The sequence below is a fragment of the Chiloscyllium plagiosum genome, unplaced genomic scaffold, assembly GCF_037043375.1.
Source record: "Chiloscyllium plagiosum isolate Xiang-an unplaced genomic scaffold, Cpla_swu_hap1 HiC_scaffold_5, whole genome shotgun sequence".
Taxonomy (NCBI): Eukaryota; Metazoa; Chordata; class Chondrichthyes; order Orectolobiformes; family Hemiscylliidae; genus Chiloscyllium; species Chiloscyllium plagiosum.
The window spans coordinates 12,485,401-12,976,307 of NW_028270143.1; the positions used below are offsets into that span (position 1 = coordinate 12,485,401).

General features: G+C 41.3%; 2 protein-coding genes across 3 annotated transcripts; one reads left to right on the forward strand and one right to left on the reverse strand.

The window, feature by feature from the left end:
* Positions 1-18,664: 18,664 nt before the first annotated feature.
* LOC122549719 (vacuolar protein sorting-associated protein 4B-like) lies at positions 18,665-66,980 on the reverse strand. The gene is made up of 11 exons (XM_043689616.2): positions 66,821-66,980; positions 61,015-61,126; positions 56,684-56,831; positions 49,920-49,981; positions 47,740-47,859; positions 46,705-46,861; positions 45,746-45,894; positions 42,973-43,054; positions 37,189-37,408; positions 29,194-29,334; positions 18,665-19,416 (listed from the first exon to the last, which is right to left on the reverse strand). The coding sequence occupies exons 1-11, from the start codon at positions 66,845-66,847 to the stop codon at positions 19,315-19,317; spliced, it is 1,320 nt and encodes a 439-aa protein (XP_043545551.1). The 5' UTR covers positions 66,848-66,980; the 3' UTR covers positions 18,665-19,314.
* Positions 66,981-86,643: 19,663 nt separating this feature from the next.
* Positions 86,644-430,026, forward strand: dnah5 (dynein, axonemal, heavy chain 5). Of its 2 annotated transcripts, XM_043689617.2 has the most exons (79): positions 86,644-86,889; positions 145,647-145,781; positions 154,600-154,684; positions 161,740-161,903; positions 169,163-169,381; positions 173,902-174,039; positions 177,338-177,514; positions 179,473-179,586; positions 184,577-184,684; positions 184,899-185,021; positions 186,960-187,175; positions 187,968-188,075; positions 189,043-189,128; positions 191,035-191,356; positions 192,503-192,709; positions 194,163-194,334; positions 197,763-197,908; positions 200,858-201,026; positions 201,542-201,784; positions 202,715-202,905; positions 202,994-203,087; positions 204,603-204,745; positions 216,677-216,878; positions 219,141-219,376; positions 219,963-220,181; positions 220,446-220,508; positions 222,360-222,598; positions 224,235-224,475; positions 225,659-225,858; positions 227,331-227,484; positions 229,287-229,450; positions 232,394-232,550; positions 237,089-237,301; positions 237,812-238,036; positions 239,548-239,720; positions 248,514-248,692; positions 249,953-250,140; positions 252,197-252,391; positions 254,838-254,972; positions 255,809-255,916; positions 270,634-270,787; positions 272,737-272,883; positions 281,128-281,369; positions 283,080-283,256; positions 293,267-293,471; positions 294,575-294,717; positions 298,360-298,494; positions 300,295-300,417; positions 301,734-301,947; positions 302,081-302,304; positions 303,516-303,714; positions 311,803-311,975; positions 317,370-317,500; positions 318,050-318,203; positions 319,188-319,455; positions 322,750-322,981; positions 325,885-325,999; positions 331,778-331,954; positions 332,973-333,176; positions 337,850-338,029; positions 340,738-340,875; positions 354,143-354,278; positions 358,805-359,121; positions 367,657-367,812; positions 381,104-381,286; positions 382,785-383,028; positions 389,811-389,925; positions 392,035-392,225; positions 396,152-396,273; positions 396,367-396,516; positions 397,981-398,226; positions 403,999-404,218; positions 408,453-408,658; positions 409,646-409,849; positions 410,895-411,110; positions 418,877-419,089; positions 422,687-422,839; positions 428,009-428,243; positions 429,385-430,026. In XM_043689617.2, exons 1-79 carry the CDS (start codon positions 86,758-86,760, stop codon positions 429,534-429,536), a joined length of 13,977 nt encoding a protein of 4,658 aa, XP_043545552.2. In that variant the 5' UTR covers positions 86,644-86,757; the 3' UTR covers positions 429,537-430,026. The 2 variants fall into 2 exon arrangements, with proteins under 2 accessions (XP_043545552.2, XP_087843135.1); XM_087987009.1 differs by lacking the exons at positions 145,647-145,781; positions 154,600-154,684 and having other exon boundaries at positions 86,756-86,889.
* Positions 430,027-490,907: the final 60,881 nt, after the last annotated feature.

Here is a 490,907-nt window from a genome sequence, read left to right on the forward strand (position 1 = left end):
TGGGAAGAACCAAGGATCAGAGACCCCTTGGTGTACGTGTCCACCAGTCCCTGAAGATGGCGGGATAGGTCCGTAAAATGGTTAAGAAGGTATATGGGACAATTGACTTTATGAGCTGAGATTTTGGAGTTAGAAGAGGCAACTGTCTAAACTGTTGGTTAGGCCACAGCACAATCTTGAATTCACATTATATAGGAGGGATGTGATTCACTGGAGAGGGTGCAGAGGGGATTTGCCAGGATTTTGCCTCAGCTGGACGGGTTTTTTTTGTTTGAAGAGCAATTGAATATCCTGGGTTATTGTCCTGAAACAGAGGAGATTAAGGAGAGGACATGATTCAGATGGATAAAGTTGTAAGGGCCATACATAGAGTATACAGGAAGGAACATTTTCCCTTGGAAGCATAGATTTAAAGTACAGGACTAGAGGTTTAGAAGAGATGTAAAAGAGTGATAGGAATTTGGAACTCACTACCTAGTAGAATGGTAGAGGCAGAAACCCTGACATTTTAATAAGTACTTGGATATCTACTTGCGATGCCAAAGCATACAAAACTATAGATCAAATGCTGGAAAATGGGATTGAAATAGTTAGGTGCTTGTTATTGACTGTCTGATACAAACTTGAGGGCTGAAAGGTCTTTTCTGTGCTGAAGACCTCTGTTTCTAGCCTGGCCTGCTATCAAGGGCTAAAAGCAGGATTGATAGCTCTTTCATGGGATGACCAGTGAGTCCAATGGAGTACAGTAGCGCCTCGACATACGAACGACCCCGTTCACGAACAAATCGGTTTACGAACAGGATTGTACGTAAAATTTTGCTTCAACATACATACAAAATTCAAGGTACGACCGAAGGTGAACATTTTAAATGACAATGTGATGTCCCATTTTCGGAAAATTCTGCAACAAAGAAAAAAACAAGTTTCTCTGGATCGTTTTCTTGTGGCATCCCCAACCTCCAAGACTCCAGAAATATCCGAACAATGGGAAAATTGATTCAGTTCGCGAACCGGGTCCCGGAATGGATTAAGTTCGTAAGTCGAGGCACTACTGTAGTTAGAATGTAAAGGGGAAAAAAACATGATGTGGATTGAAGCATACAGGTAGCTGTTTGAAATCTCAAAAGCTCCTTCCAAAAACATGGCTGATGAATTGGATGTAACCAATCAGCACCCAGTCTCCTGAGGTATAAATTGTAATGATTGTTTGTTTGAAATTTGACATTCTTGCATTTCTCCTAGTGTGAACAAGACAAAAACCGTTGCCAACTTCTCTCTCTTTTGTAGCACGTTTGAAATATTAACACTGCCAGACTACATTTTCCTCATAAAAAAGAAAGTAAACAAAGCTCACTGTCCAATAAAAATTATTTCTGCACCAATAATTTGGAAACACACAAATGTTGAGACACCGATATCTCACCAGTTAAGAAAGAAATTATATGTAGGAATTTTCCAATGCAAGCTCAATTTATTTTTGAGATGGTAAACACTATTCCATCTCCTATAAAAACTTTTGAGATAAAAATTCTCCAGCTTAAATCTATAAATTTAAAGAAAACAAAATTCAAATGGAAAAGTAAGTGAAGTCATTAACAGTAGAAGCTTTGGAAAAGATGAAATAAAAGTATCAATGAGAGAGAACTGCAGTTACCGAACTTGACAAGAAATTATAATGGTCTCAATTACATGTTGCTGATGTCATCAAGGGTGAGATCCACTAAAACAAATTGGAAATGTATGATTGACTCTATTGAGATAGATTCACTAGAGCTGTACAGCATGGAAACAGACCCTTTGGTTCAATTTGTCCATGCTGACCAGATATCCTAAATTAATCTAGTCCCATTTGCTAGCATTTGGCCCACATCCTTCTTAACCCTTCATATAACCATTCAGATGCCTTTTAAATGTTGTAATTGTACCAGTCTCCTCCACTTCCTCAAGCAGCTCATTCCATACATGCACCATCTTCTATGTGTAAAAGTTACCTGCTGGGTCCCTTTTTAAATCTTTCCCCTCTCACCCTAAACATATGCCCTCTAGTTCTGGACTCCCCATACAGGGAAAAGACCTTGGCTATTCACCCTATCCATGTCCCTCATGATTTTATAAACCTCCTATAAGGTCACCTCTCAGCCTCCGATGCTCCAGGGAAAATAGTTCCAGCCTATTCAGCCTCTCCCTATAACTCAAACTGTCCAACCCTCCAATACTGCCAATATCCTTGTAAATCTTTTCTGAATCTGGATTAGTGGTGCTGGAAGAGCACAGCAATTCAGGCAGCATCCGAGGACAGGCAAAATCGACGTTTCGGGCAAAAGCCCTTCATCAGGAATAAAGGCAGAGAGCCTGAAGCATGGAGAGATAAGCTAGAGGAGGGTGGGGGTGGGGAGAGAGTAGCATAGAGTACAATAGGTAGGTGGGGAAGGAGATGAAGGTGATAGGTCGAGTTTGTTTCAGGACATGGTTGAAGAGCTTCAGGGCTGAGGAAATGACCTGGGAGTTGCAGTGAGAGAGAGACTCCCTGAGATTCTTGTAGAGAGAGGAGGAAAACTTCTTCAAGCAGGCATCCTTGCAAGAGGATTCGCAGTAGGGTTAAAATCAACGAGGTAAAAACAATGACTGCAGATGCTGGAAACCAGATTCTGGATTAGTGGTGCTGGAAGAGCACAGCAATTCAGGCAGCATCCGAGGACAGGCAAAATCGACGTTTCGGGCAAAAGCCCTTCATCAGGAATAAAGGCAGAGAGCCTGAAGCATGGAGAGATAAGCTAGAGGAGGGTGGGGGTGGGGAGAGAGTAGCATAGAGTACAATAGGTAGGTGGGGAAGGAGATGAAGGTGATAGGTGGAGTTTGTTTCAGGACATGGTTGAAGAGCTTCCCCACCTACCTATTGTACTCTATGCTACTCTCTCCCCACCCTCCTCTAGCTTATCTCTCCATGCTTCAGGCTCTCTGCCTTTATTCCTGATGAAGGGCTTTTGCCCGAAACGTCGATTTTGCCTGTCCTCGGATGCTGCCTGAATCCTGATGAAGAATCTGGTTTCCAGCATCTGCAGTCAAATCTTTTCTGAACCCTTTCAAGTTTCACAATATCTTTCCGATAGGAAAGGGACCAGAACTGCACGCAATATTGCCTAACCAGTGTCCTGTACAACCACAATATGACCTCCAACTCCTATAGTGGCTAATAAAGGCAAACATACCAAAGCACCTTCTTCACTATCCTGTTTACCTGGACCATTTTCAAGCAATCATGAATCTGCACATCCATAGTCTTTGTTCAACAACACTCCCGAGGATCTTACCATGAAGTGTATAAGTCTTGCTCTGAGTTGCCTTTCCAAAATGCAGCACCTCACAATTACCTATGCTTCAGCTCATTGGCCCACTTGATCAAGGTCCCATTGTACTCTGAGGTAATCTTCTTTGCTGTCCACTAGATCTCCAATTTTGGTATCATTTGCAAACTTACTAACCATACCTCCTTTGTTCACATCTAAATCATTTATATAAATGATGAAAAGCAGTGGACCCAACATCCCTCCTTGTGGCACACTGCTCTTGAAGAGTTCTTAACCTCTTCAAGACTGTACAGCAGAGAACTATCATGTGGCAACTATGATGATGATGTCATTTTACAAAGGTTATTTTAGTCCTTTTTTTTTGAAGAGGGCTTGTAAAGGCTGAGGTGTCAAACTGTCTACTAAAAACAGCTTAAATAAATAACTTTAAAACTGTTGGAACAATGGAAGGGGAGTGGCCAGCTCTCTGAGACCTAGTTAAAAATCACACAACACCAGGTTATAGTTCAACAGGTTTAATTGGAAGCACTAGCTTTCTGAGCACTGCTCCTTCATCCGCTGATTGTGGGGTACACAATTGTAAGACACAGAATTTATAGCAAAAGTTTACAGTGTGATGTAACTGAAATTACACATTGAAAAATATCTTGATTGTTTGTTAAGTCTCATCTGTTCGAATGACCATGATAGTTTCACTTCTTTCATATCTAAATCACAAAACTTTTTTAAAAAAAAAGTTACAGACAAAGTATATTCTGTTTTGCACATTTTAGCAAAATACTTTCAAAGGTATGAGGGGTGGCAAGTGAAATTTTGCATTGCTTGATCATTTTATGATCTGAGTGACTCAGACATGATATTTTTAATATACAAGGGAAAAACACAAAAGCAATAGAAGAAAAAGGGTTAATAATTTCAGGCCTAAAAGAAAGATTACCATTATTGAAGAAACATAGCTCTAGATTATAAAAATTTCTGAATTTAAACATTAGTATTGCCAAGGTTCCTACTATGATGATGCTGCTCCTTTAACAAGGTTGTGTTGTTCTTGGTATTTTTCAAAACTATTTTACCAGACACAGTTCTGAAATGTCGGCCTGATCTACTTGAAGAAGTTTTTAAGTTTTAAAAAAAACACTTAAACAATGAAAGAGGAGTGACCAGTTCTCCCAGCTCAGCATTTCTCAGGTTTGGTTTGGGTTTTAGCACTCTGGCTGTTCAGAGCAAGCGGTCAATCAGTTTTGAGGCTGCGGGTCCAAGGAACAGCTACATGGAAGAAGGTGTTCCATGCTGAATCTCTCTGCCATCTCTCTCTCTTTGACATCCCTCCTGTAAAATCCTGTGTTTGATTTTATCATATTTTGCCAAGGGGTGTTTATGGGGATTGATGCAAGAATTTGGAACAGCATCATTAAATTGGGATAATCTGGGTTTTGTGCAGTCCTTGCATGGGATTTTGTACACCATGTTGGTTTTGCTCATGCTGGGTATCGGGTCCTTTGTCCTGGTGAGTTGTTGTCTGAGAGTGGCTGTTGGTTTGTGTGCTGTTATAAGTCCTAGTGGCTGTCAGTTCAGAAATGTTCTTGCTGTATGGACATGTCCTATGTCCTATACATAGGACAAACAGGAAGACAGCTAACGATCCGTATCCATGAACACCAACTAGCCACGAAACGACATGACCAGCTATCCTTAGTAGCCACACACGCAGATGACAAGCAACATGAGTTCGACTGGGACAACACTACTATTAGAGGACAAGCCAAACAGAGAACAGCCAGGGAATTCCTAGAGTCATGGCACTCACCCACAGATTCTACATACAAACACATTGACCTGGACCCAATATACCGGCCACTGCAAGTCAGCTGGAACTGACAACCAGAAGTGGCAGAGACAAACCACTATAAATACCGGAGGAAACATCACAGAAGCGCTTCACAGGAGGCTCCCAAGCACTGAGGATGTCACCGAGACAGGGGACGAAACATGTGCAGCACAAATTCCCAGCTCGGCGAACAGAACCACAAAAACGAGCACCCGAGCTACAAATCTTCTCACAAACTTTGAACTAAGTGGTTGGGCCAGTTGCATCACTCCTGGAATATCTACTCCACACCTGCTTAAAACAATAAGCAAAGTTAGGATATGGGCTACTTCCTTGAAATATTTTGAGGTGATCTGGCCTGGTCCATAACACTACCTACACAAGTGCTGTTGCAGAAATATGTGGTAAAAAAGGAAATTAGCATTAGCTTTACCTTTTGTTAAGTATCTCAGTTTCAAATTTAATCTTATTAGAACAAATTTTATGTTTACTTGTGAATAAACTTACATTATTTAATACTTTGAGTTTTAAAAAATCATAAATGGCATTAATTTGGCTCAGAATTTATGACTTTATATGGCAGAATATTAACAAATAACATTGTTTGCCAGGAAAAATATTTCCCAGAATGCTTAGTCGATGTCAATGAATATTATCTGATCTAAACAAAATGTGTAATTTTGTTGCATCTAAAAAGTAATGCAACTACAGAAACACCCCAATTGCCTATCAAACTGTTTGGTTCATACTGAGAAATCGAAGGGCTCTTTTCCTCCTATATTGCCACAACATCTGATCCAGAGAGAAATTGTGCCATTACACTTGGTCTCACCAGCATTGGATGAGAAAAGGAGAATGACTGCGAGCAATGGCTGGTAAGTTGAATTCTCCAAATTCAAATTTGGCTTTTATTTTTGCAATTTTGAAATATATTTTAAAATTTTTAAAAGATCTTCTAAAATGCAAAAAAAATCACATCAAAAAATAATGTGCGTATCCACATATGTTTGAGCATGATGCCTCCTGGAAATAGTTACGAAACTATTCAATTTGCAAAATTCTGTGAGGATCAGAACTAAAAGCATTGGCAAGCATGAAACTAGGTAATCAAAACTATATCAGAATACATTTTATTGTCACGTTAACTCAAAGTAAAAGAATACACGAGTACAGTGTAAAGTGTACAAAGTTTCCATTCTCCAGTGCCATCTTGGTTATAAAACCAGAATTTCAATAAGTACCTTTTGGCTCTTGTTTGAAAAAAAAGTAAGAAAAACATGTTAAAGTCTTAAAGGTGTCTGGAACGCTCCGCCACCAATGCAGGCATCTAGGTCTAGCCACGGCTCGAGTTTCAATCAGCCTGCAAGTCTCTCATCGATTGTCAGGAGGAGCTGTAATTCTTGCTGCCATCTCCAATTAGCGGAAGGAGTCTTATTCGTTGGCTTACTTTATAATAAGTAAGCATTCTGCAGGTTCCACGTCACGCACAAGAACATATCAAATGTGCAAAGGACTGGTTCAGCTAAACAGTTGTTAAAGTATAGATTTGAGATGGCCCAGGGAATCCCTTATGGACTCAGACCTGTAAGCCTCTCTCTTAGTTCATCCTGGAGATCTTACTCTTTGGAAGTCTGGAATTAAAAAAAACCTCTTACAGACAGATTAGCTTAATTTTAGTCACCCCCCTTTATTTACCAATAGCATCACTGTTACAACATAACATGATATCTATAAGCTAAACTAACTAGGTCCTAATAACCTAGGAGAGTAGGGTCCCAGCTCTTCAAGTGCCCCCAGCAGGCTACTCTGATGCACTAATACAAAGTGGCTTCCTTTAAACAAAACTTGACAAAAACATTGCATGTTCTTAATTAGGCAGATTAAGAACAAAAGACAATAATTCATAAGGAAGAAAAGTTAATTGGCAGGTCTGTATATGCTTGACTAATCACTCCTACAAGCCCTAAGCTATTCATCAGGTAGAAGGACATACCTAGCTGAGTTAGGTACCTGCTAGCGATATAAACTCCTGTCATAAAAAGGTACTAGTCTGAGCTAATTGGAGAGTTCATAAGGTAGGAGAAAGTGAGGACTGCAGATGCTGGAGACCAGAGCTGAAAAGTGTGGTGCTGAAAAAGGGCAGCAGGCCAGGCAGCATCCGAGGAACAGGAGGTAACCTTGCACAGCTCACGTCAGATACAATTTTTTTTATTTCAAAAATATACTTTATTCATAAATATTTTGATCTATACAACTGGACATGCCATACATCTGTAAACATTCCATTTCTTTGCGTATCGAAACAACCTATTTACAGGTTGGTGCGATTAGATTGAGCGGAGGCGCCAGCAGAACCCAAATGACTGCATGGGCCCCCTGTTCTTCTTGGGCAGGCAGATGTTACACGGTGGTCTTACCCCACCGCGCCTTGGCAGCAGCTGCCCCAAGCTTCAGCTCGTCCCTCAACAAGTAGTCCTGGACCTTGGAATGTGCCAATCTCCAACACTCAGTCAGGGTGAACTCCTTCAGCTGGAAGATCAACAGGTTTCGGACCACCCAGAGAGCGTCCTTCACTGAGTTGATGATCCTCCAGGCACAGTGGATGTTTGTCTCTGTGTACGTCCCGGGGAACAGGCCGTAGAGCACGGAGTCCCGCATCACTGCGGTGCTCGGGATGAACCTCGACAAACACCACTGCATTGCTCTCCAGACTTCCTCCGCAAAGGCACATTCCAGAAGGAGGTGTGTGACAGTCTCGTCCCCCCCGCAGCCACTTCGATGGCAGCGTGTGGTGCGGCTGAGAGTCTGGGCGTACATAAAAGATCTCACAGGCAGAGCCCTTCTCACCACCAGCCAAGCCATGTCTTGGTGCTTGTTGGAAAGTTCTGGCGATGAGGCATTCTGCCAAATGGCTTTGACAGTCTGCTCACGGATCTGCCCTCTCCTTTTCCCGAAGGGTCTCACGGACACTATGTGGTCAAAGGTCTGGATCAGTGGTGCTGGAAGAGCACAGCAATTCAGGCAGCATCCAACGAGTTTTTTTTATTCCTGATGAAGGGCTTTTGCCTGAAACATCGATTTTGCTGCTCGTCGGATGCTGCTTGAATTGCTATGCTCTTCCAGCACCACTGATCCAGAATCTGGTTTCTAGCATCTGCAGTCATTGTTTTTACCTTGTGGTCAAAGGTGTTTTTCTTCAAAAATTTCTCCACGAAGGACAGGTGATACGGAACCGTCCAACTACTCGGAGCGTTCCGCGGCAGCGAGGCCAGGCCCATCCTTTGCAACACCGGGGACAGGTCGAACCTCAGTACGTAGTGACACTTGGTGTTTGTGTACCAGGGATCCACGCACAGCTTGATGCAGCCACACACAAAGGTGGCCATCAGGGCGAGGGTGGCATTGGGCGTGTTTTTCCCCCATTGCACCGGTCTTTGTACATTATGTCTCTTTGGACCCGGTCCATCTTTGATCTCCACACGAAGTTGAAGATGGCCCGGCTGACTGCGACAGCACAGGTTCTGGGGATAGGCCAGACCTGTGCCACGTATAACAATACTGAGAGTACCTCACACCTGATGACCAGGTTTTTACCCACGATGGAGAGCGACCGTTGCTCCCATCTGCCTAGTTTCTGTCTCACCTTCCTGATCCGCTCCTCCCAGGTCTTGGCGCAAGCCCCAGCCCCCCCGAACCAAATACCCAGCACCTTCAGGTGGTCAGTCCTGACGGTGAAGGGGATAGAGGATTGGTCGGCCCAGTTCCCGAAGAGCATGGCCTCGCTCTTGCCTCGGTTTACCTTGGCCCCCGAGGCCCGTTCGAACTGGTCACAGATGCACATGAGTCTATGCACGGACAGCAGATCAGAGCAGAAAACGGCAACATCATCCATGTACAGGGAGGCCTTAACCTGTGGGAGGCCTTAACCTGCAGGCCCCCGCTGCCAGGAACAGTCACCCCTCTCAGGCTCGCATCCTTCCTGATGGACTCAGCAAATGGCTCTATGCAGCACACAAACAAGGCAGGAGAGAGAGGGCAGCCCTGCCTGACTCCAGATCTGACTGGGAAGCTATCTGATTCCCACCCATTGATTGAGACTGCACTGACAATGTTGGGGTAGAGCAGTCTGATCCAATTAGTGATTTCCCTCCCCGAAGCCCATTTTGGAGAGGACATCCCTCATATATGTATGCGATATCCTGTCAAAGGCTTTCTCCTGGTCCAGGCTGATGAGGCAGGTGTCCACCCCCCCTGTCCTGCACGTAGGCGATCGTATCTCTGAGGAGTGCGAGACTCTCAGTGATCTTCCTGCCCGGTACAGCACAGGTTTGGTCAGGGTGAATCACCGATCCCAGAGCAGACCTGACCCGGTTGGCAATGACCTTTTGACAAGATTTTGTAGTCTGTGTTTAACAGTGAGATTGGTCTGCAATTTCTAATTTCCTCTCTCTCCCCCTTCTGCTTGTAGATGAGGGTGATGATGCTTTTCCTCATGGATTCACTCATGGTACCTGCCTGAAGCATACTGACATACACCTCCAGCAGGTCCTGGCCAATCAAGTCCCAAAGAGCACAATAGATCTCGACCGGTAAGCCGTCGCTTCCGGGAGTTTCATTCTTTTTGAAGGACTCGAGGGCCTTGGTCAGGTCATCCAGAGATAGCGGCTCCAGCCTCTCTCGTGTTCGTCGTCTAGGACCTCCGTGATAGAGGACAGGAACGACTGGGAGGCCGTCCTGTTGGTTGGCTTCGAGTCATACAGACTGGCATAGAAGGATTTGCTGATCCTCATGATGTCAGCCTGAGATGACGTTACCGAGCCTTCTTCTTCCTTCAGGCTGCTGAGCACGGAGCTCTCTTTGTGTACCTTCTGGAAGAAGAAACGTGAGCACGTCTCGTCCTGCTCCACGGAGCGGACTCTGGACCGGAAGATTATCTTGCTGGCCCTTCACCTCCTGGAGGTCCTCCGTGACATCGACCCCCAACGTCTGCAGCAAGAGCAGGTTCTGCATACTTTCCTGGAGCTGGGACAGTTTTCCCCGCCTCTCTCTCGCCTCCTGAACACCTTTGAGGATGAAGAACCTCTTGATGTTCCCTTTTACTGTTTCCCACCAGTCCGCTGGAGACTCAAAGAGGGGCTTCACGGTTCTCCAACCTGCGCAATCCCTCGAGCTCCTCGATGTTTCCTGGGGTCAACAGCATAGTGTTCAGTTTCCATGTTCCCTTACCAGCCCGCTGCTCGTCCTAAAGGTGACATTCGGCCAGCAGGAGGCAGTGGTCAGAGAAGAACACCGGGTTTATGTTGGTGGTTCTGACCGAGCGCGTTCGGGACACAAACAGGTAATCTATCCTTGAGCGGATAGACCCGTCTGCCCGTGACCAGGTGTATCTACGCTGCACTCAGTCTGCAGGGGTGCTGAAGACGTCGTGCAGCTTGGCATCTTTGAGCGTTTCCATCAGGGCTCTGGATGTGGCATCCAGTTTACTGTCCCCCACCGCCGGATTGTCCATCTGCATCAATGACAGTTGAAGTCTCCGGCCAGAATGACTGGCCTGGACGTAGCCAGCAACAGTGGAAGTTGCTGCAGGACGGCCAACCGTTCACTTGTACCCGCTGGGGTGCGGAATTGTATCACGTCAGATACAATTGTTTTACAAAATGGCTTCTTAGCAAGGAGGGCAAACTTTTGACCATAAAATGGTTTCCTGACACATTGTGCCAGAATCTCTTCAATGTTAGGCATACAATAATTTCTAAGCAAGGAGCAGACTCCTTTTTAAGCACTGAATCATTCTGTACCTGAGGCTGAGGTGTTACCATAATGTTGCATTTAAACTGATACATTAATCTTCAAAGTAAACATGCCTTCTTTTCAGTGTTGTGATTCAAATTCAAATGAGACCTAAGATCTGATTAGTTAGAATTGACAGTGAGGCAGTCTGTAAGGTCTGTAGAGTGGTCTGCAAGAACAGCAAGTTAAAGCTTCATCAATATTACCTTTTACAGAGTTTGTCTTTAATAACCAGTAATGGCTACGCAATATCATCATAAAGTCCCAAAATGCAACTAAAATCATGTTTTTTTTGTGTCTGCCCACTTGCAAGAGGTATCAAGAATCCATTGTAATTGACAAGATCTGACTGTCAATTACAAGGCTTTTGGTAGTAACGGGTTTCCTTACAGGGTCAGAATCAAACACTGCCCTTAATTTTACAAGGGACAGCTGTGAATGTTATCACTTGGTGTCCTGTTCACACAGATTCACCGATGCTAAGGCAAATGTTCTTAATTGCCTTAAAGCATCCTGTTACCACTGGGTGAGCACAGATGTCCCTATCTGATGCATTCCTTGAGTTCCCCCTTTTTCTGAGGCTTCCTGCCTGTCTATTTTCCAGTGTGCAGCAAATGTGTTCTACAATTCAGCATTACATTTTAATCTAAATGTTTAAAGACAAATTTTAAGGCTATAGACTTTCTCACAGTAACTGCTTTTTTTGTCCAAAAGCAAGAAGGTAATACACTGATTAATAGGCATGATTCCATCACTGAGAATGACCTCCTTCAAGAAGTAATTCCATCCAAATATAGAATCAACAATGATAATTGTCCTCAAGGTACATGTCGCATCTTCCCTAAAGCAGCCTTTTTCTCCCTTGTGACTCACTAGATGGTTGTTTCTCAAACCAATCTGTTTTCCAAGGTTATTTTTCCTCTTGTGAAACCACCAGATATGAAATTCATTGAATTTACTTACCAAGTGGGATTTGACTTCAAGATCATTTGTGTTGCTGCTCTCGTGCTGTTGCCACTAGGTTACTGTACGAATACCAGTAAATCATCCTCCATCTTACTTTTGGTCTGATACATCTTATGGGAAGCATATATTTCCCCTCTACCAAATCCTCCCCCCTCTAATTAGTTTAACGTCCTATCCACAGACCTAGATATTTGATTTGTCAGGGCACTGATCCCAGCACAGTTCAAGTGAAGTCCATCTCACCAGAACAGCTTCCTTCTAACCCACTACTGACGCACAACCTGAAACACATCACTCTTCAAGTTACTTTAAACTTTCTTAAACTTGCACTTATTTTTTAAAACCCTTTGCTAATCTGCCTGACTCAGGAAGTAATTGATGTTATTATTTGGAGGTTCTGCTTTTTAATTTAACTCCTAAACAATCAAAGTATTTCAAAACCTCCTTTTTCGTGATACCAATGTTGACTGGATCCGTTCTTCCTCAGTCCCAAGATGTTCTTGACTCTGGCATCAACAGGCAACGCAATCTTCACAGTTCTAGTTCTCAGCTGCAGAGAACAGCATCTATCTCCCAAATTATACCACCCTTACCACATCAAGATTCCTTACTTACTTCCCTCACTTGAATGGCTTCCTGTACCAAGGTGCTGTAGTGAGTTTGCTCATCCTCCTTGCAGTCTCTACTCACATCCACACAGCTCTCAAACATCTCATCGCCAGACAATTGTAGATGCTGAAGTTCCTCAGTTTAACCCACAATGTCCTCATACATGCCTCACCTGCAGTTATGCCCTCTTGCTCTTGAGCACTGATCAGTTTTGAATAACTTTGAAGTGTGACAGGGCTTTGGAGCAAAGGAACAAAAGAGCAAAATGGAGTAAATTTCCCCTTTCAGATCCAAAGTTCATCAAGCTGCAAACACTCAGTAGAGGCGTTTGCTCTGGATCACATTAGTATCCATATGTTGCAACAATATCATCACTTGTCCTGATATCACAATTTTATTTGATTTATAATTTGCAAGCCTTTTAAAAAAACAAATCTTTGTTATGACTAAAGTGAGTAACCTTACTCTTGAAATAAAATAGTGCTGGAGAAACTCAGGTTTTCAGAGACATCAGTAGGGGGAAAAAGTTAGTATTGAGCCAAATCTGGTATAATCTGTGAAGAGAAACCAGAATTAATGTTTTGGGTCCAGCAACCCTTCCTCAGTAGAGCTGAAGTGTAGATGTGAATGGTAGGTATTAATAGAAAATAGGTCTCGTCACTGAAAGTATTACATTTGACTGATTGGGGGTTTTGTGGAGAGGCAGGAGGAAGGCATTAAATAAATGACAAAGTACATTCAAAGTTTGTGAAAAGATTTGTAGCTCGGGTGCTCGTTGTTGTGGTTCTGTTTGCCGAACTGGGAATTTGTGTTGCAGACGTTTCGTCCCCTGTCTAGGTGACATCCTCAGTGCTTGGGAGCCTCCTGTGAGGCCTCCTGAGGATGTCACCTAGACAGGGGACGAAACGTCTGCAACACAAATTCCCAACTCGGCGAACAGAACCACAACAACGAGCACCCGAGCTACAAATCTTCTGACAAACCTTGAACACCTACGGGCGAGAGACGCTAAGACAAGCCAGGAAATGGGAATCCTGCGCTAACCGCCACATACGAACAACTCCGGTTCCTGCATGAATGCCGAAAGAATTGAATCCTTCCACCAAGTGTCAGACACAGACCACCAAGTGTCAGATACAGACCACCAGTCAACAACCCACAAGTCAGGGACACAGCCAGACAGAACAGATTCAGGATGATCCAGGTAATGATTACAGACGCTCACAACAGACTTCACAAATACAGACAAGAAATTGCGCGCCAAAAATCATTAATTTCAAAAACCACCAATCAGGAATGGACCCGAACCATAGAACAGGCCGTCACCTTAGGACAGAACAGGACCACACACCGCAAAAAAACGGCACTAAAAGAAAAAATGGCCAAACTAACACACAACAGAGAGGACACCACAACACATATCTGGGTTAGAAACCTCTCCCACAGACAGCTCACAGACACGGAAAGAACAATACTGGCCAAGGGACTCAACCACAACCACAGAGACACCAAGACCGCAGACTTCCTAGCAGCACTAGAATGCACACTCAGGAACAATGGACTGACAGAAGAGACACAACAAACAGTGAGACAAAGTATCATACCTCTGATAACAAGGAAAAGACAAACACATAACCTCAACAACAAGGAGAGGGAAGCACTAAAATCACTAAGAAACGATAAGAAGATAATCATACTACCAGCAGACAAAGGCAGAATGACGGTCATCCTGGACAAAGCAGACTACATCCAAAAAGCGCAACAACTACTTGCATTTACCAACACCTACCAAAAGAGGGAGTTTGACCCCACCCCACAGCTCACCAATAGGATAAACAACACACTGAGGAACCTACAAAGAATGAAACCTGAAAGCAACAACACCCCCAGATTCTACGGGCTACCTAAAGTGCACAAACCAGACATCCCACTCAGACCCATAGTCTCACTACCAGGGACACCATCACACAAACTGGCTAAAGAACTACAGCAGAAACTGAAACACCTGATCAGCAGATCCAGACACTGTGTACAGTCAACACAGGAATTCTTGGACATCATCAGAAATATACACATAGACAAGGAAGAAACCATGGTCTCATTCGATCTAACGGCACTGTTCACCTCTATTGACAAAACCCTAGCCAGAGAAACAATAGCCAACCTGCTGGACATACAGAACAGACAACAGGACGTTGAACCTATCAACAAAGACTGCATACTCAAACTACTGAACCTGTGCCTCACAACACACTTCACATTCAACAACCAAATATATGAACAAATCAATGGCACACCCATGGGCTCACCCATCTCTGGACTCATAGCAGAAGCGGTAATGCAAAGATTAGAACAAACAGTCTTACCGCAAATTCAACCCAAACTCTGGGTCAGATATGTGGAAGACACCTTTGTAATCATTAAAAACAGGCTTCACAGGAGGCTCCAAGCACTGAGGATGTCAGCTAGACAGGGGACGAAACGTCTGCAACACAAATTCCCAGCTCAGTGAACAGAACCACAATGACAAAGTACGTGTTCTGAAATTGAAGTAAATTAGTTTCACCTGGAAAGTGAGTTTGGGGTCTTGTACAGTGAAGAGGGAGGAACAAAAGTAACATCCTCTGCAATTCCGTGGAAAGATAATACAAGAGAATGGTAAGTGATGTCAGGACTGATGGAGTGGGCAGTGGTGTCATAGAAAATGTTTGCTGACATCCTGCTGCGGAGGGAGAGGGCGGGTTAGAGGATGAATCCTTTGAAGGGAGATGCCAGTGGGGTGTCAAGTGAGGATAAAGGCAACACTATTATTGGTCTGAAGGGAGAGAATGAATGAAAACAGAAGTATGGAAAATGTGTCCGACGTGGCTGAGGGCCCTGTTAACCAGTGAGGCATATCCTTAGCTGAGGGAAAAGAGAACATACCAGAATCACCCTGTGCAGCATGGCATCGTTGAAACAAATACCATGAATTTGGAGAAATGGGGAATGAAAACCTTACAGGAAGCAGGGTGAGAGAAATGCAGTCGTGATAACCTTGGGAGTCAATATGTTTGCTTTGGAGATTAATGGAAAGCCTCTCACCAGAAATTAAATAAGACAAGGAAGGGAAAAAAAGAGAGATGGTCCAGATGAGGGTGAAAGAAGAATGGAAATTGGAAGCAAAATTTTCTCCAATTCCAGATAAAGCAAGAAGTAGCACAGAGGTAGTCACTGATTTACTGGAGAAACTTGTGGGAGGTTTCCAAGTAGGACTGAAACGAGGGATGTTCCATATACTTGGCAAAGAGACAGGCATAACTGTAACCCACGAGTGTACCCATAACCACACCTTTCAATTTGTCTCACCTTCCTCAAGTAAAAGAGAAATTGTTTGAAAGGAAAACAAGCTCAGCTAGACAGAAGAGCATTAGAAGATGTGAATCATTTAAATGAAGTAGCCGACAGCCCAGAGGCCATTCTGATTGGGGGAAGGGGACAGAGGTGCAGTGTGGATAACATTTCCATAATGAGACAGCTAGGGCTAGGAAATTGGATATCATGGAACTGATGTCAAGCATCAGAAGAATCACAAGTATAGGTGGGAAGAGATTTAAATGAGAGAGAACAAAGTCAAAGTAGGAGGAAACAAGTTCAGGGCAGGAACTGGGTAAAATAATGGGTTTTGTGAATTTTGGAAAAGACTTAGTTCCCAGCCCCAGTACAGCCTGTTTCTCAGTTGAAAAACCAAGACATGACATCCATAACTGTCCTGGAAATAAAAGACTGTTGTTCAGTGGTGGGATCGTAGTCAAGGACAGATTGGAAGTAGTGTTTGAGAGTTGGCATTTAGCTTCTGAAAGATAAAGGTCAACACACCAGACAATAGCAGCATCTTGTCAGCAGGTTTCATAACAGAATTAGATCTAAGGACAACTTCTGTGGGAGACAGGTTAGGGTGGGTAAGGACAGCAGAGAAATTAAGGCAATTAATGTCACGTTGACAGTTCTCAATGAAGACACCGAAGACAGGTTAAGAGGCCACTGTTTGTGGAGCGGGGGGAATGGGAGAGGCATGGTGACGATGGTGTCCAGGTATTAGAGACAGGTAAAAGTCTATAGAATGAGAGGATTCCTACCTAAAGAACAAAGATGATGGAAGAAGAATTCAATCTACAAAGTGGGAATGGAAAGCAACAAAATCAGTCCTTTGTCAAGTATAGATCGTTCAACAGTGGAAGGTCAAAAGGTACAGCAAAACAAGATGGTATGAGAAGGGATGGGGTCAGACAAAGGGGGAAATGAGAAATGATCGACAAAGATTTCATTCCTTAATAACTTATAAGGAAGAGAAAAACTTCATAATGCTCCACATTGTAATTTATTTGCCATCTTGCTGTTCACTACTTAATCTTTTTATATCTCCATACAACTACCTTGTGTCCTCAGTTTATGTTCCTTCTTAGCTTTGTATCAGCAACAAATTAGGTATAATACTGTGTCACTTTAACAAAAGTGATTATTGACAAATAAGATTCCAACACTGATCCTCATGGCACTTCAACTAATCACAGCCTACCAATCTGAAAATGCTCATTTATTCCTATTCTCTCCTTGTTAATTAAACGATCGTCCATCCACGTCAATATCATACAAATCCTTGAGACTTATTTTGCATATTAACCTTTCAAAAATGCCAATACACCACAAACTACCCTACAGCCCCAAACATCTTTGATGTATTTTTCAATGGGTGTTCATTTACTGAAACCAAATTGGCTTTGTCTGAGTATACTATGATTGTCTTAGCACATTAAGACTTCCTTTCGAATAGGTGCTTTCACTTGCCTGACAACCAAGGTCAGGCTATGTGGGCTGTCATTCCCTGTGTTTTCTTTCTTGAATACTGCTGTTATATTTGCTAGCTTCTAATCTGTTGGAAACATTCCAGAATCTTGGACATTTTAGAAAATCGTAACCAGTGTATCCACCTTTACAGCACTCTCCTTTCAAATCAGAGGATGTAAGCCATAAAAGTCTTGAAGATGATGTTGATATTTAGCAGAAATTTCTCCACTACTTTTTCTCTCCTGATATTATTTACCTTTAATTTGCTGCATCTTCAGAGCCCCTGAGTACCATCTACTTCTGGTATTTCTCACCCCTTTACCAACCACATACTTCTGAAATCTTCCTCGTACTGCCTTAAAACAAACTTCTCCCATTGTATTTCCAAATAGGACATTCAACAGCCAACTGCTATAACTTTGGGAAATTACCGAGGCACACACCAAGAACCTCAGGATCACTTTTTTGGCAGAAGCCTGAGAATTACAAACACTGAAAGGCAGACTTTGAGAGAAAGCAGAATCAGGAGGATTCTCCAATTGTTGTATTTTCAGGCAATGAGTGAGCCCCATTATTAAGCACAGGTGAACATTGCAGAGCAGTGGAAAAACTAGCAGCATACATTCAGCAAAAGGGAATCTTGCAGCACAGCGGTAGTATCCTAACATTTGGGCCAGAAGTCCAGAGTTCAAACTCCCACCTACTCCAAAGGTGTGTCATAACATACCTGAACGGGGTTGATTAAAAATATCTTTATCCAGCAAAAGTAGAGAATCGAACAAAAATATTGACCACAGGAAAGCTAACCTCATATCCACTGAGATCAACAGGGAAATAGCAAATTTCTAAATCTTACAGGCCACAAAGCAGAAAATGAAACACCCAGCTGGCTTTTGAACCTCTCCTGCTACTCTCCCAATCTGAGCTGAATGGAGCCACTAGAAATTTGGGAAGGCTTAGATGGCAAATTTTCCAAACATTAATGTTCTGACATTCTGCACTAACTTATCCATATTAAACCCCTTCAATCACACTGAAGAAAAATTATCTTCAAGTATTCTACAAACTGTAAATCACTAATATGGAAGATGAACAAAAATTCCTACCACTCAGCTCATTTCATTAATCTAGAACTCTGCTTAACATTACATAAACCAGATGAAGTGACAAATCAGTATGACAATAAAGCTACCTCGTACCATCCACTCTGTAACCTAACTATTCATAGAAGCAGATTTAGATTTCTATCCTGTGTCTGCATCACTAAATTGGACAAACAAAAATATTTTGAAAAATCTGAAATAAAGTCTTCCAAAATGACAATTTAAATCAATCATTGGGTAGACACAAGTTTTATTTACAAATAAACAGAAATTAAACAGAAAATACAAGGTTGCCATTATAAAAAAAATCTACATATATAGAAGTTGTTCACTTCATTCATATTTATTTCAATACAAATAATTGAATAAGTAATCCCAATTTCTCCAATACAAAGCTTCAAGTTTATATTTTACAGTCAGAAATTAGTCTACCTGAAGTACGATGAAATGGTCCAATCATGTGGGCAGTCCATGTATTAGATCTTATGTGCAAATTTAAAACGCCCCATTCAAAGTATCTAGTATATTCCAATGATACCCAAGATTACTTTACATTCCTTAAAGACATCAGCACAACGTACTTAGTTCCTTTAAAAATTCTCAATTATTCCAGTAATGTTTAAATATCACGCTAAGCCCTTGAAGTCTGGAACCTCTTTAGATATTTATATGAGAAGTAGTTTTATGATAGGCAAATGCAGAAATTAAGATTATATAAAGTTGGATTTAATAAGTTCCATGACCGGAAATAACAGTGCTTGACTTTACAATAATAAAATGATAAAAATAAACTTACTATTGTATGCAACTGATTTGTGAATAGAAAAAGAGAGATGTACAAGGAAAGAAAAATATTTTGCTGTGCAAATTAAGATCTTATAGTTCAGCCTTCCTGACCAAAGTCTTCTGTGAACTTCTTCAGCTTTTCCAGATCCTCGTCATTAACTGTTGGTTTTATGCTTGCTAATGAATGCATCATATCAGGCTGAGAAAGAGATTGAAATGAAAAATATTAAAATACATTTGAGACTGGAATTAAAGCTCTGAACAGACTGTAAAACAAGAAGTATTTTAATAAATTATTGTATTGTTAAAGAGCAAGTTTTGGGAAACTTTAACGTTCCTTTTGTTTTCTAATTTGCTAAATCTTTGTAAAGCATTTATTTCCAGCACTCCCTTTCACAAATGCAATTTCAACTGAGTTTTTAAAGTACTCAATAGTATACCAAATATGCTTCCTTAAGACACAAATCAAAACTTTAAATTTTAGTCACACTAAAATAAAGTTGATGTTCATCTGAGGGGAGCACAATTATTCTACTGCCATATATAAGAAATTATTTTTAAAAGTATTTTACCTATTAAAGTTAACCCCATGTAAACTACAATATTCTGCTTTTTTTTTGAAAATAGAGTATTCGTGACAACTAGCTATCCTCTATTCTCCCAAATTGACACTGCTGTGATAAACACTAAAATGGAGATTCATGAGATTTCCATTCCTTTTGTATTCCTTGTGAGAGTATGACCAGCACAAAGGAATAAACAGGAATATTTTTACATAAGGACAGAAATTGCTGGAAAACTCAGGTCTGGTAACACCTTTGAAGAGAAATCAGTTATTATTTCAGGTTCAGCAACCCTTCCTCAGAACTCCAGAATATTCTTACTGTGTGTCAGCGGAAGCAAATAGCATTTAATCAGTTATATTAGTGGGCAAAACTGGCAGATGGAAATTCAGTGCGTGAAAATGAGAGAGAGAGACTATTTTGGACCTAATAAGAATACATTCTAAATACGATGAAGCAGAAATAATAAGGATCCAAATGCAGAGTCACAAAATCTTTCTGGACTTTTGAACAATGCCCAAGTTAGTGCAGACAGGGTCAATGAAAATCTTTTAAGGGAGAGGTAAACAGGTTCTTGTTGAGCAAGAAATCAAATGTTATCAGCGGATAGATGAGAACATGGAATTCAAACAAAGATTTTATTGAATGGCAGAGTGGACTTGAATTCATACAGATGGGTACAAAATAATATTAAGAAAGGCAAATGGAATGGTGGCCTTTATCATAAGAATTAAAAAATAATTTTTTGTTGTATAGCTATCTCACTAAACCGACTGCCAGCTTGAGTTGGAGATGACCTCAGGGAAGTTTACAAAATCACAAGAGATATTGATAGAGTGAATCGTAGGGGTCTTTTCCCTAATATGCAGGATTTCAAGACTAGGGGCACATTCTTAAGAAGAGAGAAGATAGATTTTAAAAAGACATGAGGGGCAAATTTTGTTGTTTTTTTTTTTTACACAGAGGGGGGTTTGCATGTGGAATTAACTTCCTGAGAAAGTGGTTGATGTGGGACAATTAGGAAAGGTTTGGAGAGATATGGGCCAGGAGCTGACAGATGAGACTAGTTTAGTTTGGGATTATGTTCAGCACGGAAGCGATGGACCGAAGGGTCCATTTCCATGCTGAGAGAATTTGTGCTCTCATAAATCCTTGGATGATGCACTCAGGAGTGTCTTGCTCGTGGTTGGGGGCGGAGTGGTTGGGGGCGGAGTGGTTGGGGGCGGAGTGGTACCAGACAAAGTGAGGTCCAAATGTCCTGAATGGCAGAACAGGCAAAGGATGACCACGTCTCTCATTGGCTGCAGAGATGAAAGAAGGCTACAGCAACAAATTGTTCCCAGTCATCATCACTCGACAAGTTACCAAAATCTGATGACCATCTTGTCAAGATCAAAGTCACATTAAACAAAGTCATGCTTATGGCTCCTTTTACCAGGACCCTCTTGACAAGTCCTGTGGTGCTGCAGAATTGGTGAAGGAGGCAGTGCTGGGAACCTGGGAGTCAAGAGTCGACACACATGCAATGATGCACCAAGGTTGAAATGAAAATAGAAATTACAAGAGAAACTCAGTGGGTGTGCCAACACCACTGAAGACAGAAACAGTTAACATAGAGTCCAATATGACTGTTCTTCAGAACTCAGATGCTTTAAGGTTGTTGGGCACCTGCATTTGAAGGTATGTGTCTGGGCAATAGTATTTGCAAATGAGCAGTCCTCTTAAGGATACCCACTGCTGACCCCAAATAGAAAGGGGGTTAGAAAAGATGCCCTAAAGATAGGCTGTTCCACTTCTGCTGGGGCACCATATCCTGCAGGATCATCATCTTTATGGTGCAAGAGAGAAAACTTTATATTTTGCAACTTGAAATTCTCATGGATAATTTCAAGAGGTACTATCCAGAAGGAACTGAAATTATATCATGTGAAATGTCAGAACTCGAGATTATAACTTGTGTACTGAGAAAGGTTTTCCTCAAGGTAGCAGCTGAAAGGACAAACAGGGATTATACCTTTTGCTGGAAACACAAGACTGACAGCAACCATGCAATAACCAGGTCAAGAGGGGTGAACCAGCTCCCATCTTATGGTAGTAGTAAAAAGCCAATCTCAAGGTTTTCTTGATATAAAGAGAAGAGCATGCTTACTACCTGTTAAGCCTGAGAAAAATAAAAAAGATGTGGCATCGAGCGTGCAGCCATTGGGCTGTCACTTGAGATCACAAACACAAGTACAAATGTAAAAGGAGATAATACCCAGCAAGGAAGGGAATCAAAGGATATACAGTTTGGAGTCCTTCTGGCATCCTTTGTGATCAGGTTTTAATCTGACCACATCAGAGACAGAACCTTCTCCAGTTAATGTTCAGTTCTGCAATCTAAAATCCATCTCCTCTCCTCTGCCAAAAAAGCTCGCTGAAATACCGGCTGCTTGTATACTGTGTGAAGTTACATTTTCAGGCTAAACTCCCTCCCCTTCCTAGACCTGGACCGTCTCAGACTCCTCCCTCCCCTTCCTAGACCTAGACCGTCTCAGACTCCTCCCTCCCCTTCCTAGACCTCTCCATTTCTATCTCGGGCGACTGACTCAACACGGACATTTACTATAAACCGACCGACTTCCACAGCTACCTAGATTACACCTCCTCCCACCCTGCCCCCTGTAAAAACGCCATCCCATATTCCCAATTCCTTTGCCTCCGCTGCATCTGCTCCCAGGAGGACCAATTCCAATACCGAACAACCCAGATGGCCTCCTTCTTCAAAGACCACAATTTCACCTCAGACGTGGTGGTTGATGCTCTCCACCGCATCTCCTCCACTTCCTGCACCTCCGTCCTTGAACCCCATCCCTCCAATTGCCACCAGGACAGAACCCCACTGGTCCTCACCTACCACCCCACCAACCTCCAGATACATCGTATCATCCTTCGTCATTTCCGCCACCTCCAAACAGACCCCACCGCAAAGGATATATTTCCCTCCCCTCCCCAATCAGCGTTCCGGAAAGACCACTCCCTCATCAGGTCCACACCTCCCACCAACCCAATCTCCACTCCCGGCACCTTCCCCTGCAACCGCAAAAAATGCAAAACTTGCGCCCACAACCACACCCCCCCCCCCATCTCCCTCCAAGGCCCCAAGGGATCCTTCCATATCCGTCACAAATTCACCTGCACCTCCACACACATGATTTACTGCATCCGCTGCACCCAATGTGGCCTCCTCTACATTGGGGAGATAGGCCGCCTACTTGCGGAACGTTTCAGAGAACACCTCCGGGACACCCACACCGAACAACCCAACCGCCCTGTGGCTGAACACTTTAACTCCCCATCCCACTCCGCCAAGGACATGCAGGTCCTTGGCCTCCGCCGTTGCCAGACCATGGCAACACGACGCCTGGAGGAAGAGCGCCTCATCTTCCGCCTAGGAACCCTCCAACCACAAGGGATGAATGCAGATTTCTTCCTCATTTCCCCTCCCCCCAACTTATCTCAGTCCCAACCCTCGGACTCAGCACCGCCTTCTTGACCTGCAATCTTCTTCCCGACCTCTCCGCCCCCTCTCCGGCCTATCACCCTCACCTTAACCTCCTTCCACCTATCGCATTTTCAACACCCGTCCCCCAAGTCCCGCCTCCCTACCTTTTATCTTAGCCCGCTTGGCACACCTTCCTCATTCCTGAAGAAGGGCTTATGCCCGAAACATCGATTCTCCTGCTCCTTGGATGCTGCCTGACCTGCTGCGCTTTTCCAGCAACACATTTTCAGGCTAAACTATCTGACAAGATTCCATTTCCAACAAGTGAAGAACCTCACTGTTGGAATATTTAAATAAGAGATGGTCTTTTCATACATCCAATGGGGTGGGTGACCACATTTGGTAAAATGATAATTTCAGCTCAGGTTGCCTTTTGTTTAAGTTTTTTTGGAACTTGACTAATGTGTAGGGTCTGGTGATGTCTGTGGATTTTATAAGGCAGTTGGTTTTGATCTGTTTTTAAGATTATTTCAGCCCATGAAAGTCTCAGGTATTACACTGACAGACTGAATTCAAAATCACATTCTATGTAATTTCAACAATCTTGGAGTTGGTTTTATCATTTGGAATACGATCTTGGATATACTGCCAGAACTTTATGAATGAAAGGCTCATGATACCACACCTCCGAGCTCAGCCTTAATCAATGTGCCCCCGCCATTTATTCAGAAAAAGTAGTGGAGGAAAAATTCACTTCTGACCTTGATAGAGTCCTCAGTGCCAAAGATCACCCTTCTGAGGGAACAGGGTTGGCCAACTTCAGAAGAACCACCATTGGGTAAAGTGGAGTGAAAAAAAGCGAAAGATGATGAAATGCCCCTACTAACAAGGCTTGCTTAGCGTGGCCTCATTATGACATTGCCAGAAGGACAAAAACACATGAGGGCATTCGAGATCAAGCACTGGAAATTCTTGATAATGTTATTCTTTGAGTCAATAATCTAAGTGATGAACATGTCACATGATTCATGTAAGGAAAATGCTGGACAGGATTTCTTTTTTTACTTGTTCAATTGGCAATGAACAGCCACCGAGCACACCTAGACATCATAAGAACCAAAAGTCCAAGAGGATATGATTCAGTGTCTCATCGCTAAAGCATCCCTACTAAAGAGAAGAATTCAAACAGCAGCTCACCAGCAAACAACCTAGAAAGGTTTCAGACACCCAACTCAGTTTCAGAACAGTGGGATCAAATAAGGTCAGGTATAAGAGGCAATCATGCCCAGATCATTGGGTTCAGGCATCGAACTGGTCTGACAAACATGCAAAATATACATAACCTCTTGGAACAGAAACAAACAGCCGTTATTCCCTGACCGAACAATGCAAGGTTTCAATTCAAGAATGCAACATTCCAACAGCTCAAGGCTAAAACCCAAAGACAAATCTAAAACATAAAAGACAAGTGGTGCAAACAGAAAATTGGAAGTCCAACAGCATGCCATGATTGGCTCCTTGTAGCTTCAGGTATATTGATAAACTAGTCTCAAGTGAACAACGCCACGAAGAACATTTCTGACAATACAACTGTGAATCCACAGTGGTAGCTGATATTCTCCAGCCGATCTTCCCAGAGACAGTGTAGAATCTATGGAGAAACTACCATTAATTTGACAGTTGCAACAAATAAACAAAAAACAATGCCGTTGGCCTGGATAGTACTCCCAGCTGAAATCTTCAAGGCTGATGGGCTTTCCCTCACATCAGGATTCCATACACCTATCCTGCAGACTGAAGAAAAGAACTCCAACTTTTTAATCTCCACTGCCTCCACGTTAAAACGAAATTGACCACTAAATTATTAACAGCATTTGGATGACTGCAGTATCACTGCCTACTCTGCATTGGATTTGCAAGCCACTATCCACTATCACATTAATTCTGCGTACAAGAAACTCTGTTCATTCTTGAACATTGTCAAAACAAACATATCAGTCACACGGTCAGCAAAATATTTAATCTCCCATTTGAGGGACTGTGCGGAACATGTTAAGCATGTTCTGCACCTTAATAGCTATCTCTCTCAAAAGGGAACTATTAATGGAGATCCAACACAGAATCACTGCACCATGTCAGCATTTTAGAAAAAAAATAGCAGGGAGTGTTTGACAACAAAGACCTTCACAACTCTCAAGTTCTGGTATACAGAACAGTTATTGGTCTGTGCCTCAGCAACACATCAGAGCTCTCGAGAACTTACACCAGCACTGCCTTTACCACATTCTGTACATTAAAAGAGGACACTTGAATAAATATCAGCTCTACCGACAATCAGAAAAACTTACTGCAAAATAAACTACAACAGACTGGGGGTGGGTGTCTCCCCCAGTCTTCTCAGCTCTCAAGTGGTCAGTGTTCCACGTAAGGAAAAAAAGAATGTTACAAAGATACTGTGATGTTCTTCTTGACATTAATGACTATAAACAGCACGCTACCAAGCATTCAAAATAGTGACTTGTCCATGAACATGCATCATGCTGTGTCCAAATGCCTTAATGACAGGCAGAAAAGGACAGAAAAATAAACACTGCACTCTGGATTCCACTAACTCATGGGTCATCCTGCCCCATGTGCTGAAAGATGTTCAGGTCAAGAAACAAACTATTCAGTCACATGAAGACCCACAGCTCAATTAAAACCAGAGTAGGAGGAGTAGGTCAGTGACATCTTGAATTGAGGCACAGCTGAAGATGACAAAGCTCTGCCTAGACCAAAACTGAGGCACTGCATTCGCAGTCCTAGACAGTGCACATTAGAAAGGATTTACTGGTCTTGAAGATTGCAATGCAACTTCACTGAAAATGATACTGAAACAGAAGAACAGTTACTTAATCTAAACTTGTGTTCCCTTGAATGCAGATGGCATTTAAAATGGTCATATAGAAGGTGGCATTTAAGAATATTTTAAAACCTCTATAAGGTATATAGATGAAAAACATTGTATCTTGGCTTGGAGTCTCAAAGGGAGATAACCTTACTGTTGGACATAAGTTGTTCAGAAATAATGTTAGAAAGCATTTCTTCACACAAAGGGTAGTCAAAACCATGTGGGGTTTCTTCCCCAAAAATGTTAGGTCAATTCAAAATGTTAAAACTGAGATCCATAAGAGTTTTATTCAGCAAGGATACCAAGGGTTATTGTACCAAGCCAAAATACAGGTTGTGAGAGGTAATTTCGGTTTAAACTTTAAGATGTGCCTGGACCACAGACTGATCTATAATAAAAGACAAAACTTTTGTTTCTTTTCTAACAACCATTTTATATACTCAAAAGTAGAATAGTTTAAATTGTGCAGAATGCTGACAATTTGTGAGCGATAGTAAAAACAAGCAGGCTCTTGATTGATGAAGCCATTCACACAGCAGGGAAGGATAAGTCCTTGACTGATAAGACTGCTAGCACAGACAGAGAAGAATAAGTCTTTGACTGATAAGACTACAGGGTGAGAAAAACAACAACTTTAGAGACTCTGAAGACATTTGTTGCAGACTTTGTGATAAAAATAATGATGTTTTTAAGAATGTGAACCTCATGGCTTGTTGGAGCCAAGGAGAGGAGGGACTTGTGCTGTATATAATGGGAGACTTTGTAAGCCTCAGCGCGCCTTTTCTTTAAGGGTGCCCGACTCTGCAGACTTGACTTGTTAATAAAACTTTGTTTTCCTGAATTTGTCTAGAGCGATTATTGAGAAGCGATTTTCGTTTCTAACGCAGGTCATCCACAATTTACTTGAACGGTGAAATCAGATCAAAAGACTGATTGGCTCCTCCTGCTCCTGTGGATATTAATTAATGGTTCAAATCAAACTTTGAATTTCCTCTTATTTGTCTTCCACTGTTTAATAAAACAGTTCAGTATTTTATTTACAGGTGATAACTGCAATTGATGATAGTAAAGTCTGTCACATACAGAGCAAAGACCACATGTGTATAGTGGCCCTAAGGAGTGATAAAAAAAAGACTAAGAAAAACTTAAAACAAAAGAGATTCAACAGCGGAATCAAATACAAGACATAAATACAAAGATAAAAAAAGCCAGATAAAATATGCAAGGGGAAATTAGAAAATATTTTTTAGCAAGTTTTGTGAAGATTTGTAGCTCAGGTTGGGGTTCTGGATGTAGGTTTCCTCGCTGAGCTGGAAGGTTCATTTTCAGATGTTTCGTTATCATACAAGGTAACGTTTTCAGTGAGCCTCCGGGCGAAGCACTTCTGATGATTCCTCTTTCTGTTTATGTTTGGGTTTCTATGGGTTGACGATGTCATTTCCTGTTCTTTTTCTCAGGGGGTGATAAATCAGGTCCAAGTCAATGTGGTTGTTGATAAGAGTTCCGGTTGGATGTTACCTAGCATGGTGATGAAATGTCTGAACATAAACCTTCCAGCTCAGCGAGCAAACCTACATCCAGAATATTGTTCAGATCTAAAGTTCCTAAAAATAGGAATGCATGGGACATGGCATGGGTGGCGGGCTGGTAGTGAATTTAAAGAACTAATATACTGGGAAATGGTAAACGTGCGGTACCTAGAGACTGGCTTTCTTTTGAAGAATGTGGTTCTTTCCATTTGAATTAGAAATGTTTCACATGAAGAGTAGAACCATATTTATGCAGCACCTTTTATCTCAAAACATCTCAAAGCATCTTTTATGTGAACTAACTTTAATACAATGACAAATGCATTCCTGTGTCATTTATCACATTTACTAAAGTAACCAATTAGCATACATGACATCTGATGCATATATAATATAATTGTAACTGAGGTCATATTATGCTTAACTTTAAGTGAAATGACTAAGGCAATAACAGTTTCCCATTAAGTAAAAACTGTGTCTATGCTCCACAGAACCTTTGTCAGCAGAGAGAAAAAGAATTTTACCGTGCAAGTTGAAATACTTTATTGCTAAATTCTTGTTGGTCAATGAAATATTTTTAGTGTGTATTTAAAAAAGTTAAAATTCTACTACAGGAACTTTTGGTTTACCTCCGGTCACTGCCAATTCTGCTTCCTGAATTGCCTGTGCAATATACATCACACTCCCTGGCGCTATCTCTCACCATCCCTCAGGCTTGCTGCCCCTGCTGCTCCTTGACAACTGTTTTGCTGCCAACCCTCCAAACTCTCAACTTGTCTCACACCCTACTCTGAACTATTACTGACAGCTGTACAGCTCATGGCCTCTCCCACTCCCTAAACCACCTTCTTGATATTGACAATTGGAGCCTGGGGCTTTTGCTGTTCACTGACCCCCCCTCCTTGTGAATTTTCTACATGCTGCTTCCTACTCCAGAACAGCCATTCATTGCTGATCTCCAGATTCTTTGGTCACAGTGAAGTTCAGGACGGGGAAGAGAGTCAGAAGCAGGTGGTTTGATGAAATGAAACAGCACCTATAGGGTCAGGGAGCTGTAGAGCAAAGAGTCAGCCGTCAGAGGCTGGAGTAGGGAGATGGATAGGCTGTAACCTGCAGGTCAACAGCAAGAGGGTGGCTGGAGGAACCAGAAAAGTTGTGAAACAGAGGGCCAACCACGTAAAAGGTCAGGAAGCAGCAGAAGCCACTCCATAAAGACACCAACTACACCAAATTTAGTTTACCTTTTAAATTTGTAAGTAGACTTCCAACAGACGAGCACCAAATAACATTAAAATGAAATCTGTGACCCAAAACGAGAGTAAAGGCCTTATTAAATGACCAACGTTAAAGAAAAACATAAATGTAGGACTGACTGTATGACTGTTTTGGATAGCCATGGAAGATGGCTGTAAACATTTCATCCTCATGATATGTTACAAGAGGGGAGAACTACAAGCAACTGATGATCTAAGACATAACATTAAAATCTGCAGAAATTGAGGTTACCTACCATACACACGACAGGCTCCAGAAGCTTATCCCCTGGAACATCAATCCACGTCATTTCCAAAGCATTGGGATCACCAGGTGAACATGGCGTTAGGAGGTCATCCACAATCACAGACGGATCAGCATTTGAAGGACCTTGGACCTACAAAGTGAAAGGCAAATTGCATTCAACTAACATGTTACAAGTTAACAATGTGAACAACAATAAAATGTAAATGTTTTTTTTTGCAATAGCTTGAGTAACAGCATAACATTCCCACTTAGCAATATATACAGTTAGGAAGGAGTTGCCCTGGGAGTCCTCAAAAATTGACTCTGGGATCCATGAAGTCTTATGGCGTGGGCAAGGAAACCTCGTGCTGATTACCACACACCACCCTCCCTCATGCGATGAACGGTACTCCTCCATGTTGAACACCACTTGGAAGAAAGTGTGAGGATGGCAAGGGCACAAAATGTACTCTGGGTTGGGGATTTCAATGCTCCCTTCCAAGAATGACTCAGCAGCAGTACGACTGATTGAACTGGTTGGGTCCGAAAAGGACATAGCTGCCAGACTGGGTGAGGGAAACCAGTGAAAGAGAAAAATGTACTTGACCTCATCCTCACCAATCAGCAGGCCGCAGATGCACCTGTATATGACAGTATTGGTAAGATTGACCACCGCAATGTCCTTGTGGAGACAAAGCTTTGCCTTCATACTGAGATTACACTCCATCTTATTTTCCATGAGGCCGTGAGAGCTAACAGCAGCAGAATGTACTCCAGCACGATGTGTAACATCATGGCATTCAACCATTACCATCAAGCCAGGGGATCAACCTTGGTTCAATGGAGAGTGCAGGAGGACATGCCAGGAACCGCACCAGGTATACCTAAACAAGAGCTGTCAGCCTGATGAAGCTGCCAAACAACATAAGCAGCAATTGATAAAGGGAACCAAGTGATCTCACAACCAACAGATCAGATCTAAATTCTGCAGCCCTGCCACATCGAGTTGTGAACGGTGGTGGACAATTAACGCTCTGGAGGAGGCGGCTTCACAAATAATCCCATCCTCAATGACTGAGCAGCCCAATCCATCAATACAAAAGATAAGGCTGAAGGATTTGCAACAATCTTCAGCCAGAGGTGCCAAGCAGATGACCCATTTCAGCCTCCTCTACTGGTCCCCAGCATTACAGACACCAGTTTTCAGCCAACTCTATTCACGCCACATGATATTAAGAAACAGCTGGAGATACCGGTTAATACAAAGATTATAGGCCTTGACATCATTCCAGCAATAGTGCTGAAGACTTGTGCTCCAGAACTTGGCCCTCCCCTAGCCAAGATCTTCCAGTACACTCACAACAGTGGCATCTATCTGACAATTTGGAAAATTGTACTCAAAAACCAGGACAAATCTAACCTAGCTTATCACTAGACTGTTAATCCAAAGACGTAGGTAATGTCCTGGCGACCTGGGCTCAAATCACCCCATGACAGGTGGTGGAATTTGAATTCAATAATAAATCTGGAATTAAGAGTCTAATGATGAGTATGAAACCATTGTCGATTGTCAGAAAAATCAATCTAGTTCATTAATGCTCTTTAGGGAAGGAAACTGCCATCCTTACCTAGTCTGGCCTACATGTGATTTGAGACCCACAGCAAACTGCCCTCTGTGCAATTAAGTATAGGCAGTAAACAATGGCCTAACTAGACACACCTCACCCTGTAAATGAATAAAACAGTCATTAGTAAAGTGATGGAAGACGTCATCAACGGTGCTATTAAGCAACACCTGCTCAGCAATAGTCCACTCACTGAATCCCAGTTTGGGTTCCACCAGGGCTACTCAGTTCCTGATCTCATTACAGCCTTGGTTCAAGCATAGACAAAAATCAGAATTCTAAGAGAAGAAGAAGAGTGGAAGCCGTTGACATCAAGACCGATTTCAACTGTGTGTGAAATCGAGGAGTCGTAGCAACATTGGAGTCGACGGGTATCAGGAGGCAAACTCTTCACTGCTTTGAAGTCATACCTGGCTCATAGGAAGTGGTTGTTTGAAGTCAGTCATTTCACTTCCAGAACATTTTTGCAGGAGTTGCTCAGAACAGCATCTGAGGCACAACCATCTTCAGCTGCTTCATCAATCATACGGTTAGAGATGGGTATGTTCACCGATGATTGCACAATGTTCAGCACCATTTGCAACTTCTCAGATAGGGAAACAGCCCAAGTTCAAATGAAACAAGATCTAGACAATATCCATGCTTGGGCTGACAGGAGGCAAATAATATTCGTGCCACGCAAATACCAGGGTGTGACCATCACCAAAAAGAGACAACCTAACCACCGCCCTTTGACACTCAATGGTGTTACCATCACTGAATCTTTCCACTATCAGTGGCATTACCATTGACCAGAAACTCAACTGGCCTTGCGACATATACACAGTGTCTACAAGTGCACGTCAGAGGCTAGGAATGCTGCGAGTAACTCAGTTCCTGACTCCTGAAAGCATGTCCATCTGCAAAGCACAAATCAGACGTGTGCTGGAATACTCCCCACTTACCTGGATGTGTGCAGCTCCAATAACACTCGAGAAGCTTCACACCATTCAGGACAAAGCAGCTCGCTTGATTGGCATCTTATCCTCAAATATCCCACACCATCTACCACCGATGCTCAGTAGCAGCAGTGTACACTATCTATCTATAAGATGTGCTGAAAAATTCACCAAAGATCAATAATAGCACCTTCTGAACCCACAACTACTTCCATCTCAAAGTACACGGGCAGCAGATTTATGGAAAAATGTCCACCTGCAATTTCTCTTCCAAGTCACTCAATCCTGACTTGGAAACACAGTGTTCCTTCATTGTCACTGGGTCAAAATTCTGGAATTCTTTCTTTAATGGCATTGTGAGTCAACCTACAGCAGTTCAAGGATGCAGCTCAAGAGCCAGCAAAGCCTATATCCCATGAATGAATAAAAATAAATCTGCTGGCCAACCACAAGTTAAACATTTGAAATCTGCAATAAACACAAAGTATTGGACATATTCAGATCCGGTAGCATCTGATCAGAGTTAACATTCAGATGATGACCCTTCGTTAGAATTAGCTGTTTGTCTATAAATAACCAATGACTAAAATGTTGTTTGTTACTGCAGCCACTATTCACAACAGACTAGTATTTACTGCTGAGCTAGTCATGTCACAAACAAGTAAATTTTTATTATGCAAAGTTTGAACCAAAGGACTTAGCTATCCAAATAATTCATCAAATAATGTACATAATTCGTGAAATGCTCTGACTTGCTACAGAAATATATTGAGCACTGACAGGAGCATTCAAACTTAGGCAGAAATATTTGCAAAACTTCGTTTGAATTTGCAACAATGCACCAAATTTAACACGGTCATTCTTTAAGAAAATTGCTCAACTCAAATGCTCTCTCAATAATTAGATTTCGTGGGGTTTCATGGAACTCCACTCCTCAATCTACATTTCTGAGCCATGACAAAAACCACAGGTTTACTAGGCTGGTAAACTTTTAAAACAACATGCTGCAATTTCCTAAAGTTTTGTCAAAACACTAAGGAAAGCTGTATCACAGTTTAATACTTGAATGCATTTGTAAAGTGCTCACGTTTCTTATACAATACAGAACACAGAAGTCACTATTCAGCAAGTGGAAACTTAATGGATTTTGGGGTTAGGAAAAATGCACAAATAGGATCATTTTTAGGAAAGCCAGGAAAATACAACAGGAAGTGGATCATATTTCAGTGGTGATTTTTGCATCTGATCAGTCATGATGTAACTTCTACTGTGTAAAATGTCTAAGCTTTAAACCTCCAGAGTTAGCCTAAGACGTGAAAGAGAGTTGGTTAGAATTCAGACCAGGATAGATCGATTTGGATATGAATTGAAAAGAATGAATTGATTTTTTTAAAACAGTAAGTTTTCTTTTAAGAACTTGATTCATCTAGGTCTCAATAACTGGCAGGTAATTTTGAACTTAGCAGCAGCCTTGAGCTCAATATTGAAGATAGAAATAACAACGAGTGTCAACAGTTTACCTGTTAACATTGAATCATGTCAATGATATGACCGATGGGAACCTCTCCCAAGAATAAGATGGAGGAAGAATAAATAGAATCTTTTGAAAATCAACATACAGTAATACTGGAAGGGAAACCTTTAAAATAGATATACTCCTCTTGTTGTACCAGGCATGAATGAACCCATCCAAAAGCTGCGGGAGAAATTGGAAAGCAGAGCAGATCATACAGTCTGAGTCCGACAACACAGATACAGGCTCTTTGGCCCAAACTGGACCATGCCGACCAAAACGTCCATCTACGCTAATCCCATTTTTCTAAAGTCTTTTACATGTTGTTAATGTACCTTCTTGAACCACTTCCGCTGGCAGTTCATTCCATACACTTATTACCCTCTGTGTAAAAAGGTTGCCTCTAAGGTTCCCTTTTATTCTTTCCCCTTAACCTTAAACTGATGCCCTCTATTCCTTGATTCGCCAATCCTGGGAAAAAGACTGAGTGCATTCACTCTATCCATGCCTCTCATGATCTTATACACTTCTATAAGATCCCCCTGCAACCTCCTTGCTCTAAAGAAAAAAGTTCCAGCCTGTCCAACCTCTCCGTGTAACTCAGACCATTGAGTCCTGGCAACATCCTTGTAAACATCTTCTGCAGTCTTTCCAGTTTAATAACCTCCTTCCTATCACAAAGTGACTAAAACTGAATACAATACTCCAAGTACAGCCTCACCAACGTCCTGTACAACTGCAACATAACTCCCTAATGTCTCTACTCAAGCCCTGACTGATGAAGGCAGTGTGCCTAAAGTTTTCTTCACTGCCCTGTCTATTTGTGACTCCACTTTCAGAAACCGTGCACCTGAACTCCAAGGTCCTTCTGTTCCACTACACTCCTTCAGGCCTTACCAGTCACTATGAAACGCTTACCTTGATTTGACTTTCCAAAATATAAGACCTCACACTTCCATATATTAAACTCCATTTGCCATTTCTGGGCCCATTTCCCCAGCTGATCAAGGTCCTGCTGCAATTTTTGATAACTTTCCTAACGGTCCATGACACCTCCTATTTTAGTATCATCTGCAACTTACTAATTATGCCTTGTACATTCACATCCAAATCATTGATTTAGATAACAAACAGCAATGGGCCCAGCACTAGCCCGAGGCACTCCAATAGTCACAGGCCTCAGGTCCGACAAGCATCCTTCCACTGTTACCCTCTGCTTCCTACCATAAAGCCAATTTGCCAGCTCCCCCTGGATTCCATGAAATCTAACCTTCCAGAGCAGCCTACCACTTCGACCTTATCGAAGGCCTTACCGAAATCCATATTAACTACGTCTACCGCCCTGCCCTCGTCAACCTTCCTGGTCACTTCATCAAAGAACTCGTAACAAATTTGTGAGGCATGATCTCCCACGCACAAAGCCATGCTGAATACTCCTAATCAAACCCTGTCTTTCCAAATGCATATATATCTTATTTCCCAGTCTTCTCCAGTAACTTATCTATCACAGACTTTAGACTTACTGGTCTATAGTTCTCAGGTTTTCGTTGCAGCCCTTCTTGAATAAGGGCACAACATTCACGACCCTCCAGTCTTCTAAAACCTCAACTGTGTGTAACTACGATGCAAAAGTGTCAGCCAGGGCCCCCCTTCTCTAGCGTCTTGCAGTGTTCTTGGATATATCTGGTCAGGACCAGGAGATTTATCCACCTTAATACTTCTAATACACCCAACATATCCTCTACTAACAGCTAACGATCCGTATCCATGAACACCAACTAGCCACGAAACGACACGACCATCTATCCTTAGTAGCCACACACGCAGATGACAAGCAACATGAATTCGACTGGGACAACACTACCATTATAGGGCAAGCCAAACAGAGAACAGCCAGGGAATTCCTCGAGGCATGGCACTCATCCACAGACTCTATCAACAAACACATTGACCTGGACCCAATATACCGGCCACTACAGCGGACAGCTGGAACTGACAACCGGAAGCGGCAGAGACAGGCCACTATAAATGCCGGAGGAAACATCACAGAAGTGCTTCACAGGAGGCTCCAAAGCACTGAGGATGTCACCTAGACAGGGGACGAAACATTTGCAAGACAAATTCCCAGCTCGGCGAACAGAACCACAACAACGAGCACCCAAGCTACAAATCTTCTCCCAAACTTTGAATTCTCTACTGTGATTTGGACCGTCCCGAAGATATGAACACTAACTTACCAAATTCCCAAGTCTTCATGTCTTTCTCTACAGTAAACACAGGAGAAATATTCATTGAGGACCTCATTCATCTCCTGTGGTTCTATACATACATGTCCACATTGGTCCTTGAGGGGTCCTATTCTCTCTCTAAGCGTATAAAGGAAAAAGACCTGAAGAACCTCTTTGGATTCACCCTAATTTTCTCAGCCAAGGCTATCTCGTGCCCCCTTTTTGCCCTCCTGATTTCCCTCTTCTATAAACTCCTGTATCCCCCTACAGCGAGATACCTCCAGGGATTCCTTGATCCTGGCTGCCTGTACCTAAGCTATAATTCCTTCTTTTTTCTCGCCAAAGTCTCAATATCTTGTCATCAAGGGTTCACTGTCAGGAACATATAGACCTTAAAGGCCTCCATCTCTCTGCAAACAAACTACTCCAATCAACCCCTGCAAAATCCTGTCTAATTCCATCAAATGTCACCACTACTTTGTTATTTCTTAGCTCCACACACAAAGCCTCACTGGATGATTCTTCAGTTATTTCATCTCTGACTACTGCTGTGATACTCGTCTTAATCAAAAATGCAACTCCCCCTCCCTTCTTTCCACCACCTCTGCCCCGCCTAAAGCACCTGTACCTTGGCACATTAAGCCGCCGATCTGCCACTCCCTTAGCCATGTTTCTGTAATGGGTAAAATATCCCAGTCCCAAATACATCGCCCTGAGTACATCGGCCTTACCTGTCAGCCCTCTTGCATTGAAATAGATGCATTTTAATCAAACAAGCATTCCTTGCTCCCTGTTGTATTCCAACCTGACCTGTCTCTTCACTTTACTATTTCTCATTACTGTATCTCCTTCGATCCTCATACTTGCCTCCTTGTTGTTGAGGATCCCATCCTCCCGTTTAAACCTTTCCTTGTAGCATCAGTAAACCTAGCCACCAAGATATTGCTCCCTCTCCAGTTCAGATGCTATCCATCCCTCTTGAACAGGTCACTTCTGCCCCAGAAAAGATCCCAATGATCTAAAAATCTGAATCTGTACCCCAAATCTTTAGCCACACATTCATCTGCCATATCCTCCTGCTCTTATCCTCACTAGCACGAGGCACTGGAAGTAATCCAGAAATTATCACCGACGAGGTCCTGATTTTGAACTTTTTTCCAAGCTCTCTATAATCACTCTGCAGGATCTCATCCCTATTTCTACCTATGTTACTTGTGCCAATGTGCTGATCACTCTTCCTGGACAGCCGCTCCGAGACATCCTGGACCGTGGCACCCGGGAGGCAACACACCGTCCTGGGTTCTCATTTGCAACCACAGAATCTCCTGCCCCTTAACTATCCTATCACTAAGGTCCTGTCTAACTTTACCCTTTCTTGTTGTGCCCAGAGCTAGTTGTAGTGCCAACGACCAGGCCACTGCTGCTTTCCCCTGAATGGTCATGCCCCCCGTAGCAGCATCCAACAGGTCCTTAAAGGAAAATAAATCATAACTCATTTTGGATACTGTTCTCCCAAGTTCAATCATTGACACACGAGCTGGTGAGTATCAGAGAAAACGAGCCATAACATGGAGACTTAAATTTAAAAAAAGAGAAAGGGCGAGATATGATTTCAACTTTGCTTAGTGCAATTTCTTTATTGATTGTGTAGATAAATGTAGAGTGGGCAAATCCTGGTTAAAATTTTTATTGGTATCTTACCTTCTTGAAATGAGTAGCAGACTGAACTTTTCTGACTGGCTGCATCAAAGCGTCTCGCACTATGATACTGATGTCAGCCCCAGAATATCCATCCGTTTTCTTTGCCAATATCCGGTAATCTTCATCAGACAGACTGTTTTGAGTTGTTCCAAGGTGCAGTCTAAACATTATAGCACGAGCACCCTGATCAGGCAATGGAATATAGATACGTTTCTCAAATCTGGAAAACAACAGTTTCAGTGTAAGAAATTTTGTAACACTGAAGACATCAGTGAGAGACAGGAGGATTAACTTAATTTGGTCAATGTTAATGGTAATCATTGGGCATAGAAAGCGTTTTGACTATCCGGATAAGCACATACATGGCATTACTGTATATTTTAGCAATGCTTCACTAAGTTAAGGGTTGAGTTAGGAGATGACTTAGCATTCTGAAAGGGGATAGAGAACCTGTTAATGCTCTGGGGCCAAGGATTCAAATCCCACCACAGCATGATGAAAAATGAATTCAACTGAAGTAACCTAATGGTGATCAAGAAACCATTATTCTTGTTAAAAACCCATTAGTTTCATTAATATAGTTTCAGAAAGTTAAAGAACATCTACCATCTTCACCTAGATTTGCCAACATGGAACTCCAGATACATTGCCCTCAGTTATATCTGTTCATTACATTTCTCTCATTGAACTTTGTATCAAAACAGACTACTTGGGAAAATCCAAAACACCTGGAAATGACAATAGCATACATGACTTTATTAACCCTGCAAATTCCTCCTTACCAACATCCAAGGGCCTGTCACAAAATTGGGAGAGCTGTGTCACAGAGGCTAGTCAAACAACAGCCTGACAGTCATTCTCAAGGCATCATACCGTAGTGCTGTCTCAGCCATTAAAACAAACCTCAAGCACAGCAGAATAATGGGGTACAGTTGGGAGTTGCTTGGAAATCCTTCACACTTACTCTGAACTCCATTAAGTCTCATGACATCAGGTCAAACATTGGCAAAGAAGACTCCTGCTGATTACCACCTAATGTTCTCACTCAGTTGATAAAATCAATTCTCCTCCATGCTGAAATTGGTGGAAGCACTAAGGGTGGTAAGTGCACAAAATGTTGTCCAATTGAGGAACCTCAATGCCAAAGACTGGCTCAGCTCCACCAGTATTTATCAAGCTGACAGTACTTAAGGACATAGCTGCTAAACCTTGTTCTCACCAATCTAAATGCAACAGACGCATCTGTCCAGAACAGTTTTGGGAGGAGTGACCACCAGAGTCCCGGCAAGGAGACCCATCTTCACACTGAAGACATTCTATTGTGCTGTGATAGTCCACAATGCTAAATGGAACAGACTTCAAACAGATATAGTAACTCCAGACTCAGGATCCATGTGGTACTGTGGACCATCAGCAGCAGAATTTTATTAAGACCATAAAATATAGAAACAGAATTAGGCCATTTGGACCGTCCAGTCTGCTCTGTCATTCAGTCATGGCTGAGAGGTTTCGCAACCCCACATTCTCCTGCTTTCTCCCCATAATCTTTGATTCCCTTACTTATCAAGAAGCTGTCTTAAATACACTCAATGACTTGGTCTGCACAGCATTGAGTTCCAAAGATTCACCACTATCTGACTTAAGAAATCACTCCACATTTAAGTCTAAAGGGTCATCATTCACACTGAGGATGTGCCCTTGGGTCCAGTCTCTCCTACAAGTGAAAACACCTTCACCACGTACAGCCTATCCACGTCTCTCAATATTCTGCAAGCTTCCATGAGATTCCACCTCGACCCCTTACCATCATCCTTCAATTCCATAACCGTTCCCATAAACCTCCTCTGGATCCCCTCCTAGACCATCTCATCCTTCCATCAGGCCCCAAAACCGCTCTCAATATTCCAAATGTAGTCTGACCAGAGTCTAATACAGCTTGTATTCCAGGTCTCTCTAAAGGAATGCTAACATTGCATTTGCCTTCCTAATTGCCAGCGGAACCTGCATGTTAATCTGAAGATAATTCTGAAGTAGGACTCCCAAGTTCCTTTGTGTTTCATATTTCTGAAGTCTTTCCCTGTTTAGAAAGTAGTCTATGCTCTATTCATCCTAAAATGCATAACCTCACTGTGTCACATTTTATTTTTCTACTTCTTTCCCACTCTCTTTGCCTTTTCAAGTCCTTCTGCAGCCTTCCCCCTTCCTTAACACTGCCTGTCTTGCCATCTATCTTTAGCATCTACAAATTTGGTACAACACCCTCAATTCCTTTATTCAGATTGTTAATGTATAACATGAATAGTTGTGGAACTCCACCAGTCACTGGCTGTCATCCTGAAAAGGACCTCTTTTATCCTGATTCTCTGCCTTCTGCCAGACAACCAATCCTCTATACATGTCAGTATCTTGCCCCTAATACCATGGGCCATAATCTTATTTAGCAACCTCCTATGCAACACTTTCTGGAAATCCAAGTAGTTCATATCCGTTGGCTCTCCTTTTTCTAACTTGTTTGTTACATCCTCAAAGAATTCTATAAAGTTCATAAAGCCCTGCTGATTCAGCCCTATTTTACTATGCACTTTCAAGTACTCTGCAATCTCATCCTTAATAATAGACTCTCAAATCTTAGCAACTGAGGTCAGGCTAACCAGCTTATAATTTCCCGTCTTCTGTCTTCCTCCCTTTTTAAACAGGGGTGTTACATGAGTCATTTCCCCATCCTCAGGGACCCTCCCCGATTCCAATGATTCCTGAAAGATTACCACCAATGCCTCTACAATCTCCTCAGCTAGCTCCTTCAGAACCCTGGGGGGGTTTCCATCCAATCCAGGCAATTTATCCCCCTTCAGACCATTCAACTTCCCAAGCACCTTCTTCTTTGTGATGGTCACCATACTCATCTCCTCTGCTGCCTGACTCTTAAGTTCAATATGCTGCTGGTGTCTTCCACAGTGAAGACTGATGCAAAATACCTATTCGGTTCCTGACATTTCTTTGTTTCCCATTACTACTTCTCCAGCATCATTTGCCAGCAGTCCAAAATCCACTTTTGCCTCTCTTTTATCTTCTATAAAACTCTTGCAATCTTTTCTGTTGCAAGCTAGCTTACTCTTCTATTTAGTCTTCTCCATTATTGCTTTTTTAGTTGTCCTATTCAACAACAAGCTGTAACCTCACAGATTGGTATATCCCTAGACATTATTACTAAGCCAAGGGATCAACATTGGTTGAATGAATTGTGCAGGAAGGAATGTCAGGATTATAACCAGTCAGACCAATAAATGAGCTGTCAACTTGGTGAAGGTGTAACACAGAATTACTGATGAAGAGTCATCTAGACTTGAAACATTAGCGTGCTCTCTCTCCATGGATGCTGTCTGACCTGCTGTGCTCTCCAGCATTTGTTGTTTTCAGCACAGATCCCAGCATCTGCAGTAATGTGCTCCTACAGGATTCCTTATCGGTCAAGTAGTGACAACAAGCAGATCAAATCAAAACTTTGCAATCCTGCCATATTCAGTTGTGAATGATGGAAGACAATTAAACAATTCACTGGAAGGTTCCAAAAGTAGCCCTGTCCTTTATTCTGCAGGTCCTCAGGATATTAGTGTAGAAGACAAAAGCTGAAGTATTTGCAAACATCTTCAAATAGGAGTAGAATTGATGATTCATCTTAGCCTTGTGCTGGGCATTCCAGCAGCATGGATAATAGTCTCAGCACTTTGATTCATTGCATGATATCAAAGAACACCTAAAGGAACTGGATCCTGCAATGACAATAGGCCCTGACAATATGCAAGCAACAGTACTAAAGATATGTGCACTATAATTATTTGCATCGCTAGCCAGGCTACTCCAGTACGGTTACAACACTGGCTTCTACCAATGTTGGAAACTGCCCACAAAAAAGGATCAAACTTTTCTGGCCAGCTACCATCCCACCAGTCTATTCTCAGTCTTCAACACAATGGAAGATATATTTGCAGTACTATCAAGGAGCACTTTAATCATTTGCTCACTGAAGCTCAGTTTGGGCTCTGCTAGGCCCACAACCCCTAACCTCATTATGGCCTCAGTCCAAACATGGTCAAAAGACTGTAATCAAACCAGGAAGTGAAGATGACAGTCCTTGACATCAAGGCAGTATTTGAATGAGTATGACATGAAGCAACCCTGGCAAACTGGAGGCAATGTTACTCAGGGTCACAGGTCTCTGCCATCTAAGTCATACCTAGTAGAAAGGAAAATTAATAACCTTCAACAGCCACCACCTCAACCACAAAACATCTCTGCAGGAGTTCTTCAGCATTATACCCTCGGTCCAACCATCTTCAGCTGCTTCAATGACCTTCCTTCCATTATAAGGTCAGAAATGGGGATGTTCACACAATGTTCAATGCCATTCACTAGTCCTCAGATAATGAAGCAATCCATGTCCAAATGCAGGAAGAACTGAATAATATTCAGGCTTGGGCTAACAAGAGGCAAGCAATATTTGAGCCATACATATGCCAGACAATGATCATCCCCAACAAAAGTGAATTTAACCAAAACCTCTTGACATTTGCTGAATACCCAGTTATCAACATTCTGGGCGTTACCACTGACCAGAAACTGAACTGGACCAGCTACAAGGGGTCAGTAAGTAAGTCACAGTCACCTCTGGTTTCCGTAATGTCTGTCTATCATCTACAAAGCACAAATCAGAAATGTGATAGAATCCACTTGCCTAGATGAACGCAGCTCATCACTGGATTGGTACCCCATCGAACACCATCAGCATTCACTCCCCTTAACACTGAAGCACAGTGGCAGCGGTGTGTAGAATCCAGAAGATGCACAACAACTCACCAAGGCTACCAAATCAGTATCTACCAAACCAGTCACATCTCCCACATACCAGGACCCTGGCAGTGACAACATATTACCCCCCAAGCCACATATTATCCTAACTGGGAACTATTTCACTATTTCACCATCATGCAACTCCCTCCCTAACAGTATTGTTGGTGTACCTACATCACATGGTTGCAGATATACAAGAAGGCAGCTCAGCACCACTTTCTCAAAAGAAATTAGGGATTGGCAATAAATTAATTAATAAACAATGCTAAACAATTTAGGATTCTCTGGTATTATCTAGTGCCAAATGAAGTGCCAAACAAATTAAGACACCACCAGTATCTCCAAGATAATTTAAGACCTTCACAGAAAGTACCTGTCGTGGTTAAATAGATCTTTATGGTACTTACTTTTTATCCCCTAATCTTGCAATTTATACTTGAAAATAAATTGCAATAACAATAGAAAACCATGATTAAACAAACGAGAACAATTTCCTATCATGGGCAGGGGCAGCATCGATCATTTGCAAATAAATACAAGTATTAAGCAAGATGTATGCATTTAGGATTTCACATTTAGATTAGTTCCTTCTCTCTGAAACAGTAGGAATATCTCAGGAGGTTGTACATAGCTTTTCATATCCAAGATTCACAGCTTTTTATACAATTACATTATTCAATAGAAGCATGAAATGTGTACATAAAATGCTTTATGGGAGATAATGACTCAGTGAAAAATTGGTCTGTAATTCTTAGGAGTGCAATGTTTCATAACAAATTGCTCTCAGTTGCCTTGACAGCAGGTTTGTCAACCATAAAGAAGCAGCATCATGCATGCATGATCTTAGGGAGTCATAATTTGTTTACCAGTGTGGGTAATCTTGTGACATGCTATTTAATTCACAGAGCATTAGCTTTAGAAAAAGTGGCATTTTACCTCCTCCTTATAGCAGAATCTAGAACCCATGGGATATTTGTTGCTCCAAGTACCAAGATTCCTTCATTATCCACTCCAACACCTGCCAAAAGTTGTCAGTAGTTTTATTGCATGTGTATTATATAAATAACAGGACATAATAGGAAGTTAATCAGAAATGTGTCAAGTTGAAAAATCCAAAACACGAAATTTAGATTAAATAAATTGAGGCTGTTATTCCCATAGTGTATAGTTAACATACCTCAGCTAATATTCAGGTTCACCACTCAGCAATGGAGTCAGATTATTCATTGAAAAAAGCTTGTGGTTCATAAGGCAGCAAATTTTCATCAATACATGAAGCAGCAAAATATTTTTCGACCAAAACACTTTCAGTTGTTACTGGTAGAAATCACAACAGACGTTCAATTCAGGCTCTCCGTTCATTTTGAAATAGTGGCATGTCAGGAAAACTGATGAATGGAGATATGATTCTGGGAAACTGAAATGCTGCAGTAGTCAAGTTTAATGAAGTATTTTCCTTACATCTGATACACAAGTTTCAAGGTTTTCTTGGGAGAGGAATGTTGGTTTAAAAGATCAATGTTTGGTGGTCTGGCAATTACAACGATCAAATAAATTTCATCCAATGATACTAATTTTGCTTGGTCTCTGAAGTATTTAATTTGATTGAATGTTCCTATTACATTCTTTTAGGATCCCAGCTGATGGTTTTACTGGACAAGCCAAATCCCAGACTGAAATCTGGCTTAATAGGTCATAGCTGAAAATGTGTTGCTGGAAAAGCGCAGTAGGTCAGGCAGCATCCAAGGAACAGGAGAATCGATGTTTCGGGCATAAGCCCTTCTTCATTCTTCATTTACTGAGGTGGTCTTTGACTGAATCACAAGCATATGGTCTGGTTTGATTTTAACAATGAAAATGAAGTTCATAATGCAAAAGATATGAAAACAATAGAATAAGCTCAACTACTTACTTATAACATACATTCAAAGATTTTGGGATACATGGCAAAATGAAATCCCATTAATTCCAACAACACTCCTTTATATAACACCAGAGAAAAAAATCCTCTTTCAATTAAACACAGGGTTTGACTTTGCTGGTCACAAGAATCTTCTCACTTCTTTCTTAAGCCTTCATACAACTGAACTTAGATTTTCTCAGCCTCAAACAACCCTGTCAAACAACTGTTATAGATCTTTAAAACCACACTCGTTAGTCTGGGGTAAGTAATTTCTTAACAGTTCTAAACTATTACCGTTTCTCAGAAGCATTTATTCTTGCACATCCAGGTTTAGCTAAAACATCTGAAAACTGCAACAACGTTTCACCCTGATCCCGGCCATTTACAGTTGGTTCTCCTACTCAAAAGGAAAACTATTTTCAGAAACTCAAACTGATCTCCTCATGCAAAACTGTTTACTTCTGTTTGCTGGCAAAAATTATCCCAGTGAAGATAAATTCCCATTAGCTTTCAAGCAATCTCTCTCAGACCTTTTAATTTTAAAGAAATCACAGTGGCTACAGAAATACCTATGAGGTAATAAATAAATCCCTCTGACACAGACCATGCCACTAGTCCAAATCCAAACTTTAAACTAAATGGTCATAAAAGTAGAAATCAGTTTATATCTGAATACGAACATATGAATTTGGAGTAAACTACTCAAGCCTGCTGCAGCCTTGAACAGGATTATGGTTGATCCAATTATTCCACATGTTCCTGATAATCTTTCACCCGCTTACACATCAAGAACCTTACTAGCTTTGCCATAAAAATATACGAGGACTCAATTAAGGTGATAGAAGCAGAGAGTTCTCAAGACCTTTTACGAGAAAAATAAACCCTCATCTCTTTTGAATGGTCAACCTCTTATTTTAAAACAATGATCCATTTCGAGACCTTTTCAAAAGGACGAACATCCTTTCCACACGCATTCTGTCCAGACCTCTCAGGATTACGTTTTAATCAACTCACCTTTTACTCTAAACCGTGAATACAATACTAACCTAGCTAGCCTTCTTTCAGAAGGCATCCATCTATTCTCGGTATCAGTCTAATAACACTTCTCTGAAGAGTTTCAATTAATTTACAAGTAGACACGGTACTTCAGATATCATCTCATCAATGGCATGTGTAATCCAAACACAATGTGCTTATTTTTGTTTTCAATTATTCTCCTGACAAATAATATTCCATTATCTTTCCTAATTACTGCAGGTCAGAGTTCATACAAATGAAAATTCTCAAGTTTTTGAATGATGCAGATGCAGGCTTCAATTCTACATTTGGAACTTCCCAAGACATAATTGAGTCTCAAATAAACTTAGAGGATTTTGTTATCTCCCCCTGCTACAGTAGCTGGGAGGAACAGACCCTCAGCATATGCTGTGTTGGTCAATAACTCTTCCAAATATTTAGGTAGTTCATATTGTAACAATTTTGAAGTATATTAACTAATAAAAAAGGATCACAGAAACATCATGTCATGGGACACAATCAAAGGACAAAGGATGCAATATTTCGCTGAAATTCTGGAAACTCAAGTTCATTTTCTTTTAAGCAAGGAATCAGAATTTCAGAAACTTCCTTGTGGAGGCTACTTGGTTGGATAATGCGCCCAATTAAAGAACTAACCAACTATAGTAAAGTAATGGGTCTGGAGGCCTGAATGAACTTGTATGATTCCATAATTTAGTTTTAATAAAACTTTACACACAGATCATAAATAAGACTACTTATTTGATTAGCCATCACAAGGAAGCTTACCCTGCATTTGGACCAAGAATTCAGTTTTAATACGCCTTGCAGCTTCACTTTCATTTTCACTCCGTGAGCCACAAAGAGAATCAACCTCATCAATGAAGATAATTGAAGGCTTGTGCTCTCGGGCAAGCTGAAATAAATTCTTTACCAACCTGAGTAAAGCAAAAGTAGAAATACAGAAGTGATTGAGTGCATGGATTTAAAGGAATAACATTCCCGTCATATAGCCACCAAACGTTTGAGATAGACTTTACATCTAAAAAGACTTGGAAATCAATTCACATTCACAAATCTTACTTCATTTTTTTCAAAGATCTATCATTGCACTTTTAGGTTACGATTTACCAGTTACCTTTCCTCATTCTTTTGTTCTCAAAGTCCCCAACGTAATTGCAGATTATGGCCAATGGTTACTTTTTAAGAGAGTTGCTAAAGACTTTGGTCCAATTGCATTCTAGATATTTACTAAGCAACCTGCTCAGGGTTGTTATTGCATAGATTTAGAGCAGTTGGGACTTGAACCCAGAAACCACTGTTCCACTGTTTGTCCATATATTCACATGCGTAGATTTGTTACTTGCACATTATTAAGACTTAACCCATGCAGAGCATAGCATTTTGGGAAACACTAGTGGACTCCATTTCATTTATGCCATTCACTGCCTTCATATTAGCTTCATTCAGACTGCTGTTTGAAATAGCATCAAGGCAGCTACTTTGTACAGATTCACATAAACCCAAGTGGCCTCAGAGAACAATCGCATTGACAATCTTGCTACATTAATTGTACTTTGTATTGGTTAACATTTGATCTGGATTGAAATTGCATAGAAACCATCAAGTGCAACATTTTTCAGAAATAACTCTGAAAAAGAATAAGCAGGAAACATTTGTTTCCTACAAATAAGCAATTGTGCAAGATAATATTAAAGTTCCATAAAATCAGCACAATACAAACTCACTTTTCACTTTCTCCAAGCCATTTTGAAACCAGGTCAGAGGAGGAGATTGAGAAAAATGTCGAGTTGTTTGCTTCTTTTGCTACAGCTTTTGCCAGGTAGGACTTGCCAGTTCCAGGAGGACCAAACAGAAGGATTCCTCTCCATGGAGTTCTTTTGCCTGGAGAGATAAATATCTTAACAGTTCAATTCCAAACCCTGCTTAAAAAAAAACCTAATAAAATTATATGAAAGCTACATCAGCTACAAGTCAAAGAACCGGAACTCTAAATTCATGTCATTTGACTGGGTGAAATTATAGTCAAATGAAAAAGAACAATATTCCAAATTGCCTTTTACGAAGAATGAAAGCATGGTCTTTATGTGACCCTGCTTTCCCCAACCCTTGATGACATCTCTTCCTTTTTTCCGCTGATCCTTCAAGCCTGTTCCACTATCTCCCTATTTTGCAACCCCCTTCTCTTCCCATACTTGCAGCCTTCTCCTGTCACCCGCTCTTTGCAGCCTATTTCATCTTCACTTCACAACCTCCTTCTTCCTTACCTTTTAAAATTTCTGTCTAGTCCCTCTTTGCAGCCTCTTTCTCGCTGATCCCCCCCGCAGCCTCCACGTTTGTAACCTCATTTCACCCTCCTCCCCACAACTAACAGCACCAGCCAGTCCAACTGATGGCAAACTTGCCCCCTCCCCCCGCCACTCGCACACACACAGGTGCTACTGCTCCTCTCTCACACTGCTCCGGATTATTTCTCACACTGCTTACGTGAATCTGAGATTGAGGGAGCATGAAAGATACACACTGTGATTGGAGGAGTACGTCCTTACAGAGTCTGTCAGTCTCGGTTTCCTGAAGAAGGGCTTATGCCCGAAACGTCGATTCTCCTGCTCCTTGGATGCTGCCTGACCTGCTGCGCTTTTCCAGCAACACATTTTTCAGCTCTGATCGCCAGCATCTGCAGTCCTCCTTTCTCCTTTAAGAGTTATATAGCAAATTTTGCAAGAATTTTAGTGTGAGACTTAAATAAATACTAAACAAACCTGTAAAGAGATGAGGAAACTTGATGGGCAAAATCACAGCCTCTTTAAGAGCTTCTTTGGCACCTTCGAGACCTGCAATGTCAGTCCAACCCACATTTGGCTTCTCCATAACAATGGCACCTAAACAATAAAAAGGTATTTATAAAGATACAAGAAGCATAATTTCAGCAGCTCCATTGTAGTAATCTTAAAGTTCAAATAATTACTTTATTCCTTCACCTGTTTCACTTTGGATGTTGACATTTAGATTTGATTTCAATACCATCAATAGCTCTGAATTTTGAGTATTTGGACCCTCACTCTATAAGGAAGCGTACATGGAATTGTTGTGCACATTGAATAAGTTAAATCATTCAAAAAGACTTATATAGTTTCTTGAATGTAGTCAGGCTTTGCAGAATTGTTCCACTGAATGAGAAATTAGAGGTTAAAAGTGGCTTGGCTTAGCAGTGGATTTTAAGAGATGTCAAAAAAAAAAGGGAAGAGAAGCTCAAGAAAGAAACCAATAATGAGATTTACGTGATGACCAATGGTAGGGCAAAGGATAGAGGGAATTTAAGAGGACAGAATGAATGGATGGAGGTGCAATGAAGAGGAAGTGATGTACAGTATAAGTTTACAGGAGGTCACAGAAATTGGGATGCAAAAGGCCTGAAGGGAATTAAAGGTTGAGACATAAATTTCAAATTTAACGCTTTGAGGTTCTGAGCAATTTAAGCCAAGGAAGGGATGATGGGAAATTGAGTCTTGATGAAGGATAGGGGTGACAAGTGTTTTGAATAGGTTGAGTTGGGACAGTGAATATTGCAGGTAATCTAGTGAGTAAAGTAAAAGACAAGTGGATAAGGCACAGGTGAAGATTTCAATGGAAGGAAGCCTAAATTTCAGTTAAGAGCTAAAACTGCTTGAGATTTATTCAGCATTGGTTAATTATTTTCAAGAGGAAGTACCTTTATCAAGAATTTGCAGGATGCTGTGATAAATATTGATAATCTTAAATGGATAAGGAATTGATAAAATCAGAACAGTTGACAAATAAAACTCAATTTTTCTTTCAATTTTCAACCCTTTTATAACAAAATAAGGAATAAAAACAAGCCCTGTTCATATGTCTGTTGAGAAAATAATTCCTGTTTCATCTAAAGCATTAGTTTTTTGAGTGGGGAAAAACATGTGTGAAGTTTAAGACAGGAGAAGCAAAGAATGAAATCAATTGTGATCTGTCCTTTTCTGAAGTTTAGAATTACCACCCAATATTTCAGGTGCCATGCAAATTCTAAACATCTATAGTATATGTCGGATTCAAAACAAAGATATATTTCATTGAAATTTCTTTGTTGCTGCATTATGTTATGCACAACACTATAATTTTCAAATGACTTATTTACTCTTTGATAGGGAGGGCACATTGCACTTTGGTATCACAAATCTCAAAATGCTTTCTGAAAATTCTTCTGATATGTCCCTTTTTAACCCCCAACTGAAATTTCTGTCAGTGTTGAAGGACAACTCTCAAAGTTATGTATCGTGATTAAACTTAACTAGAAAATTGTCTTTTTAAATAGTTTCTTCATTAATTTATTTTTACATTAAAGATTTCAGCCTCTCCCAAATGGGTTTGATATTGTTGTCTAATACTGTGACTTAAGTTTGTATTGTGCCAGTTAAACACATGCTGTGTGGCTCAAATCAAGCTGTGTAAGCCTTTAGGCACATGATACGATTTCAAATGAAGGCAAATCTGCCCCACCTTAATGACTCAGACCAAAATCAGAAAGTTTGCAAGTATCCCTAATGTGAACTGAATTATATGGCCCCAAATCAACAAAAGAGTACTGTATGCGCCCTCAAGGAGATTGGACTTGAAACAGTGTGAAGAGCAATAAGATTAAATAAAAGCAACATGGCTTTAATTGTTGGTGTGCAGATTGTCAAGACACCAGATATATGAAGGAATACATACATCAGGTTCCCAAAGGAAGCCCTGACATACATGCGTACATGGGAATTTAATAAAAGCTGAGTTCTTGGGATAGATCTAAGAAACTTACCTTGATTGTTACTAAGAAACTTTTGGATAATTGGAAGTCTTGTCGGACACCTGCTTATTTCTATTATACTGAAAATAGCAAGTTACAACCAAATAGGTTTTTAAATATAAAAATCATTTTGCCAGTTACCTTGGAGTTGACTCTGTAATTTCTTCTTCTCTGAGTTATCAGCCTCTCCATCACTATCATTCCTACAATAAAAAAACAAATAAAACCCCTGAAAGCAAAAACACCTATGGCTCACATTAAAGTATGCAATAAACAATTTAACAATGTATGTTAAAACAAACAAGGCATCAATTAATAGGAAGTGTTCACAAAAAATTCCCAGAAGCAAATTTGCCAGACAATGTGTTTCAGGCTCAAATGCCCATTTTGTTTAACAGGTATTATTAGTGTATTTGGTGGGGAAGCATCAGTAAGCAGTCAAGTAGCTTCCTTTGATGAGGGAGCAAGCAGCAAATGAAAGGTCAATTACTAATCCAAACATTTACTAATAGTTAACTTACAGACACAAATGGCGTGTTTCCTCACCACTGGTTAAGTCTTGCCTATAAAGCCTAGAAAGCCATTAAGTACTTGAAAATGGAAAGTCAACTATATTGTTATTATTTTGGTCCAAATATTCAAATCCTATGTCGAACGGAACCAAAACTAACCTTTTATTCTCATCCAGTTGATACCTAATTACCAATACGGAATTGTGTAACTGAATACTAGCTTCTTAGGATTCTCAAGATATCTCATATGGACATTTTATGGCTGAGTCAAGTGGAATTCACTCTCTCATCTCATCATTTCAAATGTGACAACTCCACTTATGTTGCCCAGATTCTGATACAAATGTCTGCTTCCTCTACATTAGACTCAAGCAAGATGATCCATCCAGGTTTCTTTAATAAGGGTGGAAAGGCAAGTTATGAAGAGGTCACAAACAGTATACAGAGAGATATTGATATGTTAAGTGGGCAAAATGTTGGCAAATGGTGTATATTGGGAAACAGTGAAGTTGTTTGTTTTGGAAAGGAGAACAAGAAAACAGATCATCATTTGAAGGAAGAAAAACTGCAAAGAGCTGAAACACAAAGGTACCAGAAAGTACTTATGCACAAAGCACACTAAGCTAGCATACAGGTGCAGAAGATAATCAGGAAGGCTAATAGACTTGTAGCCCTTATTTCAAGGCGGTAGGAGTATAAGAGTGCTGAGTCTTACTTCAACAGTACAAACTGCAGGTGAGACCACAACTGGAGTACTGTGAAATACTTTGTTGGAAACAATTCAAAGAAGGTTCATGAGAATGATCCCTCATACGGAGGGATTCTCTTTTGAGCAAAGGCTAAACAGGTTAACACTCTACTCACTGGAGTTTAGAAAAATGAGAGATTCTCTCATTGAAACATACAGAATTAAGTAAATAAAAAAAGCATTTGTTGCAAATCCAAAACCATAACAGATGATCTGGAAATACAGAAGGTTAAGCTGTATCTTGGAAAGCCATGTTCCTTAGCCAGTTCCTTAGTCTAGAAAACTGCCTTGAATGCATTCCAAGTATTCTTCCTCTACATTATTCTGGCAAAAATGGAAATCTACAAGATTAAAATTTCCCATGATTACCATATGGCTCTAAATGAATACATTGTGTCAGTGTTCACTAGAGGGGGACAATTTGGATTTAGAATTCGGGACAATTAAAGAAATTAGCACAGACAGAGGAGGCAGAGTTGTCTGGCAACCTTAAAAGTAGTTAAGACTCCAGGGCCAGATGAAATGTATCCCAGGTTGATGAGTGAGGCAAAGGGGGTGCTAGCAAAACTGTTCAATTCCTCTCTGCATAGGAGAGGTGTCGGAGAACTGGAGTAGAGGTAATGTGGTATAATTATTCAAGAAAGGAAGCAAGGTATAAACCACTAAACTATAGATCAGTCTAATCCCAGTGGTGGGGAAACAACTGGAATCAATTCCAAGGGACAGAATTAATCTGCACATGGAGAAACAGGGATTAATCAAAAACAGCCAACATGGCTTTGTTAAGGGGAGGTCACGTCTGACCAACTTGATTGAATTTTTCAAAGAGGTCACTTGACAAATTGGATGCATTATTGGTAGAGTCAGAAAGCAGAGGGTGATGGCTGAGGGGAAAAGGATGTTCTTCTGTCTGAACATCTGTATCCAATGAGGTCCCATAAGGGTCAGTGTTAGGACACAAGCAACTGGTGGTTTATAAAAATGATTTGGAATTTAATATTGGGAGGGTTGATCAGTAAGTTTCCAGATGATACAAAAATTGATTAGGTGGTAAGTAGTAAGGAAGATAGCCTTAGATTACCAGGGAAAAAAAACAGAGAAGCTGACCATATGGGCTATGGACTGACAAATGGAATTTAGCAGGACAACAAGGTGAGGGATACATGAACAAAGAATCTGGAGCCACCTAGAATTTGATGGGGTTGGTGTGCATGTATACCAGCCCCTTAAGGTATTAGGGTTGGTGAACAAAGTGGTTAAGGTGGCATATGTGCCTTTATTAGCCAAGGTGTAGAGTTTAAGAGCAGGGAGGTTATGCTGGCACTGTATAAAACACTGGTTAAGCCACAGCTGGAATATTGTTTGCTGTTCTGCAATCCTCATTATAGGAGAGATGTGATTGTACTGGAAAGGGTGCAAAAGAGATTTACCAGGATATTGTTGTATTGGAGAGTTTCCGCTTAGAAGAGAGGTTAGGCAGACGGATGTGTTGAACAGAGTAGACAGGAAGAAATGTTTCTCCTTAATGGAGGTATCAATGACCAGTGGCACAGATTTATGGAAAGGGACATTAGGTTTAGAGGGGATATGAAAGAAAAACCTTTTCACCCAGAACATGGCAGGAATCTGGAATTCACTACCTGTAAGGGTAGTAGATGCAGAAACCCTCAACTTGTAAGTAGTATTTAGATGTGCACTTGCAATGTCCAGGCATATAAGCCAAGGGTTAAATGTTAGAAAAGTGTGATTAGTATAGTTAAGTGGTTGTTTCTGACCAGCATGGACATAATGGGCTGAAGGACCTTTTCCTGTGCTATAGATATCTATCACCTGAATCATAGAACATAGAAGAATACAGCGCAGTACAGGCCCTTGGGCCCTCGATGTTGCGCCGATCCAAGCCCACCTAAACTACACTAACCCACTATCCTCCATATACCTATCCAATGCCCTCTTAAATGCCCATAAAGAGGGAGAGTCCACCACTGTTACTGGCAGGGCATTCCATGAACTAACGACTCGCTGAGTGAAGAACCTACCCCTAACATCAGTCCTATATCTACCCCCCCTTAATTTAAAGCTATGCCCCCTTGTAATACCCGACTCAATACGCGGGAAAAGGTTCATACTGTCGACCCTATCTAACCCCCTAATCATCTTGTACACCTCAATCAAGTCACCCGTAAACCTTCTTTTCTCTAGTGAAAACAGCCCCAAGTGCCTCAGTCTTTCCTCATACGATTTTCCTTCCATACCAGGCAACATCCTGGTAAACCTCCTCTGCACCCGTTCCAATGCCTCCACATCCTTCCTATAGTATGGCGACCAAAACTGCACACAATATTCCAGATGCGGCCGTACCAGAGTCTTATACAACTGCATCATGACCTCAGGACTCCGGAACTCAATTCCTCTACCAATAAAAGCCAGTACGCCATATGCCTTCCTCACCGCACTATTTACCTGGGTGGCAACTTTCAGAGATCTGTGTACATGGACACCAAGATCCCTCTGCTCATCCACACTACCAAGTATCCGACCATTAGCCCAGTACCCCATCTTTTTGTTATTCTTCCCAAAGTGAATCACCTCGCACTTAGCTACATTGAATTCCATCTGCCACCTTTCTGCCCAGCTCTGCAGCTTCTCTATATCCTGCTGTAACCTGCCACATGCTTCCTCACTGTCAACAACTCCTCCGACTTTCGTATCATCCGCAAACTTGCTCACCCAACCTTCTAACCCCTCTTCCAGGTCATTTATAAAAATGACAAACAGCAATGGTCCCAAAACAGATCCTTGCGGAACACCGCTAGTGACGGCACTCCATGAAGAAACTTTGCCATCAACTACTACCCTCTGTCTTCTTCCATCCAGCCAATTCCTAATCCAAACCTCCAACTTACCCTCAATGCCATATCTCCGTATTTTCTGCAGTAGCCTACCATGGGGAACCTTATCAAACGCCTTACTAAAATCCATATATACCACATCTACCGCTTTCCCCTCATCAACCTCCTTCGTCACCTTTTCAAAGAATTCAATAAGGTTTGTGAGGCACGACTTGCCCTTCACAAAACCATGCTGACTATCCCTGATCACATTATTCCTATCCAGATGTGCATAAATCCTATCCCTTACAATTCTCTCTAAGACTTTGCCCACAACAGAAGTGAGACTCACCGGCCTATAGTTACTAGGGCTATCCCTACTCCCCTTTTTGAACAAGGGAACCACATTTGCTATCCTCCAGTCTTCTGGGACTACTCCTGTAGACAAAGAGGACATAAAAATCAAGGCCAATGGCTCTGCAATCTCCTCCCTTGCTTCCCAGAGAATCCTAGGATAAATGCCATCAGGCCCAGGGGACTTATCTATTTTCACCTTTTCCAGGATTTCCAACACCTCTTCTCTACATACCTCAAAGCCATCCATTCTACTTATTTGTGACTCAGTATTCTCATCGACAACAATGCCCTGTTCCTGAGTAAATACTGAAGAAAAGTATTCATTCAGTGTCTCCCCAATCTCTTCCGCCTCCACACGCAACTTCCCCCTACTATCCTTGACTGGACCTATTCCTACCCTAGTCATTCTTTTATTCCTAACATACCTATAGAAAGCCTTAGGGTTTTCCCTAATCCTATCGACTAAGGACCTTTCATGCCCCCTCCTTGCTGCTTTTAGCTCTCTCTTCAGGTCCTTCCTGGCTACCCTATAACTCTCAATCGCCCCAATTGAACCTTCACGTCTCATCTTGAGATAGGCCGCCCTCTTCCATTTAACAAGGGATTCCAATTCCTTATTAAACCACGGCTCCCTCGCACGACCCTTTCCTTCCTGCCTGACAGGTACATAATTATCAAGGACACTCAATAGTTGCCCCTTGAACAAGTTCCACATATCATTTACACTCTTATGGAAGTAACAAACAACTTTTGAATGGAAATCTTGGGAGATTACAAGTGATAGAAGTCCATGGGGAACAGGATTGGAGAGTTGAAATATTTGGAGGATTGCTTGCTTGGGGCAGTTGGAGGGTGGGGGGGAATCAAGGGGTCTGGTATGGGGTTCAAGTACTAGGGGACATCAATAGGATGCAGGGCTTGGTTGTATCATTATTCAGGAGCTTTACTCTGTCGACTTTCTTGTGGGTAATGTTTTTGTTAACTGACATATCTATCAGGTCGTCAACTGTAACTTGGGGTCCCCAGGAGCTGGGTAATTTTCCACTAGAAGTTTAAACAATCTGGAGATTGGAAGTTCTGGAATTTCTGAATTATGATTTTTTTCTCAACTGTGTATCCCACCTTTTCTGATGAAGGCACCCCTTCCACGTCACCTTTAAAAGTCAAAGATCCTAGTAGGTTTCATGTCACTCATTCTGCAGTATGTCTCTACAACAGGCAGCGGCACGGTGGCTCAGTAGTTAGCACTGCTGCCTCACAGCGCCAGGGACCTGGGTTCAATTCCAGCCTTGGGTGACTGTCTGTGTGGGTTTGCTCCAGGTACTCTGGCTTTCTCCCACAATCCCAAGATGTGCAGGTCAGGTAAATTGGACATGCTGAATTGCCCATAGTGTTCAGGAGTGTGTAGGTTAGGTGCATTGGTCATGGATAGTGTAAAGTAATAGGGTAGGGGAATGGATAAGAGTGGGTTACTCTTCGAGGGTCAGTCTGGACTTGTTGGGCTGAAGGGCCTGTTTCCACACTGTAGGGATTCTATGATACCAATAGCTCTCAGAGGAGCTTCTTTTCTCTCAGTGCCATTAATTCATCTGTTTTAGTATATGTTTCATGCTTTAGAAAAGCCTTTTTTTAATATTTACTCCTGATGTCACCCAAGTCAATAATGCCAATTACAATTTATAAATTGCCTGTCTTTCCTCTGATTTATTCAAAGTACTCTGCGGTAAGCAACATTTCTCAGTGCTTTCAAATTTACCCTTTCCTGAAAACTCCCAATCCCACACTTCTGTAATTTAAAACCTTATTGACAACTCGAATCATTCAACTGATCAGTATACTAGGTCTTTTTAAGTGGAGTTCACACCAACACAACTTTCCCCAGTGGTGCTGCCAGTGCGTCCTGAAAAATATCTCCTTCAGGAGAACACCATTCCTTGTTTTATTTATGTCGTAGTTTTAACATGGATCACACTCAAAAGTCAAAGTAAAGCATAAAGTCCTTTCCAAACAATGTCCTTAATACTAGCAGCAGGCAGGCAGAGTTTAAAATTGAGAACTTCTGGCCATGGTTGCACAGAATGGTGTCTCTTCTTATCATAACAGTTAACGATTGGGGTGTCTGTATGTGTATGGTATTACCACTGCACTTTTAATCTAGATAATGTGATGACCATAAATCCATGGTCAACTGTCAGAAAAACCCATCTGTTTCACTAAAAGGAAGCTACCATCGTTGCCTGGTCTGGTCGACATGCGATTCCAGACACTCAACAATGTGGCTGACATTTAACTGCCCTCTGGGCAATTAGTGATGAGCAATAAATGCTGACCTCGCCAGAAACCGCCTATGAATGAACTTTTTTAAAATTTAAAACTTATTATTCTGCACGCTTTTATGGTTTTCTGGAGCATCTTGTGCAGTTACAAACATTTCAGAACAGTCACTCTTATACATACCCTTTGTCATCACTAGTGTTTGACTCTTCAATTGGCTTTTTGACATTTTGCTTTTTTTGCAGATACTCTTTCAGTTTTTCAGCTCGATCCAGGTACTCTGTACACTTCGCTCGAAGGCTCTCTTTTGCTTTAGCACCTTGAGCTTCATCTAACAAGCAAATGTAATGTTAATTTCCAACTAATGACAAACAAAGCAAAATTATGTGCTTTACTACCATCAATTAAGTCTCCTTCCTCCACTTCCATGACAGATTTATCTGAACAGGTTGATAGGATTGAATCAATACGTTGTTATGAATGGGAGAATGTTCACTAAGCAGAATAACATCACTCCTGATTAATCTTGAAGAAAATTTAAATAATTATCACTCTCCATTTACAAAAAAAATGCTTTGTGAGACTGGGATTAGGTAAGATGAAGAAGCACAAGTAAAAAGTGCCCCCAATCATTACAAAATCGAAGGTTCATAGTTACGCAGAAACTATAGCAAAAATAGTTCTTTCAACCCAAATGATCCTGCCAATGTTTATGGTTCTCAACAGCAAAGATCCCTCTGAATTCTGTTTGTTGTAACGCAACAGCTGGTTGCAGTGTGGCCTCTTTAAGATTGTCATATGACCACACCTTATAGGAAATAATGCTTTTATGACCTTTCATTTTGTCCAGAAAATTTCCAACTGCTGTGCAACCAAATAAATGCAGCTAAAGGAACACTGCACATGAGTCACTCAACTTCAACTAAATCTCTTCAACATGTAGCCCTACTTTTCCTCAAATAATTATTCAGGTTCTCCTCAAAAGCAACCAAGCTAATCACATTAATTATTCCATGTAGGAGCAAATGAAAAGTTCTAACCACACTTCAAGTAAAAGTTTTGCCTGAATTTTCTAAAGGAATTATTAGTAACTATCTTCACTTTATATTCACCTTTTCATTTCTCAAAAATGAATGCCAACCTTTTAAAAATCTGACAAACTCTTTCAAATTCTTAACGGCATCTTTCAAATCAAACCTCAGCCTGAGAGAACACCAACCTTATCAAACCTTTCTCAAAAGGTATAAAATGGAGAATCTGTTCCCACTCTCTCAATTCCAACATTATCCTTGTGTATCTGTCTTGCACCTACTCCGGTGCCTCTATCATTTTTATCATATTTCAGACAAGATTTGCATATTATGCAGCAAGTTTGATTTAACCAAGGTTCTACACAATTTTAATTTATCAAGCTTTTCAATTCAATGATTCTAGAAATCATCCCTCATTTTTATTTTATTGCAAGTTGCTAGTGATGTGTACTTGTACTCTGATATCCATTTGGTGTAGGACCTCTTAATTTTCTAACAGTATGCAGCCACCTTATTCCTTTCTACAAAACAAAGCAACTCATGTTTGTACATCACAATGATACATTACAATCCAGATTTTGCAGTAGAAATGGCAAAGAAACTGTCAGCTTTTGCTATCATCACTCCACTGAAACCAAGAAAACTGTCTAGAGGCCACACTTATACAGGTAAATGTGGAAATCCATAAATAAGCCTACACTTCCAGAGAAAGTATGCTGCTGAGTCACCCAGATTGCAATTAATTAGAAATACCTGAACCAATAAGAACTTGCCCTTTTAAGTTACTACCTTTGTGATAAAGTCCTAGAAAATTTGCACATTGCTGAGGTATTTCTGCATTTTTAATGTTATGAAGTTCAAATTTTCTGTTGAAAAATCAACTTTATATTTATGGAATGGCATAAGATCTCTAAAATTCAAAATACTTTATGACAAAACATATAAACAAATTTTGAAATTATTATATTTCAGCTTCTTGATTCCATGTGCATACTCAAATTGTTCAATTCACTGTGTAATCTAATACAAAGGAAGATCGGTGCATTTTACTTCCTGGTTTACTGTCCAGACCAGCTGTAATTGGCTGGTTAAATCACTGTTGCTGAATGCCTGGAGAGACTAGATTCAAACTATTGCTAGGAAATTGGAAACCCATACCAGAGATCTGGAGATTTTGAAGGTAACTTTCTTCTAGATTTGAGAGTTTCAATCTCATTGGCTTTAAAATCTGAATCACCGAAATGAATTTCCTATTACATACCCATTTTACAAGTTTTAGTCATGTCTTTATATTTTGTCAGATGTCCTCCATACTAACAATATGATGAATAACCCAATATCCCTACCCCTGGAAAGTTGATATAATCTGTAAGTTTTTACTTCCTTAGTTAAATTGATTTAAGTTACAAACAACTGTGGTCCTTGCATTGATCCCCAATGGGTAACTACCCTTAATAACAGCCTCTTATTTTGAGAAAGAGAATCTGCCGCCCATCCTGATACCCATTCCTCCATAATTTTTCCTAGTATATAAAACTAATTATCTAATAATTCTTTTGACTTGCTCCATGTCCTTTTTGAAAATATACGAATTGAATTCTCTGACACTCTTCCTTTTACTAAGGCTCAGTCTATATCTTAACTGATTTTAATACACAGACACAATATATCTATGGATTTTATCTTCTTCAAAGTTAATTGGTTTTTGAATTATCCCCCAGTTTTCTCATTTAAATGTTTGATATCTCTACTATCTCTTCTTGCAATGGCCCAGTTACTTTGCTTGGTAAATACATAGGCAAAGTAACTGTGCAGTATTTCTGCCATTTTGCTGCAAGTTCCTTTGGGTTTATCTTTCGCTATTCTGTCATTATATTGTCTGTACAGTACTTCAACATTTTTCTTTCTTGATCAATTAATTTTATAGCTCTTCTTTACTTTCCTAACTTCTACACTTCATCCTTTTTTTTGACTGAATACTCAATGTCAGCTTTTTTTAAAAAAAAAGTCTTTCATGGGATCAGTGTTCCTGACAAGATTGACATTTGTTGTTCATCTTGCCCTCCAGAAAATACTGATGAGCCTCCTTCTTGAACCACTGCAGTCTATGTGGTGTACATACACCCAGATGAATGTTAGGAAGGGAACACCACAGTTATACTCCAACAACAGTGAAGGAATGATGATAAATTCCCAGTTTTGAGATAGTGATGATCATGCTTTCAAAGATGTTTCTGAAGGAGACAATGGGTCTCTGCAATGCAGCTTACATATGGTACGTACTGCTGCCACTGGGCACCTATGGTAGAGGGAGTGAAAACTTCAGGTGATAGATGACATCCCAACAAAATGGTTGCTTTGTCCAAGATGATGTTCAATTTCTCAGTGTTGTTGGAGGTGCACTGATTTGGGAAAAAGTGAATATTCCATTACATTCTTGACCTGTGCCATGTACTTGTGGACAGAATTCAAAGTGTGACCTGCTCTTGTTGGCACTGTATTTACATGACTGGATCAGTTCAAAGTTTCTAGTCAACAGTAATCTCGCGGGTGTTAATTTTTCATTTGTTGCACCTGCTCTTTAGTTATGTACAGTATTTCACTGTTGGCTAGCAAGTTCTTATTTGTTAGCAGAATATGCTCCTCCTGAACTCAACTGACCATTCAGAAAATATTTCCCATGACTGTTGTTCTTGTTGTACTAACTAACTTTAGCTCTTTACTCATAAGTGCCTATTTGCAGTCAGGCACTTTAGACTTATGTATTTCTGAATCAAAATTAAATCTGACTTCATTGTCACTGCTATTTCTGAAATGATCCTCCATGCTTTTATCTCTTACTCTAACTCACTTCCCTTTCATAAATAATCCAGCCTCTTTCTAATAAAGCACCTTAGTCACATTATTTAAAATCACCCTCCAAATTAAGGCAGTTTAACATTAAAGAAAATGATTGCTCACATCACCAGCTTTCAAAGCAAAGCAAAGGTTATATGGTTGACTATGACCTGACGGTAAGGGTGTTGGATCTATTAGTTGGGTGCTTAGACAAAGTCAGGTGCCACTTTGACCTGTTCAAAAAGTGGGCCTTCCTCAACAATGGTTATAGCAAAACCAGGCAAACTCATTTTCAGATGGCAACAGTCGTGTATAGGTAAATGGAGAATTAATGATTAAAGAACAAAGTAACTGCTCCAAATTGCATCTTTGTTTCTTCAAAGTAAATTCTAAATACATTATTTTGAAATTCACATTGTCCATCCAATGAAAGATCTTTATACAAAGCAAATTGTGACTTAAAACAAGTAGTACCCATATACAATGTACATAATGGCCCAACAACTATTCTTGAAAATTAAGATAACTTTAAGCATTTTTTAAAAAATATTTTACTGTTTCGGAGCTTTGCAGACATGCTATTAGAAAAACAATTAAATAAAATTTGCTGCAAATGTAACAAACAGAACCTCTTAAATTGCTTACATTTAACAACATGTAAAAAGTACTGCACTGCACATTGGTACAACCGTAGGGCTTCTTCATAGTTTCCTGCTTTATCTTCTTGAGCTGCTTTGCTTGCAAGATCTATACCTTTCTATAAAGAGAACAATAAGTAATCATCACCATATTCAGACTTTATCTTGGCTGATTAGCCTTAGTCACAATTTCATGAAGTTAGTTATTTTAACTATCTTGGTTATTCCTTTCAGCATGACACCCAAACTCCTTTGGTGCAGCATTCGACTGTGTACTCAAGAAAGAACACAGGCAAATTATGAAGCACCAGCATTTGAGCAACCTTTCTGAACACGCTACATTTTTGGGTTTGTACAAAATATATTTTCCGCGGTGTCAGGAAAGGCCACTTCCAGAATTGAGCACTCGGTGCTTTGACCTTTGGGGGTGCCATATTATGTTAATCCAGAAAGTCTTGGGATTGCAAAGAGAACACTTCTGGCTGGACTTCAGTTTGAAGGATAGTGATTTATTACGTGGATCCTATCCTCAGTAGGAATCACTAAACAAGACTGGACATTTAGTTAAGAATTTTAAAGAAAAAAAAACACAAAAGAGATCACTTCTGATTACCATACAGGAGAAACCATTAATGTTATCCCTGAACATTGGTATTAAAGGATTATCTAAAGAGGGAATGAATAGAGCCAGAAATGAATCTAACCTATCCTCTTTCTTACCTAAATAAAAGAAAGGGCAACCTGAAGTGGCTCCTAAGGATTAAAACATGAAAACATGAATGAGATGGCCAAGTCCTAACAAAAATATAGATTTGCACTCAATTCATAACCTTTACTATCTACCTGGACTTCCAATGTTAAATGTATTGCTCACATATGAAGTTTGTGTTGACATGCCTAACTTTGAATACCAATTTTGCTTCACCATAAGTGGTTTCATTCAATGTAATATTTTTATTATATATATATTCTTGAAAGCCTCCACTGTCACCTTTCCTGATTAAAAGATTACTTTTTTCAATAGTCCAACATAACGTCATTCTCAGTTGCAGAATCTCCGGTAGTGGAATGTCTCTCTCTCTCTCTCTCTCGAGTATCAGTGACCAAAGCTATTCAAAATATCAGTTTTAGCTGGAAACTCAGATTCATACAGCAAAATGCTGATTGCCTTTGATTGTTGTTCCAATGTGATCGAACATGTTAAGCAGTCAATAACTAAATTACACAATGTAGAATCCCTACATTTGGTCCATCGAGTCTGCACCAACTCTCTGAAGATCATCCCACCAATTTAACCCCATAATCCCACATTTACCATGGCTAAACCACCAGGCCTACATATTCCTGAATACCATGGTCAACGTAGCACCGCCGGTGCACCTAACCCGCACATCTCTGGACTGTGGAAGGAAACCGGAACATCCTGCAGGAACACACACACACACACACACACACACACACACACACACACACACGGGCAGAACGTGCAGACTCCAGACAGTCATCAGAGGCTGGAATCAAACCCAGATCCCTGCTGCTGAGGCAGCAGTGCTAACACTGTGGCACCCATATGTCAATCATTTTTATTTGCGTAATATTTGATACATCTTTATTACACATTTCACCCTTCACATGAAATATTAATTGCCAAACAGGTGGCAAACCAAAGTTCTAAACAAGGAACTGGAATTTTCATCTTAATAATAATATTCAATGTGATGAGCATAGAAGATACATTTGTTCACTACGTTCAAATAAGGGGTCTGCTGAAAAAACAAGTTTGCGTCAGTTAATTGTAACAGTTGAACTGGATAAGTAGCTAAATAAGAATATACTTCCATTTATTATAGTGGAAACTTTCAGGTCATCCCAAAATATTTCACTACCAATGAGAAGTGTTTTGAAGTGTTTTTTTAAGCAGATATGGCCACGATTTTCCACATGGGATTTCCAATAGACAGCAACTGTAATGATTTAACTTAGAAGTGAATATCAACTAGAATCATTTACATTCATCTGAACAGGATCCAAATTGTACTGCCTGAAAAGCTGGTGTAAGATTATATGGCAATTTTCAAAAGAAACTTGGATAAATATTTATGGAAAATTTTCAGCAATACATGAGAAGAATGGGAGTGGCACGGTGGGCTCAGTGGATAGCACTGCTGCCTCACTACACAGGGACCTGGGTTCAATTCCAGCCTCAGGCGACTGTGTGGAGTTTGCACATTCTCCCAGTGTCTGCATTAGTTTCCTCCAGGTGCTCTAGTTTCCTCCCACAATCCAAAGATGTGCAGGTTAGGTGAATTCGCCATTCTAAATTACCCATAGTAATCAGGGATGTGTAGGTTAGGTGCATTAGTCAGGGGTAAAATGTAGAGTATTAGGGGAGGGGAATGGGTCTGGGTGAGTTACTCTTTGGAGGGTCAGCGGGCCTGTTTCTACACTGTAGGGATTCTATGATCATGCAAGAGGGAATAATAGGATAATTGACTTCCTTTCCTATGATAAACATTTCCAGATGGTGGAACCTGTGAAACTGGGAGGCTATACACCTTAAGGGAGAGAGGTATATTGGATTAGTAGCAATTTTTAAAAAGTAATCAGATAAAAGCAGACTATATCACAAGGAATAATGAGATCACATTTCATCAGCACAGACACGGGCCAACTGGCCTCTTCCGGTCATAAATTTGCAATGTTTTGGTGATGTGGTTTCAATAAACATTGCACAGGTTGAAGATTCTTTTCTCTAGACTGAAAAACAACTGACAGAGGCCATGAAAGGGATCGATAGGTTAGAAGAGGTTATGCCTCAACCTTTTGGCAACAGCAGTGCGATGGCACAAATACAAAATAGCCATGAACAAATCATAAGGAATTTAAGAAAAACATTATCCAGAAAGTGATAAGAACATCAATAGTGAGCAGTTAGAATGTGGAACAAGGACTAATTAAGGAAAACTACAAACCACAAAGTAAGAGGAAGTAGAATAAACAAAAGTGATAAAGGATTTGGATTTGGGGGGGTGGGAGAACTCACGTGAGCAAAGCATTGGGCTGAAAAAACGATTAGTCTGTTGTGAAGAGTTTGCAATCGTTGAAAGCATTCCATTGTATGACACCTAATTTGTTTTTACATTACTAAGCAATTTTTAAAAAGTCACATTTATGAATTAGCCCCATTCACACCTAAAATAGCTTTACTTCACACTAGGGATTATTCGCACTTGAACTAAACATTCATGATTCTAAGTTGCCACTGTTGGACTGGAGTGTACAAAGTTAAAAATCACACAACACCAAGTTATAGTCCAACAGGTTTAATTGAAGGGGCAGCGCTCCAAAAGCTAGAGCTTCCGATTAAACCTGTTGGACTATAATCTGATGTTGTGTGATTTTGAACTAAATACTGACTGTCTCAGTTCTGCAAATAAGTGGAGACTCTCTCCCAAGTCACATTTGTGTTTTTTTATTCCTCCCCCCCAAACGATGTCCTCTTTTAAAAGATGTTTTCTCTCCCAGTCCCAATGTGAAAGGCTAAGATGGAAAGTAGGCAGCAGCAGCGTAGTCCTTATCAGGGAGATGCTGCACACCCACCCAATCGACTGGAGAGTGAATGTATGATACAAGCTCTACCGGTGAGCGTTTAGTCAGAGATTTAAAGGAGGGGCTGGTGGTTTCTGCTGTGCACATTCCTGCTGCTGCTGCCCTTTAACAGTCACATCATGTGGGGGTAGGTGGGTAAGGTGTGGGGGGGGAGGTAAGGGGGGTTGGGGGGGGGGGGGGGAGGGAAGTAAGGGGGGGTGGTGTGGGAGGGGGGGGGGGAGGTAAGGGGGTGTGTGGGGGGGGGTGGTGTGGGGGGGGGGGGTAGGGGGGGGTGGTGTGGGGGGGGGGGGTAAGGGGGGGTGGTGTGGGGGGGGTAAGGGGGGGGTGTGGGGGGGGGTGGTGTGGGGGGGGTAAGGGGGGGTGGTGTGGGGGGGGGAGAGGGAGGTAAGGGGTGGTGGTGTGGGGGGGGGAGGGAGGTAAGGGGGGTGTGGGGGGGGAGGGAGGTAAGGGGGGGTGGTGTGGGGGGGGAGGGAGGTAAGGGGGGGTGGTGTGGGGGGGGGGAGGGAGGTAAGGGGGGGTGGTGTGGGGGGGGGGAGGGAGGTAAGGGGGGGTGGTGTGGGGGGGGGGAGGGAGGTAAGGGGGGGTGGTGTGGGGGGGGGAGGGAGGTAAGGGGGGGTGGTGTGGGGGGGGAGGGAGGTAAGGGGGGGTGGTGTGGGGGGGGGAGGGAGGTAAGGGGGGGTGGTGTGGGGGGGGGAGGGAGGTAAGGGGGGGTGGTGTGGGGGGGGGAGGGAGGTAAGGGGGGGTGGTGTGGGGGGGGGGGAGGGAGGTAAGGGGGGGTGGTGTGGGGGGGGGAGGGAGGTAAGGGGGGGTGGTGTGGGGGGGGGAGGGAGGTAAGGGGGGGTGGTGTGGGGGGGGAGGGAGGTAAGGGGGGGTGGTGTGGGGGGGGAGGGAGGTAAGGGGGGGTGGTGTGGGGGGGGAGGGAGGTAAGGGGGGGTGGTGTGGGGGGGGAGGGAGGTAAGGGGGGGTGGTGTGGGGGGGGAGGGAGGTAAGGGGGGGTGGTGTGGGGGGGGAGGGAGGTAAGGGGGGGTGGTGTGGGGGGGGAGGGAGGTAAGGGGGGGTGGTGTGGGGGGGGAGGGAGGTAAGGGGGGGTGGTGTGGGGGGGGTGGTGTGGGGGGGGGGAGGGAGGTAAGGGGGGGTGGTGTGGGGGGGGAGGGAGGTAAGGGGGGGTGGTGTGGGGGGGGAGGGAGGTAAGGGGGGTGGTGTGGGGGAGGGAGGTAAGGGGGGTGGTGTGGGGGGGGGGGAGGGTGGTGTGGGGGGGGGGGGGGAGGGTGGTGTGGGGGGGGGGGAGGGTGGTGTGGGGGGGGGGAGGGTGGTGTGGGGGGGGGAGGGTGGTGTGGGGGGGGGAGGGTGGTGTGGGGGGGTGGTGTGGTGGGGGGAGGGTGGTGTGGGGGGGTGGTGTGGTGGGGGGAGGGAGGTAAGGGGGGGTGGTGTGGTGGGGGGAGGGAGGTAAGGGGGGGTGGTGTGGTGGGGGGAGGGAGGTAAGGGGGGGTGGTGTGGTGGGGGGAGGGAGGTAAGGGGGGGTGGTGTGGTGGGGGGAGGGAGGTAAGGGGGGGTGGTGTGGTGGGGGGAGGGAGGTAAGGGGGGTGGTGTGGGGGGGGGGGGGGAGGGTGGTGTGGGGGGGAGGAGGGTGGTGTGGGGGGGAGGGAGGTAAGGGGGGGTGGTGTGGGGGGGAGGGAGGTAAGGGGGGGTGGTGTGGTGGGGGGAGGGAGGTAAGGGGGGGTGGTGTGGGGGGGAGGGAGGTAAGGGGGGGTGGTGTGGGGGGGAGGGAGGTAAGGGGGGGTGGTGTGGGGGGGGGGAGGGAGGTAAGGGGGGGAGGGAGGTAAGGGGGGGTGGTGTGGGGGGGGGAGGGAGGTAAGGGGGGTTGGTGTGGGGGGGGGAGGGAGGTAAGGGGGGTTGGTGTGGGGGGGGAGGGAGGTAAGGGGGGTTGGTGTGGGGGGGGGAGGGAGGTAAGGGGGGGTGGTGTGGGGGGGAGGCAAGGGGGGGTGGGAGGTAAAGGGGGGGGGTGGAGTGGAGGTGGGGTAAGGGGAGGGTGGGAGGTGGGGAAAGACTAGAGGCTCTAGCCGTATCCCCCTCCCATCCCCTGTTCTGACCGCCCACGGTCCTCTCCCTCTTGTCAGGTTCCTGGCCCCAGGACAAGGAGCGGCTGGTTCAGAGAGCCCCAGAGGGAGGGCACCGCTCCCTCCCTCCTCCTTGGCTGTGATTACCTGCAGGTTGTTACTGTTGGCCGCCATCTGCCCTCTCCCCGTCCTTGCGCTGGCTCACGCTGAGCGGGAGGTACCACAGGAAACGCCGAGGCCGCCCCCGGCTCCGAACTCACTGGGTTCTTTTTTTAAGCGACACACGACCCCACTTCCGCCTCCGAGCGGCTCGCCGAAACGCTCCTCCGTCACTTCCGACAGACCCGCCCCCGTAACGGCAACGCACTTCCGACGTGCGGGCTCGCGCTCTCCCCGTGCGCGTGACTCTCCCATTGTCTCCAGGACTGCAGCAGCAGCAGCGCCTCCTGTTGGCACAAGGTTGTTACTCTCAAGGAAACAAGAGCAGGGGACATTTTAGAAACTCCTGACATAAAACACAGGAGCAGGATTAGGCCATTCAGCCCATCCAGTCTGCTCTCCCATTCAATCATGACGGATATGCTTCTCAACCCCGCTCACCTGCCACCCTTACTAATTGAATTACCAGAAGAAGTGGCAGAGGCTGATAAAATTGCAACATTTAAAAGGCATCTGGTTGGGTTCATGAGTAGGAAGGGGTTGGAGCGATATGGGCCAAAATGCTGGCAAATGGAACTAGATTAGGTTAGGATATGTGGTCAGCATGGACGGGTTGGACCAAAGGGTCTGTCTCCATGCTGTACATCTCTATGATTCTATAATCAAGAACCTATCTAACTCGCTAAATACACATAATGACTTTGCCTCACCAGCCTGCTGCAGCAATGGGTTCCACAGATTCACCACCCTCTTGGGCTGCATTGTGGCTCAGTGATTAGCACTGCTGCCTCATAGCTCGAGGGACCTGGATTTGATTCCACTCTTTGTGCAAACTCCACCGTTGCCTATCTACCCATGTCAGTGTCGGTTTCCTCCTGGTGCTCTGGCTTCCTCCCACAGTCACAAATGTGCAGGTTGGGTGGATTGGGTATGCTAAATTGCCCATAGTGTCCAGGGATGCGCAGGCTAGGTGGATTAGCTATAGGAAAAGCAGAGTCACAGGGATAGGGCAGGGACGGGGTCTGGGTGGGATGCTGTTTGGAGGGTCAGAATGAACTCAATGGACTGAATGGCCTGTTTCCACACTGTAGGGATGCTATGATTCTGATTGAAGAACTTGTTTCTCAAGTCAGTTCAGAAGGGTCGTCCCTTCACTGAGGCCTTGGCATTGGATTCTTGTCTCTCCTACGAGTTGCCCAGGAATGTAACGACTCTTGAAATACCAAGGGTTTGCAAACAGACAATGGAAATGTGAGAATTCGAGACTCAGAAAGAATGAGCAGATTGGAAGAAGTATTTCAAGGGAACTCAGCATAACTGAGTTCTTTGCGGAACCCTTGATTGCTCAAAATTAACAAATCCACCATTTGCACTTTTGAACTGGAAGATTGCAACAGAATGAGACAGAGTCAGCATGGACTTAAAAAGAGGAATTTGTGCTTAACAAATCTATGGGAATTTTCTGACAATATAACGAGTAGCATGGATAAAGAGTAGTCAATAGGTGTGATTTACTTAGATTTTCAGAAAGCTTTTGATAAGATTTCACATAAGAGATGAGCATGCAAGATTAATGCACATGGAGATCATGTACAGAAATGAGTGGAGAACTGGTTGGCAGACAGGAAACAATTCACAATATTTATTCATGATTTAGGTGAGGGAACTAATTGTAATATCTCAAAGTTTGCAGATAACACAAAGCTTGGTCGGAGGATATACTGTGAGGAAGATGCTTTGGTATCATTTGGACAAGTGAGTAAATGCAAATCAGATGCAGAATAATGCGGAACGAGACCTCTGTGACCTTGTACACCTGTTGCTGAAAACAGCATGTGGGGATTGAAACGGTAAATGTAATTCCCTTCAGAAAAAGGGAATTTGAGTACAAAGCAAGGATGTCTTTTTGAGGTCAGACCATATCAGGAGTAGTGTGTCCACTTTAGATCTCATCTGAGGAAGGACGTTCTGGTCATTAAGTGTCTATAAAGAAGGTTTGCCATCCTGGGATTCCTGCGATGGTGGCACTAACATATGGTGAAACATTGGATCGGTTAGATCTTTATTCACTGGTATTTCGAAGAATCGAGGGAAAGGGGTGTAGAATCTCAGAAACCTATTAAAATGTAACAGGACTAGACATGTATGAAGAATGTTCCCAAAGACGGGAGAGCCCAGAACCAGGTGTCACAGTTCAAGGATACGGGGCACAGCATTCAGGACTGAGATGAAAAATTTCTTAACTCAGAGAGTGGTATGCCTGTGGAATTTTCTGCCACAGAAAGCAGCTGAGGCCAAAAAAAACTTGAAAACTGTAAGTTAAAAATTACAGTCCTTCTTATTTAAAAAAGAGAAAAACAAAGAAACGCAGGTAGCAGTTAAAGACCACAGTGCATAAACACCGAGCCATGCAGGACTCACACTCCTCGCAAGGGCTTGACCACCCTGCTTCAAGCTCGACTTTGCCTCTGCTGTTACCCCAGGACTGCTTGCTCCCTCTCTCACTGCCCCGGGACTATCTGCTCTCTCTCTCTCTCTCTCTCACACTGCCCCGGGACTGTCTGCTCTCTCTCTCTATCTCTCTCTCACTGCCCCGGGACTGTCTGCTCTCTCTCTCTCTCTCACTGCCTCGGGACTGTCTCCTCTCCATCTTACTCCTCCTGGGAATAATGCTCCCACTCTCACTGCCCCCGGGACTGCCAGCTCCCTCGCTCACTGCCCTGGGACTGCCTGCTCTCTCTCTCTCACTCCCCAGGGACTGCCTGCTCTCTCTCTCTCACTCCCCAGGGACTGCCAGCTCCCTCTCTCACTGCCCCGGGACTGCCTGCTCTCTCTCTCTCACTCCCCAGGGACTGCCAGCTCCCTCTCTCACTGCCCCGGGACTGCCTGCTCTCTCTCTCTCACTCCCCAGGGACTGCCTGCTCTCTCTCTCTCACTCCCCAGGGACTGCCAGCTCCCTCTCTCACTGCCCCGGGACTGCCTGCTCTCTCTCTCTCACTCCCCAGGGACTGCCTGCTCTCTCTCTCACTGCCCCCGGGACTGCCTGCTCTCTCTCTCTCACTGCCCCCGGGACTGCCTGCTCCCTCTCTCACTGCCCTGGGACTGCCTGCTCCCTCTCTCCCTGCCCGGGGCGGCCTGCTCCCTCTCTCACTCCCCCGGGACTGCCTGCTCTCTCTTTCATTCCCCAACGACTGCCTGCTCCCTCTCTCACTGCCCCAGGACTGCCTGCTCCCTCTCTCATTCCCCAGCGACTGTCTGCTCCCTCTCTCACTGCCCCGGGACTGCCTGCTCTCTCTCTTACTCCCCAGGGACTACCCGCTCCCTCTCTCACTGCCCCTGTGTCTGCCTGCTCCCTTTCTCACTCCCAGGGACTGCCTGCACCCTCTCTCACTGCCCTGGGATGGCCTGCTCCCTCTCTCACTCACCAGGGACTGCCTACTCCCTCTCTCACTGCCCCGGGACTACCTGCTCTCTCTCTCTCACTCCCCAGGGACTACCTGCTCCCTCTCTCACTGCCCCTGTGTCTGCCTGCTCTCTCTCTCACTGCCCCAGGGATTGCCTGCTCCCTCTCTCACTGCCCCAGGACTGCCTGTTCCCCCTCACTGCCCCGGTATTGCCTGCTCCTTCTCTCACTGCCCCGGGACTGCCTCCTCCCTCTCTCACTGTCCCGGGATGGCTGGTCTCCCTCTAGCTGCCCTGGGACTGCCTGATTCCACCAATGTTGCCCCGGGACTGCCTGATCCCACCAATGCTGCCCCGGGACTGCCTGATCCCACCAATGCTGCCCCGGGACTGCCTGATCCCACCAATGCTGCCCCGGGACTGCCTGATCCCACCAATGCTGCCCCGGGACTGCCTGATCCCACCAATGCTGCCCCGGGACTGCCTAATCCCACCAATGCTGCCCTGGGACTGCCTGATCCCACCAATGCTGTCCCGGGACTGCCTGATCCCACCAATGCTGCCCCGGGACTGCCTGATCCCACCAATGCTGCCTGCTTTCACCGTTGTGCTGAAAAGAAGTAAAAGATGAAGTTGAAATGAAAAAGAAAGAAAGGGAAAAAGAAGGATACAGCTGGCCTTGTGCCGGGCTGCAGATGTGCTCAGGTGCCAGAACCCTGCCTACCCGGTCACTAGCACCATCTTGGATAGGGTAGAGGGTAGAAACAGAGGACTTCAAGAGCCTTAAAAGCAATTTAGATGAGCACATGCAGACCGCAATCAGTAATTTTCTATAATAATCTTCAACACCAGTGCCCCGCAGGGCTGTGTGTTCAGCCCCTTAGTATACTCCTTATACATTCCCTACTGTGTGTCTAAATTCAGCACTAACTCCATTTACAAATGTGCTGATGATTGTAGTGGGTCGGGTCTCTAACAATGAGACAGAGTAGAGGAGAGAGATAAACAGCTTAGTGGCATGGTGTAAAGACAACAATTGCTCTCTCCATGCCAGCAAAACAAAGGAGTTGCTCATTGATTTCAGGAAGTGGAGTTGTGGAAACACACTTATCTGTATCATTGGTGGTTGACAGCTTCAAGTTCCTCGTAGTAAACATCACCATCACTCTATCCTGGTCTGTCCACAAGTGGCACTACACTCAGGAAAGCACATCCACACCTCTACTTCCTCAGAAGGCTAAGGAAATTCAGCATGTCCACAATGACTCTTAACAATTTTTACAGATGCACGAGAAAGCATCTGAATCGGATGCATCACAGATTGATTTGGCAATTGCCCTGACCAAGACCGAAAGAAATTACACAGAATTGTGAACACAGCCCAGTCCACCACACAAAGCAGCCTTCCTTCCATCGACTCCGTCTACATTTCCCTCAGCCTTGGGAAAGCAGCCAACATCATCAAGGACCTCTCCCATCCTAGGTGTACTCTCTCCAACCCTCGTCCATCGGACAGAAGATACAAAAGTTTGAAAATGTACCAACAGATGCAAGAACAGGTTTTTCCCCGCTGTTATCAGACTTTTGAACGGACCTCTCAATTTTTAATTCTGATCTCTCCCTTGCACCTTCTCTGTAGCTGTAACACTGTATTCTGCACGCTGTCCTACTACCCTGATGCACTTTGTATGGTACGATCTTCCTGCATAGCGTACAAAATGACACTTTTTACTGTATCTCAGCAAATGTGACAACAGTAAACCAATCAATCAATCAATGTTCACTTCCAATCATCGGCTATGGGAGCAAATGTCTGCTTTGCTGCAACTACAGAATGAAGGAGCAGAGCTTAGTGATCATTGGGCTACATGAGAAATTTATATTCCAAGGTGTGAAACGTGCAGCCTCCTGCACCATGTACAGGAGAACATGGAAAGTGATTGCATCAAGGGTAAATCTTTACAGTTTGCAATACTGTTTGGGTCTCAATGCAATACTGTTGGTCTTTGATTGGCCTCACATTGCTCAAACATGAAGTTCCCACCCTCAAAGAACAAAGTACTTACCTTGCTTGTTTCAGAGGTGTGGTGGCACCCATTTTCAATTCCATTGTGCATTTGTTATTTGCATCATGATGGGAAGAAATAATTGTTCTGTTTTATGCAGAGAATCTCAAATTCAACCTCTTACTCTTGTTCAGCCCTAAACGTACATCTTCCTTTCTTGGTAGCCCACCCCGTTAACTCCATCAGCTTTGAACTTCCTCATGTTCCCAAGGAACCCATCTATTTAACACTGCATCTCCATATTGAGTCAACATGCTAGAAATAGTAGTGCGAGAACAACCTAGCTCTCAATGCCGGCAAAACCAAGGAACTTATTATTGACTTTCGGTGAGATGTTACTCATGTCCCCCTATGCATAAACAGCACAGAGGTGGAACGAGTGGAGAGTGTCAAGCTCCTGGGAGTGGTCATCACAGCAAGCTTTCTTGTATTCTACCTGTGGACGCACTGGTTACAAAGGCCCAACAATGTCTCTTCTTCCTCAGGCAGTTGAGGAAATTTGCCATGACGGTGAATACCCTTGCCACCTTTTATAGGTGTGCCATTGAGAGCATTCTGTCTGGATGGATCACTACCTGGTATGGCAACGGTACCATTCAAGATCGGAGATGGTGACAGAGAGTGGTGAACTCGGCCTGGACAATCACAAAGGCCAACCTCCCAGCTATAGAATCCATCTACCAGGCCCGCTGTAAGGAAAGGCTGCCAGCATTCTCAAAGATCCATCCCACCCTGGCAATGTTTTTCTACAACCTCTACCATTGGGGAGAAGGAACAGAAGCCTGAACACACGCACCAGCCGGTTTCAAAACAGTTTCTACCCTACTGTTGTTAGAATACTGAATGGACTCACAAACTCTTAACATTCGCCTGTACCTGTGTTTTTGTTTTTGCCACTGTTTACCTATTATTTACTTATCAATGCTATTTAACTCTGTGATCTGCCTGTATTTCTTGCAAGATAAAGCTTTTCACTGTGCCTTGATACACGTGACAATAAATTCAATTCAGTTCACTGTCTCCCTGTGAAAGATGGTATGGCTACCTGTTAATGATCCCACCTCCACCATCCTTTTCCCTTCCATGTGCTATACTTTCTCCCCTCCTTATATATTGACCCCACTTCACAATTGTTATCTCCTTTGCATCCTCACATCCCACCTCTAATTAGCACAATTGCGTTTTGTGAGGCCCACCCCCCCCCAACAACAATGGTCATAGACATAGACTCCCTGCATTGTGGAAGGAGACCATAGCGAGGTTTGAGAAGATTTGTAGCTCAGGTTGAGGTTCTGGATGTAGGTTTGCTCTCTGAGCTGCAAGTTTCATTTCCAGACGTTTCGTCACCCTACTAGGTAACATCTTCAGTGGGCCTTAGGTGAAGCACTGTACATGATTCCTGCTTTCTATTTATATGTTTGGATTTCTTTGGATTGGTCTTGTCATTTCCTGTGGTAATTCATGAAAGGAGGCCATTCAGCCCATTGAGCCTGCACCAGCCCTCTGAACATTCCACCCATACTCAGCCCCCAAATGTATGTTCATGACCCCACATTTACAATGGCTAATCCAACTACACATCCCTGAACAATATGGACAATTTAGCATGGCTAATCTACCTAACCTAGGAGAACGTGTGGAGTGCAGATGCTAATTTACCTAACGTGTACATGTTTGGACTGTGGGAGGAAACCCACGTGGATACAGGGAGAACGTGCAAACTCCACAGTTACCCAAAGCTGAAATTGAACCTGGGTTCCTGGCGCCGTGAAGCAGCAGTGCTAACCACTGAACCTCTGTGCCACCCAATAATATTTTCAGGAAGTCCCATGGATTTTTCAAGAGAGTGAGGGGGCACAGCTAAGTATGGTGGCCATCACCAAGGAGAAGGTGCTAGAAAAACTGAATGGCCTGAAGTTGGATAAATCACCTGGACCAGATGGATTACATCCCAGAGTTTTAAGGGAGATACTTGAAGAGATAGTGGAGGCGTTCATGGTTATCTTTCAGGAATCGCTAGCATCAGGAAGGGTCCCAGAGGATTAGAAAATCACGAATGTGACATCACTGATTAAAAAAGGAATAAGGCAAAAGATGGAAAACTACAGACTGATCAGCCTACCCATGGTTGTGGGTGAGATCCTGGAAGCCATTGTGAAGGATGAGATTGCTGAGTACTTGGATGTGTATGGTAAAATAGGGCAAAGTCAGCATGGTTTCATCAAGGGGAGGTCATGCCTGACAAATCTACAGGAATTGTTTGAGGAAGTAACGAACAAGTTAGACCAAGGAGGCCTTTGACAAGGTGCTACACAGGAGGCTACTCAGTAAGAGAAGGGCCCATGGTGGTAGAGGCAAGGTGCTAGCGTGGATAGAGCACGGCTATCTGGCAGAAAGCAGAGAGTGGGGATCAAAGTGTTTTTCTCAGGGTGGTAGCTGGTGATGAGTGGTGTTCCGCATGGTTCAGTGTTGGGACCACAACTTTTCATTTTATGCATTAACAGTCCAGATGAAGGAACTGAGGGCATTCTGGCCACTTTTGCAGATGACACAAAGATAGGTAGAGGGACAGGTAGCATTGATGAGGCAGGGAGGCTGCAGAAGGATTTAGAGATGAAAATGTGTTGCTGGAACAGCGCAGCAGGTCAGACAGCGTCCAGGGAACAGGAGAATCGACGTTTCGGGCATAAGCCCTTCTTCAGGAATGAGGAAAGTGTCCTGAAGAAGGGCTTATGCCCGAAACGTCGATTCTCCTGTTCCCTGGATGCTGTCTGACCTGCTGCGCTGTTCCAGCAACACATTTTCAGCTCTGATCTCCAGCATCTGCAGACCTCACTTTCTCCCTGCAGAAGGATTTAGACAGGTTAGGAGAGTGGGCAAAGAAGTGGCAGGTGGAGCACAATGTGGGAAAGTGTGAGGTCACGCACTTTGGTAGGAAGAATAGAGCCATGGATTAATTTCTAAATGGGGAGAAAGTTCAGAAGTCTGAAGTATAGAGAGACTTGGGAGTTCTAGTCCAGGATTCTCTCAAGGGAAACTTGCAGGTTGAGTCAGTAGTTAGGAAAGCAAATGCAATAATGGCATTTATTTTGAGAGGATCTGAATATAAAAGTAGGGATGTACTTCTGAGACTTTAGAAGGCTCTGGTCAGGAGAAAGTGAGGACTGCAGATGATGGAGATCAGAGCTGAAAATGTGTTGCTGGAAAAGCGCAGCAGGTCAGACAGCATCCAAGGAGCAGGACAATCGACGTTTCGGGCATGAGCCCTTCTTCAGGAATCCCTTCTCTGGTCAGACCAGATTTAGAGTATTGTGCGTAATTTTGGTCTCAATATCTCCAAGGGATGGACTGGCTTTGGAACATGTTCAGAGGATATTCACAAGAATGGTTCCAGGAATGAAAAGCTTAACATATGAGGAATGTTTGAGGACTCTGGGTTTATACTCGATGGAATTTAGAAGGATGAGGGGGGATCTAATTGAAACTTACAGAATATTGAATGGCCTGGACAGAGTAGATGTTGGGAAGATGTTTCCATTGGTAGGAGAGACTAGGACCCAAGGGCACAGCCTTAGATTAAAGGAAAGACCTTTCAGAACGGAGGTAAGGAAAAACTTCTTCAGCCAGAGAGTGGTGAGTCTATGGAACTCACTTCCACAGAAGACTGCTGAGGCCAGGTCATTGCGCATACTTAAGATGGAGATAGATAGGTTCTTGATTGTCAAGGGGATGAAGGGTTACGGGAAGAAAGCAGGAGAATGGGGTTGAGAAACCTATCAGCCATGACTGAATGGTGGAGCAGACTTGCTGGACTGAAAGGCCTAATTTCTGCTCCTATGTCTTATGGGTTAATCAGCATGTCAAAACTGAAGGGTAGATTCATGTCACAAGTGGGACACTTCAGTCACTTACCAATCCTCCCCTCCCCCATTAAATTACCGGATGAAAAAAATCTGCATGGCAAATTGTTGGTTCCCTCCTGAGAGCTCTTTGGTTCTCTTGCCTACTTTAAGGTGCAATTTAATACTTCGCTCTTTGAACAAATGTCTGGTCAAAAGTGCCCCAAATCAGATTTATTTGATAAAGCTCCTGTGAAATGCCTTGGTATGTTTTACTATGTCAAAGGTACTATCCAAATGTAAGTAGTTGTTACATATGAATAAAATGTGACTGCACTGGAGCAGAACAGACACAAAAAACAGCAGGGGATTAAAAGTGAAATAGTAAAGACTTTATTGTGAGGGAGGACCAAGATCAGCCATAAACCATTGAAACATTTGCAGATGGAGTTTCTCTTTTCAGAGCTTCAGGGAGAATCAGACTATTGAATTAGTTACTAGTTACTATGTTAAGTTCAAAATGTGTTTTAAACACCAGGGGTATTTTTTGTTTTGTCTTTGTTACGCTCAGTGTGAAAAGACCTCTTTACAGGCTCTCTTTGGGTTTTGTAGTACTAATAAATAAATATAAAACCTTCTTTAAACTCTTGTGAGTTCTGCTGAAGCTCTTTGCCCTTCACTTTGATTCCCTTTGGGCTCACAAAGTGTTTCTCTTCAGACTTTGCCCTTCATTGTGGCATCAGATTGTAATGGATTCAAAAACCTGTGGCTGGAATAACTCTCAAATCTTTTTCCTCTCCTTCCATGTTAAAAATATGAGCAACCATCAGAGCCTGCAAAGCTCCAAATATAAGGTAAAGGTGATCTTCCCAGAAACAAAAAGCGAACACAGAAAGACGTGAAAGGCAAAGTTTATGACCTGTGTCCCGGTTTCCTCTCTCCCATCAGCAGGTGGCGCCTGCTATTTGAGTAAAGCTCTGAAATGTGGAGTCTGCTGCGTTTCACAAGGAAAATCTTTCGCCAGAACAATACTAGCCTCTGGAGTGCTGGAAACAGGTTTCCTTACTGCTAACCACACCTCCGCTCCACCACACCCCCCACCTTTACTTTGAGTAGACAGACCATGGCCTAACCCTTGCGTGACTTGGTAGGCTGACGACTGACCTTTCAATGATCTCTGTGCAGCTTCTCAGTTGACTTCCCATGGCTCCCTGGGCTGGTTGCACTGGAACCATAGGGCTGACCTTGAGTGCAGAGATACAGACCCCCCTGACACGGATGTCCCAAGTGGCCCACTGACTCTGCTCAAGCCCAATGCTTGACTGGAGCCACCTGTTAGCCACTCTGCCTTTCATTTCAGCTATTCTCACCATCTAATTTCCATCTGGCAAGTGAGAAAATGGAAAACTGCATATTAATGAATCAAGATTGGGTAATAATGAGATGTTAAAGCATGCCACCTACAAGTAAGAACCTGGTCTTGCTGTTAAAAACTTGGAGGGAAAATCGGATTGTTTGCTCTTGCTGTTGAGATACTCATCACTGGCGACCTCATACAATTTTACCAACTTTTTCGCCAATACCCACATCTGTGCCTGGGAAAATTCCACCCCATGACATTCCTCATTTGGAATTTGGCAACACAGGAGGCTGTACAGAGAGTATAGTAGGGGGCTGGGAACACACCCCTAGGGAGCTCGAGTATTGAGGGTTATTGTGGAGGAGATGCAATTCTCTATCTTCACTGATTGCAGGAAGCTGGAATCAGGAAGCTGAGGATCCAGTTGCAGAGGGTGGAACCGAGACCTAGAACTTGGCGTTTTGAGATCAGTCTGGAGGGGATAATGGTGTTTAAGGAGGACCTGTGGTCGGTCAGGAGGAGTCTGATGTATTTCCTTGTTGTTCAGATGCTCCAGGGATGAGTGCAGGGCTAGGGAAATGGCGTTCCCTGTGAACCTGTTACGCTGGTAGGCAAATTGCAGGGGATCGAGGCAGGCTGGGAGACTAGAAGTGATGTGGGCCATGACCAACCTCTCAAAGCACTTCATGATTACAGAGGTCAGGACCACTGGACAGTAGTGCTTAAGGCACACTGCATATGCTTTCTTAGGTACTGCGCTGATTGTAGACTTTTTTGAAACAGGTGGGTACTTCGGCTTGTAGGAGGCAAAGATTCAAGGTGTCAGTGAATACCTCCACCAGCTGATCCACACAGGATTTAAGTGCATCTGGGCCCATCACCTTCCTTGGGTTGAACCTCAGGAAGATTGATTTGATGTCAGCAGTAGTGATGGAGGAAACAGGTGTGTCTAGGGCTGTCAGGGCATGTAATACCATGCTGCTGGCATTCAGCTCAAACGGAGGGTAGAATGCATTGAGTGCATCAGGGAGGGTTGTGTCTTTGTTTACTATCTTGCTCTGTTTCATTTTGTATCACACTATGCTCTTTAGGCCTTGTCACAGGCAGTATATGTATATGTCTATATGTTTGGTTTGGGCCTCTAAGTTGGTCTAGTACTGCCTCTTGGCATCTCTGATGGCTTTCTGGAGGTCATTTCTGGATTTTCTGTATAGGCCTGGGTCATCTGACACTCTTCTCCTGCCTTGGACCAGCATTGTATTCCTTTCTGTGAAGGATCCTCCTGTTTCAGCTTCTGTTCAGTAACCTGATCAAGTACAGTCTGAGAGGAGCAATATTCTTATTGTCTCTGGTCAATAACTTGTAACACTTACTAATATTATAATGATACTTTCTTGGTCAGAGTATTGAGTACAGGAGTCGGGAGGTCATGTTGCGGCTGTCCAGGACATTGGTATGGACACTGTTGGAATATTGCATGCAATTCTGGTCTCCTTCCTATCGGAAGGTGGTTGTAAAACTTGAAAGGGTTCAGAAAGGGTTTGCAAGAATGTTGCCAGGGTTGGAGGATTTGAGCTATACGGAGAGGTTGAATAGGCTGGGGCTGCTTTCCCTGAAGCATCGGAGTCTGAGGGGTGACCTTACAGAGGTTTATAAAATCATGAGGGGCATGGATAGGACAAATAGACAAAGTCTTTTCCCTGGGATGGGGGGAGTCGAGAACTACAGGGCAGAGGTTTAGGTGAGAGGGGAAAGATATAAAAGAAACCTAAGGGGCAACTTTTTCAGGCTGAGGTTGGTGCGTGTATGGAATGAGCTGCCAGAGGAAATGGTGGAAGCTGGTACAATTACTGCACTTAAAAGGCACCTGGATGGGTATATGAATAGGAAGGGTTTGGAGGGATATGGGCCAAGTGCTGGCAAATGGGACTAGATTTACTCAGGATATCTGGTTGGCGTGGACAATTGGACTGACGGGTCTGTTTCTGTGCTGGAAACTCGCATGTAATTTGTTAACCAAGCAGGAAAATCAAACAGTGCATTAGATACCAAATTATTTTACTGTATCTAGATTTAGATCCTAGATCATTCTGATAAATGTTATTCTTCATATAAGAACTCACTTATATAATCTCTATAGGTTTTCATGCAATTTCTGCACATTTTGCAACAATATTTTCCGCAAAATTATTTTTGAAGATGGGGCATTGATTTTTTCCGATGTGGTCTCGAAAAGTAATGGTGTGAATTTGAAGTATTTCCAAAGAGAGGACAATGGAAATGTTTTCCCCCTACTCCCCAACTTAGTTTACTTTCTGATTTCTCCAGTTATTTGTAGATAGCTGACAGACTTTGGAGAGTCAGGAGGTGAGTTACTTGCTGCAGTATTCATAGTCTCTGACCAGCTCTTGTAACCATTCTATTCATATGTCAAGTCCAGTTGAGTTTCTAGTCATTGGTCCCCCCAGGATGGTCAATGGTGCACTCCCCACTATCCACCTCTCGACCCTCATGATAGTCAAAGCGTTGAAAAAAATGCAGGAGATAATTGTGGCCGATGAATACTAAATGAACTTTGTATTAGCAACCACAAAACAGGATAGGAGGTGAGAAATTAAAGCTGGTAGCAATGAAACCACTAACTGGTGGTTTAGGTTGCAGCAGGGTTGGTCCCGGCAATTCAGTAGATATGAGACTCATGATATTCAGGTGTCACCAGAGCTGCAGACCGCAGGGATTGTAACATAAGAACAATGTAGGCAGTGAGAGACTAAGTCCAATACTCACCTGTTCCTTCAACAATGCTTTGTTCACAACAATTCTGCTGCACTGAAACGTCATTGATCTTTATTAAGTGTTAAGAATGTTTACATTTCAAACGCTGTTTCTCCAAAACAATGTTGTAATTCTTCTTGAGTGTGGACAGGGGCAAGGATATGCACAATCATTGCCTTTTTAACAGCCACTTTAACACCCACATGCAAAAAAATGCCTTCTAATTAGCAGAGAAACAATTGGGAGCAGGTTAAGGAAATGTCTCTCACAGTTGGCAGTGCAATTTACATAGGGATAAGTATCTCCAGCTGAAAATGTGTTGCTGGAAAAGCGCAGCAGGTCAGGCAGCATCCAGGGAATAGGAGAATCGACGTTTCGGGCATAAGCCCTTCTTCAGGAATGAGGAAAGTTTGTCCAGCAGGCTAAGATAAAAGGTAGGGAGGAGGGACTTGGGGGAGGGGCGTCGGAAGTGTGATAGGTGGAAAGAGGTCAAGGTGAGGGTGATAGGTCAGACTGGGGTAGGGGCGGAGAGATCAGGAAGAAGATTGCAGGTTAGGAAGGCGGTGCTGAATTTGATGGATTTGACTGAGACAAGGTGGGGGGAGGGGGAATGAGGAAACTGGTGAAATCCGAGTTCATCCCTTGTGGTTGGAGGGTTCCTAGGTGGAAGATGAGGCGTTCTTCCTCCAGCCGTCGTTTTGTTGTGGTCTGGCGATGGAGGAGTCCAAAGACCTGCATATCCTTGGTGGAGTGGGAGGGGGAGTTAAAGTGTTGAGTCACAGGGTGGTTGGGTTGGTTGGTCCGGGTGTCCCAGAGGTGTTCTCTGAAACGCTCCGCAAGTAGCCGGCCTGTCTCCCCAATATAGAGGAGGCCACATCAGGTGCAGAGGATGCAATAGATGATGTGTGTGGAGGTGCAGGTGAATCTGTGGCGGATATGGAAGTTTCCTTTGGGGCCTTAGAGGGAGATGAGGGGGGAGGTGTGGGCGCAAGTCTTGCACCTCCTGCGGTTGCAGGGGAAGGTACCAGGAGTGGAGGTTGGGTTGGTGGGGGGTGTGGATCTGACGAGGGAGTCATGGAGAGAGTGGTCTTTACGGAAAGACTTGCCATGTGTTCACCATCCCTCCTGACCTTACGTTCTCTGAGTTTGGGCGGCATGGTGCGCAGTGGTTAGCACTGCTCCCTCAGAGCGCCAGGGACCCAGGTTCGATTCCAGTCTCGGGCGACTGTCTGTATGGAGTTTGCATATTCTCCCCGTGCCTGCGTGGGTTTCCTCTGGGTGTTCTGGTTTGCTCCCACAATCTAAAGATGTGCAGGTTAGGTGAATTGGCCATGCTAAATTACCCGTAGTGTTAGGTGCATTAGTCAGAGGGAAATGGGTCTGGGTGGTTTGCTCTTCAGAGGGTCGGTGTGGACGTGGTTAGGCCGAAAGGCCTGTTTCCACACTGTAGGGGAATCTAATCTGAACGTACTGACTTCGGCAAAGGATTCTGCTTCTTATCCTTAATGCCTCCACCTGAATGAATTTTGGACTCATCATGATGTTGAACTGTTTATTCTGCCACCTCTGTCTCTGCACTCACTTTCTCAGGCAGGATTCCCATCCTTGTTCCACTGTTCCCTTTATCTGCCTCCAGTATTCACCCTCCACTTGGTCCCCTTCCCCTTGCCTGCCCTTGATCGTTTCATTGAAAACTGCTGAGGTGACATCAGCTGTCTCCATTTCTCTGCCCCTCTCACCCATTGTAACCTTTCCCCTTCTGAAACTGCAGCACTTCGCTCTCTTCGGTCCAACCTTAACTTTGTTATCAAACTGGCTGACGAAGGTGGTGCTGTTGTAGTCTGGCATACTAATCTTTACTTTGATGAGGCTCAACGCCAACTCTCAGACACTTCTTCCTACCTCTCCCCGGACCATGACCCCACATCCGAACATCAATCCATTGTTGCCAAGGCTGTCACTGACCTCATTACCTCCGGAGATCTTCCCACCAATACCTCCAACCTAGTAGTTTCCCAACCCTGGACAGCCCAATTCTACCTCCTTCCCAAAATCCACAAACCAAACTGTCCCGGTAGACTAATCATATTAGCCTGTTCCTGCCCCATTGAGCTAATTTCCTCCTACCTTGACTCCATCCTCTCTCCACTTGTCCAGACCTTGCCCACCTATACCTGAGATTCCTCTGATGCCCTCCACCATAGAACATAGAACAGTACAGCACAGTACAGGCTCTTTGGCCCTTGATGTTGTGCCTAACCTTTATCTTACTCTAAGATCAAACTAACCTACATACCCTACATTTTACTTTCATCCATGTGCCTATCCAAGAGTCACTTAAAACCCCTAATGTATTTGACCTTACTATCACTGCTGGCAGTGCATTCCACACACCCACCATTCTCCGTGTAAAGAAGCTATCTCTGACATCTTCCCTCAACCTTCCTCAAATCACCTTAAAATTATGCCCCCTCATGGTAGCCATTTCCGCCCTGGGAAAAGTCCATGGCTATCTACTCTATCTATGCCTCTCACCATCTTGTACATCTCTATGAAGTCACCTGTCATCCTTCTTCACTCCAATGAGAAAAGCCCTAGCTCCCTCAACCTTTCTTCATAATACTTGCTCTCCAGTCCAGGCAGCATCCTGGTAAATCTCCGCAAGAAGTGCAAAACCTGTGCCCACACATCCTCCCTCACCTACGTCCTAGGCCCCAAAGGATTCTTCTACAACCGACAGAAATGTACCTGTACTCCCACACACATCATCTACTGTATCCGTTGCACCCGATGTGGTCTCCTCCACATCAGGGAGACAGGATGCCATCTTGCAGATTGTTTTAGAGAACAACTCAGGGACACCCGCACAAACCAATCCCACTGCCCCGTGGTTGAACTCTTTAACTAGCGCCCCCCCGCGCCCACTCCGCCAAGGACATGCAGGTCCTGGGCTTCCCCCATCACCAAACCTTCACCACCCGAACACCTCATCTTCCACCTTGGGACCCTGCAACCACACGAGATCAATGTGGACTCCCCACCTTATCCCAGACCCAACCTTCCAACTCGGCATCACCCTAATGACCTGTCCTATCTGTCCATCTTTCTTCCCACCTGTCCACTCATCCCTCCTCTCTGACCTATCACCATTACCCCTACCTTCATCAACCTATTGCACTCTCAGCTACCTTCCCCACAGCCCCACCCCCCCTCCCATTTATCTATTTACCCCCTTAGCTCATGAGCCTCATTCCTGATGAAGGGCTTTTGTCTGAAACGTCGATTCGCCTGCTCCTCAGATGCTGCCTGAGCTGCTGTGCTTTTCCAGCAACACACACTTGACTCTGATCTCCAGCATCTGCAATCCTCACTTTCTCCCTGTCCATCTTGGTTCCCACCTATCTGCTCCATCCTCCTCTCCAACCTATTACTTTCACCCCCACCTTCATCCATCAATCACATTCCCAGCTATCTTCCCTCCAGCCACACACCACTCCCATTTAACTCTCAGACCCCCCCTCGGCCCACAAGCCTAATTTCTGATGGAGGGCTTATGCCCAAAACGTTGATTTTCCTACTCCTTGGATGCTGCCTGACTTGCTGTGCTTTTCCAGCCTTACACTCTTGACTCAAATCTCCTCTGCACCCTCTCTAAAGCTTCCACATCCTTCCTATAATGAGGCAACAAAAATATTGACAATTTCGAGTTCCCTGGCCCTATCTGCCTCCTGTTCACCATGGATGCCCAATCCCTCTATTACTCCATTACCCACCAGGATGGTCTGAGAGTTTCAGCTTCTTCCTCGACCAAAGGCCTTAACAATACCCATCCCCCACCACTCTTCTCTGCCTTGATGAACTTGTTCTCTCACTGAACAATTTCTCCTTTAGTTAAACTCACCTCTGCCAAGTCAAAGGAGTGGCTATGGGTGCCAGCATGGGTCCCAGTTATGCCTGTTTCTCTATGAGGTATGTGGAACAATCCTTGTTCTTGACCTACACTGGCTCCCTCCCACAGCCTTTTACTCAGTACATTGATGACTGTTTCGGTGCCACTTCATGTTCCTGTCAGAACCTTGAAAACTACATTCATTTTGCCTCCAATTTCCACCCCTTTATAAATTTCACATCATCCATTTCCAACATCTCCCTTCCTTTCCCTGACCTCTCTGTCTCCTTTTTGGATAATAAACTGTCCACTGCCATCCACTGCAAAGCCAACCATAGCTACCTTCACTACAGCTCGTCACACCCCACACCCTGCAAGGATTTCATCCTATTCTCCCAGTTCCTTTGTCTATGTCACATCTGTTTGGATGTTGTCACCCTCCAAAACAGCACTGCTGACATGGCTTGCTTCTTCCATGATTGGTTTCCCACTGACTGTGGCTGACAAGGCCCTCAGTCGCATCCGACCCATCCTGGTGCAACTGCCCTTGCCCCCTTCCCATCACTCACAACAGTGTGATTGGGTTCCCCTTGTCCTCACTTTTCATCCCACCAGTCTTCGCATTCAAAGGATCATTCTCCGCCATTTCAGCTAACTGCAGTGGAACACCACCACCAAACACATCTTCACCTCACTCCTGCATTCCACAGGGATTGTTCCCTTTGAGACACCCCAGTCCATTCTACAACCACAAACACCCCCACCTTCTTATGCAACTGCAGAAGATGCAACATCTGTCCCTTTCACTCTGCAAGGGTGGAAGCACAGGTGATAGGTCGGATGTGGTTAAAGGGCCTTGTCAACCACAGTGGATGGGAAAGCACAGCTATGGAAGAAGCAAGCCATGTCAGCAGCAGTTTTGGAAGGTGACATCATCCAAACAGATTTGACATAGGCGAAGGAACTGGGAGAATGCAATGGAGTCCTTGCAGGACTTAGGGTGTAATGAGCTGTAACGAAGGTAGCTATGGCAGTCTATGGCTTTGTAATGGATGGCAGTGGACATTTTATTCCCTTCGCCTACTCCCTGTTCATCATTCAAGGCCGTAAACAATCTTTCCAAGTGAAGCAGCATTTCACCTGTACCTCCTCCAATCTTGTATATTATACTCGCTGCACCGAATGTGGCTTATTCTACATTGGATACACCAAACACAGATTGGGTGCCCATTTTGAGTGAACACTTATGGTCTGTGCACAAGCCGACCTTCCTGTAACTGATCATTTTAACACAGTCGGCCTACTCACATGCCCACGTGTCTGCCCTCGGCATGCTGCAGTGTTCCAATGAAACACAGCGCAAAACTGGAGGAACAACTTCTCATCTTCAGGCTAGGCACTTTACAGCTTCTGGATTTAACATTGAGTTCAAGATGTTTAAATTGTAAACCAGTTCTTCCCTTTCTTTTAGCTTTATCATGTCCTCCCCTCCCCCCAACTCCCCTTTCAAGTCTGGCTGGAGACACGTCATTGTCACATTCCGATCACTTAATCTGAACTGTCAACATCTTTTCTCCAACATTACTCAATACCCCACCCCCACGCCAAACTATAGCATAAATGTTGCCCCTCCACACTTCACTTCAGCTCTGGTGAACAGAGTCATCCAGACTGGAAATGTGAGCTTACTCTCTCTCCAAGCATGCTATCTGACAGCGCTGTGATCTCCAGCATTTCATAAAATCCCGACAGTGTGGAAACAGGCCCCTTCTGCACGACAGGTTCACACTGACCCTCTGAATAGTAGGTAAAAACAATGACTGCAGATGCTGGAAACCAGATTCTGGATCAGTGGTGCTGGAAGAGCACAGCAGTTCAGGCAGCATCCGAGGACAGGCAAAATCGACGTTTCGGGCAAAAGCCCTTAGTATCCCACCCAAACCCATTCCCCAATTCCCATACATTTAACCCCTGACTAATGCAACAAACCTATACATTCCTGAACACTATGGGAAAATTTAATATGGCCAGTTCACCTGACCTGCACATCTTTGGCTGGTGGGGGAGGGGAGGGGAAGGGAAACTCATGGGGAGAATGTGCAAACTCCACACAGAAAGTCAGCCGGGGCTGGAATCGAACCTGGCGCTGTGAGGCAAAGCAGTGCAGTTCCGATTGCAGCATCTGCAGTAATTTGTTCCGCCATGAGACAGTTCCACCTGTTTTATTTGGGAAATAAAAGTTTTAAGCGCAGCGCGGTGCTGGAAGTTGCATGTCAATTTTGTCGCTTTCCCGCGGCCGGGATTTCCCTCCCTCCGACCCCCCCCCCCCTGCAGAGCGGCTGTTGCCTGGAAACTAATCCTGTTGTCCGGCCAGGTTTTCCGAGGTGCGGTAAAGTGGAACGACACGAAGCAGGAGGAGGAGGAGGAGGAGGAGGGGGGTTGGGAGTTGAGGAACAACGAGCTTGCTCCAACGCCGTGCAAGAGGAAGCAAAAACCCGAGCTCAAACCAAAGGACCGAATTCAACTTGGTGCCAGGGAGATGAGCCGCCGCTGACCGTCCCGGCTTGCCTTCGGACAGTCAGTGGGAGCCAGCAATGCAAGAGCCGGCAGTGGAGGAGGGTCGCGGACACCGGAGGAGCATCCGTGCGGCCAACGCCGGAATCCCGTCGCTCAGGAGCAGAGTCTCTCAACCCCTGTCTCCTGCAGAGAATAGAAAAGAGGTCAAGGTTGGTCAGGAACCTCAAGTCTTTTGGTTCTAAAGGACTCAGCTATCACAGCACGGTGTCTTGAGTTTGTTTCTGCTTTTGGCAAGAGGGCCGGGCATCTAATATCCCGCTTCTTGAGAAATTTGGCCCCAAGTTGTTTGTTTCTCTCGTAATTACTTTTTTTTTGTGGGTGGGGGGAGAAAAACTAACAATTCAATCATTCGATAGATCTCGATTCAATTCTGAGCATAACAGATGGATGCCCAGCCTTTGGGATAAGATGCCGTGGAGATTTGTTCCAGAGGCGAGGGACTTCTTTGATTCGGAGAGACCGAAGACTTAGGGCTGTTCTTAGGGCAGAAAGGTTTAAGGGATGACTCAATAGCTAGGCGTTCAACGTAGAAAATAGAAATAATACGTTAGGAGGAACAGTTTCGAGTGGACTGGGGTCAACTATCGAGACACACGTTTAACGGAAGTGACAAAAGAATCAGAAGAGAGATTGAGCAAAATATATTTACAGAACCTTTTGTTCTGACGTGGGATGCACTGGCTGGAAGATTTGGTGCAACCCATTCCGTTCCCATTTTTATCAGGGATTTCCTGAAACAGCAACAGTTGCAGGTCTGTGTGCAAAGAGCCCTGGGAGTAATGTACTGTAATTGGTTCAAAAAAAGCCAGCACAGCTGTAATGGACCGAGTGGAGCCTCTTTGTTCCGATTGCTTGGTCATTTAGAGCTCAATCTCTTGAGTATCCATCGCCCATAGAAATTTGGGTACACTATTCAGATAGCACATTCATCTTTCTGACATTGATGCGTGCCTACCATTGTCATAGTTATCCAACTAATTTTCAAAGGAATTGGAGTACTACTGAACCAGAATTGCCCTCTGGAACTTGATGGCCATGAAAAGTGCATTCACAATGTGGCCAACAAGGGCAATTATCAAGTGAAAATAAAAAAAAACGTTGGAGGTCACAGCTGGTCAGGCAGCATCCTTGGTGAGAAAGCAAGCTAACGTTTCGAGTCCAAATAACTCTTCATGAGAGCTGATGTGAAGTGTGGAGGGGACAGCATTTATGCAATAGTGGAGGGATGGTTGGAGTGCTGGGATAGAAAGGATGTTAGTAGTTCAGATTAAGTGAGAGTGGCAGAACAATGGTGTGTCTAACTGCCGGAATGGAAAGAACAACAGGAGTGGTTTAAGGGGAGAGAGGACTTGGTGACAACCAAAGCTAAAAGGGAGAAGATGGGTTCACAACTTGAAGGTGTTAAACTCATTATTGAGCCCAGAAAATTGTAAAGTGGAAATCCTTGCAATATGAATATGGCAGGCAGTAAGAGCAGGAGATGAAGGGCTTTTGCCCGAAATGTTAATTTTCCTGCTCCTCGAATGCTGCTTGACCTGCTGTGCTTTTCCAGCACCACACTCTTGACTCTGACTCCCCAGCATCTGCAGTCCTCAATTTCGCCTGGGGTAAGAGCAGGAGCGTCTCCTGATCAGCTGGAAATGTGTAGTAGCTGCAGTTCTTGCTATGTTAAAAGAATCCATGTGCAGGTTCTTGCTATAGTCTGAATTCTGTGGCATGCATCCTCCTTACTTTTATGGATAACCAGATAAAGAACTAATTTCGTTGAACAGGGACAGTCTGACACGCACCCCGTCTCTCGCTCTCATACTCTCGCTCTCCCACGGTCTCTCTCACACACACACAAAAGTGTAATTCTTTCAGGGCTCCTTATCTCTCTTTTAAAAATCATTATTCTGTTTGTTTCACTGTCACGTGTTCTTATTGTCTTTATATATTTCTGTCTCTGTAAGTAGAGGGACACATGAATAGAAGGAAGTCATTTAGCCCAGTGAGCATGCACTGCCATTCTCGGTCATGATTGATCACCTTCTCATTGCCATTTTCCTACACAGTCTCCATAATGTCATTAGTCCTATCTGGATGCACCACAGCTTGGTATGACAACTTCTCTGCCCAAGACCACAAGAAAGTGTTGTGAATATAGCCCAGTCCATCACACAAACCAGCCTTCCATCTATCGACTCCATCTATACTTACTGGCTGCTTTCCTAAGGCAGCAGAATAATCAAATACCTCTCCCAACCTAGTTATACTCTCATCCACCCTCTTTCATTGAGCTGAAGTTACAAATGTTTGAAAATACATACCAACAGATTCAATAGCTGCCTCTTCCTCACTGTTGTCAGACTTTTGAATGGACCTCTCAAATATTAAAGTTGATCTCTTTCTGCGCCTTATCAGTAGCAGAACATTATATTCTGCATTCACTTCTATTATCCTGATGTACTTATGTTTGATATGATCTGTCTGAGTAGCACACAAAACATTACTTTTCACTGTATCTCAGTACATGAGACAATAATAAATCAAATCACTTGCTTAATGATTGCGCTTCCACAGCCACGGTACAGGATTTCAAACATTCATCACTCTCTTCGTGGAGAAATTTCTCCTCATCTCAGTCCTAAAAGACCTGGGCTTATCCTAAGATTATCTTCCTTGGTTCTAGAGTCCCCACCCTGTAAGAATGTTGTAAATGTCAATGGGGTCGCCTCTTATCCTTTGAAAATCTGGAACATACAGATCTAAATTCTCCAATAGCTTCTTGTAATACAAATCAGCCACGCCAAGGATTAATCTGGTGAACTCTGTTGCACTCACTCTTTGGCAAGTATATCCTTCCTTAGATCAGGAGACCACAACTGTACATAATAATCCAGATGATGTCTCATCGAGGCTATATGCAAATGCAGCAAGATATCTTTATCCCTGTGCCAAATTCCACCTTAAATGGACCCAAAATATAATTGCCTTTCTGATTGCTTGTTTAAAAATATTCTTTCTGTTTTTTTTTCTGCCAAAGTGTTAATATCACACTGATTTGCATCATGTACTATCTGCCATTTTCAAGCCACTCAGCCTGATCAAATTCTCTTTAAACCTCCTTGCACCCTCCTCATAACTTGTATTTCCACCGAGTTTGATGTCATTAGTAAATTTGGAAATATTGCATTGGTCCCCATGTCGATATCATTTATTTGAATTACGAACTGTTGTGAACTAACACTGATCATTGCGATACCCCATTAGTAACACCCTTCCATCCTGAGAGTGATCTACTTATACCTACATTGTATTTGATGTCTATTAACAAATTCTCAGTCCATATCAGTACCTAACCCATTATTCTATATAGCCTTCTGTTTTCTTAATCTCTTTCATAGGACCTCATCATAAGCCTTATGAAAACCCAAATACATCACTCCATTGGTTCTCCTTTACAATGCTCCATGTAACATCCTCAAAAACTGCAAAAGGTTTGTCAAACAAGATTTCCCTTTTTTCTAAAAGTTCATTTATCACACCCTTTACTCAGATTCTAACATTTTCTCATGGAGTGACAAACTAACAGGTGTATATTTTTCCACACTCTCTCCCTTCCACCCTTAAATAATAGAGTTACATTTGATGCCTTCATATTTGAAAGAACGTTTACAGAATCTATAGAATGATTGAAAATAACCACTAATGTATTCCATTATATTGCTCCATCCTTTAATGCTCTAGGATGAACTTCATTTGGTCCAGAAGACTAAGCAAATGTTAATCCTTTTTTTTTTAACATTGCCTTCTTTATTAATACTAATTCTTTTAGCTGTTCAGTTATACAGGTCTCCTGGTCTCCGAGTACTTCTGAGAGATTTTCTGTATCTTCTCCTGTGAAAACAGTTGCAAATTAACCACTTTGCTTCTTCACTATTTCCTTACTCTCCTCTGTAAAGTCACAGAAAATGCATCTCAAGAGAGAGGAGTACAGAGATTTAGAGGGAGTAAAGATATATTTGGGAATATTTTCCTAGCTTTGGACATAAACTCTATGGATTCCCTGACAGAGAAATATCCATTGGTTTCTTTTGGATTAGTGACCCTAATCATAGTTTTCAATACTATATAGTATTCAATGTATAGCAGTCCATGTAATCCAGTGTGTCTGGGCAGAGAATCAGGAACTTTCCAATTAGGTATAATCTATTGTTTAATTGTAACGTTATCTGGCGATGGCGAAGGTATTATTAAGAAAAAGAAATAAAAGACGCTGGAAACACTCACCTGTGGAGAGAATAAAAGTCAAAATTTCAAGCATAGACGTTTCCTCTGAAGTGATGATCAGATTACAGATGACAAGAATTTAAATAATAACAGAATAAGATGAAGGGGTAAAAAATACAGTAACCACACACAGGAAGTGAAATGTAATGTTATGTAAAACCTGTCAAACACAAGGGAATGAGCTAGCCCTAAAAGTAAATAAATCAAAAACAAATAGAAATCATATTGTTAGAAGGAACAGAAATTTCTCAAGTTGATTGGAATTCTTCTGAAGGAGTCAGTATATTGATTAGTCAATTATATATCATTGCATTGCTAACCTGAGCATACTGCTACAGGTTCGTAAAGGAAGAAGACCTTCCCTGGTGTTATAACTTGCAAAATGAGTTAATTTCACATCTGTAGTGGTTGGAGTGCGAATTGGGAAACTTGGACCATAGTCTCAGGCAGTCAGACTTGCCTGTCATCCCACTGTGGGAGCTCCCTTCTTTAATTCAAACAAGTTTCCTCAGAGGATTTTGGTGAGAAAACACATTCATGCCAGGTATTGGAGGCAGAAGAATATTAGGACTCATTAACAGGAAATTATCAGTCAATAAATAATGATAAATGTACTTAATTCTATCCTTTAACCACGTACAGTAAACATTTTGGAGTCAATTTTTCTACAAAGTAGAAATTGGGTGGATTGTAGGAAAGCAGGAAAGAATCAGAATGGGACCTGTGCAAATTTCAGTGTGGCTTAACCAAATTTAAATTGCTGTGCTGCTCATGCTAATTGTACTCCAGTTTAACAATTTACTGATTGGACTGTTGGGAAATCTTGATTCACAGGCACTTCTTGTTAACAGACTGAAATACTTCAAAGGGAATTGCAAATTTCAATAAAGAAGGCAATGATGTACTGAAGCAGCAGCTAGGATGACTTCATTTGGAGCCTCCAGACACTTAGTAAAGGTGAAGATAATCCCAGATTAAGTTAACAACAAGGAGGAAGTCTTCTTCCTTTTTGATTGGTATTGGGTGCACAGAGAAGCTTCATTATAGGAATAGCATGACAAGAGAAAGGAAGTAAATTCCACAATTACTAACCATATGATTTGACTGCAGTGCAGACAAAAAAATCTCATCAGGACTGCCGAGGTTAAAACCTCCTGAACATTGCTTTGATGCCAGAGATTTTCTTGGAGTTTCAGACCCTCCCTTGCTTGCTGTCAGGTCAGAAAGCAACACTTCACTGCACCTATTTCTGCTTTCACTCACATCCTTAAGTGTTATTGCCCTTACAACCATTTCCTCTTCTTTGTCGTATAGTTGCTGCTGCTTTCTGTCATCATGCACAAATGATCAAGTTCAATATAGATTGTGAGACCCCTCGAACTTCATTGAGTATAGGAGTTGAGATGTCATGCTGGGATACACAGGACATTGGTAAAGCCGGTTTTAAAATACTGTGCACAATTCTGGTCGACCTTCTACACGCAGGAGGTTGTTAAACCTGAGGAGGTGCAGAAAAAATTTCCGAGGATGTTGCTGGGACTGGAGGATTTGCGTTACAGGGAGAGGCTGAATAGGCTGGGGCTTTTTTCCCTGGAGTGTTGGAGGCTGACGGATGAGGTTTATAAAATCATCAGGGTCATGGAGAGGGTGAATATCCAAGGTCTTTTACCGAGAGTGGGTGAGTCCAGAAGTAGACGGCATAGAATGTAGAACATTACAGCGCAGTACAGGCCCTTCGGCTCTCGATGTTTCACCGGCCTGTGGAACCAATCTGAAGCCCATCTAACCTACACTTTCCATTTTCATCCATATGTTTATACAATGATCATTTAAATACCCTTAAAGTTGGCGAGTTTACTATTGTTGCAGGCAGGGCATTCCACTCTCCTACTACTCTCTGAGTAAGGAAACTACCTCTGACATCTGTCCTACATCTATCAGCCCTCAATTTAAAGATACAACCCCTCGTGCGAGCCATCACCATCCAAGGAAAAAGGCTCTTACTGCCCTATCCAACCCTCTGATTATCTTATATGTCTCTATTAAGTCACCCCTTAACCTCCTTCTCTCGAACGAAAACAGCCTCAAGTCCCTCAGCCTTTCCTCAAGACTTTCCCTCCATACCAGGCAACATCCTAGTAAATCTCTTCTGCACCTTTCCAAAGCTTCCACATCCTTCCTATAATGTGGTGTACAGAAATGTATGCAATACTCCAAGTGAAGCCGCACCAGAATTTTGTACAGCTGCAGCATGACCTCGTGGCTCTGAAACTTAATCCCTCTATCAATAAAAGCTAAAACACTCAGCCTTCTCAACAACCCTATCAACCTGGGTGGCAACTTTCAAGGATCTATGTACATGCATACCAAGATCTCTCTGCTCATCTACACTACCAAGAATCTTACCATTAGCCCAGTACTCTTTGTTCCTGTTGCTCCTTCCAAAGTGAACTACCTCACACTTTTCCACATTAAACTTTATTTGCCACCTCTGCAGCTTATCTGTGTCCCTCTGTAACCTGCAGCATCTTTCAGCACTATCCACAACTCCATCGACATTCGTGTCATCCACAAATTTACTAAACCATCCGTCTACGCCCTCATCCAGGTCAGTTAGGAAAATAACAAACAGCAGTGGCCCCAAAACGGATCCTTGTGATACACCACTAGTAACTGAGCTCCAGAATGAATATTTCCCATCAACCACCACCCTGTGTCTTCTTTCAGCCAGCCAATGTCTGATCCAAACCACTAAATTATCCTCAATCCCATGCCTCTCTATTTTGTGTAATACTCTACTATGGGGAACCTTATCAAATACTTTACTAAAATCCATTTACACCACATTAACTCCTTTACCCTTATCCACCTGTTTGAACACTTCCTCAAAGAACTCAATAAGGTTTGTGAGACATGACCTACCCTTCACAAAACCATGTTGACTATCCCTAATCAACTTATTCCTTTCTAGATGATTATAAATCCTGTCTCTTATAACCTTTTCCAATACTTTACCCACAACCGAAGTAAGGTTCACTGGTCTATAATTGTCAGGGTTGTCTCTACTCCCCTTCTTGAAGAAGGGGACAACATTTGCTATCCTCCAGTCTTCTGGCACTATTCCTGTCGACAATGATGACATTAATGTCAAAGCCAAAGTCTCTGCAATCTCTTATCTGGCTTCCTAGAGTATCCTAAGATAAATCCCATTCGGTCCAGGGGATTTATCTATTTTCACACTTCCCAGAATTGCTAACAGCTCCTTCTTGTGAACCTCAATCCCATCTAGTCTAATAACCAGTATCTCAGTATTCTCCTCAACAACATTGTCTTTTTCCTATGGGAATACTGATGAAAAATATTCATTTAGCACTTCTCCTACCTCCTTGGACTCCATGCACAACTTCCCACTACTGTCCTTGATTGGCCATAACCCTTATTCTAGTCATTTTTTTATTCCTGATATACCGAGAGAAAGCTTTAGGGTTTTCCTTGATCCCATCTGCCAATGACTTCTCATGTCCTCTCCTGGCTCTTCTTAGTTTTCTCTCCAGGTCTTTCCTGGCTCACCTGTAACTCTCAAGTGCACTAACTGAGCCTTCATGTCTCATCCTAACATAAGCCTTTATCTTCCTCTTGAAAGAGATTCAACTTCTTCAGTAAATCATGGCTCCTTCACTTGATCATTCCCTCCCTGCCTGACAGGTACATACTTATCAAGGACATGCAGTAGCTGTTCCTTGAATAAGCTCCACATTTCAACTGTGCCCATCCCCTGCAGTTTCTTTCCCCATCCTATGCATCCTAAATTTTGGCTAGTTGCATCATAATTGCCTTTCCCCCAGCTATAAATCTTGCTCTGCGGTATATATCTATCCTTTTCCATCGCTAAAATAAACATAACCAAACTGTGGTCACTATCACCAACGTGCTAACCTACCTCCAAATATAACACCTGGCCGGGTTCATTACCCAGTACCAAATCCAATGTGGCCGCACCCCTTGTTGGCTTGTCTACGTACTGTGTCAGGAAACCCACCTGCACACATTGGACAAGTAAAGTACTTGAACAATAGTATTTGCAGTCAATATTTGGAAAGTTGAAGTCTCCCATAACAACTCCGCTGTTACTCTCAAATTGTCTTTGCTACCCTTTCCGCTACATCTCTGGAACTATTCAGAGGCCTATAGAAAACTCCCAACAGGGTGACCTCTCTTTTCCTGTTTCTAACCTCAGCCTTTACCTCAGTAGATGAGTTCTCAAACGTCCTTTCTGCCATTGTAATACTGTCCTTGACTAACAATGCCACACCTCCCCCTCTTTTACCATCTTCTCGTTCTTACTGAAACATTTAAATCCCGGAACTTGCAACAACCATTCCTGTCCCTGCTTTATCCATGTCTCCAAAGTGGCCACAACATCGAAGTCCCAGGTACCAACTAATGCTGCAAGTTCACCCACCTTATTCCAGATGCTCCTGGTGTTGAAGTAGACACCCTTAAATCAACCTTCTTGCTTGCTGGTGCAGTCTTGTGACCTTGAAGCCTTATTTCTGACCTCATTGCTCTCAACTTCCTGGACACTAGAATTAGAATTTGGTTCCATCCCCCTGCTGAATCAGTTTACACCCTCCCGAAGAGCATAAGCAAATTAACTGCCCAGGATATTGCTACCCCTCTAGTTCAGGTGAAGTCCATCCTGTTTGTAGAGGTCCCACCTACTCCAGAAAGAGTCTAAAGTGTCCAGGAATCCAAAACCCTCCCTCCTGCACCATCCCTGTAATCACGTGTTCAACTCCTCTCTCTCCCTATTTCTTGCCTCTTAAGCACATGGTACAGGCAGCAAACCAGAGATAACAACTCTGTTTGTTCTACCTCTAGGCTTCCACCCTAGCTTCCTGAATTTCTGCCTTAAAACCCCATCCTTTTTCCTACCTATGTTGTTCGTGCCTATGTGGACCACAGCTTGGGGCTGCTCCCCCTCCCCTTGAAAGATCCTGAAAACACAATTGGAGACACCATGAACCCTGGCATTTGGGAGACAACACGCCAACCGTGAGTCTCTCTCGTTCCCAACAGAGCCTCCTATCTGTACCCCTAAGTATGGAGTCCCCAATAACTAATACTCTGCTCCTCTCCCCATTCCCTTCTGAGTAACAGGGACAGACTCTGTGCCAGAGACCTGTGCCCCATCATCCCCTGCAGCGGTATACCTGTTATTGAAGGGTACTGACATGAGGGATCCCTGCACTGCCTGCTGGTTCCCTTTCCACCCGCTGACTATAACCCATCTGCCTTTTTCTTGTACCTGAGGAGTGACGACCTCCCTGTGACTCCTCTCAATAACCCCCCTCCGCCTCCCAAATGATCCGAAGTTCATCCAGTTCTAGCCCCCAGTTCCCTAATGTGGTTTTCGAGGAGCTGAAGTTGGGTACACTTCCCGCAGATGAGGTCAGCAGGAACACTCGTGGTGACCCTTACCTCCCACATTCTGCAGGAGGAACATTCAACTGCCCTCACCTCCATTCCCACTGTTCTAAATCCCCAAAGAGACTATTGAAAAATAAAGATAAAAAAACCTAGTAGCTTCACCAATCTGGCACACAGAACCTTTTTTTTGGTGAGGGGGGGGAGGATGGATGGGAGCCACTACCTAATTAGAGTTTCAGGTAACACACCCAGAACCATTCCCCTACATTTACCCCTGACTAATGCACCTAACACTAGGGGCAATTTAGCATGGCCAGTTCACCTAACCTGCAGATCTTTGGACTGTGGGAGGAAACCCACGCAGACACGGGGAGAATGTGCGAACTCCAGACAGACAGTTGCCCGAGGCGGAATTGAACCCAGGGTCCCTGGTGCTGTGAGGCAACAGTGCTAACCACTGAGCTACCGTGCCGCCCTGAGTGTAATTAGAGTTGAGGAACTGCAAAGGAAAAACGTTATGTACAGGCGGCTGCGCAGTAATCAAGATGTAGGGCAGAAAATACATCAGGAGATAGAAAGGGCATGTAAGAAAAGCACGATAACAGTCATCATGGGACACTTCAACATGCAGGTGGTCTATGTCTGAGACAGGAAGGTTGTTTTTTGGAGCAGCTTGTGGTAAGAGCTCACAACAGAACTGGCATTTTTGGATTTGGTGATGTGTAATGAGGCAGACTTGATTAGGGAGCTTAATGTGAAGGAGCAGCCAGGGGGCAGAGACCACAATGTGATATAATTTACTTATTGTTTGAGAGGGAGTCAGATGTTAACAGTATTACAATTGAGTAAAGATAACTACTAAGACATGAGGGAAGAGCTGGCCAGTGTTGATTGGAAGGGAATCCTAGCAGGTTAGAAAGTAGAACAGCAATGGCAGGAGTTTCTGGGGTTAATTCAAGATAGTCAGCAGAAATCCAACCAAGAAAGAGGAAATATGGTAAGGTGAGGATGAAGAAACCATGGATGGCAAGGGAAGCATCAAAGCAAAAGAAAAAGCATGCAATGTAGTGACAATTAATGAGAAGCCAGAGACATAAGAGTCATTGAGATATACAGTATGGAAACAGACCCTTTGGTCCAAATTGTCCAGGCCAACCAGACATCCTCAATACATCTAGTCCCACTTGCCATCTCTTGGCCCACAACCCTCTTAAACCCTTCCTATTCATATACCCATCCAGATGCCTTTTAAATATCATAGGTGTACCAACTTCCAACACTTCCTCTGGCAGCTCATTTCAAACACACACCACCTTTGCATGAAAATGTTCTCCCTTCGGTCCCTTTTCCCCTCTCATCTTAAACCTATGCCCTCTAGTTTGGACACCTCCACCCCAGGGAAAAGATCTTGCCTATTTACTGTATCCATGCCCCTCATAACCTTTTTATGGTGTCCTCTCAGCCTCCGACGCTCCAGGGAAAATAGGCCTTTTAAAACTCTCTCTATCAGCTCAAACCCTCCAACTCTGGCAACATCCTTGTAAATCTTTCCAGTTTCACAACATTCTTGCTATAGCATGGAGAGCAGAATTGCATGCAGTATTCCAATTGTGGTCTAACCAATGTCCTGTCCAGCAGCAACATGACCTCCCAACTCATCTATTTCTGCACTGACCAATAAAGGAAAGCATACCAAATGCTTTCATGGCTATCTTATCTACCTGCGACTCCACTTTCAATGGACGATGAATCTGTACTTCAAGGTGTCTTGTTTTTTCAACAATACTCCAGGACCTTGCCATTAAGTGTACAAGTCCTGCTCTGATTTGCCTTTCCAAATGTAACTCATCACATTTATCTAAACTAAATTCCATCTGCCATTCCTCAGCCCATTGGCCCAACTGTTCAAGATTCAATTTGGATTTCCAGAAGGCCTTGACAAGGTGCTGCACATGAGGCTGCTAAATAAGATTAGAGTTTATGGTGTAAGGGACAAGGTGTTGGCATGGATAGAGAATTGGCTGACTGGCAGAAGGCCAAGAGTGGGGACAAAGTGGTCTGTTTCATGACGACAACTGGTGTCCCATGGAATTCTGCAGGGGCCTGTGTTCGAACCACAATTATTTGAGTTACACATTAACGATCTGGTCGAAGGAACTGAGGGAATTGTGACTACATTTTCAGATTACTCAAAGATATGTGGAAGGACAGCTGGTATTGAATTGGGGAGCCCGAAGAAGGACTGAGACAGCCACGACAGTGGGCAAAGAAGTATCAGATGGCATTAAATGAGGGAAAGTGTGAGGTGATGCACTTTGGTAGGAAGAATAGAGGCATATTTTCTAACCAGGGAAAAGCTTTGGAAATCTGATGTTAAAAGGGACTTGGGAGTCCTAGTTGACGATTCACTTAAGGTTAACATTCAGGTTCACTTCACCTTATCCATGCCCTTCATGATTTTATAAACCTCTGTATGGTCATCCCTCAGCTTCTGGTGCTCCAGGGAAAATATCCCCAGCCTTTTGAGCTTCTCCCTATAGCTCAAACTCTCCAACCCTGGCAACATTCTTGTAAATCTTCTCTGTTGTAAATCTTCCAGTTTCACAACATTCTTGCTATAGCAGGGTGACCAGAATTGCATGCGGTATTCCAATGGTGACCTAACCAATGTCCTGTACAGCCGCAACATGACCTCCCAACTCCTATATTCAATGCACTGACCCATAAAGGGAAGCATACCAAACGCTTTCTTTACTATCCTATCTACCTGTGACTCCACTTTCAAGGAGTTATGAAACTGCACTCCAAGGTCTCTTTGTTCAGCAACACGCCCCAGGATCATACCATTAAGTGTATACGTCCTGCCCAGATTTGCCTTTTCAAGATGCAGGTGGTGAATCTGTGGAACTCATTGCCACAGAAGAATCTGGAGGTCAAATCATTGAGTGTCTTTAAGATAGATAAATAGGTTCTAGAATAGTAAGAGAATGGGGTTGGAACATACCAGCCAAGACTGAATGGCAGAGCAGACACATGGGATTGAGTGGCCTAATTCTGCTCCTATATCTTCTGGTCTTATGTTACCAGTTGTTAACTTTAAAAGAAGTGTGATGAGCATCCACGCATCTTATTATAGCAACTTTCCAGCCTCTGAACACACTATTTGTGTTAAACAATTGTGGATTATAATCACTTGTCCAATTTTTTTCAGACAGCAGCTGTTCGTTATAATTCTGCTGTGCCATTTGCATCCTTTACAAACCTCTCTTTTGTCACTTTATCCTGTCCATTATCACCTCTTTTAATTTAGCATCATCATCCTTTTGTCATTTATTTCTGCTGCTTTCTATCCCTTCTTATTCTTTGTTCCTGTTTCCCTGCTTAAATCTGTTGTACTTATTTTTCCCCCTGCTTCTGTGGGAGAGTCATTTATCTGGAAGGCTAACTTTGTTTTACTCTCCATAGATGCTGCCTAATCTGCTGATTTAAAAATAATATAGATCTGGGTTATTCTATAAATGCAGCAACAAACATCAACAGACTCTGCATTGAATTCGTATCATTACATTAGAATCTTTGGTATTCAGAGTGCATTGAATAATGTGCATGATTTTCGCAATATTCATTTGGTTTGATGTGTGGAGGTCTGACAAAGTACGGCTAAAATATGAAGAATTGATTCTGTAACTGTTCCTTCAGTAGTCGTAGTACTTACTTCATGCCACTAGATGGCACTTGTGCACTTTGCGGGATCTTTCGAAATGCATCTTCAGAAGATGTTATTTACTAGAAAAAAAGACAAAAGTACGATGGATGGTAGAAACCTGAAACAAAAACAGAAATTGCTGGAGAAAGTTAGCAGGTCTTCCAGCATCTGTGGAGAGAAAGTGGAGTCAATGTTTCAGGTTCTGTGACCCTTTTCCAAATCCTGAAGTTATGAGGATTGATCTGTTATCTTCTTGGAGAGTATATTATTGAGAATATATATTATTGAATCTGGATCCCCAAAACATTACTTGGGTCTCTCAATTAATAGGAGAAAGTGAGGACTGCAAATGCTGGAGATCAGAGCTGAAAAATGTGTTGCTGGAAAAGCGCAGCAGGTCAGGCAGCGTCCAAGGAGCAGGAGAACCGACTTTTCGGGCATAAGCCCTTCTTCAGAGCTCATAGGATGAAAAAGTGATAGACAGTAAGATGCTGCACATGACACATGTCATCTCAAGGACATAAAAATTGAGCCTTCAATGAGTAAGGTCAGGAAATGTATCTGTACAAAGGTTGGTAGAAATTGGAATTCTTTTGAAAATGAAAAGTAATGCTGAGTCAACTTTTAATTTTAAATCTGAGATAGATTGATTTTCATTAAATAGATGTATTAAGAGAAGAAGAAATAACAAAGAGGATTGATGAGGACATGCGGTGGACGTGATCTGTACGACCTTCAGTAAGGCTTTCCACAAGGTTCCTCATGGGAGACTGGTTAGCAAGGTTAGATATCATGGAATACAGAACTGGTTTGAAGGTAGAAGACTGGTCGAAGGTGGTGGTGGAGGGTTGCTTTTCAGATTGGAGGCCTGTGACCAGCGGTGTGTTACAAAGGTCGTGCTGGGTCCACTGCTTATATAAATGATTTTAGATGTGAAATTAGGAAGTACAGTTAGTAAGTTTTCAGTTAACACCAAAATTAGAGGTGTAGTGGACAACGAGGAAGATTACCTCAGATTACAATGAGATCTTGATCGGATGGGCCAAAGGGCTTAGAAGTGGCAGATGGAGTTTAATTTAGATAAATGTGAAATGCTGCATTTTGGAAAGGCAAATCAGAGCAAGACTTATACACTTAATGGTAAGGTCCTGGGGAGTGTTGCTGAACGAAGAGACCTTGGAGTGCAGGGTCATAGCTCATTGAAAGTAGAGCCGTAAATAGATAGGATAATGAAGAAGGCGTTTGATATGTTTGCCTTTATTGGACAGAACATTGAGTAAAGAAGTTGGGAGGTCATGTTGCGGCTGTACAGGCCATTGGATAGATCACTTTTGGAATATTGTGTGCAATTTTGGTCTCCCTGCTATAGGAAAGATGTTATAAAACATGAAAGGGTTCAGCAAAGATTTACAAGGATGTTGCCAGGGTTGGAGGGTTTGAGCTACAGAGAGAGGCTGAACAGGTTGGGGCTGTTTTCCCTGGAGCGTTGGAGGCTGAGGGGTGACCTTATAGAGGTTTATAAAATTATGAGGGACATGGATAGGGTTAAATAGACAAAGTCTTTTCCCTGGGGTAGGGGGCTCCAGATCTAGAGGGCATAGGTTTAGGGTGAAACGGGAAAAATTTAAAACTGACCCAAGGGGCAATTCTTTCACGCAGAGGGTGGTGCGTGTTTGAGCTGTCGAAAGCTTTGGTTCGGTCACAGCTGGGGCACTGTGCGCAGTTCTGGGTTCCACTTTTTCAATGCTTTAGTGGGGGGGAGGGGTGCAGAGGAGATTCACCAAATGTTATCTGGAGATTTTTAACTATGAAGAGAGGCTGTATAGGAACTAAAGTAGGCCCAGGGTGGCCTGCACTGACATTCAAATAGATGGCCTAACTCCACAAGACTGACTTGGGTTCATATCTCTTAATAACCTTACTTAATAAAAAATTGTTTACTTCAGATTTAAATTTAACAATTGAATTAGTAAAACCACTGTTTACAGAAGCATTTTTCTAACATCTCTCATGAATGGCCTGCTACGAAATCATAGGCCATGCACCCTAGTTCTAGCGATTGGTCTATGCTCTTAATGAATCAGATATAATCATACCCAGGTAATTCAAGCAAGCTTTGAGAGGTTGTTTCCCTGAGATCATGTGGGCACAGTCTCTGGATAAGGGGCCAAATATCGTCCATGACTGAGATGGGGAGAAATTTCTTCATTCAAGGGGACCTCTAGTAAGAGGGTTGTGGCTGCTGCATCATTGAATATATTCAAGGCTGAGATGGATAGATGATTGATCTCTTGGGGAACCAAAGGACATGTGGAACTAGCAGAAAGGGGAATTTGAGTCAGAAGACCATCTATGATTTTGTTGAATGGCAGAGTATGTTCAAAGACTGTACTTTTTCAACTCCTCATGTTCCTATTCACTAATGTCTGCTGTTCAGAAAGTGATTGTATCTGAATATCAGATTGAGTCTTCCTGTGATTTATTCTCCTGTTTCCCTTGGCTTTGCCAGGTCTTGAGTATCTAAAAGCATACAAGCAGAAAGGAAGAGGGGTGATGGGAGGGTTAACACCAAGGGTCAGAAACTTTTTTGTGAGGGTCCCTTTTGAGATTTTCTTTGGCTGCTTTTTGATTTCTGTTTTTCTTTTCAAGGGCTATCTTTTAATTCTCACTAATGCCTGTGATAGCAGTCATGTCATCGCAATACTTTCTGTATTTGTCGATTCATGGGGCTTTTGAACTCATACAAGAGCAGAAGTAGAAGAATTGGTCCATATCGGCCTTTGCCCGAAATGTCGACTCTCCTGCTCCTCAGATACTGCCTGACCTGATGTGCTTTTCCAGCACCACACTCGTGACTCTAATCTCCAGCATCTGCAGTCCTCACTTTCGCCCAATATCCTCACTAACCATTGCTCCACCACAAAACGTAATGCCACAACCCGAAAGGAAAGCATTCATTTCCTGGATGCTGCAGTTTTTCAATTGATATAAAATAGCGCACATAAGTTAGCAACAAACTATTTCTCGTAAGTAACCGACACACACGATACACAAAAAGCCATCACCCTAAACAAGCTATCCAAACACTGGTGAGGTCAAAGCTAAACTGTTGCATGTTTGTATCTAATACACTCTCTGTACTTCAAGTAATTCAACATATGTGAGATTATTGGGAGGGAGAAAATATCCACTGTTCTTCACCAACACCATGGTTTTGGCACTTTCACACTGTCTCATGTCCTCTTGAAAAAAGCAGTATTCAGTTTCTGTATGTCTCACCTCTTTGATAGCCATTGATTAAAACTCCACTTGGGAAGGTGGTCTTCAGTGCTTTCCCCTTGGGGTGTTCTGTACTCTTCCTGGCTGTCCTTAGCCAAGTTCTTTTTTGATACTGTACAAAACTCAACTCAAAATCAAACCCTGTCAATCTTCGCGAATCAAGGGTTCCTCAAAGCAAATAAATCAATTCAGCTGAATTTGAAGTTTTGCCTCCTGTTTGCTGTCTTCTCTGAATCTTAAGTTTTCACACCTCCATTATCTGTTTGCAAACTCTCAGGTTTTCAAGAGCATTTGCATGTATAGGCATGAATTTAATTGAATTGAAATTAGGCATTTCTCTCTGCAGACCATTTGGAGCTCAGTAATTTGAAAATGGGCATTTTTTTGTGTATGCTTAGAGTCAGATTAATATTTTTAATGAAAATTTCTAATGTTGTAACTGTTTGCCACATATTGGATATTTTTCTCCAATTGGTTGTCCCATCATTGATATACCCTAAGCATTTTTGGGAGTTTAAAAGATAATTTACTTTTTGCTCCTATGTATTTGAACTCTAGTTGGGTTGTTGGAAAACTTGTTGATGAGAATAGCAGAAGTTATTAATATAAAAATACTATTTATTGTGGGTAATTAAAGGTTAAATACAGATAAACAATGAGATTAGATTACATACAGTGTGGAAACAGGCCCTTCGGCCCAACAAGTCCATACCGCCCCGCCGAAGCGCAACCCACCCATACCCCTACATTTACCCCTTACCTAACACTACGGGCAATTTAGCATGGCCAATTCACCTGACCTGCACATCTTTGGACTGTGGGAGGAAACCGGAGCACCTGGAGGAAACCCACGCAGACACGGGGAGAACGTGCAAACTCCACACAGTCAGTCGCCTGAGGCGGGAATTGAACCCGGGTCTCTGGCGCTGTGAGGCAGCAGTGCTAACCACTGTGCCATCGTGCCGCCCACCACATTGTGAACTGTGGGCACATAACTCCACTAATTAGAACTTTAATCCACTTATAAACTCGCCCACCATGCATGCACGCACACACATAAAATAAATATTACAGATAGAGGAAAAGATTGAGAAGGAATTTCAGTGGTTCCTGTTCACCAGATTGCTGAGATGACCCTTGTGCTGGTCAGAATGCTGTTTCTTGGTCATTGTTTTCCTGAGGCTTTCACTGGTTTGCAGGAGACACATGGAACAAAGGTCTCTGAATGATCAATTAGAACTCACACCTTCCAGCAACTGTTGAGGGAAAATAAACTGAATTTCTTCAGACTTAAGTGGCTTTTTTCACAGACAACACAGAGATCTTGAACAAGTGGAAGTCTAATAGCTTTTCCTTATCTTGATCACAACCCCAAACTGTTTCGCTACCTGATGACAAATCACATAGTTGTTGGCAGACAGAAGGCTTTTATCATCAATAACTGGTTAGTCCATGGATCAGTCAGCTTCATGTTGCCAATCAAAGCTCAATTTGTACAAAACCTTTCAGCTCCAGCTCAACCACAAACTACACGACAGTTATTATTTGAACAAACATCTTCCAATGAGTGTCAGATTATTTGCTTTCAAAACATGCAACAAAATGTAGCATTCCTTAATTATAAAATTGTACTTTTCAATTTTACAGAAAAATGCAAAGACATGACCTTTATAGTTGAGTCCTGAGAACTGAGGGGTGCTTACCAGGGAGTTCAGATGGCGAAGCAGGGGGAATGTTATGTATTCAGCATTATCAGAGCTTGATGATGCAGTTGGTATTCTATGTAATGAAAAGCTGCATTCACTAATCTGAGGAGCCTGTCTTAAACATAGAACTGTTGAAAATAAGAGCAGGAGGCCATTCAGCCCATTGAACCTATTCTGCAATTCACTATGTTCATGTCTGACTCTATAGAAATCTAATTATCTTTTTCTTAAATATATTCAGTGAGTTGGCCTCCACATCTGTGTGGTGGAGAATTCTACTGACCACCCACACAGTGACAAAACATCTCTTCATCTCCGTCCAAAATGGCCTGCCACATATTCTGCAACTGACTCCTTTATGTGGACAGCATTTTATACGTTTTATTGAAATCTCCTCTCATTCACCTGAACTCGAATGAGTACAGTTTGTGGAATCCCCTACAACGTGGAGGCAGGCCTTTCAGCCCTTCAAGTCCCACTGTCCCTCCGTAGAACATCACACCCAGACCCTCCACCTACCCTATCCCTATAACTCTGCATTTTCCAAGGCTAATCCTCCTAGCCTGCTCATTCCTGGACACCATGCGCAATTTAGCACAGCAGTCCACCCAACCAGCACATCTTTGGACCATGCAAGGAAACTGGATCTCCCAGAGGAAATCGTGCAGATATGGGGCGAATGTGCATACTCTACACAGACAGTTGCCTGAAACTGGAATCAAACTAGGGTCCCTGGCGCTTTGAGGCAACAGTGCTAACCACTGAGCCACTGTGCCGCCCAATTGATCCAACCGAGTGGGACCATTCGGCGCAGCCATTTTGGCGCGGCTTGTTTGGCGCAGCCCATTTAGGCACACAACTATTTAGGCACAGCTCATATTTATTCCTTTTCAGGCTTAGTTAAAAGCATTAATGAAAGTAATAAAAATAAAAATAATGTTTATTCTCTTTAGTAAAAATGTTAAAAAGAAAAATAATAAAAGAAATAAGTTAATTACGAAAAATGTAAAATATGACATTTATTCAAAATTATGGGCAATCCCTCTTAAATACGCAACATAATTTCTCTCACTAAATCTTCTTACAAGCGTTTGTATTCTAGCGTCTGCTTCCCTGAATTTCTTTAATTTCAGCGGAATATCGTGCCCTGCTACAAGATGCTCATAGTAAATGACCCTTCCTCTCTGAACTTTTCGTAAACTGTCAATAAATTTGCAAATAACTGGATGTTCCACTCCAAGTTTGCATTGTAATCTCCTGTGGACAGCTTCTGCCTGATTGTTTGTTCTGTCCTCATTGTTTAAAGTTCTTTCATATAAATTCCACATTCCAACTAGAAAAGGCGGTGGATGCCTACCATTAAAGAAATTCAGGGAAGCAGACACTAGAATACAAACACTCGGAAGAAGATTTAGTGAGAGAAATGATGTTGAGTATTGACGAGGGATTGCCCATAATTTTGAGTAAATGTCATATTTTACATTTTTTGTAATTAACTTATTTCTTTTATTATTTTTTCTTTTTAACATTTTTACTAAAGAGAATAAACATTATTTTTATTTTATTTTTATTGCTTTCATTAATGCTTTTACCTAAGCCTGAAAAGGAATAAATATGAGCTGCGCCTAAATGGGTCTGTGGCAAAATGGGCTATGAGGAGAACGTGAGGTCTGCAGATGCTGGAGATCAGAGCTGGAAATGTGTTGCTGGAAAAGCGCAGCAGGTCAGGCAGCATCCAGGGAACAGGAGAATCGACGTTTCGGGCCCAAGCCCTTCCTGAAGAAGGGCTTGTGCCCGAAACGTCGATTCTCCTGTTCCCTGGATGCTGCCTGACCTGCTGCGCTTTTCCAGCAACACATTTCCAGCAAAATGGGCTATGCCAAACAGGCCGCGCCAAATCACTCGCGCCAAAATGGCGGCGCCGAATGGTCCTAAACCCATAAACCTGCCATCCCAGGAATCAGTCAGTGAATCTTTGCCGCACTCCCTCCATGTCATCTTAAGTAAAGAGACCAAAACTGTATGCAAAGCTCCAGGTGAGGTGTCACCAAGGCACAGTACGGCTGCAGTAGGTCATCCTTGACCTTGTGCTCAAATCATCTTGCAATGAACGCCAACATACCTTTTGCCCTTCTAATTGCTTGTTCTCCCTGCCTGCTGCTTTCAGTGATTGGTGTACAATGATATGCAGGTTCCTTTGTACCTCACCATTTCCCAATCTGTCACAATTTGCACAATACTCTGTTGTTCTGTTTTTCTGATCAAGGTGGATAACTTCACATGTATCCATTCCAACATTTACATGGACCTCCAGGGTCTATGTGTGGCAGTGACTTCCAAAACTGAGGACAGTACTGGGAACAATGTCAGTGCATGGATGATCAATACAGCTGAGCAGCTAAAAGGTATGCTGATCCATACTAAACTGCATCTGCCATGCATTTTCCCAGTCACTCAACTTGTCTTAACGGCCTTGACATTTCTTTATTACCTCTCACCATTCACATTACCTCTAATTTTGTCATTAGCAAACTCTGGAAATATTACATTTGATTCATTCATATTCCATCATGTATTTGGTGAATAACATGAGCAAGGCACTGATCCTTGCTCACAACCTTCCATTCTGAAAAAAGAATCCCATTTATTCCTATTCTCTGTTTCTTCGAGTAAGTGAGGACTGCAGATGCTGGAGATCAGAGTCGAAGAGAGTGGTCCTGGAAAAGCACAGCCGGTCAGGCAGCATCCGAGGAGCAGGAGAATTGATGTTTTGAGCATAAGCCCTTCATCAGGGCTCATTCCTGATGAAGGACTTATGCTCAAAACTCTAGGATTCTAAAACTCCTGCTCCTCACAGACTGCCCGACCGGCTGTGCTTTTCCAGCCCCACACTCTTTGGCTTTACTCTCTGTTTCTTGTCTACTAACCAATTCAGTCCTGCCAGTGTATTCCATGTGATTTGATTTTGCACACTAACCTCTAATGTGCAATGTGATTAAAGATTTCTGAAAACCATATTTACTGGTTCTCCTTCATCTATTCCAAAGGTTTCAACCTTCAAAGTCCAGTAGGATTATCAAATATGACTTACCTTTTATTTTTCCATGTATTATTGCATCCTTTATACTAGACTGTGACATTTTACTTGTTGCTGATGTTAGGCTAACCTGTCCATAATTCACTGTTTTCTCCTCCCCCTCCCCCCCCCATCAATCCCTTTTTAAACAATTGCATTACATTTGGCACCTTCAGATCTGTGAGGATTGCTCCAGAATTTGTAGTTGGAAGTTAACAGCCAACATATCCAAGGTATCCACTTTCTTCACCATTCTATTTTAGTACCATGGGATGTAGATTATCAGGCTCTGGAGATTTATCAGTTTCTGTCCCATACATTTCTTGCATTTCTTTTTAACTAATATTAGTTTCCTCCACTTCCTGTTGCCCTTGTTTCCCTAACCGTTCTGAGAATTTGGCATCTTCTGCTAAGACACAATGAAAGTAGTTGTTCAGTTGCTCTGCCAGACTACTGTACTTTTTTTTTGTACTGTTTCCTTCTGAGCTAAACTCTGGGTGAAAACCTCTGGATGATATGTTCCCACTGTTTCCTCAGGCCACTGTGTAAGGGCTTCTTGCCTATCCATAGAAATATATTGTGTCCCCTGGAATTCACCTCACTCACCAGTGATTCAAGATAATAATGCTGAATTAGGGAATATGCTGTTTTGTGCACTGTGCCATTGTAGTTTTTAAATATTCCTACTTGACTTTCCAGTAGTCTTCTGTTCAGATGCTCACTTCCCTTTTAATGTGGAGAGAGTCTATAAACAAAAGAGGTTGGATGCTAACAACAGTGTTCAACTTCTTGCACAGCACAAGGCTTGAAGGAGCATGGATACACAGTCAGGCATTGCTCTTGCTAATGCTATAATCATTCCGATGAGTTTGAGTGCCAAGTTTGCGTTTGCCTACTTTGATCTAAATGCTTAAAGAGGCAGGCCACGAATTGTGAACTCCACGTCTGTAACCTGGGTTCATCTTTTTGGAGGAGAAAGTGAGGACTGCAGATGCTGGAGATCAGAGCTGAAAATGTGTTGCTAGAAAAGCGCAGCAGGTCAGGCAGCATCCAAGGAGCAGGAGAATCGACGTTTCGGGCATAAGCCCGAAGAAGCCTGAAGAAGGGCTTATGCCTGAAACGTCGATTCTCCTGTTCATCTTTTTGTAGCCAGGTCTTTGCAAAATTTGAAGTAATTAAAATCTGATAGAATGAAGCTCCACATTTAGAATAGTTACATTTTCAGGCAAGATTGATTGATCTGCAGCACTTTGCAAATTTGATACAAGAGTTACTTAGACTGAAAATGGCATTTTGCAAAATCTGGGCCGTGAACTTTAAGAAGCAGGATAGTGCAGTATCGTAGACATCCACTAGAAGGTGCCACCAGACTGCCCGAACCATGCTTATTCCATGTGATTTACTCAGTGCAAATCGTTGATTTTGAACAAAAGTAAAGCAGACCTATTGAAACAACTGCAAAGTTTAGTGGAATTAAATAATTTTCATTCCAGAAAAAAAAACAACTGTTAGTAGAAGAATGGTTATAAACAATACAATCTAAGTCATAGGACTTGAATTTTTGTTTCTTGGATCCCTACTGTACTGGTAATTGTTCCTTTCTCCATTTGATGAGGTTATTTGACATGCTCGCTTCTTGTGTGCACTATGCAGTTTCCAACCATTTTAAATAATGTGTTTTTGTTTATCGTGGTGAGCAAATTACCCTTTGAATCTCTTTCACTGGTAAGCAAGTAATCAACGACAACAATGCTTTATCTTGATCGCAATAAAAAAATTTCACAGAAAGATTGGTTATTTAGATTGAATGGCAATTAGATTGTAGTTTAAATGTGGACGATAGAGATTGCAGACAGGACTCATTTCTAGAAGGGATGAGTGACTATCAGGCAGTTTGAAACGTTATGCTGAAATATTAAACAGCTTACAATAAAAATGTTACCTAGCTGGGGTACTGGTGTGAAACAATGGAATTCATAACCAATGGTAAATAGTGATCTTGTAATATTTTGCGCATTGGGAAATGAAATTGATTTTGCAACTTTGAGTCATGAAATATTTATTCTCAACTGATGGAAAATTAAAGGGCAGGAAACCTTTGAGTTAAGAGGGTTAGGAAGGCAACAGAGTCACATAGGCATGATTCCCCAAAGCATTCCCATCATAGGGATGTTTCCCAGAGGCAGGTCTGGGTGCAGATTGGTTGCTTTCCAGAGATGAGTAAGCAGTTGAAATAATCACAACCTATAAGAGGCCTTGCTGGCTTTTACAAACTGTTTTCTGTTCAGATATGATATTAATCACCTCTGGAGTAGTTGGGACTTAAACCTAGATGAACTGGCTGAGGTTAGGAACACTAACATTACATTATAAGAGCCCGTTGCTGGTTTTTATATCCTTCAACAAACCGGGATATCAAAAGTTCACACTCCAGGTGTAGCAAAACTTCCCCATATTCTTGTCTACTGGTTGGCTTGCAATATCGACCGACCTGAATTTGCGTGTTTAAGTGCTTGGTGTAGCTGCATGTTATTGTGCTTTTCCCCTGTACGTTTGAATTTAATTTTTATCCAAATAATCATCCAATGTCCAGTTGAATGCCCCAGTTGAACTTGCCTCCACCGCATTTTCAGGCACTGTATTCCATACCCTAATGATTCACTGAATGCAAAGGTTTTCTCACTTCACCCTTCTTTATTTTGCAGATCATGTTAAATCCAAGCCCGATTGTTCTTGTTCCATTTAGGAATGGGACAGTTCTTCCCCATCTACTCTATTCAGCATATTCATGATTTTGAAAACCTCTATCAGATCTCATCTTATTGTTTTCTTTCCAAGGAGAATAGTGCCAACTTTTCCAATCTAACCACGTGATTGAAGTTTCTCACCCCAGGAGCCAATCATGTGAACAACTTCTGCACAGAGCATGCTCATCTTTCCTATTACGTGGTGGCCACAACTGTACACAATACTCCAGCATGGGTTTAACAAGTGTTTTACACAAGTTCAGCATCACCTCCTTGCTCTTATACTCTATGGCCCTCTGAAGAAATGTGAGGACGTTGAGGATAAAACATACTGCTCTCTCTAGCTGCCCTGTTGCTTCCAATGATCTGTGCGGACTTACACCCAGCACTCGGCCCCCCTCCAAAATTGTACTCACTATTTTAAATTGTCGTCCACTGTTCTTCTGACCAAAGTTCATGACCTCATACATCTCTGCTTTGAAACTCATCTTCCACCTCTTTGCCCACTCCGTCAACTTGTCTTTCTGGAGTTCTACACTCTCCTCCTCACAGTTTACGATTCTTTTAAGTTTGTGTCATCTGCAAACTTTGAAATTCCAATATCTGGGCTAGTGGGAGATGCAGGTGGCAGCCATGCTGGCACTTCCTCTCTGGGTTCCGTACTTCAATCCTCACAGTTCGAGTTTGGTGTAAATAGTGGAGCCTGGACTTTCTATACAGAAGTCGTGGGGAGGTTGTGGCGAATTTGCAAGAGAAAAGAGAGAGAAAGCGTTGTGCCCTGTGGTTAGAAATGGTATGCAATGATTGAGAAAGACAGCAGGATTCCTGTGAGTGTTGCAGTGGAATGAAGAATGGCACTTACTTATTTGGCCCGACATGGATATTTCTGCATCTCCGCAAAAGTGGTTCTGGTCTTCTCTTTGCAAGGGCCAGGATTCTCTCCTTGTAGAGTGAGAGAACCCGGATGTCAGGCACCTCCCACGTGTGTGATCTCTCTCTTGTCTGTTGGGGCTTGTCTTTTCCTGAAATGAGTAGCGGGGGCCACTGTGTGAAGTTATAGTGGGTGGAATAGCTGTTAGTGCAGGTGCATGTGTGGGAACGGTAGTGAGGTGCCCCAAAGGACTGAGCAGGCACCACAGACAGCATGTGAGGTTAGTGGTGTGGGATGTTGAGGAGTATCAATTGAATGAGGGCGGGTGAGGGAAGGTATTGCTTGCAATAATGAGAATGGAAGGGTATGAATCTTAATGGGAGGTATGTGTATGAGCTGAGATAGATTGATTTGGTTTGATTTATTATTGTCGCATATACTGAGATATAGTGGAAAGTATTGTTTTGTGTGCTAACCAGACAAACCATACTTTACATCAGTACATTAGGTGAATAGAACAGAATGCAGAACATATGTGGGTGGCACAGTGGTTAGCACTGCTGCCTCACAGTGCCAGAGACCTGGGTTCAATTCCCGCCTCAGGCGACTGACTCTGTGGAGTTTGCACATTCTCCCCGTGTCTGTGTGGGTTTGCTCTGGTTTCCTCCCACAGTCCAAAAATGTGCAGATTAGGTGAATTGACCTAAATTGCCCTTCGGCAGGTCGGTGTTGACTTGTTGGGCCGAAGGGCCTGTTACCACACTGTAAGTAATCTAATCTAAGAAAAATTGTTACAGCTATTAGCAGAGGAAGCTTACTTTAACAGATTGGAGCAGATCATTGGCCTTCTTTCTGCATTGCTAGTCTTTCTTCCATACTATGCAGACAGCACTGACCTAGTTGGTGATGTCAGACCAGGTTGGCAGGGTCTGGTGATGTGACCTGCATGAAGGCTGGTATCCAGTACCCAGGCCACCCTTTATTTACATGTGTATTGTAGAAGACATTGACCCACCTAGCACAGAGCTGTTTCCTCGAGTGAGCATAACCCTTGACATTCCTGTTTCTTTTTTTTTTCTTCTTTCAGCACTCATGGTGTGTGTGTATACGTGTGAAACACAGTGAAGGACACAAAGTGCACCAATCTTTATTCAAATTCCACCACCAGGAAGATAGGAAAACACCTGGGTGGCCAGTGACAAACACTGCCCTTCACATCAAAGGGCAATGCTGTGTGATCAATCCCCTGTTAATTTTTTTTTCTTTTTTCTTTTTTTTTAACCCCCACACTACCACCTAAGTGCGGTACTGCTTATTTTATCCCCAGCACCCATGGTGTGTGTGTGCAGGTGGTGAGACACAGTGAAAGACACAAAGTGCTCGAATCTTTATTCAGACATTCCCGTTTCTTTTTTTTTTTACTGCCCTTAATCTCCTGTTTTTTTTCTTTGATTTTTTTTTCTACCCCCACACTACCACCTAAGTGCGGTAGTGCTTATTTTATCCCCAGCACCCATGGTGTGTGTGTGCAGGTGTGAGACACAGTGAAAGACACAAAGTGCACGAATCTTTATTCAGACATTCCCGTTTCTTTTTTTTTAGTTTAATTTTTATTTTTAAATTTAACCCCCACACTACCACCTAAGTGCGGTAGTGCTTATTTTATCCCCAGCACCCATGGTGTGTGTGTGCAGGTGTGAGACACAGTGAAAGACACAAAGTGCACGAATCTTTATTCAGACATTCCCGTTTCTTTTTTTTTTTACTGCCCTTAATCTCCTGTTTTTTTTCTTTGATTTTTTTTTCTACCCCCACACTACCACCTAAGTGCGGTAGTGCTTATTTTATCCCCAGCACCCATGGTGTGTGTGTGCAGGTGTGAGACACAGTGAAAGACACAAAGTGCACGAATCTTTATTCAGACATTCCCGTTTCTTTTTTTTTAGTTTAATTTTTATTTTTAAATTTAACCCCCACACTACCACCTAAGTGCGGTAGTGCTTATTTTATCCCCAGCACCCATGGTGTGTGTGTGCAGGTGTGAGACACAGTGAAAGACACAAAGTGCACGAATCTTTATTCAGACATTCCTGTTTCTATCAGTTAGCCAGGACACCCTGATTGGACCAGGTTAATAGCCCCAATCAGGGAAGTCATATTCCATGAGATCCACCTGGCTGACATCATTCCTTCACTACATCCCTCTCACATTACGTTCTGTAACGTAGGCCTGTTCTTTTTCCTGTACCTTCTCCTGGGGCATTGTTGCACCAGTTCGGTTCCTTAGGCTCTGGCTCGGATACTGGTGACATGTACTGGACTGTAGCCAACCTCTTGCACCAAGAGAGTCTCAGTTGAATCTCATCTTCTTCAGGCAATTACAGTGTCAAGGTTGTAACATTTGCCATGTCCACTCATTCTCAGAGGTTTCTTTGGTACTAGGTGGAGGGGGAGAAACCATGGGTTCTGATAACATTGCTGGATATTCTGAGGGGCCAGGTATTTTTGTTCCTGCCCCATTTGTAGCTTTTATGTGGTCGGTGTGCTTGTTCGGGTCCGTCTCACCTACCTGAACTTTGTATGTCACAGGACCTGACCTTGTGTCGACAATGCCTCTTACCCATGCAGGATCATTCCCAAGGTTTCGACATCAAACCTCATCCCCTGAAGTAAACTGCCTGTCTCACTTCGATGAATTTGGTGTCTGACATTGGCATTCCTGATGCCATTTCACCCCCCCAACCAGATCTGGTGGGATTTAAGGTCAGATTTAACCCAGTGTGGAGTGTTCTCCCACAACTCTGCTGGAGCTGTCCCTGTAGTTGTGTGAGGGGCAGTCTTATAATCGGGACAGGACAGTTTGGTATTGAGTGAAGCTGCTGGCTGTTTCTTTAAGCCACCTTCAAAGTTTGGACTGTTCTTTCTGACTGACCATTGGATGATGGATGGTATGGAGCTGTCCTTACACACTGAATGCCATTCGACTTAGGGAAATACTTGAATTCTTTGCTGGTAAATGATCACCCACTGTCTATGACCACCATTTCTGGGAGTCTGTGTATTGCAAAAGATGCTCACAACTTATCAGTCATTGTCCCCATGTTTAATGATTGAACTCTGTGCACATCCCACCACTTCGAATGGGTGTCCACAATGACTAAAATAAATGGAGCCCTTGAAAGGACTACCATACTTGCAATGTAATTGAGTCCAAGGCTTATTATGAGCCCATTGTGGGGGAGCTTATGGCAGTAATTTTTATCCGTGTTAGCATTCTGGACATTGCCCCACCAATGCGGCTATGTTAGCATCCAATCCTGGCCACCAAACATACCTTCATTTTGGAAACTCCTGGATGACCCTGGTAGGGTTCAGCCAGCATCTGATGGCAACCTTTGCTTGGGGCAATATGAAAACAGACAATGGCCTGAACTTTTACACAGTTGGAAGGGTTCCTGAATTGGCCAAAATGGGGTTTGAAGCTTAAATCCTGATCACTGCCCTTGGGATTTTATGGTAGAGAGGGAGTTGGGGTAGATTGTAATTTCTGCATCTGATGTTTCTGGAGGCAACGGCTCTTGTTAAAATATGCTTAGTCATCCAGAAGAAGACTGCGCTTCTCACTAAGCCCTATAAGCCCGATACAGAGAGGTTGATGCTACACTCCACAAACACCCTTTCGGTTAGTGCCCCCTATCGCCTGCTGGGTGGCAGGGCCTGGCAAGATATTAACCGGTTGTGAGAGGTCCAGGAGCAAGAGCTGGGAGTGGAGACCTCTTCTGAAACATGGGAGAACATATGGGACACTACTCGAAAGATCTCAGTCTGTAACAGGACATGCGCTACGCAGTTAAAAGTTCTGCACAGGGCTCACCTGGCACCAGACCGTCTGGCGAAGTTTAAAAAAGGGGCATCTTCAGTGTGCCCCAAATGTAAAATAAGTGTAGGTACTCTGACCCATTGCTTCTGGACATGCCACAGGCTCCGTGTTTATTGGAGCGCTGTGGCGAGAGAGATAGGAGGGTATTGAGGACTGAAGTCAAAGTAGATCCGATATCTCTCCTCTTAGGTCTACCAAATTTATCATCTTTAGACGGACATGGAAAGAAATTATTTAATATTCTTGCATACTGTGCACGGAAGAATATTCTGATGAACTGGGTGTCTGAGAACCCGCCGGGCTTGCTGGGATGGCAGAAATTAATTATGGAGCACATTCCCTTGGACTTTTTCATAAACATGGTGCACCACACAACAGACAATTTTTATAAGGCATCGCAGCTCTACTTGAGTTATTTGGATATAGATTTATCAGTTATCTTAACTAGGGTGTTTGTTTAACCAGGATGATTAGATTTGTCAAGCCCTGGGCCCTGGAGGGGGTCTCCCGAGTTAATACGGGTATATATATATATACACTGCTCCCTTCCTTTGTTTGGGAGCCTTGTGCTGAGCATAGCTGTTCTGTATTTTTTTTTCGTTTATTTTGCTTTTCTTTTTTTGGTGTTGCTTTGCACAGTGTTAGGGTTTGCTTTGTAGGTTAATAGTTAGTAGATAGTAGTTGTATTGTAATTTGTGTTTTTTTTTCTTTTTATTATACTGATATTTCTGATTTTTTTTCAATAATTTTATATGTTTGTAAAGTTAAAAAAAATTGCTAATAAATATTTTTAAAAAAGATTAGATTCCCTACAGTGTGGAAACAGGCCCTTCGGCCCAACTAGTCCACACCCGACCCTCCGAAGAGTATCCCACCCAGACCCATTTCCCTCCAACTAATGCACCTAAAAATAGGGGCAATTTAGCATGGCCAATTCACCTGGCTCACACATCTTTGGACTGTGGGAGGAAGCTGGAGCACCTGGAGGAAACCAACACAGACACTGAGAGAATGTGCAAACTCCACGCAGTCACCCAAGGGTGGAATTGAACCTGGGACCTTGGTGCTGTGAGGCAGCAGTGCTAACCACTGAACCGCCTTGCTAGCTTCACTATGATCCAATTTTAATAGTGGGGTACCCAATCACATCTTCTGCATTTTATATCTAGCACGAGAAGATGTACGCTTCATGGAGTTCTTTGGAGAGGTTGGGTACCCTTTTGAATATGCCCAGAGGTCTTGTGGGTGAGGCCAAGATTCCATTCTACCCCACGTCTCTGTGGAAGTCCTGGGGGCAGAGTTTGGGGTAGGACTTCTACAGTCACATCTCTAGCACCATTTTGGTTAATTCCGGGCCACAGTTTGTTGGTTGGGGATGGACGCAATGGGCTGAAGTACGCTTTTCTGTGCTGTAGCTATCTATAAGTTTTTGACCTCATCCTCGGTTTTGTTCTTTCATTCATAGTTTCACTAGACGCCAACCCTCATTCTACTAATAGAGTCATAAGATCATAAAGCATGGAAATGGACCCTTTGGTCCAACCCGTTTGCACCGATCAGGCATCCCAATCTGACCTTGTCCATTTGTCAGCATTTAGCCCATATCCCTCGAAATCCTTCCTACTCATACATCCATCCAGATGTCTTTTAAATGTTGTAATTGCACTCACCTCTACTGTGACCCTACACTTATTAAACACAGTATGAATGTAATTAATTTAACTCTGTGGCATTTCCACAAATTATGTTATAGTTGAGTATGTTTGTTCACACAGGATTGGGTAAAACTGAATAAAATGTTCCTGAACTTATTTTTACCGTACTGCTAATTTCTCTGTGTTAATGAAAGCTTTGTAAAACATGCGGCAGATAGCATTCAAACTTTAGAGTTGCTCCCCAGGTAAGGCAGGCAGCTTGTCACAGTTTCTATGGCATCATGCTTTTCAGTTAACTGGACCAGTGAGGGATATATTCCAAACCAACAGAATCGAGGCATACCAGTAATGGGAACTCTTTGGAATATAGTCAGATTGAAGTAGCCTAGGAATCCTAAGCATTGCTTCTGACCCTGTATTGTAAAGCTGTAAGTAGCCTAATTCTTTAAGGTCTGATCAAAATGAATACAAAGGAGGCGTGCAGTACATTACAAAGCAAATTTATTAGCTTAATCTACTTAATATGTATATAAGCTAATGAGCTAATTTATTAATTTAAACCACTCTCTATATATAAACCAATGTAAACTATGAGTCTCACTGCCTTTTGGCTACTGGGGACTTGGCGACTGTGGTACTTGGAGTTGGATCTCTGATTGCATGGCACGGTTCAAATCCCAGTCCAATGGTGAAAGTCCTTGGCCTGAGTCTCACAAAGCTGATCAATGGTGAAAGTCCAGTGAAAGCCCCCAGTGCGTGTCCCTGTCAGAGCCCATGTACTTGTTATTCTGGTTATGTGCTGTATCACTATTCTGTGGTGCTTTCAGTACTTTTCCTGACATTCCATTGTACAGAAAACAAGTTGAAAATATCTCCAGATGACTTTGTGTTGACTGCTTATTGAATTATTCCCAAGATAATCCAAATTACCCAAACAAACATAACAGGCTGTTTTTCCACGAGGCCAGTAATCTTTTGCTTCTCTCCATTTCTCATTGTCATGTCTGATTTACCCTGAAGGAGCTGGTTTGGAGATATTTTTAAGCCCAATGCTAAAGGCTCTCACAGAATTCCATGTTTTCAGATCAAATTTGGCTCAGGAAAATCAAATGATTACCGTCGGCTGGAACTATTGACTTTTTTGTTCTCCATCCAGGCAAATATCTACAAGTAGAAGTGTTATGGTGCATTTTGCAAAAATGGTTGCCACATCCTCATGGGAGTGGCAGAGCAGTAGATGATCTGTTCATACAAAACCGCAGTAGATGTGGGACAGCAGTGAGAGTGTTTGCAGCACAGCAAGGAGATTGAGCAGAGGCTGTGGATCGGACCAACTGTGCCCTCTGCCAAGTTAGCATCTGAGTTCTCAATGCTCCTTGACATTGAGAGGTAGCTGGCAATTTGTTGGGCCAACTAATCTGCTCAACACTCAATTAATGCTGTCCCATCAAGGTCATGTCTGAATCCTCTGCAGCAGCTCTCTCATTAACAAGTGAATGAAACTTCTTTCTTCCTGGCCTGGTTGCAACTTGCTCATGTTCAACAGCTAATCAAGTACTGAGGCTAACTCTATGCTGAGGTTCAAGTTGTGTGCAGCATAGTAATAGTAACTTAACTTGGTGGCAGAATATGTTAAATCAAGTGATGGGAGCTTGTTCTGCGCTGTTGCTCTATCCCTTCTTCCTCTGGAATCTCCTCCAAAGATTGGAAGATTATGGCAAGCCCTTCTCCTATCTAAATTCCTACGTCTGTAGCAACCTGGATGCAAGCCATCCTGACCAGATGATTTAGAGTCATAGAGTCATAGAGATGTACAGCATGGAAACAAACCCTTTGGTCCAACCTGTTCATGCTGGCCAGATATCCCAACCCAATCTAGTCCCACCTGCCAGCACCTGGCACATATCCCTTCAAACCCTCCTATTCATATACTCATCAGATGCCTTTTAAATTTTGCAAATTGTACCAGCCTCCACCACATCCTCTGGCAGCTCATTCCATACCTGTACCACCCTCTGCGTGAAAAAGTTGCCCCTTAAGTCTCTTTTATATCTTTCCCCTCCCACCCTAAACCTCTGCCCTCTAGTTCTGGACTCCCTGAGCCCAGGGAAAAGACTTTGCCTATTTATCCTATCCATGCCCCTCATAATTTTGTAAACCTCTATAAGGTCACCCCTCAGCCTCCGACGGTCCACGGAAAACAGTCCCAGCCTGTCCAGCCTCTCCCTAGCGCTCAAGTCCTCCAACCCTGGCAACATCCTTGTAAATCTTTTCTGAACTCTTTCAAGTTTCACAACATCTTTCCGATAGGAAAGATACCAGAATTGCACGCAATATTCCAACAGTGGCCTAACCAATGTCCTGTACAGCCGCAACATGACCTCCCAACTCCTGTACTCAATACTCTGACCAATAAAGGAAAGCATACCAAACGCCTTCTTCACTATCCTATCTACCTGCGTCTCCACTTTCAAGGAGCTATGAACCTGCACTCCAAGATCTCTTTGTTCAGCAACACTCCTTAGGACCTTACCATTAAGTGTATAAGTCCTGCTAAGATTTGCTTTCCCAAAATGCAGCACCTTGCATTAGTATGAAGTAAACTCCATCTGCCACTCCTCAGCCCATTGGCCCATTAATCCATTCTAAGTACGGGTAGCCTTGCTAATGATTCCTTGCTCTCAATTTTCACCCTATTAATTGCTACAACTCTCCCGACAACCAATGTTTTATCAGCACATTCTTCCTTAGTAAGCAATGATACAAAATATTTATTAATTATTTTACACTTAGCTCGAAAGCATATATTATCCATTTTTTTAACAGGACCCACTTATTAATCCCTGTCTCCAGGAAGTAGGATGAAAAGTGTGGGGCACAGTATCCCCATTCTGACACACAGTACATGTGGGCCTTCACTGGATTTTACTGTGACAGATGCTTAAGTCAAACGACCTTCTGAAATCAGGTATAAAAAGTTCGAGACTTGGGTGACAGTGTTTGGCTGAGTAGTGGAATAGATGACCATGACACTGAACCCAAGAAGCATCATCAGGGAAGGAGATTTGTGTCACTGAAGATGGAAGACAACTTTCTTCCACTCCAGTGTTGTAGAATCAGAGGAGGTGGTGACAGCAGGAAGAGATCAAAGGTGGTGGCAGCAGCAAGCACTCAACTCTTCCTGCGATTCCAGACCGTGGCTTGACCCAGATGCCTACATGGAGATAAGACGTAAATAAGACTGTAATATCTAGATGCGAAGATTGTGGTGGCGGAGTAGGCAGTGTGTGGGCTCCTGTGTTCAGGCTTGTCATCTTCATTTGCATTTGTTTTTCTTTTTGCTACTTACCCTTTTTTTTTCAAACTTATCTGAGAGAGAGAGAGAGCTCTTCGGCAGGAGGCAGCTTCGACTGGCTCTGGACCAGCGGCAGCGGTGTCTTCAGAGGCAGCAAGGCTACAGAGTCGGTCAGTCAGCCTGTGAAGCCCAGAGCCTGGGCATAGTGTGGACTGGGAAGCACAGAGCAGGACACTCTTGGAGCATGGAGTGAGTTGGGAAGTCTGGAGCGGGACATTCTCGATGGCATGATGTGGACTGGGAAACCCAGAGCAGGACACTCTCAGCATGCATGTGTTGGGAAGCCTGCAGTGGGACACTCTCATTGGCCTGGTGTGGGTTGCCTGGAGCGGGACACTCTCAGTGGCCTGGTGTGGGTTGCCTGGAGCGGGACACTCTCAGTGGCCTGGTGTGGGTTGCCTGGAGCGGGACACTCTCAGTGGCCTGGTGTGGGTTGCCTGGAGCGGGACTCTGGTGGCAGCATGCTGTAGCAACAGAAAAGGAAAGTTTGGACTGTCTTTAAGTTATATTTTCTTTATTTTATTCTAAGTTAATGTGAATGGCACTTATGCACAGTGACGGTACACACTTTTCACTGTATTTTATACTGAATACACGTGGCCAAGATATTCATTCATGTTTTTCATTCCCTTTGGCTTTGTTTCTTTTATTTTTGCTTCTTTTCAATTCTGTTTTTTTAATCAAGTGTGTAACCAGGATGGTGCAGGAGAATGGCGACTTTATAACTTTTCCTATACTTGAGTACGTGTGACAGTAAAATCTAATTCCGATACCTCTTTACAACTTACATGCCAGTAGAAAATTTGTGCGTCCTTCTTGTGTTTGACCAATTCCGCTCTCCTATTTAATGATAGCATCGCTGATTTGATAATCCTCAACTCGACTTTTATGCTTAGAAACACAAACAGAAGTTGCTGGAAAAGCTCAGCCGGTCTGGCAGCTTCTGTGAAGTGTAATCGAGTGTTGACATTTTGGGTCCGGTGAGCCTCCCTCAGTACCATTGATTCCCCTACTGATTAAAAGATTCAAAAAATAAAAATATGCCCATCTCTGGTTTAAATATTCTTCACAACCTCCAGACTCAACAGCCCTTTGTGGTAAAGAATTCCACAGATTCAGTTCCCTCTCAGTGAAGATGTTCGTCTTTTTATTTTGAATGGGCAACCACTCATTATACCAACTAGTCCTCAACTCCCCCTCAAGGATAAACTATCTGTCAGGATCTACAGTGTTAAGCCCACTAAGAGTCCTATATGTTTCAACAAGGCTGCCTCTCATTCTTCTGAACTCCAGTGAACGCAGAGCCAACCTAATCAGTCTCCTCATAAGAAAATGCCTCCATACCTGGGATCAAACTGGTGAACTTTCGCTGAACTGCCTCCAATGCCAATACAAGTTTCCTTAGATAAGGGAACCAAAACAATTCACAATATTCCAGATGTTGTCTAATTTGTACTGTACCTTGTATATTATGAACATCTTTTCCTTATTTTTATATTCCAGTCATAGAGATGTACAGCATGGAAACAGACCCTTCGGTCCTACCCGTCCATGCTGACCAGATATCCCAACCCAATCTAGTCCCACCTGCCAGCACCCAGCCCATATCCCTCCAAACCCATCCTATTCATATACCCATCCAAATGCCTCTTAAATGTTGCAATTGTACCAGCCTCCACCACATCCTTTGGCAGCTCATTCCATACATGTACTACCCTCTGCGTGAAAAAGTTGCCCCTTAAGTCTCTTTTATATCTTTCCCCTCTCACCCTAAACCTTTGCCGTCTAGTTCTGGACTCCCCGAGCCCAGGGAAAAGATTTTGCCTACTTATCCTATCCATGCCCCTCATAATTTTGTAAACCTCTATAAGGTCACCCCTCAGCCTCCGACGCTCCAGGGAAAACAGCCCCAGCCTGTTCAGCCTCTTCCTGTAGCTCAGATCCTCCAACCCTGGCAACATCCTTGGAAATCTTTTCTGAAACCTTTCACATTTCACAATCATCTTTCCGATAGGAAGGAGACCAGAATTGCATGCAATATTCCAACAATGGCCTAACCAATGTCCTGTACAGCCGCAACATGACTTCCCAACTCCTGTACTCAATACTCTGACCAATAAAGGAAAGCATACCAAACGCCTTCTTCACTATCTTATCTACCTGTGACTCCACTTTCAAGGAACCTGCACTGCAAGGTCTCTTTATTCAGCAACATTCCCTCGGACCTTACCATTAAGTGTATAAGTCTTGCTAAGGTTTGCTTTCCCAAAATGCAGCACCTCTCATTTATCTGAATTAAATTCCATCTGCCACTCCTCAGCCCATTGGCCCATCTGGTCAAGATCCTGTTGTAATCTGAGGTAACCCTCTTCGCTGTCCACTACACCTCCAATTTTGGTGTCATCTGCAAACTTACTAATTGTACCTCTTATGCTCGCATCCAAATCATTTATGTAAATGACAAAAAGTAGAGAGCCCAGCACCGATCCTTGTGGCACTCCACTGGTCACAGGCCTCCAGTCTGAAAAACAACCCTCCACCACACCCTCTGTCTTTTACCTTTGAGCCAGTTCTGTTTCCAAATGGCTAGTTCTCCCTGTATTCCATGAGATCTAACCTTGCTATCCAGTCTCCCATGGGGAACCTTGTCGAATGCCTTACTGAAGTCCAGATAGATCACATCTACTGCTGTGCACTCATTAATCCTCTTTGTTACTTCATCAAAAAACTCAATCAAGTTTGTGAGACATGATTTCCCATGCACAAAGCCATGTTGACTATCCCGAATCAGTCCTTGCCTTTCCAAATACATGTACATCCTGTCCCTCAGGATTCCCTGCAACAGCTTGCCCACCACCGAGGTCAGGCTCACTGGTCTAAAGTTCCCTGGCTTGTCCTTACCATCCTTCTTAAACAGTGGCACCACGTTTGCCAACCTCCAGTCTTCCGGCACCTCACCAAAGACTCCCTCGTTACCCTTTTGTCCTTAATATATTTGTAAAACCCTTTTGGATTCTCCTTAATTCTATAATTCTCCCTTTGAAATAAATGCCAATAACTTCCATTTTTCCACTTCACTGAGGAAGCATGCTGTAAATATAACCCCATTGTGCTTGTCACAAAAGTTAAAGATGTGAAAGTTCCTCAGTTTAATTGTTCACATCTTGGTTAACAGATAGCATGGACCAGGTTTCTGAACTTTGCACAACTTATTATTTATGACAAATAAATAGAATTTATCCGAAGGTAAGCAACTATGAACGGCTGAGGTTTAACACTACCAGTTAAAACACTAACCCCCTTGTAAAACTTGCTGGACAGACAAAAGGGAAAATTGGTGTTATGGGTACAGGGTTAAACAGGAAAATCAGTTCAATAGTTCCTGTCTACATGGTTTTCTGAGACGATCATTTTCCTTGCTAAGATTGCTGTCTCTCTTCTCCAGGTTCTTTTCATTTCTTTGCAGAAGGCACAGAGTAACTGGCTCAAAATTGAAGTCTCTGACTTCAACAACAGCTTACAGCAGCTGGTGAGGGGAAACATATTGTAATTTTTCAGATGTCTGCCATTTTCTACTGTACAGAGACATGACCTGCCTTCTGGAGGTCCAGTGTTTTCTGGCAATATCTGAATGAGATGTTGTGGCGGTGTGACAAGCTGTGGATGACAAATACCATCTCACAAACAACAACTAACAAACCAACATAATTGTTGGTTATGCAATGGACTTTGTCATCAACAGCTAGTCCCAACTCCACAAACCAATCTGTTACTTGTTGCTGGTCAAGTATCACTTTACACACATGCATTGATCCTAGCCTGTCTGCATCCAACCTCCCCCATTGTTTGAACAAAGCAGTGTAAACACCACTGACATTTAGTTTCGGTAACTTACTTTTAAAAAGTGCAGCAATCCCTTTAACAATCCTTTGTTTTAAAAATAGTTCTTTTCTCATTTTAGTCTCCAGTCAAAAATACAGGAAAATTAAAAAGGGATAGTCTTTCGACATTCTATTATAATGTCTTTTTAAGGTACTCTTTAAACTTATTGTATATAGCCTGTTCCTTGCTTGAAAAATTCATCTGATATGTAGCTTCCAATCTCTTTATTTTCTTTGATCATGTTCTCAAATTCCCTTGGTGGGAGCTCTAAATGTTCTTTGACTCATACTGGAATGCATTCAGCCTGTACCTACAACATCTCCTCCTTAAAGATCGCCCAGTATCCTACTACTTTCTTTTTGCTGTAAATCTTTCGGAGCCGACCTAATTGGAGGTCCAAAGGAGTCAGGATGAAGCGACGTGAAACTGTTATGCATACCTTCAGAAATATCTTTTAGTGGTTGCACATCAATTATGTTTTGATGGCGTGGTAGATAAATTTTCCCGGTTGATCTGGGATGCCCAGAATGCCAATAATGCCCTGCACTGGCTGAAAACCAGCCGGAAAATCAAAACTGAGTGCCTGCTCATTCTGATTGGTATCATCATAGGGGAATTTGGTATAATTGACAACTCTGTCAAGCAAAGAATCAGTTAATAATCTTATGTATTTATGGATAATAAATAGGACTACCCTGAACATCTCTCTGGCAGCAGCCTGGAAATATGTAGGGCCATAAAATTGATTACAATGGTGACTTTGACAGTCACCAGTAAAACAGGATCTCCAACTCTCCCCAGTCACAGGTTTTCCCCCCAGGAGATAGCAGATTCCTGGTAACATCTGACACAATAGCCTGTGTCCATTGAGACACTGCTGTTTTGGTATGTCAATGCAACTCAACTTCAGTGTATACAGCCTACATTCTGTGACTTGCACCTGATGGCAATCCCTTGTCTGCCTTTTCCCTCACTGCTACTCCCCTCAATAATGTCTAGCTGAAGATTTTCCCAAACAAGGACCATCAAGCCCTGGAATCAGACTCAATCCTGTAAATTCCTTTTCAGAGGTAGAAATGCTATCCATTGCACCAAAATGGTTCCACTTAGTCATGACTATGTAATAGTCTTAACTCAATATGCAATGTCTGTTGACTTTTACTATGAGATTTTGGAAATGGGAGTCGGCTGAAACACTTTGTTGGCTTCACAAACAATAAGTAAACAGCTTGCATAGAATTCTTTGTCAGTTAGGAATTTTAGTCATTGTGCACTGCAATGTCTGGGTATAAAGGCAGTGGAAACAATGTCTTTGAATATCATTGTTTTTGTTCAGTTTTATACATTGATTAAATAGCAGCGCTATTAATCTCTGAGATTCATAAAACATGATTCAGATTCTGAAAAAGCCTGTTTCATTGTTCAGACTTTGCCAGGTCTGACTTCACCCCTGGGGGAGTTTGAAGTTGCATTGTTTCTAGTTGATTGAAAGTTACAATGTATTACATGGAGCACAGAGTTTACTTGCAGTATGATGTCGAGAGCTGGTAGAAAACACCTCTGGAGGCAAAGTATTACACGAGTACTGAAGGTAAAAACATGTATTTCTTCCTGTGTCAGAACATATGTGACTAATTTCATTGAGTTCAAACCAAAGGCTTCATATTTAAATTACAAGTAGAAGTTTGAAAGGAAAGAAGTCATTACCCAGTCTCTGAATTCTTTTCTCTCCAACCATTTCCATTATGCACTTTGTTAAACAAGTGTTTAACATCATTAATAATCTCTTAGCAGACATTAAGACTTTTCTTCCTGAGTAGTGAAATACCTTTAATGGTCTCTGGACAAATTAAAAGTTGCAGAATGCATTATTTAAATAATGGTTGGTATTTTCCAAATGACTCTGTTATTAAAATAAGTGTGGGGCATGAATGCACTAAAACTCAGTGCTTTATCAGTTCAAGCAGGGACATTTGGAACATGTTGAGAAAATGTAACCATGTATGTGTCAAAATCAGGAAAATATAAATTGCATCATCAGTTGGTGAACATTTTACTATTTTGTTTTATAATTTGAAAACAAGCAATTTATTAAAATGCAAAAAAAGTGGTATGTTTACGCCTACATTTTCAATTTTATTTGCTACTGAATTTAATATTTTGTGGCTGCCACAGCTCCTCGCTACCCAACTGAGAAACTCTTATTCTAAAGGTGTATTTTACTGATTTGGGAGAATGGTATCCACTGTCCAAGAGATTAATTCAGAGAATTAAATTTACTTCAGCACTGATTTAAACCTTATCTATTTGGAAAACCTATACATTGCTTTCAAAGAATGAAGTCTCTAAACAGCAAAACTAAAGGATTATTTGCAGGAATGATAAGACACGTTGGACCATCCAACATTCAATTGCAAGGAACACCAGATAGGTCAATGCACTTTACAGCCAATGAAATACTTTTGAAGTGTAGTACAGTCACTATTTTACAATAGGGGAACACATTTGGCAATGTGATAATGATCAAATAATCATTTTGTGTGATGTTTATTGAAGGATAAATATTGGTTAGGACTTTGGGATAACTCTCTTGCTTTTCTGAATAATGCTATGGATTATTTTATGATCATCTGAGGAGGCAGATGCATCTTGTATTTGAAAAATACCTTCAACAGTGCAAAATTCCCTTAGTACTACACTGAAGATAATCTGTGTTTCAAAACCTTGACAAAACTAATTTTAGATCCATGCTCCATTATTTTGCAATACTCCATAGAAAAGGAGTATTTGAGAGAGAAATGAGCCCTCATTCATTCCCTGAGCTCAATTCAAAATTAAAATCTACATAGCACTGCAAAGTATTATTGCTGTCACTTCAGAAAATAATTGCTGCTACTACCCATTAGGGAGAACAGCATGCCTTACAGCTTTAGTTATGGAAAATGCAAACAAAAAAAGGGTGAAAATGAACTTATTGCAGGGAATGTTATCTAAGGACTGAAAATGCTTCTTCAAGTTTCAATCCAATCATAAGTATCTTGCCTCCTGTTTTCGTAACTTGGCTCTTGCTAGATGTTCTTGAATTGCTCGTGTTACATTAAATGTTTTAGAGAAGATTAAGTTGCAGGATTTTTTTCTAAAGGTTGGAACCATATGGCGTTTATATTGAAATCTCTCGTCCATTTATCCTTGTTCAGATGGTTCAAAAGCTGAGGTAAACTCATTGTGTGTGAGATTCTGCGGAGGAAAAAGACTAATTAAGTAAAAGCAATAAAGCAAGGCAAATCCTGGGAGCTGGCCTCTTTGTCCTTCTCCATGTTTGATGTGAAGTAACCACTTAGGCAGTAAAACTAAAAATAGAAAGGTAAAGAGTTACAAGAACTTAAGTAAATATGCAGTTGCACCTTTCTGTTTGATTAAATTTACCAGTTTCCAGTCCGCTGTTACTTACCCCAGTGTCCACTGACTCTCAAATTAATTGCCAATATATTAGTTTCTTGTAATATTGTCAGAAATGCTATCTTAACCCTGTGGGTACATTCGATTCAAATCCTTGTAGCCAATTGAAGACTTCCACGACTATTATTTAGGAAGTCCTTTGTTTGTCTTGATATTCCCCCTATTTGAGGACCTATTGTTCTTCCCGCTGAGTACTTTAAAGAAATTATTATTCTGAATATGGCCCATTCCACTAGGTTGCAGTTTCCTTATTGAATAACATGATTTATTTTTTAGTTAGCCGAAGTACATAAGGAACCATAGGCATCTTTTTCTGTTAAAGAGAGACAAGTGATTACATAGCATCACATCACATCAAACATGGGGAAAGGCATGGAGGTAGGCTTCCATGAACTGCCACAAAATTAGCTAAGGATGGATGTAAGTTTACTTGATGAGCTGGAAGGTTCGTTTTCAGATGTTTCATCACCATACTAGGCAACATCATCGGTGAGCCTCCGGATGAAGCACTGGTGGCATGGCCCACTTTCTAATTTAGTGTTTAGGAATCCTTGGATTGGTGATGTCATTTCCTGTGGTGACGTCATTTCTGGTTATTTTTCTCAGCGGGTGGTAAGTGGGATCCAAGTCCATGTATTTGTTGATAGAGTCCCGGTTAGAATGCCATGCTTCTAGGAATTCTCATGCGTGTCTCTGTTTGGCTTGTCCTAGGATGGATGTGTTGTCCCAGTTGAAGTGGTGTCCTTCCTCATCTGTGTGTAAGGATACTACTGAGAGTGGGTCATGTCTTTTTGTGGCTAGTTGATGTTCATGTATCCTGGTGACTAGTTTTCTGCCAGATTGTCCAATGTAGTGTTGGTTACAGTTCTTGCATGGTATTTTGTAAAATACATTAGTTTTGTTTTTGCACAACAAGCAAAACTAATGTCATTTACAAAATATCTTGGCAAAGCAGCCCACCTGATTAGTACCACATCCTCCACCTTTAACATTCATTCCCTTCACACCAATGCAAAATGGCAGTACTATACCTTTTAAAGATGCACTGCAGCAACTAACCAAATTTCATTCAACACCACCTTCTAAATCCACAACTTCTAATCCCTAGAAGGGCAACATTTATGCAAGCATAACCACCTGTAAGTTTGCCTCCAATTCATGTATCAGCCTCAAATTTGAAATATGGCACCATTCCTTCACTGTTGCTGGCTCAAGATCTTAGAACTCCCTATTTTACAGCATAGTGGGTGTCCTTACACTACATTGACTGGAGCAGATTAAGAAGGCAGCTTTCTAGGACAATCAGGAATGGGAAATAAATGCCCATCTAGCCAGTTATGCCTATATACCTAGAATCAGTTTTAAAGAAGATCTGTGGAGAGATAAACTGTTTCAGCTGAGTATTTCCATAATTTTTGTTTTTATTGCAAAACAAGTGTTCTGAAACAATATTCTTTAAGTTCAGCACCTCTGTACAAGTGAAAGCTCTCCAAAATTTTGTAATCTGCAATTGTTTTTCTGTGTAGTGTAATCATTTTTGTTCACCAAGATCATTGTTGGAGAAAATTGGACATCCAGGCTAGCATTGATTTTCTGTTTCTCTGCTTGGCTTTACATGAATGCGGCAGTGGCTGGAATGGCACGTGATTGTAAAACAAAGTTAATCTGAAACCACAATGTGGAAACACAAAATATGTGAAATCATTTCTTTGTAAATCTTAGCAAGTAAACACTTAACTCCAGGCATGTTGTCAGTTCAGAAATCTAATCCTGAGTTTAGTAGTATGTGGTAATTATTTATTTCCTTTTAAGACAGTTTCTTTGCTCAGCAAGTTTAGACTTGTTTGTTATTTTGTACACATCATTGTTGTTGACAACCCTGACTTTAGAAATGTGTCGAAGTTGATAAGTAACAATTCGCACCTCCCCCTATAAATAAAGTTGTAGAGCATGTTGTTCTCCATGACAGATTCAGCAGAATTCACAAACTGTGTAGCTTAAATCTCCGCTGCAACCTTTTCATGTTGCACTGCTTTACGGAGTCAGTCTAATGTCAGTATTGGGAAATATTTGAAGGCAATAAACCAAAACAAAATTAAATGACGTGGAAAACGATGGGTTAATGAATGACAGCCAACAAGGAAAAGACTATTTAATTTTTCAAATATATAATTTGAAAAACTTGGTTGAAGCAATGGAAAGAGTCATAGAGATGTATAGCATGGAAAGAAATCCTTCGGTCCAACCCATCTGTGCTGACCAGACCTAAATTAATCTAGTCCCATTTACCAGCATTTGACCCATCCCTCTAAACCCTTCCAATTCAGAGAGTCATAGAGATGTACAGCATAGAAACAGACCCTTTGGCCCAACTTGTCCATGCCAGCCAGACACCCTAACCTAATCTAGTCACATTTGCCAGCATATCCCTCTAAACCCTTCCTATTCATATACTCATCCAGATGCCTTTTAAATGTTGTAATTGTACCAGTCTCCACGACTTCCTCTGGCAGCTTGTTCTATACAAGCACCACCCTCTGCGTGAAAACGTTGCCCCTTAGATCCCTTTTACATCTTGCCCCTCTCACCTTAAACCTATGCCCTCCGATTTTGGACTCCCCTACCCTGGGGAAAGGACCTTAGCTATTCACCCTATCCGTGCCCATTATGCTTTTATGAATTTCTGTAAGGTCACCCCTCAGCCTCCGATACTCCAAGGAAAATAGCGCCAATCTGTTCAGCCTCTCCCCATAGCTCAAACCCTCCAACGTTGGCAACATTCTTGTAAATCTTTTCTGAACCCTTTCAAATTTCACACCATCTTTCCTATGGAAGAGGGACCCAGAATTGCACACAATATTCCAAAAGTGGCCAAACCAATGTCCTGCACAGTCACAACATGACTTTCCAACTCCCGACACGATGCACTGACCAATAAAGGCAAGCATACCAAGCACCTTCTTCACTATCCTATCTACCTACAACTCCACATGCAAAGAACTATGAGCTTGCACTCCAACGGCTCTTTGTTCACCAACATTCCCCAGGACCTTACTATTAAGTGCATAAGTTCTGCATTATTTGCCCTACCAAAATGCAATCCATCACATTTATCTAAATTAAACTCAATCTGGATGTAAGTTTGCTTGCAGAGCTGGAAGTTTTGTCACCATGCTAGGTAACATCATCAGTGAGTCTCTGGTGAAGCGCTGGTGGTATGTCCTGCTTTCTATTTATGTGTTTAGGTTTCTTTGGGTTGGTGGTGTCATTTCCAGTTCTTTTTTTGCAGAGGGTGGCATGTGGGGTCAAGATCGATGTGCATGTCGATGGATTTTCAATTGGAATGCCATGTATCTAGGAAATCTTGTGCGTGTCTCTGTTTGGCTTGTTATAGAATGGATGTGTTGTCCCAGTCAAAAAATGGTATTCTTCCTCATGTGTATGTAAGGATACTAGTGATAGTGGGCCATGTCTATTTGTGGCTAGTTGACATTCATCTATCCTGGTGGCTATTTTTCTGCCTGTTTGTCCAATGTAGTGTTTGTTCCAGTTCTTGCAAAGTATTTTGTAAATGACATTGGTTTTGCTTGTGATCTTTTTAGATTCTTTTAAGTTCATTAGCTGTTGTTTTAGTGTGTTGGTGGGATTGTGGGCTATCATGATGCCAAGAGGTCTGAGTAGTTTGGCAGTCATTTCTGATATGTCTTTGATGTAGGGGAGAGTGGTGAGGGATTTTAGGTGCATTTTGTCTCCTTGTTTGGGTGTGTTGCTGAGAAATCAAAGGACTGTGTTCAATGGGTGCCCGTTCTTTTTGAATATAATGCATAGATGGTTTTCCTCTGCTCTACATAGTTCCTCTGTGCTGCAGTGTGTGGTGGCTTGTTGAAATAAAGTTCAAATGCAGTTTTGTTTGTGGGTGTTGGGATGATTGCTTTTGTAGTTAAGTATTTGGTCTGTGTGTGTTGTTTTTTTGTAGACACTGGTTTGAGGTTCCCCATTGACTGTTTGTTCGACTGTGACATCTAGGAATGGCAGTTTGTTGTTTTCCTCCTCTTGTGAATTTGATGTCAGTAAGGATATTGTTGGTAGTCTTGAAGGTTTCCTCTAATTTGTTTTGTTTAATGATCCACTTAGCGGACCCAAAGTTTGGGTTGGATGGTTGGCAGAGCTGTTTGTTCAAGTCTCTGCATTACTGCCTCTGCTAAGAACCCTGATATTGGAGATCCCATGGGTGTGCTGTTGGTTTGTCTGTAAGTTTTGTTGTTGAAAGTGAAGTTGGTGGTAATGCATAAGTCCACTAGCTGATAATGTTGTCCTTGCTGCTGAGAATGGTGATGTCTGGTGTCTATGTCTTTGGTTCTTCTGATTTAGAGATGCCGGTGTTGGACTGGGGTGTACAAAGTTAAAAATCACACAACACCAGGTTATAGTCCAACAGGTTTAATTGGAAGCACACTAGCTTTCGGAGCGTCGCTCCTTCATCAGGTAGTAGTGGAGGGCTCAATCCTAATACACAGAATTTATGGCAAAAATTTACAGTGTGTTGTAACTGCAATTATACATTGAAAAATTGATTGTCTGTTAAGCCTTTAAGCTTAACAGCTAACCTGAGAATGCAACTTTTTAAAAAAAGGTTTTGTGATTTACACATGAAAGAAGTGAAACTACCATGGTATTCTAACAGATGAAAGGCTTAACAGACAATCAGTTTTTCAATTTATAATTTCAGTTACAACACACTGTAAATTTTTGCCATAAATTCTGTGTATTAGGATTGAGCCCTCCACTACCACCTAATGAAGGAGCGACGCTCCGAAAGCTAGTATGCTTCCAATTAAACCTGTTGGACTATAACCTGGTGTTGTGTGATTTTTAACTTTGGTTCTTCTATTAGTGTAGTCAACTGTTTCTTTGGTCAGGTTGATGTTAATGGATGTGTACAAGCTTATTATGCCAAAGAAGATTATTATTTTGTCCTCTTCTATCTTTGGAAAAAGAACAGGAAATGACATCATAAACCCAAGAAAACCAAAACACATAAATAGAAAGTGGGACATAACATCACCGCATCACTAGAGGCTCACTGATGATGCTACCTAGCATGGTGATGAAATGCCTGAAAACGAACCTTCCAGCTCAGCGAGCAATCTTACATCCAGAATCTCAACCTGAGCTACAAATCTTCTCAAAACCTGTTAACGTCCATCTGCCAATCCTTGGCTCATCAGTCCAGCTGATCAAGATCCCATTGTATTCTGAAGTAGCCTTCCTCGCTGTCTACTATACCACCAATTTTGGGGTCAACTGCAAACTTAGAATACCTGCCAAGTTCATATCAAATCATTTATATAAATGACAAAAAGCAGTGAATCCAGCACCAATTATTGTAGCACACTGCTGGTCACAGGTCTCCAGTCTGTAAAGCAACCTGACACCACCACTCTTTGTTTCCTACTTTTGAGCCAATTAAGAATCCAAATGCTGGTTCTCCCTTTATTCCATGTGATCTAACGTCATTAACCAGACTACCATGAGGAATCTTGTTGAACACCTAATTAAAGTCCATTTAGATCATGTTCACCACTCTACCATCATCAATCCTCTTCGTCACTTCTTCAAAAAACTCAATCAAGTTAGTGAGACATGATTTTCCACACACAAAGCCATGTTGACGATCTCTAATCAGTTCTTGCCTTTCCAAATACATATAAATCATGTCCTTCAGAATCCCCTCCAAAAACCTAACCATCACTGATGTCAGGCTCACTGGTCAGTAGCTCCCTGGCTTTTCCTTACCACCTTTCTTAAACATTAGCCAACGTCCAGTCTTCCGGTACCTCGCCTGTGACTATCGATGATACAAATATCTCAGTAAGGGCCCAACAATCACTTCCTTAGTGTCCCACAGATTTCTTGGGTGCACCTGATCAGAATTTATCCACTTTTATGCATTTTAAAACGTCCAGCACCACCACCTCCACTTTTCAAGATATCGCTATTTCTTTCCCCAAGTTCTCCAGCTTCCATTAACTGCCTCCTCAGTAAACATTGATGCAAAATACCCGTTTAGTATCTCCCCCATCTCCTGCGGTTCCACACATAGGTGGCCTTGCTGATCTTCAAGGGGCTCTATTCTCTTCCTTGATGCTCTTTTGTCTTTCATGCATTTGTAGAATCCCTTTGGATTCTCCTTAACCCCACTTGCCAAAGCTATCTCATGCCTCTTTTTTGCCCTTCTGATTTCCCTCTAAAGTATACTTTTAGATTAGATTAGATTACGTTACAGTGTGGAAACAAGCCCTTCGGCCCAACAAGTCCACACCGACCCGCCAAAGCGTAATCCACCCATACTCCTACATTTACCCCTTACCCAACACTACGGGGGCAATTTAGCATGGCCAATTCACCTGACCTGCACATCTTTGGACTGTGGGAGGAAACCGGAGCACCCGGAGGAAACCCACGCAGACACGGGGAGAACATGCAAACTCCACGCACAGTCAGTCGCCTGAGGCGGGAAATGAACCTGGGTCTCTGGCGCTGTGAGGCAGCAGTGCTAACCACTGTGCCACCGTGCTGCCCACCTATACTTGTACAGTCTTTTTAGTCTTCTGGAAATTCACTTGATCCCTGCTGTCTATACCTGACATATGCTTCCTTTTTCTTGACCGGAACCTCAATTTCTCTTGTCATTCAACATTCCCTACACTTACCAGCCTTACCTTTCAGCTGAACTGAAACATACTGGGAGTTGACAAATGGAATACAGTTGATGGTGCCTTATATTATGTAATAGTGTAGATATATTCTGACCCTCAGAATTCTTACTAATAACGTCTCCATCACTGAGGTTGGACAGACCGTCCTGTCATTTCCTGGTCTATCTGCGCCTCCCTTTTTTAATAATAGGTCAATGCTATCAGCCCCCACTTGTTAGGTATTTTGAGGCCCTGGGATTAAAGCAAAAGTGACCACATGGATACAAAATGACTATGTTAGAGAAAACAAGAAATAGTTTTTTTCAATGCATATGAAATCTGCAGTGATGTACCTCAGTGGTTGATATGAATTAACTTTGCTTTTTATTAAGCGTTTTAATTACCCGGATGCGGGCATAGGTGGTATAATTTCAAAGATTGCTGCTGAAACTTGGAAATATTGTAAACATTTTGAAAATGACAGAAATATACTTTAGCAGGGATTAGCCAAATATAGAAATATAGTCATTGGTATGGACCATTTGCTCCTGCAACCTGCATTGCCATTCCGTGTAACCATGGCCGATCCCTTACCTCAATCCCATATTCTTCCTTTCTCCCATACCCTTTAATACTTTTAAAATCTAACAAAAGGCTGTTTCTTGAATCTATCCAGTAAATTTGCCTTCACAGCTTTCTATGGTAGAGAATTTCACAGTTTCACTGAATCTGAGTGAAGAAATATTTCCTCATCTGAATCTGAAATGGTCCACCCCATATTCTAAGCCCTGTGGTTGTGGGTTCCCCAATCAGGGGAATATGCTGCCTGTATCCTGTCTGTCCAGCCCTGAAAGGCTTTTATATGTTTAATAGATTACCTCTCACCGTCTAAACTCTAATGAATCCAGGGCCTGTTGATATCAAATTTTTCTCTGCATTCCCTCTAAGGCAGGAATATCCTTTCTTAGGTAGGGAGACTGAAACTGCATACAATACTCCAGGTGTGGTCTCACCATAGTCCTGTATAACTGCAGTAAGATGTTCCTATGTATGAACTCACATCCTGTTGCATTAAAGGTCAATATACCACTTAGTCATGGAGTCATAGACATATATAGCATGGAAACAGACCCTTCAGTCCAACCCGTCCATGCTGACCAGATATCCTAACCTATGCCAGCAGTGGGCCCATATCCCTGTAAACCCTTCCGAATCATCCATCCAGATGTCATTTAAATGTTGTAATTATACCAGCCTCCACCACTTCCTCTGGCAGCTCACCACCTTCTGCGTGAGAAAGTTGCCCCTTAAATCCCTTCTAAATCTTGCCCCTCTCACCATAAACCTATGCCCTCTAGTTCTGGACTCCCCCACCCCAGGGAAAAGACCTTGTCTATTTACTTTATCCATGCGCCTCATGATTTTATAAACCTCTATAAGGTCACCCCTCAACCTATTCAACCTCCAACCCTGGCAACATCATTGCAAATCTTTTCTGAACACTTTCAAGTTTAACAACATCCTTTTGACAGGAGGGAGACCAGAAGTGCACACAATATTCAAAAAGTGGCCTAACCAATGTCCTGTACAGCCGCCGCAACATGACCTCCCAACTCTGATACTCAATGCTCTGTCCAAAGGAAAGCATACCAAACATCTTCACTATCCTCTCTACCTGTGACTCCACTTTCAAGAAGCAATGACCCTGCACTCCAAGGTCTCTTTGTTCAGCAACACCCCCCAGGACCTTACCATTAAGTATTTGCATTCTAAAGGCTCGCTACATCTACTTATCTGCTTTCACAGACTGGTGTACAGGGACACCCAGATCACTTTGTACATCCACACTTCCCATTATATCGCCATTTAAATAATACACTCCTTTTCTGTTTTCCACATCAAAGTATATAACTTCTCATTTAGCCATGTGTGTTTGTCCACTCAGTCAATTTATAGAGTCATAGAGATTTACAGCATGGAAACAGACCCTTCGATCCAACCCGTCCATGCCGACCAGATATCCCAACCCAATCTAATCCCACCTGCCAGCACCCGCCCATATCCCTCCAAACCCTTCCTATTCATATACCCATCCAGATGCCTTTTAAATGTTGCAATTGTACAAGCCTCCACCACTTCCTCTGGCAGCTCATTTCATACATGTACCACCCTCTGCATGAAAAAGTTGTCCCGTAGGTCTCTTTTATATCTTTCCCCTCTCACCCTAAACCTATACCCTCTAGTTCTGGATTCCCCGACACCAGGGAAAAGACTTTGCCTATTTATCCTATCTGTGCCCCTAATAATTTTGTAAACCTCTATAAGGTCACCCCTCAGCCTCCGACGGTCCAGGGAAAACAGCCCCAGCCTCTTCAGCCTCTCCCTATTGCTCAAATCTTCCAACCCTGGCAACATCCTTGGAAATCTTTTCTGAACCCTTTCAAGTTTCACAACATCTTTCCAATAGGAAGGAGACCAGAATTGCACGCAGTATTCCCACAGTGGCCTAACCAATGTCGTGTACAGCTACAACATGCCCTCCCAACTCTTGTACTCAACATTCTGACCAATAAAGGAAAGCAAATCAAATGCCTTCTTCACTATCCTATCTACCTGCGACTCCACTATCAAGGAGCTATGAATCTGCACACCAAGGTCTCCTTGTTCAGCAACACTCTAGGACCTTACCATTAAGTGTATAAATCCTGCTAAGACTGCTTTCCCAAAATGCAGCACCTCACATTTATCTAAGTTAAACTCTATCTGCCACCTCTCAGTCCAATGGCCCATCTGATCAAGATCCTGTTACAAACTGAGGTAACCTTCTTCGCTGTCCACTACACCTCCAATTTTGGTGTCATCTGCAAACTCACTAACTATATCTCCCATCCAAATCATTTATATAAGTGATGAAATGTAGAGGACCCAGCACAGATCCTTGTGGCATTCCACTGGTCACAGGCCTCCAGTCTGAAAATCAACCCTCCACCATCATCCTCTGTCTTCTAACTTTGAGCCAGTTCTGTATCCAAATGGCTAGTTCTCCCTGAATTCCATGAGATCTAACCTTGTTAATCAGTCTCCCATGGGGAATCTTGTTGAACACCTTACTGAAGTCCATATAGATCACATCTACCCCTCTGCCCTCATCAACCCTCTTTGTTACTCTAGGTGTACGTTTGCTTGCTGAGCTGGAATCTTCTTCCAGAGGCTCACTGAAGATGTTACCTAGTAGGGTGACAAAACATCTGAAAATGAACCTTCCAGCTCAGTGAGCAAACCTACAACCAGAACTTCAACCTGAGCTACAAATCTCAAAACCCGTTCTTTGTTACTTTCTCAAAAGCCATTTTGACTATCCCGAATCAGTCCTTGCCTTTCCAAATACATGTACATCCTGTCCCTCAGGATTCCCTCCAACAACTTGCCCACCACAGACATCAGGCTCACAGATCTATAGTTCCCTGGCTTTTCCTTACCACCCTTCTTAAACAGTGGCACTACATTGGCCAACTTCCGGTCTTCTGGCACCTCACCTGTGACTATCGATGATACAAATATCTCAACAAGAGGGCCAGCAATCACTTCCCTAGCTTCCCACAGAGTTCTAGGGTACACCTGATCAGGTCCTGGGGATTTAACCGCTTCTCTGTATTTCAAGACATCCAGCACTTTCTCCTCTATAATATGGACATTTTTCAAGATGTCACCATCTATTTCCCTACATTCTATATCTTCCATGTCCTTTTCCACAGTAAATGCTGATGCAAAATACTCGTTTAGTATCTCCCCCACCTCCTGCGGTTCCACACAAAGGCCGCCTTGCTGATATTTGAGGGGCCCTATTCTCTCCTAGATACCCTTTTGTCCTTAATGTATTTGTAAAAACCCTTTGGATTCTCCTTAATTCTATTTGCCACAGCTATCTCATGTCCCCTTTTTGCCCTCCTGATTTCTCTCAAGTATACTCCTACTGCCTTCTAAGGATTCACTTGATCTCTCTCGTCTATACCTGACATATGCTTCCTTCTTTTTTTTTAACCAAACCCTCAATTTCTTTAGTCTCCAGCATTAGCTGTACGTAACAGCCTTTCCTTTCACCCTAACAGGAATATACTTTCTCCAGACTCTCATTACCTCATTTCTGAAGGCTTCCCATTTTCTAGCCGTGCCTTTACCTGTGAACATCTATGCCCAATCAGCTTTTGAAAGTCTTTGCCTAATACTGTCAAAATTGGCCTTCCTCCAATTTAGAACTTCACCTCTTAGATCTGGTCTGTCTTTTTCCATCACTATTTTAAAACTAATAGAATTATCGTTGTTGGCCCCATAGTGCTCCCCCACTGACATCTCAGTCACCTGTGCTGACTTATTTCCCAAGAGTAGGTCAAGTTTTGCACCTTCTCTAGTAGCTACATCCACATACTGAATCAGAAAATTTTCTTGTACACACTTAGCAAATTCCTCTCCATCTAAACCCTTAACACTATGGCAGCCCCAGTCTCTGTTTGGAAAGTTAAAATCCCCCACCAGAACCACTCTATTATTCTTACAGATATCTGAGATCTCCTTCTAAATTTGTTTCTCAATTTCCCTCTGACTATTAGGGGGTTTATAATACAATCCCAATAAGGTGATCATCCCTTTCTTATTTCTCAATTCCACCCAGCGTTGTTTCCAGCGTGGCGGGCCTGAGGATGCCAACTCTTCCAGAGTGGTTAGACATTTCTGGAATTGGCACCAGTCACCCTGGTGGCCAAAGGAAGCATTCCAGCAGTATCTCAGTTCGGCCAGGAGTAGTCATCTGGGTCCAATGTTCACAGCCTGTGATGGCCGTGAATGGTCATCATGGTACCACATGACATTATGTCAGCCAATTACAGTCTACACCAAGAACCTATCCTCCTTCACCCTACCTATGGAAAGGCCTGACCCAGATGGCAGATGTCACTTGTGAATGGCCTATAGATCATGTAGTCAACACTCAAGTCAGTTGTGGTGATGCTTATTTGGTCTCCAGCTTGAAGAAAAGGTGCTGATTCTCAGTCGCGGTTAGGCTTGCCTGAGATTGGCCAGGAACTGGTAGTTAATTAGAGTTACTAATTAGCTGCTGATCTGGGCAGGCGGTGGTGAGCTGTGGATTCCCCTATGAACCCCATTTTTGAGATTCTGGAGCAGATTTTGATGGAGGAAAGTTCATCATTCCCTCTCACTCGATGTCCCACTGAATCATTCAGTTTAACTAATTTGTGCTAATTATATTCCCTCTCCACCTTATCTCAGTTTTAACATCTCCACATATTCTTCTGTCCCCTTCACTTTAGTTTCAGCTGCAACCACAACTTATACACAGCAAGATTCCACCAACAGGTATAAAATAACTAACCAGATAATTTGTTTTTGATCTGGTTGGTTACAGCATCAGTGTTAATCACGTAATCAGCATGAGATGCCTATGAAACACTAATGTCATTATGACCTTCTGGTATTTCTAAATTCAGTTTGATGGTAATCACTGGTGTGTTCGTTATAGCGTTGGCCCTGCCAATATCTGTTCTATTTCAATGTTCTTAGAATTTTTTTCCAATGTAATTTTTCACAGCCCAGTGCAAAGATTATTTTGACAAACGCCGCTTCAGGGATAAAGATTCAATATTTCTTGTGAGGCTTTGTTTTTGATTTCTTTCATCAACCAGTTTGGACTTGTTATGACACATCTCCAGGGCCATCACGTTCCGGGGTATGACTTGAAACTGGACTTTCTGGTCTATCAGATAATTTATTGGCTTCTTTATGTTTCTAAGCAACAATTTATTGCAACAAAATACCCAGTTCTTGCCTAAGTGTTTAAACAATGTGTTGTTAATTTGGGAATCTTTAAACTGCTTGCAAAGTAATTTTTGGCCTACCCAAATCCATTTACTAAGTTTTAATTACATTATTAGTGATTTTAATTGGATCAGTAACTCGTTGTTTGGTTCTGGATGGAACACAATTCATTGCGTGTAAGACAATGCATAAATCAATCTGGGAGTGGTTGCATTAGCTCCAACTGATTTTTTTAAGCACTACTGACTAAGGCGAAAGAAACTGAATTTAGATAAGAGTTAACACGAAACAACAACCAATTGAGGATCAGTATTTATTTGCTCTGCCACCATTAGGCAGAAATTGTTTGATTATTGAAAATGAATATGTAGCCTTGCAGGAGGAAAAGATTACTGAGGTACCTGTGAATTTAGAGCTTATCAGGTATTTTGGATGGAATGTGCAATATGACCAAGCTTTTCTGCTGGTTGCATTGTTTTTACAACATGGAAAGTAATGAGGAATGATCAATCATGACCTTCTGGTATTTCTAAATTCAGTTTGATGGTAATCATTTCTTCAGTACCAGCTACCTTTTGAGCCAACCGTGGTGGTCAAAGGCTCTTAAAAGTGATAGTTGTGCCATTGATGATGTAAAAAAAAGCTGAGGCAAGGAAGCAAAAAAAAGAGTCTGGGGTGTTGCAGCCTAAAATTGTGTCAAACAACCACACAACTTCTTTGAGAGTATACAGTTAACACCAAGAAAATCAGAATGTGATTAACCTTATTTCCTCTTGTCTCCAATTGTATTGAAGAAGGCAGAATTGTAACGTTCAGAGCTGGGTGGCAACATTCAGTTCTGTCCAGCAGTAAGGGCAGGGGCTTATTGCAAAGAATTTGAAGAGTCACTCAGGACAGTTTGAGGGTCACTAAACAGCAAGTCCAGTATTAAAGGCAGTAAGTAGAAGAAGCAGACAGCTGGGACTTTGTGTTTGGAATTGTTAGTGCTGATGAGGAAGTTCTGGGAGTTAGGAGTTAATGTGCTGCTAAATGTTGGCATAATGACTTAGAAAATGTCTTGGAAGTTATGAGGGCTCGGGCGAAGTTGTGTGCCACTAATAGTTCAGCGCAGCTGAGAGTGGAGATTGAAAGAGTTACAAGCAATATTTGCTTGATGCAACTGAGCAATATTAGAGCTGAGAGAAAACTTTCTGGGTTGGATAGAGCTTGGCAAAAGTAACTTTTGATGAAAGGCAGGATTTGTATCTGCAAATAAATATTGCTGTGAACTTTTTGGAGTTCAGATGTACAGAAACCAAGGGAAGAGATGTGATCAACTAGTGAATGAATAGGAAAATAGTTCCAAGTTAGGATGTTGAAGGAGAACTTGCAGGTAGTGGTGTTCCCATGTATCTGCTGCTTCTGTCTTTTTAGATGACAGAGGTTTTGGGTTTGGAAGGTGCTGTCGAAAGAGATTTGGTGAGTTACTGCAATGCATTTTGTAGTAGGTACATATTGCGTTACGCTGCATTGGTGATGAAGGAAGTGAATGCTGAAGGTAGTGGATAAGAAGCAGACTGCTTTGTCTTGAATGGTAATAAGCTTCTTGAGAGTTGTTCAAACAGCACGTATCCAGGTAATGTGAATTGCAAATTGTATGACTGGAAGATTTGAGTTATAAGGAGAGGCTGGATAGGCTGGGACTTTTTTCCCTGGACCGTAGGTTACTGAGGGGTGACCTTAGAGTTTATAAAGGGTCGTAGAAAAGTTGAATTTTGCAGGTGTTTTTCCTCGGGGAGTCGGATCTGAGGGGCAACTTTTTCACAGAGGGTAGTGCACATATGGAATCAACTGCCAGAGGAAGTGGTAGAGGTGGGTACAATTACAACATTTAAAAGACATTTTGACAGCAACATGGATGGGAAAGATTTGGAGGGATTTATGCCAAATGCAGGCAAATGGGACTAGTTTGGTTTAGGACTAATATGGCCTGTTTCCATGCTGTATGACCTTATTACTTATGTCTCTATTACTCTATTTTCTTAGTGAGTCCTTTGGATCTCACACAATGTCTATTTTAAAAAAAATAAATTACTGGTCCCTGGGCAGAATGTCACATAGTTGTTGGACTGGTTAGCAAGTTAACTGGAAGTAAACGTGAGAAGTTTATCTGAAGAACAAACATTGTTGCATGATATTTAAAACAGTATTTTAATTTGTTTTTATTTTCTGAGGAGCTTTCATAAGTTTAACAAATCATTCTGTAGATTACTATGTTCAGGAAGTTAATCCTTCAGCAAGACTTTATTTCTGTCTCAGCGACATGGTGTGTAAGTAGAGGAGTAAAAATGAACAATTAAAACATTGCATTTGCCTTTCATCTTGAACAATACCTATATCCAATATGCAGGTTTTTAAAATGTTGAAGACTAGTCCTAAATATTCATGTGTACTCTAAGGATTGAAAATCAACACCACAATTAATGTGAAAAAATCAGTTCAGCAGCCGTATAGCATAGAAAACTACAAAAAAGTTATTTTAGTACATGCAAAGTATCTAGAGAAGTATAAAGGCAGGCAAAGGGCATTTTGAATATAAATTTGATAAATGAAGAAAAGAGTAATCACCTTGAAAATGATAACAAAATTATAATGTGATAGAATTTTTGTAAAATGTTCTATCTTTATTGCCACGACAATGGATCATAACTCCTGGATCATCTATAGACAGGTTGAAGTAGGGTTGTTATGGTCATGGTTATTATTAGACTTATAACTCCAGACATTTATTGTGCTATGGCAGATTTCGAACTAGAATACCCAGAATGTTACCTGCGACTGGGTTTATTAGTCCAGCAACAATATCATCATGTCATGTTCCCCCACCACTAGTGTGATGGACTGCTTGCCTGTGACCATCAAGTCTTCCCCAGGGCCTCCAGTGGTTTTCTTTGATAGAAAACCTATCAATATAGGTCTGAACTTCCCTGCAATCTCAAAGGGTTTTGATATTGCCTTGTTGTAGCTAAACCTACCCATCATGTTGACATGGCAAGTGGAGTCACATTGAAAATTTCGATGATCAGTCAATTTTCTCCAGCAGCTTTAATAGACTGCATTTGCTAACATAATTAAATTGATGAAGTCAATATATACCAGCCTCCCTTGCACATAACATTTGTCTTATAGTGACTGAGAAGAACATGCCAGTCTTAAATCTTCCAGCTCTGAAGTTACACTGTGATTTTGGTGGATGCATTCAGTTAGGATCTGCAGCCTGATAAGAGTAACATGGATAAATAATATTTTCATGATGTTCAGCAAAGAGATACCTCAAGAGGTGTTACAATCAATGTGGTCACCCTTGTTCTTGTATAGGTCAGAATCTTTGCATCAGTATAACCTGGGGCAGTGTGTAACACACCTCTTCCTGCAAGAGGCAGAGATTTCCTCTCTTTGATGCAATGAAATGACATAGCATCAGTCAGTTTTAGTTACAGCACCTTTAGTTTTGCTCATTATTGACAAGCTGCAAGTTCTCTGTTGCACGTGATTCTGATAATTCAGCTTGCCATTTGATCTTTGTTTTAATTTTCTTTTTTCCTGGTGTGAGGCATCCTGTCCACATGTTCAATGGTGAGTCCAAAATCCAGCATCCTCTGGAGCAGATGGACTATGGTGGGTTAGCACTGATGACTCAGCGGCTGTAAAACGGGAGCTGGCTGACCATGGGTATGCTGGTCCCTTCAACAATGGGAGACGGCTTGTATCATCCATTCTTTTCACCAATAAAGTTGGGACACAATACTTGTAACTACTGTCCTCTTTGTTAATGCCCTGCACTGAAATCAGAGCATTCTCCAAGATAGAAGTCTGGACATAATTTACAGGGACCCAGAGCTTTCCAAATGCAGTCCTGCTCTCAATCTCTCCAGCTGTGTCCAAAGGAATGTACCACACTATATTTGGTATTGGCTTAGTTGCAGGAGGTGTTGGGAAGTTTACATATTTAGACATCAGTCTGCCTTTGGCCTCCACTCCAGAACCTTTTGTCAGTTTTAGTCTCCTAGCCTTCAACTCTCCTGAGGTGTCTCCAAGACAGTGGAGCCAATCACCTTTGCTAGGAGTTTGGTTCATGAGTGCCAGAGCTTGTCTAAATGCTTATGAGCCTGCTCTTGTGGCTGGGATTTTATCAGTAGTGTGCTGTTCCTGATTTCATAATGGGAGCTGTGAAACAATTCTTCTTTCTCTCTTTCTGCTGTTTCCAGTGCGTTTATAACAAAAAGTTTAAGTGTCAACAGTGTGTCAAAGTGCCTGCCTTGAATCTTGCTAGTGCCTTACTTATAAGGCTCTGGTAATGCAAGGGGTAGTGTCCCTACGCAAAGAGAATCCCATCCAAACCCGGACCCCACCCTATTCCCATATCTACCCAAAGCCTGCACATCATTAGATACTGCAGACAATTTAGCATGGCCACATAACTCGCACATCTTTGGGCTGTGGGAGGAAGCCAAGCAACTGGCAGAAACCCATGCAGACATGGGGAGAATGTGTAAATTCCACACAGTCGCCAAAGGTGAGCATCAAACCTGGGTCTGTGGGACTGTGAGGCGGCAGTGTTAACCACTGAGCCACCATGCCACTCTCTCCCTTCTGAAGTTTCAGGAATATGCTGAGTAGTGGCACTTTATCATTGTATATAAATGCACCCTGAATTCTAATGTAAGAATTCTAATGTAATGTAAGAATTTACAAATCTGCATATTTTAGAAGTTAGCAGTTCTGTTTCTGTTTCCTTACCAGTAACTGGTAATGAGGGTATCCATTTGCAGAACAATGAACTATCACTTTTTTGCAACGATACTGTTTGAAATTGAGGGAGGTGTTTGTAGTTTAGTTATATCGAGAGACTTGCAATTTTATTATTCTTTTGTACTGTCATTGGCGGTTTATGTAGGAGTTGTATTAGAATGAGAACAGGTGTCAAAACAGTGAGAAAGGTATAATTATGCACTTTGCGAAGAAGGAGTAATGTAAAAAAGACTTGCTGGCTTTGTAACTGGAAAACTGCTTCTCTTGCAGCAAAAGCTAAAAGAGGAAAAAGAAGCTAAACGGGCTCAGTTGGATGGTAAACATGATTATATTATGGAAGTTGTGGCCGCATGCCTTGGCCTGGAGAAAACTGAGGTGGAAGATGCCATTCTGGAAGGTTCCCAGGTAAACCTTTTTTTGACTTCTAAAAACAAAATCTAACAAGAGGAATAATGATCATGACCGCCGTCTCACAGGGTCAGTATGGTTTCAGAAGTTTGACACTGTCTTGCTGCAGCCAGTGTTTCAAAGTGTTTTATTCAACACCAATGCAACAAACAAACCCAATTAGTATATCACACATCTCGGATAAGATAATACCATACACTTTGTTCAGAACGAGAGAGAAAAGATCCAACAGTTAGATGTCTGACCAATATTGACCACATTCCTATTTGCTAGCAACTCTCTAGAAAAGAGGAATTCAATTTTTTAGGCTATTTTTAGTGTCACTCACTAAAGGGAGAAAATGAGAAGCAATCAGGAGAGGTCAGGTGCAAATGGGAGCTGACAGTGGTCTTCAGTGCAACACTTGCATTGGCAGGTAAGACATGAGGAGCAGTTGGTTAGGATGTAAGCTAGTCAGGCTATACTCCATTGAACTAAGCTTGTAAAGTAGGTATAGAGTCATCAAAGTTCTGACCCATAATAACACTTATAGAAATTATGCCTCAGCCAAAATACCTCCACTGAAGTATATTTTGGTTATATAGAGAGTTGCAGTAACCCAAAAATAGCTGTCTAAAAAACTGATATTGTTGAAAAACCAAATATATTTTTCTGTGTGGGCGCTGCTCAACAGTTACAATGTTTAGATAATTTACTCTGTCTGGTTCTATTTTGCCACATACATCTCAGTTACCAACTTTCAGGAACTGAGTATGGGGATTAATGATGTGGCTTGATGTTATAACACTATAATTTGGTCTTTTCTATTTCATGACTTGAATTTTCTGTTCTGGAATTAAAGCACAGCTGTGGTCATCTTAGATGTGTCACTTCCATCAGATGAGTTTATGGGAGTAATCCAGAGTTCAGAATACATAGGGGTGGCAGGTGAAATCACCTGTGCAAATGGCAAGTTACTCATGAAAAGTGGTCACTGCCATGATTCAATCAAAATAATGGAATAGAATGGAGAAACTTTGAAAGGAGCTGCCACTCTCGTAACAGGCTTCTTCTCCCAAGCATTTTGCTGCTGATAGGCTCACTCACTGGTGCAGGAGGGAAGCTGCCTGTGATTGTGGAAACATCGAAATGATGAACAGAACTGGGAAGGTGAAATGGGTCAAAAGTTAGCAGTCATTATTAAGCCGACAGGCTGAGGCTGAAAGTGAGTTAGCCTAAAGGACATGGACATAAAGGGGCAGGCAAGAGTCTCTCAGGCAGGACAAAAAGTAGGTGACTAGATAAGAGGGAGTGGTGAAGAAAAACAACTGACTACGAAAGGAGATGGAGGGAAACTGCTGTGGGGAGGCTATCAACAAAGAAATACATAACTGATTGGGATCTGGGAAAACTTGAATTCATAGATAATGAATTCTATGTAATTCAATGTACAGTTCTGCTCTCCCCATTATTGGAAGGATATATTAAGCTGGAGAGGATTCAGAAGAAATTTACCAGGATGTTGCCGGCAATTGAGAGTTTCAGGTTTTAAGGAGAGGCTGGATAGGGATTTTATTCACTGGATTGTAGGAAGTTGAAGGGTGACCTTATTGAGGTTTATAAAATTATGAGGGGTATAGATAAGGTGAAGATAGATAAGGAGGTGTCTTTTCACCAGGGTGGGTGATTTCAATACAGGCTTATCTTTAAGGGGAGTGGAGAACGATTTAAAAAAGCCATGGGAGCAGTGTTTTTACACAGATTGTCTTTCATGAGGAAGTGGTGGATGTAGGTGCAGTTACAATGTTTAAAAGACTTTTAGATAAGTACATGAATAAGAAATGTTTGGAGGGATATGGACCAAGCACAGGCAGATGGACTAATTTAGTTGGGGATTATGGTCAGCATGGACTAGTTGAACCGAAAGGTCTGCTTCTGTGCTAGATGACTCAATGACTCTATGTACTTTTATGAAATTTGTGTCAGTTATTGAAAACAAAACGTTTGTTGCTAATTTATAGTTTGTGTGTTGTGCTTAATTTAAATGCAATGCTGTCTGGGAAATTTAAGATTATCTTATATTTTGTGGCTTTAAGTTCATGGCAGTTTGATAATTATTAAGGATATTGATGATTTCTGCTTCTGAAAATCAAAATCACCTATTTGTGTCAATGGAAATAAAGAAATTAATATTGGTACCTGACCACATCTCGCTTAATGAAGTAGTTAATGAGAGTGGAAAAGTAGTCCCTGAAACTTAGAAAGCAGCCCTCAAGGAATGTTAAGATGAGGTTTTGGTGGGGAAGAAAATATATATATTTTGACCCTGGAGTGATCAACAGCTTGTCAACTTATTTTGATTGCAAGCTTATTGAAAGGCAAGTTAAACACTGGATAACATGTGGGTGACAGTATCGTTCTTGCTGACACCTTCTGGTTTTGAATGTTCTCGGATCATAATTTTCTATAATTTATTCATGGGATGTGGTGTTTCTAGCTAGACCAGCATTTGTTGTCCAACGCTGATTACCAGCAGTCAGTTAAGAGTTAACCATGTCTGGAGTCATATGTAGCTCAGACCAGGTAAGGATGACAGATTTCCTTCTCCAAAGGACAGTGATGAACTGTGTGGGTTTGCTTTGCAACAATAAACTATTTCAAGTTTTTTCTTGATTGAATTCGAATTTCAGCATCTGCCAGAGTGGCCCCAGAACATTATCCATTAGAAATAAAATGTACTGTGTAGTGCAAAATGAAAGTTTTCTAAGTCAGTGTGGTATGTTAGATAGAGGTTGCACTGGCTGGACAATAACAAAGGGAGCATTAAAAGAAACCCATCCATGTGGCTGCAGATGTCTTGATGGCTGTGAGAGGCATCAAGTTCAGTTCCTCCTCAGAGGAGATCTCCTGCTTTTCCACCTCATTCTAGCACAAGACACCCCCAATCACCTCCGCGCTGCTTTTGTCAAGTCGTGGAATTACTTCCCGAACAGCACCTGCAGTGGTTCAAACCGCAGTGGTTCAAAAGGCACCTCACCAGCACCTTTTCAAGGACAATAGGATTGGGCAATAAATGCTGGTCTAGTCAGTGGCATTTACATTCTGTGAATAAATATAAAACAAAAAAAAAACCTCTGTCTGGAGTATGCTATATTACACTAGCTGACTGAACCTAGGAATCTGGATCCCATATAAAGGAGCTCTATGGTGTGCTCTACAGTGGCCCCATGTGGAGGTATATGCAGCATCTGCCTCTCCCCTTTGTTCATGTGTGGTTTCCTGATGGGTCGCATGAGCCAGACTTTGAGGAAATAGCCCTCATCACTGACTGACCATCCCTTTATACATGGAGTGAGGGACCCATTGAAAAATTGGGCACCTTTGAGTTTTCTTGAACATAGGTGCCAGCTGTTTGGTTAATATGTCATTATGCTTGCCAAATTTATGTTATGACAAACAACAATAACCTTGATCACAGAGTGGATACCTTTCACAGCATTCAACCTGACTACTGAAAGCACCAGTTTAGCAATATACCATTGTTCATAAACTGCAGTCACAGTCTTCCAAACACATAGTGAGAAAGCAAATGCTTGCAAATGGGCTGTCACTACCTGCTGACGATATAGCCTAACCATCTCAGGGACTGGAATATCCCATCTTTTGTACCTGTTGTTCAGCTTTACTTGTAAAAACTTATTTTTGTCAATCTTGTATCAACAGTAAGATGAAAGAATACCATAATACTTATAGTTGGGACTAGGGGAAAGTGCTGAAAGAGTTCAGTGATGAACGAATCAAAGTTGTTATGACCTCGACCACTTTTATTTCTTGCTATAGCCTCACCGTGATGAAAATGTATGATTTAAGAGGTTATCCAAAATCCAGGAAAATTCAACCTCCAGCATGGTCTTTGCCCTGATTTTGAATGCCAGACATATATTCTATCATTTTTGCTCTAAATTCCATTGTAGATTTCATGCCTGGATTTTCATGCACTCCATGCAGGAGTCAGGACCTGATTCTGTGGTTCCCACATCATTCCTAGTGTTCCTCATTTGCACCAGTGTGGGCTGATTTACTAGATTACATTACAGTGTGGAAACAGGCCCTTCGGCCCAACAAGTCCACACCGACCCACCGAAGCGCAACCCACCCAGACCCCTACATCTACCCCTTACCTAACACTATGGGCAATTTAGCATGTCCAATTCACCTGACCTGCACATCTTTGGACTGTGGGAGGAAACCGGAGCACCCGGAGGAAACCCACGCAGACACGGGGAAAACGTGCAAACTCCACACAGTCAGTCGTCTGAGGCGAGAATTGAACCCAGGTCTCTGGCGCTGTGAGGCAGCAGTGCTAACCACTGTGCTACCGATTTGGGTTGTGAGTATGCACCATTCACTTCTGATCCGACTGACTCTATTGCATGGATAGGCACATCCTAGTCCTCTGCAATTTTCATTGTTGTGTACAGGCCCCTTAACAGTAATGAAATTCTGGAGCAGGGTATCAAGGAAGAAATAATAGGAGCTTGCTAAAAGAGTACAGCGATTATCGTAGATTTTGATCTACACCTACATATAGATGGAAAAACAGCTGGGAAAAGATAGTTTCAATGAGGAATTCATTGAATGTTTTGGGATAGTTTCTTAGACCAGCATCCTGTGGCACCAACCAGAGATCAAGCTATATTAGACTTGACTTTGTTCAACAAGATAGGATTAATGACTGACCTCATAATGAAAGCACTCCTGGATAGCAGTGATCTTAATATGATTGAATTTTACATATAGTTTAAAGAAGAAAATTGTGTGTCCAAGACCACTACTTTTGAGTTTAAAAAGTGCAGTTATGAGCGCATGAAAGCAGAGCTATGAAAAGTGAATTAATTGACAATGGAGATTAGGGATAGATCAGTAGAATTGCAGAGGCAAACATTTGAAGAGATATTCCTGAAAGTGAAAAATAGATACATTCCATAAAATGGGTCAGGCCCACTAGCTGTGGTTAACTAAAAAGTCAAAGACAGGTAGAAGGTCAGAAAATTAGGTAGAATATAAGAAAAGTTGGAAAGAATTCCAAAAGATTAAGAAGCAGAGAAAATTAGAGTATGAGAGAATATTACCTAAAATATAAGACCAAATGGGAAAATTGTTTTCAGATATTTAAAGGAAAGAGTTAACCAAGTAACTGTTGGTCCTATCGAAATGACCCTGGCACACCAGGAATAGAGGAAAGCAGTTGGCAGGTGAATTGAATACAAATTTTGTATTGATCTTCATTAAACAGTTTGTAGGTAACACACCAGAAATAGCTATAAATCAGGAATTGAAAGAAGTGGAGATCGCAAGACAATGACGATCACGGAGAGCTAGTTCTGAGTAAATTTCCTCAATGGCTGAGGTTACCCTGATGGACTCTTCTTTTCGACCTTTACCCCCTACCTAAGAAATGGAGACCCTCAAGTTAAACCACCACCAGTCGTTTCTGTCTAATGTGAGAACAGCTCTATGATGTGGTAAGACTTTGGCAAATTTATCTTTACCTTTACTGAGTAAAATATTGAAACTGCAAAATGACAAGTGCCCGAGTCCTGATAGATTTCATCTGAGGGTCTTATAGGAAGTAGCCAGTGTGATTGTTGGTATGTTGGTTTTAATATTCTTAAACATTAGAGTCAGGGAAAGTTACTTTAAGTTGGAAAATAGCTAATGAAACTTTTATTCAAGAAGGGAGGGAGGCAGAGAATAGGAAACTACAGACCAATTAGCTTAACAACTGACATAAGAAAAATGTTAGAAGCTATTATTAAAGATGTCATAAAGCAGCATTTGGATAAGTTCAAGGTAATCGGGCAGACCCAACTTGGTTTTGTCCACGGGAAGTAAGTTTTGTATGATTTAAACAGGTAATCCAAACTCTGAGAAAATTGAAATTCCAGCATAGTCCAAGGCTATTAGATTTTGGATATCGGATGTGAATTCTATCATTTTCACTTCAGCTTCCATTGTAGATTTGCATGTCTGGATTTTCATGCACCCCATGCAAGAGTGAAAGTGGCCATCAGGACAACTTGGTGTCCTACCTTTTGAAGGAGTGATCTGTGCACTGGATAAAGGGGAACCAGTTGATGTATGGTACTTAGGTTTCCAATGGGATTTGATAAAGTGCTATATCAAAGTTATTGTTGAAAATAAAGGCTTGTGATGATGATCGGCGCAAGCTTGGAGGGGCCGAAGGGCCTGTTCCTGTGCTGTAATTTTCTTTGTTCTTTGAGGGTAACACATTGGCATTGTAGAAGGTTGGTTGAAGATCAGGAAGCAGAAACTGGGAATAAATAGGTCTTTTTCAAGCAGGCAGGTCTCACAAGTAGTGTGCCACATGAGTCAGTGCTGGGGCTGGAACTCCTTACAATTTATGTAAATGATATGAAGGAAGGAACCAAAGGTATGGTAGCTGAATTTCCTGATGGCACGAAGGTGGTTAGGAAAATGAATTGTGAAGAAGACATAATAAGTCTTGAAAATGATATAGATAGATTAAGTGAGTGGGCAAAGATCTGACAAAGAGTATAATGTGGGAAAGTATGGAAATGTCCACTTTAGCAGTAAGACTTTAAAAGAAACATGCATTTAATGCTGAGTGTTTGCTGAGTTCTGAGATGCAGAGCAATTTGTGTCCTAGTGCAGTAATTGTGAAAGATAGCATGCAGGTACAGAAATTAATCAGAAAACAAATAGTTTTATTGAGAGTGAAATTGAATGCAAGAATGGAGAGGTTATTCTTCAGTTTTATAGGGCACAGGTGAGGCTACATCTGGATTACTATGTACAATACTCGTCACTGTACTTGCAGAAAGATGATAACACCTTAGAAATAGTTCAGAGAACGTTTACAAGACCAAACTTGGTTTACCTTCTGCAGAAAGGCAGGCCTGTATCTTATGGAGTTTAGAAGGGTCAGCGGTGCTTTAATTGCAACTTTACAAGGTCCTGATTGGACCTGACTGGGTGGATGAGGAAAGGATGTTTCTGCTATGTCAATCAGAACTGGAGGACATGGTGCATTTAAGACACAGTTGAGGAAGCATTTTTCTCTGAGAGGGTTGTGAGTTTTTGGAATACCCTTGAAAGGCAATGATGCAGAATCTTAAAATGTTTTTAAGGCAGAAGCAGGTAGATTCCTGAATGCCAAGGGGATAAAAGATTATCGGGGGTATGCAGAAATGTACAGTTGAGGTTAAAATCGATCAGCTATGATCTTATTGAGTGGCAGAGCAGGCTTGAACTAGAGAAGTGGCCTACTCTAGTTCCTCACTTGTAAGTTTATGGTGTCAGGCTAGCTTTTCAAAGAGACAAGGTTCACGACATCTTCTCAGTTTTATGAACCATGGTCTGCATGAGGAAACCTCCTGACATGTAAGTGCAAGATGTCTTACGAATCCCCCCATGCCTAGCAATGCTCTCACATGATCCCATGGAACCTCATGCTCATGGCATCTCAGTTCTTCACTCATCATTATCACCCCTAATACCCTTCGGGTTAAGCTATGCTGCACTCCAAGTAACCCACTTCCTCCTAAGCTCTTTCACCCCTCATGCCAAGTTATGACCCTTCACCCACCCTTTAGCCCTTCATGCCCCCATGTCATTACTATAGTACTTCTATGTTCATTCATAGAATATACACTATATAGAACCACCAACCCCTATAGTGAAAATAGAATGTGTGAAAGAAAGCTTTTTGAGATTAGCTCTCATTCATTGAGATGTTTTCAATTTCCTAAGAAACCCCCTTTTACTATAACCCATTGAAAGTTACAATCATCCAAACCATTTAAACTATCAACAGCTAAAACTGCAAACATGTTCAACTTGTGTAAATAAACATTGTGAAATCAATGCATAAATTATAGACCTGTCAATCAACATTGTTTTTCTGTGGGCTCAGCTCTGTTAACAGTCTAATGGATATCTGAGCTGTTTGCCAAGAATGCATTATGAGCTTGTGACTCAAAAGTTAAATTAATTTCGTTTTTTGTGTCAGTCAAATGTGCTTGACTGAATTACAGCGCTGATGCTGCCTACTGCTGAGGACAGTAGATAAACAAACATGGGGTGCTTTCTTCAAAATATGGATGATCTGTTCTGCCAAGGTATTATCTACAGTGCACATTACAAATGTGTCAGCTTTGGCTCAGTAGGTGTCACTTTTACCTTTACATCAGGCAGAGAGGGATCAAAGTCACATTGCAAAAATTTGAGAGTATAATTTTGGTTCGAATTCAGTGCTATTTTGAAAGTGTAATGCATTGTTGGAGGTGATGTCTTTTGGATGAGCTGTCATCAGTGGCCCCACCTCAAGTAAAAGAAAAATCTCATATAAAAGCTGTGAGTTTTCCCCAGTCTCTTGGCAAATATTTAACCTTCACTCAATATCACTAAAAGATTATCTAGTGATTTGTTTCATTGCTGTTTATAGAATGATCCTCTGTTTGGATTGATTGCCACATTTTCCACAATGCTTTTCAAAATATTTCATTTGGTTGCAAGCACTTCAGAACTTTTGAGGCTGTGAAAAGCTATGCATATTGCAGTTCTTTCTTTGTTACTTGACAAATGTGAAGAGGAATTGCACAATTTGCTGTGGTCAAAATCACTAATAGAATAAATGCTGTTTTCAATTTCCTTAAAGTGCTTTTGGTTTTTGAAATTAATGTGATTTCCATTTACTAAATTACATTTGAGAATATCTAGTTTAGAAAATGTTCTTCCACGTTAATTTACAAGTTACAATTTTTTGCCTCTTTGGCTTCTTTTAATGTTACAGATTGAACGAGTAGATTCATTTTTTGCTGCAGGAGGACTTCCTCATCTCTTGTTTTATTATCAAGAAATAGAGCCAGCTGAAACAGGTAACAAAAACAAGTAAAAGATTAAGTGAATTAATCCTATCCCTGATTATTTTAGCCGAGTGACTTAGAGTTAGAAAGCATTTCTCCATACTCTTTCTTTTGTATCACTGATAACAAGATGCATTATCAGAAAAAGCTGTCTAAGTGACAATGTTGTTCAGCTGTTGCCTAGCATTGGGTTTTTGGAATGTATTGTTGTGTTCAATAAGACATTTTTGACATTGTACAGCTTTCAGATAGTTGAATACAGTTAGAGTACTTATTCAATTCACTGAAAGTGTCTAACATAATGGTTCATATGAATTCTGCATTGTTATCATCTCAATGTGTGATCTCTTTGCTGAGATACAGTTCCAACTGCATTGGTTGACCCTTGACATTGCGTCTTTAGTGGTTGTTATTTATGACAGTGACATCAGCAGGATATTTGATCATTGGAGGCATCTGTATATTTGAATCCAATTCTGTACTTTCTCATAATTCATCTCTGTGTGAACACTGTTTTACTAGTGGGTGGAAACAGCAATATAGGTCTTCAGGACCAGGCCAGACCCCCTCAAAATGTTTCAAGAAGGTAGCCCAGACTTTATCTTTTCTAGTTATTTTGAGCAGGTGTAAAGTAGATATTCCAGGATGCAGCTGGTGAAAACCCTTCGGTTTTAAACAAAACAGAATTTATTTGCAGAGTACCGCATGAAACACAAAAGAGAACAGAATACAGAATAACTTAACCTATCCAAAAACCCAACAGACTATCCCAACTTAATGATACTGTTCCAGATTCCTGCAACAATTCCCAAAAAGACCCCTTGGTTAAAAAAAGGGTAAAATCAAACACATGGTCTTACTGGAGAGAGAAAGATGGCAGAGAGATTCAGCATGGGACGTATTTTTTCCATGTAGCTGCTGCTTTGACCAGCAGCTTCCAACAGCCAGACTGCTTGCTAAAAACAAACTAAACCACACCAGAGAAAAGCTGAGCTGAGAGAACTGGCCACTCCCCTTTCATTGTACAAGTGTTGTTTAAAAACTTAAAAGTTTCTTCAAGTAGGTAAACCCAGACATTTTGGAATCTATGTGTTAACAATCCCTCTGAAAAAAATCCAAGGACAACCTAACTTTATTAAAGGAGCAGCATCATCACAGAGGTCAGTTTTCCTCTTCCAAAGCCAGAAATGATGAGGCCACCCACCATTTCCCTGTTGAAAAGAGCTAACTGGAAGTAAACAAGGGATCTTTAATCTGTATGATTCAGTTGCTGCTGAGATAAACTTGTTAAGGTACCGTGAGCTTTTTCTTGTTCAGAAAACATGATTGTAGTTGAGTTTTTAGTACAACTGAGAAGTATTGTTTTCACACAGGCATCAAACTTTACAATTCCCTGTTGTCCTGCTTAGTATTATATCCCTCTCTCTGAAGATCCTGTGGATCAGCTATATGCATCATTTATGTAGTGCTGTGCTTATTGCATTGGGTAGCAACCAGTATGTTAGCAGTTCACATTTCACTTTGGTAAATTGTCAAATTAAATTAGCACCAGAAAACTTAACCTTGATGGTTGCTGGATTATCGTTGTCAAAATGACACTGACAGCTGTGCTGGTGCGCGATCTGGGTTTTGAATAAATAGTTAGATTTTTAAGTTGTTAAAACTATCCTTCTGTTAGAGATAATGGAAGGAAATCTGCTGTTACATTGGATAAAATTGTATTCAAATCATTTTCATCCTAACATCTGGTCCTTACCACCGATAATTACCTGGCAAGTTACCATGAAATCCTGCTCATGATATTTAATCCAAAAACTTATCACATTTTAAAACTTACTTCATAGAAAATCCTGCTCATGCAGGATAATATAATTGATATTCAGTGCAATGTGAATGATATTTACCTTTGTTGATACCACAAAATTGTTGATTATAAATTGATCGCCTGTTCCATTTATATGCTGCTCAATTTTCATTAAGTTCAATCTCAAAATGGTTTCACTATTTTCCTGCAAATAAATTATTTGAATCAAATAGCTTTTATACATTCTGACTGTTGTGAACTTGAAATTTAACATGTAGTATATTAAATGTAGTATGAACACAACTGGCAGAGCAGGTTATTAACAGCATGAAAATGTTTTTGAAGGGATCAATTTACAATTTCAGTTTTAACTGGTATTCCGGCTTCTGTCATCTGGTGACTAAATTTTAAATAAGTTTATGGTATTGGAGTGCTTTCTCATTGGGAGAAATCACAAAAGAGCCACACAATTGAAACGTATGGTGCTACCTTCATTTCTTCTTCTGAATGAAATTCAACATGGAGGAGCACTGATTCATCAGCCGAGAGAGGGTGATTGGTGGTAATGAGCAGGAAATATCCTTGCTGAGAGGGGCAAATTACTGCAGATGCTGGAATCTGAGCTGAAAACAAAAAAAAGTCTTCATCACAGCGGGTCAGGCAGCATCCATGGCGAGAAAGCAAGCGACATTTTCAAGTCAACATGACTCTTTGTCATAGCACCACTGCTGACTTAACTAGCTAAGTCCTGAAGGACATTTATTCTCAAATGGATCCATGGTGATGAAAGAAAAATTGCCATTGACCTCACCTTTACCAGCTAACCCATCACTGATGTATCTGGCCATGACTGTTTTGGTAAAAGATTGGTCTTCACACAGAGGACAGGCTCCATTATGTTGTGAGCCAATACCATCGTGCTAAATGGGATAGATCTGGAATAGATCTAACAACACAAAACTGACATTTATAAGGTGTGGACCATCAGTTGTAGCAGGATTGTGTTTAGCCACAACTAATAACCTAACGGCTTAATTTCTCTTGTTCTGGCATAGCATTAAGATCAGAGATCAACCTTAGTTTTGTAAAGAATGCTGGAGATCATTCTGTGAGGAACCTAAGGCTAGCTTAAAAATGAGGTGCCAACCCGGTGAAACTACACCAAAGGACTACCTACACGTGAAACAGTGAAAGCTGCATGTAATCGAGCAAAGTAATCACACATTAAACTGATCAAATCAAAGGTCTGCATTCTTGCCAGTTATGTTTGTAAATGGTAATGGACAATTAAACAACTAACAAGCGAAAGATGTTCCACAATATCCTGATCCCCAATGATTGGGGAGCGCAGCAAGTCTTAGTATAAGTTGAGAGTGTGGTGCTGGAAAAGCACAGCATGTCAGGCAGCATGCGAGGAGCAGAAGAAACAATGTTTCGGGCGTAAGCCCTTCATCAGAAGGAGCTGATTCCTGATGAAGGGCTTATGCCCGAAATTTTGATTCCTGCCCCTCGGATGCTGCCTGACTTTGCTGTGCTTTTCCAGTGCCACGCTCTCGACTCTGACCTCCAGCATCTACACACCTCACTTTTTCTATGTCATAGTGTAAGTCAAAGCTGTGATATTTCTAACTATTTTCAGCCAGAAATGCTGAGTAAGTGATCCATAGCAGCTACCTCATAAGAATCCTTGCATCAGAGATAACAGTCTTCAGGCAATTTGAATAGAATGATAGACTTCCAACTACTTCTCCAGCAATGTAAATTATACAGCTAATTTGATACACTTTTCCTGGCATGAAGAAAAGGCTGAATCATGAGATGTAAAAGCTATGGGCCATGACAATATCCTGATTGTAGTGTTGAATACTGGTACTTCAGAACTAGCTATCCTTATCATGAAAAGCTGTTCCATTGCAACTAAAACAGTAGGGCCCACCCAACAATGTCAAAAGTTGCCCAGATATGCCCTGCCCACAAAAAAAAAGACAAATCCCACCTGGCCAGTGATTGTTTTGTTTGTTTATTCTCAAGACCTGAGCAACATTTAAGCTTGGGGTGACAAGTAACATCATTCCTCCTAAGTGCCATGTGAAGACTCATCTCCAACACAGAGAATCTGACCAACTTTCTTTGACCACTGCAGATTCCAAACAACACCCCCCCCCCCCCCCCCCACCCCACCATAATCATCATTGAGGAGGTTATCATTGACTGGACCAGTCATTTAGGTACTGTGGTTACAAAAGGATGGAATATTGCAGTGAGTGACTCACCTCCTGACTTACCGCAAAACCTGCCTACAACTGACAAGGCAAAGTCAGGTTTGATGGAATACTCTCCATTTGCCTGGATGAATGCAACTCCAACAACACCAAAGAAGACATTTTTAGAACAAAGCAGCTATTTGATTTTCGCCTTATTGACCATGTTAAACATTCATTCTCTCCACTATGAGCACATTGTTGCTGCAGTATATACCATTTTCAAGATACCTGCAACAACTTGCTCAGACTCTCCTTACCTCTAACCTCTACCATGTGGAAAGACAAGGGCAGCCGATTCATAAATACACTACGACCTGCAAGGTCCTCTCCAAGCCGCACACCATCGTGACTTGGAATTATATATCCACACCTTCACTGTGCTGGTGTAGTGATAATATCACTGGGCTAGTAATTTAGAACCCAAGCTAATGTTCCAGGGACATGAGTTCAAATCCCTCCTTAATACTGATGTTTAAACACAATGAAAAAGTCTGGAATACAAATGTAGCCTAATGGCAATATGTAACCACTGTTCATTATTATAGGGGGAAAATGTAATTCATTAATTTCCTTTAGGGAAGGAAATCTGCCTCAGTATATGACTCCAGACCAAAAGCAATGTAGTTGACTCTTAACTGCCCTCTGTGTAGTAGGGATGGGCTGGTAAAAAGGATTTTAATCCCTGAAGCAAACCTGCTCTGTGGGTTTACCATTGTCGACAGAGATCCTGATGGGAAGCCAAGCTAAAAGAAACCTGCCAAGCTATCACCTGTTCAAGTTCTCAGAGGTACAGAATAAACTTCTCAAAAACCAGACTATGGTGTATAACTGACATGCAGTTGTGGAACTACTTGATGTGCCTAAAGTTCCCAATCCTCTAGTTTACCACTAATTTTCGCCACTTTGTATGAATTAGCTTTTGTTTAGATACTCCTTGACTGCCTTTGTTAATTCTAGTGGTTCATCTTTCTCATCAAGTTGCTGTTCCTAAACCTGAATTTGAAATTCTGCTATGATACAATATCACCCTCCTCGGGGGACACTTAACCGCAAGAATATTGTTAAAGCTACCGTAGCGCACATTGCTAGATTTAAAATAGTTTGTTCCTGGGCAAGTTCAGTAACATACTGCTCTTAGAAGTATTTCCTGACACACTCTAGATCTTTCATAGTATCATAGAATCCCTACTGTGTGGAAACGGGCCATTTGGCCCAACAGGTCCACACCGACCCTCTGAAGAGTAACCCACCCAGACCCATTCCCCTACCCTATTACTCTACATTTAACACTGACTAATGCACCTAACCAACACAGCCCGGAGCATTATGAGAAATTTAGCAGGGCCAATTCACTTGACTTACACATCTTTGGATTCTGGGAGGAAACCGGAGCACCTGGAGGAAACCCATGAAGACAGGGGGAGAATGTGCAAACTCCACACAAATAGTCACCTGAGGCTGGAATCGAATCTGGGTCCCTGGCGCTGTGAGGCAGCAGTGCTAACTACTGAGCCACCATGCCGCCACCCATTTACCTGTCTTGTCACCTGTGTACATCTGGTAGGTCCAGTCAATAAACAGATTACAAGAAAATGTGTTTTGTAGCAATAATGTGTGCATTTTCATACCAGATGGATTGTAGCGGTTCAAGCAGGCAGCACATCCCCACCTTTTCACAAGTAATTACAGATGGGCAATAATGCTGGCCTTCCCAGTGATGCCACATCCCATGAATGAATTAAACAAAATGAGAGATTGCAGGTACTTTGCTGTCAGGTGTGAGGTTAGTGTGAGAAATTTTACAATAAACGGTTTAGAAATAATAAGAAGAAAATAGTAAGTTTCTGGGTGGATGGAATTTCATGCTTTTCCTCACCCTAAACAAATTCTTATGATATTCATTTCTATTTTGATGAGTGGCTTGCTATAATTCTTTTGGATTGGTTAGCCTACTCTCTGCTCATTATAAATTTAAGGAATGTATGCTCTACCTAATGCATTGGTACTTCAACAGGTTTTTGGGAAGAAGAATATTATGGTGTAATAAGACCCTGATTTGTGCATTACAAGCAGACTCACAACTGAAACAGGAAAGTTTGTAGCAATTACCAAATGGTTTGTTGACCGGGATGAGAACGTCAGCCTGTTACTGCTTCGTCATGAAAATAGGCTCTTGGTATCATTGTTGTTGATGGAGGAATGTCATGTGCTTAAAGACACTGGTCTGTGAATTTCTAAGGAATTGTAGTAAATTTTATGTTTGGTGTCTTGATCTCATTTCATCTGTGTCTCAGACTCTGCATCTCACAGATGGCAGGAATGAGAATGTTTATGTTTTCTAATGGTCAAAAAATATAATTGTGAATTAGGTGATCACCAGAAACCTTTTCATTTACTTTGAAAGTTCAGCACCTTGCCCTGCCAAAATATGTGAAGTCATGGGAAATCACTGCATCTATGAGGTACTGGTTGGTATCCTTGTTAGCCTAAAGAGAAAAGCCAATAAACAAAAAAAACTTGAAAATGAATGTACTTGAGGTCAATTTTGAAGTGTTCAAAGCAAGTTGGATCAGTATGTGCCATTTGCACGTTTACTGCTGTGTCCTTTTGGGATGAAGGGTACTTTTCAGGCATTTGCCAGCTGATGGAGGTTGTGATTGCTGGGATAGGTTTCCCACTGCAAAATGTTGTGATCAAAGCCTGAGAAGACATTCTGTAATATTCCCAACTGCCTTCTTTGTAAGATGAGTAGAAGTTAATTCAGGCATTTTGCGATCTATGTGAGTGAGCCTAAAACTGAGGTCCATATCCCAAATGGACTTTATTTGCACTGGTCAGGAAATTCTCAGATTGGAGATGAGGGCGTTTTTAGTCTGGGACACTCTCTCTTTAGTAAGGGGTCCATATTTGAGGCTACTGTCCAGAAATATCACAAACGGCAAGAAGTGATCGATGTCAGTGAATACTTTTGATAAATTTATTGTCAACTTCTTTTCCAGGGCCCATAGGCCTTCTTGGAGCAGGAACAAATCCGAATACTGGGCGAGGCAAGAAACCAAAAATATTTGTGACTGAGGGGAAAGATGTGGCACTCACTGGTGTTTGTATAATTTTTCTGCGATCTAATACCTCCAAAGCAATCACTATTGATAATGTACACAAGGTAAGAAATTGAACAGATTTCAGAAACTACAAATTAGAATACTTGGGTAATATATTAATCCTTTGGTGACAATTCTGTCCCATTCCACTGCTGCTTCCTGCCTTACTAACCGTTGTTAAGGAAGACACATTGATCATAAACTTGGTCAGAGATGTTTTTAAATCTGCTACTTGGAAGCACTAAAGAAGAGCCCATGGAAGATGGTTCATGTGATTTTTATTGCTTCTAGTGTGGCAAGATTCCTGACATGTGCAGTGTCTCCTTGTTATCAGTGAACAATGATTTGTATATCAGCTTAGCAAATTGTGGGTATCAACTTATGCCCTTCAAAGTTGGAATTAGAGCATTGTGAAAGGGCAAGTGTATTACTCCACTGGAAACGGGTACGCTGTGTGATAGTAGTCTGGCTAAAGCAAGCCTTCTGATGCACATGCTAGGCATTCTGGCAATACTTTTGCTGCTTGAAAGCCTCATTTGGTACATATTCATTTCATAACATTATACTACATGATAGTAATGTATCCTTGAGGAAGTCATAAGAATTAATTTTAAATTAATTGCATTGAGAATGCACAGAAGTGCATACAATATGGTCCAAAGTAAGCTGAATAATTTCATTAGGACCCCATGGGATCTTGGTCTTGACTTGAAAAAAATGGTTTACATCAAAACTTTCTGTCTGGATGTCAACAGGTCAGCCCCCTCTTTCCTGACTTTCCCAATTCCTGTTACCTTTCTCTTTTCTTCTCTTAAAAGATGGCGAATTATGCTTTGATATGGTTCTAGGTTTTAGATCAGTTTTTCAACTGCACAGCCATGACTGTATTTTTCATGTGTGAAAGTAAAATCGTAAATCTTGGTTCAATGGGAGCACGCTCATCTCTAATTCAGAAGATTGTGGGTTCAAACTCTGCTGCAGGGATTTGAGCACCTATTGTATTGAAATTCCATCTGTTCTCTCCGATTGGATGAGGAAAATCCTGTGACATTATTTGAAAATAATGAGGGTGTTACACTGGAATCTTAGCTAATATTTATCCCTCAAACCATACCACTCAAGCTGATTTTCTGGTTAGCACCACATTACATGATGTATTTATCTACTGAATAATTAAAGAGTGTATTTAAAAACCATAACTTCTACACCATTAATGGACATTTCAGATATCATGTACAATTTGAGAATGATTTTTAATTCTACAGGCACATACAATAATGTGATTCCAGAAATTTTGCAAGTAAAGATTATCCCGTTGATATGTTTGTTTATTACTAAACAATTTGTGCATAATACAAATGATCCTGAGCACACCACTTGTAAATACAAGATTCAAGTATCATTAGTACTTGTGGCTGGTTGTTATATGTTTGTCAGGAGGAGAGAAGGGTATAAATATAGCTTGAAGATTGACCGTTCTCCAGGGAGGAAGAGAAAGAGAGATAAGCAATGTTGTGTATTTCACAAGTTTTGGTGGGTTATCCTTTTAAGGGTCTGGTTACCTGATGTCCAACATCGGCCACAGGTCAGTTTAATCTTGCTGTCTGCAGAGTGGACACCTTATATAATAAAGCTTTGGTAATTGGCCATGAGTATAAAATTTGTTGAAAAGAAGCAAAATCATGGATCTCACTACTGATCTCAGAGGCATGTAGTTGAAAAGAAGAAATGAAATCAAAAGCGTCATCACTGCATCGAATCAGGTACAGTTCGTGAGGGGAAAAAAAATTCACCCAGGGATGATGCCCCACATGAACCTGAGCACATCACTCTTTCTTCTTCCATCTGTCCACCTTCTTCGCAGTTCCTCTCCCACACAACAGCACAACTCACATCAGTGAGCCTTTTACCTATGTCCAAATAAACCCTGATGACACAGCAGTAGATCATTCAGCCCATTGTATTGGCCACATTGTCCCTTCCTCAAAAAAAAAAGCTCAGATCGTCAGAACAAAAGAGATGAGCCTGGTAGAAGAAGCTTGCCACATGTACCATGGTGAGGGACCATTGAATAACGACGATCCGACATGGAGGGAAATATGTGTTAGGGTTATAGGTTTGGAAAGGATCAGGCAACCTCAGGAATAGTTTGTTTTATATGGAAAGAAACAAGGTGCCAAATCTTTCATGGTTGGTCCTTCCCATTGTAAAAATAAAGGTGGGAAAAGTTGGTACAAAGGACTGTATGATGACAATATAGCGAGCTGCAACTCCTACACAGCATTTCTGTGGTCTTTTTCAATCTATTAAAATTGCAGCAGACAGTGTCATCCCTGGGTCCTTGAGTATTATGAGGAATCTGGTACAGCAAGAGAAGCTGGATTCCAAAAGTTGTGCAGAAATAACAGGAATCCTACTGAACCATTTTTCACCAAAACCGTGGTGATTGCTGAAAGGTTCAGATTCTATAATGCAACCAGAATAATGGTGAGCAAAATCAGAAATAGCTGGAAAAACTCAGTAGGTCTGGCAGTGTTTGTGGAGAGAAAGCAGAGTTAATGTTTTGGGACCAGTGATCCTTCTTCAGAACCCTTCGAAAATGGTGGCTGAGAGAGTTCACAAAATGGTGGCTGAGAGACAAGCAGCGATGCAGACTCAAAAGTGCCATTGGTGTGAAAAAGCAGGGTCACACAACAGCAAATTGCAGTATGAAGAAGCTGTATGCAGAAACTGCAGCAAAATAGGTTAAATAACTCCACAAAGGCCAGACTCCTGTCACCAATCACCTTCTATTTAAATGTGGATGACACTGGTCCAGCTAGCACAGAGCTGGCTCCTGGAGTGAACAGAGCCCCTGACACACATGTTCATTTTTTTTTTGGAGAAATAATGCAACACTCCTGTTTATGTTTTGTGCAGGTGACCCCCTGTTTATTTTTTTCTTTCCTTTTTTATTATTAATTACTTCTGTTTTTTTTTTCTCTACCCCCCACACTACCACCTAAGTGCGGTAGTGCTTATTTTTTCCCCAGCACCCATGGTGTGTGTGTGCAGGTGTGAGACACAGTGAAAGACACAAAGTGCACGAATCTTTATTCAAATTCCACCACCAGGAAGATAGGAAAACACCCAGGTGGCCAGTGACAAACACTGCCCTTCACATCAAAGGACAGTGCTGTGTGATCAAAACAGTGAGGGGGAGGGTAGGGACTAAATCAAAATAGAGTTGGAGGGAGAAATAATGCACTCCACACACACATGTTCATAACTGTCAGCCAGGACGTCCTGATTGGGATGTTAACCTGGTCCAATCAGTGAACTCATATTCTATGAGATCCAACTGGCTGACCTTGTTTCATTTACTACAAAGGGCACAGTCAATGGCTGTGTTTGAGGAAGAAACATTAACAATGTACAGCCAAAACATAGAAACCATACAGTGAGAAGAAAAGCGACCCAGTGCAAAAAGGGTGAAGAGGAGCTGTTATCAAATACACTGTCTGTTACTGGCAACACCAAGTGGTATGGTGTCACTCCCTTACTGAAAGGCAAACTGGGAAGAATGGAGGTATTTCATTGATGCCTGAAAGTGTGTATCAGAAGCAGTTCAGCCACATGATGCTGCAACCCTTAAAATTTGTCCTCGGGCTCATGTGGCACAGTGGTAGTGTCCATACCACTGGACCAGGGGAGGGGGCTGCGTTCCAGTCCCACTTGCTCCAGAGGTGTAGAGTAACATCTCTGAACAGGTTGACGAGAAAAACATTTTTTTTTTAACAAAAAGTAGAAATTGTCCAAAGAACATAGGTAAAATGGTACTTTTTCAACGTTGTAATAATGTCAATATTCAGTTATAAGATCAGTCTGAGGATTTGTCCCTTGTGTTGTCAAAGGAAACTTTCCAGTTTTATTGGAAAGAATGTGAATGGAGAAAATCAAATTCAACTGGGCTGAACTAAATTGTTCATCAGATTCTGAGACTGATCTGTCACAAATTCTAAAGAAGCATGTCATTACTTTTAATTGTGATTTGGAAAGTATGGAAAAGATCTCTGACAAATTGAAAATCAAGAATGAAAATCAAGCAAAATGTTGCAAGGCTAGATCAGTCTTATACAATGTGACCAAAGGTTGGGGCAGATATCAAACCATATGCAAATATGAACTGTACTAGGATGGCACTTTACCCAACCTGGCAATTAATCTACTCAAGAAAATGTGACAGTGACTACTACACTTCTGATGCTGGTAATGCACAGTCAAGAGCTCACTTGATAGTTGTAACCTTTACCTATGACCTTCAACCAAAAGCTTAAGGATGAAGAAAGTCAAGAGGATGATCCTTCTATCCTGCATTGTAAAATTAGCAGATCAGGTACAAAGTGCAATGGACAAAAGGGCTGACTGTACTTCGGCCTAGTGCCATATATGAAATAAAGCAAAAAGGATCCGTTGTTGAACTAGTTACTCACAAACTTAAATCAGATGATAATAGGAGCATTGCTTGCATCCTACAAACCAATACTTTCTTGACAGTTAATGCCTTTCCAGTACTTTTCAAACAAGTGCTTAAGAATAAAGATGTTGATGAATGAAGCACTACCACTTTACATTGTGATCTTACAAAGCTCAATGCTTCCATAGTGTGGAGAAAGGGGAATATGGTGCTTCATCCCAGTAACAGGTGAGAAGAAGCCAAGTGGGTTCTACTGCTGAACTGCAAATCTGCAATCTGAAACAACAACATGTGGGAAAATATACCCCTGATTCAGGAGATCGAAAACCACAGCTTCTCTGTAAAAAGTAAACAAAAACCAGTAGTCTTTGTGAAATCCTTGGATGACATTGTGGGGAGAGAGGGGCATGGTCACCCTGGATTTGAAGTATCAAAGCTGAAGTCATTGCTATCTAAGAAAATAATGATGTGGTTCTTGGTTCATGTGACAAATATAACTCGTGCATGCTGACAAAGTACTTTGTCTTATAGTACCTGCCTGAAGTTCAGTGATGATGTGTACTTGTGACACAGGCACAAACAGAGCAAGTGCTTAGATCACCATTCAAGATCTGAACATTGGAATCATAAATGGTGATAGAGCACAGAGATTAAAGAAGGCAAAAATAAATCTTCTGAATGCATACCTTTTCATGAAATCATTGATGAATGTTACTGGACTGTAAATTCATTGTTAGTGGAAGGCAGTGAATAATTTAAGTCCTTTAATATTGGCCAGAAAAGCATCCCTAATATTAAGGAGACATATCTATTAGATGCAGAATGTGCAAAATTTCAGCTTGGCCTGGCTAAAAAGCCTCATTGATTTATGCACTGAAGCAGTTTTTGGATTAACTAGACATTACAGGAATTTTTAGTAGGATCGTAATTGAAGCAAATTCAATCAAAACATTTTCTCCAAAAGTAGATGACAAATCATTAGAATAAAGTTATAACATAAAAGTCAATTTGTAAAAAATATGTGCCTTCAATTTTGTAAGTCTTGAAGCAACTAATGCCAGTATTGTCAAAATAGTCCATGCCTGCATAGGTCCATGCAGATTTCCTCTGTACTGGGGGAATAGGATGAATTTGGATTTGTTGTCTATCTGCACTCTTCTTGAGGTGTCTGAGGACTTGCCTACTGGTTGGAGAATTGGCATGAGACCCAGACTCCTTATTCCAACAAAGGCTATCTGAGCCATAAACCAAACAAAAAGCAATGAAACCACCATTGGGCCTCAGGCTCAGAAAAGATCAGGACAAAGTCAAGCGATTGGGAGGGTGGGGTTTGGTTTCTCGGGTTGGGGGTCATAGAGAGGGGTCTTGATGGCTGGAAGCAAGGGTAGGGACATTGACTTCCTGATGTTCATTTCTTTAGCCAGAGATTCAAAGAGTCATAGATTCTGCAGCATAGAAAAATGCCCTTTGGCTTATCGAGTCTGCACGATCAAAATTCGACCTGTTTTAATCCCACTTTCCAGCACTTGGCCCATGGCATTGTTTGCTTGATATTGCAAGTGTACATCTAAATTCTTAAATGGTATGAGAATTTCTCCCTTTACTACCTATACAGGCAGTGACTACCAAATTCCCACCACCCTCTGGGTGAAAACATTCCCTCTAGACTTTTACTTTAAATCTGTGACCCCTGGTCATTGGTCCCTCCACCAAGGGGAAAAGTTTCTTCATGTCTACCCTATATATGCCCCTCACAGTTTTATACATCTCAATCATGTCCCTCTTCCAGTCTCTTTTGCTTCAAGGAAAACAAGCCAGTTTAATACTCTGTGCGTAACTAAAACTTCCCAGCTCAGGCAACATCCTGGTAAACCTCCTCTGCACCCAGTCTAGTGTATTCACATCCATTCAACAATGTGGATTCCAGAACTACACACAATACCCTTGCTGTGGCCTATCCAACGTTTTATACAGTTCCAGTGTAACCTCCCTGGTCTTAAACTCGAAACGTTGGCTAATAAAAGCAAGTATCACAATGCCTCTGAAACTACTGTATCTATCTGTTCCACTACCTTAAGGGACCGGTGGACATTCACACCAATTCCCTCTGATCCTTTGTGCTTCTCAGGGTCCTACTGTTCATCATGTATTCCCTGGCCTTGTTTGTTCTGATTGAGTGCATCACCTCACATCATCCAGATTGAATTCGCCACTGATCAGCCCATCTGACCATTCCATCGATATGCTCCTGTAATCTAAGGCTATCCTCCTCACAGTTTTCCAATGTACCAATTTTCATTTTATCCGCAAATTCACTGATCAGGCCTCCTACATTCAAGTCTAAATTATTTACATGTACCACAAGCAAGGGCTCCAACACTGATCCCAGCAGAACCTCACTGGATGGCAGGCTTCCAGTCATATAAACTAGTCGACTTTGCTTGAGGCCCCCCATGACCTGACATGTTGAACATTGGGGAGCAGCTTTCATGAGCACTGCATGGTGATAGGCCTGTTTGCAGCTGGGTTAATGGCAGTGATGATGACTTGTGGCCTTTAATTGGTCCTTCATTTGTCATTTAAGGGCTTCAATTGGCAGCTGTGTGGGAAGGTCCACCGTGAGCCTTCCTGTTCAGAACTATCCCACAATAATGGGAAGGCAGCAGGGTTTAGGTACATTACAACCAAGATTAAATATCATTCCAGCCTTCATTGGGAGTAGAAGATTCTATCCATTGTGATAGTAGTAATATGTAACAAAACAATTATATGTTATGTTTATTATGTTAATGGACTGAACTAAATATATAACCCATTAAAATATTGTTGATGAAGGCAATTCCGTTTTGTCTATAATTTGTTTAGGATGTAACCTTCAATGTTCTTGATACATCTGATGTTGGATTGCTGAAAGCTGCTGAACAACTCCTGTCAGAAGTGTTTGTTCCTGCCTTGAAGAAGATGAATGATGGTTGGGGAGAGCTGAGCAGTCCTCAGGCCAGTAGTGTACGCCAAGACTTCCTGAACTCATTGGATGGGTTTGTGAGCATTCTGTCTGGTGCTCAGGAAAGCCTGATGGAGAAAGTAAGCAATTGCTATAACATACATTTCATTTGCACATTAAAATATTTAATAAGTCCTCTTCTGCCTACAAGTCTTAACAATTAAATGCTGCATCCAAGAAGGTTGATAAATGTAAGAGGGACTGTGGTTCTATCTACTTCATCCTTCCTTGAGCACACATTACAATATATTTGGCAATTTTTCAGTCATTCCTGGAATAATTTTGCAGCTTTGAGAGAAGCAGCAGTTTCCCAAAGCATTCCTGTTATTCGGGGAGTTTTGAGGGGTGGGCAGGGAGACAGTTTGCCTGTCACTAATGAGAGATGGGTATAGATATTTTGAATTAACCTGTTAATACATGTTATGAAATGTCTCTGAAACAGGTAACACTTGAATCAGGCCCTCCAATGGAGGTTGGTTTACAATTGGTGAATTCAAGACCCCAATCAGAGATGAATTCGAATGGTCCTCCGCTGTATTGCTGGTGATGAAGCAGATCCTATTGCATATAGTGGCCGTTAGCTCCTGGGAACATTTGGTGTCAGAGACTCCCATTCCCCAAAAATGGGGCTACAAGTGAGAAGCACAGCCTTGACATTCCCAGCAATTCATCCAAGAACTTTTCCCTGTGATCCAGGACTTTGCCTGCTTGTCCATTTTGAATTTAACCACTCCATGGGCACCTGTCACTTATGTTGAAGCTCCTTGTTGATCCCCAAACTGTCGTATCAATTCTAACATACAGGCTGCCAGGTCTTCAGAGCAACCGCCCCTCAGAATTGGCTGTTTCTGGGACTGACCTACCGTCCTGAATCAACCTTGAAGGCATCCAATTTCGAGATCTCTGGAAATTCCCTTGTGTCATTTTCAGTGCCAACAAATTCATGCTGGGGCTTCCATTTGACTTTGACATGGGGCTCCTGAAATGCAAAGGAAACTTCAGTCCTGTATGTCTGTTGAATTGGATTAGGTAAAGTTAGCATTTAACTAACATTAGGGTCATGATGAGTTAGTTTCTGTTTTACAACAGAGTGCATACACCATTCATATGAGGCTTGGTCAGCCTGAAGGCTCAATTCAGTAAGTATCCTTGTGGATATACCCCTCTGTGTCCAAGAGAGAGGGAGAAATTGAGCTGTGTATCACTGCTTTCTTGCTATGACACCTAACCTCCTGGAGCTCAAAGAAGTAGTGAAGTTCTTTATACTATAAAGGGGCCTGTGCACACACACCTAAACAGCCACCAGTGATGTGCAGAGTAGGCAGATTATGATTCAGTCAGTTTTTCCAATGCTGATTTAATATTAACGCTGTCATTTTTGAATACCGCACCCCAGCTTATGCCCTGTCTTAACCCCATACAGTTGAACAAGCATTAAACAGCATTAAACTAATGCCCCCCATCCCTGTTCATAGCAGGAGACTAGCTCTTCAAAGGGTATTTTGGGAGCAGTTTAATGACAGTGAGGACTATTGCTTGAGACTTCTTCACTAAAGCAGCACTGATTGAAGTCTGTCAACTTATGCAGTGACACCTGAAACCTCAAAGTAGAGCAAGGATCATATTGCCTTTGGCTGTCAAGGTGACAGTTGCTCCTACTTTTCATACATGTAGTGGGGGCCTACTGCTGAAGAGGGTCACTGAGGCACTGCATAACACATAAAAAAGACTCCATATCCTTTCCTCTCCAGAAACAAATGTGAAAGTGAACACAGGGGTTTGCACAGGTCACCAGAGGAAGTGGTGGAAGCTAGTACGATTGCAACAATTAAAAGGCATTTGGATGGGTATATGAATAGGAAAGGTCTGGAGGGATATGGGCCGGGTGCTGGCAGGTGGGACTAGATTGGCTTGGGATATCTGGTTGGCATGGACGGGTTGGACTGAAGGGTCTGTTTCTGTGCTGTACATCTCTATGACTCTGACTATGACAACATCCCTTTTTCTCTTTTCACATTACACATCTAATGGGAACTCCAATGTTTTGCTGAGCCAAAAGTGATTCTACTCCTTTAATATACGCCTCTCATGCAAATATAATGAGGATATCACATAGTCAAATGCCTGTTCTCCTGGCAGTAGTCATGATCAGATCATTCTGCACAGTCCTCTGTGACACCTATGTTTGAAATAACACAGCAAGTTACAGGTTAGCTACAGAATGACAAGAGCCAATATTAACATTGGCTGATAAATTTGGTTTGAAATATGTGAAAGTTTAGATAATAGGCATAAAATGAGAGCCGTACTGTCACAAAAAACGTTATTGAACACTGCATTTGCATCCTCAAGTAATGCTGCCATAGCTTGAAAAACTCTGGAGAAGCTCTGCATTGCTCAGATATGTGTTTATTAGCATTTGTGACAATGCACTTCATGCTCGGCAACCTGGCTGTTATGAAGGAATAGGTCTTACTGACAATCTAAATTTATAAATTCATTCATGACATAATGCGTATAATGTTAAACTAATCTCCCTTTGGTCACTCTGAATGCTGTCTTCTTGTCATTCTTTGACTCTTAGAGCTCTGAAGTCGTGTTTCACCAGTGGCTGCAATATAGGTGATGGAAGGCTGTTGATTTCTAATTCAGAAGAGTGTAGATGATGTTGGAAGGTAATCTCAAGTAGCTCTACACCTATAAGGTTTATCTTCAGATGACGCATGTAGGCCTGGGCTGCAGCAGTCTAAGTTGCATCCAGAGTGGCAGGATTGAGAGTACAAATAATGTTTTCCTGAAAGTGAACAGCAGATTTGTGCTTCACAGAGCCACTGCCACTATCTTGGGGCAGTGCCTCAGCAAATCTACTGTATTTTTGCCAACAGACTCATGGGTTACTTTGATACTGTGGAAACCCCTTTGGATTGTTAGAGATATTGTGACGATACAATGACTTTAAGGGACGTATTTTGTCCTTTTTTTTGAGGAGAGGTTTGGAGTTAGAGGTGCTGAGTTGTCTCTTCCAAACCAATAAGGCAATCAGCTTGTGAGGCTCCTTTTTTTTTCAAAAGTTAAAACAATAGATGCAGTATGAATGGGTGGAGTCAGGCTCCCAAAGGACCAGGGTTTTAGTTTAGCTTTCATTCTTTGGGGTTTTGATGTTGGTAGTGGAAGCTGTTAGACATCTTCAGCCACAGAAAAAAGCTGGAGTTCTTTCTCTTTGCCAGAATTTTCTCTTGATATTCTTTTCTCCTGGACTGGAGAAACATTGCATGTGAGACAATCTAATTTACTGACTTTGCTTTTGCCAAGGGTGTGGTGATGGGATGTTACTATATTGGCACATATGCTGTTTGGTAGTTAAATAATCTATTAATATACTACACTTTCCAATAGAATTAAATGTTATACCAATTCGTCTTTCTTTTTGTATCTTTTTAACTGGGTGTAAGAATAAAGTGTGTTTTGCTTAAAGCTGAGTAGTGTGATTAATTGAATTATATCTGGAACACAGCACCTTACATTTGCCTTTAAATAGGATAAAAGTTAGGGTCCAGACTATCACCTTGATATATTTAAAGGGGGTTTGGTCTGCTCCATGACAATATCCAGAACCATGAGTGCAACAGTCTACATTTCCATAGTGGCACTGAATCTTTGATACAGAATGGAAGATGTTTGTGCTGTAATGGAAATTGATATTGGCCAACAGATGCTGTGGCCTGGTGGGTTCCACATGGTTGCTGATGGAGTGGAATGCCCTGTTTTGTTAAGATGAGGAATGACAGTACAGACAATGTTAGTGTGCTTACCATTCAATGCTCATCTTCTTGTGAGTTCTCTGACCTCATCTGTGAATGCACCCTTGAGTGAAGAGAAAGTTTGGTGTGAGGAATGGTGTATGGGGTTGGAAGCCAGAGGCCCCAGATCTCCTCATCAGCAGCTTGCTTATCTTGCTACATAACAGACTGAGGGTGAACTGAGGTTTAAGTGATGGATGAAACAGTAAAATACTGCATTGCTTTGTGTTCTCAGCATTATTGTCTTCTTGACCAATGAACCATCTCCTCTGCATGATTTTAGTAGATGTGGACATTCTTGTCTGATTCTGTTCTGTCCTCCAATCTACCTTCTGCTTTAAGGAAGAGGTCAGAATGTTAATGGATGTATAATACTCTGTTTGGGTGATGTGCCTGTCATAGCTGAATAGTGAAGTGTATGTGGAGATATTGAGAGATGGGAATAAGGCTGGCAGCATTGATGGGTGTGTGAGGTGATGTGAAGCATTTGGATGTTAGGTTGAATCCTGAGTTTCAAGGATTATAGGGTACGGTGAAATGATCAGCATGAGAGGCTGGCATTCTTCATAGAGAATCTCCTGACCTTCGGTTTCAAAGTTAAATAGCACATGTAATCCATTCAAACTTTCTGAAATCTTTATTAAAGTTACTTTTGTAACTGAATGTTGCTCTTTCAGCCTGAGTTATGACAATAATGGATTGAATTTACACTCTTTCAGATTAGCACTGATTAAATTCACAGCCATACAATAACTTGTTTTTCTGTCTTTCTAAAATGTTATTTATTTTTTGGACTGTAGGTGAATTTGAAAGAATGTGAGACCTTTGATTTGAGGCTCATTAAAGGCCCATCAGATTATTTGGCTGTAGCCAATAGCACTGAAGCTTTGGAAAAGATTGAAGCATGTATGAAAGTGTGGATCAATCAAATTGAGCAGGTAATGTTAAAATGTGTTCTATCTATTCTGGAGACCTTTCTTGCATAACCTCATGTTTACAGATGATAGGATGTGGCCAATTAAGGATTTTATCCAAAACTGGCCTCTGTGCTCTATGATGGGGTGATTCAAAGTACCAAGCTAAATGGATGGATAACTGGATAAGTCCAGCATGGAGAAGAATTGTTGTGGATTTTAAACATTTTTTAAAAATGTTAGTCTTATACTTTACAAACATTCAATTTAACTCAAATTAAGTGTTTTATGTGCTCAGACATTATTGGATTAGATTATTTGTGGTTGATTTTCTTCTATAGCTTGTTTTTGCATAAGGAACTAATTGCTTATATGTAAGAATACAGGTCGTGTGATCTGACTATGAAAAAGACCAAAAACCACACTGTTCATAAAAACAGCATTTCATGCCATTTTTGAGCTTTTTCTCCGGATTTGATGCCTCAGGGTGGCTTATTTTGTATGAGAGGAAATAATTTGTCCTCAGGTTTCACAAATGATGGCCTGCAACTTTATGATTGCAAATGTGTTTATGTTATGGTATTTAAATGTGAATTCCAGTTTTTCTTCTAAAATAATTCACCGTCTTTATCTGAGATCAAGTGCTCAACGTGGGAACTTCAGGATCACGGTACGTGATCGAACAACCTGCCAATGTATGCTGTGCGAACGGGACCACCTATTAAATTATTTAAACAGATACACTGACTGGCACTGTCAATAAAACACTTTCAAAACATTTCGCATTTTCAACAAAAATTTTAAAACAACTTCTAAATCAGAATTCTGAATGCTAGAACGAAAATGCATTTCTTCAAAATAAACTTTAATCTTGTCCAACTATTTCTCCTGAAGCCATTCACTCGTTGCTGTGATACAGCTGTGTCATGCTGATTACTACAAATATACCCCACCCCACCCCGAGTAGCTCCATTATATTTTCATGAATGATTAAAATGCTGCTGAAGTTCAACACAGCAAAAGCAAGCAAATAATTTCACATCCACTGCTGGAATGGATTCAGAAGTTATTTTAAGTTTGTTAAGTACAGTATTTGTATTGTGCCCAGTAGAAACTTGGGCAGGACTACCTTGAAACATTATTGGGACTGAATGATGGAAGGCTTCAATAATGGGAGCAAAGTGAGTTGTGTATCCAACTGTAGCAATTTAAATCCATGTAGTGATTATGACGTTGTTACTCTCAAAGGTGCTTCTAAGGTACATTATAAAACAAAGTTTGACACCATTCCACATCAGGTGATCTTTGGACAAGTGGGCAAAAGTTTGGTCAAAGAGGGAATTTTTAAAGTCCATCATAAAGGAGGAAGGAGATGTGAAGAGTTGCAGGAAGCGAATTCTGAAGGGAAGGAACTTTGAAGGCACAGCCACCAATAATGAGACCAGGAATACTCACGAGGCTAGAATTTAATGAGTGCTGATATTTTGGAGAGCTGTGAATACTGGAGAAGATTGCAGAGATCAGGAGGAGCCTGACCATTAAGTACTTGAAAATATATTTATGTTTTAAAATTGCCATTACTTAACTGATCCCAATGCAAATCAGCAACACAGGAGTAAAGGGTGAACAAGTATTGGCATGGGTAAGGAAAGGGAAAGGAAATATTTGATGACCCCATGTTTACAGACAGTAGGATGTGGAGAGCTAGCAGGAGCTGTTGGAGTATTTTGGAATTGTCGAGTCTGGAGGTAATAAAGGCTGATGAAGTTTTCAGTAACGTGTGAGCTGAGACAGTGATGAAGGCAGGTAATGGTGCAGAGGTGCAAATAGAGTTCTTACTAACAAAATAGCTAGTTGGAGAAATAAATTGGGAAAAGATATGACACTGAGATTGTGAACAGTCTGTTTTAGCCTTCAACAGTTGCCTTAGAAAGTGATGCAATCAAATAGCGAAGGAATGGAGAATGGAGCTTTGACATTCCTAATGTTTATGCATAGGGTATTTCAGCTCATTCAGTACTAGATACCTGGCATGAAGCCTGATTATGCAACAACTGTGGAGAGGTTGGAAGCAGTGGTATTGAGGTAAAACAGTGAACCTGGAAACTTAACCCTGCATTGGTGACAACATTCAAAAATGGAGAGTATGTAGATGAGAAGTTGGAGTAGGCTAAGAATAGATTATTGTGGTACACTAGAAGTAACAAGATGGAAATAGTAAAAGAAGCCAATGTAAGTGATACTTTGGGTAGAGATAGATAGAAAACAATGGAACCCTCCAGATGAGCGGCATTAAGACTACAAGACCATTAGAGTGGCATTAAGACCACAGATTCACTGCCCTCCAGGAGAAGGAATTCATCCCCATCTGTGCCTTAAATGTGTGATCCCTTATTCTGAGGTTATACCCTCAGGTACTAGACTCTCCCACAAGGGGAAACAGCTTCTCTTCTTCTAGCCTATCAAGTTCGCTAAGAATAACGTACTTTTCAATAAGGTCATGGCTCATTCTTCTAAATTCCAATGATTACAAACCCAATCACATAACCTCTCCTCATAAAGACAGTCCCTCTATACCTGATATCAGCCCAGTGAACCTTATCTGAACTACCTCCTCTGCCTGTACATCTTTTCTTAGATAATGGGCCCAAAACTGCTCATGATGTTTCAGCTGTGGTCTGACTATTGCCTTGTATACCTTTAGCAAAACTTCCCTACTTTTAATACTCCATTCCATTTGCATTCAAGAGCAATGTTCCATTTGTTTTTCCCCATTCCCTGCTGAACTTAGATGGATGAGGATTCCCAAATTCTTCAGTTCCGTAGAGGTCTGCAGTCTTGCTCCATTTAAGCGATATTCAATTCCTCTGTTCTTCCTGCCAAAATGCAAAGCTTCAATTTTCCCACATTATATTCCATCTGCCAAGTATTATCCTTACTCACATAACCTGTCCATAACGCTCTACAGATTTTTCATATGATCCTCATTACTTACATTCCCACCTATTTTTGTGTCATCCACAAATTGTCTATTGAACATTCACTTTCCTCATCAAAATCCTTAAAATATATTATTCCACCCAGCCAGATGCCTGTAGCAAAGTACTGAAGGAAGAAGGTCTGGTCAACTGTGTCAAAGGCTGTCACTAGTCCAAGCAGGATGTGGAGGGATCGTTTATATTTTCACAGTTTTGTCGGGTGCCATTTGTAATTTAGATTAAAAGTTTCTTCAGCCTCTTTGTGAAATGTGGTATTGTGTAAAAATTGTCAATATAACACTGAAATTGGAACTATTTCATTTTTGTTTACTCTGCAATTCCAGGTTCTTGCTGAAAGTGAACAGTTGCGTAAGGAAGCTGATGATCTAGGTCCACGTGCAGAACTGGATCACTGGAAGAAAAGAATGTCAAGGTTCAATTATCTGCTTGATCAATTAAAGAGTCAGGATGTGAAAGCAGTACTTGGAGTTCTCACTACGGCAAAATCTAAACTTCTGAAGGTGCTTCCTCTGATCTTTTCCATTGCTTGAACTTCTCAAAAGATTAGAAAGTGGGTGACAAAATGGGTTTGAATTATATCTCTTCACACCTTCAGTACCAATATCTTTTAAATACAGTCTAGTATAATACAGATGTTAAAGCTGAGTGCAAGGTTTTGAGTACATCAGGTCAGGGTATTTTAGTATCAGTATTCTTACCAATTTTCCTGATGTGTGCAAGGTAAAAATGTTGAATAAAATGTGTATTCTTTTCAGCAGTACGCATAGTCTGTGCCATCAAATGACTGTAAATTTTGTATCACTAACATTGATGCTTCTTGTATGGTATTATTCAGCAATGTGGGGATAGTGCTGTTTTAAAGCAATAATGCCACAAATAACAAATGCTGGGAGACACTTATATAGAGTGACTGAATACATTAAATAGTCTGTATGGTATTTGGAGATTATTATTTTAAAGAAAAACAAAAAAAATACTTTTTTTTGATTGGCCTCAAGTAGTTACTTTAAGGAACTCTGGTTGGGCTGTTCAACACATGTACAAAAGCATGTTCCATCAATGTGCTCCCAGAAATTGTAATTAGGGTCCTATATCTGGGGTAGAATTCCACTTGCATAAATACACAATGTCCAACCGGAAACATTTGGACCCACTTTGAGCTCAGCTTTAATATGGATCAAGAGGGCCTTGGGCATCAGTGGGTAGGCGTGCTTGTGATGCACCTCAAGTTTAAAATCTCCGCTTTTTGTTTCTTTATGCATTGTTAGTCTGACATATGTTAATTCGTGGAAGCTTTTGGTACTTTCACAGGTTTCCATACTTCTCATTATAATCGTTGCCAACTTTGAACAATCATTTCCAGTAGTGCTTGTTTCTGTTTTATGGCTATTCTCTCCCTGACCATGATGTTCTCAGTTCTGATCTCTAGTAGTTTATCCTCATACCTAGTCGAGCCTGACCATTTTCATTTACTGAATTTGATATCAGCCATTCCTGTCAAAATCATCTAATTTGTGTGTCTTGAAAGTTCCAGTGCCTTCTTGTGCAAAGCCTTACATTTTTATTTTAATTTAGTTAGCAGTAAACTATAGAAACATTTCATCATTCGTTTGTTAGATGTAACATTCCATTTGTAAACATCATGCACTGAACATGTGCCTCCATATTTCTTAAACTTTCTCTTCTGATCTTTTTTACATTATGTTCTATACCTTCACCTTTGCTTGACTAATGATGGTTTAAGTTAACTGAGTGCTCATTTTACAACAGCCCTGCATTCTCTCATTCTCTTGAACATGGATAGTTCCTTTAACTTCTAATTTTCACGGATGCGTTCTTTTCATTTTGTCTTTCCTACCCTATTTCCTGGACCCCAGTCTTGTTTAAGTTTCTGTTTGCCCATGTTCTCTTTCTTAAACCTTTTGAAGTTCACAGCTCCTGCCTGTTTTCTGATGCATTTCAAAGTGCAGTGTCATCCTGACATACAATTAAGAATCCCTTTGTCTGCCTAACTTTTTTCCTTACATTGTCTCTTTTGGATTGAGTCTCCACCTATCTGCTCACTTCTCCCCATCACCATCAACCCCCTGGTCCCCCCCATCAACATAAATACTACCTTTTCCTGGATGCTATAATTTCTAAAGAAGGGCCACTGAACTTAAAGTGTTAACTCTGTTTTCTATCCATCGATGCTGCCTGACCTAATCAGTATCTCTTATAATTTCTGTTTTCATTTCAGATTTCCAGCATCTGCTGTTCTTTGTCTTATATTACATCTGTTTTCTTGTTATATGGTGTACAAGCTTAGAAAGTGATAGGCAGACATAACCTAAGTGAATTTTACTTATGAGGGATTACTTTTTTGCATATAATGGGGAAAAATTTGACTTTGTACAAATTACTGTTAACTGCCTTCTTACTTAGTCAAAAACTTCTGCATTGTCTATTGTACTCCTAGACCTGGCGAGAGCTGGACATTAGAATCACTGATGCAGGTAACGAGGCTAAAGATAACGTAAAGTACCTGTACACGCTAGAAAAATTTTGTGATCCGTTATACAACAATGATCCGGTAAGTGTTTACGATTTCCTCCTGCGTAACAAATGAGTAGAATTCAAGAATTGTCACAGTGAAGAACAAGTCAACTTGGATCACCATGTCTGTGCTGACTCTCTGCAGGAGCAGCTCAGCTGGATTGCAAACCCGCCCTTTCCCACAGTTCTGCAATTTGTTTCTCTTCAGGAGCTTATCAAATTCATTTTTAAAAACCCGGATTGAACCTGCCTCCACTATGCAGTTCAGGCATGTATTCAGATCTCAACCATTTGCTGTGTGAATGTTTTTTTCTTTATGCTCCATTGGTTCATGTCATTAATTTTAAATTGATACCTTCTGATTCTTAACATTTTCATCAATAGAAACAATATTCAAGTATCTGCTCTGTTTAGGTCCCTCATTATTAAAGACATTTTATCAAATTTTCTCTTCACTTTGTCTCCTGTAAAGAAGACAAATTCCAATTCCTCCAACTTCCCCTTTTGACTGAAATCCCTCATCAACAATGCCATTTGTGTAAACCTTTCTTGCACCCTCACTGAAGTCTTTCTTAAGCATGACACCACACTCCAGTTGAAAGCAAGTTTTATTTTGCTTCTTCATAATTTTCTTGCTTTTATTTTGTGTGAGCTGGATGTTCACCCTTGGACACTATGATCGCACATCCGTTCTTGTAGTGCTGATGGTGGGATTTTCACAAGGAGAGGCAATAATTAGCTTGATTGGGTTCAGCCTGCCATTACCAGCACAAAAAGGGGTGGTGCAAGCTCCGATCAGGACCAATAAAGTGGCCACCTCTTCTTTTGCCTTGTTGTTGCAAGAAATTGACGGTCATCAGTGAAATTTGCCATCATCCCCTGGAAGTGCTGGCTGAACTTTGAGCACTTGAGTAATTGTTGTCGTTGCTGATCTCAGTACAAGCTAATAGGTTGATGTTGCAGTGAAAGATTTTTCAGCATATACTCTGATTCTTTGCTGTACAGCCTGAGAAATCTAGGTCAGATGGTTCAAACTGTCTCACTGCTGTCTCGCTGCACATAGAGTCATAGAGATGTACAGCATGGAAAGAGACCATTTCGTCCAACCTGTCCATGCTGACCAGATATCCCAACCCAATCTCGTCCCACCTGCCAGCACCTGGCCCATATCCCTCCAAAGCCATCCTATTCATATACCCATCCAAATGCCTTTTAAATGTCGCAATTATACCAGCCTCCATCACTTCCTCTGGCAGCTCATTCCATACACGTACCACCCTTTTCGTGAAAAAGTTGCCCCTTAGGTCTCTTTTATATCTTTCCCCTCTCACCCTAAACCTATGCCCTCGAATTCTGGACTCCCCCATCGCAGGGAAAAGGCTTTGTCTATTTATCCTATCCATGCCCCTCATGATTTTATAAACCTCTATAAGGTTACCTCTCAGCTTCCGAGGCTCCAGGGAAAACAGCCCCAGCCTGTTCAACCTCTCCCTATAGCTCAAATCCTCCAACCATGGCAACATCCTTGTAAATCTTTTCTGAACCCTTTCAAGTTACATAACATCCTTCCAATAGGAATGAGACCAGAATTGCATGCAATATCCCAACAGTGGCCTAATCAATGTCCTGTACAACCGCAACATGACCTCCCAACCCCTGTACTCAGTACTCTGACCGATAAAGGAACTATATATTATTGTACGTTCATGCAGCAGTTCTCAATACATTGCAATAAAGTGCACAGCAGCTCAGTTCAGGAGTTGTTCCTCAATCTCATCCATCAACTTCACTGCCCCTGAAATGCATTGTATACCTACAACCTCAAAAAAAGAGTGCAACCATTGAGCTATTTGCTAGCTCCCTGTATATCCTCACCTCCTTACAAGGTATGTTTCCCTCTTGAGGACTTCAGACCCCCTGCAATATTGCTATAATAATAATGCAGCCACAATGGCATTGAAATGGCAATGGTGAAGTCACCAAACCTGAAAATGGGAAATTCATCACTGGGTTTTCAGAATGCAAATCACCAGATCTTCTCTGTTGTGCAAAGGTACAAAGTTATTGAGGCATCACACACGAGGAAGAGTGTACATGTACTATTGACTCATTTACTTCACCTATTTGAATGCCAAAATGTCACAATAATTCGCCAGCCAACAGAGCCGTGACTCCTCAGTTCCACTGTTCGCCACCTAAGACCTGAATCAGTTGGTGCAAGTGTACTCAGCAGATGGTAATCTGTCCCCTGACCCTCGCCAAGAAGGCCTGGGTCAATATAGGAGATGGTTAGTACCTTGGATAAACGTTGCTGAACACTCACTACAGTGCAGCAGGCAATTTCATAAGACCATAAGACATATGAATGAAAGTAAGGCCATTCGGCCCATTGAGTCCACTCCTTCATTCAATCATGGCCAATGGACATTTCAACACCACTTACCCGCAATCTGTCTGTAGCCCTTAAGAACAAGCTGGAAACGTGAGTGTCACTTTGTAACTCCAGCTACTTTGTGTCCTTCAAAGAGTCATAGAGATGTACAGCATGGAAACAGACCCTTCGGTCCAACCCGTCCATGCCGACCAGATATCCCAACCCAATCTAGTCCCACCTGCCAGCACCTGGCCCATTTCCCTCCAAACCCTTCCTATTCATATACCCATCCAAATGCCTCTTAAATGTTGCAATTGTACCAGCCTCCACCACATCCTCTGGCAGCACATTCCATACACGTACTACGCTCTGTGTGAAAAGGTTGCCCCTTCGGTCTCTTTTATATCTTTCCCCTCTCACCCTAAACCTATGCCCTCTAGTTCTGGACTCCCCGACCCCAGGGAAAAGACGTTGTCTATTTATCCTATCCATGCCCCTCATAATTTTGTAAACCTCTATAAGATCACCCCTCAGCCTCTGACGCTCCAGGGAAAACAGCCCCAGCCTGTTCAGCCTCTCCCTGTAGCTCAGATCCTCCAACCCTGGCAACATCCTTGTAAATCCTTTCTGAACCTTTTCAAGTTTCACGACATCTTTCCGATAGGAAGGAGACCAGAATTGCACGCACTGTTCCAACATTGGCCTAACCAATGTCCTGTACAGCCGCAACATGACCTCCCAACTCCTGTACTCAATACTCTGACCAATAAAGGAAAGCATACCAAATGCCTTCTTCACTATCCGATCTACCTGCGACTCCACTTTCAAGGAGCTATGAACCTGCACTCCAAGTTCTTTTTGTTCAGCAACACTCCCTCGGACCTTACCATGAAGTGTATAAGTCCTGCTAAGATTTGCTTTCCCAAAATGCAGCACCTCGCATTTATCTGAATTAAACTCCATCTGCCACTTCTCAGCCCATTGGCCCATCTGGTCAAGATCCTGTTGTAATCTGAGGTAACCCTCGTCGCTGTCCACTGCACCTCCAATTTTGGTGTCATCTGCAAACTGACGAACTGTACCTCTTATGCACGCATCCAAATCATTTGTACTGTCCTTCCTTGCATACTACAAACTTTCTTGACAGTATGTTTATCCTGCCTCAATTGATGTGCCTTCACAGTGGGATTGCTTCTGCTAAGACTATCCTATGTCTGATTATCTTTCAGTTGTCAAAACACTCAGGATTCAGCTAATTACGTCAGTGCCATCACATACTATTTATAGACTCCATCTCTTCTTAGGTTCTGAGGTTGAAAATACACTGGTCATCACTAACATTTGTAAAGGTTCCAAAGGATGTTTGTGAAGTGTTCATCATTTCTCCTCTCTGGGTGTCTGCTCACCAGCGAGGCTCGGGATGAAGTACAGCTTGTAGCATTCTGTTCCGCATTGTTAACAAGGCTGCAACTCTTAATGGCTTTGTCTTTTTGTTAAATTCTGCAGGTACTTCATAGTTTTGCTTCTAACATGGAAAGAAATTCAAATCCTGTATTATATCTTCGTAGCAAGGAGCAATTTTTCAAGCTCTGCAAAATTCAGAGCTATTCTGATTCAACCAATGCTTCAAAGTTTCAGACTTGGTTTTAGATATACTGCTTTTATACAATAAGTTGCTGCCTTCTAGCTCAGAAAGTTCACACAATCTCAGCCCATCACTTTTGCATCGCGTTTCAAGTAATGCATTTAATGACTAACCAAAGTGAAAGCAATTTAAACCTCACATGACTGGGTGTAATACTGGCTTGATGATGTAACGTTGCCCTTTTTCAAACAGGCCAGTAACTGTGGAGTGAGAAACAAAGTTAATATTTCAGGTCTGTGATCTTGAATTTGCTTGAAATCTCTTTGGGAAGAAGTTTCTCTGAGCATGTACGGTTCTGGTGTTTAGTGCATTCTTCAGCATGAAATTTCTTTGCACTTGCTGGAACTGTAAATTTTTAATGGTGTGACAATGGTATGAATGGTCATTAATGTGAACAATGGGTATCCCCTTAGCCATTAAAGTTTAAGGATTGAGAAAGGAATGACATTGTAACTGAGAAGTTGAGTGAATTATAGTCAACTCAAAATACAGCAAGAGATTTAAATTAAGAGAGAGATTGGATTAGGAGGCGGAGAACAGAGATAGAAAGCAAAACGTTAAAATCTCGACCAACAATTTATTGTATGTAAGAATAAGCCTAATCTGTTGAAATTGGTCTCTTTCTGGCCACGGTTTAATTAATAAACTATGAATGATTTATACAATTAAAAATATGTTAAATTCCAACCGTTTGATTCTGTGGCATGTTTAATAGGCAATCTATGTGCAAATCCAGCAAGATCTTTTTAATACTGTTTAACCTAAGGGTGAGGTTTCATTTAAGCAAGGGAAATTGCAGTCTGGCTTAAATTGACCATAATGTTCAGGAGCCCACAACATCCTGGCTTTCGCACTGATTTATGCAGTAATTATACATTTAAAAAGAATATTTGCTTGTATTGTTGAGACTTTTTGAGCAAGATCCAGCTGATTGTAAAGAAAATGTGACAGAATTCAGATAACCATATAAAGATTCTTAAGTAACTTGTATATTTAACTTTAATGTAGGTTTCCATGGTGGAAGCGATCCCAGGGCTAATCAATGCAATTCGAATGGTTCATAGCATCTCCCGTTACTATAATACTTCAGAGAAGATTACTTCTTTGTTTGTAAAGGTATGATGCCAAAATTATAACACTTTTGTACGATAATTGCTGAAGATTCCTTAATGCAAAAGGAAAATAAATAAAATTCCATACATTCGAATAGTCATTATTTATAGTATAGTTTTTTCCAGAATGCATGATTTGTACCCTAATGAAGATGAGCAAATGAGAGCAATGTTTTTCTACTGAATTGATAGTGGTACATTGATTTGTTGATTTCCAGGTGACCAATCAAATGATAACAGCATGTAAAGCACACATAACAAATAATGGGACAGCTACAATTTGGGATCAACCACAAGAAGTGGTGGTTAAAAAACTGAAGTCTGCCATTCAGTTAAACCAGGTAAAAATGCTACTTAAAATAATTAACCATTTTGTGAGTTTGAATGAGATTACCTTTCATTCTTCGAAACTCTACCGCGAACAGGTCTGGTTTGCCCAGTGTCTCTTCATAGAACAGCCCCGCCAACTTGGGAACAAGTCTGGTGAGCTTTGTTACACCTTCCTCTATGGCAATAACATCTTTCTTGAGATAAGGAGACTCAAACTGCACGAGTATCCAGGTGATGTCTAACCAAGTTAAGATCCAGGTGAAGTAAGTAAGGTTAGATCACATGGTCTATGGGGAGCTGGCCAATTGAATACAAAATTGGCTTGAAGATAGTAGACAGAGAGTGGTGCTTTTCAGACTGGAGACCTATGACTACTGGTATGCCAGAAGGATCAGTGCTGGGTCCACTGCTTTTCGTCACTTATATAAATGAAATGGATGTGGATATATATGGTTAGTAAATTTGCAGATGGCATCAAAATATACGGTGTAGTGCACACTGAAGAAGATTATCTCAGATTACAACGGGACCTTGATCAGATGGGGCAATGGGCCGAGGAGTGGCAGGTGGCATTTAGTTTAGAAAAATGTGAGGTGTTGCATTTTGGAAAAGCAAACCAGGGCAGGACTTATACACTTAATGATAGGGTCCTAGGGAGTGTTTCCAAACAAAGAAATCTGGGAGTGCAGATTTATAGTTATTTGAAAGTGGAGTCACAGGTAGACAAGATGGTGAAGAAGCATTTGACATGCATGCCTTCATTGGTTAGAACATTGAGTACAGGAGTTGGGATGTCATGTTGTGGCTGTACAGAACATTGGTGAGGCAACTTTTGAAAAACTGTGTTTAATTCACCCTTCTATTGGAAGGATGCTGTTAAACTTGAGAGGGTTCAGAAAAGATTTACAGGGATGTTGACAGGACTGGAGGGTTTGAGTTACAGGGAGATGCGGAATAGGCTGGGTTTTTTTTCCCTGAGTGACAGAGACTGAGTGGTGACCTTATAGAGATTCTAAAATAATGAGGGGCAAGGAAAAGGTGAATAGGCAAGGTCTTTTTCCTTGGCAAAAGTGGGTACTGCAGATGCTGGAAATCAGAGTCTCGATTAGAGTGGTGCTGGAAAAACACAGCAGATCAGGCAGCATCTGAGGAGCAGGAAAATCGACGTTTCGGGCAAAAGCCCTTCATCAGGAATGAAGGCAGAGAGCTCTCTGGGATTGAGAGATTTATCCTGCTCCTCGGATGCTGCCTGACCTGCTGTGCTTTTCTAGCACCACTCTAATCAAGGTCTTTTTCTCTGAATAGGGTCATCCAAAACTAGAGGACATAGGTTTAAGGTGAGAGGGGAAAGATTTAAAAAGGACCTAAGGGGTTACATTTTCACGCAGAGGGGTGGTGTGTGTATGGAACAAGCTGCCAGAGGAAGTGATAGAGGTAGGTACAATGACAACTTTTAAAAGGATGGATATATGAATAGGAAGGGTTTAGAGGGATATGGGAAAAATACTGACAAACGGGACTAGAGCAGACTGGGGTGTCTGGTCAGCGTGGACAAATTGAGCTGAAGGGTCTGTTTCTGTACTGTATGACTCTAAGTCTTCACTACTGCTGTACTATGAGGTTGACAGGTTTATTTGCTGTGTACGTCAATGATCAGAAGACACACTTTAAAAGGCATTGCTTCAGTTCATGATAAGAAAAACTGGTTTGGTTTCTCTGCAATTGCTTGGCCTCCTACCTTTCCTCATTGCGGGATTCAAACTGAAACAAAGACTGGAAAGTGCAAAGACTTCAGCATAAGATTGTAAATGGGCAGTTTACATTCGAGACATTAATGTAAACGACAAATAAAGTCATTAACCTATTTCTATTTGGCATGCTTCAAGTATTAAAGGAAATCTATATTCTGAAATTCAGACTATTGAAAGGATTGCATTTTGTCTTTTTAGGAATATCAACGCTGTTTCCATAAAACAAAGCAGAAACTTGAACAGAACCCTGCAGAAAGGCAGTTTGATTTCAGTGAGATGTATATCTTTGGCAAATTTGATACGTTTCAAAGACGCCTGAACAAACTTATCACTATGTTTAACACAATAACTGAATTCTCTGCTCTTAAGGACTCCAAAATTGAGGGATTGGAGGAGTTGGCTGCTAAATTTCAGGTAGTCTTGAAGCTTGTTGTAAATAAAGATCTTTAAGAAATTCTCATGATAATTAAATTGTTTCCATTCTCAATGCGTAGTGACTTAGTGAACAGTGTCTTGGATTCCTTCCAGTGAGTTACCAGATTCACTTGTAAAGAGCGAGAAGGGCTAGGGTAATGGGTGCTGAGAGCTGTGCCTGTAATTTAGGTGTAAGTAGTCCAATGCTGTAAATAATTGGAGGATTGTAACTGTTTGTTTTTGTGTTGCAAATACAAGATGATATCATTCAAGCTCACTGAAGTGGTCAGTTCTTGAATTTCTAAGCAAATTAATTAGCCAAATGTTGCTCAATTGTTATGGGAAAGAGAAAAACGTACAAAGACCTACTAAAAGAAAAGTGTGACAACTATCTTGTCACTTTCGGATTTCTTTTTTATGTCACTTTTAATCTTAATTTATTCACAGCATGTATGTTCTAGTGGAGTCAGTGTGGTTATAATATGTCTTCACCAGCTGGTGTGCATTGACATCTCAACAAGGGGGGTTTTCTAATGGAAGTCACCTAGGAATTAAAAGTTTTCTTGCAAGAAACCAGCTACACTGGATAGATTTACAGATGTACAAGCAACAGTCAAGCTAATTATGAGTTAGCTTTGCCTTCCCAAAAGACACAGGAACTTTGTGAAAATATAATCAATTGAGGTTCATCTTAAGTTCACAATAAGGTTCAGAAATGTTTTCATTGGAGGCTTGAACGAGTCTGCTACCTCAAATGCCTTTAACAATGTTCAGTGCTTTATTCTGTTTCAGAGCATTGTGATAAGTTTGAAGAAAAAGCAGTACAACTTCTTAGATCAGAGGAAAACTGATTTTGACCAAGATTATGATGAGTTTTGTAAGCAAACTAATGATGTACATGTAAGTTTCCATAATTTACTTTGTTAATGCGCAGCATATTATTTAGGAATCAATAAACAGTTTTTCTATATATATGGTTTCCAAAATTATAGCCAAGTGTATAGTAATTAAGAAAGAAAGCAAGCTGCCTATTCATCTCAGAGCTGGCCATAAATTCCTCTAAAGTTTGTGACTACAGTTTTCTATTTTACTTGCTCTTCTTTAAACTTAGTCTAGATTATTTGCTTTTTACCTCATAATTCAGTTCATTTAATTTCATCACCATAGAGTTAAAGTTTAAACCAGTCCAGTTGTTTCTTGACGACTATGCCTTCTAACTTTGTCCTTAATAAATTGCTCTCAAACAAAACTACTCATGTATCAGTTGATTATTAGGGCAACAGATGATCTGAACAATTTAGTATATGTTGGAACTCAATACATTTGTTTTCTTACTTTTCAGCATAGTCCAATTATTATTTGCGTAAGAAAATGCAAGTGTTCAGACTAGTCCTATTGCCGTTCATGAAAGTTTAACTTTATTTCTAGTTCTTAGTAAGATTTCATCTTGCTTATTGGGTCAATGAGAATCTTTGTTTTTGTTGAAATGAAAAATTAAGAACACATTTGAATGAAGAACTGATTATCCATGAATTTTGTTCATGAATTACCGTGGTTGTTAAAATACTAAATTGTAAAATGCAAATATTTTTCACATCAGAGCTTTGTCTGGAGCATTTATGGATTTGTTCAAGTTGTAGTTGACAGGAAAGGTGAAAAAAACAAAACACACTCAATTAAATTTATTGAAGTGACATTGTAAATGGAGACTTTTTATTATATAGATGTATAAAAGCAGGCACTTACATTTATTGGTTCTACAAATTCTATATATTCATATTACTTCTCATTAATAAGTTACAATGAGGTTTTGAATGTTTTCCATTTTTCACACTCAATATTAAAAACTGAAATTATTATTACACAGTCTCTGCTAAGGACATTTACAGAAAACAGCATTGAAAAAATACAGAATACAGACCGAGCCCTGTCACTACTGAAGAAGTTTGAAAGGTAAAGTGATGTACTACAGTGCATTCATGCAGATAATAATCATTAATGTCATTTCAAAGGTAAGAAGTTACAACATTTGCTTCGCTGTTACCCCTAATATCATGTTATGCGTGGCCCATATCTTGGCTTCGAGTCGCATTAAAATTGTTTGGACAAGCTGTTAATTTCTGTTATGTGTCCACAACCAGCTTGACTATTTATAAGGATCAGCATTGTGCTTCTGCAGCTTGAATGTGAGGCCAAAGAGTGGTGGGAAGTTATAGAAATGGTCATTGGGCCAATTTATTCAGGTTGAGGATTTTAGATGTAGGTTTGCTCGCTGAGCTTGAAGGTTCATGTCCGGACGTTTTGTCACCCTACTAGGTAACATCTTCAGTGGGCCTCAGGTGAAGCACTGCTGATAATTCCTGCTTTCTGTTTATTTGTTTGGGTTTCTTTGGGTTGGTGATGTCATTTCCTGTAGTGATGTTATTTCCTGCGGTGAAGTCACTTCCTGTTCCATTTCTCAGGGATTGGTAGATGGGGTCTAACTCAATGTGTTTGTTGATAGAGTTCCAGGTGGAATGCCATGCTTCTAGGAAGTCTCGTGCGTGTCTTTGTTTGACTTGTCCTAGGATGGATGTGTTGTCCCAGTTGAAGTGGTGTCCTTTCTCATCCATATGTAAGGATACTAGTGAGAGAGGGTCATGTCTTTTTCTGGCTAGTTATGTTCATGTATCCTGATGGCTAGTTTTCTGCCTGTTTGTCCAATGTAGTGTTTGTTACAGTCCTTGCATGGTAATTTGTAAATGATATTCGTTTTGCTTGTTGTCTGTATAGGGTCTTTCAAGTTCATTAGCTGCTATTTTAGTGTATTGGTCAGTTTGTGGGCTACCATGATGCCAAGGGGTCTGAGTAGTCTGGCAGTCATTTCTGAGATGTCTTTGATGGTGGGGAGAGTGGTTAGGGTTTCTGTATATGTTTTGTCTGCTTGTTTGGGTTTGTTGCTGAGAAATGCAGGCTCAATGAACACAGTCTGCTGATTTCTCAGCAACTATTTATTTGCTCTTCTGGAGTATTTCAGCATTCCTAAGAAATCCCTGCAGTCAACAAATTGCTTCAATCTCTCATCATTTGTGAGAACTTTCTGTTAATTGTTTGGCATAACAGTAAGTTATTTCCTTTGTGTGATTAAATCTGTGGCTCATGAATACTCTGAGAAGTGGTGAACAAGGTGTCCTCTAGAAGTTGGCCTAATTCCACAAAAATTGTGGCGTTCAGGTGAGGTATATGATAATTATCCCTCCAAAGGAACCTTCCAGGTCGGGAGTACAGGGTTCCAGTTTGCTACCCACACTTAGTGCCAGTGAAAATGTTTGGGCTGAGGATGGAATTAGATCTTTCCATTTTTTAAGGCTTTTGGTGTTAGCCCAACCCCATTAAATTCTGACCTATAGTATTTCTATGCCTTCAGTAATTCAGGCGTCTCAATCTCTAGCGTTATCTTGCCCTTTTCAATCAGGTGAGTTTCAGTTCGCCTGGTAAAAACATATGTTTTGGATAAAAAGAGATTCCAGGTTTAAAATTCCACTTAGTAGCTCTTAACTTCTAAAGTGTCCATCAGGGTTAGCCCAGAAGGGTTTCCCATGTGCTATCAATAATGTGCAAGTTCAAAGTTAATCAGCTCCTGCCAGCTTTCCAACATATTTCCAGTTTTTGAAGTTTATCCTACAGCCCACATAGAAATGCACCCATCCTGGCAGGTTAATGTTCAGTACATTTGTTCTATTATGTGAATGACATAGTTATTTAAGTTTGTTTCGGTCACAACGTTTTAAAATTCCTTACTTAGCAATAAGAGCATTATATTTAATTTAGAAAGAAACTGTTTGACAGTTAATGATTTTTAAAAATATTACTTACTCAGACTTGGAATATCAGATCTTGCCATTGATGAAAAATACCAGAAGATTCTTCAGAACTACGGGCGAGACATTGAGATGATATCCAAGCTTTACAGTAGACAGAAAAATGATTCGCCTATTGCTCGAGACATGCCGCCAATAGCAGGGAAGATTTTGTGGGCACGTCAGCTCTTTAATAAGATTCAGGAACCAATGGAACTATTCCAGAAACAACCAAATATTCTGCAGACAGCAGATGCCAAGCGCATTGTTCGCAACTACAACAAAGTGGCAAAGGTTTTATTAGAGTTTGAGGTTCTGTATCACCGAGGCTGGCTCAGACAGGTAATGAAAGTTAAATGACATAAAACAAACACTGTCAGATCTATGTAATTTTTAAAAAATTGCTAAATAATGAGATCATGACAAATATGCAGAATGTAGGTGGCCTAAAAATTGGTCACTGGCTTATGAACTGCAGATCGATTTGGTTGAGTAATGACAGCTGCCACATTAGTGCTTTACTTAAATGAAGCACTGGACCCATGTTATGATCCATACTGTTTCGTTAATTTTAACAGTACTTCGATTGTAAATGTCATTGGTCTGGTGGTATGTCATCATGTTGTGCCCTCTGGGTAATCAGTTTATGTTCAAAGATTAAAGTGAAGCTGGATTGAAAATGTTGTAAATTCTACTGGTGATCTGACTGCAGTGGAAGGCTACACAGTAATCATAGGGAACAAAGTGGGATTCGTCTTGGCTGCAGGATTGGTTTGTATAGTCTGTTTCTTTCCTTGCTTTTTTTTCCTTTTGTCTCCCTCCTTCAGTTTCTCTTTTCTGCCCCCATTTTAATCCTCTCTTGAGAGAATTGATTAGTTTCTTAGGTCAGGAACACTTTCAGGTACCAGATCCAAAGAACCATTACTCAAGAATAAGTTTTGATATGATGGAAGAATGGCATTTTTATTTGGAATAAAATCATGTCCTGTTAATAGTTCATGCACGCACACAATACCAGCAGGGGTTCTTATAGAAAGAGATCAACTACCAGAACCTAGAAATGCTGGAAACAATTCTAGTGTCTCCACTCTGTTTAGATTCACATAGGTCACTGTGTTTCATTCTTTAAATCTTGGACCTTGCCACATTTTCTTGGCTGTTCCCTCTGAACCATTAGGGAACTTTACAAAAAAGGTCCAGCAAAAGTTCCAGAGAGAAATACACTGTTGCCATGAACTCAACATTCTGGATAAATTAAAGTTATTCTTCCAGTGATAATTGTAGCGGGCTAATTAAATTGAATCTTTAATTGGGGGGGGAAAAAGGTTCAGTTGGAAATAAATTAATTTGATCCCAAATAGAAAATGCTGATCATTTTTAAAAAAAGAGGCTCTGCAGAAATGATGTAAAGAGTTTCGTGTTGAAATTTTTTGCCAGTTGTAAGATTTTTTTTTGTTTGATCAAATTTACTGTAATGCTTTCCTTTAGATTGAAATAGCAAAAGCAGGATTGCAGGCATCATTGTTAGTGAAAGCCCCAGACACAGGAGAACTGTTTGTGAACTTTGATCCTCAAATTTTAACATTAATACGTGAAACGGAATGCATGGCTAAGATGGGACTTGAAATTCCACCATTTGCCCAAGACCTTCAGCAGAAGCAAGATATCTTTAAAAAGAATTACAACAGACTCCAGGTAATTTTTTATACTGTAGTAGAAAATATGAAATAAACAGTTTACTCCAATGACTCTATTAGGCAAGATAGTCCTCTGTGGGTGCCTAGTATGCACAAGAAGTGTAGCTTCCTCCTTTTGGCTATTCTCTCCAATGTTTATTGAAAGGGGAACTTCCAGCACTACTTCGGGTTGGGCATGTGATTCACAAGAAAATGGAAGGAAATGCTAGCACAGGAGAAGCCATGTAGCTTTTCTCTGTGTTGCTGAGATCAGAGCAATCTGATTCTGATGATAGCAATGGGATAGGGTGTTGGCAAGTTGGGGAACACTCTGAAGTCACATTTTGAAACTTGTATTCGTGTACTTACCCTGCTTTTGGGATGCCATAGAGTCTCGAGGCTTTCCTCCCCCATTCCCCACAATCTCACCTCCTTTCCATGGCTAAACATTCAGGGAGACAGCCAGCCCATGGTTTTAATACATTTTTACTTTAAGCCAAAACTACTGCCCGTTCTCAGAATCAGACATCTCAGCAAAGTTGATGATGGGGAACCATGTGTAAAGATTCAGAGGGAATGGCTAAGAGGGGAAATAACATGAAAGTGTGTCTAAAATGGAGTTGGGGTCCATTGCCATTTGACTAACATCTTCCAGTAGTGCAACACTGCCTTTCCACTGACTTCCACCATGGGGAATCAATGGTTTAGTGGAATTCTCATTAGATTATTAATCCCTAGACCCAGACAATGGTCTAGGTCTCTACGGAATACACATGGGTACAACCATTACCTGCAAGTTCCCTTCCAAGCCACTCAATATACAGATATCGAAATACATTGTCATTACTTCAGTGTTGGTGGGTCAAAATCCTGAAACTCCCTCCTTCATGACATTGTGGGTGTAGCTGTAGCACACGGACTGCAGTGGTTCAAGAAGGTAACTCACCACCGCCTTCTCAACTAAGTAACTAGAGGTGGGCAATGAATGCTGGCCCAGTCAGTGACTCCCACACCCCATAAATGAATTGAAAAAAAACCCGAAAGAGGCATAACTAATGGCCGCTGATGGGTCTCAAAAGACCCGTGGACGGATGAGCTAACTGATCCTTGCCTCTCCTGGAAAAAAATCAGATTCATTGGAGGAGGTGGTGAGGACTGTGGGGAAGCTGGACTTTTCAAACTCCCCTCCAAAGCTATTGGTATTAGAGCATAGCATCCAGTCCCATGAGAACTTGAAACCCCTTGTTCCTAAGTTTTGTAACCAAACTCAGAATGTGAATTTAGCATGAACATATATCACAGTGCTGATAACTTATCACTCCTGCCATACAAATTGCATTCCAGTTTAGTATTATTGACCCTCAAAAAGCATCTTGATTTTGTAATATTTTTCAACCTTGACTTAATTGTAAGAGTGAAAGCTGTCTGTACTTTGAAAATGAAACGATTCTTTCCTTTCTACATATGTTTAGATGACATTATCAGAAAACAAAAGAGTGAGGTCAAAAATTCAAAGTACTTTTGTGCAACTGATGGGTCCCCATTTAGTCAAAGTTGATAATGCAATACAGCCAGGCTTGATGTCTCTCAATTGGACCTCACTGAACATTGACAAATACCTGAACAGGATTTCTGAAGCTTTAGGTGGGTTTAATTTTTGATTTGACCATGCAAAGACTAATAAAAGTGTGGGCAATTTTTTTTTATGTGTGCTCTGTCTGACGACTTTGTAAGTTCCTTTATTAAAAAGCAAGTCCATGATTTTGTTACTGTGCACTCGAAGAAATCCTACACAAGCCAGTTCAGTGTTGATGGAAATATTTTCACAAACTCCACCACAGAACAATAGTATCCACCAAGTCATATCATTACTTCACCATAATTAAATAATTACTTCACCCATTAAATAAATCAGACCTTGATTGTATCTTAGAATTGAGGGTCAAAAACCTACATTACAATAGTAAGAACATTCATGATAGATCTTTCTACTTTGTTTGCAACTTATACAGGTGGCATTTGTTCCACACATGATACTAATGTTCGACAGTTCTTAACAAGAGATTACAGAACTAAAAAACAGTACTTGGAATGGGAGGGGAGAGATCCAGTCATCATCTATGTTCGTGTCAATGACATTGGTAAAAATAGAAAGGTGGATCTACTGAAAGATTTTGAGCAGTTAGCTAGTTTGACAAGGAGAACCTCCAAGATAATAATATCTGGATTATTTCCTGCCAAGGGAAAATTGGCATAAGGTGAATACAGTCAAGAATTTAAATGCTTGGCTGAATAGTTGGTGCGGATTGGACCAGTGTCCTGATGAATCAAATAATTTGGACTAAAGGCAGAGCTTTAAATTAATTAAACACGGTGGAGAGTTGGGAGAGGGGAAGTGTCGGTGTACAAAAGAAGAGGATGTGGCAGCATTACAGGGCAGCGATTTGGGTAACAATACCCAGAATAGGACAGGAAGGACAGAGGATTCAAGCATAGAAAAACAGTAGCAAATAGGATCAAAGGAGAAAGATGGTAAAAAGGCAAAATTAATTACACTTTACCTGAATGTGTGTAGTATTCAGGATAAAAGAAATGAATTAATGAGACAAATAGAGGTTAATAGATATGATCTTATAGCAATTATGGGGACATAAAAGAGATCAAAGCTGGGAACTTATTCAGGGGTATATGACTTTTCACAAAGATTCAACCCTGATGAAGGGCTTATGCCGAAATGTCAACTGTCCTGCTCCTCGGATGCTGCATGACTGGCTGTGCTTTTCCAGCATCACACTGTTCAACTCTGATCTCCAGCATCTGCAGTCCTCACTTTCACCTTTTTTTGCAAAGTTAGGCAGGAAAGGAAGAGTGTTGGAATAGCACGGTAATACGGAAGAAATATGTAAGATTGCAAGAAATTATTGTGGATTGGAACATGTAGAATTCATATGGGTGGATGTAAGAAATAAAAAGGGGAAGAAGACAATAGAAGGAGGAGTCTACAGCCCCCTAACAGTAGCCGAATGGTAGGACAGAGAATAATTGAGAAGCCAATGTCATGGTGAGATAATGCCCTTGACTATTAATACAGAGACCCAGGCAATGTTCTGAGGACCCGGGTCTAAATATTTCCAGAAAATATTTGGTATTACAAGTCTAATGAGATTCATGAAATAATTGTTGGATAAAAACCTATCTGGTTCTCTCACGTCCTTTAGGAAAGGAAACTGCTGTCCTTGCCTGGTCTGGCCTACATGTAACTCCACACCCACAATAGTTGGTTGACTCTTAATTGTCCTCGAGGAATGAGCAATAAAAGCTGGCAATCTCCCACACAAAAATACACCACATTAAGGTGCTTTATAAGACAAGAAGTAATTGATTTGGAGATGGTGTATTAGCATGGATAGAGAATTGGCGGACAAATACAAGACAGGGACTTGAAAGAATGGAGGTATTTCCAGGGTTAGAACCTGTAACTGCTGGAGTGCCACAGGGATCACTGCTGATGCCACTATTATTAACAATATATTAATAATTTGGATGAGGAAGATGAAGTACTGCAGTCAGGTTTGCCAGATGAAACAAATATAGATGGTAATGCAAATGCTGAGGATATCACAAAGAGTCTGCGAAGTGATACAGACATGTTAAGTGAGTGGGTCAGAAGATGTAAGCTCAGAGTAAGGGGTCATACATTTAAGACACTTGTGAGGAGGTATTTCTTCTCTTGGAAGGTAGTGAATCTGTAGAATGTTTTACCACGGAGGGCTGTAATGTCCATTGTTAGTGTGTTCAGGACCGAGACAGATTTTTAATCTGTAAGGGAATCAAGGGTCTTGCAGAAAAGTGAAGTTGAGGATTATCAGATCAGCCATGATCTAATTGAATGGCAGAGCAGACTTGATGGGCTGAATGGCCTACTTCTGCCTCTCTATCCTACAGCCTCACAGTAAAGTATGTCTTCACCCATGTTAAACTCTTCCATAAAACTACAAAGTCCATGTCTTAGCACAACGACAAGGAGTCAAGTGAGTGTTCAAAATGTTCCTGGCATGGGGCAACCTCCACTATGGCCTAAGCCACCATGGAACTCTGGAGGAGAACATATCATGCAGGTTATTCAATTAGTTTCTTATCATTTACAAAACTTCTAACCATCTTATCCAGTGTGCATTTCTTTTGATGGTATTACTATGAGCATTTCTCTATTGATCCCTAAGTCCAGTAATGTTGGTAACAGGTAATCTGTTTAGCTACTGTTGGTGATTCATCTTATTCAAAGTAGTAATCATGTACTCATAAATATGTTTAGATACATATTGCATTCACTGTTCTGCATTTGTGTCCAGTCACTATATATGGATGGACATGGGGCATCATGCAAATCATGAAATCCCTGATTGCTATGATACTTTCTACTAGTTATTCCATCCATTATTGATTAACTTATCTTCAGAACTGTGTATCTTAAACTAATAAACCAAATCTTCTGCATGAAGGGGTGTGTGTTTTAACATTTGTAGGTCCACCAACTTATTATCAAATAATTACTTCCTTTGCATTCCTGGAGTCAATGGAGGAGAGAATGACTTTTGATGGGTATCTTACAACAGTAACTATTGTCAAGTGTTTATAAAGTTTTTATGCCTCTCTTGAACTCAAATTCAGGACACAAGTTAATCCGAAAGAGTTGGTTTGTGTTCATGAGACTTGTTGACCAGTTTTCTTCAGAAATATCTTTAACAGGCCTTCACGGTCGTAGACAAGCCAAATGTTAGGACTGTAGCATCAGCTGACTCATTTCAAGATCACATGTCCCCTACTGATCGCTGAAGCTAAATACCCAACGCATAAAGGGTATTTTTCTAGATAAATCTGGGTATAACGATTGAGTGCAGATCCAAGAAAATGTCCTGAAGAGATCAGTAGCTTTTTGCATGGTCTATAGCTGTGTCTTGTACCACATCAGCAATGCTGCATCTAGTTTGAATAATTGCATTTTGAAAATTATAAATGGTCATTTGATAAGAATTGCTTGTTGTTTTACCTATTTGTATGACAATTTGCAGACGAACTTGAACTTCTGTTGAATCGTGTGAATGATTTGATAGAATTTCGTATTGATGCAATACTTCAAGATATGAGCACAATACAATTATGCAAACTACCAGAGGAAGAACCCATTGCATGTGAAGAATTTGTACAGGAGACTAAGGTCTGTATAATTTGCCTGTAAGTTATCCATGTTCAAGCTAAAGAGGAAAGTGGAGTTGAAGCTGATGAGATAAGTCTTGATCATTTCAAATGACAGAGCAGGCTTCGGGGGGGGGGGGGGGGATGAATTGACAACTTTTCCTCCTAATTCTTATGTTCTTATATTGGAGAACTATATAATAGTTTGATAAATTTATCTTTAGCCAAGAATTTCTTAGAAGGTATTGCTTTTATTTAACTGAAAATGAATGAGATATCCAGGCTCACATTTTACCAGCCATTGTAATTGGGCTTTGAGGTGGGAGGGCTCATAAAATGCTAGTGAAAAGAATCAAGATGGAAACACAAAGTTTTCTCATTGCCAGAGCATTTCTTTAGAAGTAGGAATAGCAGTAGCTGGAGGCAGGTAGGAATTTAACCCAAGCTGCCTAATTAATGACCATTTCATAGTCTGCCTTCATCTTAATGCCATCAGGAGAGACAACTGCTGAATTGGGATACTACCAAATATATTGAGCCTCGCAGGCTCCTTCTGGAGTGTCCTGTGGGCAGCATTGGTCATCTGCCCTGAAGGATTCACCCTTTCGATTGCCAAATCCTTTCTCTGTGACTGGTCTCAGCACAATGTGGCTTTCAAGGGTGGCAACCACTTCTTTTCTCCACAGCTGCAGTCATGGCTGTATCTATCAGTGGCATTGGCAAGCCACCGGTTCTCTGCTTGGACTAGTAGCTTGGAGAAGGAGACCACCATTAATAATGGGACACCCATTCGCAATGTGGGATCTTAATTGGCTGCCATCAGTAACACAACACATGATTGGGTCACATGTTTCATGCTGATGGTGGCACCTAATGCTTCCTGGTAAAATTTGGAGTCTTGCAACAACAGTTGATATTCATATCGAGATTTAAACTTGTGAAACATTCAAAAGCATTTCACAGAAGCTTTATAAAACAAAATAGAAATCTTAACCACATAACTTTTGGTCATCTGGCCTAGTGTTCTGTTTTGTTAAAGAGGTAGGTTTGAAGGAGAACCTCTGAGAGAAAAGAAAAGAGTGTAGAGGTTTAGAGAAGGAAGTCCAAATGTGAAATTAATGTGTGGTAGTGCGATCACTTCTGTGAATATTCATGGTTTTCATGTCTGGTCATGATTTAAAGGCTGATATAAGTACATTGACACAAGCCTTTATTTTATAACACATTGTCCTGTTGGTCCTATTAGGCCTAAAGAAAATGATGGTCAACACTCTCAAAAATCTTCGAAAGAATAAATTCCTTCTGCTTTTTGCTAAAGACAATGTCATTACTTAATCAAGTAAAAATGTAAAATATATTGAATAGTGTTTCTAGTGACAGTAAGGTTTTGGAGTTAAAAGGACACAAAATACAGATGGAAAAAGTAACAGTCTTTGGCAGCTTGTTGCTTTTAGTAGCTATACAACACTGTTTTTATTTTGTATTTGTGTAGAAGAATTACTTTCAGTATTTACTTAAGTATTTATATTTATTTATATAATCTATTTATAAAGGAACTTTTCACCTAGGAATGTTTGGTAACCATTACATTGGCTGACCAGGATGGAAGAAGGAGAAGATTATCATGTATTAATAGTACATGATTTATTTTAGATTTATTTTATTTAGATATCCTGTGTTTGAGATGATCACAATTAGTAAAACACCAATTACCACAAAAAACTACTTTGTTGTTATTGACTACCTTAATTTCATTCATTGATCTCTTCAGAAAATATATTCAGTAAATTAAATTTACCAGGGAAATGATAATCAGGGAAACACATGAAGTGTTAAACCTTAACATTTCCTGATACTGATCTTTATTATAGCAGAAAAAAGGATGATGAAAATATTACTTAGGAATGATAGTCAGAAGCTGTAATTTGAGACAAAGGAATTGTGGTTGGGAGGGCGGTGAAGGTGCTGTATGGAGGGTTGGTGCAGACTTGAGGGCCAAATCGTGTCTCTCCTCACTGCAGGGATTCTGTGATTCTTTGAAATGTGAGGTGATTCAGTTTCGACGGTCTAGTGCAGAGAGAAGTACATAGTAACAGCAGAACGTGTAAAATCATTAACATACACAGAAATACACAGTGTAACCACTGCCACCACCGAATCGTGACAGTGGTTACACAAGTAGGTAAGCTGTCAAGAAAGCATATGACGTGCTTGTTTTCCTCAGTTAGGGCATAGAATATAAAATTTGCAAGTCATGCTGCAGTTGTGTAGAACTTTAGTGAGGCCTCATTTGAATATTTTGTACAGTTCTGGTAGTCACGCTGCCAGATGGATGTGGAGGCTTTGGGTACAGAAAAAGTTTACCAAGATGTTGTCTGGTTTGGAGGCTGGGGGTGACCAATAGAAATTTTAAAAATTGAGTGGCATGGGTATTATGGACAATCTGAGTCCTTTTCTCAAGATACAGATGTCAATTACTAGGAGATATAGCTTTTAGGTAAAAGGGGAAGTGTTTAAATGAGTTAGGTGTGTGAGGCAATCTTTTTACACCGAGGGTGGTAAGTGCCTGGAATGTACTGCATGAGGAGGTGGTAGACACAGATATAACAGTAACGTTTAAGAGGCATCGTGACAGCTACATGAATAGCAAGGGAACAAAGGGAAACAGACTGCGTGGAAAGCATCATGTGTTGGTGCATGCTTGGTGGACAAAAGGGCATGTTTCTGCACTGTAATGTTCTTTGTTGTGTTGTTATGCAAATACAAACTCGAGTATTAAACGATGCAAATATATTGTTAGTGTACATCTATTACTGTTAAGCCAATGCCAGGTGATTAAAGATGCACACAAACAGAGCGAATGTGCTTGTATTGTTTTTAGGTATAATAGGTGTGCAATTACAGTAATAAATGTCCACGAGCAACAGTACCTTTTACACTTCAGTGATTTTAAAATGTCATTTTGTAACAGGAATTGTGTGTAAAGGCTGCCCAAATACTACATTGTAAAAGTTCTTTGGTAGAGGAAGCTGCAAATGAACTTATAAATATGTTACTGGATTTGGAGTCTCCAGGTAAAGAAGGGGAGGAGGAAACATCCAAAGATAGCAGTGGAAATGTGCATCAAAAAGAATTTGATGGTAAGAATTAAAAATGTATAGAGATCAAAGGTTGGAAGCTAATGCTGTGTAGTGTCTGGCGACAGGATTATTTCAGTTTTACAGAGTAATAGAGTCATAAAGAATGGAAACAGACCCTTTGCTCCAACTACTCCAAAGTGAACATGATCCCAGACTTAAACTAGTCCCACCTGCCTGTCCTTGGCCCATATCCCTCCAAACTTTTCCTGTTCATGTACTTGCACAAATGTCTTTTAAATGTAACTGTACCTACATCTGCCACATTGGCTGCCAGTTCCTTCTACACCCGAACCACTCTCTATAAAAAGGTTGCCCCTCAAGTCCTTTTTAAATCTTAGTACAGTAACAATAAGAAGTTGCATAGTTAGAATTTTGTTAACACAGTTTATTGCAAACTATTTCCTAATTTTTTTTAAGGAAGAACAAAATGGATTATTTTATCCTGATAATTACGTAAGTACGTGGTCTGTGCAATAAAAAAAAAGAAACTATAATTGATTAAATGTCTTTTACAGCAGGAGAACGAAAAACTGAGAAACGTTCTTTCACCTATAAAGCAAGCCAGATAAGCAATGGGCCCCCATCTCCAGTCGCAAAAAGGAAGAAGAAAGATTTAATGCAAATACTAGAAGAAGAAGCACAGGAATTATTGTCCCATTTCAGCCACCGTAATGTGGATGCATTATTGAAGGTCACCCGCAACACTCTGGAGGCTATTCGCAAACGCATTCATTCATCATCACTGCTTTATTTTATAGGTATGGAGTCTGTTGATCATCTTCGGCATAAGGAATCTTAATTCTGTTACAGATTGCAAAGCAATCTCTGACACCGTCTGGGCCAAATATTGTGGTTTACCTGAACTAGTAAAGTAAATACAGACTGAGTAAGTGAAGTGGAAACAACATCAGTGAGCAGTTCAAGTGTGACACTACAGATTTAGCAGCTAATGAAAAGACAAGAAGTAATGTGAGACCATTTTCTGTCACCCTTGGACTATATAACCATAAGAATTAGGTCATTTGGACCATTGAGTCTGTATTGCCATTAGATCATGGCTGATATATTTCTCCTGCCTTCATCCTCTTACTAATTAAGAACCTATCTATCCCTGGATCCTCTTACTAGTGAAGAACCTATATCTTAAAAACACTCAATGACTTGGCATCCACAGCCCCCTGTGGCAATGAGTCCCACAGATTAACCACCTTCTGACAGAAGAACTTCTCCTCATCTCAGTTCTATTCAGGCCTCTCAGTATTCTATAGGTTTCAATCAGATTCTGCACCCCCACATCCTTCTAAACTCCAAATACATAAAAAGAGTCCTCAATTGCTCCTCAAATGACAGGCCCTTATTCCTGGGATCACTCTCATAAATCTCTGGGCCCCTTCCAATACCAGCATTTCCTTCCTTAGATACAGAGCCCAAAGCTACTTACAATATTCCAAATGTGGTCTGACCAGAGCCTTCTACAGTCTCAGCAGTACATCTCTGCTCTTGTATTCTAGCCCTTGTATTCTAACTCTTGCTTCCATCAAAACCAGAATTATCAGCAGTTTTACAGTTCAGTTTTGTGATGGAAATAATAGTTTTTTTCTGAAGCAGTTTTAAAAAAATACATAGAGAACTGTCTGATCTCTCTATGCAATTAATTTGTTCAGTATATATTTTGATTTTTCAAATAGAGAATGATCTATCCAGTAAACAGAAGCAATCAAGCCATCCCATCTTCAGAACTAACATTACACTATCTATTCCCAATATAACCATGATACCTGCATTGGATGAAGTACAACAGGCTTTAAATAAGACAGTGGAATATATTGTCAGCGTCCCAAAAGGAGTTGGCCAGTGGAGTAAAGAAAGAATTTCAAAGGTTTGTTCCGATTTTTAATGATTTTTGTCTTTTACTGGTTTAGCTATTATAATTGATTGTCAATTTTTGAATTGGTAATTGCTTCCAGAAAAAGATGAATGAAAGAAAGATTGCAGCAATGAGGCGTGGAAGCAGAGACAGTGATTCTGAAGATGGAGAAACTGCGATCAGAAGTGTTCTTGGTAATGCAGATATTCTATTGCTTCAAATAATTACAAAATTGACATAATTATTGAACTTATCAACACAACAAGAGTTATGAAAGAGTTGTTCACTGAGTCAAACTTCCATGACCTTTCCCCATAATTTAGTATTTTTCAAATTATCATAGCTTTAGATGCATGCATTGATAATATTGATAACTCCAGTCCCTTGCAGACCCAATAATCTGAGAGTTAAAATCAAAACAAACAACTTTGTCAGACAGATTGGACAGTTGCAAAGAAATAGGAGGTATAGTTAGTAAGTTTGCAGATGACACCAAAATTGGAGGTGTAATGGACAGCGAAGAAGGTTACCTCAGGTTACAATGAGATCTTAATCAGATGGGCCAGTGGGCTAAGAAGTGGCAGATGGAGTTTAGATAAATGTGAGGTGTTGCATTTTGGGAAAGCAAATCTTAGCAGGATTTACACACTTAATGGTAAGATCCTCGGGAGTGTTGCTGAACAAAGTGACCTTGGAGTGCAGGTTCATAGCTCTTTGAAAGTAGAGTTGCAGGTAGATAGGGTAGTGAAGAAGGAGTTGGATATGCTTTCCTTTATTGGTCAGAGCATTGAGTATAGGAGTTGGGAGATCATGTTGCGGCTGTACATGACATTGGTTAGGTCACTTTTGGAATATTGCATGCAATTCAGGTCTCTTTCCTATCGGAAGGATGTTGTGAAACCTGAAATGGTTCAGAAAAGATTTACAAGGATGTTGCTAATGTTGGAGGATTTGAGTATAGGGAGTGGTTGAATAGTCTGGGGCTGTTTTCCCTGGAGCATTGGAGGCTGAGGGGTGACCTTATAGAGGTTTATAAAATCATGAGGGGAATGGATAGGATAAAGAGAGAAAATCTTTTCCCTGCGATGGGGGAGTCCAGAACTAGAGGGCATAGTTTCAGGGTGAGAGGGGAAAGATATAAAAGGGACCTAAGAGACAACTATTTCATGCAGAGGGTGGTGCGTGTATGGAATGACCTGCCAGAGGATGTGGTGGAGGCTGGTACAATTGAAACATTTAAGAGGCATTTGGATGGGTATATGAATAGGAAGGGTTTGGAGGGATATAGGGCGGGTGCTGGCAAGTGGGACTAGATTAGGTTAGGACATCTGGTCGGCATGGATGGGTTGGACCGAAAGTTCTGTTTCTGTGCTGTACATCTCTATGACTTTATGACTTTATAAATAGGAAGTATTGACATCTTTTCAGTTATGCACTTAGATATTCTTGTCATTTTCACATACCTCGTCATGCAATCAAAAGTAAAACTCCTTTCACCATGTCATGCCAAAGTTAAGCTGGGACCATGAATATTTCACTTGCAGTAATGTGCCTCTTTATTCAATGTTATTTAATTTGTGATACCTAAATCCTCTCACTTAGTCATTACCAATGCAACTTATCTTAGTGTAAGTACCAAAATGATGTATATTGATTAAGTATCAACTAGTGGGTTTTAATCTCCTTTTATTTGATATCCTCTCTTTTAGATGGCAGCATGTCAGATACCTCTACATCTGTAAACTCGCTTATCCCCATCCAGATGAAGAACTACTACAAATGTGTTTCAGAGAATAAGGAGATCATTAAACTAGTATCAGTGTTAAGTACAGCTATTAATTCTACCAAAAAGGTGACTTTGCTTGGTTGTTTCAGTGGAAGAGTTTAATTTATACCGAATTTGATACATAGTTATACACAGAAAATGGTATAGTTTGCAATTTAGGAATTTATTGGCTTTATTCTACTAGAGCTAAACAGGAACATTAACCTTAAAAAATTAAATCCATGTTTTTAGATTACTTACAGTGTGGAAACAGGCCCTTCGGCCCAACAAGTCCACACCGACCCTCCGAAGAGCAACCCACCCAGACCCATTCCCCTTCACCTAACACTATGGGCAATTTAGCAAAGCCAATTCACCTAACCTGCACTTTTCTTTTGGGCTGTGGGAGGAAACCAGAGCACCTGGAGGAAACCCAAGCAGACACAGGGAGAATGTGCAAATTCCATACGGACAGTTGCCTGAGGCGGGAATTAAACCCAGGTCTCTGGCTCTGTGAGGCAGCAGTGCTAACCACTGTGCCACCGTGCCACCCCATGTTTACTATGGGATAACCTCAGTGATAATTATATAATATCCTTTAGGTTTCTACAGCAAATTGGACAATTTCTAGTTAATTATAATGTCAAATTTTTAAAAAGATCAGAAGATAGTAGAAGGGGATTTCACTAACAAGTGAACTGTAACATAGCCATTTCGAGATGTAAAGATTATGTTAAATTACCATTTGATCTGATGATCAAGAATTGATCCGTTCACTTGCAAGAAGATTCATGGTGAAACTCATGACATTGTGTAGACAACAATCTAAAATAGAGGGACAGCCATAGATGATGAAAAAAAATGAGAGTATTGGTTGAATGTGTTGAATTAGTTATTTTAAAAAACATTATCAAGTGATATTTGTGTTTGAATAAGGAGAATTAAAAAGCAGTAACTTGAAAGAGTTTGATTTAAATCAGAATGTAATACTGGAGCATGGTAGATTTAAAATTGTGTTCGTTAGTTTTAGAATTGATTTAGTGCAAGAGAACAGTGGAAATTACTGTAAGCTGCATTCTATGGTGTTGGAGTCTCTGGAAGCAAAAAAATGACCAAGACAAACAAAGGTATCACAAACAAAAGAAAGGTACTGTGGATGCTGGAGACCTGAAACATAAGAGCAAGTGTTGGAGAAACCCAGAATGTCTGGCCAAGTGCCTTCAGATAGACTTTGTTAAACACACTCAGCTAAAGCAACTGTTGGAGTCAATTTATATAATAATAGGAGGGTAAGGTTTCTGGAGCTACTGCTGCAAAAGAAGATTAACCCATGACCAGAACCAGTCAAAAATTTCAAGGAGTTAGTTAAGTATATCTAATGATGTGGCATGGATAACGATGTTCTTCTGGAATTTCTTTGACCGTCCTAGAGAGACTAAAAGGAATTTGCCAGCGATTTTCTGAAAAAAAAACACAATTTGCATTACTTCCCCTCCTTGGAAGAAGTTGCACAGCCTCACAGATGAATGAGCAGTGAAGGACCTAGCAGTTTTTCCTCAAGTTTCTTTTCTCAAATTCCAACCTGTTTAGTGCAATTATTATCACCCGTTTAATTGTTTAATTGACATTATTACAGATAATTTGATTTTTTAAAAGGTTTTCAGTGTAATTCTATTTATATAGAAATGAATTATATTACTAAAAGGTGTTTAGACGTTTTTTTCTAAAGCAAATTTTTCTTGACTAACCGTTTTCACTGACAACATCCTGGATGTTCACATTGACCAGAAACTGAAGTAGATGAGCCATCTACTCTGGCTACAAGAGAATGTCAGACCTTGTGAATTCTGAGGTGAATAACTCATTCCGTGACTCACAAATGTGTATCTGCCATCTACAAGGTGCAAATTTGTCGTGTGAGGAATACTCCCCACTTGCCTGGATGAGTGCAGCTCAAACAACACTCAGGAAGCTTGACACCATCCAAAATAATGCAACCTGCTTGATTGGCACCATACTCATCACCTTCAACATGCATTTAGTGTTGTGCAATGAGGCAGACCTGATAAGGGAGCTTAAGGTGAAGGACCCTTTAGGAAGCAGTGATCATAATATGGTTGAATTTACTCTGCAGTTTGAGAGAGAGAAGATAGAATCAGAGGTAATGGTATTACAGCTGAACACAGAGGCGTGAGGGAGGAGCTCGGTAGTATTGATTGGGCGAGGAGCCTAGCAGCAAAGACAGGGGAACAGCAATGGCAGGATTTTCTGGGAGTAATTCAGGAGACACAGCAGAAAATTCATCCCCAAGGATAAAGAAGCATGATACAGGGAGGATGAAACAACCCTGGCTGACATGGGACGTCAGGGATAGCATAAAAACAAAACAGAAAGCATATAATGTGGTGAAGGGCAGTGGGAAACCAGAGGATTAGGAAGCTTACACAGACCAACAGAGAGCAACAAAAAAAGGGAATGAGGAGGGAGAAGATTAAATATGAGGGTAAGCTAGCCAGTAATATAAAGGAAGATTGTAAGAGTTTCTTTAGATATATAAAGGGCAAAGAGAGGCAAAAGTGAACATTGGACCTCTGGAAAATGACGCTGGAGAGATAGGAGTGGAGAACAAGGAAATGGCTAAGGAACTGAGTAATTATTTTGTGTCACTCTTCATGGTGGAAAACAGGAGTAATATTCAAACAATTCACGAGAGTGAGGGGGCAGTGCTGAATATGGTGGCTACAACCAAGAAGAAGGTGCTAGAAAAACTGAATGGCTTGAAGGTGGATAAATTACCTGGACCAGATGGACTACACCCCAGAGTTCTAAGGGAGATAGCTGAAGAGATAGCAGATGTGTTAGTGGTGATCTTTCAGGAATTGCTAAAATCAGGGAAAGTCCCAGAGGACTCGAAAATCACTAATGTGACACCCCTGTGTAAAAAGGGAGTAAGGCAAAAGACGAAAAATTACAGACCAATTAGCCTAATTTCGGTTATGGGTAAGATTTTGGAGTCAATTGTGAAGGATGAGATTTCTGAGTACTTGATTAGATTAGATTAGATTACAGTGTGGAAACAGGCCCTTCGACCCAACAAGTCCACACTGACCCGCCGAAGCGAAACCCACCCATACCCCTACATTTACCCCTTATCTAACACTACGGGCAATTTAGTATGGCCAATTCACCTGACCCTGCACATCTTTGGACTGTGGGAGGAAACCGGAGCACCCGGAGCAAACCCACGCAGACACGGGGAGAACGTGCAAACTCCACACAGTCAGTCGCCTGAGGCGGGAATTGAACCCGGGTCTCTGGCGCTGTGAGGCAGCAGTGCTAACCACTGTGCCACCGTGCCGCCCACGGTGTATGGTAAAATTTGGCAAAGTCAGTATGGTTTTATTAAGGAGAGGTCATGTCTGACAAATCTGTTACAATTCTTTGAGGAAGTAATGAGCATGTCAGAACAAGGAGAGCCAATGGATGTTATCTACCTGGATTTCAAGACTGTCTGGCAGAAAGCAGAGAGTGGGGATAAAAGAGTCTTTCTCAGGATGACAGCCAGCGACACGTGGTGTTCTGCAAGGCTCAGTGTCGGGACTATAACTTTTCACTTTATGCATTAACAGTCTAGATGAAGGAACTGAGGGCATTCTGGCTAAGTTTGCACATGATACAAAGATAGGTAGAGGGACAGGTTACATTGAGGAGGCGGAGAGGCTGCAAAAGGATTTAGACAGGTTCTGAGAGTGCGCAAAGAAGTGGCAGATGGCGTAAAACATGGAAGAGTGTGAGGTCATTCACTTTGGTAGGAAGAATAGAGGTACGGACTGTTTTCTAAATGGGGAGAAAATTCAGAAGTCTGAAGTGCAAAGAGACTTGGGAGATCTATTCCAGGCTTCTCTGAAGATAACCTTGCAAGTTGAGTCAGTAGTTAGGAAGTCAAATGCAATAATGGCATTTATTTTGAGAGGACTTGAATATAAAAGCAGGAATGTACTTTTGAGGCTTTATAAGGCTCTGGTCAGACCACATTTGGAGTATTGTGTGCAGTTTTGGGCCCCATATCTCAGGAAGGATGTACTGGCCCTGGAGCATGTTCAGAGGAGGTTCACGAGAATAGTCCCTGGAATGAAAAGCTTAACATATGAGGAAATTTTGAGGACTCTGGGTCTATACTCGATGGAGTTTAGAAGGATGAGGTGGGATCTAATTGAAACATACGGAATATTCAATGGCCTGGACAGAGTAGATGTTGGGAAGCTGTTTCCATTGATAGAAGAGACTAAGGCTCAAGGGTACAATCTTAGAGTAAAGGGAAGACCTTTTAGAACAGAGATAAGGAGACACTTCTTCAGCCAGAGGGTGGTGAATCTATGGAATTTATTGCCACGCAAGTTTGTGGAGGCCAGGCCATTGAGTATATTTAAGACTGAGATAGGTTCTTGAAGGGGATCAAGGAATACAGAGAGAAAGCGGGAGACTGGGTTTGAGAAACTTATCAGCTATATTAAATGGCAGAGCAGACTCGATGGGCTGAATGGCCGAATTTCTGCTCCTATGTCTTATGGTCATTCCCTTTACCACCAATGGCTGTAGTTTGTACCATTTAGAAGATACACTGAAATAATTCACCACGACTCCTCTGGCATCACCTTGCAAATTCATGACCTTTCCATCTAGAAAAACAAGGGCAGCAGAGACATCGTAGCACTAACAACTCCAAGTGCCCTTAAAAACCTACCCAGCCATGACTTGGAATGCTCTCACTATTCCTTCTGCGATACTTGGTCAGCTCCTGGAATTGCCTTCCTGACAACATTCTGGGTATTTCAGAAGGCAGCTCATCACCACCGTGGCCAGGGTAATAGGATACGCAATAAATGCAGACCTAACCAATGATGGCCAAAGCCCATGAATTTAAACAAAAGCTGATATTGAGGTTTCCCTTTACTCCACAGAATAAAATGTATAGACATGAATTTTGGAATAAAAATAATAGTGAAATTGGATGCTGTTGTTGTCACTACACTCTGAAACTTACAGCAGCTTCGGATGTTTGTTAATATTGTTCAGTTTGGAACTCGGATGTTGCAGTCAGTGATTTTATGTTTTTCCAGATGTGTTCCTCCCAGAATGCAATCAATTGGAAAGCATTGATTTGATGGGAGCTTTGGCTCTGCAGGGAAATTTTACGGAGCCTGCAAGTGCAGGAAGTGTGGCATTCTGAGTGCCCAAAGTATTAGAGCTGTGAAATTTCAATTTCTAAGTGAATGTTGAGATGCAGAGGTCATGCAGGTGACCTATTTGCTGTGTGTCAAGCATTATGATGGCCTGTGATGGGAACATACTTGTAAAATGTTTGCAAGTCATGAAATCTCATGAGTGTGAAACAGTTTTTAATGAAATCCTACTCTGAGGAAAATGTCAGTGTTGTGGCGAATCTCCTGATTATCTCAAGGTAGGTGCACTAGTTGGCTTTGTGCAGCAATATACTTACCACATCAAATACCATCTGCTACACCTGTGGCCGGATATACAGATCCAGCATTGGATTCAGCTCAGTCCCCACAATGCCAGAGTCATCCTCGTCCTGAGGGGCTACAGTGGCTCAGTGGTTAGCACTGCAGTCTCATAGCACCAAGGACTCTGGTTTGATTCCAGCCTCCGGTGACAATCTGTGTGGAGTTTGTACATTCTCCCCGTGTCTGCATGGGTTTCCTCTGGGTGCTCCAGTTTCCTCCCACAGTCCAAAGCTGTGCAGGTCAGGTGAATTGGCTATGATAGATTCTCTGTAGTGTTCAGGTTTGTGTAAGTTAGATGCATTAGTCAGGGATAAATGTGGTGTAATAGGGTAGGGGGAATGGGTCTGGGTGGGTTACTCTTCAGAGGTTCAGTGTGGACTTGTTGGGCCAAATGGCTTGTTTCCACACTGTTGGGAATCTAATCTAAAAAAAACCGAGGGACATGAGGATGAAGTTATTGGTTCTTGTTGAACGCACCTCAACTCAGGAGCAGCAAGGTGAGACAGAATTAAGAGGGTGGGGAATGGTGGAAGGGGGTGGGAATGGTGGAAGGGGGTGGGTATGGCAGAATGGAAGACAGATTTGGGAAAGACAGAAGTAGGGTTGCGAGCATGGAGGAGTGAAGTGAGAAGGACCTAGTATCCTGGGTATGGTGGAATTTATGGTGGGGGCAGGCAAGAAAATGAGGAGCTTTAAGAGCACTGTCCAAGCTTTGTGGATATCTGACAGGGTCGTAGCAGGACATTGAGTTTATGTACAATATTTGAATTATCCCCGCTGAGAATGATCTTGACTAATGACCTTGCATACAAAAAGTGGATCAACTGGGTCTGCAGTGTAACTGTATCCTACAAAGTGCAAGTACAAACTGGAAATTTGCATGAATATTCAATACAGAATGAACAAAACTAAATACCACTATGTACAGAATCATGTTTTTGACTTAGCATCAGTTTTGTTTAGTTTCATGGAGGGTTTCTCTCCATGAGACCAAACAAGGTTTCTCACTGCATCTAATCAAACTGACCTCATTAAATACCTACCCCACCTGGGTAACACCCATCTGGTCTGATTTTACCCCCATTTTGCCACTTTAACTGGAACATCTTGCCACTGTCAGGATGTCGCTGAATGGACTGGCACTCTTGGCACCAGTGCCATCTTTAAGAGGTCATTGTACGCTGAGGTGAGGACTGTTAGTCCAGAGCTGCTACTTACATTTCCTGATATTTGCCCAGATATGTCAGAGAATAGAAATTCGTGTTCCACTTAGCAGGAAGGGATCTTCAGGTTCTAGCAGGTAGGGTGGTACGGAGGTGGGATGTCCTGTATCCCCATGGCCAGCAGAGGAGGCCATGACACCAGACCATGCCAACCTTGTTCGAAGTCAGTGAAGTCAGTGAGGTCTCAGCTGTTTGGAGGAATGCACAGCATGTAGGAAAAAGGCCAGTGTCCTTCTACAGTGTTTACTCTGATACTGCAAATTCATTATATCTCTGTTACTGTACCCACTTCCCCCTACCACTCATGCTTATACCACTCTCACTATTGTCTGCAACGTCTTCCCTCACTTGCTGTCATCTGCTCTTGAATGCACTGATCATTCTGCATTGCGTACTGACTCGCTTGGGTCATCTCCCCACCAGCAGCAACAGTAACAGATGTGGCACCAACTTTCATCTTACTTAATACCAGCTCCTATTTCACTCCAGGAAGACAGCAGCCCACAATTGAGCAGATAGGGTCAGGATGAGCAGTGAGCTGCCTGAACTTTGGCTGCTCACTTTTGATGATGAGAGGACAATGACTTTGACTGCACCAAGTGTGTGACTGATTATGTCCTAGCTTGTTGACTGGTGTTGGAGGATGCCTTTGACGAACTGTCCCAGGAACCTCTGACTGAAGACTATGCTCCTTGATTTGACTGAGGACTGCTGTAAACCATGGCGAGTGTCCTCGTTTTATGTCTGTGCCAAATATTAAGGCAATAAGCAGTACTGACAAGGCAGAGATGTTATGAGCATCCAGGTAGGCTCAAAGTGAGTGAATATTCCAACACCAAGTGAATAACCCAGAAAGAATTTATTATTCATTAGTTTATTTTATCTATGATAACCACTTCCAGTTCCTCAGACCTGTTCCCAGGAAACTGCTGACCAGCCTTGCTGGTTCCCACGTTAACTGATGTTATTAATTTTTTTTCATTTCAGGTGAGGACCCTTAGATCTGTCTGAATATCTGTTATCATTATACCATCTCCCAAGAAACCAATGTTTGACCTCACCATCCTTCCAAACCACCCATTCAGCTCCAATCTCTTATTCTTTCTAAAGCTTTCCTAAATCTTTGCCCATCTTTCCAGGACATCTCCATTTCTCAATCCCCTTAATTATATTTTGTTCCTATCATGTTATCAAAAAGGTTTTTATTGAAGCCATAGATGACATTCTGTGTGACTGGGCCATGAGTTCATCCTCATTCTTCACATCCCATTTTTAGCATTTGGCATAGTTGACCATACCATCCTCCTTCTTCAATGTATTACATTGTCAAAGTCTGTGTACCTATGTTCTTGTAATTATGAATTGGAGCAGTATTCACTTGGTTCTACTGTCTCCTGTCTAATCATTGCCATTGAATCACCTGAAATGGTTTCTTTTCCTATTCCTGTCAGTTATGACTGGGGTCTTCCAAAAATCTCTTATTTGTCCCTCTTCTATTTCTCATCTACATACTGATTCTTGACAACATCATCGAAAACACATTCATTTTCAAACGTACACTAATGACACTGAATGTTGCCTCACTATCATCTCTCCCAACTTCTCCTCTGTCTTTTAATTAAAATACTGCGTGTCTGAGATCCCGTACTGGACAAGAAGTGTTCTTCAATTATATATTCAGAAGACCAAAGCCATTGTCTTCGTCTCTGCTGCAAATTCCATTCAGTAGCTACTGACTCCATCTTTCTCCTTGTCAATGATCTGAGGTTGACAAACGCTGTTCACAACCTGTACATTACATTTGATCCTACAATGAATTTATGGAGTATCACACTGAAATCGCATTTTTCCATATTTATAATATAGCTTGATTCCATCCTCTCTCTCCAGTTTGCCGGCTGCTGAAACCTTCATTGATGCCAATGCCAGTGCTGGACTTCCCGTTCCTACAAGCTGGAGCAACTCTTAAAAACTGAACTGTCAATGTCCTAACATGTATTTAGTCCCTTTCACTCATCACCTTTGTGCTCACTGCCCTACAATGACTCCTCATTGTTACACCTCAATTTTAAAATTCAAATTGCATCATTGCCTTGCCACTCTATATCTCTATGATGTCCTCCAATTCCACAACCCTCTGTATCGCTAACCTCCTCCAGTCCTCCTCATCAGCATCTGGGACTAGTATTAAAGAATATAGGAATTAAGATCATCACCATCACTAAAGAAATAGTATTGGATAAACTAATGGGGCTAAAGGCAAATAAGTCCCTTCGCCTTGCTGCCTTGTCTCCTAGGATACTAAAAGAAGGATCTACAGTGTTAGTGGAAGCATTGGTTATAATCTTCCAAAAATCTGGAGAAGTACCAGAGAATTCAAAAACGACCAATGTGACATCCCTACTCAAAAAGGGAGAGAGGCAAAAAGTGGGTAACTATCGGCCGAATAGCCTAATGTCTATTTTTGGAGAAATGTTAGAATCAATCATTAAGGAAAATACAGTAGAATATTTGGAAAATCATAATCTATTCAAGCAGAGGCAGCATGGCTTAATGAAAGGGAAATTGTGTCTGAATAATTTATTACAGGTTTTAGAGGAAGTCTCAACCAGAGTGGATAAAGAGGAACCAGTAAATGTGTTGTATTTGGATTCCAGAAGGCTTTCGACAATATACCTCCTAAAACATTGTCATGATGAGACCCAACATCGGAGATAGTGTATTGGCATGGATAGAGAATTGACTAAAGGTCAGGAGTCAGCATGAGGGAGGGATGCACCAAGGAGCTTTTTCAGCTTGGTGACTCATGGCCATTGGGATTCCACAGAAATCAGTGATGGGACTTGGAGGAAGCAAGTGAATGTACTGTAGCTAAATTTGCAGACAGTGCAAAAATAGATGGAAAGGCAGGTTGCGAGAGGGGAACAGACAGTTTGTGGAGAGATATTGATGGGTTAAGTAAATTAGGCAATAGGTTGGCAAATGGAGTATAATGTGGGAAAATGCGAAGTTGTTCATTTTGGAAGAAAGAACAAATGAATAGAATATTATTTTACTCGATAAAAACTGCTGAAAGCTACCCCCAAACTTGTGCACAAAACACAGAAATCTAGCACACAGGTGCAGCGTGTAATCAAGAAGGCTAGTGGAATTGTGGCCCTTATTCCAAGGGAGTTGGAATATGAGAGTAGGGAAGCTTACTGCAACTGTATAAAGTGCTGGTGAGACCACATCTGAAGTCCTGTAAGCAGTTTTGCTTCCCTTATTGAAGGAAAGATATAAATTCTTTGGAGGCAGTTCAGAGAAGGTTGACTCAAATGAGGGATTGTCTTATGAGCGAAGGCTAAACAGCTTGGGACTACTCATTGGAGTTTATAAAATTGAGAGGTAATTTCATTAAAGCAAATACGATTCTTACGGGGCTTAACAGGATAAATGCTGAGACGACGTTTCCCCTCTTGAGAGAGTCTAAGACCAGAGGTCATAGTCTCAGAGTAAAAGAGTAAGACAGAAATGAAAAGGAATTTCTGCTTTGAGGTTGTCACTCTTTGGATTTCCTTTCCACGGAGAGGCTGCAGGGCCAGATTCCTTGTGTATACTTAAGGCTGAGATAGATACATTCTTGGTCAGGAAACGAATTAAAGGTTATGGAGAAAATGCAGGGAAATGGACGTAAGGACCGTCGGATCAGCTTTGATCCCACTGAATGGTGGAGAAGGCTTGAGGGGCCAAATGACCCACGCTTGTTCATGCTTATCATCATTATTATATATTAAAATCCTTGATTTTAATTTTATGATAGTGCCTCCAGCTGGCTAAAAAGCCTTGTAATCTGAAATTCTCTCCCCAAATCTCTCCCCTGCTTCCCTACCCTCATTTCAGATGCTTCTTGGAAAGAAAGACTTGTCAATATGTTACTTTTTTTTCCCTGAGCACCAGACATCTCAAAGTGTTTTTTTTTGGTCTATAAAATATTCTTTGAAGAGTAACCACTGTTATATAGGAAGTGCCTCAGTCAAGTTGCACAGAGCTAACTCCCAGAAATAGCATTGTGATAATGACCATGATGATTTGTTTTTGTATAATGCAGAATAAATATTAGTTAGGATGCTGGAAATAATAAAACTGCAGTTCTTTGAAATAGGGTCATAGGATCTTTTGCATTGACCAAACATTGACATTATGCCTTGATTTAACACCTCGCTGAAAAGATGGTATTGAAACCAGAACCTTGTAAATCAGAGGCAGGTTTACTCCCAACTCTGATATACTGCCTTTTTGCCAAACCTTTTAGTTATCCTCTCTAACAACACCGTATGTGTCCATGTGTCAGATGTTTGCTTTATGGCACTTCCTTGAAGCATTTTGGGGCATTTTATCCACATCAAAGGCACAATATAGATACTTTTTTTCCCATCTTTTGTTTATAACATGTTTCAAAACATTTGTTGTCAAACCTAGATTTGGCAGCAACTATGGTAATGAATTGATCTAATGTGATTTAATAATTTATATCACTGCAGTAGCCCGAAATGTTTGAAGACTAATGGGCAGCATGGTGGTACAGTGTTTAGCACTGCTGCCTCACAGCGCCAGAGACCTGGGTTCAATTCCCGACTTAGGCAACTGACTGTGTGGAGTTTGCACATCCTCCCCGTGTCTGCGTGGGTTTTCTCCGGGTGCTCCGGTTTCCTCCCACAGTCCAAAAATGTGCAGGTTAGGTGAATTGGCCATGCTAAATTGCCAGTAGTGTTAGGTGAAGGGGTACATGTAGGGGAATGGGTCTGGGTGCGTTGCTCTTTGGAGGGTCGGTGTGGACTAGTTGGGCCTAAGGGCCTGTTTCCACACTATAAGTAAATAATCTAATAGGTACATAAGATTATGGTGTTCTTAATATGTTTTTGTAAAGTGAGTAGTTAAGCATGCCCATCAAAAGAGAGGATTAAGTTGTTCCAAAAAACTTCACAAATAGTAATTATTTTGAAGCATAGCCTCAGTTGTTATGCAAGGATCCAGTTTTTATCCAGCAACATCTAACAAATAGCAGAGTCAAAGAACCATTTAAAATGTTGTTGTTTGAGGAATAAATGTTGACCAGGACATCAGAAGGATATAGCAGCTCAACTTTGAACAGTGCCAATATTCACCTGAACAAGTCCAATGGTCTCAAACCATTTTAAAGTGAACTTCATGATGCATCAGTTGACTTGCAAGCATAACAGTATTTCCTCTGCCCCATATGCTAATCGTATTTCTCACCTTACTTTAAGGAGGTTCTGACTGCTCTGGATCAATTCAAATGTTATCACCATATCTGGCAGCGAGAGAGGGAAGAGGCCATTCAAGACTTTATGAAACAGAACCCTCTGCTATCTGAGTTTGAATTACAGGTTCTCTACTACCGGGACTTGGAATCAAAGATAAATTCTGAGCAGGAATATATTTGCGTTGGAGCATTAGCCCTTTACACTGGTAAAGCAATCAAAAGTACTTGAGTTCAATAACAGTCTGCTTTATTGAAACAAATTTTATACTTTTTCTAAAAGGAAAAGGCCTGTCAATGTGCATTTTCTTTAATTTTGTTCTGATTATAAACCTGAGATGTCTCACTTAATATGTGAGTCGCTACTGGGAACAGACATTTGTAAGTGTCCCATTTTTGAGGCACTGTTCCTGGCAATTTTTTTTTAATCCCTGTTGCTTTTTTTGGATTGTCTGAAATTTCATCAATATTGTTCAGTAACAAAGAGACTCCAGTTAGTAGAGCACATTTTGGGTAAGAAATGTGAGGTTTTTAATTCAATATGCATGTAATTACCATCATTTGAATTCCCCAACCATTCGCATCCTGAGGGTTATCATTAAGCAGGACAAAGGGCAAAGCAACCCACTTGATTAGCCCGTCTCCACAGACATGCATTCCATCGCTGATACTCACTAGGAGTAGGTAACTTATGCCATCGGCAAGATGCTCTACAGAAATCCTCCAAGGTTCCTTAGGTAGCATTTCCAAAACCATGATCACTAACATCAAGAAGGGTAAGAGCAGTTATCTTCCTAACTACACATTATCCTGAATTGGAATTATATTGCCATTCCTTCAGTGTTGTTGGATAAAAATCCCAGAAGACCCTCTCTAATAGTTTTGTAGATACTATTACAGCAAATGGTTTGCAGTGGGTGAAGAAAGCAGCTCACCACTACCTCCACTGTGGCAAACAGGGATGGGCATTCAATACTGGCCTTGGCCAGCCATGTTATGTCCCATGAATGAAAACAAAAAAGAACCAAAACAAATATTTTAGCTATGAGAGCAATTCAGAGGTTGGTAATTCCATGATGAGTAAGTCATTTCCTGATTGCCTGCAGATGCAAATTAGAAATGAAATGGATATCCTTTAACTGCTTGGATGAATGAAGTTCCAACAATAGTTGGTTTCTTCGACTGTCAGCAGTAGCGAAAAATAAATATTCTTGGTTTCCTGATGTTTTTGTCTTGTCAATGTTGGTACAGGGAGAGAGGGAGGATGAAAGAGGGAGGGAGACTGTTTACCTGCCTGCCTTCAGTGTGCAGTCTCCCCTGTTCGCCCCCAGAAAACTGCTTGAAATATAAGCTGGTTGTACATTCCATGCCTGTGGAAGTTATATTTTCAGGCTTGATAATTATAGATGAACTTCCACCTTCAAAATGCGAGTGTTCTTTTAATGGCGCCAATCAAATGGGAGGTGGAAGAAGGGCTGACTGGTTTTGTTGCCTTTGGATAAAATGCTAATTTCAGCTCACTCTTCTCTTTGATCCATGTTGGTTTTGTGAGCCATAGCCAATCTGTGTGTGGTTCCGATTATGGTTTTTTGCAATTGATGGGATCAGGTTTACAAATATAACTTCTGTCGGTGATTTAAAAAGCATTCATTCACAATTTTTTTCAAATAAATTTCTAGCATTAAGTTTAGAGCACCAATAACCCAATTTTGCAATGAGGAGTGAGAGAATTGTGCTCTGTATTGACCCCACAAAGTGTTTCCAATGAAAATATTAGCATCTGAGGCTGAGACTTCTCCATTTTCAACTTTACTTTTGTGCCTTCCATAGGGGATCTATAGCATCCAGCAACACGGTAAGCAGTACGTATGTTGATCAGCCATACAGATGGTGGAATTTTCACAGACTGCAAAAAAAAACTAAAATATAAACCTTATCTAAATTATCATGTAGGAAGTAAAATAATGATTGTGAACCCTCTGAGATGGAGTTAGGGGATAAATAAACAAATCATAATGAAGGTGTTTTTAAATAAAAAGACATTGTTAGAAACTTTCAATCTTTATATGTTCTTCTAAGAAAATAACACAGCATAATTGTTTTCTAAGAGGCAGAAATCTTGTTCAGTAACCTGTTGCCTGTGTATAAAACTGGCATTTGCATTGTCCAAACTTTTGAAAAACAATCCAGTTTCGATTTTTAATTGATTTCTCAGCACTTTGGTCATGACATCATAAAATAAAATAATCTAACCCAAGTAGTATAGCCAATAAACTTAAGTCTGACTTGTGTTTTTACATGAGTCAGATTCAGACAAAGTGCAAATTTCAGTTGATGTGAAATAAAATCTAAATCCAGGTCTGAATATAGAAGGTGCATTTAATTGGTTCGCATGTTTTCCAAATCATCTGAAGCCTGTAATGTAATTTAATCCATCTAAGCAGAATATTAAAAGTTGTTGCATTTTTCAGCTGATCTCAAGATGGCACTAACTTCAGAAACCAAAGTTTGGATGATTGATTTGGGTCGACACTGCAATAAAAAGTATAGGACTGAGATGGAGAATGTTTTTACATTTATAGAGGAAGTCAGCAAAAAATTGAATCGGCCTATCAAGGATTTGGATGATATTAGAATAGCCATGGCTGCACTTAAAGAAATAAGAGAACAACAAATTTCCATTGACTTTCAAGTAGGACCCATCGAGGTAAACCTTTGTTTCGGTTTAGAAATTCTGTGTTCCCTTAACATAATGCTTGTACAAGAAAAACAGTCTAAATAATGTTGTTGAATGCTGATAGTTCTTAAGAACTATTCAGCATAGATTTATTTACTCATATTACCTGAAAATGTGCAGCATCTGTATTTATTTTTCTTCATTAGGAAGTTTTATAATTGTGTAATTTAAAGTGCCATCAGTAATTTTGGTGCAACAAAATTAAAAGAGGAGGCTTTTAGTTTGTTTCAGTGGCTGGTACAAATTATGTTGTCATCCTCCCCTTTTTACGTGATTTAGAAAGAGCAAATTGTTATTATAATGCTTTTTCACTGAGAACAAAATGATTTAATACATGTGAGTCACAAGTTGCTATTTGTGGTTCTCTGCTCACACTATTGCTGGACATTTTTATTGTGGTATCATTTTATGTGGACTATAAAGATTATAAAAATAATTCCATCATTCAATTTTTCCCTGTGTATTACTATTTGCAATTTTTTGTGCCCTGTGGCTATCCCTGCCCATTATATAAGATTGAATTATCCCATGAAAACTATTTCTGCTATTTTAATAGGAGTCCTATGCAATGTTAAACAAATATGAATTGCTTGTGGCTAAGGAAGAGATAGAGAAAGTAGACACGCTTCGCTACACTTGGGAAAAACTGCTGGTGCGTGCAAGTGAGATTCAGAATGAAATAGTTGCCCTACAGCCAAATTTCAGAGGAGAATTGATCAACAATGTGCAGACGTTCATTGATGACTGTAATGAGTTTTATGCAGATTATGAAAAGGTACGCTAAAACATCAATTAGAATAAGTGAATCAATGTTTGTTTTGCTGACTTAAATATATGTAAATATATTCAAAAGATTTGCTAATTTTCCATATTTTAGAAAGATGGAATAATTTATTTCAAACCATTTTTTTCTGAAAATAGCACTAAATGTTACATAGTAGTCACTTGTTGATCAATATTTTGAGACCTTGCCTATTAGAAAATTTTGTAATTTCGTGTTCACAACATCATTAGTAAGCCTTATTTCTGTTTACTATAGGAAGGACCAATGGTTATAGGCCTGGCACCACAGGATGCCAGTGACCGACTCATAATCTTTCAGGTATGTTCTCGTTGTTATGGTCATAGATATTATGAATGTTTTGCGAGATATTGCCCACAGCTTTCAAGATTGTATTGAACTTAATTTCATAAATCACTATGGTGTATTTTAAACTTTCAGACCATTGATTGATAGACCAGTCATGTACTTATTACATTGACTGTTGAGTCAGTATACAAATAAATGGACAGAGGATGTTAGGGAACAATACATTTTTACAAATTCCATTTCATTGTTCTGCAGAAGTGCAAGGTGAAAATATTGGATCCATCCCCAAATACAGTTTTGGGGCATTATAATATAAGACCAAACTGTGTTGGATCCTTCCAATGCAGACAGTAAGCAAATTTAATGTTGCCTGTTTATTGCTATTGTTCTATATGCAGTCAGTGCTAAATGTACTGTTGAATGCCTTCATGACTTAACAGGTTTTTGCAAGGCTAGCTCTAGTTATTGCTCAACTACATGGTGAGATACATGCAGTTAAAGGCACCCTTCACCATGGATTTCTGTTTGTGATCCTGCCTGAGATGTATACTTGCTCCATTCTGCTACCTCTTTGTATCCAGCTGTTTGTTGAGTTTCCTCAGGCAATGGTGGAAGACAAACTGGAGATCAAAATATCACCCTCTTGAGCCAGGAGGTGACATGATGTAAATAATCTCATGGTCTCAGTCATCCTCACAACTGATGAGTTGTCACCATCCTGTCCCGAGGCAGTAGATCTACCATAGGAAATGGAAGATTTCAGCTAGCACCCACAGTAAAACAGAAACATGTCACATTATTATTCAGTAAGTTTAAAGAAAATGAAGTGCTTTCAGAGGGGATTAGGGGAATGCTGCCTCTTACAGAGAGCCATTCTGCTTTTCCATTTCCTTCCTCTGTTAACAGCTTATGGTTCTTTGTGTTGCCTCTGATCAGTTTCCTGGTCATGCAGCAGGCCAGGATGGGGATGCATATTTCACTGGGATTAAGTTGTCTGTGCAGAACCCTTGAAGTCAGAGCCTAGGGCTTCATCATGTTCCACCCCACGTTCTGCCATCTTCAGCAACTCGAAATAAGAATGCCAACCACCACTTGCTGCTTAGCAACAGTCAGTGGAAATCATTCAGCATCTAACCTGATTAGGTGAGATTCCATACAATGTGGGAACAAACCCTTCGGCCCACACTGATCCTGCAAGGGTAACCCACTCAGACCCGTGTCCCTCTGATTAATGCATCTAACACTATGGGCAATTTAGCATGGCCAATTCACCTGACCTGCACATCTTTGGACTGTGGGAGGAAACCGGAGCACCCAGAGGAAAACCACGCAGACAACGGGAGAATGTGCAAACTCCACACAGATAGTTGCCTGAGGCTGGAATCGAACCTGGGATCCTGGTGCCGTGAGGCAACAATGCTAACCACTGGGTCACCATGTCGCCCCTAGTAGTTTGGTAGATGGTAGTTTGTAATGCATTTAAGTAACACTAATCCATCCTGTGAGTGAATGCATGACTGTAAGGTTAAGAAAAACTATTAGCTGGAGCATTCAACTTAAAATGGCACTGCTGAAGTTAAATTAGTTGAATTATGTCATAATTCTCTTCTTTGCATACTCCCTACATCAGAACTCGTGACTACCAAAAACGATTTCGGGCATAGTCTGCATTGGAATGGCCCATGCGCATGTTCAGTGCTAGTTTGGTACCAAGTTTGCTCATGGACATTACCGAAAGTTGTCATAATGGCCTTTGTCTGTAGCATTTGTATTGCTGACTCAGAGGGGAATTGTTTTTTTACCACATGTATTGATCGTCAAATCATTAATATTTAGGACTTGTGTATTTTGTTTTGCTACCAGAATAAATTTGACAACCTGTTTCGTAAGTACATCACATATACAGGTGGTGAGGAGCTGTTTGGCTTGTCTGTCACTGAGTATCCCCAGCTGCTGGAAATAAGGAAACAGTTGGCTTTACTCCAAAAGCTATATGGATTGTATAACAATGTGATCAATACAGTCAATAGTTACTATGACATCCTGTGGTCAGAGGTCAACATTGAAAAAATCAACAACGAGCTTATGGAATTTCAGACCAGGTAAATATTAGTTTTTGGAGTAACTGATGTTTTTGTCCCCTGAAAATGTTCATTGTGCTGTCATTTTAAATTTGCAGGCTTCTGTTCATGCATATAAGAGTTTCTAACATATTGTTAAACAAGTTATTCATTTAGCTGCAGATATTCTGCTTTTTTCGTTGTTCAGAGTCTTCAGGAACTAAATTATCTGTTTTTTGCTTCTGACCTCATATGCTTTAAATCACATGGACTGCTTAATTCTGTCTGCATAATATTCTTTACATCTGCCTTTACATCAGGTGATTTGCTGCTCTAATCCTCAACAGGCTTTCATCACTTTAACAATTAATACTCCAGTGCTACCCCAATACTTGTAATCTTCCACCATTCATAAGTTCTAGTCTCCATTTCTGTCCTAATCAATCCTATTGTACATCCACATTAAACTTTGTCCTGCAATTGCTTGCAGTTTTCAGCAGTGTGCATGACACTCACTAGAATTCCCTATAAAATCTTTTTTTGCTGTCAAGTCTTCGTTCTTAAATAAGTCTTTGATTGCTCCTAGTTAAATTTTATTGGCTTGGAGTCCATTTTCCCCTGTGTCTCTGTGAAGCACACAGGCACACGTCTTACATTAAAAGGACTATAAAAATCAAAGTTGTCATTCTTGAAAGATCATGAAGATGGTTGGTGTTGCAATTAAATGTCACATTACGAGATGAGTATGTCTCCTGCAAATGTCCATGGTGTAATTTGTATTGAAAATGAAACTGTATTTATAATGTGAAGCAGTATACTTTAATGACATGTATATCTTGTCCTCTAATTGCTAACCATAATAGTGATTGTTTGATCTTCTTTTAAATTTGTAGCATAGTAAAGAATAAGGCTCCTATAAATCTAATAGTAGAGCTAAACAATGGCACCGGCTGGCTCTGTTTGTGTTTCACCTTTGATCAATGAGGACTACAGGAGATGAGTTACTGGTTAGATGCAGAACAATTCAAAGAAATTATTTTAATGGAGAATCTCAGAAATTCAATATTTTAAAAATCTTGCTGCTTACTCCCTGCGCTGTTAGAATATTTTTCTTCCTTATGACATGATTCTTAGGCTGTTGCTGTTGCTGCAAGAAATACAAACACACCATTGACTAAAAGTCAAATTACTTCCATAGCCATTCTGATCAATCAGGCCAGAATTGCAATGTTTTACATTATGGCTCGGTTTCATTAACTTGCAATATATTTTAAAATAAAATAATTTCTTTCGCTTAGAAGACGCTAGGGTTATCATTTCAGTCAGAAGATCTTTTAGCTTGTTTTACAATAAACTCCTAAAAGACACATTGATGATATAGTTGAGAACAAGCTCTATTTGGCATCCTGGCATGATGCTTCACCTCTCCATATTTGGATTGAATGCCCTGTTGGATAATCAAATGGCCAGAAATCCAAATTCTGGATAGATGGGAATCTGCAAGCATTCTCCTTTTTTACTTTGAAACAAAATGTGACAACAAAAATATTTGAACTATAATCTCAAGAACTTTTTTATGGCTGTGATATTATAAGTAGCAATCTAAAATTATAAACATATTTTTAAGTGTTTCTGACTGTGTACAAATTATGGCTCAGTTTTCTTTTCGGTGTTTCAGATGCCGTAGGCTTCCTCGGGCTTTGAAAGAATGGAAAGCGTTCCTCGATCTGAAGCAAACTGTTGATGATTTCAGTGAGTGCTGTCCACTCCTGGAGCATATGTCAAACAAGGCGATGATGTTACGGCATTGGAAAAGAATTTCAGAAACCACAGGACACCATTTTGATGTCGAAAGTGAAACTTTCAAGCTCAGAAACATAATGGAAGCCTCAATACTGAAATATAAAGAGGAAATTGAGGTATTAGTTGTATGCTTAAAAAGTGGAATACTTTTGTAATATGCATATTCTAAGAGAACAATATGAATATTATAAATTCAGTGTTGGATACCACTTATACGGTCTGATTAAAAAATATAGAGCATGGGCAGTTCTTAAGATCAGCTGTCGGAGATATCTTTTCATGCTTTGAATACACAGTTTTCTGGCATTATACTTTTATAGTATTTGACAAATGCCGTGTACTATATCCATTAATTTTCCCAATTATCTTTATTGTATCTCCTTTCAGTTAAGTTTTCCAGGTTTTTACGAAAGATAGAATGAGATTGGAAGAAGCTCCATTGTCAACATAATGCTAGTTACAACATGAAAAATATAAATAATTCGATCCTTACATATTTATGAAAAAGATGAAGTATCTGACAACGTTTAGTCAAGGAACTAAAACATATTCTGAATTTTGGATTTTACTATGATTATAGTGCTTAAACATAAAATTTTTCATAATGCTCTCTTGTGGTCATTGGTGACTTAGATTGACCAAGTTTACTCAAAGGTTTCATTGACATAAAAACACCAGAGCCTAAACTATGAAAGATTGTAATGATTCATGTGCAAGTGGGATAGTGATATTGGCATTGGATTTTCACTGCTTTATATTATTACTGGTGAACAGGGATAGGCTTGTTTTCTCCATCTATGGAATCACTAACTTTCATTGTGTTTAGCTGGGCTTATGGAATCCAGGAAGGACTCTTTAGTGAAATATTTGGAAGGGCACTGCTGCAGTGCTGTTGTATGTGTACTAATCCTGGTTTACAGTAGCATCAGTGAAGCCCTGGAATATGTAAACTATTTCTCAATTAACCACAATTTAGTTTGTGGGCTATAAAGACCAGGGTGCTAACTTGAAAATATATTTGACAAATAGATAACACTTCAGTTTCTTGAAGGAAGTCTATATTATTAACTGTTTGCAGATGTCATGCCCAGTGTCCACATAATTGCCATTCTTTTTAAACGTAAGCTCTTTAAAATTGAAGCGAAAATTAGAAAGTGTAATTATGCATATTTGAATAATATTAATTGCATAACAGTTGTTTCTTATTTATATATTTTTTGCACTTAAAATTTCTCACAAACTGGCAAGATCTTCCAGTTGAAGCATCATGATGGCAGCTGTCGGTTTTGTTCCTTGTAGGACATTTGCATTAGTGCAGTGAAGGAAAAAGACATTGAGCAGAAACTGAAGCAGGTTATAGCAGAATGGGATAGCAAAACGTTCACTTTTGCAAGCTTCAAAACACGTGGCGAGCTTTTACTGAGGGGAGACAGTACAGCAGAAATCATTGCCAACATGGATGACAGTCTGATGATCTTGGGTTCACTGTTGAGCAACAGGTAAGCAGTGCGTAGATGCCTTACACATAACTTTGTCTCTGACAATCATAAAAACAGATTTGCATGGCTTGATTTATATATTTTTATCAAATAATTACGTAACAGTCCGATTCACCCAAAGAGCAGAAATGGTTGTTGGATTGCTGCTGCATCTTTAGATGTCCCTAAGCTGATTAGATTACTTACAGCGTGGAAACAGGCCCTTTGGCCCAACAAGTCCACACCGACCCGCCACCCACCCAGACCCATTCTCCTACATTTACCCCCTTCACCTAACACTACGGGCAATTTAGCACGGGCAATTCACCTAACCTGCACATTTTTGGACTGTGGGAGGAAACCAGAGCACCCGGAGAAACCTACGCAGACACTGGGAGAACGTGCAAACTCCACACAGTCAGTCACCTGAGGCAAGAATTGAAACAAGATCTCTGGCGCTGTGAAGAAGCAGTGCTAACCACTATGCCACCGTGCCACCCACATGTTGCTCTGTGTTGCTACTGGGATTTTTCAATCCTGACTGTCCCAGAAATGTGGAGTCAGCATTCTCAGGGAACTTGGTCGGATTGTAACGGAGTTGGGGAAGACAAGACATGCCCCCTTTTATTGGCACAAGCTGCTGCATTATGTTAAATATCTAGCCTGTGTGTAAATGAATTCATGTCTCTGAATGAATGGATGTGTATGAATGAATGAGAAGGTGTAGAAGTAGTTGAGTGAAGTGGGTGGTTGAGTGAGGTGGTTAAAAAGATGAAGTTGATGGGTAAATTGGGTAGATGGTAGGTGCATGAAGTGTACAGTATTCAGTGCAGGCAGGGTTACTGGTTCGGTAAGGGGGATTGGTGGTTGTGGAGTTGGCTTGATAATAGCGTGGTTGGGAAATGTTAACCTGGAGCTCAGGGTGATAGTTGAGTGGACAACAGGGACGGTCAAGAGGTAGCTAGTGATGTTGGAGACATAATCTAGAGGTCATGAGCGTGGTCAAGTGATCAGGGAAAGAGCGTAGTCGGGGATCTGGGTGGGCGATTTTGTGCGTGTGGTGGATGCCATTAGCTATTTAGGAATTAGACTTAGTTTTACTGTCTAACGATCTCTGGACATATATTCAGGTAAGTGCATCAGCTATGTTCCAACTCTCCCTGACTCTAGCTTGGTGTTCAAGACATTCATGGGGAGCCCAGGGATGCAGATTATTTGCTCACTGGATATTGAAACTGCCTGGCCAATTCTCACTGAGGTTTTTACATCTAAACTTCCAAAGGGTCCTGAAGTGTATCTCAGTGGTACAGAATGTTTGATCTCTTCTGATATTCGCGAATTGGAAGATTTGGCCGAATGTAAATAAATCCTTTCAACAAATATGCATATATTTTAAAATTATCGATAACATGGATGGGGAAGCCAAGTAATTCTGCAATTGTTCCTTTTGATGTATTTCATTTGCTAGTGTTGTGCTTTTTATTTTATGTCAGGTACAATACTCCTTTCAAGGCACAGATTCAGAAATGGGTCCACAATCTATCTAACACAACAGATATTATTGAGAACTGGATGACTGTGCAGAACTTGTGGATTTATTTGGAAGCTGTATTTGTAGGTGGAGACATTGCTAAACAACTCCCAAAGGTATGAAAGTGACTAGTTGGAGTTTTATTTAAATGAAATCCATTGCATCCCCTAAATTGAGATGAAATTCAATTTTCTTTGGAAGCTATCAAAGTCAGTGACACGCAAGTTCACCAAAAGAAATGAAATGCAGTGGACAAAACTAATAATTAATTATTCATTAATTAATCATTATTAATCTAATCCCTTATGAATTGTAATAACTCAGGAAGCCCTACTAGAAAAGAACATTGTTTGTTGTTGATCACCAAAATAGAGCCACTACTCTTGCCATACATAGGCTAGCTCCAGCTCTGCAAACCCATTCCTGTTAGTGATTCCCCATTAACCTTGTCAGGGTTATCATAGGAATGTACTATTGACAGAGAAGCTACTCTATTTTAGGTGCTAATTTCTATAACATTGCACTCCACCAAGTGTTCTGAAGTACATACCACTGTTTTATGGAGTATTGACATGGTAATAGTATTTTTTTTTCATATGGATGAGTGTGCCTTCTTTGTCCCATTGTGCTTGGTGAGTAATTAATCTGGGTAGGAACCAATCTTAAATGAGTCCTTTTGCACCATGCAGCATATTAGTGCTGTTTGCTACTGTCTTGTGGCCAAGATATGCACTTATAAATTACATTGCTAAATGCAAGAATATTTTTGTAAGAATTCTAGATGGGATTCTTTAACTTCCCTCACCACCTATCACAGATAAAAAAATAATAGGTAAAGATTGTTCTGAAAATCACATGACAACAAGATTAGAAAAAGATTAACTCAAGCAGAGGGAGAGCAAATATCTCAATGAATAGATTCCCTACAGTGTGGAAACAGGCCCTTCGGCCCAACAACTCCACACCGACCCTTCGAAGAGTAACCCACCCAGACCCATTTCCCTCTAACTAATGCACCTAACACTATGGACAATTTAGCATGGCCAATTCACCTGAACTTCACATCTTTGGACTGTGGAAGGAAACTGGAGCACCCGGAGGAAACCCATGCAGACACGGGGAGAATGTGCAAACTCCACACAGGCAGACACCTGACGTCTGGATTCAAACCTGGGACCCTGGTGCTGTGAGGCAGCAGTGCTAACCACTGAGCCACTGTGCCGCCCAGAGTTACAAAGCAGAAAAGAAAGGAAATATAGGAAAGGAAATATAAGGAAGTTTGTGCTTCCAAATAAACTATTGGACTGTAACCTGGTGTTGTGTGATTTTTAACTTTGTGCACCCCAGTTCAATACCGGCACCTCCACATCAGGATTGATAGAGGTCAACAGCACAGAAAAAGGCCCTTCAGCCCAGTGTGTCACGCTGATCAAAAACAACTGCCTAATTATTCTAATTCCATTAGCCTGTGCCTGGCCCATAGTCTTGTATGCCTTGGCATTGCATGTGTTCATCTAAGTACTTCCAAAATGTTATGAGTATTCCAAAATACTTCCTGCCTCTACCGTATTTTCAGGCAGAGAGTTCCAGATGCCCATCACCCACTGGGTGAAAATAATTTCCCTCACATCTTCTGTAAACCTTTGGCCCTTACCTTAAATCTCTGCCCCCTGGTCATTGATCCCTCCATCAAGGGGAAATGCTTCTTCCGGTCTACCCAGTCTATGCCCTTTATAATTTTATATATCTCAATCATGTCCTCTCTCAGTATCTTCGCCAACCCAACTGAAAACAAGAGAAGGATGTCAAGAAACATTGGTTGGTTAATCTCTGATATTGTGAATATTACATAGGGATGTGCAAATGGCACAATTACTAAAACTATTTTGTTTTCAATCTCATTGCACCCTGATTAAAGGAAGCCAAACGTTTTTCCAACATTGACAAATCTTGGGTGAAGATCATGACTCGGGCACGTGAGACTCCAAGTGTAGTGCAGTGCTGTGTAGGTGATGAAACCATGGGACAACTTTTACCACATTTGCTGGAGCAGTTGGAAATCTGTCAGAAGTCTTTGACTGGGTAAGGTTCAACCCATGACCTGCTGTTGCCAACACAGATATAGGCAAGTCTGTTCCAGTCAAATGATTTAGGCCAGATTTTGAAGTTTGATATCTGACTCAATTCTTTGAAACAAACTCAAGATTATATGTAGTTCATTTATTGTCCATAATCATGTGAATGTGATTTAATTTTTTTCTAGTTCATAGTTTAGCTTCTAAAAATATTATATGTAAAATTAGTTCATTTAAATTTGAAATGTTAAATAATAGAACTTTTTCTATACAACATATTTTTGACAAGTTATCTCTAGTTGAATGAAAATCTCTTTATCAAACTTTAATCTTCACTTTGTTAGAAATAGACTTTAAATGCTATGGTTAATTTTGTTTTCCTTCCCTAGTCTGCCCTTATTCCTATTGCCACTTTTATGTCTCCATAACTTAAAATTCTTCTTTTGTGCTTTTGAATTCTTGAAGTGTTCTACTATTAGGCCTGGATTTCATCTGAAAAGAGATGTGCTGTGTCTAGTCATGAGCATCTGGCTTGTGAGTACTAACATGTTAGGATGGACATTTTCCCAAGCGATGGTACAAACCAGAAATTGCAACCTTAGATACGTGTTGCATGGCCTGTGTGATCGTCGGTCCAATTGTATTGACTATTTTGAGCATCAAGCTGTATGTGTAATACACACTTGATGAGCTACCATCCATTTTGAGCTGCTGGCAAAGACTAGATTAGAGTAGATTCCCTACAGTGTGGAAACAGGGCCTTCACCCCAACAAGTCCACACCAGAGCCATTCCCCCCCTGACTAATGCACCTAACACTACGGGCAATTTAGCATGGTCACTTCATCTTTGTGACTGTGGGAGGAAACCAGAGCACCCGGAGAAAACCCACGCAAACACTGGGAGAATGTGCAAACTCCACAGACAGTTGCCCGAGGCGGGAATTGAACGCGGGTCCCTGGTGCTGTTAGGCAGCAGTGCTAACCACTGAGCCACCGTGCCAGTAGTTTCCACTCTCACGTTCCCATGTCATTTGATTTTGATAAAACTGTCATTTTTTAATGAGATTGGAAATTTGTAAATGGTCTAGAGTTTCACACTGTTTACATTTATTGTACCTTTGCTATAGTCTTGTAACAAATCGCAACTTGCCAACTGTGATAGATGGGATTCCTGCAGATTTCCAAATACTGCAAAGCTTTCAACAGCCTACAATCTTCCTGCGGAGGATCAATCTTGGGTGGTTACACGTTACTTGACTTTATAATAATTATGATATGGGAGATTCAAGATGGTGGCAGTCTGAACAGTCTGCTATGTTGGGCTCTGTACCATATCCCAGGCAAGGTGGGCTCCTACTCCCACCCACCCCCACACTGTTAGTCACCCCTGAGGAAAGTTTGTAGTATAAAGTAGGTAGAGCACCTGAAGCCCCTTTAAATTAGGATTTGGAAGATCTGGAGCTGAAATGAAAACATCTAAGGAAAGGGAGCAAGGGGACTGCAGCAGGCAGGGCACACCTTTACTATTTCGGGCACACCTGCAACCGTTGCCTCGGCTCCCGCGGCAGTGCCTTTAAATTCAGTGGAACAGCAGCATCTACTCATGGAGTTTGCAAAAGTCTGTGAAAGAATCAAGGGAGTGCTGGAGCCGATTACTGACAAAGCATGAGCAGGAGATCCAGGCTCTGGATCAGCGCGTTAGAATCAGTGGAACAAAGGACCGCGGCCTTGGAGGCCGCGATGAAGAGCTCCGAGGGGTGAGTCTGAACCTTGGAAGGCCAGGTTCGGGTCCTGCTGGAAAGTAGACGACCTTGAAAACTGAGGTTGGAGAAAAGATTTACGGATCATGGGTCTTCTGGATCGTGAGGAGGGTGAAAACCTTGCTGAATTTCTCAGAAGGTGGCTACTGGAATTGCTGGGTCTGGAAATCGAGTTGGACCGGGTGAGTGTGGAGCTGGCCCACCGGATCGCGATGCGCAGGTACAGGCTGGTCCTGCGTCCTCGCCCAGTCCTAGTACAACTCCAGTATTACAAGGAAAAGCAATTAATAGTAGAAACAGCCAGAAGACTAGGAGGACATCCACAGGCTTTGGTTTATAAAGGTTTGAGGATAATTTGTTTTATGACTTTTCTAGGGCCATAATTATGAAAAGGTAGATCTTTGATGTTGTTCGGAAAAAAAATTAAGAGATTTAATCATTCAATATTCTGTGAGGTACTTGGCGGGGTTATGTTTCAATTATGGGGGAGCTGTCTACAACTTTGACCCAGTGGAAAAAGTAAAAGAAGTTTTGAACTCGCTGAAATAATAGACTTTGACCAAGGGGAAAAGAGGAAAAGATGTGTACAGACAATGGCATAATATATATTTTTTTATCTTCTCTTTCTTTGTCCTTTTCCCTTTTGGGTTCTTGGGCCTTATAGGCTTGGTATTGCCTTGGTGTATAAGACGTGCTGGTCCTTTCTAAATTACATAAACATGTATCTGTCAGCAGTACTGATTAAGGCCTTTATATAGCTATGAGGGCCATATATGGTGGTCCAGGCATTCGGGGGGTGGGAGGCGGAGAAGACGCCTAGTAAGTACGGGTATAATACCTGTTGCTGCCATGGAGGTGTGGCAAGTGGAATAATGTAACGTAGTGCAATGTAACGTATTTAATCTGAGTGGATTGTAATTTTATTTAATGCTATTTTGTTTAATTTGAGTTTATTTGAATTTGGGTTAAGTAAATATGAGACATCTGAATCTTGAAGAGTAGTAGGCAGTTTATTGTTAACATTACTGTAATACAATAGTACGATATTATTTCTACTTTTCTGTACTTTTATAACTTTTCGGGTTTTTTTTCGTGAAAGAGTGAAACATTTTTCAATAAATATATACATTAAAAAAATTATGATATGGATGCTTGATATTTTCGCTTTGGTTATCTTGTTGTGTTACAGGTACCTTGAAAAGAAACGACTGCTTTTTCCACGGTTCTTTTTTGTATCTGATCCAGCACTTCTCGAAATTCTCGGTCAGGCTTCGGATTCTCATACTATTCAAGCACACCTATTAAATGTTTTTGATAACATCAAAACCGCTCACTTCCATGATAGGGTAAGGCACAGAACAAATAAGTTGACTGAATTAGATTCTTGCTTTCTATTGTTTCGTGTTAAGAGAAAATTGAGATTAGTTCTGCAATTTTTTAAAAATTAGGGCATTAGAGGGTAGGTAGTCCACTATTGTGCTCAGACACTGTAATCACCTGGTGTAGTGCAAAAAGGAAAATCAAGCCAAGAGGATAACTGGTATTTAATAAAACCTAACAGATTTATGTCCATTTATTTAAAAGAACTTAAAATTGAAGAGAATACATTAAGCATTTGCTGCTGGTGCCTCAGAAAACCAAACAATATATGGCATACAGAGACATGGGAAATCTGTGCTAGGACACAATCTAAACTCCAGGATCAATTTGAAATTCACAATCGCTAAATTAATTATGAGCTCATTGAGAAATAATTTAATGTTACAATCCCCCTGGAAACCAAACACCTTTTAAAAAAAGGTATTTTAATTTGAGTGATTGTCCTAAAAAGACCATATACAGGAAAGTCCCTGTTATCTGTAGTTCTCAGACAATCAATAGACAATAGGTGCCCTTCGAGCCTGCACCACCATTCAATATGATCATGGTTGATCATCCTAAATCAGTATCCTGTTCCTGCCTTTTCTCCATAACCCTTGATTCCACTATCCTTGAGAGATCTATCCAACTCTTTCTTAAATGAATCCAGAGACTGGGCCTCCACTGCCCTCTGGGGCAGAGCATTCCACACAGCCACCACTCTCTGGGTGAGGAAGTTTCTCCTCATCTCTATTCAAAATGGTCTACCCCGTATTTTTAAGCTGTGTCCTCTGGTTCGGCACTCACCCATCAGCGGAAACATGTTTCCTGCCTCCAGAGTGTCCAATCCTTTAATAATCTTATATGTCTCAATCAGATCCCCTCTCAGTCTTCTAAACTCAAGGGCATACAAGCCAAGTTGCTCCAGTCTTTCAGAGTAAGGTAGTCCCGCCATTCCAGGAATTGACCTCGTGAACCTACGCTGCACTCCCTCAATAGCCTGAATGTCTTTCCTCAAATTTGGACCAGAACTGCACACAATACTCCAGGTGTGGTCTCACCAGGGCCCTGTACAGCTGCAGAAGAACCTCTTTGCTTCTATACTCAATCCCTCTTGTTATGAAGGCCAGCATGCTATTAGCCTTCTTCACTACCTACTGTACCTGCATGCTTACCTTCATTGACTGGTGTACAAGAACACCCAGATTCTTTTGTACTGCCTCTTTACCTAAATTGATTCCATTTAGGTAGTAATCTGCCTTCCTGTTGTTGCCACCAAAGTGGATAACAATACATTTATCCACATTAAACTGCATCTGCCATGTATCTGACCACTCACCTAACCTGTCCAGGTCACCCTGTAATCTCCTAACATCCTCCTCACATTTCACCCTGCCACCCAGCTTAGTATCATCAGCAAATTTGCTAATGTTATTACTAATACCATCTTCTATATCATTAACATACATTGTAAAAAGCTGCAGTCCCAGCACTGATCCCTGTGGTACCCCACTGGTCACTGCCTGCCATTCCAAAATGGAGCTGTTTATCACTACTCTTTGTTTCCTGTCAGCCAACCAACTTTCAATCCAAGTTAGTACTTTGCCCCCAATACCATGCGCCCTAATTTTGCTCACTAACCTCCTATGTGGGACTTTATCAAAAGCTTTCTGAAAGTCCAGGTACACTACATCTACTGGATCTCCCTCGTCCATCTTCAGAGTTACATCCTCAAAAAATTCCAGAAGATTAGTCAAGCATGATTTCCCCTTCATAAATCCATGCTGTCTCTGACCTATCCTGTTACTACTATCCAGATGTGTCGTAATTTCATCCTTTATAATAGAGTCCAGCATCTTTCCCACCACTGAGGTCAGACGAACTGGTCTATAATTTCCTGCTTTTTGTCTCCCAACTTTCTTAAAAAGTGGTACAATATTAGCCACCCTCCAATCCGCAGGAACTGATCCTGAATCTATTGAACTCTGGAAAATAATCACCAACGCATCCACGATTTCTCGAGTCACCTCCTTCAGTACCCTGGGATGTAGACCATCAGGCCCCGGGGACTTATCAGCCTTCAGACCTAACAGTCTCTCCAACACCAATTCCTGGCAAATATAAATTCCCTTAAGTTCAGGTCCTTCAGCCACTGTTACCTCAGGGAGATTGCTTGTGTCTTCCCCAGTGAACACAGATCTGAAGTACCAATTCAATTCTTCTGCCATTTCTTTGTTCCCCATAGTATATTCCCCTGTTTCTGTCTTCAAGGGCCCAATTTTAGTCTTAACCATTTTTTTTTTGCCTTTCACATACCTAAAAAAGCTTTTACTATCCTCCTTTATATTTTTGGCCAGTTTACCTTCATACCTCATGTTTTCTCTGCGTATTTCCTTCTTGGTAATCCTCTGTTATTCTTTAAAAGCTTCTCAGTCCTCCGTTTTCCCACTTATTTTTGCTGTGTTATACTTTTTCTTTTTTAACTTTATGTGTTTCTTAACTTCCCTCGTCAGCCACGGCCACTCATGCCTCCTCCTAGGATCTTTCTTCCTTTTTGGAATGAACTGATCCTGCATCTTCTGCATTATACACAGAAATATCCGTCATTGTTCCTCCACTGTCATCCCTGCTGAGGTATTGCACCATTGAACTTTGGCCAACTCCTCCCTCATAGCTCCATAGTTCCCTTTATTCAACAGAAATATTGTCACTTCCGATTGTACCCTCTCCCTCTCAAATTGCAGATTGAAGTTTATTGCATTATGGTCACTACTTCCCAATGGCTCCTTCACTTCGAGGTCCCTGACCAATTCTGGTTCGTTGCACAATACCAGATCCAGAATTGCCTTCTTCCTGGTAGGCTCCAGCACCAGCTGTTCTAAGAATCCATCTCCGAGACACTTCACAAAGTCTCTTTCTTGAGGTCCAATACCATCCTGATTCTCCCAGTCTACCTGCATGTTGAAAATTGATTGTACTAACAACAATCAATCACTCGCTCACTCACTTTCTTTCTGTCTTGAACTCTCCCACTCTCTCTCTCTCTCTCTTAGTGATCTGGCAAGCAACTCCTGCTTAGTGCGAGGTTACGTTTGAAGCAGCAACTAACATTGCATGGTGCTGTGTTTAGGTATGCAGTTAAGAATTCTATGATGATATCCTATCTGAGTGTCATGGCCCTCTGTGGTGGTTCATTTCCTCTCCGCTAACCCATCCACGCTTACCTCCAAGTTTGTTCTGTCAAAGCATGGAAGGAGATTTCCTTTCCTCTGGATGATGTCTTCTGTGGTTGTGGTTGAGTGCCACAGCGTGACAGGCCATTTTGAGCTTGAAGCATCTGAAATGATGTCAGTAGGTTTTAAATATGATACCTGTGACATGAATGGCATTTCTGACAGTTACAAATACTTCCATCCCTCGGAACACATGATTCCTGAAAGCCTGGCTGTATATTTAGTGGAAGTGAAGAATGGAAGATTGTAAGAGAACGTTGCCCTCAGCCATTTGACACTTCTAGTTTTATCTTCCCAGAATCAGTCAAAGGCAATTCTTGTTCCCAATGGCTTTCTTTTTGCCCTCCAAGCTGGATAACTTCTGATCTGAATTTCACTGTGATGGTTACCCTGGGCATTGTTTCCTCTAGCCAAAGCTCGCTGAATCAATTCCTCTCATACTTGATCTTTTCAATCTAAGTGTGAGTTCCCTCCGGCCTTTAACGTGATATATAATAAAAACAGCATTTTCTCTCTTTTACGGTGTAGGACTGGCCTACGCTGTCTTTCTTTCTCTCAGAATTTTCCAGAATTTCATTACTGTGTGAATTTCATGGATAACTTAGAGCACCTTATGAGCCAGCACTACATTGGCTGGCTGTGGACTCTTTGCCTCTGAAAGAGCATCTCCGTGATAGTTTAAATCATAGTGAACTTGCGTCCAATAAAAATGTTAATTGGCTGTCCTCTATGACTCTCAACTTCATCTATCTTTGCTCCTTCATCAGGTGGTTCATCCACAACCACCTGATGAAGGAGCAGTGCTCCAAAAGCTAGTGCTTCCAAATAAACCTGTTCAACTATAAACTGGTGTTGTGTGATTTTTAACTTTGTACATTCCAGTCCAACACCGGCATCTCCAAATCATCATCAACTCTGAATTCAATAGATTGTTTAAAGGGAAACTGTGGTTATAGAAGCTGACATCCCTAACACCTCATCGAGAGTAATAGTTTACCTATAGTCATTGCAAATATTCTTGCCTTTATCTACAGGTATGAACATCTTGTACCTTACTTCTACTTACAAACCCATGTCTTCCTTTAGCCTTTGATAACCAAGTTGGGCAGAATTCAGAACAACTCATATACTCCCCTTCATTTCTGCATTTTATCCCAAGTTAAAGTTACAGTCCTGAAATATAACACTTTGATAAACATCCTAATTCTAACAGTTGAGAATAACACATGATCATCTAGGAACCAGTTGTCGTTAAATTATTAATTAAACTTTATGTGACTCTGTATTACCAGTTGTACGACCGTATTTTGGCTGTTTCTTCACGAGAGGGTGAAACCATTGAATTAGATAAGCCTGTCATGGCAGAAGGAAATGTAGAAGTCTGGCTAAATGCTTTGCTCGTGGAATCTCAGAAATCGCTCCATTTGGTCATTCGTGCTGCATCTATGAGTATTCAGGACACTTCCTTCCAACTGGTTGAGTTTCTTAACTATTATCCAGCACAGGTATTTTTCTAATTGAAAGTCTGCAATCTATTCTCAATTTATTTATTCATTCCAAGCTCATTGAACCTTTGAAAAGATGATTTTGTTAGAATTTCCCCTTATTTTAGTCTCTTTAAAATTATCCTGAAAAACACAATTAGGGACGTTTATATATTGTGAGGATCCAGTGAATTTCGGTTATTATCGGTTTCTCTTTCGCAATCATTTCATTAACATACAGTCTGAAATATTGTAAGATAAACTCTTAATATATAGTTGCTTTACAAACTTGTTTAATTTCATACGCTAGCTATGCTGGATTTCCATCTGTTATGAACTAAAGGTTTTTTCTCAAACTAAAAATTACAGTCTAATGGGTCAGACTTAATGAAATTTGAAGTAAACTTACAAAAACATGGCAATTGTTTAGCTAGATTATAGAACTTTATACACATCTGTTCAACATTAAATAGTTTTCTGTAAAATGTACTCTATTTCAGATTATATCAAACTCCAATTTTCCTTTCACAGGTTGGATTGCTTGGAATTCAAATGATCTGGACAAGAGATTCAGAGGAAGCATTAACCAATGCCAAATATGACCGAAAAGTCATGCAAAAGACAAATCAATCTTTTTTAGACTTGCTGAACACTCTCATTGACATGACAACAAAAGACCTGAGTGCTATGGACCGTGTGAAATATGAGACTGTTATAACTATCCATGTGCACCAGCGAGACATCTTTGACGACCTGGTAAGAATTAAAGATGAGTAGCATCCTTTTTTATTAAAACAGAATAATAAAATTGTTTTCGTGATGAAAGGTTCTGAAAAGAAAGTTTGAAACCTAATATATCCTTTGGTGAAATGCTGCCAATGATGAAGCAATAAAGTAACAATGATACCCACAATATTCTTATTTATATTGTTTTGTTTTAGGTAAAACAAAATATAATATTGAAAGATGTCTTCATTTGGTTAACAAAAAAAAAAGTGGACACAGCTGTAATGAAATTGATAGTAGAAAATTTGGAGATAAACTAATAGTTAGAACTCCTTGGCACAATTCTTAACATATAAAGTCAAAATTTGATGGAATGCAAGACATTCTTACCGCTGTATGTTTTTTACCACTGCTATGTCGGTTTAGTCCATCCTTAGGATTATTCAATAATTCCAATGTCCAATTTTTCACTATTGTGATAGATGTGGTTAAATATTGGAAGATGTTTTTTGAAAGATTGTTGTTTTCATTGTAGTACTTCCAAATTGCATACAGTTTTATCCTGTTACATCTGTGGGAATATTATACAAGTGGGAACAGATAAATCAGTCTCTCAAACCTGTTCTATTGTTCTGTCAGAATATAGATGATCTTTACCCTAATTTAATTTACCTGCCCTTCGCCTACTCCCCAGGTGGTTTTACTTCGTAATAACCTAGTAGTCTCAGTCTTAAAAATATAAATTGAGCTAACATATACAGTCTTTCCGGCAAGCGAGTTTTAGATTTTGACAGTTATGAAAATATATTGTCAGACCAACACCATTACCTTCCATCCTCGAAGCAAATTCTATTCTCAAATCACTGATTCCATCTCTATCTGATGTGAAAATGCTGTTCACAAAATGTGCTGTGATAAATTGCCAAGGTTTATGCAACACCATTTGCCAAAAATATGATCACTACTGCAAAAGGGGCAAAGACAATTTGTGTCACTCTCTACTCTCCTGTTGCTGCAACTTCCATCCATGCCTTTACTCCCTCTAAATATGACATTTGAGCACATTCTGGCCAGCTTCCCATTTCCAAGCCACATTAAGTTGATGCCATCCAAAACTCCTAAGTCACACCAGTTCATTACTCACTGTTAGTTTTTTTTTTGCTGAATTACATTGGCTTCAAGTTAAGCTGTAAAGACTCTTTAAAAGTCTTATTTCTGTGTTTTTATAAACTGGGTATGGAAATAAGAAAGAACAGTTAAAAAAAATGTTTGAAACAGTGGCTGCAGGTTTGAAAGGAAATAACCCAAGGCAGGCACTGTAAATAACTGTTTGAACAAGCAGTAATTAACGTTCAATTTGCAAGCAGTAATTAGCATCCAGATTATAGATGATCTGGAGCAGTGTATGTACTAATGCACCTCCTGTGCACAACAAGAAATTAATTGTTAGTTAGTTCCTCTTTTCAATGTATTGCAGATATTTTGGAAGCTGGGTTGATATATTTGTGGCCTGGAAACTATGTGAAAACTTTGTCTTGCAGTGTCGCTTGCACATCAAAACTCATACAGATTTTGAATGGCTCAAGCAATGCAGATTTTACTTCAGTGAGGATTCAGATAAGATGTTAATCAAAATTACAGATGTTGGATTCACATATCAGAATGAATTCCTCGGTTGTACGGATAGATTGGTCATAACACCCCTGACTGACAGGTGAGGAAATTGAACAGCCTGATGCTGAAATATTTCTCATTTCGTTTTTTAAAAAATTAATTCATTCAGGAGATGTGTGTTGCTGGCAAGACCCTTGAGAAGGTGTTGATGAGATGTCTTCTTGAATTGCTGCCTTCCCAGAGTCATGTTGGGTAGACATTTTCACCTGTTGATAATGAAGAATGGTGACATATTTTCAAGTCAATTGACATGTGACTATCAGGTACACTTAAAGGTAGTTGTGTTCCTATGCTTCAATTGTCTTTGTCCTTCATATTTTTGGCAAATGGTGTTTCATTAACCTTGGCAATTTATCACAGCACATTTTGTCAATGGCACACCTTGCAGGTATGGGTTTAGTGTGAATATTTGAAACAATGGGTGGAGTCCTGGTCAAGTGGTCTGCTTTCTCCTGAATGGTGTGGAACTTGTTGAGCAGTGTTGGAGCTACACTCGTCCAACTGAGTAGAGAACATTACACTGCATTCCAATTGTGCCTTGTCAAAAGTAGGAAAGACTTTAATGATTCAAGGAGAGTGACTCATGCATAAATCCCAATCTCCAATTACTATTGGATCCTCAGTAGTTTTGTGACTAATCCAGTAACTTTAGTGGTGATCTGGTCGGCATGGATAGGTTGGACCGAAGGGTCCGTTTCCATGCTGTACATCTCTATGACTTTATGACTCTATGGGGAATTCATTTTTTTTTTTGCAGGGAGGTTCTCAGGCTCTCTCTTGAGATGACTGGTGCATGGCTCTAATCTCGACTCTGGTACAAGGCATTACTTTGAGAGTTTGTTTTTCATTCATGGGATAGGCCCAATTATTACCCATCTCTAAATGCCCTTGGGAAGGTGGTGCTGAACAAAAACAGTGCTGTTAGGAAGGGAATTTTCAGCATTCTGATCCAGTGCAAGTGAATGCAGCCCCAAGTCAGATTAATGTGTGGTTTGGAGAACTTGCATACAGTGTTGTTCCCACACATCATCTACCTTTGTCCTTCTAGATGGTAGAGGTCACAGTCTTAGAATGTGTTATTGAAGATGCCTTGGTGAGTTACCATATTTCATTACATAGATGATACATGCTGTTGCTACTGTGTATCAGTGGTCGCAGAAGTGAATGTTCAAGGTAGTAGATGGGGTGCCAATCAAGTGAACTGTTTTGTCCTGGTAAGGTTGGAACTTCTTGAGTGATGTTGAAGCCAGCCAAGTGGACAGTATTCTATCAAACTCTTGACTCGTACCTGTGGGCAGATGTTGAAGAGAAAGTACTTTCCACAGAAAAGTGAGCCTCTAACCTGATCTTGAGCCATCGTATATATATGCTGATATGATTCAGTTTCTGGTTTTGATAATGGAGGATTTTGTGGGCAGTAATGCCGTTGAAGTTAAGCTGCATATAGATAAAGGCATTTTCACTATCTGAAGCATCACAAATGATGCTGAACACTCCAATCATCAGTGAACATCCCCAGTTCTGTCTTTATGATGGCCACAAGATCTTTGATGAAACAATTGAAGAGAGTTGAGTCTAGGGCATTTTCATGAAGAACTCTGGCAGTGATTTCCGAGGACTGAGATCCAAGATGATTGATGACCAAAAACTGCAACCATTTTCTTTGTGAAAAGTATACCTCTAAACAGTGGGAAGTTGTCCCTCTTGATTTCCATTGACTTCAATTTAACTGGTCCGTTGGTCATGTCATTTTAGTATCAAGGGCTGCCACTCTCATCTCACCTTTCAAATTCATTTGTTTTGTCCATGTCTGGATTGTGGCTATAATGAGGTTAAGAACCGAGTACATCCTAACTGAGGTCAATGTGCAGGTTTTCGGTGAATCAACACCACTTACTAACACTATCAATAACATAGTCTTTCACTTTCCTGGTGTTTGAGCTGATTGAGCAGATATTGACTGGATTTGATACATGCTGTAGTTTACATCCAGCTCTCGCTGCTGGAGTTGTTGCTGCTGCTTCTCTAGTTCCTCATGAGCAGGCAAGCATAAGATTGAGAGCTGGGGATTAGATATCAAAGGTAAAAAACCTAAATCATAGCAATTGACCTCCAAACTACTGGAAATCATCTATAAAGGGGAAAAGGATTCTCTCAGAAAAGGTCCCTGTGAGGCAAACTCCTTTCATAGACAGCTGCCTCTTTGTCTGATCTCAGTATTGAAAGAACTTTTCTTCGATGATGTGCTTTATCCTATCAATTGCCACTTTCATGTCACTTTATATTTCCAAGACACTGTCACAGGCACACACTTTAGTGCCAGGAAACAGCAATTGTCAGGAGCCAAAATATGAAAATTGTGACAGTGGGTTCAAATTCAACGTGATTATGTTGGGTCAGGCTGTGGCTGCATTCATTATTGTATTTGATGTACATTTCATGAGTACTCATCATGTTAGCATAGCTTTGAAATTATGTTTCACCCTCAAGATAAATACAGTGATGGGGAGGAATCTTATGGAACCCATTTCGCATTCATTTAAAGAAGGTGTCATCAATTGGTTTTGTTTCGGTGAGTCTGAGGTCTTTGTTGAACTCTGTGGCGTAAAGGAAGGGATCTGAAGAAATAACAGCTCACATTGAGGCTTGGACTGACAAGCACAAATGAGATGGCATGGGGCTGGTGGGTGAGAGGTCAGTGTGGGGATAGGGATGGAAGGTAGCAAAGCCAAACAATAGTTGTGTGGAGTCTGTGCGTGGAAATCTGCATTGGGAAAGGCCGAACATTTAGAGTGTGGTGAGGTGGCGGGTGGAGTCAGTGTAGATAAACAAAAGCCAAAAAGCCAGGAGTAGTACTGTTCACATGAATGTCGAGTGAGTCAAACTGTGGTTGCAGTTTGCGTCACTAACAGACCTACGTCACTGAAACAGACCTACGTCACCGTAACAGACCTACGTCACCGTAACAGACCTATGTCACCGTAACAGACTTACGTCACTGTAACAGACCAACGTCACTGTAACAGACCTACGTCACCGTAACAGACCTACGTCACCGTAACAGACCTACGTCACTGTAACAGACCTACGTCACTGAAACAGACCTACGTCACTGTAACAAATCTACGTCACTGTAACAGATCTACGTCATTGAAACAGACCTACGTCATTGAAACAGACCTACGTCACTGTAACAGATCTACGTCACTGTAACAGACCTACGTCACTGTAACATACCTACGTCACTGTAACAGACCTACGTCACTGTAACAGACCTACGTCACTGAAACAGACCTAAGTCACTGTAACAGACCTACGTCACTGAAACAGACCTACGTCACTGTAACAGACCTACGTCACTGAAACAGACCTACGTCACTGTAACAGACCTACGTCACTGAAACAGATCTACGTCACTGTAACAGACCTACGTCACTGTAACAGACCTACGTCACTGAAACAGACCTACGTCACTGTAACAGATCTACGTCACTGAAACAGATCTACGTCACTGAAACAGACCTACGTCACTGTAACAGACCTACGTCACTGTAACAGACCTACGTCACTGAAACAGACCTACGTCACTGTAACAAATCTACGTCACTGTAACAGACCTACGTCACTGTAACAGACCTACGTCACTGTAACAGACCTACGTCACTGAAACAGACCTACGTCACTGAAACAGACCTACGTCACTGTAACAGACCTACGTCACTGAAACAGACCTACGTCACTGAAACAGATCTACGTCACTGAAACAGACCTACGTCACTGTAACAGATCTACGTCACTGTAACAGATCTACGTCACTGAAACAGACCTACGTCACTGAAACAGACCTACGTCACTGAAACAGACCTACGTCACTGTAACAGACCTACGTCACTGTAACAGACCTACGTCACTGAAACAGACCTACGTCACTGTAACAGACCTACGTCACTGTAACAGATCTACGTCACTGTAACAGACCTACGTCACTGTAACCGGCCTATGTCCCTGAAACAGACCTACGTCACTGAAACAGACCTACGTCACAGTAACAGACCTACGTCACAGTAACAGACCTACGTCACAGTAACAGACCTACGTCACTGTAACAGACCTACGTCACTGAAACAGACCCTACGTCACTGAAACAGACCTACTTCACTGAAACAGACCTACGTCACTGTAACAGATCTACGTCACTGTAACAGACCTACGTCACTGAAACAGACCTACGTCACTGAAACAGACCTACGTCACTAACAGATCTACGTCACTGTAACAGACCTAAGTCACTGAAACAGACCTACGTCACTGTAACAGACCTACGTCACTAACAGATCTACGTCACTGTAACAGACCTAAGTCACTGAAACAGACCTACGTCACTGTAACAGATCTACGTCACTGTAACAGATCTATGTCACTGTAACAGACCTAAGTCACTGAAACAGACCTACGTCACTGTAACAGACCTACGTCACTAACAGATCTACGTCACTGTAACAGACCTAAGTCACTGAAACAGACCTACGTCACTGTAACAGATCTACGTCACTGTAACAGATCTACGTCACTGTAACAGACCTACGTCACTGTAACAGACCTACGTCACTGTAACAGATCTACGTCACTGTAACAGACCTACGTCACCGTAACAGACCTACGTCACCGTAACAGACCTACGTCACTGAGACAGACCTCCTTCACCGTAACAGACCTATGTCACCGTAACAGACCTACGTCACTGAAACAGACCTACGTCACTGAAACAGACCTACGTCACTAACAGATCTACGTCACTGTAACAGACCTAAGTCACTGAAACAGACCTACGTCACTGTAACAGACCTACGTCACTAACAGATCTACGTCACTGTAACAGACCTAAGTCACTGAAACAGACCTACGTCACTGTAACAGATCTACGTCACTGTAACAGATCTATGTCACTGTAACAGACCTAAGTCACTGAAACAGACCTACGTCACTGTAACAGACCTACGTCACTAACAGATCTACGTCACTGTAACAGACCTAAGTCACTGAAACAGACCTACGTCACTGTAACAGATCTACGTCACTGTAACAGATCTACGTCACTGTAACAGACCTACGTCACTGTAACAGATCTACGTCACTGTAACAGATCTACGTCACTGTAACAGATCTACGTCACTGTAACAGACCTACGTCACTGAAACAGATCTCCTTCACTGTAACAGACCTACGTCACCGTAACAGACCTACGTCACCGTAACAGACCTACGTCACCGTAACAGACCTACGTCACTGAGACAGACCTCCTTCACCGTAACAGACCTATGTCACCGTAACAGACCTATGTCACCGTAACAGACCTACGTCACCGAGACAGACCTACGTCACCGTAACAGACCTACGTCACTGAAACATACCTATGCCACTTAAACAGATTTACGCCCATGAAATGCTGTATAAAGGATGCTCCGAGAGAACGTGAAATTTTCCATATTCAGAGTGAAACAGCTGTTCTTCATACTTTGGAGGTCATCAACCCAACATAGACATTGGTCTCCTTCTGTTGTCACTGCTGAGGAAGAGTACCTCTCACTATTTACTGAAAACCTGGAAGAGAATGTGCAGGCAGCTTCACTGGACCATGATATGATATGTTTGTCTTGACATCTTGAATTATGTTTGTAAATGGCTTGGTCATGTTAGATATATCCCAGAGCAATATATATCAAAGAGCTCGGGAGGAAGGGGGAGATAGATTTGGTGTTGGCTGAAGGTTATAAAGGATTTGAAACACAATTCAGTCAGAACTAACGGGGCATGATGTAATTTCAGGCTATGAGAGAGAGCTGCTTTGCTTGTTTATGGCTTTTTATAGCCCATCTAAAACTTCTAAACTGTCAGGTGAGGTTCTGATCCTCCTATGAAAACATATGCCTGTCATTGGCTGTGTTAGTTATCATAGAATATAAAACAGTACAGGCCCTTCTGCCCCCCCAATCCATGCTGACCATGAAACTATTTGAAGCTATTTAAAATTAATCCCATCCTCCTGCGCATTGTCCATATGCCTCTATTCCCTGCCTGTTCATGTGTCTGTCTAAATGCCTTTTAAACTTTGTTAATGTATCTCCTTCTACCACCTTCCCTGGTAGTAAGTTCAAGACAACGACCTCCCTCTGTTTAAAAACATGCCTTGCATATCTCCCTTAAATTTTCCCATCTTACCTTAAATCTATGCCCATAGTATTTGACATTTCCACCTGGGAAATAGAGTCCGACTAACCACCCTATCCATGCATCTCTCCGTTTTATATACTTCTATCAGGTCCCCCCCCTCAGCCTCTGACACTCTAGTGAAAAAGGTGCTATTGTATCTAATCTCTTCTTTCTGCTAATATCCTCCAGTCAAGGCAACATCCAGATAAACCTCTTTTGTATCCTCTCGAAGGCCTCCATGTCTTTCCTATACTGTGAGGACCAGAACTACAAACAATACTCAAAATGTGGCCTAATGTCTAAAACACCTGCAACATGACTTGCCAATGTTTATACTCAGTGCTGATTAATGAAAGCAAACACATCCTTTGCCTTCCTTACAACTTTATTCACTTGTGTTGCCACTTTCAGGGAGCTATGGACTTGTACTCCAAGATTCCTCTGTAAATCAATGCTCCTAAGGGAGCTCCCATTAACTATATACTTTATTCTTGCGTTTAACCTCTCAAAATACATCACCTCTAATCTACTATTGCCGTACACTAATCTACTATTGCCGTATACTAATCTACTATTGCCGTACATAGAATACCACAAATATTCATTACCATTGACTCCATAGATGGGTGTTTGTCCTCTGAGTTGAAATTGGCCAAATCCGGCATTATGCATTAAGAAAAAGTGGGCGGCACGGTGGCACAGTGGTTAGCACTGCTGCCTCACAGCGCCAGAGACCCGGGTTCAATTCCCGCCTCAGGCGACTGACTGTGTGGAGTTTGCACATTCTCCCCGTGTCTGCGTGGGTTTCCTCCGGGTGCTCCGGTGTCCTCCCACAATCACAAAGATGTGCAGGTCAGGTGAATTGGCCATGCTAAATTGCCCGTAGTGTTAGGTAAGGGGTAAGTGTAGGGGTATGGGTGGGTTGCGCTTCGGCGGGGCGGTGTGGACTTGTTGGGCCGAAGGGTCTGTTTCCACACTGTAAGTAATCTAATCTAATCTTGTCCAGATTAAATTCCATCTGCCATTTCTTTACCCAACTTTTCAATTGAACTACATCCTGCTGCATCCTTTGACAACCTTCTCCACTATCGACAATTTTACCAATTTTCATGTCATCTGCAAACTTACTAATCAGATCACCAATATTTTCATCTAAATTATTTATATATCATTTAGAAAAATTACAAAGAACAGAGATCCCAGTTCTGATCCTGTTTACAGACCTCCAGTCAGAAAAACACCCTCCACCACTACCCTCTGTATTCTATGACCAAGCCAATTTTGTATCCAATTTACCATGAATCCCATGTGATCTAAGTGTTTGAACCAGCCTACCATTTGGGACTGTGTCAAATGCTTATGGAAGTCCATGTAGATAATGTCCACTTCCCTACCGTCATCAGTAGACAAGCAGGAGGCTAGAAGAACACAGCAAGCTAGGCAGCATAAAGAGATGGAGAAGTGAACATTTCGGGTATAACCATCATCAGTGGCATGAATCAAGTGACACAATAGTGAAATGATTGCCAATCTCTGGTTCCATTGTCAGGAATTGTGCACCACTTTTAAAAACTGTAACTTTTAATTTTTCTGTACTTTTGATTGTGAACTGAAACGGAAAACTGTTTGTGTTTTATAAACCAAGAATTGCGGAAAGATTACTTCATTTTTAAAACAATCAATCTACCTGACATTTATTGTAAGTGTATTTACGGTGCTGTTTATTCAAGCACTGAGGGGAGTCTAGTTGTAGATGAGCTGGAGCCAAGGAGTGTGTATGAATGGAGATCTGCCAGGCAACAAGTAGCTGTTAGTTCTGTGGAATGGGGACCCATTGTCAATGACAAAGGCCTTCTGCCTGTCAGTGACGAAGTGATTGGCTTCCAGGTAGCTGAACAGCTCGAGGGTATGAATGTTGAGGCAGAATCAATGGACCTTTAAAAAGGGATGAATTGAATTTTCCACTTCAGTAATAAAACACCTTGAACCTGAAGAAAGTCATGCCTATTTCCCAGATTACTTGTTGTAACCTATTGCTTTTAACCAATAAGAGGCGGTATAGGTGTAAACCAGTCACCCTGTACCTCCTGCATGCAAGTGGAAGTATTTAGAGAAGGAAAATTGAGGAGCAGCAAGTCCTGACCAGCATAAAGGATCAACTCTCCAAACCCTGACCATTGAAATGCCTTTCCAGTCTTTCCTTCTACCCATCACACACCTTCCTTTTGTATGTATAATCTATCTATATGTGTGTATAGGGGGAATTTTATAAGGGAGTCAGAGATTTAACTGATAGATTTACATGTCAATAGTTCATTATTGTTCACCTGTAGCTATTTATCCAGAATAAATATAATTCTTGAACAGCAAGTAAATGGGCTCATGATGTTTTGTGAACCACATGCAATCACTTGTTGAGGGAATACAATCACTTTGAGTATGCCTTGTATAATTTCATGAGCTGTGGGCTGGATCCCACAACTTTCTGACTCAGAAGAATTTGGCAAGTCACTCACTTGATAGTATTCTTGTCTCTGATTCATAGATTGAACACTTAGCATTCAGCAAGATGTGTATTTGTCGAAACAGTTTATGACCACATGTATTATTCTGGTTATTTCAGATGTTACATTACTCTAGCTCAGGCACTTGGAATGAATATGGGAGGAGCTCCTGCTGGGCCCGCAGGGACAGGCAAGACGGAAACTACCAAAGATATGGGCAGGTGCCTTGGGAAGTATGTGGTGGTCTTCAACTGCTCAGATCAAATGGACTTCAGGGGACTTGGGAGAATTTTTAAAGGTGACTGTTCAACTCAGAGAATTGTTTCCATGCTCTGCTAAACTGATTTTGCTTAGATTTGTCTACTAGAATTTAAGGCAGCAATAGAAAATGCCACTATTTGGAATGCAACTATTTTTCTGTTAGCTTTTTCAAAAATTATTACGCATTTTTCTCCTTATTGAGTTCTTTGCCTCCCTGCGTCATGCACTATGCAAGGTGAAGAATGCTGGTGAATAACTTATCAGCCTTGGCTCATTCTTTACTCATATTGCCCACTAGATGGCCACTAACAAGCAACTAACTTATTTTGTGATCAACAAAAGCTTGTGATCCTTCTGTGATCAATGAAACCTTGTTTTGTTTGTATTGATCAAAGTATTGATCTTTTAATAGAAGTTAAATGATTAACATTGTACACCAAAAACGGGCATGCACTTTTTTTATGCCCATGTGACAGTCACTAAGTATATCACTTTTGAGTCTTGTATTTTTAGAACTAAATTGCACAATATTTATTTTGTAAATGTGGCAAAGTTGAATGTTTTTGAGCATTGCCTGCACAAAACTCAATCTGTCATATATACATTTTTTTCGCAACTCAACCTAGCTACTTTTTTTTTTATGCGTAAGCCCATATTTTTCTTTACACTTAGGGATTAATTTGGTTTTGTTTTGTGAAGGTTTCAATAATAAAGATAATGAATGCAGATGCAGTAAGGAGTGAAAAACATTAGGATAGCAGGAAAGTGGAGTTGAGGACAAAAATGATCAAATAGCAGAATAGTGGCCTGCGACTGCTCCGAATTCATATTTTAACTGACATTTTATTCAGGTTCATTTTCTGATATGTTAAAATGTGCGATCTGCTTGCATTTTAGCACAAAGTTTTGTAGCTAATTGCAAATGGTCAAATACACATTCTAACAATCTTTGCAAAATAAGTTGAAAACATTCAGTTTTTGATACGTTAATTCTGTGTAGAAGAAGATACAAAACAATTAGTGCTAATACACGTGTAGTTCATATATTTTCATGGAGCCTGCAGCTTGCCTTTAGGAAACTGCAGCAATTTTGTTATGTCTATTATAATTAATTTGTAAATTTATCTTCATGAATTAAGAGATTAGCAGAATGTTTGCTGCATGTCCACTTTGATAATTAGTCATAGGTAGCTTTTAATATGAAAGGAAGTGGATATCCTCAGTGTTTTTACACTGTCTGTCAGCTTTGTTCAACAACTGTTATAAGATGTAATCATTTATTATTTACCTTTAATAGGCCTAGCACAATCTGGATCCTGGGGTTGCTTTGATGAATTCAATCGTATTGATCTACCAGTTCTCTCAGTTGCTGCTCAGCAGATTGCTGTAGTACTGACATGCAAAAAGGAACGTAAAAAGAATTTTATCTTCACAGATGGAGATTCTGTAGAAATGAATGCTGAATTTGGAATTTTCCTCACTATGGTAAATCCAGTTAATTAAAAATGTAAAAGGAAGAAAACTGTGCTAATGCAATTTATGAAAAGATAACTTGCTCATTTTAATATCTGACGCAATTAGCTAGAGTATCACTTCACATATGATGTTCATGATATTGTATGGGGCTAACTTGGCCTTGTACAGACTTCCAAGAACACTTGCAGTATTTAAGAATAAGCATTGACTAAGTCATTTTTCAATATGGTTGCATAAGAATATAAGATATAGGAGCAGAGTTAGGTCATTCATCCGTTGAATATGCGCCACCATTCGATCATGGTGCCTTGTCCCTAATCTTTGATGTCTTTCCTATTCATGAATATAAAGACACTTCGTGACTTGGTCTTTACAGCTGTCTGTGGCAGTGAGTTTAACAAATTCACCACCCTCTGACTGAAGAAATTCTCTTCATCTCAGGGTTCCAAAGGCAATTCACTTCTCTCTGAGGCAGTACCTTCTGGTCCTAGTCTCTCTGACTAGTGGAAACATCTTCTCCACTCTATCTAGACCTCTCAGTATTCTGTAAATTTCATTCAGATCTATCCTCATCCTTCTAATCTCTATTGAGTACAGATCCAGAGTCCTCAGTTGCTCTTCATAAGATAAGCTTTTCATTTCTGGGTTCATTCCTGTAAACTTCCTCTGGACCTCCTGCAACCTTCCTTAGGTACAGAGCCTAAAACTACTCAACATAGTTCAAATGTAGTCTGACCAGAGCCTTACGCAGCCTCAGCAGTACATCCTTGCTCTTGTATTTTAGTCCTCTTGAAATGAATGCTAACCTTGCATTTGCCTTCCTGACTGTCAAATGAACCTGCATATTAGCCGAATGATAGCTGCAAAAGTCAATTTTGTCTCCAATTTTTAACCAGTGATGGCAAAATGGAATTTGATGGATTCACGGGTACAGGAACCAGTATGTAAAGAGTGTATTGCTTTAGTATATGTGAAGATGGAGACTGTAAGAGCCAACAGGGCATTGCTGTTCTCAACTGATGGTAGAATGAAGTTTACCACTGAAACAAAAACGGTATGGCTGAAGGTGGCAGAGGAGGTCAGCATTGCACACCTGGATTCCTTACCATGATTGATGTAATTACATAAATAGGGTTGGCGATGTAAATAAAATGACTTGGATAAGGACACTGTGTGTAAGCTTTCTCGGTTTGCTGATGAGATACGGATGGGAGGAGGCTGAAAAATGGCTGTGAAAGGGTATTGATAGATTAAGTGAGTGGAAAAAATATGGCAGATATAAATAATGCGGAGGGGTTGATGTTATCCACTTTGGAAAATAAAATAGGAAACATTTTTAAATGTTATGCAAGTGGGACGCATTGACATTCAAAGGGATCCAGGTGTCCTTGTAAGTGAATGACAATGAAAACATGCATACACAGCAAGCAGTTGAGAAAACCTATTATGTTAGCCTTTAGTACAAATAACTTGAATTAGAAAAATCAAGAAGTCTTAGTGCAATTGTATTGATCCTAAGTGAGACCACGCTGGAGTACTTTTCAGACTCTTTACCTAAAAAATCCCACCAACTTGTTTTTAAGAAACACCTTTCATGTCCCAAGGGCTCTGCAAGAACACTATAAAACAAGATTTGAAAGTGAACAGCATACGAATGCATTAGTGTGGAAAAGCTGGGTTGTAAGAAACTTCAAAAAGAAGGAAAGAGAGGCAGAAAGGTAAAGAGATTGAGTGAAATAATTACAAAATTTAGAGAATAGACAGCTGATGACATAGCTACAAATGGCAGAACAGTTATACCTGACAATCTCCAACAGGGGGTTGCAAATACCTTGGAGGTTTATCTGTAGGCAACAGATATCCATGGATTGAAGGGAGCAGTTTGAGCTGGATTCTCCCCTTTAAATATTCAATGGGCTTCATATTTTTCTGCTGTCAATCATCAAATTGATATGTTGCCTGGTTTTTGCAGTTTAGTCATAATGATACTCAGTAGAAAGTCTCTCCTAGGTGAATTATCAGATTTTTAATAAATACTCTTAAGCCTGTGTCTCTAAATTGATAGAACCCTGGGTATGCTGGACGTCAAGAGCTACCTGAGAATCTGAAAATCAACTTCCGGTCTGTTGCTATGATGGTACCGGATCGTCAGATCATCATTCGTGTTAAGCTTGCCAGTTGTGGATTTATTGACAACATAACACTGGCCAGGAAGTTTTTCACCCTGTACAAATTGTGTGAGGAACAGCTCTCTAAACAGGTTTGTGCATTGCAATTCTAACATGCTCAATGTTGATGTGTGGGTCAGGTGAATTGGACATGCTAAATCGCCCATAGCGTTAGGTGCATTTGTCGGAGGGAAATGGGTCTGGATGAGTTACTCTTCGGAGGGTCGGTGTGGACTGGTTGGGCCTAAGGGCCTGTTTCCACACTGTAGGGAATCTAATCTAATCTAATTGTTCATTACCGCTTTAATCAAATAAAAGGGTTATATTACAGTTTATTGCATTGTACTATGAGTATGCATATATTGTATTCTAATTCATTGGTCATTTTTTTCTCTCTATGTTGGAGGAGTATCTTCTATTGTACATTTGTGACCTGCTTTTAGCATTCCAACTGTGCTTTTGAAAATGTAATTGTTTAACGGATGATGGCATCTCTGGCTGGGCAAGCATTCATTGTCTGTCCTGATTGCTCAGAGGGCAATTAAGAGTTTACCACATTTCTGTGGGCCTGGAGTCATATGAAGGACAGACCAGGAGGAAGTGAGGACTGCAGATGCTGGAGATCAGAATCGAGAGTTTGGTGCTGGAAAAGCACAGCAGGTCAGGCAGCATCCGAGAAGCAGGAAAATTGATGTTTCGGCCATAAGCTTTTCATCAGGAATAATCAGGAATTCCTGATGAAGGGTTTATGCCCAAAATGTCGATTCTCCTGCTCCTCAAATGCTGCCAGATCTGCTGTGCTTTTCCAGCACCACACTCTCAATGCAGGACAGACCAGGTAAGGATAGCACATTTCCTCTATTAAAGGACATTTGTGAAATGGATAGCTTTTTGCAACAATCGACAATGATGACATAGTTACCATTATCAAACCATTTATTCCAATCATTGCAGAATATAAATTGCACCATCTTTTCACCATGGTGGGATTCAAATCCATGTCCTCAGAGCATTAGCACGGGCACTGGATTACTAGACTAGTGGCATTTCCACTGCATGCAGCAATTTCCAATGTGTGGGCATACAAGCAGGGGCTATACCTCCTTTACCATCTACTTGGTGGTTCACTGCTAACCTCTGGCCTGTCCATCCAGGTCCCTTTCCTCCACTGTCAGGGGTCTGTCAGCCTTAACCCAAAGATGTCACCACTACTCCCCAACACCTACTTGGATGCAGCTACAATGATGGCCAGTGCACTTGGTGCACTGATCGGACCAAAGAGCTGCCAGCTATTTGATTGATTAGCTCTGCCTGCTGGTAGGACTTCCTCCCCTGATGAGGGCACAGATGGCCCAGCTGGGGCTCACTAACAGTCCAGAGACTGTTAAATTGCTGCTGGGCAAACTGGAGAAGATGGGGAGGGGGAAGCCTGGCTTCCCCCAGCATTTCTGCCACAAGGGTTTGAATCCTGGGGGCAACATAAAATTCCACCCATACTTTCTACTCAATAAAATCCTTTTGTTGTTTGACATACTTCTTTTGATTCACTCTTGCATTTTGTGTTTTGTGGAAAAAAGAGCACCAATCAGTTAAATCCTGTCTACCTTTTAAAAATGCGCCAAATATTCCTGATTCTTATAGAAGAAAAGAAAACTGGTACTTTGAAAACTTTATTTGGGAGGATGGCGGGCAGAACCACCTCCACCCCCCCAAACCCTACCAACAAAATATAGTAAGGCGACAGTCGAGACCCTAACTTTTATATTTATTTCAAGGCAAGTTTAAGGTGTTGTGTTCCAGATGCCATTCAATTGGTCCACCACTAGACTTGAAGCAAACTGCACTTTAGTTTTACAGCACATTGAAAATACAAACCAAAGGATGAATTGACATAATGTTAACTCTATTGAAATACTTAACAAGATAATAATATGGTTTAACCACTAATCATCAACTGTTCCAATGAAGGGAGCATTCCATAAACACACCCTTGGCAAGGCAATTTCACAAAACAGTTTTATTTTCACGTGCTGATTTCTCACTCTAACAGCGGAGAGACAGAGCCAGCCAGGAGAAAACTTCTCACTAACTGAAAGCAAAACTAAAAATCCTCCTGGGTCCATATGAGCACTGACTCTGCCCACTCATGTTTCTTTTGTCTAATTTTTAAACAAATTTAAAACTATTTACTATTTACCATGGAGCAGACATCTCGAAAACAGGGTGGCAACATCTCTCTGCAAGAGGAACAGGACAGAACACATCTCTTAAAGAGCATGGTCTCATCACAGAATGGAGGAGGAGGAGGTTACGAGGGCTAAATGTTCCTCGGTCCTGTGCCTATTTATTTAATCACCTTCACCCAGCAGGGAACGGCATCTGAATGAACTGCAGATTAAGGAATTATTAATACAGCATTATAGTTCTGATTCAGACTTATCTTCCATATGTGTGCAGCTCCCCTTTGAGTTCAATGCAGGTGAATTTACCCATAAATACAAACACTAAGTAAAAGATTTCACCATGTATCCTGACTAGGTGCATTATGATTTTGGCCTACGAAATATCCTGTCAGTCCTGCGGACACTCGGAGCTGCAAAACGAGCCAATCCCAATGATTCTGAATCGACCATTGTTATGCGTGTACTTCGTGATATGAACCTCTCCAAGCTGGTAAGTCATATTGTCCGTCTGTTTGGCACATCACAAAAAACCAACACAATCCAGAACTGACCTTCACTGTGTTTGTGTTTTTCAGAATTTAATTGATTTCTGAAAATGTCAGACAAAAGCATTGTAAAATGTGGAAAAATATTGACATTTTCTTACATTTAAATATGTGAACCTAAATATCTTCAAATTTGTTCATCCATAAAAATAAAAGGTATCATTGTGGTGCAAAAATGATGCTTTGTGATCAGTGTTTTGTGATCAGTGTTTTGTGATCAGTGTTTTGTGATCAGTGTTTTGTGATCAGTGTTTTGTGATCAGTGTTTTGTGATCAGTGTTTTGTGATCAGTGTTTTGTGATCAGTGTTTTGTGATCAGTGTTTTGTGATCAGTGTTTTGTGATCAGTGTTTTGTGATCAGTGTTTTGTGATCAGTGTTTTGTGATCAGTGTTTTGTGATCAGTGTTTTGTGATCAGTATTTTTACAGTTCATCAGGAACAAGAAGCAAAGCTGACAGTAACTAAATAGATTGAGTTTTGAAGAAGGATCATTGGCTTAAAACATTAACTTTGTTTCTCTCCCCAAAGATGTTGTGTGACCTGCTGAGTTTTTCCAGAATCTTTTGTTCTCTTCCCAGATTTCCAGCATTTGCAATATTTTGCTTTTGAAATAATGAATTTACTCTTTCTTCTTCCCAGAAGTATTTTTGAAAGTATTTCTATGTTGAGTAGTGAGTTGAAAACATTACGATATAAAATTCAAACTAAAATTTGAACCGTTAAAGACTTCATAATGTTGTTCAAATGTGATTACGATGTCAAAATATTCAATTTTTCCTAGATTGATGAAGATGAACCACTTTTCCTGAGTCTAATTGAAGATCTTTTCCCTGGAATTCACCTGGACAAAGCAGGGTATCCACAGCTGGAAACTGCCATAGACAAACAAGTAAATGAGATATAAACCTCACTATTTGGTCAATGTCACATATGAAATATAATTTTAACAGTTTTGATCAAACCATGGTAACTATAAATTGGCAAAACGGTGATCTAATTCCACCATTCTTACAAATGCAAAATTGCATAAGCTAACTAGAGAATGAGAATGAACAGAATCTGTTATTATTATGTTATTTATCATTATTATATTTGGTATAATTGTTGACTTAATAGATCCTGAAACTTGCTCAGCCAGTCTAGATCATGGCTGCTTATCTATCTCAATGCTGTATTCCCACGTTAACCTCATATCCTTTGCTATCATTATGAACTAATCTAATATCGAAGATTCCTCAGCCTTCTGGGAGATTCACCATCTTCTAAGTGAAGGTCTTCCTCCTCATTTAAATCCTAAATGGCTTGTCTTTTATTGTGAAACTGTGTCCCCTGATTCTAGACCACAATCAGGAAAAATGTCCTTTTTGCAAATACTCTGTCGATCCATTTAAGATTTCTGAATGTTTCTGTGAGGTCACCTCTCATTTATCTAAATTCCAAACATTACAGGACCAGTCCGCATAACGGTTTCTTCATTACACAGACGCTTCATTACTGGATTCAGTCAGGTGAACTTCCATTGCACTCTCTCAATTGTCGTAAAACCATAAGATGTAGGAGCTGAAGAAGGCTCTTCAAGGCTGCTCTGCCATTCCATGAGATCATGACTGATCGAATAATCCTGAACTCCACTTTTCTGCCTTTTTTTTCAACAATGCTCAATTCTCTTACTGATGAAAAATCTACCTCAGTCTTGAATATAAAAAAAATGGCCCAATCTCTACAGCCCTCTGTGACAAAAAACTTCCACAGATTCGCAAGTCTCTGGGAAAAGAAATTCAGCCTCATTTTTGATTTAAGTAGAAGAACCCTTCCCCTGAGACTGTGCACTCTGGGGAAATTCAGCAAAGGGTTACTCGACCCAAAAAGTTAACTCTGCTTTCTCTCCGCTGATGCTGCCAGACCTGCTGAGTTTTTCCAGCAACTTTTGTTTTTGTTGTTGCCGATGTCAGGGGAAACAACCACTCTGCATTTATCCTGTCAAGCCACGGAGAAATCTTATATGTTTCGATGAGGGTATCTCTCATTCCTCTAAACTGAAGAATGACCACAGGCCCAACTGATTCAACTTCTCCTCATAAGAAATCCCTCCATGTCAATGATCAGCTGAGTGAATGTTCTCTGAACTACCTACAATGCTAGTAAAGTTTTCCTTAGATAAAGGATCCAAAAAGGTTTAGAGTAGTCCAGATGTGGTCTGACTAGAGCCTTGTACAGTTTTAGCAAGAGTTCCCTTTGTTTTACTCCATTCCTTTTTAAATAAAAGCCAACATTCTATTTGCCTTTCCATTACCTGCTATCCTGCTTGTTACCTCCTCAAGAATCCTAATACATTTGTCAGGCAAGATTTCCCCTCAATGAAGCTATGCTGACTCTTAATCTATTTATCGTTATAAATGTGTGTATATTAAAATGCTCTGCTAGTACATCCACTTTCCCAATGACAGATGTTAACTGGTCTCCAGTTACCTCTTTTCCTTCCCGTTTTGAGTAGAAGTGTTGCATTGGCAGTGTTTCAATCATCATGCACTTTTCCAGAATCTAAGAATTATTAGAATGCATCCACTATCTCTGCAACTGCTTCCTTTAAAATCCTGGGATGCATCCCATCAGGTCTCCACATGTATTAACCTTAAGCCCCATTAGTTTCCCAGTACCTTTTCTTATTTACTTCCTCCCCCTACCTCACAACCCCCTCTTTTGACTCTTGGTTACATAGGACATTCAGCTGTTCAACACAAGAACAGGCACTTCGGCTCAAACATAATGCCTTGTGCCAAACATAATGCCAAATAAAACGAATCCCTTCTGCCTGCCCTTGGTCTATATCCCTCCCGTCCTTGCATATTCATATGCTTATCTAAAAGTCCCTTAAATGCCCTTATGGTATCTGCCTCAACCACAACCCCTGGGAGGGTATTCCAGACCCATGCCACTCTCTCTGTAAAAAAACTTGCCCCTCATATCTCCTTTCAACTTTCCCTCTCTCACCTTAAATGCATGCGCCCTAGTAATAGATATTTCAACTTTGAGAAAAAGATTCTGACCACCAACCCTATTTATGCATCCCATAATTTTATATACTTCTATCAAGTCTCCCCTCAGCCTCCGCTGCTCCGAGGAAAACAACCCGAGTTTTTCTAGCCTCTCCTTATAGCTCGTACCCTCTGATCCAGCCAACGTCCTGGTAAACCTCTTCTGCACCTTCTCCAAATCCTCCACAACCTTCCTGTAATGTGGTGACCAGAATTGACCACAATACTAAAAATCACACAACACCAGGTTATAGTCCAACAGGTTTAATTGGAAGCACACTAGCTTTCAGAGCGACGCTCCTTCATCAGGTGATTGTGGAGGGCTCGATCGTAACACAGAATTTATAGCAAAAATTTACAGTGTGATGTAACTGAAATTATACATTGAAAAATTGATTGTCTGTTAAGCCTTTCATCTGTTAGAATACAGTGATAGTTTCACTTCTTTCATGTGTAAATCACAAAACCTTCTTTTAAAGTTGCATTCTCGGGTTAGCTGTTAACAATGGTGATAGCTAGACAATATATTGAAGGTGTTTGCCCCCTGTGTTCTCTGTCTATGCCATGATGATTAGATTGATTCGAATCTAAGAAGTGAGATATCAGAGTTCTACATGAATGCATGCAGTTTTTGTGCAAAGTACAATGTAACTCTGCAAGTATAAATTCACCCCACAAAATATATGTGTGCATCTGGGTCTTTGTCTGTCTGTGTGTGTGTCTGGATGGGGGTTGTGAGTGAGAATGTGTGTGTGTGTGTAGTGAGTGCAGAGTGTCTTAAGTCTGTGAGGGGGTTCATGTGTGTGTGTGTCTATAAGGGTGTGCGTGGGTGTCTGTGTGCGCGTCTGTGTGTACCTGTGTCTTTGTGTATGTGAGAGTGTGTGCGCGTAGGAATATCTGTGTGTGTGTGTGTAGTGCAATGGTGATCACCTGTAATGTGACATGAACCCAAGGTCCCGGTTGAGGCCCTCCCTATGGGTACCGAACTTAGCTATCAGCCTCTGCTCGGCCACTTTCCTCTGCTGCCTGTCCCGAAGTCCACCTTGGAGGATGGTCACCCGAAGGTCCGAGGCTGAATGTCCAGTTGGGGAACACTTCAGTGGTCCAGGACACTTATCGGATTAAACTCCATCTGCCATTTCTTCACCCATATCCGCAACTGATCTATATCTTGCTGTATCCTTGCACAACCTTCTGCAATATCCACAACTCCACCGGTCTTAGTATCATCTGCAAACTTATTAACTTATCTACATTTTCATCTTAGTCATTTATATATATCCACACAAACAGCAGAGGTCCTGTACGGATGCCTGAAGAACACCACTAGTCACAGATCCCCGACCAGAAAAACACCTTTCCACTACTACCCTCTGTCTTTCATGGGGAAGCAAATTCTGACTCCACACAGCCAAGTCACCATGGATCCCATGCATCGTAATCTTCTGGATGGCTCTACCATGAGGACCTTGTCGAAAGCCTTACCCAAGTCCATGTAAACAACATCCACTGCTCGACCCTCATCGGAAACCTGGTTGTTTAATAGTTTTAGAATGTATGAATGCTATGAAGCCTAATGTAAAGCATGTATTCAACTCCTCTGGCACCTCCTTGTTCCCCATTATTAATTGCCCAGCCTCCATAATGGCTATAAGAAAGTGCCCATTAACCTCTATTTGCATTGTTAATTCATTTATTTTGTTCCAAGTACTTTGTACATTTAAATAAAAAGCCATAAATATTGCCATTTTGCCATTTTTCCCTCTTTGACAATATTTGCTGACTTTTTTTGTTATTTCTGCACACTTTCCCTTCCTGCCCTGGTCTGGGTATCATTATCTTCTTAGTTGATCTGTAATGCTGCCATATATATCCTTGTGCATTTTAAGCAGTTTTTTACCTATTCCCTTTCCAGTGACCTCACAACCTACTGCTCCCTATTTAGTCCAAAGCTCCCTAGCCATTTGGAATAGCCGGGACACTGGTCCCAGCACAGTTCAAGTGATAGCCATCCGAATGGAACAGCTCCCTTCCATGCCAGTGCTGGTGCCAGTGCCCATGAACTAAAAAACATTTCACTCACGCCAATCTTTGAACCATACATTTAACTATCTCACTTTAATTAGCTGATTCCAGTTTGCCCATGACTCGGATTGTAATCACTATGTTATTACCTTGGATATTATATTTTTTTATTTAGCTCCTGATTGTTCATACTCTTTCTGCAGATCCCCCTTTCTGGTCCTACCAAATGCCATAAGTATCTGTCCTCCCACATCCAAGTTCCTCTCCAGCCTGGAGGAGATGTCTTTAACTCTAGCACTGGACAGGCCTCAGGACTAATGTTCAGAGCTGCAGAGAACATTACTTATCCCCCTAAATATTCTTTCCACTCTCACTATTTTCTCCTCTCACCTCAATGGCTCTCTGAACCAAGATGCTGTGATTAGTTTGCTCATCCTCCCTGCAGTCCCCACTTCCATCCACACTGCTTGCAAACTTGTAACTATTAGACAACTGCAGGGGTTGAGGCTCCTTGAACACTACCCCTTGGGTTCTTGCACCTGCTTCACACACAATAACACCTTCCAATTCCTGATCACAGAGCAAACTTAAATTACCTTGACTGAGGGATGTGACTGTCCTCTGGAGCAAAGTGTCCAAGTAACTTCCCCTTCCCTGTTGCACAATGGCAGCAGCTTGGACTACAGTTTCTCAACTCAGATCTGAAGTTCCTTGAGCTGTAAGCACAGATATATGTGTCCTGCATCAACTTGGTGTCCAGTAGCTTCCACATGCTGCTGCAGGAACACATCACCTGTCCGTCACGGTATTGAATGTAATTTATTTATGAATTTAGTGATCTAGTATCTCTGCATTTTTTAACATTCTATTGTAAATTTTTTTAATACAATGTCAATCTTGTACTTAACAACCTCTTTTTAAGAAAAAGAGGAATAATAAAGACTAGAGACATTAATGCAAATTAAAGACCTTACTCTTGCTATAAATATGAGAAATGCACACTAACCCTATTCACCAGTCAACTGTCTTCCCTGCATTTGCTTCATGCTGTGATTTGTGGTGTCATTCCGTTCTTGATTGCACTTCAGGCAGGTCTCTCAATATGCCCTTTATCCTTTGCTGCTCCTTTTTTGCTCTTGGCACTTTACTTTTTGCGTTAAATCTGACTTAAAGCACCTCTATCCCCCTCTGCGCCAAATTCTCATTTTGAACCAAATTCCTAGATGTTCTCGCTCAGCCTCTGATTCACTCAAGCAAAGTCTCCCTCACATTGACTGCACCACATGCTGACAAGTGGCTTGCCTTTTGGCAAGTATATCCTTCTTTAGGCAAGAGGACCAGAATTGCATGCAACACTCCACACTCCAGCGTTCGAAACAAGACTCATTTATTCTTGTCAGCAAATCATTTTGCAAAGAAGGCCAAAATACAATTTGCCTTCAGAATTGCTTGCTCATCTGCATGCTAGCTTTCTGTGATTTGCAAACAAGGATACCTAGATCCCTTTGGACGTCAACACTTTTCAATCTCTCACCAAATCCAAATACAGCACATACATTGCTCCCCCTTATTGTTCCTTCTAGTATCATTCTGAAAAAAGTTTCAAATTGTCAGACACGACTTCCCTTTCATAAATCCATGTTGACTCTGTCAAATCAGACAATTCCTTTCTGAATATTCAGTAAATATCCATAATTAATTCCTTTTACTCACCTACTTTGTGACCAGACCATGAGGTCGTGACAGTAATTTGCTTTGTAATCATTGTGTTAAGGGTCAGGTGAAGGGTGATGGAGATAAGGAAGGCAAAATGCCAGAAGAGGGAACGATGTTTACTATGGACAGGATTAGCTGCATATAATTTCCACATTAGCATCACTTTTAAAAGTTCTATGGTTTAAAAAATATAGTTATTTTAACTATTAGTACGATAACATTTGTACAGTTTACATGTAAAAGTAAAAATAGATCACATGGTCTTGGGATAAAATGGGAACGGTAGTTGAACTGTCTCCTAATTTCTCCTTACTCCTCGTTATCCATTTTCCAAATAGCTATCTTTTATGTGTATTTAGACATTCATTCTGTTAATGGTATTTGTCAAGAACTCAGGTCTTACTGCCAAATTTATATTATGATAGGGATCAGTAACACTTTTTAAAAAAAAATGTAGAAGTGGGAGGTCCCAGTTGCCTACGAAGAAAATAAAGCCACAAGATCCCATAGTTTTGAACAGTAAAGTCTGTTGTTAAATATTAAAACAGTAATACAATCTGCTATATTTATAGGTTGTATGTATATAAACGTTATTTTCTAGCTATGAGACGTAATCTGAGATAAACATATTAACAGGTAAAATGTGGATGAATGTTCTATAGAGCATGTTGAATAGCTGAGCCTGTCAAGGCATACCCCACAGATTTCTCAGCAACTTTAGTTAGTGACACGATGGGTCAGCAAATCTCTATAAAAGTTGGTAAAAGATTGTAGTTATTCATTTTTGAAATTTTATCAGATGGTACAAATGTTATCATATGAATAGTTACAATAATTATATATTTTAAATCATAGCCTTTCCATCACAAACTCACTGAGCAACTGCAAACTTTCTGTTTGTTCACTCTCTCACTGTGGACTGCATTCTCCTAGATTCTGGAAACTGCACTCCAGCAGTTTCAACTTTTCTGCAGTCAGTAAGCTTCACCAGCTTTGCATTTTGTTAGCTTGAACCATGCTCAGCTGCACAGTGCAAATACTGCCATAGGCTCCCTTCACCCTCCAGCTCAGCTGGACTGTACTATTAATGGCTCACCTTGGTCTGAGTCCTGATAGCTTCCAATACTTTTATGAAGCCTTATTCACCAACACACAGCTGCACATACTGCCCCTCCAGACTTCTACTGAGTCCTTGGTGCTTAGAGCCTGCTACATCAGCACGTTTTTGAGTTGGTGCCTTTTCTTCTATGAACCTAAATGTCTAGCAGTGGAAAGGTAGCAGAGTCGAGAGTGTGCTGCTGGGAAAACAGCAGGTCAGGCAGCATCCGAGGAGCAAGAGAATCGACGTTTCGGGCATAAGCCCTTCATCAGGAATGAAGCTTGTGAGCCAAGGGGGCTGAGAGATAAATAGGAGGGGGGTGGGCTGGGGGGCAAGGTAGTTGATAGTGCGATAGGTAAATGAAGGTGGGGGTAATGGTGATAGGTTGGAGAAGGCTTACGCCCAAAACGTTGATTCTCCTGCTCCTCGGGTGCTGCCTGACCTGCTGTTTTCCCAGCAGTACATTCTCGACTCTGATATACCAGCATCTGCAGTCCTCACTTTCTCCGAGTGGAAAGGTAGCAACCTTCTCTTCTGTCTGCCTCTGTACAATTCCGTAAATTGACTTATCAGTAATCTTTGAACTATTCTAAATGACCTATGAAAAGCTCGCAACAAGCTCACCCTTATATCTAGCAATGATCGAATTTAGCAACTCAATGGTGAAATGTAGCAACTCCTTGGAATTGTGTGTCCCCAGTATGTTACTGTCGGAGCGATTTCCCCTGACAGGGAAAGAAAACTCAGGAGACAAGCAGAACTCGGGCAAGTGGAAGTTTATTCACGCAGAAACCAGTTAAAGCAGGAAAAAGGCCAAAGGATCTTCCCTGAATCCGGCCTCGACATAAAAACAGTTATATGCTTCACCTTTCGCTCAGCTCAGAAGATAGATCATGACACACGCTAAATGGCAGTATTTTTATACATTTCTGTTTTACAATGAACATATACATCGTGGTTAAAGCCCTTCCCTTCTCGTCCATTCACCCAATCTGGTAAAACACCTAATCAATTATGAGCCTCCCTATGGCCAGCCTCAGGGTCCCATGACGTCATGGTGTTTACCAGGCACTTTAATCTGTAGTCCTTGGGATCCTTCTATGCATCCTATTCATTCGCATTCCAAAGTCATTGGCTGTACTCCCTCAGACCTTTCAGGCTGGCTTATCTCTTAAGGACAGCTTGAATTCTATTATTCACTGTATTGCATTCAATTACTCCCCTTACATTTCCCATTGTCTTAATTATGTATATAAAAATACACAAGACAGTTAATTGTAACGAATTGCTCTAAGATTTGTAATATTGATTTCTGTTCTTAAGTTAAGGCTAGGTTTAGCTATTTCTATTCTTAGAACTTTGTGATTAATTATTGTGAACAACCTATTTTGTCCATGACAAATGAGGGTACTTCCTAAAGCTAATTAACTTTCACATGTAGGCATAAATGTTTTAGTTATATATATCTATATTTATGTTAGAGAACCTCGAACTAAAAACTATTGCTTAATATTGCAGAGTAATTAAGAAACAACTGTTTACTACAAAATAGCGAGCTGTTATTCTGGTAGCTAATTAGGGAGTTAGTATGCTATATCTTGCATCTGTTGTTTACCCATTTAGTGGCATAATCATTCATTCATTCATGAGCAGAGAATATGTGCTTGTTTGTCTTGTATGCATGTTCTTATCATAACTGTTTAGGATGGTTGCTGCTCAAGACCCCCTTTACTGGCTTTGGAATAGTTTTAATCAAAGGTATCATTGTTTTCTTTACTTAAAGGCTGGGACAGACTGTTAGTCTCATTTATCTCCTTTCAGCCATCTTGTGCTTTAATGTTATGCTGGGTTATCTTTTTTGTCGGCCATTTTGTGTGAGCAGACATGGGCCATTTTGTTATAAGCAGGTACAGCTCACCCCTACAACTACAATTCACAGATTGCTAGATACTACATCGATCAAAGGAATGCAAAATAAAAGGAATGAATTATGCATTTTAGAAAAGCAAGTTGTTTATCCATCAATATGAAAAATAAACATTATTTGGTCATTATTATACTGTTGATTCGGGAAGCTTTCTGTGTACAAATTGGCTACTATGTTCCTTCATGATACTGGCTGATGGTACTATTGAACAAGTCCGATCCACTGGCTTGTTAGATCATATGTTTATTTTTATATAGTTAATTAAAGCGGTGGCCTGGCACTAAAATATATTCACAAAAGGCTGCAGATTTTTTTTTAACAACGGGTTTGTTAAATAAAACAATAAATAGACAAAGTTAGAAGTTCTTAGCGCAAACCTAAAAACTAAGTTTCAAATTGTTCCCCAACATCATTTGATGCAGAGTATCAATGTGGAAGAAATATCATTCCTCTCACATCTTTTTAAGTCTCTTTACTTAACTGACACTATGCAGTGTATTTTTCTTGAAATTACAGATCCAATTTTATGGTTTCTTTCCAACTCTGTTGGTATGAATCTTTGACAATTCTGATGATCTGAACTTTCCTGGCTCTAATTCCTTGAAGACAGTAAACCACATCTGATGTAGTGACTGGTTTCCTTAAATTAAACTGGAAGGAAACATTATTTCCCACTCAAAGATCAATATTCTTTCTTCTGGACTGAAATCAAAGCAAAACAAATTGCCTTAATGTGTTAACAATGCCTGTAATGAGTCCAACCATTAGTCATAGGAGCAGAAGTAGCCCAGTCAGCCAATCAAATCTGCTCAACCATTCCACAAGATCATGGCTGATCTGATAGTCTTCAAATTCATCTTTCTTTTCTCTATGATACTTGGCTGTCTTACTGATTAAATATCTGTCTGTCTCAGCCTTGGAAATAATTATTGACCCTGTCCTCTGGGATAAAGCGTTCCACAGAAAATGTTCCTCCTCATCTCTGTCTTAAATGGGCAACTCCTTACTCTTAAGATTCTGCCTTCTGATCCTGGAATCTCACACAAGGGGAAATAACTTTTCTGCATCTACCCTGTCAAGTCCCTAAGAATCTTGTATGTTTTTATATGGTTCCAAATCGTTCTTCTAAATGCAGTGCAGGACTAATCTACTCAAACTTTCCTCATAAGACAGTCTTTCTACATGCATGATCAACTTCTTTGGACTGCCTGCAGTTCTAGGATATCTTCCCTTACATAATGGGTCCAAACTGTTCACAATATTAAAGCCGTGGTCTAACTAGTACCTTGTGAAGTTTTAACGAAATCTCCTTACTCTGTTACTCCATTCCCTTTGAAATAAAAGCCAACATTCTAATTCCCTTTGCTATCACCTCCTGAACTAAGATTCTCCCTTTTTTGTGGTTCATGGACAAAGACTGCTAGTTCCCTATGTTCTTAGCTTTCTGCAGTTCTTCTCTAATTTAATAATAGTCACCTCCTCTATTCTTCCTGCCAAAGTACACAACATTACGTTTTCCCACATCATATTGCATTTGCCAAATTTTTGTCTACTCACTAACCTGTCTGTGTCCCTGTGTAGAATTTTTGAATCATCCTTATTATTTGTTTTCCCACCAATTTTTGTGTTAACTGCAAACTTGGCTATAGTAAGTGCACTTTCTTTATCTAAGTTATTTATATATTACAAACAAGTGTGGCCCCAACATTTACCCCTGTTGAATTCCACAAGAATACAGGTTGCCATTCTGAAAATAGCCCCCTTTTTCCAACCCTCTGTCTTCTATTAGTTATGATGTGGAAGTGCCGGTGTTGGACTGTAGTGGACAAAGTTAAAAATCTCACAACACCACGTTCTCGTCCAACAGGTTTATGTGGAAGTACATGCTTTTAGAACATTCCTCCTTCATCATGTAGCTCGTGGAGTAGGATCATATGATACAGAATTTATAGCAAAATATCATAGTGTCATACAACTGATCCGATATATTGAACAAGCCTAGATTGCTGTTAAGTCTTTCATCTTTTAGAATGGGTTGCAGATTTCAATTCATTAATATGTTAACCTGGTGTTGTGTGATTTCTAGTTAGACAGCATGTCTCAGTTAGACAGTCCTCTACCCATGCTAACAGACCACATCCAATAATATGGACTTTTGCTAAGTAATCTAATGTATGGTGCCTTCTGAAACTGCAACTGCATCCGATCCACTGCTTCCCCTTATCTATCCTGCTTGTTAGCTTCACAAAGTTTTGCAGTAAATTTGTCAGGAATGATTGCCCCTTCATGAAATCATACTGACTCTGTTTGATCACATTATCTATTTCTAGAATGTTCTACTATTCCATCTCTTACAGGCTCTGACATATTCCCAGTAACAAGCATTAAGCTAAGAGACATATAGTTAACTTTTTTATGTTCCCTTTCCATTTTAAGAAAAGGTGTTATGTTGACAATTCTCTAATCCTCTGGTAATTTTAAGTCATACAGTCACAGAGATGTACAGCACGGTAAAAGACCCTTTGGTCCAACTCATCCATGCCCACTAGATATCCTAAATTAATCTAGCTCCATTTGCCAGCATTTGGCACGTATCTCTCATATTCATATACTCCTCAAGATACCTTTTGAATATTATAATTGTACCAGCCTCCACCACTTCCTCTGGCAGCTCATTCCATACAAACACCACCCACTGCGTGGAAATGTTGCCCCTTAGGTCCCTTTTAAATCTTTCCCCTCTCACCTTAAACCTACGCCTTCTAGTTTTGGACTCCCCTGTTCCCAGAAAAAGATCTTGGTTATTTACCCAATTCATACTCTTCATGATTTTATAAACACGTATAAGGTCACCCCTCAGCCTTCGATGCTCCAGGGAATATAGCCTCAGCCTACCCAACCTCTCACTTGGGCTCAAACCTTCCAACCATGGCAACATCCTTGTAAATCTTTTCTAATCTCTTTCAAGTTTCACAGCATTCTTCCTATAGCAAGGAGACCAGAATTGAATGCATATTCCAAAGGTTGCCTTACCAATATCTTGTACAGCCACAATATGAACACCCAACTCCAATATTCAATGCACTGGCCAATAAAGGCAAGCGTACCAAACACCACCTTCACTTTACTACCCACCTGCAACTCTACTTTCAATGAACTGTGAAGCTGCACTCCAAGGTTCAGCAACACTCCACAGTACCTTACTATTAAGACGCCCTGATTTGTCTTTCCAAAATGCAGCATCTCACATTTATCTAAATTAAACTTCACTGCTCATTGGCCCATCTGATCAAATGTACTCTGAGGTAACCATTTTTTGCTGTCCACTACACTTTCAATTTTGATGTCATCTATAAACTTACTAACCGTACCTCCTATGTTCACATCCATATCATTTATAGAAATGATGAAAAGCAATGGACTCAACACCAATCCTTGTGGCACAGCACTGGTCACAGAGGTCCAGTTTGGAAAGCAACCCTCCACCATGACCATCTGTCTTCTGCCTTTAAGCCAGTTAAAATAGTTAGTTCTCCCTGTATTCCATGTGATTTAAAGTTGCTAACCAGTCTACCATGAGGAACCTTGTTCAATGCCTTACTGAAGCCCATATAAATCATGTCCACCGCTATGCCCTCCTCAATCCTCTTCGTTACTTCTTCTATATGGACATTTTTCAACCTGTTACTATTTATTTCCCCATGTTGTCTATCTTCCATGTCTTTCTCCACAGTAAACACTGATGCAAAATACTCGTTTAGTATATCCTCCATCTCCTGCGGTTCCACACATAGACAGCCTTGCTGATCTTTAAGGGCCCTAATCTCTCACTAGTTACTCTTTTGTCCTTGATGTATTTATAAAATCCCTTTGGATTCTCCTTAAGTCTATTTGCCAAAGCTATCTCCTATTGCCTTTTTGCCCTCCTGAATTTCCTCTTAAGTGTACTCCTACAGCCTTTGTACTCTTCTAAGGATTTACTTGCTCTCTGCTGTCTATACCTGACATACGCTTACATCTTTTTATTGACCAAAACCTCAACTTCCCTTGTCATCCAGCATTCCTACACCAATCAGCCTTGCCTTTCACCCTAACAGGAACATACTATCTCTAGACTCCTGTTATCTCATTTTTGAAGGCCATTTTCCAGCTGCTCCTTTAACTGCGAACTTCTAGCCCAATCAACTTTTGAAAGTTCTTGCTTAATACCCTCAAAATTGGCATTTGCCCAATTTTGAGCTTTAACTTTTAGATCCGGTCTATTCTTTTCCATTACTATTTTAAAACTAATAGAATTATGGTCACTAGCCCCAAAGTGCTCCCCCACTGACACCCCAGTCACCAGTCCTGCCTTATTTCCCCAAAATAGGTCAAGTTTTGCACCTTCTCCAGTAGGTAGTTACACATACTGAATCAGAAAATTTTCCTTGTACGCACTTAATACATTCCTCTCCATCCAAGCCCTTAACACTATGGCAGTCCCAGTCTATGTTTGGAAAGTTAAAATCCCCAACATAACCATCCTATTATACTTACAGATAACTGAAATGCCCTTACAAATTTGTTTCTCAGTTTTCCATGGATTACTGGGGAGGCCTATAGGACAATCACAAGAAAGTGAACATCCCTTTCTTATTTCTCAGTTCCACCCAAATAACTTCACTGGACGTTACCTAAGGATTCCTGGATGATTATTACCAGTGAATCCACTACCTCCTTAACTACTTCACAGAATAATAGAATCAATCACTTTGTTTAATATCTTAGGTGTATCCCATCAGGTCCAGGGGGTTTATTGGTCTTTTAGCCCATTACTTTCCCTAGTACATCTTCTCTCATGATGGTTACAGTATTTATTTCCTTTTGCCACTTGATTATGTAGTAACTTTGGGATGCTATTAACGTCTGCCGCTGTGAAGACTGATGCAAAGTATTTACTCAACTCCTCTGTCCTTTCCTAGTTCCCCATTAATATTTCCCCAGCCTCGTTCTCTCAGATGCCTATGTTCACTTTGTCTTTGCTCTTCCTTTTTATATATTTAAAGAAGCTCTTGCTGTCTATCTTTACATTATTTGTAAATTTACCATCAAAGTTTACTTTTTCTTTTATTTTTATTGGTCACCTTTTGTTGGTTTCTACACTTTTCCACACCTCTGTCTTACGAACATCATCTCCATTATTACCACAGTTGTCTGCTAGGCACATGACTGAAGCCATATCTTCCTGGAGCTGATATTTCAGTCACTGTTCAAACTGACTTCCTGACCTTTTAAGCAGAAAACTTTCACAGAACTAACCCAAATCTATCCACTTTTATTTAAAAATTCAAACACCCTCTTCCGCTCCCCCCCCCAAAAAAAAATCCCCCTTTTGTCTCAGAATGCTATATTCCAACAGCACAACTTCATTAGTGCTTCATTGGCTGTAAAGTACTTTAAGACATTTGGTGTAAAGCACTATATAAATGCCGATTCTCTTTATGAAGAAGACACAAAGGATTGATTCATGACTCCGTTCAGAGCTTCGACTGTGATCTTGTATTTGGTCTCTGTCCTGCAGTAATGGCTATGACTGAAGTTGAGAGAGATTGTTAATATTTATGTATCACATTGGAGTTTGAATTGATAGAAGTGCAGTAATTAGAACAAATAATCTTTATGTTATGGACTTTAGCAGCAGTGTAAATTTAAAATGACTCTGATTCCTTAACTAGTACATTGCTGATTAGTAAAATAAAAGTATATAGAGTTCTTTATTGTCTTTGTAAGTCTAAAATATTCAGAATATGTTTTATTTTGTTTAGGTTGAAGAAGCTGGACTTGTTAGTCATCCTCCTTGGAAACTTAAAGTTATTCAGCTGTTTGAGACACAGAGGGTTAGGCATGGTATGATGACTCTTGGACCCAGTGGAGCTGGTAAAACCACCTGTATTCATACATTGATGAAAGCCATGACAGGTGAGGTGGAAAGGAATCAAGAGCTCATTATGTCTTTCAGTCACTCTTATCTCTGTATAGAATTTGTTTAAATTGGAGCATTGAATGTACCGGAAATACGGGGCTTAAAATTTTGACTGGAAGATAAGACTTTAATCCTCAAGTGTCCTCGGACAAAATTTAAGACAGAATTTGAGGCTGATTGATGGATTGAGAAAAGAATTTAGGGGTAGGGGTTGTTGAATGATATGGAAACACAGTGTAAAGACATCAGATTTGATATCAAAGTGTCCAGTTATCCTTGAGTCAGTGTGATGGCAGTGCTGCTAGCAAGTGGCTGGAAGGTCATTTTAATATTTTTGCATGTAATTGAAAATGCAGGAGGTGGAAAGATAACAGGCTGGAGCATATGTTGTGACTTGGTGATTTTGGAAGAGGGGATATGAGCCTGGGTAGTCAAGGGTGAGGTTGAGATTAGGATTAACTGTGAAGGTGAAGTACAGCTGAAAGCAAATCAAGAATCACTGAAAGGAAGATGAAATTAGATTAGATTCCCTACAGTGTGGAAACAGGCCCAAAATGTCCACACCGACCCTCCGAAGAGTAACCCATCCAGACCTAGTTCCCTCTGACTAATGCATCTAACACTATGGGCAATTTTAGCATGGCCATTTCACCTAACCTGCACATCTGTGGACTGTGGGAGGAAACCAGAGCACCCGGAGGAAATCCACATAGTGCAAACTCCACACAGACAGTCACCCAAGGTGGGAATTGAACCTGGGACCCTGGTGCTATGAGGTAGCAGTGCTAACCACTGAGCCACAGTGCCACCCCCAGTGACATGAAGAATCTACATAGAACCAGGATGAACTCATTCAAGAGAGGGCTGAGCACCATTCATTCACAAGTGCAATTTTTTTTTGAAGACGAGGTCACTTTTGGAGGATGGGCCCCTGTTAAGATTGCGAAAGTGTGGAACAGATTACAGATAAACTTGCTTGCACCTCCAGCAAAAAAAAGTCTGATTTCAACAAGGAGAACATGTGGAAACAGATAATTATAGCCACGTGGAATAATTTGAGAGGTTGGGCTGGTCATCTTTGGAAAGGAAGAACCTGAGAAGAGATTTGGTTGATGTGTAGGAGAGGCTGAGATACAGTGTACGTGACAAACAATTTTTTAGAAGAGAAGGTAGTAAGTAGAATGCTTGGATTTGAGGCAGAAGTTGAGAAAAATTTTATCCAGAAGAGTGGTATATTCAGTGTGGAAAGTGTGAGGGAGGCAGAAATTCCTATAATGTTTAAAAAGTGTATTTGTAACTCTGTAATGTACAGGATTACAGACCAGGAGCTGGTAAGTGTGATCAGGATGGATATCTATTTCTCATCCAGCACAGACACCCTGGCCCATTTTCTACTTTTGTCTGTGTTTTTCTTTAAGAAATTGGGAGTATGAGATAGGGGCCAGAGATGGACAATAGTTTCAGGCATGAATAATGCATTCAGAGTGGATGGGAAACAGGAGGAGAAGGAAACAGAAGGCTCTCATTGTATCCTTCTCAAACTTTGTCATAAATTATTCTTTGACAAGCCATTTATAGAATCAGAAGGAGGAATTAAATGTTAAGATTAAATTGTAATCCATTAAAATTTTAATTGCATTAAATTTAGGATTCTGATAATAGTGTATGAGATTTCATTTGTAATGAATGCAAGTTTTGTGACTGATGTGTGCTTGTAGAATTCAAGTACAGAGAGTGCTGAATATGACTTTCCATCCATTAAAATCAATGATTGGGAAATTGACCAAACAACAGGACTACAATATCTGTATTCTGGATATATACTTCTGTTGCCTGAAGTTCTGCTTTTAAGTTCTCCCCTGAATGAAAATATGCCAATAAGTGACAAAATGCAAAGCAGTTTTGGGATTTGTAATATTATCTACATTATGTTTTATTTCCGCAGACTGCGGTGAACCACACCGTGAGATGAGAATGAATCCGAAAGCAATTACTGCCCCTCAGATGTTTGGCCGACTTGATGTAGCCACAAATGACTGGACAGATGGCATTTTTTCAACTCTGTGGAGAAAAACTCTCAGAGCAAAAAAGGGTAAGTAAGCAATCATCTAACAACAATATGATGCAGAATGACCACTGCAGTACCAAACTGTACCACAATCATTCAACCATTTTGCAAAACAGTGAAACTACTTGGCTATCGTCTGAACATAACAGAACAGTACAGCACAATACAGACCCTTTGGCCCTCAATGTTGTGCCAGCCTTTTATCCTATTCTAAAATCAGACTGACCTACATACTCTTCGTTGTACTATTTTCCATGTGCCTATCCAAGAGTCGCTTAAATGCGGGTCAAAAGTGTGGTGCTGATAAAGCACAGCCAGTCAGGCAGCATCTGAGGAGCAGGAGAGTTGACATTTCGAGCAGGAGCTCTTCGTCAGGCTGTGCTTTTCTAGCATCACACGTTTTGACTCTGATCTCCAGCAGCTGCAGTCCTCGCTTTCTCCTAGTCACTCAAAAGTCCCTAATGTATCTGACTCTGCTACCACTGCTGGCAGTGCATTCCACACACACACCACTCTCTGTGTAGAGAAACTACCTCTGACATCTCCTCTAAACCTTCCTCAAATTACCTAGAAATTATGACATTTCTGCTATGGGAAAAACTCTCTGGCTACCCACTCTATCTATGCCTCACAACATTTTGTAAACCTCTATCAAGTCACCTCTCATTCCTCTTCGTTCCATTGTGAAAAGCCCTAGCTCCCTCAATCTTCATTAGACGTACCGTCCAGTCCAAGCAGCACCCTGGTAAATCTCCTCTGCACCCTAGCTAAGACTTCCACATCTTTCCTATAATGAGGCGACCAAAACTGAACACAATATTCCAAGTGTGGTCTAACCAGGGTTCTATAGAGCTGCAGCATAACCTCGCAGCTCTTAAACTCAATCCCCCTGCTAATGAAAGTTAACACACCATATGCCTTCTTAACAACCCGAACAATTTGGGTGGCAGCTTTGAGGGATCTATAGACATGGACCCCAAGATCCTTCTGCTCCTCTACGGTATCAAGGAATCCTGCCTTTAGCCTTGTAATCTACATTCAATTTCGACCTTCCAAAGTGAATGACTTCACACTTTCCAGGTTGAACTCCATCTGTCACTTATCAGTCCACTTCTGCATTCCGTCAATGTCCCGTTGCAGCCTACAACAGTCCTCCACACTACCTACAACTCCACCAACCTTCATGTCTTTAGCAAGCTTACTAATCCACCCTTCCACTTCCTCATTCAAGTCATTTATAAAAATCACAAAGAGTAGAGGTCCCAGAACAGATTCCTGTGGAACATCATTGGTCACTGAGTTCCAGGCTGAATATTTTCCAATACTATCATCCTCTGTCTTCTATGGGCCAGCCAACTCTGTATCCAGACAGCCAGATTTCCCTGTATCCTGTGCCTCCTTACTTTCTGAATGAGCCTGCCATGGGGAACCTGATTAAACACCTTGCTAAAATCCATGTACACCATGTGCACTGCTCTACCTTCAACGTGTTTTGTCACATTCTCAAAGAATTCAGTAAGGTTTTTGAGGCATGACCTGCCGCTCACAAAGCCATGCTGGCTATCTCTAATCAACCTATGGTTCTCCAAGTAATCATAAATCCTGTCACTCAGAATCCTCTCCAGTACTTTGCCCAAAACTGATGTAAGACTGACTGGTCTGTAATTCTCAGGGTTATCCCTATTCCCTTTTTTCAACAAGGGAATAACATTTGCCCACCCTCCAATCATCTGGCACCAATCCAGTGAACAGTGAGGATGCAAAGATCATCGCTAAAGGCGTAACAATCTCTTCCTTGCTTCCTGTAGTAATGTAGGGTATATCCCGTCTGGCCCAGGGGATTTATCTATCCTTATATTTTTCGAAATTTTCAGCACATTCTCCTTCCTAACATCAACCTGTTCAAGCATGTCAGTCTGTTTCATGCTGTCCTCAGAAATGTCAAGGTTCCTCTCAGTAGTGAATACAGAAGCAAAGTATGCATAAAGGAATCCCCCTACTTCCTCCCACTCTTGGCACAAGTTCCCTCCACTATTGCTGATCAGCCCTAACCTCACTCTGCACAGGTGAAAGGTTTTTGCTTATAACACTTGCTCCGAGAGTGGGATTTCATAAATAGTTTCAACAGTCTGTCGCCCGTTTGACCTACTTTGGGGTTCATTCATTTTGACCTGGACTTCCTGGCTACAGGTTCATGGAACAACCTCTGCAGCTATATCATGGATCTCTGAAGACCAACAGAAGCAGCTACAACAATACCAGCAGCATCCAGCACTAAGTAAATAGCACTAGCAGCACCAGGAACCACACTAACAATACTGACAGAAGCTCTTTATGACAGAGAGAATGGACACAGAGCCCTAGTTCAAAATGAGACAGGGCATCCTGCATAGGCTTCCTTGACATGACAGAGCAACAGAGCCTCAGGGGACTGAGACCTCCATAACAGATATTTGCTGACATCTGCAGCTATGTGGAAGAAGACCCCTTTCCAAGGATTCGGAGATGCCGGTGTTCGACTGGGGTGTACAAAATTAAAAATCACACAACACCAGGATATAGTCCTACAGGTTTAATTGGAAGCACACTAGCTTTCGGAGCGACGCTCCTTCATCAGGTGATTGTGGAGGGCTCGATCATAACACAGAATTTATAGCAAAGATTTGCAGTGTGGTGTAACTGAAATTATATATTGAAGAATTGATCGTCTGTTAAACCTTTCATCTGTTAGAATACAGTGATAGTTTCACTTCTTTCATGTGTAAATCACAAAACCTTTTTTTAAAAGTTGCATTCTCGGGTTAGCTGTTAACAATGGTGATAGCTAGACAATATGTTGAAGGTGTTAGCCCCCTGTGTTCTCTGTCTATGACCTGATGTTTAGATTGATTCTAATCTAAAAAGTGAGATAACAGAGTTCTACATGAATGTATGCAGTTTTTGAGCAAAGTGCAATGTAACTCTGCAAGTACAAAAAAATTCACCACACAAAATATTAGTGTGCATGTGGGTCTTTGTCTGTGTGTGTGTGTCTGTCTGGGGTGGGGGTTGTGAGAAAGTGTGTGTCGTGAGTGCAGAGTGTCTTATGTCTGTGAAGGGGTGCATGTGTGGAGTGTGTGTGTCTATAAGGGTGTGTGTGGGTGTCTGTGTGCGCGTCTGTGTGTACCTGTGTCCGTGTGTATGTGAGAGTGTGTGTGTGTTTAGGAATATTTGTGTGTGTGTGTGTGTGTGTGTGTGTGTGTGTAGTGCAATGGTGATCACCACCTGTAATGTGACATGAACCCAAGGTCCCGGTTGAGGCCCTCCCTATGGGTACCGAACTTAGCTATCAGCCTCTGCTCGGCCACTTTCCTCTGCTGCCTGTCCCGAAGTCCACCTTGGAGGATGGTCACCCGAAGGTCCGAGGCTGAATGTCCTGGACCACTGAAGTGTTACCCAACTGGGAGGGAACCCTCCTGCCTGTTGATTGTTGTGCGGTGCCCATTCATCCGTTGTCGTAGCGTTTGCTCGGTTTCCTCAATGTACCATGCCTCCAGGCATCCTTGCATGCAACGTATAAGATAGACAACGTTGGCTGAGTCACATGAGTACCTGCCATATACAAGGTGGGAGGTGTTCCCACGCGTAATAGTGATATCTATGTCCACAATCTGACACGTCTTGCAGCGTCCACCGTGACAGGGTTGTATGGAGTTGTCCTGAGAGCCGGGCAGTTTGCTACGAAGAATGGTCTGTTTGAGGTTTGGCGGTTGTTTAAAGGCAAGTAGTGAAGGTGTGGGGAAGGTCTTGGTGAGGTGCTCATCCTCATTGATAATGTGTTGCAGGTCACTAAGAACATGGCGTAATTTTTCAGCCCCTGGGAAGTACTGAACAACGAAGGGTACCCTGTCAGTTGCAGCCTGTGTCTGTCTCCTGAGAAGGTCATTATGGTTCCTTGCTGTGGCACGTCGGAACTGACGGTCGATGAGTTGAGCATCGTACCCCGTTCTTGTGAGGGCATCCCTGAGTACTTCCAGGTGTCCGTCACGTTCCTTCTCATTCGAGCAGATTCGGTGTATGCTTAGGGCTTGTCCATAGGGAATGGCTGTTTTAATATGTTTTGGGTGGAAGCTGGAGAAGTGTAGCATTGTGAGGTTGTCTGTGGGTTTGCGGTAGAGTGTGGTGCTGAGCTGTCCGTCCTTGATGGATACACACATGTCCAAGAATGAGACAGACAGTCGAGAGTAGTCCATGGTGAGTTTGATGGTGGGATGTTGATGTCACTGTGTAGTCTTATCAGTGACTCTTCGCCATGGGTCCAGAGGAAGAAAATGTCATCAATGTACCTGGTGTATAATGTCGGTTGGAGATCCTGCATAGAGAAGAAATCTTGTTTGAACCTGTGCATAAAAATGTTGGCATAATGGGGTGCAAATTTGGTCCCCATGGCTGTTCCATGTGTCTGGATGAAGAATTGGTTGTCAAAGGTGAAGACGTTATGATCGAGGATAAAGTGGATGAGTTGTAGGATGGTATTTGGAGACTGGCAGTTGTTGGTGTTGAGTACTGAGGCTGTTGCTGCGATGCCATCCTTGTGGCGGGTGCTGGTGTAGAGTGCGGAAACGTCCATTGTGATGAGGAATGTTCCCGGTTCGACTGGTCCATGGGTGCTGAGTTTCTGTAAGAAATCCGTAGTGTCACGACAGAAGCTGGAGATCCCCTGTACAATAGGTACAATAAGATGCCTTCCACATAGCCAGAGAGATTCTCACATAGGGTCCCATTTCCCGACAGGATGGGACGTCCTGGTGTGTTGGCTTTGTGTACCTTTTGGAAGGCAGTAGAAGTAGCCTACACGAGAAGTATGTGGGATGAGGGCATGTAGGGAGCTCTGAAGGACTGGATCCAAAGTTCTGATCAGTGTGTTTAATTCTCGGATATGTTCTTTGGTCGGATCAGCTGGTGGTTACCTGCAGTGTTCCTGGTTGTTCAGTTGTCGGTACACTTCCTTGCAGTAATCTGTTCTATTCTGAATGACAATGGCTCCTCCTTTATCTGCTGGTTTGATGACAATGTTGTGATTGGTTTTGAGAGCCTGGATGGCATTGCATTGTGAACAGGTGATGTTTTGCTCTACCTTATGGGTACGGCTGATGAATCTGGCATTTATATATTTCCTGACAGTTTGAGCATACATGTCAAGCCCAGGGCAGCGGCCCTCTGGTGGGGTCCATGTTGACACCTTCTTTGGTTGCTCCTCTACAGATCCCTGTGATGAGTGTTCTAGTTCATCAGTGGGCTCCTAAACACACACACACACACACTCACAACCCCCACCGCAGACAGACACACACACAGACAGACAAAGACCCACATGCACACATATATTTTGTGTGGTGAATTTTTTTGTACTTGCAGAGTTACATTGCACTTTGCTCAAAAACTGCATACATTCATGAAGAACTCTGAGCTCAAAAACTGCATGAATTCATGTAGAACTCTGTTATCTCACTTTTTAGATTAGAATCAATCTAAACATCAGGTCATAGACAGAGAACACAGGGGGCTAACACCTTCAACATATTGTCTAGCTATCACCATTGTTAACAGCTAACCCGAGAATGCAACTTTTAAAAAAAGGGTTTTGTGATTTACACATGAAAGAAGTGAAACTATCACTTGTATTCTAACAGATGAAAGGTTTAACAGACAATCAATTCTTCAATGTATAATTTCAGTTACATCACACTGCAAATTTTTGCTATAAATTCTGTGTTACGATCGAGCCCTCCACAATCACCTGATGAAGGAGCGTCGCTCCGAAAGCTAGTGTGCTTCCAATTAAACCTGCCAAAGGAGCCTAGGTAGGCAGCTCTTGCCTGTGATCATCAATGTCATCACAATCTGAAATGTCTTCATCTCTAACTCCTTCCAGGGATCTGTTACATATTTCTGCAAGACTTCACAATCTGCCCCCTACAAATGTATTCCTCAGGTGTCCAATACATGTTTATCAGGGCTGTCACATAACTACTTTGACCATAACGAAAACAGTCACTTGCAGTAGTAGCTGGCTGCTCCATGGTACAGGGAGTTATTGACAGCAAACATATGGTAGTTGAAGGCTGCAGGTCATCCTGACGTAATTATTGATTGGAATGGATTCTAATTCCTGGATTTTCAGTTCTTACTTGGACAACTGAAGGTTGACCTGCATGCTGCATGCCTGTGCAAGATAGCCTTCAAGCTGCCATGATTCTTCCAGTCTGTGACAGTGTGATCTCCCAAAGGTTTTCTCACCTTCACGCAGAATGAGTGGTGATTTTATAAAGATGAGGTGTTAAATATCTGAGGAACCATAAGGAATTGACTACTGATGCAGAGGGAAGACACAAGAAGTGACAAGACCAAACAATTAACAAGTTTTTTGGATATTAGAAATGCAGTTTATAAACCTGAATAGATCTGGGCTTCATCAGCAAAGATCTTCAGCGTAGTCTTACTCCCCTGTGTTTTACATAACGTGGCATTTTAGAGAGTGCTGGGGAGAGATTTTGAACAGGAGTCGTGAGTATTAAGTAGAACATATCGACCTTTATTCAGAGCTCCTAACCACGAAGTGTGGGAGAGCAGCCTCCAAAGCACTCTGCTAGCTGTAGTTCAAAATAATATATTTATACATTTCATGTTACATTCATTAAATGCAACATTGGTTAAGATTAAGTTAGCTATTTTAAGCAAGAGCAAGCTGTGTTTTTTTCAAATCCTGTCTCGTCTGCATGTCTCAATCCTTGTGATTTATGCTGCGCTTCTTTCAATTTTATCAGAACTTCTGTTTTTTGTTGTATTTGATGGTTTTGTCTCCATGTACCAACTTTATCTATACCCTGGACCTCCTCATGCAAATGATATTACGTTGTTATTTAGACTTGGCGTTATAGCTTCTGAACATTATGAAGTGCTGATTATCTTTTTCAAGGTCATTAGGTTAAACTGTCTGCACTGCACTAACCATGTCCTTACCTCAGTAAATTGTTCACCTAAACTAATTATTACCTCCATACACCATACCTCATTATATCCTACATCTGACATTACTCCCACCTTGTACGTCTCTGCCCACCTTGAGAAAGGAATGATGATGCAGGAGCAGAATTGTGCAGCCCCACTAGCATGATTTTCATGCTGCCTGTTTCAACGACAGTGAACAGCAGCCGATTACAAATCACAACTTTTCTCTAGAAAATGGGTAAATAAAATGTTAGTTTATTGTGTTTAAAAGTCATTGATTTTACTTCCCGCTGTGGGAAGAATGAAGTGAAAACAAAGGTGTGAGTATATTGGACACAGAACATTGTGAAATAGTTAGAGTAAAGATTGTGCGAATGACTGAGTGGATAAAATCATCTGTTTATTATCAAGCTTGCAAAGTGCAAAATGTCTTTCTGTAGCAATTTAACACCAAGATAATTGGTGCTTTTTGTGTTGAGTGAGTCTGATTTTAATTGTATTTCATATTAAATATTTATGTTATTATGAAATGAAGATGTTATTCATTTGTATTGGGTCCTGCCTAACTTTAAATAATACTTTAAACTTTTTCTAGGAGACTTAATAAGTAAAACATAATAATGATATAAATATTTTTTGAAAGTACAAGTGTTCACTCCTGTGATCACATCATTGAGTAAAGTAGATAAAGAACAGTGTGAATTAACTTCCATTGGAGTGACTCTGTTTGTGGGAACAAATAGCCAAATGAATCTAAGGAAGTATCTCTGGTATACCTTAATTTGCAACACAAACTCTAAAATTTACGAATATAAAAGAAAATACTGTGGATTCAGGAAATCTAAAATGATGAAATAGAATTAAACGCTGAAAATACTCTGTGGTTCCAGGACCGTTTGTGGAGAGGGAAATGGAGTTGACATATCAGGTTAATGACCTTTCATCAGAATGATTTTGATGTTGACAGATCTGCTGAGTATGTTTCTGTTTCTATCAGCAACAAATAGCTCAAATATCCAATTTACAGATTACAGTGCCTGCAGTGTATTATCTACAGGAAGCACAACAGCAGTTGGCCAAGTTTTATTTGGCAGGACTTCCAAATACGACTGCTTGCATCAGTTTGATGGAGAAGGGCAACAGTGGGAAGACCATCTGTTCTAATTCACCCCCTTGAAGTAACATATTCTGGATTGGACACGCGTTACTGTTTCTTCCATGTTGTTGAATGAATTAACATTAGACAGTACTGCTTTATTATTGTTGTCTGTGCTGCAGGAGAACACATCTGGATTGTACTGGATGGTCCTGTTGATGCCATTTGGATTGAAAATTTAAACTCCGTGCTTGATGATAACAAAACCCTTACTTTGGCAAATGGTGATCGTATTCCCATGGCTCCGAACTGTAAAATTGTGTTTGAACCACACAACATAGACAATGCCTCTCCTGCAACTGTTTCTCGAAATGGCATGGTCTTCATGAGTTCTTCAGTCTTGAATTTCAGCCCCATCCTTGAGGTATTTAAATCTTATCTTCTTTTATTTTTGTGGCCAAAGAATTATCTGTTAAAGGACTAAAATGTCCTCAACATTTTATTTAACTTAAGCTATTTTTATTATAATGTGATGTTCATTTTCCTCAATCAATACATTGTTGGAAGATTTGGAGTAACGGTGTAAGTGCAAAAATCACTCACTGGAATTTCAAACTGTGGCGGGGTTGTAAAACTGGAGGTAATGGAAGGATTTTCATTACAAATCAGGTTGCAGGAGTTGGAAAATCTCACAGTTCACCAGACCCATCATAGGAGAAACTCACCCAAATAGCAGGATCCTAGTTCCAGGTGTGGGTGGGTATGGGATGGGGTCAAGCCAAGGTGGGCTGTTTAAAAGATTTACTTTAGTTTTCTGGAACTTTGTCCCATTTGTTTCATTAAATATGAGGCCTCTAGCTCCCAATTCCCATGCTCCATTCCTGTCAACTCATGCCATCCATTCCGACCACATACCTGAATGATCCATCATTCCTGTATGCCAACTCATGACCCCCACTCAACCTATGATCTCTTCTATTCAATATATAAACCTCATGCTAACAACCACATGCCCATTTAGTCTTAATGCCAACTTATTTTAACCAATCCATTACCCTTTGCCCTTATAGCCTTCATGCCAAATCACCAATATTGACCATGGATAATTCTCAGAAGCCATGTTGAGATGAAATAAAACAAGTGTAGATATCTATTACAAGCTTTGCGATAGTAAAATAAAACTGAAACTTTATTGCTGGAACAGCACAGCAGGTCAGGCAGCATCCAGGGAACAGGAGATTCGACGTTTCGGGCACAGGCCCTTCTTCAGGAATGGCTAAAATAAAACTCCCTTTCATGAAAACCTATTCAAAATATTTCACTCCCCGTACAGCTAAATCTGTTATCAATCATACAGACACATAAAGCTACACCATAGTGATTTTTTAAATAAATTCTTTGAGTTGTCAATAATCTAACTTTTATTTTAGAACTGATAAAATGATAGGTTGTGGAAATCAGCCAAGCATTACAATATTTTAATAATAATCCTTGAAGCAAAGTCAACAAAATTGTAATTGCTAAAACACATTTTTTTTCGACTTTCACAGACACAGACTGAGATTCTAAATAACTTCATAGCTTGACGGTTCTAAAGACAGCATTTACAAGTAGAAATTCAGAACACACTCTGTTCTGGCTAGAGCACAAATGGGCTTAATTTTTCTGAGTTCAGAAAGCCAGATTAGTTTAGCTTTCCCTTCTGTAATCATCTACTTTCCCTACTAGTAAGATATTATCTGTCAGAGACTGTCAGGGTATCTGGGTTTGGGTCTTGCCCACCACTTTTAAAGGTCAGTGAAATCTCAATCACATGAAAATCTGGGCCAATGGATCTGATAACGACCATACCCAGTTGGAGTCAATGTAAAGAAAACTGGGTGACTGATTAGCTGACAATCATTTTATGTCTCTGCTGGAGGTAGAAGTTCCACCGTAATGTATCCCATTACAAAATTTGTCCTGGCATTTATAAAATATCAACTGTACTGAATTGTGACCCTTTGCATCTTTAGTAGTTAATGAAGTTTACATATAGTATATGATGTATCAAATTTTAAATAACGTAGTAAATTATATCAAAAGTTTAAATAACCGAGTAATTGAGCTTTATTCTTTGACTTGTTTGTCTTAGGGCTGGTTGAAGAAAAGATCCCAACAGGCAGCTGAGATTCTGCGGAAGCTTTTTGCAGAATCCTTTGCTGAACTGTACAGGTTTAGTGTCCAGTCACTGGAATACAAGATGGAAATGTTGGAGGCTTTTATTATCATGCAAAGTATTAACATGCTTGATAGCCTCATTCCACCAAAGGTGAGTGAATTAAGCAAGGCTACATTGTAATGATACACTTGCTCAGTAAGATTACATACAATTTCTTCTGAACAATACAGTTATTTCTGCTGTTAATGAGGCAATTGTATAATGCATCGAGATGCAAAATTAGTTGCATATCTGGATTTTTGTTTTAAGTCCACATGAATGCAGGTTCCAGATGTAGCTGACACTTTTAGAGGACTGAGGATGAACGCAGACTGTTTCAAAATAATTACACTTACAAAATTCAGGCCACTATAAGCCATCTAGCGTATTTCAATGATTGGTGTAAACATTTCCACAACTTCCATGTTAGAAATCCTCCAATAATTCCTCCAATCAATTTTCTGTCCTTAACAGTATGCTGAAATGACTCTTACATAAATAACGAATGACATCCTTTGTGACTGTGGTAAACTATCCTTATTTTTCTCTATCCTATCAACAAGACTTTCCTCTTCACAAGACCTTTCAAATATTATGTGTGTGTGTGTGTGTTTGTTTGTATATGTATAGGAGGGAGGGAGGGAGGAGCCCTTTCTAGCTTGTCCTCACAGACTCTCCTCTCTCCCCCATCACCATTGCTCTTGCACATAATCATGCAACTGAGCCTGACTCACTCACATTGGTTAGCCATTGTGCCTATTTGATTGCTGAGAAACCTGTTTAACTGTACATGTGCCACTTTCTGTAAACAAGTATGTGCTAATTTTGTAGTAGTACATGGTGGCTATGTGTATTGAATGAACAGTGCGACATCCTGTATTGGCTGAAGGTACTGCCTTCTCATTCTGTCCCCTCACCTGAGGTGTAGTGGCCCTCAGGTTAACCCACTGCCAGTTGTCTCACTCCGTGATGAGAGAGTAGTTCTATGGACCTCTGTTGTGACTTTACCAATACTTTTTTGTGTGAATAGTCACAGCCTATCAACTTAGTGAATCCTGTCAGATGTTGTTTGCACGTGCCCTTCTGAAGCCCCTTGGGATGTTTTACTTCATTAAAGGTGCTACGTAAATGCAAATTGTTAAACAATCACTATCTATCCCATTAATTGCATTCATTTCTTCAAATATGAACAAACAGACTGGAAGCATCTAACACTATCAGTGGAATTAGCAGTTCCACCAGATGCGCAATTGTTGATGTCCTTGTCCTCTCTCCGATTGTGACTGAAATATTTAATCCATGATTTTGTGATCTGGTGGTTTGATCTTCCTACATAAACTCATTCAAAGCTATCTGTTCACTTTAACCAACAGTCCTATTACCTATGTCTTGGATGACTGTCTAATTATGCATCAGTCTGTAGAGTGAAAGAGGAGTTGTTCAGTTTTGGTTCAGACATAGGATCATAGAATCCCTAAAGTGTGGAAACAGGCCCTTCAGCCCAACAAGTCCACACTGACCCTCCAAAGAATAACCCACCCAGACCTGTTCTCCTACCCTATTACTCTACATTTGCCCCTGACTAATGCCTAATCACTTGCACATCTCTGAACACTATGGGCAATTTAGCTCAGCCAATTCACCTAACCTGCACATCTTCAGACTGTGGGAGGAAACTGGAGCACCCGGAGGAAGCACACACAGACATGGGGAGAATGTGCTAACTCCACATTGACAGTTGCCTGAGGCTGGAATTGAACCCGGGTCCCTGACACTGTGAGGCAGCAGTGCTAACCACTGAGTCACTGTGCTGCCCCAGTCAGGTAGAGGCAGGGAGATATTGGTAGATGAAAGTCATTTCAGGGAAGAATTGGAGAGTCCTCAGATATTCTTGATGGAGAGAGGATCTCTATCCTCATTGAGTCACATCTCCCTCACATTGCACAATAATTTCTTTACATCTCATCACTTGCTCCAAATAAAAAAAAAGTTACTTGAAACCCATATGGGTTCTAGCCATGCTTTCCTTTATCTTTGATAAGAGGAGCATTCTTTGTTCCTGTCCATCTTTGGACCACTTTCTCACAATTTCTCTCCACATGTTTCTTTTTTAATTCATTCACAGGATCAGGGCATTGCTCCTCGGCCAGCATTAATTGCCCATTGTTGTGGTTCTGTGATTGCCCATTGTTGTGATTAATTGCCTATCCCTAATTTCCCAGAGAGCAGTTAAGAGCCAACCATATTGCTGTGAATCTGGTGTGACATGTCGGCCAAACCAAGTAAGGATAGCAGATTTTCTTCTCTAAAGGACATGAGCCAGATGGGTTTTTCTGACAATTGACAATGGATTCATGGTAATCATTAGACTCTAAATTCCAGATTTTTTTGTTATTGATGTTTTTATTATTAACAACTTCATTGATGTGGACAACTTAACAACTCTGTTTTCAACGTTCACCCTTCTCTTGCCTTGACATGGTCTAATGGTGATTCTTCCCTAACTTGATTTCTTTGTCTCCATTTCTTGGCGTAGTTTATAAAGCAATGGCCCGAAATTTTTGAATGTTGGGGAGCTCATTCCTGCTGATCACAGCATTTCCACAGTGATTTAACACTCCAAAAGTCTTAATTGGGTGGAGATGGGACTTCTGCTGGTCACATGGGTGAAGGCCCTGATTCAGAGAGCTGCTAGGAGAAAGTGAGGACTGCAGATGCTGGAGAACAGAGCTGAAAATGTGTTGCTGGAAAAACGCAGCAGGTCAGGCAGCATCCAAGGAGCAGGAGAATCGACATTTCAGGTTGGGCATGAGCCTGAAGAAGGGCTCGTGCCCAAAACGTCGATTCTCCTGCTCCTTGGATGCTGCCTGACCTGCTGTGCTTTTCCAGCAACACATTTCCAGCTCAGAGAGCTGCTAATCAATCCAGTTAGCTCGAGACAAAAAAATTGTAGATGCTGGAATCCAGAGTAGCCAAGCAGGAGTCTGGAAGAACGCAGTGGGCCAGGTAGCATCAGGAGGTGGAGAATTCGACATTCAGGTATAAAGCAGCACTGCCATCCCAGTATTCTCAAGTAAAGCAGTGATCAAGGCTGGTGCTACCAGATTCTAAGCCCTGGAGTTCAAAACCAGTGTCACGACAGAAGTGGAAAGTGGGAGAAGATTTAAGGGTCCTGATGAAGAGGCCAGTGGGAATAATGCATCTGCTGCAGGACAGATCTGAAAGTAGTAAATGGGAAGGCGATGGCCAAGTGACATTAGCACTGGACTATTAATTTAGAGACCAAGAACCAGTGGTGGACTGAGAAAGCTAAGGAAATGCAACTCCTTGTTGACACCCACCACACCCAGGGTTTCTTCAGTGGCTGCAAGGAAAGAGATGAACTGAACACATTGGCCTCAAACTGGCGCAGGATCAAGACGAAATTCTTTTCAGCGACAGAGATAACGTCAGCCTCTGATGGAGAGAACACTTCAAAGAACTCCAAAACTTTCATGCAGTCATTGACGAAGACATGTTTAAGGAAATCCACCAACTCCCGATCAAAGATAACCTTGGACTTGCATCTAGTGTGGGAGAAGTTGAAGCCACCATTCAACGCATGAAGAAAGGAGAAGCCGCAGGGGTAGATGGGATCCCAAAAGGAATTTTCAGACTTGGAGGAGCAGAACTTACCTGTCATCTCCATCAACTCTTCCTGAAAATCTGGCTCAAAGAAGAAATGTCTAATGATTTGATGGATCCTACCATCGCCAATTTCTTTAAGAAAGGAGACAAAGTGACTTTTGAGAATTTCTGAGGAAAGTCTCTACTCTAGGACACTGGGAAGGTCAACTCCCAAGGCCTCACAAGGTGCCTTCTCCCAATATCTGAGGAGATGATTCCTGAAAGACAGTGTGGTTTCCAACCAAACCATGGAGCTATGGTTTTCATTGCTCAGCCTTCATTAAATGAAACCAGGTGTACAGACTAGCAAAGAAACTTCAACGCAAACTGAAATACCTAGTAGAAGACTCACACCACTCCACCCAGGAATTCTTGAACAACATCAAAGACCCCAAGGTAGAGGATGACGAGGTCATGGTTTCCTTCGATGTTACGGCCCTATTCACATCAATAAACATCACCCTAGCCACAGAAACACTGGACTCACTGCTAGATGAGCCAAGGACACAAACACTAGACAGCACTTACTCCATCAGCAAGGACAGCATCCTCACACGAGTAGACCTGTGCCTCACAACCCACTTCACCTTCAATGACAAGACCCACAAACAAATCAATGGTACGCACATGGGATCACCAATATCAGGATTCTTGGCAGAAGCGATGATGCAATGAACAGCCCTCCCCATGATCAAGCCCAAGCTTTGGGTTCATTATGTGGATCGCGCCTTTGTCATCACGAAATGGAACAAATTAGAAGAAACCCATAAACACATAAAGAACATCATTACTGATGTAAAGTTCATCAAAGAGGAAGAGAACAACAACAGATTCCCCTTCCTTGATGTCACAGTAGAACGAAAGCCAATGGAGAACAGCAGACCAGCATCTATGAGAAAGTGACTCACACAGACCAGATACTCAACTACAGGAGCAATCATCCCAACACCCACAAACGGAGCTGCATCAGGATATTATTTAAACGAGCCACAACACACTGCAGCACTCAGGAACTACAAGAAGCCAAAGGAAAGCACCAATACAACATAATCAAGAACAACGGGTACCCAATGAGCACAATCTGCCGATTCTTACACAACAAACCTTAACAAGATGACACAACACACCCAGAGAGTCTAGCCACACTACCATACATTAAAGACATCTCGGAGATGACGATCAGACTACTCTGGCCCCTTGGCATCATGATATCCCACAAACCACCCACCACACTGAAACAGCTCCTGATGAATTTGAAGGACCCTGTACCAACAACCAGCAAATGAATGTCATATACAAAATACCCTGCCTAATGAAGGGCTTTTGCCTGAAACGTCGATTTTCCTGCTTCTCGGATGCTGCCATTACATTGGACAGACAGGCAGGAAGCTAGCCACCAGGATAACCAAGCATCAACTAGCCACCAAAAGACATGACCAACTATCACTAGTATCCTTACATACAGACGATGAGGGACACCACTTCGACTGGCACAATATAACCATCCTGGGACAGGTCAAACAAAGACATAGATGGGAATTCTGAGAGGCCTGGCATTCAAACTGTAACATCATCAACAAACACATCAATTTGGACCCCATTCACCAACCTCTCAGAAAAAGAACTGGACGTGATATCACCCACCACAACAGACTAAGACAGATAAATAGAAAGTGGGACAAAATACCAGCACTTCAACGGAGACTCACTGATGATGTTACCTAGCATGGTGACGAAACGTCTGGGAACAAATCTTCCAGCTCAGTGAGCAAACTTACAATCTAAGCTAGGCTTTTAATTCAGTCAGTTGGGAAGTACCATGGAAGAGCTGTTCAGTGAAATTCATCAATGTGCTCTGTCTCCTTTGTGACAAGGTGTTGGTAACAGTCCTCACTATTGGTAATATGAGAGAATCATTTGAAGTCAAGACAGAGGTCAAACATGGATGTGCCATTGCCCCCACCCTTATCTCAATTTTCATCACCACTGTTTTTCATCCTGGAAAGGACAAGCATCCTGTTGGTGTGACATGATCTCAAGGATGGATGGAAAAGCTTTCGACCTTAACAGGTTGAAATCAAAGAAGGAAATGCCACTGGCCTTGCTTGTGGGACTTCAGCATGTGAATGGCAATTCCAGCTTTGCTTTCTCAGAAGGGAATCTTCAAGCCTCACCTAATACCTTCACAAAGTACACCAAAGAATTGATCTCGGCCTCATCCTCAAGAAGACTCAAGTTCCTGTCTCTCCTTCCATTAAGATCAATGAAGAAACCCTTCTAAACTTGGGACTATTTCTATTACCTGGGAAGCTACCTCTCATCTAAGGCTGACATCAATGGATACAATGCTGGGTCTCTGCAACCTGCAGATGCTGAAAGATGACAGCCTTTGAGCCCGTGATCTCTGTCCTCATACCAAGCTCCTTGTGTACACAGCAGTCATCCTTCTACTCTTCTCTCTGGCTCAGATACTTGGATGATGTATGGATGCCACCTCAAGGAATATTTGAGATGTTCTTGGCATCAGCTGGGAGGACAGGTGTACCAACATCAGTGTCCTTGAAGCAGCCTGTACCAGCCACATTGAGGCCAAGATCATCCAAAAGGAACTCTGTTGGGCTGGCCATGTGCTTAGGATGTCTGATTTCCAACTGCAAAAGCAAATCGTTTTCAACCATCTGGAGGAAGGCAATCGAACAAGAGCACAAAGTTAGCATTTCAAAGACTCCCTGAAGGCTTCTGTCAAGAAATGTTACATAGATGTCAGTGCATGGGAAATCTTCATTAGAAGAAACTGACTTGGAGGAAGCTCCTTTGTGAAGGGACACAATTCTTTGAAAACACCCACTGGCAACAGAGAGCGCAGAAAAGGAACTGGAGAAAGGAATGTCCATGATTTCAAGGCCAAGGACCAGTTTAATCTCCTGGAAACACCTGCCAAATGTTTGATCAGGAATGTGGCTCTAGGCTCAGGTTCATCAGCCACGTGAGAACCCACAGACCCAAGGCCAGTGACACAGAGTTCCCCACATGAACGATCATATTCACTAGCAATTGCCGCTGACAATTAATCCAGCACCCTGTTCTGGGGACCTGGGTTTGGGTCCTGCTGGGCTGATTGTGGAATTTGAATATAATTTATTGAAAAATCTGGAATTAAGAGTCTAATGAGGATCATGTGACCAAAGTTGATTGTCAGAACAACCCATCTGGATCACTAATGTCCTGTAGGGAAGGAAACTGTCATCCCTACCTGGTCTGACCAATATGTGTCCAGGAAAATCCAAACCAGCAGCAATATGGTTCACTCTCTGGGCAATTAATGTTGGTCCAGCCAACCAATAATGTGAATTATTCTTTTTTCAAAACTCCCCATTCTGTCAATTTCTCTGCTTCTATTATATCTGTTCTGGTGACTTCTTTCTACCATGAATGATGGTGTATTTGACTATATGATTTGCCAAGCTTGGCCCCATGCCCTGAATTCTCACAATTATTGTCCAGTAAAAAGCCTCAAATGCCAAGTGGATTTCCCTTCTTGAAGTCTAATCCTTGTGTACTTGTTTTATTACCATATTCTTTTGCCTTGTATCCATCTCCTTTACCCTTTTAATCTTTCGTGTCTTCATTATCACATGTCATTTCTTTCATTCTTTTTATTCTCTCTCCAGGTCTTGAGACTTGCTTTAAACATAACATTTTCCAGTTCTGTTAAATCTGTTTCTTTCACCACAAATGTACCTGTCCTACCGTGTATTTTCAGCCCTTTTAGTTTGTGTTTATGATTTCCGTAATCCACAGCATTTAACTTCCTTTAAGGTGTTTTAAGTATTTGACACAGATCAATGAATCAAGCCAGCCAGTTATATTTTTAGCATCTGAGATCATTGACATCCTAAACTAATAGTTTTTGTTCCTGGCTGTGACCAGGGTGAAGAAATGGGTCAGATCCGTGAGGAGAACAGGATGAATTATTCCTTATCATCTTTGATGGACAGCTGTGTGGCCCGCAGCTTATATTTAATGGTTTTTGCTCAGCAACCTAATCAGTCAATCAGGAGGGACAATGAGCTGTTTCAGCAGCTTTATGATAGTATTTTAGTTTGTGAAAAGTCAGCACAGCAATCAGTTGTATAATAAGCCATGGCACAGGAAACGCATCTTTGTAATTTTAATATTTCAAGATGAATAGTAGAGACAGTAAGTCTTAAGTACATTGTTAAGACTCAGTAAAATTACCATTTGGTTTATAGTCTCATACATGATCTGAATTTATATATTCAACATGCCACCAAAAGTCAGGAAGGTACTTATATGAGGAGTTTCAACTCCCCCAACATTAATTGCGATAGACTAGTATAAAGGGTTTAGAGTGAGCAGATTTCTTGAAATGTATTCATAAGAGCTTTTATATCAAGATGTAGAAGGTCATGTAAGTGACAATGCAGTGCTGGACCTAATCCAGGACTGATGTTTGAAGTCACAGTAATGGAACATTTTAGTGATGGTTACCACAACAGTGTACTTTTTAAGTTTGTTATGGAAAAGGAAAAAGATGATCTGCAAAAATGGATTTTGAATAGGGGTAAGGCAGATTTTATTGAAGTAAGGCTAGATCTTGCCAAAGTAGACTCAGATCAGCTACTTCAGGGTAAGACTACAGCAGAACAGTGGGAGACTTTCAAAAAGGAATTGTGGGGAGTACAGGCCAAACGTGTGCTGCCTTCTTGAATTGCTGCAGTCCATGTGTTGTCGGTAGATCTACAATGCCCTACTGGAGGGAATTCTAGGATTTTGCCCTTGCTAAGTGTGAGTTGACTTTGGATGAAATGAAAGTAAGATATATAGAAGGGTCCCAGGAATGGAGGGATCTTGGGGTATTCGCTCAGGAAGCCCTGAAAGTGGCAGGTCAAGTTAATAAGGTGGTTAAGAAAGCATAGGAGACATTTGCTTTGTTCATTCTGTTGTGGCACAGGTTTTAAGAGCTTGGGGGAGTAATGTTGCATTTGTACAAAATTTTAGATCGGTCACAGCTGGAGTATTGTGTGCCATTCTGGTCTCTGCTCTATAGAAAGGGTGTGATTATACTGGAAGAGTTGCAAATGAGATTCACCAGGATATTACCTGGGATGGAGCATTTGAGCTATAAAGAGAGGCAGGATAGGCTTGGGCTAGTTTCTTTAAAGCAGAGAAGGCTGAGGGGTGACCTGAGGTTTGAGGTTATAAGATTGAGGGGCATAGACAAGGTGAATAGAAAGCACTGTACCTCTTAATTGAAGGATCACTAAGCGTGGGGGTGGCAATAGTTTTAAGATGAAGGACAGAAGGATTGGAAGGGATATAAGGAGGGCAAGAGAGGTGGAAAACCTCACAAGCTTTAAAAAGTACATGTGCACTTGAAATATAACATTTAAGGGTTTGGGCTCAGTGCTGTGAAGTGGGTTTGGTGTAGATAGGTCAGTGAAGACTGAAGGGCCAAAGTGCCTGTTTTGATTCGAACAAGTTTAATTTGTAAAATGTTGGTTGAATAGCCAACATTTTCCAACAATACCATCCTTGGGAGATCATTGAGAATGTTGATGAAGTATGTATGTTGTAAGGCGTAACATGCATCAGCCATACTGTGTCACATTGAATGTAATTTACTGGTCACGACAATGGGTCAGCTTATTGCCTGAAGAGCCAGGCTGTGCCTCATCTCGGCTATTTCCAGAGGTATGGCAGGATTAAATCCTAATTAGGCCTATTGGTGGCTGGGTTTGTGGCTCCTGGAGAGCAGCTGTCCTGTCACCTGAAACAGCTGGCCAGCAGAGGCTACAACTCCTCAGCACTGATGGTGCCATCAGGAGTGTTACAGCAGTCAGGCCAAAGAGCAAGGTTCTTGATGAAGCCTTTTTTTTGAAATGTAGTTAAGTGGAGCAAGGTTGCAGTCCAGTGAAGGTGTTTTTGGCAACAGTGGCAGGGAAACTAGTATAAAGGGTAGCGGTAGTCTTTCTGCAGGACCTTACTCCTGGCAGGTCTCTTTGTTGAGTACAGGGTGCCTAACAAGGAGGGAATCTCCTCACCCCCAGACTACAGGATGCTCACCAGGGTTCAGATAGCAGTTTGCCTCCAGTCTCTGTCCAGTGTAGATCATGGCTCAATTGTTGTCTCGGTGCCAAACTTATTTGTAAGTTAAAGGCTGTCAGGAAAGCAACAGGCAGTCTTCTGCAGCCTTCCTACTGCATAATGTGGCCCATCTCCAACTCATCTACCCAGCACTCCCAGGAGGAGCCTTACATTGTGTCAATTATGTGTTTCAGGAGTCTCAGGTAATCAAAATTGCAAATGTGTGCTTTGTTATTGACTAACCGATCACATGTAAATGTCACAGATTTATGTGTTGTGTAGAAACTATGTGACAGTAAAATGTTTTGTACTCAATATGGTAACTTGTTGATTATCCTCTTTTTCAGGAGCAAGGTGGAGAAGTGACTCGGGAACATTTGGAAAGGTTGTATGTATTCTCACTGATGTGGAGTATAGGGGCCTTATTGGAATTAGAGGACAGACGGAAAATGGAGCGCTGGCTACGGACACATGAGACTATTATGCTAGATCTGCCATGCATCCCTGAGGAGAGTGAAGACACAATGTTTGACTATTTTGTCCATTTTGATGGTCAGTACCAAGCTAATGTGGTCAATGAACAACTCTAGTTAGAGTACTGGCTAGGGCATTTTCAAATACTGACTCTCTGACGTGAAAATGAGTAGAAGAGTTGACATAGCGGATGTTTGTTTACATTCTGAAGAAAATGTAAGTATTCTAGGTTAGGCAAATGCAACTAATTAACTGTAATCTGCAGCAAACACTGACTGGTTTTGATTTGAAATTTATTTGCATATACTTTGCAACCATGAAACCTCTTTTTGAGTAACCTGCAGCTGAAGGAGATTTCGCATTTGACACTCTTCTGGATTGCCATCAACAGCATTCCCTTATCTGATAACAAACAGTGGACCAAATCTAGTTGAAATTTACCACGGAAAATGCAGAGATCAAATGAGGTTTAAACCCTGAGTTTAACCTGGTGGCAGGGTTGCAAATGGGAAAAGCAAATAAAATAAATTTTAAACCTTGGACCCCATTGTCATGTTCCAACACTGGTGTCCAAACCTGCGGTGAGAACTGAGAGGGCAGGCAAGTGAATTAATCATTGTAGTGAGAAACGACTGCTAGAGACTGGAGTGAATGATTCCCATCATGCGTTAGGTCATGAGAGTGGTGGGGTTTTCCGTAGGCAATTGTTAGTAAATACAGCAGTGTGCACGTACACTTCAGAGAGAGAGAAAATGCTCACCACACACTGTCTTTTTCAAATCATTAAAATTGTTCAATAGTTCATTTCTTAGGGCAGTGTGCTGACCAATCAGAGTCAACTTGTCAGGTTTAAAATTTAAACTAAGCTTGGCAATTAATTATCATTAATGACAAGTTCTCCATCAGTCCATGACAAGTTCTCTATCAGTCACAGTCCACTCAGCAAGCTCCTCTCATGCAACACAAATATTGGTTTTCCCCTTGAATGGGTATTCCTCTGAATTGTCCTGATGAGTGCAAGATGAAAAGCTTTGTCAAAATGTGTCTTTTCTCATCGATGTTCAAGTTCAGAACTACCGAATGATAGTGATTAAAATGAACAAAGCTGTTCAATTCCAAAGAAAGCTGTGAAATACTTGTTTTCAGCGAATAGTAATTAACACTCTCTATGTTTTAACCAGGAACGTGGTTGCATTGGAGCACAAATGTCGATGAATACATCTATCCCACTGACTGCAATCCAGAATATGGCTCGATTCTTGTGCCTAATGTAGATAATGTGAGGACAAATTTCCTCATCCATACAATAGCCAAGCACGGAAAGGTAGGGTAACTTCACAAAATACTAATTTATTCTTTACTGTTCTGGGCGGTAATTAATCAATTACGGTGGATAACCAATTGAAACATTTGCGCTCCTTGTGTGCTTTGCAATTTTTGTCAAATTGTTTGTTAACACTTTTAAAGAATATAGCAAGAATAGCATTTATTGCTCATCTCTAGCTGAGCTCAAGTAGAGGATGGTGAGCTTTTTTTCTTGAGCCACGATTTTTGTGGTGAAAGTATTTTTTTTATAATATATTTTTATTAAGAAAAAATAGATTTTTAAATATTACAACAAATACAAAACAATGCAATTCAAAACAGTACAAAAATAGCACAAAACTAAACCCAAAAAATTAAAAAAATTCCCCAACCCACCCTCCTGTATGAATGTATAAACATATATAGAGAAACGTAAAATTAAAAAAAACCTAAACTAGCTATTTAACTAAATAAATAAATACCTAACAACAAACAAATAAATAGTAATAACACAGCCCAGCCAAACAAAATACTCATACATTCACAGTTCCTCCTCCCTGGATATTGGACTTATGAAACACAATCGTTACGGCTATATAAAAGCCCTTGTTAGTGTGGCAGATAAATCTGTGTCCAGGTATTTCAAAAAAGGTTGCCATGTCATGTAAAAATTCTCAGTTTTGTGGTGTACCATACTTGTGAGAAAGTCCAGGGGAATATGCTCCATTACAATCTTCCGCCAACTCGACAGGCCTGGGGGGGGTTTTCTGATATCCAACCTAGCAAGATATTCTTCCTTGCACAGAATGTAAGAGTATTGATAAGCTTTTTCTTATGCGCGTCTGCAGGAAATACAATGGGTAGGCCCAAAAGGAGTGAAATAGGGTCCTTCTCCACCCCTACACCTAAAATCCTCTCCATTGCACCCACCACAGCGCTCCAATATGTTTGAAGCCTGTCACAAGACCAAAGACAATGGGTAAGAATACCTGTACAGACCTTGCACTTGGGACCTGCTGAAGATACCCCTGGTTTAAATTTTGACAAACGGTCTGGGGCTAAGTGGACCCTGTGGAGAATCTTCAACTGTAAAGCATGGGTCTATTGCAAATTGATATCTTCCTGTGGTGAAAGTATTTTAATACTCTTTTGAGCAGGAAGTGTCAGAATTTGGGATGGTGTGTAATTTGGAAGGTAAGTTGAAAGTGATGGTGCTCCCATACACCTGCTGCTCTTGTCCTTCTAGATGTAGCTGGTGTCATTCTAGAAGATCATGTCAAAGAGGCCTCAGTGAGCTGTGACCTGTTTTGCATCCTGTAGTTCATACACACAAATTCATCGATGGTGGAAGGAGTGCATTTTTAAGCAGATAGATAGATTCCAATTAAGTCCTGGATTATGTTAAATTTACTGACTGTTGCAGCTGCACCCATCAGGGCAAGTGGAGGTTATTCCATTATACTCCACCTTGGCCTTGTTGATGATGAAGAAGCTTTGAGGAATCGTGAGGTGATTCACTTGCTACAGCGTACCCAGTCTGTAGACACACCAAGCTGAATCTGAAAGGAGTGTGAGTGATGTGTGCTATGGCAAGATGTGGGACCGAATCAGTAGCGAGATGACATTTGACTGGGAATAATGCTCATTAAATGTCCTGTTAACACCATAACTTAATATTCAGCCTCAAATCTTAGCAAACTCACCAAAAAAGCTTGATGATGGAGGGAAAATGTGACAATGAAGCCAGAGTGAAGTGCCTGGTGGATTCAGTTTGCCATTTGCTCTGAAAAAACTCAATGTTCAAAACCGAGCACCAACATCTCGGGGCATGCTTCATCTCACTAGCCACATGCACCCATGGACATTGACACCCAACACTTCTGCACTTCCGTGCTGCACCTTGGACTGCACCAGCCGCTGTAGTGTATTGCTGTACTTGAGGATATGCACCCAGCTCCTGGGATGGACCTGCCTGAATCTCTGGGCTGTTCACGTACTCTCATTGTGCTCACTCACTCTGAGTCATAGGATCCCTACAATGTGGAAGCAGGCCATTCGAAATATCGAGTCCTCACCAATCCTCCAAAGCGCATCCCACCCTATCCCTCTAACCCTGCATTTCCCGTGGCTAGCCCACCTAGCTTGCACATCCCAGGACACTATGGGTAATTTAGCATGGGCAGTCCACCTAGCCTGCACATTGTTGGGCTGTGGGAGGAAACCAGAGCATCAGAGGAAACCCACGCAGATGCGGGGAGAATGTGCAATCTCCACACACACAGTTGCCGAGGCTGGAATCAAACCTAGTGTACAATTGGATATATCACTGCTGTCTTGCCATGCCATTTTACACAAACCCAGGACCTTTGTCATAATTATCAGCTGGCCTCAAACATAGAATCATAGAGGTCTACAGCATGGAAGCAGGCTTTTCAGCCCAGCTTGTCCATGCTAGCCAGCTTTCGCAATTTAAACTAGTCCCATTTGGTTCATATCCCTCTGCAACTATCCCATCCATGTGCCTGTATAAATATTTCTTAAATGGGGAAATTGCTGAGGGGTTCGTAGCACAGTAAGTCAAGGACTGTCTCCAATAATAGTTCATGCCTTGCTTCTGGCAGTCAGAGTAAGGATCCTCTGCTGATAAAGGGTGAGGAGCTGAATGATGGGCAACATGCCATCTGTCTTCATTCTTTCTGTCCTATTGTCGGCAGTTTTCCCTGTGAAATGCGAGAGAGGCTGGTACTACAGGTAGGCGTTTAGCATGTTTGCCTTCATTGCTCAGATCTTTGAGTATAGGAGTTGGGACATCATGCTGAGGTTGTACAGGACATTAATGAGGCGTCTTCTAGAGTACTTTGTGCAGTTCTGGTCACCCTTCTATTAAATTGGAGAGAGTTCAGGAAAGATTTGCTCGGATGTTGCCAGCAATGGAGGGTTTGAGGTATAAAGATAGGCTGGGACTTTTCTCACTGGAGTGTAGGAGATTGCGGGATGATCTTAACGAGATTTATAAAATCATGAGGGGCATAGATCAGGTGAATAGTGAGGATCTTTTCCCTAGGGTGGGATAGTTCAAAATGAGGGAGCATATTTTTAATGTGAGAGGAGAAAGATTTAAAAAGGACATGAGGGTTAACTTTTTTCCACTTGGAGTGTATAAAATGAACTACCAGAAGTGGGGCATGCAGGTACGGTTTGGGAATTTGGTTGGCGTATGAATTGAATCGAAGGGTCTTTTTCCATGCTGTATAACTCTATGATTCTTTGAATCTATAACTCAAACTTAACCAATAAAATGTAAGATTCAGCTCGCCATCTATATAACTAGTCCATTTGAATTTCCAGTCAGTGGCAAATCCAGAATTTGAATGAGATGTTCAGTGATGCTAATGTGATCAAGGGGGGGGACACTTGAACATCATCACCATCCAACAATTCTGTGGTGGCAATTCTGTTTGCCATCATCGACATAAGCCTGAATGGAGTTGAGCACAATGAGAGCACGTGAGCAGCCCAGAGATTCAGTTTGAGGAATTGCAAATGGGTACTGAGCATTGCGATTCAAACAGTCAAAATATCGACCACAGGTATGTTTCACTGTTACACTAAAACCTGTGTTTAAGATTGTGCTGATTATATCTCTGTACTTTTCTCATAGGCTGTATTGCTGATTGGTGAACAAGGCACTGCCAAAACAGTGATCATCAAAGGATTCCTGTCAAAATATGACCCGGAGTCTCATATGACCAAAAATCTCAATTTTTCATCAGCAACAACTCCACTAATGTTTCAGGTCAGAAACAATTTCATATTTGGTCGCCTTGTGCTACAAGTAATCATAATTCACTGTCTTAATATTAAAGAATTAACAAACCAAATGGTTGGGAATACATTTGTATTTGTTGTAGTTGTATGCAGAAGTGGAATAGTTTTTTATATTACTTTTCAATACATTATTTCATACTACTGCTTTCTTTATCAAGTCCCTTTCCCCATAATATACACATTACCTAGAGGAGTGAGATGATTGCAGATCTCTGAAAAATGTAAAAATGGTGCATTTAACTTTACTGGCAGAGTTTTACAAGTAGTGGTGTTTCCTGCCCAGGGAAGCCACTCAGCAAGGCATTCCTGCAGATGCTGACTGTCCTACAAACATTAGGTAAAAACAATGACTGCAGATGCTGGAAACCAGATTCCGGAATAGAGTGGTGCTGGAAAAGCACAGTAGTTCAGGCAACATCCGAGGAGCAGGAAAATCGACCTTTCGGGCAAAAGCACTTCATCAGGAATACAGCTGTATTCCTGATGAAGGGCTTTGCCCGAAATGTCGATTTTCCTGCTCCTCAGATGCTGCCTGAACTACTGTGCTTGTCCTACAAACATTTAATGCCCTGTGGAATTCCATCCTTCGCTCTGGAGGCTATAGCACCTCAGATAGCTCAATAGTTCCAGCAGCACCACCAAGAGCAGTGACCAATGCTGGGACTATAAATATTGCACCAGTCTAGGCCAAATGGGGAGACATACCAGAGTTGAGGTGAGGTGCTAGAGGGGCACCTGAAGTGAATGAGGGCCAGTGATGGAGATGCAGCCCTCCTTCATTTCACTCAAGTTGATCTACCAGGTTTGCCCAGTGTTACTCCCCCTTCATCAAACTCTTCCCACTGGCCAGAAAATTCCCTCTGGTCAATATTGGGTCAACTGGGGGTGACGATGGATGTACCACCTGAGGGCCCCTGCTTCTCGCTCTTCTCTCCCCTTTCCCCCCCCCAAGGAAATGAAAGACCCCCTCAAGGAATTGTATGTGCTTCTCCCACCTGTAAACCTCCTGCAGGAGACTATAAAAGTCTGTCCAAGGCATATTTTTCAAAGGAAGTGGGAGTGCAGTACTGCTGTCAGGCAGTGCAGCTTGTAGTACTTTGTTAACTTCAAACCCAAATATACAGTTTGCTGGATTTTTCAGACAGCTCTGTTTTGATGGGTGGAGATGTGCTGAATAAGGAGTCTGCTCTTCATCGCTTGTGACAGTATTCATGGCAGTTACCTTTTGAGGCTCAGGCTCATTCTAGGGTGTCTCATGGGATAACAGCAAAATTGGCCAATCTGCACTTCAAACCACAAACATTTTCTGCTGCTTGAGAGAGTGCTGCCTATTTTCCAACTGGTAGAATTCCTCATAATCCAGGGCAATATTAACATTCAGTTGGAACTTACATTATGTGTGTGTTTTTTGTCCCATGCTCAAATGGTTGCAGAGTTCTGTCTGACAAAATACTGGATCAAGCAGGTGTTAACTACGGATTAATTATGTAAAATGATAAGCATGCCTGTCTTTTGGTTAAAATCATAGAAATGTAGTTCCAGATTTTCTGGTAATGAGGTACATTTGAACTAAATTATAATGCAGCTTAGAAACCTAGCAGGATGGGTGAAGTTTGTCCTTAATTTTCAGCTGATTTAATATTGATAAAAACAATTGAAAATATACAATGTCTTGCTTAAAAATAAAATTCATGGCAAAGTATCAATTATAATTGCATAAAATATAATGGAAGAGCATGAATAATTTCATATTGACTTTGTGTTGCAGCGCACAATTGAGAGTTATGTTGATAAACGTATCGGTACGACATATGGTCCACCTGCTGGGAGAAAGATGACTGTTTTCATTGATGACATTAATATGCCTGTTATTAATGAATGGGGAGATCAGGTAAATAAATAAAATTTCTTGTTGCTCATTTTAAACCTTAAAACAGTGTATAGCAGTTTGTCAACCTACGGAAACTATGACCCTAATGGTTTGTGGAAGTACAGAACTTTGTTTGTGGCTGCGAAGCATGGATGTCATGACACTCAGATGTCCTACTGAATTTAATTGCTACACTGATCCCCAAAATTTGGAAGCTTTGAGGCACTAGAGCTAGGAAGAGAAAGGGGACATTTGCTGCAAAGTGGGAGGATGGTCATTAAGTAATGTGTTTGATTGGAAACAGAATTGGCAGCTGGAGAACCTGGGAGGGATTATGGAGATGGATGTCAATTCTGCAGCATCTTTGTGGTTGCAGAGTGGCCAAATAAATCCTGTCCTTCTCCCCCACTAGCAGTACTCTGAAAAACATTCAGCAGTTTTTGTCACCTTTAGCTGTCAGGATTCCAGACCCCTTGAAAATCAAGTTCACAACTATTACATTTAAATGGCCTCCAAACTCTGCGGAATGATGACTCAGGGCTAAGGATTTTAAACCATAATTTTGGAGTTTCTGACGTTTGTTTCCTCACCTCTGAACTCCAATGTGGGACTGGGCTCCTGTAGATCAGCACCTTGCATTACAGTCTGTACTTGCTCTGCAGTTACTAATTCTCATTCCTCAGGGAGTTGCTAATTGTCCTGTTGCAAGATTTGTCTTACCAGGTCTCAAATGCTTTTCACGAGAATAGCCTTCCTTCCTGAGAATGCCCACGGAGACTATTTTTCCTGGATGGTTATAGAATTATTATCGAACCCCTAAATTAAGTCTACACCAACCCCTCTGAAGAGCATCCCACCCAGACACACTTCCTGCTCTACCCATATAACCCCACTTTTTCCATGGCTAATCTAACTAGCCTACACATCCCTGGACACTATGGGCAATCTAGCATGGCCAGTCCACCTCATCTGTACATCTTTGGACTGTGGGAGGAAACCAGAGGAAACCCACACAGACGTGGGGGGAATGTGTAAACTCCACACAGACAGTTGCTTGAGGTTGGAATCGAACCCAGGCCACTCGAGCTGCGAGGCAGCAGTGCAAGCCACTGTGCCACCCTTGGTTCTTAAGTCTTTGCTGTCCCCTACTGTTGACTGTGCTGTCTGAACAAAGTCACTATCCGTGATAGTGGTTACTTGAAAATATCCCATTCTCCTATTTTGATGTGTTTAAAAGTTCACAAAATAAAATGTTTTTTTCTCGGTTGCAGTTTAAACTCTGCATTCCTCAAATTTGCAATAAATTCCCAAGACATTTAACATTGCTCTCACTTTAGATCACCAATGAAATTGTGAGACAGCTGATGGAACAGAATGGTTTTTATAATCTTGAAAAACCAGGTGAATTCACGAACATTGCAGATGTCCAGTTCCTTGCTGCAATGATCCATGCAGGAGGAGGCAGAAATGACATACCACAGCGCTTGAAGAGGCATTTCTCAATTTTTAACTGCACATTGCCTTCAAATTCCTCAATTGATAAGATATTTGGTAAGAGCACGACTTCATATTAATTATCCCACCTTCTAACTTGTTTCAAATTGAGGAGAAATGTTCTTTGAATTCCGGAATATTATCGAAATTAATAAGCAAAACGTTTTGAGTTTGACATTTCTCTTTTTAGGTGTTATTGGCCTTGGCCACTATTGCAGGGAGCGGGGCTTCTCCACAACAGTGAGATCGCTGGTAACCAAATTGGTACCAATGACCCGCAAACTTTGGCAGATGACCAAAGTGAAAATGTTGCCTACTCCGGCAAAGTTTCATTACATCTTTAACCTGAGAGACCTCTCACGGATATGGCAGGGGATGTTGAATAGCACCTCAGAGGTTGTCAACGATGGAAGTGTGAGTATCATTTCAAAAGTGATCTCCTGTAAACTTACTTTCATTTTGGGCGAGGAGTACATCTCAGGACGCTGTGAATGTCCGAGCTATGCTTTTTTGACACTTGAATCTAACATAAAAACACAGATATGAAGTACAAGTTGTGAAGCTGAAATGTTCCACACGGGAACAATTTTTTAAAAAACGAATCTGCTATTGCTAAAAAGTATGTGCTGATTATAAACAATGACAGTCATTGCAAATTATTCAAGAAATTATATGTAGTGGGATTTTGTTCCAGCAATGAGATCTGAAAAACTAATCACTAGATCACTATATTTGAAATTCATGGATTTTAAAACAATCCACTTAAACTATGAAGTACAGGTTTGAAAAATGAATGTACCATTAGTTAGTCTTCTGGAATTTATTTGTGATTAGATTAGATTCCCTACAGTGGAAACAGGCCCTTCAGCCCAACCAGTCCACACCAACCCTCTGAAGACCATTTCCCTCTGACTAATGCACCTAATACTATGGACAATTTCTCATGGCTAATTCACCTGACGTGTACATCTTTGGATTGTGGGAGGAAACCAGAGCACCCAGAGGGGACCCACACAGACACGGGGAGAATGTGCAAACTCCACGCAGACAGTCGCCTGAGGCTGGAATTGAACCTGGGATCCTGGTGCTGTGAGACAGCAGTGCTAACCACTGAGCCACTGTGCCGCCCCAAATTTACCATGATTTTTTGAATTTAATTACAGTACTCTGATTCAAATCATTGCTGCTCAGATGTGATTTATTTGATATCGTGGTACGGAGATAATGCAGCAGCAGTAGTCTAGTATTGCAAGTGTAAACTTTGCACCGCAAACCTCACCTACTCCTTATGTTGATTTTGAACAGACACCTCTTCTCTGTTGGATGTGTACCAATGGATCATTTCATGCCACTGTATACTGAAATGAAGAAAGTGGAGTAGCTTGAACCACAACACTAACAGATAGCACTTTGAATGCAGATTACACTTTAAGCAATTTAATCTGAAGTATACTAATCTGAGCAACAGAAGCAAACCTCAATGATTATGCTCTTAGTATTATGATTTTCGCAAAGGTGAATTTAAGCAAATGATCATTATAAGTGGAAATCATTAAAAATAAATTTCACTTTATTAATTTGCATTTACTTGCTCATAAATTATTTGCTTTCTGTTGTATATTTAGGTGACTCTAAAACTGTGGAAGCATGAGTGCAGATGCGTTATATCTGATCGTTTTACCACCCAAGAGGATGTGGCTTGGTTTGACAAAACTTTAGCCAAAGTAGTTGAGAAAGAACTTCAGGAGAAAGCTCTGGCTGCAGTTGATGTCGGAGTTAATGCTTATTTTGTTGACTTCTTACGAGATGCACCTGAGTGCACAGGTAATGAAGATGTGAAACATGTAAAAGCTGGTTCATCAAGCCTATGCCATACTCACCATGAATCCCACTAAACCCCAACCTCAAATCGCTGCACTAGCATGCAAGCAACCAGCCAGCCACACAATCTCCTGAGTGAGGCAAAGATACAGAGGAAGCAAAGCCAAGACCAATTAAGAAAAAAGGTCTCTCAAAGTCATCTTGCAATCAACCTAGAAGAGTGTGGTGACTAGGAGAAACACACCTCCTAATGCTCAGCTCACTAAACATACTTGTGTCGACTAGGCTCAAATGCACCCAGTTCCTTTTTGAATGTTTGCAGTGGATTTGCACGTATTACATGCATTAAACGAATTGTTCCTTGATTGAACAATTTCCTTTGAGAAAACATCCAATCTGTGCCTACAGAACTTATGTTTATGTCCTGGGTGGGTCCTCTTGAATCTATCTGAAATAACACAGTCACTTAGACCAAATTTAATCTTTAAATAATTTAAGGAACATAATTAAATTTCCTTATCCAAGTCAATTAGGATAACTAACTCTAATGCTTATAAGCTAAGTATTGACCTAGTCCTCTGAGCCTTTCAGAAAAGGTTATGCAGACTTGAAACCCACAGCCTTAGCCTTTGACCATCCCAGCCAATATCACCCAGAAGAAGAAGAATCCAAACATGAGACATAATTAAAATCTTTTGCAAGAAAAAAAAAACTTTTTGTTTCACCCTGATGGTGTATATTTGCTTTCACAAATATGAACAGCAGAATTGAAATGTACAGTGCAGTAACTGAAAAATGCATTTCACATGGAAAGAAAGGGTTGCATCTGTTACATTGTATTTCTGCCTTATCTCCAACCAAGACTTTGAGTGTCAGAGATCTGGGTATTGGAACAGATCATTTCATCATTTATGCCTCTGGACCTCAAATAGACTCAGCATTTGGTTGGTGGAGGTATTTGTAGAGATTTAGAACATAGAACATATAACAATACAGCACAGAACAGGCCCTTCGGCCCACGATGTTGTGCCGAACATTTGTCCTAGCTTAAGCACCCATCCATGTACCTATCCAATTGCCGCTTAAAGGTCGCCAATGATTCTGACTCTGCCACTCCTACAGGCAGCGCATTCCATGCCCCCACCACTCTCTGGGTAAAGAACCTACCCCTGACATCCCCCTATTCCTTCCACCCTTCACCCTAAATTTATGTCGCCTTGTAACACTCTGTTGTACCCGGGGAAAAAGTTTCTGACTGTCTACTCTATCTATTCCTCTGATCATCTTATAAATCTCTATCAAGTCACCCCTCATCCTTCGCCGTTCCAATGAGAAAAGGCCTAGCACTCTCAACCTATCCTCGTACAACCTATTCTCCATTCCAGGCAACATCCTGGTAAATCTCCTCTGCACCCTCTCCAAAGCTTCCACATCTTTCCTAAAGTGAGGCAACAAGAAGTGCACACAGTACTCCAAATGTGGCCTAACCAAAGTCCTGTACAGCTGTAACATCACTTCACGACTCTTGAATTCAATCCCTCTGCTAATGAACGCTAATACGCCATAGGCCTTCTTACAAGCTCTACCCACCTGAGTGGCAACTTTCAAAGATCTATGAACATAGATCCCAACATCCCTCTGCTCCTCCACCTTACTAAGAACCCTACCGTTAACCCTGTATTCCGCATTCTTATTTGTCCTTCCAAAATGGACAACCTCACACTTGACAGGGTTGAACTCCATCTGCCACTCCTCAGCCCAGCTCTGCATCATATCCAAGTCCCTTTGCAGCCGACAAGAGCCCTCCTCACTATCCACAACTCCACCAATCTTCGTATCATCTGCAAATTTACTGACCCACCCTTCGACTCCCTCATCCAAGTCATTAATAAAAATTACAAACAGCAGAGGACCCAGAACTGATCCCTGTGGAACTCCACTTGTAACTGGGCTCCAGGCTGAATATTTACCATCTACCACCACTCTGAGTTCGACTGGTTAGCCAGTTTTCTATCCAACAGGCCAAATTTCCCTCTATCCCATGCCTCCTGACTTTCCGCATAAGCCTACCATAGGGAACCTTATCAAATGCCTTACTAAAATCCATGTACACTACATCCACTGCTCTACCCTCATCCACATGCTTGGTCACCTCCTCAAAGAATTCAATAAGACTTGTAAGGCAAGACCTACCCTTCACAAATCCGTGCTGGCTGTCCCTAATCAAGCAGTGTCTTTCCAGATACTCATAAATCCTATCCCTCAGTACCCTTTCCATTACTTTGCCTACCACCGAAGTAAGACTAACTGGCCTGTAATTCCCGGGGTTATCCCTATTCCCTTTTTTGAACAGGGGCACAACATTCGCCACTCTCCAGTCCCCTGGTACCACTCCCGTTGACAGTGAAGACGAAAAGATCGTTGCCAACGGTTCTGCAATTTCCTCTCTTGCTTCCCACATAATCCTAGGATATATCCCGTCAGGCCCGGTGGACTTGTCTATCCTCAAGTTGTTCAAAATGTCCAACACGTCTTCCTTCCTAACAAGTATCTCTTCTAGCTTACCAGTCTGTTTCATACTCTCCTCTTCAACAATACTGTCCCTCTCGTTTGTAAATACTGAAGAAAAGTACTCATTCAAGACCTCTCCTATCTCTTCCGACTCAATACACAGTCTCGCACTACTGTCCTTGATCGGACCTACCCTCGCTCTCGTCATTCTCATGTTTCTCACATATGCATAAAATGCCTTGGGGTTATCCTTGATCCTATCCGCCAAAGATTTTTCATGCCCTCTCTTAGCTCTCCTAATGCCTTTCTTCAGCTCCCTTCTGGCTATCCTGTATCCCTCCAATGCTCTGTCTGAACCTTGTTTCCTCAACCTTATGTAAGTTTCCTTCTTCCTCTTTACAAGACATTCAACCTCCCTCATCAACCAAGGTTCCCTCACACGACCATCTCTTTCTTTCTTTTAAAAACGCTAGCTCTCCAAAAAGGGAACCTGCAGGAGCAAGGAGATGAGGGAAAAATAAAACTGACTTTTTGGGAGGCCTCAGACAACCGTTACTCATTAGGTTACCTCTGCTCTACTTTCTTCCAGGCCGGGATAAGTCCAACCGGAGGAGTCAGTTCTGGCATAATTTGTGGAAAACAAGCTGGGCAGTAATAGGGGATATCAATGGGAGAACATTTTGGTCATAATTCTGTAAGATAGGTATGTGTAAGGACAAATACTGTGCAAGACTAGATGTTTTAGATTTGAAAAAATACCGATTTTAATAAACAGTTGTGATTTGGCAAACTTAGACGAGAAAAAGGTACTTAAAGGTAAGTTAATGTCAGAACAATAAGAGACATTCAAAAGGAGTAAGAGAATATTTCTACAAGGAATTGTAGGATTACTATATACAGACTTATTGCATATCAACACAAATATTGACTAATACTGGCAAGAAGGAAAGCTAAACTGAAAGCTCAATGCTGTAGAAAACCTAGAAGAGTATATGATTTGGAGATGCTGGTGTTGGACTGGGGTGTACAAAGTTAAAAATCACACCATACCAGGTTATAGTCCAACAGGTTTAATTTGAAACACTAACTTTCGGAGCGCCGCTCTTTCATCAGGTGATGAAGGAGCGGCACTCCGAAAGCTAGTGCTTCCAATTAACCTGGTGTTGTGTGATTTTTAACTTAAAAGAGTGTAGACAGTGCATAGGTCAAACTAAAAAAAGAAATAGCACAAATAAGGAGAAGGCTTTAAATAATAAGGCAGGTAAAAAGCAATAGGATAGTAAAGGAAAGATACAGGCCAAGTCGACACCAAAAGGCATTGTTCTTTATGAATAATTTATGTCTGCACAAGAGAAAATGAAACGTAGGCCTTGTATAGCAGATTTATGAACGTCTGGCTTATGAATGCTCATACTTACGAACATGATCCTGTACAGGATGTAATTTTAAAGTCCCAACATACAAATGTCTCTTGTACTTATGAACGGCTACTTTATATTATCTTGCATTGTTTCCCGATTTGCGTACAAATCAACTTGCGAAAAGATGCAAGAACAACACCCGTTTGCCACCCAGGGACTGCCTGTGGTTAAATAAGAGGAATGAGAAATATTGGAAGTTACAAATGTGATGAGTGGGAAATATTAAGGAGGATTTAGCCTCTTTCCATGGGGATACATTGCCAGACCCAATTGATTAACCATCATTATCCCATTCAGTCTGGCTAGAGACTTGCTCCAGGAGGACTATTAATGTTTTCAATATTTTTAATCAACCAGTTCAGAGATGTTATAACAGATCTCTGGAGTAGGTGGGACTTGAACCCGGATGTCCTAGCCCAGAGTTAGCGACATTACCACTGCACCACAAGAATCCGAAAAAAAAATATTTTAAATAACTCATTCGGACATGTTAACACTCATAGGATAGGTAGGACATGAACCTGGACTTCTTACTCTGAGGAAGGGAGACCACCATTGCACCACAAGAACCCTTTCTTAATGTATCATTGTTTAAAAAGGGAGGAAACATTAGACTCAGTAATTACAGGCCAGCCTTTCCAACCTTGGTCATATGCAAAATCTCAAGAAACGTTTAGACAGGAAGTATAAATCATTATTTAGAAAGCCATAAATTAATATAAAATTCATCATGGATTGTTATGTGAAGCTCAAGTCTAACTATATTAAGTTTATTGAGACAATTGCAAAGAAGTATAATAGACAATAGACAATAAGTACAGGAGTAAGCCATTTGGTCCTATGCGCCAGCACCACCATTCATTATAATCATGGCTGATCATCCACAATCAGTATCCTGTTCCTGCCTTATCCCCATAACCCTTGATTCCACTGTCGTTAAGAGCCCCATTCATCTCTTTCTAGAAAGTATCCAGAGACTTGGCGTCCATTGCCTTCTGGGACAGAGCATTCCATATACCCACCACTCTCTGGGTGAAGAGGTTTCTCCTCATCTCTGTTCTAAATGGCCTATCCCTTATTTTTAAACTGTGTCCTCTGGTTCGGGACTCACCCATCAGCGGGAATATGCTTCCTGCCTCCAGAGTGTCCAATCCTTTAATAATCTTGTATATCTCAATCAGATCCCTTCTCATCCTTCTAAACTCAAGTGTATACAAGCCTAGTTTCTCCAATCTTTCAATATATGATAGTCCCGCCATTCCGGGAATTGACCTCGTGAACCTACGCTGCACTCCCTCAATAGCCAGAATGTTCTTCCTCAAATTGGGAGACCAAAACTGTTCACAGTATTCCAGGTGCAGACTCACCAGGGCCCTGTACAGCTTTGCTTCTATACTCAATTCCTCTTGTTATGAAGGCCAGCATGCCATTAGCTTTCTTCACTGCCTGTTGTACCTGCATGCATGCTTTCAGAGACTAATGCACAAGAACATCTAGATCTCGTTGTACTTTCCCTTTACCTAACCTGACTCCACCTAGATAGTAATCTGGCTTCCTGTTTTTGCCACCAAAGTGGATAACCACACATTTATCCACATTAAACTGCATGCATCCATCCACTCACCTAGCCTGTCCAAGTCACCCTGTATTCTCCTAACATCTTCCTCATATTTCACCATGCCATCCAGCTCTGTGTCATCAGTAAATTTGTTAATATTACCGGCCACTACAGCGGACAGCTGAAACTGACAACCGAAGCGGCAGGGACAGGCCACTATAAATGCCGGAGGAAACACCACAGAAACGCTTCACAGGAGGCTCCCAAGCACTGAGGATGTCACCTAGACAGGGGACGAAACCTTTGCAACAAAAATTTCCAGCTCGGCGAACAGAACCACAACAGGAATATCAATTGACTAGGCAGATGGAAAGAAATGTGAATGAAATTCGATGTGGAGTCATAGAGATGTACAGCATGGAAACAGACCCTTCGGTCCAACCCGTCCATGCCGACCAAATATCCCAACCCAATCTAGTCCCACCTGCCAGCACCCGTCCCATATCCCTGCAAACCCTTCCTATTCATATACCCATCCAAATGCCTCTTAAATGTTGCAATTGTACCAGCCTCCACCACATCCTCTGACAGCTCATTCCATATGCGTACCACCCTCTGTGTGGAAAAAGTTACCCCTTAGGTCTCTTTTATATCTTTCCCCTCTCACCTTAAACCTATGCCCTCTAGTTCTGGACTCCCCGACCCCAGGGAAAAGACTTTGTCAATTTATCCTATCCATGCCCCTCCTAATTTTGTAAACCTGTATATGATCATCCCCTCAGCCTCCGACGCTCCAGGGAAAACAGAGGAATGTGAGGAGAAATTTTAAGGGGAGGAATAAGACATGGAAAGATACACATTAAATGGCAGAATACTAAGAAGTGTAGAGAAAAAGAGGGACTGTCCAACGATTATAGAAGGATGCTGGACAGGTACGTAAGGTGATGTATTAATCAGCATGATGGAGTCTTGCCCGCCAATTGGAGAACTAGTCTGGAATTCCTGTCAGTGCTATGGGAAAGGCTCTTTAGAGATATAAGTTGCCCCATTGGGCCTTCATTGACATTAAAGGCCCCAGCTGTGGAAATCTTGCCTGGCGAAAGGTTCCAGCCAATCAGAGGCAGCTGGTAGGTGTCAATTGGCTCATTAGTAGGTCTAATGGGGATCCAACTTTTGATGGCCAGGAATCCCATACCATCCCCTTCCATCCACTGACTTATTTGGAAAAGAGTTTACAGCCATTGAGACACTGGCATAGCGCCCATCCCACAACTCAGTGCACTCAGCTGCCATGTTTCCTGCAGTGAAAGCTTTATTAAAACCAGACTGAGAAAGCACAATAAATATGTTCCTTTATTAGCTTGGGCACAGACTATTACAACAGGGAGATTGAAATAAAAATGTACAATGCACTAGCTCATCCACAGTTGGAGTACACCGTGGGTGGCACGGTGGCACAGTGGTTAGCACTGCTGCCTCACAGTGTCGGAGACCTGTGTTCAATTCCCACCTCAGGCAACTGTCTGTGTGGAGTTTGCATATTCTCCCTGTGTCTGCGTGGATTTCCTCCGGGTGCTCCGGCCTCCTCCCACAGTCCAAAGATGTGCAGGTTAGGTGAATTGGCCACACTAAATTGCCCGTAGTGTTGGGTGAAGGGGTATAATGTAAGGAAATAGGTCTGGGTGGGTTGCTCTTCGGAGGGTCAGTGTGGACTTGTTGGGCCAAAGGGCCTGCGTCCACACTGTAAGTAATCTAATCTAGTCTGGTTCTGATCACCCTATTACAGGAAAGGTGTGGTAGCACTAGAGGTAATTTAGGTGGATGTTGCCAGGCATCAAAAATTTTAGCTGCTGTGAATTTTTGTGCAGGTTATGTTTGTTTTTTTATTTGGATTATAGAGGAGACACAGGGTGATTTAATGGAGATGCATAAATTTATGAGGGCCCGAGGTAGATCGGATAGGAAGGATCCATTTCCTCTAGCATAAAGAGGTCAGTAAACAGGGGCCATAGTTTTAAAATAACTGGCAGAAGGAATTTAGGGGAATTGATCTGAAATTTATTCACCCAACAGGGCAATGGTTGTCTGGAACACACTGCCTGAAATGATGATAGAGGCAGAAACTCTCATTGTATTTAAAAAAAAAATGTAGTTTGATATAAACTTGAATGACGTAATTTACATGGCTGTAGAAAGTAGGTTTTGGCTGAATAGCTCTTTTTTGGGTTGGCACAGACATGATGGATTGAATGGCATTCTGTGATCTGAATTTTATGTGTTCATATGTACTGGGCTTTCCAACTACTGTCAATGCTGTAATGCACCCTAGATGATAAAAGTATGCACTAATTAATTTGATTTATGTGACCTCAGGCCACAGCAGAAGCTTTGTGGTCAGCATATGTCCTGAGCAAAAGCAGCTCTACACTGAGGTACAATTCTTCCTTCAATTTTAGGAAGCCAAGGTACATCTTGAGCGTGGAACCATTAGGATTCCTGGGTTTTAGTCGCTTAATGTTGCTTTCAGGACCTAATATGGAAAATGAAACTACCAAATGTGTTTAAGTTTATACATTCATAAGATGAAATCTTTTGCTTCAGGAGATGAACCAGAGGATATTGATGTGGAAATGCCAAAGATTTATGAGCCCATTGGAAGTTTTGATCACCTGAAGAATCGACTAAATATGTTTTTGCAGCAGTACAATGATAGCATCCGAGGGGCAGGATTGGACATGGTCTTTTTTAAGGATGCCATGACTCACTTAGTGAAGGTAAAATTATTAACAGAAAGTAATTGAGATTTTTTGAAGTGGCAGTAGATAGCTACAGAAAGATTAATTATTGTATTTGAAGCAGGTGATATGCATTAAATTGAAATAAATTAATAAATGATGAGAAATGATATGGAATAGTTGAAATATAGACACAGACAAATAAACATCGCTGGAACATAGGAGTATAGGAATCAGTTGAGGCCATTAAGTCTGTTGAGCGTGCTCCACCATTTAATATAATCATGCCTGGTCAAATACTTCAATATCTTTTTAGCAACATTATCCCCAGAACCCTTTATGCCATTGGTAATTTATCAACCTCTTGTGGAGTCATATAGTCATACAGCACAGAAGCAGTTCCAAATTATCCATGTTGACTAGGTTTCCCAAATTAAACTATTCCCTTTTGACAGCACTAGACCCATATCCCTCTAAACTTTTCCTATTCATGTATCTGTACAAATTCCTTGTAAATTTTGTAATTGTATCTGCATCTACCACTTCCTCTGGCAGTTCATTCCATCATCGTGGTTTTGGGTATGTTCTCGGAGCTGGGAAGTTGGTTTGCAGATGTTTTGTCCCCTGTCTAGGTGACACCTTCAGTGCTTTGGAGCCACCTGTGAAGCGCTGCTGTACTGTGTCTCTTCCAGGGTTGATTTGGTTCCATTTCTGCTGCTTCCAGTTGCTGGTTCCAGTTGTTTGTTATAGTGGTCGGTATATTTGGTCTAGGTCAATGTGCTTGTTGATTTGAGTCCGTGGATGAGTGCCATGCTGCTAGAAATTCTCTGGCTGTCCTCTTTCTGGCTTGTCCTGTGATTGTTGTGTTGTCCCAGTCAAATTTGTGGTCCTTGTCATCTGTATGTATGGCTAGTAGGGACAGCTGGTCGTGGCATTTAGTGGCTAGTTGGTGTTGGTGGATGCAGATTGCAAGTTGACTGCCTGTTTGTCTTAGATACTGTTTCATGCAGTCTTTGCATGGAATCTTATAAATTACATTTGTCTTGCACATGATGGATATAGGGTCTTTTGTCCTGGTGAGTTGTTGTCTGAGCATGGCTGTCAGTTTATGGGCTGTCATGGATCCCAGTGGTTGGAGAAGTCTAGCTGTCAGTTCCAAGATGCTTTTTTATGTAAGGTAGCATGGTTAGTGAGTTAGGTTGTGACATGTCCTGGTCACGTTGTTTGTCTGTTAGGCAGCTGTTGATGAACTTACAGGGGTATCCATTCTTGGTTAATACTCTGTAGCGGTGCTCTTCTTCTTCCCTTCATAGGTCAGGAGTGCTGCAGTGTGTTCTAGCCCTTTTGAACAGGGACCGATTGCAGCTTCTCTTGTGTGTGTTTGGATGATTGCTGTTGGAATTCAGGACCTGGTAGGTGAGTGTGGCTTTCCTGTACGCTTTTGTGGTGCGTTCACCATTCTGTGTTCTTTGTACCATCAAATCCAGGAATGGAAGTTGGTAGTTGGTTTCCTTCTCTCTCGTAAATATGATCCATGTGGGTAAGGTGTTGATGGTCCGGTGTGTGTTCTCGATTTATGTTCTCTTTATGATAACAAAAGTGTCATCTACGTATCTGATCGAGAGTTTGTGTTGGATTTGTGGGAGGGCTGTTTGTTCCTATCTTTGCATCACTGCTTTTGCTATGAGCCCAGGGATGGGTGGGTCCATAGGTGTTCCATTGATCTGTTCATCTATTTGAATGTTGAATATGAAGTGTGTCGTCCAGCACAGGTCTAGTAGCTTGAGTATGCAGTCCTTGTTGATAGGTTCCCCATCGTGTTGTCTGTTTTGTTTGTCCAGGAAGTTGGTTATTATCTCTCTGGCTAGGGTTTTCTCAATTGAAGTGATCAGTTGCATTACATCAAATGAGACCATTGCTTTGTCCTCATCTATGCTTATGTTCTTGTCTAGGAATTCCTGTGCTGATTGTTGGAGTGTTTGGATCCACTGATTAGATGTTTTTGTTGGAGTTCATTCCATATATGAATCACCCTCTGTGTGATAAAGTTGCCCATCAGGTTCCTTTTAAATCTTTCTCCTCTCACCATAAAATGATGCTTTCTAATTTTGAACTCTCCAACCCTAGAGAGAAGACCTTTCCAATTCATGTTTCCTATTTTCCTCGTGATTTTGTAAACCTCTGTACAGTCATCCAACAACCTCCTAAGCTCCAGGGAGAAAGAAAACTCAGCCTATATAGCCTCTCTTTATGACTGAAACCCTCTAGAGTTGGAGATATTCTTGTAAATCTTTGCTGCACCCTTTCCAATTTAATAATATCCTTCCAATAGCAGAGCAACCACAACTGTACACAGTGGCCAAAAGTGGCCTCACCAAGGTCCTGTATAGCTCAACATGATGCCCCACCTCCTATACTCAATACTCTGACCAGTAAAGCCAAGCATGTCAAATGTCATCTTCATCATCCTGTCTATCTGTGACGCCACTTTCAAGGAACTATATATGTGAACCCCTGGGTCTCTCAGTTCAACAACGCTCCCCAGGGCCCTACCATTAACTGTGTAAGTCCTGCCCTTGTTTGTCCTACCAAAAAGTAATACCTCACATTTATCTAAATTAAACTGCATCTGGCACTCCTCAGCTCACTAGCCCAGCTCATCTTAGATAGCCTTCTTCTTTGTCCACTCTACATGCAGAACCTTGTTGAAGCCCTTGCTAAAGTCCATATAGACAACATCAACTGCTCTGTCCTCATCTGTATTCTTGGTAAGGTCCTCAGAAAAACATTAGTTAAATTTGTGAGACATAAATTCTCACACACAAAGCCATGCTCACTATCTCTAATCAGTCCTTGTCTCTCCAAATGCATGTAAATCCTGTCTCTCAGAATCTCCTCAAACAACTTATCCACCATGTCTAACTCACTGGTCTCCTGTTCCCTGGAGTTCCTTGCAGCTTTTAAAAATTATCCTCCATTCCACCAGTACCTCACCCGTGGCTGTAGATGATACACATATCCCTGCCAAGAGCCCTGCAATTTCTTCCCTAGCTTCCCACGACGTCCTCGGATGCACTTGATCACCTCAAGACTTATCTACCTTTATGCTTTATAAAAATTCCAGCACATCATCTTCTGTAATGTGGACTGTTTAAATATACTTCTTTAAGTATACTCAAAGTATCAGCTTCCACAGTCTCTGAGTGGAGAATTCTGAAGATTCACAAGCCTCTGAGTGAAAAAAATCTCTTTTCATCTCAGACCTAAATGGCCTTCCTCTTCTTTTTAAGCCATGATGTGGAGGTGCTGGTGTTGGACTTGGGTGGACAAGTTCAGAAGTCACATGACGCCAGGTTATAATCCAACAGATTTATTTGAAATCACCAACTTGCTCCTTCGCCTGCCACTCTGAAATCTTATGATTTCAAATAAACCTGTTGGAGTATTACCTGGTGTCATGTGACTTCGGATTTTATTTTTAAAACTGCCCTGCCTCATTCTCCTTAGTCAGGGGAAACATCTTACGTGCATCTGCCTTGTCCAACCCTTTATCTGTTATGTAGGTTTCAATGAGATTACCTTTCGTTCTTTGAAACTGCAGAGAATGTAGGCCCATTTTGGCCAACCTCTCTGCATAGAACAGTCCCACCATCTGGGAACAGTCTAGTGAATCTTCATTGTATTCCCTCCACAGCAATTGTATCTTTCCAGATGTAAGGAAACTGGGAGTTTCCCATTTGAAGTTAATGAATGGTCGTGAGTAAGTTTCATAGTGCTATTCCTGCCACGGCAGAGGGCAAGTTACATTACTCAATCATACACTTTTTACTGTTTTTTTGTGTAGATGAGATTTTAGGCATGTTACTGAGGTAATCATAGTCATCCTTTAGTGCCCCAGTGCCACAAGCTGCCTCCCTCTCCTTCCGCTCTATGAAGCAAATTAAATCGCACACATTGGGATGCCTATAATTCAGTTCTAATGAACTTGTGCAATAAGAAAATGGAAATGACATCGAAGGTACTTGACTCCGTATCAGTACTAAAAACGTTGTATCGATTCATCTAATTCCTAACTGTTCCTCACCTCCAAAACACATGTTTTAAACTCTCAAATCAAGGCAGAATTTGGCCAAGGCAAGTCTGATGATGGTGTAAGGTTGGTGATTTTCTGATGCAAGGTCTGGCAAGAATGTGTACACAATACATTCATTGGTTTATATCAAAAAGTGAAATAGTTCAACATATGAGTTAGTTTGTCCTAATGAAAATACATTGCAATCATGTTTGCAGTTTCCCATTTTGATTTAGCGGTAGCACCTTTTTTTTGACTCAGTAGGTTGTCGAGTCAAACCCCACTCCAGAGACCAAAGTGCATAGTCCTGGCTGACACTCGAGCAGAGTACTATAGTAGAGAGAGTCGTAATGTTTCAAGGTACCATCTTTCAAATAAGATGTTAATCCAAAGCTCTGTCTCAGTTGTAGAGCAAAAGAACTCAGAGTACTATTAAACTAAAGGTAGACAGTGCTTCCAATGTTCTGTCCAGCATTTTTCACTCAGCATATCTAGGTCAGACTATCATTAATGATTGCCTCAGTAATATTTTGCAGATCTTCTTATGCACTAATTACATGCTTTTTTTTCCTTATCTTTGAGACACTGTGGAAAATCATGATGCTGTCAGAACTATATGCAGTACAAATGCAAGTGATCCCAATCTTGGGAACACCAGGAATCATCCATGCTGACCTCTGCAATTAGTTCACTTATCTTTGCTCTTGTGTGTAGGATCAAAGAATTTTACTACACAGAAGGGTGCCTTTCAGCCTTCTGAAATGACAATTCTACATCCTCTGCACAGATGCTGCCAGACCTGAGTTTTTCCAGCAATTTCTATTTTTGTTTCTGATTTCCAGCATCCATAGTACTTTTTGTTGTTCAGCCTAATGCACTTGTGTAATTTATCCAATTTAGACCTGTACCCGTGCTTTGTATTTATAACCCTGAAAATTGGACCTCTTTAAGTACATAGTCGAAGAGTGTGGTGCTGGAAAAGCACAGCCGGTCAGGCAGCATCTCAGGAGCATAAAAGTTGACATTTCAAGCATAAGCCTGATGAAGGGCTTAAGTCTGAAATGTCGATTCTCTTGCTCATCGGATGCTGCCTGACCTGCTGTGCTTTTCCAGCACCACACTCTTCGATTCTGATCTTCAGCATCTGCAGTCCTCACTTCCTCCTCTTTAAGTATATGCCTTTGAAAGTTCCTTTGGGTTATGCTTCCACCACACTTTCAAATAGTGTGTTCCTTATCTTAGCAACCTTCTTAGGCAGCAAGTAGAGCACACAACATTTGTATTTTTCTGTCCAGAAGAAGGGCATTCTTGCTGAACTTGTACATAAAACAACTTATTTAAATTGTTTACTTTGTCACTAGATTTCACGCATTATTCGTACACCTCGTGGGAATGCATTGCTTGTTGGAGTAGGTGGGTCAGGCAAGCAAAGTTTGACTAAATTGGCATCCTTTATTGCGGGATATAAGACATTCCAAATCACACTAACAAGGTAAGGTACAAGCATTTCTAATTGCCCTTTCATCATTTATTTGAATATTTACTCCTTCAAGAGGTACAATATGCTGATAAGACAATAATAATCAGTAAGGATGAAATATTTGAGAATCATTAGAAAGTAATATTCAGCAGCTTTATGATTTCTGATTTTGTTAGCTTAAAACTTCAAAATGTGCGTGGTGTAGATTTGAAAAGAGCAATATCTTTTCTGATTTGCTTGTATATAAATAATGGTGAATTTTAGCTCTGTTTATCTCATGGTTTTATAACTAAATAGAACTTAAAGTTAAGTGACAATTTTGTCAAATTTGTGTTCAAAATTCAAATGTTTCTGTGTACATAATTTTAGGACATCACTCTGTGCTGGCATATAACGAAATTAATATTTTAACCCTTAAAAAGAGGAGGATGCAATGCTATTAATAAGCCTGTTGAGCGTTATTGTGTTGATTGAGTGATTTGCTTTAGCTTAATACCTAGATGTTTCATAATTTAGTATTTCTTTAAAAGAAGCTGATTGTTTTCCTTAACCTTCTTTCAGATCATACAATAGTTCGAACCTGATGGAAGATTTGAAGGTTTTATACAAAACTGCAGGTCACCAAGGCAAGGGAGTGACTTTTATATTTACAGATAATGAGATCAAAGACGAATCTTTTCTTGAATACATGAACAATGTTTTATCATCTGGAGAGGTAAATTAATTATCATTTGGACATTAAGGAATAAATATGATGTGTATGGTGCTTGAATATAATATGATATGACGTAGCTTACAAAATATTACTGTTTAGTATCTACTCTGCAAATAATTCATTCATGTTTCAATTTTCAAGACTGATGCACAACTTAAAATAATATATTTAATTCTGTACAAAGTGTATCTTTGTGACCAAAGGTACATTTGTAACAAAAATAAATGGGAAATCTGCTGATGTTTCGTACAGATAACATGCTTCTAGCTTTATTACACTGAGGCTGCTAATCTTGAGAAGTTGGCTTTCCTTTCCTGTAAACTTGCTAACCATTACCTCTTCGTACAAAGTCAACTGAAGTCTGCATTTTAGTCGCATTCTATCCCGTAGGTTTTGATGTATAAGATAAACATAGACCTATCATCTAACGAGTAAAGTTCATGCACAACTAAAATTCTAATATTTGAGTCACACCTCTGAAGCATCTAATCCAAATGGTTCCTTAACAAAAAAATTACTACTTAAGTTCGCTAATGGAGAAGTTTCTGGATTAAATAATTTCACCTGCCATAGGATGGTTAGGATTAGGGTTTATTTAATCGAAATCCTATCATGTGAACCTCTCATGTAATGTGACATACTAGGTGTATTGCTCACAGAGTAGATCTTAGATTTTGATTCCAGTTACAGAATGAAATGGATATCATGCATTGTACCATTACAATTTCTTCAATACCAATACGAGTGGTGAGTATTTTAGAGGGCAACATGGTGGTCCAGTGGTTAGCACTGCTGCCTCACAGCACCAGGGACCTGGGTTTGATTCCACCCTTAGGCAACTGTCTGTGTGGAGTTTGCACATTCTCCCCATGTATAACAGAATAATTGTAAAGTGACATTTGATGAACTCCTGGTTCTATTTCTTATTTTCTAATTCAATATTTGCTGATATTGTCAGCTTTATATTTATTACTTTCATCCTAGGTCTCTAACCTATTTGCTCGAGATGAGTTGGATGAGGTGACAAGTGACCTTGTATCTGTAATGAAGAAGGAATACCCTCGCAGGCCACCAACTGGTGAAAACCTCTATGACTTTTTTATGAGTCGAGTTCGTCAAAATCTTCACGTAGTACTCTGCTTTTCACCAGTGGGAGAGAAGTTCCGAAATCGAGCGCTGAAGTTTCCAGCCCTTATTTCAGGCTGCACCATGGACTGGTTCAGTCGCTGGCCAAAAGATGCTCTTATTGCAGGTGACTCTGGCTTTAATAGAGAAAGTCAAAAAAGTTATTCTTCATCCAAAATTCCATTTGGTTAAAGTTTACAAAGATTATTTTAAGTAACTATTTAGTCAGTATTGTAGAGCAGGAAAGGAAATTTTCTGATGGTGGACGTTTGGTCTGAGCACTGAAGGTGATTCATTTTTTTTTAAACCAGACTTCAAATGTGCTAATGTGTGACATAAACTAATGGAGGCATGAATTTGACTTTCACCGGCTGCATCTCCCCCAAGTTTATCTCTCAATATGGTCTGCATTATTCCAGTAGTTTACTTTCATTTATTAACACACTGTTTGTAATCATTGACATCATTATTATCATTATCGTAATTACCACTATGATGTCCATCTTGTCACCCACCCTCCCCACAACCCAAATGCACACGCACACCTAAATCTCATGAAAGAGACTTTCTGGAACTCTGACAGAGCCTTGTCTCATTCACTTGAGTTCATCACCAGGGTCATAGTGATGTAACATGCCTAGAGTAGTTCTACACTTCTGCACACCATCTGATACATGATAGGTATGGCTGTCCCAAAACCATGTCACAATCAAATTTGGTCTCACTTCTTAGCTCAAGTTAAATCACACCTTCCTGATCCTCCTGAATGTCTCTTCAGGTGTTCTGTTTATATCAGATCTTAGTTTATCTGTTTCACTGATGCCATGCCTTCTGACTTCCCTGTTCATTTTTGCTGTGACTGTAAAGTTGACAGGATTTTTGCCCTGTATCAAAGGTTGCGCCCCATCTTCTACTCTTTGCTTTGGCTTTTCTCGAGCTGTTTTACTTTCTCGTGTCCTTGAGGGGTAATGTTTGATTTGAGGTTATGTTATGAAACTGAAACATCCATTTTCAAGTTCGTCCCCACTAACAGTTCTGTGGTGTTACTCTGTAATTGAGTAAAGGTAATTCTCACTTTGGATACTTACATGTCAGTGACTTCACAGTCTTGACTGGCCTGTGCATCTCTCCATTCGACTGAGGATGGAATGGAGAACCTATCACTGGGTTGATGTCTGTCTCCAAAGTGAACTTCCTGAAATTCTCATCAACTAACTGTGTTCCATTGTTTGATATTAATTTTGCCGGGAAACCAGGTCTCACAAAGATCCTTTTCATTGCTCTGATCACTGGGTTGGCTGTAATTGTTTGAAGTGTTGCTGCTTCAGTACATTTTGCATAATAGTTGATGAGGACTAAATACATCTTCCCTCTAAAAGTGAACAATGTGTTGTTAGCCTTTCCCATGACATTTCTGGAAATTGTTTTGAAATAATTGGCTCAGGAGGTACTTGGTTCTAAATGGTGGTGGCTGGCATGACAAAATGTAATCCTGCATGTTATTTGAAGCACTTGCACAGGTTGATGCACTTTGTGATGCATAGATGTGCCTCATGGAATTTCTGTAGGACTTCCAGTGGTGGCACAGTGACTCAAGGGTTAGCACTGCTGCCTCACAGTGCTCGGGACCCGGGTTTGATTCCACCCTCGGGTGATTATCTGTGTGGAATTTGCATATTCTCCCCATGTCTGCATGATCTCCTCTAGGTGCACCAGTTTCCTCCCACAGTCCATAGCTGTGCAGGTTAGGTGGATTGGTCATGCAAAATTGCTCATAGTGTCTGGGATGTGTAGGTTAGGTGGATTAGCTATGGGAAAGCAGGTTTATGGGGATGGGGCGGGCCTTGGGTGGTATGCTGTTAGAAGGGCTGAATGGCCTGCTTCAAAACTGTAGGGATTATGTGATTCTATGATTCTCTTCAAATCAATGTGTGGTCCTGTACCAATAAATCTTCTGCTGTTGTCAAGTGTTCTTTCTGCTCATCACATTCAGCACAAAGTCTGCTGAACTATATTTTAACCACTGTTGCAGACAGAGTTGCTTGACCTTTCTGCACACATTTTTGAGCAGCAAAACTTTTTCTGAGTTTGAATTGAGTTTTTGTTAAAAGTATTGATCATATCATCAAATAAGACTGTACATTTTCTACAAGAATAAGATCTTTATTTTCTGCTTCATTCCCTGCTGCTCCTCAGACTGTATTCACCATTACTTGCACAGTGTCTGGAATGTAAACTAGACCATTGTTGTATCTCGTCAGCCTAAGTCTGAATCTTTCAATGCGTTGAGGCATTTTAAAAATTTCTTTTGATCCCTATAATCTTACCAAAGACACATGGTTCATCTCAAGCTGGGATTTCATTTCCATGGGGTGGTCAGTGACCCTTTCTCATTCTGCATTGTATCGCTGTTATTGAAGTCTCCGCGGTCCTGTCCTGGCTTCAGAATCCTCCCTTTCCAGCTGGGTCATTTGAGTTCTGTTTTAACTTTAGATCCTAGCTCTGGTGAGTTTTTTTCTCAGTAGCTGCCATTATGCCTTCTCTTATGCTTTAAGTCAGTAACTGCTACCTATGCAATGAAATGCTGATCTGAAGAATCTGGGAGTGTGTGTGTGTGTGTGTCTGCTCATACATTGTCTGTGAGGCTGCTTTCTGCATATCTTTGACTTAGGCTCTTTCACTCGTTTTGTACTCTAACACCCCTTTACTTTCAGCTGTACATAGCAAGCTGTCAAGTACAGCTTTCTAGTCTAGAGTCTAAGATCTTTCTTGTCACACGCTCATTGTGGACTGGTGACATCCCTCTCACTGATATTGTAGTCACATAATCAGTTAAATAATCATAGTTTACATGAATCTCATTATATCACATCATGCATGCATACTTAAGTAGAAATGTGACTTTCTCAACAACTGGAGAGAGCAGAAATATGGCTGTTTAATTGCACTGAAAACAGAACATGCTGGAAAAATACTCAGTGGTTTAGGCAGCATCCGAACAGGAAGAGTGGAGATTTCATGGCTGTTCAGAATTGGAAAAAGTTAGGGATGTAGTAGATGTTGAGCAAAGAATTAGATGAAAACAAAAGGTTTGTGATAACATGAATGTCAGGGTAGGTGAATGACAGAAGCCGAAGTCCTTCAGGGCCAAGGGACTAGAATTTTGTCAGGGAAGGATACAAAGAAACAAAGATGTTTTGCACCTCGAGCAAAATTGACATCAATTAGAACCAGAGGAAAACACTGCACTGATTAGTGTCATATGCAGCACAAGAGAAGATGGTCGTGGCTTTTGAAGGTCAACAATCTCTTTCCAGTATAAAGTTGATAAAGTGCATTGCTTTATTTCTATTTTCTGACTTACCCAAAGAAAAGTAAATGTGTGTTCTAATAAATTGGAACTCTTTATTGCTTTTTACAGTGTCTGACCATTTCTTATCTTCATTTGGAATTGACTGCACCACTGAGATCAAAAGAGAAGTGGTTGAGTGCATGGGATCCTTCCAAGATGGTGTGGCTGAGAAATGTGTGGACTATTTCCAAAGATATCGCCGATCTACCCACGTGACGCCAAAATCTTATCTCTCATTTATTCAAGGATATAAAACAATCTACAGAGAGAAACATTCTGAGGTCCAAACCTTAGCTAATAGGTATGAAATTAACATTAAACTTTTTTAAAAATCAAAATAAATTAGCTCATACCATAAAATGTTGCTGTTTGAACTGATATTCACACCTGAGCTTCCCTTCAGTGTATTGTTTATAAATAGTTTGCCAGAAAGTAGATGGAAAAAGGAGCCAGGCAGGAGGGGAGCAACGTCTATGAAGATGCTGTATGGGCTGGGTTTTTTTCTTCCCTTGCTCTGTAGAATAGTATGAATATTGTGTCTAGCATTTGGATGATGGGTAAAGGTATCATAGAATGGGTACAGCACTGAAGCAACCCATTTGACAACATTGTTTTTGGCTTTCTGTGAGACCAATTAAATGTGTTCTGCAACCTCAATCTTATCTCCTAACCTTGCAAATTCTTACTCTTCATATGTTTATTTAACTCCCAGTTGTATCTATCTGCTCTCAGTGAGGGCATTCCTGACCCTAACAGTTCCCTGTTGTACAAATGTTTTTCACCATTGGTTCTTTGGTTAATCATTTGAAATCAGCGCCGTCTAGTTCTTGACGGTTCCACCAATAAGAACAGTTGAGCTGGATTTTTGTCAAGCACATGGATACTGGGAGTTAGGAATTTTCCTGACACCGCAATCCAGTGGAGGAGCCAGCTTGCTGTATGGATGGCTGGGAGGCAGGCATGGATTGGAGGCAGGAATGAGGCTGCAACTGTTTCTGCTGTTCCATTCCTCTTTTAAATTTGTGGACTTTATTTATATTCCATCTCCTCTCCCCTTTCTTCCTAACAAAATGTTAGCTTCACACTTCTCTGCATTAAATTTCATCTGGCACCTGCCTACCCATTGTACCATCCTGTTTGTAGCCTCTTGAACTATATAATTACCCTCCTCACATTTCATAAAATTCCATGTTTTGTATTGTTCGCAAATATTGGAATTGTGATCTGCGCACTGAAATCAAGGAAAACAGTAGCTTTAATAGTATTAGCGCTAGCCCCCTTGGGAATACCAATGTATCCCTTCCTCCAGTTGCAAAAACACACCCTATTCTCTGATTCCTATTATTCAGCCAGCTTCATTTTCATGCTCCTACACTCCCTTTTATCACCTGGACTTACAACTTTGCTGACAAGTCCATTATATAATGCTTTTTCAAATACATTTTGGTATTCCATACATAACACGCTCGTTGGATTTGGTTATTCAGGATCTGGGGGTGGTGAGATAAGAGAAGCATTTACCATTTTAGCATCATTCAATGTAGCTTCAAGTCAAGCAACCTCCTGTACCTTAGTCATTGGAAAAATATGCATTAGCGGATGTAGGTTTAGCCCAGAGTTTAGCTGACATGAAATATGGACCTCCTTGAAGTTGTAAAGATTGAGAAATCACTGACCAACTCAAGAAAATCTTCCTAAAACTGTAACAATGAATACACCTCGAGCTCAATACAGCACTGACAAGCAGTGCATTAAAATACCCTGGCCCTCTCAGAAGCCAGTTGTGGAAAGGGAGATTCATATGTACTTGGGAAAAGAAACTTGAATCTTCATAGCACTGAAGATTTTGAAGATACAGGTAGTAAGCCTATGAGACGTGCAGAGAATGCAGATAGAATGTTCAGAAAAATAATAGCAGCAAAACAAATCATCATCAAAGGGTACCACAAACAGGTTTAGGATGGAGACCCACCATCCTCCATCATACCTGACATTTAATTGTTATGCAACAGATCGATCTTCATGCACTTTTTCCTAAAATGCCAGCAAGTTACCCAAGATCAGGTGCTCCAGTCTTAATGCAGTCTCCACATCAGATATCAGCTGAGAAGATGTCTTTCCTTGTTCAGTGCTTGATACCTATTTTTCAACACCAGTGATTTAACTACATTTTGCACAGAGCATGACTGTTAATGGATTGAAGGAAACCATTCAGGTTGCTAAATTATTTGGTAAAATTGTTTCATGTCACCACGAATGTCCAAAATTGTATTTGAATGCTCCAACAAACTCAGAGGAATACTGTACATTGTTCAAATAAAATCAAACCTACAGAATGATCCAAGGCAGGGGTTAGGTATTACAGGCAGTAAGGGTATAAGGAATAAGGAAAAGACAGATTCCTTGACATACATACAGGATTTTCACAGCTTGTCAAGAAAGCTTAAGCACAATATTCAGTGGCATTTTGCTTTCAAGCACACAGCCAGATGACCGATACACTGACCTGTGTATGGTTCCTGACTGAGCACATGACCTTCCTGATGTGTTCATAGTTTTTTTATTAATCCAGCAATGGGGATGACTGCAGAAAAGGCTTTGAAGCTCCCATTCTTTGAAGGCACTTAACTTTATAGCAATAGTAAATCATGTGTGCTTGAAGTGTGGGGTAAACACAACAGTAGCAAGAGCTCATTTTAGCAGATTTTGTTGACATTTATTTTTACACCAAAGCAAGTTAAATCAGCCAATATCTTCATTTGATCCAGCCATGAAATTTATTTTCTTCTCTGCACATTCTTGACCGTTGGGTCATTCTGTACCCCCATTCTGTGCTCTTTTTTGAGTGATTAATTACCAAACTGCCTTTTAAATAAATGTGTTTCAGTGCAATTTGTAGTGTTAGACCTTTTTTTTTGCTTTCTATTTATGCCATTTCATACTGTTGTCTTCTGACAAGTGTGGCAGTCTTACCTCGACTCAATTGTCAAGATATCTGTCAAACACATTTCTGAGGAGCTTAGTTATTGTTTGAAGTAACATAGTCTGACACACAGTAAAATGCAGAGTGAATTGAACAATTTCTTGGTGTGAGAGTCTGGAAATATGAACATGGTTTAAGACCATAAGGTCAGTCAATCAGGATTGAGATGAGGGAAGCATTTCTTCTTTCATCTGTAAAATAGAGATTTAATTTTTCTACAGAATGAACACTGGCCTCAAAAAACTGAAGGAGGCCTCAGAATCAGTGGCTGCACTAAGTAAAGAACTTGAGGTGAAGGAGAGAGAACTACAAGTAGCCAATGCAAAGGCTGACATGGTATGTACTTGTGGCAGACAATATTCCTAGAATTAGTTTGAATTTTGTGCCTATGTTTCATTGTCTACATATGTCTCCAGGGCAAAATAATAATGATTGCTGTAGATTGTGGTGTAACATTCAACCTGGCATATATGATGGCAGATAACATACCACCTTTTCTGGCCTTCAAGCATGAAAAATGTGGTGCTGGAAAAACACAGCAGGCCAGGCAGCATCTGAGGAACAGGAAACGTCGATTCTCCTGCTCCTCGGATGCTGCCTGGCCTGCTGTGTTTTTCCAGCACCACATTTTTCAACTCTGGTCTCCAGCATCTGCAGTCCTCACTTTCTCCTGGCCTTCAAGCATGTTTAAACCTATACTTGGCATATAAGTTGACCACATCCTTTTTCTGTTGTTAAAATGTCTTAGCCTAGCTGGATTATTATCCAGCTTCAAAAACATAATTAAGAAAAAAAAATTTTTGAGTTCTATCATGCCATGAGGAAACATCTCTGAACATTGTATTTACATGAAAATAGATGTTTTACAACGTAAATGAAATCAGTAATTGAAACCACATTGACAATTTTCAGTAAAATATGTTAATTTATCACCCTTGGTTTATGTGAATGATAAGACTATCCAGTGAACAAAGCAACATGGCTGGCAAGTACACAATTACCACATTAGCTCTGGAATTTGACAAAATCGGAATTAGTTTTGTGGAGATCTTGAGATCCAATGTAACTTGAGTAGTTTTTGTTACTGGTGGACAGTAAAAGCTTCATAAAGGTGATTGGAGTTGAGACTCAGTTATCTCTAAAAAGAATCTTGGAGTCATTTTAATAAATTAACAGTTCTTGATTTTACTAAACTTGTGCAATTTCAATTAATTTCAGAACAGCAGTGTGAGTTGTAATGAAGTTACATTTGTATCAATTAATCAAATGCAGATTGACATCAGTTGTTAGGTTACTAGTGAGGGAGCAAAGACATTGAACTTTTATAATAGATTGTTTGTGCATCTCTCATTTCCTTTGCTGGGCTTAGTTAGATAGGCAGAAAGTCACTATTTGGCTTTTTCTTCTTCCCACATGCGCAGTGTGAAGTGTTTCAACTTCTAATAATTTGTGCATCATTGCTTGAGTGAGTTTTAGAAATAAAACTAAGGCTCCAGTTTTTGTCCCTGGGTCAGGAGCACAGAGATGAGATATTTCCTGGCTTTGTCAACTCACTTTGGAAAGTATGCCCTTGACTGTTGGATTTTCATTTTGAAATGGTGGGTTCCTTGGGAGAGATACTGAAACGAAAGTGAAAGCTTCAGTCTATGGATGCAGGCTGTGCACAACGCTTGCCTTCTTGTACTGGCACTATACTGCAACTAATAAAAAATAAAGAAGAATGAAACCAGAAATTTGACTTCAGCCCTATCCACAGACACCCCCTCCACTTATGCTCGTTCCTAATGTTTCATCCAAACCAATTCTCTGCTACCCATGGCCTCTCATAACTCTTATACCATTCTGTGCCTCTGTCCTCACCCCCATGTCTGCTCATGGACCCTATGGCAACAAACAGATTTACATCATCCCATTGCTGTTTATGCACCCCATGGTCCAGCACCCATAACTTTTGGAGCATGTTAACCTCCAACCCATAATACATTGCCATCATCTCCTTCATTCCCATCTCTTAGTATCTACTACAGGCAAAACTCAGGAACTACATTAACATAAAATAAAGCTGGATATTAACTGATGACTTCACTATTTAAAAATAAATCTTTACTTAATTGAAAACAACTCATTGCTCCAACTAATCCCTCATGAAAATAAAAATTTGTATTTTAAGTTGTTTGACTCCTTTGACAGTTCTTTGACAGTTCTTTGACAGTTTTGACACTTCGAGTGAGTTTAAGCACATTTCAGGCACATCCTTATCTACTTTTCACAATCCTAAAGGGTGCCTGGCCCAACCCTTTCACTCAAGGATAACTGACTGACACCCAAAGGTGCCTGACCTCTCCCCTACGGGACACCTGAATCCTCCATTTTCTGAAGATCACCTTGCACCTTCAGGGTTTCTGCCATTTTAACCACAACAAAGAGGCTGTCCCCTTCAGTGAAAAACTAGGTCTATTTCTTGTTAATCTAAGGAATCCTTACACCAGGTTGTAAACTGCGAAATATGTATTTTTGAATGAGTAATATCACCACAAAAACAGTCCAAATGGTCTCATCACCATTTATTTGGATCTTTTGAAAGATGAACTTGAATATATGCCTAAAATAAAACAAAGATTTGAGGATACTGAAGATCTGAAGCAAAAACAGAAATTGCTGGAAAAGCTCAGCGGGTGTGGTGGCATCTCTGGAGGGAAAGTTTCCTGATGAAGGGGGCCCAAAACACGATTTTCCTGCTCCTTGGATGCTGCCTGACCTGCTGTGCTTTTCCAGCAACACACACTCATCTCTGGAAAGAAAGCAGAGTTAGCGTTTAGTCCAGTGACCATTCTTCAGAACACGATTATAGAGTTTCTCCAGCAATTTCTGATTTTGCTTTAGATCTTCAGCATCCTCAAATCTTCATTTAATTTTAGGTGTATATTTAAGTTCATCATTAAAAAGATCAAAATAAATGGTCAAGAAACTATTTGGACTGTTTTTTTTGTGATGATGTTGCTCATTCAAAAAATGAGCAACAAATTAATCTGTTCCCAGCAGTATGCTGGGAACAGATTAATTTAGTTTGTCTGGTTGGCGTGGACGAATTGGACCAAAGGGTCTGTTTCCGTGCTGTACAATTGTATGACTCTATATATTTAATAGAAATTGCTGGAGAAGCTCAGCAGATCTCGCAGCATCTGTGGAGAGAAAGCAGAGTTAGCATTTAGTCCAGTGACCATTCTTCAGAACATGATTGCAGTTTCTCCAGCAATTACTGTTAAATATGTATAGTCATAGAGTTGTACCGCATGGAAACAGACCCTTTGGTCCAACTCATCCATGCCGACCAGACAAACTGAATTAATCTATTCCTATTTGCCAGTATTTGACCCATATACCTCTAAACCGTTCCAATTCATGTACCCATCAGATGCCTTTTAAATGTTGTAATTGTACCAGCCTTCACCACTTCCTCTGGCAACTCATTCTGTACAAGCACCACCCTCTGCATGAAAAAGTTGCCCCTTAGGTCATTTTTAAATATTTCCCCTCTCACCTTAAACTATGTCCTCTAATTTTGGACTCCCCTACTCTGGGCAAAAGACCTTGACTATTCAACTTATCCGTGCCTCTCAGGATTTTATGAACTTCTATAACGTCACCTCTCAGCCTTCGTTGCTCCAGGGAAAATAGCCCGAGCCTATTTAGCCTCTCCCTGTAGCTCAAATCCTCCAACCCTGGCAACACCCTTATAAATCTTTTCTGAACTTTTTCCAATTTAACAATGTCTTTCCTATAGCAGGGAGATCAGAAATGAATGCAGTATTCCAAAAGTGGCCTAACCAATGTCCTGCAACATGAACCCCCAACTTCTATACTTAATGCTCTGACCAATGAAGGCAAGCATACCAATTGCCTTTTTCACTATTCTGACCACCTGTGACTCCACTTTCAAGGAATTATGCATTTGCACCCCAAGGTCTCTTTGTTCAGCAACATTTCCCAGGATCTTAACATTAAGTGTATAGGTTCTGTCCTGATTTGCCTTTCTAAAATGTAGCACCTCATATGTATCTAAATTAAACTCCATCTACCACTCCTCAGCCCAGCAGCCTATCTGATCAAGGTCCCATTGTAGTCTTAGTCCAGTACGCCACCAATTTCGGTGTCATCTGCAAACTTACTAACCATACCCCCTGTATTTGCATTCAAATAACTTCCATAAATGACAAAACACAGTGGACGCAGAACCAATCTTTATGGCACACCGCTGGTCACAGGCCTCCAATCCGAAAAACAACCCTGCACCACCACCCTCTGTCTTCCACCTTCAAACCAATTTTGTATCCAAGTGGCTAGCTCTCCTTGGATTTCATGTGATCTAACCTTGCTCACCAATCTACCATGTGATCTAACCTTGCTCACCAGTCTACCATGTGGAACTTTGTTGAATGCCTTTCCGTAGTCCACTGCTCTACCTTACGTCACCTTATTCATGATGTTTTTACCAGAGGGCCATTTGTAGGAAGAGATTTTAAAGAGGAGTCTTTGTCCAGTGTTCAGCAGCACAAATTGATCTTTAATCAGAGCTCCTTACCTAACACCCTGAGAGAGGTCTCTGGAGATAGACTCCAAGGCACTCCACATCTCTCTATTAAGTACACGATATCTACATTAAAATAATTGCATGCAATGTTGACATCAGTGCTTGCCTCCTCCCTTCTGACTGTTATGCCTCTCCCCAGACATTTGCCAGCTGCATCATACTGAGTGTGTGCTATTTGGTACCTTGTGAAGCTGAGATTGTTTACTTTCCCAAGGTCACTTTAACAAAATAATGTTCTGCAAATGCCCTTTTGCAATGCTATCTGTTTTCTCCTTTAATGAGGTTATCTGTCTGTGCCCTTTGTTGTACATCATCCATTTCTTGGTGTTTGTTCTTCAGTCCCCCTGCAGATGGCTTTTTCTCTACTCTTTACAATGATTTGTCTAAGTTCCTTAATGTTACTTTGTTAGTTATATTTATAGCTTCGGTACACCTACATATGTGGTATGTAATGGCAATTACGTAAAAAGCCTTTGACTATGGTAGGATCAGGCGTTTTCTACACTTTACTAAATAACAAGTTTTCTCTTTCCCACTAATATTTTTATGAGGCACTTCATTATGTTATCTGGTTGCCATGAGTACGAAGGCTCCAATTCTGACTGCGTCACATAACAATTCTCTTCAGCAATGGGCAACGTCAACAGGACCTTTTTCTTTTCTCTGCTTACCTTTCATAATTCTGAAGAGCTCTGCCACATTTTCTTCTAACCACCCGTGTAGAAATTTAACAGATCTGTTTTCAAATCTCTCCATTGACCTTTTCTTTAAGTAGGAAGGCAAACACAACTTTGCAAAAAAATGGAAAGGAGAGGAAATCTATTCATTGGGTATATTGTACAATATCTGTACATGAACCATTGGAAACTGCCCCCGGTTGCATTCATGTAGTTTGCACTTAACTCTGAGTGAAGTCCTGCTATTTATTCATGGGGTCTTGATCTTTGAAAACCTCTTACAGTAATTTGCCCAAATGGCTAACAGCTCAGCCTTCTCATGTGCAGTTTGAGACCCATGCATGGTACTCCTTTTCTACTCAGGAAATGGGTTTACTTTGAGTTTTGCTTGTATTAAAACCATGGGTAAATGAAAATTAGACTCAATGTTCAAACTGATATGTGGCAAATTTTGCATAGATAAGTGCATTTGTGATAGGTGGACACACAAATAGCAGGGCTTGGCTGTTCTATATTTTATTTAAATTAAGTAGACTGACTCAAATCTGGCTGAAACAAATTTGGTAAAATTTGAGGTCTCACCAAACAGATTGAAACCAAATCACTTTGTGTCATTTTCTGTTTGCCAACTGCTTTTGTTTAAAAACTAATCTTTGTAAATTAAATTCATGTGTGTTGTATTCAAAGATAAACTTTGAATTGATTTTACTCTGCTTTTACGATTATGTATGATTTCTGACATTGATGTAGGTGCCGTGGTCAGGCGACTTATAAAACTTTGATTGTATTTTACATGCAAAAGTACACGTGACAATAAATTTCTATTCTATTCTATTCTTTTTTCAGGTTTTAAAAGAAGTGACTGTAAAAGCTCAAGCTTCTGAGAAAGTAAAGGTGGATGTTCAAAAGGTGAAGGACAAAGCTCAGGCCATCGTAGACAGTATATCTGCAGACAAGGCCATTGCAGAAGAGAAACTGGAAGCTGCAAAACCTGCCCTAGAGGAAGCTGAAGCAGCTCTGCAGGTAAGTAAAGATCACCTGCTGCTGTTGTGTTTGACATTCAGAATATTCTTTTAAGTCAGACATTTGTTCAAATGTTGAGTTGTTCTTTGTTATCAGAAACAGTCGTGTTCAAAGAGCATTTCATCTGTAAGTGCCACAATAAGTGTGAGGCCCTGCGAGCTGGATCCTGAAGCAGCAAGTAGCTCATGGGAAGATTTTAATTTATCCCACTGAATGTGTGAAAATAGTGATCACCCATCACTGGCCTTCCATGATTTTCCACTAATTTCCAGAGAGCCTCAGAACATTCTCAGCAGCAGGATGGGGTTTGTAGTTTTACTGGTGATCTTGAATGTTGGGACTAGGTGATACATTGAGTTAGCAGACATATGAATTCAATAAAATCAACACCTATGTTGTAATAGTGGTTGAAAGATTTACTTTGGTAAATATCAATAATTGCATAATGTCAGTTGTACTGAAAATACTGCAGAGATTTTTCATCTTTTTTGTTTTCAACATTTTTTTGCAGACAAAGCTCTTTTACTAAGGCCACTATAGTCAGAGATTGGAAATCTAGGAGTATGAGAATATTTTGGAAACATAGGTTATATAAGAATAGCCTGCTTTCGTACAAAGACACAAATGCAATGAATTTAAATTCCTCATAAAGTTGAAACATTAGCAAGATAATCTGCATAGCATTAGCCAATCTGAAAAATTGACTTTGGAAGATTAGAATATAATTGATGACACCAACAAAAATGTGCATCATAGTCAGATAACTGATATATTCTGCATAATCTAGATTTACTGTCTGCAGACAATCATTATGCAAATTCTCTGGGCAATATTTATATATGATTAGTTTGGTTTTCTATAAAATGGATTTTGTGACAGACTTGGAATCGAGCAAAAGTTCAGTTAGAACTTGTATTCGTTATCGAGCTAAAGCAAGTGTTAGGTAAAATTGATGTCTCTCCATTTCTTAAAATTGTGTTTTGTTGTATTTACTTCTTTCTTGTAATTGTTCCCTCAGACCATTAAACCAGCTGATATTGCCACTGTCCGTACACTGGGTAGACCACCTCACCTGATCATGCGAATCATGGACTGTGTGCTGTTGCTATTCCAACGGAAAGTAAACTCTGTGAAAATAGATGCTGAGAGAAGCTGCATCATACCTTCTTGGCAAGAGTCCCTAAAGCTCATGACAGCAGGAAACTTCCTACAGAACCTCCAGGTAGCCAAACTATTTAGAGGCATAAACAGTTGAATCTTTTTACCTTGGATTTTTCTTTCTTTTCAGCAGTCAGTATTATTTTCACATTACGAACCTGATTGTTGGATTGCTCATTTGGATGATAGCTCTTTACAAGACAAAATCAATTAAGACTCTGCTTTGGCTCCTCATTTAATGGGGCAGAAGCGGGGAGAGGTAGGAGGAATCTTGGAACCATTTTATCAGAGGAAGGATTCATAACAAAATGAGGAGTCCAAAGGCAGGTTCTTAATTGATTTGCTCTGATTAAAACTCTGGCTGGAGTTTTAGCCCTTTTCCAGAGAGGATCTGGTTCTCGTCCTATACTGGTATATTACTTATCCATGGAAAGAATTGGCTGAAGAAGTCAATAGGAGCAATGTGGACCCTCTAACCCAGAGGCAGCTCGCAAGAGAACTTCGGTCCACTGAAGAGTACGGCAGGTGAATGGAGTGAAACTTTAGTGTCAAACCCCATGCACTGACTATTCTCCTGCACTGCATTGCTCAGGTTAGTGCAGCATGCAGCACCACTATCATTTCAGGCACCTCATCCGAGTGCAGTACACTCTCTATGTCTCTCTCTCTCTCTCCGTCTTTCTCTCTGTCTCTCTCTCTCTCTGTCTCTCTCTCTCTCTGTCTCTCTCTCTCTCTCTCTGTCTCTCTCTCTCTCTGTCTCTCTCTCTCTCTCTTTGTCTCTCTCACACACACCCTGAGCCAATTGGTGTCTTCCACAACATTTCAGTCACCATGAACAAATGTCCTATACCAATCTGGACAGAAACCAAACTGAACACTCCTAATGACATGTGTAATAAATCAGAAAGCTTGACTGGAAAGAAACATTGTTTATTTCTGAACACCAAAATAGAGCTCCAACCCCAGCCCGCTCTGCAGACCCATCCCTGGGTCTACTTTATAGATATTTTCCTAATCAAAATGGAGTTGGAGGTGGGAAATAAAGCACGGTGCCCAGCTCTCTCTAAAGTCATCGAGAGCACTGATAGACACCAGGTGCTCCATGTCCAAGGGCACCCAGGCACGAACATAACCACCAAGCAGTTTAGCTTTATCATTTTTTTTTCCTATGGCATGTCTCCTCTACAAAGCATTTTTTAAAACTTTATTTCCCTAAACATCCTGTTTAGAATTGCTATTACACATTTCTGATGCAGGTAAGACTTGAACCCAGGCTTTCTTGTGCAGGGGTAATGACACAACCACTGTGTCACGAGAGGACCTGGGTCTGTGCTATAAAAAGGACTAAGGTGGTGAGTTCCAGCTGGGCAGGCCATTGGCTGTAACCAAGGGAAGAACCCATACTCTGAGCTCTGTGAGGAGATTAATTCATGATTCCCTAGTTTAGGGGTAATCAAAGCATGATTGCACAACTTGGTGTGAATCACTGACGGGAGATTGTGGAGGCAGAGACAGGTGACTTGGTCTCCCATTGTCAGGCACTCTGTCGAACACTGGCAACACATACTTGCCTGGTTCACTGGCAATGCAGTTTCACACAGAGGAGGAAAACATCAGCAGTGACCCGAGAGCCTGTGCCTCCTGATGCACTGGTTTTTGGGGATTGCTTATCTTTCCACCTGTACCTCAGTACCCCTCCCCTCTGCTTTGTCAAGGGGTATGTGGCTGGGGAAAGGTATGCTGATTCTGCCGTTGGTGCCATTTGAAGTGTAGTTGGTGTGTGTTGTAGTAGAAAGCCCCTTAACCTGGAGAGATAGGTGATTGGAGGAGTAGCTGTATAAGCCGTTCCTGTGCCTCAGTGGTAGAAGAGTACTTTCTTAGGCAGTGTCACATTTGACCCTTCTGCTGGTCTCAGTACAACTGATCAGAGACTTCACAGCATGTCAGTTCTACCGAGGTACCTCTCACCCAGTGTACTCTGACCGCGTCCTGACTACCAGGTTAGAGACATAATATGAGACTGCTGTACTATCAGAAAAGAGGGATTCCCTTAGGGAAATCTATTGAAGTGCCTCCCTCATGATTTCAGTTACTTTCTCCCGTCAGCCATGGTTGGAGAATGAGGGTGAAGGGGATGGGAAACATCCACCAAACATCCCCTGGAGAAACAGTCAGAGGTGGAAAGACACCAGCAAAGCAGCATGACTCATTCTTCCTCATTTTCACTTCAGCCAAAGGCTTCTTCAAAATTTGTCACCCAACCAACAAGTCTGTCTTTCTTGTATGGATAAAACACTATTTGGTTTATTTCTTGTGTTTTGTCTGTAAAAGTACTAATTATGTCTAATGGCTGTGATTATCTGAACGTTCACTGTTATCAGAAAATTACTCAAAATGCCAATTATGAATTCAAAGTTAAATATGTTTTCGTCCTGGCAATAACTAAAGTCTTTTACTTTGCCTGCTTGGCTTATTGGAGTGCGTAGGAGTTTGCAAACATTCTCCTCCTGTTTTCAGAACCACTCAGTTGTTCCAATAGCATTTGACAAAGGCCATTTGGTCCATTTCATTGGTACCAACTCTGGGCATGTGGGCACGATGCCATTCACCGGCATTTTCTCCATAAGCACACATTTACTTCTATTTATATAATCATCCGATACCCTATTCAATGCCTCAATGTAAGCTGCCTCCAACAGACATCAAGGCAGTACATTCCAGACACCAAATACTTGCTGTGTGAAAGATTTTTATAAACTTAAGTTTGTTTCTTTTGCAAAACACTTTAAAATTGTAACCTCTGGTCTTGATCTGTTTAGGAGCAGGAACAGTTTCTTCCTATTTGCTATCTTCATAGCTGAAGTTTACCACCCCAGAATTATTTTTGTGAACCACTCTCCTATGCATTCACACCCTTCCTAAAGCGTGCCTCCCAGTACAATACACCGTACTCTAGCTGAAGACTAATGGGTGGTCTGTATAAGTTCAGCATAACCTCCCTGTGCTTGTTCTATGTTGCTGTGGTTCTGTTCGCCGAGCTGGAAGTTTTTGTTGCAAACGTTTCGTCCCCTGTCTAGGTGACATCCTCAGTGCTTGGGAGCCTCCTGTGAAGCGCTTCTGTGGTGTTTCCTCCGGCATTTATAGTGGCCTGTCCCTGCCACTTCCGGTTGTCAGTTTCAGCTGTCCGCTGTAGTGGCCGGTATATTGGGTCCAGGTCTCTGTGTTTGTTGATGGAGTTTGTGGATGAGTGCCAAGCTTCTAGGAATTCCCTGGCTGTTCTTTGTTTCGCTTGCCCTATAATGGTAGTGTTGTCCCAGTCAAATTCATGTTGCTTGTCGTCTGCGTGTGTAACTACTAGGGATAGCTGGTCGTGTCGTTTCGTGGCTAGTTGATGTTCGTGGATGCGGATCGTTAGCTGTCTTCCTGTTTGTCCTATATAGTGTTTTGTGCAGTCCTTGCATGGGATTTTGTACACTACATTAGTTTTGCTCATGCTGGGTATCGGGTCCTTCGTTTTGGTGAGTTGTTGACTGAGAGTGGCTGTTGGTTTGTGTGCTGTTATAAGTCCTAGTGGTCGCAGTAGTCTGGCTGTCATTTCAGAGATGTTCTTGATGTATGGTAGTGTGGCTAGTCCTTTGGGTTGCGGCATGTCCTCGTTCTGTTGTCTCTCCCTTAGGCATCTGTTGATGAAATTGCGAGGATATCCGTTTTTTGCGAATACCTTGTATAGGTGTTCCTCTTCCTCTTTTTGCAGTTCTGGTGTGCTGCAGTGTGTTGTGGCCCTTTTGAATAGTGTCTTGATGCAACTTGGGGCCACAACACACCGCAGCACACCAGAACTGCAAAAAGAGGAAGAGGAACACCTATACAAGGTATTCACAAAAAACAGATATCCTAAAGAGTCCCTTATCACATTTCTCTCACTCCTCTTTCTTTCCTCCTGTACTGCTGGATTACCCGTGATACCACAGGCATTGCCCTTGCTGTCCTCTGAGGAACCATCAGCCGTGCCAGAATAGAAAACTGGTTAGGAAGCAGAACCTTTGGGGACCACTTCACTGTCTGTCCATTTCTCTTGTACTGCCTGCTGATACCTTATTCCCCATCTGCCCGCTTGCCCCTAACTTGTTGTGTAATCACCTCATCATCCATTCTTCTTTTAAGCAATTTCCTATTGGCTACGTTTTTCTTTGTGTGAGTGGACAGGGGAAACTGAACTATAGTTATTACCAAAGCCACTCCTGATATTCTGATCTTTGGTTCAGTAAGAAATGTATTCTTATTCTCTTCCACTTCCCCTGTGCTCCAATCTCTTATCATCTTCTGCACAAAGTACACCCCATGCTACACTGCATCTGATACATTAGAGTTAAAGCAATTGGCTCCAAGCATCAGTGGAAGGACTAAGATTTCATTACTGTCCCTGCAGAAAATGTAGTTATAATCCAATAAAATAATTGGATTATATTTGTGTCTTTGTGTACATTTAAGCTTGTCATTTAGTTTATTGTAGTAGCAGCTATTAACTATATATTTTTTAAAAATATACTAGGACTAAAATTGCACTGAACATTCTAATAGAATAGCAAGACAAATGGATCATATTTCCAAGCAGGAAGAAGTCATACATTTAATTTGCATTTAGATTATAGTTGTATAAAAGGTCACAAATATATTTGAGACTACATTTGAATTTTTTTGACATAAATGTTTAATCATGTTCTTTTATCATCCTAGCAATTTCCCAAAGACACAATTAATGAAGAAGTTGTTGATTTGCTTCAGCCCTACTTTGAAATGACTGACTACAATATTGAAACAGCCAAGAGAGTCTGTGGCAATGTAGCAGGAATCTGCTCCTGGACTAAGGCTATGGCTTCCTTTTTCTCCATTAACAAAGAAGTTTTACCACTAAAGGTATTTCAAGTTGAAAGTGTTGATTTAATCGTTCCCACCAAAAACTACATTTCATAGTGGGAGAATTGGTGAGAGGACAACATTTTGATCGATATGTACTTTGTAGCATAAATAAGAGAATAAGTAGAAAAAGCTTATGACTTTCATTTATCTTTCTAGCCATTAAATCATTTCCAATTGCAGTGTCCATTGTATATATGCCAGTGCACCAGAATAATTTAGAGTAGGCAACCTCAATAATTTGAATTTGAGTTCAATGACAAAAGAAGTCCCAAGGCACTTCCGAGACGGATGTGGGAATGAACGCTGAGGTCAGTGATGACAGACCTGTCTGGAGATAATTTTTGATGAGCTTTTCATAAATTGAGAGAGAGGAGAAAAGATAGATAAATGTATGGAAAAGGTTGTAGAGATCAGGCTCAAGACTTCTAAAAGCTTTATAATTCATTTTGGAGTATTGGATGGGATGGGAGTGGGGGAGATTGGGGAATGATTAAAGGGCTAATATCAGAAGTGTGGGATTATTACAGGTGATTACAGTGCCAGAAGAGCTTGTGGAAGAAAGATTGCACAGCATGAGAAGAATTTTAAGTATTTTGGAGGACAGGATACTAATGACATGCAGAGAGTGTAAATCTGATAGTCAAATTAGGCATATTATAAGAAATAGAACAAATTGAAGTTTATGTAAAGCAGAGGGTGCAAGAGTAGGAAAGAAAGAGCTGAATTAGTTGATTATAGCATAGACTCCCTACAATATAGAAGCAGACCATTCAGCCCATCGAGTCCATGCTGACCCTCCAAACATAATTCCACCCAGCGTTGATAAAGCATGGCACTGGAAAAGACACAGCAGGTCAGGCAACATCTGAGGAGCAACAGAGTCGATGTTTCAGGCATAACCCTTCTTCAGGACTGGAAATAAATGGGGGGATGGAGCTAGGAGAAAGGTGGTAATAGGTGGGTGAAGGTAAGAGGTGATGGTGATAGGTCGGTGGGAAGTGTGCAGTGGATAATTAGGAAGGAAGTTGGACAGGTAGATCAGGTGAGGAAGGCAGAGCTGAGTCAGAGGGTTGGATTTGGGATGGGGTGGGGGGGGGGGGGGGGGAGGGGAAATTTGGAAACTGGTGAATTCAATGTTCGTGCGGTGTGGTTGTAGGCTCCTGAAGCAGACGATGAGGTGTTCCTCCTCGGGTTTACAGGTGACCTTGTATAAGTGGTGGAGGAGGCCCAGAATGGACATGTCCTTCAGGGAGTAGGAGGGGGAGTTGAAGTGGATGTCCACAGGAAGGTGGAACTGGTTGGTGCGTACTGACCAGAGATGTTCCCTGAGTCATTCTGCAAGTTTGCGCTCAGAACTACAAATTTGGCAGAGATGTACTTGTATATTCTCCAACCTCATTTATTGCATCCAGTGCTCCTGATGTGGTCTCCTCTACATCGGAGAGATCAAGCGCAAACTCTTGGAAATATTCAGGGAACATCTCTGGTCAGTACGCACCAATTAACCCCACCTCTTACAGCCATCCACTTCAACTCCCGCTCCTACTCCCCGGAGGACATATCCATTCTGGAGCTCCTCCACTGCCTACACAAGGCCACCCGCAAATTAGAGGAGGAACACCTCATTTTCTGCCTCAGAAGCCTACAACCACACGGCATGAATGTTGAAATCATCAGTTTCCAAATCTCCCCTCCCCCCACCCATCCCAGATCCAACCCTCTGACTCAGCTCTGCCTTCCTCACCTGATCTACCTGTCCATCTTCCTTCCTAATTATCCACTCCACACTTCCCACCGACCTATTACCATCACCTCTTACCTTCACCCACTTATCACCATCCCACCTACCTTTCCCCTAGCCCCAATGCCCCCATTGATTTCTCAGCCCTCTTTCCCTGTCCAGTTCTGAAGAAGGGGTATGCTCGAAACGTTGACTCTCTTGCTCCTCAGATGCTGCCTGACCTGCTGTGACTTTTCCAGCGCCACACTTTATCGACTCTGACTCTCCAGCATTTGCAGTCCTCACTTTTTCCTAGCATCCCACCCAAAGCCACTCCCCCCTCCCCCTATCCCTGTAACCCTGTTAGAGGGGGCATTTAGCATGGCCAATTCACCTAACTTACATCTCTTTGGACTGTGGGAGAATACCAGAGCACCCAGTGGAAACCCAAGCAAACATGGAGAGAATGTGCAAACTCCACACAGTCACTCGAGAGTGGAATTGAACCTGGATCCCTGGTGCTGTGAGCCACTGTGCCGCTCCTAAGCAGGATCAAAAACATGTAGGAATGGAGATGGATGATATTGCAAAGGTATTGTGAGTAATGTGAGTGATCTAATCGAAGGATAAGGTATGTATTTTAAAACTCAGCTTTGAACTGTACAATGTGACAAGGTTATGAACAGTCTGGCCAGCTTGAGAATATGGCCTGACAGGGAATGGAATCAATTACAAGAGAACGGAGGTTTTGGCAGAGGCCAACATTAATGTGTGCTCTTAAATTGTAGGATTTGATATCAGGCAAGAAGGAAAGAAGTCGTGCATCATAGTGAAGTGGAAATATTTGATGGTGTCATAAAACAATGAAAGTTATTGCCTTAACTGTCGGCAATAGATATAGAATCATTTACTTTATAGGAAAGAGAAGTCAACAGCTTATAATGATTTGAAATCATAACTAAGAATGCATACATATTTATTTTAGGCTAATTTGGCAATCCAAGAAAATCGTCTGGCTATAGCCATGTTAGATCTTCAGAAGGCACAAGCAGAATTAGATGCTAAACAAACCGAACTGGATATTGTACAGGCAGCCTATGACAAGGCCATGGCTGAGAAACAAGTGAGTATTAAATAATTAGAGTCATTGCTTATTGTTTGCAAAATGTATGTAATAGTTTGGGTGAGAGAAACAATATCTTACCCTTGCTTTTGTGTAGAAAATTTCTAACAAAAATGCCACTATGTGGAAATTATTTTTGGGGGGACACTGACTACTGGCTTGGAATGCAGAGTGATACCGGCAGCGTGGGTTCAATTCATGTTCTGGCTGAGATTACCATAAAAGACTCTTTTTTTTTCTCTCAGCTTCTCCCCTCTCTGAGCTGTGATGATCCTCAGGGTAAACCACCACGGGTCTTCTCTCACTAATGAGAGAACAGCCCTTTGATCTGTTTGGTCTATTGCGAGTTCATGAGTCACATGGGTATCAGCTGTTACAGGCATCAATTCCATATTATTTAACAATTCTTTCAGATATTTTAAACATCCTAATGTGGTTTTATAGATAAATTTTGCAACTTTCTCTGAGGTGGTAATTCATCAAAAACTAACACCTTCAAGAAAAGGAGTCTGCTATAACCTGACAAGCAAATAAATCCAGCCCCTTCATTATGTGGTTTGACTCTTAATATCATCTGATATGTTCCAGCACTCATTCTCGTAAACAGCTTCTCTAAAGATCAGTATTAATAAATAAGAGTGAATTGATTCATTGGAAGCAACCCAACTATTGTACAAAGTATTCCAGTCCATATGATGATTTCCAATTTGTGAAGCTGTTCCACAATATAGCAAAGATCTTCTATAGTGCCATGGCCAGTGGGCATGAGTAGAAATTCCTCCAAGAAAATGTTATCTTTTCTATATCATTGTGTTTAAATTCTATTTCTGTTTAAAAATGGATAACCTTTTGGACTATTGATGTGGCTGAGGCTGACCACATGATCCATTCCCAAAGGCTTTTGAACACCCTGCATATTATAAACATTTCAGCAAAGCAAAAGTCTTATAGACCGGCCATTTGCTTCCAGTTAGATCTGGAGATAAAGGAAAACATAAAGACTCATTATTGCTAAACTGGGTGCTGGTGCTTTCACAGTTATCTCATCAACTTACAAGGAATCTCTGATACAAGAGGTAAGGCTACACTTTAAACTTAATGACCTTGCAATGAGCCTATTGAGGTGTGCCGTCAGCACATGAAGTGTCTGCCTTTATCACTAAAATCAGAGCTTGTTGGATTGTTTAAGCTCTGAGATTCAAAGTCAGTTTTTGTCTTAACCTCATGAGAGGAACAGCTCGAAGGCCTGCTTTTCATTTCTGACTCTGTCAAAGTTCTCCAGAAAGAATCTGTCTTCACCTATGAAACTGGATGAATTCTCTGAATACAGAGATAATTGCTGTACTTTTGACTAATATCTGTCTGCATCCCATCTCCCAGGAATGCTACAAGATCAGCGACTGACAGATTCCCAGTTGAACCTTGACTTCACAGAATCCTTGCTGTGCAGAAGCAGGCCATTTGACCCACCAAGCCTGAACCGACTCTCCAAAGAGCTTCCCACCCAGACCCACCCCATACCCGTAACCCTGCATTCCCATTGGCTAATCCACCTAATTTACACATCCCTGGACACTATGGGCAGTTTAGCCTGGCCAATCCAGCTAACCTGCGCATCATTGGACTATGGGAGGAAGCCCACACAGACATAGGAAGAATGTGCAAACTCCACACAGACAGACGTCCAAGTGCGGAATTGAAGCCGGGTCCCTAGCACTGTGTGGTAGCAGTGCTAACCACTGAGCCACCCATATCAATGACTTACTGGATTCAAAATCACTTAAATTATTACTAACCACTTTGCGTTTTTTCTAGAAGTTCATAAGTTGTGACATCTATCCTCCCCTTTTTATTTCTTTCTCCATTGTATGGTTATATGTAAATGAAGTAGAGTCATAAACACATACAGCATGAAAACGGACCCTTCGGTACAACTCGTCCATGCTGGCCAAGTTCCTAAACTAACTAGTCCCACTTGTCTGCATTTGGTCCATATTCTTTTCTTATTCATGTACTTATCTCAATGTCTTTTAAACATTGTAATTGTATCTGTATCCACCACTTCCTCTGGGAGTTCATTCCACACACTAACCACACTCTGTATAAAAAAACGTTGCCCTCATGTTCTTTTTAAAACTTTCGATTCTCACTTTAGGAATATGCACCTGAGTTTTGAACTTCCCCACCCTAGGGAAAAGAGCCTTGCTATTTACCTTATCTATGCCCTCATGATTTTGTAAACCTCTATAAAGTCAACGCTCAACCTCCCACGCTCCAGTGAAAAAAAATCCCAGCCTATTTTTATAACTCAAACCATCTATTCCCGGCAACATCCTGGTAAGTCATTTCTCTCCGATCTTGTAATATTCTGCCTATTGCAAGATGACCAGAACTGCACCAGTACTCCAAAAGAGGCCTCACCAATATCCTGTATAACCTCAACGTGATGCCCAACTCCTATACTCAATGCTCTGAGCAATGAAGGCATTGCTAACTACCTTTGTACCCACCCTGTCTATCTGTGACACAATTTCAAAGAATTATGTACCTGAACCCCTAGGTCTCTGGTCAACAACAATTCCCCACACTTTGAATGTTTTGTGAAATAGAGCCCACATTTGCTTTCATCTTAAAGGATTTTGCTGCAGATTTATTTCTAAGATTTGAAACTAAAAAATAAACAGGATTTGTAGAGTATGCAGTGGCCAATTCATTAAGTGATTGGATTAAAAATTAAAGCTTTAGATCAAATAATACATCAATGCGTTGGGCTTAAGAGGGGGGGGAAACCAATCATAATTTAATTTTGATTCCATTCCACTTTCATCTATGAAATTGTGCTGACATTGCTTCTAAGTCCATGTAATCTTATGGCTAAAGGCAACCATCAAGGGTCTCATCTGCTGATAAGCACACACTCAACAAAAAATATCTGTACTGATCACAGTTGAACATTACTTGTCTAACAGTTAGGAAGGTTATAATGTTTTGGGATAGCGATTTTTCAGAAGCAGGGAAGGAGGAAGAGTTCCTCAAGAATTTATATTAGGATCCCTGCTCTTCATTATAACCTAAACATTGGTATACAGGGTAAAATTAGAAAAATTGTAGATATCATTAAACTTAGAAATAATTTGGATTCAGAAGATGATTATGTTGAACATCTAACAGGATGTTGGTGAAATGAATTGACAAGTCTTCAATTTAATGTAAAATGAAGATGTTGATATGATCTATGATTTGATTGTTTTAGCTTAAAAGTGTCAAAGATCGTTTTACTGGAATGAAGGTGCAAGGTGGACATATTTGGAGACATTGGCTGCAGAATATTTGCCAACAATGGATATTCTGAGTCTCCAAAGTCACATCAGTCTATTAGCAGTTTTGCTTTAAACTACCTTTTTTTTCCAATATAGAAGAAAATTAGTAGAGAGAGAGAGATAGAGAAAGAGAGAGAGAGAGAGAGAGATCAGCAATAAGCAACAAGAACTAGCCATTTGGATTTAGAACTGGCTCAAAGGTAGAAGACAGAGGGTGGTGGTGGAGGGTTGTTTTCAGACTGGACGCCTGTGACCAGTGGACTGCCACAAGGATCGGTGCTGGGTCCTCTACTTTTCATCATTTATGTAAATGATTTGGATAGGAGCATAAGAGGTATTGTTAGTAAGTTTGCAGATGACACCAAAATTGGAGTGTAGTGGACAGTGAAGAAGGTTACCTCAGATTACAATGTGAATTTGATCAGATGGGCCAATAGGCTGAGAAGTGACAGATGGAGTTTAATTTAGACAAATGCAAAGTGCTGCATTTTGGGAAAGCAAACCTTAGCAGGACTTATACACTTGAAAGTAGAGTCACAGGTAGATAGGGTAGAGAAGAAGGCATTTGGTATGCTTTCCTTTATTGGTCAGAGCATTGAGTATCGGAGTTGGGAGGTCATGTTGGGGCTATGCAGGATGTTGGTTAGACCAATTTTGGAATACTGCATGCATTTCTGGATTTGAGCTGCAGGGAAAGGTTGAATAGGCTGGGGCTGTTTTCCCTGGCATGTTGGAGGCTGAGGGGTGACCTTATAGAAGTTTATAACGTCGTGAAGGGCATGAATAGGATAAATTTAAAAAGTTTTTTCCCTGGGGTTGAGGACTCCAGAACAAGAGGACATTGGTTCAGGGTGAGAGGGGAAAGATATAAAAGGGACCTAAGGGGCAACTTTTCCACGCAGAGGGTGGTACGTGTATGGAATGAGCTGCCAGAGGAAGTGGTGGAGGCTAGTACAACTGCAATATTTAAAAGGCATCTGGATGGGTATATGAATATGAAGGGTTTGGAGAGATTTGGGCAGGGTAGGTGGGATTAGGTTAAGTTGGGATATCTGGCTAGCATGGATGAGAATGTAGGGAAATAGATGGTGATATCTTGAAAAATGTCCAAATTACAGAGCAGCAAGTGCTGAATGTCTTGAAACGCATAAAAGTGGATAAATCCCCAGGACCTAATTGAGCATACCCTAGAACTCTGTGGGGAGCAAGGGGAGTGATTGCTGGGTTGCTTGCTAAGATAGTTGTATCCTTGATAGTCACAGGTGACGTGCCGAAAGACTGGAGGTTGGCTAACATGGTGCCACTATTTAAGAAGGGTGGTAAGGACAAGCCAGGGAACCATAGACCAGTGAGCCTGATGTTCGTGGTGGGCAAGTTCTTGGAAGGAATGCTTAGGGACAGGATATACAAGTAACTGGAAAGGCAAGGACTGATTAGGGATAGTCAACATGGCTTTGTGCACGGGAAATCACGAACTTAATTGAGTATTTTGAAGAACTAACAAAGAGGATTGATGAGGGCAAAACGTGATCTACCTGGACTCCTTCAATAAGGCATTAAACAAGGCTCCCCATGGGAGACTGTTTAGCAAGGTTAGATCTCATGGAATACAGGGAGAACAAGCCATTTGAATACAGAACTGGCTCAAAGGTAGAAGACAGAGGGTGGTGGTGGAGGGTTGTTTTTCAGACTGGAGGCCAGTGACCAGTGGAGTGCAACAAGGGTCAGTGCTATGTCCACTACTTTTCGTCATTTATATAAATGATTTGGATGTGAGCATAAGAGGCATAGTTAGTAAGTTTGCTGATGACACCAAAATTGGAGGTGTAGTGGATAGAGAAGAAGGTTACCTCAGATTACAACAGAATCTTGATCAGATGAGCCAATGTGCTGGGGAGTGGCCGATGGACTTTAATTTAGATAAAAGCGAGGTGCTGCATTTTGGGAAAGCAAATCTTAGCAGGACTTATACACTTAATGGTAAGGTCCTAGAGAGTGTTGCTGAACAAGGAGACCTTGGATTGCAGGTTCATAGCTCCTTGAAAGTGGAGTCGCAAGTAGATAGGACAGAAGAAGGCATTTCTATGCTTTCCTTTTTTTGATCAGAGTATTGAGTACAGGAGTTGGGAGGCCATGTTGCGGCTGTACAGAACATTGGTTAGGCCACTGTTGGAATATTGCATGCAATTCTGGTCTCCTTCCTATTGGAAAGATGTTGTGAAACTTGAAAGGCTTCAGAAACGATTTCCAAGGATGTTGTCAGGGTTGGCGGATTTGAGCTATAGAGAGAGGCTGAACAGGTTGGGGCTGTTTTCCCTAGAGTGTCGGAGGCTGAGGGGTGACCTTATAGATGTTTATAATATGAGGGACAGGAAGAAGATAAATAGACAAAGTCTCTTCCCTTAGGTGGGGGAGTGGAGAACTAGAGAGTATAGGTTTAAGGTGAGAGGGGAAAGATATAAATGAGACCTGAGAGGCAACTTTTTCACGCAGAGGGTGGTACATGTATGGAATGAGTTGCCAGAGGAAGTGGTGGAGGCTGGTACAATTGCAACATTTAAAAGGCATCTGGATGGGTATATATGAATAGGAAGGGTTTGGAGGGATATGGGCCGTGTGTTGGCGGGTGGGATTAGATTGTGTTGGGATATTCGATTGCCATGGGCGGGTTAGACCGAAGGGTCTGTTTCCATGCTGTACATCTCTATGACTCTAAGACACTGTGGTTCACCGTACAGAAATCCAGGCGGGAGCTCAAGCTCAGATTGAAAAGGCTAAAGTCACGAGGAGTTAAAATGAGATTGGACGATTCATTTAACTTTTGCTAGAAAAAGAATCTTTGGGGAGAAAACCTTACTGTGAGAGACTGTGTTCTAAGATTAAAAGTCCCTGAAAAAGGAAAAGAGATGTAAATCCTCAGAAGCTATTCTTGGAATAGTTCAGAGAGAATTGAATGTCTGTGTAAAATGTCAAGTAAATTCGTGCCAAAAGAAAATGACTACTGATTATTTTTGGGGATATACAGTATCAGTTGCCACCAAAAATAATGTTTGGTCAATAGTGCTTCAAGTCTTTTGTTCCACTAAAGTGTTGAAAACAAAATCGTGTTGTGACATCCTTTCTCAGCGATGAATTGGAAGCTCAGATTTTTCTTCAGGTTCCATGGTGACCATACCAAATTGAGTGGTCTTGAAGATTTCAAATCTACAGGCTGAGACAGGTACATTGGGTTTGGTCAGAACTTAAACGGACAAGATTTCACTTTGACTTTTGTTGTACTTATTGAAAAGTTGAAATGGCTTTTCTATTGCTAGAACATTTCTTGAAAGAAAGATCTTGCCTTTAACTGCCTTGCAACAATTAAAAATGTGTTAATTTGAAGACTAGCATAGAAATTTGAAATGTATTTCCAAATAGATGGTCATACATTGAGAAATATTGGAGGTATTGGCTCAATAGAGTTATAAAGACATACAGCATGGAAACTGACCCTTTGGTCCAAACAGTCCATGCCGAACATAATCCCAAACTAAATTAGTCCCACCTGCCTGCCTCTGGCCTCTGTCCCTCCAAATATTTCCTATTCATGGATCTATCCAAATGTCTTTTAAATGTTGTAATTGTACCCGCATGCACCACTTTCTCAGGAACTTCGTTCCACACGCAAACCACCTTCGGTGTAAAACATTTGCGCTTTATGTCTTTTTAAAATCTCTCTCCTCTCACCTTAAAGATGTGCCTTCTAGTCTTGAAATCCCCTATCTTAGAGAAAAGACAATGACCATCAACTCTATCGATAACACTCATTATTTTATAAACTATCAGATCGGCCTTTCAACCTCCTATGCACCAGTGAAAAACGTCCCAGCCTATCCAGCCTTTCTTTATAACTCAATCCTTCCATATCCGGCAACATCCTGATAAATCTCTTCTGAAATGTCTCCAACTTAATTATATCCTTCCCAAAACTGGGCGACCAGAACTGCACACAATATTCCAGAAGAGGCCTCATCAATGTCCTGTACAACCTCAACATGACTTCCCACTCCTATACTCAAAGGACTGAGCAATGAAGGCAAGCATGCCAAATGTCTTTTTAACCACCTTGCTCATATGTGAAGCCAAGTTCAAAGAATTATGTACCTGCACCCCTAGGTCCCTCTGTTCAAAACACTGCCCAAGGCCCAACCATTAGTTGTATAAGCCCCATCCTTGTTTTTTGTACCAAAGTGCAATACCTCACATTTATCCAGATTGAACTCCATCTGCCATTTTTCAGCCCATTGACCCATTTGATTAGGATCTGCATGTAATCTTAGAAAACCTTCACGGTTTACAATGCCACCAATTTTGGTGTCATCCACAAACTTCCTAAACATGCCTTCTATATTCTCATCAAAGTCATTTGTATAAATGACAACCTTGAAATAAGTAATCCAGGTAAAATCTGGATTGAGCTGTCTCGGATTAAATTACAAATGAAACAACATGATTTGGAAAAAGAGAACAAAGCAATGGTGAGTTCAAGGAAAAAGAGAACTGGAAAGAAAACTTGAACTCAAAAGAGAGGTAAGTGGAAAAACAGTGGGAAATGAAAGTGTGGAGACTTGAATTTTTAAAAGGGAAACATTCTGAAAAGAGGGTAAAAAAGAGTTTTGAAGAAGAAATGAAAAAGAATGAATTGCAAATTCAGAAGATTTTGATGACATGAATAAAAAGTAGTAAGCAGGCTTGACAATGGGCCAGATTGAAATCCTAGTTTTGAATTGGCAAGAAATGTTTGCCTAATGCCTGAATTCAGTGAGGAAGGAGTAGCAATGAATTTGTGTTGTTTGAGAAAATTGCCATAAAGTTGCTATAGCTGAAATTAATTTTGATGGTATTACTAGACTGTTTTGATGGGAAAAGTATTGGACATTTGTTTGATCTTTTCTCATGGAAGTCTACAAACTATGATACAGCTAAGGCTGTTGTATTTACTGTGTTTGAGTTAGTCCCAGAAGCTTACAGACAAAGGTTTAGCAATCCGAGGAAACAGACTTTTATGAAATTTGCTCAGGAAAATGGTGTTTTATTTGGTGGTACTGAGCTATGAAACTGCATTGGTATTTTGAAAATCTTAGAAAGGTGTTGTTAAAAAGGGAATTTAAAAATAATATTTCTTTGGGGATCATGCCCCACCGAGAAAGCTTTTAAATAAGGACAACACTTTTTTGGCTGATATTTATAAATAGTTCCACAAAATCAAGTTTGATAGCAAACTTTTGTTTGCAAGCACCCAGAGATATAGGTGTGTTAAGCAGATCAGTAATGAACAGGACACTAATTATGCTGAGGGAGAAACAGAAATGAAAAGACAAATGTTCTCAGAATGTTGAGAGAGACAGTGTCAGAGATAAATATAATTCGAGGAGACTAATGTTCCTTTTGACATTAGACTCAGCATGTAAAAGCACAAAATTGGCTGTTGAAAACTAAGTATGTAGCGTTGATGTGAGCCTCCAGTGATTCTCCAAAAGATGCCATCCTAGTGCGTAAAGCTTGTGACAAACTAATACCATCTAATGCATTCATTTACTATGGATGCAGAGTGGAAAGTGAGTGTACTATTTGAGAGTAAAGAAACTCAATTTTTGTCTGAAAGAGGGACTAACAGTGGCTAGACTGGCAGTCTCCAAAGTCTCAGAAAAATGTTGACAATACTGGGTTGTAAACAGTTGTACCTTAAACTCATCATTTATTCGCCAACTTAAAATTATGCTTCAAAGATAGTGAATTAGCATTTTTGTTTGGATACAAGGCTCATGTTATTCACATTGCAATGAAGATTGGGTTTAAAATGAGAAGTGTTTCTAAGATAGCACTAAAACTCTGAGACAAGTTACTCTATCAGGAGCCAGAGAAAAGAGAGCAGCAAGACACTATGGTGAACTACTCAGGAATACAGATGGAAGCTCACAATTGATTTGAAAATACCACAAGAGTTAAAATGAGTCTAAAAGAAAAAATTTTGGCAGAAAAACAACTGTAAGAGATAGTTCTGAGATGTAAAGTTCTTTGGCTGACATGGAAAATAACATCAGTAAACTCCTGGGATCTATGAATCACTTTAGACAGATTCTGGAAATATTGAATTTCTGCTTCTAGGTCAGTATAAAATAAGTCTATGCAAATAGTGGAAAGGCAATGTTCTGTGTTGTGGTTTAAAGTATCAGCCATGTTTATGATCTTGGTAAGGAATTGTAAGTTTTTTTGAAAATCTGAAAACCCAGGTATTTACCCAAGTAATGAAGCCATAAGGTTCACTGTTTAAAAAAAATACTCTGCAAAAATTAAAGAACATGAATACTAGTAATTACATGAGATCTTAAATAGTTCCATTAAAAATATTAAAAGTACAATGAACACAGTTACTTGTCAGAGCTGAAAATGTGTTGCTGGAGAAGCGCAGCAGGTCAGGCAGCATCCAGGGAACAGGAGAATCGACGTTTCGGGCATAAGCCCTTCTTCAGGAACTTGTCATCCAAGCTAAATTTCTCAACTCAAGTTTCCTTGTGCACCTGTTCGACTTAAGCTCACAAGACTTTAAGTCACATATTTATCAAAAGGTGGCACATTAACCAATTGGTCAGGGTTCTGTTCCAAAGATATTTATAAGGGTTGAGATTCTTCCATTTACTTTTGACAAGATTACCCCTTCAAATTTCCTTGAAGAGGCTCCCATTCAGCCTAGGTACCATTCGCACCCTTGAGTCTGGATTCTTCTAGGTCTAATGTGCTTTAACTCTGGAGCCTTGCATCAAAGCCGTGCACCTCTCTCTGTCTGCTCAACAAACACTTTAAGATATGCCGACAAAACACATTAGACCTCCTGGGGGATATTCTTCAAACAAAACACGACGTGACTCCGACTTAGCTGAAAACCAAATTAAGGTTCAGTTCTAGGTTTCTCTGGACCCTGGCTGAACATTTCTTTCATGCAGAATTCAATGGAATTTTCTGTGCTCCTAAAATGTTTAAAAGCTTGGATAACTGAGGGACTCTACTAACAGTGAGCTGACTTAAGGGATAGCCAAGCTGAAAAGAGAGAGCTCTTTCTGATCAACAATTCTGAGCTTAAAGGTTATCTGACTGAAAATGGAAACTAATGTAAGTAAGCTTCTGGGATCCATGAATCACCTTGGACAGGTTCTGGAAATTTTGAATGTCTGCTTCTCGGTCAGTATAAAATATATTTGTGAAGTGTGTCTGAAGACTCCAGAGTTAAAGAACTTTCGAACCATGAGAATTCTTCATGAGGTGACTATGCTTTGGAGCGCAAGTGATGTCTATGCAACCTCAAATTTACATAAAATGGGCCTTGGACAACACAAAGACATTAAACATGTGGAACTAACAAATGCTTGGCAAGCCTGATAACAAATCTAAGCCCAGGAGGAAACTGCACACATGGACCAAAAAGGAAATCAAGAAGAAATGGGCTGCATTAACTACCTAGCCCATGCCTATGCGATCCATTATATCCGAGTCTAACCCCATCTTACCATGCACTGCTCCCAGAATAACTTGCCATTGCCAGATATCCTGGCATTAACTGGCATCCCTTGCATCTGTGCCATTTTTAAAAGGTGATTTGGCACCCTGATAAGCACAATCAGTTTAAAGCTAATTTCCTGACATTTATCCCGAACATGGCAGAGAAGGGGAAATCACCTGCCTTTGTAGGAAGATTCCTGGATGTCCTGCTGAACGGGGTGGCACACAGGCTGGAAGTACCATCAGTGCAGATTACAACACCAGATCATGCCAGCCTTGTCCATGCCACCTAGGTTAAAGCTCTCTTAGCTGTCTGTAGATTTGCCCAAAGTAGGAAAAAGGTCAATCTTCTCCACTCTGCCAGTGTAAGTGCCACCATTTTCTCCTTGATAGCTCTTGCTCAATTCATCCTGCTACTGTACTCACCTCCCACCATGCCTCTGAGTCTACCACTGTATCCACCTCCCACCAAACCTCATGGTCTATCACTGTACCCACCTCCCACCAAGCCTCATAGTCTATCACTGTACCCACCTTCCATCAAGTCTTCACCTTCTGTCACTCTCTCTCACCCACCACTACCCTGATAACACTAACCCTGCATGCTCTCTATGCTGCCCATTCACTCATTCAGGCAATCACTCACCTACACTAAAAGTTTCAGTTGTGTTACCCACTTTCATCTCCCTTAATTCCTACCTGTCTTTCATTCAAGGAGGAAAACTGCCCTTGATAGAGGAGGAAATGTTAAGACAGGTGGTGGGTTTCCTGATTTCAACTTCTCGTCACAACTGCCCCATGTGGCTGAATTACCTTTTTCAACCCTTTGAACTGGTATTGGAGGCTGCCGTTGACTTATTGTACTGGGATGCCATGACAGAAGTCTATCCCCCAGAGCTGACAGATCTACTGACAATCACGACAAGCTTCCTGTCTTATGCCTGTACCAAAAGGCAAGGCAATACAGCAGTGCTATAAGCCTGGCATTTCTGGCTGAGAAGGCAAACCTCACAAAAGCAAGGCAACTATTGCAGCCATGTTATGAACATCTAAATAAGCATAGAGTGTGTGGGCTCTAAGAGAAATGCAGCACATTCCAGACCGTGAATGCATATTGTCCTTGGGTAGCATTGCAATAACAGTTGTCAGTGCAACACTGAAGTGCAGAAACGTCCTGTATGTGGATGGTAGATGTGGAGTGAGAGTTCCTAGAGGCTGGCCTGTATTAGATGTCAGTATCTGTGGGTGTGGGATACATGTGACCACCGTTCATGGAAAGTGCCCTAAATCATTGGTGTCCAGCATGGAGGGACTTTGGAGCGAACTGCGAGCTGAATTTGTCAGATACTTGCTTTGGTTTCCTTGTGAGAATTTTTGATGTCCAGCTTATTTGTCACATTTGGTATGATGGGAAGCTAAATATTAATGAGGTACATTTGTCCTTTTACCAGACATGTAAAAAGTAATAGTCCCTCTTAGTTGGCAACTTGTTGCTGCTTAGTGAGAAACTTGCCATGCTGTTTGTGAAATGCATAAAGGATGAAGTAAGATGCTCTCTATGTTGAGGTTGGCCTCAATGGATTCCTTGTCTAATTCTGCCACAAGGAGAAAGTGAGGGCTGCAGATGCTGGAGATCAGAGCTGAAAATGTGTTGCTGGAAAAGCGCAGCAGGTCAGGCAGCATCCAAGGAACAGGAGAATCGACGTTTCGGGCATTAGCCCTTCTTGAGGAATGAGGAAAGTGTGTCCAGCAGGCTTTTATCTTAGCCTGCTGGACACACTTTCCTAATTCTGCCACAAATCTCACCATGGTCCACATTGCTCAGATCCCTATGAGGTTCAACCCCTAGTACCTAAAGAGACCATATCACAACATAGTGTTTTTATTTCTCTTTTATTAGCCGTACACAAATTTAGTTCTGGTCTTGTGTTAAAGTCGTCTGTCTTCCTTTCAGCAGTTGACTGGAAACTTAAATTTCATTTTAAACATTATTGACCTCTGTGGAGACAGTGATACTTGGATGAAGCTCTGAAGAATGCCAGAGTGCAGAATATACTCTGCTTTAGGGACTTCTTTGTCTACTAGTCAGAATGTCTCAGATTTCATTTGACTTTAACTTTACAACCATCGCTTTCACATATTTTATCTGTACGATGATGTCATTAGTAGGAGAGACCACAGAAATATATCTCAAACTTGTAATGGCAAAGTTCCCAGTTTGTCAGAATTATTTAGGTGAACTCTGAACATTGTGCTTCTGATATGGTGCCTACTTCATGCAACCCAAAACAGCAACGATTGCTCATGGCATAATGTTTTTAGGAGATTATTTGGTGTTTGGTAGTATTATGAAGCTGAGGTTATTCATGCTTGTTAGTGTGAAGTACGATTGAAACATTTCTTCTTGTCAGGCATTGTTGGAGGATGCCGGACGTTGCCGACACAAGATGCAGACTGCTTCCACTCTGATCAGTGGGCTGGCAGGTGAAAAAGAACGGTGGACTAAACAAAGTAAAGAGTTCTCAGCACAGACCAAACGCCTTGTCGGTAAGAACACCCTTCACTGACCACTAAATTATGTTTTGTACTCATACAGTTTATTCTTGCTACCTTCTGGAAAATAGATATGTCACATGTAAAAGCACAGTGCTTCACTCTCTCTACTGCATTTCTTGACAGAATCTTAAAAAGAAATTACTTGCGTATTGCTGAGAAAATATACATTTGGTTAAAGTTTTTGTCTTACACTCAGGACAATTTGCAAGAAGACCAATTTAGGGAAAAATCAAGATTTATATGTTATTAAAAGGGATTGCTGTTTAGTTGGCATGTGGACTCTGGTACAGGTGTTGCCATGGATAATACATGGTTATTGATGAATGATAGGTAATACTCAGGCCTTGTTTAAATTTTAAACTCAGCAGGTTTAAAATTTACACAAAAACAGACAGTTAACTTTTCATCATCATTGGATGGTGCATTATCCTTAGTAAAACCTGTACCAATTAGACTTCAGTTGCCAACCAATTAGTACTCACCTCCTTTATAATATAAAGTATTTTGCCTTTTACTTTGGTATTTTTATGACTTGTCCAGATGAGTGCAAAATGGAAAGCTTGGAAACATGTATTATTTTCAACAATTCTCAAGATCAGCATTACCAAACAACTCAGGAAAACATTGCTTGAATAATATAATTCATAATATTGTAAAATCAATAACATGAATATTAATACTTTGCTGGAGAAATATAAATTTGATTGGAATCATTAAAATTGGGCACACTAGATAATGGACACTCTGCAAAATTAATCAATATGGTGTACTAAACTGGCACTGCAACTGACAAAATTAAACAACAAAGCAGCATTCTTTAATCAATGAACAATGGATTTTATTTCAACAGCAGCTTTATCATAAGTTTTGAATATAATTTAAGGTCAGCACACTGTAATAAGCTTAATGGTTCATTCTCACTGCAGGTTTAGTGCTCATTCAGCTTTGCATTGGAGCTAAGATCTATAAATATAAATCAAGCATGATGGACTGAATTGTCTTGAGAACAAAGTGAAGTGAGACTTTCGTTTTCTCGAGAGTCTCTAGCTTCAACCCAGTATCAACTCAGGCTGTTATTTCAGAATAAGGCTGCATTTACACAGTGTATGCTGTGCAGATATGAATCAAGAAGCAGTTTGCAAAAATGATTTGTATAGTAATTGGGTGGGTCTGGAGTGTGGGCGAGTGATGGCTGTAGGGGAGGATAATGATGGGAATGCCTTTGATTTATCTGGCCTGAGTTATCTTTATGGTCTGGAGGCTGCTCAGCAAGAGTTGACTCTTGAACTGGGAGAAAGGAGGGTAAGGAAGGAAAGAGGAGTTGTTCCATTGTTGATGGCCTGCAACTGCTTCAGATCTTAAATATCATGCTGAGTACCCTGGCTGGGATTGATTGTTGGTGAGGGCAGAGTCATATTGAAGAAACTTGACACTTTTGTCTTCTCTACTCTGTGGTAGCCCATGAGCCCTGACAAACCTGTCTGGCATGTAAAGACCTCTGACATAAGCTCTAGCACCAGCCTCTTCAGTGTTACCTCTGATTGGGCACTCTGTCTACTGATTATAGACACAGAAAACTAAGATGCGAGGCTTAAGAATTACCCCTTTCTTCGCTCCACCAGCCCTAACTTGAACCCCTTCAGTGGTGCATCATATACATTACTTTGGGGCAACTCAAGATATTCCAGAGCTGGGGTATTAAGTAATTGCTTTTATTTCCTCTTCACTGCACTGGAAATCCCATTCACAAAGTGCATTTGTAGGGGTGTCCTGTACATACTTACAACAAAATGGCCCATGTCTGCTCACACAAAATGGCTGCCAAACAAAAAGAGGCAGCCTGCCTGAGGATTAACACACATGATAGCTGATAGGTGATAAATAAGACTAATAGTCTGTTCCAGCCTTTAATTAAAGAAAATGGCAACATATTTGAATAAAGTTACATCAAGGCCATGAGTACCCCATTCCAGACAGTGCTGGTAAGGGCATGTCTCTAAAATAGGAGAAAGTGAGGACTGCAGATGCTGGAGACATGAGTTGAAAAATGTGGTGCTGGAAAAACACAGCAGGCTAGGCAGCATCCGAGGAGCAGGAGAATCGACGTTTCGGGTATACCCGAAACGTCGATTCTCCTGCTCCTCGGATGCTGCCTAGCCTGCTGTGTTTTTCCAGCACCACATTTTTCAACTCATGTCTCTAAAATAGTCAAGCAACTAATCATAGCCCTCACAATGGAAGAGTAATTGTCCAGTGAATGAATGAACTCCAAGCATGAAATAACTCCAGTCACCTCCTTAAGTCATTACCAGAACAGCAGCTGAAGTTATTTTCTTGTTGTTTCTTTGAAATGAATTACTCTGCAATAGGCTATTTATAAATTCCCTTGGGAATTATAAGGATAGTTTTAACATATAAAAAACATATAACCAATGCTTAATAAAGTATTAAAGAAAAGATATTTAGACCTAGATGTGAAATTTAATTAGCTTCAGGAAATACCATCCTGCGCCCTGAACAAAATAGATTGTCTACAGCTCAAAGTACTAAGAGTAGGAAAAACTGTAGTTAACCTTCCACTTTATAACTAACTTTGTAACAAAGATCAATATTATAAATCTTACAGGAACTAGTTGGAACTAACTGTCTTTTGTATTTTTGTGCGCAAAATTAGGATAGTGGGCAATGTATGAGTAATAACTGAATTTCATGAAGACAGCGCATGAGATGCCCTTTCTACAAATAAAGCGTGGGCGGCACGGTGGCACAGTGGTTAGCACTGCTGCCTCACAGCGCCAGAAACCCGGGTTCAATTCCCGCCTCAGGCGACTGACTGTGTGGAGTTTGCACGTTCTCCCCGTGTCTGCGTGGGTTTCCTCCGGGTGCTCCGGTTTCCTCCCACAGTCCAAAGATGTGCAGGTCAGGTGAATTGGCCATGCTAAATTGCCCGTAGTGTTAGGTAAGGGGTAAATGTAGGGGTATGGGTGGGTTGCGCTTCGGCGGGTCAGTGTGGGCTTGTTGGGCCGAAGGGCCTGTTTCCACACTGTAAGTAATCTAATCTAATCTAATCTAAAGCCAGCCTGATAGGCCTGAAGGAGTACAGCAGTAAACTTTGGAATATGAATGAACAGGACACATCAAAAGATCCCAAAGCCTAGAGCTTATACAGTCTGTTAAACAATATGAAATCACGGGAAGCTGAGGCTAATCAAACAGGTGTCTGTCATTGATTAGGTGTTTTACTGGATTGGATGGATGGATTAGGAGGGAAGCACTATAGTTGCATTATATATAATCATTGTTATACAGAAATGTATAAAAATACTGCTTTTTACTGTACGTGTTAAAGTGTGTGATTGACCTATCTTCTGATCTGAGCCAAAGATTAAGCGAATAATTGAGTTTGCATGTTGAGACCAATTCAGGGAAGATCCTTTGGCCCTCTCCCTGCTTTAACCAGTTTCTGCATGAATAAACATCCACCTGCCTGCATCCTGTCTGCCTCCCAAGTCTTCATTCCCTAACAGGGAAAAATGCTCCTACAGTATCCTGTAGGAACTATCTTTTACAAAGTCTTTGGATTAATTCCTTCACTTTAAGAATGTGTCTTGCAGATTCTTGTGTTTGGATCAATGCAGTTGCTCTCCAACTGCACCTACAGGTCTATTGTCAGAGAAAACATTAAACCAAAGCCTTCCCAACTTCTCAAGTGAACGTAAAAGAGCCCATACCACTATTTTGATGACGAGCACAGGAGTTATCGCTGGATTATCATCGCGTCATAGAATTTTGGAAAACAGAAGGAGCCCCTTTGACCCATCATGTCTGTACCGGCTCCTGAAAGAACTCCCAGCTTGTCCCACTCTCTATCCCTATCTCCATAGACCTCTAACTTAATCACTTTTAAATATATATCCAGCTCTCTTTTCAAACCTCCTATGGAATCCACCTCCACCACTCTCCCAGGCAGCACATTCCAAATTCTAACAACATTCTGAGTAAAGAAGTTTCTCCTCATCCTACTCCTAGCTCTCCTGCTGACAGTCTTGAAATTGTGACCCGTAGTTACTGACATATCAACTTATGGAAACAGAATATCCTTCTTTACTCTGTCAAAATTGCTCATAATTTTGGACACCTCAGTAAGGTCACCACTTAATCTTCTCTGCTCCAAGGAGTATGAGCCCAGTCTCTTGAATCTTTCCTTGTATCCAAAATCCTTCATACCTGGTATCATTCTAGTAAATCTTCTTTGAACTCATATCCTTTCACTGGCATTGTTATGGAAAGAACTCATCATTATCAGATATTTTTGGGATGTACTGAAGTAATGAAAGATGTTTTTTTGTATCATTTTGGTGCTGATGTTCGCTTCACATCTATAACCCTTCTTCCCTCTACTAAAGTATTTTACACACTGTTGCTTTCCCCCCTTGGAAGTGCAAAAGAACTCTGAAGTTATTAACCTGCTTTGAGATATTAAGCAAACTGCTAATGTTTTTGATTTGTTGTTTCAGGTGATGTACTGTTGGCAACTGCCTTTTTGTCATATTCAGGGCCATTTAATCAAGAGTTCCGTAATTTGCTTTTGAGGGATTGGGAGAAAGAAATGAATACTCGTAAGATTCCCTTTGCCAGCAACTTGAACCTTACAGAAATGCTAATTGACATTCCTACAATTGGTGAATGGAACCTACAAGGTTTACCTAATGATGAGTTGTCGATCCAGAATGGAATCATTGTTACGAAAGCAGCTCGTTACCCATTGCTGGTTGATCCACAAAACCAGAGCAAGACATGGATAAAGAACAAAGAGGTTAAGAATGAACTTCAGGTATTATAATGTTCTTTTTTTCTTGTATATGACCAATTCATTTACCACATATGGTTTATCTATGTATATCATTAAACGTTTTATAACTGGTGCATGTCTAGCATGGTGTAATGTATGTGGCGCATGTTATTTTTACTGAATTGGCAAATTCACAAAAGCAATTGATTGAAAATCGCCCATAATTCACCATGTTGCAAAAAAAATCCAATTCTTCATAAAGTAAACCAGCTATATTCCTTATCAAGAGCTTTCAAGCTCACATTGATTATGCACCTTTCAGTATATTTACTATTAAAATTAATTCAAAGCCTAGTGGAATGTTAGCTTTTAACTCAAAGGGCTGAATCAGTAAAGAAACATCTGTAATTAAAAGGCCATAAGAAATAGGAGCAGAATTAGGCCAGATGACCCATCGTGTCTGGTCTGCCATTAGATGGCTGATATGTTTCTCAACACCAATCTCCTGCCTTCCCCCCATAACCTTCAATCTCCTTACTAACTGAAAGTTTATCCATCTCTGTCTTAAATACATTCAATGACTTGGCCTCCATAGCCCTCTGTGGCAATGAGTTCCACAGATTCATCATTCTCTGAAGAAATTTCTCCTCATCTCTGTTCTAAATGCTCGTCCCTTCACCCTGAAGCTGTGCCCTAGGGACCTAGTCTCTCTGACTAGTACATTTTGTCCAGGCCTCTTAGTATTCTGTAAATTTCAAACAGATTCATTCTTCTAAACTCCAACAGGTACAGACCCAGAGTCCTCAACCATCCCTCATATGACAAGCCCTTCATCCCCAAGATTATCCTTGTGAACCTCCAAGGCAAGCACATTCTTCCTTATGTATGGGGTCCAAAACTGCTCACATCCAAGTGCAGTCTGACCAGAGGTTTTAGCCTCAGCAGTACTTTCCTACTCTTGTATTTTACCCCTCTCAAAATAAATTACGAACATTGCATTTGCCTTCCAAACTGGTAACTGAAGCTGCATGCTAATCTTAAGAGAATCCTGAATAAGGATTCCTAAGACCCTTTTTACTTCATATTTCCAAAGTCTTTCACCAATTATAAAAGATTCTATGCCTTTTCTTTCTAGCAGGGTACACAACCTCACACTTGCCCGCATTGTATTCCATCTGCTACATCTTTACCCATTCTTTAGCCTATCTAAGTCCTTCTGCAGCCTCCCTGATTCCTCAGGACTACCTGTCTCTCTACCTATCAATGTGACATCAGCAAACTTAACAACAATGCCCTCAGTTCCTTTGTCCAGATTGTTAATGTATAACATGAATAGTTGTTGTCCCAACACTCACCCCGAGGGACGTGTAGTAGCCACTGGTTGCCATCCTGTAAAAGAGTCCTTTATTCCCACGCTCTGCCTTCTGTCAATCAGCCAATCTTCTGTCTATGCCAATACCTCGCTGTTAATACCATGGATTGTTATTTTATTTCACAGCCTGATGTGCAAGGCCTTCTAGAAATTGAAATATTTTATGTCCACTGGCTCTCCCTTGTTTAACTTACTTGCTATCTCCTCAAAAAATTCAAATAGATTTGGCAGTTGGCAGTTATGACCTCCCCTTGACAGAAGCTGGGTTGGCAGTCCTATTTTATCATACACTCTCAAGTACTCCATATTCTCATCCCTAATAATGGACTGTTAAATCTTACTAACGAATAAAGTTAGGTTAACCAGCCTATAATTTCCCATCTTCTGCTTCACTTTTTAAACGTATTATGGGGTCTTGTAATCTGCATATAAATTGAACAAATCAAATTAATAACAATACTGTTGAGGAGGAATTCTTGGAGTATCTTTGGGATGATTTTTTTGGATCAATATGTTGAGGAACCAACTAGAGAACAGCCCGTCCTAGACTGGGTATTTTGTAATGAAAAAGGAATAATTGATAATCTAGTTATGTGAGGCCCCTTTGTGTTGAGTAACCATAATAATTCTGAGCCTAGGTTCCTGAATCTAAGTAGAGGAAACTACAATGGTATGAAGTGCAAGTTGGCTACGATAGATTGGGAAATGTAACTTAAAGGGATTAAGATGGAAAGATAGTGGTAAACATTAAAGGAATGCTTGGATGAACTCAACAACTGTTCATTCCTGTTTGGCACGAAAGTAAACCAAGAAATGTGGTCAAATCATGGCTTACAAGAGAAATCAGTATCAGATTCAATGAAAAGGCATACAAATTGGCCAGAAGAAACAACAGACCTGAGGAGTGGGAGTAATTTAGAATTCAACAAGGGAAGACAAAGGGATTGATTAAAGAAAGGAGAGGAAGCTTATGGGTAACATAAAAACTAACTGGAAAAGTTCCTATTGATATGTGAAGAGAAAAAGACTGGTGAAGAGAAACATAGAAACATGGAATTTATAATGATGAGCAAAGAAGTGACTACTTCACTAAATATACAATTTGGTGTGGTGTTCACAAAGAAGGACCCAAAACATACCAAAAATGTTGGGTAACTCCAGAGCGAGGAACTGAAGGAAATCAGTATCAGTAGGGAAATAATATTGCAGAAATTGACGGTATTGAAGGTCAATAAATTCCCAGGCATTGATAATCTATATCCCTGAGTACTTAAGCAAGTGACTCTAAAAATAGTGACTACATCTTCCAAGATTCTGTCGACAAAGGAACAGTTCCTACAGATTATAAGGTAGTTTAAGAGGGGAGGCAGGTAGAAGACCTAGAATTATAGGCCAGTGAGTCTGACATCAGTAGTAGGGAAAATTTGGAAAACAGTGACAGGATTGGACAGAGTCAGGAAGGGAAATCATGCTTGACAAATCTAGTGGAATTCTTCGAGAATGAAGTGAGTAGAGTTGATGAGGGAGAGCCAGGTGATCTGCTTTGTTTAGATTTTTAGAAGGCTTTTGACAAGTCCCATATGAGAGAATAATGTGTAATTTTAAGATGCATGGAATTGGGGGTGATGTATTGAAATGGATAGAAAATTGATTGACAGACACAAAACAAACAGTAGGAGTAAACCTGTCTTTTTCCGAATGGTAGCCAGTAACTAGTGGTGTATTGCAGAGTTCAATGCTAGGTCCCCAGTTATTCACAATATATATTAATGATTTAGATAATGGAGATAAATGTAATTTGCAGATAACACAAAGGTAGGTAGGAGGGTGATCTGTGTGGAGGATGCAGACATGCTTCAGTGTGATTTGAATATGCTGAGAGTGGGCAAATGCATGGCAGATGCAGTTTAATGTGTATAAATGTGACAGTATTCACTTTGGTAACATAAACAAGAAAGAATATTATTATCTTAATGGCTATAAATTGAGAGGGGAATGCATAACAAGGCCTGGATGTCCTTGTACACAAGTCACTGAAGATAAACGTACAGGTACAGCAGGTGGTAAGAAAAGCAATGGTATGTTGGCCTCCATAGTGAGAGGGTTTGAGTATAGGAACAGAGATATTTTGCTGCAATTATAGGAACCAGGCCAGGTGTTTGATTTAGTGGTAGGTGAGCACTTTAGAGAGAGTGACCATAATTCAGTTACGTTTAGTTTAACAATAGAACGGGATAGGTACATGCCACAGGGCAAGAGTTATAGATGGGGAAGGGCAATTATAATGCGATTAAGCAAGACTTAGGAGGCACAGAATGGGGCAGCAAAATGCAGGGGATGGGGACAATCGAAATGTGGAGCTGGTTTAAGGAACAGTTAATTTGTGTCTTTGATAGGTATATTCCTGTCAGGCAAGGAGGAAGTGATAAGGTAACGGAACCGTGGTTTACTAAAGAAATTGTATCTCTTGTCAGTTGGAAGAAGGAGGCTTATATGATGTTGAGGCGAGATGGTTCAGATGAGGCGATGGAGAGCTACAGAGTAGCTAGGAAGGATTTAAAGAGAGTGTTAAGAAGAGTAAGGAGGGGACACGAGAAAGTCTTTAGCAGGTAGAATAAAGGAGAACCCAAAAGCTTTCTATAGATATGTGAGGAATAAAAGGATGAAGAAGGTAGGAATAGGGCCTTTCAAAGACAGAAGTGGGAAGTTGTGTGTGGACCCTGTGGAGATCGGAAAGGTGCTAAACAAATATTTCTCATCTGTTTTCACTCAGGCAAAGGAGAATATTGCAGAGAGAAGACTGAGATACGGGCTATTAGACTTGAAAGGTTTGAGGTTAGTAAGGAGGAGGTGTTACCAATTATAGAAGGTGTGAAAGTAGATTAATCCCCTGGGCCGGATGGGATTTCTCCAAGAATTCTCTGGGAAGCTAGGAAGCAGATAGCTGAGCCTTTGGCCTTGATCTATGAGTCATCATTGTCTACAGATTTAGTACCAGAGGACTGGAGGATTGCAAATGTTGTGCCCTTGATCAAGGCGGGTGGGGGGGTGGTGTGGTAGAGATGACGCAGGTAATTATAGATCAGTGAGCCTTACATCTGTTGTAGGAAAAGTTTTAGAAAGGATTATAAGAGATAGGATTTATAAGCATCTAGCAAGCAACAATTTAATTGGAAATATCAACGTGGATTTGTCAAGGGCAGGTCATGTCTCACAAACCACATTGAGTTTTTTGAGAAGGTGACCAAGCATGCGGATGAGGGTAGGGCAGTTGATGTGGTGTACATGGACTTTGATAAGGTTCCAAATGGTAGGCTAATGGAGAAAATGCAGAGGCATGGGATTGAAGGTGATTTAGCAGTTTGGATTAGAAACTGGCTTTCTGTAAAAAGGCAATGAGTGGTAGTTGATGGAAAATATTCAGGCTGGAGTCCGGTTACTAGTGGTATGCCACAAGGATCTGTTTTGGGACCACTGCTGTTTGTCATTTTTATAAATGACTTGGATGCAGGCATAAGTGGATAGGGTTAGTAAGTTTGCAAATGATACTAAAGTTGGTGAAATGGTGGACAGTGTGGAAGAATGTTGCAGGAAGACTTGGATAAACTGCAGAATTGGGCTGAAAGGTAGAAAATGGAGTTCAATGCAGATAAATGTGAGGTGATTCACTTTGGGAAGAATAACAGAAGGCAGAATACTGGGTCAATGGAAAGATTATTGGTAGTGTGGATGTGTAGAGGGATCTTGGTGTCCATGTACATTGATCCCTGAAAGTTGCCACCAGGTTGATGGTGCCTTTAAAAAGGCATACAGTGTGTTAGGTTTTATTGGTAGAGGGATTGAGTTCCGGAGCCGTGATGTCATGCTGCAACTGTACAAAATGCTAATGCGGCCTCACTTGGACTATTCTGGTTATCCCATTACAGGAAGGATGTGGAAGCAGTGGAAAAGGTGCAGAGAAGATTTACCAGGATGTTGCCTGGTCTGAAGAGAAGGTCTTATGAGGAAATGCTGAGGGATTTGGGTCTGTTCTCATTGAAGAGAAGAAGGTTAAGAGGCGATTTAATAGAGATATACAAGATGATCAGAGGATTAGATAGGGTGGACAGTGAGATTCTTTTTTATTGGTTGATGACATCTGTTTGTACACGGGGGCATAGCTGCAAATTGAAGGATGATAGATTTAAGATAGATGTTAGAGACAGGCTCTTCACTCAGAGAGTGGTAAGGGTGTGGAATGCCCTGCCTGCCAATGTAGTTAACTCAGCCACATCAGGGGCATTTAAACAGTCCTTGGATAAGCATGTGGATGATGATGGGGTAGTGTAGGGTGATGGGCTTAGATTAGTTCACATCGAGGGCCAAAAGACCTGTTCTGCGCTGTATTGTTCTATGTTCTATAAATAGAGCCTTGGCGAGTCTATACCGAGAATGTTGTGTGTGGTTTTGGTCTCCTTATGTGAGGAAGGATGTTCTTGCTATAGAGGGAGTGCAGGGTTTACCAAACTGCTTCCTCGTGGTGGGATTGCATTATGGGCGAGGTTATCTATTAGGATTATATTTGCTGTCATTCAGAAGAATGATTGGGATCTCATAGAAGCTATAAAATTCTAACAGGGCTGGACAGGATAAATCAGGAAGGATGTTCTTGATGGCAGGGGAGTCCAAAATCAGGGGTCACAGTCTCAGGATATGGAGTAAACCATTTAGGACTGAGATGAGGAGAAATGTTTTCACCCAGAGAGTGGTGAGCCTGGAGGATGATTTGAATGAATGAATGATTTGATTTATTATTGTCACATGTACTGAGATACAGGCTCTTTAATTATGTTGGCTGCTTAATCGAGGCAGTGAGAATTGTAGACAGAGTCAGTGGAAGAAAGGCCAGTTTCCATGATGGACTGGGCTTCGTTCACAACTCTATAGTTTCTTGCCATCTTGGGCAGAGCAGTTGCCATACCCAGCTGTGACTCATTCAGATAGAATGCTTTCTAAAAAAATTGGTAAGAGTCATTGTGCACATGCCAAATTCCCTTAGACTTCTGAGGAGGTAGAGGTGTTGGCATGCTTTCTTGGATTGTAGCTTCAACATGGATGCATCAGGATAGATTGTTGTTGATATTTCCTCTTAGGAACCTGAAGCTCATGACCACCTCTACTTTAGCACCATTGATACAGAAAAGGTCCATGTCCTCCATTATCATCCACTCCCACTGAAAGCAGTTGAGCCAAAATATTCTATGATTTCAAGAAAAAAATTGAATATAGCACATAGGGCCAAAGAGATCAAAGGATATGGGGGGGAATGCGGGCATGGCGTATTGAGTTGGATGATAAGCCAAGATCATAATGAAGGTGGAGCAGGCTCAAAGGGTTGAATAGCCTACTCCAGCTCCTATTTTCTATGTTATCTTTCAGCTGTCTCTGTCCTGAGCCCTGGAAAACCATGTTACATATAGTTCTGGCAGCAGAAAGGATGTATTATTTTGGAGAAGGTGTAACTCAGATTCACCAAAATGATACCAGCATTAAACAGGTTAAACTATGAGGTGGATTGCATAGACTAGGCTGTATTCCCTTGAATATTGGAGATTAAGGATTAATGTAACTGTGATTTTTAAAACAACTAAAAGTTAGGCATTGTAGATAGAAGCAATTTATTCTGATCGGAAATTCCAGAACAAGCAGGTATTACCTTAAAATGAAAACCATCAAGTTCACAGATTTAATATCAAAATGTACAGTGAAGAAGTCTGATTCCCCTGATCGCTGTCAAAGTTCACAATACATTTAATGAAAGAAAACTAGCCTTTGAGTTAATTTGAAATTCATGTGTGTGACAATTGTGAAGCAAGTATTTCAATTTCTGAATTTGTTAGACTTGTAAGGAAATTAAACATTTTTGTTTTCTCTTTAAATTTTGTTGTTCCAGAGCTTTTGTGTACTGCATTGCCTGGGCAGAGTCTCTCCATCAAAACTGTACAGGCACCATTGCAGGGAGTTCTGACTTTCTGCCTCATCATTTATATGACAGAAAATTAGACAAGCTCTCTTATCACTATGTGATTCACCCTGCGAAATTCCTTTACTTCACTCAATTGCTCCAGTACTACCAGATGTATTCCAACAGTATGTTTATAGCAATAGCAAAAAAGGAGGAAATACTCAGCCAATTCAATGACATCTGGAAGTAATTGATCTTTTGATTCAGCCATTTCATCAGTTCTGATGCAAGGTCCCCAGTTAAACTTTTAATGTGTCAGCCTTGTCTTTCCATCATTTGCAGTGTTATTTCAGATTTCCATCAACTGTAACTTTCCTTTAAGTTCTTCAAACATATAGCGTATCACTCATATACTGCAGTTTTTGAATCACTTCTTGTACATCAGGTTGATTCGGTGATGCATTAGAGCAGAACTTTCTGGAACTGCAATTATGGTACCTTTTGTTGAGGTTTTCCCAAACGTTGGAATATTTGGTTCAGACGTTAAACAATCTACACCATTGGCAACCCTTCTCTTTCTAAGGACATAAATTCACCAATACCTTTCCATCATAAAAAGGTTCTAAAACACTTTACTGTAAGAATTTTCTATTACAAATGCACCCACTAAGTCTATAAACTAAATGATATCATTATCCCTGGATTTTTCCTTGTTTTGTGCCTCAGAGTAGGAATTTCAGTATACCTTTACATGTTCATAATATCATCACAATCATAAACTGTGACCCAAGGGCATAAATGATATCATATTCCATATTAACTGGGGTAACCTGAAGCATGACACACTATTGCGAACATGCTGCTGTATTTAACTTAATAGGATAATGTTAGTCCAGACATGGATATGCCTGAAGAATATATTGTCTGAATAGGATAATAAAAATCTGTTGGAAAATTCAATACTATAATATCCACACCTGGTTTATGTTAAGGGGGACTAACAAGCATGGCCGATTCAGGTGAAATACTATGCAGGAGGCAAAATCATATCATGCATGATTGTAGCAAGTCCCTGTGAATGCACCTAGTGAGTTAGTACTTTGACTCCAAGTACTTACGTATTCACAACCGTAGTACAGGTGAACACGGAATGCACAGAAATTTGTTGGAGTGTATGAAAAGTTATTGATGTAAAATACTTGAAAACTAAATTCAAAATACACACAGTGTGGTTAATACACTTCTGATGTTATATTTTTAGATTACTTCCTTAAACCACAAATACTTCAGAAACCACCTAGAGGATAGTCTATCTCTTGGCAGACCACTGCTTATTGAAGATGTGGGAGAGGAGTTGGATCCGGCACTGGATAATGTTTTGGAGAAAAATTTCATCAAAACAGGTTCCATCTACAAGGTAAGCTGATATAACTCTTAGATTTCAATACCTACTACAGAAGGTGCAAAACTTGACCTACTTTTGGGAAATAAGGCCAGGCAGGTGACTGAGGTGTCAGTGGGGGAGTGGTTTGGGGCAAGTGACCATAATTTTATTAGATTTAAAATAGTGATGGAAAAGGATAGATCAGATCTAAAAGTTGAAGTTCTAAATTGGAGAAAGGTCAATTTTGACGGTATTAGGCAAGAACTTTCGAAAGCTGATTGGATGCAGATGTTTGCAGGTGATGGGACGGCTGGAAAATGGGAAGCCTTCAGAAATGAGATAACGAGAGTCCAGAGAAAGTATATTCCTGTTAGGGTGAAAAGAAATGCTGATATGTGTAGGGAATGCTGGATGACAAGAGAAATTGAGGATTTGGTGAAGAAAAAGAATGAAACATATGTAAGGTATAGACAGGATAGATCGAATGAATCCTTAGAAGAGTATAAAGGCAGTAGGAGTATACTTAAGAGGGAAATCAGGGGGCAAAAAGAGGACATTAGACAGCTTTGGCAAATAGAGTTAAGGAGAATACAAAGAGTTTTGACAAAAATGTCAAGGACAAAAGGGTAACTAGGGAGAGAACAGGGACCCTCAAAGATCAGCAAGGCGGCCTTTGTGTGGAGCCGCATGACATAGGGGAGATACTAAACGAGTATTTTGCATCAGTGTTTACTGTGAAAAAGGATATAGAAGATATAGAAAATAGATGTGGAAATAGATAGGAAATAGATGGTGACATCTTGAAAAATGTCCATATATCAGAGGAGAAAGTGCTGGATGTCTTGAAACGTGAAATGTCTTGGATAAATCCCCAGGACCTGATCAAGTATACCCTAGAACTCTGTGGGAAGCGAGGGAAGTGATTGCTGAGCCTCTTGCTGAGATATTTGCATCATCGATAGTCCTAGGTGAGGTGCTGGAAGACTGGAGATTGGCTAATGTGGTGTCACTATTTAAGAAAGGTGGTAAAGACAAGCCAGGGAACTATAGATCAGTAAGCCTGACATCGCTGGTGGACAAGTTGATGGAGGGAATCCTGAGGAACAGACAGGGAAAGACAAGGACTGATCAGGGATAGTCAACATGGCCTTGTGCGTGGGAAGTCTTGTCTCACAAACTTGATTGAGTTTTTTAAAGACATAAAAAGGGGGATTGATGAGGGCAGACCGGTAGACGTTATCTATATGGATTTCAATGAGGTGTTCAACAAGGTTCCCCATGGTAGACTGGTTAGCAAGGTTAGATCTCATGGAATTCAGGGAGAACTAGCCATTTGGATACAGAACTGGCTCAAAGGTAGAAGACAGAGGATGGTGGTGGAGGGTTGTTTTTCAGACTGGAGGCCTGTGACCAGTGGAGTGTCACAAGGATTGGTGCTGGGTCCACTACTTTTCGTCATTTATATAAATGACTTGGATGTGAGCTTAAGACGTATAGTTAGTAAGTTTGCAGATGACACCAAAATTGGAGGTATAGTGGACAGTGAAGAAGGTTACCTCAGATTTCAACATATGGGCCAATGGGCTGAGAAGTGGCAGATGGATTTTAATTCCGATAAATGCGAGGTGCTGCATTTTGGGAAAGCAAATCTTAGCAGGACTTATACACTTAATGGTAAGGTCCGAGGGAGTGTTGCTGAGCAAAGAGACTTTGGAGGACAGGTTCATAGCTCCTTGAAAGCAGAGTCGCAGGTAGATAGGATAGTGAAGAAGGTGTTTGGTATGCTTTCCTTTATTGGTCAGAGTATTGAGTACAGGAGTTGGGAGGACATGTTGCGGCTGTACAGGACATTGGTTAGGCCACTGTTGGAATATTGTGTGCAATTCTGGTCTTCTTCCTATCGGAAGGCTGTTGTGAAACTTGAAAGGGTTCAGGAAAGATTTACAAGGATGTTGCCAGGGTTGGAGGATTTGAGCTATAGGGAGAGGTTGAATAGGCTGGGGCTGATTTCCCTGGAGCGTCAGAGGCTGAGGGGTGACCTTATAGAGGTTTATAAAATCATGAGGGGCATGGATAGGGTAAATAGGCAAAGTCTTTTCCCTTGGGTGGGTAAGTCCAGAACTAGAGGGCATAGGTTTAGGGTGATGGAGGAAAGATATAAAAGAAACCAAGGGGCAACTTTTTCACACAAGAGGGTGGTGCGTGTGTGGAATGAGCTGCCACAGGAAGTGGTGGAGGCTAGCACGATTGCAACATTTAAAAGACATCTGGATGGGTATATGAATAGGAAGGGTTTGGAGAGATATGGGGCGGGTGCTAGTAGGTGGGATATCTGGTCGGCATGGACGATTTGGACCGAAGCGTCTGTTTCCATGCTGTACATTTTTATGACTCAATGACTGTTTGAGGAATTTCCAAGAGCAAGGAAGATTGATGGTTGGCAGTTGTAGGAAGGGAGAAAAGCCGCAGGTACAGTCCTATCCACGGTCAAATCCAGGAAAGGTAAGAGAGGTAGGCAGGTAGTGCAGGATTCTGTTGTGGCTATCCCTGTTTCAAACAAGAATGCTGGTTTGGAAAATGTAGGGGGTGTTGGATTCTCAGGGAATGGAGGATGAACAGCCTTGTTTCTGATATCAAGACCGGCTGTAATGTAATTAGGGGTAGGTCAGGTTCCAAATGATCAATTGTGTTAGGGGACTTTCTAGTCAGGGGCACAGACAGAGGTTTCTGTGGCCAGCAGCGAAAAAGCAGAATGGTATGTTGCCTCCCTCATGCCGGGATCAAGGATGTCTCAGAGAGGGTGCAGAATGCTTTCATGGGGGAGAGGGGCCAGCAAGAGGTCATTGTCCACATTGGAACCAACGACATAGGAAGGGAAAAAAATGAGATTCTGAAGGGAGAATATACAAAGTTAGGCAGGAATTTAAAAATGAGTCCTCGACGGGAGTAATATCTGGATTACCCCTGGTGCTGCAAGCTCGTGAGGACAGGAATAGGAGGATAGAGCAGATGAATGCATGGCTGTGGAGTTGGTGTATGGGAGAAGAATTCACATTTTTGGATCATTGGAATCTCTTCTGGGGTAGAAGTGACCTCTACAAGAAGGATAGATTGCACCTGAATTGGAAGGGGACTAATATACTGGCAGGGAGATTTGCTAGAGTTGCTCGGGAGGATTTAAACTAGTAAGGTAGGGGGTGGGGGGGGGGGGGGGGGGGGGAGAGTGGGGGGGACCCAGGGAGATAGTGAGGAAAGAGATCAATCTGAGACAGGATACAGTTGAGAACAAAAGTGAGTCCAACAGTGAGGGCAGGCAGAGACAAAGGAGAGAACAAGGTAGAATTGATAACTTAAATTGCATTTATTTCAATGCAAGTGGCCTAACAGGGAAGGCAGATGAACTCAGGGCATGGTTAGGAACATGGGACTGGGATATCATGCCAATTACAGAAAAGTGGTTTAGGGATGGATAGGACTGACAGCTTAATGTTCCAGGATATAAATGGTATAGGAAGGATAGAAAGGGGACAAAAGAGGAGGGGGAGTGGCGTTTTTGATAAGGGGCAGAGTTACAGCTCTATTTAGGGAAGATATTCCTAGGAATATATCCAGGGAGGTTATTTGGGTGGAAATGAAAAATAAGAAAGGGATGATCACCTTATTGGGATTGTATTATAGACCCCCTAATAGTCAGCGGGAAATTGAAAAACAAACTTGTAAGGAGATCTCAGCTATCTGTAAGAATAATAGGGTGGTTATGGTAGGAGATTTTAACTTTCCAAACATCGACTGGGATTGCCATAGTGTTAAAGATTTAGATGGAGAGGAATTTCTTAAGTGTGTACCAGACAAGTTTCTGATTCAGTATGTGGATGTACCTACGAGAGAAGGTGCAAAACTTGACCTACTCTTGGGAAATAAGACAGGGCAGGTTACTGAGGTGTCAGTGGGGGAGTACTTTGGCACCAGCGACCATAATTCTATTAGATTTAAAAGAGTGATGGAAAAGGATAGACCAGATCCAAAAGTTGAAGTTCTAAATTGGAGAAAGGCCAATTTTGACGGTATTAGGCAAGAACTATCGAAAGCTGATTGGAGGCAGATGTTCGCAGGTAAAGGGATGGCTGGAAAATGGGAAGCCTTCAGAAATGGGATAAGAGGAGTCTAGAGAAAGTATATTCCTGTTAGGGTGAAAGGGAAGGCTGGTAGGTGTAGGGAATGCTGGATGACTAAAGACATTGAGGGTTTAGTTAAGGAAAAGAAGGAAGCAGATGTCAGGTATAGACAGGATGGATCAAGTGAATCCTTAGAAGAGTATAAAGGCAGTAGGAGTATACTTAAGAGGGAAATCAGGAGGGCAAAAAGAGGACATGCAATAGCTTTGGCAAATAGGGTTAAGGAGAATCCAAAGAGTTTTTACAAATACATTAAGGCCAAAAGGGTAACTAGGGAGAGAATACGGCCCTTGAAAGATCAGCAAAGTGGCCTTTGTATGGAGCCGCAGTAGATGGGGGAGATACTAAACAAGTATTTTGCATCAGTATTTACTGTGGCGAAGCACATGGAAGATATAGAATGTAGGGAAATAAATGGTGACATCGTGAAAAGTGTTCATATTACAGAGGAGGAATTGCTGGATGTCTTGAAACGCATAAAGTTGAATAACTCCCCAGGACCTGATCAGGTGTAGAACTCTGTGGGAAGCTAGAGAAGTGATTGCTGGGCCCCTTGCTGAGATAATTGTATCATCAATAGTCACAGGTGAGGTGCTGTAAGACTCGAGGTTGGCTAATGTGGTGCCACTGTTTAAGAAAAGTGGTAAGGACAAGCCAGGGAACTATAGACCGGTGAGCCTGATGTTGGTGGTGGGCATGTTGTTGGAGGGAAACCTGAGGGACAGGATGTACATGTATTTGGAAAGGCAAGGACTGATTCGGGATAGTCAACAAGGCTTTGTGTATGGGAAATCATGTCTCACAAACTTGATTGAGTTTTTTGAAGAAGTAACAAAGGGGATTAATGAGGCCAGACCAGTAGATGTGATCTATGTGGACTTCAGTAAGGCTTTCGACAAGATTCCCCATGGGAGACTGGTTAGCAAGGTTAAAGCTCATGGAATACAGGGAGAACTAGCCATTTGGATACAGAACTGGCTCAAAGCTAGAAGGCAGAGGGTGATGGCAGAGGGTTGTTTTTCTGACTGAAGGCCTGCGACCAGTGGACTGCCACAAGGACCTGTGCTGAGTCCACTACGTTTTGTCATTTATGTAAATAATTTGGATGTGAACGTAGGAGGTATAGTTAGTAAGTTTACAGCTGACACCAAAGTGCACAGTGAAGAAGATTACCTCAGATTACAATGAGATCTTGATCAGATGGGTCAATGGGCTGAGGAGTGGCAGATGGAGTTTAATTTAGATAAATGCGAGGTGCTGCATTTTTAGAAAGCAAATCTTAGCAGGACCTATACACTTAATGGTAACGTCCTGGGGAGGTGTTGCTGAACAAAGAGACCTTGAAGTGCAGTTTCATAGCTCCTTGAAAGTAGAGTCGCAGGTAGATAGGATAGTGAAGAAGGTGTTTGGTATGATTTCCTTTATTGGTCAGAGCGCTGAGTATAGGCGTTGTGAGGTCTTGTTGTGGCTGTGCAGGATGTTGGTTAGGCCACTGTTGGAATATTGCATGCAATTCTGGTCTCCTTCCTATTGGAAAGATGTTGTGAAACTTGAAAGGGTTCAGAAAAGATTTACAAGGATGTTGCCAAAGTTGGAGGATATGAGCTATAGGGAGAGGTTGAATAGGCTGGGGCTGTTTTCCCTGGAGCGCGGAGGCTGATGGGTGACCTTATAGAGGTTTACAAAATCATGAGGGACATGGATAGGATGAATAGACAAAGTATTTTTCCTGGGGTGGGGGAGTCCAGAACTAGAGGGCATAGGTTTAGGGTGAGAGGGGAAAGATATAAAAGGGACCTGAGGAGCAATGTTTTTATGCAGAGGGTGATACGTGTATGGAATGAGCTGCCAGAGGAAGTGGTGGAGGCTGGTACAATTGCAACATTTAAAAGGCATTTGGATGGGTATATGAATAGGAAGGGTTAGGAGGGTATGGACAGGGTAAGTAGGACTGTGTTAAGTTGAGGTATCTGGTCGGCATGGACGAGTGGGCCCGAAGGGTCTGTTTCCGTGCTGTACATCTCTATGACTCTATACATAGCAAAAATGAGCAGTCAGATGGAGTTTCTCATTCAAGTCAACATTGTTATCTGGACTAAAATTTGGATTTTTGTGACATGTATCTATGAATATTTATGTTCTTGTGTATTATTTTACAATCTCTACTTGTACTTTTTCCATGCACTTTCACATGTAATTATAGAAGGTGCAAAATACTGCTCCCATGGAAGCTGTGGCAAAATCCAAAATCATTCAGAGCTTAGCAGGAATAATTTTAAAAGCAGGTTATATTGCCACGTTATTCTTTTGGCCCATGTTCAATATCTCGTCAAATGAATAGCCTGGGTCGCAATGTTCTTACTAATTTGCACCAGTGTATGGTCCACAAAACAAGATGTCCACAATCTGAGGAAAGGAACACCATCTTTAGGCCCTGATCCTGAGGACTAGGAGAAAGATATCGATTTTTCAATGCCTTCTGCTTAAGTCTATCCTTTGGAATATAGACTAAATTGGTATCCAATATTTTTGTAATGCGGCTAAATGATTTGATTTCTTTGTGCATATCTTAGGTTTCCAAATTGAAAATTGAAAGCGTAAAATGCAAGTAAGTGACTAACAGCAGTGTTAAGAGGTTTTCAAATTTCAGATTGTCTGTGGTTGGATTTTGCACTCTTTCTGTTCCTGTATATTCATAAAAAATATTTTTCACAAAAAAAAATTGGGCTAAATTTTCTCCGGAATTGGCGAGGGGTCAAATTGCGAGGAGCCCTAAACTCCCAATACTTATTTCACTACCCAGCTCATTATATTCTCCAACTCGTCATAGGTGGAAGTACTCACCAGTACTGGGATATCCTGGGATTCCTCGTGCCAACGTCATTTTTGAAGCTAGCCATGTACCTGGTCACAAGCTGGTAGTCTGGAGTTGCCCTTCATCGTGGATATAGTTACACAGCAACCACATGCCAACACCTCTCAGGCATGTAGGTGGCATAGCTGACAATTCATTTCCCATACATTCTTATAACTAGTGCATTTAAGAACCAAGGCATAAGCTTACCTGTCCTTAGCCTCATCCCACCTGACTAAGGGAGTGCTACTTTTCCATCCATGGGAGGAAGTGAGGACTGCAGATGCTGGAGACCAGAGTTGAGAATGCGGTGCTAGAAAAGTACAGCCAGTCAGGCAGCATCCCAGGAGCAGGAGAATTGATGTTTCAAGCATAAGCTCTTCATCAGGAATGCCCATTGTAGGCAAAAATCTGTTTGTTCAATATGGCACCATCACATACTGGAAAGCCTTCAAACATTTCAGGACATCCACCTTTATTCAGAACAGCACTATCAAATAAAAAAACAAATAGAAGCTGCATTTGTCTCTGGGGACAGACAGGTTTTGGCTTGTTGTATTTGACACTGCTGCTCTCTATCATGGAGAAGTTGGTGTTCCTCCTACTTAATCTACTCATCTTTCTCCTTAGAAGACTGCTGTTGCTTTCCAGCTCTTCAAAGTCCATCACATCCCCTTTCTTTGCCCACTCCAGTTGTGCAGAGCACAGCATGCTAAGGTTATACTGCTGATTGTGTCTGGGTGTGATGCAAGGCACACACACCCTGCGGCCCCTCCAAATCCTCCAACTCCAGACTGAACCAAGCATTGTAACTTCATCTTCAGCAGTCCTGTCATTTGCTCCTCCATGGCCCAGGTGGACCAATAGGCTGCGCTGTATATACGCTTGGCCTCAGATGGTAGATTGTATAATGGAGTCATCAGCTGTGGTTGCAGAGTGTAGCTTTTGTCTCTCAGTTACCATCCTCGGAAGGATCTGACCCTTGATATGAAGCAGGAGCATGAGTCATCTCAGGAATATAGGCATCATGACAACTCCCAGGATACCTGGTACAGGATTCCAAAATTTAATAACTTGTGATCACAGATGACTCGCACGTTGATGGACTTGGAGCCTTATCCATTGATAATGATGACTGCACTATAATATGTCCTTTTCAATGCGATGTGTATAACTGTGTCAGATGTCCTGCTCCTTGGGGAAACCAGCTTTCTTGTCAAAGCCTACTGCTTAGGCTGCAGCACTGACTTCATCATGGGCTCAGGCAATGAGATGAAACAGAGTGATCTGGCACAAATTGCATTGGGCACAGCCTTCATCCATTTGTTTGAGAATTTTGAGATCTCATGTTGGTTCCCACCAGGATAGGATGGCCATCCACCCATTCAAGACCCAAGTCCCACTTTGGTAGTTGGCATACTTCTGTAATGAAGTTGTGGGACATCAGCAGTCTGCGGCGTCAATGTTCCTGGAGGAAATGACATTGATGATGAAGACTTCCCAAAGCTCTTGCGTATCCTGAGTGGCTCTTGAGCTGTGCCTCTTCACAAGGAGACTATTCAATAGAGGTTGCTGCGGACATTGGACTTGCTGGTGCATCTGCTCCTCCTCCATTACTGTGCACCATGGTTGCAGCACAACAGGAACACAAAACTCATACACAGATGCATTGGTCATGCTCCCACTGAACCTATGTAGAGAATGTAAGGAACAGAACATGTCCTTTGTATGATGAGCCATCAGCTTTTACATGATCAAGATTACAAGTGACTATCATTTGCACCCCACACAGTTGTACACTGCTTGCATTTCTCATGCAGGATGCTATGATTAATGATGACTTCAACTGTGAAGAGTGCCCCCTGAAGGGCCTCACATCACTCACCAGTAGATCCCATGTGCTCAGCAGAAAAAAACTGACTGCACCCACTCTGGTTGGTTGTATGTTGCATTTCACATTTCTGGGTCTTAAGATTATAGAAAGGAATGCAGGTTGCATTTGACACTGAGAGTCTCAGTTTCAGCGTTGTAATCACTGATCCCTCCAAAGTTCCCACGGTCCCATTATCTGTTCATTTAGCTCTAAGATTGTGTGCACTTAATACATTGCGTTTGCTTATTAAGTATTGCATTTACACTCAATAGCAATTAATTGACTGAAAAGCACATTGGAATATCCTGAGGGTGTGAGAGGTTCTATCTTTTTCTGTGTCTTAACAGGAACAATGCTTTTATTCCTAAAAAGTATATTTTATTAATACACAGAAATAGAAAAGAGAAAAAATATAACTACCCCTGTAAAGGCAGTTGGAAATATGAAGATTTCTCATGGTCCAGTGATTCACTCCCATTTCTTTTAGGCTTTGGGAACTCCAGTTTGGAAAATGCCAGTGGGTGTACAGAAATCAAGTAATTTAGTCACAATGTTCTTATATCAGGTACTTCTTTAGTATTCACTCAGAAAGATAGGCTTCGGCTGATTCAATAATAGAAGTTATTAAAAAGTAAATAAAAGCTGTTCTTTCTCTAAAGTTAAATGAGGTATAAAGCCCAAAGGTACAGCCACTCAGTAAGTGATTTTTAATAACATTTGTGTCAGTATTCCCTCCTAGGAGAGTATTTAATGATAACAATTAGATGAAGTTAGGGAAATATAATGTGACATATCTGAAACCATGAATTTCAGTTGCCTGCATTTCCATATATCTAAAATTAGAAAATTCTGAAAGAGCAGTGATCTAAGTTAGAATCACAAGATTTAAAAATATAGCATTAGCGAGGTTATTTTGCTGTTACAGGCATAAATGGCGAGCTTAAAAATCTAATGCTGAACAGCAAATATAAAAACGTCTTGTATTAAATTGTCACATTTGGCGTGAACTAATTTTGTAAGTGACTTGGGTACTTGCTTACTAAACTCTATACTTTTTCATTAGCACTTTGAATTAAAATGTTAGAAAATGTGATTTTGTTAACATTAGCATGTAATTTGTATTATTTTAATCTTTAAAGATTTTACTGCAGAGCTATGAAGCAAAGTATTTTCACTGCAAGATATACAGCACATCAGTTCTCTCGAATAGAACGTTATTTGCTACAGGTCTATTTGTTTCCTTTTTTAAGTTTTCAAAATTGTGAGGTTTTGAGCAAAATCAATAGACATAACATGTGTCTGCAAGGCTGCCCTAATTATTTATCCCATATAAATAAAGATCTCATGACAACCGTTATGTTTGCTCATTGAGCTAACCTTATTTACTTAGGACCATGTCTAATTGTTTTAAATATGATAGCAAGGATTTTTATTTGCAGTTGCAAATAGTGGGAAAAAAAGTAGGCAGCCCTTTTTAAAGTTTGTTTTTTACCCATTATTCCTTCTTAGACCAGGCAAGACTCAAGTTTCTTTGTTAAAATGTTTATTCATGCATGCATGGGAGGCATACATTTCAAAAGGTGGCCTACATTTCAAATTTTATTATAAAAGCTAAGGTTTTATCCTATTTCCACCGACAAAAGGTTCCAATCAGCTACTTCTTCAAATAACTTCCAGTCAAAGGCTTACATATTTACTCACCCATATCCCTATCCAACAGTGTTCACATAGTTTACATTCCAGGTTAGTACACATAATTATATTATCCATTTGTAATCAAACTAGCAGATATGATATTATCCAATCATATAATAACATGCTCATATCTTCTAGTTGTAAGTACATCTTCTAAGTGTGGTATGTACTTGTGATTACCAGAAAACCTATACTGTCCATTTTTCTTCTTTCATCTTCCTGGATGGCACTGCCCCAATGGCAAACATTCTGGTGCCATTCTTTGCAGAACCTCAACAGACAATTCCTTCCTCATTCGTAACGAGCATCATAATCGGAGGAGTTATGTTAGGGTCACAATGTGAATTTATACTCCTGTATTTTGCTTACCACTGCTTCCAGGAGCCGGTCTAGGAAAAGTGACAATGAAATCCCAATCACCAGTGAAGGGAACGTATCTTCCAGCTACCACTTCTTTTTCAATTCTAGACTTGGTTGCCTTGTTGGGCATGATTTCTGCCCACTCACTTTTTGAGCATTTCTGTGCCTGTAATTGACGCATCAGAGTTTATGTTGCAATCCAGCTGTGATTAAAGTCAGATATCCATTTTTAACCAGGCTTACCTAGCAATATCTCCGCTGTGCTGTAATCATCTCAACCAATGGCTATAATGCAGAAACATCAAGGATACCTCATTTCATCATATCACCTTATATTTGGAGAATCTAACAGACATGAATGGCGACTGGATTCCCCACTGATTCTGTGGTTTTTCCAACCAAAATTAATTCTAGCAGGTTTTTCTGTTTGTGAGCTCAGATTTGAAAGCCATGAAGCACACGTACCTACAAAACACATGTATGTACTTTTTCTTGACTTTTTAATTCATCTCACATCATTTATTAACTTCAAAAAAAAAGACAAATATCAACACATCCTTTGGTATTTTTGTGTTAATGTTAGTGGTTATTCATGACATTCCTTTCATTTTTTGTAGTGCTCACTCTCTAACCAATCAGGCTACACAAGATTACAATGTGTTTTGGAATGTCCAGTGGTTAAAGAAGGCACTATATAAAAATGGAAATTAAAATAAACATTTGTAAAAATAAACATTTGTAAAAATGTCCATTGAAATTATATTCAGTATGACTTATTCTTATTAAACTATATAGTTTTTAGCATAAAACAAGGAAATTTTAATATCTCATGCTAATTTTCCCTCATTCATGCAAAGGGAATTTCTGCCCATCACCTAAACTCTGGCATGACCCTACTTCTAGTCCTTGGTGGATGGCCATTTTGTTTTACCTGTGGCTACCTGCTTGCAGGATTTCCATCAGTAATTGTGATCTTGCAATGTCCCTGGGAGGGTTGAAGTGCTGCTATACTGCACCCATTTCTATGGACTTCAGAAAAACATTTACAGAGTTACATTGTCCTGAAATTTATGTTGAATCATCTACTGGAGATCTTGGTTATGTCAGAAGCCTTCATTATACAAACTATTGTGGTGAAATGGGGAGAGAGAAGACTTGTACCAGTGTCCTTTCATCCGCTTACAGCCACTCCTGCAACTACCAGGTCATATACTACCTGATTGTCTCAGAACGGCAGGAATTTGGCAGAAAAAAGAAAATGGACTGGTCTCTTGCATGAGTTTAGTGAGGAAGGAGCATATTCGGCATGGACAGTGAGAGGGAAATTCATAGTCCCATACCTCATTCTCACTGCAGTTCACACATTGGGCATTCCATTTGAGGCATTCCTGTTGAATGCTGCTGTAAAGGACTGTCCCCAGACTTCTGTGAATCAGAAAGTCTTTGGGAGTCTTGGGAGCAGATTTGAAAACTTGCACCAGTGTAGATTTTGGGGGTTCATAACTATCTCATATAGGCAGTCAGTCTTTTGGAAGGAATTTTCAGATAGTTTATTAAGCAGCAGCAATTTAAATATATGCATGGGCTATTTAGACAAAAAAGTATACAACCAACTTGGGATAGTTTACTGATTTCAGAGGACATGTAGGCAGTTGGCAAGAGCATGTCAATCTTATTAAAGTTGTGAAGGAAGTTAGGCTCACGAGCCAAAATGTTAGGGAATCTTCCCTAGGTCACTTGTGGTCCATCTTCCATCTGAAGAGGACAGGTCCTTGACAACAACTACCCTCTATAAGGTCTGTCAGACAAGGATTGCCCTCTGATCCTGAGCACCTGCTGATATGCCTTATTTCTCGGGATTTGTGCTGTATCAATCACTCATTAGACTCTTTCTAGCCAATGGAAACTGGACAGTTATTCATGACATTGGAAAAACCATTCCCCATTTGCCCAGCTTCACCTGAAAGTCACTTCTTGTTTGTTTTAGGAAGACAGAATTTTTATTTTCCTAAACGTACCATTGATAATATGGTATGTTTGGTGCCTTACAGTTCTTTGACGTCAGCTTATGGAATAATGGGGGCAGTGGAATTTATTGTCTTTTTTTTATATATTAGAAACTTTTTATGCTCAGAGGAAGCAATTGACTGCAGTTAAACAAGATCTCATGCTCCACAAGATATACAGAAAAATTCAATTTTCAAGAGATTCCAACTTCCTATACGGAAGAATGCATGTTCCATTTCTCTGGTTCAAGGAAAGAAAATATGTGCTGTTGACCACTAGATTGAAGGCCCAAAAGTTTGCTCATTATGTACTTAAGATCTATATATAAAATGTATTTATTTACAAAGGCTATTTCAACAGGTGAAAGTGGGTGATAAAGAGATTGATATCATGAATGGATTCAGACTATACATCACTACTAAGCTTCCCAACCCAGCGTACACACCTGAAATCAGTGCTCGAACGTCCATCATTGATTTTACTGTTACTATGAAAGGTCTGGAGGACCAGTTACTTGGTAGAGTCATTCTCACTGAAAAACAGGTATGTTTGTTCCTTTCAAGTTATAATCCTGTTTTGGTGGCATTTCACTACTTACTTCATTGTTAGAAGGTGTATAAACTAAAAATGTTGCATGTGTTTATTATTAAAGGCATACTATATCCTTGGAGGTTCTCAAGGTATGAAGAACTTCATGACCCCTGACAATTGTAAAAGGCTCATGTGCTTTGCTTTCAAATTTCCCTTTGAAAAAGCAAGTAAAGTATTAAGGATTATGGAGGGATAATTGGCTAAGATTAAAAAAAAACAACTTTGTCCTTGCCTAAGGTCAACAGGTCCTGGAACCATCACTCATGACGATTCCAATATATACCTGGTTAGAATAATAAATTCCACCTACACTAAACCAGTCTCTTCAATTAAAGTTGAATTTGGTGATCATCAACACCTAGGTTGGTAAGTAACTTCTCAGAGATGGGCTGAGACATGTCTGCCTGTGTATCAGTAGAAAACTCACTAGATGCCTAACTCCTACCTGAATTACATCTTGCTTGGTCTAGGAAAATTATTTTTATTTGATGCTGCTATTTTGAAAGTAAAGTGTACATTTTCCTTATATGTTATTAGCGTAAGTTGTGAGCGTAACACCACTTGCAAGAGAAAAAACTAATCATTTCTCCATGACATTAAATGGCATCACACTCGCTGAATGTGCCAAAATCAGCATCTTGGCATTCCCTTTGACCAGAAATGTAACCAGCCCTTGCCATGTAAATGTATGTCTATAAAAGCAGAGCAGATGCTGGAAATTTTATGGGAAGCAATGTAACCCCTGACTCCTTAAGGCCTGCTGAGATTTAGAATATACAAGTCAGGAATGGGATTTAGAATATAAAAGTCAGAAAACTCCCCACTTGTCTAAATAAGTGCAGCTCCAACAACTCTCAAGAATCTCCACACCATTCAGAACAAAGCAGCTGCTTGATCAGTACACCATGCAATATCATCTCCAACCCTCCACCACCAGTGCACAGCAACAGCAGTTTGTGTTGGCTCTTGAAAGCACTACATGTAGCTCATCAAAGCTCCTTTGACAGCTTCCAAACTTCAACCTGATTTTTATTCATTTTTGGGATATGAATGACACTGGCTAATTGCCCTTGAGAAGGTGGCAGTAACCTGCCTTCTTGAATTGCTACAGTTCATGTGGTGCGCATGGTATTATGAGGAAGGGACTTCCAAAGTCTTGACCCAGTGACATTGAAGGAATGACAGAATGATATTTGACCTCGGGGTAATTTGCAGGTGATAGTGTCTCCATGCATTTGCTGCACTTGTTCTCCCAGGTGGTAGAGGCCGCAGGTTTGGAACATGCTGTCAAAGGAATCCTGATGAACTGTTGCAGTGCGCCGTATGGATAGTAACTAACCCCCATTGCATTCTGTTAGACAATACATTGAGTCTCCGTTTATTAATATATTGTGCTTAGTCAATGCTTCTGGAAAGTAATCAGATAAAGATGGATGCTTTTTGGAAATAGGAACTTGAAAAAGAGAGAACCGATCTAATGGAAGACGTAACATCAAATAAAAGGAAAATGAAGGAGTTGGAAGACAATCTACTGTATCGTCTGACAAGCACAAAAGGTTCCCTTGTAGAGGATGAAAGCCTTATCACTGTTCTAAGCAATACAAAAAAGACAGCTGAGGAAGTTACACAGAAACTGCATATAGCTGCTGAAACAGAAATACAGATCAATGCTGCTCGTGAGGAGTACAGACCAGGTGAGGATACATTTGTTACAAATGGCATGAAATGTTGGGCCAGATATCGGTCTGTTGATTTGGCAAATGAACAGTGGCAAACCATTTGTCACACTTCCCCTTGCCTGTAGACTTGTGGTGTGGAGGTTATAAAAAGCACAACATCCTCTATGACACACCTGGAACCTGTGTGAATGACAACAGTACATGTTTTAAGCAGTTGATTTGAAGGACCATTCACTAACTCTGCAGGAACCCTAAGCAGGCAGCATCAGTTAAAATGTTAAATCAGGTACAAAAGACATATCTGTGGAGGAGACCTCTGCCAAAGAGGGACTGCTGCTGTGGTGCCAGAGAAAGACTGCACCATACAAGAATGTAAATGTGCAGAACTTTCACATCCGGTATTGGTTGCAGCATGTGAATATCTCATTTTCCGTGGTGATAGCAGGAAATTGATTTGAGCTTGAATTAGTGATGCATTTTCCCTTTAATGGTCCTGTAGTAGCCATTTATTTCCAAAGCCAGTCTTGCTGGTTTGTAATCTTCTATACATGATAGTGACATTGCTATACACCCTGAAGCAAATTAGTTGAGATAGTAGTTGCTGTTTTGAGCATTTGCCATGACAGTCACTGCTGTGAAGAAGTTATGCTATGTGTGATATACCTTTCCTCAAAGTTTGTGGTACAGGAAGGCTACAATTCAACCTTGGTGATATTTGGAACATGCTCCAGCTGTCCATTTGGTTATTTTAATTTGAATTCCTGTATTAATTCACTTTTGACCTTGGTGTTAATTAGCTTTTCTTTTAAAGCTGAAACTTGAGCAACATTTGAAATGTTGGTATGCCAGCCAGTTGCCTATTTGTCCATACCACCACCTTCTCTAATACAGTTCACTGTGGATGTAAGTTTGCTCACTGAGCTGGAAGGTTTGTTTTCAGATGAAACTTGAAAGGGCTCAGAAAAGATTTACAAGGATGTTGCCAGGGCTGGAGGATTTGAGGTATAGGGAGAGGCTGAACAGGCTGGGGCTGTTTTCCCTGGAGTGTCAGAGGCTGAGGGGTGACCTTATAGAGGTTTACAAAATTGAGGGGCATGGATGGGGTACATAGGCAAAGTCTTTTCCCTGGGTTGGGGGAGACCAGAACTAGAGGGCATAGGTTTAGGGTGAGACGGGAAAGATATAAAAGGGACCGAAGGGGCAACTTTTTCACACAGAGGGTGGTGCGTGTATGGAATGAGCTGCCAGAGGAGGTGGTGGAGACTGGTATAATTGCAACATTTAAGAGGCATTTGGATGGGTATATGAATAGGAAGGGTTTGGAGGGATATGGGCTGGGTGCTGGCAGGTGGGACTAGATTGGGTTGGGATATCTGGTCGGCATGGACGGGTTGGACTGAAGGGTCTGTTTCCATGCTGTACATCTCTATGACTCTATATTGGTGGAGATGTATCGAAACCTTGTAAATCCTTTCTGAACCCTTTCAAGTTTCACAACATCTTTCCGATAGGAAGGAGACCAGAATTGCACGCACTATTCCAACATTGGCCTAACCAATGTCCTGTACAGCCGCAACATGACCTCCCAACTCCTGTACTCAATACTCTGACCAATAAAGGAAAGCATACCAAATACCTTCTTCGCTATCTTATCTACCTGCAACTCCACTTTCAAGGAGCTATGGACCTGCACTCCAAGGTCTCTTTGTTCAGCACCACTCCCTAGGACCTTACCATTTAGTGTATAAGTCCTGCTGAGATTTGCTTTCCCAAAATGCAGCACCTCGCATTTACCTGAATTAAACTCCATCTGCCACTCCTCAGCCTATTGGCCCATTTGATCAAATCCTGTTGTAATCTGAGGTAACCTTCTTCATTGTCCACTACACCTCCAATTTTGGTGCCGTCTGCAAGCTTACTAACTGTACCTCTTATGCTCACATCCAAATCATTTTTATAAATGACGAAAAGTAGTGGACCCAGCACCAATCCTTGTGGCACTCCACTGGTCACAGGCCTCCAGTCTGAAAAACAACCCTCCACCACCACCCTCCATATGTGAAGGAATGAGATTCAAAAGTTAAGTTGCAGAAACGGAGAAGTCATTTGACAGTAATTAAGACTTATAAAACCTTTAAATAGGTAATTACATTGTAATGGCAAACTTTAATCATTCAGTGTTTGGTTGTCAAGCTGCTATTTTCAGTCAACTTACGCTGCATTTTAGATGCTTCTGAAATACTGTATTTCATTGCTTGTGAATGGTTGCTAAAGGTAACATTCCATTCATTTCCATATAAATAATGGTGAGCATTTCAGCATCATAATTACCTCTGTAGCAAAATACGACCCTGTCATTTGAAAGCAAAGTTAATTTCTTTATGTGTACGTTCTTAGAATCCTAATCAAAGCTTTTCAGATTATTTGCATTCAGAACTAAGTTCCTACTGGAGTTTTCATTTTGCGCTAAAAATATGAATTTTATGACATTGTTTGAAAAAGCCAATGTATGAAGGTGTTTTGGTTCTCTGAAGTATCCTCAGTTTTCAGATGCAAACCAGTGACATTCTGGACTGCTTCTCACCTCTTCCATTGACTCCCAAGTCTTTTATTACTTCCCTTTTCTGCAAGTTCCTTAAGTGTTTTTGCACAAGTTTCAAATCCATCAACCTCTCTGGCTGCCACTTCAGGCTTAATCTGAAAGTGCGGAAGTTTGTATTATTGGACTGTGTCGTTCCAATACTTCATTTGTCACAAAAAAGATTTTTCTTCATCTTTGTTAATTTGGTCTCAGCCTTTTCCTATTCTGTTGCATATATATTTGTCTATGACAGTAACCCACATTTACCATTTATATTTGCATAAACGTTTGGTTTTCCAGATCAGATTTTTAGCCAAGAATTAGAGGGTCAGCTTTTCCTCAATTAGTTGCTGTCCAAGGGACTGATCTCAGCAGGGACTGGCTGCCCCAGGTTATATACCAATATTTTTGATGTTTAAGTGAGAAAACAGCAACTGTGGAAAAGATTCACTGATCCAAAATTAAGGATTTTCCAGCCAAAAACTTGAAGTTGTTTCTTAATATGAGATCAACAATTACTCGAGTATAGACAATCTGTGGTGTCCTAATCATGGTAAAACGTCCCAAAGTGTTTAATAACGGTGACATTAATAAAAGAACATTTCTCACATAAGCCACAGATGAAAATACCAGGATACATGGCTGAAATTGTGAATTAAGACATTACATTTAAGGATCATCTTAAAAGTGAAGAAAAACGTGGACCAAAAAGGTGTTTAGGGCAGGAACTAAGGAGGGTGCTAAGAGTCTAGGCAGAATAGCCTTCAATGATGGACCAGTTAAGGTCAGGCAAGCTCAGGAGGCTGACATGGAAAGGACCACAGAACTTGAAGGCTTGTAAAGTTGTTGGAAGCTAAGGAGACAGGGAGGGATGAAGTATTTGAAAACAAAGATGAATATTTTAACATCAAGATGTTGTTGGTTGCAGAGCCAGCAAGGCCCAGCGCAGGAAGGTGTATCAGGGCCCAAAGACCAGGGAGTGATGCACTAGGGGTCCACTGTACCCAGGTAGGGGTCGAGATAAAGTCTCAGTGTTGGGTCACTGCACCCGGATCAGTGCTGGGTCACTGTACCCGGGTCAGTGCTGGGTCACTGTGCCTGCTATGCTTAGGTCAGGGACCCAAGGACTCAGATCAGGAGCAGCATTGGTGCTTGCGATTTCTATTCCTGGCGTTGGGAGCTGGTGTAGATTAGAGAACACATACATGATAGGAGGATAAGATTTGGAGCAAGTTCAGATCTCAGGAGCAGAGATTTGAATGAACACAAATTTAGATGGGGATGGGGATAGATATGGGATGCCAGACAGGAATGCATTGGGGTAGTCCAACCTAGAGGTAGTCGCACCTTCCAAACCCACAACCTTAACCCATTTGGAAAGACAAGGGACATAGGTGCATGGAAACATCACCATCTGCAGGTTCCTGTCCAGGCCACACACTGTCCAGACTTGTAACTCTGCAGCCATTCCTTCCTTGAACTGAGTCAAAAATCTAGCTTTCCCTTTCTAACTATACTGTGATTTACCTCCACCAAATGAACTGCAACTGTTTGAAAAGACAGCATATACAGTTTTCTAAAGGGTGATTAACTTGGGCTGAAAAGTGAAAAGTAACATTTGTGACTTTCAAATGCCAGGCAACGACCATCTACAACAAGAGACAATCTAACTGTCACCTCTTGACATTCACTGAGTACCACCATCAACATCCTGGGGCTTAACATTTATCAGTAACTGAATGTACTTGTCATATAAATATAATGGTTGCAAGAGCAGTTCAGAGGTGAGGAATCCTGTAGCATGTAGTTCACGCCCTGACTCCCCAAAACCTGAGCCCCATCCCCCTCTCGTTTATCTCTGCACCTCGAGGCTCCCACCCTCATTCCTAATGAAGAGCTTTGGCCTGGAACATCGATTCTCCTAGAAAAGCACCTGCTACACTAATCTCAATGTCTGCTCCCAACACCTGCCCCGTGCACTTTGTGTCAATGATGAGTCTTCTGGCATAGGTTGTATTTGAGTCCTGGTTTCTGGAAGATGAATGAGGAGAGGGGATTATAGATGGATCAGCATTGTCCACAAGGACGAGAATGGAGTATTAACCACAGGGGACGAGAAAGTGTAATCATTGTCAAAGGGGATGTAGGGGAGTCAGCGTTACTATGAGATTGGAAATGAATATTGCCAGGACAGAGAGTGACAATTGTGAATGAACATTGCCTGGATGGAGGATGACCACTGCTAGGGGAGTTGGTGTGTTTTAATTCTGCAGCTAATTTACCTAGAGTCACTCTGGCTTTATACCTGATATGAAAATCTCTATAAATAAACTCATGTTCAAAACTGGTAAATATAGGACAAACAGCCTGAGCCACAATAGATATGGACCTTTATATCTCATCCCGCTTTCAGTAGAATCACAGAGTCATTTGGGCACAGTTAAGCCAGCAATCAGAAGTTTAACTTTCCCATGAAAGCATCATAGATATGTGCACATTGGGATCCTGACACACATCAGAGACATACGTTCCATTGGAGACATCTCTTGCTATCGGACCATTGGACCAATGACTCAGTCGTCCTGGCATTTAGTTGGAAGAAAATTTTGATTGATTTGTTGGTGTCACTTGTACCAAGATACAGTGAAAAGTATTATTTTACATGCTATACAAGTAGATCATACCATACAAAGTGTATCAGGAGAGCAGAACAGCGGGCAGAATACAATGTTACAGCCACAGAGAAGGTATAGAGAGATCAGTTTTAACATTTGAGAGGTCCATTCAAAAGTTCAAACAGCAGGGAAGAAGCTGTTCTCAAATCTGTCCAACCTTTATTTCTTCTGTCTGATGGAAGCGGTTGGAAGAGAGTATAACCGGGGTGGGAGGAGTTGTTCATGTTGGATTGGATATTGGACAAGCAGTCTTGCGTATCATAAACTGAACAATAATTCATGGAGAGATGGCAAGATAGTGCTGAGAGTCACCAGCATGGTTGTTGTGTTAGATGAGATTGCAATTTCTGAGGGCTTACAAAAGCAAAATCTAGAATGGGAACCAAGAATGGATGCTTGGAGAACACCAGAGGTATTACAGTGGGAAGAAAAGCATGTGATTCTTTTGGCTCTATTTTGATGGATAAGGGAATCTAACCAGATGATGCAGAGGTATTGAAGGGAGATGATATGGCTTACTGTGTTGAGGAGTGTAGTTAGGTTGAGAAGGAATAATTACCTTTGTCTCAGTTACAAGTATTTTGAAGGCAGAGCAGCAGACATTTCTACATGGATTTTAGCAAGGCCTTTGACAAGGTTCCACATGGTAGACTGGTTAGTAAAATTAGATCATATGGGATCCAGGGAGAATCAGCCAATTGGATAAAAACGACTTCACAGTAGGAGACAGTAGGTGATGATAGAGGGTTGTTGTCCAGACTGGAGGCCAGTGATCAGTGGTATGCTACAAGAATTGAAGCTGCATCCACTGTTATTTGTCATTTGTATAAACAAGTTGGATATGAATATAGGAGGTATGGTTAGTAAGTTTGCGGAATATCCCACAATCCAAAGATGTTGTGGTCCGGTGAATTGGCCATTCTAAATTGCCCATGGTGTTATGTGCATTAGTCAGGGGTAAATATAGGGTAGGGGCATGGGTCTGGCTGGGTTACTCTTTGGTGTGGGCTTGTTGGGCCAAATGGCCTGTTTCCATACTTTAGGGAATCTAATCTAAGAATCATTTTCCTGATGAGAGAAGTGATGATGAAAGCAAATTTGAAGATGGAGAGGACACAACCCATAGGATCTCTTCTCCCTTCCAGTGGTTACTGCAGCCTCTCTTGTACCTCCTATGGTCCCTTTTAATTAGAGAACTTTTGAGAGATCTAGCATGTTGTTCTGTCCACCTGCTCTGATTGTTCGAGGTACCCAGAGACAGGATTCTACTCCTCGAGCAAAGCCAGACTCTACACCATTTGGGCTCTCAACCAACAATTCGTTCTGTTTGGCAGGGATTAACAGGAAAAATCTTCCTATTGCTTCCAATTTTGAACATTGTACTTTAGGAAGCATTTGGAGTGATTGCTTGTATGAAGTAATTTACTTATATAATGCTAGTCTAGAGCTAACTTGTTCAGTTACCAAAGAGTGTACTGGAAAGACCATGGATATTTGCCTCCCATGTATAAATTGTCTTTATTCTGTTATTCTCTTCATAGTTGCAACCAGAGGAAGCATCCTCTACTTTTTGATTACTGAGATGAGCATGGTGAATGTTATGTACCAAACCTCTCTACGGCAGTTCCTGGGGCTTTTTGACTTGTCGTTAGCCAGGTAGTGAAAGAATTCATGAAGATATTTCTTTTAGTAGTAGTGTATTGAATTTTAAGTTATATCAACGTATATTTTCAGAAGAAATAATTAATGCTAATCTTGAAAGTGCACACAAGTCAAAGTTTAATCAGTTGTAAAACTGTCTGAAACAATCCTGATCTAATCTCAGTAATCATTTGTAAATAACAGAATAAGAATATAATTTTTTGTAACACACATGGAAATTACTCTGGCCACTGTCATCACACAAACAAGATAGTATTTATGTTAACTTCCTCTCTGTCCTGTTTTAGTAAAGACATTTACCAGCGTTCCCTCTGGACAGCAATTCAGAACATAACATAAAGGGAGATATCATTTCAGCATTTACCCTGCCGCGCACGCCCAGTATAATGTGTTTGAAAATGATCACATCTCAATCTTCTTGTCTCCAAAGAGTATTGGCCAAACCTGCTCACTCCTTCCTCATAAGACAAACTCTCACCTGAGAAATCAAGTTAGTTAATCTTTTCTGATAGCCTTCAATGCAAGTATATACTACTTTAGATAAGGAGACCAATACTTATGTGATCTCACCAAAAACACAAAGTAGGGTTGTGCATTTATGTAAGGCCTTTCGTGTCCACCAGACGTTTCAAAAACTTTTCAACAAATCAAGTACTTTTGAAGTATAGTCACTATTCTAATGTAGGAGAAAGTGAGGACTGCAGATGCTGGAGATCAGAGCTGAAAAATGTGTTGCTGGAAAAGTGCAGCAGGTCAGGCAGCCTCCAAGGAGCAGGAGAATCAACGTTTCAGGCATAAACCCTTCTCCTGCTCCTTTGAGGCTGCCTGACCTGCTGCACTTTTCCAGCAACACATTTTTCAGCACTATTCTAATGTAGGAAACATGAAAATAAATATGTACACAGAAAATTCTCACAAAGATCAGTGTGATGATAAACAGGTGATTTTTTTTTTTACAGCCTTGATTGAGGGACAAAAATTGGGCAGGGCACCAATGATACCTGCCTGGCTGTTCATCACAATAGTGCCAAAGGATCTTTTACCATCCAGCCATGCAGACAGATGGGAGCTTGGATTTAAAGTCTTGGTGAAACCCCCGCTGACTGAATTGCTGTCAGCCTTGATGGGATTAAGTTGCTATTTGGCAGGATGCATCGGTGTCCCAACACCACGCACCCAACCTGCAACATTCCCTCTAATTTTCTTACCGGCTGCATGAGCTGCCAAGGCCTGTGTGCAGCAGGGGGTTCTGGAACTGAAATTCAATGCCGCAATCCCCCAGCATGCCAATTTTGATCACCATATATGGAACATCAGACTCACCTTCCCACCTTTTCATGTGGTCACTCCACAAACTCCGGTGGGAGGATCGGTAATCATAACAATCTGCCCATTGTGTCCTCCCTACAACTTGTTTTTCCACCTAGCCTTGCATAGGGTTAGCAAATGTGGCTACAGTATTTAAGGTCCTTTCAATAAAGCCATTACTCCAGATTGTTAGAAGTTTAAACCATAGTACTGGTTCCTGCAATACCCCACTAGTTACAGTTTGCTTACCTTAAGATGACAGTTTTATCCCAACTCTAATATTCCCTGAAACATCATAAACTCTTATTTTTATAATCCTTAAATCTGACACCTTATTGAATAGTTCTGCTTTATCCATCCAGAATATAACATGCTAAACTCTAATAAATTTGCCAAATATAATTTCCCTTACATAAAATTGTGTTGATTCTGCTTAATTGTATTATAATTTTCTCCCTTAATAATGGATGCCAGCCTTTTTCTTATGACACATGAGGCTCACTGCCCTATAGTTTCCAGCTTTTTATCTTTCTCCTTTCTTGAATAACAGAGTTTCATTTGTAGTTTTCCAAACTGCTTCAGTGTTTTTTTTTTCTTCCTCTCTCGTAATGAAAAATATATCACAACTCCATCCAATTATCTGTTTGAAATCTGGAAATTGTATAGACATTTTGACAAAGACGTTTGAACTTTTCTCTTTATCGGTTTTATATACAGAATTTCTAACTTGTTGCTGAGTTGATAACAAAATAGGTTGTTGGTTTTTTAAATCTGAATGCACATCTCATCTTGCAGATCCATCAAGAGTCCCATTACCAGTAAGAGAATAGCAACTATTATAGAGCATATGACATATGAAGTATATAAGTATGCAGCCCTTGGCTTGTATGTGGAACATAAGTTTCTATTCACATTACTCCTTACATTGAAGATTGACATGCAGCGCCACAGACTGAAACATGAAGAGTTCCTCACTCTTATTAAAGGTGAGAATATTAAACTTGTATTGCTTCACAATAGAAATATTTATTTATTTAATATTTACTCGGTAAACCACCTACAAGGTAAATATTTAAACTCATTTGTATCATGTAATTGAAGATTGTTTCAAATGATTTTGCTGTGGTATTCATTTGTCTTTAAGTATTACAAGATAATGTAACAATCATACATGATCACATATATTTATATACTGTAAAATTATATCTTTCAGAAATAAGTAAAAATACTGACTTGAATGTCAGCTATACTCAGTAATAACACTTCAGGGTCTGAATCTGGAAGTTTTGGGTTTATGTTCCACTCCAGTAAAAGAGCACATAATATAGCCAGCACTTCAGTGTAGCACCAAGTGAAAGCCAAATTACTGATGAATCTTAAATAACATCAAATTGAGGCCCATTGCCTGCTCAGGTGGTGTAAATGATAATGGCATGATTCTGAAAAGAGCAGAAAATTCTCATCTGTACGCTGCTTTTAGTGACAGCATCTGAAAACACAATGGCCCAGATATTTGTGTTTGCTGTCATCACTGTGCTGAAACTGATTGTAATCTCAGGATTTACTTCAAGCACATGTTAATGCAGAAACCCTGAAGTTGCAATCAGCCATTTATTGCTGTATTACAGGGTGAAGTGTGAAACCATCTCCCCTCCACATGCTCACCACGTGAAATCTGGTGACTCTGTCTCTTTTTCACCCCCCAGTTCTTTACTAGAAATGATCAAGCTTCAATCTGGGAGTAGTAACTTTGCTGGACAACAGAATTGACCTTAGAAAAATAATGTTATAATTGTGGAGTGTTGTTGCTGTATTTTCTGTTTTTGTAAAAGAATTTCACATTTTTTGGCTTCTACCTTTACTGCATGTGTATCGCCAAAAATGCAGTTTATTGTCAGTAAAATGTTTAAGAAGAAATTCCATCTTCTGGTTATTTATACATAATTTTTTAATGTCATTGGCTGCATGGTCAGCTTGATGGTATCACTGCAGCTGTATAACAGGAATCAACATTAAAGAATGCTAGAATCCACTGCATGGTGAAAGCAATGTCCTTCTCAAAGGGTTGCTGGATAAATCAGTGAAGCTTTCTTTTAAATTAATGGTGAGTGATTAAGAGTCAGCAACACTTCCCTTGAACTAGAGACATATGTTGGCAGGGTGAGGACAGCATGTTTTCTTCCATTAAAAAGCAAGTAGTGATCTAGATGACAATGATCTGGTGGTTTCATACTGTCTTTACTGATGCAGGCTTTTAATTCCAAATTTACTTAAGTAACCAGATTTAAATTCACAAGTTTAATTGTCTCACAATTAATACTATTTCAAAAATAACCGTTAAATTACTAGTTCAACAATGTGGCCACTATATTTAGAAACAAAAGCAACAGAAGGTTTACCACAGAAACAATCATATCTAAACGTCAAAACATCTGAAATAGAAACAGGAATATGCTAGTCAGCCATTTAGTCTACTGTACCATTCAACTCAATCATAGCTCAGAGTATACCTCCATGCCATTTTCACATACTATCGTTCCTGACCCTTGATATCTGTACTATCCAGAAATGTATTGATCTCCGTCTTGAACATACCCAACGACTTCGCCTCCACAGCCCTGAAGAGTAGAGAGTTTCAAAGTTTCACAACCCTCTAATGAAGAAATTCCTCCTCAACTCAGTCCTAAATGGCTTCCTTCTTATTCGGACACTATGATCCCTGGGTTCTGGGCACTGAAATCAGAGAATCTATTCTTCCAGCCTCTACTGTCAAGCTCAGTACGAATTTTGTATGCTTCAATGAGATCACATTTTGTTCTTTGCCGTAATCGTCTGAAAATATCCCATCTCACCTGATCTCGGAAGCTATGCAGGCCTGGCTAGTACTTGATGGGAGACCACCTGGGAATATCAGGCGCAGTAGGCTTTTCATCGTGGGCCAAATGATCTGTTCCTGTGCTGTACACCTAGTCTCCTCAGTTTCTCCGCTTAGAATGATCCTCCTAACTGGCAAACCTTCTCTAAAGGCAAATATGTCCTTAAATAAAGTCACTGGAAGAGTACACATTATTTCAGGCATAGTTTCACCAAGGCTCTATACAATTGCAACTGCAAAATAAAGCTATTCAGCCTCATTAAAGTTCTTAATCTGTAGCTCTGCAAGTTATACCAATTCAAGTGCATATCCTTTTTAAATATAATGAGAATGGTTCCAGAGCCCCTCCCACCACCACCACAATTTTTGTAAAAATATTTCTTCTCAACTCCCTCTAATTCTTCTGCCAGTTTCTGTAAATGTTTGCCTTTGGTTATTGATCTCTAGGGTAAGGAAATTAGGTCTTCCCTAACTATTTTGTTTAGGCTCCATATAATTTTATATGACTCAATTAAATCACTCCTCAGCATCTGGTATTCAACAGAGAATAACCTCAACAGATCTAATTATTACTCATTGCTAAAACTCTCCATTCTTGAACACATCCTGCAATCGCAGATGTTTTGTGCAGCTCAGTGATGTGCTTAGTTCTGAGAAATGGAAGGCAACATACCATCCTAAAACCAAGGGCAATGATGTTGGCCTTGGCAACAATGCCCACACCCAAAGAATGAAATTTTTCAAAGTTTACCTGTTCCTCAACTTGTAGAATTCCCTATCTACTATTGCTTTCCTGTACTTCCTTCATCTATCCTCAGAAACTGAGCCACCTATGTTGCTTTGAACTTTCCATACCTCTGTTCCCTGGAGGAACCATCATCTGCACTAATATTCAGAACTGAATACTGATTAGAGAGTGAGATGCACTCAGGTGACTCCTGCTCTATCTGCCTTGTCCTCCTTGTCTGTCTAGCAATACTCACTTACTCTCTTAGGCTGTGAGGTGATGACCTTCAGAACCCATGTCATTAATAAGCTGTTCAAGCCCCATAACCTGGAATGCTAACCCTCCAGCTGATGACTGTTCCTGCAAATGATTGTCCAGGACATGAGAAGTGTGCTGGATTACCTGCATGGCATGGCATGTGAATTGGATGGGCTAAAAATATGTTACCATGCCTCTGTTTGAGGATTACTGTTTAACCTTGTCAGAATTAATTGCACATCTTTGTGTTGACATCATTTTGGCCTCTTTGCAATTTTGTCCCTTACATTCTATATTTATTGGCAGATGAATTTTAGTTTTTTTAAGGATTTCATAGTAAAGGATCATTTAGGCAAGAATAATCATTATATAAAACATTACTACCAGCATTCCTTTAAATTATCTTGCCAACTGCGCAGGCCCCTGAAGTCTGTGTGTGACAGCAACTTTCAGAACTGCAGCTGCCCAGATTAAAGTGAGTGTTGGTCATGCCACAACATAAGAGGATGTGGTGTTGGGAGTAATGTATTAAATTGGATCGAGTACTAGCTAACTAACAGAAAACATTCAGCTGAGCTAAGTGGATCAATTTCAGGCGGGGAATTTCTTCTCTCTGAGCATTGTTCTTATTTAGAATTCTCTCGCTCAGTAAAAAGTGGAGGCTGGATCTTTGTCCCTATTTGAATTTATTCATGGCTCAGTTAGACAGATTTTTGATTGACAAGAAAGACAAAGGTTATGGGAGGTGCAATTAAGACGTAGGAGTTCAGGCCCCTTATGATTAGCCATGATTTTGTCTATGGATTTCCAGGCTTGAGTAGCCAAGTAGTCTCCTGCTACTCTATTATTTTTTAAAATCATGTTATGGTTCTTACTAGTTATCTGTAACTCAAACTGTTTAAATCTATTGTCCAATGTCCCATAGGTTGTGGTGTTGACAAGTCTCCACACTTTCCTATCTGTTCTCATTAAATAGAAAAACTATTTTCATATGTGAAGGGTATAAATGAACTTAAGTAAGATGAAACTTTGCATCCTTTTACACACTACAGGTGGTGCTTCGTTGGACCTGAAGGCTTGTCCTCCAAAACCTGCAAAGTGGATCTTAGATATGACCTGGCTAAACCTGGTGGAACTAAGTAAACTTGGGCAGTTCGCAGATATCTTGGATCAAGTAGGTTTAGAACAGATAAAATTATACATCGCTCAATGTTTGTGAGTTTTTTTTGTTTGTTTACCTAAGCATGCAATAATGTTATTTAAATAGATTGGGAGAAATGAGAAACTCTGGAAAAACTGGTTTGATAAAGAAGCTCCCGAAGAAGAGATTCTGCCAAATGCTTATGATCAATCCTTGGACTGTTTCCGACGTCTTCTCCTGATCAGATCTTGGTCTCCTGATAGAACCATAGCACAGGTACATTGGAATGCAGAGGACTGCAGGCTTTAATAAATTATACATCTTTGAGGTTTAGAGAGTGAACCATTCTGCAGTTTTTAAAAAAGATTACTGCCTTGATTATCATTTATCAATGATATAAACTTTCATTAGACTGTATGTTAGATTCCACACTGCTTAAACAAATAAGTTAATTTATGCATTGATGTTGAAAGTGAATTTCAATGAGCAGTATATTTCATAATTAGTGATATTATTGGAAAGCTATCATGTGGTTACATGTGTAAGAAGGTGATGGTAGCTGTGTGTGTTGGAATCAGCTATGCCACCACCAGAAGGAACATGACTTTCCTCACTGCTTTCCCAAACTGCTGTCAAGGATCTACAACAAGATGACAAATAAAAAATTGCCACACATCTGATGGAAAGTAAAAATGCTAATAATGTAGAGTACATTTCTGTAAGAAAGAGAAGAAAATCCACTGGTGTTTTAGGTCAATTCAATAACAAATTAAATTGAGATTTTGATGAAATACATCAGTGGTGCCATAGTTCTTCCATGACATTCAATAGATTTTTCCTGTGTGAAGCACTGCTTCATGGCCAAGCAATGTACACAAAACATCACAGAATTAATTCAATGTGGTTATTTCCTTCGATGGGGTTTGGGCAGAGCAAGCCCCCCCTGCCTGCATGATTGAAGTGGTTGGAGGCCCAGAACAATATTCATTGGTGAGCTACCTATGCTTTTGAAGCTGTTCACTGTTCAGGGAAAGTGGTAAGTCAATGGTTCCCTGTGGCCCATATAAACCTTTCTGAGCAAGGTCCTGACTGAGGCAGAAGCCTCACATTCATAAGGTTAAAGTCACTGTTGACAGCACTAGAGCGGGACAAAGAAAAATTGCTTTTAAATCCCATGTTATTTGCTGCCAGGAGCAGGAGTTTAAAAACCCAGTCAAGTAATTACCTGGTTGGAAAATGAGTGTTTTGAAATTTCCCAAAAGCAGAATCCACGATTCTTTATTATTTTATTTTCTGCACTTTATCCATCAGTAGACAGTCCAAGGGGGAAACAGGCCTTGAATGAGCCATCCAGTGACATGCAGACAGGAAAGGCTCAGAGGGTGTGCAAAACGCAATTGCATAAATGCATCCCTATCTGTCCATTGTTATTTTTATTGAGGCAGGTTTCGTGTGGGTCATTCCTTTAACACGTTTAAATCAATCAATTGAGTAATTATTGTTATTCATTTCAGACGATTATGAGAACTGACAATACGCAAGGGAAACCAGTAATTTGTCAGTCATGAAAGTGAAAGGAGTTATTATTAAAAATGGGAGTGATTGAATAGCTAAATATTTTATGGAGTTTCATGTATATAACAAACATAACATTGTAATCTTATGCACTGTTGGATGAAAGTTAATGAGGTAGGACCCAGCAACAAACAAATCTTTAATTTTTTTCCTTTTGTTATTTAGGCCCGTAAATATATTATGGACGCAATGGGAGAAAAATATGCAGAAGGACTTGTCCTGGATTTGGAAATGACTTGGAAGGAATCAGATAGACATACTCCTCTTATCTGTTTTCTGTCAATGGGTTCTGATCCCACAGATTCCATTATAGCTTTGGGGAGAAGAGTCAAGATAGAAACTCGCTGTGTCTCTATGGGTCAAGGACAAGAGATCCATGCCCGTAAGCTTCTCCAGCAGACTATGACAAATGTAAGAGGAAACATCTACAAAATAATATGTCTGAGTTTGAGAGCTATTGTGTATGATTAAATATTCTATTCAAGAACACATTGATTTATGTCTAAAGCCATTTTATTTCAATGATTTCATATTGGAGTACATTGTGAACCAGAGTCAGTATGGTTAATTTAAGCACCCTGCACTGGCAGAAAGCTGAAAGGTTTGCATCAGCTGCAAGTTTTACTCTCAAACTGATTTTCTTGTCCTCCATTGGTTTTATGGGAATGATATAAGGAGGGGTGCAAAACCTGTATTGTACCCAATGCTGTCAGTTTTCTGACTGAAAAACAGGTTAAAATTTCTGCTAATGTTCTACTGCTCACTTCTTTAAAGTAGATGGTGATCTGGGACTCACATCAACCCAGCATCCAGCAACATGTCAGTTTGGTAGTGACAATTATGGCAAACCTTCACTTATTTTGATGGCGACAATAGAGTATTTAGAGTACCGAAAAATGTCTGGAAGACATGATTGAAGTCCAAAGAGCAAGTGGGTTTTTTAAATTGTGATTATTATATTCCATCTCTCCCAAATTGGTAGTCCTACTTACAGTATTAAGCAAAACTTTTTTCATCAGTGTTATGAACATTTTTGTATGTGTGTTTATGCATGGTATACAGTATAAAATTGATGATGCAGTTTGTAAGTACTAACATAAATATGGCTGATAAATCCCAATGAAGTTTTCTTGCAGACATTACAGTTCATAAACAAGCTCTCATAATGTCTTCTCTTAATTTGTTTCAATATTGAAGTTAGGCAGCCTTCAAATCAATTGTTTCATGCAGTGGAAACAACTGATCATTTGAAAGACGTGTGAACCCTTGAGAAACAATATAACCCATCTTTGCAACTACTTCCGCATTTTCTTAGGAAATTGCAGTTATAGTGGGACATGGGGACAATTGGGCTGCAGGGCACCACCACTCCCTTGGAATTCCTTGTCCCCATGGAATTTCAGCCTCTTACATATTTCATAAATCATTGGATATTGATTATCAGTTTCTTATAAGCTGTTTATCAGCTTCTGCTAATTTTATCATTGGCATTTATGGAATGGAAATCGAATGGAACGACATTTTATCACACAAAAATACACTGCTATTAATATGGTCACATAAAAATAATCTGTCTTGCTTAAGATGCCTGTTGCATCACAATAAGTAAACCCCACTTACCTAAAGCCATGTTAACCATATGGGAAAGTCCATAAAACAGATAAATATATTAGCCCAATAGGAGAAAAATAACCTAGAAAATTTCTCCCTGACTCACATGGGCCATCCAAGAGATGACACTGGTCGTGATATATATTACAGGGTCAGTACCTTTTATACAAAGTGACCTTTGTTGCAACTGGGAACAGCTCCTGCTCTTGTTGGAATACAGCAAATTAGAAATCTTCAGATGATCTGGCAACCTGTTCCAAACTGTATTCTGAGAAAAGATTTCTCCTAACACTTAACTCTATCCTTATATCAATTGTACGTTGTTTTTTTTTCCCTGAATTATCCGGTTGAAATTAATTAGGCTACAAAAAAAACCTAATCCTTTATGTTCTAAACTTCAGTCAAATCACTCTCATCTAACTACATTTATAGAGTCATAAAGTCTCACAGTTCGGTCCGACTCGTCTATGTCGACAAAGTTTCCTAAACTAAATTATTCTTACTTGTCTGCATTTGGCCCAGATCCCTGTATAAACCTTTCATATTCATGTACTAGTCTAGATGGTTTGTAAATGTTGTAACTGTACCTGCATCTACCACTTCTGCTGGGTGTTAATTTCTAACCACTCTGTGTGAAAACATTGCCCCTCAGGTCCCTTTTAAATCTTTCTCCTCTCACCTTAAAAATATGCCCCCGAGTTCTGAATTCCCCTACCTTAGGGAAAAGATCTTTGCTCTTCATTTTACCTATGCCCCTCATGATTTTGTAAAAGTCCAAGTTCACTCCTAAATCTCCAGTGAAAAAATGTCCCAGCCTATCAAGTGTCTCCTTATAACTCAAACCCTCAAGTCCTAGCAACATACTGGTGTATCCTTTCGGAATCCTCTCCAATTTAATAATGTCCTCTCTATAGCAGGGCAACCAGAACTGTATACAGCACTCCAAAAGTGCCCTCATCAACATCCTGTACAACTTCAACATGATGCCCCAACTCCTATACTCAGTAGTCTGAGTAATAAAGGCAAGCATGCTAAATGCTTTCTTAACCACTCTGTCTACCTGCAAAGCAACTTTCAAAGAACAATGTACCTGAACCCCTAGCTAGGTCTGTCTATTCGACAACACTAATCAAGACCCTACCTTGCTTTTGTTCATTTTACACAAATGCAATACCTTGCAATTTTCCAAATTAAACTCTATCTGCCACTCCTCAGCCTATTATCCCAATCTTAGAATACAAATGGGACTAGATTAGTTTAGGATATCTGGTTGGCATGGACGAGTTGGTCCGAAGGGTCTGTTTTCCATGCTGTACACCTCTATGACTGTATGACTTTCTACACTGTTGACTGTACCACCAATTTTGGTGTCATCCGTAAACTTACTAACCATACCTCCTATATCCAAATTGTTTATATTAAAACAAGAGTGTACCCAGCATCAATCCCTGTGGAACAAGGCTTGGTCGCAGGCCTCCAGTCTGAAAAACAGCTCTCCACCTTCACCCTCTGTCACCTACCATCAAGCCAATTTTGTATCCAATTGACAAGCTCTCCCTGAATCCCTGATCTAACCTTACTAATCAGTCTACCATGCAGAATCTTGTCAAAGGCTTTACTAAAATCTATGTAAACAATGTTTACCACTCTACCCTCAGCTATGTTTTTGGTTACATCCTCAAAATTTTAATCAAGTTTGTAAGACACAATTTCCCACTCAGAAAGCCATGCTGACTGTCCCTAATCAGTTCTTGCCTCTCCAATGCATGTAAATCCTTTCACCCAGAATCCCCTTCAACAACTTACCCACCACTGACGTAAGGCTTGCTGGTTTATAATTCCCAGGTTTTTCCTTCCTGCATTTTTAAAAATAAAAGCACAACATTAGCCACCTTCCAGTGCTGCAGCACCTCATCTGTGGCTGTAGATAATGCAAATATTTCTGCTGGGGCCCACAATTTCTTCCCTAATTTCCAACAAATTCCTGGGGTACACTTGATCAGGTCACAGCACTACCTCTTCAGTAATTTCAAGAATTACAAAGACTCAGCTCATTGAGCCAGTCTGGATAACAAAATTTTTAAACTGGAAATCAATCTTGTGGTCCTCCTCTGCATCTTTTCGAGAACCTTAATATTCAGCGCCATGAAAGGAAACCAGAGATGGTTTTCCATAGAAGTCAATATAAGATCTCATATGTGGACAAAATAGTATGTAAGGTTCTATAACACATTTTTCTCTAAAACCATCCAAGAATCTTAGTTATTTTAATTAATTTCCTACTATTGGTTAAAAACATTTCGCAGTCAATGCTACCTTTGTCTTTCAGCACTGGCTTTATTTATATTTCTCTTTAGTTTGTAAATGCAAAAAAATAGGAACAGGGGTAGACTATTCAGCCCTTCAAGCATGCTGTTACATTCATTATCATCATGGCTGATCATCCAGCTTCAATAGCTTAGGACCTTTGATTCCTTTAGCCACCAGTGCCATATCTAACTGCTTCTTGAAATCCTATAATGTTTTGTCTTTGACAGTTGTCTGTTGTAGTGAATTCCACTGGCTCGCCACTCTTTGGGTCAAGATGTTTCTCCATATCTCAGTCCTAGATGGATTACCTGATTATCTTTAGATAGTGACCCCAGTTTTGTTTAATATTTGACTGTCTCCATGTCTAACATGGCATTTTTTCAAGTTAAGCATGATTTGCCATCAACTCTTACAAATTAATCTGTGTGTAGTAGTTCAGCATCAAGTTCTAACTTGCGTACATGACTTGATAATGTGTGTAAGCCTAGGAATTCCCTCCCAAAGGATCCACCTTCATCATATTGACTGCAGCAGTTTAAGAAGGCAGCTCACCACCACCTTCTCCAAGGCAACCATAGAGGGACAACAAATGCTGGCCAGCTAGCGGCACCCACTTCCCATGAGTGAATTTTGAAAAATTTCCTCAACAACTTCATTATGGATCATCAATGAAAAAAGCAATTAGCAAAGGTCCCTGTGGAACACTGCTGATAATTAGCTTTTGAGCAGATTCATTGACAGTTTAAGTCCACAGCTTTCACCAGTTTTCAATCCACCAATGATTTTGCTTTCAATTCCACAAACTTCTGACTTATGGATAAATAAATAAATAAATAATCATGTGTGATATTTATTAAAAGCTTTCCGACCGAGTACAGGATATCAATTGAACCAACTTGCTCCGGTGGCTGCAATTCAATCCAATCAAATTGATGCAATACAGCTTTCTTTTAGGGAAGTTACATTAGGTTATCCCTGACATGGACTTCTCTATCTAAATGGTTCTAAAGTGCAGTTGAATGATTCTGAAAGTGAGGCAGCATCCAAGGAGTAGGAGAGTTGACGTTTCGGACATAATTCCTATTGTGACTTATGCCCAAAATGTCAACTCTCTTGCTCTTCTGGTACTGCCTGACCTGCTGTGCTTTTCTAGCGCTGCACTTTTTGACTCTGACTCTCCAGCATTTGCAGTCCTCATTTTCTCCTAGTTTCATGATTCTGTCTTATTTCTCACTTAGTACTGACAACAAGCCAGTGAACCTGTGGATTGGTTCTCTTATTCCCAGGTTTTAATTTTGGAACTTTTATTACCTCTTTCCAGTCCAAAGGAGCACTAGCACAATTTCATCAGCGGAATTAGTAGCAGACTTATTCTCTGGGAATCCAGTGACTTGGACTAATCATCTGGAGACATGAGTTCAAATGCTATCATTTAAATTCATTTAATTTAATAAATATCCATTATTTTTTATTTTTTAAATATTGCATTCAGCAGTGGTTATGTGACTATCAAATCATTGTAAAAATCAACTTTGTTCCTTCATAATCTTCAGGAAAAAAAGCTTTCATCTTTACTTGGTTTGGCTTATGAATGATTCCAGACACTCAGCAATTTAGCTGACTCTTAATTGGCCCAGCAAGTTTCTCAGTTAATGGCAATTAGATATGGGTAATAAGACCAGACTTGCCAATGACATCAATGACCTGTGAATGATTGTTTTGAAGAAAATCCTTCGATTGCATTGAGCTGTTAAAGTACTCACATAGTCCCAATTTCTAGAGGGACTATGATTGATTCTAGAGTGGCTACCATTTTTGTTGGCTATTCAGTCTATTTTAAGGTTCCTTGTTCTTTCCTTCTTAAAATATATCCTCTTCTAATTTAATGTTAAAAAATATTTTTGTTAATAGGGCCATAATGTTGTCAGTTGACCATCATCATTCAGAATAAATCAATGCAAAGTATTCATTAAGTGTCTTGCTGTGCCTTGAAAGTCTTTCCTAATCTCCCTTTGGACATTTTCCAATGATCCAACACAAGGTTTATGTGTCCTCTCACATAATGTAGTCAGAACATCTTTTCCTATTGTGGCTATAAATGTCTTCAATCTTGTTTTATATCAAGTCTTCAGCTGATCAATTAAAAGACTGGGTTGATTTTAACTATTCATGGTACTTAATGTTTGCTTCGGAATACGTTATGCATTTAAAGTTTTTTTTTACTGAGAACATATACTCAAGCATTTATTCTTTCTTTCTTAGGGTGGTTGGGCTTTGCTTCAGAATTGTCACTTAGGTCTTGATTTCTTGGATGAATTAATGGACATCATTACAGAAACAGAAAATATTCATGAAACGTTTCGCCTCTGGATGACAACTGAGGTCCATAAGCTTTTCCCTATTGCACTTCTCCAGATGTCAATCAAATTCACCAATGAACCTCCACAAGGCCTGCGGGCAGGTTTAAGAAGGACCTACTGTGGTAAGCCAAGCATATTGGTAGATGTGCATAGATGCTTTCAACATCTTATGAATAAAAACCTGAACATACTGAGGCTAAATTTGGCCCTGTAGCACCTTCCATATTTAAAGTAAAGGTACTAGCATGTTGATTTGCAAATTATGGGGAAGTATCAGGTAAATAAGATTTAATGGTTAGCTCATGCCAAAAATTAGAACAAGTGTAAATGATCAAATTGGCCTCACGTTGTGATTTAAAATTCCAAAGTTCCAAAATTCCCACTGAAGTTAAAGCAAGATCCCAGCAGATCTCAAGAAGAAAGCTGGTTTAACCCCCCCCCTCCACACACCTTCCCCGCTCCCCCCACCCCTCCCCAACCCTGTGCTTCTGCCAGGCTTCAATTTCAGATTTCACAGAGGCATTTTCAAGGAAAGGAGGCCATGAACAGGTTTTCTACCTCTCCACAAGAGTGTAATTTTGGGGCAAGATATGTGTCACTTAGATTTCGCGAGAATCGTGCCCTTGCATGCCTGGTAATCTGACATGGATCAGATTAAACCAATAAAAAGCTCAAAAAGTGTGGTAATTACTAGTAAACCATTTAGCTTTAAAAAGGTTTAACCCCTATCAATTTTGCACTGTCAATCAATCGCAAATCAACAACACTTTATTGCTTGTCAGCACTACCAAAAGCAATGGCAGCCTTTCCACGAGCAACGGGTCAGTGAGGTTGGAATGGTGATTGCAAGTTGCGAGTTACAGGAAAGCGGGTGTGTTGCAGATGTTCCAGGGCTGGCTTTCAGAGGACCATTCCACTTCTGATGCCAGGACTAACTGATAATATGACACTCACTGGGAGGCTACCACCAAAGCCAACAGGATTTGCATTGCTGCCTCCGGGAATTGGTTAATGGACAGAGAACAAAGAGAAAGCATAGACAGGTAGTCTGTGATTACCTCAAAAATTGGTGCTGTGCCCTAACTACTCACAATTGTAATATTTCCAGATTTGATGATTCAAAATGTTCATGGTTATGTGAGGTCTATGCAGAGAGGTTTGGTGAGGATTTGGACAGGCTAATTTCGTCTGCTTAAACATGACAGGCAGAAAACAAATGTGGCAAACAAATGATGTCTGCTTTATTCGGAAACTATAAATAAAGAAGATTTACTATGTAGTGAGAGATTGAAAAGTGTTAATGTCTGTGTACCATATATAGGAAAGTAATATGCAGCTTCAGCAAGCTGTTAGGAAGGCAAATGGTATTTTGGCTTCCATTGCAAGAGGATGTGAATGCAAGAGTAAATAAGTTTCGCTTTAATTATGTAGAATCTTGATGAGACCATATCTTGAGCATTTTGTATTGTTCTAGTTTATTTACCGAAGGAAGGATATACGTTCCACAGAGTGGAATGGCAGGATTGTCCTGACAAGAGATTGAGGGCCTGAGCCTATAACCTTGAGAGTTCAGAAAAATGAGAAGCGATCTCATAGAAACATGCAAAGGTCTAACAGGGCTTGGGAGGGTAGATGCAGAAGGAATTGAAATGGGAAAGAATTTCTTCACTTAGTGGGTGGAGGATCTTTGAAATTCCCCAATGTAACATCTTGTATTTGGAAATATGAACTGGAAGACAGAAGTTTGTATTTCTTTTACAATCGAAAGGAAAAGTGGAGCCGTGTGGTTGAATCTGGATTTGAAACTTTTGTAAGTCATGCTGGATTTCTTCAGAAAGGAAAGGTAACTGCCCAACTTATGGCTAAGTTGTAAATTTGTGACAGAACTGAGAGGGAAGAGAGAGAGCAGTTGGGATTCAAACCTTCAAAATGACCTGCCAGCAAGCAGGATGGTGCTCTCACTCTCCTTCTTTTACTCCCCCTTTCTATTTCCTACCCACCTTGCTGTCTCTCCCTTTCTCCTGTGCTCTCTCTCCTATCTCCGTCTCTCACTCTCCATCTCTGACCCAGTCCCTCCCTCTTCTTTCTCCCTGTCTCCTTCCCTCTCTCCCTGTTTCTTTCTCTCTGTTCCTGTCCCTCCCTCTTTCCACTTCTCTCTCTCTCTTTCTCTATGTGAATGGAACAGAAATGAAATTCACAGATTCTGCCAAAAAATGTGAACTCAAGCCAAAACTTAGAAGAAGTAAAAGAAATAATTTAAAACATGATCATCTTATAACACTTGCTTATCAAATAATTGTTCATAAGTGCCTTATTAGAAGCACTAATGAACAAAATAGCAAACTTTAATGAGTGTTGTGCCTAATTTAAAAAGGATAATCCAAGGCTTAATGATCCTCAGATTGACCATTCCTGGATCCTACTTAAACTGCTTTTACCCGAATGATATATTGAGCTAATGGTGGGATAACTGGACATTGCATCTCAGCCACCATACAGTGGCTTTATTGCTCCAGATTCCACTGCTACAGTGGGAAAATAACCCTGAGTTTCTTGTGAATGAGATGTCAATCAAAATGCTCTGTTCTAGTACAAAATAGAGAAAAGAAGTTCTGGCCAGGGTCCTTTTTTTCATGCAGCACCATTAAATGCATCAAATTAATTGATTGTTCATATTGTAGTTAGTGAGGAATTTTTTTATGAATTCCTTATCTGTTGAGCAATGGCATGTTTGTTCCAGTACAGTACAAAATAATAAATGTACTGAAAAGCTTATGAACATATAAACAAGGAACAAGAGGAGCCCACTTGGTCCTTCGAGCCTGCCCTGCTATTCAATAAGATCATGTCTGATTTGAATTTAACCCCAAATCTACCTATCTGTGTCTTAAAAATATTTAAAGTTTCTACATACACTGTCTTTTGAGGAAGGGAGTTCCAAACACTCTCAGCCCTCTGAGAGAAAGAAAATCTGTTTTAAATGGGCTCACCTTTATGGCCCCTTTTTCTAGATTCTCTCACAATCTGCTTTCAATATCCATCCAGTCATGTCTCCTCACGATTTTATGTTTCAATTAAGTCAATTAAGCTCCCCTGAACTCCAGGGGATACAGGCCTAGCCTGTGTAGACTTTCCAACTAACGCAATCCACTTTTCCAGGTATTAATCTAGTAAATCTTCTCTGAGTTGCGCCCGACAGCATATGTACACTGTAAACCTTCTATAAATAATAGAGAATGTAAATTTAGGGTTTCACCCGTAGTAATTTTACCGTTGTGTAGTAACCATGCAGGTAAATGGTTGAATCACCTTCCACCCTACCAACCTTCGCATAAACCAAATCATCCGCCGACATTTCCGCCACCTCCAAAAAGACCCCACCACCAGGGATATATTTCCCTCCCCACCCCTTTCCGCCTTCCGCAAAGACCGTTCCCTCCGTGACCACCTGGTCAGGTCCACGCCCCCCTACAACCTACCCTCCCATCCTGGCACCTTCTCTTGCCACCGCAGGAACTGTAAAGCCTGCGCCCACACATCCTCCCTCACCTCTATCCAAGGCCCTAAAGGAGCCTTCCACATCCATCAAAGTTTTACCTGCACATCCACTAATATCATTTATTGTATCCGTTGCTCCCGATGCGGTCTCCTCTACATTGGGGAGACTGGGCGCCTCCTAGCAGAGCGCTTTAGGGACCAATCAACCACACCGCCCCGTGGCCCAACATTTCAACTCCCCCTCCCACTCTGCCGAGGACATGGAGGTCCTGGGCCTCCTTCACCGCCGCTCCCTCGCCACCAGACGCCTGGAGGAAGAACGCCTCATCTTCCACCTCGGAACACTGCAACCCCAGGGCATCAATGTGGACTTCAACAGTTTCCTCATTTCCCCTTCCCCCACCTCACCCTTGTTCCAAACTTCCAGCTCAGCACTGTCCCCATGACTTGTCCGGACTTGTCCTACCTGCCTATCTCCTTTTCCACCTATCCACTCCACCCTCTCCTCCCTGACCTATCACCTTCATCCCCTCCCCCACTCACCTATTGTACTCTATGCTACTTTCTCCCCACCCCCACCCTCCTCTAGCTTATCTCTCCACGCTTCAGGCTCTCTGCCTTTATTCCTGATGAAGGGCTTTTGCCCGAAACGTCAATTTTACTGCTCCTCGGATGCTGCCTGAACTGCTGTGCTCTTCCAGCACCACTAATCCAAAATCTGGTTTCCAGCATCTGCAGTCATTGTTTTTACCACCTAAATGTTTGAATCAGTCCTTTGGAAGTTTCCACAATTAATGTGAAAACTCCACAGCAGTCATTTTCCTGAAGATCCTAAAAGGCATTTACTTTTATCAACAGGAATCAGTCAGGATCTTTTGGATGTTAGTAACATGACTCAGTGGAAGCCTGTGCTCTATGCAGTGGCCTTTTTACATTCAACAGTGCAAGAACGTCGCAAGTATGGACCTCTTGGTTGGAATATACCATATGAATTTAACCAAGCTGACTTGAATGCTACTGTGCAATTTGTACAAAACCATCTAGATGATATGGATATCAAGAAGGTACTGTTCACAAATCTTGGTTCTTAATTCTGCTGTGACAATTCTGTTTCTTGGTGCTGGATAGCTTAATAATTAATGGTAGAAAATTTAGCTATTCTCGAACCTTCAGCAGACAAATTGATTTCAGATAGTGTACAATATTGCCAATGTAATTAAGATGCACCTAAATTGTGTAGCAGCCTTTGTCAACATTTCAAGTTGTTTACCCTTTCTTTATGGAGGTTTTCCTTGTAGCTGGGTAACTGCATTTGCATCAATATGTTTGTACCAAGGGATGATGATTATAAGATTTAAACTAAAATGTTATGACCCTTAAAAGACCTCAGAGCCTCAAATTACTCCCAGTATTTGCAAGGAATGGGCACATCTCAAAAATTAATTAAGTTTGCTGAGGTATCCTGAATTTTCACATTTCTGCAGTAAGAGATAAGCAAAACTCAGAGGAATAACACAACCTGGCAATAAACTTAGTCATTCGGATCAGATTTCCAAAGCGTCAGCCAATAATTTTCATAAGTTACAGCAAAACGTCAGACACTCCTCATGGAAATTTAGAGACTATGTTTTGTGTTCATTGAAGCATTTACCTCAACTCACATATGAATGATAACTGAAAATTGAGGAATTGATCACAGGAAAATAGCTCATGTTGAGAAAAAATGCACCTTTTTAGAAAGAGTTTGGGAAGTATCTGAGACAATTTTAAGATTCATAATGGTGAGTGGAAGTATAACATATGCCAGAATGTTTGTGTGCATATGTGACACAAATTATCTTCTCTCTGATTACTCTCTGATTACAACCTTATGTAAGAAGGACAAAGAACTGATAGAGCAAAATGAAATCTTAACAATAAAAGATGGCTAATTATAATTGCTGTAATTTACCGCAGTCATTTTCTCCATTATTATCAAAATCAATCTTGAAGTTCTTTGATCTTTTAGAAGTGCTGTGTGATGATGTTCAATTGTACTTTTCTGCCTCGAGGGTGTTTCTTGGACTACAGTGAGATACATGATTGGTGAGATTCAATATGGTGGCAGAGTCACAGATGATTATGACAAACGATTGCTGAACACATTTGCTAAAGTCTGGTTCAGTGAAAATATGTTTGCTTCAGACTTCTGTTTCTACAAGGGTTACAGCATTCCCAAGTGCAATTCCGTGGATCAGTACTTAGCATACATTCAGGTTAGTAAACAGTTTAATCAATCTACAGCAGGCCCAGCAATTTTTCATTGTGAAAATACTGTTCACAAGGCAAATAAAACTGTTCTTCAAATTTGCTAATTCATTACTTGAAGGTATCTCCATTCACACACAGCATCTTCCTTTATTAACACTGTTCACTGAGTTTTATGTGTATTTTGTATATGGCAGATATTCGACAATGATTGTTTATCAAATTACAAGTCACACAACACCAGGTTATAGTCCAACAGGTTTAATTGGAAGCATTAGCTTTTGGGGCGTCGCTCATTCATCAGGTGGTTGTGGAGTGTGCTTGGTGTTGTGTGATTTGTAACTTTGTACACCCCAGTCCAACACCGGCATCTCCAAATAATGTTTATCAAAGCATGGAAATATTTAATATATGTTTGTAAAAGGAAACTTGACCTATTAGCCATTTAAGACCATAAGACATAGAAGCAGAAATTAGGCCATTAAGCCCATCAAGTCTGCTCTGCCATTCAATCATGACTGATAAGTTTCTCAACCCCATTTTCCTGCTTTCTCCCTGTAAACCTTGATCCCCTTTACAATCAAGAACCTATCAATCCCCATCTTAAATATACTCAAAGACCTGGCCTCCACAGCCTTCTGTGGCAGTGAGTTCCATAGACTCATCACTCTCTGGCTGAAGAAGTTTCTCCTTATCTCTGTTCTAAAAGGTCTTCTCTTCACTCTAAGGCTCCCTTGGGTCCTAGTCCCTCCTTCTAATGGAAACATCCTTCCAACATCACTCTGTACAGGCCATTCAATATTCTGTAAGTTTCATTTAGATTCCTCCCATCCACCTAAACTCCATCGAGTATACTAATTTATGCTGTAATTAGTTTTTTATTCATATTCCACCATTAAATATTTGTCTTTTTAAATGTGATCATACTTTGTTTGCTCATAAATTATTTCCACCTCTTTTTCTGTACATGCACTATTACTATGTCACATGTCCTCTTACATTACTATCATAGTTTATATATGCTCTATTGTTCTTACATTCTGAATGTTGCAGAGTCTTCCTTCATATGATACTCCAGAAGCGTTTGGTCTGCACACTAATGCTGATATCACTTACCAGAGCAAGCTTGCTAAGGATGTCCTAGACACTATACTTAGTATTCAGCCCAAGGACAGTTCCAATGGAGGAGGTGAAACAAGAGAAGTTGTGGTAGCGAGGTTGGCTGATGACATGTTAGAGAAGTTGCCTGTAGACTACATAGCATTTGAGGTAAGTAATAATTCAGGTAAAGAAGTCAAATTAATTTAGTTCTTACGGGATTATTATTTCCCAACAAATTATGGTGAATAACTAATTAGGAAATTTGATGAGTCAGTACATTAAACATTAAGTTTGGACAATTGGAAGTTGACGAACAGTTCTGTCAGACTAGATGATAGCTTCATGGTCAATTTTAAACTTTCCTCCAATGAAAAAGAAATCCAATTGTGAATGTCCAAAAGATTTCTGGCATCAGTTGAATTGCTTAAATAGTTCAATAAATTCACCAGATTTAAAAAATAGTTACATTGTTTTTTAGCTTCCATGTACTGTTTGTGTAAACTTGATGTTTTTGTTGACTTGACGTTTGAGCAGATATCCTGCCTCCATTTCATTGAACTGGATATGTGCAAGATGTAGTAGTGGCTTCAATGAATTGTAAATGTTGCAATTACAGAAACATGGCTCAGGGATGGGCAGGACTGGGAGCTTAATGTCCCAGGATACAAATACTACAGGAAGGATAGAAAGGAAGGCAAGAGAGGAGGGGGAGTGGCATTTTTGATTCGGGATAGCATTACAGCTGTGCTGAGGGAGGATATTCCCAGAAATACATCCAGGGAGGTTATTTGTGTGGAACTGAGAAATAAGAAAGGGATGATAGCCTTATTGGGATTGTATTATAGACTCCCTAGTAGTCAGAGGAAAATTGAGAAACAAATTTGTAAGGAGATCTCAGCTATCTGTAAGAATAATAGAGTGGTTATGGTAGGGGATTTTAACTTTCCAAGCATAGAGTGGGACTGCCATAATGTTAAAGGTTTAGATGGAGAGGAATTTCTTAAGTGCGTACAAGACAATTTTCTGATTCAGTATGTGGATGTACCTACTAGAGAAGGTGCAAAACTTAACCTACTTTTGGGAAATAAGGCAGGACAGGTGACTGAGGTGTCAGTGGGGGAGCACTTTGGGGCCAGCGACCATAATGATGGAAAAGCATAGACCAGATCTAAAAGTTGAAGTTCTAAATTTGAGGAAGGCCAATTTTGACGGTATTAGGCAAGAACTATTGAAAGCTGATTGGAGGCAGATGTTCGCAGGTAACAGGACAGCTGGAAAATGGGAAGCCTTCAGAAATGAGATAACAATAATTCAGAGAAAGTATATTCCTGTCAGGGTGAAAGGGAAGGCTGGTAGGTATAGGGAATGCTAGATGACTAAAGAAATTGAGGGTTTGGTTAAGAAAAAAAAGAAGCATATGTAAGGTATAGACAGGATGGATCAAGTGAATCCTTAGAAGAGTATAAAGGCAGTAGGGGTATACTTAAGAGGGAAATCAGGAGGGCAAAAAGGGGACATGAGATAGCTTTGGCAAATAGAGTTAAGGAGAATCCAAAGGGTTTTTGCAAATACATTAAGGACAAAACGGTAAATAGGCAAAGAATAGGGCCCCTCAAAGATCAGCAAGGCGGCCTTTGTGTGGAGCCGTAGAAAATGGGGGAGATATTAAATTTAGTACTTTTACTGTGGAAAAGGATATGAAAGATATAGACTGTAGGGAAATAGATGGTGACATCTTGCAGAATGTCCACATTACAGAGGAGGAAGTGCTGGATGTGTTGAAACAGGTAAAGGTGGATAAATCCCCAGGACCTGATCAGGTGTACCCTAGAACTCTATGGGAAGCTAGAGAAGTGATTGCTGGGCCTCTTGCTGAGATATTTGTATCATCAATAGTCACAGGTGAGGTGCCAGAAGACTGGAGGTTGGCAAATATGGTGCCACTGTTTAAGAAGGGTGGTAAGGACAAGCCAGGGAACTATAGACCAATGAGTCTGACGTCGGTGGTGGGCAAGTTGTTGGAGGGAGCCCTGAGGGACAGCATGTACACGTATTTGGAAAGGCAAGGACTGATTAGGGATAGTCAAGATGGCTTTGTGCGTGGGAAACCATGTCTCACAAACTTGATTGAGTTTTTTTTTGAAGAAGTAACAAAGAGGATTGATGAGGGCTGAATGGTAGATGTGATCTATATGGACTTCAGTAAGGCGTTCGACAAGGTTCCTCATGGGAGACTGATTAGCAAGGTTAGATCTCATGGAATACAGGGAGAACTAGCCATTTGGATACAGAACTGGCTCAAAGGTAGAAGACAGAGGCTGGTGATGGAAGGTTGTTTTTCAGACTGGAGGCCTGTTACCAGTGGAGTGCCACAAGGATCGGTGCTGGGCCCTCTACTTTTTGTCATTTACATAAATGGTTTGGTTGCGAGCATAAGAGGTACAGTTAGTAAGTTGCCTCTTAAATGGGCCAGTGGGCTAAGAAGTGGCAGATGGAGTTTAATTCAGATAATTGCGAGGTGCTGCATTTTGAGAAAGCAAATCTTAGCAGGACTTATACACTTAATGGTAAGGTCCTCGGGAGTGTGGCTGAACAAAGAGACCTTTGAGTGCAGGTTCATAGCTCCTTGAAAGTGGAGTCACACGTAGATAAGATAGTGAAGAAGATGTTTGGTCTGCTTTCTTTTATTGGTCAGAGTATTGAGTACAGGAGTTGGGAGGTCATGTTGTGGCTGTACAGGACATTGGTAAAGCCACTGTTGGAATATTGTGTGCAATTCTGGTCTCCTTCCTATTGGAAAGATGTTGCGAAACTTGAAAGAGTTCAGAAAAGATTTACAAGAATGTTGCCAGAGTTGGAGGATTTGAGTTATAGGGAGAGGCTGAACAGGCTAGGGCTGTTTTCCCTGGAGCGTCGGAAGCTGAGGGGTGACCTTACAGAGGTTTACAAAATTATGAGGGGCATGGATAGGATAAATAAGCAAAGTCTTTTCCCTGGGGTGGGGGATCCAGAACTAGAGGGCATAGGTTCAGGGTGAGAGGGGAAAGATATAAAAGGGACCTAAGGGGCAACTTTTTCCACACAGAGGGTGGTACGTGTATGGAATAAGCTGCCAGAGGAAGTGGTGGAGGCTGGTACAATTGCAACATTTAGGCATTTGGATGGGTGTATGAATAGGAAGGATTTGGAGGGATATGGGCCGGGTGCTGGCAGGTGGGACTAGATTGGGTTGGGATATCTGGTCGGCATGGACGGGTCGGACCGAAGGGTCTGTTTCCATGCTGTACATCTCTATGACTCTGTGACTCTATATAATATTTCTACAGAGGGTGCTAAAGGTTCCAGCTAGCTGAGCAGCTGTTGTGTGCTTCCTGGCTGGAGTTCTAATGATAATGCATGAAACAGGAGTGAATATACTTTATGGGTCATCACTAATGCTATCTCCTAACAGTTGGAAATGAAAATTACAAATATTGCCAACTAAATATTTAAATTGAGATTATGTAGGTTTAAAATGTATGTTGAAAATGCAGCAAATAACTTTAATAATTTACTGTCTTTGACGTTAGATTTACATTGCTTATCAGATTATCCATATAATCTCAAAAATGATGCAACAGTCTGTCTCCAAGAACTACCGTTTAATCTTTCCACAGGAGTATCCAAATTCATACTTGTAATTTAATAGTGCAATGTGGGATTTCCCTTGTGCTAATTCTTCAGCTATTTTATAATTGCAGTTTCTAGTGGACAGAATTTTCAACTTAGGCAAGTAGGAGTGGGTAGGTCATCAGAAAAAAATAGATAAGGTGCTGAACGAGTAGCCAATGTGCTCCCAACCATTTTATGTGCCTAACCAAGTTGAAAATTCTGTCCATTATGTGTGTATGGCTAAATGGGGTTATGCTAGCAAATAGAGATGCAGAAAACGTTAGAAATATTAGTTTGTCAAATCCTTCAACGTTATTAGTGCAGATTTTACAGATGGATAACATTATAAATTATTGATGATATATCAACATTTTCACAGACTTAAAATGCAGAACAAGTGTACCACTGAAAAATAATTGCAGACGTCTTGAATACTAATAGGCCAGTATCACTAGCACCTCACTCAAATTTTATTTTGCTGATGAACATAGAGAAGGAGTAAAAGAAGAAACAGCAGAATGGTAGCCACATCTAGGCACAGAAAGACTGACACAGTAAAAATGAGTGGCATAGTAAGGTGCTTCAGTATGTCTCTGTTAATAGCAAATGAACTTGAAATAGAAAAGAAAGCAGCAGTACGTGGTTAGCCTAGCTCCATATTCTGGTCCATCTCTTGCGATGCTCCTGAAAACCACTTGGTAACAAACGTGGCTGGACTCAATTATGTGCATTTTCATGAATATTTGCTCACACAATTACAGATTACAGTCAAGCATTTCCACACTACCATTGTAATCAGTATCTAATTTATCTGCTTTGATTCAACTAAAGAAACTAAGTACGCCTTCTAAAAGAGGCACTATGGTTCTGCTGAAACCAAAAGCAGCACTCCTCAGCCATCCAATAGATCCCTGACCCTGGTCACCTTTGCAACCAGAACCGTGTCCTCTTTCTAGCCATATGGACTGAAATTATGGAGTTGTGTATTCTTGGTCAGCAGCTCTCAGAGAAGAGCTGTCATTCATGACAGGGGGGAGATCTAGCTGGAGGTGACTATTTTCCAGACCATTATCAATTCCTAATAAAAGATATGTAGCTTCTGTAAGAAGAACCAGAGAAACTGCAGTTTTATGTGCGAAATTACTGCCTTGCAACTCATGGAAGAAATATTTCATCAGTACTCAATTCCTTGGAGGCATTTGGCGAACACATATTTATGCAGTGTCTAAAGGCGGAACGTTGTTGCCTATGTGCAAATGTACACCGGCATCTGACCATCCTTCCGAAACAGGAGATTCAGCACCCTGACAGGGATCCTATGAACTTTTCTGTCCCAGAAGAAGTTGGTTGGTTTCTTCTGTATCTTGCAACAAACACAATGGGAAGAATTCATTGTGACCAAGCAGTACCAAAGAATTGTTAGCTTATGATAAAAGTCTGACCCCCGTAGGAAAAGTGGTGGTCTTGGCCTCCAGGTTGTGCAGGTATGGTAGCCACGTCTCCTCAGCAAAACTAAAATAGTTTCCCAGGTAAAGGGAGTGGATGGTGCCCTCGTCAAAAGACCAGACCACTGCTGGCAGGAACTCCAGGAGCTGTTGACCAATTCGGAGTCTGGAACATTTTTCCCAATTGATCCTCCTGAAAGGCACCGTGTAGTAGACCTTTTGACACTTGTGTGCCCTCGGTCAGTAGCTTCTGTGACCAAGATGAGCACATAATTTGTGCAAGCTGAGAGGACAACCTCAAGACCCAACCCTGACACATGCAATCCCATTAAATTCCTCTGGAGGAGGTAGAGGACAGACTCCACACAGTTGGCATGTAACTGGCCAGACATAAGATACTGCAACATACTCTTTTCCAGAAACATAAGAATGTCAACAAAGAGCCATTAGTGTTAATCAGCCACAGAAGTTGGATCCAGATGATGAAATACATCCCAGACCCAAATCCCATGAATAAATATTCATGCTGCACACTGTCAAATCCTTCTCCTGATCCAAGGAAAGGAAGGTGAATGACAGACCAGTCCTCTGAGAGTGACGGTGAAGCAGAGGGATGTTGCCCTGGATTGTCCAGCCCAGGACCCTTTTGAACTGATCAGGGTAGATTATGCTGACCCGCATAATGCTGAGGTAAAGGAGATCCAGGTTTTAGCAGAAAGACACCAACCTTCTTGGGCAGAATGCCAGTTAAATTTCAGCTTCAAGAGATGGGCACCTCTCCAGTGGCAGTCTAAGCCGAAGGACCAGCACATGGTGACTGTCCAGAGGGGTACTTGTGTCAAAATTTAGACAGCTGCCCTATTGCACTGAATGTACTCGAAGTGAGGGAACAGCAATATTCATTATCGTCCAAAGAGTACTGCAGTAGCACAACCACTACAGATATATCTGCTCAACTGTATATGCAACAGGTGATGAGGAGAGCAGCAAAAGAGATAAATCTACTTCCATTTGCCGTCACAATGTACATGCCATGGTAGAAGTAGCCAATGCACAGTTTTTAAGGAGATGAAATCTCATCTTCACATTGAGGATATCCTCCATTCTGTTGTGGGGCACTACCACAGTACTAATGGAACAGATTTCCATTAGATCTAGCAAATTAAGACTGGGCAACCTTTTTTGTTCCTTTTTATTAATCATTATGCAAATGTGGGCATTGCTGAATAAACCAGTGATTACTCCCCTTTAGAAGGTGTTGCTGAGCTGTCTTCTTGAACTGCTAATGTGAGCATTCCTAAAACGCTCTTATAATAAGAGTTCCAGGATTTTGACCGAGCAACTGTGTGAAGAAAAGCAATATATTTACATATGAAGATGATAAGTGGGTTGGAGAGAAACTTGCAGGTTGTGGAGTTCCCATGTACCTGCATCCCTTGACTTTCTAGGTAGTAGTAGTCATGGGTTGGAAGGTGCTATGGAAAGAACCTTGGCAAATTTCTACAGTGCATCTTGGAGATGTACACTGTGTATATTGGTGGTGGCGGGAATAATTGTTTGTGGATGTGGTTCCAATCAAGTGGGCTGTCATGTGCTTTGTACATGATGACAGACTTTTGGGAGTCATGAGCTGAGTTACTTACAGCAGGATTCATAACGTCTGATGTTACTTACTCCTCATTCACTGTCAGCTGTTGTATCTGTGTAAAACTGTAGCTTGATAGGACAGATACCAGGAAAATATTTCCTTGGGTGTGCAATCTAGAACTTGGGTTCACTGTCTCAGAATAAGGGGTTGAATATTTAATATAAGATGTGAAATTCCTTCACTGAAAAGGTTGGATTATTTTAAATTCTCAACTGCAGACAGCTATGGATGTTCAGTCATTGAGTATCTTCAAGACAGAAGTCAATAGATGTTTGGATACCAAGTAAATGAAGATACTGTTGGAACATGTAATTCAGATAGAAGATCAAGTCTGATCTCGAAGAGCAGGCCCTAAGGGCTAAATGGTCTGCAAGAGTTTCTTATATTCTTATCATATCTTCTTGTATTCTGTGTCCGCTTTCAGCTTGATTTCCACAATAGGCGTATCTCTTTCCCAAGCTTCTGCCCTTCACTTAAGTAATATGGTCTCAAATTTAATACGAACTCCCATTTCTTGTAATCACTAAAGCTTCATTCTCAGACGTTTTTGAGAAGTGGTTTAAAGTTCTTCTGGAACTATTAAAAAAAAATCACTGTTGCCTTTCGCTGTGCTGAAAGCACATAAAAAACTTTAAGCAGTTTTGGTGGTTGTCGGAAAGAGCTGAATGGTTAAGACTCCAGGATCCTTCCGTAGTGAGGGAAACATGTCATTGAACAATGAAATCCAGGGCCTGTACATCAACAGACCCTCATTCAGAAGGTAAGCTATAAGTGGCCTCGTTGTTTTGTCAGAGAGCAATACTACAAATATTTGAAACCATGTGGTAGCAAACTTTTATTTTATCTGTATTTTAAATGTAGTGTAAAAATAAAGTATGTTTTTTTCTTAAACTCAAGTAATCGAATTGCATCTGGAACGCAATGTGTTACATTTACCTGTATATTAAGAAAAAGTTAGGGTCCAGGCTATCATCTTAATACATTTTGAGGGGATTTGATCTGGTCTATACCACGTTACACCCAGGTAGTGTTACCAGATACCTGCCTTTTTGATCCTTCTTATGAGAACTGGTTAACTGAATCCCATTCATTCTCTGTAGAGTGTACATGCCTGTTAGAGTTAGTGTCCATTGCGTTATTTACTGCAGACAAGAGATTTCATTAAGCTAACACTTTGAATTATTTGCCAGGTGAAAGAAAAACTGCAGAGAATGGGAGCACTGCAACCAATGAACATCTTCCTTCGTCAAGAAATTGACAGAATGCAAAGAGTAATTACTCTGGTGCGAAACACTCTGATAGATTTAAAGCTTGCAATTGATGGAACTATCATTATGAGTGAAAGTCTCAGAGATGCCTTGGACTGCATGTATGATGCAAGAATTCCAGAACGATGGAAAAGGGTAATTATAAAGTGATGACCATTTGTCATGGAATATTCAACTACTGGCACAGTCCTCAATGCTAAATTCGAATAAGCCCTGTTATAATTGCAGGAAAGGTCTTACCTTACAGTGAGGAAGTTTAGAATCTTTTGACAGGTTATAAGTCCCATTGAAGCATGGAAAAGTTATTTAGAACTATCAAGATGCCAAGTTTTTTAAACGGCCACCCTTTAAAAATTGAATAAAAACTCCATGCTTATGCCTGAAAGTTGATAAAGATTTGTTGTAATTACTTCAATGGCAGTTTATTGACATAACCCTAAGTGTTATCATTATTAAAGATTGGCTGCTCTTCCCAACCTACTGTTATCTCATGGGTTTTAGGTTTGCTGCTTGTAAGTTCTCAATTTGATGAACAGCTCAAAAAGGAAGGCAAGTATGTGGGATTATAAATGCAATGTTTGTTTTTATATGATTTGAGTACCTAAGGAAATGCAATTAAATTGAATGAGGTTCCAGAATAGGACTTCTTTATACAGTGAACTCTGTAATAGCTGTTTAAAACTTTATTTTATTTAATCACAACATGGTTTATGCTGTCTACCTGTGGTGTTCTGGGTGGTTTAGCTGTAATGGGCAATGGGGATGAGTGGAAGGCTGGGGGTTTACATGGCGAGTATGAAGTGTCTCTGGGGGTGGGTGGAGTTGTGTGGATTAGCAGAGGTTGATATGTAAGAACTTAGGGACTGGTTATTGGGGTAGGGTTGTATGAGGGCCAGAGGGCCTAATGTATAAGAAGACAATTGGAACAAAATCTCAGAGCACCAAGGAGGGTATTATACACTCAGTTGCTCAAAATACAATGCTTACAGACTCAAAGGCATTTACAGCACAGAAAGATGCCATTTCACCCAGTCAACAAAGACCTGACCACCCTGATCCCATTTTCAATTTTTGCCCTCGAGGTATGGCGATGCAAGTGAAAAGGTAAATACTGTTTAGGCCACAGAGGGTGCTAGAACCAACACTTTTTTTTCTGCAATCCAGTGTCGACAGGTCATAGTAAAGTGAGAATAAAGATGATTCTGGATTAGTGGTGCTGGAAGAGCACAGCAATTCAGGCAGCATCCGAGGACAGGCAAAATCGACGTTTCGGGCAAAAGCCCTTCATCAGGAATAAAGGCAGAGAGCCTGAAGCATGGAGAGATAAGCTAGAGGAGGGTGGGGGTGGGGGTGGGGAGAGAGTAGCATAGAGTACAATAGGTCAGTGGGGAAGGAGATGAAGGTGATAGGTCAGGGAAAAGAGGGTGGAGTGGATAGGTGGAAAAGGAGCTGGGCAGGTCGGACAAGTCGAGTTGCTGGAGGTTAGAAACTAGGATGAGGTGGGGGAAGGGGAAATGAGGAAACTGTTGAAATCCACATTGATGCCCTGGGGTTGAAGTGTTCCGAGGCGGAAGATGAGGCGTTCTTCCTCCAGGCGTCTGGTGGTGAGGGAGCGGCGGTGGAGGAGGCCCAGCACCTCCATATCCTCGGCAGAGTGGGAGGGGGAGTTGAAATGTTGAGCCACTGGGCGATTTGGTTGATTGATGCGGGTGTCTCTGAGATGTTCCCTAAAGCGCTCTGCTAGGAGGCGCCCAATCTCCCCAATGTAGAGGAGACCGCATCGGGAGCAACGGATACAATAGATGATATTAGTGGATGTGCAGGTAAAGCTTTGATGGATGTGGAAGGCTCCTTTAGGGCCTTGGATGGAGGTGAGGGAGGAGGTGTGGGCACAGGTTTTACAGTTCCTGCGGTGGCAGGGGAAAGTGCCAGGATGGGAGGGTGGGTCGTAGGGGGGCATGGACCTGACTAGGTAGTCACGGAGGGAATGGTCTTTGCGGAAGGCAGAGAGGGGTGGGGAGGGAAATATATCCCTGGTGGTGGGGTCTGTTTGGAGGTGGCGGAAATGTCGGCGGATGATTTGGTTTATGCGAAGGTTGGTAGGGTGGAAGGTGAGCACCAGGGGCGTTCTGTCCTTGTTGCGGTTGGAGGGGTTGGGTCTGAGGGCGGAGATGCGGGATGTGGATGAGATGCGTTGGAGGGCATCTTTAACCACGTGGGAAGGGAAATTGCGGTCTCTAAAGAAGGAGGCCGTCTGGTGTGTTCTATGGTGGAACCGCTCCTCCTGGGAGCAGATACGGTGAAGGCGGAGGAATTGGGAATACGGGATGGCATTTTTGCAAGAGGTAGGGTGGGAAGAGGTGTAATCCAGGTAGCTGTGGGAGTCGGTGGGTTTGTAGAAAATGTCAGTGTCAAGTCGGTCGTCACTGATGGAGATGGAGAGGTCCAGGATCTCATCCACATCCCGCACCTCCGCCCTCAGACCCAACCCCTCCAACCGCAACAAGGACAGAACGCCCCTGGTGCTCACCTTCCACCCTACCAACCTTCGCATAAACCAAATCATCCGCCGACATTTCCGCCACCTCCAAACAGACCCCACCACCAGGGATATATTTCCCTCCCCACCCCTCTCTGCCTTCCGCAAAGACCGTTCCCTCCGTGACTACCTGGTCAGGTCCACGCCCCCCTACGACCCACCCTCCCATCCTGGCACTTTCCCCTGCCACCGCAGGAACTGTAAAACCTGTGCCCGCACCTCCTCCCTCACCTCTATCCAAGGCCCTAAAGGAGCCTTCCACATCCATCAAAGTTTTACCTGCACATCCACTAATATCATCTATTGTATCCGTTGCTCCCGATGCGGTCTCCTCTACATTGGGGAGACTGGGCGCCTCCTAGCAGAGCGCTTTAGGGAACATCTCAGAGACACCCGCATCAATCAACCAAATCGCCCAGTGGCTCAACATTTCAACTCCCCCTCCCCCTCCCACTCTGCCGAGGATATGGAGGTGCTGGGCCTCCTCCACCGCCGCTCCCTCACCACCAGACGCCTGGAGGAAGAACGCCTCATCTTCCGCCTCGGAACACTTCAACCCCAGGGCATCAATGTGGATTTCAACAGTTTCCTCATTTCCCCTTCCCCCACCTCATCCTAGTTTCTAACCTCCAGCAACTCGACTTGTCCGGACTTGTCCGACCTGCCCAGCTCCTTTTCCACCTATCCACTCCACCCTCTCTTCCCTGACCTATCACCTTCATCTCCTTCCCCACTGACCTATTGTACTCTATGCTACTCTCTTCCCACCCCCACCCTCCTCTAGCTTACCTCTCCATGCTTCAGGCTCTCTGCCTTTATTCCTGATGAAGGGCTTTTGCCCGAAACGTCGATTTTGCCTGTCCTCGGATGCTGCCTGAATTGCTGTGCTCTTCCAGCACCACTAATCCAGAATCTGGTTTCCAGCATCTGCAGTCATTGTTTTTACCTTGAGAATAAAGATGAATACAGTGTTCAAATTGCCTTAGAATAAAAAAGCATTTAGCTGATCATACTAACCCAATGAAGATTTTATTCTGAACCTGTACCTATAAGTTAGCAACAATGCCTAATTATTTTTTATCATCTCTACTTCAGATAATACAATTTACTTCAGTAAGAAAGTTGATGATGTCCACATTTTCAGATGAGAGTATTAATTTAATTTGTATTGAAAATCTCATCTTGTTTTCCAGACATCCTGGGAATCAAGCACACTTGGATTTTGGTTTACTGAATTGTTGGAACGAAATTGCCAATTTCATTCCTGGATTTTTGAAGGGCGACCAAACTGCTTCTGGATGACTGGCTTTTTTAACCCTCAAGGATTTCTAACAGCAATGAGACAAGTAATGCTAATTCTAGTTATCTAGTCTATTTGTGAATTTTTGTGCAATTTGTGCCTCGTTGTAACTAAAAAATTCCAAAGATTGTGCAAGTGAAATGCTACTTCAAATCCCACCATGCTTCTCAAAATGAACACTACCTGATTGTGTTACAGTTGTTTGTTCAAAACTAATTACAGTTATCTTGTTACCACAAGACTTGGTTATTCCAATTCTTTCCTTGCTGGTTGCCTTTCATCCGCACTATATAAAATCAAGCTCATCCAAAATTCTGCTGCAAAATCTGACTCATACCAAGTCCAATTTGCCCATCAGCTGATGCCTGACTTACATTAGCTCCTAGTCCATTAGTGTCTAGATTTCAAAACTCTCTTCCTAGTTCTCATGCTCATTCTGATTATTCCATGATATTTCTCCTTCTCCAGCCCTATAATCCTCCCTGCTTTCTGCGCTTTCCCATTTCTGGCCTCATTTATCAATAGAAATGCCTTTGATCTGTACTGCGTATTTCCCTCCCTCACCCTCTCGACCTCTTGAACTTTACTTTTTTCAAAAGCACTCCTTAAATCTCATTATTTTAATCAAGCTCTTTTTCACTTCTCCAAGTACTTCCTAACGTGAATTACAGCCAGAGTTTATTTCATAAACCTCCAATGAAGCAACTTGGCATGTTTCATGACATTAAAGGGCATAATATAAATGTAAGTTGCTGTTGACATTTCTAGATATAGCTCATGTGAACAAGCTATCAGCATTTTAATTGCAGCATTTTGCTGCATTAAAGCTGTTGTGAAGCAGCCAATATACAATGCATTGGTTTCAGGCAAAATTCATTCCAATTCATGGGCAAACTGAATCGTATTCAATTTTGTGGCAGCCTTTCACAAAATGAGGGCAGCATGGTGGCTCAGTGGTTAGCACTGCTGCCTCACAGAGTCACGGACCCAGGTTTGATTCCAGCCTCAGGTGGAGTTTGTGCATTCTCCCGGTGTATGCGTTGATTTCCTCCAGGTGCTCCCATTTCCTCCCACAGTCCAAAGATATGCACATTAGGTGGATTGGCCATGGGAAATGCAGGGTTATTGGGATAAGGTAGGTGGGTGGGTCTGGCTGGGACGCTCTTTGGAGTGTTGGTGTGGACTTAATAGGCTGAATGGCCTGCTTCCACACTGAAGGGATTCTATGGTTTAATTCCAAGTTGCTGTGCATTATATCGCCATTTCATTTTGAGCTCTTGTTACATAAACTGCACTACTAACATTGTACAATTGTGACCCCACTGATGGTAACACCGGACAATTTGGATTCTTAGTGAAACCTGGCTTGTTAAAACAAATTTTAATTTTTGCAATTTGGTTATGTGGTATTTCAAATATTCACAGGAGTCTGCTAATGTACTTTTAACAGAAGCAAAAATATTTGTTACACAAAAGACAAAAGTAATATTATAAGACAATTTTAAAAGATCTAATCATAAACTGTCTGAGAAGTGAGGCTGCAGAGGGGGAAATGAAGCCTCAGAGGGGGGAAGAAATGCAAAAATTAGGGAGGGGGCTGAAATTGAAGAAGAGCAGTTGCAATTGTGATGATTTAAGCAGCCAATATACAGTGCATTGGCTTCAGGCAAAAGTCATTGCAATACATGGGCAACCTGAATCATACTCAATATTGTGGCAGCCTTTACTCTCACAACATGATGGGTTGTGCCATGGTGCTCAACTGTGTTGCAAATTGCCTCCTGTGACTTAGAAAGCCCATTCTGGCATAGTCATATCAGCTGCATTGCTACAGCAGAGTACAGTGCGCTGAGATGAGATACAGTGCGTGGTACCTGGCTCTCCTCTGGCCTAGAGAAGTGACCTTTTCACTTCTATGTGTCTCTTCCAATGTTTTTTGAGATAGTCTCCAGAGGTCACAGCTATCAGCAAGAATCTGCCAGTTGTAAGTGTCTATGCCCACCATTTTCATATCAATGGCTCAACAGTGCACATTTGCTGATGGAATTAGCAAGTTCCAGGACCTGATGTAACTGATGATCTTGATCTACCAAGAAATGCCAAGATCTCAAGTTCAGATCTTGGTCCATACTGATTTAGTTGATCTTAGTTGTAATGATGTATCATTAACATGGTTATGATCCTAATAACACTTTCTGGAGAAAAATAAAGAAATACCCATTATATCACTGGAAAGGAACTGTTAGATAGGACTTACTGTAATAATCCAATTAAAATCAACAGAACTCAAACATTAGTTAACAGGTAAAGGATATTTCAAATAAAAAAGTAAATTGCACAGTAAATTGTTGATACACAAAAGATTTGCTACCCATAGTTATTAGCATTTCCAATCACATTGTTTTTCTGCACAAATATGGAACCACACTCAATCTCACAACCTGTCCAATTCGGCATTCATTTTGTAAGATCTCTTAATTCCCATCCAACCCTTTCATCTCCTAAGTTACATTGATCTTCTCTCTTATAGATAATGACAATCCTAATAGTTCACAGTCCACAGACATCCCTTTTTTCTGACCTGGTGTATTCTTGAACATTAGTAAATAGAAAACTGTTCTATTCAAATAGACCTGGGTTTACTTTTTATCTTGCACTGATTCTGTGTTCTCAAGTGCCAAATCTATTGTAGTTAGCTTTCTATTAATTGTTTGCTTCCTGGTCATTGATCCCCATGGTAACCTGAGCTCACATAAGCATTAGGTATCCATTGATGTCATAGTCAAGAAACCAATTAATGTACTTTCACAATGTTCCCAGCATAATTATGTTCTTAAAAGATCATGACACAAAGAAAATACAGGCTTTTACCAACACAATGGTCATCGCAATATAGCTGTAAACCTATAAGAGATGAAATTCAACTTTTAGCACGTGTGCAAAGCAGGCAGCGGCAGCTTTTTCTGTATGCATCCTACATGATTCCTTTTCAAGATCATTTTTATAAGTGTACACTTAAAGACTAATAATAAGATTTTGCTGTTGCACATGAAAGAATCAGTGGTAATTCTTAGTTGAAACACGTATCCAAGAACAGTTAATTTGCCATGGTTTTTGTTCTTCCATGGTTCATTCCTTTGAGAGCAAAATAATAACATTAGATCTGAAGAATTTAATCTTTAACTCTCAGGCAAACGTTTTGTTCATTAATTCCATCAAGCTTTAGAGAGGGAATTGCATTCTTATGCTTATGTGCACAAGCTATGCATCAGGAATCTCACACACTACTCAATGTTTAGATTAGGTTCCCTACAGTATGGAAACAGGCCCTTTGGCCCAACCAGTCCATACCGCCCTACAAAGAGTAACCCACCCAGACCCATTTCCCTCTGACTAATGCACCTAACACTATGGGCAATTTAGCATGGCCAATTCACCTGACTTGCACATCTTTGGACTGTGGGAGGAAACCAAAGCACCTGGATGAAACCCACGCAGACACGGGGAGAATGTGCAAACTCCACACAGACAGTCGCCTGAGGCTGGAATCGAACCTGGGACTCTGGTGCTGTGAGGCAGAGGTGCTAACCACTGAGCCACCATGCAACCCATCATTTAGTTCTGAAAAGCATTGCAGATGCAGAAGAAACTTTGCATTGAAACGATTAAAAGTATCCAACCTCCTGAAGATGTACCACCACGAAAATAGGTTTCATATAATTTAAAATCTTACTGTAAAAGTATCAATTCATTGACATGAATCATCAGAAATATGGCCCAAGTCTTGTGGTCAGCATGAGTGTTAGGTGCAGTGATGGGTCCATGACGATTTCTGTGAGCCTACCCCCTTTTCACAAATTTTCTGTTGGCATTTCCAATCCCAGCTGAGGCATGGAAGGGTCAGCAGAGTTTTTGAATGGGAAGGCTGAAAAGCTGGACAAAGACATGGCAAACTCCTCTTTATGGCAGTAGCCATTGTACTCAGCTACATCTTTAAATGTCCAATCATTTCTTTGGGTTAGTGAGTGGTTGATCATTTGGTGGGGTTGAGTGAGAAAGGGTAGTCAAGTTGTTCAGGGGTAATTGGTTTGGGTGGAGTTGCAGGCGAGAGGGCGTACAGTCTGATACAGGTAGGAGTGGATCAGTTTGAAGGGGATGTCGCATTGGGGAGGGAGGGGATATGATTGGGAATGCCAGATGTGGTGACCAGTTCAGTTACACATATTAATCACTGAAATAGTGTAACATTTCTTGATTAAATTTCCAGATAAGTTCCACACATCTGGTTCATATCTCTGATACTGAGATCAGTGTTGGGAGATGTTCACAGAGGATCAGAGGCAGTGAAGACCAGTGCATTGAAAGCCTAAACTTCCCAAACAATTTAGCACATGCACTCACATGTCAGGACTTCTAATGGGTCTTGACATGCATTTTGTTTTTAGATTAGATTACTTAGATTAGGTTACTTACAGTGTGGAAACAGGCCCTTCGGCCCAACAAGTCCACACCACCCTGCCGAAGCGCAACCCACCTGTATCCCTACATTTACCCCTTACCTAACACTACGGGCAATTTAGCATGGCCAATTCACCTGACCTGCACATCTTTGGACTGTGGGAGGAAACCGGAGCACCCGCAGGAAACCCATGCAGACACAGGGAGAACGTGCAAATTCCACACAGTCAGTCGACTGAGGTGGGAATTGAACCCGGGTCTCTGGCGCTGTGAGGCAGCAGTGCTAACCACTGTGCCACCCGCATGTCTCAGTTTACATCCAAACTCTTGGTGATCTGGAAAATTCAATCAATTAACTAAGTTACACCAGAAATATGCAACAGTTAAATGTCAACATATCAGTATTTAAGAATAGATGAAAGAGTTGCTTAATGGAAAAGAGGTAAAGGAAAATGGGATTAGGTGACATGGAGAAAACATTTACACATCAGTTGAATCAAACAACCTTGTTTCTGCTGTAAATTCAATGAAAAATTGTGAAAAATATCCATACTTTACCACTGAATCTTACAGTTTGCAAGTAATTGTACTGTAGGCTATTCTCATTAATAATGTATTGTTACATCTTTCATATACTAGCAAATATAGAGAGGGAGATCTTTCTGCATGATCTCACATCATAAAAGGCATGATAGTGATGAGTCACTTTATACGTCATTATTGGACACATAATGGTCACTCTAATTTTACTCAACAGGAAGTTACTCGTGCTCATAAAGGTTGGGCACTCGATAGTGTGGTTTTGTGCAATGAAGTCAGCAAATGGATGAAAGATGACATCACTGCTCCCCCCTCAGAGGGAGTCTATGTGTACGGGCTGTATTTGGAGGGAGCTGGATGGGATAGGCGGAATGCAAAGCTCATTGAATCTAAGCCTAAAGTGCTATTTGAGTTGCTACCTGTCATACATATTTCCGCTCAAAATAACTTGAGTAAGTATGCAATACATTTTTAATTCTTTAAAGTAACTAAGTTGAATTTAGAATATTAAAGTCATGTAATATAGATATGCCTAATAAATATTAATGAATAAGGTTGAAAATTACAGTTCATTATGAAGTATTTGGAGAATTAACACTGGTAAACATTGGTTGAAAAAGTCTGTATTAATTGTGAGCCTCATTAATCCTTGTTCCTCTGGATCTACATAAAATGAATGCTGACAGATTTGATAATTGAATGCAGATTTGAGAGAATATCGACAGCTTTGTGTACACCCTGACCATTGATTTTTGCTAAAGCCATTTGACATGATTTTCAGTACTCCTTTTCTACATGATGTTTACTTTTCTGTGTTTATTTTAAATTCATTAATGGAATCTAAAACTCTGAAGCATACATTCTGATGTCCCCTGAGTCCCAGTTGTCATAATTTGCAACCTCATATAATGAGATACAATCTTACATTGATCCCCCATTCCCCAAAAACTCATTTACAAATTTCGATCATACCTATTAAGTTCCTCCATGACATTACCTTGTTGAACTCCTATTATCTCCTCAAACCTTACTCCGGAAAGGTTAATTCTCTGTCTAATTTTGGTCTTCTAGTCAGTTTTTAAAAAAGTTATACTTCTTAAGTAGTCAAGAGATTTAAATTTAGAATGTAGGGTATGGGATATCTCATTTCTAAGTGACATTTTCAAGGGGTGGCTCAGTGGTTAGCCCTGCTGCCTCACAGCGCCAGGGACCCAGGTTTGATTCCAGCATGGGGCGACTGTCTGTGTGGAGTTTGCACATTCTCCCCGTGTCTGCGTGGGTTTTCTCTGGGTGCTCCAGTTTCCTCCCACAATCCAAAGATGTGCAGGACAGGTGAATTGGCCATGCTAAATTGCCCATAGTGTTAGGTGCATTAGTCAGAGGGAAATGGGTCTGGGTGGGTTACCCTTCGGAGGGTCGATGTGGACTGGTTGGGCCAAAGGGCCTGTTTCCACACTGTAAGGAATCTAATTTGATTCAGGGCAATGACTGAATTTGTTAATATTCACTTTTGAAGATTCTGTGTATTGTATCTGCACCGCTTAGCCTTTCTGAATTCCTACTGTAAATGTGTTTGTTTGTTTTTTCACCAAGGCCCCAAGGATCCTCGGTTATATTCATGCCCAATTTACAAAAAACCAGTTCGAACTGATCTAAACTACACAGCCACAGTGGACCTGCGAACAGTTCAGCCCCCTGAACATTGGATTTTACGTGGAGTAGCACTTCTTTGTGATGTCAAATAAACATGATTTAGCAGAAATTGGGAAAATCACCCCATCAAACTCACTGACATATCTGCAATTGTTTTTAATATACATTTCAACCTTTTAGCTTTACTGCAAGTTAATTTTCTAAAATGTTTCTGGTTCAAATACAGAACAAATAAAGAATGTAATTTTGTGGCTGTGATGGAGATTTTTTGTTTGAATTAATGTGATATTAGATATTTATTGATTTAAGTTTCTATAATTATTTTAATTTTGACTGTGAATGCATCTTGTATGGATATGATGTATCAAAGTGTTTTTCCCAGACTCAAATACAAAAGTTGAAAAATGCTGTGTTGGTGATAGCCAATTCTATTTTAGTTTATTTTGTACACAAAGCTGAGTCTGAATCCCTTCGAAGTCCACCTGCCGAAAAAATCTTCAAAGCTGAAGAGATTTAAACTGATATGCCGTAAGGCATTGATGTTTGTAAACATGCTTTTCAATAAAGTGCAAATATCCACAATTATTTTGGAAGTAATCTTTCCGCCAAAATTGTCAACAAATTTTATAAAAGTATGACAAAATCCTCAGTTTTATAGAAATATCGTAAATAGCCTGTTTAAATACAGGTACAAATGCAAAACTTCTGTGAGAGCTCATTCAGAGTATCAAAATATTACTTTAAAGCTTGAAAAAAAAATAACAAAATGCCATTGAAAGCATGCTATTTTATGCTGTGTTCATTGGAGCTGAATGCTAGAAATTTTCGATTGCCACTACTTACCTCCCTAAATGCCAGTACCTATTGATTGTGATTTTAGAAGGCTAGACAAAATACATTTCTAGTGGGAGAATAATACTTTCTACAGTATATATTGTAACATCAGTGCCATGAATCACATATTGTACATACTGTCGTGAGCAATGTCATGGAAAATCCATTTAAATTCATAGAATAGATTTTGTTAAACTGTCGTATGAAGACTGCATTTCAACACTCCAACCTGTAGAGTTTTCCTCCCGATTCCCATTGCTTCCAGTTTTATTCAAGCTTCTTGATGCCACATTCAGTTGGATGCCAAGTTGATGTGAAGGGCAGTCTCTGCGCCTCACCATTGGAATACAGCTTTTCTGTCTCTTTTTGGACTGTAATAGGGTCAGGAGCAGACCAGCTCAGGTGCCCTCAAACTTAGCATCAGCGAGCAGGTTGTTCTTTTGCAAGTGCTACTTGATAGCACTGTTGGTGACTCTTTGTATTATTTTGGTGATGATCAAGAGTAGACTGAGGAGATGGTAATTGACCGGGTTGAATTTGTCCTGCTTTTTATGAGCATAGAGTCAGGCAGATGGAAATGAACCCTTTGGTTCAATTCGTCCATGCCAACCAATTTTCCCAAACTAAACTGGTTCCATCTGCCTGTGTTCGGCCCATATTTCTCTGAACCTTTCCTATTTGTGCACCTGTTCAAATGTCTTTTAGACATACCTGGGCATTGTTCCACATTGTTGGTAGATGTCAATGTTATAGTTGTACTGGAACAGCTTGGCTAGGGGTATAGGTAGTTCTGAAGCACAAGTCCTCAGTACTATTGCTGAAACATTATCAGGGATCCATAGGCATTGCAGTATCTAGTGCTTTCAACCATTTTTTGATAAAACGTGCTGATAGAATTGACTGAAGACTGATATCTGTGATGCTGGGAACCTTGAGCAGAGGTCAAGATGATCATCCACTGGAAGGTGGATGCAAATTCTTCAGTCTTATCTTTTGCATTGTGTGCTTCATGTCATTGATTAGATCCCTACAGTGTGGAAACAGGCACTTCGGACCAGCAAGTCCACACCGTACCTCCGAAGAGTAACCCACCCAGACCCATTCCCCTACATTTACCCCTGACAAATGCACCTAACACTATGGGAAATTTAGCTTGGCCAGTTCACCTAAACTGCACATCTTTGGATTGTGGGAGGAGCGCACACAGCAACAGTTGCCCAAGGTGGGAATCGAACCTGGGTTCCAGGTGCTGCAAGGCAGCAGTGCTAACCACTGAGCCACCGTGCCGCCCTTAGGGTGGAGTGCTGTGTGGAGCATTCTTCCCTTGTTAGTTACTTAATTGGCCACAACCATTTTTAACTGGATATTGCAGGTCTGATCTATTGATTATAGCATCACTTACATTGAGTATTGCATTGTTATTTATACTTCAGTTTGTGTGTGCCCATACAAAGTCTGTCCCATATAGCCCAGTGATAATGCCACACAACACGATGGATAGTATCCTTAATATGAAGACAGACTTAGTTTCTGCAGTGATTGTGGTGGTCACGCCCATTGATGCTGTCCCAGATAGATGCATCTGTAACAGATAGTTTCTCTTATTCACTTATGGGATGTGGGCATCACTAGCTGGCCAGCTTTTATTGCTCGATCCTAGTTGCCCTTGAGAAGGTGGTGGTGAACTGCCTTCTTTAAGGTTGATCCACAGTGCCCTTAGGGAGGGAATTCCAGGATTTTGACCCAGTGACATTGAAGGAATGGCAACATATTTCCAATGTGGAGGAGAGCAAGTCAGCTTGGAGGAGAGCGAGCCCAGCACAGCAGCGATGGAGGTCCCCTGGCATCTGCAGTGGCAAGAGCAGACAGACCGAGATCCGCCCAGCCACTGCGGCACTATCGAGTGTGGTGAGGTTGAGCCCAATGTGGAAAAGGTCAAGCCTTAGCATGGAGGAGTTCAAACCCTTGTGGGGAACGTGAGCTGAGTATGGCTTAGCACTTAAGAAGGACTGCAGTGTTGAACTTTTAACTTTATTTCTTTATTTTTCTAATTTATATTAAGAAGAACTTTAATGTTGAACTTTTAACTATATTTCCTTATTTTCTCTTCTTTATCTAAGATTCTGTGCCGAGCTTCCTTTGTACCTATGATGATTTTGGGCTTGGCAAAATTGTACACTTTTCACTGTACTGATGTATCCTTGTACTTACATACACGTGATAATAAATTCTAATTCAGAAGTCAGGATGGTGTGTGGATTTGACTACTTGCAGGTAGTCGTGGTCTTGTGCATCTGCTACTCTTATTATTCTAGATGGAAATGGTCATGGGTTGAGGATATTTGGTGAATTTCCGCAGTGCATCTTGTAGGTAGTGCACACTGTGCTACTTTGGTGACAATGAGTTTAGTTTTTCCCACTTGTTTTCCTCACTACTTGCTGCAGACCCAGTCTAGCAGCTATGTCTTTTAGTACTTGCTCAGCTTGTCACTGATGCACATTGAAGCCCTCCATCCAGAGAACATTCTGTGCCCTTGCCACTCTCAGTTCTTTCTCTCATTGGTATTCAACATGGAGAAGAACTGATTCATTAGTCAAGGAAATGGGGGAGGACAGTGATATTCAGTAGGACATGTCCTTGCTTATGTTTGACCTGATACCAAGAGGCTCCCAGTGATCCAAAAATAATGTTTTCATGTGCAAGAGGCTCTGCCCACCAAATCATCTCACTGAATAAGTGTAGATAGACAAAAGTGTAGATAGCTGCTCACCTGCAAGATACATCATAAAATCATTATGTTTGAACAAATGTTCACAGACCAGAATGTGAATTTGAAATAAGAAGTTTTTGCAATCACTTATTGCTGCTTTCAATTATAAACATAAAGTTAGTTAAATTTTATTGACTGGCAATACCATTTGCAAGAGCTATTATTTCATACTAAGATGCGGTGATGCATCATTGATCTGTTTCCTCGGGTTTTGATTCTTCGAAGATGTAGAAACTGACATTTTCTAAAGGTCATTTTGCTTCAGTACCCAAACAGAGGACAAAATAACAAGCCTTTTTTTGTTGTAAGAAAATAATTTCTTTCAATGTGGCATTTTCTAAACTATACTGAGAGAATTGATGTATTGTGTGAACACACTGTAATTCATTGATGAATCATGTCTCTTGGAAGATATAACATTTCAAACTAATCCCTGGGCTAATTGAAAGAGACTTTAACCCAGATGATGATAATCATACCCTTTCCATTTAAGCCAGTACACACTAACATAAGTATATAGGTACAACAGTAAGCTATTCAGCCCCTCAATATTCTTCAATCATTCAAGTGGCTAATCTGCTTTGTAACCATAGCTTCAATTTAATTCCAGATTTCTTTTATGCCCTTGCCTAGAAAATCAATTTTGCAAATTCAGATTTAAAGTGATTTAAATAAATGTGGAGTTGCCTGATTGGGGTCCATAAGGGGATTTGTACATGGATGCAAATTGCACAGCTGGGGTATTAAATGAGTACTTTACATCTGTCTTTAACCACAAAGAAGATGTTTCCAATGGTGAGAGAGGAGTTACATGAGACAGTTGGTGGGCTAGAATTGATAAAGAGGGGGTTAAGAAGACTGGTTGTGCCTAAAACCCAGCAAATCACTAGGTCTAGTTGGAAATATTTCCTGATCAACCTGGTCAGAGATTTGTTAAACATCTCTGGAGCAGCTGCCACTTGATACCAGGCTCTTAGACTACAGATAGGGACACTACCAATGCACCATAGGAGCCACCCAGTGGACCAGTTTGGATGCTGCAGAGGATAATGAGGGAAGTGGGGATGGACACTGAGAAAAAATGGGCCACTATTTTCCAATCACTAGATACAGGAGAATTGGAAGTGTTACAGTTTTGTTCAAAAGATATGCAGCAATACAGGCCAATCAGTTTTGCTTAAATCACATGACTAGGGAGTTGATACCTTTGGTATTTGAGAACTGGAAACCATGCTGTTATAAACTAATAAATATAGAATCATAGCGTGAAAACAGGCCCTTTGGCCCAACAAGTCCACACTGACCCTCCGAAGAGTAACCCAACCAGACCCATTCTCCTACTCTTTTACTCTACATTTACCCTCTGGGTTGCACAGTGGTTAGCACTGCTGCCTCACAGCGCCAGAGACCCGGGTTCAATTCCAGCCTCAGGCAACTGTCTGTGTGGAGTTTGCACGTTCTCCCTGTGTCTGCGTGGGTTTCCTCCTGGTGCTCCAGTTTCCTCCCACAGTCCAATTGGCCATGCTAAATTGCCCATACTGTTAGATGTAGGAGAATGGGTCTGGATGGGTTGCTCTTCGGAGTGTTGGTGTGGACTTGTTGGGCTGAAGGACCTATTTCCACACTGTAAGTAATCTAATGCACTATACCTACATATCTCTGAACATTTATTGCCTATTTAAACAAATTACAAGGCAGACTCTTACCAGATTTTCTAAGAACATTTCTTTCAGCTTCTCACTGCATGTGATCGATCATCATCTGACATCACTGTTGATATACCCTAATAATGAGCATAGTGCTGATTAACCTCTTATACCAGACTTCCACTTTCATCCTATGCATGAACTGGTTGCATTTTCATTCTGTCGTTGAATCAGCAATGCCTGTTGAGCCAATGAATGGCCTAATTGTGGTTCTCCATGTGGTCCAGGTGCTCAAAAAGGATTAAGGTTTTCTCCATATCATTGTGTACCTATTTTCAGTTGTCTGTGGTCAGGCTAGTATGTGTCAGATGCCAAGGTCCAAAGCTAGGGGGCTTGGTATTGGTGCATGAAGCAATGCCCATAAAGTGTGCCCTGAGATGTTGGTGTTTGTGACCAGAAGGCTGGAAGTGCAAGCTGTGTTCTAGAGTCAATAGGTACCCCCTCTGACTTTCAGGTTAGAACCTGTCACTCTGTAGTTTCTGTACGGCAGGGGAGAAGATGGAAAGCTGCATTTAAATGAAGTGAGATTAAGTAATAATGAAATATTATAATTAATTGCTTACTAACATGGGTGGCTCAGTGGTTAGCATGACTGCCTCACAGCACCAGGGTACCCAGTTCAATTCCAGCCTTGGGTGACTGTCTGTGTGGAGTTTGCTCCGGTTTCCTCCCACAGTTCAAAGATGTACAGGTCAGGTGAATTGGCCATGCTAAATTGCCCAAAGTGTTAGGTGCATTAGTCAGGGGGCTGGTTATTCTTTAGAGGGTTGGTTGGACTTGTTGGGCTGCAGGGCCTGTTTCCACACTGTAGGGAATCTAATCTAATCTCATTTCACCGTTCAATACTTGATTGCATAATGGGACTTCTTGCTTTTGATGTCAGGAAGCTCCCCATTGGCCATCTCACTCAATTTTCCCAACTTTTTTGGCAATCTCGGTCCACATCATTCATGACTGGGAAGACTCCACCCAGAGAGTAGGAGGGAGTGGTTCCTTTTCACAATAAAAGAAGTTATATTCTGGGATTTTCCAGGAACCATTATCAGAACTTCCACTTGATCTATGTTAATAATATAGACTTCGGTGTTTGGAGCAAACCTTCAAAATCTGCAGATGACACAAAGTTTGGAAGTACTGTGAGCTGTCAGGATGATGATGGTAGACTTTAAGAGAAGATGGATGAATTGGTGGGCAGATGAAATTTGAAAATGGCCAATTGAAATATTTTGCTCAAAAGAATTAGGAGAAGCAATGCAAAATAAAGGATACAATTCTAAAGGTGGTGCAGACTCTGAGAGACAAATCATTTCCTATCCATGGACTCATCCAAATGTCTTCAGAATGTTATAATTGTACCCACCTCTACCACTCATTATCGCTATCACAATTTGATACTGTATGTTGCAAAAAGGATTGGGCAGCATATACCTGAGTCATATCAACGATGTACAAGATACTTGTGGAGGCAAAGTTCTGATGATGCTGTTCAAATATTATTTGTGTAATTACTGTGACTGCTGATTGATCACATTACAGAGGAGCAGCCTTGTTTCTGATATTGCCCGCAAAGACTCATTGGCGCAATCATCTATGGATGTAGAAACTGTGGTTGTCTGTGCGATGCTGCACTAAGAGAATTCAAAGGACGAGATGAGGAAACACATGTCTGGAAGCCAGGGACCAGCATCAATCTTCAATGGATACGGAGCAGCCTCCTCGTGCAGAGCTTTTCATCATACAGCTGATGTAGAAAAGTGAACATATATTTACAAATATGATAATTTATTTATAATCACATCATCTCCATGCACCCAAAAGGTTCTCTCTTTTCCTTCCTTCCTACCACTTCAAAGTGCAGTGCAGTTCCAAATTCCACACTGGATCTTGCTCTGTTGTGAATACAGTTGGCTTCAGAGTTTTGAGTGGCATTCCCAGTCATTTGTGATTTGAGGGCCCAGACATGCTGAGTGCGTCCTGATCAGCTACATTTTGCTACTGATTTCACCCTATCTCCTCGTGAAGATTGTAGTCAAGGTCTTTCATCCCAAGGTCAGTTTGCTTTTGACTCTGAGTACCAATGGCTAGGGTGATGGAGTGCATGTATCTAGCAGACTCTTGAGATTCCTGAACCTGGATCCTCACAACAGTACCCAGCCTGTCCACGGAAACAACCAGGCACTCAGATGCCAGAGGCAGCATGGCAGCACATACAGCTAATGGTGCTGGGCGCCTCCAATGTTCAAGTCAATTTACCCGGCTGCCTTTGAAGTATAGAATACACAGACAGTTATAGATAGGTTAGATGAGTAGGGATAAAAGTTGGCAAATGTGGTAAATGTGTGGTTTTGCTCTTTAGTGTGAGGAGCAGAGGAGCTAAGTAATATTTAAATGGAAGCTTCAGAACAGAGAGATTTTGGGAGTACTTGTCCATGCATCAGAAAAAGCTAGCATCCCAGTGCAGCAGGTAATAAGGAAGGTAAATGGAATGTTCAGTTTTATTTCAAATGGATTGGCATATAAAAGTAGGAAAACTATTCTAAAACCATATCATACCATATCATTGACTCATACTAAAATAAATTGGTTCAATGTTTGTAAATAATATGGTACCCCAAAATATGCAGGTTTCGTTCAAGGAGAAATTGTTATCTCAGTTGTGTCGATTATCTCAGTTTGCAACAACATCATTGAAGGAAGCTGTGCAAGCTGTACCAGTCTGTCTCTGGTGCTGACTGCTTGTGGGAAATGATAGCAAAGGTATGCAAACAACTTGCTTCCTTGAGATAGTCATGATGGCATTAGGCTTAATGTAAACATGAAAAAAGCATTGTGTTGTCTGCTTGGGTTAGCAATTAAAAATCACAGGTGATTGTGTCCTGGTGTCAATTTAATGGGTAAGAATTCAGTCAACTTTAATTGCAATTCAGTCAACTTTAATTGCTTCGGCGGGGCGGTGTGGACTTGTTGGGCCGAAGGGCCTGTTTCCACACTGTACGTAATCTAATCTAAATAATATCTTGAATTAGAAAAAAATGCCTTGGGTTAATTTGCTGGAACTTTGGGAAAGTCAAACTCTAACATTTGTTTGTTCTTCATATTCAAAGAGTGTATAGAACTGGATTGTTTTAATGACTACGTATCTGTATGAAGATTTTTTATGCAGAAACTATATTTTTGAAATTAATAAAAATTCCCATATCCTGGAAAGTGAAACAGAGATTGGGTGGTAGTTCAACAGTGGCAAATTCAGGTATGATAAAATTTGGAACTAGCATTTGTAACAAACTGAAAAACAATAAAACCTATATAAAACATTTTCAATAAATGCATGTTTTCCATTAATAAGAAGCATCTGAGTATCTACTATTTATTGGCACAATACCAACATTTAAGGCAAACAGTAATGTATTGGCAGACTACATGTTATCAGACTTCTTCAGGAAAGAAGGGCTCATGCCCGAAACGTCGATTCTCCTGCTCCTTGGATGCTGCCTGACCTGCTGCGCTTTTCCAGCAATACATTTTCAGCTCTGATCTCCAGCATCTGCAGTCCTCACTTTCTCCTAGACACTGAACTAACAAGCTCAAGCTATTGTACATTCCATGTATCACGTTTCTAATACTTTGACGTTTCAATTGTTCTGTTTATATTTTATAATACAATATTTTTTGAGATACTATACTATCAATTCATGAATTTGCACTAAAATATGTCGTCAGAATCTCTAATGACCTTTGGTTGAGATAGTTACACTAACTGTAACACTTAGATGTTGTATCTTATATACCATTTAAGATATTTTTATGAGGAGTTTGTGGTCAAATGACCACGGACCCAAAATTAGACATTTTCAGTTGACCCACAGTCAGAGAAATCAAGCCTAACAGAAAATTGGCCAAACTAAATGAAATAGCAATCAGCAGCTATCGGCTACAGAGAATAGTGGAAATCAGGATCAAAAAGGTTACAAAGGTTCCAGGGAAGCCAGTTACAACAACCCAAGGGTTATGTTTTGGAGAAATGTCAATCAGAATTTCTGCCACATTGACAACCAGCCAGTGTACCTCCCCATCATAGCAACAGCCAAGTGTGCTGGCACACAACCCCATTACAAGCTTTGAACCCGACATTGGCAAAGGCCACAGAACATTTGGGAAGGTCCAGGATGACTGAGTATTAAAACACACACCAAGAAGTCATCTCATCAGCAAACACTCGCAGTAAGACTCGAGGCAGAAGACTGTGTGGCAGACCCAGGAGAAGCTCCGCCCTGGCCTGTGAGACCCATCTTCATGGAAGAGAGCCAGCTGTATGTCAGACAGCCGGGAGATTCCAACAACCCAGGTCAAACACATGGGTCATTGCAGGTAATATTCTTTCTCAGATAGGTAGAGCTTGATAGAGAGTAAATATTGTAGGAATTTGGGAAATGCTGGCATGGTGTTTTTAATAAAGTAGATTTGTTAATAAAATTGAGTTGGACCACAAATTGAATTCCCTGTCTCATTGTCTGCCTCATCAAAAAGAGCCTTTGGGTAAGGTGTTTTTATTACATAAACCGGTCAAAATGTCCGAAGCACGGACAACATTGGCATCTTCCGTTGGGCTTTGATTACAATCATAGAATCCCCACAGTGTGGAAGCAGGCCATTCAGCCCATTGAGTCCACACTGCCTTTCTGAAGAGCATCCTGCCCAGACCCACCCTCTCCCCTACCCTAACTCTGTAACCCTGCATTTCCCATGGCTAATCCACCTACATTGCACATCCCTGGACAGCATTGGGAATATAGCATAGCTAATCCTCCTGAACTCCACATCTTTGCTCCTTGGGAGGAAACTGAAGCACCCGGAGGAAACCCACGCAGACACAGGGAGAATGTGCAAACTCCACACAGACAGTCGCCCGAGGGTGGAATCAAACCTGACTCCCCGACGCTATGAGGTAGCAGTGCTAGCCACCCAGCCACTGTGCTGCCCTTGTGATGGAGACAACTGGAGTGTTAGATAACCTACAAAGTCATTCCCCGCAAACCTTGAACTCTTGGACATCTAGCCTGTCCCGACATAAAGAAGGCACCTGTCCCATATTACAGCCCGGATTCAAGAGTGTGAAAGAAGGTGAAGTTTCTTAACAGTGATTAGGCCATACTCCAAGTGCTTGTAACATGAAGAGGGCAAACAGCTAGAGATAGTACAGGGTTGGGGGCCCACGGACTAGGAAATCTAGCTTGAACAGGTCAGGGACGCTTAGGGAACAGAGGCAAGGAAGCTGAATACAAGGCCAGAGAAGCCAGATATTGGAGTTGGGGACCCACAAGGATACAGAGAAACTAGAGGAAGGTCAGAAGCTAAGACATAGCAGAAAGGGGCAGGAACCCAGAGTCATAGAGACACAAAAAAACAGCTAATATATGGTCAAAGACTCATGGGAGAGAGAGAGAACAGTAAAATAAAAGGAAACAATAAGAGCAATGACACAGTGCACAGAGTGAGAGGAGGTACCGAGAAACTACCTGACTAAGAAGTGTCCAGGTGATTCGACCATTGCAGTGAGTAAATATTGGATCCTGGACCCACGGGACAGAGAGCCTGGGGAGTGACACAGAAAACTGAAGGGAAGCATTTTAAAACTCTGCAAGGCCATATCGATATAATGGAGCAGCCAGGGGGAAGAGCATGGGCAAAGTGAAGCTACGTGGGGAGCCAGAGAAAGTGAAACAGGAACTGAAGAAAGAAGAGTCAAAGCAGCAGAGCAGAAACAGAGGGACCAGGGGAACATGGTACGCTTGGGACAGTATCAGACCTGGTGTGATTGAGTGTACCAGAAGGTGTACTGTATGGTCAGTGATTGAGACACAGCTCAAAAAGCTGTGGAGGAGCTGACCACGAAAGGCAAAAGCTTACAGGTTGTGATCAGTGCCCCGCACAAGGCAGGCAAAGAAAGTCAATCCCACACTGTCGACCTCTTGAAATACCAGATTTAAAAATTAAAGTCCCAACTTTCTGTGCATACTTGGGACAATGGAATTAGATTAGATTAGATTATTTACAGTGTGGAAACAGGCCCTTCGGCCCAACAAGTCCACACTGCCCCGCCGAAGCGCAACCCATCCGTACCCCGACATGTACCCCTTACCTAACACTATGGGCAATTTACCGTGGCCAATTCACCTGACCTGCAAATCTTTGGACTGTGGGAGGAAACCGGAGCACCCGGAGGAAACCCACGCAGACACAGGGAGAACGTGCAAACTCCACACAGTCAGTCGCCTGAGGCGGGAATTGAACCCGGGTCTCTGGCGCTGTGAGGCAGCAATGCTAACCATTGTGCCACCGTGCCACCCACAAATTAGATGGGGTCAGTGATTATGGAATAGACTGGGAAGAAATGGAAGAATAAAGAGTGGCAAAGATTGGGAACTCCTGCCTCCCCTTTCGGAGGGAGTAGATCCTTCAGCACCCCCAGAATCCTACCCTACCTCAATGAATTAACTAACCACAACTCATCAGGACGGCCAGAACACTAATCCAATTACTTATGCAACACATTTACAGTGATACAATTGGAAGAGATAGCAAAAGTGATCCTGTACTTGAGCCCACAGCTGATCCGAATATGTTTTTCGATAGCACCCACCATCAAAGGATTCTCTATGTGCGCAATGATGTCGAGGAGGTAAAATAATTGTTAATGTGTCTGAGCTCTGTGATCCATTTTGTCTTAGTCAGTCCTCAGAATATGGGAGGAGGGGAGCTGCAGGCCATGAAAGCAGCAATCCTCGCCCCTGTAGGATAAAAGAGTGGAGGAATTAAATAAATATTGGCAGTGAAAGGGAGAGCACACAACTGCATTTGTCAGGCTGTGCTGCGAGAAGGACTGGTGAGACAGGTAGCAGTTAATATGGTGGTGGGGGGGGGAGGGGGGGACAGGACATGCAGCCAAATTTAGTGGAGGAAATGCCACCATCCCACTTCTTGTACCCCCTGTCTGGATACACTCCCAAAGCATGATGGAGCCACGCCTCTCCTCAGTGCACATATTAGGCCTGCGGAAGGTGCTGAGCTCCCAAAGCTCGTGTTTTCAAATGAACATGTTGGACTGTAACCTGGGGTCATGTGATTTTTGAACTTGCCCTCAGTGAGTGTGCAGTGCCAGTTGGGAGAGTGTGGGATGGCCCCTGGTAGACAATGAGGTGAAAGGCCACCCTGTTGAGTTTTTATAGGGCACAGCTCATTGCCAGAATGACACTTACACACATCCTGATAACGCATGGCCACACCTTCTGAGCAGATTCACTGGACACCTACAGAAGGGAGCAGAGACAGAACCTATAGAAATTAAACTGTGAGACAGTCTGCCAGCAGCCAGCATTGTGGGTTAATCTCCATACAGACGCCAGGCACTTTATCAGCTCAGATCTTATGAGGAAGTGTCATTTACCTTTTGACCGTGCCAATTGTATTTAGCAAATTCCTGAGTTCATGGAGGCACCAGTGAAGATTGCAACAAGCACATACACACTTTGTACCATGGGAAATTGCTCATTAGACCTACCGAAAAGACTGAGGACCCAGTTGCACAGGCGATTCTCACAGAGTGCAATGGTGTGTTCACCAATCACAGACCAATCACAGACACAAACATGGCTCACACAGAGGGCAACATAATGATAGATAGGCTGGACCCAAAGCTACAAAGACAATACACTTTCCCCAAGCAGGCAGAGGGGGAGGTGGCCAAGGTCATTAGCAGCTTATTAAAGCAAGGAGTCCTGTGCCCTGTCACATCTACCAATAGGTCCCCACATGGCCGATTAGAAACCAGCAGGCTCTTAGCAGCTTACCATTGATTACAGGGAGCTCAATAAAACCACCTATTTATAACACCAACAATACGAATTAGTTCTGAAACCATGATGAGGCAGGCCCCATGGGCAAATGTCACTGTATGGACATTCGTATTAGATTTTGATCTATCCCCCTCCACCAACTCCGCCAGTATAAATTCACCTTCACATTTCAGGTTTTGATTTGATTTGATTTATTATTGTCACATATTGTGTTGTTTTCTGTGCTAACCAGACAGATCATATCTTACCTAAGTAGATCATGGTATTAGAACAGAAAGCAGAATATAGTGTTACAGCTACAGAGAAGGTGCAGAGAAAGATCAACTCTCATATATGAGATGTCCAGAAATGCATTGGCTTGCCCCACAGTTTTCACAATTTCATCAGAGACTGGCTAAAGAGTTAGAGAGGTTTTCCTGGTTGGACTGCTTGGTACTGTGCATAGACAATGTCCTCCTGCAGATAGAGACTAGGACCAAGCATTTGAAATTGGTAGCGAAATTGTTAACCCTCCTCACCACCCGAGGGCAAAAAGTTAACCCCAAGTAACCACAGATCATGAGGTCCCAGCTGCGATGCTTGTGAACTGCGACAGCTCAGGGGAAACATGAAATGGAAAGGAAGTGCACCAAAGCCATAACCCTTTCGGCCCTCCCCAGGGGTGTGAGTTCATTCTGTTCCTTTCTGGCCTCGGAAAAAGGCTGTAGAAACCACATCGATGGTTTCACCATGAAAGCTGCCCCACTCTCCAATCTCTTTAAAAGAAACGCCCCATGGGAATGAACTGAACAGCTCATGGATACTATCGCTGATATAAAACAGGCTCTAGCCTGGTACTTGTGGTGTCAGATATATCCAGAACCCAGCTGTCAGAATGTTTCTCTTCCCAACTTCAGAAATTATACTTGTATTTGATCCATTGGCTTTTAGAATAAAAAAGGATTGACAAATGAGAGGCCAGATCCAGACTAGTGGGGCATAGTAAAAGAACTATGTTGAATAATTTGGCAAAAGCTTATGTTGTACAGTAGGCTTATGTTGTAAATTAGCCAAATTTGGTGGGTTGCCAAACTTGCTGGGTTAAAGATTTGAGTTTATAATCCAAATTAGCCAAATTTGGCTAAATTGGATTATAGACTCAAACCTTTAACCCAGCAAGTTAAACAGACTGAACATAAAAGTTAATCTGGACAGTAGCAAGATGCCAAGGGAGAAATAAAAGAAAATCAGGCCACCCAACACCTGGTAATGGTGCTAAAAAGGCATCGCAGGATCATGAATGAGATTATCCATGGAAAGATAGATGATGACGGTAGGCAGGAGAATAAGAGTCTGCGCAACATCTGTGGCCAGTGAATGAGCGAACATTTGAGGGAGAACTTTGAGCGGCTAAAGTCCCATCTTGGATCAGGGACAAACAGAGCACTGGTTCCATGGGAAGAGACTCCCTACTGATTCAAATTGTCACTGAGACCAACTGATTTAACAACAATTGTAAGGGAACCCCAGGAATGGCTGTAGGGATGGTACTGGGAATCCTGATCAAGACATGGAATCATACTGGATTACAAGTCTTTGAGGTGGAAAATGTCAGCATTATCCAAGAGGGAGTATGGTTAGAATAAGACCACACCCATCCTTATAATATTGACGAAAAGGGAAGGCTCGTCGGTACCACTCTGGATAATATGAACAGATAAAAGAAGTAATTGTGTGTCCCAACTCCATATATTCAAATGAAAATATCTTGCACAGTATTTGGACAAATGCTGTTCGAAGTTATGTTGTAGAGATCTCGAGTCTGAACATAGACATCACCAGGATAGCATACAGGTGGAAGGGAGAATAGTGCATCACAACTTCCCTAAACCACTTCCCTAACATCCAAAACACCATCTTTTATGACAGGCTAAACATATCAGCTAGGGTAGACCTAATCAAGCTCACAGGCATCCACAGGAGGAGTAGGATTTCTGTCAGTGTCAGTAACAAAATCAGACAAACTGTATGGGGTTAATGGGAGAAATATGACACCGGCATTAAGCTCTGAACAGAAAAAATTACAGCAGGTTTGGACACAAGTGACAAATACACGTAAAAGGTTTCCTACTGTTATTCAGCAGATAGAGAAAATTCAAAAGGGCAGCAGGGAAATCAAAGTGACTAATTAAGTGACTTCTGGGACTGGGCCTCAAATGTGCAGATATATTTATGTGCATTTTTCCTGTCACTAAGAGATAGTGAGGACTGCAGATGCTGGAGCTGTCAAAGTCAATAAAGTGTGGTGCTGAAAATGCCAACTCTCTTGCTCCTCAGACGCTGCCTGACCTACAATGCTTTTTCCAGTGCCACAGTTTATCGACTCTTTCACTTATCACACCTGGCTGTTTTGTTCATCCTGTTCAATCTTGCTCACCATCATCAGGGTTAAATTCATCCACTGGAAGAAGGAACTCCTCATCCAGAAATGAACTTTGGACTATATGCTTCTACAGTTGGATCCAGGAAATTAATTAACTTGGGATGCATTATGAAAGGACTCTATAAATTGTTGTGGATTATGAAGTACATCAAGTTGCTAATTGCCAAAGAGGCTGAGGGTGAGCCAATGTTTGCAGATAGTAGCTAATTCTCAATTTATGTCTTATGTTATTTGTATATAGTATATAATTTGTTGATGTGCATTAGAAATAGAGCAGGATATTCAGCGTGTGGAAACAAACACCCTCCAGGTCAGCCAACCAAAAGTCTAAGACCAAAAGGATCCACTATGGGGCAGGCTCATTCTGTCCTGGCTGCTGATGTCAGGTCTGCATCTAGTTGTGGTGGGAGGGAAAGGAATGAGAATAACTTATAAGGGCACACATGGATAAGAATATGTCTACTTTTTATCATCAGCTGGGTGAGTAATTTTCATTTTAGTTGCAACTACAAGAAGGAAGGTCATAGAGTCATAGAGATGTACAGCGTGGAAACAGACCCTTTGGTCCAACTCGTCCATGCTGACCAGATATCCCAACCTAGTCTAGTCCTACCTGCCAGCACCTGGACCATATCCCTCCAAATCCTTCCTATTTTCATATACCCATGCAGATGCCTTTTAAATGTTGCAATTGTCCCAGCCTCCACCACTTCCTCTGGCAGTTCATTCCATACACGTACCACCCTCTGTGATGAAAGGTTGCCCCTTAGGTCTCTTTTATATCTTTTCCCTCTCACTCTAAACCTATGTCTTCTAGTTCTGGACTCCCCCACCCCAGGGAAATGACTTTGCCTATTTATCTTATCTGTGCCCCTCATGATTTTATAAACCTCTATAAGGTCACCCCTCAGCTGCCGATGCTCCAGGGAAAACAGCCCCAGCCTATTCAACCTCTCCTTATAGCTCAAATCCTTCAACCCTGGTAACATCCTTGTAAATCTTTTCTGAACTCTTTCAAGTTTCACAACGTCTTTCCGATAGGAAGGAGACCAGAATTGCACGCAATATTCCAACAGTGGCCTACCCAATGTCCTGTACAGCCGCAACATGACCTCCCAACTCCCGTACTGAATACTCTGACCAATAAAGGAAAGCATCAGTAACTGCGCAGGTTCACTGCTCTGTCAGTTAGCAATGTGGGTTTCTTTCTCTCTCTCTCCCTCTCTCTCTCCTGCACTGACCTTACCATGTGCTTCCTTTGTCTGTTCCTCTTCCTTTTAAAAATGCTGTGATTTTGACTTTTTCTTTCCCAATGGTCCAAAACAATGCAACAGCATATAAAACAGTAATTGCTGCTCCTGGAATTCGAGGAAATCACCTCCAACACGTAAAATACCTCAGTAGAGAAGGGACCCAGCCTTGTTCCTCATGTTCTAACCCTTCTCTGAGCAATAGCTATTCTGTACATACCACACAAACCAGCATGAAACTTTGTCAGGACTGAACAAGAGAACATTGGATGTAATGAAGGCTACCAGCCTTTTGTAGCTTTAACTTTCATTCAATAACATGACCGACATGGCAACAATAAAGTATTTAAGCCATAGTTAGGATTATACAGTGGAGTTTGGCCTTAGCAGCATTAAGCCATTTGCATTCAACTCAGCTCCATTGAACAACATTCATAGGAAAGTCTTTCCTGCGTTTCTTTGGAAAACATTGCTGCTATGGGATGCTGAAGGTCCTGTTCCATCTGGAGAACATCCTCATCATTACAATTCGATAGCCATTACGTATCTTCATTTTCCATCCCATAGTCTTGTTGAGTATCAAGTAATGTGCTATGTCTGAGGAGGTAGCCACAGACATGACCTGCAGCGTGGAAGGGCCATCCCAGCACCCTCAGTAGTCCCAGAGGAAAAAGTGTCCCATTGCAGAAATACTGGACAATGTGACATGGCATTTCAACTTCAACTTGGACAGGGTATAATACTACTACTCCTCTCTCATCTGCACAGCATTCTATGGAAGATAGGCGACTACAGCTCCCCTGTATCTTCATCTATGGCTGTGAGCTCTTCAATATGGGTCAGCTCCACAGCAGCTGGAGGTCAATACTCATCCTAGACTTATTGATCAACGTGGTCCTCATCCATTCATGTAGCAGTCATTTTCACAGTGACTCCAGGCATGAGCACAGCATTTGTGTGCTGAACATTGGGGATAGTTCCAATGAGCCTTTGTGGGCAATATCAGAAACAAAGCAGCTCCTTAGTAAAGCAGTCACAGCACACATGAAAAAATGATGGAGCAAAACATTGGGGACATGCAGTCCCCAATAGTGGAAGGCCTCTAAATAGAGATTGCACATTGTTCCTTGATTCAGATGTCTGTTGCTCGAGTGTTTGGTGCACATACAGTCGCTGATTTTATGTGCGGCAGCAATAATAAGGCTGTCTCCCCACATATTCCACAGTTCTCAAGAAAGGCAGCGTGATGTTTACGGTAATGGTGTAGACATTTTGTGGTCCCCCAGGTGTGAGGTGCAGACTGTGAAAACTTGAAAGGTGATTGACCAGTACAAGTGAGGTGAATCTTTATGGCTGTCCTGACATTACTTGTGCCTCATAGTCAACTTTAGAATAGATTCATTCCAGAGTCATTGAGGTCCATAGCATGAAAACAGGCCCTTCTACCCAACTTGCCCAGGTGCTCGGTTCTCACAATTTAAACTAGCCCTATTTGCCTGCGTTTGATTCATAGTCCCCCCACACCTATCCCATCCCTGTACCTGTCTAATCATGAATGATGTGGCCAAGAGCGCTTGGATCCAGGACTATTAGTTGACAATCTTGTCATAAATAACATCTGGTGATAATAGATACCTTTGACAGTCATGACATGAAGGAATGGGGATCAAATGTGGTTAGGAAGCAGGTCAACCACAATCTCATTGAATCATAGAACAGGCTTGAGGGGTATTCAAATGATTATTATGTTCTTGGTAAAAGTTCTTTTCTATTGGTCCAAGAAGTAGTTTGAAATTTTGTATCTTCCAAAAGAACATATTTCCATACATCAAGTATCTCAGACGCTGTGGTATAAATGCATGCTGGATTTAAAAAAAAAACAAATGATGGTTCCAAAACATCCAGAAAATAGACAGTAAAAGAAATTTCCTCGTATGATGATGAGTATGGTGTCTTCTGTTTAGTAATTGAAGCAAAATGACCTTTAGAAAATGTCATAGTTCTTACAGCTTTGAAGAATCAATCCCCAAGGAAACAAGGCAATGATGCATTATTGCATCTGAGCCTGAAATAGTAGCTCTTTCAAATAGCATTGCCAGTCAATGAGAATTAATTTTGTATTTCTAAATGAAGACAGCAATGAAAAGACATATAAAGATTTCTTATTTCAACTTCTCATTCTGATCTACCATCATTTCTTCTGGCTTTTCTGATATAAAGACACTTTTTGTTTCTTGTAGTTGAGCAGAGAGTTCATTAGTATCAGTGAATAAAATGGAATACACTTAAATGTGTACATTTTTAAATGTAATACATTACAGCTTACGTATACATTTGGATAAATGGAATGCTGTGGCTCACACACACTCCCAACACTCACACCCATGCACATACCCTCTCACAGGCATATACTCCATCATACTCATGCACACATTCTATCAAGCATGCATACATACACACACACACACTTTCTCCCTCTCTCACACACACACTTTCTCTCTCTCTCTCTCTCATACACACACACACACACTCTCTCTCTCAATCACTTTCTCCTCATTCTCTCTTTCCCTCACATGCGTGCACACACACATATAAGTCTTTGGAGTGATTTTACATTTCAGAATTGTATTTGCAGACACATTCTATTTAGTTCAAAAAGCACACAATCTGTAGGCAGTCAACATGTTTTTTGATCCATGTGACATTTTATAAATTCCTACTTTGGAAATAGAACCAGTCTGACTCAAGATTGGAATACAGACAGATTCTAACCTCACACCTTTAATGGTTTGTCTGAGCTGGGATGTCACTTGTGTTTTAAACAACTTTAAATTATCTTAGGAATGTGACTTGAAAGAGGTTCTGGGATTTACATATTAATCAATCAAAATCTGCAGCCCATTCTAAAAGATGAAAGACTTAGTTGTAATCTAGGTTTGTTCAATATATTGCATCAGTGTATAACACTGTCATCTTTTGCAATAAATTCTGTGTCCTATGATCCTACTCCACTAGTTACCTGATGAAGGAGCAGTGCTCTGAAAGCTTGTACTTCCAAATAAACCTGTTAGACTATAACCCGGTGTCATGCTATTTTTAACTTTGTCCACCCCAGTTCAACACTGGCACCTCTACATCATGGCTCAGTTGGTAATACACATATCCTGAGTCTCAATTTTCCAGGTTCAAATTTCAGTCCTGAGCTTGAGCAAAAAAATCAAATCTATTGAAAGAGAGCTGCAGTGTCTTTACTGCCATGTTTAAGGCTGTTGTTGAGCAGTGGTAATGTTTCTACCTCTAGGCCAGGAGGCCAGAATATAAGCTAGCATTGCTGCCTAACTGCGCCAGGGACCAAGGTTCAATACCAGCCTTGGGTGACTGTGTGGAGTTTACACATTGTCCCTGTGTCTGCATGGATTTCCACTGGGCACTCTGGTTCCCTCCCACAGTCTAAAGATATTCAGATTAGTGGATTGGCCATGCTAAGTTGCCCTGTAGTGTGCAGGCTAGGTGTATTAGCCATGATAAATATGGAGTTATAGGGATAGGTTTGGGGGCTAGCTCTAGGTAGGATGCTCTTCAGAGGGAAAGTGCAGACTTGATGGGCCAAATGGCCTGTTTTCACAGTGTAGAGATTCAATGAAGTCCCACTTGCTCCACAGATGTGATATATCATATCTGAACAGATAGATTTAAAGAAGCAGTATTGTTCCTTTGCTGTCAGTAAAGCAAAATCCTGGAATACCTTTTCTAATGGCATTGTAGATATCCTTGCACAACACAGCAGCTCACCACTATCTTCCTCAGCATAATTAGGGATGGGCAGTAATAATTCGTCTAGCTAGTGACTCCCACAACCTACAAACTAATAAAATATTTAACAGAATAGATGGTACTCTCAGTATAGTGGGGCTTCGTTATGCAGACATGTGTAGTGGTCACCCCTATGAATACTGACTGGACAGACGCATCTGCACCAGCAATATTAGTGGGAGAGAGGTGAGGAAAGTCCACCGTATAAGGACCTTTTGCTGAAGATTAATAGGGGCCCATTCAGTAATTGAGCTCTGCAGATGCCTCAACTAAATGCCAAGAGGTTGACTGCAAATAGAGAATCTGGATTAGTGGTGCTGGAAGAGCACAGCAATTCAGGCAGCATCCGACAAGCAGCAAAATCGACGTTTCGGGCAAAAGCCCTTCATCAGGAATAAAGGCAGAGAGCCTGAAGCGTGGAGAGATAAGCTCGAGGAGGGTGGGGGTGGGGAGAAAGTAGCATAGAGTACAATAGGTGAGTGGGGGAGGAGATGAAGGTGATAGGTCAGGGAGGAGAGGGTGGAGTGGATAGGTGGAAAAGGAGATAGGCAGGTCGGACAAGTCCGGACAGGTCAAGGGGACAGTGTGGAGCTGGAAGTTTGAAACTAGGATGATGTGGGGGAAGGGGAAATGAGGAAGCTGTTGAAGTCCACATTGATGCCCTGGGGTTGAAGTGTTCCGAGGCGGAAGATGAGGCGTTCTTCCTCCAGGCGTCTGGTGGTGAGGGAGCGGCGGTGAAGGAGGCCCAGGACCTCCATGTCCTCGGCAGAGTGGGAGGGGGAGTTGAAATGTTGGGCCACAGGGCGGTGTGGTTGATTGGTGCGGGTGTCTCGGAGATGTTCCCTAAAGCGCTCTGCTAGGAGGCGCCCAGTCTCCCCAATGTAGAGGAAACCGCATCGGGAGCAACGGATACAATAAATGATATTAGTGGATGTGCAGGTAAAACTTTGATGGATGTGAAAGGCTCCTTTAGGGCCTTAGATAGAGGTGAGGGAGGAGGTGTGGGCACAGGTTTTACATTTCTATGCTACTTTCTCCCCACCCCCACCCTCCTCTAGCTTATCTCTCCATGCTTCAGGCTCTCTGCCTTTATTCCTGATGAAGGGCTTTTGCCCGAAACGTCGATTTTGCTGCTCGTCGGATGTTGCCTGAACTGCTGTGCTCTTCCAGCACCACTGATCCAGAATCTGGTTTCCAGCATCTGCAGTCATTGTTTTTACCTACCTTGCAAATAGAGAATGGTGAACATTAAAGACTTAATTTGTTCTCTGTAAGTGAAGAGAGTATAGATATGAACGACCCCATTACCTGTACAGGTACCAAAGATTTCTTTCTATGAATAAAGTATACTTTTGCAATAAATAAAAAAAAAATTAAGAGAGTGGTCAAATATTTTTTTCTCTTTTGTTGGTGCCACACCACTTGATCAAATGGGCCAGTGGGCTGAGGAGTGGCAGATGGAGTTTAATTTAGATAAGTGTGAGGTGTTGCATTTTGATAAGACAACCCTGGGCAGGAGGTATACAGTCAATAGTAGGGCCCTGGGGAGAGTTGCCAAACAAAGAGACCTAGGGGTGTAGATGCATAATTCCTTGAAAGTGGTTTTGCAGACAGACAGAGTAGTGAAGAAGGCACTTGGCACACTTGCCTTCATTGGTCAGAACCTTGAGTAGAGGAGTTGGGATGTCATGTTGCAGTTGTACACGAAATTGGTGAGGCCACCTTTAGAATATTGTTTACAATTCTAGCTGCCCTCCTATAGGAAGAATATTGTTAAACTTAGAAATCACACAACACTAGGTTATAGTCCAATGGGTTTATTTGGAAGCACTAGCTTTCGGAGCGCAGCCTTTATAAAGATGTTACAAGTAGTGGATTTATAGGGAGAGGGTGAATTGGCTGGAGCTTTTTTTCCCTGGAGTGTTGGGGGCTAAGGTGTCACCTTATGGAAGTTTATAAAATCATGGGGGGCATGGATAGGGTGAATAACCAAGGTCTTTTTCCTCGGATGGGGGAGTCCAAAACCAGAGGGTTTAAGGTGAGACGGGAAAGATTTAAAAGGACATGAGGGGTAACTTTTTCATGCAGAAGGTTGTGCGTATATGGAATGAGCTGCCAGAGGAAGTGGTGGGGGTGGGTATAATTGCAATGTTTAAAAGGCATCTGGATGAGTAAATGAATAGGAAGGGTTTAGGAGGATATGGGCTAAATGTTGGCAAATGGGACCAGGTTAGATTGTGATGTTTGGTTGGTATGAACAAGTTGGGCCAATGGGTCTGTTTCTATGCTGTATGACTCTATGACTCCATGACACTTGCCAGAGACTCAATTTGGTAGGTGTGGTCTTGAGGACTCGGCCAACTCAGTTCGTAATGACGTTACTGAGCTTCTCTTGTTAATGGAGATTGAACTCCCGTACTCAGATTGTGTTTTGTGCTTCTTCCAGGGGTGTCCTATCTGGAGAAGAACAGATTCATTGGCTGAGGGCAGGCAAGTGGTAGGTGGTAATCTGCAGCATGTTTGCTTGTCCAAGGTTGACCTGAAGCCATAGGAGACTTCATGGGGTCTGAAGTCAATGTTGTGGATTCCTTGGGCCAATAGCTCCTAGCTGTTTAACACTATTGCTCTGGTGAGTTTGTCCTATTGGTTTGACAGGTCATATTCAAAAATTGGAGACATCTGAGATGAGGAGAGGGGTTGGAAGAGCCTCAATGATGTCATTTTGGTGCATATGATTATGCTGTGGAGGTGTGACACATGGATATATTGCCAGGCCATTTCAAATGGTCTGGAGTCATGGGGAAGGATACTCTATTTTCTCTTCAAAAATGTATTAAAATCATGAGACTATTGATGAGACAAACATTTTATTTCTGTTTCATTGATCAGTTGAATTTAGATTTCCCAGTTGTAATGGTGGAATTTGGACTCATGTCACTGGAGCATTAACCCACATCTCTGGATTGCTCATCCTTCACATTACCACAATGTTGCCATGCCCCACCCAATGTTAATATTACTTGGACCGTTTCATTGCCATTTCTTCATTTAATCCTCATTCTATTTGGTAGTCATCAAAATTGAAAGTTTGATGAGCTTCAAGGCAGGAAAGTCAGCAGTTCATGGTTTTTAGCAGTTAAAGCGAGGGGGTGGGGGGGGGGGGGGGGCGGTAAGAAGGGTCTACCAATCGGGGGAAGGTTTTGGGGAACTTGGAGGAGCTGTTGGAAAATTGTGGGATATAGCACTGGGGGTTAGTTGGGGTAGTTTGGCAGAACACAGTTTAATAGAATTGGGAGTGGAGTTAAGTGTTTGGCAGGAGGGCTAGGACTATTGGGGGTCAGTAGTTTGTGTCAACAAAGAGAGACTACATTCAGGAGAAGAAGTGATTAAGGTACTGGGGGAGCAGTCCTGCTCTCTCAGGCCCACAGGATGTGCTCAAAAATACACACCCTCTGCAGCCAGGTGTTCTTGGCTCCGTTCAGCTGCCAAAATCTGGGAAATCTGGCCAACAGTTGTTATTTTCAATTCAGATTCTTAACTGCACAGAAGGAGCCTGATTTCAATGTTATCATAAAGTGTCCCATTTCTTCAAAATATGACACAGCATGGCATGCATCCCACAATCTATAAAAATGTTTGCAGATGTGCACATGTCATAGTGAGATTGAGTTTTGATTTTTTTTAAACCTCTGCCTTGGCGTTTCGCTGCCTCTCAACCTCTCCCCTGACCTAAAATGTGGTGACTCTCAGGTTAAACCACCACCAGCCTCCTCTCTCTAATGAGAGAGAAGCCTATGATCCAGCAGGACTATGGTGACTTTACCTTTAGTCCGAAGAACAGGCAATGTTTTTTAGATAGCTTTGCATCCCACCGTGACAGGAGGTGGAATTTGAATTTTAAAAATCTGGAGTTCAAAAATCATGAAACTATTGTTGATTGTTGTTAAAAAAAAAACAGCAATGGCTTTTCGAGAAGGAAATTTGCCATACTTACCTGGTCTAGCGGACATGTGACTCCAGATCCACAGTAATGTGGTAAAACAGCCTAGCAAGCTCACTCAGTCGTACCAAACTGCCAAAAGTTCTCAAACAAGGAATGAAACCATCTGGCATCAAACAGAATTGACACCAGAATACTCATCCATCTCAACCCTGCACATTTCTCCTCACTAGTGCCAAAATTGGCATGGTTGCCTCACCAACGAGTTGAGCAACAGTCTGATTCCTGATGAAGGGCTCTTGCCTGAAACATTGATTCTCCTGCTCCTCGGATGCTGCCTGGCCTGCTGAGCTTTTCCAGCATCACACTCTCAACTCTGATCTCCAGCATCTGCAGTCCTCACTGTCTCCTAACAGTCTCACATAGTCATACTTACAGAAACCTTACTGACATTGTCCCAGACAATACCATCATCATCCCTGGGAATGTATTGTTCCACCAGCAAGACAGTTCCTCCAGAGTTGGCAGTGCAGTGGGTGTGAGTTGCCCTGGGACGCCTCAATATTGACTTTGGACCAGGTGAAGTCTCATGGCACCAGGTTAAACATGGGCAGGAAACCTGCTGATTATCACATTCTGTGACACCCCTCCCCACACATTCATACATACACCGATGCACACATATGCCAATGACTTAGTACATCTCCACATTTAACCCCTCTTGGAGGAAATATAACTACAGATCAACCAACTCTGGCAAAGTCCTAAATGACAAAGCTGCTAAGATTGGTTGTGCAGCAGATGGTGACCAAATCAACAAGACAGAAAAGCATACATGACCTCACCCTCACCAATAAGCTTGGTGCAGGTGCATCCGTCAATGACACTATCAATACAAGTGACCACTGATAGGCCTTGTGGAGACAAACTCCCAGTTTTACATTGAGGATACTCTCCATTGTATTGTTAGTCACTGCCATCATGCTAAATGAGACAGGTTTTCAATGTAACCAGCAACTCAAGACTCTGCAGCAATGTGACACTGCGGACCATCTGCAATAGCCAAACTGTACTCCCAGCACAATCTGCAAGCTGTGGTCCAGCATATCCTCCATTCAGCCAGGGGATGAACTTTGGCTCAATGAATAGTGCAGGAAGATGCACCAGGAGCAGTACCAAGCATACCTAACAACAAGATTTCAACATGGTGAGGCAAAAGATTGTTCCAATCCCTGAAGAAAAGATGGCTCAGAAAGATGGCTAAGAAAGGATGTGGCATCACAAACCTTATTGAATGTTTTGAGGATGTGATAAAACACATTGATGAAGGTAGAGCAGTGGATGTGGTGTACATGGATTTTAGCAAGGCATTTGATATGGTTCCCAATGGTAGGCTCATTGAGAAAGTAAGGAGGCATGGGATACAGGAAACTTGTCTGTCTGGATACAGAATTGGCTGGTCCATAAAAGACAGAGGGTGGTGGTAGATGGAAAGTATTCAGCCTGGAGCACGGTGACCAGTGGTGTTCCACAGGGATCTACTCTTTGTGACTTTTAGAAATGATTTGGTTGAGGAAGTGGAAGGGTGGATTGTGCTGATGAAACAAAGGTTGATGGAGTTGCGGATAGTGTGGAGGGCTATTGTAGGTTGCAATGAGACATTGACAGAATGCAGAACTGGACTGATGAATGGCAGATGGAGTTCAACCTGGAGAAGTATGAAGTCATTCACTTTGGAGGGTTGCATTTGAATGCAGGATTAAAGACAGGATTCTTGGCAGTGTGGAGGAACAGAGGGATCTTGGGGTCCATGTCCATAGATCCTTCAAAGTTGCCACCCAATTTGATGGGGTTGTTAAGAAGGTCTATGGTATGTTGGCTTTCATTAGTGGGGGATTGAGTTTAAGAGTGGCGAGGTTATGCTGCAGCTCTATAGAGCTCTGGTTAGACCACACTTGGAATATTGTGTTCAGAGAGGGTGCAGAGGAGATTTACCAGGATGTTGCCTGGACTGGAGGGCATGTCTTATGAAGAATAGTTGAGGGAGCATTGGAGTGAAGAAGGATGAGAGGTGACTTGATAGAGGTGTACAAAATGTTGGGAGGCTCAGGTAGAGTAGATAGCCAGAGATATTTTCCCATGGTGGAAATGTCTATCACAAGGAGACACAATTTTAAGGTTTAGGGGAGATGTCAGAGGTGGGTTCTTTACTCAGAGAGTGGTGGGTGTGTGGAATGCACGGCCAGTGGTGGTACTAGAGTCAGATACATTAGGGACTTTTAAGTGACTCTTGGTTTGGCATATGGAAGTTAATAGAAAGAAGGATATGTAGGTTAGTCTGATCTTTGAGTAGGACAAAAGGCCGGCACAACATCGAGGGCTGAAGGGCCTGCACTGTATTATGTTCCATGTTCTATATTCTATGAAATAGGTTGTTTTCCCTGGAGCACTGGAGGCTGAGTGGTGACTTTGTAGAAGTTTATAAAATCATGAAGGGCATGGATAGGGTGACTAGCTAAGGTCTTTTCCCCCGAGTAGGGGAGTCCAAAACTGGAGGTTTAAGGTGAGAGGGGAAAGATTTACAAGGGATCTAAGGGGCAACTTATTCACACAGAGGGTGGTGCGTGTATGGAGTGAGCTGTCAGAGGAAGTGGCGGAGGCTGGTACATTTACAGCATTTAAGAGGCATCTGGATGGGTATATGAATAGAAGGCGAGGACCATTGAGCAGGAGGATCATCACTTTCCTATTAAAAAATCACAAAGAGCAGTAAAAGTGCTGAAGATCTGAAAGAAAAACTCAGCAGTATCTGCAAAGAGAAAAACATGGTTCAGTTACCCATTATCAGAATTAAAAGCAGCCGAAAAATTTTGGTGTGCATGGTGGAAAGAAAAGAGGAGTGAGAACAATATTTGGAGGTATGTGGAGTCCTGATGAAGGGCTTTTGCCCGAAATGTCGATTTTCCTGCTCCTCGGATGCTGCCTGACCTGTTGTGCTTTTCCAGCACCAGTCTAATCTAGACTCTGGTTTCCAGCATCTGCAGTCCTCACTTTTGCCATGTGGAGGTAAGGCCCAGAGAGAGAAAGAGAAAGAATAAAGGGAGAGGCAAACTAAGGGATCAATAGTAAGCCAAGAGGGAGATAAATGCTGAATAGATGCTAACAAGGTGCAGGTAGTTGTAGATAGAAAATGGCTTGGCTGTGATCGGAGCAACCCTTACAGAACAGGATTTCAAGGTGTGGGGTGGGCGGTGAGCATAGAGGAGGGTGTTCATATGCTGAATTTGTTGAACTCAATGTTGGGTCTTGAATGTTGAGACCTTCTTCATGATAAAGCACATCATGTCAAGAGCGACAGACAGACAGGATTTCGAGATGTACAGCACAGAAACCCATCCTTCAGTCCAACTCGTCCATGCTGACTGGATATCCTAAACTAATCTAGCCCCATTTGCCAGTATGTGGTCCATATCCCTCTAAACACTTCCTATTCATGTACCCATCAAGATGCCTTTTAAATATTGTAATTCTACCAGCTTATTCCATACGTGCATCACCCTCTGCCTGAAAAGGTTGTCCCTTTAGTCCTTTTTAAATCTTTCCCCTCTCACCTTAAACTTAAGCCCTCTAGTTTTGGACTCCTCTATTCTGGGGAAAATGCCTTGACTATTTACCCTATCCATGCCTCTCATGATTTTATAAGCCTCTACAAGGTCACCCCTCATCCCCAATACTCCAGGAAAACAGCCCCAGTCCATTTAGCCTCCCCCTGCAGCTCAAACCCTCCAACCCCAGCAACATCCTTGTAAATCTTTCCTAAACCCTTTCAACTTTAGCAACATCTTTCTTATAGCAGCGAGACCAGAATGGAATGCAGTATCCCAAAAGTGGCCTAACCAATGTCCTGTACAGCTGCAACATGACCTCCCAACTCCTGGGTGCTGACTGAAACAGGCAAGTGTATCAAATGCCTTCTTCGCTGCGTTGGCTACCTGCGATTCTGCCTTCAAGGAGCTATGAACCTACACCCAAAGGTCTCCTTGTTTAGCAACATTCCTCAGGACCCTACCATTAAGTGTATAAGTTCTACCCTGACTTTGCCTACCAAAATGCAACACCTCACATTAATCTAAATTAAACGGCATCTAGTATTCCTTGGCCTATTGACTTAGCTGAAAATGTGTTGCTGGAAAAGCGCAGCAGGTCAGGCAGTATCCAGGGAACAGGAGAATCGAAGTTTCGGGCATAAGCCCTTCTTCAGGAATGCCTGAAGAAGGGCTTATGCCCGAAACGTCGATTCTCCTGTTCCCTGGATGCTGCCTGACCTGCTGCGCTTTTCCAGCAACACATTTTCAGCTCTGATCTCCAGCATCTGCAGACCTCACTTTCTCCTATTGACTTAGCTGATCAAGGTCCTGTTGTACTCTGAGATAATCTGCTTCACTGTTCACTACACTACAAATGTTGGTGTCATCTGCAAACTTATGAACCACCTCTCCTTTATTCACATCCAAATCATTTATATAAATGACAAAAAACTTAATTGACACCCAGTTCCAATAGATGAGAGCTGAGTACAATGATGATTCATTGATTGTAAATTTGTTATTGGTCGAAAGGCAAGCAGTCCTTGTCAGTTCGGAGAGTCAAATAAAGTTTCCTTGTTTGCTTATTGTTTGGTTTTGCTCTTGTTGAATAAAAGTTCATGTTTTCAATCATTTGAAGGCTTTCCAGTATGCGATGGTCCCAAACTGAACAATGAAAAGATGTCAGGACACCACTGGGCACTGGGGAAAAGAGACAGAGGCAGCAGCAACAGTTGTCCTCCTGGCATTCTGGGCCAATGGCAGCAGCAGAAAAGCCCCTCCAGTGATCAGAGGCTGCAGCAGTGATGGTGGCAGCAGATTCTTCAAGATGGCGGCACCGGCAAGGCGGCATCTGCAACCAAAGCGGGACATTTCACGCGGAGGTGGCATGGTCTGACAGCAGAGCCAGGGACTCCTGTTTACAGTAGGTCTAGAGCTGGGAATCTTGGCATCATGGAGGCAGCAGAGGAGTCAGAGACTCCTAGTTGCAGTTACAGTAGGCCTGGAGCAGGGACCCCAGGTTATCAGCAACGTGGCAGCGTCGGCGGTAATGGAGCTGGGGACTCTGGGTTGCAGAGCGAGTGTGGGTTCAGTACGGGACTCGATGGCAGCAGTGACAAGGTGGACCCAGCGATGAAGAGTTGGCGCCTAAAGAGTGGCAACTCCTACATTGGTGGGTTTGCCACAAGCAGCGGTGAGGCGGTGCAGGATTCTCTTTACATTCGTTTTACTCTTTACATTCTTAAACTATTCAAAATGGCATCAGATTGTGGCCAGTTGAAATGGTTTCACTGTGTTATTCATTGCCATTAATAAATCATTCCCCATCATTCATCATTCATTCATCCCTTCGACAGGGTTCTAAGATGAGATGAGGCTAAGGATGGACAAGCTGCATAGCTTGCTTCTTAAATAGCAAAATATTTCTGAATGTGCACTTGAATTTACAATGAAGTTTCTTTTTTATTTCAAAAATATAATTTATTAATTTAAAAAGTCTTTATGAGCATAATATATACATATATATAGTCACAATTCTGTTCTGGTCAGTTGTATATCAAGTAAACAAATAAATATTGGAGTTCGATACTTTCCAAAAACAAATGACGTCTCTTACACGTACAAGACTATAATTACATACATTTGAGGCACTAGAAGTTTTAATAACTGAACAGACCCCTATATACCTTCAGCAGCATGACCTCAGACAGTGGTCTTACCCCACTACACCTGGACTGCAGCTGCCCCGAGCTTCAGGTGTCCCTCAACACGAGTCCTGGATGTAGGGATGTGCCAGTTTGCAACAATCGATCAAGATCGACTCCTTGTTCTGGAAGTTTTGGGTAGAACAAAGAGCATCTTTTACTGAGTTGATTGTCCTCCAAGCACAGTTGTTGTTTGTCTCAATGTGCGTGCCGGGGAACAGACTGTAGAGCACACAGTCCCGCGTCACAGAACCGCTCAGAACAAACTTTAACAAAAACCACCACATCATTCTCCAGACTTCCTTTGCAAAGGCATATTCCAGCTTTTTTCCTTCTTTGAAAAATATACTTTATTCGTAGAAAAATCTATTTATTCGTGCATATGGGCACCACGGTGGCTCAGTGGCTAGCACTGCTGCCTCACAGCACCGGGGACCTGGGCTTGATTCCAGCCTTGGGTGACTGTGTGGAATTTGCACATTCTCCCTGTGCCTGCGTGGGCTTCCTCCGGGTGCTCTAGTTTCCTCCCACATTCCAAAGATGTGCAGGTCAGGTGAATTGGCCATGCTAAATTGTCCATAGTGTTAGGTGTATTAGTCAGAGGGAAATGGCTCTGGGTGGGTTACTCTCTGGAGTGTCAGTGTAGATTTGTTGGGCCTGTTTCCACACTGTAGGGAATCTAATCTGAAAAAAAAAATACATTGTCACAAATGCAATTCGGTTCTGTACAGTTGCATATCAAATAAACGAACAAAACATTGGAATTTGACTCTATCCACAAAACAAAGTCCTCACTTATACATATGATACTAATATTTACATATATTTCAGGCACTTGGAAGATCTGATGACTGAATCAACCCCCAATTTCCTTCAGCAGAAAAACCTCAGATAGTGATCCTTCCCTACTGCACCTTGGCAGCAGCTGCCCCAAGTTTTAGTGTGTCACTCAGCACATGGTCCTGGACCTTGGAATGTGACGGTCTGCAACATCTGACCAGGGTCAACTCCTTGTTCTGGAAGACCAGCAGGTTTCGGACAGACTGAAGAGCACCTTTCACCAAATTGATGGTCCTTCAGGGACGCAGTTGATATTTGTCTCGGCATACATCCCAGGGAACAGACCATAGAGTACAGAGTTCCACATCATGGAGCTCCTCGACAACAACCACTGCATCTTTCTCCAGACTAATTTTGCAAAGGCACATTCCAGAAGGAGATATGTGACCGTCTCAACTCCCCACACCCACCCCCCGCAGCTGCTTCGAGGACAGCACGCAGTGGCGCAGACCAACCGAGCCTGCATAAAGGGTTTGAAAATCAACCAAGTGATGACTTGGTGCTTGTTGGAGAGTCCTGGCATTCTGCCAAATGACTTTGATAGTCTGCTCAGGGAACCACATGACAGGTCTATTCTTTCCTTTTTCCTCAGGATTTTAAGGATGCTGTGTGCTGACCACTTCCTGATGGACTGGTGGTCAAAGGTGTTTTTCTTTGCAAGTTTCTCTATGAAGGGCAGGTGATACAGAATTGTTCAACTACTTAGAGCATTCAGCGGTGGTGAGGCTAGTCTCACCCTTCACAATACCAGAGACAGGGTTAACCTCAGTATGTAGTGACACTTGGTGTTTGTGTACCAAGGGTGTATGAACAGTTTGATGCAGCCATATACAAAGGTGACCATCAGGATGAGACAAAAAAACTGTAGATGCTGAAGAAGGGTTACACCCGAAATGTTGACTTCTCCACCTCCTGATGCTGTGTTTGCTGTGTTCTTCCACCTACTGCTTGTCTACTTTTCATTAGGATGAGACAACATTGGATACATTCTTTCCCCCCTTATCCAGAGTTTTGTATATGGAGATCCAGCAGACCTAGTCTACCTTAGGCTTCCAGATGAAATGGGTGACTGAAGTAGCACAGTTTTCAGTGATGAACAAGGCCTGTGCCATGTACAACAACAGAGAGTGCCTCACACCTGATAACCAGATTTTTACCTGCAATGGAGGAGGAGCGATGCTCCCAAAAGACCAGTTCCTACTTCACTTTGGAAATGCACTCCTCCCAAGATTTTGTGCATGCCCCTGACCCTCCGAATCATATTCCCAGCACTCTCAAGTAATCTGTCCTGACAGTGAAGGGAATAAAGGACTGGGCAGCTCACTTCCCAAAGAACATGGCCTCAGTCTTGTCTCAATTTACCTTATCTCCCAAAGCCAGTTCGACCTGGTCGCAGATGCTCATGAATCTGCGCACTGTCAGTGGATTTGAGCAGAAAATGGTGATGATATCCATGAACAGGGAGGTTTTGACCTGCTGGTCTCTACTGCCTGGAATAGTCACCCCTCTCAGGGTCAGATTCTTTCTGATGGATTCAGCAAAGGGCATTATACAACACACAAACAAGGCAAGGGAGAGTGGGCAGCCTGACTACCACTCTGCTTGGAAAGCTTTCTGATTCCCAACTGTTGATTGAGACTGCGCTAATGATGTTGGTGTAGAGCAATCGGATCCAATTACAGATTCCATCCCCAAAGCCCATTTTGGACATCATGTCCCATGTCGGAGGCTGAGGGGTGACCTTATAAAGGTTTAAAAATTATGAGGGGTATGGATAGGATAAATAGACAAAGTCTTTTCCCTGGGGTGGGAGGTCCAGAACTAGAGGGCATAGGTTTAGGGTGTGAGGGGAAAGATATAAAAGAGACCTAAGGGGCAACTTTTTCACGCAGAAGGTGGTACGTGTATGGAAGGAGTTGCCAGAGGAAGTGGGGGAGGCTGGTACAATTGCAACATTTAAAAGGCATCTGGATGGGTATATGAATAGGAAAGGTTTGGAGGGATATAGGCCAGGTGCTGGCAGGTTGGACTAGATTGGGTTGGGATATCTGGTCAGCATGGATGGGTTGGACCGAAGGGTCTGTTTCCATGCTGTACATCTCTATGACTCTATGTATGTGTGTGATATCCTGAAAAAGGTCTCCTCCTGGTCCAGGCTGATGAGGCAGGGGTCCATCTCCTGTCCTGCATGGAGGCAATCATATCCCTAAGGAGTGCGAGGGTCTCAGAGATCGTCCTACCTGGTACAGCACAGATTTGGTCAGGATGGAATCACCGATCCCAGAGTATACCTGACCTGGTTGGCGAGGACCTTAGACAGGATTTTGTAATCTGCATTCAGCAATGAGATTGATCGCCAGTTTCTACTTTCCTCCCTCCCCCTCCTCTGCTTGTAGATGAGGGTGAAGACACCTTTCCTCATGGATTTGCACATTGGACCTGCCAGAAGCTTACTGTCATTCAACACCAACAGGTCCTGGCCAATCAAGTCCCCCAGAGCTGAATACAACTCTGCCAGTAAGCCGTTGCTTCAGGGAGCTTTATTCTTTTAAATGAATCCAAGGGCCTTTGTTGACTCATTCAGAGATAATGGCTGGTCCAGTCTCTCCCGTGTGCTGTCATTTATGAGCGTCATGATAGAAAACAGGAAAGGCTAGGAGGCCGCACTGTCTGGGGGCATCATGTCATACATACAGTCTGGCATAAAAGGATTTGCTGACATTACCGAGTTATCTTCCTCCTTCAGGTTGCTGAACACAGAGCTCTCCTTATATACCTTCTTGAAGAAGAAACATGGGCATGTCTCATCTTAATCCACAGTGCTGATCCTGGACTGGAAAATTATCTTGGAGGTCTCCAAGGCAAAGAGCGAGTCTTGCTGGCTCCTCACCTCCTGGAGATCCTCTGTGACATCGTCTGCAGCTGGAGTAGATTCTGCATGGTTTTCTAGAATTTGGACAGTTTTGCCTGCCTCACTATCTTGCTTTCTGAACGCCTTTGAGAATAAAGAACCTTTTTTATGTTCCCTTTGACTGTTTCCCACCAGTCTGCTGGAGACTCGAAGAGGGGCTTCACGGTTCTCCAACCTGTTTAATCCCTTTTGAGCTCCTTAATGTTTTCTGGGGTCAATAATTTCATGTTCAGCTTTCAGGTTCGCATTGGTCGACACGTAGGTCACAGTCTGCCAGCAGGAAGCAGTGGTCAGAAAAGAACACCAATTTGACGTTGGTGGATCTGACTGAGCATGTGCGGGATGCAAATAGGAAATCTATCCTGGATCAGATAGACCCGTCTGGCCATGACTAGGTGTAACTATGCTGCACTCAGTCTGCAGGGGTGAAGATGTTGAGCAGCTTGGCGACTTTAATCATTTCCATCAGGAATCCGGACGTGGACTCCAGTTCGTTGTCAGCCCCTCCGGATCGTCCATCCTCATTGATGATGCAGTTGAAGTCTCCAGCCTGAATGACCAACTTGGACGTTGCCAGCAGCAGTGGGAGCTGCTGCAGGCTGGCCAGTCGCTCACTCTTTATTAGTCTCAGGGGAGTGTTTCTCCTTAACCTTAGGGATGGTGAAGTAGCCTTTTCGCAGCAGAATATCCAGGCTGGAAGAATGGCTATCATTTTCCCCTGACCAAATTGAAGGCTCATGGGTCCATAAGCTTGACCATTTCCTGTAGCTGCAGAGATGCTGTATCCCACAATTCCTGCAGAAACAGGAGGTCTGCTTTGACATGGCAGGGGCGATACATTAATCAGGGTCTGAGCAAATGCAAATTACAGCTTTTTTAAAATTTCAAAAATATACTTTATTCACAAATAATACTGTCTCAAATGCAGTTTGATTCTATACAGTTGCATATCAAATAAAAAAACAAAACATAGGACTTTGGCTCTATTCAAAATAAAACCAAAGACCTCTGTTATAGATACAATACTAACATTTATACATATTTGAGGCACTAGGAGGGTCCAATAACTGAACGGACCCCCATTTACCTTCAGCAGAAAGACCTCAGACAGTGGTCTTTCCCCAGTGTCACATGGTCCCCAAGCTTTAGTGCATCCCTCAATATGTGGTCCTGGACCTAGGGATGTGACAGTCTGCAATAGTCTGAGAAAGCTTCCATTTAAGAAAGCAACACGCAAAATCATCACAAGCTTCAAATCCTTTGAAAGCCTTTAAGCACATAAATTACCTTTAACAATTCTACTGGAATTTTCTTTTGAGAATGTACTCAGTAGAGCTCATAAGTAGGAATCTGTGGGTGTGGTTTACTTGGATTTTCAGAAGGCTTTCAACAAGGTGCCACAGAACTAGAGGGCATAGGTTTAGGGTGAGAGGGGCAAGACATAAAAGAGACCTAAGGGGCAACATTTTCACACAGAAGGTGATACGTCTATGGAATGAGCTGCCAGAGGATGTGGTGGAGGCTGGTACAATTGCAACATTTAAAAGGCATCTGGATGGATATATGAATAGGAAGGGTTTGGAAGGATATGGGCCAGGTGCTGGCAGGTGGGACTAGACTGAGTTGGGATATCTGGTTGGCATGGACAGGGTGGATCGAAGGGTCTGTTTCCGTGCTGTATGACTCTATATCATGTCTACGAGAATGAATAACATAAATAATGTTCATCTTTGTATAAGGTACTGACACAGTGAATAATTACCTACAATGCTGTTGTTGAATTCAGTCATTCTACCAGACCAAAGCAATGTTACAGCTAGTTACAGTCATCACAACAAAGTGTTCTTGCTGCTTCTTGACCATGTGACTGCAATTAATGATGTATCTGCAATAAATCAAATTCAAGCCTCCTATCGTGCTCCGCAAAACTAACAAACAGACAAAAAGTGATTTATGTCCATTTTGTAAGTAATGACATTATGAAAGCACAGCGTGGAAGTTAAATTTATTATCCCTGTTCTTAGGCAGTGAGCATTGATTCAGTAGTAATATGATCACTATAGGACCTTTAGGGCCATTTAAAGGGATTAAATTAATCAGTCGTCAGAGGGTATCCAGTCAAAAAAATCTGAAATAAAAATCCAAATTAATATATTGTTAATCGTTAGAAACATGAACCAGCTTAGTATCACTACTACTACAGAAATGTGAGTAAATTTGAAGATGAGCTACACTTCAGCAGGGTTCATAAAGCACGATGGGCTGAATCTTATGGAAGCTTGAAGAACGTGGGCTATGATGAGATTAATGGCAGAATCACAAGGGAAATCGGACAAGGATCAAGAGGAGCTCGCTGCAACTTTTATACGCCTGCTGGATGTTGAGGCAAGTTTCTTGCTAGGCAGTGGTGAGGTGGCCTTTCAAGTGGTTTCATTGCTTCAAGTAACTGCACAACTCACTTCATTAATATGCAGCTTCCTATCTTATCAAACGTGCCAGGCAAATTGGAACATCGAGATTTTCGACATGAGAACCTCGTATCTTCAGCTCATTGCTAGCTGCAAAAGCCTTCAGCATGAGACAGCAGCTCAGGACACAATTCATGGGTACCAGTGTTGGTGCTTCAGCATTAGCCAAAGTTCTGTCACATTGTGATGCTCTCTGAGACATTAATCTAATACCTACAGCATATGCCCATTGCCTGCATGGGAAATACACTGTACATTTACTCAACCAAATGGTTATGTGGGTATGGGGATTAGTCCCCAGTCCACTTCAAGGTGGAGCTGCTGTCAATCAGGGTGCTCCTATACTGTCAGCCATGAGTACCTTCTGCACACAGTCCAGGAGTTTGGCCATGATCACTTGTCCACTCAGGCTATATATGTTCTGACTACAGTTCAAGGAGTGGGCAATGGTCAGTCCTGTAGGACCATCACAAACAGTCTGGAGAATTGTGTATCACCATCGGGGAGCTGCACAGACAGCAGTCAGGGTCTGTATTGTTATGTCTAAGGGCTGCTCGTCAAAGTCGGTTTAAGGTCTGGAGCAAACACAACCCCGTACCTAGTTCTTTAGGTACAGCTCTTCAAAAAGTGGATGGGAGAGTCAAGGCTGATGGGAGTGTGATGGGAAGCGGAGACATGTGCTGAAGTAGAGACAAGGACAATGCTGTGGGGAAGGACAAAATATATAGGGGTAGGTAGAACATCATCGAAGGCAAAGGAAGGGGATTTCTTGGCAGTGACTACCTCTGAGGCCTCCACAGGGAGTGTAGAGGACCGGTTTGGGCACATTATAGTGAAATGTCAGGCTGCTGGGGGCAGGAAGGTGGTAGGTAAAGTTTGATGTGGTGAGTCTCTACATGAGTGTGAAATGAGTGGAAACAAGCTATTGGGGTGAAAGGGTACATGGGAGCTGTGGGGCATTTAGAAATCTGAGGGGGCCCGGTGCTAACAGTGTTCATTGCAAGCTGCATTCCCTGTCATCACCTGCTGTTTCCTAGGTGCAAAATGCAACTGGAAAATGACGTAGGTAATGTCCAAAGTGAGCAGTGTCAGTGTCAGTTTAATGGGCATAAGTGTGGGATATATTTCTGCTGGATGCTAGGACATTGAAGGGAATACACGTGAAGTTGCTGTTTGCAAACTACAGCTACATTTAATTTGCATGCAAAATGAATATATTTTGGGCTTCAAATGATGACCAAAGATGACTTGCATCATGCCATTGGTACTTGTTAATCCCAATGATGCAGAAGTTAGTGGCAATGATTTAAAATGAAGTCTTTGCTAGCCAAAGTCAAACCATCATTTAGCAACTTCTGGGGCTCTGTGGGAGGAAGAGAAAATCGCCTCATCATACATCATGTATGTATGTCAATACACTCTATCAAAACCAATAAAAAGTTGAATGATTGAGGTATGTCATGGATAAGACAGGATCAAAGCACTCCCTTTTAGATGTAATGTGTTGGCCAGCACAATACCTTCAGCAAGTAAGTGCACATGCTACAAGCAGGGTCATGGTGGAGCAGGTGATAGGGATCCTGAAAGAGCAGATCTGCTGCTTGCACCAATCTGAGTGGCCCTCCAGTATAATCCTGACAGAGTGTGATGCATAAATCTAGCATGCTGTCCTCGGAATAATTGGAGCAGGCAACAAGGCTGATGAACTGGGAAAATGGGAGCACTCTTCCAAGGAGGGAGGATAAGGATATTGGAGATAAAGGAGTTCACTTTGTTCAGGATAGAGCTCAGCTCCATCAGGGACAAGTCAGGCAGAACCTCACTGACGCCCACATCTGAGGAAGGATCACTCAACATGAAACATTGACTCTGATTTCTCTCCACAGATGCTGCCAGATTTGCTGAGCTTTTCCAGCGAACTTTTGTTCTTATTTCTGATTTACAATATCCACAGTTCTTTCGATTTCCAAAAGGTGAGAGCTAGGAGCAGTAATCTGTCCTGGAATTTTAAATTGCCATTGGTCAAAATGGTAGCAGACCCAATTTGTTTATGTTTGTGTTTGCTGGCTATAAATAAAAGCTCAGACTTGTAATTGTCTATTACCACCATGTGATATTCCTCAACTTGACAATGTCAAGTGGCAGATCTCCACTGGGGAGTGGAGACAGAGTAGTGATGGTTTAAAGGGTTCTAACCCTCACCCTATCACAGGAACAGGTAAAGTGCGTGGCCAGGTGATTAAACGAGGGTGAGAGAATGGGGTTGTACACTCGAGGAGGTGAGAGCTTTGCTAGTGATATGTGATGTGGCTTTGTGGTTGTCATGCCATTACATTGCCAATGAGGGGCAATACCAAGCTGCCAATGCTGGTCTGGGTACACCATGACCTTTTAAAGATAGAAATATAGAAAATAGAAGCAGGAATAGGACATTCAGCCCTTCAAGCCTTATCATCACTGGTATCCAACTCAGCACCCTCTTCCCACTTTCTCCCCACATCCTTTGATCCCGTTAAACCTAGGAAATCTTATCTCGAATACATCCTTGAAAACACTCAATGTTTCAGCCTCAAACGCCTTTTGGGACAACAAATTTCACATGTTCACTGCTTTCTGGATAAAGAAGGAGGTTTTTTTTAGATACATAAAATGTAGAGTAAACATTGAACCATTGGAAATGAGGCTAGAGAAGGAGTAATTGGGGAAAAAGAAATGGCAGAGGAAGTGAGCAGGTACTTTACATCAGTATACATAGTGGAAGATGCCAGCAGCATACCAGAACTTCAGGACAGTCATGGCATAGATATGACTGTAGTGGCCATTATTAAGTAGAAGGTGCTGGGGAAGCTGAAAGGTTTTAAGTTGGATAAAAGAGATAGCGGAGAGTATTACAGGGCCATTGGTGGTATTCTTTCAGGAATCACTGGAGTCAGTGAGGCTGCCAGAGGACTAAATGAATGCCAATGTAATACCTATTTAAGAGGGGACAGAGGCAAGAAGACAGGAAATGATAGGTTGATTAGCCTGACCTCGGTCCTTGGTAAGATTTTAGAGTTCATTATTAAGGGTGAGATTGCTGAGTACTTAGAAATGGAAAGTAAAATCAGACCGAGTCAGCATATCATTATCAAGGGAAGGTCAAGCTGACAAATCTGTTAGAATTTTTTGAGGAGGTAATGAGCAAATTAGAGAAAGGAGAGCCAATGGACATGACCTATCTGGATTTCCTGAAGACTTGTGACACAGTCCTGCACAGGACGCTGATAAATAAGAGTCCATAGTGTTAGAGGCAGGTACTGACATGGATAGAAGATTGTCTGCCTGGTGGAAGGCAGAGAGTAGGGACAAAGGAATTTTCATGATGGCAACTAATGACCCCTGGAAGGGTCTGTACTGACCCCAACTCTTCACGTTATACATTAATAATCTGAATGAAGAAGCTGAGGACGTTGTTGCTAAGTTTGGAAATAATGCAAAGGTAGGTGTTGGACAGGTAGTTTTGAGGAAGAGGGGAGGCTCCAGAAAAATTTGGACAATCTAGGAGAAGGGCAAAGAAGTAGCAGATAGCATACAATGTGGCATCGATAACACTACATTGATGACTGTATCAGCGCCACCTTGTACTCCCATGAGGAGGTTGAACAGTTCGTCAACTTTACCCACACCTTCCACCCTGACTTCAAGTTCACATGGACCATCTTCAACATCTCCCTCCCCTTCCTGGCCCTCTCATCTCCAACACCGGTGACCGACTCAACACGGAAATCTATTTCAAACACACCGGCTCTCACAGCTACCTTGACTACACCTTCTTCCAACTCCCACCCCCACCCCCTGTAAAAACATGATCCCTTACTCCCAATTCCTCCATCATACCTGCTGCCAGGAGGAGCAATCCCCATCAGGATATCCCAGATGGCCTCCTATTTCAAGGACCGCAATTTCCCCTCCCTTTGTGGTCAACAATGCCCTCCAATGCATCTCCTCTACTTCCCTCACCTCTGCCCTCAAACCCCACCCCCCCAACCACATCAAGGATAGAACCCTCGGGTGGTCACCTTCCGCCCCACCAATCTCTGGATACAACACGTTGTCCTACGCTGTGTCCATCTCCTACAGTCAAATCCCACCGACAAATATATATTTCCTTTCCTACCCCTATCTGCGTTCTGGAGAGACCATTCCCTCTGTGACTCCCTTGTTAGGTCAGCGCTCCCCACCACATTACCCTCCACACTCGGCACCTTCCCTTGCTACTGCACAAAGTGCAAAACCTGTGCCCACATCTCCCCTCTTACCTACATCCAAGGCCCCAAAGGATCATTTCACACCTGGCAGAGATTTTCTTGCACATTCACCCACATCATCTTCTGCGTCTGTTGCACTCAATGAGATCATTTCTGTGACACATGCACCAAAGAACCCTACCACCCTGTGGCCAACCACTTCAACTCTCCCTCCACTTCCCCAAGGGAATGCAAGCCCTGAGCCTCCTCCACTGCAAAATCAAAGCCACCTACCAACTGGAGGAAGAACACCGCATCTTCCACTTTGGAACCCTACAACAATATGGCATCAACATCGACTTCACTAGTTTCCAAATTTCCCCTCCCCTCACCTCATCCCAAACCCAACCTTCCAATTCAGCCCCGCCATCTTGACCTGCTCTACCTGTCCATCTTCCTTCTCAGCTATCTGCTCCACTCTCCTCGTGGATCTATCACAAGTAACCCCCACCTGCATCCACTTATCGCCTTCCCACCCACCTATCCCCTAGCCCCACCCCCACCTCTGTATATATCTCGCAGCCCCCTTTCACCTGCACATTCCTGATGAAGTGCTTATGCCTGAAACTTCAACAATCCTGTTCTTCGGATGCTGCCTGACCTGCTGTGCTTTTCCAGCACCACACTTTTCGACTCTGACTCTCCAGCATCAGCGGTCCTCAATATGGGAAAGTGTGAGGTTTTGCACTTTGTTGGAAGAATAGAAGTGTAGAGTATTTTCTAAGTGGGGAAAGGCTTCAGAAATCTGAAGCACAAAGGGACTTGGTAGTCCTCATTCAGGATTTTCTTGGGAATAACAGGAAGGGAACTTATTTCAACCTTAAAAGGTGATCTTGAAATTTGTTGAGAAGTTAGGAATATGGGAAAGGATTAGGCCAGAAAATGATCCTACAGATTCAAATACACAATTAACCCATACCTGTTTACAGAGATGTAGATAAAACATTACTTTTACGTGGCATGCTAATTTAAATTATGGTAATGTGCAGCCTAGTATGCAGCAGGCAGCTGAGTAGCTGAAAGGTTCAGCTGGGGTCCCACATTTGTGCAAGGTTAGCATCAGTAATATCCAGCCTGTTCGACTTAAACCAGATCTATACATCTTAAAAGAGAAGTGCTGTCAGGGTGGAGCAACAAACTTATTATTAAAGACAATGAGCAAAACGAAGACTGGAAATAGCTGAATGATCTAGAGATTGTACTCCGAGGGTCCTTAATACAGTACTGGAAGCTTTGATGACAGAGATGGACTGGTGAAGAATAGTCCACTTCCAACAAGAGGTCAATGGCACTGTGCAGACATATTGAGAGGGCAATAGCTGTAAAAACAGTAGCTGTCATCATTAAAGCCAGCAGTCTAGCCCTGAGGTCCTGTATGTAGTACTATAAAATGTTCAATAACTATATGAGTGGTCACGGTCAGTGAATGCTGCCTCTTGTTTCATATTCGTCCAATGAGCCATTAATCTCACAGCCTAGTCCGTTCACCGTACATAATTACTCCCCAGCATGCCTCAAATTCAATATTCACTTCCTCACTTTGTCCTTACATGTTTAGAATGGCTGCAAACCTCAATCACAGCTCAGAATTAGAGTGGTTACAGCATAGAAAGAGTCTGATTTGGCCCACTGTTTCTGCATTGAGTCTCTGAAGGAGCTATTTCTGTCCTTCTCCCCACTGCCTTGCACACTCTTCATGTTCAGGTAATAATCTAATTCACTTTTAAATACCTCAATTAAATCTGTCTCCATTACACTCTCAGACAGTGCATTCTCTTAACCATGTGGGCATTGAAAAAAATGTTTCAATTGCTTCTTTTACATTAATTCTGGGCTCTTTGGTCTTAGTAATGGGAAAACTTTTTCTCCTTATCTACTTTAGCTGGACTCTTCATAGCTTTGTAGTCCTCTGTCAAGTATCCTCTCCATCTTGTCTTCTCCAAATGAAATGGTGCAAATGTTTCCAATCTCTCTCCTTAGTTGATGTTCCTCATCCTGGAACCGTTCTCTTGAATCTTTTTTTGCATTCTCTCCAAAGCCTCTACATCTTTCCTAAAGGATCGGAGACTCCAGTTGAGGCTGTAACATGGTTCTGTACAAGTTTAGTATAAGTTCCTTGCTTTTGTATTGTAGCTCGCTAGCATTCTGTAGACTTTATTCACCACTCTCTTAACCTCTCCTTCCACCTTCAATGATTTATACAAATATGCACATAAGTTTCTTTGCTTCTGTTGCCTTTTAAGAATTGGGTTCCTTACTTTACATTCTATCTCACATGCTTCCTCTCAATATGAATCACTTCACTGCATTACATTTCATCTGCAACTTGTCCACCCTTTCCACCAATCTGTCTATGTTTTTGAGTTTTTATACTCTCCTCCTAACTGTTCATAATGCTTCCCAGCTTTGTATCATTCAAAAATTTTGAATTTGTACCATGCACAGAGGAGTAAGTCATTAATATTTGTCAGGAAGAACAAAGGTCCCAGTACCAGTTCTTGGGCATCTCCACTACAAATCTTCCTCCAGCCTAAATAACATCCAATAACCAGTACTTGCTGCTTCCTGTCGCTGAGCCATTTTTTTTTTACTCATGGGACTATTATTCCTTTTATTCAATGAGTTATAACTTTGATCATTGTCTGGACTGTATCTTTAGTGGAAGTTCATGTATACTACATCAACAGCATTAATAGTCTCAAACTCACTCGGTTATCTAATCTAAAAACTTCATAAAGTTAGGTAAACACAAATTTCCCTTGAAAATATGGCTTGAATTTTGTCCCCAATTATCATTTCTGGAAGACCCCTACGCACTGACATTGAACTGACTGGCCTATAGTTGCTGTTTTATTGTTACATTAAATTTTGAACAAGAAGGTAACAATTTTGTATCAATTCTCCAACCCTCGATCACCACCCCTGAGTCTAAGGAGGACTGGTACACATTCTTGACTGTTCAGCCATGACAAGCACATCACCCAAACACATTGTACAAAGCTCCCTGATGAATTTCTCTTTCTCTTGTTGGTCTGTACTCAGAGGCAGCAGCACCTAACTAGCTGGAGCAGCCATGGATATATGCCCTTAGTCTGATGAAGGAGACAACATTGCCATCATGACTGGGGTTGTGGTCAGCAATGAGTCTTAAACCATAAAGGATTATAGTATGTTCTTACCTCATTCATTTTCTTGAGGTTCAGTTTGCCCTGATCTTACAACCTGTTCTGATTTTCAAACGGATGATGGTGTAAGAGGGCATATTGGGTTTTGCCCGGGACTTCTATTCTTCTATGCGATATCTTTTCATGTATTGAGAAACAGCCATCTGGCCAAGAATTGCTACAGGTATTTGAAGCGTAAAAAGAACAAAAAACAATGTTATACTCAAAGGTTCCATTTCAGATACTTGCATTATGCATGTCATAGAGTCATAGAGATGTACAGCATGGAAACAGACCCTTCGGTCCAACTCGTCCATGCCAACCAGATATCCCAACCCAATCTAGTCCCACCTGCCAGCACCCGGCCCATATCCGTCCAAACCCTTCCTATTCATATATCCATCCAAATGCCTCTTAAATGTTGCAATTGTACCAGCCTCCACCACTTCCTCTGGCAGCAGGACTGCATAGAGACAGGATCTGCACAGAGTGAGTCATGGGTTGTGATTTGCTTACAGTAAGAGTAAGTGAAAGGGTATTTTGGGCGCTAGCTCCTGTGGATGAGGTTGCAAGATCAGTTTGGCTGCAAGAGATTCAGGTGAGGCATTGGATGGGGTGATGTACAAAGAAATGTTGGTAGGACCATATTTGGGGTATTGTGTGCAGTTTTGGGCCACATATCTCAGGAAGGATATACTGTCCCTGAGAATGATCCCAGAAATGAAAAGCTTAACATATGAGGAACGTTTAAGGATTCTGGGTTTATATTCAGTGGAGTTTAGAAGGATGGGAGGTGGAGGAATCTAATTTAAACATACAAAATACTGAATGGCCGGACAGAGTAGATATTGGGAAGATGTCTCCATTGGTAGGAGAGACTAGGACCCGAGGACATAGCCTTAGAGTAAAGAGAAGATTTTTTAGTATGGAGGTAAGGAAAAACATCTTCAGCCAGACAATGATGAATCTATGAAATTCATTTCCACAGAAGGCAGGTCATTGAGTATATTTAAGATGGAGATAGGTAGGTTCGTGAGAATCAAGGGGATCAAGGGTTACAGGGAGAAAGTGTAGAATGGGGATGAAAAACCTATCAGAGCTGAAAAATGTGTTGCTGGAAAAGCGCAGCAGGTCAGGCAGCATCCAAGGAGCAGGAGAATCGACATAAACCCTTCTTCAGGAATGAGGAAGGTGTGCCAATCAGGCTAAGATAAAAGGTAGGGAGGAGGGACTTGGGGGAGGGGCATTGGGAATGCAATAGGTGGAAAGAGGTTAAGGTGAGGGTGATAGGCTGGAGAGGGGGTGGGGCGGAGAGGTCAGGAAGAAGATTGCAGGTCAAGAAGGCGGTGCTGAGTCCAAGGGTTGGGACTGAGATAAGGTGGGGGGAGGGGAAATGAGGAAGCTGGAGAAATCTGCATTCATCCCTTGTGGTTGGAGTGTTCCTAGGCGGAAGATGAGGCACTCTTCCTCCAGACGTCGTGTTGCCATGGTCTGGCGATGGAGGAGGCCAAGGACCTGCATGTCCTTAGCAGAGTGGGAGGGGGAGTTAAAGTGTTTAGCCACAGGGCAGTTAGGTTGGTTGGTGCGGGTGTCCCAGAGATATTCTCTGAAATGTTCCGCAAGTAGGCGGCCTGTCTCCCCAATGTAGAGGAGGCCACATCGGGTGCAGCGGATGCAGTAAATGATATGTGTGGAGGTGCAGGTGAATTTGTGATGGATATGGAAGGATCTCTTGGGGCCTTGGAGGGAAGTGAGAGGGGAGGTGTGGGCGCAAGTTTTGCATTTCTTGCGGTTGCAGGGGAAGGTGCCGGGAGTGGAGGTTGGGTTGGTGGAGGGTGTGGACCCGACAAGGGAGTCGCGGAGGGAGTGGTCTTTCCAGAACACTGAAAGGGGAGGGAAGGAAAATATATCCTTGGTGGTGGGGTCTGTTTGGAGGTAGCGGAAATGACGAAGGATGATACAATGTACCTGGAGGTTGGGGGGTGGTAGGTGAGGACCAGTGGGGTTCTGTCCTGGTGGCAATTGGAGGGGTGGGGTTCAAGGGCGGAGGAGCGGGAAGTTGAGGAGATGCGGTGGAGAGCATCGTCAACCACGTCTGAGGGGAAATTGCGGTCTTTGAAGAAAGAGGCCATCTGGGTTGTTCGGTATTGGAATTGGTCCTCCTGGGAGCAGATGCGGCAGAGGCAAAGGAATTGGGAATATGGGATGGCGTTTTTAAGGGGGCAGGGTGGGAGGAGGTGTAATCTAGGTAGCTGTGGGAGTCGGTGGGTTTATAGTAAATGTCCATGTTGAGTCGGTTGCCCGAGATAGAAATGGAGAGATCTAGAAAGGGGAGGGAGAAGTCTGAGACGGTCCAGGTAAATTTGAAGTCGGGGTGGAAGGTGTTGGTAAAGTGGATGAACTGTTCAACCTCCTTGTGGGAGCACGAGGTAGCACCGATACAGTCATCGATGTAGCGGAGGAAAAGGTGGAGGGTGGTGCCCGTGTAGCTGCGGAGGATGGACTGTTCCACATATCTGACGAAGAGGCAGGCATAACTGGGGCCCATGCCAGTGCCCATGGCTACTCCTTTGGTTTGGACCTATCAGCCATGATTGAATAGCAAAGCAGACTTGATGGGCTGAATGGCCTAATTTCTGCTCTTACATTTTGTAGTCTTAAGAATATACCAAGAAAAAAGATTTTGTGCATGACAGGCCTGTCAAGAAACCTATTGTCACTGTCAAGAAACAGTCTAGATCTATCTTGGTACATGCCTTTGCACAGGGTCTGGAGCCAATCTTTTCTGATGTGGGACTGGTGGATAACTCCATGAGAATACCTCCAGAATCCATGATGCTAAGTCTGGTAGTCGATGTCTCCCCTTTCATGGTATCACATGTTTTCTAATATCTGGGTGCTGGTTGGAAGCTCAGACTGAAGTCATGCAATTTACATTCATTGCCAGTTTAGTGGGATGCAAGCTCAGGCTATTGAGTAATCCAGGATTACTCAGCAGCCTGAGCTTGCATCCCACTAAGCTCATGGAGTTATCCTTCTGGTTTTGGGCCTAGCTATTCAGGCTGCAGGCTATCTGGACACACTTTAAACTCTCCCATCCTCCACTATGGTGTACAGTGACAATAATATACGGCAAGCACTACAGAAATGCATCAAGGCTCCTCCATCAATATCTTGCAAGCTTTACCACTGGAAGAATTTGGCATAGTAATCTGTTCCTATTGCTGTGAACAGTTTGTGGTCTACAGCTACTTATTTGTCTTTTTACTTATATAAGTAACATGCAGTGAAAGGTTAGAATAGTTACTGATTATAAAGAAGTTCAATTACACGATTCAATCCATACTTCATTGCAACAAAATCGCAAATTTTATCATAAATAGTACATCAGAATGCTATTATAACATTTTTCTTCATGATTTATGGCAGCTTCCAAAACCAACTTGAAAAGCTAAAAGTCTCACAGTTATGTTCACACACAGCTACAGAATTAATTTGGAACTGAGAATTCTCAATGCTGACGCATGAAAGCATTATCAAACTTTGCTCAGCTTTCTGATCACTGATAAGGTTCTGGAGTCCTTTAAGTTGGAAACAATTTTTTATGGCACTTGATCAATATTTCAACAGCAGATGTGAACAACAAGACTTTCTGGCATTTTCCCTGTAACTTTTTAACTTCAATTTCTATTAAAATATAATTAATGTAAAAGTTAGGGGCTAGAAACCATAATTTAGACTCTAATTTAGATGCTATGGTGGTGTATTGTACTAAGCTGGTAGCTGTGTGAGGTGTGTACACTTCTGGCAATTTTGGCGAGGAGTTGGATGGTTGTTGGGAAAGTGCTGGAAATATGCAGAGTAAACAGATTATGGTATCAGTCAGTGTGGATTTTTTTTGTCATAATGCAGAAATTTGTCTTTCCAGGGACATAAAATTAACTTTACAGGGTAGTCAGAATGTTCAGCAGTAATTATAATGTTAGTAGGTCATGAAAATCCACTGTTACAACAGGCCATTTTATTTCCAAATGATTTTACATGAGATACACAATCTAAGACTGGAGTTCTCCTCAGTTGTATTGTTACCCATTGATTGCAGACTGAGCATGCTTGAACATCCCACCCTTTAGAAAACTGTTAAAAATAAAAATCTGATTCATGAGAGTCCTTTAAGGAAGGAAATCTACCATATTTATCTGCCCTGTTGACACATGGTTCCAGACCCACAGTGAAATGGTTGATTTTTAAATACCTTCTGAAATGACCTCATGACCACCTTGAATCAACCTAGGCATCCAGCCATGTCAATCCTGCAAAGATCTTTTTACTAACATCTGCTTGTGGCAAAATATCATATTCTACTTAGTTAAGGTCAATAAAATGCACTGGGGTCATGTGATCCATTGTCTGTGAATGCACATTTTGTGTGTTTAGGTGGTGTGCCATATCACCTCAGATCAAAATAAACAAATGTTGGAAACTTGGTTTTAAGGCCAATGTTAATGCAAACTCAGGCTAACAAAAGCTAAAAAGCCTTTACTCAAAGGCATAGTTTATGTTTAAAATTGGATTGGTTCTGAAACTATAATACTTTTCAATTAGATTCTTAAATCAATTCTATATAATAACTTCTTAAGAAGATCTAGAATGAATCATATGCGGTGTTAAACAACAACGTACAGTGTTGAAGTTTGAATTTTGATAATGTGACATCTATCTCTGATTCTTGGTAATGTGATTCCTATCTCTATAGAGAATAGAGAAAATAAATTTTTGTTAATCTGTTTCAGTCAGCAGCATCCATTATGAAGTCAAACATGAACCGTTTGTTAACTAAAAGATGTCGATAGATTTTCAAATTTTCCAGATTTCTTCCATGTCTCATTAAGCATTTGAAACAATATTAATTAGTAGGATGTAACAGCAGTATTCTCTAAACAGACTGAAAATATTTTGATGATGATCCTTATTTTTACATATTAGGCTTTGAACACTCTACTAATAGAGAAAAGCTGTGAGGAAAAGGACACTCATGGAAGTGGCTGATATCATTGGGAAGCAGTCAGGAGATAATGGGAAGTGATAACAGCAAAATGACTGTCACCCTGAAGAAACCAATCATAAATTGGGCACACACTGATGATCTAATTGAAGACTAATCATGTACTGGTAAGTCATTCAGAGTTGAGGTTTCCACTGACCAAACCAATGATTAATGGCTAGAAAGAGTCAACAAGCATTAACACTTAGCAGTTGCGTCTGCAGAAAGAGAGAAGCTAGAAGAACAACAATTTCAGTGAACTGAAAAGAATAATACACGTGCCTAATTAGCCAAAAGTCATGAACTGGTGTCCCATTATGGACTGACATATATACTGCCTTTATTGAATCTCATTCTTTTATACTTATTGTGATTAATTTGTAAATTCCATGAAACATGTGAAAACATATTTGTGTCTGAAGTAAACATTTCAGATCTAGTGACCATTCCTCAGTTCTGGTTTCTCTACAGAGATGCTGCCAGAACTGCCGAGTTTTTCCAGTGATTTCTGTTTTTGTTTCTGATTTCCAGAATCTACACTTTTTTTATATATATACCTGGAGCGGTCTTCTATTTTTCAGAACTAGAGGACCTCCAGATAGGTTCAGTCAAACTTAGTCTATAATTGTATTCAACTTAAGTCTTACAATTAAAGTCAAATTGAACACTATAGATCTTATAAAGTAACTGGTGGTGCTACTGAGCCACTCTTGGTGATGACACTGAAGTCCCTACCCAAAGTACATTCTGTGCACATGCCACCTTTCCAATGCTTCCTCCAGGTAGTATTCAACATAGAGGAGTACTGATTCATTAGCTGCTGGGGGTGGGGGTGGGTGGCCATGGTTTTACAGTAGATAGTAACCAGCAGATTTCCTTGCTAATATTTAACTTAGTAACAAGCGTCCAGCTCTATTGCCACTGCTGGTTCTGTCCTGCCAGTAGGGCAGAAATTATAATGTGGTGACTGGCACTTTGTCTGGAAGGTATAGTTCTACAAGAAAGACTTAGGTTAGGCTGCTACATGACAGCTCTCTCCATTTTGCCACAAGCAGATGTTAGTAAAAAGATCTTTGCAGGATTGACAGGGCTGGGTGTACAGGTTTCAGTTCTGGTGCCTAGGTTGATTCAAGGTGATCATGAGGTCATTTCAGAAGGCATTTAAAAATCAACCATTTCACTGTGGGTCTGGAACCATGTGTCAACAGGGCAGATAAATATGGTAGATTTCCTTCCTTAAAGGACTCTCATGAATCAGATTTTTATTTTTAACAATCAATAATATTTTCATGCCTACCATTAATGAGACTAGCTTTTAATTCCAGATTTATTCATTGAATTCAAATTGTACCAGCTGCCATGGCTGGATTATAACTCTTATCCCCAGAACATTAGTCTGAGGCTCTAGATTGCTAGTCTAGTAACATTGTCACTACTCCACCATACCTCTCATGTGCCTCTGCAAATTTAGTGGTGAACTACCATAACAGTCCATATAATGTTAGTGTACCATTATTTCTGTCAATGTGGAAATTCCAGGATTTTGATCCTGCAGCAGTGAAGAAACTCCAATATGTTTCAGAGTCAGGATAATGTGTGACTTGTAGGAGTACTTGCGGCTGGTAGTGTTCCCATATATGTGTTGTCCTTATTCTCCCAGATGATAGAGGTGCAAGTTTGAAAGATACTGATGAAGGAGGCATGATGAGTTGCTGCAGTGCATATATGCGTGCAAGTTGTAGTGGCAGGGATACTTAAGGTTGCAGATAGGATGCTAATCAAATTGCTTCATCCTGGATAATGGTGAGCTTCTTGAGTATTATTGGGAGGGCAAATTCACATTGTCAGGTAGATGACAGTGATGCAGCTGCACTTGAATAGGTTGGCTAGATAAGTGAGGAGAAAGTGAGGACTGCAGATGCTAGAGATCAGAGCTGAAAATGTGTTGCTGGAAAAGTGCAGCAGGTCAGGCAGCATCCAGGGAACAGGAGAATCGACGTTTCGGGCATAAGCCATTCCTGAAGAAGGGCTTATGCCCGAAACGTCGATTCTCCTGTTCCCTGGATGCTGTCTGACCTGCTGCGCTTTTCCAGCAACACATTTTCAGCTCTGGCTAGATAAGTGGCTAGCTCAGGATTTGAGTCAGCTTGTTGAGTGACACTGTCTTTGCTGAATTTTCTGGGGCATTGCAGAAACGGTCTGCATCACTAATTGGACACATTTAGGTAATGAAACAATGCGTTAAGTCTTGAGCATTACGTGGAATCAAATGGCCTCTGGGTATTATATAAAGTTGAATGTGTCTGAGGCTGGCTAGTGTGAATACTGGAGCAGGGAAACACCTTAGGCATGCAGCCTGATGTAGATATTTCAACACCTCTGAGACCATGTTGATTTCTGCACCTAGTACTGCTTCCATTAAAAGCGGAATGTGTGAGTTTGAGATAGATTGCATTTGTAATTTGAAAACATTCAGTCCCTCTACCAATGTGGCTCTGTGTCTGAATTGTGTACCATCTACAAAGTGTACTACGTCAATTTCTCCGGGTTTATTGTATAGCACCTGCCAAACATTCCTCTGAACCACCAAGCAGGCCCAGGACAGTAGAAATAGGGAAAGATCATTCCCTCTAAAATCCTAAATCAAACATCGTTCTAACTTGGAACCATATTGTTGATCCTTTATTACCACTGATCAAAACCCAAGATCTTTCTATTTAACAGCACTCTGGGATTACTTTGACCAGACAATTGCAGCAGATCAGGAAGGTGGCTCATTTTCAGGTGCAGTTAGAAATGGTTAATAAATGTTGGTCTTAATAGCAATATTCACATCTCATGAATAAATAAACCCAAAAAGAAGACAATTGAATGTTGCATGATACATAATCAAATGGTAGAATGCAAGTCAGTGATACTGATTAAATCACTCTTTGGGGATTGTGGCCTATTCTAGTCACCCAAGACACATTGGAGTAATGTAAGGCAGTGTAAAAGAACCTACTTTACAAGGTTATCTTCATTCACAGAGATCTTAGTTAAGTGGATTTTTTGCATTTATTCTTTGCATATGTCACAGAGTCATAGAGTCATAGAGATGTACAGCATGGAAACAGACCCTTCGGTCCAACCTGTCCATGCTGACCAGATATCTCAACCCAATCTAGTCCCACCTGCCAGCACCCGGCCCATATCTCTCCAAACACTTCCTATTCATATACCCTTCCAGATGCCTCTTAAATGTTGCAATTGTACCAGCCTCCACCACTTCCTCTGGCAGCTCATTCCATACATGGACCACCCTCTGTGTGAAAAAGTTGCCCCTTAGGTCTGGAGATGTACGACGTTGTAAACAATTGAAAGGTTCAATCTGGAACTAAAGGAAAATTATATCGAAATCAAACTGTCAGACAGAAGAAGGAGAAAGTGAGGACTACAGATACTGGAGATCAGGGTCTGATGAAGAGCTTATACCCGAAACATCGATTCTCCTGCTCCTCGGATGCTGCCTGACCTGCTGTGCTTTTCCAGCACCACACTCTCGACTCTGCGAGACAGAATAAGGGAAAAGTGATTTAAAGCAATTGTGGGGCTGGATTCAAGGAGATAAATTTAACCAAAAGCCTAGAAGTGATCAATATTGATCACTTACCCATTATTTACCCTGCCTGAGATTTCCTTTAATTAACATCAATCTATAATGATCAGGCAACCAAACATCACTCATTTGATGTCCTTGACGAAAACTATAATGATCTCCTAGCAGTGACAACAAGATGGAATACATTACAAGATAGAACAGTGGATATGAATCATTTAAGAACCAATTGGGTTGACTTTAATCTAATTCTGGATCAATTAGCTGAGGTAGGTTGAATGTCTTACTCATCTACAATTATCCAATGACATTCTTTTGGGGTATTATTTATATAGTCTTCAATTTAGTATTGTTTCAAAGTTGCTCTTATTCTCTGAACACAGAATGTCCATGAATAAAGTATCAACGTCTTTCAAATATGCACATCAGACAGAAGATTTTTCTACTGAATGAATTCTTTCATTTTGTTCATGACTTTGATTTTCTTTTGTCTGCTGCAGTTTAAGATGACATTTAAAATTCTATGGAAGCAAGTTGTTCTGCCCTAGCTTCTGGAAGGAAGAACAAAGTCTGTTACTTCAGCTTCAATAGTGTAATAAGTACAGGCTGCAAGAGTTGTAATTGAAGCCAAAGTTTGAATTTTTAATTCTGCTTGGCCTGATTTTCCTACTGACAAGGCTATGGCATTTATAATTATTCAGGTGCCAGTGATCCAACACCTTTAGGTGAGGGGCAAGTGTGTCATTATATCCAAATACCAGAAAACTGTGTTCCAATTGTAGCAACCCACAGATACCTTCATGTACACAGCATCTTGCTGTCTGACCTTACCATTGCTAGGAACTGAACAACATAAAGGTGTATATGTGCAGCTGATTTAAACTAAGACTGTTGCAGAATGCTAAATCTTCTCCATTTCAGTCTACTGGAATTTCAGTTGAATAGACAAGATAAAGGTCTACTATTTTTCAATAATATTCTAAGTGTTGATTAGTGATGATCAATTCCTTTGGCATTACAAATTAGCTTCTGGCATTCACAAGGCTCTGAGGACCATCATCAGCAGCAAGTTAATGTCAAACACAATCTGCAACCTCATGGCCTATCATATCACCTACTCCACCATTGCCATCAAGTAAGGGGATCAACCCTGGTTCGATGAAGAGTGCAGGACAGCATGCCAGGAGCAGCTACAGGCATATTTAAAACTGAGGTGTCAACTTAGTGAAGCTACCAAACGTAATAACTTGTGTGCTATAAAAAATAAGCAATAAGTGCCCTATAGAACTCAGCAATTTCACAACAAACAGATCCGATCTAAGCTCTGAAGTCTTGCCACATCCAAGCAAGTGAAGAGTGTTTCATCACACTCTAGATGGTGGACATGCTTTGGAGTCAGAACTTGAATTACTCACTGCAGGATTCCTAATCTCTGACCTGTCCTTGTAGCCACAATATTTATATGACAAGCCCATTTCAGTTTCAAGTCAATTGTAAACTCCAGGATGTTGAAAATGAGGGATTAGTGATGGTCATGCCAATGAATGTCAAGGGACAATAGTTAAATTCTTTCTTGTTGAAGATGGTCAATGTTACTTACCATTTGGCAGCCCAAGCCTGGATATCATCCGGGTCTTGCTGCATATGGACCTGGACTGCTTCAGTATCTGAGGAGATAATAAGTGGTACTGAATATTGTGGAATCATGAGCGAATATCTATAATTCCGATGTGATAAACCAGCTGAAGGTAGTTAGGCTCAGAACAGGAGGATCTGAGGATCTGAGGGCTCTTATGGTGCAGTGGTAGTGCCTATCTCTGAGGCAGGAGGCCCAGGTTCAAATACCACCTGCTCCAGAGGTGTGTAATAACATCTTTGAAAAGGTTGATTAAAAATACCTAACCTGAGGAATCTTACACTGATGACTTGGAGCAAATATCCACAAACATTCACTCCCTGCACTACACACACACAGTAACAACAGTGTGCACCAATTACAACATGTACTGCACCAAGTTCACCAGGCTCCTTTTACACTATCTTTCTACAAATCTGTGCAGATTTTCTTGTGATACTTTCTCAAATATGGTTCATTAATTTTGCACTGCATCCCTAGATTGACCTACTCATTCTATTCTCCCACTTGCTGCAGCCAAAGTATCTGCCATAGTTGAGCCTTCCTGGGATTCCTGGCACTGGTGCCATTTGTAAAGCTCAACTGTGCACTGGTCAAGTGATGGTAGCCTTCAGCTTTCCTGCATGGTTCATTTTATTTACCCTGTGCATATTGTATCCTGGGCTTTGCTAATGGGGGCCTGGAGGTCATGCTAGTTGGGAGGGAAGGTGTGTATATATAGTTCCAGCGGGAGAGCAAGTGGTGAGTTGGAGTTGCCAGGTAATGCTGACCTTCACATCAGGAATTGTTAATGTCTAGTTTCTATGCTGCTGTTTAGAAAATGGCAAACTGCATATTAATGAGGTGACATGACATAATGAAGAAGATGCTAATGCATACATGCAGATAGGGTTCTCACAGCTCACTATGGAGAATCTTATCTTATCATTCAACAAATGTTTGGAAATGGGATTTGTAACAATCTTTAGTAAGAAGTTCCAGCTTGAATACCTACCTCAGTCTCGTTGTGAGGACCTCATTAATTTTGCACTGCATCCCTAGATTGACCTACTCATTCTATTCTCCCACTTGCTGCAGCCAAAGTATCTGCCATAGTTGAGCCTTCCTGGGATTCCTGGCACTGGTGGGAAGCTGTCGATCTCACACAATCGACCCAACTTTCTCTCCAATGTTTACATTGTTAAGTAGCTGTGAGGATGCTGAAGAAGGTCACTGGACCTGAAATGTTAACTCTGCTTTCTCTCCACAAATGCGACGAGACCAGAGTTTCTCCAACAATTTTTGCTTTTGTTCTGCACCTCACAAAAATGTTGTTTTCCACCTAGGATTGATTGAATCAATATAAAATGTATGTGGGGGAATCTCAAAAAAGATATATTTCATTGTTCTTAGGATGTAGTCAAAATTATCAGCATTGTCTCCTTCCATCAATTGCTCTTCCATTTGAGGTACTTCTTATTAAAGATTGTTACAAATATTTCAGCCTTATCTCCAGTACTGATGTTCTCGGCTCCCCTTGCAATGAGAATGGAGATATTCCTGGAGCTTTCAACTCCTGTTAGTTATTGTCATTAGGTAGGGGAGTTCCAAGATTTCAACACAGTGATAATGAAAGAACAGCAGCATATTTGCACATCATGGTGGTAGTGTAACTCAGCTGGGGCCTTGATGGTACCTATTCTGCTAAGACGTAGAGGTCATCGGTTTGAAAGTGTTGCCAGTGTTGTAAACTTACTAGAATAGTTCGGCCATGTGTGGAGCTAGAACTGGGCCACAGGTCTTCAATATTGTTGCCAGAATTTTGTCAGGGCCCATTGTCTTTGCGGTATCTAGTGTCCTTAGTCATTTCTTGAAATCACATAGAGTGAATTGAATTGGTTGAATTGGCAAATTGAATTGAATTGATCGGCATCTTTGATGTTGAGGTCCTCACAACGAGACTGAGGTAGGTATTCAAGCTGGAACTTCTTACTAAAGATTGTTACAAATAATTCAGCCTTTCTCTGGTACTGATATTCTGGGCTCCCCTTGCAATGGGGATAGAGATATTCATGGAGCTATCAACTCCTGTTAGTTGTTTAATTGTTCACTACCATTCACAACTGGATGCGCCACAACTGTTGACTGTGGGATTTCCTAGCCCTGTCTATTGGGTGCTGTCAACACTGTTTGGCACACAATTTGTCGTATGAATGTAGCTTCACTAGACTGGACGTTTTTTAAGGTATTTGCCCAGTGCTGCTCTTATCATGCTCTCCTGAACTCTTAACTGGCCCAGGGTTGATCTGCTGGCCTAATGATAATAGGGGAGATGGGGGATATGCCAAGTCAGAATGTTACAGATTGCGGTTGAATACAAGTCTGCTGCAGCTGATGGCCGACATTACCTCATGGATGCTCAGTTTTGAGTTGCTAGATCTATATCAAAATATGTCTAATTTAGTACAATGGTAGTGCCATACAACACACTGGACTCCTCTTCAAGCAACGTACCACCCTGATGTTGAAATATATCACCATTCTTTCACTGTCACTGGGTCAAAATCCTGGAATCCCCCCTAACAGCGTGGTGGTGTAATCACACCAAATAAACTGCAACAGTTCAAGCAGGGGGTTTACCACCACCTTGTCAAGGGCACTCAACATTAAATGCTGGCCTAGCCAGGAAAGCCCACATTCTGAAAATTAATTTTAAATATGCCTAGTGATGGTCATTCCTACTGATACTGTCATGGCTGGATGCATCTGGAACAGGTAGATTGATGAGGACAAATAGATTTCATGCTTTTATTGGTGCTTTTTCTAACTACTGTCTATCCAGTCCGGCAGTCATGTCCTTTAGAACACAACAATCTTGGTCAGTGTGGTACTATCAAGCCACTCTTGGTCAGGGACATTGAAATCCTCCATTCAGAATACATTCTGTGTCCTTGCTACTCCCAGTACTTCCTTAAATTCTGTTACAAGGAATATCTGCTGAAGGGACAATGATAGTCATCAGCGAGAGGTTTTGCCCAAAGCCTGAAGACTTCATGCGTCTAGAAAAAATGGTGAGGACTCCCAGGGCAACTCCTTCCCAACTGTAAACCACTGTGTTGCCACCTCTGCAAGGTCTGTCCTTCTGATGGAACAGGGCATACCCAAAGATGGTGATGTGTCCAGGACATTTTCTGTGAGGTATGATTTCATAAGTATAACTATGTCAGGCTGTTGCTTGACAAGTCTGTGAGACTGCTCTCACACCTTTGGCTAAAGCCCCCTTGTGTTTGCTAGGTGGGTATTGCATGCTTGACAGAGCTGTTTTTACCCACAGTAGTTGCCAGTTCTGCAAGTAGTGCTGGATAGACTGTGCTGTTTATACCATTGTTTAGACTTCACAGTGGTTTGATACAACTTAGTGGCTTGCTAAGTCATTTCAGAGGGCATTTATACGTTAACATTGTCATAAATCTGGACCACGCAGGGACAACAGCTTTCATTCCTTAGAGGTACGAGTGTAGTGAAATGTAACAAACAATTAAAGAGTAACTGAATTCTGGGCACTTCAGATATAATGTACAATGCCTATAAAAGATTACAGAAAAGATTCATAGAGTGGTACCAGGGATGACTGACTTCATTAGGTAAAATGGAGAAATTAGTGTTGCTCTCCTTGGACCAGAGAAGGTTAGGAGGATATTTGATAGAGGTGTTTAAAATCATGAGTGGCTTTGATGGAGTAAATAAGTAGAAATTGGTTCCAGTGGAAAAAGTTTCAGGAACAAAAAGACACAAATTATGATGACTGCCAAATGGGCCAGAGAATATGTGAGGAAACATTTTATTTTACATTAAGTTGTGAATTGAGTGGGAATCAGATCCAACAGTGATATTCAAAGGAAATTAAATAAATACTCGATGAAAAGAATACAGGGCTGTGGGGAAGGAGTAAGTATATGGAATTAATTAGACAAAGAAATTCAAAACAATTCTCTCCCAAAGCATTAGCAAGGGTACCATTAACAAAATTACCACCTTAAATACTGTAGTGTTTTATGAGCCTTGGTAGATTTTTGTTAAATGACAGTACGGGCTGTACATCTCTATGACTCTATGACTTTGTAACAGACAGATAAATGAAGATAAAGTTCATATCAGCTATGACATCATAGAATGATAGGACAGACTCTCAAGAAAAAGTGGCTCCTCCACTGGCCAGCTGCTAAAAGGGTAGACAAAGGGAAAATGTACCCTATTATATTTTTATCTTGTTTTGGCAAGGAAGCTTAAATCAAAACCAATTAAACAGCCACAAATATAAACGTATCAGGTCATGGAAAAGAGTTGAAGATTGTGACTAACTGGATGAAAAAAGATTATTACCATGGATTTGAGGCCAAATTACCTTCTTCTGTGCCATGTTGCCAAAAGGGAAAACAGTTTCACCAGAACAGTTGCCAACCAATTATTGGGACTACTCAAATAAAAGTAAAATTCTGCAGATGCTGGAGACCTGAAATAAAAACAGAAAGAGCCGGAGATCTGCTTGTTTTTAATATAGTTACTGGGACTAGTCAGGAGTGGTTGATATGGTTGACACTAGTAGACATATCCACTGTTTGGGAGCAGTTGAGATTGGTAGCATTTTGGTTTATTGTTGTTGATTGGAATAGTTGTTCTTGACTATGTTGTTCACTATGTTGTGAGGAGGCCGAGCTGGGGCACCATGCTGGTAGATATATAGTTTTGATTTAATTATTTCCCCAATATGATTTTAAGCTTTATGTGTCATTATAAAAGCCCATTATTATATAAGAAATATATTGCATGAGCCCTGAATGCTGTAGGTTAGAATGCATATCATTTACAATGTAAAAAACATGTCTTCAATTGGTGCGCGTTTAAAAATTATGGACTGAAATGAAAAATAATTGTTGTAATACCAGTCTTTTAAAAGATATTGCATGTTTTGAAAGGTAAATATCCTGACACTTATGGCAAGTATAGACATAAACAATAGTTTAAACATGTAGTAATTGAAGATTAGGTTGCAGACAAACTGGAATGAAGGTTCTGTTTTCAGGTGGAGCTCTGGTTGACACTAAGAAGTTAATTTGGTCTATGAACTAGTGACCACTTACCTATGATAAAGGCTTTTTGCCTGCCAGCAACTGTGTGATTACTTCTCAGATAACTGAACAGCTTGGTACTGGGAAAGAGACATAGAGAAGTGATCAGATCACCACGAGCTCAGGAGCTGTCTCTCTGTTCTCTGCTTTAATCTGGAAGAAACCCAATTTAACTTTTCTTCAGCTGATGCTGTAGCTGGGACTTTTAATTGATAAATCAGAGACGTTTCATAAGTGAACTGTACTTCTTGCAACCAGCTGAAGCAGTTGGAATAGGATGGCCAAGAAGAAACCTTGTGCTCAGCAAGAACCAACTCAACAGATCCTGTGATACTGAACAACTTTCCCAGTTCTCACTCCGTGTGTGTGCGCGTGGTGTGTGGGTGTGTGTGTGTGGTGTGTGGTGAGTGTGTGTCTATCATGGAGTGTTTACAATGGGATTAAAGTTTTAATTACTAGTTTTATAAATTAACAGGTTATAACTGCTTACTAATAGCTAGAGCTGGAAATGTGTTGCTGGAAAAGTGCAGCAGGTCAGGCAGCATCCAGGGAACAGGAGAATCGACGTTTCGGGCATAAGCCCTTCTTTTCCTGAAGAAGGGCTTATGCCCGAAACGTCGATTCTCCTGTTCCCTGGATGCTGCCTGACCTGCTGCGCTTTTCCAGCAACACATTTCCAGCTCTGATCTCCAGCATCTGCAGACCCCACTTTCTCCTACTAATAGCTAGAGTCTAATCACTTGTAATAAATCTCCAAATCTCCCCAACCCCCACCTCATCACAGGCCCAGCCCTCCGTCTTCACCGCGCCCCCTTAACCAGAGCCTATCTGTCCATCTTCCTTCCTACCTATCCATTTCTCCCTTCCCAATAACCAATCACAGCCGCCTCTCCCCCCCCCCCCTATTTATTTCACAGGCCCTTTTCCCTCCCCCCAGCCTGATGAAAGGTTCTTGACCTGAAATATTGACTGTTCTCCTGTCTGATTCTGCTTGATCTGCTGTGCTTTTTTTTCCTGCTCCACACTTTATCCACGCTGTAATAAATAGTAATGCTTGTTAAGTACAGAAACTTAGTCCATGCTTTCTGTCAACCTTGGTGGAGTAGGACGCTGAAAGTAAAATAAAAAGCCCCTTGTAAGTTTGGAATTAGGAAAATGCAGCTCCAAATTATGGCTAATTATCATAATCATATGATGAAGATTTTAAAATCAAATGTTCATTTCTGGAAATAGGATAAATATTTGCATATTTGGCTTTTTATAATTGTTTGTTCTGAAAATATTGATGTAACCTGAATTTGATTCTTAGTTTCAAAATTCCACTTTTCTGCCACTATGGGCAGAATTCAGACAGGGTGTTTAAAAAGGTGTTTGGTCCTTTGACTTCATTCAGTCCTTTGAGTAGAGGAGTTGGGATGTCACGTTGAGATTGCACAGGACATTGGTGAGGCCTCTTCTGGAATACTGTGTCCTGGTTGCTCAGTCATAGCAAGGACATTATTAAGCTGGAGACGGTTCAGGATGTTGCCAGGCATGGAAGGTTTGAGTTATACAGAAAGGTTGGATAGGCTGGAACTATTTTCACTGGAGTGTAGGATGATGAGAGGCCACCTGATAGAAGTTCATAAAATAATGAGGGGTATAGATAGAGTTAATGGTAGATGTTTTTTCAAGATTCAGGGGCACATTTTTAAGATGAGAGGAGAGAGATTTAAAACCATTAGGAGCAATTTTTTTTACAGAGGCTGGTTCATGTGTGGAATGAACTTCCTGAAGAAGTGATGGATGTGGCTATAGTTACAATGTATAAAAGGCATTTGGGTAAGTACTTGAATAGGAAAGGTTTGGAGGGATATGGGCCAGGAGTAGGCAGGTGAGACTAGTTTATGTTCAGTGTGGACTGGCCAGATCAAAGATTGTGCTGTTTGACTCCATGACTGCTAGGAGATCTGTGTTTAACATGCAAGAAAACACCAAGTGATGGCCCTTGTCTTACTCAGAGCTCAGTTTGCAGGGGTTATTAACCCT

Bases quoted from the DNA above. Each gene is read 5' to 3' on its own strand.
- LOC122549719 (XM_043689616.2), bottom strand. From the start codon at position 66,847: ATGGCGGCCAACAGTAACAACCTGCAG. The intron at 43,055-45,745 runs GTAAGCTTCCTT...AACTTTTGGCAG, and splicing joins ATTCTTGGTCCAAATGCAGG to GTGTTGGAGTGGATAATGAA. The intron at 29,335-37,188 runs GTAAGATACCAA...TTCACTTTGTAG, and splicing joins CTGCTACTCATTTCAAGAAG to GTCCAAGGTCCTTCAAATGC.
- dnah5 (XM_043689617.2), top strand. From the start codon at position 86,758: ATGCAAGAGCCGGCAGTGGAGGAGGGTCGCGGACACCGGAGGAGCATC. The intron at 154,685-161,739 runs GTAACAAAAACA...CTTCTTTTCCAG, and splicing joins AATAGAGCCAGCTGAAACAG to GGCCCATAGGCCTTCTTGGA. The intron at 340,876-354,142 runs GTGAGTATTAAA...TCTTCTTGTCAG, and splicing joins AGGCCATGGCTGAGAAACAA to GCATTGTTGGAGGATGCCGG.